This window comes from Choloepus didactylus, chromosome 8 (assembly GCF_015220235.1).
Source record: "Choloepus didactylus isolate mChoDid1 chromosome 8, mChoDid1.pri, whole genome shotgun sequence".
Lineage (NCBI taxonomy): Eukaryota > Metazoa > Chordata > Mammalia > Pilosa > Megalonychidae > Choloepus > Choloepus didactylus.
In genome coordinates this window covers 66738946-67248295 of record NC_051314.1, presented here as the reverse complement: position 1 = coordinate 67248295, position 509350 = coordinate 66738946, and the positions used below count along the sequence as shown (strand labels likewise).

Here is a 509350-nt window from a genome sequence, read left to right as displayed (position 1 = left end):
CAAAAAGGCTAAGCAGGGGAGAACTGGCTTGTGGAGAACAGGTGGCTCGTGGACGCCACCTGCTGGTTAGTTAGAGAAAGTGTACTCCACGAAGCTGTAGATCTGATAAATTAGAGATAAGGACTTCAATTGGTCTACAAATCCTAAAAGAACCCTATCAAGCTCAGCAAATGCCACGAGGCCAAAAACAACAGAAAATTATAAAGCATATGAAAAAACCAGACGATATGGATAACCCAAGCCCAAGCACCCAAATCAAAAGATCAGAAGAGACACAGCACCTAGAGCAGCTACTCAAAGAACTAAAGATGAACAATTAGACCATAGTACGGGATACAAAGGAAATCAAGAAGACCCTAGAAGAGCATAAAGAAGACATTGCAAGACTAAATAAAAAAAATGGATGATCTTATGGAAATTAAAGAAACTGTTGACCAAATTGAAAAGATTCTGGACACTCATAGTACAAGACCAGAGGAAGTTGAACAACGAATCAGTGACCTGAAAGATGACAGAATGGAAAATGAAAGCATAAAAGAAAGAATGGGGAAAAAAATTGAAAAAATCGAAATGGAACTCAGGGATATGATAGATCATATGAAACGTCCGAATATAAGACTCATTGGTGTCCCAGAAGGGGAAGAAAAGGGTAAAGGTCTAGGAAGAGTATTCAAAGAAATTGTTGGGGAAAACTTCCCAAATCTTCTAAACAACATAAATACACAAATCATAAATGCTCAGCGAACTCCAAATAGAATAATTCCAAATAAACCCACTCCGAGATATATACTGATCACACTGTCAGACACAGAAGAGAAGGAGCAAGTTCTGAAAGCAGCAAGAGAAAAGCAATTCACCACATACAAAGGAAACAGCATAAGACTAAGTAGTGACTACTCAGCAGCCACCATGGAGGCAAGAAGGCAGTGGCACGATATATTTAAAATTCTGAGTGAGAAAAATTTCCAGCCAAGAATACTTTATCCAGCAAAGCTCTCCTTCAAATTTGAGGGAGAGCTTAAATTTTTCACAGACAAACAAATGCTGAGAGAATTTGCTAACAAGAGACCTGCCCTACTGGAGATACTCAAGGGAGCCCTACAGACAGAGAAACAAAGAAAGGACAGAGAGACTTGGAGAAAGGTTCAGTACTAAAGAGATTTGGTATGGGTACAATAAAGGATATTAATAGACAGAGGGGAATAATATGACAAACATAAACCAAAGGATAAGATGGCTGATTCAAGAAATGCCTTCACGGTTATAACGTTGAATGTAAATGGATTAAACTCCCCAATTAAAAGACATAGATTCGCAGAATGGATCAAAAAAATGAACCATCAATATGTTGCATACAAGAGACTCATCTTAGACACAGGGACACAAAGAAACTGAAGGTGAAAGGATGGAAAAAAATATTTCATGCAAGCTACAGCCAAAAGAAAGCAGGTGTAGCAATATTAATCTCAGATAAAATAGACTTCAAATGCAGGGATGTTTTGAGAGACAAAGAAGGCCACTATGTACTAATAAAAGGGGCAATTCAGCAAGAAGAAATAACAATCGTAAATATCTATGCACCCAACCAAGGTGCCAGAAAATACATGAGAGAAACACTGGCAAAACTAAAGGAAGCAATTGATGTTTCCACAATAATTGTGGGAGACTTCAACACATCACTCTCTCCTATAGATAGATCAACCAGACAGAGGACCAATAAGGAAATTGAAAACCTAAACAATCTGATAAATGAATTAGATTTAACAGACATATACAGGACATTACATCCCAAATCACCAGGATACACATACTTTTCTAGTGCTAATGGAACTTTCTCCAGAATAGATCATATGCTGGGACATAAAACAAGGCTCAATAAATTTAAAAAGATTGAAATTATTCAAAGCACATTCTCTGACCACAGTGGAATACAATTAGAAGTCAATAACCATCAGAGACTTAGAAAATTCACAAACACCTGGAGGTTAAACAACACACTCCTAAACAATCAGTGGGTTAAAGAAGAAATAGCAAGAGAAATTGCTAAATATATAGAGACGAATGAGAATGAGAACACAACATACCAAAACCTATGGGATGCAGCAAAAGCAGTGATAAGGGGGAAATTTATAGCACTAAACGCATATATTAAAAAGGAAGAAAGAGCCAAAATCAAAGAACTAATGGATCAACTGAAGAAGCTAGAAAATGAACAGCAAACCAATCCTAAACCAAATACAAGAAAAGAAATAACAAGGATTAAAGCAGAAATAAAGGACATAGAGAACAAAAAAACAATAGAGAGGATAACTATCACCAAAAGTTGGTTCTTCAAGAAGATCAACAAGATTGACAAGCCCCTAGCTAGACTGACAAAATCAAAAAGAGAGAAGACCCATATAAACAAAATAATGAATGAAAAAGGTGACATAACTGCAGATCCTGAAGAAATTAAAAAAATTATAAGAGGATATTATGAACAACTGTATGGCAACAAACTGGATAATGTAGAAGAAATGGACAATTTCCTGGAAACATATGAACAACCTAGACTGACCAGAGAAGAAATAGAAGACCTCAACCAACCCATCACAAGCAAAGAGATCCAATCAGTCATCAAAAATCTTCCCACAAATAAATGCCCAGGGACAGATGGCTTCACAGGGGAATTCTACCAAACTTTCCAGAAAGAACTGACACCAATCTTACTCAAACTCTTTCAAAACATTGAAGAAAATGGAACACTACCTAACTCATTTTATGAAGCTAACATCAATCTAATACCAAAACCAGGCAAAGATGTTACAAAAAAGGAAAACTACTGGCCAATCTCCCTAATGAATATAGATGCAAAAATCCTCAACAAAATACTTGCTAATCAAATCCAAAGACACATTAAAAAAATCATACACCATGACCAAGTGGGGTTCATTGCAGGCATGCAAAGATGGTTCAACATAAGAAAATCAATCAATGTATTACAACACATTAACAAGTCAAAAGGGAAAAATCAATTGATCATCTCAATAGATGCTGAAAAAGCATTTGACAAAATCCAACATCCCTTTTTGATAAAAACACTTCAAAAGGTAGGAATTGAAGGAAACTTCCTCAACATGATAAAGAGCATATATGAAAAACCCACAGCCAGCATAGTACTCAATGGTGAGAGACTGAAAGCCTTCCCTCTAAGATCAGGAACAAGACAAGGATGCCCGCTGTCACCACTGTTATTCAACATTGTGCTGGAAGTGCTAGCCAGGGCAATCCGGCAAGACAAAGAAATAAAAGGCATACAAATTGGAAAAGAAAAAGTAAAACTGTCATTGTTTACAGATGATATGATCTTATATCTAGAAAACCCTGAGAAATCGACGATACACCTACTAGAGCTAATAAACAAATTTAGCAGAGTAGCGGGATACAAGGTTAATGGACATAAGTCAGTAATGTTTCTATATGCTAGAAATGAACAAACTGAAGAGACACTCAAGAAAAAGATACCATTTTCAATAGCAACTAAAAAAATCAAGTACCTAGGAATAAACTTAACCAAAGAAGTAAAAGACCTATACAAAGAAAAGTACATAACTCTACTAAAAGAAATAGAAGGGGACCTTAAAAGATGGAAAAATATTCCCTGTTCATGGATAGGAAGACTAAATGTCATTAAGATGTCAATTCTACCCAAACTCATCTACAGATTCAATGCAATCCCAATCAAAATTCCAACAACCTACTTTGCAGACTTGGAAAAGCTAGTTATCAAATTTATTTGGAAAGGGAAGATGCCTCGAATTGCTAAAGACACTCTAAAAAAGAAAAACGAAGTGGGAGGACTTACAATCCCTGACTTTGAAGCTTATTATAAAGCCACAGTTGCCAAAACAGCATGGTACTGGCACAAAGATCAATGGAATCGAATTGAGAATTCAGAGATAGACCCTCAGATCTATGGCCGACTGATCTTTGATAAGGCCCCCAAAGTCACTGAACTGAGTCATAATGGTCTTTTCAACAAATGGGGCTGGGAGAGTTGGATATCCATATCCAAAAGAATGAAAGAGGACCCCTACCTCACCCCCTACACAAAAATTAACTCAAAATGGACCAAAGATCTCAATATAAAAGAAAGTACCATAAAAGTCCTAGAAGATAATGTAGGAAAACATCTTCAAGACCTTGTATTAGGCGGCCACTTCCTAGACTTTACACCCAAAGCAGAAGCAACAAAAGAAAAAATAGATAAATGGGAACTCCTCAAGCTTAAAAGTTTCTGCACCTCAAAGGAATTTCTCAAAAAGGTAAAGAGGCAGCCAACTCAATGGGAAAAAAATTTTGGAAACCATGTATCTGACAAAAGACTTATATTTTGCATATATAAAGAAATTCTACAACTCAATGACGATAGTACAGACAGCCCAATTATAAAATGGGCAAAAGATTTGAAAAGACAGTTCTTTGAAGAGGAAATACAAACAGCCAAGAAACACATGAAAAAATGTTCAGCTTCACTAGCTATTAGAGAGATGCAAATTAAGACCACAATGAGATATCATCTAACACCGGTTAGAATGGCTGCCATTAAACAAACAGGAAACTACAAATGCTGGAGGGGATGTGGAGAAATTGGAACTCTTATTCATTGTTGGTGGGACTGTATAATGGTTCAGCCACTCTGGAAGTCAGTCTGGCAGTTCCTTAGAAAACTAGATATAGAGTTACCATTCGATCCAGCGATTGCACTTCTCGGTATATACCCGGAAGGTCGGAAAGCAGTGACACGAACAGATATCTGCACGCCAATGTTCATAGCAGCATTATTCACAATTGCCAAGAGATGGAAACAACCCAAATGTCCTTCAACAGATGAGTGGATAAATAAAATGTGGTATATACACACGATGGAATACTACGCGGCAGTAAGAAGGAACGATCTCGTGAAACATATGACAACATGGATGAACCTTGAAGACATAATGCTGAGCGAAATAAGCCAGGCACAAAAAGAGAAATATTATATGCTACCACTAATGTGAACTTTGAAAACTGTAAAACAAATGGTTTATAATGTAGAATGTAGGGGAACTAGCAATAGAGAGCAATTAAGGAAGGGGGAACAATAATCCAAGAAGAACAGATAAGCTATTTATCGTTCTGGGGATGCCCAGGAATGACTATGGTCTGTCAATTTCTGATGGATATAGTAGGAACAAGTTCACCGAAATGTTGCTATATTAGGTAACTTTCTTGGGGTAAAGTAGGAACATGTTGGAAGTCAAGCAGTTATCTTAGGTTAGTTGTCTTTTTCTTACTCCCTTGTTATGGTCTCTTTGAAATGTTCTTTTGTTGTATGTTTGTTTTCTTTTTAACTTTTTTTTCATACAGTTGATTTAAAAAAGAAGGGAAAGTTAAAAAAAATAAAAAAAGAAAAACAAGGAAAAAAAAAAGATGTAGTGCCCTCTTGAGGAGCCTGTGGAGAATGCAGGGGTATTCGCCTACCCCACCTCCATGGTTGCTAACATGACCACAGACATAGTGGACTGGTAGTTTGATGGGTTGAGCCCTCTACCACAGGTTTTACTCTTGGGAAGACGGTTGCTGCAAATGAGAGGCTAGGCTTCCCTATGGTTGTGCCTAAGAGCCTCCTCCCGAATGCTTCTTTGTTGCTCAGATGTGGCCCTGTCTCTCTAGCTAAGCCAACTTGAAAGGTGAAATCACTGCCCTCCCCCCTACGTGGGATCAGACACCCAGGGAAGTGAATCTCCCTGGCAACGTGGAATATGACTCCCGGGGAGGAATGTAGACCTGGCATCGTGGGATGGAGAACATCTTCTTGACCAAAAGGGGGATGTGAAAGGAAATGAAATAAGCTTCAGTGGCAGAGAGATTCCAAAAGGAGCCGAGAGGTCACTCTGGTGGGCACTCTTATGCACACTTTAGACAACCCTTTTTAGGTTCTAAAGAATTGGGGTAGCTGGTGGTGGATACCTGAAACTATCAAACTACAACCCAGAACCCATGAATCTCGAAGACAGTTGTATAAAAATGTAGCTTATGAGGGGTGACAGTGGGATTGGGAAAGCCATAAGGACCACACTCCACTTTGTCTAGTTTATGGATGGACGAGTAGAAAAATAGGGGAAGGAAACAAACAGACAAAGGTACCCAGTGTTCTTTTTTACTTCAATTGCTCTTTTTCACTCTAATTATTATTCTTGTTATTTTTGTGTGTGTGCTAATGAAGGTGTCAGGGATTGATTTAGGTGATGAATGTACAACTATGTAATGGTACTGTAAACAATCGAAAGTACGATTTGTTTTGTATGACTGCATGGTATGTGAATATATCTCAATAAAATGAAGATAAAAAAAAAGACAAGATCATTCATTGATATTTTAATGCTAATTAAGCAAAGCTCCCAAATAGCTTTATCACCACATAATGCGACACAATTTTAGCTCACTCTCCATTTCTTCTCTCCACATCTAATTTAGGAGGCAAGAAGTTACACCAAGACATGAATTAGGAAGAAATATGGAAAGAAAGCCACAGATCTCGACTCAATACATATTTTAAGCATCTCACTAATCTAAGGTCTTGAAGCAAACAATAGGGTAGAGGTGTATGAGAGAATCCACATTCTATGGCCTGGAGCCATTTCTAATCTAGTTGAGGAAAGCTAGGTGTATGTGAAAAATCCAGAGCTCAATGGCCTTGTAGTCTGGTGGAAAGAACAAAGGATTCAGTGTCAGACCCAGGCTCTTGGCTTCTGCTGAGAGCTGTGTGCACTTGAGCAAGTCACATAAACTTCCCTTACCTGAGCTTTCTGGTCTGTAAAATCTGGGGATTGGACTTGACATTAAGGTTTCCTTTCAGTTTGATAAATGCCATGAAACTAAAATATAATAATATGTATAAAGCAGCTGTACAGTTGCTGAAGAGAACAGAAAGGAGGACGGTTTTTTTGATGTCAAACAGAGTATCACTGTTATTCATCCAGAAAGGTAGGCCAGCTCTGGTAGTTGGCATTATACCTGAGAACTTATGTTAAATCCGGTTTAAGGGGCAGACACAGCAACTGCTGTTTTAAAAACAGAATAAGATCTAAATTCTCCATATATAGGGATGGGTTCTAAACTTTAGGCTCCTACATATTGAAATTGGCCATACTTCTTGCATGACTTGCTCCAAGACATTTAGGAGTTCCCAGTAATAATTAAATTGAAATCATTTAATTTCAATGGTATGGGCTTCATTTTCATAGCCCAGCTCTTCATTTCTTTTTCCAAAACATTACTAATCCCAAACTGAAGGTAATTCCCAGACACCTTCTGAGGGATAGAAGCCTTCCTTTTTCTCTTCAACTCCTTTTCATCATGGCTCATAAGACAACCAAACTCTCTCCCTCAGGATGGTCAGAAAATCAGAGCCAGAAGACCTAGCTGATCTAGGTGGGTCTGGAGGGGAGGGTGGAGGGAGATGACAGGTAGACTCTTTTACACTCTATGGCTTTCCCTCTCAGCTCCTTCCTGTCCTAGATTTTAGCAGTTAGCTCAATGAGATTTGATAACTGAATTCTGAAAGTCTCTTCTTCCACTAAGGAAGCAGATGTGGGCACATCTGGAGTACACGGAAACCCACCTCCCTCCTATGGGGAAGAAATCAAAAGAGAGAGCTGCTCACCAGACAGTATCCCAATCGTTCCCAATATTGCTTGGTTCTTTCAGAGACACCTCTATAGGGGAGGACCTGATAGGTGGAAGAATTGGCAGGAGAGAAGGGTGGACACTCTGATGTACCACACATTGTAGAGTAGGGCGTAACCTGCTGATAAATTTATTCTTTGTGTAGAGATGGGGCAGCAAACAGGGTAAGGGACAAGATGACTTCACACAGTCTCTAAGGCCATCCTGTACTTGCTGGCCTTTAAAAGCAAACTACCTCAGAAACTAAATGAGGTGGAGCAGGCTTTAAACAATATGAAACTATATTGTAAAAGGCTAATATTTTTCCCTCTGCAAGGAGAAAGGAGAAGCTTTAGATGCAAAAAATAAAAAAATAAAAATCCTAATTCATGGATACACATACACACACATACAAACACAAGAGAGTTCTTTCAGATGGTTTAAATAATAGCATAGGCCCTCGATAATATTATCAAGCCATACCATTAAACAGTCAGTGCTTATTGGTTTGATAACCAGAATATACAAAGAACTCCTACAACTCAATAACAAAAAGACAGACAACCCAGTTTAAAAATGAGCAAAGGACCTGACAGACATTTATTTAAAGATATACAAATGGCCAATATGCACAAGAAAAGATGTTCAGCATCATTAGTCATTTGGTAAATACAAATCAAAATCACAATGAGATACCATTTCACACTCACTAGATGGCTATTATTTTAAAAACAAAAAATAAGTGCTTACAAGAGTGCTAGGATATAGGAACCCCTGTATATTGTTGGTGGGAATGTAAAATAGTGTGTGTGCTATAGAAAACAGTTTGGCAGTTCCTCAAAAAGTTAAACATAGAATTACCATATGACCTGGCAATCTCAAGAATATACCCAAAACAATTGAGAACAGGGACTCAAATAGGTATATGTACACTAATATTCAGAGCAGCATTATTCACAGTAGCCAAAAGGTGGAAGCAATGTAAATGTTCATCAACAGATGAATGGATGAACAAGATGTGATATATATAAATACAGTGGAATGTTACTCAGCTGTAAAAAAGAATGAAGTTCTGATCCATGCTACTACATGGATGAATTATGAAAACATGTTGAATGAAATGTCAGACACAAAGGGAAAGATGTATGATTCTACTTTTATGAAATAACTAGAATATGCAAATTCAAAAAGACGGAAAGTAGAGTACAGACTACCAGGGGTGAGAGGAATAGGGAATAGAGTTAATGTATAATGGGTACAGGATTTCTGCTTGAGGCAATGGGTAGCATAACACTGCATACGTGATTAATGCCACTGAATGGTTGAGACGGAAAAGCTTATGTTGTTATGTTTCCACAATTAAAAAAAAGAGATGACAACAGTGAAATGCAATCATGATGCTGGGACTGGATGTAAAAACAAGGAGAACATACCCAAAAGGACATTATTGGGACATATGAAAATATTGGAGTTTACACTGTAAGCTTTATGTCAATATTAAATTTCTTGAAGTTGATAAATGCTCAAGCTCATATGTTTAGAAAATAGTTAGATGGAAAGAGGTAGATGAATGGATGATTGGAGGGAAGGAGGGAGAAAGGGAGGGAGGGAGGGAGGGAGAAAGGGAGGGAGGGAGGGAGGGAGAGAGGGTAAACATGACAAAATGTTTAAAGGTGGATCTGGGTATCTGGGTGGGGGCTATGTTGGGGTTCTCTGTATGGGTTTTATATTAATTTTGCAACTGTCCTTCAAGTCTGAAATTATTTCAAAATTAAAGGTTTAAGTTTTTTTTTAAAGCAAAAATATCAGCACTTATTAATCCTTGAACTATAGAAAACAAATGATAGGGGTTTCCTAGATTAAACACAGCTATCTTTCCTTTAGACAGGCAAGATAATTTCCCCTTTTGTTCTAAAGTACCTCTCAAATGAACAATTGTATTCAGATCAAAGTCACCCAAAGTGGCCAACAATACCAAATTGTCTACAGTGAAGTTATGCCGGGAGGGAGCACAAATTAATTAGATGAAAAACCCATGAGAAATTGGTTGATGGATTGTTCAAAAGTAAAGATATTGCTTCCAAGTATCTCCAGCCCTCAACCCTCAGGTAATGTTGCCCCAACTGCTGACCTAAGAAATAAGTAGGGGAGAACCTAAGATGGCAGCTAGGTGAGACAGGGCAAAAAAACACCTCCGTGAAAAATACTAGATAAAAACCAAAAGGTGACCCAGAATACAAGTTTCAGTGATGCACCAGCTGGACAAGTTCTGCTAGAACCACAGGGGCTGTACACTTGGTGAAACCAGGAGTCTGCATTCTGAAATGAGTGAGTAAGCCAGCTGAAAGACCCGCGGCTGTGCTGTGGTGTGGGGAAGTCAGGGGTTGGTGTTTGGAGATGGACTGGTTCTTTAAAAAAAAAAAAAAAGGGAAAAACCCAGGAGAAGCTGCAGTTGCGACAGTGGGAACCATGCAGTGAAGCACAGCAGGAGCGGGCTGAACCACCCTCTCAGTGTCTGGCCTGGAAGATAGCCCGCTGCAGATTCCCTCAGGGCAGGGGAGTGGAGGGGAGAGCTGGAAGGAGAAAGAAACCCTGCTGCTTGCAGCTGGCTCCCCGGTGGGCTGGAGACACTCCTGCCTGGGGCTGTGCCCACAGCCCAGAGCTGTGCCAGTTGTCCTGGAGCTGGGAAGGAGGAACTGTGCGAGGAGGGGGTGGTTGAGATGCCCCGTTCAGCCATCTTTGCATCAGGCTGAGAGTGCCCCTGCACAGCCTGGCAGCCCAGGGCTTCCCTTGAGGGATGGCGCGTACTTGTGACGTAGCACAGCCTTCCCTCAGCAGAGGTCCTGGAAGATCACAGCTGAGAAGGGGGGCCCCACTCAGAAAACCCAGCGATGCTATGTCAATGCCAGTGGTTTGTGGGTCAGCGACAGAGAGGGTCTGGGACAGAACTGAAATGAAGGCTTAGACTCTTGCAGCAGCCTTGAATCTCCAGGAAACCTGGGGGGTTTGAAAATCAAAGCTGCCCTGCCTCCCTAGCCACCTGGACACACACCCCACATTCAGGGCGGACAGCTCCAGCAACACACCCAAACTGAGTTCACCAACTGAACCCCACAAAAATCATTTCCCCACACACCACAAGGACAAAGTTGAGGAGAACTGACTTGAGGGGGTATAGGTGACTCGCAGATGCCATTTGCTGGTTAGTTAGAGAAAGTGTACACCACGAACTTGTATTTCTGAAAAATTAGTTTTGTTTTTTTTTTTACAACTTGAAAGAACCCTATCAAGCAAAGCAAATGCCAAGAGGCCAAAAACAACAGAAAATGTTAATGCATACGATAAAGCCAGATGATTTGGAGAACCCAATCCCAAACAACCAAATCAAAAGATCAGAAGAGACACAATACTTGGCACAATTAATCAAAGAACTGCAATCAAGAAATGAAAACATGGCAAAGGATATAAAGGACATGAAGAAGACCATGGCACAGGACATAAGGGACATAAAGAAGACCCTAGAAGAGCATAAAGAAGACACTGCAAGAGTAAATAAAAAAATAGAAGATCTTATGGAAATAAAAGAAACTGTTGGCCAAATTAAAAGACTCTGGATACTCATAATACAAGATTAGAGGAAGCTGAACAACAACTCAGTGTCCTAGAAGTCCACAGAACAGAAAACGAAAGAACAAAAGAAAGAATGGAGAAAAAAATTTTAAAAATGGAAACGGATCTCAGGGATACGATAGATAAAATAAAATGTCCAAACTTAAGACTCATTGGTGTCCCACAAGGGGAAGAGAAGGATAAAGGTCTAGAAAGAGTACTCAAAGAAATTGTTGGGGAAAACTTCCCCAACCTTCTACACAATATAAATACACAAAGCATAAATGCCCAGCGAACTCCAAATAGAATAAATCCAAATAAACCCACTCCGAGACATATTCTGATCACACTGTCAAATACTGAAGAGAAGAAGCAAGTTCTGAAAGCAGCAAGAGAAAAGCAATTCACCACATACAAAGGAAACAACATAAGACTAAGTTGTGACAACTCAGTGGCCACCATGGAGGCAAGAAGGCAGTGGCGTGACATATTTAAAATTCTGAGAGAGAAAAATTTCCAACCAAGAATACTTTATCCAGCAAAACTCTCCTTCAAATTTGAGGGAGAGCTTAAATTTTCACAGACAAACAAATGCTGAGAGAGTTTGCCAATAAAAGACCTGCCCTACCTCAGATACTAAAGGGAGCCCTACTGACAGAGAAACAAAGAAAGGAGAAAGAGATATAGAGAATTTTAACAGACATATACAGAACATTACATCCCAGATCACCAGGACACTCATTTTTCTCTAGTGATCACAGATATTTCTCCAGAATGGACCATATGCTGGGACATAAAACAAGCCTCAATAAATTAAAAAAAAAAATTGAATATATTCAAAGCACATTCTCCGACCACAATGGAATACAATAGAAGTCAATAATTTTTGAATTGTAACTCCACTATTTACTTCCTACATGTTATAAAATACAAAAACTCTAATGACAAATCAGTGGTTTTGAACTCAATGCAAAATATGTAATTTTTGACAAGAACTATATAAAGGCAGGGGAATGGAGGAGTATAGGAACATAGTTTATGTGTCCTATTGAAGTTAAATTTGTATCAAAGAAAACCAAGATTGTTACGGATTTAAGAGGTTAAATTTAAGCCCCACAGTAAACACAAAGAAATTATCAGAGAATATGACCATAGAGATTAAAAGTAGAGTATGGGTTAAGAGAAATGGTGGAAGGGGCAATGGGGAGTTAAGAAATGAGTGTAGGGTTGCTGTTTGAGGTGAAGGGAAATTTCTAGTAATGGATGGTGGGAAGGTGATAGCATTACAACATTTTAATGTGATTAATCCCACTAATGGAATGCTAGGGAGGGGGTGGAATGGGAAGATTTAGGCTGTATATATGTTTACACAATTGAGAAGAAAAAAAAAAAAGACAGTCTAAATAGATGACAGTTGAACACCAAGGATGACTCTGGATGATGGGATCTGAGGATGGAGGAGAGGAGGCTCAAAGGGACACAGTTGAGACATAAGGAAAAGAAAAAGGAAATATAGAATGTAAGTTTTGTATCAATGTTGAATCTCTTGTACTTCTTAGCTGTGTTTAATGGGATTGCATAAAAGAATGTTCTTGTTCATGGGAATTGTATATGTGAATTATAGTGTTTTTTCAAGGATGGGTGCAGCTTGCTCTCATATGTTCAGAAGAGAGAGCAATAGATGATGGATGATAGGGAGGGAGGGAGGGAGGGAAAGAAATAGCAGTGTGACAGCATGTTAAAGTTGGTGGATTGGGGTATCTGGGGAGGGGGGGTCAGAGTACACTGTAGTTCTGTGTATGGGGTTTGTATTGTTTTTGCAACTGTTCCTATAACTTTGAATTTATTTCAAAATAAAAAAAAAAAAAAGGAAAGAAATAAGTAGCCTCCCGGCAATTGGAATGTCTAAGGAGAAAATGTTGGGGAGGATCCAAGATGGTGGATAACAAGAGACAGAGCAAAATTCTCCTCCATGAAAAACACTAGATAAAGGACAGAAAGTGCCCCAGAATAGCAGCTCAGTGGCTGGGCAGGAATTCCTACACCCATAGTGACTGTGTACTTGGAAAAACTGAGAGGCTGCGTTAAGAGATGGGTGAATTTGCCAGGGAATGAGCAGCTGAGCCACAGATGAGTGGGTAAGTGCACTGCCCAGAAAGCCACTGGGGAACAGCCAGTCAAACTGCAGACAAGCGAGTGAGTGTCCAGCCTGGAAAGCTGCTGGGGAACAGGCAGCAGAGCTGCAGAGGAGTGAGTGAGTATCCAGCCCAGAAAACCAACAGAGTACAGACAGCTAGTGCAGCAGATGAGCAGACCCACGGCCAAGAACCCCCATGCCAGGGACCGGCCATTGCAGCAGGCAAATGAGAATGGAAGGGGGTGGGAGACACCCTGCACAGCACCGTGGCCAAAAGCCTTGAGGGAATTCGGGATACGGCAGGCTTGCAACAGTGTCCACCATTCCTCCATGGAAGCCTGCAGTGTGCATGGCCTAGAGGCAGGGGTGTTGCACAGAAGTGCCAGGAACCCTCCCCCAATTCCGGGATCTGTGGGCACCATGCAGAGAGGGACTGAAGGGCATTTGAACTGGAGGGGAAAATGTGCTGGTCTGCAGCCCCAGGTTATGCTGCCTGCAACCCTGGGAACTGCTGGGACCACTGTGTCCTGGAGTGGACTCCCTGCCAAACTGCATAGGGCATGCCCCTCACCCACAGAGCTGGGGACCCCACTGCACACAGAAAATTGGTGTACTGATAGGATTTCCACATGGTTTGGAACCCCACCTAGTGCACAGATGAAGTTGGGAAGAACTGGTTTGAAGGTATGAGGTGGCTCAGGAGTGCCATCTGCTGACAGGTCAGGGAAAGTGCACTTTGCCAAGCTGTAGCTCTGTCAAATTATAGACAAGTGTTCAAATAAGTCTACATATCCTAAAAGAACCCTATCAAGATAAGAAAATTCCAAGAGGCAAAAAACAACAGAAAATATTAATGCATATGAAGAAACCAGAAGATATGGATAATCGAAATGCCCAAGTTAAAAAAACAGGGTAGACCCAGAATTTGGAGCAATTAGTCAAAGAAGTACTCACAAACATCAGTACCATGGCTGAGGATATAAAGGATATGAAGAAGAACCTGGAAGAGCATACAGAAGAATTTGCAAGAGTAAATAAAATAGCAGGTCTTATGGAAATAAAAGATTCTGTTCATAAAATTTAAAATTTACTTGAGACATATAAGACCAGATTTGAAGAGGTAAAGAAAAGAATTAGCAAACTCGAAGATATTGTGATGGAAAGTGAAAGAACAATAGAACAAATGGTGAAAAAAATAAAAAAATTTGAAGTAGATCTCAGGGAAATGATGGACAACATGAAGCACACAAATATAAGAATCATTGGTATACCAGCAGGGGAAGAGAAGAGTAAAGGGCTAGGAAAAGTTTTCAAAGACATTTTTGGGGAAAACTTCCCAACCCTTCTAAACAACATAAATACGCAAATTATGGATGCCCAACGAACTCCAAATAGAATAAATCCAAATAAAACCACTCTGAAAACATATTCTGATCATGTTGTCAAATGCTGAAGAGAAGGAGCAAGTTCTGGAAGCAGCAAGAGAGAAGCAATTCTCCACATACAAGTAAAACAACATAAGACTAAGTAGTGACTATACAGCAGCCACCATGGAGGCGAGAAGACATGGTATGACATATTTAAAATTCTGAAAGAGAAAAATTGCCAACCCAAAATTCTTTATCCAGAAAAACTCTCCTTCAAATTTGAGGGAGAGTTTACAATTTTCACAAACAAATGCTGAGAGAACTTGCTAACAAGAGACATGCCCTATAAGAAACACTAAAGGGAGCCCTACCAGTTGAGAAAAAAAAAGAAAGGAGAAAGAGGTATGGAGAAGGGCACAGAACTGAAGACTTTTAGTAAGGGTAACTTAAAAGAAAAAAAGAGAGAGAGGAAAAAATACATCTGACAAAACAAAAGGATAAGATGGCTAATTCAAGAACTGCCTTCAAAGTAATAACGTTGAATGTGAATGGATTACACTCTGCAATTAAAGATATAGATTGGCCCAATGGATTAAAAAATATGAACCATCAATATGTTGCTTACAAGAGACTCATCTTCGACCCAGAGACACAAAGGAATGGAAAGTGAAAGGATGGAAAAAATATTCCATGCAAGCTATAGCCAAAAGAAAGCAGGAATAGCAATATTAATCTCATATGAAATAGACTTTAAAAGTAAGTATGTCAGAAGGAACAAAGAAAGACACTATCTACTAATAAAAGGGACAATTCAACAGGAAGAAATAACAATCATAAATGTCTATGCACCCAATCAAGTTGTCCCAAAGTACATGAGACAAACATTGGCAAAACTGAAAGAAGCAATAGATGTTTACACAATAATTGTGGGAGACTTCAATACATTACTCTCTCCTATAGATAGATCAACCAGACAGAGGACCAATCAGGAAACTGAAAACCTAAACAATGTGATAAATGAATTAGACTTTACAGACATATATTGAGAATTACATCCCAAATCACCAGGATACACATTCTTCTCAAGTGCTCATGGAACTTTCTCCAGAATAGATCATATGCTGGGGCATAAAACAAGCCTCAATAAATTTAAAGATATTTAAATTATTTAAAGCACATTCTCTGACTACAATGGAATACAACTAGAAGTCAATAACCATCAAAGATCTAGAACATTCACAAATATCTGGAGATTAAAGAATACACTCCTAAACAATCAGTGGATTAAAGAAATTGCATGAGAAATTGCTAAATATCTAGAGACAAATGAAAATGAGAACACAATGTATCAAAACTTATGGAATGCAGCAAAGGTGGTATTGAGGGGGAAATTCATAGCTCTAACTGCATACATTAAAAAGGAAGAAAGAGCTAAAATCAAAGAATTCATGGAACAACTGAAGAAGCTAGAAAATGAACAGTGAACTAATCATAAACCAAGTAGAAGAAAAGAAATAACAAGGATTAAAGCAAAAATAAATGATATAGAGGAGAGGAGCTAAGATGGTGGCATAGAGAGGAGTTGAAGCCAGATATTCCCCCTGGAACAATTCATAAATGACAGAAAAATTAGCAAATAACCTGGAATAACTGCGGGGAGACAAATGTGACTGTCCACTCATCATACACCAACCTGAATTTGGAGGAATGCCTGAGATTGCAGCATAAGATCTGTAAGTAAAAACTGTGGACCGGCGCTGAGAGCCAAGAGCCCCTCCTTCACGGAAGTCCCATGGTGCTAGAGAGCAGAACTCTCTGAACAAGCGAGTATACCTCAGCCCAGATCCAACTGGAGTTTTAATGCAGACAGCAAATCCCCAACAAGCAGAGAGTTTTGGTGACAACTGACCTTGGGAGAGTCAGGGGATATATCTGTCTCAAACAGGGAGCCCAGAGGATCGGGTGCTATCTCTGGCCGATGGGTGAATCTGGGAGCTTTCTGTCCCTTTCTCTCTCTGTCAACCTCAGTGGAGAAAGCCTCAGCCATTTTCAGCTCACAGTGCTTTGCAGTAAAGAAAGCCTCAGCCATTTTAAAAATCACAGCACTCTGACCCAGACAAGGGTGGAGGTAGCAGAGACAGAAAAAAAGAATCTATTTATATGCAAATGACCTCTCTCTAGGGGCATAGCTTCCCAAGAGGAAAGAGGAGGGACCCAGCTCTACTACCTGCCTTACATTCAGAACCAGACCCAAGAGCCTGGGGAACGAGAGCTGTGGGTGACACCCCCTTACAACAGCCCATGACAGGCTGACAGGCACCACCTGCTGGGCAGAAAAGCACAGGGTGTGTCAATCCTCTAAGAAAACCATCAGGGAAACCAGATACTGAATATTTCCTCCTTCTGTTACCTGAGCTTGTTTTCATCTGGGAAAACCTGATTGGGGGGGCCTAGGAGGTCAGATGCCTAGACAACAGAAAACTACAACCTACACTAAGAAAACTGAAGTTATGGCCCAGTCAAAGGAATAAACTTACACTTAAATTGAGACACAGGAATTTAAACAACTAATGCTAAATCAATTCAAAAGGTTTAGAGAAGATATGGCAAAAGATATAAAGGCTATAAAGAAAACACTGGGCATACATAAGGCAGAAATCGAAAGTTCAAAAAAACAACTGGCAGAATCTATGGAAATGAAAACCACAACACAAGAGATGAAAGACACAATGGAAACATACAACAGCAGATCTCAAGAGGCAGAAGAAAACACTCAGGAACTGGAGAACAAAACTCCTGAAAGCCTACACTCAAAGGAGCAGATGTAGAGAAGAGTGGAAAGATATGAGCAATGTCTCTGGGAACTTAAGGATGAAACAAAATACAAGAATGTACATATCCCCTTTTGGCTCTCTGAGAAGCACCATGGCAGTAGGCAAAAACAAGCACCTTACAAAACGGTCACAAAAAGGAGCCAAGAAGAAAGTGGTTGATCCATTTTCTAAGAAAGATTGGTATGATGTGAAAGCACCAGCAACGTTTAATATAAGAAATATTGGGAAAACACTAGTTACAAGGACTCAAGGAACCAAAATTGCATCTGATGGCCTTAAGGGTCACGTTTTTGAAGTGAGCCTTGCTGATCTGCAGAATGATGAAATTGCATTTAGAAAATTCAAACTAATTACTGATGATGTGCAGGGCAAAACCTGCCTAACCAACTTCCATGGCATGGATCTTACCCATGACAAAATGTGTTCCATGGTCAAAAAATGGCAGACCATGATCAAAACTCATGTCAATGTCAAAACTACTGATGGTTATTTGCTTCATCTTTTCTGTGTTGGTTTTACCAAAAAATGCAACAATCAGATTCAGAAGACCTCTTAAGCTCAGCACCAACAGGTCTGCCAAATCCAGAAAAAGATGATGGAACTCATGACCCGACAGGTGCAGACAAATGACTTGAAAGAAGTGGTCAATAAACTGATTCCAAACAGCATTGGTAAAGACATAGAAAAGGCTTGCCAATCTGTCTATCCTCTCAATGATGTGTTTGCTAGAAAAGTAAAAATGCTGAAGAAGCCCAAGTTTGAATTGGGATAATTCATGGAGCTTCACGGTGAAGGTAGTAGTTCTGGAAAAGCAACTGGATATGAGACAGGTACTAAAGTGGAACGAGCTGATGGTTATGAGCCACCAGTCCAAGAATCTGCTTAAAATTAAGACAAAATAAAGTCTTATTTGTGGAAAAAAATAAAAAAGAATGTATGTATCATTGGTTTCCCAGAGAGGGAAGAGAGGGGAAAAGCAGCAAAAGCAATAATAGAGGAAATAATTAATGAAAATTTCCCATCTCTTATGAAAGACATAAAATTACAGATCCAAGAAGCACAGTGTACTCCAAACAGAATAGATCTGAATAGGTCTACACCAAGACACTTAATAGTCAGATTATTAAATGTCAAAGACAAAGAGAGAACCCTGAAAGCAGCAAGAGAAAAGCAATCCATTCACATACAAAGGAAGCTTAATAAGACTATGTGCGGATCTCTCAGCAGAAACCATGGAGGCAAGAAGGAAGTGGTGTGATATATTTAAGATATTGAAAGAGAAAAACCACTGACCAAGAATCCTATATCCAGAAAAGCTGTCCTTCAAATATGATGGACAGCTCAAAATATTTTCTGAAAAACAGACAATGAGAGACTTTGTGAACAAGACACCTGCCCTACAGGAAATACTAAAGGGAGCCCTACAGAGTGATAGGAGAAGACAGGAGTGTGTGGTTTGGAACACAATTTTGGGAGATGGTAGCACAGCAAGGTAAGTACACTGAACAAAGATAACTATGAATACGGTTGGGAGAGGAAGGTTGGTAGCATGTGGGACACCAGAGGAAAGGAGAAAAGATAAAGACTGGGACTGTGTGACTTGGTGAAATCTAGAGTGTTCAACAATTGTGATAAAATGTACAAATATGTCCTTTCACGAGGGAGAAAAAGTGAATGTCAACCTTGCAAGGTGTTAAAAATGGGGAGGCATTGGAGGAGGGGTGCAATCAACATAAACTAGAGACTATAATTAACAGAATCATTGTATTATGCTCCCTTTAATGTAACAAAGGCAATATACCTAGGTAAATGCAGATGAGAGGGGGTATAGGGGAGGGGTGTAAGACACTTGACATTGGTGGTGCTGTCTGACTTGATTCTACTTTGATCTAAGGTTATCTTTTCTTTTGCTGCTTCCTAGCTGTCATTTTTTTTCTGCTTTCTTTTTTTTTTTCCTTTTGCCTCTCTATCTCCTTTGACTCTCCCTCCTGCTTTGTGGAAGAAATGTAGATGCCCTTATATAGATAGTGGTGAGGGTGGTGAACACATAAATATGTGACTATACAGGGAACCATCAATTGTTCACTTAGGATGGAATGTATGACATGCGAACAAACCCATCTTGAAAAAAAAATGGGTTGGGAGAACCCAAGATAGTGGGGAGGTGAGACAGGGCAAAAAAAAAAAAAAAAACACCTCTGTGAAAAGTACTAGATAAAAGCCAGAAAGTGACCGAGAACACCAGTTCCAGCAACGCACCAGATGGAAAAGGTTTGCTAAATCCACAGGGACCATGCATTTGGTGAAACTGGGAGTCTGCATTCTGAAATGAGTAAGCTGGATGAAAGTCTGGCAGCCATGCTGCAGTGTGGGGAAACCGCGGGTTGGCATTTGGAGATGGACTAGCTGTTTAAGAAAAAAAAAAAAAAACCCAGGAGCAACTGCAGATACGGCAGTGAGAACCGTGCAGTGAAGCATGGCAAGAGCGGGCTGTAGCCAACGCCTTGGTGTCTGGTGTGGAGGATAGCCCTACACACACCTGCTGTTGACTGTCTCAGGGCTAGGGGGACAGAGGGGAGCCAAAAGGAGAAAGAAACCTTTGCAGCCATCTCCCTGGCAGACTGGAGACACTCCTGCTTGGGGACAGAGCCATAGCCAAGAACTGCACCAAGAGTGTTTCCCACAGCATCATGCGCACACCACAATATCAGCCATGGATGGTGGCCTTTAGTGCACCCTCAGCTAATTGTCCCGGAGCTGGGAAGGCAGAGCTGTGCGAAAAGGGGGAAATTAACACACCCCACTCAGCCATCTTTAAAGCAGGCTGGGAACACCCCTGCATGGCCTGGTGGCCCAGGGCTTCCCTGGAGGCTGGTGCACACTTGTGATGTGGCACAAACTTCCCTCAGCAGAGGTCCTGGTAGAGCTCGGAAATCCCAGGGACCCTATGTGAATACCAAGGACTTGTGGGTCAGCGGCAGAGAAAATCTGTGGCAAGACTGAAATGAAGGCTTAGACTCTTGCAACAGCCTTAAATCTCTGCAAACACCTGGGAGGTTTGACTATTAAAGCTTCCCTGCCTCCCTAACCACCCAGACACACACCCCACATTCAGGGCGGACGGCACCAACAACACACCCAAACTTAGTGCACCAACTGAACCCCACAAGAATCAGATCCCCACACACCACAAAGACAAAGTTGGGGAGAACTGACTTGAGAGGAATAGGTGACTCACGGACGCCATCTGCTGGCTAGTTAGAGAAAGTATATGCCACCAAGCTGTAGATCTGACAAATTAGAGATTGGTATTTTTTATATCCTGAAAGAACCCTATCAAGCAAAGCAAATGCCAGGAGGCCGAAAACAACAGAAAATCTTAAAGCATATGATAAAACCAGACACTATGGAGAACCCAAACCCAAACACCCAAATCAAAAAATCAGAAGAGACACAGTACTTGGTGCAATTAATCAAAGACCTAAAATCAAACAATGAGAGCATGGCACAGGACATAAAGGACATGAAGAAGAGCATGGCACAGGATATAAAGGACATAAAGAAGACCCTAGAAGAGCATAAAGAAGACACTGCAAGAATAAATAAAAAAATAGAAGATCTTATGGAAATAAAAGAAACTGTTGGCCAAATTAAAAAGACTCTGGATACTCATAATACAAGATTAGAGGAAGCTGAACAACAACTCAGCGTCCTCAACAACCACAGAATGGAAAATGAAAGAACAAAAGAAAGAATGGGGGAAAAATTGAAAAAATTGAAATGGATCTCAGGGATATGATAGATAAAATAAAACATCCAAACTTAAGACTCATTGGTGTCCCAGAAGGGGAAGAGAAGGATAAAGGTCTAGAAAGAGTACTCAAAGAAATTGTTGGGGAAAACTTCCCCAACCTTCTACACAATATAAATACACAAAGCATAAATGCCCAGCGAACTCCAAATAGAATAAATCCAAATAAACCCACTCCGAGACATATTCTGATCACACTGTCAAATACTGAAGAGAAGAAGCAAGTTCTGAAAGCAGCAAGAGAAAAGCAATTCACCACATACAAAGGAAACAACATAAGACTAAGTTGTGACAACTCAGCGGCCACCATGGAGGCAAGAAGGCAGTGGCGTGACATATTTAAAATTCTGAGAGAGAAAAATTTCCAACCAAGAATACTTTATCCAGCAAAACTCTCCTTCAAATTTGAGGGAGAGCTTAAATTTTTCACAGGCAAACAAATGCTGAGAGACTTTGCCAACAAAAGGCCTGCCCTACCTCAGATACTAAAGGGAGCCCTACTGACAGAGAAACAAAGAAAGGAGAGAGAGATATAGAAAAATGTAAGACATATATAGAACATTACATCCCAAATCACCAGGACACACATTCTTATCTAGTGATCATGGATCTTTCTCCAGAATAGACCATATCCTGGGACATAAAACAAGCCTCAGTAAATTAAAAAAATATATATTCAAAGCACATTCTCTGACCACAATGGAATACAAATAGAAGTCAATAATTTTTGATTTGTAACTCCACTATTTACTTCCTACAGGATATAAAATACATAAACTCTAATGACAAATCAATGGTTTTGGACTCAATGTAAAATACGTAATTTTTGACAAGAACTACATAAAGGTGGGGGAACGGAGGAGTAAAGGAACATAATTTACGTGTCCTATTGAAGTTAAGTTGGTATCAAAGAAAAACAAGATTGTTATAGATTTAAGAGGTTAAATTTAAGCCCCATGGTAAACACAAAGAAATTATCAGAGAATATGACCATAGAGATGAAAAGTAGAGTATGGGTTATGAGAAGTGGGGAAAGGGGCAATGGGGAGTTAAGAAATGAGTGTAGGGTTGCTGTTTGGGGTGAAGGGAAATTTCTAGTAATGGATGGTGGGAAGGTGATAGCATTACAACATTCTAAATCTGATTAATCCCACTAATGGAATGCTAGGGAGGGGGTGGAATGGGAAGATTTAGGCTGTATCTGTGTTTCCACAATTGAAAAGAAAAGAAAAGAAAAAGGCAGTCTAAATAGGCAATGACAATTAAATGCCAAGGATGATCCTGGATGGGATCTGAGGATGGAGGAGAGGAGGCTCAAAGGGACACAACTGGGACATAAGAAAAAAAAAAGGAAATATAGAATGTAAGCTTTGTATCAATGTTGAATTTCTTGAACTTCTTAGCTGTGCTTAATGGCATTGTGTAAAAGAATGTTCTTGTTCATGGGAATTGTATATGTGAATTATATTGTTTTTTCAAGGATGTGTGCAGCCTGCTCTCATATGTTCAGAAGACAGAACAATAGATGATGGATGATAGATAGGGAGGGAGGGACGGAAATAAAGAAATGGCGTGACAGGATGTTGAAGTTGGTGGATTGGGGTATCGGGAGGGGGTTGGGGTATGCTGGAGTTCTGTGTATGGGTTTTGTATTGTTTTTGCAACTGTTCCTGTAAGTTTGAATTTATTTCCAAATAAAATTATTTTTTTAAAAAATGGGTTGATGACGAAAACTAGAGGGCAATATACTGAGTGAAACAAGCCAGACACATAAGGACAAATATTGCAGGGTCTCACTGATAGGAATTAATTATAATATGTAAACTCATAGACATGAAATATATGTTACCAAGATATAGAACGAGGCTAAAGAATGGGGAGCAGTTGCTTAGTATGAGCAGAATGTTCAACTAGGATGAACTTAAACTTTGGAAATGAACAGAGGTGACAGTAGCATGCAGTGAGAATAACTAACAGTACTGAATGGTGCATGAATGAGGTGGAAAGGGGAAGCTCAGAGTCATATACGTCACCAGAAGGAAAGTTGGAGGTCAAAAGATGAGAATGTATAAAACTGAATCCTATGGTGGGCAATGTCTGTGATTAACTGTACAAATATTAGAAATCTCTTCCATGAACCAGAACAAATGTATGACAATACAACTAGATGTTAGTAATAGAGGGACATACAGGGAAAAAATATATAACTATTGCAAACTATATTCTACAGTCAGTAGTATTTCAACATTCTTTCATAAACAGTAACAAATGTACTATACCAATACTACAAGTCAACAATGGAGAGGGGTTGGTTAGGGATATGGGAAGATTTGAGTTTCCCTTTCTTTTTTTTTTTTTTTTCCTCACTTCTTTGTCTTTATTTCTTGTCTGGGGTAATGAAAAGATTCTAAAAATTGAACAAAAATTAATTGTGGTCTCTCTAGCTAAGCCAACTTGAAAGGTGAAATCACTGCCCTCCCCCCTACATGGGATCAGACACCCAGGGGAGTGAATCTCCCTGGCAACGTGGAATATGACTCCCGGGGAGGAATGTAGACCTGGCATCATGGGACGGAGAACATCTTCTTGACCAAAAGGGGGATGTGAAAGGAAATGAAATAAGCTTCAGTGGCAGAGAGAATCCAAAAGGAGCCGAGAGGTCACTCTGGTGGGCACTCTTACGCACACTTTAGACAACCCTTTTTAGGTTCTAAAGAATTGGGGTAGCTGGTGGTGGATACCTGAAACTATCAAACTACAACCCAGAACCCATGAATCTCGAAGACAGTTGTATAAAAATGTAGCTTATGAGGGGTGACAAGGGGATTGGGAAAGCCATAAGGACCACACTCCACTTTGTCTAGTTTATGGATGGATGAGTAGAAAAATAGGGGAAGGAAACAAACAGACAAAGGTACCCAGTGTTCTTTTTTACTTCAATTGTTCTTTTTCACTCTAATTATTATTCTTGTTATTCTTGTGTGTGTGCTAATGAAGGTGTCAGGGATTGATTTGGGTGATGAATGTACAACTATGTAATGGTACTGTGAACAATCAAAAGTACGATTTGTTTTGTATGACTGCGTGGTATATGAATATATCTCAATAAAATGAAGATTAAAAAAAAAAAGATACTATGAAGAATATCAAGTGTTATAACCTGGGGTGCAGGAAATGTAGCTGAGCAAATATGTCAGTAATTCCCAAGAGAAAATAACAAGAAAAAAATTTTCAGGTTTGATACCAAAAAGTTAAATTCTTTTGAAATGAAAAAAAAAGTCTCCTTTATGTTTTCTCCTCTGGTTTCTGTAATACTTTGCAAAGCATCTTTTTTTAAAATACTGGAAGGTGATTGAGTTTGTTTTGGCTAAATCTCTGATACGCTTTTTAACAGTTGTACCTCTTTACTAATAAAGTTAACCTAATATATAATAGAAATAGATAAATGTGATCTCATAAGACGACAAACTTGCTGAGGTAAGTGGTAATCTCAGGAATACAGTAATGGAAGATTATATGCTATGCAAATAAAATACAGCTGTTAAGATAAAAAAAAAATTAATTGTGGTGATGGATGCACAGCTGTATGAGGGTACCGGCGGCAAGTGATTGTACACTTTGGATCTTTGGATAATTGTATGGTATGTGAACAATCTCAATAAAAATTAAAATTAAAAAAAAAATAAATGGTACAGAGAAAAAAAAACCAATAGAATATACAAAACCAAAAGTTGTTTTTTGAGAAGATCAACAAGGTTGACAAGCCCTTAGCTAGACTGACAAAATCAAAGAGAAGACCCAAATAAAAAAAATAAATAGGAGTGGGACATTACTACAGATCCTGAAGAAGTTAAAAAATCATAAAAGGATACAATGAACTAGATTACCAACAAACTAGATAATTTAGAGGAAATGGACAATTTCCTGGAAACACATGAACAACCCGTATTGACCTGAGAAAAAACAGAAGACCTCAACACACCAATCACAAGCAAAGAGATCCAGTCAGTTATCAAAAAGCTTCCCACAAATAAATGCCCAGGGCCAGATGGCTTCACGGGGGAATTCTACCAAATTTCCAAAAAGAACTGACACCAATCTTACTTAAACTCTTTCAAAAAATTGAAGAAAATGGAAAACTACCTAACTCATTTTATGAAGCCAAGATCACTCTAATACCAAAACCCAATAAAGATGCTACAAGAAAGAAGACTACAGCCCAAGGTCTTTCAAGAATATAGATGCAAAAATTCTCAACAAAATACTGGCAAATCAAATCCAAACACACATTAAAAAAATCATACACCATAACCAAGTAGGGTTCATCCCAGGCATGCAAGGATGGTTCAACCTAAGAAAATCAATCAGTGTAATATAACACATTAACAAATCAAAAGGGAAAAATCAAATGATCATCTCAATAGATGCTGAAAAAACATTGACAAAATTCAGCAACCCTTTTTGATAAAAACACTTCAGAAGGTAGGAATTGAAGGAAACTTCCTCAATGTATAAAGGGCCTATATGAAAAACGCATAGCCAGCATAGTACTCAATGGTGAGAGATTGAAAGCATTCCCTCTAAGATCAGGAATGAGATAAGGATGCCCACTGTCACTGCTATTATTCAACATTGTGCTAGAAGTGCTAGCCAGAGCAATCTGGCCAGACAAAGAAATTAAAAGCATCCAATTGGAAAGGAAGAAGTAAATCTGTCATTATTTGCAGATGATATGATCTTATATTTGGAAAACCCTGAGAAAACAACAACACAGCTAATAAACAAATTTAGCAAAGTAGCAGAATACAAGATTAAAGCACATTAGTCAGTGTTGTTCCTATACACTAGAAATAACCTAACTGAAGAGACACTCAGGAAGAAGATTCCACTCTCAATAGCAACTAAAAAAATCAAGTACCCAGGAATAAACTTAACCAAGGATATAAAAGACCTATATAGAGAAAATTATATAACTTTACTAAAAGAAATAGAAGGGGCCTAAAAAGATGGAGAAATATCTTGTGTTTATGGATAGGAAGCCTAAATGTTTTTAAGATGTCAATCCTACCAAAACTGATCTACAGATTCAATGCAATTCCAATCAAAATTCCAACAACCTTCTTTGCAGATGTGGAAAAGCTAATTATCAAATTTATTTGGAATGGAAAGATGCCTTGAATTGCTAAAAACATTCTAAAAAAGAAAATCAAAGTGAGAGGACTTTCACTTCCTGACTTTGAAGCTTACTTAAAGCCACAGTAATGGAATTGGCACAAAGATAGACATATTAATAATGGAATCAATTTGAGAAATTGGAAATAGACCCCCTGATCTAAGGTTGACTGATCTTTGATAAGGCCCCCAAACCCACTGAACTAGGTCATAAAAGTCTCTTCAACAAATGGGGCTGCGAGAGTTGGATATCCATATCCAAAAGAATCAAAGAGGACCCCTACCTCACATCCTATACAAAAATTAACTCAAAGTGGGTCAAAGACCTCAATATAAGAGACAGTACCATAAAACTCCTATAAGATAATGTAGGGAAACATCTTCAAGACCTAATATTAGGAGGTCACTTCTTAGACCTTATACCCAAAACACAAGCAATGAAAGAAAAAATAGATAAATGGGGACTCTCAAAATTAAAAGCTTCTGTACCTCAAAGGAATTTGTCAAAAAGGTGAAGAGGCAGCCAACTCAATGGGAAAAAATATTTGGAAACCATGTATCTGGTAAAAGACTGATATCTTCCATATATTAAAAAATCCTACAACTCAATAACTTTAGTACAAACAACCCAATTATAAAATGGGCAAAAGATATGAGAAGACATTTCTCTGAAGAGGAAATACAAATTGGCTAAAAAACACATGAAGAAATGTTCATCTTCACCAGATATTAGGGAGCTGCAAATTAAGACCACAATGAGATTCATCTCACACCAATTAGAATGTCTGCCATTAAACTAACAGGAAACTACAAATTCTGCAGAGGATGTGGAGAATTGAAACTCTCATTCATTGCTGGTGGGACTGTATAATGGTTCAGCCACTCTGGAGGACAGTCTGGTTGTTTCTTAGAAAACTAGATATTGAGTTACCCTATGATCCAGAAATTTCACTTCTTGGTATATACTCAGAAGATCTGAAAGCAGTGACACAAACAGATATTTGCACATCAATGTTCATAGCGGTATTATTCACAATTGTCAAGAGATGGAAACAATCCAAATGTCCTTCAACATATGAATGGATAAACAAAATGTGGTATATACACGATGGAATACTATGTGGCAGTAAGAAGGAATGAGGTCGTGAAACATATGACAACATGGATGAAACTTTAAGACACAATGCTAACTGAAATAAGCCAGACACAAAAAGAGATTGTATGTTACCACTAATGTGAACTCTGTGAAAAATGTAAAATAAGCGTCTTACAATGTAGAATGTAGGGAACCTAGAGATAGACAGCAACTAGTGAAGGGGGAATGATAATCTAATAAAAACAGATAAGCTATTGAGGGTAATCTTAATGATATGGGAGTGCTCAGGAATGACTACAGTTTGTTAATTTTCTTGGAGTATGATAGGAACATGTTGGAAGCAATGTAATTATTTTAGGTTATTTGTTTTTCTTATTCCTTTGGTTTTGTTTGAAATGTTTATTTTTTTATTTTTTTATTTTTATTTTTGAGAAAGTTTAAAAGAGACAGAGAGAGAGACAGAGAGAGAGAGAAAGAGACTGTCTCCCATGGTCAATTTTTCATACACAGGCAAGGCTCAGGCAACATTAAGGATGACAGACAAGCAGACAGAAGACAGAGGATGGTGTTAAAACCAAATTTCCTCAGAGGACACCCAAGTCTGATTAGAACCCCAAAATCTCAAGAGACAAATGAAAATAGCACTAAAGGGCCAAAGAGATTATGAGTCCAGATTCAGTACAAAACCTATGTAGTCGGAGACAGAGAGGCCTCTAGCTGGTGAGAAGGCGGCACATCATTACTGAGTCCAGGGTCCCAGTGCACAGCAGCAAAGGTCTCGGCCAAATCTCAGCAGAACCTCCAAATTGTCCTAGTTCCACCAGCCTAAGCCCACTGGAGACAAACATGTAGTCCATGCAACACGGGAGACTCACAGCAGAGGTGCTATGAGGTTGTGTTGGTTTCCTAGGACTCCTATAACAAATTACCATAAGCTGAGTCAACAAGTCATGCTCTCACACTTCTGAAGCCCAGAAGTCAGGGTCATGCTCCCTCCAAAGACTCCAGGGAAGAACTAATCCTTCCCGGCCTCTTCTAGTTTCTGGTAGTTGTCAGCAACCCTTGGCGTTCCTTGTAGATGCATCACTCCAGTCACTGCCTTCGCCTTTACAGGCCTTCTCCCTGTGTGTCTGTGTGTCTCTGTGTCCAGATTCCCTCTTCTTATAGGGATACCAGTTATTTTGGATTTAGGGCTCACCCTAGTCTAATATGACCTCATCTTAACTATGTTACATCTGCAAAGACTGTTTTCAAGTAAGCCATATTCACAGGTTTCAGGTGGACATACTATTCAACCCAGCTCACTCATCAAAGGAAAAGACAGAGCTACTTTAGAATTTGGAGGAAAGGTGGAGTTTCGATAAATTTTAAATAAAGCAGGATTTTGATAGAGAGGAAGCAGGGCTGTGTGTCAAGAGTCAAGTTCAGCTCTGGAATGCAAAGTGGATCCAGACTCCTGTGTCCTTGGAAAGTACAACATTAAGACGAACGTGGAATGTCATGTTCAGAACATCTTGGATTGGAAATCAAGGCTGCCTTTTTGTGTCAGAATGACTTAGATCCTCCCGGCAAAAGTGGGATGCTTCTTTCTGTTCTTTCCAACAGTGAAGTTTCCCACAGTACATGGTGTTGGAGAACAGGATTTCTCAGGGGGGGTTATTATAACCCTTCACAGCTACAGCATGTCTGTGGGGGAAACATCATCTGTTTCTATCTTTCCAGACCGATGAAGAGAAGGAGAAAATTTTACTTTCTAAGTCCAAGCCAATTTTTTACTTTCTCATTAATAGTTACTGGGTTTTAATTTTTCATTTATTTCATGTTCCCTGTACCTAGCTTTAATTCTTCTCTTGTTTTTCAATAGTCTCTCAATACAATTTTACATATGCAATTGGTTGAATTGTGTCCCCCCAAAAGACATGCTCACATCCCAAATCCTGGTACCTGTGAGTGTGACGTTATTTGGAAATAGGGTCTTTGCAGATGTAATCAAGTTAAGATGAGGTCATACTGGATTAGGATGGCTCTAAAACTAGTGACTGGTGCCTTTATAAGACAAAGGAGAGGGAGGTTTGTGTACAGAGACATACGTATAGAGGGAAGAAGGCTATGTGACAGCAGAGGGAGACACTGGGGCGAAGCAGCTACAGGCCAAGCAATGCCAGGGAGGGCCAGTAGCCACCAGAAGCTGGAAGAGGCAAGAAAGTCTTCTTCCATAGATCCTTCAGAGGGCAGGTGGCTCTGCTGACACCTTGATTTTGGACTTTTAGCCTCCAGAACTGTGAGATATGAGCTTTCTGTTGTTTTAAGCTATGCAGTTTGTGGGGATTTGTTAAGGCAGCCCTAGGAAAATAATACAACACAAAATGAAACATCCTAGAAAACCCATCACTTCTACAACCTCATCCCAGAGCCCTCCATTCTCTTGCTCTAAAATGGACAGGTTCTTTCCAAGCCTGGCTGAGCGTTTATCCTGGGAGTCCCTTTACCTCTTTCTTGTATTGATCACCCACTACCTGAGTCCTATTTCTCCCTTATTCATTGTTTACTCCCCCAGTTTAGTGGAGCACACCTTGTAGCTTTCTGTAAAAAGGGTGTGTGAAAGGAATTTCATGTCTAGTATTCAGAAATTTCCCAACAAAGTTCATTGGAGTAGGCCTTTTTTATTATTATTAATTTAATAGGCATTCAGTGGGACCCTTCAGTTCTGGGAAATTTTCTTTCATTATTTGCTTGATAATTCACTCTCTGATTTCTCTGCTCTCCTCAAGGATATCAGACCTCTGAGGCTGATCAGCTAAACTCTTCTTTCCCGGTAGCCACTTCTTTGTCTTTTTAGCCTACATTATATCGTAGCAACTGATTGTATGTTCCATGAGGACAGAAACATGTCATACTCTTATAACCCAAGTGCCTTCCCTAGAATGAAACAGGTCCTGAACGATTCTGAACCTAAGAAACTCTAGAGAGACCAGAATTACTACTTGCCTGTTTTGGAAACTCTTAACTGAGTAATTACCTAAGAAAGACATAAATACCAGGCAATCAAAGGATGAAAGGTAATAAACATTAAAACATAATCCACTGAAATATCTTCTGACTCACAGCATCTGTGTTTATTCTGGGAGTGCAAGTATGGTCCAATGTTAAGAAACTATTAATATACTTTACCATATCAATTGGTTGAAAAAATGGAAAAAGCTTATGATCTTCTCAATACCTGTCACAAAAGCATATAATAAAATTCATTATGAATTCTAGAATTCTTAGTAAAATAGAAACAGAAATATGTTTCCTTGACATGAATTTCATAAACTTAAAAGCAATATCAATGTCTGATATATTCCCATTATAATCAGGAATAATAGAATTTCCACTATCACCACTATTATGTAATATTGTTCTGAATGTAACAGAAAATGCAAAAAGGTGAAAGAACATAATTTGACCTAAAATTTTCAGAAAGCATAAGTTCACTATTGTCATTATTTGCTCCTAATAAGATTATACATCAGGAAAACCTGAGAATTAATTAATTGAAAAAAAACTGGAGGCAAGAAAGAATTCCATAAATTATCTATTTGTAAAACTAGTAAGCCAACATTAAGTTTTCCTTCATAAAAATAACAATAACAAAAAATACAAATTTACAATAGCAACAACAAAAGGAAAAAACACCTAGAAAATAAACCTAAAAAGACATGTACATGATCTATAAGAGAAAAACTTACAAATTCTACTTAAAAACAGAAAGATAACTTTAGTAAAGGGAAAGGTATTCCTGGCTCTTAGTGAAAATATTCAATATTGTATAGATGTTAATTCTCCCTTAAATTAAGTTATAATACTGTGATATGAATAAAAATATGAAAAAGTAAGTTTTTGTGGGGAGAAGCATAATAAAATGATTCTGAATTTCATCTAAAAGAATAAACATGAGTGAATATCCAAAAAGATCTAAAAAAAAAAGATAACTTTTTCAGATATTAAAAAATGTTTTAAAAGCTATAATATTTGAAAAGGAACACAGTCTAGAAATAGATCCAAGCATCTGAATTTAGCATATCATAAAACTGACTTTAAATTAATGGGGAAAAGATGGACTATTCAATAACTGTGCTGGGACAGCTGGCATGATTTTTAGCTGGCTCTCTGTGTCAATATTTATAGAAAAATTAATTTAAGACATTGGTGGATTTGGGGATCTGGGGGATAGGTGCATGTTGGGGCTCTCTGCATGGAGTTTGTATTTATTTTTGTAACAGTCCTGTAAGTTTGAAAGTATTTCAAAATAAAAATTTTAAAAATATAAAAAAAATTAATTTGAGACATATTGATAATTGAAAATTTAAAAATAAAATGTTAAAACTACTGGCAGAAAACATGGGTGTGATTTTATGATCTTGCAATGGGAAATGTCTTTCTAAACCTAAGAAGAAATGTAGCAGTCATAAAGGAAGAGATACACAAGTTTATCTACAGAAAATTTAAAGTGTTTATGTGACAAGAAACCACACAGGGAAGGATAAAACACTAAATACAAACAGATAATATATTTACAAAACATATGACAAAGATTTCCTTCTCTTCAAAGAAAGACCTCCTACAAATCAATAAGAAAATAGATGAACACCCAAATGGAAAAATGGGCAAAGAATAATCATATAGTTGACACAAGAAATAGAAATGGATGATAAACATATCAACTTCACTTACAGTAGATGAAGTTAAATCAATGACAGAGCACTTTTATCTATACATTGGCAAAAATTAAATGGATTTATTGGTAATCATTTATTGGTAGTCCCCAATGCTTGTAAGAATATCAGGAATTCCCCAGGTAGGGAAGTTAAATATTTTCACATTTTTCCCCAGGCCCTCAAGGGGGCTTTGCAAATACTTTTTATTCTCTGCCCAAATTACTCTGGGATGCATTGGGGTTTCATGCTAACCTGTGCAAACCAACCAGATGTCACCCCCTATTCAAGGTTCCATGTAATTATGGTGTTTGAATAAACTGACCATACAAGTTAAATTATATCGTGTGCTACAGAAAGTATAGATTTTGCACCAAATAAACATCTCTTCCTTTGGTCTCACACAGAAGTTGATGTTTTAAAACACAGTCAATATCATCCTTTTCCCTTTAGTCTGGTTTACCTTAGTTCTAATCAAGTCCATTTCATTCATATCTATAATTAAAGCCTGATCTTTTTCTCATTTTTTTTTTTAACATCTGCTGTATGGGGTAATGCTGACATTCATAGCTGCTGAACTCTGCCTCTGAGTCTTAGGTGTCACACAGTTACCCGAAGTTACAGAGATGGACCAGCTCAGCATCTCAGAATTTAGGAATAACCATTACAACTCATGAATAGATGTGACTGCTCTAAGAGCTCACAATCTAGGAAACTTTACCATAAGCCTTCCCCTGATAACCTATGCTCTCAGATTCAATTCTCAGAGTTTGCACATTATATTTAGTCCATATTAGTACACAAGCTGTACTTAAAATTCATTGTAAGGCACTTACACAGTCTAATCTGCAAAGACTGGTAAAGATTATCATGGTGGTGGTGGTAGCTCCTGACATTCAAGGAAATCTCTGTCATAGCAATAGCTGGACACAAGCTAAAGGAAGAGACACCCCAGGGACTAAATTCCAGAGGTACATTAAAATATTAAAAGTCAGTGTGCAACAAAGGATTACCAATCACACAAAGAAACAATAAATGATGACCCATGCACAGGAGCAGGAGAAAGCATTAGAAATCATCAACAAGGAAGAACAGATTTTGGATATAATGCTTTTTTAAAATTGTCTTAAATATGCTCAAAGAGTTAAAGGAAAACAGGGACAAAGAACTAAAGGAAATAAGGAAAAAGATACATGAAAAAAAGGAGAATTTCAATAAAAAGATTGAAATCATAAAAAGGAACCAAACAGAAGTATTGGAGCTGAAGACCACAGTAAATGAAATTAAAAAGGGTTTAACAATAGATTAGAAGGGTTCAGCAGTAGATTAGAGCTGCCAGATGAAAGACTCAGTGAATCTGAAGATAATTGAAATCATTCAGTCTGAGGATCAGAGAGAAAAAAAGAAGAAAAGGGAACAGAGCCAAGATAGCTTTGGGACACCATCAAACATAACAATATATGCATCATGGGAGTCCCAGAAGGAGAAGAGAGAGAAAAAGGGGCAGAAAGACTATTTGAATAAATAATGGATGGAAACTTCCCAAATTTAATGAATAGGCATGAATAGACACATCCAAGACACTAAACGAACTCCAAACAGGATAAACCAAAATAGACCCACAGCAAACACATAATCAAACTGTCAAATACCAAGGGAAAAGACAGACTCCTGAAAGTTGCAAGAGAGAAGCAACGCATCATGTACAAGGGAGTCTAAATAAGATTAAGTGCTGATTTCTCATCAGAAATCATACAGGCATGAAGGCAGTAGGACAACATATTCAAAGTGCTAAGGAAAAATAATTTGCCAATATGGATTCTATACCTGGCACACTGTCTTTTGAAAATAAGAGGGAGATTAAGATATTCCTAGATTTAAAAAAAAAAAAAAAAGGCTGAAGGAGTTTGTCATCACTAGAATGACAACCACTATAAGCAATGCTAAAGGAAATTCTTCAGCCTGAAAGGAAAGGACACCGGACAATAGATGGAAGTTGCATAAAGAAATAAAGACCTCTGATAAAGGTACATACACGAGTAATAATAAACCCCAGTACTATTGTATTTTTGGTTTTTAACACTTTTTACTTCTTACAAGATCTAAAATCCAAATGCATGAAAAGTAATGACAAATCTATGGTTTTGGAAACACAAGGAATAAGATATAATTTATGACAATAATATTATAAAGATTGGAGGAAGGAAGGGTAAAGGAACATATTTTTTATATGCTACTGAAGTTAAGTTGGTACCAAATTGATAAATATGATAAACAAAAAATAGTTCCCGTTTCTCTCAGAACCAAAGTTCAATTCCCCTAACTAGCACAGAATTACATGACAAACATCATCTTTGGAAAGTTCCTACCAGGAAGCGTGACTCAAAAAGTCAATTAAGCCCCTAGTTAAACACACCTAGCCCAATTTAAAATAAAGCCTGAATTACACTTAACCCACCGCTATAAGACTAATAGGTCTTAATCTGTACATAGAAAAGTTTATATCACACAACCAAGTTGGATTTATCCCAGAAATGCAAGAATGGCTCAACATAAGAAAATCAGTAATGTATTACCTCATGTTAATGGACTGAAGGGAAAATACCCCATGATTATCTCAACTGATGCAGAAAATGCATTTGACAAAATCCAGCTTTCCTTCTTGATAAAAAAAGAAAAGAAAAGAAAAGAAAAGAAAAGAAAAGAAAAAAACACTCAGAAAACTAGGTATAGAAAGGAACTTCATCAACATAATAAAGGACGTATAAGAAATAAACACAGCTAACATTATAAGTTAGTGGCAACTGATCAGTCAGTGGTGAATGACTGCCCACTTTCTGTATTAGATTAGGAACAAGACAAGGCTGCCCACTTTCACCACTGCTATTCAACATTGTACAGGAAGTTCTAGCCAGGATGATTAGGCAAGAAAAAGAAATAGAAAGTACTCTGATGGGAAAAGTAAAATGTCCCTTATTCACAAATCCTTATTTCTTTGTGATATAGAAAATCATAAAGAACTTACAAGAAAGCTAGAGCTAATAAGTGAATTCAGCAAAGTGGTGGGGTACAAGACCAACTCACAAAAATCAATTGTGTTTCTACATACCAGCAATGAAAAATCTGAAAAGCAAATCAAGAAAACAAATTCATTTACAATACCAACTAAAAGAATAAATTATTTAGGAGTGAATTTAACCAAGGAGGTAAAGGACTTATATATAGAAAACTACAAAACATTGCTAAAAGCAATCGAAGAAGACCTAAATAAATGGAAGGACAATCTGTTGTTCATGGATTGGAAGACTAAATACTGTTAAGATGTCAATATTACCCAAAACAATCTACAGATTCAATGCAATTTCAATGTTAAAAAGCCAATCATCAAATTCATATGGAAGTGCAAGAGGCATTGAATGGCCAAAACTGTCTAGAAAAAAAAGAGCAAAGTTGGAGGATTCACACCTCCTGATTTCAAAAGTTATTACAAAGCTACAGCAATCAAAACAGCAGGGTATGAAGGTATTAGGGAAATGCAAATCAAACTACAATGAGATATAATTTCACACCTACTAGAACGGCCACTATTAAAAAAAAAAAAACAGAAAACTACAAATGTGGGAGAGGATGTGGAGCAATGGGAACACTTATTCAGTGTTAGTGGGAATGTAGAATGATACAGCCACTGTAGAAGATGGTTTGGTGGTTCCTCAGAAAGCTAAATATAGAATTGCCCTATGATCCGGCAATTCCACTACTAGGTATAAACTCAGAAGAACTGAAGGCAGGGACATGAACAGACATTTTCACACCGATGTTCATAGTGGCATTATTCAACCCAGGAATCCAACTGATGAATGGATAAAAAAATGTGGTATATACATACAATGGAATATTAATCAGCTGAAAGAAGAACTGATGCATGTGACAACGTGGATAAACCTTGAGGACATTATGTTGAATGAAAAAAGTCAGACACAAAAGGATAAATATTGTATGACTCACTAGTTTGAACTAAATATAACTAGCAAAAAATATGAAACTATCAGCAGGTCAAGACTGTCAGCTATTCTGTGGATTACTGAATAAACCTTTCAACAACAGTCTCTTTCTTCTTAACATACAGCTTCTATTTTTCTTGCAGTGCTTGCCATATCTACCTTGAATTATAGTCATGATATAGATTTGTTTTAGAATTTCCTGTAAAGACAGAAAACTCAGTGAGAGCAAGAGTAATATTTTACTCACCTTTATGTCCCCAACAATGTAGAAAAATGCCTTGCTCAGAATAGGGACTCAAGAAACAGTTACTGGAGTGAGAGATCCAAGATGGCTGATTAGGAGAGACAGAGGAGAATTCTCCTCCATGAAAAACACTAGCTAAAAGACAGAACGTATTCCAGAATACCAGTTCCAGGGTTCCACTGGCTGGGCAGGGACTTATATATCTGTAGTGATTGAGTACTTGGAAACACCAAGAGCCTGCGTTCAGAATTGTGTAAGTCTTTTATCCAGAGAGCCGCTGGGAAAATGGCAGCCGGACTTGAGCTCTGTTTGGAGGTGGGTCAGAGTGGGACCCGGGGAGTGACCAGGGACATGGCAGAGGCTGTTGCGATAGATAGCAGCGGGGAGTGCCTTCCACATCCCGGGCATCCGCCTCAGTAACTGGCATGAGTGATAGCCCCTTGCACACCCGCAGCTGAAGGCCCCCAACTCACAGACAAGCTGCTTCAGCAAATGTACGATTGCAAAAGTGGGTTATTTTCCACGCCCTGTGCAATCATCTTTGAAACAGACTGGGAGCTACCCCTTCACAGCGCTGTGGCTGAGAGCCTCCTCAAGGGAACTCCGGATACGGCTGGCTTGACAGTGCAAATCTTTCTCCGCAGAATCCTGTGAACTGCACAGCCAAGAGGCAGGGCAGCTGCACAGAAGTGATAGGAGCCCTACACAAAGCTATGGACTTGTGAGTCCACGGCAGAGAGGGACTGAGGGGAGACTGTGCTGAAGGGGTGGATGTCTGCTGCAGCCCCAGGGTATCACAACCGCAACCCCAGGAATGGCTGGGAGTACTAGGTCTTAAAGCCCTCTTCCCCGCCAAACTGCACAGGGCTGGTGGTTCACACTGCACATAGAAAATTAGTGCAGTGATAGGACATCCACATGGTTTGGACCCCCATTCACTGTATAAACGAAGTTGGGGAGAACTAGATTGAGGATAAGAGGTGGCTTGGGAGCGCCGTCTGCTAGTAGGTCAGGGAAAGTGCACTGTACCAAGCTGTAGCTCTGTCAAATTATAGTTAATTGGTTAAATTAGCCTGCATATCCTAAAAGAACCCTATCAAGATAAGCAAATGCCAAGATGCCAAAAAACAATAGAAAATTTTAAAGCATATGAAGAAAACAGAAGATATGGATAACTGAAACACCCAAATTTAAAAATCAGAGGAGATACAGAAGTTGGAGAAATTAATCAAAGAAGTAATCACAAACATGAATACCATGGCTCAGAATACAAAGGACATAAAAAGACCCTAGAAGAGCATAAAGAAGAATTTGCCAGAGTAAATAAAAAAATAGAGGATCTTATGGGAATAAAAGAAACTGTTGATCAAATTTAAAAGATTCTTGATACACATAGTACTAGATTAGAGGAAGCTAAGGAAGGAGTAAGGGAACTGTAAGATGTAGGTTGGAAAGTGAAAGTACAAAAGAACGAATGGCGAAAAAAATAAAAAAATTCAAAACGGATCTCAGGGATATGATGGACAACATGAAGTGTACAAATATAAGAATCATTGGTGTTCCAGAAGGGGAAGAGAAGGGTAAAGGATTAGGAAGAGTATTCAAAGACATTTTTTGGAGAGAACTTCCCAACCCTTCTAAATGGTATAAAAAATGTATAAATATGCAAATTAAAGATGCCCGATGAACTCCAAATGGAATAAATCCAAATAAACCCACTCCAAGACACATTCTGATCAGATTGTCAAATGCTGAAGAGAAGGAGCAAGTTCTGAAAGCATCAAGAGAGAAGCAATTCACCACATACAAGGGAAACATTAGACTAACTAGTGACTACTCAGCAGTCACCATGGAGGCAAGAAGGCAGTGGTATGACAAATTTAAAATTCTGAAAGAGAAAAATTACCAACCAAGAATTCTTTATCCAGAAAAGCTCTCCTTCAAATTTGAGGGAGAGTTTAAAATCTTCACAGACAAACAAATACTGAGAGAATTTGCTAACAAGAGATCTGCCCTACAAGAAATACTAAAGGGAGCCCAACTGGCAGAGAAAAAAAGAAAGTAGAGAGAGGTATGGAAAAGGACACACAATTAAAGAGTTTTAGTAAGGATACATTAAGGAAATAAAGGGGGGGGAGGAATATACGTGACTAATAAAAACCAAAAGATATGATGACTGTTTCAAGAACTGCCTTCACAGTAATAACATTGAATGTGAATGGATTAAACTCCCCAATTAAAAGATATAGATTGGCAAAATGGATTTTAAAATATGAATCATCAATATGTTGCTTACAAGAGACTCATCTTAAACCGAGAGACACAAAGAAATGGAAAGTGAAAGGATGGAAAAAAATATTTCATGCAAGCTATAGCCAAAAGAAAGCAGTAGTAGCAATATTAATCTCAGATAAAATAGACTTTAAATGTAAGGATGTCATAAGAGACAAAGAAGGACACTATCTACTAATAAAAGGGACAATTCAACAAGAAGAAATAACAATCATAAATGTCTATGCACCCAATCAAGGTGTCCCAAAGTACATGAGACAAACATTGGCAAAACTGAATGAAGCAATAGATGTTTCCACAATACATCACTCTCTCCTACAGATAGATCAACCAGACAGAGGAATAATAAGGAAATTGAAAAACTAAACAATGTGATAAATGATTTTGACTTAACAGACATATATAGAGTATTACATCCCAAATCACCAGGATATACATTCTTCTTTAGTGCCCACGGAACTCTCTCCAGAATAGATCACATGCTGGGCCACAAAACAAGCCTCAAGAAATTTAAAAAGATTGCAATTATTCAAAGCACATTCTCTGATCATGATGGAATACAACTAGAAGTCAGTAACTATCAAATATTTAGAACATTCACAAATATCTGGAGGTTAAACAACACACTCCTAAACAATCAGTGGGTTAAAGAAGAAATAGTAAGAGAAATTGCTAAAAGTCTAGAGATGAATGAAAATGAGAGCACAACATATCAAAATTTACAGGATGCAGTAAAGGCAATATTGAGGGGGAAATTTATAGCTCTAAATGCATACATTAAAAAGGAAGAAAGAGCTAAAACCAAAGAACTAATGGAACAACTGAAGAAACTAAAAAATGACCAGCAAACTAATCCTAAACCAAGCAGAAGAAAAGAAATAACATGGATTAAAGCAGAAATAAATGACATACAGAACAACAATAACAACAAATAGAATAAATAAAACCAAAAGTTGGTTCTTTGAGAAGATCAACAAGATTGACAAGCCCTTTACTAGACTAACAAAACAAAAAAGAGAGAAAACTCAAATAAACAAAATAATAAATCAGAGAGGGGACATTACTGTGGATCCTGAAGAAATTTTAAAAAATCTTCAGAGGATACCAAGAACAACTGCATGCCAACAAACAAGATAATGTAGAGGAAATGGAGAATTTCTTGGAAACACATGAACAACCTAGACTTACCAGAGAAGAAATAGAAGACCTCAACAAACCAATCACAAGCAAAGAGATCCAGTCAGTCATCAAAAAGCTTCCCACAAATAAATGCCCAGGGACAGATGGCTTCATGGGGGAATTCTACCAAATTTCCAAAAAGAACTGACACCAATCTTACTTAAACTCTTTCCCAACACATTGAAGAAAATGGAACACTACCTAACTCATTTTATGAAGCTAACATCACTCTAATACAAAAACCAGGTAAAGATGCTACAAAAAAGGAAAACTACAGGCCAATCTCCCTCATGAATACAGACGCAAAAATTCTGAACAAAATACTTGCAAATCAAATCCAAAGACACATTTAAAAAAATCATACACCATTATCAAGTGGGGTTCATTCCAGGCATGCAAGGATGGTTCAACATAAGAAAATCAATCAATGTAATACAACACATTAACAAATCAACAGGGAAAAAAACAAATGACCATCTCAATAGATGCTGAAAAGTCATTCAACAAAATCCAGCATCCTATTTTGATAAAAATACTTCAAAAGGTAGGAATTGAAGGAAACTTCCTCAATATGATAAAGGGCATATAAGAAAGACCCATAGCCAGCATAATACTCAATGGCAAGAGACTGAAAGCCTTTCCCCTAAGATCAGGAATGAGACAAGAATGCCTGCTGTCACCACTATTATTCAACATTGTGCTGGAAGTGCTAGCCAGAGCAATCCAGCAAGACAAAGAAATAAAAGGCATCCAAATTGGAAAGGAAGAAGTAAAACTGTCATTATTTGCATATGATATGATCTTATCTTTGGAAAACCATGAGAAATCAACGACACAGCTATTTGAGCTAATAAACAAATTTAGCAAAGTAGCAGGATATAAGATTAATGCACATAAGTCAGTAATGTTCCTATACACCACAAATGACCTAAATGAAGAGACAGTCAAGAAAAAAGATTCCATTCTCAATAGCAACTAAAAAAATCAAGTACCTAGGAATAAACTTAACCAAGGATGTAAAAGACCTATGCACAGAAAGTTATATAACTTTACTAAAAGAAATAGAAGAGGATCTTAAAAAAAATGGAAAAATATTTCATGTTCATGGAAAGGAAGGCTAAATGTCATTAAGATGTCAATTCAACCCAAACTCATCTACAGATTCAATGCAATTCCAATCAAAATTCCAACATCTTACTTTGCAGACTTGGAAAAGCTAATTATCAAATTTATTTGGAAGGAAAAGATGCCTTGAATTGCTAAAAACATTCTAAAAAGAAAAACAAAGTGGGAGGACTTACACTTCCTGACTTGAAGCTTACTATAAAGCCACAGTAGTCGAAACAGCATAGTACTGGCACAAAAATAGACATACTGATCAATGGAATCAAATTGAGTATTCAGAGACAGAGCCTCAGATCTCCAGTCAAATGATCTTTGATAAGGCCCTCAAAACCACTGAACTGGGAGAGAATAGTCTCTTCAACAAATAGGGCTGGGAAAACTGGATATCCATATCCAAAAGAATGAAAGAGAACCCCTACCTCACACCCTACACAAAAATTAACTCAAAGTGGATTAAAGACCTCAATATAAGAGACAGCACCATAAAATTCCTAGAAGATAATGTAGGGAATCATCTTCAAGACTTTGTATTAGGAGGTCACTTTTTAGACTTTACACCCAAAGCACAAGCAATGAAAAAAAAAAATAGATAAATGGGGACTCCTCAAAATTAAAAGCTTCTGTACCTCCCAACTCAATGGGAAAAAATAACTGGAAACCATGTATCTGACAAAAGACTGATATCCTGCATATATAAAGAAATCCTACAACTCAATGACAATAGTACAGACAGCACAATTATAAAATAGGCAAAAGATATGAAAAGACATTTCACTGAGGAGGAAATACAAATGGCTAAAAAACACATGAAAAAATGTTCAGCTTCACTAGCTATTAGAGGGATGCAAATTAAGACCACAATGAGATATAATCTCACACCAAATAGAATGGCTGCCATTAAACAAACAGGAAAGTACAAATACTGGAGAGGATGTGGAGAAATTGGAACTCTTATTCATTGTTGGTGGAACTATAATGCTTCAGCCACTCTGGAAGTCAGTCTGGCATTTCCTTAGAAAACTAGATATCGAGTTACCCTATGATCCAGCAATTTCAATTCTCGGTATATACCCAGAAGATCTGAAAGCAGTGACACGAACAGACATTTGCACACCGATGTTCACAGAGGCACTATTCACAGTTGCCAAGAAATGGAAACAATCCAAATGCCTTCAACAGATGTATGGAAAAACAAAATGTGGTATTTACACATGATGGAATACTACATGGCAGTAAGAAGGAATGAGATCGTGAAATATATGACAACATGGATGAACCTTGAAGACATAATGCTGAATGAAATAAGCCAAACACAAAAAGAGAAATATTGTATGTTGCTACTAATGTGAACTCTGTGAAAAATGTAAAATAAATATTTTATATTGTAGAATGTGGGGGACCTAGAGATAGACAGCAACTAGTGAAGGGGGACAAATAATCTAATAAGAACAGACAAGCTACTGGGGGTAATCTCAATGTTTTGGAAATGCTCAGGAATTATTATGGTTTGCAAACTTTCTTGGGTATGGTAGGATCATGTTGCAAGCAATGTAGTTATTTTAAGTTGTTTTTCTTATTCCTTTGTTTTGTTTTGTCTGAATTGTCTTTCTTTAATTTTTTGATAAAGTAAAAATATGTTATTGCCTTAAAAATATTTAGCTTCAATGTAGTTATTTTAGGTTATTTGGCTTTTCTTATGCCTTTATTTGATTATGGTTTGTTAATTTTCTTGGGGTAGTGTAGGAACATGTTGGAAGCAATATAGTTATTTTAGGTTATTTGTTTTTCTTATTCCTTTGTTTGGAAATGGTTTATTAATTTTCTTGGGGTATGGTAGGAACACGTTGGAAGCCAAGTAGTTATTTTAGGTTATTTCTTTTTCTTAATCCTTAGCTTTGTTTTGTGTAAAATGTTGTTTTTTGTTTATTTTTAATTTTTTGATAAATAAAGTTAAAAAAAAAGAAACAGTTACTGGATTCACCTGATGTCAGTGCTCAAAGGGATGTGTTGCCATAGCCCAGACAGCTGAGAAATCTATTTGTTGTTAGACCAAGAGCATGTTTATGTAGGGCCGTCACCCTGGCCTCTGCATGTTGCAGGAGCAGCACTCCTCTTCACAACAGAGCCTCCAAGGACAGTGGAGGTGTTGGGACTGTGCCATTTACTCTTTGCATATCTGGTTTGATCCAATATAGTCCATAACTCTCAGTCTTGCCAAGCTTTCAATGATCTAGGATCACTGCTGCTGCTGCTGACAGTGGTGGCCCATAAAGTTTGAAAGCATGAGATTTAAAAAAAGTTGCTTTAAAATGGTTAATTTGATGTTACATGAACCTCACCTCAATAAAAAAATAAAAAGAGAGTCTCATTTCCAACTTTAAGAAAAACAGCACGCTGTGGGCACAAGGACAATCATAAATAACAATGGGTTCGAATTGAGAGTTCAGAAATCAACCCTCACATCTACGGCAAATTGATTTTTGACAATGGGGACAAGTTCACTCAATGGGGAATCAATGGTCTCCTCAACCAATGGTGCCAGTCAAACTAGATAGTCACATGCAAAAAAATTCAAATGGGCCCTCACACCATATATAAAAATTAACTCAAAGTGGATCAAAGACCCAAATATAAGAACTAAAACTGTAAGACTCCTTGGAGAAAACCTTTCTTCTACAGGAACTTGGATTGGGCAATGGCTTCTTAGATTTTACACCAAAAACATGGGTAACAACAACAACAAAAATAGGTAAATTGGACCTCATCAAAATTTTGAAAATTTTGTGCAAAAGATATTACCAAGAAAGTGAAAGACAACCTATAGGATGGGAGAAAATGTTTGGAAATCATATATCTGATGAGGATTTAATATCTAGAATATGTAAAGAACTCTTACAACTCAACAACAAAAAGACAAATGACCTAATTAGAAAATAAGCCAAGGACTTGAGTAGACGTTTCTCCAAAAAAGATATACAAATAGCTAAGAAACAAATGAAAAAATGCTCAACATCATTGGCCGTAATGGAAATGCAAATCAAAACCACTATGAGATACCACCTCACACCCACTAGAATGGCTATTATTTTAAAAAATAAATAAATAAATAAGAAGAGCTGGGAAGGGGGTGGCATAATAGGAATGTTAGTACATTATTGAGAATGTGAAATGGTGTGGCTGATGTAGAAAATGGGTTGGCAGTTCCTCAAAAAGTTAAACATAGAACCACCATATTACACAGCAATCCCACTTCTTGGTATATATCCAAAAGAATGGAAAGCAAGGACCCAAAGAGATATTTTACACCAATATTCATAGCAGCATTATTTACAATTGCCAAAAGGTACAAGCAACCCAACTGCCTATCAACAGATGAATGGTTAAACAAACGTGGTATATATATACAATGGAATATTAGTCAGTCATAAAAAGGAATGATGTGCTGAGACATGTGACAACATGGATGAACCTTAGAGACATCATGTTGAGTGAAATAATCCAGACACAAAAAGGCTGATATAGTATGATCTCACTTACATGAAATAACTAGAATATGCAAATACGTAGAGACAGAAAGTAGATTATAGGGTGCCAGGGCAAAGGGTGGGTATGGGGAATGAGGAGTTAATGTAAAATGCATACAGTGTTTCTGCTTGAGGTGATGTAAAATGTTTGGTGATGGATGGTGGTGATTGTAGTGCAACATTGTGATTGTAATTAACACCACTGAATTGTATATTCGAAAGTGGTTAACATTGGAAAAGTTAGCTGTATCTATGTTACCACAATAAAAATTTTAAAAAGCCACCCCCCCAAATGAAATAGACCAGGAATAAATATAAATATAAATATAAATATAAATATAAATATAAATATATATAATAGCTATAAATTATATGCTACACTGTTACATATTGCTTACTCTGGGAAGTGCAACTGAAAATGCACCTCCCAGAGTAAGTGAAAGAGACAGGGAAAACAGGAGACTTTTCCTTTTGCTCTCTATTCTTTTTATTGCTTAACTTAAAAAATTCAGTATCCATCTTCAATGAGAAGGAGAAACTAAGCAGGAAGTCAGAATTAATTGCAGGATTTATTTCATTTCAGTACATTCTATAATCAGCAGAACACTCACTGATCTTTGACTTGCTTCATCAAAAAAGATCCTCTGATGGGTGCAAAGTTTCTATTTTGGAGTGATGAGAAAATTCTGGTAACAAATGGTGGTGAGAATAGCACAATACCGTGTGATTAATCTCACTGAATTGTATACTTGGGAGTGGTTGAGATGGTAAAGTTTATGTTGTATATGTATCCACAATTTAAAAAAAATGACAGATTAAAGAGACAATAACAACTGAAAGCAATATACAGTCCCAGACTGGATCTAACAATGGAGGAGAAAATGCCCAAAGGAACATTATTGGTACATATGGGAAAAATTGGAATACAGACTGTAAGCTTTATATCAATGTTAAATTTCTTGAACTTGATAACTGTGCTTAAGGTGGTTACATAAGCGAATATCCTTGTTCTTAGGAAAAGTATATGAAATAATTAAGTGTTCAAGGCGCATGATGTATGCAACCTATTTTCAAATGTTTAGAAAATAGATAGATAGCTAGATAAGTGGATGAATAGACAGAATGATACAGCAAATGTGGTACTATGTTAAAAGTTGATGGATCCCAGTATCTAGGGATTTCAGTATTTTGGAGTCCTCATATGGAGTTTGTATTATTTCTGCAGCAGGCAGGTAATTTGAAATTATTTCAAGATAAAATATTAAAAAAAAATTCTCTGGTCAAATGAGTTTGAGAAACACTGCACACATATCTCCTTCTTGGTGAGACCAACATAAATTGGCACATTAATATGCTCTAGTAAAGAAAACTGTTTAACTGTGTTGAACCTTTGCTTTCACATATATTTGATCCTGGAACCCCTTTTTATCACCTGGAGGGGAACACACTTTGGGAAATGCTGTATGTAGAAGCTTGAAAGCCCAAGAGACCACAAGATTGTTTATGCATGGAGATATGGTTTGAAGACCCCTCTCCCATCTCCCTTGTATTAATTTTTAAAACATTAGCTATTACCTGGTAGAAATCAGACCAGTGATTGCCTGGTAGGAGATGGGGAGGACTGACTGCTAAGGCCATGAGGGGTGATGGGAACGTGTTGTATCTTCATGGGGTGGGGTGGGGGGTGGTGGTTAATGGTGTATATGTAAAAACTCAACCAACTTAAAGTTGTTGCATTTTGTTGTATACAAAGAAAGTTTATCTAGATAAATATGTATTTTAGCCATGAAGAGATTTAAGAGGCAGAGTAGTACAGTGGTTAAAAGCACAGGCTCAAGCCAATTTGCCCAGTTCACAAGCCCAGCCCCACCGCCTTCTAGTTGGTGACCTTTGTTAAATTCCTTAATCTCTGTGAAATGGGAATAACAAATCAGGAAAACTCAAGAGGATTAAATGAGTTAATAGAGCTAATTTCTTTAGATTAAATGAGTTGATAGACATAACACATTTAGATCAGAACCTAGCACATAATAAGTTCTAAACAGATGTTAGCATCTATTTCCAGCCATAATGGATACATTCAAGAAAGCTGCTAATTTTTTATCTTTTAAAGAAAAAAAATAGCACATTGTAGGTTCCCAGATTGGGAGCTGAGCGATATTTGTTAAATATAAATGTGGTGTTTTGATTCTCTGGATTTTTGTTACTGTTTCCACTAGCTAAAAAGAGGCCTTTGGAAAAAAAAAGAAACCAAGATGAGTGATTGAAAGTAGAGAGGTTGATATGCCTCTAAGAGAGTCTGTATTAAAGTTTTAGATTAGATGGACTTTAAACAGTTATAATCCCCAAGTAGCTAGAGACTGTCATTCTTCAGAATGAAAGTGGCTAAATCCCAAGGGCTCCAGATGTAGCCTTCCAGTGAGTAGATTAAGCCACATTGGCTGCACTTAAGAGAAACTTCAGCTAGAAAAGGTTTGCAGGGTCATCTGAAGAAGGGTCTGGAGACTGGGGCACCTCAATCAGGAGAGGAGCTCCCTGGTTATGGCCTGAAGAGGGCAGAGAATAATACACCCACCTCAACCATGAACCGGGTACACGGATGGATGGGATGCCTCTGACGTTTGGGACCAGCCCCCTTCCCTGCAGTGAAGGTCAGTTGTGCCCCTGTGTCAAGAGGAGCACTGAAGTGGACAGGTTGGAGATGTGGGGTGGGGTGTTAAAGCAATGGGAACTGAGGACTATTCTTTAATGGAAAGATCTGACCCACTCTTTGAGCAGTGAGTGGCAGGACAGAGAGCCTCAAAATCCCTCCTGAGAGACCAATATTGGGATCCATCTTTTAATTTTATAAATCCCTACCTGATGATCTGGGGCTGAAAAATGACATATGGGTCATAACATACACAAAGGAAGAAAGAATAGTGTCAGTAGATATCAGGGTTCTCCAAGTGTCAATGTATCTGTTTTCCAAATCTTTATTACAGTCATCACTACCATTTATTGGGCAGCTACTATGTGCCAAAACCCTATACAACAATGCTGCAAGTTAAGTATGATGATCCCCCACCCCACTTCATTTTGAACAAAGGAGGTGTTTTAGAGGCTCAAATAAGTTAAATAACTAGCCCAGGCCATGCAGCTAAAGAGTGGCAGAGTCAGGGGAAGGGAGTCCATGCCTCAGCTTGAGCTTGCCACCTCCCTTTAAAACCCTCTTGGGTCTCTTCCCCAAAACAGTGAGAATACAGCCCTTCTGTTAGCTTGTTTGATTCATCTCTATAGGAGGGGGAGTCCATCTGTGAAATTATACAAAGTTCAACTTGTGACACTTCAAAAGTTTAGTTTCACACTTACAAGTGCTATCGAAAAAGCAAACTTTTTTGTGAACACCAGGAGGCATGAAAGCAAATGCTTTTGGAAATGAATTGCATTTTCTATGACATGGATTTCCAGACAGATCTTCAAAGTTCAGTCAAAGTAGAACATCTTTGAAAATATCAAAAAGTCTATGGTACAGTATGGATCTTCTCCAGGCTCAAAACTATTCTCTTTATTTTTGAAGACATATAAAATAAAAACAGAACTACTGTTCCCCAGATGTCAGGTTTATTTTTTTTTTAGGTTTTTTTGCTTCATTTATTTGACAATTAAGGAGTTGGTGGTAGATTTTCTGATGTAGGGAATGAGGACATCTAAATCCATTATTCTACACACCAATGCCTAGACCTCAAATAGCCCTCAAAGAGTTAGAGCAAACTCCTCCCTTTATTTATATATATATATATATATTATTTTTTTTTCAAAGAAAAGCCAGACATAAAAAGAGAACAGGAAACTCTTTAATCTTAGTAAGTATCCATGCTTGGAGGTGAACCATGGACTAGGAAGAAAAGAAAGAAGAAAGTGGGAAAAGAGAGAGTAGAGACAAAGATACAAAATGTTAAGAATCCAATGTAGAATTTGGAATCCTTCTGAGATCTAGTTTACACCAGACATGGCATTTGTTTCCACCTTTCAACTCTATTATTTTAATAGACTCAGTTTCTGCTAGAGCAGGTGGGGAAATTGACAGGGATGTGTTTTCCGTTTCTTTTGTCACCCAGGCACTAGTACAGTGGTGGGCCCATGGAAGCTACATGCTCAGTGCTGTTGATTAAACACATGGTTAAGAATTTTTAAACCTTTCTTCTACCCTCCCTCTGCCTCCCACCCATCCCAACATGCACAAACAAGCACACACACATTGAGTCCCCATACACACAAGCACCTGATCAAATCTCTTGTCAAGAGCAAATTTAGGATTGGCAGCCCTCGTGGTTTGGATTATCTGTCTCCTTAGATTATTTACAAAGAGAGTTGAGATCTTTTTCATGCTAATGACTATGAACGCTGTGTACCAGGAGTGCCAACCAAGAAATTAAGATGGACGCCTGCTCCCCTGTACCCAAATTGTCCTCTTGGTTGTGGGTTTCCACAGCCAACCACCTACTTGGTTTTAGCCTCATAGAGGTTAAAGAGCTTGGGAGTAGAGAAGTCACTCTGTCCCAAAAGGGGTACACTATGCAACAAAAATGTACATAGAACTAATCCTGATGATCTGACTCCCTGGGAAAAAAAAAAAAAAGGGTGGGTAAAAGGATACCCTCACTTCCATTCCCCTCCCACTACTCTGGGCTGCCGAGTTCCTCTGGCAATCCAGAAAAAGAACGTTGCTTCTAGACCAACTACATTCCCTAAACCCAGGATGTCAGGCTTGGAGGATGGGGGTGGGGGAAGGAAGGGAAGGTAGGGCTAGTGGAAGAGCTGATTGTTTCCAGAGCAAAGAGGTTGATATTTTTAAACTGCTGCCCTGTTCCTTCTCTGGAATTCCTTCTCTGTTCATTTGGTAGAATGAATGGGCTTCCTTGTAGGAATTGCTCTCTAGATAAAGGTGTACTTTGAGGTTCCAGAAAGCTCCTTGTCCCACAAATCCTTCAGCATTCAGAAGGAGTTCCTTCTGGAGGCCAGCTTCCAAATTTGCATATGATCAATAGCCAACTGTAGACTAAGACCAGAGATAACTTGAGGAAGGAAAAAAAAACTGTGACAGGAACAAATCTTTCCCATCTCCTGCCCTTCATCTCAGGGTGATCAATTCAGGGAGGAAGGGGAGATGGGACGGCAGTTCTCACTTCCCACCCAATTACTGCCAACACTTGCTAACTCTTCTTACTGCTCTCAATCCACCCTTCTTTCTTCCATCTTTCATGTTCCCCACTGAGTGATGTCTCTGATATGCTTGTCTGCTCATGTCATTCCCATGTCACATACTCTTTTTTGGTTCCCTGTTGCATATGGCTTTGGTTCTCAGGTGCTGTTCTACCAACACACCATCCTCATGCACAGCACTCTCCCAGACTACCTCTCAATACATTCAGTGATGTCAAGGTGAGGTGCCAACCCTTCCACTGAGAACCACTGACTCCTAACGTGAAAACTCCTTTGTGTGGCATTCAGGGCCCACATCAGTCCAGGCCACATGTCCAGTCTCATCTCCACACACTTCCTACATCACATCCTCTGCTTTAACTACATCAAAATCCATATCATACTCTATACCAAGGACTGCAAATTCATAGGCTGTCTTAGTTTGCCAGGTCTTCTATGACAAATACCACTCAATGGATTGACTTACAGGAATTTATTATCTCGGTTTTGGGGGCTGCAAGTCCAACATTGAGGTCTCAACAGGCCATGCGTTCTCCTAGAGTCTGCAGCGTTCTGTTGCTGACTTGCTGCAATCCTGGTGGTTCCCTGGCTTGCATCTCTGCCTCTGTCACATGCAATCTTGGTCTCCTCCTGTGGCCTGATCTGACTGATTCATCTGAATTTCCTCTACCATGTAAGGACTCCAGTCATATGGATTAAGGCCCACCCTGATGCAATTTGGCCTCATCTAAAGAGGCTCTTCAAAGATCCAATTCACGAATGAGTCCATACCTCAACTAATAATAATATCATCAAATGTCCTATTTACAAATGGGTTCACATCCACAGGAACAGAGATTAAGAGTTGAATATGTCTTTATGGGGAACATGATACAATACCCCAACACAGGCCTATAGGAATCTGGGCACAGAACTTGAATGAATGCCAGGGGTCAAGTATAAGAAAAATAGTAGGAAGTGGTGGGACTACAGCAAGATGAAGAGCTCATGTTCTGGCTTCACCCTCTGCCTCAAATTTTGGAGCATCAGTCCTTAGAGTTTTGAAAATAGTTTCATTTGCTCATCAAATTTACTTTTACGTGTTTTAAAATATTTGTACTTCTCTTATAGTACTTGTTACCACTGTGTACTCTGAATCACAGGTATTTATGTACCTCTCTTATCTCTCTTTTAGATTGTGGGTCTCGGGAAATATGTGGGTCTCTGAAAAGGTCGCTTCCTCCTTTTCAGAAGCTCTGAAAGCATTCTCACTTTTTTTGTGATAACATATACACAGAACATAAAATTTGCATTTTAAATGTATAATTTATTGGCAATGATTACATACACAATGCTGTTCTGTCATCGCCACTATTTATTTGCAAAATTTTTTATCACTCCAAAGAGAAATTTTGTACCCATTAAGCAATAACTCCCCATTTCCCCTGCCCCCAGCCCCTGGTAACCTTGAATCTACTTTGTCTGTATAGATTTACTTATTCTAGATATTCCATATAAGTGGTGTCATGCAATAATTGCCTTTTGTTTTGCTTATTTCACACAATATGATGTCTTCAAGGTTATTCTATGTTTTCACATGTCTCAGAACTTCATTCCTTTTTATGGCTGAATAATATTCCCTTGTATGGATGTGCAACATTCTGTTTACTCTTCCATTTGTTAATGGATACACGGTTGCTTCCATCTTTTGGCACTTACAAATAATGCTGTTTTCAATTCTTTTCCTCTTTTTCCTCTTTATTTCCCCCCTCACATTTTAGCAGGCCTAACAAGTAAAGTCATACAGGGGCGCAAACATTTCTTTTCCTCATTTCCTCCTTGGAACAGTTATGCACATTCTCCCACTTCGTTTTCAGCCTTTTTAAGCCCCATCCACTTGACCTATTTAAGTTCATAATGAGCTTTGGCTGGGAAAGGGGGAAATGGGCTGGCAGGTCACAGTGGGGAACGTGGGTGAACATTTCTGCAGAATCTGTTTGGCTCTACATTTAATTTTTTTAAAGCCTACTTTCCAACTGCTTTGGGGTTTCTTTTCTTCTTTTTATGGGTAGAGAGATCAGAAACATTTATCTGCTGCCAAACAGACTTGAGAATAAGGATCATCTGATTCCTTGCTGCTGTTGCAATGTGTATAAAAAGAAAATTGGGGAGAGGCACAACATCAGCTTGTTACTTCTGTCCCACGGGCTGCAAAAAGCCTCAAGCCTAAGTGACAAGCCATCTCTCTACAGCTACTAATTATTATAATTTTTCCTAGGGGTGCAGTCATTTCTCAACATGAGGTGGCAGGTCCACCTGCCTCAGAACCACCAGGAGTGATTGCTTAAACTTCACATTACCACACCCCTCAAATCAAAGACCAGGAATTCTGAAGGAGAGGCTGTGAATCTATTTTAACAAGCTCCCCAGGTGATGCTCATGCTGTCCTCAGTTTGAGACCTGCTGAATCACAGAACCATGTCACTGGGTCTCAGTGGGCCCTCAGCACTTGACCAAGGTTGCCAGCAGGGCACAAGGGCTCAGAGCGTGGATTAAGGTCAGCCCTGACTCCGCCACATAGTTGCAGGGTGACCATGAGGAAACAACTTACACTCTCTGTGCCCCAGTGTCCTCTACTATAAAATAATGACACTACCTGTTGCTTAGGATTGTTTTAAGAACTCAATAAATTGATATCTATAAAGTGCACTGCTCCTGGCACAAAAAGTAAGTGTTCAGTAAAAGACAGCTTGCATATCCCACCCAATCCAGTGTTGCTCAAACCTGTCATTCACAGATCACCTTCACAATTTTTGCCATACTTGTGTAACACTCTACTAGTATTTACTTAACATTTGTCTTTAAATAACTCACCCTTTTTACTTAGCTTCATCTTAAGTGATACTTGGGGAATAACTGATTTGATGTACTATTACATTTTCTACACATTAAAATTTGATATATAATCACTGAGATTTAAAAATGTTGATTTCATGTACCACCATGGTATGTCTACCTGCATTGGGAAACTGATCTAACTCAACTTCAGTTCAGGAAACTGAGGCTTAGAGAGGTTAAATGGGTTTTCAAGATCATACAGGGAGCTGTTGAAAAAGCCAGAAACAGAGGACTCCAGATCTCCTTCTAGCTAAGCCATTACTCGTTACTACACATCAACCTGCTGGTGTTACAATGTTCTTAAAAGGCACATTGAAATGTACTGACAAAGAAACATCCTTTTGTTAGTCTGATGTTAGGAAACAGAAATAAACTTATGCGCGAAATTGGCTACAAAGAAAACTTACCTTTAGCGTTAGCAGAAGAGAAAGTTTCAAGAGTAGGCTCATATATTTTCATCCCGGTCAGCCCTTGAGTGGGAGCTGGAGAAGGGTGGGTGGCACAGGTGAAGCTGAAGCAGCTGAGCCCCAGGGCCCATGTGACTGACCCTCCACAGCTGTGACTCGGGAGACTGATGACAGGGGAGGTGGGAGACTGCCTGGGGGGAGCACAGTTAAGAGCACAGTCAGCATGATGGGCCTGGGTTTGACCTTCACCACTCACAAGCTTGACCTTGGACAAGTTTCTTAACCTTTCTGAACCTCAGCTTCCTGACAAATTCTACCAGGGTTGCTGGAAGAATTAAGTACTATTTAGAGAAAATGCTTAGTACAGAAGAGATAGTTTAATTTTTATTTCATTATGTATTTTCCTAGGCCCAATGATCGTATGCAGTGAGATACAATTAGCTTCTAAGCCACAGATTAAAAGAAATAGAGATGAGAACATCTTCTTGATCAAAAGGGGGATGTGAAATGAAACAAAATAAAGCTACAGTGGCTGAGAGATTTCAAATGTAGTTGAGAGGTCACTCTGATGGACATTCTTATGCACCATATAGGTAACACATTTTAGGTTTTAGTGTATTGGAATAGCTAGAAGTAAATACCTGAAACTATCAAACTCCAACCCAGTAGCCTTGACAATGTAGCTTACAAGGGGTGACAGTATGATAGTGAAAACTTTATGGATCTCATTCCCTTTATCCAGTGTATGGATGGATGAGTAGAAAAATGGGGACAAAAACTAAATGAACAATAGGGTGGGATGGGGGGGATGATTTGGGTGTTCTTTTTTACTTTTATTTCTTATTCTTATTCTGATTCTTTCTGGTGTAAAGAAAATGTTCAAAAATAGATTGGGGTGATGGATGCATAACTATATGATGGTACTGTGAACAGTTGATTGTACACCATAGATGATTGTATGGTATGTGAATATATCTCAATAAAACTGAATTCAATTAAAAAAAAAAAAAGGAATAGGGAGTGGAAGGCCAGATTCACCGACTGATTAGACCTTAGACATCCCTTCCAATCATATGAGTCCCATAATTTTATGTACCATTAATACAAAATGCAATTACTTTCCAAAAGTCAAAATTGCAGGAAATAAAATTAAGTTCCTCTTTAAGCCAATTATTAGTTCTTTGCAGCAGTTAATGATGAAGGTGTTGTGGGCATTTGATTTTCTTTGGGGAACCATTTGCTTCCTACTACCAGTTGATCTACGGGGAACACATGACTCAAGCCTGGTCAATCAGCATTTCCTAACACCTAGACTTAGACATATAAACATCCATTCAACCAGAGCCAATTCAGGGTATTGTGATAAAGCTTTAGAAAAAAGCAGCATTCTATCTACTAGATGTGGCCTGGAGTTGCTGTATGACCATCTTGCCACCATGAGAGAAGACCTTCCTGAAGATGGAGCCATCACAGAGGAAAGAAGAGCAGAGAAATGGAGATAGATCAAGGGTCACTGATCTTGTTTGAGCTCCTGGATCCAGCCATCATTAAATGCAGTGTCCTCTGCAATTATTAATATGTGAGCCAATAAATTCTCTTATTGGCTTAATTCATTTGGCATAGGTTTTTTATTACTTGTAATCAAAAACATTCCCATCAACAAAATAGACAATAGGATTTGTTTGGAAAAATACAGAGAAACCCAACCAACTGGTTGTTCAACCGAATCATTATTATGACAGGCAATGAGAGGGGTCTTAATGGACTCAATCTCCATGTCTTGTAGCAATCCAGCTTGGGGAGAGGTTTTCTTTCTAGTGCTATGCATTTACGCTGCTACCCAAGACTGCAAACTTTTCTACCCAGCTATACCTAAACTCAGAAGAGCTGAACCTCATAGTCCTGGGAGTCACCACAAGCAAGATAATGAACATCTATATCACCCCAAAAGCTTCCCTTGCCCCTTTGTAATCCTTCCCTTCCACCCATCCCCAAGTAATCCCTGATCTGCTTTCTGTCACTATAGATTAGTTTGCACTTTCTAGAATTTTGTGTAAATATAGTAATACAATAATACTCTTTTTTGTTTTTGGTCTAGCCTTTTTCACTCAGTAAACTATTTTGAAATTCATCCAGGCGGTGTATATCATTTTTGTTGCTGAATAGTACTGTGTTGTATGGATATACAACAATTTGTTTATCCATTCACCTGTTGATAGACATTTGGGTTGTTTCCAGTTTTTGCCTCTTACAAAAAAAGCTGCCATGAATATTTATATACAATTCTTTGTACTGGCATTTGCTTTCATTTCTCTTGGATTAATACCTAAAAGTGAAAGGCTGGGTCATAAGGTTGATTTGTATTTAACTTTTAAAAAAACTGTCAAACAGTTTTCTACAGTGATGGTACCATTTTCCACTACCACAAGCAGTGTATAAAAGTTCCAGTTGCTTTCCATCCTCATCAACACTTGGTATGGTCAGTCTTTTTACATTTAGCCATTCTAATAGGTCTGCAAAAGTATCTCATTGTGATTTTAATTTGCATTTCTGTAAAAGCAAAGTACATCTTTTCATGTACTTATTTGCCATCTGTTTATCTTCTTTGGAAAAGTATCTGTTCAATTCATTTGCCCATTTTTCAAATTTCTGTGCTGGTTTGGATGTATTATGTCCCCCAAAATGCCATGTTCTTTAATGCAATCTTGTGGGGGCGGATGTATTAGTGTTGACTAGGTTGGAACCTTTTGACTGAATGTTTCTATGGAGATGTGACCCACCCAACTTTGAGTGACACATTTGATTAGGGTGTGACCTCTTGATTAAATGTTTCCATGGAAGTGTGGCCCTGCCCATTCAGGGTGGGTCTTGATTTAATTACTGAAGTCTTATAAAAAGAGCTCAAAAACAGAAGGACCTCAGAGCAGCTAAGAGTGACATTTTGGAGAGGAGCTGCAGCCAAGAGAGACATTTTGAAGACAACCATTGAAAGTAGACTTTTGCTAATCCAGAGTTTGCCTGGGAGAACTAAAACAATACCCCCAGACACCTGGAGAGAAATATCCTGGGAGAAAGCCATTTTGAAACACAACCTGGGAGCAAAGGAAGAAGATGCCAGCCACGTGCCTTCCCGGACAACAGAGGTGCTTCAGATGCCATTGGCCATTCATCTGTGAAGATACCCTGTTGTCGACGCCTTAGTTTGGACACTTTTATGGCCTTAATACTGTAACTTTGTAACCAAATAAACCCCCTTTATAAAAGCCAATCCATTTCTGGTGTTTTGCATAGCAGCAGCATTAGCAAACTGGAACAATTGCATTGTTTGTTTTCTAGTTATTAAGTTTTGAGATTCTTTATACATCTTTATCAAATTTGTGATTTGCAAATATTTACTCCTAGTCTGTGGCTTATTTTCTCATGCTCGTAACAATCTTTTTAATACCAGAAATTCTTAATTTTAATGAAGTCCAACTTATCAGTTTTATAATTTTACAAATTGTGCTTTGGTTACTTTCTAAGAAATTTTGCCTAATCAAAGATCACAAAGATTTCCTCCTACGTTTTTCTTCTAGAAATTGTATAGCTTTAGGTTTTATGTTTAGGTTTATGATCCATTTTGAGTTCATTTTTGTATATAGTACAAGGTATGTGTTGATGGTTTTTTCCCTGCATCATTTACTGACAATATTACATTTCTCCACTGAGTTGTCTTTACACCTTTGTTGAAAATCAGTTGACCAAATATGTGTGGGTTTATTTCTGGACTCCCTATTCTGTCTGACCATTTTTTTAATCTCACATATTTTCTTTAAAATTCTAAGGAATTTTGAATTCTGTTCCATAATACTCCCTGTTTTACGTAAAATATAATGTTGATGCTCCAAAAAGATGCACCATGGTTAGCCTGTAGCTTTGTGTGGCTTCTGTGGCATATTTCCTTCCCCAAGGCATGCAAACTCCAATTTGAGACACTCAAAGGAAACCAGAGAATTTACAGAGACCACAGAGGTCATCTAGAAGCACCTCTTCATTTTACAGATGTGAAAACCGAGAACCCAGATCACAAGGCTCCTAAGTGACAGAGCCAGCTGAGAAATAGAAAATGCTATTTTTGTGCTGCTAAGGGCTTTGCACCAAATTCTGACCACCTCCCTCCTTGAAATCTGTCTTCAGTGAAATCAACTCTCCTCTCTGCCTCAGGACACCAAAAAACTGAAGCAACATAACCTTTCTCAGAGGGCCAACTTAAGGGTTTAACCAAGGGATAAAAATGCCTCAAAGTCAACAAATGGGGGAGATAAAGGACAGAAAAGGGCAGCTACTGTAGAATTTCTAACCACTAGGAAAGCAGCCATTTGGGAGAAAATGCTTAGGATGAGTCCACACAGAAGAAGTCCACAGAGGATGATTCTAACCAGTTTTTCTTCCTCTGGGGACAGACAGTTATGGTAAGTTCAAATAGAAAACCATTCCAATCATGGACTGAGTTCCAGAATGCTAATGAGCGACCTCTCCTCTTCTCCTTAATCTTGACTGTTTATATAATAGTACCTTTGATCCAAACATTAAGATTCACTATCTAATTTATCATGTGGAGTGGGGTTTCCTAGTATTCTTTGAAATAGTTAGAAGCCATTGCCCCAAGCAATCAGCAGCTCTCCTCATAAACGCAAGTTTTCTTAACAAGAAATGCCCAGGGTGACTAAATCAACAACCATGAAATCAATGGCTAACCCTTGTAGACCACTCACTATGAGGGTGGGCAATGTTCTTAGCACTTTTCATATATCAACTCATCAAAACTCAGTGAGATGGGAGCTATTACTGCCCTCATTTTACAGGAGAAGAAATGGAGGCACAGAGAGGTTAAATAACTTGTCAAAGGCCACACAGCTCGCCTGGGGTAGCTGGGTCCAGAGGCTTTACCAACCACATTACTGGCATCTCCAGTCAACTCTGTGGTCTGAAGATGCTCCCTCAACATCATCTGATGTGATTTACAGACATGGTTTGAAAGGTCAACAACCCCTGGTAAGCATTGCTGCTGAGCATGCTGGTGGCCAGTGGGAAACTATGCAAAGCCAGGGAGCGCAGGGAGGCCAGACCCCCTGCCTGGTGGGCTCTGAGTCATGCAGGTCTGCAGGGGCTGGCCCCAGTCAGCCTGTCACTATCAGCTGTCTCTCTGTGCTTCACAGCAAGGCCGAGGCTCGGAGATGGGAACTGCGATCTATAAACTCTCGGGCAAGATCAACTTTCAGGTGAAGAAAACCCACCTAGCTGGTAGGTTCCCCTGGTTCTGACTATTTGTGGCACCAGGACTACCGGGAGGAATAAGTCTTCACTTTGGTTCCACAGTGTGTGCCTTTGATGTTACAGAAGGATCCAGCTGGCATTCAGGATTAGAGTTAAATGCTTCATTCAGGCCTGCTGTTTTGTGTTTTTGTCATCTGAGTTCATTTATAAACCATTTCACAAGTAACCTTTATTTCTTGTAAGCAAATGTGCTTTCAGATTTTGCATGAGTTAAACAAAGGATGGAGACAACAGAGCCCTGCAGCTTCTTTCTATTACAGGACAGCTCAGTTGGTTTAATTTTCTGTAACAGATGTAACACTAACCCCAGCATCATTTTGACCAGTTATAAATATCAAGGACATGTGTTTTGCAGTTCAGATTCTTCCTAAAAGGACTCAAGGACTTCCAGGCTCTAGGCACGGCTCCCAAGTCTTTCTTGGGAAGCAATGAAAAATGCATTCTGGCTTGCACTGCTGGGAGGGGAATTGTTGGAGGTGCCCAGTTATTGGGATTCATCTGGAAAATGCATGTAAAAGCATGGAGGTTTTAAAAAAATGGGTGGATCTTTATTGTCAACCAAATCTAAATGGAGCTTTAACAAAAATTAAGTATCAAGTGAAAGAAGAGGAATTCCCACTTTCCTCTTGCCAGTGGTTCATGTATAACACATCCCATGGCTAGTGACAAAAACCTTGGCAAGGTTGGGAGTGGGAAGGAGGTGGCTCAGAAGTTGTGTGTGTGTGTGCATATGTGTGTTTAGGGTGGAAAGGGTTGGAATGAACTCAGAGGTGCGTTCTACTTGATTTTAAGCCATGATCAGTCTTGCTTCTTGGTGTGAGCAGCAAGATGTCTGCCTTCATGCTGAGCTATGGAAAATGTCGCCTGGTGCTGTGTGTCTGCCACGTGACCATCTTAGTACTGTTATCTAGAAGCTCTTACAAAACCAATAAGTGCTGTTTTTTCTAAAGTTGCTGGCCAGGTAGGGAATGCATTACCATATTTCATCAAATATAAGACACCATCAAAGGTAACATATGCCATCATTTTTTGTACCATTAAGAAAGGAAAATGCTGTTGATTACACTATGACATGTAATTGATTGTAAGATGTTTGCCCATTTCAGAGATGTTTATATGTATGCACCTTTTAGCACAGATGAAATTTAGTAGATGGCCTTCCAAATTTCCTTTTAGTCTCATAAATCTGTGCTTCCTTATGAAAGTATTCCCAGTCTATTAAAGCTCCATTTACAACTGGGAGATAAAACTTTCCTCATGCCTGGCTTTTGCTATCTCTTTTGTTCAAGTAGGCTTTTAATAGAAAGGTGTGTCTGCCCTAGGCCTTCTATTAAAATTAATCATGAATGAGAAACAAAAATGTATCAAAAGAGAAAATGTTTCCTGATGTCATTAATGAATTACCTGCCACAATAATGTCAACTAGCATAGTTCTCTAATTTGTCTGCGTTGCTTTATTACCACATGGGCACAAATAAATAATAATAGTGTTAATTGAGCTCCTAGATAAGAAGGGAGAGCCTTGGGACTATACCGAAACAAGAACAACAACAGAAGTACACACAGCCTTAGAAGGAGAAAAAATATGGAATAAGGAATTGGAATATATCACATATCCCATTCTATTTTTATTTAAATCAGGAACCCTACAGGATTTCAGTTTTGGTTCCATTTGGGGAACAAGAACAGAAGGTGAGCAGAGGGGTCAAGGATTCAGTACCTTTTCTCTCCTCAATATTGTATCAGTACTTTAGCGAACAAATATCATAGCCATTGTTCTTACAGGAACGTAGTCTGTGTTATACTATTGAAGTTAAGTTGGTATCAAAGCAAACAAGATTATTAGAGATTTAGCATGTTAAATTTAAGCCCCATGGTAACTATAAAGAAAATACTGGAGAATGTGCAAGGTCAGAGAGACAGAAAATTAGAGTACAGGTTGCCAGGGGTAGGGAGCAGGCAGAACAGGGAGTTAATGCAAAATGGGCGAAGGCTTTCTGTTTGGGGAGATGGGAGAGTTTTAGTAATGGAAGGTGGTGAGGGCACCACAGCATAGTGAACGTGATTAATCCCACTGAATGGCATGCTCGGGAGGGGTTGAGACGGGGAAGTTTACGTTCCATATATGTTCTCACAATTGAAAAAAAAAAAAAGAGCAACTAAAAAGAAAATAACAGTTAAAAGCAATACATGATCCTGGACAGGATCTAACAAAAGGGGAGAGACATTATTGGGACATATGAAAAAATAGAATAAAGACTCTAAGCTTTATATCAATGTTAAATTTCTCAAACTTGATAACTGCACTTAAGGTGGGTACATAAGTGAATATCCTTGTTCTTAGGAAATGTATGTGTCAGTAGTAAAGGTTCAAGGAGCATGATGTATACAACCTATACAAAAGTATTCAGAAAATGGATTAAGAAACAAACAGATATACAGGTATCAAGTTCAAGCAATTTAACATTGACAGAAAGCCTACAGTCCATATTCCAATATTTTTTCAATTGTCCCAGTAATGTCCTTTTGGACATTTTCTCCTCCATTATTAGATCCAGTTCAGGATCATGTATTGCATTCAATTGTCATTGCCTCTTTAGTCTCTTCTTCGCCTCTCTGACTTTTCCTTCTCAGTCTCCTTCAAATGCTTGCATGCCCCTGAGCACTCCTTCAGCAGCAGTGTTCCGACCTGGCCCTAGTTCTTACTATAATAGCAATAACTGCCACTTTGTGGGAGCTCCTTCTTTAGAACATTCCAGGACTTAACGTCTGTTACTTCATTTAAGCCTCACAAGAGCCCTGTGATCCTCCTACCTTATCCCCACTGTCTTACAGATCAGAACTTGAAGTTCAACTTGGGCTAATAATTGTGCAAAGCCCCACAGCTAGTAAGAGGAGGAGGCAGAATTCAAATCCTGTCTGCTGATCCCCAAACTCTGCTCTTTCCTGTAGGCTGCTCTCTCTCAGACTGTTCTTAGTCACACACATATCTTTACTTCAACTAATTAAGCCAAATGATTCCCAACATCTAACCCTATCTCGACTCTCCCTGCCGAACTCTGGATTCACATACCCAGCTTGTACTGGACATCTCCCCTCAACGTTCCACTGACAACTGATCTCAATCGGTGCAGAATTCAGTTCTTGGTTTTTTCTCCTGGTGCCCTTACCTTGTGAAAGGCATCACTGAGAGTCATCTAGGGTCCTCCCTCTCCATATCGAAATCTTGACAATACTAGTGTTTAGGCCTAAATCAAATTTGACTTTCCATTTTCATCTCTATCTGCCATTCTCTTAGTTGAGGATTACATCATTTCTCATCATGATACTCTCTATTTATAAATATCATTTTTCTGATTACAAAAGAAATACGTAAGTCCTGTGGAAAATATGAAAAAGCACAAATAAAAAATAAAATCCTTGTAATATCAATAATGAAACAAAATTGGAATCCATAACTGGCATATATCCTTATCTTTTTTCTATGTATATATATTTAAAATCATAACATATATTCTCTTTTGCAATTTGACTGTTTCCTTTAACAATGTCTCATGCCATTAAATGTTATTTTCCAACACCATTTATTGGTTGCTTCACAGTAGTCCATCACATGGCGTACCGTATTAATGGATTTCCCATTGTTGCACATTTGATTTGCTTCCAAGTTTTCACTGTTACAGTGAAGATCCCAGCTCATAAGTCTTTTCTTACATCCATAATTATTTCCTTAGGATAACTTCTTAGAAGTGGAATTATTGGGCCAACATATTAATATACTCTTAAGATTTTTTTATATACATTCACAAATTGCTTTCCAAGACAGGCTGTTTCAATGTGTACTCCTACCAACAGTGTTTGAAAGTACCAAATTCTCAGCACTCTCAATAGCACCATGTATTTGCCAATTTTCTTGATGAAAAATATTATCTGGTTTTCACTGAATGCACTTCAGTGCCAACTGCCTTATCATGTAATTATTTCTCTGGTATAGGGGTCTCCAAAATGCAGTGTTGCCCACTCTAACATTCCCAGGACCTGGGCCAGAGCAACAAACTGGGCCTCAGGCAGAAAGCCTACTCCTCCTTCTCTTCCAACCGCAGCTTTGCTCCATAGCACAAGGGGCCTTGTGCATGTGTACCCTGTCCTGTGTCACCCCCCAACCCATGTATGTAAGCCCCCTCAACAACACTACCCCCAACATCAACCATCCTGACCAGCCCTTGGGCCTCTGGGTGAGCACATTGCCATCTTCTTCAGGAGGGGGCCCAGACAAGAGGCCTGCATGGGCTCTGGGAGCAGCTGGAGAACATTCAGGCAGAGAACTCTGGGTCCTGGGTACTGAGAGAGTGATAGCCAGAAGGGGACGGTATTGCTCCAGGTGGGCACGTCCTGTGGCGTGTGCCATGGCCAGAGGGTGGCCCAAGGCAGGGAGGGGTCTTGGCAATACTATGGGTGTGTACCCTCCAGGGTGTGCAAGATATAACATTGGGGACTGAGAAGATATTAGACATTTTGTTAGTAAAAACTAAGTATACAGTTTCAATATCACCCTTACAAATGTCTATTCTTGTATATCTTATATGATATATAATATATTAACGTGTGTTTAAAATTATAAATAAATATATTGCTTCATCTACATACATACAAGTTCAAATTTTTTTCTTTTTTTCTGACAGCAGTGTGGGTTCCAAAATGTTTACAGAGTCTCTACTTTAGAGATTCTGTTGATTAGTGAACTTGATGAAATGGGTTTTTTAATTCATCTCTTTCCCTTAAATTTTGCTGTATCTCCAGCCACCCTCCACACCGCAACCAGAGGGATTTTTTTTTTTTTTTTGATTTGTCACACCTGTGCTTAAAATCTTTTGTTTGTTTTCCATTACCTTCTGGTTTAAGCCTGCAAAACTTTTCGTTATCTTGCCACATCTCTCACCACCCTGGTACTGTATATACTTTATATAATCAGTTCCACTTAACAGCTCCCTATGGCCAATCCCTGAGCCTGGAGTCTTTCTCTAGCCTCCCTAATTTGCGCATGATGTTTCCTCTGCTTGGGATGCCCCACCCTCACCTCCCCCACCCCAGTTGGCTAATTCCTAGACTACTTCTAAGACTCAAGTCAAATAACTTTCTCTAGGAGCCTTCCTTGACCTTCCTGGGATGACTGAGATATCTGTTCTATGTTCCCACCATACGGTGTAGCATTGCTGTGCTGTATTGTGTGCTGCTTCTCTTAACTATATCCCCCACCGAGGACAGAGACTGGTCTTCTATCTCTGTTTACTTAACTGTCTGACACAGCCCTGGCACTATGAAGGCACTAACTTTTTTTTTTTTTATGGATTTAAGAACGTATAGAGGCATGGAGAATATGTCTCTGCAATTTAGTTGAGTTTGACTCTAGAGACTGTGGTTTGTAGGTCACCTCTAGATGTCACTTTGTAAGCCAAGTCCTATTATCCTCCTATAGGTTTAATCCTAGCATCAGCAAACAAAACATTTTTATAATGATGATGACAGAAAGCTTTATCCTTGGCTAGAATAAGGAGTACTTGTAGAGCCCCACTCTAAATTTCCTCCCAGGATTACTCTTGCCCTGAAATCACTTTAACAGATAAAATTATTCCATAATAAGTTCCCTCAATTATTTCATAATATAAGACCCCTCTTCAATGCGTTCCATTACGAGTTGTAGGTTTTCTTATCTATGCATTGTAATGTGGCTGAGCTCTTTTCAAAGTATTTACTTTGGATAGAATTACCGTATGCACCAGCAATCCCACTTCTAGGTAAATATCCAAAAGTACTGGAAGCAGGGACTTGAACAGATTTTTGTACATCAGTGTTCATAGCAGCATTATTCACCATAGCCAAAAGGTGGAAATGACTTGTGTCCATCAACAGATGAATCAGTAAACAAAATGTGTTATATCCATACAATGGAATATTATGCAGCCGTAAAAGGAACAAAATTGTGATACATGCTACTACATGATGAGCCTTAAAGACATCAGGTTGAATAATATAAGCCAGACACAAGAGGGTAGATATTGTATGATCTCACTTATATGAGATAGAAAGTAGATTACAGGTTACCAGAAGCAGGAGTGGGAAGGAATGGGGAACAAATGCTTAATGGGTACAGGATTTCTGTTTCGTTGATGAAAAATTTTGGTAATGGATGGTAGAAATGGTAGTACAATATGTGAATGCAATTAATACCACTGAATTATATATTTAAAAGTGGTTAAAATGGGAAATTGTATGTTATATTTATGTTACCACAATAAAATTTTTTTAAAAATATTTTCATTGAAAAATAGTTTGGCAGTTCCTCAAAGAGTTAAACATTGAGTTACCATATGATCCAGCAATTCCATTCCTAGGTATATACCCAAGAGCATTGAAAACACATGTTCATGCAAAAACTTGTATACAAATGGTCATAGCAGCATTATTCATGCAGCCAAAAAGTGAAAATGACCCAAATGTCCATCAACTGCTGAATGGATTAAAAAAAATGTTATATCCATACAGTGAAATAATTCAGTCATAAAAAGGAGTGAAGTTCTGATATATGCTACAACACAGACGAATCTTAAAAACATTATGTTAAGTGGAAGAAGTTAGGCACAAAAGGGCACATATTATATTGATTCTATTTATTCAAAATGTCCAGAATACAAATCCATAGAGCTACAAAGTAGATTAGTGGTTGCCAGGGGTTGGGGAAGAGGAGAATGGAATAATTGCTGACAGGAATGGGATTTCTTTTGGGGGCAATGGAAATGTTCTGGAATTAGATATTGGTGATGGATGCACAACATTGTAAATATACTAAAAGCCACTGAATTTTACATTTTAAAATGGTGAATCTTATGTTATGTCAATTTTCTTGCAATAAAAATTGCAAAAAAAAAAAAAATGTTTACAGTAGCCTAATCTCTGTTTTTGTGAAAAACATTCACTGGTATTACGTTTGGATTTCAGAGACAACCAAGACAGTGTAAATTTAAATGGCTCATCATATTGTTGGGAACAGATGGGGCCTACACAAATGCATTTTTATTACTCTCCAGTTTTATTATTCCATTTTATCACTCTAGTTCAGACACTGGCTTTTGTTTTCTGGGCTTAAATTTCCCTCTGCCTGTCGGATGGACAAAGACCCATACACATCTAACCAGGAACCTTGTATGCTTTCTCTTTCAGAGGGTAAATATATGTGCCATTCTCACTGCCGAGACCTGGTGCATCTGGACTATCAACAAAATGGGAAATTACCAAGCTGCAGACCCACTTGTGAAGTAAGACATTCAAGCGAAAAGAACAATCAGGTAGGCACTATTTGGTGTTTGCAAAGTTCTGGGTTTCAGGTAGTTCTATTACGCATATGCCAGGAGGATGGTCTCTTTACCCTGGTCTTATCTGTGTATTTGCACAGAATCTAGCTCATGCTCAATCTTTTCTATTACTTCTTTCTTCAGGGCCCAATGTGTCGGGAGATTAACTATGAGTTGTGATTTTAGCAATTATACTATAGAATGCGTCGATAGTGTTATCCACCAGATTCGTCATAAGACATCTTAAAGATGGGGTTTTAATCTGGTCAATTACTTGTCCAATCTGGTATATTACTTTCAGAATATACTCTTTGTTGATAGGCATACTTACTGCTGCTGAAAATAGGATGTGAAATTTTAATGTGTGGGTAGCTGTTTTTTCATAAACACCTTGCTGGGGAATCCATCGGTTTTTACTGGTTCCATTAAAGCAAGCATCTCCAACTAGTAGCTCATGATCTACTTCCCGATACATCCTCAAGCTGGTTTCTTCCAGCACCTCCATCCTCACTCTGTTTTTGTGGTTTGCTGAGATTCCCAGAAGAAAAAGGGACTCAGCTGACAATGACATCTGTTTCTCTGATAACTCAACTATTTGCATCCCCTCTCTTGACGTGTCAAGGTTTTTCTTCAAATGTAGAGTATTTTTTCAAAAGGTGGAGATGCTTGCATTAATCTTTGAGCGTCTTCTCAGCTTCTGGGAGCTCACTGGCATGTCCAAATAAGAGCACCAAAATTAAGCAGCAATAGTCATCCATCCTTCACTTGTGAATGAAACTATAATTGAATTTGGGGCCAACAGGCTGATTCCCAATTGCCCCCTGACCAATGCTGAGTACAAAGACCAGACACATGTTTTTGCCACTTGTTTTCCCCCTAACAAACTTAACTTGTGATCAGAAGAGAACAGCTATTTTGAAGAGCTTTTTCAGTGTGTGTGGTTCACATCTGCTAAATTCCTGTTCAACTTAATTACAACTTGGCATGGGCATGGGAGGCGAATGGGGGATTCTGTAAATGTCACGAATACTAGCTTTTCTGGCAGACTGATGGCTTCATTTTAAGTAGTGATTCATTGAATTTTACAACTGGAGCCGACTGGATTTCCCACAAAGTTGTACAGAGTTAAAAGTAACTTCAAAAAATGCCTTCATCTCGGAAAGAAAAGCTTGGATTAGGGATGCAGCCTGTAATTTAATGGAATGACTTTGGAAAGAGTAGGGGGGATAATAGTGGCATTATGAGAAGCTCTCGGGAGAACAAACATATGCTTGTTTGGCATGAAAAAAATGCAGGGTTCAAGTGTAAGGTTTAAACAAGTGCTTTACGATGTTTCTCTAACTTACATTATATTCTTATACAAATTTTTAAAAGTAATACTGAGCTCTCCTATGTGGCTCTAGAAAATTGAGGAGAAATGATAGTGTAATTTTATATTTAATTTTTTTAGTTCAATTATTTCAAAATTGGTGAATTTAAGATTCAGAAGTTGATGCTTTGAGGAGCCCCAGATTTGGTTTGCTAATAAGGACCACTGAAGGACAGGTGAAAGAAGTCTTCCCAACATGCTGAGAGTAAAATTTTTCTCTTTTAGGGTAATAATCTTCCCAACTGGGAATGCCACTCTAGCATATAATTTCCTGTATATACATCTCGAAAATAGGGATAATGGCATGTACCTCACAGGAGATCATAAGAATTAAATTAGATCCTGAATTTTTCCTTCACATGAGGTATACCCAAAATATGGTACCAAAATACATTATTTTAATGGTCTAATTGATCTACTCTTGTGAATTGGGATTTGATACCATGCTTAGTTTTTCTCTTATTTACATATATATGTGTGTGTGTGTATATAAATATATATATGTTTATTTGCTTTAAATGATAAATGCAATGGTTCTATAGCCATAACAAGATTTTAAGTCTCGGCAATATCTCAAAACACGAGATATTAACTTTTTTGAAATGTGTATCAGCTGATTGTAGTACAAGATCTCTCAATCCAATTGTAATTCCCAACGCTGTTGGCTCAGCCAGTCATAGAGGAATAAACTTTAGAATGGTTTCAACTGAGTGGAGACACTTTAAAAGAAGAGTTGAAGCAGAATCTCCTAGAAGCTGCAAAATTTGGCCAAGAACCAAAGAAAGAATTCATTCACTATTATTTTGCTGCCACTTTTTGATATGTCAAGAACTTTGAAAGATTGTTGAAAAGCACTTTTCAACCATGAACCATATTTTAAAACATATTGAGTTAACTTTCAACTTTAGATTTTGATGAAACCTGGGATCATGTTTCTAAATTCAATATCATGAAGATTATGAAACTCAAATTTAACTGACTTTTCAAGTCAAATTTCTTTTGTACTGCATATATCTTTATGATCATGAAAGTAATGCAAAATTATTACAAAAATTTTGGAGAATGTAAAAAAGTTTAAGAAAAAAATTTAAATGGCCTATAATCCTACCACCCAGAGATAATCACTTTTAATATTTTAGTGCCTTTCCTTCCTCTCTTTTTTCAGTGCCTATTCTCTATAGGTATTTCTTTGTAAAACTGCAATCATTACATAACGTACGTGTGTGTGTGTGTGTGTGTGTGTGTGTGTGTGTGTGTATTTATGTATGTGCATAAAATCTTCACTCTGCCTTACATTGTGAGCATTTTCTCTGCACTATATATTCTTTGAAAACATGACTTCTAAGCATAATACTTCACCTTATGGCTATCTCATACTTGATTAAAGAATTCTATTGCTTTTGGTTCTATTCTGTTGCTATTTACTGTTGTAAATAAAGCTGCATCTTTGTATCCAAATCTTTTCCCACATTTCTGCTTATTTCCTTAGGACAGATTCCTGAAGGAGAATTACTTGGTCAAGAGCTTTACAACTCTTGACATGTATTGCCAAATTCTTTTAACAGAAAGATTATACCATCTAATACCCCCACCAGGGATTGGTAAGAGGGCTTATCTCACTATAAATTCACCTGCAGGCTCCTGTATAATGTATTCCATTTTTGGAATTTTGTGGTTTTACAAAAAAGGCTAAGTCCCTTAAGATTTAGAGGTTTTAAGATTTAAATCCCTGATCTGGTCTTTCTCAGAAGGGGTATGCAGGGGGTGTGGTGGATGTGGACTTCACAACTGATTGTCCACTTTGGACTCTTAGAGCGGATATACTTCCAAAGTATTGAAGGAAATGAAAGGTCAGAGTGAACTAACAGAAAAGTGGGGCAGAATAGCCCACCACCACCTGCATTTCTGATTCAGGTAAGGGTGGGAATTCCAGGGTGAAAGTAAGAGTGGGAATTTAAGTGTGAAAGTGTCAGAAGAACCCTGCGAGATCAGGAATGTAGCCCCAAGTATTAAAATCCCTGAGGGACTGGACAAAAATGTGGGGAAAGACTTTCTGCTCTTCCTCCAGCTCTAGATCCTACAGTTTGTGATACTATTCTTAAAGTTTTTGTGCAGTTGGATTCCTTTGTAACTGATTTAACACTTAAACTATACACTCAGGCATTTTAGTTATTCTGCATTTATTATTAATGTATTAGGTTCAATCATATAAAGTTGCCAGTTTTGTAGGTTAGAAATGGTTGAATACCTGTTAATTTCATATGGTTCAACTTCATACGTACCTAGGGAATAACTCTTAATCTTTATGATTTAATGGTGAAATGTTTTGTAGTGAAAACACCTGTAGCATAGACTCCACTGTGCTCTTCTTGGAGTGGACGCCAACATGGTGGTCAATAGCGAGCAGAGGAGAGCAGGATGGGGAGCCGTCAGCTGGTTGTGTTTGTGGTGGCAAAGCCACCAGAGGGAGCTCTAGCATCGACTATGTTTACCTGTTTGAGACGATTCCAATGAAATCTTGGTAGATATATCATGGTTGCTAGTATTTATTGAGCACTTACTGCCAGTACTAAACTTTTGACCCATAATCCTATTATAATTTTTATCATTAACATTAATTACATTTCTGTGTGCTTGTCAGATATTTCATTTCATCCTTACCACAAGTCTATGAGCAAGATACTGTTATTTCTATTTTTACAGATGGGGAAATTGAAGCATAAAGAGGTTAAGTGGTTTTACAAATGAGAGAAATAAATCAGAGAAGCCTTTGTCTACAGTCTCAGTCCTGCAGCAATGTTTTCTTTCCTTCCTTCTCTCTTTTTCCTCTTTTCCTACTGGGAGTCCAAAGGAGAGAAATTCTTGCTAAAAAATTAAAAAAAAAAAAAAAGGGCATTTCTTTCTGTATAAATTATGCCTTAATAAACTTAACATATGGTGGGGGGAGGAAGAAAAGGGAAAGAGAAAAGGAAAGGCAGAGAAAGGAAGAGAAGGGAAGAGGAAATAAAAGAAAAGATGGAAAAGAAAAAAAGAGTGGAAGCTCACATATATATAGTAGGCAAAGTCTCCAGCCCTGCCAAGACACTATGGCACCCCGCCACTCCCCTCCCAACTCCCCCACACTTTTCTCAGGCCACTGTTTCTATGGCCCTTTTCCCCACCAAGCCTTCCCTAGGTGGTTTTTTGATCTTGATTTTACCCTTATTCAAATTCGAAGCAGTCGGGAACAGAAAGAGGAGAGGAGGGGTATCTTAGGAATCTTCATAAACCCTCAAAGATGGCCACTATATTTACATCCATTGCACTTTACAGTATATGTACAAACTATGCTATTTATGTACATGTAAACTATGTATATACTTATGTACATATAAATTATGTATGGATACAAACTGCTAATGATTAAGAGCAAAGGGGTTTATGGCTTGCCATTGCCTACTAGCTGGATAACCTCACTTAAATCACTTAACCTCATTCATAAAATGCATTCAATAATATTTAATAATATCTAATTCTTAGGTGGTTGTAGAGATTAAATTAGACAATGCAAATAAAAGTGCTTAGTCCAGTTCTTGGCAGGAAACTATTCAATTTATATTAGCTATTATCATTTTCTTTAATTCTCACAACTATAAGATAGGTATTTAACATAGAACCTGCCTCAGACCCATAGTTTGTTGAGTGGATTCACAGAGGAGGAAATTTGAGATCCAGAGAGGCTAAGTAAATTGCCAAAAGTCACACAGCTAGTTTTACAACTTCAAAATATTGACAAAAAATTTTTAGTTTTTCTGTGAGACTATTTTCAAATAGATTCAAATCTATTTTCAAATGGATTACAAAGAGTACACAACAGTGTAATCCCACTTTACGCAAGTGCTGAAGGTCTTCCAACAGCTGTCATAAAACCCCTAGGGTTGGTCAGTTAAGGAATAAAAACATCACTGTCACACCCCATCCCACATTTAGTGAAATCTTAAAGTTGATTCTATTCAAATATCATAATATGACTCTCTGAACAACCAAAATAATAACATTTTCTTTATGCTTTAATTGTTTTAAAAGGATTTGGAAGAATTTACTTTTGTGGTGCTGACAGTGGAGGGGATAGCCTAAAGGGAGAGGAAGGAGAGGAAGGAAAGCGTGGTAGGAAAGTCAAGACCTGAGATCCAGAAGACCTTGGACAAGAGATTCCAACCACAGGCTTCGTTGTCTGTATTTCTAAAATTAGCAACTTGATTCTACTCCTAAAGTCCTGCAATTCTCTGTGTATTATTTTTCTGCTATTATCTCCCAGATCTTTCCATGTTCTCTTTTAGATGTCACACAATGCTTTATACTCTCAGTGCCAGCTTTAGGGGTCTGAAAAATTAACTTTCTCTTTTCTGTAACTTTATTAATATAACTCTAAAAAGACCTGGATCAATGATTATATTAAGTTCAATCATTAACTAAAGAGAGGAGGCGAAGTCCTTTTGTGGATTAAAACCAGTTGAGCAATAGATGAAAGCAAACAGCTGTATATCTAATGCTCTTTTTCTGGGTGCAGGGCCACTGAGCAATACAAGTGGACTAGGGTGGTTAAATATATCTGATACTGGGCCAGGAAAAGCTGAAAGGGCAATACTAGTGAGAATTGTGGTATGGGTATATTACCTCTAAGAGGTTTGGAATTTTTATTAAGAATTATAGTAAGCTAGATGCTTCAGGGTAAAGCATCCTTTACAAGGAGAAATATATCATTTAGGGACAAACACTTTTGATGCTTTTCAAGGCCAGAATCACCAGATCTCGGAAGGGAACAGACCTTGGGAGTCAGCCAGCCTGAATGCCTTCCCAGTTCAGGAATCAGGCTTAACAACCTGATTCCAATTTCTGTTTAAACATCTCTCCTGGCAGGGAGCTTATTAATTAAATAAGATGCCTGTGACTTGGTTAGGATTACAAACTTTTTGATACTCAACACAAACACTTCTCCCTGTGGTTTTAGCCCATTAGTTTACACTCTGATCCAAGGAACAAGACATTTTCTTCTCCCTTCTTTAAGACTCTTGACCACTTTGCTCTCCTCTGGGTCACTGTTCCTCTTAAAATGAAAGCAAATTTTAGGGTCCATGCTGTCAAAATCCACATGGGCTCTGGTGCAAAGCCTTTCTTTTTTTTTTTTGCCTTTTTTTTTTTAAATCTTCGTTTTATTGAGATATATTCACATACCAACAAAGCCTTTCTTAAATATAGAATTCTGGCAAATACTAAAACAGAAGTACACTGGTTCCAGGCAGTCTCATGAGTTATTAAGTGTTAAAAGCAGACAGTAGGATGTTGATTCCTTTAAGACCATCCTAAGGAGATGCATGGCCCAGATGCTGGCTCAGTTCAACAAATGAGATTCAGCAAGAATGGATAGCGTCTGCATTCCACTTTGCACAGAGCACAGATGACTCTGACACAGCCCCTTGCTGCAAGGCGCTGACAGTCTAGCAAGGCATCTTATCTTAAGTAGCCCTCCACGGCCACCCTCTATCACATTACCCTGCTTTACTGTCTTCAAGGCACTTCCTACCACTCATGGAATGTTTATTGAATGTCTGCCACATGAACAAACAGACCACAATATCTGCCTTTGTAGAGCTTATACTCTGGTGGGAGTAAACAGACCATAAAAATAAATATAATACATAATTAAATAATATAGTATAGTAAAAGCAGATAAATACTTTGGAAAAAGGAAAAAAAGTAAAAAGAGGGTAAAGGAATCTGGATATTTTCCATTTTTTAGGGTGGTCAGGGTAGGTCTCTGAAAAGGTGACATCTGGGAAAGACTTGAAGAAAGTGAGGAATGAGCCATACAGATAATGGAGGAAAGCATTCCAGACAGCTGGAGCTGCTTGTGGAAAGGCCCTGGGGCAGGAGAGTGCCTAGCATATGAGAAGCCAGCGTGGCTGGAGCAGAGTGAGTAAGGGGGGAGAGAAGTAAGGGAAGAGGTAAGGAGTGATGGTGGAGTGATAACAAGGCCAACTGTAAGGACTCCGAGTGAAATGGAGAGCGATCACATGGCTTTGAACAGAGAGTAACATGTTCTGGCTTCGTTTTTTAAAAAGGGGTTCCTTGGTTGAGAATAAACTATAAAGGAGGCAAAGGTAGAATCAAGGAGACCCACTAAGAAGCTATTGTAGAAATCCAAGCAGGAGATTATGGGCTCAAACCAGGGTAGTAGGAAGTGAGGAGTAGTCTGATTCTGAATAGATTTTGACACTAACATGGAGGAGGAACTGGGAAAATAGAGTTGCCCTCAGTTGAGATGGGGAAGACTGAGGGTAAAGCAGATCTGAGGTGGGGTGGGGTGTGGGGGTGAGGAGGAGTCTAGTTTTGGATATGTACAGTTTAAGATTTTTATTAGATAGGCAAATGAGATGTGGATTGAGTAAATAGCCAAATATAGGAGCCTAGAGTTCAGGAGAGAAGTCTGAGCTGGAGACATGATGTTGAGAGCCGTCAGCATTAAGGGATGAAATTTAAAGCTATGAGAATGGTTGAGATCACCAGTGGAGTGAGTGTAGATAGAGAAAAGGACCAAGGAATAAACCCTGGGACATTCCAGCATAAAAGTCAGGGAGAAAAGGAAGCATCGGTGAAGGAATCTGAGAATGAGCAACCAAGTAGGAGGAATATCAAGAGAGGGTGGAGAGAAAGCCACAGAAGAAGGAAGCTGAAAGAAATGAAATCTGGAAGAGAAGGGAGAGACCAGCAGATACCACCATGTGCCTTGCCGTATGACAGAGGATTCCAGGATCACTGGCAGCCAGTCTTCAGGAAGAAGGTATCATTTTGATGATACCTTGATCTGGACATTTTCACAGCCTCAGAATTATATGCTACAATGGGAAAAAGGAATTGTCACTCACGGTGGACCTGCTGCATGTCAGATAAAGAGCCTGATAAGTTTCATGTTACCCCATGTGATCTGGATAGCAATCTGCATGACAAATTGTCAAAGCAGAATGGACTTCATTCTAAGGAAACTACGGCATGCATTGTGACTTTGAGTGTTTTTATGAGAATCTTACTTCAAAGTGAAGCAAATCCCTCCCAGGGAAAGGGAGAAAACAGATCAGTATGCACAGGACAGAGATGTAAAAACTAAGGCTCATTAGAAGTTTTACTTCTTTCATAAAGAGAAGGAAGAAAATCATCACTTGGAGCTCAGAATCCACCATCATCTGCCATTTTCAGCCTGGTAGTGGACAGCAGCCTGAGAGGGGGATTCTCAGCTCTTCTGATGCTCCCTGGGTGGCTTTGTTCTCTGATTAGAATCTCTTACTGTCTACTACTGGTAAAGTGCCAAATGAGGACCCTACTACAAGATCATTACAAGGATTAAGTTTCACAATGTATATAAAGAACCTGCAAAGTGTCCAGTATATGTTGGGACCCAATAAATGCTGGTTTCATTTCCTAAAAAAAAAAAAAAAGAAAAAAAAGAGAGAGAGAGAGAGAGGGTGGATATTGGAAACCAATCGAAGAAAGTGTTTTAAAGACGAGACGAGCTAGTGATCAACTGTGATAAATGATGCTGTAAATCAAGTGAGAAGAGGACAAATAATTGAGCACTGGATTTAGCAACATGAAGAGATCAATCTTGACAATTGCAAATTCAGTAGAGTGGAGGGAGTGCATGTCTGATTGGAGTGGGTTTAAAATTAGAGAGAGGAGGAATTAGAGACAGAGCATAGACAATTCTTTCAAGCAGTTTTGATGCAGAGAACTAGAAATAGGATGGAAAGGCTTATGAGGACAGTATGATAGCAACATGTTTAAAATGACTCTTTTTTGTTTGTTTACTGTGTCTCCTCCCAGTAGACTATAACCTTCAAAAGCAGGGTTTTCTCCGTTACTAATGTGTTCTCAGTCCCTGGCACATAGGAGAGGCTCAAATAATATCCATTGGATGAATAGATAATAACAAATATTTCTATAATAACCACTGTAACTGAGAACTGGATGATTCTGGCTCTTAAGAATTTCACTTCTCTGTGCAGGTTTAGGGGGCAGCTCCTCCATGGTTCCCACAAGCCTCTCTGCCTGGGGGGAAACTTAGAAGAGGAAGTTTAGTGGGACAAACTAGAGTCCCCAGAGTTGCATTTGGTCTCAGGCACACAGCTGTACTCATTCTCTCCCTCCTTCATTTGGTTCATTCTAAATTCCCCTCATCTTTACTCCCATCTTGGCAAGTTTCAGTCATTCCCGAGGGGCCAGTCCTTGGCAATCATGCCCTTTCGAGGCTGGGGGTTGCTACACATGTCCATACATAGTTCCAGTGGGGCAAAGGAATACTGCGAGGTGCCCAAGTGGATCACACGGTACCACATACATTCTTCCCCACACTCCCTGTGTACATGTCGTCCTACCTCCTGCTGCTTATCAGGGTCATTTATTCCTGCCACAATGTTAACGTGATATAAAAATCTTCACACTCCATGCCCACTCCCATTTGTCCACCCATGTGCCTCTGTTCCATCTCCTTATCTCTGGCCTTCCAGCTCTTTTCCTTGCAGGTCTTTGACCAGCCAGCCAGTCAGGCTATTGGCCACTGTTCAGGAATTTGTATACATTCCCACCTTGGGCCACAGAGTGGATGATCAGGTACATTCCTTGTAGCTCTGCCCATTAGGAAGCTTTTCCCACTTGTATCTTTCAGGGTCACTCCTGATTGTAGCTGTAATGCAGCCACTGTCCATTTTAGGCATACACCCACAACTGAGAGGACCTATCTATAAATGTAGCTTGGGTTTCTTTCCATCTCCTCCTTCAACTGGTCGAATGGGCCATGGCCACCATCACCACCACCTTTGGCCATAGATGTGAGCTGGAGGAGAGATGCTGGCACAACTGGTAGATGATATGGGGGTCTGGGCTACTTCTTTGTGAAACATATTCAAATACTCTGGTCTTGTTTGGGCTAGATACCAGCTGTATCATTTCCATCTTACAATTGACTGCTGCTGGGCCCACCCTACTTTATGACAGAACCCAGTCATAATGGGCTGTTCCGGAAGCTCAGTCACTTGGTGCACCATGGTCTAGCATTCTACCTCTGCCGGAGCTCAATAACAGGTCAGGAAGGGGCTGGGATAACGCCAGGAATCAAGTGCAGTTAGACTCCATGTCCAATAGTCCTTAAAGTGACTGGGTAGTCCCCTTTCCCCAGCTTATAGTCACTGGAGTAAATGGCTTAAGGTCTCTTTGGGAAAGGACTGCAAGAATTATCATAGCATATATTTGTCACAGTGTTGCAGGGTCCTTCCTCCTAGGGACCTGGCCAAATTGCCAGCCAGTGGGTTCTGGATCTGAAAATTTACTCAAATATGAGAAGTGTGTGAGCAATTGTGACTTTTTAATGGCGTGACCTCCCTCGGTGTCCTGCTCCCCCATTTTTGCCTTTTTCTGGTGTAGATATTACACAGCACCTTCTTCCCTACCCATCATTTTTGCCCCCAGGGCCACCGTGCTCTACTAAGCATCTCAGGACACCCAGCAGGTCAAGGTCCATAGCTGCAGCCATGGCCTTGCTGGCCATTACAGTCATGGTGGCCTTCTGGCTCCTGACATTTAACTATGACCACCTGGGCCTCTGCTACTCTGGACCTCATAATCCCCATAGATACTAATGGTCTCCGTGTCTGCCCCTTCTGCCATAATCTCTGATCTGCAGAGAAGAGTCAACCACTGAACTTATTGATGCCGGTGCTCTTCTTGCCAGCACAGTCCTGAAGGCCTTGTTGAATGGTATGTCCTCTGAATTTTTGCAGGTCAATTTTCTTCAGCTTCTTTATTCTTTCCACTTACCATTTGCCAGGGCAACTCAAGCATTTCCACTTCATTCAGCAATGGCTAACATTTTTCTAAGCTTCTGTGCCGGTTTGAATGTATTGTGTCCTTGGACACTTTATGGCCTTAAGACTGTAACTGTATAGCCAAATAAACCTCCTTTTTATAAAAGCCAGTCCATCTCTGGTGTTTTGCATTCTGCAGCATTAGCAAACTAGAACAGATTTTGGTACCAGGAGTGGGGTGCTTTTGCTGCTGAGTTTGCAAACACCAAACATGTTGGAACGGCTTTTTAAATGGATAAGGGGGAGTTTCTGGAAGAGTTGTGAGGAGCTTGATAGAAAAGGCCAAAACTGCTTTAAAGAGACTGTTTGTGGAAATGCGGACTCTAAAGATACTTCGGATGAGGCCTTGAACAGAGATGATCAATGTGTTGTTGTGAACTGGAAGAAAGGCGATCCTTGTTTTAAAGTGGCAGAGAATTTGGCAAAATTGAGTCCTGGTGTCAGATGGAAGGAAGAATCTGGAAGCAACAACCTGGAATACTTAGCTGAGGAGATCTCCAGACTACGTGTGGAGGACGTATCCTGGCTTCTCCTTGCAGCTTATAGTAAAATGCGAGCAGAGAGAGATAAACTTAGAACTGAACTCTTGGGTTCAAAGAAACCAGAAGCTGATGGCTTGGAAAATTACAGGCTTCCAGGGGGTGGAATCCCAGAAGCTACAGCCCAATGTGAGGATGTAACCAAACATGGAACCCAGCCGCCATTTCAGTACAAGCCAAGATTGGAGATGGAATTATCCAGAAAGGATTTGTGGAAAGTCCTATTGTCTGATGGCTTTGACCCCTGTATGCTTCATGCAAAGCCAACAGAATTTTTGCGAGATCTTTATAGACAGAGCCATTGCCAGTCTGGACTGGAGGAGACAGACAAGGAAAAAATTAAAGGAAAAATCTCTTCAAAGACAGAGCCATGGAGGTTGAGGTCTGGAGTCAAGAGGTCTCGGGCTGGGAGAGCGGAGCAGCCCACATGCATGGGAAGGGTGAGTTTGCCCTGGAGGTCGAGGGCGGGCATTCCACCTCGATGCTCTGGAAGAGTTTTGCCACCTCAAGTCCCAAAGAGGTTGGAGCACATTCCCAGGGAATTGGGGAGAGCCTGGCTGCCACCCCACTGTTCTGAAGGGGTTGAGCGTGTGCCCCGGAGATGGAAGGGAATCCGGGAGCTGCCCCGATGTTTGAGGAGGGTGGGGCCGAGAAGGTGGTCTCCCCAATGTGTGGGTATGTTGGAGCACTCACCTAAGCATTTGGAGAGGAAAGGGCTGCCAAAAAGGCCCTTAGGAAGGGTTAGGCTTCCACTCTCTCAAGCCCCAAGGATGCAACATCGTTCTGTAAATTACTCTCAGACTTTGAAATCTAATGGAGTTTGTCCTGCAGGTTTTAGGAACCCAAAATCTGTTCTAGTTTGCTAATGCTGCAGAATGCAAAACACCAGAGATGGACTGGCTTTTATAAAAAGGAGGTTTATTTGGCTATACAGTTACAGTCTTAAGGCCATAAAGTGTCCAAGGTAACACATCAGTAATCAGGTACCTTCACTGGAGGATGGCAAATGGCGTCCGGAAAACCTCTGTTAGCTGGGAAGGCACGTGGCTGGCGTCTGCTCCAAAGTTCTGGGTTCAAAATGGCTTTCTCCCAGGACATTCCTCTCTAGCAAGCTTACTCCTCTTCAAATAACATCACTCACAGCTGCACTCCGTCCCATCTCTTTGAGTCAGCATGTTTTTATATGGTGCCACTGATCAAGGCCCACCCTGAATGGGTGGGGTCACACCTCCATGGGAGTATCCCACTGAAGTCACCATCCACAGCTGGGTGGGGCACATTCCAAGCAAATCTAACCAGCACCAAAACGTCTGTCCCACAAGACCACAAAGATAATGGCATTTGGGGGACACAATACATTCAAACCGGCACATTCCACCCCCTGGACCCCAAAATGACATTATCTTTCCAAATACAAAATACATTCATTTCATCACAATATCACAAAAACTTAAACCATTTCAGTAACAAAAGTTAAGTACAAAATCCCATCAAAATCAATTTAGGCGTGGTGGGTCCTAAGGCACAATTCTCCCTTATCTTTGGATCTGTAAACTTAGAACAAGTTATATGCTTCCAATATACAAAGGAGGGACATTCATAGGATGAACATTTCCATTGCCATAAGGAGAAAGAGTAAGGAAAACAGGGTTAACAGGACCAAAACAGCTTCTAAGGGCCACCCTTGCAGTAAGTTTGTCTCATCCACTGGGGTCCTGGTCAGGGTGTTAAATGCTGAGTCCCAAGAAAATGGTTCCAGATCAATGAATTCTTGTTTTTCTAATCATATATTTTGGCCTCCATGATCAATCAAATTCTAATCCCAAGGTTACTTCCTGTTCCTGCTGGTACACACTAAATAGTTCTTACAGCTCTTTTGACGTGTGATCTCTTTCCTTTCTATTAAGCCCGAATCATCCCTGTCTTGGTTATGCTGGAGTTTAATCCTAGTTATTGGTCTGGCAGCCAGTAGAGGAGGTTGATCAGCTTCTGAGAGGGCAGCTGTTGTCTTGCAGGGCAGAGGTCTCTGCTGTGTCTTCCAGCACAGTGACAGTGGAACAATGGGCTATTTCTGCGAGCTCAAAGGTGTCAGGGGCTCTGCCAAGCCAACATCTTAAGAGGCATCCATCCAGATAGCCCCAATCCATGTTTCAGAGCCTCAGATTTTCCCAACCAAGGCCTTGACTTTACATAGCAGATCTGTCTTAGTTAAGTAATTTCAACATCTCTGGAACTTGGTGACTCGGTCAGATCCTCAGTCTGCTTCAATTTTGTCAGTCCTTCCACTACAAGGAATAAGGGCCTCTTTGCAAGCTACCGGAGATGTTCTCTGACTGTCCCACTTAGTCTTTACTGCTTGTTATCACTTTACAGGGAAATAACACAACTTAGCAGTAACCAATCATTTCTGCTCTTCTTGTTGTCACTGATCCCCTCATGTCTTTCAAATGCCCAGCTCACTGCACCCGCCACAGCTTTCCCTTCCACCAGAACATTTTCCCAGTTCACCACTGGTGAAAGCCTTAGCAATTGGAACTACCATCTTGTGCCAGGGACCATCCAAGCCTATCACTCAGGAGAGCATCCTCTTAGCCTGCTGGGCAATAAGTAAGTGAGCCATTCCCTAAACCCCATTGTACCTCTTGTTTTCTTGGTCCACTACTGGCACCACTTGGTTTAGTTTGGGTCCTTGCAGAAACAGAAGCCACAGTGGGATTAGATATACAGGAGGTTTATTGGGGGAATACTTGTGAAGGATAAAGGGTAGGGAGCCAGAATAGACAGGGAAGCCTTCAGACTGTGATGCAGGTCTGACCCCTGTGAGAGAGAGGCGGAAGGAAGAAGGGTCAGTTGGAGAGTCTCAGATAATAATGTAGTCCCAGGAAAGTTTCCGCCAGGCTGATACGGAGTCCTTGAGCCAAAGTCACTCATTAAATGAGCCCTGTGTCTTGCAGGAATGTGCCTGTGTTAGTACCCTCTCTGTGATCAGTTATGGGCTTGGAGCAGCCTGTAGGAAGTGTAGCCCCCAAGCAGTGTGGGGGTGGATCCAGAAAGTCCAGAGCTGGTGCCATCAGTTAGCAGTGGCTGCCACAGCAGATGATCCAAGCAGGGCATTTTCATGGTGGCCACAACCTCCCATCAGGTCCCTGAAAGCCTATGTCTGTCATTACTGTTTTTATAGCTCATGAGTCATAGAATATGGAGGCTGCAACTAACCTGAGAGATGATTTCATCTAATGTCATCTTAAAGATGAAGAAAGAGAGACTCTGAAATTTTAAATAAACCTTTCCAAGATACGGACATTTGGATTGGACTGTTTTCCTTTGTACAAAACCTACTCCATACACTATAGCACATTTCTGATTTCCAGCCCCAGGGACTGGATGCCAGCTTTTCCCCCTTCTCCATGCCCTGTGACAAAACTTTCCCTTCCCCATTAGAAAGTTTCCTTGACGGCAGTAAAGTTCCAAGTCCCCAGTAGTTAGCACTGAACAGCTCATTGAAATTCAAGTTAGAATTAATATCCAAATGGGAACCCTGTACAATGTACATCTCATAACATCAAAGGCAGTAGTGTTAACAAAAATGCCTTGGGGAATCTCAGCCATTCCAGCTTCCAAGAATAGTCTGCACTTTAACAGCATTTATTTTACATGTGTAAGTTCCTTGGACATCCTGTTAGGAGGCCCATTCTGGGCAAGTCTGTGATTTTTCAAACTGCCTTCTTGGTATTTCCACATAGATAGATGAAAGATACCTGAAAAACAAACTTTCTTTTCCATCCCCTCCCCATCCTGTTCTTCCCCCACTATCTTCCCCTTCTAAATTAATGATACTACTCTCCACTAGTTGTTCAAGCTAAAAACTTGTGAACCTTCCTTGATTCTTCTCTTTCTCTTATTCCCCACATACAATCCATGAGCAAATCAGTTGACTCTGTGTCCAAAATACAACAAATGTGCTTCTCTCCATGTCTACTGCTATCACCCTTGGCCAAGGCACCATCATCTCTCACTTGCACCATTATAACAGCCTCCAATTTGTACTCTCTGGTTCTTTTATACATAGTGTGCTGGTTTGGATATATTATGTCCCCCAAAACTCCATTATCTTTGATTCAGTCTTGTGTGGGCAGGAAACATATTGGTGTTGCTCAGGTTGGAGACTTTTGATTGGATGTTTACATGGAGATGTGATCACTCAACTGTGGGCAAGATCTTTCATTGGATAATTTCCATGGAGTGTGGCCCCGCCCATTCAGCATGGGCCTTGATTAGTTTACCGGAGCACTGTATACGCTCAGAGAGAAGGAGCGAGCTTGCTACTGTCAAGAGGGACACTTTGAAGAACGCACAGGAGCTGAGAGAGGAGCTGCAGATGAGAGACAGTTTGAAGACAGCCGTTGAAAGCAGACTCTTGCTCCAGAGAAGCTAAGAAAGGACAAACACCCCAAGAGCAACTGAAAGTGACATTTTGACGAGGAGCTGCGGTTAGAGAGGAACGTCCTGGGAGAAAGCCATTTTGAAACCATAACTTGGAGCAGACACCAGCCACGTGCCTTCCCAGCTAACAGAGGTTTTCCGGACATCATTGGCCATCCTCCAGTGAAGGTACTCAATTGCTGATGCCTTACCTTGGACACTTTATGTCCTTAAGACTGTAACTGTGTAACCAAATAAATGCCCTTTATAAAAGCCAACCCATTCTTGGTGTTTTGCATTCCTGCAGCATTGGCAAACTAGAAGAGATTTTGGTACCAGAGAAGTGGGGTGCTGCTGAGTTTGCAAATACCAAACATGTTGGAATGGCTTTTTAAATGGATAAGGGAAAGATTCTGGAAGAATTGTGAGGAGCTTGATAGAAAAGGCCTAGACTGCTCTGAAGAGACTGTTGGTAGAAATATGGACTCTAAAGTTACTTCTGATGAGGCCTTGAGCAGAAATGATGGATGTGTCATTGCCAACTGGAAGAAAGGTGATCCTTGTTTTAAAGTGGCAGAGAATTTGGCAAAATTGAATCCTGGTGTCAGAAGGAAGACAGACTTTGAAAGTGACAAGCTGGGATACTTGACTGATGAGATTTCAAAACTAGAAGTTGCAGATATAGAATGACTTCTCCTTGCAGCTTATAGTAAAATGCAAGTGGAGAGAGAGAAACTTAGAACTGAACTCTTGGTTCAAAGAAACCAGAAACTAATGGTTTGGAAAATTCCTGGCTTCCAGGGGGTGAAACCCCAGAAGCTACAGCCCAACGTGAGGATTTAAGCAAACATGGAACCCAACTGCCATTTCAATACAAGCCAAAATTGGAGATGGAGTTATCCAGAAAGGATTTGTGGAAAGTCCTTTTGTCTGACGGCTTTGACCCCTTTGTTCTTCATGAGAAGCCAACAGTATTTTTGCGAGATCCTTATAGATGGAGCTGCTGCCGGTCTGGACTGGAGGAGGCAGACAAGGAACAAATTGAAGGAAAATTTGTTCAAAGATGGAGCCAGGGAGGTTGAGGTCTGGAGTCAATAGGTCTCAGGCTGGGAGAGCGAAGTGGCCCACTTGCATGGAAAGGGTGAGTTTGCCCCAGAGGTCAAGAGTGGGCCTTCTGCCTCAATGCTCAGGAAGAGTTCTGCCACCCCAGGCCACAAAGAGGGTGGAGCACATCCCCAGGGGAATGGGGAGATCCTGGCAGCCACACCACTGTTCTGGAGGGGTTGAGCATGTGCCCTGGAGATGGAAGAGAATCTGGGTGCTGCCCCGATGTTTGAGGAGGGTGGGGCCAAGAAGGTGGTCTCCCCAGTGTGTGGATATGTTGGAGCACTCACCCCAGCATTTCGAGAGAAAAGGGCTGCTGCAAAGGCCCTTAGGAAGGGTTAGACTCCCACTCTCTCAAGTCCCAAGGATAAATGACTCTCAAACTTTGAAATCTAATGGAGTTTGCCCTGCAGATTTTAAGAACTGTTTTGGTCCTGTTAACCCTGTTTTCCTTTCAGTTTCTCCTTATGGCAATGGGAATGTTTACCCTATGACTATCCCTCCCTTGTATATTGGAAGTACATAACTTTTTCTAAGTTTCACAGGTCCACAACTAGAGGGGAATTAATGCCTTAGGACAAACCATGTCTGTAACTGATTTAATGGGATCTTGTACTTAACTATTGTTACTGAAATGATTTAAGTTTTTGTGATATTGTGATGGGATGAATGTATTTTGTATATGGAAAGATCATGTCATTTTGGGGTCCAGGAGGTGGAATGTGCTGGTTTGGATGTCCCCCAAACACCAGTATCTTTGATGCAGTCTTGTGTGGTCAAGAAACGTATTGGTGTTGATCAGGTTGGAGACTTTTGATTGGATGTTTCCGGGAGATGTGATCACTCAACTGTGGGCAAGATCTTTCATTGGATAATTTCCATGGAGGTGTAGCCCTGCCCATTCAGCATGGGCCTTGACTAGTTTACTGGAGCACTATTAAGCTCAGACAGAAGGAGTGAGCTTGCTATAGCCAAGAGGGACACTTTGAAGAACACACAGGAACTGAGAGAGGAGCTGCAGATGAGAGACAGTTTGAAGACAGCTGTTGAAAGCAAACTCTTGCTCCAGAGAAGCTAAGAGAGGACAAACACCCCGAGAGCAACTGACAGTGACGTTTTGAAGAGGAGCTGTGGGTAGAGAGGAATGTCCTGGGAGAAAGCCATTTTGAAACCATAACTTGGAGCAGACACCAGCCACGTGCCTTCCCAGCTTAACAGAGGTTTTTCAGACACCATTGGCCATCCTCCAGTGAAGGTACCCAATTGTTGATGCTTTACCTTGGACACTTTATGGCCTTAAAACTGTAACTGTGTAACCAAATAAATGCCCTTTATAAAAGCCAACCATTTCTAGTGTTTTGCATTCCAGCAGCATTAGCAAACTAGAACACATAACAATAAGGGAATATTTTTAAGACATAAATCAGATTACATCACACACCTCTTTAAAACCCTGCTGCCCTTAAAGCAAAATCCAAATTCCTTACAATAGGTGCTTCACAATCTAGCCCCTGCCTACCTGTCTTGGCTCCTATCCCTGCTCCACTCAGTCACTTTACACCAACCACGCTAACTCTTTCTCTGTCCTTTAAATATGCCAAGTTTAGTCCTTAGGTTCTTTGCTGTTCACCCTCCCTGGAGCCTTCTTCCCCAAATCCTCTTTCAACTTGATTCAGGTGTCTTCGAATGGCTCTTTGATTCAGGTCTCAGGCCAAAAGTCACCTTTTCAGTGAGGTCTTCCCAGACCACCTGAACTAAAGCAGCCCTTTCTCTACCACCTTCCTCTGACACATTACCTCATTTTTCATTCTTCATATCACTGGTCATCATCTGATGCTATTTCTCATCTCCCGCATCCATAATGTAAGCTTCATTAGAGAAGGGCTGTGTCTCTTTTGTTCCTGGATGCTTCGCCAGCTCCTATCCCAGTGCCTAGCACAGAGTAGTTTCTCAAATATATGTGTTGAGTGAATGAATGATACCTTTGCTGTACGTGATCCCTGCATATTTCAAATGTCATTACAGATTTGTTTTTATTTTGGTCACTGACTTAGATCTTTTGACTCTCAATAAAGAGCATCCCAAATTCTGGGGTTTGTTGTCTCAAACACTATCACTGTTCAGTATTGACTTTGACTCTTGACTGACAGACCTTGTTTGCTATTTCACAGTGGAGCATATGTAATTCCAAAAGAGAATTTTTATAAACAACAGAGGGGCTCTTGCCCTTGGAAAACTACTTTCCTAACTTTAATGGATTGGGGCTCTTCCTTCTTTGTTAACCCCCTAAATAGAGTAAACACCTCCTCTCCCATCATATTTTTATGAGCTGCCACCTCTAACAGAGAAATAAGCATGTTCTTTGATAAAACAATTCGATTATCTCTTAAAACTCTTTGCATATTTTTTTTTCATCAATAGTTTTATTTGGGTGGTTTTAAAATCTTTCATGCTTCTACTTAACTCTTTTTTTTAAATTTTTTTTATTAAATTCAGTTTTATTGAAATACATTCACACACCATACAATCATCCATGGTGTACAATCCACTGTCCACAGTATGATCACATAGTTACGTGTTCATCACCACAATCTATCTCTGAACATTTTCCTTACATCAGAAAGAACCAGAACAAGAATAAAAAATAAAAGTGAAAAAAGAACACCCAGATCATCCCGCCATCCCACGCCATTTGTCCTTTAGTTTTTATCCCCATTTTTCTACTCATCCATGCACTAGATAAAGGGGGTGTGATCCACAAGGTCTTCACAATCACACTGTCACCCCTTGTAATCTACATTATTATATAATTGTCTTCAGAAGTCCAGACTGCTGGGTTGGAGTTTGGTAGTTTCAGGTATTTACTTCTAGCTATTCCAATACATTAAAACCTAAGAGTTGTTATCCATATAGTACATAAGAATGTCCACCAGAGTGACCTCTCGACTCCATTTGAAATCTCTCAGCCACTGAAACTATTTCGTCTCATTTTGCATCCCCCTTTTGGTCAAGAAGATACTCTCAGTCCCATGATGCCGGGTCCACATTCATCCTTGGGAGTCATATTCTGCATTGCCAGGGAGATTTATACCCCTGGGAGTCGGGTCCCACGTAGAGGCGAGGGCAGCAAGTTCACCTGTCGAGATGGCTCAGTTAGAGAGAGAGGGCCCCATCTGAGCAACAGAAAGGTACTCAGGGGGAGACTCTTAGGCACCATTGCATGCAAGTTTAGACTCTCCTTTGCGGTAATGAGCTTCATAAGGGCAAGTCCCATGATCGAGGGCTCAGCACATCAAACCGCCAGTCCTAATGTTTGTGACAACATCAACACCAGTCCTGCATATATTTTTAACAACCGCAAAATTAAAATTTGTGTACCTAAGTAGAAGAAATAAACTACAACTATCCTGGGAGCAGAAATGGTAACAAATTAAATGTATTCAGTAAGAGCTGCTCCATGTTAGAGAAAAATTTTTGCTTCAATTTGGGATAGATATTAGGATGGCACTGGGGGAAGGTGTGTCTTTTGAACCAACTACAGATCTGTAGGGGTCTTGCTGATGGAACTAGATCCAGAATAAGACAGGAGGACAGTTTTTCTAACAATGCTCACCATCCTAGATATTTCTGCTTTTTCTCCTCCAAGGAATGTGAACTATCTTGATTCACATTTTGTATTTTATCATTTAATCCATTTGTATGGCACTGTTGCCAAGCATTTGAAAAACACATTCCAAAGCACCACTGAATGGAAACAAGGCCATGGGCCTCAAAACCCAGCAGCCAGCTGAGCAGCCAGCACCTTGCTCCTAGTGAGTGCTCAGTAAGGATAATAAATTGACCCAGGGATCAGGAAAGGAGGCAGAGCCCATCATTCCCGATGTCTCAGTAATGAGGCTCATTGCTAAAATTACAAGAGTGTAGGGGAAAAATGTGGGGGGCTGTGGCTGCAAGAAATAAATCCTAAACAGCAATACTGGGAATCCTAAAACAAATGGATTGAGGGTTTCACACTCAGACACTCAGGACTTTTCCCAGAGCCCAACAGTTCACAGGCCATTCCTGTCAGAAGGCCATGTAAGGCCTGAGCTCACAGACGGAGGGCAGGTTTACTGCAGAGAAACAATGCATTTACTTTTCTAACTATTCCATAAAATTTGCATCTGTAAAATGAAGGTTATTAAGCATGCCTGGGCTGGGGTTTCCAGACCCTTGAAAGTGTGAGGTGCTGTTTTTGTTGTTGCCAAGTGGGGACCAAGGGCAAAATGCAGTTGTTCAAGTGATAAGGTCCAGATTAAACACAGCTTTATGGGCAGAGGCTGAGACCTTGAAATCATGTCCTTTGGCAAATCAGTAGACACCGCAATTCACCGAGGGCAGGGATAATTGATTCTCTTGCCACTGGCCTGAGGCGTAAAGGAGCAGCTGGGGTTTGCAACTGTTGTGGCAGATCGATTTCAAAGGAGGCCTGGTTAGAGGAAGGCTGTCGCAGGAGTCCAGCTAGGAGACAAAGCGTGGGGGACACTGTGATTCTCTGTGGGAGGACCCTGGGTGGCATTTTGCCTGAACCCAACAGGGTGAGAGTCACACCCTGGTTCTGGGTCCTGCCTTTATCAATCACAGCTACAGCAGCAACTCTTTTGCCTGAGCAAGTGCAGATACAAAGAAATGGAAGGAATCCCCTGCTCCAGTGGCCACAAACTAGTATTTCCTCTCCATGACTGTGATTGGTAGCATGCACCATGGCCATGTTTTCCCCTTCCTCCTGGGCAGGCAGCTAGGGGACAGTTCCCAGACTCCCTTGCGTAAGTGTGGCTGTGTGACTCAGGTCCAGCCAATGAAATGCAAGTCAGGACCTTCTCAGGCCTGGCCTCCAAATCTCCCAGGCAGAGTCATCACTCTCTCTCCACATCTGCTGGCTGAATGGGGACAACTGGGTGAAGCTGGGGGATGATGGAATCATGGGGTGAAAGGAGCCTGAGGACTTGAATGACTGCTCACCCACCTCGGGCTGTGGTGAGCAAGAAAAAATCTTCTGGGTTAAGTCACTGAGAGTTTGGGATTCCTAACAGCAGTTAGCATGCCCTGAGGAATACACCCTGGGAACTGCAACTGCTAGAAACCCTGTTTCCAGAAAGATTCTCACAAGGTCTCATTGATGGAGCTGCTGGCCTGGGAGATGCGGCTTCACGTGCTGAGCTGCCTCTTCAGATACTTGGCGCCACTAGGCCTCTGCCCCCACTTCTTCCTCTGCTTCCTGGTCACAGGGATGTGGGAGAAGCAGCCTCTTCCACAAGGCAAGGTGATGGTGCTGCTATTTCTCAAGTTGGATGCTAGAAGATAGTCTGGAAGGATTCCCCTGGCTTTCCCCTCACACTCAGGTGTGTGCAGGTGTGTGAGTGTGTTTGCTTGTTTTTCTTCTTTCTGTTACTACAACAGAGGGCCCTAGGCCCTGGTAAAGTAAGGCCTCAAATCCCTGCTTACAAGTTTGGATGGGGCTATTTTCCACAGCCACTTTTCCTCTCAATTTAGGAGCTTGCCACCCAACACATATCATGGAGGCTGTACCTTCTCCCCCTTCTCTGTCCCCAAGACAGTCTCTGGACTCCACCAGGGTGGAAACAGTACACAGGTGCTTCTCTATTGTTTAGGGGTCCCACTCCACAAAAACTCCAAAAGGTATGTTGTTTACATTCATCCACCAGCCCTACCCCTAAGGTGTAAGGAGTCTTTTCTGAGTTACGTTTTAACTGCCATCTCCTCACTGAAGTAGCAGGGTCAACTAAAGCTTTGCTTCCAGAAGAGGTTCTGGATGGGACTGGTTTACACTCACTGGAGTTTCAGTGACCCAGACATAAGATAAGTATGTGAATGGCAGCTTCTCGCTTGCCTCTCTTTCCAAGTGCCTCCCCATCAATGTCCTCTGCTGCCGAAATTACTCCCCACAATTGCTACCTCCTTCCAAAAGAGGCATCCTTTGCTGTTGGCCCCTTTGGGTCAATAGCTTTACACCATAAATTAGAAAAAGGCCTCCTTCTCTGGCAGAGAGCGCCTTGGCTTGGGAAGCACAGCTGGATTTCAGCTTCTGCCTGACCCACAGCCTTTGTGCAGTGTACAAACTGCACACCTGCAGCACTGCTACCTTCCCACTTGGCTGCTGAAGTCTACCCCCAAGTATCGCCATGTTCTATGACCAGTTCCTCCCTCTTCCAGCTCAGCGCCCTCACCCTCAGGGCACAAAGGCCCAGACTCGGGCCTCTTAAGGTGCCTGGACATGAAAAGGACTGTGCCAAATAGGATTCTTTAGACTGTTATGAGACCACAACTATCTTAATATCATTGTTCCTGTGGGGAAATGTATTCCCAGGTCTTTTCAAACAACCAACTTAAAAATACAGTACCTACAATGTATTTTACTTTTTCCTCCTCATCCGTTTCTTGTGAACATCTGGGTCTCACTCTAACTTTGGCCTTGGCCGGATGAGATTTGGCCTACAAAGTGCACAAAGCTTGGAGAATAGACTTCTGGATATGGTATTTTTTTGAACCCCAAAGGCATGTCTTTGGAAATGATTGATTTAATTTAAAAGTGGGGGAAAAAAGTAGACGAAACTGCTTATACCCATTTCTCCTCTCAGAATGCTTATTTTTGGTGCCCTAAACTGAGGCTTAGTGGCTGATGGAGTAGAAGGACAGATGTTTTGGCTCAGCCATCTCTCGGTGATATTTCTCATCTGGGCATAATACCAAGGGATGAACAAACCTGAACTCAACACCATCACTTGACCTCATTTCTGATTTATGAATTCTCACTATGACCATGCAATTTGAGGAGAAGAAATGTTTCTGAAGTGTTCTAAATTTTAATATCTTTTCATACTGGCCTCTTTCTCTGTCAAGCTACCATTTGAGCATCTGGCTTTACTTGCCGACCAGAAAATTGAAACATACTTCTGGCTGGCAGCCAGAAACAAAAGGAAAAATTGTCTTACTAGAGTCATTTCTGCCTGCATTTCCCCCCAACACCTCCTTTTTTATTTGTACAACCTCCACAAGAATCTAAGCTGCTTTTTGTATTAATGTCAGTCATGGTATTTATCACAGGGTTTTTGTTTAGCCTTGAAAAAGTAAGGGCTCTGCCATTCCAGCGTGGGCCTCCACAGACCCGGGGAGTGTTTTATTCTGCCACAGAAGAAGTAGTTGAGACCTTCTTAACCTTGGGAGTCTCAAGTCATCTGGCAAGCCACATTCAGGGTTAAAAAAGTATTTAGAAGCCCCACTCAAGGTTATGTCCTTTAAACTCTGCCTGCTTCCTGACTCTTTAGAAGTCAATCAAGATTCTTTTAAGAAATTGGCAGTGACTTCATCTGGAAGCATTTTCCTGAAACATGTAAATATTTGTACCTCCGGGGACTCTCTGACTCCAGAAAAGCTTACACAGTGTGTGTTCTGTGGAGGTAAAGCATAACTCAGGGAACACCCTCAGGGGAGATCAAGTTTTACCTAACTTACAAGAGAACTTTGAATTCCAGGGACAAGAATAAGCCATGACAGTAATAAGCCCCAACAGCAAGGGTAAATAAGAATAGAGAGGAAGGGTGAGCGTGAAGCAGGAGGTACCTGAAAGTCAGGCTTCCAGCTGTTAAATAGACAGCCAAGCTTCCTTTCATCAAGGCCAAGCAGCCTAACTCACTTGAGGGTGTGGCCCCTGGGAAATGTCACCATGAATGACAGTTTGTCTCCGAGCTTGGGCTGTTTTGTACTTTATGATGAGAGACTGCAGAGGCTGGCCCTGAAATCCATGGGCAAGGAAGAGGGCAGGTCAGGTTTTAATACAAGGGCTTCAGAGGACTGTGAGGCCACCTGGCAACAGGAAACGGGAACACCGCCCTCATACCCATGTCAGCCAGCAAATGCGACCCTGAAGATTTTCTATTACCTGGCAACGGAGCAGAAAGCATGTGCAGTGAGTTTTGTCTGGAGGTTGCTGGGCAAGGCTGAGGCTTCAGCATGAATAGGCTTCCTGCTCATTCAGCACTCTCCCCGGCACTTTCTTTTCTTTAAGACACCTGTGCTTTTTGGATGCCACGAGGGAAAAATAACCACACTCTTGGCAGCCTCCTCTGATTTGGCATTAAGAGCATCATACCAGTCATTTCCAGCAATTATCTCCCTATCATAAATCTCCTGTGGAGAGATTTGTGACACTTTCTTTGTGGTTCCAATGAGAACATTCAAATTGGGAGATGAATTCTGTCCAAGTGGCCTCTCTCTTCCCCCTGGTTCCTGGGCACTTAGCCATGCCCACTCTTTATGGCTAGATGCACAAAACAAGGCATGCTGATGTGGACAGTGTGGGCAAGCAGCGTGATTTTCGGAGATTCTGCTTGTGCTAGAATCACTCACTTCCATCTGCTCTTTCTGACAGCTGGAAGGCAAAGGTCTTTCCAGATCCAAAGGTCTTTTCGTAGACTAGGATGTTTATGAACTTCCCCTTACCTCGAATTATGCCTGGTCCCCCTGTTAATCTCATAGCAACCTGAACTTTCCTTTAAGGTTACTCATTACAGTTCGTAAGTGTAAACTTATGTGTGTGCTGATTTATTAAACGTCTTCCTCTCATTAGACTGCAAAAGACATGAAAACACAAACCATAACCATTCTGCTCATCACTGAATCCCAGCACCAAGCACAGTGCCTGGCACATGTTTGGGGTTCAATAAAAACTTATTGAATGAATGAATAATTGGATGGAGTTTGAAGAAATAATAGAGAATAAATCTAGTGTCCTCACTTAATAGAAGAGGAAATGGTGGTCAAGTGACTTGACCAATTCTATGTAGCTTATCTTCTTGTTTTGAATATGAAGACAGATTCAGTTTATCAATTAATTCCAAAGTATTAATTGAACATCCATTCTGTGGTAAGTACTAGGGAATCTGAAGATGAACAAAAATCAAATCCCTACCTTTGAAAAGCTTTCATCTTCATGGTAAGATAACAATAGTACTAAGATGACTACATATTTAGTGCTTATTAATACATTATTTCAATTAATCCTCTGGATAGTCCTATGAAATAGGTCTTACTGTCCTCATATAACAGATATGGAAAGGCAAGCTCAGAAATAATATTGCTAAATCATATTGAACTTTTCCTAGGAGCAAGGACCAGTTTACATTTTACCTCGATGTATAAATCCACCTAATCTTCAAGGCTTGACTGGGGGAAGACCCACTTCCAGGTTCACTATGTGGCTGTTGACAGGGCTTGGGGCTTGCTAGCTGTTGGCTGGAGACATCAGTTCCTTTCTGAGTGAGCCTCTCCATAGCAGTTCTCACAGCATGGTAGCTTGCTTTCCCTACAGCAAGGGCTCTGAGAGAGACACAGAGAGAGACAGAGATGGAGAGAGACAGAGAGGCGGAAAGACAAAGAGAGACAGAGAGGGAAAGAGAGAATGAAGAATGAAGTCTTTTTGTATCCTAATCTCAGAAGTGACTTCCCATTCCTTTTGCATTTTCTGTTGATTAGGAGCAAGTCACTAACTACAGCCCACAATCAAGAGGCGGGGATTACACAGAATGAATACCAGGTGTCAAGTATAATGGGGGGCCAATTTAGAGGCTGCCTACCACAAGCCAGGTTGGTTTAATGATTGAAAATCAATCAGTGTAATTTATGCCATTAATAGCACATAGGAGAAAATCATATGACCACATTAATAGATGCAAAACAAAAAAAAGGATTTGATGAACTGTAATATCCATTCATGATTTAAAAAATCTTTGGTCAACTAAAGATGGAAGGAAAAGTCATTAATCTGATAAAGACGTGGTAGGGGCATTAGTGGCCCAATTTCTCACCCCTCTTGTACTACACCTTTGCCATCTAACTTTGCAATGCCCTCCCATCCTGGGCAAGACTACCCTTGACTCTGGACTCAGCCATGTAACTTACTTTGGCCAATGGGATGTTTGCAGACGTGAGGCAAGCTGTGTTTTGAAATGGGCTGGCCTATTGGGGTTGCTCTTCAGTGCTTGTGCCATTCACCATGAGAATGCCTACTCGGGCCCCCCACTTTTCCAAGGAGGAAGGTGAGAAAGAGGTAGAATGCACCTTTCCATAAGGTGTCCAGTCAAGCCCAGCTGAGATCAGTGCCCTTAGCTGACCCACAGATGCGTGACTGCAACCAAGAACTGCAAAGCCACCCAACAAAGCCCAGCCTAGGTCAGCTGATTGCCACGTTTGTGTAAGAAATAAATATTTATTGTTACATGCTACTGGGTTTTGGGGGTTCTTTTCTTGTGCAACAAAAGCTAGCTGATACAACTTATCTAGAAAAATACCTTTAGCAAATATTAACTTAATGGTGAAATGTTGAAAGCTTTTTTCGGAATCTGGAAACTTGATAAGTTTGACTATTATCACCACTTTTATTCAGTTTCGTACTGGACACAATAACATGGATGAATCTTGAGAACATTGCGTTGAGTGAAATAAGTCAGACACAAAAGGACAAATATATGATCTCACTAATATGAACTAAATACAATGAGCAAACTCATGGAATTAATATCTAGAATATAGGTTACCAGAACACAGAATGAGAGTAGAGAATGGGGAGATGATGCTTAATTTATGCAATATTTTTAATAAAGTTGATTGTAAATATTTGGAAATAGAAATTACAGTACTTCATTATAGTAAGTGTGATTAAGAGCACTGAATTGTGTGTGTGATGGTGGTTGAAAGGGAAGGTTTCGGGTCATGTATGTCACTAGAAGGAAAACTAGAGGATGAAACATGCAACTGTATACCATAGTGAACCCTGTTGTGGATGACAAATGTGGTTATTAGTGTAAATATAAGAATGTTCCTCCATGAACTAGAACAAATGTATGTCACTATTTCAAGGTGTTAATAATAGGGCAGTATATAAGAAAAAATAAACCTAATGCAAACTACAGGCTGTAGTTTGCAGTAATATTAAAATATTCTTCCATCAGTTTTAATAAGGTTACCAGACCAAAGCTAAGTGTCAGTAATGGGGGTGGGGGTGGGTATAAGTTGTATGGAGTTTTTCTTTTTGGAGCAATGAAAATGTACTAAAATTGACCATGGTGATGAATGCACAATTCTGTGATTATATTGAGTCATTGATTGTACACATTGGATGGATTGTATGATATGTGAATAAAACTGCTTAAAAAAAAAAAAGAATGGCCAAATAATATATTAAAATGTGCCCAGCCACATTAGTCATCAGGTAAATACAAATTAAAACCATAAAAAGATGTCACTTCACACTCAACAGAATGACTAAAATTAAAAAGACTGAAAATATCAAGTGATGACAAGGATATGGACCCACTGGAGCTGTCATATACTGCTGAAAGGAGTGTACATTATCATAACTACTTTGAAAATTTGTTTGGCAAAGTCTGTTAAAGCTGAACACATGCCTGCACTACAACCCATCATCTTTACCTCCATGTATAGACTCAACAGGTGTGCAAATTGTCCCCAAAGGACATGCACAAGAATGTTGAAAAAGGCATGATTTATAATAACCCAAAACTATCAACAAATGTTCACCCATCAAATGTCCTTCAGTAATAGTAACAATCTAGTGTCCATCGGTAATAGAATGGATGAATAAATAGTGATAAGATCCATGAACCTTGAAGACATCATGTAGCATGAAATAAGCCAGACACAAAAAGACAAATATTGTGTGATCTCGCTTATATGAAATACTTAGAATAAGCAAATTCATAGAGACAGTTAGCCAATTACAGGCTACCAGGGGTTGGGGGAGTGAGGGGAATGGAAAGTTATTGCTGAATGGGTGAAGAGTTTCTGTTTGAGATGATGAAAAAGTTTGGATAATGGATGGTAGTGATGGTAGCACAATATGGAGACTGTAATTAATACCCTGAACTGTACAATTGAGAGGGGTAAAAATGGGAAACTCTGAACTGTATATAGATTATTACAATTAAAAGTTTTTAAAAATGTGATAGTCATATAATGGACTCTACAACAATAAAAATAAATTAACTGTTGCTACACTCAACAATTTGGATACATCACACAATGTTGAATCATAGGAGCCAGACTCAAAAGAACACATACTATATGATTCCATTTATATACAGTTCAAAAACTAAACGAATCTATGCTCTTGGAAGTCTAGAGAGTGGCGTCCTTTGGGGAAGAGGGAAGGGATTGTGATCAAGAGTGGGCCTGAGGGACTTGATTCTGCCAATGTTCTATTTCTTTTTGTCTAGGGAATGGTTACATGGATATATTTATTTTGTGATAATTCATTGAGCTGCACACTTAAGAGTTATGTACTTTTATGTATGTAGGTTATACTTTAAAAGTTTAATAAAAAAAATAAATCTTCAGGTTTCAGTTGACAGGACTGTGTCAAGGGTAATACCAAGCTCTGATTGGCTGAAGAATGCATAGCTCAACCCATCACTGTGGTAAGGGCAATGGGAATATCTTGACTGATTTTACACAGATATGTTTCAACTGGATTGCTGTTGGCATTTGGGGAGAGCAATTTCTTCATTGTCCCACAGCATCCCTGGACTCTCAGGCAGTAAATGCTAGTAGTACCCGGCATCCTCCCCTTTCCCCGCCCCCCTACACACACACACACACACACACACACACACACACACACACAAACTGCTCACATTTCCCAATGCTCCTGGGGGGCATTTGACTTTGTATGAAAACAATCTGTTTGGACTAATCAGGACCAACTCCAGGAGCTGGGGTCAGTTCTACCAAAACCTCAAGGCTGCTGCATAATAAGGGAGACTAGAGTGGCTGTGGGAAAAACTCACAAAATCCACTACACGTCAATGAAAAACTGGGATGCAAAAAAAGAAACAAAAAACCAATCACCCCTTCTCTCTGTGTCCATCATCTTTCCTTACTTTAAGGGGAAATTCAATCTTCCAAGGGAGTTATTGTGTTCAGTAGTGGAAAAACTGATTTAATTGCTTTGATTGTGAGAAACAGGTAGACACAAAACAACTGGTGAACTGATAAGCTGTAATTTATTTGAAAGTTAGTCTACTATCTTCAATATACATAAACTTGCTTCTACCCACACAAAGAAGGGAGTTAACTGGACACGTCTGCTCTTGTGAAAGAACAAATAACTCCTGGAAACCAATTTAAATAACAAAAAATGGGGGGAGGGATGTTAGTAAATTATAGCATATTCACACAGGAGGCTACGACGCAACCGCTAAAAGTGATCTTTATGATATGGAGTAGGAACATGGAAAAGTATCTATGACATTATGTAAAATAACGGATACAGGATGTATAAAGGCATTCTCACTATAATGACAACTATGTAAAATATGAATGTTTCTGACCAAGGACCGAATGGTGTATTATAAAAATAAAAATAATTGCCTTAGGGAAGTATTTTTTCTTTTCTCAAAATGATCCCTAAAATTGTTGTGTGGTTTTCCTATGAATGATAAACTAAAAAAGAGGGAAAAGCTTTTCTTCCCTTGGAGAAATCCTAAAGCCCCACCCCACCCCACTCCACCCCCCAGAAATGTACTTCAGATTGTCAAGCTCTACTCTGAAGAGGTTCTTTCAAGGGGACCAGGCTTCTCCAAAGGGGTTGTGCTGTCAGGAATTCTGGCTTCTATTTCCAGCCCTGTTGACAGACTGATGATGGACCTCATGCATGTCTTGTAAGCTTTTCTCATCTTTGAAACTGGGAGCTGTTCCACTTGCTATTGCCATTTAGATTAATGAGGTGCATTTAATGCCATGAAGCTTAGTAGGCATTTCAAGTGACAATCCTTCTTTGAGAAATCAGTGTTAGTGAAGGAGAAAGAAATGGTAGGAATGTTTTATGCTGTTAGAAATAGAATTCTTTTAACAAACATTTATTGCACACCTTCTGCATGCAAGGCACTGTGTTTGGAGTTATGAGCTATATACAAAGATGTTTAAATCGTGGTTTCTGCCTTTGAGGAGCTTACAGTCTTGCTAATGATAAAAATATCTAATATTTATTAAGGGTTTATAATGTGACAGGCACCATGCTAAGTGCTTTATGTACATGAATTTATTTAATCCAGACAACATTCCAGGGAGATGGGGGTCATCATCACTTTAAGAGATAAATAAATTGAAGCTGAGAGAAGCTAAATAAGTATCCAAGTGCTCTTTTTGAACAGAATATGACTTGAGAGTGATAGAATTCTGTCTAGTGAGATAGGAATGAGAATAAAAAAAATAAGAGTTATAGATAGGGTTTAAATTTTATGTAAGGAAGACCTTGTTGCTAAAGTCTGAAGAATGATGTATAATTTTCTTTTTTTTTTTTCTTTCAAAAGAGATCAAGTCATTTTTGATTGCAGAGGATAGAAAAATGAGCTATGTCAAGGGTATCCCATCCAACAGATCAGGGTCTACTGTAAAATCGTGAAGCCTTGACTTCTGGATCTCTCAGCACAGTGCCACCGCCGTGTCCAGCTCTCTGTAACTTGCCAAGTTCTCCACCTCGACAATTCTCAGAAACTTCACTGTAAGCACCAGCCTGCTCTCCCTAGTGAAAATGACTCCTCTAGAAGTGGTTAACTAGATTTACCTTTCTTTAAGTAATTTCTAAATAAATTGTGCCCTGTTTTACACTGAAAAGCTTTACTGTGTTGTTCAAAGAAGACAATTTAGAACTCGAGGAGCACTTGAGGTAACTGAATCTTTTTCTGTCTCCAAGACATCCAGATTGAAAACAAAAGTCTCAGTGACAACTCATTAACCAGCAGAGCTTCTCTGAGGGGTGGGAAGATTGGAGACTTAGAGGGGCGAGAGAGGGGTGCATCTTAGAATGAGAGGAAAGAAGGTGTCGAGTTTGAATCCGTACCATCTAACCTGCTTTCTGGGGGGAAATAGAACTGGAGTCTTTCATGGCTCTTGGCTGTATTTTGGTCTTCAAACAAAAGAGCCTGAGTTCTTTCTAATTTGGCTCTGCAGTTGATGTTCTAATGATTTTGGCCAGCTTGCATGTCCATTCGTTTTCTCTCCTCTCACATGGGAAGGCTGGAAGGGGTAGAAGGAGCTCTGAGATATTACCTCTCATTTTGAAGTGCTTGATCAATTATAGTGTGAAGTGGTATAGGCAACTGGCCTCTACAAACAAGTTCAAAAAGAGCCTTGTACCTTTTGTTCGCTTGCAAAACAAGCAGTTCTCACCCCCTAAAAAGATCTCCTTTACCCCACACCCACCCCGCTTTCTATTCAAGGCAGTGAGAGGGTGCTTGAGGAAGGAACACACAGATCACACGTACAAAATACTGAGGCTTTATCCCTTAGCAAGAACAGAACGATCATCAGCTGTCTGGCACAGTTAATGAAGCTGCTTTGTTTGGGTTCTTTCTAAAATAAAAAGAATCCTTTTTATTTTGCACTGTCAGTGGGGTGAAAAGCCCATGACAGGTAGAGGAAATCATTTGTGTTTCATTTCCCTCTCTCTCTGAATGTCCTTTAATGTACCCACAATATATCTCTTTAGTCACCTCCCTTTCCCTCCAGGCCCCCCCTCCTGCCAATCCTTACTTTACTAGAATAAACCAAGCATCCTGGGCTGTGGAGTTTACTTGACTTCTTGTCCCCCAATCAGGTTCACCTCCTGTTTTCTTTTAAAACTCACTGGGAAGGTCTTATTTTGCATGAAAAATATTGTAGGTTTATCCATACTATCAATTTCTGATAAATTTATATTTTAATATCTGCATCCAATTTCTGTCATCCAGGCACCAACATTGTTTAAATTTAGCTGCACAGCTCTTGTCTACAAATGGTGTCAGCCAACTAAAATCATATATTCGGGCAGCTGATTGCAGCACAAGACACTGACCTTGAGCTACGTTGCTATGCAGTAATCCAAACCATCTGCACTCTGCAACAATTAAAACCTTCAGATCTCTCAGGCATTTCCTTCCTCTGATTATAATTTATGGGTTGCGGTAAACTCAGAGGGAACTGAGTAAGATAGAACAGGCTTTGGTGCCAGCAGGGGAGTTCTACACAGAGAAATCCCTACTTTATTTAACAGTTCTTTTCTCAGCTGAAGTGCAGCTACTGAAAATTTAACAAACCTACCTTGAACATTGCATTATTCCGATTCCCTTTTTTGCACAGAGGGGAAGAGAGACTTTTTGTTTATGGAGGCAGAATCAGGCAGAATTAGGCAAAATCAGGAAAAGTTTGTCCTGGAGACCTCATATTTCCCGTTTTCTACAACCTCCCTCCTTCCCTCTCCTCCCCTTTCTTCCTTACCTCAGAGCTTTGCTGTCTTCTACTAAAGAAGTCCAAACTAAAAAAGGAAAATTAAATCACTGTTCCATTCCTTAACTCTTTCCTCTCCCTTCAAGAAATCCCACAACTTCAGGATTTCTGACTCCCAGAGAAAATGCATACAATAAATACATTCACACCCAAGTGTAGCTGAAGAACATAGTGGAGGTGAGAAGTGGTAAGAAAAGTCCTTTGAGAAGCCTTAGCAAACCTCTCGGGGTGCAGTGGAGGGGGGCCTCGCTAGGTTGGCTGGAAGCTTATAAAGCTACACTGTAACCCATATAGCACCTTGGAGAAGCACAAAAGGATTCTTTGAACACAGATTCCCCTGCAGGACAGAGGCTGGCAGCCTCAGCCCAAGGACACCAGTGGGAATTTCTTGGGTGACCAATAAAAAATCCAAGACCACAAAGATTTCCTTCCCCAACTGGCACCAGGCTGGGAGAAAATTTTGGAGATGTAGTAGTACTTTTTCTTAAGGCCTGAGATTTGACAGAATAGTTCCTAATGAAGTGGGGGAAAAATCAAACGTTCCACAACGTTTGATCAACACTCTGAGTTTTGCTAGACATGTCTTTAAAAATGGTCATGGTTACACATTAGTGTCTACAAACATTTTTACATTCCTTGTCTCACTTGATTCTCTTTAGGATCTTATGAAATAGGCATTTTCATTCTCCTGACCAAACTTTAGGAAGTGGAAATCCCCCATTACCTCACTCCCCAGAGATAATCATTGATGTATATTTTACATATTAGTATTATTGTTCCCATTTTAGAGATGATAAAACTAAAATTTAAGAAAAGTAAAATAATTTACCTAAAGCCATACAGTTATAAGTTCTGCCTCCAAATTCTTATGTCCTCTTAAGGCTTGTGTGTGTGTGTGTGTGTGAGAGAGAGAGAGAGAGAGAGAGCGAGTGTGGACTGGTGGTGGCTGTGTGTGTACTTTTATTTATTTTCCTTTTTGTCTCCTCTCAAAGAAAAAATGCCTAATAGTTTGAGAACAGCCTCATGTGGCTGTTTAATCTGTAAGACCATTACTCTATCTGACCACAGTGTTCCCAAGTGGAGTGTAAAATATGTCATTTAATTTAAAAGGCCTTGGTTTTGATAGTGGGTCACCATCCGGAGGATTGATGAGTCTGAAGTCAGGCACTGTCACAGCCCCTCGTCCCTTCCACTTGCGGGGTAAGGGACAGATGCGTCTAGTGTGGAGGGTGGTATTTGGTTGGTATTTGCCAGTCTGCTCAGCTTCCACAGTTGTGGCTTCTATACTAGGATGTGAGGTCCTGGTTGGTTTTTATCATTCCAACCACTTCCAACATGTAACTACTGTCTGAAGAAAATAGAAACTGGCAGTTCTATTTTTATACTAGTTAAAAATATTTCAACATAGACAATGGTATCTCAACACAGTATTTTTTCTAGATCATAATATTTAGTAGTTTAACAGTATTAGCTAAATGAACAGTACCCCCATTGCATCGTTAGGTTTCTACATTTGCCAAAATCCATTTACTAAATTAGTACATCAAGAAAGAGCAAGTTACACCAAGCTTTGCTCACATGGTTACTGAGAGGAAAGAGAGGGAATAGAGGGAGAATATCACGGAGGAAATGTTTCTTTGCATTTGGGCTTTTGCTTTTATTGATAGATGGAAGATTAGGAAAGTGAATTGTGAATTGTCCAGTGAATGTACATTTTGAAGTCCATTTCTACATTGCACAGAATTGCTGGGAGCTGTATATAATCACTATTAAAATTCATTATTGTAGATTAAAATCTGGCATAGAAAAGACTTTAAAAATGTCTTTTTTTATGGTAAAATAATACATGTTTATTACAAAAAATTTTTAAATGTAGAATAATATAAAAAAGAAAATTAAAATGACCTATAATTTCACCAGACTAAGATATTTATGAACATTAGGGTATATTTCTTGCTATCTGTTTTTCATAAATTATTATTGACAAAATTTGGATCACACAGCATATTTAGTGTTTTTTTGGAGGGGGGCATGTTTTCCTGTTTTTGTTTGTGTTTATAAAAAACTTTTAATTTTGAAATAATTTCAATCTTACAGGAAAGTTGCAAAAATAATACATAGAATTCCAATTCCCCCCCATTCAGATAGCCAGATTTACCAACTTTTAACATTTTGACACATTTACTATATTTTTCTATTTATACCTATCTTATTTTCTAAACATTTGACAGTAGATTGTATATTGCATCTTCCTTTAACACTAAATAATTCCATGTATACCTCCTAAGGACAAGGATAGTTACTTTGTAACCACGTTATGCACATTTATCAAGTTCAAGAAATTTAGCATTGATATAAAGCATATAGTCTATATTCCAATTTTTTCATTTGTTCAAATGATGCCTTTTTGGGCCTTTTTTCTTCCATAATTAATCTATTGAATCATGTATTGCTTTTAATTGTCATTGTCTCTTTAGTCTCTCTCCGCCTCCCCCTTCCCCTCCCCCTCTCCCTCCCGCTCCCTCTCTTTAAATTTTGTCAATATACATACAACATAAAATTTCCCATCTCAGGCACTGCCAAGCATACAATTCAGTGGCATTAATCACATTCACAATGTTGTGCTACTATCACTACCATCCATTATGGAAACTTTTCCATCACCCCAAACAGAAATCCTGTACCCATTATGCTTTTATTCCTCACACCCCCACCCCCACCCCATGGTAACCTGTAATCTACTTTCTGTCTCTGTGTATTTGCATATAGTTATTTCTTATAAGTGGAATCGTACAATATCTGTCCTTTTGTGTCTGGCTTATTTCACTCAGCATGACTTCTAGATTCATCCATGTTGTTGCATGTATCAGAACTTCATTCCTATTTTACTGTGGAATAATATTCCATTATATGTATACATTGCTTTTTGTTTATCCATTCATTTGTTAATGGACAATTGAGTTGCTTTCATTTTTCGCCAATTGGGAATAATGCTGTATGAACATTGATGTACAATGTTCAGGTCCCTGTTTTCAATTCTTTAGGGGTATATACTTAAAAGTGAGACTGCTGGACATTGGGTGGTTCTATATTTAATTTTCTCAAAAGGAAAACTAATCTGTTTTTCACAAAGTCTGCACTATTTTATAGTCCTACCAATAACGCATAAGGGTTCCTATTTCTCTGCATCTTCATCAGCACTAGTTATATTCATTTTTTTTTTTTTAAATAGCCATCCTCGTGGATGTGAAGTGATATCTCATTGTGGTTTTGACTTGCATTTTCCTAATGGCTAATGATGTTAAGCATCATTTTATGTGCTTATTGGCTATTTGTATGTCTTCTTTGGAGAAATGTCTTTCAAGTCCTTTGCCCATTTGAAAATTGGGTTGTTTTTCTTTTTGTTGTTGAGTTGTAGGAATTCTTTATATCTTTTGGATGATAAACCCTTATTAGATATACGGATTTCAAAATTTTTGCCCGTTGTGTAGGTTGTCTTTTCACTTTTTTAGTACTGTCCTTTGATGCATAAAAGTTTTAAATTTTGATAAAGTCCAATTTTTCTTTTGTTGTTTGTAGTTTTAGTGTAAAGTCTAAGAATCCTTTGCTTAATTCAAGGTCCTGGAGATATTTCCTTATGTTCTCTTCTAAGAATTTTATAGTTTTAGTGCTTATTTTCAGGTTTTAGATCCATTTTGAATTAATTTTTGTATATGATGTGAGGGGAGTCCAGTTCCATTCTTTTGCATTTGGATATCCAGCTTTCCCAGCACAATTTGTTGAAGAGAGTATTCCTTTCCCATTGAATGGACTTGGCACTGTATATTTAGTTTTATATTCTAATTTTTTGACTTAATATGAAATCATACACATTTTTCCATGATAATAAATTATTTTAAATAATATGTTTTTAATGGCTATATCATATAAACATATAAAATCCATTTTTATATAACTTTTAAGGTGGTTGACTATATTTAATGGTGTCAAAATGTATACCTTTAAATTCCTGTAATTTCTTACATGACCAATTTTTATTTTTTGATTTATAAAAAGATGTTATGCCCCAAAATACAAGAAAACCTGCAGTGAAAATAAAAAATCACAAGACTGCCTTTTGGAAAATAATGAAACCATTCAAAGAAGAACAAACATGCCACCTAAATCAACAAGGGCAACATGAGAATTTAGATTGGAAGTCAGTTCTCTTGTTCACATTTAAAAATGTCAGGATAAACAAATAGTTAACAAGGACACTCCTAATTAAAAACTAAAGATAGCAGTCCGATAGTTAGGGCCGTCTCACCCACCAATATTGTTTCAACAAACATGAGCAGGACTTCAAAACATTTAGGGGTGCTGTTTTAAATTAACAACTTTTCTTTTCCATAAAGAAGAAGTGTCCAAGAGTTAGGCTTGCCTTTTAATGATACATTCTGTGACTCTCTGATGAATGTCAACTTATTAGCTCAATGCTCTATGGGAAAGAATGAGGCTAAGACAAAACAAACACTTTCAATAACCACCGTGTTCTACCGTGGTCATTTTGTGGACACAGGCTCATGAATCTGACTTTCAAATAAAAGAAAGGGACGCTCTTGATTTCAACTAGTGTTGAAAAGGGAAATAGATGGACACAACACAGACATGCACAGGTTTTTAAGTAGTTTTAGACCATCCATTACATATGAAATTCAGGGTTTAAGGTAACCTTTCTAATATGTATACTGTACTATTTAATGAGAGTGCTAGACTACAGTCTAAAATATTGTGAATTCTAATCTCGCCTCTTGATGTTCATTTCCTCTGTAGTCTGTAAAAAACAGTTGAACTGGCTGATAGGAAACCTGGGTCCTGGTATCAGATCCTCTGTGATTATGGACATACCATATAACTACTCCGAGACTCAGTTTCCCATCTGCGGAGTGCCTGTACTTACAGACCCTTTGGTGAAACTGAGTTAACTATGTGGGCAAGTGCTTAAAAAGCATGGCCCAAGAAACCTCAAGCTATTATTGGTATACTCCTGTTATTTAATTTCTCCAGTAGCAATGCAGCTATTAACTGAAATACATCTCAATGACACCAGGAAACTCTATTAAGATTTTTAAAGAGCCTTGAAGATGAAAGGATCTAAGCGGTATCTTCTCAGGAGTTCCAATCTGGTCCCACCTGTATTTGTGTTGAATGGTATAAGGAGGCAGTGATTGTGTTCCACTGAAGTTACTATAAATGGAGATCTTATGCTTTCTTTTAAAATATTTTATTATAAAATTAATATAGAAATGCTATAATGAACCCCGATACACCCATCACTCAAATTCAACAGTTATCAAAATTTTTACCACACTTGTTTTATCCATTCTTCTTTTCTTTCTTTGTTGAAGCAAATCCAAAACATCATGTCAGGGCTCTCGGGCAAGATGGTGGCATAGAGAGGACTAGAAGCTAAGTAGTCCCCCTGGAACAACTACAAAAAACCAGAAACAACTAGTAAATAATCCAGAATAACTGCGGGGGGACAAATGAGACCTTCCATTCATCATACACCAACCTGAATTGGGAGGAATGCCCGAGAACACAGCATAAAATCTGTAAGTAAAACCTGTGGAACCAGGTCAGGAGACCCCCTCCCCCATAGCCCGAGCTGCGGAGCCCCGTGGTGTCAGAGAGAAGCTCTCTCCCAGCAAGCGAATACAGCTCAGCTGAGCTCCAACTGGGGTTTTAAGTAGCGAGTGTGAACTGCTCACTACAGGTACGCATCCCCAAAAAACAGACAGAGGCTTTCGGTGACGACTGACCTGGGAGAGCCAGAGGGTTGCCTTGGACTGGGTCTGAAGGGGACTATCTGTTTCTTTTTTGGCTCAGTGGAGAAAGCCCCAGCCATTTTCAGTTTCCAGTGCTGTGACTCAGGGAAGGGCGGAGACAGCACAAGCAGAGAGGGAGACCATTGAAATGCTAATGACCTCCACCTGAGGGGTCTGTCTTCTCTAGGAGGAAAGGGGTGGGGCCCTTTCCATTCAGAACCAGACTCCAGAGCCTGGGGGAACACGGCCATACCTCCTCACACCAGTCAAGAATTATAGGCTAACAGGCGTCACCTGCTGGGCAGAAAAGCACAGTGACCTGAGGCATCAAAGGGTGGAGCAATTTTCTAAGACACACCCTCAGGGAAACCAGATACTGAATATTTCTTCCCTCTGGGACCTGAGCCTGTTCTGGTCTGGGAAAACCTGATTTGGATAACCAAGGAAACCATGCCTAGACAACAGAAAATTATAACCTACACTAAGAAAAACAAAGTTATGGCCCAGTCAAAGGAACAAACGTACACTTCAACTGAGATACAGGAATTTAAACAACTAATGCTAAATCAATTCAAAAAGTTTAGAGAAGATATTGCAAAAGAGATAGAGGCTGTAAAGGAAGCACTGGACATGTATACGGCAGAAATCAAAAGTTCAAAAAACCTACTAGTAGAATCTATGGAAATGAAAGGCACAACACAAGAGATGAAAGACACAATGGAAACATACAACAGCAGATCTCAAGAGGCAGAAGAAAACACTCAGGAACTGGAGAACAAAACACCTGAAAGCCTACACGCAAAGGAGCAGATGGAGAAAAGAATGAAAAAATATGAGCAACGTCTCCGGGAACTCAAGGATGAAACAAAGTACAATAATGTACGTATCATTGGTGTCCCAGAAGGAGAAGAGAAGGGAAAGGGGGCAGAAGCAATAATAGAGGAAATAATTAATGAAAATTTCCCATCTCTTATGAAAGACATAAAATTACAGATCCAAGAAGCGCAGCGTACTCCAAACAGAAGAGATATGAAGAGGCCTACGCCAAGACACTTAATAATCAGATTATCAAATGTCAAAGACAAAGAGAGAATCCTGAAAGCAGCAAGAGAAAAGCAATCCATCACATACAAAGGAAGCTTAATAAGACTATGTGCAGATCTCTCAGCAGAAACCATGGAGGCAAGAAGGAAGTGGTGTGATATATTTAAGATACTGAAAGAGAAAAACCACCAACCAAGAATCCTGTATCCAGCAAAGCTGTCCTTCAAGTATGAGGGAGAGCTCAGAATATTTTCTGACAAACAGACAATGAGAAACTTTGTGAACAAGACACCTGCCCTACAGGAAATACTAAAGGGAGCACTACAGGGTGATAGAAGACAGGAGTGTGTGGTTTGGAACACAATTTTGGGTGATGGTAGCACAACAATGTAAGTACACTGAAGAAAGGTAACTATGAATACGGTTGAGAGAGAAAGATGGGGAGCATGTGAGACACCACAAGAAAGGAGGAAAGATAACGACTGGGACTGTGTAACTTGGTGAAATCTAGAGTATTCAACAATTGTGATAAAATGTACAAATACGTTCTTTTACGAGGGAGAGCAAGCAAATGTCAACCTTGCAAGGTGTTAAAAATTGGGAGGCATTGGGGGAGGGATGCAATCAGCATAAACTAGAGACTGTAACTAATAGAATCACTGTATTATGCTTCCTTTAATGTAACAAAGGTGATATACCAAGGTGAATGCAGATAAGAGGGGGGGATAGGGGAGGCATGTTAGACACTTGACATTGGTGGTATTGTCTGATTCTTTATTCTACTTTGATTTAAGGTTATTTTTCCTTTTGCTGCTTCCTAGCTGTCATTTTTCTTGTTTCCTCTTTCTTTTGCCTCTCTACCTTCTTTGACTCTCCCTCCTGCCTTGTGGAAGAAATGTAGATGCTCTTGCTTAGTATCAGCAGAATGTTCAATTAGGATGAACTTAAATGTTTGGAAATGAACAGGGGTGTTGGTAGCAAGATGTGAGAATAACTAACAGTGCCGAATGATGTGTGAATGAGGTGGAAAGGGGAAGCTCAGAGTCATATATGTCACCAGAAGGAAAGTTGGAGGTCAAAAGATGGAAATGTATAAAAGTGAATCCTATGGTGGGCAATGTCCATGATCAACTGTACAAATACTAGAAATCACTTCATGAACCAGAACAAATGTATGACAATACAATTAGAAGTTAATAATAGAGGGGCATATAGGGAAGAACTATATACCTATTGCAAAGTATATACTACAGTTAGTAGTATTTCAACATTTTTTCATAAACAGTAACAAACGTACTATATCAATACTAGGAGTCAACAATTGAGGGGGGTTGGTTAGGGATAGGGGAGGTTTAGAGTTTCCTTTTCTGTTTTTCTTTTTTCATCTTTCACTTTATTTCTTGTCTGGAGTAATGAAAAGTTTCTAAAAATTGAACAAAAATTAAGTGTGATGGATGCACAGCTGTATGAGGGTACCCAGGGGCAAGTGATTGTACACTTTGGATCTTTGGATAATTGTATGGTATCTGAACAATCTCAATAAAAATGAAAAAAAAAAAAAAACAACAAAAAAAACATCATGTCATTCCTTCCATTTACCGATCCTGCCAGTATATAAAATTTTGACATATTGCTCATCACGGATTTTTTGCATTCATTTTGATTAAAAAACAAACAGCAGCTCATTTCGTTCATACATACTTCAAGATATACCTCTAAAAAACATGAACATAGAAAATAACAATGCCACCATTATCACTTAATTACCTCATCCTACAATATACCTATACTGTTTCAAAATAACAATACCAACATAATACTAACAAGAAATGCAGTTTAAGATTACTTGGTGATTATTTTATACTTAGACTATAACACAATAAGGGATGCACTGTCAAAACACTCTATTTTAAAGTCATGCAGAGTAATTGTTGTATAACTACCAAGACTACAAACAAGATATAGAACAGTTCCTGTCCTTTGACTTTTGACTCTGCCTATTGATTTTTTTTTTTGGCTTTTACAACGGGGATTTATTAACTTAAAGGTTAACAATTCTGAGGCCATGATTATTGAATTTTATTTTGCTGGATCTTATGCTTTTTTAGCTAGTAAAGTCATATTTGATGTAAACAGACTCTTTCAACAAATCTCTCATTATTCTCTTTTGTGTTTCTAACAAACATATAATACAGCCTGAATGCACATGCTACCTGCAAATGTGAGGACACACTGTTATAAATAATAAAAATGCTTTTTTTGTTGTTGTTAAAGGAAATTACACATAAAATTTATAAGTTCCTACAGCAAAGCTAAATAGGAGTGCTCTTTTTCCTTCGAGGGATTGTGGGACAAGCAAAAAGGAATATTGCAGCCTCTAGAAGACTTTTGGTAGTTTCACTATTTCCAATTTGTTACCCAAATTACATGAACCTTATAAGTTTCGTGGGGGATTGAATGTTGTTGCATTGTTTTTGACAATCAAAGTTCAAGGATTTGGTGTCATATTTCCCCATGCCCAAAAAAGCATGCATCCTTTGAACTGTAGGAGGAAATTTCACAAGAAATGGTCAGCACTTGTTTTGGTGTTACAACACAGCCTCCCACCCTGTCACCCTCCCCCTCACTTCCCAGCAACACTCCTTTCTTCATACCCTGACTGTGGTAGTTCCTAAGTCCCTGGCTGATAGACTCAGTTTATCTTTTAAGATCTTGGCCCTCACCTGCTGCTCAAATTTTCTTCTCAACTTTAAGTGTTTGGTTAGGCCTGCAAATAGGCTGTGCTTATATTTTGTTTTGTTTTGTTAATTGCTCATGACCTTGTGACTTTTCTCTTCCTCTCTAAACTTCCTATTCCCCTCTGCCTTCCCCATCTATGTCTCCTTTAAGGCTCAGCCCAAATCCCACCTCCTTTGAAGTCTTCCCTGACAAAATCTTATCACATTCTTTTGGTGTTTGTTTTATATTTTGACAGATTCTTCATGTATTTATTGATGGCCTAATCACAATCTGTCTCTCATTATAATGTAACTGTTCCATGGGATATGTTTATCTCACCAACTATATTATAAGCTTTTGGAGGGCAGAGAACATATCCAACACTTCTTTTATATCTCACTTAGTTTCCTAATGTAATGAAAGAATGGCTGCATGGATACCAGAGTGACACCAAGTAGGGGAGCTGGGGAGCTTTAATTCCACCCCCACCCCACCCCACCCCACTCCCCCGGAAATCTGTCTCCAGCAGCAACTCTCTTCTTGGGTATCACGATTTATGCAGCCCAATTTAAGCTGCCCCTAAGGCCTCCTCAGAAATTCTGAAGCCGCCACTGTGTCTCTATTTGTATTTATTAAGAGGGATCTGTATCTGCCTGGACTGCCTCTCCTGAACACAGAAGCATTTCTGTTTACCTTAAGCTGTCCTCATAGGACACAGATTCAAAATCAGACATCACAGACTCTGTGTATAGGTACCAGGGGTTGAAAACCAGTAGTCACATCTCTGTCCTGTGTTTGTGATAAATTTTCCATATTTGATCTTGGAGCATTCTCTATTTCTCTGTTCCTCCCTCTACTCCCCAACCCCCTGATATTAGTTAAGTCCTAGGTAAAAGTTTCAGAAAATGTCCTTTTCTTCTTCCTGGTTTACAAAGTGGGTGTGTCTGCAGTGGGCCGGGTCCTGTCACCATGGAGGACAGCCTTAATCTCCCAGCCACAGCTCTGCTTTGGAGGCCCCTTCAAGATATCACACCAACATGAAAGGGCTATAATAATGGCGAATATATCCATTGTGAGTTCAGGTGTTCCCTATCTGTATTCAAAATAAAAGGCAGAGTGCTAGAAGCCCATAGAGAAGACTGGGAGTGAAGTGAGGACTTAAATTACTTGGCTGATGAATCAAAATAAATATTGGAGAGTTCAATGTCCTGGTCAATTGAATAAAACTTTCTCACTTAAAAAGTCAAAATAGTGAATATCTCACACAAATATACTTTCTTACAAAGCATTTTGAATCAATTCACTGGCAATCATTTCTGGCTGGCTGAAGCCTTCTGTTTTTCCCTCTGAGGCAATTGGACTTGACTTTTACCCTGAAGTCGGTTAAGCCCAAGAGGCACATATAGAACAGTGATTAGCAGGGTGAGCTTGGAAGAAAAGACTGCTTCGGAAGGGGTAGCTGCATGCCCTCAGGAAAATTACTTAATTCCTACTCCATGCTTCCTCCTCATCAGGGGAAAATGTGGACTGGGGTGAGAATTAAATTATGATTAATTGATTAATACATACCAAGCTCTCAGAATAGTGCCTGGCACATAGTAAAAGCTCAATACATGCTCATTGACTTAATTGTTTTCCTTATCTGAGAGGTCTTCTTCTGAAATATTATCTTAGGAATAAAAAATCACAACACTGCCTGCTTCAGTTTGTCCTTTTTCTATAAGATTTCTATCACTGGACATGATAGAAAAGTGAGTTTAAAGTGAGTTTGCTCAGTAAAATTCCCAAATATTTGAGGAACAACCCACCTAATTAAGTTTTAGTTTCAAATCCCTTTTGGGAGTACCATCTCTGACAAAATAATATAAATGTTAATTTCTTCCCCCTCATTTGAGCTCACTGTTGTTTTCACTCACCATGTATGCATCCATCTTTTTATCTCAGCTTAAATCATGAATGATTAAAAATTAAATTAAATTAAAAATTATGACATATATATGTAATAGTAGAAGAAATTTTCCAATGAGCGTTTTAGACCCCAGTGGTTTTGTGTGTTTTGTTTGGATTTTTTTAATTTGTGAAGCTATAACTTAAACAAAAGTTTTTATCCTATTGTTACTGTATTTGATTTCTCAGACTTAAAATGATTTTTGCTCTGAAACATCTTTGCTCTTTTTTTATTTAGGTTTCCATGGGAAAAGAAATTGTAGACATAGAAGTGCTAAATACTTTTTCTCCTGTCTTCACAATCTTCTCTTTGTACCATTCACAACCCCCCAATGTGCCCAAACCAGGATTATATTAGATTTTCATCCCCTTAGGCTTTATTGAAACTAGTAATTATTCTATTAATTCTATTTATTATAATTGATTATTATTACATATTATTATAATTATTATTATCATTGCCATTTAAAAACAAACCCTTTCACAAAATTGTGAGATAGTCTGCTATACTATCATCCTTAAGTTTTAAGGTGTTTGAGGGCTGAGTCTCCCTTCTCTTATTCCACAACCTATAGATGAAATTCACTGTAGTGTTAAAATGTAATCATTTAAAAGATTCCAATTACTACCTACCCGGTTAGTGTTTTTTAATTATAAAATTAAGAAATACTCCAGGCATACATAAATAACAGACAATAAGATAAAAAATCACTATGTTTCCACTACTCAGGCAAAATACGCATTAATTTTTTGCCATATTTGCTTTAGCTTTTTCATTTTCAAATCAAATGTCATGGCTACTATTAGAGATTGCTCCCATTCTTCTTCCCAATACTCTCCCAAATTTGGGGAGCAGCCCTCTCATCTATCTCTTTTGTTTCTTTATCTTTTAAAAGAGACAAATAATTATCACTTGGTGAGAGTTAATATCAATGGAAAGTGCTCTGAGGGTCTGAGACAGAAGAAAATATGATTAAGTACAGATATTCTTTTGATCAAGGACTTTTTTCATCAGATATGGGCTTTCCCTTGCCCAGTTCTTATCACAGCAATGAAGAAATGCACCAGCCTAAGATGAGATCTACTTGGACATAGCTTTATTTTGGAATACTCACACCAAGCAGTGCCCTTTGCTTGAAATATTTTGGCACATTTCAGTAGGTCCTGGGTATGTTACATTAGCAAATCTGTGATGGGATGTGTTTTCTCCTCACTGTATCTTATAAACCTGGATATCATTGTCTTGGGTCTTGAGGATGTACTCAAATATGGAAATAGTAATCTTGTATGTAATTATATTTGCTAACATTAATTGAAGTTTTACTATGTGGCAGACACAGTGCTTTAAATGCTTTGTTTTGTTTATTCCCTGTAAGACCCTACCAGGTAAAGACTATTATTATCACCCATTTTCCAGGAGTGGAACTGACTTGAGGATTAGGCAGGTTGGTAATCTGCTCCAGGTCATACCATCTTAGGCTGGATTTGAACACAGACAATCTGATTTCTGAGCCCACATACTTAACCACCAAATGCTTTTCCTTTCAGTTATTATATTGTTTATTTCTGTTGTGCTAATGAGCAAAATGGAGGTAGCAGGGTAATAGTCAACGTCACAGGCACTGACCGAGAAGACACTGATTGTGCATCCCCTACGTATGAGTCCTGAAAGCAGCCAACTTTCATCAACTTCAAGCTTGAGTGTCATAGAATTTTTGAGAGAAATTTTAGCACATCTTTTTTTCCTTTTTAAAGCCAATTTGGAGACCAGCCCTTTGTATGGGTTCTGTTCTTTTTTTTTAAATATGAGAGAATGGCCTTTCTAAATTATTTTCATGGGAACAATTTAGTAATCATTTTGAAATTCTTTTTCTTGGTTTTATCTGTATCTCTATGGATTCTACCCAGTGATGACATGGGAGAACAGAACTTGGCAGAAATATGACAAGAGGTATATTTCAAGGAGAAAAATGAATGAATGAATGAATGAATGAATGAATATATCAGTTAAGATGATATTGGCTTCTCCCAGGGATGAGCCTGGACCTGGCAGTGTGGGATTGAGAAAATCTTCTTGACCAAAATGGGGAAGCAAAGTGAAACAAAATAAAGTTTCAGTGGCTGAGAGATTTCAAATGGAGTTGAGAGGTCACTCTGGAGGGCATTCTTTTGTGCTATATAGATACCCCTTTTTAGTTTTTAGTGTATTGGAATAGCTAGAAGGAGATACCTGAAACTGTTGAACTGCAACCCAGTAGCCTTGATTCTTGAAGACAATTACATAACTATGTAGCTGTTGTTGTGAAAACTTTGTAGCTCCTATTCCCTTTATCCAGTGTATGGACAGATGAGTAGAAAAAATGGGGACAAAAACTAAATTAAAAATAGGGTGGGATGGGGGCAGATGGAATGCTTTGGGTGTTCTTTTTTACTCTTATTTTTACTTTTTTTTTGGAGTAAGGAAAATGTTCAAAAATTGATTGTGGTGATGAATGTACAACTATGTGATGGTACTGTGAACAGCTGATTGTACACTGTGGATGACTGTATGGTATGTGAATATATCTCAATATAACTGAACTTTTTAAAAAAAGACGATATGGGCATCAAGTGGCAAAAAACTGACTCAACTAGTTTAAACAATAAAGAAAATACATTGTCTCATATAACAAGAAGTCCTAAATAGGGCAGCTTTGAAGTTGGTTAATTCAAGGACTCAGACAGTTTCTTTCCATTATTTTCTGCATTGCCATCTTCAGTGTGTCAGCTTTGTCAGTAAAGTAATTTATGGAATTTCCAGGTACCACATTAAGGCATGACAAGTTCCGGTGGAAGAAGAGAGAGGTCCCTTTCTGTGAATCTCTTTTCAAGGCAAGGAAACTTTTCCCAAAAGCCACCAAGCAGCCTTTTTCTCTTGTCTCAAAGGCCAGGAATATGAGACCTCCCCACACCTAAAGCAATCTTTGGCAATGGGACTACCTCTCCTTGCTCTGAAAATCAGAATTTACCCCTTAGCTGGGGAGTGGACCTCTTTTCCTCAGGGGAGCATGACTGAACTAAATTCCTTGTTTGGTTAACACGGAAGAAGTAGGCAATGGATGTTGAGTATCCAGTGAGGTCTAATATTGGGGCAAGAAAGACTAATATTTGCTTGGCTGTATTCTATGCTAAGTGCTTTACATGGATTCTCTCATTTAATCCCTACAGTAAACCAATGATGTCCCTGAGCCAGAGAGAAGCTAATTAATTTGCTAAAGGTCACACAAGAATAAGTGACAGTGTCATTCCAACTCAGGTCTGCCTGACCTCCACAGCCATGACTTTTCCATATCTCTCAGTTATCAATTAATGGTACCTTTATTAAAAATCTCTCTGATAAATTATCGTAATTCTCAGCACTCCTTAAAAGTAGACTATTACCTATGATTATATTTATACAAATGTATTCATATTATGCTTGCTGATTCATGACTTGTTTTAAAAAATATTTGCTAATCTCATGAGTAAAAAATGTACCTCATCATTTTCATTTGCTTATTTGAATTTTCATAAGCTTTAAGTCTACTTTCTACCCACCAGTCAAAGGGGTCCTTTAAAAAAGTAAGTCAAATCATGTCACTCCTCTGCTCAAAATGCCCCAATGTTTTCTCATTTCAAAAGAAAATCCAAAACCAAAGTCTTTGCAGTGCTTTCAGGCCTTCTAAGAATGGTAACTTTCCATCCCTCTTACCTTTCTGATGCAGTTCTACCACTCTCCCCTCCACTCACCCACTTTGGACACACTGCTTCTTTGCTCTTGTTGTAACTTGCCACACACACTCCTTCGTGCCTTAGGGCCTCTGCACTTGCTGGTCTCTCTGCCTGAAATGCTTTCCCCACAGTTATTTGCAGGGCCAGCTCCCTCACCTCCTATCTGTCTTTGCTCGAATGTGACCTTCTTGGTGAGAACTTATGTAAAATGTTCTTGATTTTTCTTACTACATGATTTATGTGAGAGTGTGTTTTAGCTTTCTGGCTGCTAAACAGATACCAGAGACAGGTTGGCTGAACCACAGGAATTCATTGGCTCATCGTTTCAGAGGCTAGAAGGCTTGCTCCCTCCCAGGGTCAGTATTTTCTAGCTGGTTAGCAATCTTTGGGGTTCCTTGGCTTTTCCGTCACATGGAAATGCACATTGTGGTGTATTCTCCCTTCTCTTCCAGGTTCTATTGAATTCCAGCTTCTGGCTGCAACTTGTGCCTTCTCTTTACATGTCTGTTTCCTTTGCTTATAAGGCCTTTGGCCATATTGGGTTAAGGCCTCCCGTCATTTAGTTTGGGCACACCTTTACTAAAGATATCTTCAAAGGTCCGATTTATAAATGAGTTCACACCTGTAGGACCAGGGGTTGGATCCTAAAGAGCCATGATTCAATCTCCAACAGAGTACTTATTACCTTCTAACATAATATGTAATCTTCTTTTGTCTGTCTTCCTCCACCCCCCACTAAAATAAGCTTCACAAGAACAAGGATTGTCTGTTCTGTCCAATATCTTTTGTGTTGAGATCAGTGCCTGGCATATAATTTGTGCTCAGTAAATGTTTGTTGACCAAGTGAAGGTTTTAGTGTATTTATTGGTCATTTATATTTCTCCTTTCATGAATTGTGTACCATGTCTTTTGTTTATTTTTCTGTTTTGGTATTCAACTTTTTTATTGATTTTCATAAGCTCTTTATATTTTAAGGATATCAGCCCTGTGTCACTGAGATAGTGAATATTTCCTGTTTTTCTTTGGTCTTTTAACATTGTATATGTATGTATGTGCATGTGCATAACTGCATTTGTGTGCCTAAAAAATATTTAAATTTTTGCAGAGTAAAATCTAGAAGTCTTTGCCTTTTTGATGCTGTGTTATATTTATTAGAACAAATTTAAAAAAAGAAAAAATGTACTTCTAAGTGTGCTTAGTTAATGTGTGAACTGTGCCTAAATTTTTTTCTACATTTATTGTACTTGGGTTCTACTATTTGTGGACTTAGGTATATAAATGCCTAAAGAATCTGAATAATGATTTAATCTTTTTGATTGATAGTCACATTTATAGGATTATTTTTCTCATGGTGGATTAGCTGTTAAGCAAGAGGAGTTAACTTGTTATGAAAGCCTCTCCTTTTACATTAATTTAAAGGAACAGATTTTATGTACAAGATAATTAAGTACTGTTACAAAGCATTTGTGTGTCTATAATATTTGCATATGTTTCTTAAATTTTAAAAATACTCCTCATTTAACACAGAAATGGAAAAAGTAACTCTACTGTACTGTAAATATAAATCATTAGAGACTTGTATCACTGGAACTTTTATGGTAATAGAGTCCACTTGCAAATTCCATTCTGTGCTTGACAGTAAGTCCTTTCAAAACTGAACTTGGTTGCATACATTTTATTTTATTTATTCCACCCCCTTCCCTGAGTTTTAAATGTTAAAAATGTCTAGTTGCTTAATGTGACATTTTGAATTTTTACAAATACTAATTTTATATACCAAAATTTAAATTCATAATATTTTTATTAAGAATGTTATCAGAAGAAATATTTTAAAAATGATTATCATGCTGTTTTTAGGAAACAGAAAGCCAATTCTTCCTTTTATCTATTTATTTATCTATTTATGCTTTTGTGCTTTTTTATTGTTTAAAAAGTAGAGCTTCTATTTCATTATTCAATCATGCCTTTTTATTATAACTGATTCTGATGGTGTGCTGACAAATATAAGAATTAATTCCATCCTTTGGAGCCCCAAAATACTATGAAAGTGTCATTTTTATGGTATAGTGGATCATAACGCACTTTAATATATTTTCCTTTTAATATTTTTCCTCAAACTATTCAGAAACCATTTAAAAGAATTTGTTCTGGGTGGGGTATTTCCCCTTTTTTGTCCTCAATGAAACAAGTTATTTCAATTCTTTTAAATTCTCTTAAATTGGAGTATTTAATAAGGATTACATTAATAAAATAATGAAAAAATGGAGCCAAATAAGAACAATCTTTCAGAAAATTAGAGAATTGTCCTATTCTTTTATATGAGATTATGTGCATGGCACACAAAGGAATTAGTTTAGACTGGGTGTAACAATGTGGAGTTAGAATTCCTGGTTTCTAACCACTCATTAGCTGTGTGGCCAGGAAGAAGGGTTTAATGTTGTAGGACCTTTAAAATGGGCTGTTATGTAAGGCTGGCCTCATGAAGTTGTGGTAATTTGGGGTAATATACCAATTTGCAAGCTGGATGTAAGAGTGGGCTTGAAGGAAAGTAGAGCCTTCTTTTAACCTGGGGATAAATAACTTAAAAATTTTATTAAAAATTTTTTTTTATTAGAGAAGTTGTGGGTTTACTGAACAAACATGCATAAAATGCAGGATTCCCACCCACCACCCCACCACGAACACCTTGCATTGGTATAAAACATTTGCTAAAATTGATGATAGTACATTTTTATAACTGTACCATTGAAGTCCATGGTTTAACTTAGGGTTCCCTGTTTGTGTAGTGTAGTTCTGTGGATTTTCTTTTTAATTTGTATTTTGTTACCATATATACAATCTAACATTTCCCTTTTTAGTCATGTTCAGATATATATTTCAGTGCTGTTAATTGTGTTCACAATGTTGTGCTACCATCATCACCATCCATTACTTAAAATTTCCATCATTCCAAATAGGAATTCTGTACTTTTTTTTTTTTTTTGGGTACGGAATCCCGTACATTTTAAACCTTATCTTCCCATTCCTTATCCCTACCCCATCTCCTGGTAACCTATATTCTGGATTCTGACACACTGAATTTGCTTATTCTAATTGTTTTAAGTTGGTGAGACCATACAATATTTGTCCTTTTGTGTCTGGCTTATTGCACTCAACATTCTGTCTTCTAGGTTCATCTGTGTCATTGCATGTATCAGAACTTCAGTCCTGTTTATGGCTGAATAATATTCCACTGTATGTATATACCAGATTTTACTGATCCATTGATCAGATGATGGACAGTTGGGTTGTTTCCATCTTTTGGCAATTGTGAATAATGCTGCTATGAACATTGATGTGCAAATACCTGTTTGAGTTCCTGCTTTCAATTCTTTTGGGTGTATACCTAGTAGGGGGATTGCTGGATCAATGGTAGTTCTATACTTAGCTTTCTGAGCAATAACCAAACAATTTTCCATAAATACTGTACCATTTTACAGTGCCACCAGCAATGAAAGAGTGCTCCATTTCTCTGCCCCCTCTCTAACACTTGTCATTTTCCATTTAGCAGCCATTCTAATGGGATAAATGCCTACTGAGCCCATTCTACTTCTCTCCTTGCTACCATGTCACCCCCTCTCTAGTCTACAAATGAGCATGGCTGACTACCCAGCAATCTCAGGGCTTGTAATGGGATCTTGAAGACCTTCCAATCAGCTGAAAGCAGAGCAGAGTGGTTCTAGTCCTGCCACGGAAAGGACTACCTTCCTCTCTAAGCCTCCGCTAACCTAGGTGTAAAGCAGACAGAAAATAGTACCAGCAGAGTTGTTTTGAGGATTAAGGGAGATGACGTGAGAAAGTTCAGTGATAATGGGTGAAATTTTTCCATTTTCTAACCCTTCTCTTCTTCTCACTCCTTAAGTTTGCTTACTCCTGAAGCAATGGAACAAACTTCAGATCTGTTCTAGGAAATTAGTATGACTTAAACCAATTCAGTATGCGCCAAGGTGTAAATGATTGGTACCCATAGGTGGCTTGGAGGGTGACTGTGCGTTTTAAAAGAAGAGTGGCTGTCCAGTAAAATTTCACAAGGATTACGGATGAATATAAATCACTCATTCCCCCTCCCCCCACTTAAACCAGGTCTTGTAGGTGACTGTATAAGGTTGATTCTGAAAGGAAACATTTAAAAAGCACACGATTATTAAAAATGTTCCCTAGTACATTCCCCCCATCCTCTTGTCCCGCGTGACTCTAAGATCATAACGACCTTGGCCATCTTTATGGGGAATCACCCCTCGCTAGAGAGAAGGCGGAGAGGGAAATCCAAGCTCAATTGAGTTCCCAGAGCGGACGTTTTCTTTAGAATAAACCCAACCTAGTGGATAGCTCCCCGCCCATCTTCGATAACTTTTAACCCTCCTGGAAGGACAGGCTGCCGGGGTTCAGTTCGGGGCCCCTCGGCCAGGCAACTCTACCGCTACCCGTAGGGCCCAGAACGCGAGCAAGGCGGGGACAGAGGGGAGAGTTTCCCGCTCTGCTCAGATCCTCCCCCAAACTCGATCCTGCCTAGTGGGGGCGGGCGAACTGATCACCGAGGATTAGGCAGTTACCGGGAGTTGGGAAAGCGAACTGGAGCATCGACCCAACAAACGTAGCCCTCAAAACGGGCTTTCCGGGTGACACAAGAACTGCTAGAAGAAAAGCAGCGGCTAGAAAGGGGCGGGGTGTGCTGCCCCCACCTGCGACCGCGCGGGGCGTGTCCGCGGCGGCGAAGGGAGGGACGGAGCGGGGTGGCCGGGCCCCCGAGGGGCGGGCTGCGGGGCGGGGCTCCAGGAGGCGTGGCCGCGGGCGCACCAGGGCCCGGGTCGCGCCAGGAACCCGCGGCTGGAACCCGCGGCTAGGCGGCGGGAGGGCTGGGACAGCCGGGCAGAGCCGCAGCTGCAGCAGGACGGCCCGCCGGCGCCTCCGGGCCGCGCGCCGCGAACCTCGCAGGGCGGGAGGGCGCGGCGCCCCCTGCCTGGCCGCCTGTGACCCGGGAGGCCGCCCGCGCGCGACGGGACCAGCAGCATGAGCAGCGGCTACAGCAGCCTGGAGGAGGACACCGAGGACTTCTTCTTCACCGCCAGAACCTCTTTTTTCAGGAGAGCTCCCCAGGGCAAGCCCCGCGCCGGCCAGCAAGTGAGTGGCGTGCACGGAGGGTGGAGTGCGCGCCCCATGGCTCTCGGGGGTCCGGCCGCCCTAGGCTCTGCCTGACTCCACGTGTCTCCGAGGGGCACGCTCGGGAGGTTCTCCGGGAAGGAGGAGGCCGCGGAGATGTGGCTTCTGCCTGTTTGGCTCCCGGGGAAGTGCCTTAAGCTTGTGCAAGTGGGCGTGAGTGTGGGCGCTTGGGGCGCCCTGGGCAAGGAAGGAGGAGGAAGGTCGGGGAGGCTGAGGCTCCTGCCTTCTGCCTTCCGCGCCAGATGACCTCTGCGGCTCAGTCTGCGGGCTGCCCGCAGCTGCCGCCCTCCGGGTGAAGCCAGTGCGTCGAGCTGTCTACCGCCGAGCAGTTCCAAGATCACGGAGGCGGCTCTGGAGTTTCCCCCGCGCCCTTGGTGGAAAAATAGTCGGGTTCGGCCCGTCGGTCTCCACTCCTTATCGGTTCATTGGTCCCCCGAATGGCTTGGGGGGAGGCGGGGGGCGCGTGTAATAGCCAGGGATGGCTGCGGTGACCTGGCCTCCCCTACCTTCCCGGTGGGGGCTTATCTTGGGGAGGCCTCGGGAAGCAGGGCCTGACCACAGTAGCCGCCGAATAAATGTTGGTTGCGGGAGTCAAAGTTGCGCGTTTCTTGTAAAGTCAAGTTCATGGATGTTTCGAATGTTTTGCAAGCAAGTTCCGGTGCTAGGTAAATATTAGCCGAGAGCTAAGATTTAGGGCGGTTTCTTCCTTTTTTGGAGGAAGCATGCCGTGGGAAGCATGAAAAGATGGGCTGGAACTTGGGCGGGTGTCGCCGACCGTTAGTGTTTTTTAGCGAGGTCTTCCCAAAATGGGGCACTTGGGCTGGACTTCCAAGTCTGGTGCTTGAACCCGCGCCCTCCTGGCCCTGGGAGCCGCACCAGGGAGCTCTGCCAACACAGCCATGCTACATCAGATTAGAGGAGGCTGAACCGGAACAAAATTGCTTTTAAAAAACAACAGGCGCGCACCAAACATTTCCAACAAATTTGGTCCTATAGACTTGAATTAAAAAAAAAAAAGAAAATCCTTCCGGGACCCGGATAATGAGTTGGTTGATTGGGTTGGGTAGTGTAATCTCTCAGGGTTTCCTTACCAAATCTTTTACTTGACCACTTTCTGTGGTCAAATTTCCTTCTAAGATTCGGAAATTCTAGTCTCTTCAGTCTCTTAAATTCTAAACCAATAGAGAGGGGACGGTGTAGGGCAAAAGTGAAGTCAAGTACCCTTATTCAGTAACAACAGTTAATCCAGAGTGAAGTCCTGGTGCAGTAGTTTTCCCGTCTTTATTGTTTCTGAGGTTTAAGGCCACACAATTTATTAGTCACTTTGAGTGATCTCTTGTTTTCAGTAGACTGTGATCTAATGATATGAGATTGCTGTGAAGTTTGGAAGCTAGAACACCCTCTTCCCCCAATCGGTTATGGAAGAATTGCATTTCCTTGTGCTTTTTTAACTTTGATTTTTTCTTTTTCTGGGCCCATTCTTTCCTCCCTCTCATCTTTTCCTTTTTTGAGCTCTGCCTTTTTTCCTTCCACTTACGTTGCTGTTACCATTGACATGCAGTTGTAAGCGATGGTTGTAGTAGTTTGGAATCTATTCCAGAAGTGGCTGGTGATTTGCAGAAAACTTGCTGGTTCTTGGATTCTCCTGATGTAAGATGCTACTTCACAAGGGCCAAAGAATCCAGTTTGGAATGGCTCATGCAATTCCATTCGTTCTCATGAATCCTTTAGTGCTTTAAAAAGTAAAAACACTCATTTTATATACACACACACACATAGTCTTTCTGTGTTATACTCATTAATTTATGTAAAATTCATTTAGCATTTTTATACTCATATAATACGTTCATTTAGCAATAAGAATTGGTTTAACATTAGTATGTATTTTGAAATATTGTGCTGAAATTCAGAACAGTAAGACCTAGTTCCTTGCTTAAAGAGATAAGTACATGTAATCTGAAGCTTTAATTTCTGTTTGTTTTCCCTTTTATGTAACACATGCAAGATGCTGAGTTATAGGACATATTTGCCAGGTGGAGAAAGTATTATGAGCTCTGAATCTTAGATGGGCATTGTGGTTTGTTTAAGGAGTGACTTGAGTGAGTATGTTATTCCTGGTAAGATTTCTTAGTTAAGGAAGTAAAAATTACCATAAGATTAGGTAAGCTTGTTTTTATTTTATTATGCTGGTGATTACAAAGAAATAAGATAAGCACTTTGGACAAAAAGTGTGGTAGTGAAATTTATCTTTTCTCTTGAGGGGTGGAAAGATGTCACCATAACAATCTATTATTGATAATAGTGGTTTTTTTGGTGTCATTCCACCTGGTATGGAAAAGTCAAAATGTGGTTTTTAGAACTCTTGAAAATATCAAGAGAGAGGGAGATGTTTGTGGTAAAGGCAGGATTATGAGAAAGGGTGGGGGTAGGGGAGACAAAATTTCTTTTGCCAGGCAGGCGGAGGAATGTATCCCAACTTCTTTGCCCCCAACAACAACAAAACCCTATATACACATTCAAGAAAACTTTATCATTGTGTTTTATTTTATTTTGGTATCTTGTTGTCTTAAAAAAAAAAAAAAGAATAGGTTAAAACCCTGTGTGGAGGATGCTAAGCGAATGAACACGTGGTCTTTTTGTGGCAGTTCAGATGTCACGTTTATGCTGTATCCCTGGTACCTGGACGAATACCTGGTTGAATGAATGATTGCCTTCCTGGTTTGACAGTAATTGGTTCTTTATGGTTTTCCAATGTACCTTACCTTATGATTCTCTCTAGAGCATTAACCTAATGAGAAGTGAGGAAACTGAGGCACTCTCAGACAGTGCAAGGGCTATAACTCAGAAGTCTTCTGACTCAAGTTCTACTCTTCTTTTGGTTGCTTCTCAGCTATAAAAATACTTTTAAAATTCCATTTTCCCTGTGCAAATATGCATATATATAATTTAGGAGTTTCTTAAAATTTGGTCCCATATCCTGCATTTATTTTCATTACAGTGTCATAATTCATAGTGGATTTTTGTGGATTTGCTATGTTTTAAAGGATCCACTTAGTTGTTTTAAATAGAACCAAAGATGCAGACAATTCTGTAATTCATAATTCACCTTTCTGATTTTCCAGCAAAATCAAACTTCCTATAAATACAGGACACATCTTTCAGATTTCCAAATAGTAGAAAAGGCCTGGAGTCAGTTCTATCATCTATTGGAGCATCTCTGACCTCTTAGCTAAGTCTTAAATGAATCTTTGGTAATTAACAGGAATAAGGAAATGAGACGTTTTTTTCTTTAAAGTATGTGGTTGAGACGTGTTTGAAAAACTTGAAATTGTTTTCTGAGCCATACACTTTTTAAAAAGTTATACCAGAGAATTATTTAATTAAGGCAAGCCTGTCAGACTACACAAGTTTCATCTTTTGTGTTTTCTCCTTATCATAGTTTAAATCTTTTTGTGGGTCTTTATTTGGTTCTGCATCTTATTGCTAGAATCAATAGTGATGAGTTGTACTATTTTATTCAGGGTTTCCATTGGAAGTTCTGGAAGTAGATCATTCAGGGCAGCAGAAGAATAGCAGTTCATAAAATCAGAAGTATTTTAGCTCTTGCCTTACTAACTTTCAGTTGGATTTATTGGATTTTATTGGACATAAACATTCCCACCAGTTATTTTGGTCCAAGCACAGTCTCATTTCCACATTTGATATATTCCATTCTTACACAGTAATAATCCATTGGAATTGGGTGTGTGTGCTTAGGACTCACAAAGGTGTATTCCTTTAACTGAATTTCAAAAGAAAATTAGTCACTGATCTTATATACCCTCATATTATGCACAATGCATTCTTTACCCCATTCCTTCTTCTGGCTAACTTGCAAAATTTGGAATTATTTGGAAAATAGTGACATGATACAAAACATTTATGAAAAGAAAAGCTAAAAATATCCAATAATGTGGTTATTCTTTTTAGACTTCCTTTGACAGTCAGTGACTGTCATACTGTAAACATTCTTTTTTTCTGGGAGAAAACCCAGGCTGAACAAATGTTTTAAAGTGTAGCCCGACTGCCAACTCTTAACCCTGAGCATCAACCCTTGATCCCCCTACTTCCCCAGCATAAGAAGCTGTCTTTTGATAAAGGCTCCAGTTTGAGTTTGCCTTTTGGGTTCAGTCCTAAATTGGCCCAAGGCCATTAGTTAGCAGGTCCCTCTTACCAAGGCAGGGTGAATAGACAACAGGATATATGGTAGAAGCCTGCCATGCGAAGGAGCTGCTCTTACATGAAACATTTCATGGCTGACTTAGCTTTTTTTCCCCCTTGCTCATTGAGGAGCCATATATGTTGCCTAGGAGGACGTTTTCATTCTTCCCATGGCTGAGCAGGCATTACTTATGTTACAAGGCCCAGCTAATTGTTCACCCACTGATGCAACAACCTTTTAAATAGTAGGGTTTAACTAGGACTATAGTCGCAGTCACCTTGTTTTGATTCCTTTTTGGATCCAAGTTATTCTCCAAGTCAGAACCTTGGTCTGGAATTGCTTCACTCTATTCTCCTTTCATGTCACCTGCTCAGAGCTAAGTCTTCCAGAATCTCTGGTCTAAAGTAGGCGCCCCCCCCCCACCTTAAAGCCCTCTGCTCTTTCCTTTCATAACAATAATTATAATATATAGTTATATTTTGTTTAATGAGGACAGAGACCAGCATATTTAACAAGCACATAAAATAAAATAAATGCGCAGCACTTAGTAGGCACTCAGTAAATATTTGTCAAGTGAATGAAAGCCTGCTCATTTTGGATGTGTGTCTAGTATTTTGTTCTGTTATTTTTCCTTTAATGCACAAGGACACAGTTTTTTTTTCCCTCTCCCAGCTAGACCTTAAGCCTTCACAATATTTTACACTTAGTAGGTATTTAAAAATTGATGATATTGGTGATAACTGTTATTACTAGTTAGTTATACTTCACTTTATAGCATACATTTTCCCCTTATTTTAAGAAAGACTATCATTCGTTCATTCATTTAGTCAACAGTTTTTTGAGTGCCTCTATATACCAGACCCTGTTCTAGGCTCTGAGGCTAGAGCAGTGAACAAAACAAAGTTCCTAGCTGCTTAGTAATATTTTAAAAAAACTTATCAAATGAACAAATTAAAACATATTTAATTTTCCTTTAAGAGCTGCTCCTTTAACTGTATATAAAAGGAACTTCTGATTGTTTACAATCTTTCAGGAACACACCTATTGTGTAAAGTATGATAAAGCTATACATCTGTTTAGACGGAAATGTTGACTGAGATGCTTATCCCTGTAAAACAAGTCAGATTTCCCTATTGACGTCTATCCTAAAATTGTAGATGACGATGTTTCAACAGAAACATGATCATTTTCAAGGATATAAAATGCATTAAACAGAGTTAATAACTCATACAAGAGCTAACCATATTTCTTTGAAACAGGTTAATTTTCCAGGTTTCTCTTCATTTAGTGAGTTCTGGCTTGGGCTATTAAAGCCTGGTTAACTGGCTTTTGTTGACTTATTATTTTTTTTTAATGGTGAAGGCCAGATAAACATTAAGAACAATGTCAGAGATCATAAAAAATTATTAAAATATAAAATACAGTTGGTTCTGAGATAGAAGTAGCCATCGTTCTGTCAGGCATGGTAGCCATCAGCCCCACGTGTGGCTGCTGAGCACCTGAAATGTGGCTAGTCTGAATTGAGATGTCCTGTAAGTGTAAAATACACATGGTATTTCAAAAACTTAGTACAAGTTAAGGAAAGAATGTAAAATATATCATACTTTTTAATATTGATTACACATGGAAATCATTTTTTGATGTATTGGGTTAAATAAATTTACTTGAATTTATTTTTAGTTTTAATGTTGCTGTTAGAAAGTTTTATGTGGCTCACATTATATTTCAATTGGACAGAGCTGTGCTGAGGCAGAGCTGGTAGCCCTTGCTAGGATCTTTATCTTCTTTATGGTTCCAGATTCATACTGAGGAGATTTTTTTTTGTTAAGGGGAACTTGCCCTTTACTGTTGTGAATAGGTTCTTTTCAGCCTATCTTGGGTCACGCATACCAGCATTTTGGGATTGTGAAACTTTCCTGGGGGTGATCATTCTTCTTCTTCTTCTTTTTTTTTTTTGTATGTGATCTGAAAGGATGAAACCTGTTCTAATGGTATTCTGGAAAACTGCAACTCTGCCTTTGGTTTACAGACATAATAGGGTTCATTATTTCATAGAATATTAAAACAGCAAACTAAATATGTGTTTTGTAGACTGTAATTGCTAACTGCTGCTACATGATGCAGCCACCTAAGAATAATTTACTAATTATAAACTGCAGCACTTAGTTCTCTATCCCAATACTAAGCAAAGTGAGATAATTAGAGGAGGAGAAAGGATGATTTTGGGAATTGGAAACTGGAAGATCTTGGATTTAAGAGTATTAGTGTAATCAGCAGAGTGTTCATATGAAATTAATGGAGGTTGAGCAAAGTGTGTGGGTGTGTGTTTTAAGACTGGTGAGGATTGTTTTCTAAATTCATTTTCCAAGTATTTATTGAATACTAGGGAGTGTGTTAGACCCTACCAGGTGCAGGATTTGATGGTGAACGAAATGGAAATGAAACCTGGGCTCATGAAGTTCACCTAGTCTATATAGGTCTTTTGTCCATAGTAAAGAGCAGGATTTTAGTGCAAAAGTTGGCACCGTCTTTGTTTTATATACATTAAAAGAATGCATGATTTCCCATAAACCGGCCATTTTTTCTATTAAGATTTTAAGCTTTGGGTTTTTTGGGTAGTTAGAGCAGTATGTTTTTTATTTAAAATTTTTTTTTAAATAACAAGAATGCTATAAAAAAAAAAAAACAAAAAACCCACATCACAAACCTTGGGGAAAATTGGCCAATAATCTCACTTAACCTAATATAATTATTATCATTTTGCTGAATTGTTTTCTAGTCTTTTTCATGTATCTCTTTTATGTATGTGTAATTGTACTGTACTGACAAATAAGAATCCTGCTATTTAAACCTAGAATTACAGGCTATTGCTACATGATCTCAGCTATCATTTTGATGTCTACATTATATTTTATTGAATAGGCATATCATTATTCTCCAAGTATTGGAAAATGTGGATTCTTCTGATTTTTGCTACTATAAGTAATACTGTAGTGAACATTTTGAGCATGAAACTTTTTTCATGGATTTATTTTTAAAGGATCGCTACAAAAATGGAATTTTACTGAGTGTGAGGGTGTGGCCATTTTTATGGTTTTATTTACATATTGCTAATTTATGTTAACATTTAAAATTAGTTTCACTGTACACTTAGCTCCATTGGAAAAAGTCTTTAAAACAGAAGAAATCTTCCATGGAGTAAAGGCACCTCATTGTTACTTAATTTGCATTCCTGTAATTAAAATGGAATTTAATATTTTTCTGTGCTTCCTCTTTTTGGGAGGAGTGTTCATGGCCTTTGACCGTTTGTTTCTTAGGTAGGGAGTAATCTTAAGAGAACACTACTTCTCTTGAGTCTTAAGCACATTTAGCATGGTAGATGGTTCCTCTTTTTTGTGGTCAGCTGAACATAAGGTTATTTTTTGACTTGCTTTGTTTTTACCAAAGGGACATTACATATTCTGGTATTTTGAAATACTGTAGATTGTGTTTCAGGCTGACATCACTGAAACTCGGAGCAAAATACTTTACTTGACACTCCTCTAATTACAACATAGTTAACGCATTGCTAAGAAAGTATCACCATCCTGTTAAACCGTGGAATAAAGAGGGTGGACAGTTGGATGATATGTCTTTTGCTAACTATATAAAAAGGGGGTCACTAGAAGTTCCTGCCCTTTTATTTTTGTTTTGGGTAATTTTCCACTGAAATGAACAAGTTTTAAAACAAGAGCCGCTTTGTTTTAGATGTTTGAAAACTATGAAAGACCAAAAACACCAGACTTTCAGAGGAGACTCACAAAGATGGCGGCCAAGTCATCTTCACGCTCCAGCTGTAGTCCTCAGGGCGTCCTCTACGCTAAGAGGAGGAAGAGTTAAAGGCTGGCTGTTAGGAGGGATCTGTTAGGAGGTGCCGCTGTTCTCGCCTGCAGTGACCATGCACAAAAGACCCGCACTGAGAACCAACATTCCCTCCTCTAGCAGCGCCCAGAACCAGAGGCAGCCCCATTCACAACAGGAAACCTTGTTTCTAGAGCAAAAGTAAGAGCTGGGGCAGGACAGACAATTCCAGGTTGCCCTGGGTAGTTTTGAGCCATATACTTTTCTCAGGGCAGTTCCTCACTGGGCGGAGACTGCATTTTATGTCTTCCCTGCCCTCTCTGAAAGGCCTGCAGGAGCGCTGGAGCTGAGTCACCAAACGCCCCCGGCGAGAACCCCTCCTCCTTCCTCACTGCCTCGGCCATCTCAAGAGGCCACCCAGGTCCTCCCACTGCACTGGGCCACCCAATCTCCCCTTGAACTCAACAAAAGACAAAACAGCCATTTGATTTTTCAGTCCTACCTGATTCTAAGGCCAAGCTCTGCGTCATGGTTTGTCCTCAACCACTCTACTCTTGAGGGGATGGTGGACAGTCTCAGCCCTACTTTAATCCCACCTGCAGGAAAGCACTACAACCTGTGATGCTGAATTAAACACACAGGGAAGGGTAGAGGAAGGCTCTAGAGAACAGAAACCTATACCCAGTCAAGGTTGCCTTCTGGACCCAGGAGAAAGCAGAACATGGCTCAGGAAAAAGTCCACCTGAGGAAGGCAAGACGCTGAGCCAGAAGCTCATGTTTGGTTCTTCGCCATTTGAAGAATTTCCCTTGGGCTACAGAAGTAGGTGGCTAAGAGAGCCTCGGAGTTCCGAGCCCTCAGGGAGATTCTAGCCTACTAACCAATATAATCATGGAGCAGCCAGGTAATCAGCACGTGACCTCTTGTTATTTAAGGCTGTAGAAAAAGGGTTGACATATACAAGATGATACTCAGGCCCTGTTGCTTAGAAACAAACTTGCAGGCTCAGATGATGAGGGGCTTTTGCTCTCATGCTTGTAACACAAGAACAGCAACTTTTTCCTATCCAATAAGAAAAAGAAGGCAGATTTCCTCTTTGGGGAGTATCCAAGCCCAGGCTGCAAGAAGAAAGCTTCCTTACATTTTAAACACTCAGCAGAGTTCATGATAAACTCTGAACGTGCAGGCTCCAGGGTCCAGAGACATTTTCCTGTGGTTAGACCACCCGGCAGATGTTACCTTCAGTGTCACAGCCTGGAGTTTGGTGAGTTTCACAGTTAATTCCATGTTATCCACGAAGTCTTCCAAGCTTCACTTGCACACCAGCCTTCAGCCAGGCCTGACTGAGGGCTGCAGGGACCTGACTGGGAAGTCCACAGATACAACAGACTCAAGTTCCGTGCTGGAGGACAAAGGCCAGAGCAGCCAGCCAAAGCAGAAAACTCTGGGCCTATGGCTATCTAAGGAAATAAGGGTCAGTGAAACATAAGTTGTTCTGCCACTCCAGGCCCCAAAAGAGAGGCTTCCAAATGTCTTTTCCAGCTCAGATCACATTTGGAGAGGACAGTGAGTGGGGCGGGCTTGGGGTAGGGAGTGGAAGGGGAGGAATGAAAGAAGTTTTCATGCAGCAGGGAAAGTGCCTCATGTTGACTGAGACTTAGGCAAAAAAACAAAAGCCAATGAATAGATGGGTGGAAGGTATGAGGGGTTGGCAATCTTCTATTCTTTGAGTTCAACAAGGTAGCCTAGGCTGTGAACTTCTTTTCTGTGACTTTGGCATCACAACAGCATATGTTCTTTCCATCCCTCCTCGCTCCTACCATGGAAAGGCACATCACAGCAGCAAAGCTAGGGGTGGTGGGTGGGATGCCTGCAGCAGTCAGGTGTCCCCAGGGATGGCCAGGGGCATGTGGTGGCCCTGCATGCAAAGCTCCGATGACAACAGAGCCCCTGACCATCTGCTGGAGACTGGAGAAGACCCACCAGGCTGTGTGCAGGACACACCTCACAGGTGACAGTCACAGAGGCAGTGGCAGCAGGACAGAGCAATAGAAGCACTTTCAGCTCTGTTCCTGCCATTTGTGGTAGAGTGTGATAACTAATGACAATGGCAAACACAGAAAACACCAGAGAGAAAAGGACAATGAGGAAGAAGTCTAGGCCACTTGGGTGGCAGTGGGGCTGTCATTTCCGGTAGCTTCAGATTGCTGCCGAGAGCAAGAACACAACTCGATGCAGCTTCTCTTCTTCTGGGGTTCTCTCCACTGTCTGCTCAGACAACTCCAGGGAAATAATGTGATTATCTGAGAGATCACCAGTGATGGAGGAGGTATGAAGTAGTAGCCCCGGGCAGAAGGCCCCGGGACCTCGATGCAATCCCTCCACTCATGCTTGTCATGCGCTTGTCATGATTTAGGACAGATTATGATCTGTCCCTAGTCCCCATATGTTTAGACAGCTCAAAAAAGTTTATTCTGAAAATTTCTCAAAAAGGCTTGTTTTAAGGAATATTTTTTGATATGTTGTTAGCTAAGCTGTGACATTTATGTGAATATGCTATAAATACACATTCTCAAACAGCAAAATAAACATATTTTATGAAAATGCCTCTTGATGTAGTGAATCACAAGGAAGATGTCATAATGGAGATTGTGGACATGGCTGTACATCCTGCTCATGATCGTAGCTCAGGGAGCCATTGTTCACCATGTCTGAGGTATAGGGTAATGCTCTCTTGCTGTTTCTCTTCATTGGAGTAGGTGTCTGCAAATTCTGCCAGCCCCACATATTTGTCCACGTTTCCAAACAGAGTTCCTGGCTGCATCCTGTCCTTTGTGTACCAGATTGCCAAGCTGTCTCCGTGCAGATTCTATTTCCCTTGTCCATGGATTTTTTTTTTTTTTAATTCAGTTTTATTGAAATAGACACCATACAATCATCCATGGTATACAATCCACTGTCCACAGTATGATAACATAGTTATGCGTTCATCACCACAGTCTATCTCCGAACATTTTCCTTACATGAGAAAGAATCAGAACAAGAATAAAAAATAAAAGTGAAAAAAGAACACCCAAACCATCCCCCCCATCCCACCCCACTTGTCCTTTAGTTTTTATCCCCATTTTTCTACTCATCCATACACTAGATAAAGGGGGTGTGATCCACAAGGTCTTCACAATCACACTGTCACCCCTTGTAGTCTATATTATTATATAATCGTCTTCAGGAGTCCAGACTGCTGTTTGGTAGTTTCAGGTATTTACTTCTAGCTATTCCAATTCACTAAAACCTAAGAGGTGTTATCTATACAGCACATAAGAATATCCACCAGAGTGACCTCTCGACTCCATTTGAAATCTCTCAGCCACTGAAACTATTTCGTCTCATTTTGCATCCCCCTTTTGGTCAAGAAGATTCTCTCAGTCCCATGATGCTGGGTCCAGATTCATCCCCAGGAGTCATATTCCGCATTGCCAGGGAGATTTACACCCCTGGGAGTCGGGTCCCATGTAGTGGGGAGGGCAGCGAGTTCACCTGTCGAGGTGGCTCAGTTAGAGAGAGAGAGGGCCACATCTGAGCAACAAAGAGGTACTCAGGGGTATCCACGGATTTTGAAGTGCACCTGCAACTCCTCTCAGGAAAGATGGACTTAACACAGAATCACAGTGCAGCCACACTAGGAATACCGCATTCACTTCTTGCTGCTAGACCTCAAGGAAGACAATGTAACATCCGGTTCTACAGGGCCATTGTTTACTTTGCATATCTGGGTTAAGGTGGAAATACTGGGTCATCCCCCTGGCATGGCCCATCAGATTCTACAGGGAGGAATAACCTGTGCCCACTACCAGAGGCTCCCAGAGCTGGTGCCATCTTTCCCACCGCTGGGCAGCTCCCCTGCTTGTTTTTGAATTTTAGTAAATTTAGGGCCAGTTTTCCAACCACTCCTGTAGAATTCAGGGCAACTAGGTGTTGAAAAAAGGATGGTAGGTGGGATGAATTAGAAACCCCATCCACTAAAGATAATTTTTATAATGCTTACCTGCAAGCTGATTTGTCGTTTGTTGAAAATTTGCAGTTAGAATGGAATCTGGCATTTAAGTCTTGGTGCTTAATCTTGTTGGTTGCTTAATCTCTTATGCTCTGATTAACTCCTGGTTTGTCAGCCCTGATTTAATTTTTTCTTTCAGAATATTTTTTATCAAATGAAGCTTTTAAAAAGATGTGAAAGCGTTGTTTCTGATTTAGGATAGATTATGATCCTTCCCCAGTCCCCATATGTTTAGACAGCTCAAGAAAGTTTCCTCAGAAAATTTCTCAAAAAGGCTCATTTGAAGGAATATTTTTTCATATGTTAGCTAAGCTATGACATTTATGTGAATATGATATGAATATATGTTCTCAAAAAACAAACAAATTTATGAAAATAGAAAACAACATAGCTTGTGAATTACAGAGGAGGGAAAGTACCAATACTAAATGAAGTTCAGCATTCCAGTTCATAAAGCCTTCCAAGGGAATTAAAATTCACTTGATTTTACTGGACTTTAATTTCAGTGGAACTTTGCGAGGAGAAATTAAACTAACAGAAGTTTTATAGGTTTAGGCCTTAAGCAGATCTGGGTTTAATGGCATGGCAGAGGTGAATTAAGATGTACTGACTAGTGAGTGATTTCCCAGCTATGGGAAAATGTAAATATTATGTAGATGGTTTAAATAAGCAATAATATTACAATTGTCCATTTACGGCCTGTTTCTGTTTAAACAGACTGTGGGTTGCTTTTTTCTTGCCCGTTTTCTTTTGGAGGGAAGTTACTGCCCTATCAAATCTTTCTGAAATTTGAAAATTGCTCTCTGGCTTTTCCTAGTGACCAGCTTGGGTCACGTGGTGCTGGGGTTTAGCTTTCCGGAGGTGCCTCTGCTGGGCCCAGGTGGGGGTTTGATCCTCTGCTGCCCTGTTAGCTTCTGCTAGAGGAAAAGTGTTCTGCTGACTGCGCCCAAAGCACAACCATTCCTGCCGTTTGGTGGAGAAGATTTGGGAGTAGGTCATGTAGGAGAAGGGGATACCTTTCAAAAAGGCAAACCTGGCACCAACATCAGCAAATCAACTTAAACTCCAACCCCACTGAAGGCAGATTTCCGTGTTCTGTTAGCCCTAAACTTACTGTTACTGTGGATCCTGGTCTTATGAAGTGAGGGCTAAAAACTTCCTTAATATTGAAAAAAAGGGATCTCGGTGTTCTTCTTACAGTTTTAAAATGAATTTTACTATGAGTCTTGATCATATGAGGTGAGGGCTAAAAACTCTCAATGTTGGAAAAAAACAGGAACCGAATTTTGTTATGGGCTAAAAGGGGATGTGTTCTTAATTAATTAATGGGTTGAGTGATTGCAAGCAGCTTTGTAAAGCAGTCTGAGTTTAAATCAGTGCTCCACCAGTTACTAGCAGTATTATCTTGGGCAAGTCATTTCACTTCTTTAAGCCTCAGTTTTCTCATCAGCACACCTGGCAAGTAATAAACAATAATAAATGCTAGCAATTGTTGTTTTAAAAGTATCCTACCACATGGGATCATGTGCCTCTTTTCATCTGAGGGTACTAGGCTGTATGGAGAGCTGACCATAGTTGAGACTTGAAGTGAACTAGTAGAGTTTAAGGAGGCAGGAAATTAGCTGTGTCTTTTTGAAGGCTTTAGAGATCAAAATGAATTGGGAGTTTCAATGTAATTGATCAGGGAGCTTCATTCATTCCTGGAGTCATATGTATTTTATTATTTTTTGTTTAATCTTGCTGCTTCACTGTGGTGGCTTTGTTTTCAGTTTCCTCCTGACCTAGCCTGAGGCCACCTATCACGAGTCTTAACTAACTTCTTTTTCATTCAAAGCATGCCATTGCATTAAAAGAGAATCATCAGAGATACGAAAGTGTAGCTCCTTTGCCCAAGAATTTATGTATAAGCTAACACATTGTACCATATTGTATGAGGATATTTTTAACCTCCTCTTTTTTCCCTCTTTCATCTGCCTGACTGCAGGAATGTGGCTGCACAGTTTTGCTCAGTGCTTGTCGTTTGACCCTGTGACAAATTTTGCCTCTTCCTCGGGGCTTTCCTTTTCCCCTGAAGGTCTAAACTGCCATGTGCACATTGTGTAGGGACTTAGTCACTGTCTAGTTTCTGGTTTACATAAGATCAAATCAAATGAGCTAACATCTGTGAACAGTGTAACGTGCTGCAAAGGGGGAAGCTGTTGCTCCATGATGCTGAGGCTGAGGCCCTCCAGGGCGGGGGTCTGCAGTTCTCTGAGCACCCACCCACAGAGCCATAGGAGATTTCAGTGTGCTGGATACATTCACAATTTGGAATGTGCTGGAATAAGCTTGCTAATACAAACTTTGAATGCAGGCTGAGTGAGTCATGTGATCTTTTGGCTAACTCCTCAGAATTCATGTAGACGGTAAAACTGGTGTGATTTTGGAATCTGGTGGGAAACCTCTTCCTGTGTTCTGGATGAGCCTCTGGATTTTTCATATTCCTTCTCCAACTCATTTCTTTGGTTGTGGGTTTCTTGTTATAAATTGGTTGCGAAGACTGGCTTTATTATTTTTATTAATTCTGAATGCCATTGTGAGTATTTTCATCATTTTTAGAATTTTTAACTGGACTGAGTACTCTTATGTAAATGATATCATTAGCTAGTAATTAATATAAAAGGCTTGGAACACTGCTTAGCATATAATAAATGTTCCATAAAGGTTAGTTATTATATTTATTGGTATATAGAATAATTACTTAAAAGCAACTTGGTAGGAGCTTTCACAAAGAGTGTGGTTCAGTGGAAAGTCTGGGGATCTAGAATTGGGAGACTATCTTGGTTTTGGATCTGTCACTTGCCAGCCATATGAGCTTTGAGCAGGTGCCTTGACTTCTTTGACTATCAACTTCATCTTTAAAACATATAATAGAGGGTTAAATGTGTGGAAAGTAGTAGTAGATTATAAATTGCTATGTAAAGCAGGTATGACAATATCACAGGTGTGTTTAAACATGACTTCAAGATTTTCTCCACTTTCAGTATATGTCTTTTCTCTTGTAAATTGATTGTAAATTCCCAGCCTAACATAGTGTTGGACGTAACACTTGATGAATAGTTGTTGAAAAATGAAGTTATGTGCCCATCACTTTCATGTTTGTCCCTTTACTTTTATCTACAAAGTGGTGATTTGTGCTCTTTGGGCAATGTATGGCTAAGCAGCAAATTTAAGTTACTTTATGAATTGAGTATGGTGTTATGATGCACTCTGCTTTGGAGAAAGATGGCATTTGAGCTTATTGTTGGATACATCAGGGGACTTGAGTAAATTTAATTTTAGAGCTTCCAGATTATCCTGTCTGTGAGCTTCTGAGGGCAGACCATGTCTGTTGTTCACCGCCATGCCTTCAGTGCTAGCGAGGTGCCTGGCCCAGAGGGGTGCCCAGTGGATATTTGTTAATTGACCACCTGATTTTCATTTAATTAGACTTGTGGCAAAATTATAATCAAGAAAAAGAAATGTGTGAAGGCAGTGAAACAGGTTTCTTTTGGTTTCATGGGGAGTAAGAATAAAACAAACAATGGTAATAGATTCTGAATTCATGTGAAAGTGAGACATGTGAGCAGAAAGGGAAATAGATTCCTCCGGGCATGTGGGTACCAGGGTTCTGGGCCTGGTCTTTTATTTTAATCTGCAGAGATAACTTTCGGTGAGTTAACATAACCACTTGGGGCTTTAGTTTGTTCCTCATAGGCTCGTTCCATTCTAAAGTTTGTTTTTGACAAATGAATAATTTACTCTGGAGCTGAATTACTGATTGCAGGCAAAGTAGCAGCAATAGTCTTGGAAGAGATTCCATGAAATGGATTGAGATGCTAAAGGATCCACCTAACAAATTGGTTTGGAAACAACTCTATTAGGTTATATTCGCTTGGGTGGGGAAAAAAGTGATTAGTCAGTGTTGTTTGAGAAATGAATTTTGTAAAATATTTGTTTTCCTAAGGAGGGAGTGACTTGGGAAAGAAACCCGAGGAGGTCATAAGTGGTATACTTAATTCAGCCATACATAGTACTCACAAGAATGGGTTTTGTGCAAGCCGAAGTGTATACTTAATTGTTTTGAATTTCTATACTGTAGGAGTTATAAATTTGAAATCAAAAACTACTTAAGAAGCCACAATACATCCCAGAGTAATTTGGGCAGAGAATAAAAATGTATTTGCAAAGCCCCCTTGAGGGACTGGGGGAAAATGGAAATATTAAATTTCTTCACCTGGGGAATCCCTGATATTCTCACCTGTATTGGGGACTGCCAATTTGGAAGTCCGAGCCCTCGATCTTGGGGCTTATGAAGCTTGTTACTATAAAGGAGAGGTTAGGCCTACTTATAAGTGTGCCTCAGGGTCTCCCCCAGAGGACCTCTTTTGTTTCTCAGATGTGGCCTCTCTCTCTAAGCCAACTTGGCAAGTAAACTCACTACCCTTCCCCCTATGTGGGACATGTAAATCTCCTTGGCAACGTGGGACACGACTCCCGGGGATGAGCCTGGACCCAGCATCGTGGGATTGAGAAAGCCTTCTTGGACCAAAAGGGGGGAAGTGAAATGAAACAAAATAAAGTTTCAGCGGCTGAGAGATTTCAAATAGAGTTGAGAGGTTATCCTGGAGGTTATTGTTATGTGTTATATAGATATCCCTTTTTAGTTTTTAGGGTATTAGAATAGCTAGAAGGAACTACCTGAAACTGTTGAACTGCAACCCAGTAGCCTCGATTCTTGAAGACGATTGTATAACTATATAGCTTACACGTTGTGACTGTGATTTTGAAAACCTTGTGGCTCACACTCCCTTTATCCAGTATGGACAAATGAGTAAAAAAATGGGGACAAAAATTAAATGAATAATGGGGGGTGGGGTAGGATGTCTTCATTTTTATTCTTGTTTTTTTTGGAGTAATGAAAATGTTCAAAAATTGATTGTGGTAATGAAGGTACAACTATATGATGGTACTGTGATTGTAAACTGTGGGTGATTGTATGCTATGTGAATATATCTCAATAAAATTGAATTAAAAAAAACTATTTAAGAAAGAGCTCCCACAGCAATGCCACATTCTTCAGAGACAGGGCAGGATGACTGTGTGAGAGTCATCTGCTTAATGAGCGTCCGAGGTCCGTAGTGGTAGTTCAGCCACTGTGCTTCCTGGAAGGATGACTGATTATGAGTTGGTGCAGCATTTGGAAGTGAGGAAGTGTGTTCATTTCCTTTGGAAGATCTGATTTATTCTTTTTGCTTCTAGTGTCTGCTTTATTCCAAAAGGTCTGCATATACCCTTGCAAGATAAATCTTCCTATAATACTTCTTTTAGCAAGTTAAAATCTTACTATAAAACTCCAGTCTATTCTCTAATACAACATGTCCACACGTGAAGACTTTCAGAAGTTTCAGGGCCTCTACCTCTGGTGTATAATGCCTTTCCCAGCCCATCCCCTCCATTCTCTTGTCCTGGAGCACTCAGTTCAAAGCTCATTTCTTATGTCTTGTTCTCTGATTGTTACAGGTGAATTTATGTTTGCCTTTCTGGCAAGCATGGAAAGTCTTGAGGGTTAGAGACCTTTACTTTATGCCGAATGATTTAAGAATATGGTGATTAACTTGATTCATTATTGAGACATCATCTTTCCAGGGAAGGATTATTTTAAGTCTGAACAATTTATTTAGAACTTTCCTCTCATCTGTTTCTAATTTCGTATATACTCTAGGGAGTATTTCAGCAAAAACTTACAGAGAAAGGAAGGTATTTTTTTTTTTTTTTTTTTTGGTAAGCCTTGAGGAATTTTTATTTAACATAATGAGAAGCTTAGTAATGTATATTAAAGACCATGTCGCACTCATCTGTAGCTTCTCAACTGTTTTTATGATGATAACTCTGAGATCTGGAATGTTACTGAAAATGAATGTTTTGGTGTTTGTGCTTTAGTTTCAGAATTGGTGTAGCTTTTGGGAGATTTATATGGGGATCTTGCTGTGGAGCCAGAATTTCTTCCATGAGAGATGATTTTGGTTATGTTCCTGAGCTAGTCTGCTTTTGAGGTGACCTTAATTGTGATTTTCCTATTGACTTGGACCTTTTTTGTCAGGACTTGGACCTTGGCTGTCCTAGACCCCAGATTTCTTCATGAGTTCTCTATTGCCCTTGCTGAGGTAGACTGCCTTGGTAGTGATACTAGCTGAGATTTAGACTGGCTATAAGAAAATCGTCTGTGTTGGTACTCTGTAAGGAGGTATCAGATTGCCCCCTGTTTCTACCTCACAAAGAACTTCAAGCTCTTCTTTCTTGGGGCTTCTTGATCTCCTATGATCAGTTTGAGAACAAGGGTGATGTACTTTGATTTCATTTGCCCTGGCGTTTTGCTATCACCTTGTGCAAACTAGTTCAATTTGATGGCCACATACCCACTTTCTACTGAAGTTATAAAGAACATCTTCAGCATCATGAACATTTTTGAATGTGACCAGCCCCTTCTTTTGGGTAAACAATCTATCAGATTTTTCACCAAAAAATCAGCATGCAGAAGCTTTTATTCTCCATGTCACTTGATCTTGGACCTTGACCTTTACTCTTTAAGGCTTGCAACATAGACTTTATAAGGGATGCAGAACCAACAAAACCAGACTTGGCTTTGACTCTAGAACTCTGAGTAAATGTAGGAAGGCTAAGTCTCAACCTGGTGCTGGCTTTGCCTTTTGCTTGGTAGAGCCTTCTCTTCTAGTTCTTTCTATCTGCTTCTACTCACCCTCTTTACTCCTTAATGCTTGACCTTTAGGTGCTTTTTTCCCTGCTTTCTTGGTCAGTGCTTGGTCTCTAGCTAACAGGTTGGTTCAGACTCCCCAGTACTTGCTAGGCACTACAGACTGCTTTAGATTTTCTGGTGGTGTCTGTGACATTCCTGACAAAAAGGAAGGTGTTGGGGGCCTTGAGGGAGACATGACCGCTTCCCCCTCTGCCTCTATGTCTGCCTGCTGCTGTCTAGCTCTTTCCATCTCCTCTTGGTGCTTCCACAGTAGCTCTGCTGGCGGTGGTGTAACCGCCGCAAGGTAGTTTTTTAAAATTGGAATTTTAAACATTTTTGAAGGCTTTTTGATCACTTAAAATGACATACATATAACTCTAAAGGAATTCAAAGAATCGTTCCTTTTACCTGAAGAGTCTGGAGTTCCGTGCTATTCTTCTAGCTAGAAAGGAACATGCTTAAATACATACTTAGAGGAAGTTTTGTTTTCAGAGCCATGGAAATCATAAAAATTATTTTTCTAACAGGTCCTCCTCTTTTCATTAAATGTATCCTACTCTCCCTGGAAGTCTGTGGTGTGTTTTGGATTTGGAAAATGTGTGAGATGATAATTTGAAGAGAGGACTGATTTAGTTAGGTGCTCACATTTCGTGCTCATATTTTAATAGGAAATGTTGGCAGTATGAAATGAATATTGAGTTAAAATGGTTTATGTGAACTAAAATGTTGTGTTGGTGCAAGTTCCCAGATCCTAAATGTTACAGTTGTTAAACATTATTTGAAGTATCTGAATTTACACATAGGTATTCCATTCATTTAGGCACTCGATTTTAACAGCTTTAGGGATCAAAAGGGAAAATATGGGCTGAACTATAGAACTAATCCTCCAGATGTATAATTTATGTCACCAAAAATGATAGAGATCTAATAAAGTTTAAAAGCTGCTTGGAAATACTGAACTGTTCTTTGCAGCTATTAGGACATGTGATATCCAGTCATGTCTCCTTCAGGAGTGAGCTCTAGCAGTCCTAGTGGCTGTTTAGTTATTGAGTAGAATGAAGGCAGTGACAGTGGGGATAAAGTGGAGGAGGGGCCAGGTGGAGATATAGGTGGATTGAGAGGATTTAGTGACAGTGAATGTGGGTATAGGGGTTGTGAGACAGAGGGGAGTCAGGGATGAATCTTAGGTTTCTGGCTTGGGTAACAGGGAAGGTGGTGCTGTTATTTAGCAAGAGAGGGGATGTGGAAGAAAGATCAGATTTGGGAGGGAGAATGAGTTCAGACAATGGATGACACAATTCAGCCTGTTGATAAATGCTGAATGAATGAGTCTGGACGTGTGGATTTTGAGACGTGTGTGGAGTATCAAAGTTTACTGGGTTCCTTGTCCAGAAGGTAGACTTGTCCTGGAGAGAGAGCTTTGGGATTTGTTGGAACTGTGGGATTGGATACAGTCATCTGGGGTGTTCAAAGCGGGAAGGGGTCTTTGGACAGAAGCATGAGGATGCCAGTATTTAATGGATAGGCGAAGAAAGGTGTGTCCACGGAGGCAACCAAGAAGCCCTGGTAGAGCAGGAGGGAGTGGGCATCCTGGAAGACGAGGTTGGGGCAGCCTCAAGAAGAAGGGAGTGGTCATTGTGTACAAGTGCTGCAGAGAAGCTGAGGAGGACAGGGGCGAGTTATTAGGAGACCTGTGGAGACCTTGAGAGTCTTTTCAGTGAACTGGAGAGGCAAAGCCAGACTGTAGTGGGTGGAGGAGTGACTAGCAGGGAGGAAAAGGGGAAAGGGAAGTTGAGGTGTTCTTTCAGGAAGCTTGGCTGGGAAGGAAAGGATAGTGTGATAAAATGAGGAGGACATAAGTGCAAGGGAGGTTGTAGGGTTGTTGTGGTCACTGTTTTTGCTTTATTTTTAGACATGAGAGACTTGGTTGAAAGAAGGGATACAGGTGAAAGAGGGGATTATTGAAGGAGATGTCTGTCTTTGTAGTGGAAGGGATGGTATTTGCACCGCAAGTGGAAGAGGGCTGTTTAGAAAGAAGACTGTTCATTGTGGAGAGCAGGGGTGGAGTTAAATTTAGAAACCTGTAAATAATACAGGGGATGTGGTTAGGAGTTTGAGTTGATGGGCAGATGGAGATCAGTGGAGGAGGTGGGTATGCCTATTTGTGGAGGTATGTGGCAAGAAACCTACAGAGGCGCCCAAGCAGAAGAGGGAGTGCTAAGGTATCCAGACAGAGAAGCAGTTGGTGTTGTGGCTGGAGCAAAGGGTGTTGCTGTATGGGTGTGGTGAGAAAGGAGGGTTGGGGCAGGCTTTGAAATGTCTTGCTTGCAAGCCCCAGGACTTTGGATTCTATTGTGGATAAGGAGAAGCCGTTTAAGAGATGAGGATTCCAGAAGTTGAGTGGACAGATTGGCATCTGATTGAACAGGTTCTGGGAGCAAGTGAAGGAGAGGAAAGAGAGGAAGGAGAGGAAAGTGAGGAAAGTGTGGAAGGCGGCTGAGAAGTTGGTGATGCAGTTGTGGAAATAGAGAACACAGGAGAACAAGAGGCAGGTTTGGTGAGGTGGTGAAACAGTTCAGTTTTGGACACATTGACACAACATCTGTGTAGCATCCAGCTTGCAACTGGAATCGGAAGTCTGAAGCTCAAGGCAGAAGAGGTCACAGCTAGAGACAAAGATTTTGGAAGCATGAGATCATCATCCTTGAAGTGGAAATGGTTACGATTTATTTGAAAGAACAAGAGAGAAATTAATCTTTATGTGGGCATGGACTGTAGAACATTTGAATATTAATTTTAAAACTTTCTTGGAAAAACTAAAGGACAAATGGGGTGGGATGGGGGGATGATTTGGGTGTTTTTTTTTTTCACTTTTATTTTTTATTCTTGTTCTGGTTCTTTCTGATGTAAGGAAAATGTTCAGAGATAGATTGTGGTGATGAACGCATAACTATGTTATCATACTGTGGACAGTGGATTGCATATCATGGATGATTGTATGATGTGTGAATGTATTTCAATAAAACTGAATTAAAAAAAAAAATTAAAAAAAAAAAAACTTTCTTGGGAAAGTCTTTGACCAGAATGTGCATGTGCCCCTCCCCCCCCCCAAAAAAAGCTCAAGATAATGCAACAAGATAAGAATAAATTAGAAAATAAAGAAGTTGCAACAGAAATGACCTGGCTATGTTTGTTGTTTCCTATCAGGTCAAAATCTGTTTCTTCAATCCTTTTATTTAGTCTCTTTGGTATGAGACTTCAGAAGACTGATAGGGTTGCATTTTGTGAAAGGCTGTGACGATAAAACATTCTGTCTTCTTGAGTGTGGTATCATTGCAGTATATTCCATGCTTTGGCACTAAGAGATACCAAGTAGTTAGATAAATATTCTAATACAATGTCTAGAGATGGATTAAAGAAACAGTGGTTTATATCTCTTTTGAGGAAATGGGCTGATGACAATTTATATTTAGCTTAATACTGATTTGTAGAGCCTTGCTTTGGATCTGCCATAAGTCTGTATTTTTCTGCTTTACAACAAAAATGTGTAAGTAAGTAATACTGTTGTTCTGTGGAGATGTTAATTAAGCAGAAGTAAATGCTTTAAGTTCTCTGGAATTTCCAACAATGTGGTAGGCTTAGGGAGATGAGTGATTTGGTTTGTTTTCCCAACTCCAGGCTACTTTGTTGAACTACCTGTACTATTCTGTTTTGATTGAGTGCTGCAGAAGAGAGATTACCATTCCTGCTTTGTTGTATCAACAGTTCAACAAACTTTTATTGAATGCAGGCTCTATATGCCCGGCTGTGCTTGATATTGGAAATTCAAGGAGGAATAAGCCAGTACCCCGCCCTGAAGGGACCACTGCCTGGTAAACAGATCATTGTAGAAGCCCCTGGAAGAGCAGTGAAGACAGCTCTGTTGATAACAGCCCCACCGGGGTTCCTGACAACAACCCCGTGAAGTGGAGCACACAGAGGTTAAAAAGTAGCTGGAAAACGGAGGAACCAGGATTAGAAACTGGGCAGTCTGGTGCTAGGACCCACACTTTAAAAAAGTGATGAAGAGAATAGGGGACGCTGCAGTCCAGTTAGGGTGACTCAGCAACATCCTCAGAGATTAGGTGATGTGAATTTAATGCTGTGAACTTGGAGCTTGGGCTGGGGCTTAGGGGCAGTGGGAAGGGAAACTTAAAGTTAGGGTTAAATTAAACCTGGATGGACTAGTCTGATGTTAGGTGGTGGAAGGTGAGGATGGAGAGGGAGATGGAGACCAGATTATGGAGATAGGTAGAGTGTCTCCATTTATATCAAGGGTTACGATGAAATCCTTAATATATTTATAGTTTTCGCATGTACTGCACGTTTACTGTGGACATTCAGAAGAACCCTAGGACCTTTGAGTTTACAGCATTGGTATTTCCATACTGATTACATTCATTATCATTTAAAAAATATATACATGTACAACATGGGATTATATTCAGAGTCATTCACAACTCCGAAGAAGTTGGGAAATTCTGCGTGGCCTATTGTAATTTAAAAAACAATCTGTAATTAGTAGGCCTTGGAAACATGTTTCAAGTAGAGGTAAAGTGAAAGAAGGCGTTCTAGAGACTCTGTGAATTGTTGCATGTTTGTTTTCCTCTCAGATCAGAAAGGAAATTAAAAGGACCTGGGAGAGTTCCAAAATAAAAACAAGTCACACACACACTTATTGGCACATTGGGATTGCTCAAATGTTTGCAGTAATTATTTCTGAGCACAGACCATGGAGCAGAGCTTTGTACTACATACAATTGGGGTATCATAAATGAATCCTGCTTCCTCCCCATGAGGAACTGTCAGTTTTTATGGGAAGGCTAACATAATATGATGCAATTTGTAAACAGTAACAGAAACTGTATAAATGAGCACAAAGCAATACAAAAGAGGGTAAAATAAATACATTTAGGAGACCCATAATAATTCTTTTGATTTATTTGTTTGTGCAATGGTTGTTGGACAGTGAGCACTGGGGAGGCTGAGTAGAAAAGGGCAAGTCTAATTAGGAACACCTCCTTAAGGTGGTGGGAAACTTGGATTTGAGTTTTGGAAGGATAGACACGCAAACAGGGACTGAGGTAGTGTCTAATTTTTCTGTAGAAAAAGTATTGCGGTGTATGTTTTGAAAAGTTTTAGGTTGCCTCAACAGCTTAAGGAATTTTATACACATAAAATGGCATGTGTCTGTCTAATAGGGATTATCTCCAGGGGTAGTTGGGTGATATGAGTAGTTTCCAGAGACACTCAAAGTGTATCTGTGAGATTGGGATAACTAAAATTAGGGTGTTCATTTCCATTCCTTTTACTTGTTAAATCAGAAGTTTCTGCTAGAGAGTCTAAGACTACAATAGAAAGGAAATTAATTTTGGACTGTTATGTTAACAAATATAAATATTCATTTCTTGAAGCAGGCAAAAATGCTAGATAGAAATGTCTTTCTTTTTATTATTATGAAGTAATTCAGACATAGGGTAATTATAAGAAAAAATATGAATATCTCTTGAGTCACCCATCCAAAGATAAAACATTGCAGATACAACTGAAGCCCTGGGGTCTTACTTCCTGGCCCATTTCCCTCCCTCCCCACCCTTTCCCCAGAGGTAACACCACTATCATGACTTCATTTTATCATTGTTATCCATGTATTTTATAAGTTTACTTTGCATCTATGTATATATTCATAATCAATATTTTAAACTCGCTCAAGTGGTGCCATATTATACATTTTCTTCTGCAGGTTGCTTCTATTGCTCAGCATTGTTTTTGAGATTAATCCTTGTTGCTCTAGTCCATTCTTTTAAAAGGACATAGTGTGTCCTTTTTCCTGTTGCTGGACATTTAATTATTTCCTCTCTTTTTCTTCTACCACAAATGATATTGCAGTAGACATCTTTATGTGTTTCCTTTTGTATGTGTGAGAGACTTTCCTTAAATTACTACCTAGGAGTGAGATTGTTCAGCCACAGGGGAGGCAATATGTATCCTCATGTTCATTGAGTGCTTTCTGCCTCAAGTAGATTCATTTCTGTCTTTGGAATGGGAAGCTTGAGGATAAGAAATTATTTCTTTTTTTAACTTGTATGCTAATATTTTCTTGAAACTGTAATGGAACTGTGAAGAACTTGTGGTTGGTGGGGTGGGGAAGAAAATGGAATACAGAATAGGTAACATTTATTATGAGTTAGTGGTTTTAAACTTTTGAGATTTATGTAAAGTACCATTTAATTGAATAATACATAGTTTCAAATCTTCTAGGATCACAGTGAGCAACTCTGCAGAAAAGAAATTCCTAAATTTAATTGTTTCGCTATATCAGTGCCCACTTGAAATTTGACATTCGGTGAGTGTGCTTAGTGGGGCAGGGATGACTTTTGAACAGATAATACAATTTTTGTGGCATATAAAATTTCTATAATTCACTTAAAAATATCTTTTTAGAAACTATCATGTTTCAAAGTGATGAAATAGAAGTGAACAGATGCTTGAATTAGGAAGAATGGCATAAATCACGATGAGGTCTTTTTGAAATAGCCTGGTGTGCTCTTTGGATGAAAGAGAGTTCTGTTTTCTTATCCTATTCTTCTCACTCAAGTTGCCCAAGCTTAGTGTTTCTCTTTGAACTGGCTTTAGGCGGATAAAATCATATTTCCTATCTTTTTTAGAACTTTAATGCAACTTGCCTCTTCATTAAGGTCCTAAAACAATTTGCTATTATGGTGTAGTTGCTTCTCCAAACATGATCACGTTTCTGTGGGGGCAGATTTTATTTGCTACTGGCAGGATTCAATAAGCGAGAATTCTGGATCTTGGCTACAAGTTCTGTGATGTGTCATTATGGGCAAAGGCTTTTGGAGGGAATGCCAACATGAAATAACTCCTTGCTGTCCTTTGATGAAGCAACGAGGGGTAAATTTTGTATTCATGTAGACTTAATGCAAGTAGATCACTGATATATTTGACTCATCTGAGGTTTCTGAGGACTTTTTATATTCTCCTCCAATCTTCCCCTGGTTTGGACTAGAACTTTGAAACATGTGATGTCAAAGTTGAAAACAAATGGAAAACCCATAGAAGCGGGGTCTAGTGAGTGTACAGTTATCAGACAGGGTTTGAGAAGTCACAGATTCCAAGGGACAGTTAAGTAATTAATCTGTTCTTGAATGTCACCTTTTCTTATTTGTAACCTCCATTGTGACTCAGAAGTACCTAGTGATTCTTATCCCTATGCTTGGGATTAGCTAATTACAGCTAATTTCTTGCAAATTATCTTTTCTACCACATTAGGCTCCCATATAGGATGATTAAAATGTCCCCTGGTTGAGCTCACCTGATTATTTTGTTTGGTTTTACTCTGACTCTATCAGTTTATCCTAAAGAAAAAGTCCCCAAGAATGTATGGAAAGATTTCTTACAAGAAAGCTCATCGAAAACATTGTTTTTAATAGTGGAAAATTTGGAAACAATTTAAAGGTCCGACATCAAACCTGTCATATAATGTAAGAACAGATAATATACACATTGAACTATTTAAAATTATTTGTGGGGTATAGTAGTTAAAAGTATAGATTCTGGATCCAAACTACATGAATTCTCATCCTGGCACTGCCACTTAAAGCTGTGTGACCTTGGGCAAGTTTCTGAATGGAATTGATAATCGTAACTGTTAATAGCCCTCCTGGGGTTGTGGCTTTTTTGTTTTGTTTTGTTTTAATGCATTTTTTATTGTGAACTTTAACACATATACATAACAGTGATAACTTCCAAAGTACGATTTAACATGTAGTTAGAGAACAAATTTCAAAGAATGTTATGGGTTACAGTTCCACAATTTCAGTTATTTCCATTATTGTAAAATATGACATATATATAGAAAGGTGTTAACTTTCGATGTACATCTCAACAACCAGTTATATAGGTAATTTCAAAAATTGTTATGGGTTACAGTTCCACAGTTTCAGTTCTTTCTCATTGTGAAATATAGTGTATATTCAGAAAGGTGAAAACTTTCAAAGCACAGTTCAACGAATAGCTATTGTCCTTGGGTTGTTTTGAATGTCAAATAAGTTAATACATGTAAAATGCTTAGGACATGCCTGGTCCATTGCAAAGGCTCAATAAATGCTTAGTTGTTATTGTTAAAATATTTGATGTACAGATATTCATGAACTATTGTTTTAAAATATAAAACATCATGTATAGTGTATCATTAAATGTAAGAATACAAAAAAAATCTGGGAGAATCTCCCTCTCTGGGTGATACGGTGGTATCTTTTTGCATCTGTTTTGCTTCATTACCTACTGATGTCCTGTTTTGCTTTTGTCATAGAAGCAAAAATTGCATACAAATTTTATTCTGGGGTCTTTACTGGCTGTGTTTTTGGGTAAAAACACCTAGCGTTTACTGAAAAAGGACAATTTGATTTTTCATTTCTCATTAGAGTTTCCTTTATTCCCTGGTGATTGACTAATTACATAAATAAAGATTCACTGTGGTATGTATAAAGTTGCATCGAAAATGTACTTTCATACGAAGGCAAATTCTGAAGGGAACCCTTAAAATTGTATATATATATTTAAATCTTATTGTGGTATTTTGTTATTCTTACATATAGTTTCCTGTTCTTTTGCTTTTGCATGTTAACATTGCTGAAAATAAATATTTTGCTCAGCTAGGCTAGTTAAACCAGATGGAGTGGTGGATATAATTCAAGGAAATGGCCTAAACAGTCATCGGTTAAAATTGCATTAGAAAACAGGAGCACTTTGAGAAGTGTTTATATAAGGTTAGGGAGTTAGGAATATTCTAAATTCCCCATGTCTTTGCTGTTAAAACTTGAAATAAAGGCAGAGAGAATGAAAGAGTACCTGAGGGGTTGGGAAGGAATGAGGACCAGGGAGCTTGGTTTGCAGAGACCAGTAGCAGCAAGCTTCAGATTTCTCTGGAGTGTCGTGTCATCTTAGTAGATTTTGTAGTTTTCTTAGTAATATCCGTTTAAATATAAATATGTGTTCCTCTAAATTTTTATATTTATCCTGTAACTTCCAGTATACCTTGGAAGGCTCCAGAAGTTTGTGTGTATGCTAGTGTGAGCAGCAAGGCCTAGATAGCTTGAGTATTTTCTTATGGATTAAGGTAGAGATTGTTTCTGGCTTGCATGCTTTGAGAGAGCTTCTTTGAGCCCATTCAACAAATACTGACTGCCGGCTGTACTGAGAAATTTTGAGGGTGGACAGAAATGGGCAAGTAATTAGGAAAAACAGTTATTAAGTGACGAATATGTGCTGTCAGCATTGTATGAACATCTGGTCTATTTGCTCTGCATTCTCTGCAGTGCTTAGTATTGCACTTAGTATTGGGTAAAAACACCTAGTGTTTACTGAAAAAGGACAATTTGATTTTTCACTTCTCATAAGAGTTTCCTTTATTCCCTGGTGATTGACTAATTACATAAATAAAGTATTTTTGGATGTTTGATTTTTGTCTTCAAATTAGGTACTTGGGAGAAGGCTTTTGCTGAGTATGACTTAGATGGGATGAAGATAAATTCCCAATGTATAACCATGTGGCTTGGCTCAGCACTTACTTAAACATGCTGGTGGTTGCAAGGATAATCAAAAAAAATTATTTAAACCCGACCCATCCAGTTTTTCTTTGAAGCCAGCCTTGTAAAAAATTCTTATACAATCATGCTTATGTTCCCCCATCATACTCATGCCAAATTATTAAAAATCACTTCACTTCACAATCCTATAGGAAATTTCCTACTTCAGAAGGGTTTAGTGTTTGGTTTCTCACCTCCCCATTTCCTTTTCTTGTAGTGAATATGGAGTGGAAGACCCAGACAAAATATGTTTCTCTGTACATTCTGAGGATCTAATAACAATAACAACAACTGCAGTGTTTAATGAAGGCTTCCTCTGTGTCAGTCCATTTGCTAAATGATTTGTTAGCTCATTTACCCTCCATCACACCCTGAGGAGGTGTAGGTTCATTTTACAGATGAGCAAACTAAAGCTTTGAGAGGTTATGTAATGTGCCCAAGCTCATCCAGCTAATAAGTGAGGAAGCTGGAATTTTAATCTCGGTCTAACGTCAAAGCTCAAAATGAAGCTCCCTCCTTATGATTATTGGTTTGTCAGTAATAATTTTTTACCATTGTAACTAAGTTCTTTCTCCCTCACCCTCCATCCTGGTAAAAGATAAATGAAACCTGTATTTGTTCTATTTTCAAGGTTGTTTTTAATCATAACTTTAGAGAAGTTCTCTTAGACCTTTGAGGGGTATAAAATAGAATGAATGGGAAATGTAGTGTCCAAGATTAGAAATGTGTATGGCCAACTATGACTTGGAAAGATGCAGATGAAGTGCTGTGGCTGTGGGCAGACAGGCACTGTGTATGGAAGAGGTATTCGGGCTGTGCTTTGAAGAGTGGCTGGACCGCAGGCATGTAGGACTGAGGGTTGGGCCCAGGGCAGGGGGTGGATGGAATCTGTGCCCCAGTTGCAGATACGTGAGTTTGATGGGAGTGTGGGACGTATGGCAGGCATAAACTTGGTGACTGGTCCCCAGATCTGGACAGGTCAAGGAGGCTGTTGAATGTCTGGCTGCACAGCCTTTGAGATATTTTGCTCTTTGGGCAGCAGTATGGCAGCATATGGAGGTAGAGGCAGGTGGAGAGTTTGCAATAGCATATTCTCCATGTGGATCTGAAGGTTGAAAGGGAGATCGAGGCTGGAGAAAATAGATGTGGGAGTCATAAAACTGGTCATAGGAATCATCTGAGTGTGGATGGAGTCTTGCAGCTAGGACTCTTAGAGTAGTGAGGTTAGCCAAGGGTGGGTGTTAGAATTGCTTATAAAGCTCTTGAAAATACATCCACCCAGCTGACCTTGGAGCTTGATTGGTGATTCTAGTGCACATTTAAATGCACATTCCTGGAATTAAATTCCTAGAATTAAAAAATAAAAGTTAAGTCCTTAATTTTTGATAAATTTATTATTTGAGCCTGTGGGTAGTAACTATTATCCGGCTCACCCTCCCAGGTGTCACCTGCAGATTTGATGAGCATTTGATTGTCTCCATGCAGAAGAGGAAGCATTGCTTCAAAGCATGGCTGAGGCAGCCCTCATGATGACTCCTGTGATGTGTTTAGTTATGATCTTATTGAAAAGAAAATTCAGTTATTTAATCAGTATCTGACTAATGAGTTGTCCTTAGCATGCTAAAATAAGTGTTGCTTTTTAATCCAAGCTGATGTAGGAGTTTCACAGAAGCCTTTTCCTATACTGTAAAGAAGCAGTTTCACTAAAGTGATTTGCTAAATGTTTTGGATTTTTCATGTTGATTTTTGCACGTTTTTAAAATACATCACACTCATTGGAAATCCGCTACACTGAGTATTATTTACTTTTAGTCACACAAACTCTGACTGGTGCATGTAAGATTGTTCGTGTAGCAGGTTCTTTGGCTTTTGCCTATACTACCACTACCATTGACTTTTTATATGCTTATTATAGCTTTGCTATGTTTGATATAAATAGATTTGGATTTGAGATTAGTGTTTGAAAATGCCATCTAGCCATATATAGAGCTCACTTATTAAGGTTATGTTATTGCATTTTCAGACACTTAAATCTAATAATAGAAAACAGTCTCTTAACAGGCTGTGCCTATCTCTTGGTGCCCCCTCTTTTTTTAGATTGATGCCTACATGTCAGGGACTTCTGCAGTTCACCTAATTTAAGGCCCAGTCAATAAGAGGACCATAGTCCCTGGAAATGCATGCATTAAAAGGCTATTTTCAAGGCACCATTTAATGTTTAATTGTAGATTTGGTGATTCTTATGTATGAATTAAGCATTCTTATTTTGAATGATTGGAACTGATATTGCAGTAGTTACAACAATAGACCAATTGAAGTTTAAATATTAGATCACCATGCTTTTCAATGAGTGGTAGTTTCCTTTTCATTTGTCAATAGGGGTGAGGAAGGGAGGTATCTTGGTTATATTTATTTTTATTTAAATTTTTATTAATAGAATGCTGAGGTTCTAATGGCAGAATTAACATTGCAGTCTTATGGTTCCTTGACTAATGTAGTTTTCTTAATCTGTATTTTTATTTTGATTTATAGAACTGGATCTACGAGCTCTTTAAAGACACTGTCCATTTTAAAACTTTGTCTTTCACAGTGTATGCTACAGCACAGTTCTTGCTTTTTTTCATGACAGGCACTCGGACTTTGTTTACACATCCTAGAACTACATGTAGATATTATGTCCATTTTGTAGAAGAAATAGATGGACTTTTTTTTTAGCTTGTGATGTCCCATTTTATATTGCTTCATTTAAATAACATCAGGATTAAGAATACGTATATATATATATATATATACACACACACACATAAAATGAAGTATTAATATTATCAAATAAAAGCATGTTATCAAATAAAAGCATGTCTTTTATTGCATTTTAACTTTTTATTATGTAAAAATAAAAAACATGCAAAATTAAGAGAATAATATAATAAACCACCATATGTCATTATCCAGCTTCAACAGTTATGAACATTTTGCAGACATGTCTTACTCATCTCCCCACCAGCAACTGCCACCATATTTCCATATTCCCTTTTCTAATTTTCTTCCTTTTGCTTCCTCCTTTCCTACTCTTTCCCACTTTCTCCTGCCTACCCTCCCTCCCTCTCTTCCTTCTGTCTTTCTTTGGATTATTTTAAAGCAGATTAGACCAACTTCATTGATTCCTTTACTCTCACTCTTCCTCCACTCCCCCCATCGGACACCTTTTACTGTTGTTGATGATAGAATTTTTACTTGGTGAGGGTTTATAACTTTCATTTTCTTTCTGCAACTATAATTACCCCATTCCTTCATCTTAGTTCTATATTTAAATGTCTTCAATACTCAAACTCAGGCCTTTTAACACAAACCTTGCAAGAGTTCTTTGTTTCAATACATCAGTTGGTTGATTGATTTAATTTTTAGTAGCTTTTTCAAGAAGGGGCTCATAGGTGACCTGTACTTGTTGGTTTTGGTGGGAGAGAGGCAGATGTCTCTGTGCATCAGGTGGACAGATCTACCCCAGGAGGCGAGGGGTGGAGAGGAGAGTCCTGGGTTCCCAGATGGGAGCTGGCTCCTGAAATGTACAACTTAGCCACGGCTGTTTCTTCTTTTAAAACGCTTTAATTTTAAAAATACAATGCAAAACAAAATGTTACTGTTTTTGGAATATATATCTACTTTTATTTTAAAAAATAAGAAATTCTTTCATCCCTAACTGCAAACTTAAATTATTGGAAGAGGAAGAGATCTTGGGGTATGCCTAGTAACAAAGTTGCTGACTTTAATGTTTACTGGGAAGAATTGTTTTTGAGGTTATTTGTGTTATTTGTATATATGTGTTTGATGATAGTAAACAAATATACTGGATTTTTAAGTACTTGCTAAGTACTATGAAAGATGTAGAAGTATAAGACTATCAACTAGATTATAAACTTTAAGATCTTATTAATGGGAAAAGGAGTGGGCTGTGACTACTAATGGATATGGGGTTTCTTTTTGGGTTGATGAAAATGTTCTATACTTAGATTGTGTTACACAACTCTGAATATACTAAAACCTTTCATTTGTATACTTTAGGTGAGTGAATTTTATGGTTATGTGAATTATATCTGAATAAGGATGAATTATGTTTTTTTAAATGACCTTATTAATGAATTTGTGATACAGAGAAGTTTCCATAATTGCTTGTGATTTCCTGCTTTCCCTTTTCCATTCTCAGATCTCTCAAAGCAGTGGCAATGAAAGATAAAGAACAGTAAACTTTCTTATCTTCTGGTGGGGGTGAAATGCTGAGTGGCCCCGAATTTGTGCAAGTTAAAGTTGTTTACACAAACCTGAGTCTGTAAGCCCAGAGATAAGAAAAATCACTCCAGGTTCATGGCTCACTGGGGCAAAACCCTACCAGACGGATTTCCTGATGTTGGCCCCTTAATTTGTAGACCATTCTGGGCCGTCAAAAAAGTAGTGGTCTAGAGTAAAACCACTTAGAAGATTTATGTTATATATATGAGTATTAGTCAGGGTTCTCTAGGGACACAGAAGCAACAGGAGACATCTGTAAATATGAGATTTTATAAAAGTGTCTCACATAACCGTGGGGATGCACATGTCCAAATTCCATCAGGCAGGATACACGAGTACAAATTCCACAGGGCAGGCAGCGAGCTGGCAACTCTGGTGAGGATCCTTGATGAACTCCTCAGGAGAAGCTGGCTACCTGAAGAAGAAATGAAAGTTCTTTCTTTTCTCTCTTAGAAGTCTTCAACTGATTGGATTAAATCCAGCTGACTGAATTCTCTCCTTGCGGAAGACACACCCGTCCTTGATGTAATCAGTCACAGCTGCAGCCAACTGACTGATGATTTAACAAACCAGCCACAGATGTCCTTGCACTAACCGTCAGGCCAGTGCTTACTTGACCAGACACCTGGGCACCATCACCTGGCTAAGTTGACACACAAACCTAACCATCATAGGATGTTACCACAATTTAAAAAAATTAAAAGCACACACACAACCACTTACAGGAAAAGAGGATGGGACCTGTATATTTAGATTCTCTACTAGACCAGATACCTTTCTATCTTTCTTATTTATAAACATCAAATAGTTTTTGTTTTCTTTTCTTTTTTTTCCCCATGATAGCCAGTATATCTCCAACGTAACAATTGACTTTCTTCTCTGATTTTATTAACTGCTAAGAAAGAACCTGGCTTCTCCTTGAGTCTTCTAGTCCACAGTCATTTCTTTTAAATTTAATTTTTAAAATTGTGATAACAAAATTTGCCTCTGGCGCCTTTCTATGGCGTCGCCTCTGCTGCCGCCCCAGTGTGTGCGAGGGTTGGCGCAGATGCTCCGCGCACACCTCCACCTGCACTCTCCGCCTTCTTTCTCAGCCCTTCTACGTGGAGCATCTCCTGTGTTCCAGAAACTGAGCTCAGCCCTGGGTGTGGATAAAAGGGTGTCTCCAAGGAGTTCACAAGCCGGAGGGTCGTTGGGGAGACGGATTTGCTTTTTTAAAGGAGGGTCACCTCGCATTGCGCTCCGCTGGTAGAACTGCGCATGGGTGACACTATTTCGGTAGTACTTCCGGGTGACACAGCATGATGTCTGGAAACCTAATTTAAAGTGGTAAAATCAACCTGTGGTGAAATTTGATACCTGCAGAAGTATTTAAAAAGACCAAATGTCTCTAACATAGAAATTCTTCAAGAAGAAGAAGAAATCCTCGTGGTAGCAGAGGGTCTGTGCTTTTTTTGTGAAGAACCGCCAGGATGAAGTAAGTTATTTGATGACTGTTGCCTGAGGCAGCATGAAAACAGCCAGTTCCTTAAGGAATTGATGGGCTAGTCAGTAGAGAAGACTAAAAGACAAACACGAAAGAAACCATGTTATATAGAGCAATATGTAAACAAGTGAAAATTAATTTATTAGGAACATATTATGGAAGTGAAGTGTGAAAGTCAGGCGGGTCAGTTACCAAGATCCCAGAGGCTAGTTTCAAAAAACATTTCACAGTATTGTTAGTTTTTAGAAAGAGATGGTTCTCAGAGGCAGTCTCCATCTGTTCAATTTTTTACTGGGGAGGAGGAGATGTGAGACGTGGAGTTCAGGGGGGACTTGGGGTGAGGATGTGGTAGTTTTGGAACAGTTTGAAGTACAAACTAATTTCTTGGTAAGATTAATTTCCTCCTGAGTTAAACCTGGACTGTGATCATTCCCTTCCTAGTGAAAAAGTCAAAAGCAAACTGGACAAGCTTGGAAGAACTGAGCTCCTAGCTCCTGTGTTGAATTCCCAGGCCATATCCTGAGTACATATATCCCAAAACTGGACTTTAGGATAAGGAGGTTATCAGTTTTTGTGGATTGTCTTCTTTTAGTTTGAGGTTTGCAAATTTTACAATTAAAGTAAATCAGGGTTTTTATTTTCCAGTTAGTTTTCCCCTTTGGGACAGGAGGAGGAGTGGAACAATTCAGGATAAAGTGAATTTTGAAAGGAAGTTTGGAACAGTTAAGGTGCTAAGAACTAAATTATTTAATGTAATGTTACTGGAAACCTATCATTTTCAAGGAAAGGAAAACTAGGAAATAGTCATACTAAAAGTGACACTTCTTTCTTTCCAGTTGCTCACAATTCCATTATCTTCAATCAGTTACATTTAGGAGCCATTGTAATAGGCACTTTAAAGAAAATTATTGAAGAGCTACATCTTTAAATGCTTAAGGTTGTGTACTACTGAGAAGTTTATGTGGTCAGTATTGTGAGAAAACTATTGCCTGAACCTTGCTTGTTGCTATTTCGGACAAATACAACTTTCTACTCATTAATAAGGCTAACATTTTTTCAGTAAGTTAATTTCTTGGCCTTAAAGGAGACGGTCACAAATCTTTTCTTAAAAAAAAAAAAAAAGTAATGACTAAGTCATTTGTGTTTTCCTTATAAAAGTAGGGAAATTATTTCTTTTTAAAATATATTTTTTCCCAATGAATAAAATAATACATATGCAGTGCAGAAAATTTGGTAATTAGAAAAAAATGGAGAAAATTCTGAAAAATCTCTTCTTCCTTGCAGGCAGTCTTATTGCATCTTCTCTGGTTTGGATAACAAGTTTGTGGAGGACTTGTCAGGGCAAAGTTTCCCTGCCTCCTCCCTTATCTCTTGAATTTCGACCCCATGGTGTTCCTTCCCCACTATATTCCTTTTTTTTTTTTCCCCACAGGTGCACAAGGAGCTTTATTATGAACTTGATAAAAATTACATTCAGTAGTTTTGGTAATAGATGCAGACAGCTTCTTACATGAGAACATGTGTTCCAGGGGTTTGCTTTTCTAAATCTAAAAACCAGAACGTGTTTTGTACAGTAAATGAGCCCCTTGCGTGAGAGGCATTTGGGTTCAAATTCTGCCCCACTCCTTAGTTGAGTTGTGACCGTGGGCAAGTTAAACTTGATTTGCTCATTTGTAAGTGGTAATACAATTCTTAGACAAAATGTTCTGACTTACCTGACTCATAGGAAGCCCTCAGGAAAAATTTTCTCCATAGATGCAACGCTCACAAAAACCTGTTTGCTTCTTTCATCCAAAAATGTTTATTTTATTAGGCAACTACTGCACATTGGGTGTTGCAGTAGGGGCTGGAGATACAGCAGAGACCAGACAAAAATCCCTGCACTCATGGAACTCTCATTCTTGTGGGGGAGGCAGGTAATAAACAACATACATGCTATTCTGGTTTTCTAATGCTGCTGTTATGCAAAATACCAGAAATGGATTGGCTTTTATAAAGGGGATTTATTAAGTTACAAATTTACAGTCTGAAGGCCATGAAAGTGTCCAAGTGAAGGCATCAACCCGAGTATACCTTCACCAAAGGAAGGCCAATGGTGTCCAGAAAACCTCTATTAGCTCAGAAGGCACATGGCTGGCATCTGCTTGCTCCCAGGTTGCATTTCAAACTGGCATTCTCCAAAATGTCTCTAGGCTTAGCTTCTTGGGGCAGACTCTGGGCTAGTATCTCCAAAGTGTCAGCAAAAATCTGCTTTCAATGGCCATCTCCAAAATGTCTCTAAGCTGCAGCAGCATTGAGCTCCTTCTGTCTGAGCTCTTATAGGGTTCCATCAATCAAGACCCACGCTGAATGGGTGAGGGCACACCTCCATAGAAATAATCTGATCAAAATTATCACCTACAGTTGGGTATCACATCTCCTTGGAAACAACCTAATCTAAATATCCCATGAGATTGGATTAAAAGATCATGGTTTTTCTTGGGGGACATAATATATCCAAACTGGCACACATGTCTAAAATGTATGATACATGGTATATTAGACAGTAGCAAGAGCTAAGTAGAAAAAATAAAGTGAGGAAGGAGGTTATGGTGTGTGTGTGTATTAGGGTTTGGGGAATGTTGAATTGTTTAATGTAGCTGCATGTTGTTTCCAAGTGAACTATGTCTTTAAGTTCCAGCTGGAAGCCAGAGGCCACACCACAAAGTGGACCTTCCTTGTCCTTGGTATGGTGTCTGTGGTAGCAGGTAGGGTCTGGACTTTGGCTGGGAATGAGGGCTCCAGCAACAAGGCTCAAGGGGAAAGTGTGTGTGTGTGTGTGTGTGTGTGTGTGTTTGCTTAGGGCTGTGGTCTTTCGATATACATGGAGAGTGCTTAGAACTGATCAAGCATTCAATAAATTTTAGCTATTAAATATGTTAAGGCTGTATTATGTCTTCTATTATGAAACCCAAAGCTTTAAATGGAAACTGGAGGGACTGGTCACTTGCTTAGCCAAAGTGCTCAGTGCTAGAAGTCTGCCAAATTTGGAACATAGACATAACATTGATCTCCCCACAACCCAGTTTTTCCCACACTGGTACTTGTCTTTTTCAACCCCTCCCCCCCATTCCCTGGGGCCATTTTGGAGGAATAGATTTTAAGATAGCAACCCCAGGGTTAAGTATGTGGTAACAAAGGCCACCTTGTGTTAGTATCTAGTGAATCAACAGGCAAGAGGAAGAGATACATTCTTAAGGCATAGGCAGGTTTCTAAAAATGTCCTTGGAAAAAGGGAAGGGGATGAGAAATTCAGTAAAGGTGTGGTACATGGTGATTAATGTAAAAAAAATAACCTTGCTTTCTCAAACTCGAGCCATCTCCTGGTGACTGGCTAAATTTGATATATGGAGAATACAGAAATCATTCAGGGATGTGAGTTTTACACCTGCACTTCCTTATTACTTCCCTGTGCTGCTTTTTAGTTTGAGTATGCATTCCATTATTAGTATTAAAATTTGTACTTCAAAACTTATACTGAAGGCTACTGATTTTTATCTCAGTTCTGTATGTGGTATTTGTACTTCAGATTAACAGTGTTCACTAAGTCATTTTAATAGGTCTCTATGGAAAACCTTGGAATTATATTCCCCTCTAAAAATTAAAATGAAGAACTAAAAGGTACGGGGTTCTCTGTTCCTTATTTTTGTGGGCTAAACGTCTATTAAAATCAGAAAAGCAAAAGTATAGTAGAAAGTTTCAGGAGTTGCACAGACCTGGGTTAAGTATCCTAGCTCCTCTCAGCCAGCTGTACACCACTTGGTCAGATTAATCTGTCTGTCTCTGTTTTCTCATGTAAAAAATGAGCATATCTCCCAAGGCTGTTGTGATGATTAAATGGATTTATATATGTGTAAGCATCTGGCACATGGTAGATGTTAGTATTAAATCTGAATGATTTGACTTCATTAGAAATAGTTCACTTCCAGTGTTGATTTTGAGAGCCTCCAATCACACTGCCCAATTGATTCAGTAAACACCAAGTTTAATCCTAATACAACTACCACTAGTAATAATGATGGTGATAGTCAGTCAGACATTGTAAAGTACTTTGTGTGTTATTTCAGTATCTCAGTTATTCCCGATAAGGACCCTCTTGAGAGGCAGTTTTATTAATCTCGTTTTGTTGACAAGAAACCGAGGCTTTCCAAAATAATGGAAGAAAAAACATCATTTTAAAAGATAGCTTTTTGTTGGTCCAGATAACATGAGTTGAAAAGTCCTGGGCAGTTGCTTATAAAAGATTGCAGTGAGAGTTTTCTTTTGGAAAGGTGTCACATGTTGTGGAGTAGAGGCCAATTCTCTCATGTCTTGGCACCACAACACCTGACAGTGCTAGGCCCTGCTGAATGCTGCTGGAATGGAATCTTAAAAGATCTGGTGCATTTACATAGTCTTCCTGGAAATCCCCAGGACATTTCTTACTTTGCTTTAAATTCACCGGGGAAGTAGTTGAATGACCTATAATTCTTCTTCCCACTGGAATGAGTCCTCCCTGTAATCCCTGTCTTGCAGAGAAGGAATTAGACTGGAAAACCCCAACAGATAAATTGGTGACCAGACACCCTGGGCAGGCCTGGGACCTTTGCTCCTGAGTCGTATCACATTTTCCCTTCCTTGGAGATTCCTGATCTTAGGGCCCTCCAGGCAGCTGGGAACTTGCGCCAGCACTTTGCAATCTAGAACTTTTGATACACCCGAGACTCCAGTTACTTAGAAATGAAAGATTAAATTATGGAATACAGCATCACTCTTTTGCTTATATTTCCCTTATTTCTCTCTATGAATGCTGACATTTTAGCCATATGCAGTAGAAGTTAAATTGATTTTGCAATGTTCAGAAATAAGACCCGACAGTTGACAGAACCAATAATCTGAGAACTTTGGCTCAAAACACAGCTTTAAAAGACATTTTTGGGATGGATAGGTAATTCTGGACATGGGGTGGATATTTGATGACGTTAGGGAATTATTATTGGTTTTCTTAGCGCTTTCTGATTTTGGAGGCAGATGGCCGTATTCTTAAGAGATGCATGCTCAAGTGTTTAAGAGTAGAGTGTCATGTAATGTCTGCAATTTAGAAGTGGTTCTGAAAAAGTAAATAAAGCTCCCCCCCTACACAGGGGTGGGGTTAAACCCGCTGAGGGCAGGGACTGTCTGCCCCAGGGCCTGAAACACAATGACATGCACAGTATTTGTTGAATGTAGGGGCCATTCCAGAGAAACCAGCTGGCAAGTACTGTCCCTTCCCCTAGTCTGAGCTCAAGTACAGGGGTTTATCTTTGAATCTTCCTAAAGCACCTTGTACAGTGCTCAGCACTCATTGATCTCTGTTGAATGATTGGAAAATGTGAGTGGCACAACTAGCATAAGAGCAGAGACCCTTTGAAAGTGTGTTGATTCAATTTAGAGTGGCAGGAGTCCAAGGGTGGGGGGCAGTCTGCCTGACTGGTTCCTTATGGGCATTGTCAGGAAAGTGAGGCTGAGTTACTAACAGAATCTGAAAAAGGAGGGGCAGGGTGCTAGATGATCCAGCCTGAATCTCTTAAAAATCTTGTATTTTTAAAGAAAATTAGCAGGTGCTGTGGTGCTTTTTACAGAATTTACAGAAGAGCCAGTGAAAGCCACATGCTGTGTTTTCTGGACCTCCCCTTCCCAAACTTGGGAATTCGGTTTGGTCTCAGGTTTGGCCTTTTGATGTGAAAGGAAAGAAATCCTCCCATTTTGTGCATTGTTACTGTCTACTGCTCATCTGTGATTTACATTGTTCAGTGTTTTCTCAAGATATTTGCAGTGAGACATACAGCTGTAGTCACTTTCTTCTCCAAGTACTAAGGGTGTTTAGGCATAGGACAGACTTAGTTATGGAATGCTGATTATTTCAGTTTTAGCATGAAAGAAATGAGGTACAAAAGAAGGAAGACCATTTCTACTTGCTGTCGCTTGCTTGCTTGCTTGCTTTCTTTCCCTTATGTCCCCTCCCCCATTATTCACCCTTAGCATTGGTGTGGTACGTTTGTTAAAGTTAATGAAAATATTACTGTTGCTTGCGCTTTCTTTCTCTTTCAACTATTGAGAAGTTCAGAGTGGTTCACTGAAACAGACTCTAAAAATACCCTTTAGCAGCATGCTGAAGTATTTTCTCTTTGCCTAAAATTAGCGTATTTGAGCTGCATTCTGTGTTTTTCTAAAGCCTTCTTTTAGATGTTCTAGCTACTTCTGTATATGGTGTTACAAGCTCTGGGTAACACTCTGGGAAGCAAACTAGGAGTGACTAACTTTTATGGAAGAATTTTCAAATATCCACAGCAGGTTCCAGCTTCGTCAGTAATGACCTCCTCAGAGCCATGGAACCTTGGAAAGGTGTTTCCTTCCTGGCCGCCCTTCTAGTATCACCTGTCGCTTTGTCCTCCCTTGACCACTTTGTGTCCCTACCCCTGCCCTGGACTCTGTTCACTGTATCCAGTGCCTCACACAACTATTTGCTAAATATTTAGGTGCTTAGCAAACATTTGTTGCATGCTAAAATTGGTTCATTTATTAAGCAGAAGGAAAGGAAAATATTATTTGTTGGTGGTGTCCGCAAAGGATATTGCCTTTTCACATGAAAATTAAGAAGGAAGTGGTGACAGAAAAGCAAGGAACTGGGAGAGAAACCAGTTGAAGCCAGAGTGATTTAGGATTTTGAAGTGTTGACAGGAACAGGGTGTGGTCAGTCCATTACTGAGTATACAGAGCCAGATTAGGGGCCTCTGCCAGACCTATGCTCACCAGATCAAGGAGAGGGAGAGAAGGTAACTACCACTTGCCCTCTGCTTAGCCCTGAACAGCATTGGACATTTCTAAGGTGTGCTTTTATTTTAAAAATAGTACCTGTGCTTTCAAAAATGTGGTTTGCCTGCTGCAATTGGGGAACATATTTATTTTGTTAATGCCTAGTTAACAGTGTCCACTTGTTAAGTTCTGGAAATAATTTTTAGTTGTTTGGTATGTGTGTGTTTGTGTGTGTTTTAATTTATTACAAATTCCTTGAGAGAAGGGGTCAGATCTTCTATTTTAGACCTCTAGAATTTGTCTTAGAAATATTCCTGTCGTGTTTTGAATCATTTGAGAAGGAACATAGGAGTAAGGCAAAATACATTATCCCTGATTCGGAGCATTTGGCTTATCCCTGTGGGCAAATGGCCTTTCTGAGGCTGGCCTCCGGCGCTCTGCAGGGGTCAGGGCCTACAGGGCCAGAGTAGAACGTTGGCCCCAAGACAGACAGAGCACACATGTTGTGTGCTGGTCCACTCTCCTTCCAGACTCACTGAGGTTGTTTGTAAGTTCAGGGGTGGGGGGGTGCGGGAGGGAGTGAAGGGGTGGAGAGAGGACATCTTCCTTCCCTGTTATGAGTCAGAAAATGACACCTGGAAAGTTTGTATCATAACCGGAGGTCACACAGCTACTTGGCAACAGATTTCTCTCCTGGATCTCGAGGCCTCTTGGTGTGAGTAGAAAGGGCATGGTTTTGAAGTTGGCCAGTCCTTCTGTTCATATTCTACCCTGTGACCTTCTCAGCCTCGGTTTATGCATCTGTACAATGGGGTTAAAATGTATAGCTACCTGAAGAGTTCCTGGGACAGCTGCAGTAGATGTTACAGTTAAAAATCACCTGGACCAGTGCTTGGCACTGCATTTCCTCATAATCAGCAATGGAAATTGTCACTGTCAGTCAGCCCAGTGCATTCTTCGCACCTTTTACCAAACTGTTGCTAACCCTGTTGGTTCTTTCCTTTTAGTCACCCTGGCTTGGAGCCCCAGAAAACTAGGTAATGGTGTGTTTGGGGGTGGGGTGGGGGAGGGTAGGATGTTTATAAGCAGAGTGGGACTTGGAAGTTGACTGTTAACTTTGATCTTTTGGAAGGAAAAAAAAATTGTTCCTACTGTAATAAAGTCCTAAATTTAAAAAAATTTACATTTTACATGCACCCCAGAAAAAATTTAATTACACCTGGAGTTGATTTTACAGCCAGTAATTGAACAGTTTGGCCAATTTAACCATGGGGAACAAATGCCTCCTGATTCTAGATATTCTGTTTTCTTTTCCAAGACATTCTTTAAGTGCCTGCTTTAAAAGTTTTGTTTTGTTATGCATGTTAGAGGACTCTTTATTAGAAAGTTCCTGGCAGGGTAATTGGTGGCTTAGGTGAAGAGGCAAAGGTGAAGAGCTGAAGCATGCCCAGATTAATTACATGTTTAGTCACAGAATGTAAGAAAATGGCGGCTTTAACATGATGATGGGTGTGATTTTTAGTATTATAATGAGGTATAGGTGACTTATAGGTTAAAGTGTAAGCTACTGTGCATGTTGGGAATTAACAAATGATTCTAATTATTAAATCATTGTATAGATATTTCTTTTTACTTTCTAAGTGTATAAGAATAGCCAGAAGGAATTACCTGAAATTGTCAAACTGTAATGTAATTGCCTTGATTTTTGTTGATTGTATAACCGTTTTATCTTGTGCCCTTGTGATTGTAAAAACTTTATCACCAACCTGTTTGTACCCATTTTATACAGTTTTGCCTTTGGTTTAGGTGAAGAGCTGAAAGGTTCACTTCTTTGTTATCCTTTTAGTCTTAGTGTTTCCTTTCCTTAGGTGTACCGGATAAAACAGTTCCCCAACCCGCAGGGACACTGTTGTTTCAGGCCTTGCCACACTTGGGGATGAGGACGGAGCTCTAAGCAGGCGCATGTCCTGTTTAATTCCGTGTGTTGACCCGGTTTCTCTGTCTGCTACGTGCTTCCTGTCCAGATCTTAGTTTTTTTAAAAAGCAGTTTTATTGAGATACATTCACACACCATACAATCCATCCAAAGTGTACAATCGGTGGCTTACATTATAACCATAGAATTGAGCATTCATCAACACAATCAATTTTAGAATATTTTCATTACTCTGAAAAGAAAACCCCCCAAATCCCTTATCTCCCCTCCCCCATTATTCACACTTAGCATCGGTGTGGTACCTTTGTTACAGTTGATGAAAATATTACTGTTAATTATAGTCCACGGTTTGCATTAGGTGCTTTTTTTCCCATATACCACTCCACAGATCTTAGTTTTGAATCACGTGCATCTGTGAGGTTGTGCCTGGTCTGTCAACATGGTGGTTTCAGATACTTAAAACTAATAGTTCATTGAATTAAACTCAGATTCTCTTTTTTCTTTCCTCCACTTCAAATTCTCCAGTTTGGAAACTTTGAGCAGCTTTCCTGTCAGGAATGCATACCTGAGCTGCCAATCTCCTTGCCCTCCCCCTGCTCTTCAGGCTGGCCCAGCTGATGACCCAGCACTGAGGAAAGGTGGAGGGCACTTCCTCCCGGCCTTTGACTTCCTGTGCACTCCAAGGAGGAAAGCAGGGCTGGAGGGGCGTGTGAATTCTTGGGTTATAAAAGCAACACAAACACGCCCTCACAACAAAGAAAATTGTAATCACTGTGAATTACCTGCCCTCCCCACCCCACCCCCAAGAAAAATTGGCATCCAGTTTTCAGGGCAGCTGTTGGGTAGCTTTAATTTATAAATTGGTCAGCAGATTGCCTTTCCTTTTGGCAATCTTGGCAATAGTAGCTTTTTTTTTTTTTTTTTGATAGCTGGAGAAGCCTTTTTTATTTCCCAGATCACAGTGCCCTATCTTTACCTAAGAGGTCGCTGGTGTTGCTCTTTCTTAGCAAATTCCATAGGCTGCTAAGTGCAATTGGCTGTTAACCTTAAGGAAAATGGATAGTTTTGCCTGAGTTGATACCTCTTTTCAACGTGTGTTTATTTCGGGGTGGATAGCCTCATGAAGGGCAGTCGGCACATCAAAGTCGTGTTCAGTTATGCTGGCAAAGCACTGAATTGTTCTGTGTTTATTTTTGCTTCTGAGGCTTTAAAAAAAAAAAAAATGCCTTTATTTATTTGTCTGTTTAACCAGTCTTACAGATTCTGGAGGTTTTGAAAATTTGGTGAAATTTTTGTAAGGAAAGAGGAAAAGAGAGGAAAAACATCCCAAATCCTACTACTCAGGCATAGCTACTGTTAACATTTTGGTATATTTCCTACCAGTCTTTACCTTAGGCACTTCTTTTTCTTTTACATAGTTTATCATATTGGATATACAGTTTCTATTCTTATAATTGAGAAGCTGGGAATTAACAAATGAGTCTAATTATTAAATCATTATATAGATATTTCTTTTTACTTTCTAAGTGTATTAGAATAGCCAGAAGGAATTATCTGAAATTGTCAAACTGTAATGTAATTGCCTTGATTTTTGTTGATTGTATAACCATTTTATCTCATGCCCTTGTGATTGTAAAAACCTTATGACCAACCTGTTTGTACCCATTTTATCCAGTTTTGCCTTTGACTTTGGAGACTTGTGATCACCAAAGACAGCCCCTGGTGTTTATTAATAAAGGGTCTTGGATCAGCCCAGAACTAACTCACCCCAAGTTCAAAGTTATCTTGATAACCGAAGCTGGATCTAACCAAAATGGGCCCGCCTGACATGCGCAGTAGCTTAGACTTTAACCTATAAGTCACCTATCCCTCATTATAATACTAAAAATAACACCCATCATCATGTTAAGGCCACCATTTTCTTACATTCTGTGACTAAACATGTAATCAATCTGATGGGCATGCTCGATAATTAGATCACCTCTGATTACATGATCTGGAGCCATTTTGCTCATTATCCTAAAATCAGGCTATCTTTTGCTACTATAAAACTATCAGAATTATTGCAGTTCGGGGAGACAGGCTTTTGAACCAATAGCCATTTGCTCTCCTGCTTTGTGCCTAGCAATAAACTCTTTCTCTCTTTGGAACCCAGTGTCTCAGGAATTGGTTATTTGAGTGCATCGGGCAAAGAATCCACTGCCTTTGTCTGGTAACATTCTGATTTTTTTCCCTTAATGTTTTATATACATCATGTTAGTTCCTAATGGCATTGAAAACTCCTGCAGCCTTCATATTCTTCACTCCTGTATGGCCCCTCTATGACGTGAAGGTGTTTAGTCATTTTTTTAATGCTGGACATATACTTTTCTGACTTTTAAACTAATTCACTGTGGTCCTGACCAGACTACTAATTCCCTAGTAAGTTGCCAGTTGGGTAGTACCCCACCTTCTAAAACTCAGGTTGAATACTGCACATCAAAAAAGCTAGTCCTCTAGAAACCAGCAGGGGTGCATGTGAGGGTCTCTCAGCATGAGTTCAGTGTCCTCACCCATGGTTCTTTCCTCCTTTCTTTTACTTTGTTGAATTTATTGACTGAATGAGACAGACCTGGAGGGAATGTCACTCAGCCCCTTCACTAAACAACTAACTGTATGTCCTCGGGCAAATTTACTCTCCTAAGCTTCCATTTTCTTATTTGCAAATTAGGCATAATAGTAGTTTCCAATTACAGGGATATATAAGAATTCAAAGTCAGGCTGCGAAGGGGACAGTGAAGGGGACAGCGTGGGGGTCTGGCGGCTGCTGCGCCCTCCCCTCCTCTGTCACCACCCAGGGATGTGGGTTGGCTAATCCTGCCCAGTTGGGACCAGAAAGCAAAGGGAGGCAGAATAGGGGGAGGCGTAGGTGAGAAGACAAATTTTCCCCTTCTAAGTATAGAGAAAGTTCGAGAGTTTTGTTCAGGCAGTGCCTGCAGCCTCAAAGGCAGCAGGTCTGGGCGGGGATTCGGGCTCAGTGGGGTGGAGGAGGTGGGCCAGAGGCGGCCAGGCCCTCGGGCATTATTCCTGCCGCGGATCTGCTCCCTGGTTTTTCTGTGAGGTTTACCTGACTCACCCCAGCCTTCTGACTGACCAGCCTTGGGTTCCTGACATTCTAGCCATGACCTATGTGTTTGTCACCCCAGTCTACACGGACGCAGGAGGACAGGAAAGGATTTCTGTAGAGTATCTTTAGAAACTGCTTATGCCAGGCTCTTCAAGGCACTAATCCACCTGATTTTTATTTGAATTGCGCTAACTTATCTTTTAATTTCTTGAGTATTTTACCACCTTGGTAGAGAGGAGAAAGGTGATTGTTCCGATAAAACTAACCCTGGAGTTTGCAGTTCTGAAAAAAATGGCTAAGGTAGAGCAGTGCAGGTGTTCCCTTCTGCACCCATTTGGTGGGTGAATCGGTGTCCTGAGCAAGGAGGGCAGCAGAAAGAGTGTCTTTTGTTTTTCTTCATTATTGTATTGCCGGTGCAGCAGAGTGAGTCCTTGCACACGTGGTACTTCAGCCGGACCTTTTAAGGGCTATAAACAGACTTATCAAAAGAGCCATCTTGAGTGGAGTGTGGGGAGGGAAGGAAACTGCAGGAAGAGGAGTTGGATTGAGTTAATGGGAACAACAAGAGTGATATAGAACAGTTTAACCCCTTGGAGCTCCTTTGAAAGTGTTTAAAAAATTTTTGCCTGTTTTTAAAAAAGCTTAATGGTCCCTACTTGTGGCTTGGAGAGACTGCTGATTCTCTCCCTACTCCTTGTGGCATGATAGGGGCTAGATGGACGTGTTTGCACTAGTACATTAGTAAGGCTGCAATGAGTAAGAATCAAAGATTTACGAATCCAGGCCTTAAAGGGGTTAAGTGTAACTGTTCAGGATATTTAAAAAATCTTTTGCAGTGATATTTGTGCTGCCTGAAAACATAGAACTTAAGTTTTTTTTAAGCCTCCTTTTATTATGTGGTGGCAACTTACACTCTGAGTTATAATTAGCAGGAAGGAAGACACCAAGTATCTTTTGGATAAGCTTGTTACAGATAATTTTTCTTGGAGTGCTGGTCTACAGAAATTTCTCATTTTCTTGATACTCTCTGTTCAAATTATGTTTCAGTTGGCAAAGTGGCTAATCCATTTGTTTGCAGGCCTCTGCCCTTGGTTTTCAGATTGCTGCGCTTGGTGGAGCTGAAGCGATCCGGAGTCAGCTGAATCTCCCAGATGGGCTCCACCTGCCTCTTTGGGTGCTGCAGTATTCCTTTATGCTTCCTGCCTGGCTCACCTCCAAATGAGCCTGTTTGTTTCCTCTCCAGAACCTCACCTTATTGCCACCGTTCAAAGGTTCTGTAAAGGATATAGTGGCCACAAGACCCCATCTCCAAATTCTGACCTAGTAAGAGGCTCCAATGTCCCTGGGTTAATCTGAATTAGCAGACTGTGGCTTTCGGTGGTCACAGTTTGTCATTGCTGTTAGCAGAAGGAAATATGTAGCAGCTGGATGGCCTATAAAGCCTTCTGCAGTGAGATGCTTTTACTCCAGGCTTTTGGGGTGGGCATTGTCACCACTCGTTACTTCACTTCCCTCCTGGCCCCTCAGGACTTTTTGTATTGATTTTCCAGTGTTAACTTTCCTAAAACCCAGTGGATTTATTTTGAAAGTTGCTTAATTACGGTAGTGTTGTAAATGGTCCATAATATTAGAAAACTTTCTGCTGAAAGGAACAATGGTCCAACGTCCTTGTTTGATTATCAGGGAAACTGAGTCCTTCAGGATACACCTTCCTTTGAGAACCTAAGAATCAACTGCTTCTTTCATTTGGATGGAGACCCCAGAAGGGAGGGACTGTGGCAAGGGTGCTGATTAACTTGCGGCCACGTTCTTTTTCCAATGAACAGAGCTGATGAGCTGATTTGGTTGTGCATGGCTCTGAGGCCTCTAATAATCTCTTCTTTGTTTACCTAGCTCACCTAGAATTTGAAAGAAAGTTAAACCAGTTGTGGAACATATCACCTTTCAGAAATGAATAGCATCTTAATTGACCCCCCTTTGAAAACACGTCAAACAGATTTCTAAGTCTGCTTGTAATCTGGTCTGCCTTGAGGTTGGGATCTCAAGCTGGGCGTGCTGGGGTGACTGGTCCACCTCCAAGTTTGTTTTCTGGCTCCAGACAAATGAGTGGCTGTTTGACTGTTGGCACGCGACCCGGTTTGAAAAGTACAACCATATAGGGTATGGCAGACTGGTAACCAGGGGGTTTAAAAAGTGAAGTCATGGAAGGCCCAGTTGAAGCTTTTTAATGTGTTATCGGCAACTGTAATTAATCTTATTAACATGCTGGGCCCATGCCTGCTTTTACTGCCCGAGTGTGTGAGGGCATTTCAGGCGGCATGCTTTGAAGGGCTGTCTTTCTTTGATGATGCCAATGGATAACAGAAGCGTATAAAACTTTGTATCTGGAATTATAAAGGCCTTTGTATGCCTCTGTGAATTCATTCAGTTTTGAGGAAGTGAGCACAAAAACTTCAAGCAGCCTGATAAGATGTACAAAGAGCACAATTTTGCAAATGCTGCCTTCTAGCTCTATGGCATTGGAATCAAGTGGAAGGAATGGAGCCCTCCTCTTGGTGCCCAGCATTGTGCCAGTTCCTGCATGAGAGATTTTAAAACACTGTTGGCTAATTGAGGCAAGAGTAAACACAGGAAACAACAAACCATAGAAGGCACCGTGGATGCTGAATCTGAGAATGATGGGGTAGCATAGGGGTTCTGAGGATAGGGAGATGAGGCTCTTGTGGTTAGGAAGGCTTCCTGGGTGGGGTGGGTCTTGAAGATGAAGATCAATTGGATCCTTGGGGGGGGTGTGTGGGGTGTTCTAAATGAAGGTGGCTAGATGAGCAGTGGCGGGGGCATTTTGTGCATGTGGGGTTCTCAGCAGGGAGTTAAAGCATGGGCTGACCGGGTTAGGATGGTATAGTGATGGGAGGTAAGGTTGGGGAGAGTATATAATGCAGTAGGTGGTACACTTTGAACTCTCTCCCAACCCTCTTTTTCTTTCTTACAAATGCTTTTAAGAGAAGGCTAGTGCAGTACTTCCATCCTTATAAGGTTGTTGCTTCGTTCTTTTTTTGAAGTCCATTTTTTTTTAGAAGTCTCCTAAAATACCCACCTAGACTCCCTTCTGCTGTTCTCTGGGTTATTAACAAGTAGCCTTGGGGATAAAGAGGGTCCTTACGATGTGAAGTTCAACAGATGCGGTTTGGGGTGTGCTAATATCCCCAAAAGAAACAATCTACTCACCAAGGTTAATAATTAATAAGAGAAAAGAAATATCAGGTCCTGTATATTTGCACATAATTAAGAATGTCACACAAACTTTATTAAAGTCTATTCTCCTAAGGTTTCCTTGCTGTATGCTCATATAGATTTCTCAACTGCAAGACGCCTCAGAGCCTTGAGTGAGACATGCTCCTCCCAGTCTGGAAGACAGACCTCCTTCTGGCTGTGCAGGTTTAGGGGCCATTCCTTATAATGTCTGTATTAGTCATAGGGTCTACTTTGTGTCCCTAAAAGAAATATCAGAACGGTTTTTTTCCTGGCTAATCATACTTTAGTCTAGTTCAGGAGCAGTTGACTTGTTGAAAATGTCTTCTGAGCCCCCAAACTGCTTGCTCTCTAGCCTCTAGAAATCACCTTGCATACTTAATACGGTGTGTGAACCTGCTTTGGTTTGTTTCAAGGCTCCTCCCTGATTGTGGTGGAAAGACCTCTGTCAGAGAATGTTTTTCTCTTTCAGTCCATGGTACCTTATTTGATGTCCTTATTGAAAACAGCCTTGGAAGGAAAGGAAGGAGTCTGTACTTAGATCTCATTGAACTCAAGCTATCCCTGAATTTCATTTGCAACAGGAGCCCACTGCTCCAAGAAATGTGTGGTCTTAGTTATTAAAGAGCTTGGTTCTTTGAACTGTAAATACTACTGGCTGGAACCTGTTCTCTGGGTACTCCAGTCTGTTGGGACATGGTTAGGCAATTGCGTGTTTCCAAAACTGGAAATGAGGTGAAAAAGGTAGGAATTCACATGAGCGTGGATTATAGCTTTGCTTGGAGAAAGTGCCTGTTGGTGCTTCTCTTCTCTACTGACACAGGCTGCACTCCAAACCCAGCCAGGGGTCAGAGCGGCTCTGCATGAACGCTACGGGACCCCAATAAAGAGGGGTGATGGCACCATTTACTGAGTGGTTGTCATGAACCCCTAGCACCAGGCACAGTGCATATATTATCTGCCAGTCAGGTCAGAGAATCTATGCTATTTGCCTTTTGGGGTGGGAAGGGGCCCATAGCTTTATATCATAAAGAGGTATGTAGTGCAAAAAAAAAAAAAAAAGAAGGGTGGGTGGAGAGTAAAGACAACTTTGCTGAGCCAAAAGTCAAGAAAAGGTTTCTACCACTACTGTCTCATCCAGCTTCAAGTGCCTGGGACCCAGCCTGGCACCAGTATGTAGACAAAAGTAGTTGTTGAATAATGGGCTGTATTATATTTTCATAACAGTTCTAAAAAGTAGATATTGTATTGCACATTTTACAGAGATGAGAAAACCGAGGCTCCGAGAAGTTAAATAACTCACCTCTGGTCACACAGCTAGAAAGTGGCAGAGGGCTGACAGTCCTCTGTATATCTAAACTGTAGCCCACACGCCTTCACTAGGCTGAAATAGAGGGAGCAGTGGGGGCATATTCATCTTCTTGCTCTTTCTCTTTAACTGTCACTCTCATCTCAATCACATTGTTTTTGTTTTATTTTTAATTTTTAAATTTTGGTGTAATTTCAGGATTACAGAAAAGTTGCACAATAGTACAAAAAATCCTCAGCTCCTCTACCCAGGTTGATAGGGGTATATTTTAGGAATCTGATTTGTGAGTCTTTGTACATGGGATTGTTACATGCTCCTTGAGCGCAGCCTGGGCCACACAGCACGAGGACTCTTGTGTGTCTTTGAGAGGTAGGGCGTGTCCCTTATGAAAACATTGGCTCGTGAAAAAAACAGTGATGCGACTCCACCCAGGAACTGCAACTTAACCCCAGAGCAGCTCTCAAGAGCTTGCTGGATGAAAATAGGAGAGGAGAGGCTAGGGTTTATAATTTTGCTTGAAGGGACTCTCCCTCTGAGGAACTTGAGGGTTTGGGGAATATACAATAAAAGTGTCTTCTAAAAAGATGACTTGTAACTTAGCAGACAGACACTCATGGTGTAGCGTCACAGCCTCATCGGCTGCCAAGTGCAATAAACCAATGTATTTTTCACTGGCTGCTGCGCCCCATGACATTTCCTCTCCTTGCCATCACAATTAAAAATTAGTGTTTATGCTCAGTGTTTATCTGTTCCACACCCCACAGTTTTCTTTCACCTTCTCCTTCTTGCTTTCAACCTTTGCACCTGTGTACCTCCTTTCCCCTTATGTGCTCCATTTTCCCCTCTCCCTCCTTCCTGCCAATACAGCTGTGTTCTCAAAGGCTGTCCTTTCCGTTTGATTCCCATTAATGTTCAGTGTAGTTGGAGGAAGGGAGGGAGGATTCTTCCCTATGTAAGAGGAAAGGGGTGGGGGTCACTTTGGGAAGTTTTCCAAATTAAGGGTCAATCTCTAGATCTGACATAAAATAAAACCACTGTCTTCCACGCCAGAGTCTGAGCTTGTATGTCCTTGCCTTCTCCCACTGCCACCAGACCTCTCCACTCAGAGAAATAGTCTTTGGTTTTCATTCTTGAAGCAATTTTTGCTCTGACATTTCTCACTCATACGCAGCCTGGGCTAGTGGATGGTAAGCACCAGGAGGGAGGAGTGGGGTCTGCCTTGTCGTGTCTGAGGTCCCCATGCTTAGGCAGGCGCCAGCAAGCTGCAGGAGCTCAGCAAGTACTTGCTGAATGGACAGGCATGGTCTGGTGGCCTGGTGTAGGGACTGCTGCATTAGCTGACTTAAAAATATAGATCATGGCTTTTTAGGTTTTAGCCGCTTTCTGGGATTTACTTCCCATTTGATCTCATGATTGAGTTGTTTAGCCTGGAAGGGATTGTAAAGCTCCTTGGGTGCAGGTCTTCTCGATTATTGCTCCGTACAGTTTCCTTGGTTTTTAATCTTTGAGAAGGAAGGATAATTGTCACATAAGCATGTCTCAGTTATCTATAAGAGGATGATCCAGGAAAAGTTTCTTTTTCTAGACTGGCTTGTTTTTATGATTTTTCCCCAAACTTCTTGGGACTGCTGCCTCTGGCCTGCTTATGTTAGGGGGCTTAAAAAAGGCTAAGTTTGATAGCATGAGCAAAGCCTGTCATTAGGAATTGACCCACTTTACCTACCGCTGCTCTTGGCTCTTAATCGTTCCCTTTACTCCTTTCCCTTCTTTCATTCTCAGAACTCTCACTTCTTATTTAAGTCGTAAACCCCGAGAATATATATGCTACTGGATACGTGTAACAGCCATTTCATGTGTTATTAATGGTGAGTCTTTGGTTTCCTTGATTCCTGAAATAGAACCATCTTGCCCCAGTAGTCATACCCGTGAAAGCATCATCTCATCTTTGCAACCAGAGCCTATTTATTAGACCAGGAAGCACCTTAGAGATGATCTACTCCAGTCCCTTCATTTATGAAATGAGGGTACAGGCTCAGAAAGGTTAGGACATCCCAGGGAATGAGACTGGTTGTTGACAGACTCAGAACTGGAGCTCTGCTCTTGCTGGAATAGTGTGCTTTTGCCCTGTCAACCTCACATCCCACATTTATGAAATTGTAAGTCTCTTGTCATGTGTGCACATTTTAGAATATGCATTAAAGAGTCTTTGGACAGTTAATACTTTAAAATTAATAAAGAATCAAAGACCACCTCATTTTCTTCTTTAGCTCTGTCTGGTAGCCATTTAATTGTGGATTGAAAAGAACTGGGCAAGCAGAAGAGGTACAGTATTTGTTTTAAATTTCTTTGGAAATAGCTCGTGAGGCTTCAGACAAATTCTTTTAATCCACAGCCACTGACAGCTTTGGGATTTTATACTGGCAGATAGAATGTTCCCAGGGGACTTTGAGGTCTGCCCCTGAAGCTAGGGGATGAATCTGTTATCTTGTTCAGAAATGATATTTCTCCATCATTACTCAATATGCTGATATGTCAGACCTTGCCAGGATGGTGCTTCCATTGAAAAGTTCCTGAGATAACTTCTAGTCAGCACACCTTTCTCAAGCTCAAATATCAAAGAACTTGGGGCTTGAATGGATCAAGAACCATTTTATACTTGATATGGTGTTCATGCAAATTCTCTAGTAGCCATTCCACGTGTGTTTATCACACGAGGTCATCATAAGTGGATGGGAACATATGTCTGCTTGGTTAGCTATCCAGCTGTGAGGATGGCATGATGTACCTTTTCAAAGGTTTTATTTATTTAATTATTGGGGGAATCATCAGATTTTAATTGCTTTTCCTTTCTTTGTCCTGAAGATTTTTAGGATCCTTCATCTTCTTTTCTGAGTTGCTTCTCAGGTTTGAATCTGATTAAACAGCCTTTCCTTATCAAAGTGTTCAAACACCCACACCCAGAACCGTGGAGACCTTTTTGATTTAGTGGAAAGAGCATATAAAGCAGCTGGATTAAAATTGAACTTGGTCTTTTAACTAGTTGGGTTGTCCTTGGACAAGCCTCTTGACCTCTGTAAGTCTCAGTTATCCTTACCTGTAAAATGGGGATACTGTTAGCTCATCATTGTGAGGATTAAATGAGAGGACGACATATTGAGAGGTCTCAGTAAATGTTTGGAGTTGGTGGGTTTTGGGATCCAACTGCAGTTCCATTGCTTTCATATCACATTAAAGTTTCTTTTGGCAGGTTCATTTACTTCTTAGAATTTGATATCTTCATCCAGAAGCTGGGAATGGTAACACTTCCTTGGTCAGGTTGCTGGGAAAATTAAATACAATAAAGTCAGGTGCCTAGCATACTTGACTTTGTTGATGTCACAAAACACGTTTGGCCATCTGTGATCATGTTAGTCGCTGCAGGAGGATATGGAATGTTTAAGCTCTTTAGAAAATAAACCATTAGTGAATTCTTGACAGTGATAAGATTTTATAAATATTTTTCCCTATGGGGTGTGGTGAGGCAGGGATGGAGTGGAGTGGGGCAGGGGAAGTCTGGCCACTTGTATCTTGGTAGGAGGATTTGTTAGGCAGATAAATTAGCCTCTGGAAGTTCTGTACAGTTTGACGGGTCAGTGGTTAGTGCCAGTTAATATTTATTAACTACCATGCTTTTTGCTGATAAATATTGTAAAGCTATATGAAGACCATAAAGTTAATAGAATCTGCTAAAGAGAAGCCTTTGGTATGCCTTTAAATATTTTTAAATAGAAATGGCCAATCTAACGGTACTCTGAAGAAATGGTATTTTTGCAGAAGGGAAATTTAGCAAAGACAGTTTTTTTTTTTTTGCAAAATACTATTTAATGAAGTGTTGTTTTTAGCCACTGACACAACAGTTTTATTTGATATATACCTTAGGAAGACTATAGTCTGGAGAAAAGAGAACCATAATTGGTGGATGAGCTGAAGATTTGAAAGAGAGAGAGGGTGTGTGTGTGTGTGTGTGTGTGTGTGTATTTCAGGAAAAGTGCACCGTGGTTTGTGTGTAGAATGTAAAAAGATCTCTGGCTTATCTGCATTTTTTTTTTTCCTGTGATTGCTCACGTGTGGCCTGGATTGTTTTTCTTCTAGGATGTGGAGAAGGAGAAGGAAACCCAGAATTACCTCACCAAAGAGGAAGTCAAAGAGAAAGTTCATAAATACAATTTAGCAGTCACAGACAAATTGAAGATGACCTTGGTAAGCAATCACTTTACTGTTCTGGTTGACACATGTGAAAAGACAAATACAGGTGGTTGGTACTACAATTTGTGTATTTGAAAATCTCTGAATAACACTGCAAGTCAATGTATGTGGGACAGGAAAAGAGAAAATTTCTGCATCTTTCTAATTTAATCTGTATTTAGAAGTAGCTTTATCTCAAAACCAGTTGCTGGTTTGTCCTTTAAAAAGTGAAATTCTTTCTTAAAAATTTATTTTAAAAATGATTTTGTGACCCACTCCAAGGGTGTTTAGCATCTAGTGTAATCATTGTGTGTTTAACATATAGATGGCAAATCAGATTCTAACAAGACCTCAGATAAGTTTTATCTTGTGAAAACAAATGTGAAAGTATCAGGAAAAGGATTTTGTGCCTGTGGATTGGAATACAGTTGAGCTAGGGTTTTTCTCAGCAGCTTGTCAGCTTCAGATGAGATTATATAATGTTCAGCTTCCTATGTGTTATTGTTGCAGGTCTACAGTGTTGTACCACAGTGTTTATGCACAGTGGGGAGAGAAGGTGTAGGAGGGAGAAGGTACAGGGCTTGAGGACAATAAAACCAGAGCTGACAACAGAGCTAGATTATTCCTGTTCGTCTGACCTGAACCTGCGGCTTTGCGTGGCCCGCCTGCTTGGTGACCTTCTGTGAGTCGCCTGCCAGTGTTGGGGGTCCTCGGACCTCTGCTTCCCAGTCTGTTGGCTGTGAACGGACGGAGTTCAGCCAGGGACAGAGTGACCTGTTCAGAACAGGCCCTACTGAATTCTGTAGCCCCGGGGGAGGAAGGAGCATTTAAATATAAACCCTTGTGATAAAGGATCCCTTTCCTTTCCCCAGTGGGACTTCACCAACGATGGGGGTGGGGGGGGGCAGATAATTCCAAGATGATTCTTCATTATCCCAACAGTGTTATTTTTTCCTTTTTCAACAGACACATTTTTCATCAAAGGAGAAAAATCCTACTTGCCATATTTTCTTTCCCCATAGACACAGGTTTCCATAAAGCACTACAATAAGTTTTTTTCTAAATCTACTCAATATTAAAAAAAAAAAGAGACAAAACCATTGTTATTATTTTTTTTAATCCTACCATAACTTAAGACACATGCCTATAATATCTGTTGTTCACATTGTAGTTTGAATTTGTTTTAAGAATATTGTGGCTTGAGGTGCCTGAGAGGCATCATAATATATTCCGTACTATATGGGATGTATGCTGTATAAAAATGTTTAAGCAAAATTTGTAATCTAGTACATATCACAATAGCTACTGGGAATAAAAATGGCCTGTTTTCTTACTGTCAACTCATTATTTACGTAGGTACTTCAAAGTCCTAATCATGACCACTGCTGTTTCCTTTAAGCATTTGGCCTAGAAATATCCCCCAAGCCATAGTAAGTTTTGTAGTTTGGCCAGAATCTGTTGCAGTGGAGTTGTAACCTCACACCTGGGACCTGACCTTTCACACGTGGCTAAGGAGGCACGAGTGATCTGGGGTCTGGGACCCAGTCGGCCACACCATTAGGCATCTTGGTGGCTGCATCTGCCCCACAGACCTTGCCTCTGGAAGCTCTTTGCTGGAGTGGGTTAACCTCCCTCTGAGGTCATTCCCAAGGGGAAGTCTTTAGTGAAGTTCTGCCACAATCTGTGGAAGAAAAGAACAAGAGAAAGAGTGTTTCACCTTCCTGTTTATTTAGTTTTGATACCTCCCCTAAAATGCCTACCTAAATGCCTGCTTTTCTTTCTTCTTCAGAATTCAAATGGGATTTACACTGGCTTCATTAAAGTACAGATGGAACTCTGCAAACCCCCACAGTCTTCTCAGAACCCTGGAAAACTCGCTGCCAGTAGCAATGGCTGTATGAATACACTTCATATCAGTAGCACAAACACTGTCGGGGAAGTGATTGAAGCCCTGCTCAAGAAGTTTCTCGTGACCGATAGCCCTGCCAAGTTTGCACTTTATAAGCGTTGCCACAGGGAAGATCAAGGTATACCTCTGCGCTTAAAATTAAAGTGGTCTCTGCTTTTATATGTGTCTTTTGTCCACATTAACAGAAGGACGACTTATCTGTGTCAGTTATGTCAGAGCCCCAGGACAGATTCTGTAGGCCGTGGTGATCACGGCATGTGCTTACTGTTTACTGCTGTCCATGTTTTTGAGTTCGACAGTTGTGATTCTGGGGGAGCTCGAAGGCATCTGCATATGGTGGGCATTTGTGTAGGACTTTGTGATGAACACAGGGGCAAGGGGATAGCTTTGCATTTAATGTTCTTCTGGACAAAAAGTGTGCCTCTGTGCTTGAAGCCTTCCATTGCTCACTCCACATTTGAGCTGCATCTGACTATGGAGTGGGCTGGTGGACTTGAATTCTGTGAGACCTTGAGGACAGGGAGGCACACGTGTTTTGCAGCATAGTTCAGGCTACATAAATGGCACAGTGCTGAGTTCTTGCTTCCTTAGCTTGCTTAGTGTTACCTTGGAATGTGTGGCGTCCCTCCCCACAGAAGCACCTTAAATGGGTGAAGAACATTTTGATCTGGGTTCTGTTGGTCTGAACTTTATACCCACATTCAAATGATTGAAAGAGAATGTTAAATTACTGCTTGATACTGAATAAGATATTCTAGGTCAGACAGTTGCACTGAAATTGTTAACAATGGTAGACAACAGTTACTTAGTTATTCACTAAGTGCTAATTTGAAAATGATGTGTATGTGTGAGCAATAAACTAAGCTTTCTCTGGTTTTTCTGAGTAAAGCCTAAAGCATCTGTAGAGGAAAATATACTAATCTCGACATGACAGGAATGTGTTTTAGTTGCATGGGGATTAGACCCAGCTTGTTGCTGAGTCTGCATACATTTACTGCATGCAGAGCATGCGCCAGGCCCTGGGGAATATAGAAATGAGTAGACCTGGATTCCTGTCCTCAGGAGCTACAGGTTTAGTTGCAGGGGGGAGTTATATCTGCCAGGAAATTGGCACCCATAGTGCAGACTAATGTGCTGGTGATGTGTATATTTTATCTGAAAGTGCCAAGATCATGTTGAGGAGCTCAGGTGGCATCTTCATCTTGCCAGCTTCTTTGCCTGCTCACCTGGCCTTTAGCTGCACAATCTGACAGTAATAGCATCCCATTGAAATATTACCTTCATGGCTGGCAGATCTTTGAACATGGCAGGCAGTGTCAGTCCCCATGTGTGTAGCATGACACACATAAAGCTGTTTGAAGCCACCAGAACTTGAATTCTGTTTAGTTTGTTGGAGGCCATGAATCCTAAATATTCATCTGAGAAGAGAGAGTTTTACTAGAAGAGCTCTGATTTCATGTTTTTTGATTATTTATATATATATATATAAAAGCAGTTGCACAGTTTAGATTCTTATTGCTTTCTAAAAGGAGGAGTAGAACTGATTATAACTATATTTTTGCATTAATACTCATTTAAATTTCCTTCTTAATAAAGGTGCAGTTTATATTGTGTGGATAGAAAGGAAATAGTAAATAGATTTCATCCCTATGGGCTATTGGTAATAAGAGGAGGAGAATTGTGAGAAGTAATATGGACTGTTAACGTTATCTGGAGGAGGGGATGGTAATAGGAAGGTGGTTTAGATGGTTTAGTGTGTGCATGACATGCAGTTTGTTTCCTTACCCAGTCTACGCCTGCAAGCTGTCAGACCGGGAACATCCGCTCCATCTGCGTTTGGTAGCAGGGCCCAGGACAGATACACTTAGTTTTGTTCTTCGTGAGCATGACATTGGAGAGGTGAGTGATTGTTCATTATTTTCTTCAACTATACAGAACAACTGACCCTGTTTTGTTGCTCTAGTGTAGTGACTTTACCACTGGGCAGGGTGGGCAAAGAGTGAAAGAGACAGAGTGTATGTCTGTGTGTCTGTCTGTCTCGTTGTCTGTCAAGGAGAGATAGTCCAATGGAATATGGCTTTCTGTGTGTTTCTGAATTGTCAGAAATCAACCCAAAGTTAGTCTGTAGTAAAATTCGCTTAAAGTATTACGCTGATCTGAAATTTTCAGAGGTGGAAGGCGATCACATTTTTTACTTGATCTCCACCCAGAGTCGTTTTTACCCCTTCCGCTTCCAAAGTACTCTAATCAAGCTGAACTTTGAAAGTTGACACTCTCCATATGTTTGCTACTAACACAAGTCTCCAAGCTAATTTATTCTAAAGGGAAATAAAAGGAAATTTAATCTCTTTACTGTAAAAGATAGAAAGATTGTTTTCTTCCTACGGTCTTTTGCCCCCTGCCCAGTTAAGTGATTAAGAAATTATGTTTATATATACATCATCTGCCATTCTCTCCAGGGAGGGGTTGTATTTAGGCCAGTTCAGAGTTGAAGGAAAAAGTATTGTCGACCTGCCCTAGATCAGGTGTCAACTTTAAAATGACACGGGTCCTCAGTTTTGCTTGTCTGGAAGAATAGGAAATCATATGAAATGTCCATGTAGGGCAGTTTGCAATGCAGTGAGGCTAGGGTTTCCAGGTAAAAGTTAGGGAACCAGGACTCAACTTGCTGCTGCATCCCGTTAGATTAACAAGGTGTCTCATCTTTCAGTCCTCATTAAGTCTCATGTAAAATGGGACTTAAGACTATAAAATGTGATTTTGAGTCACAAATGAGAAATGATGTGAACTTGGTTTGTAGGGTATTAACTTTATATGTAAAGTGTAAAATTAGAACTTTATTTAGGGGAGTTTTAGGAAGACAGTGATTTTATATATTTTTGAAGTGACTTTTGATTTATTCTGATATTTTGAAGCATTTAAATTCAGGTTCTCATTTTGGGGAAGGAAGCTGGGTGCAGAAGTCTAATTTGGGTTTGCAGCTTGGCGTATGGCATGATTGCTCTGAAAGCCTAAGCTGACTTAGCATAATCTTAACGTTTTACTTTTCTTATTATTGGTCTTTTAAATAATGCACATAGTTTAGTGGCAGCTAGAGCTCTTAGAGCGTCATTATCTGGGAAGGAATTATGCTAACTTGAGTTTTAAAATTTACTTTGGCAATGTGTTTTTAATGTTGCAGACTGCTTTTTGGACCTCTGTGTGGTGTTTCTTGCTCATTTAAAGTTAACTTTCCATAGCTGTCAGGAGATGGGAAGGAAAAGCTATTTTCAATGTCTTTATTTTGGAGAACTTAACGTGTGAAAAATAAAATGTTCTTTTTTTTTTCTTTTTTTAAATTAACAGGGTGTTTGAATGTTGAAAGTTTTGCTCTCATATTCCATGGTTTAATAAACAGCTCAAAATTCCTCTCTAGGAAGCTTTCTATCATTGAATTCTTTTGTTTTCTTTCATTCTCCTCTCCATTCTTTTATTATTATTATTAAATTAGGGAAGTTGTGGGTTTACAGAACAATCATACATAAAATACAGGATTCCCATACACTCCCCCAACCCCCAACACCTTGCATTGGTGTTGAACATTTGTTAAATTGATGATAGCCTTTTGTTACAAATTATTGTTCTATTTTTTTAACAATTAGTTACTTTTGTTAAAATTGATGAAAGATTATTAAAATTGTACTATTGTCTATTATCCATAATTCACATTAGGTGTTATTTTCTCCATTGTACGACCCTATTATTAACACCTGTATTAATATTGTACATTGTTATAATTCATGAAACTGTTCTTATACTTGTACTGTTAACTTGTCCATCATCTTTAGTAGGTGTCACTGTGTTGTATAGTCCTATGTTTTATCTTCTAATTTTTATTCTAGTGATAAATATATCCTAAAGTTTCCCCTTTTAACCACATTCACCTCTATAGTTAAGCACTGTTGATTACCCTCACAATAATGTGCTACCATCACCGCTATCCATTTTGACACCTTTACCATCAAACCTAAATAGGCATTCTGTATAAGTTATGCATCAACTCCCGTTTTCTAATCCCATACTATCTCCTGGTAGCCTATATTCTAGATTCTAACTCCTTGAGTTTACTTATTATAATTAGTCCATAACAGTGAGATCATACAATATTGGCCTTTTGTGTCTTGCTTATTTCAGTCAACATAATGTCCTCTAGGTTCCTCCATGTTGTCACATGCATCAGGCCTTCATTGCTTTTTCAGCTGTTTGTATAGACCACATTTTGTTTATCCATTTATCAGTTGATGGACACTTGGGTTGCTTCCATCTTACAGCAATTGTGAATAATGCTGCTAGGAACATTGGTGTGCAAATATCTGTTCGAGTATGTTGGTGAGGATTTTTGCATCTACATTCATAAGATAAATAGGTCTGTAATTTTCTTCTCTTGTAGTATCTTTATTTGGCTTTGTAATTAGGATGATGTTGGCTTCATAGAATGAGTTATGTAGTGTTCCCTCCTCTTCTGTTTTTTTTGGAAGAGGTTGAGCAGGATTGGTATTAATTCTCATTGAAATCATTGGTAGAATTCACTTTTGATGTCCTGGGCTTTTCTTTCTTGGGAGGTTTTGATGACTGAGTCAATCTCTTGTAATTGGTTTGTTGAGGTCTTCTAATTCTTCTTCAGTCATTGTAGGTTGTGTGTCTAGGAAATTGTCAGTTTCATCTACATTGTATAATTTGTTGGTGTATAGTTTTTCATATGATCTTTTTTGTTTCTCTGTGGTCAGGGGAAATGAGCCCCCTCATTTCTGATTTTATATAGTTGCATCTTTCTTTTTGTCTTTGTCTAGCTACGGGTTTGTCAATTTTATTGATCTCAAAGAAACAACTTTTGGTATTATTGATTCTATTTTTTGTTGTTGTTGTTGTTCTCAATTTCATTTATTTCTGCTCTAATCTGTAATTTCTTTCCTTTTGCTTGCTTTGGGATTAGTTTGCTCTTCTTTCCCTAGGTGTTTAGTTAGTTAGGCCTTTGATTTTAGCTTCTGCATTTTTTTAAATGTAGGTGTTTAGGCTATAAATTTCCTTCTCAGCATTGCCTTCACTGCAGCCCATAAGTTTTGATATGTTGTGTTCTCGATTTCATTCATCTCAAGATATTTACTGATTTCTCCTGCAGTTTCTACTTTCACTCACTGTTTAAGAGCATGTTGTTTAACCTCCATATATATTTGTGAATTTTCCAGTTCTCTGCCTGTTACTGATTTCCAGCTTTATTCCATTATGGTTAGAGAAGGTGCTTTGTATGATTTCAATCTTTTTAAAAATGTTGAGACTCTTTTTGTGACCAAACATGTGGTTATGCTAGAGAATGATCCATGTGCACTTGAGAAGAATGTATATTCTGCTGTTCTGGGGTGCAATGTTCTATATATATCTGTTAGGTCTAGTTCATTTATCATATTATTCAAGATCTCTGTTTCCTTATTGATCTTCTGTATAGATGTTCTATCTATTGATGAGAGTGGAGTATTGAAGTCTCCAGCTATTATTGTAGAGACGACTATTTCTTCCTTCATTTTTGCCAGTGTTTGCGTCATGTATTTTGGGGCACCCTGGTTAGGTGCATAAATATTTATGGTTGTTATTTCTTCTTGGGGCATTGCCCCTTTTATTAATATATAGTATCTGTTCCGGTTTGCTAATGCTGTCAGAATGCAAATACCAGAAATAGATTGGCTTTTATAAAGGGGGTTTATCTGGTTACACAGTTACAGTCTTAAGGTCATAAAGTGTCCAAGGTAAGGCATCAACAGTAGGGTACCTTCACTGAAGAAAGGTCATTGAATCTGGAAAATCTCTGTTAGCTGGGAAGGCACGTAGCTGGCATCTGCTTGCTCCCAATGTGTGTTTCAAAATGGCGTTCTCCAAAATGTCTCTGTGTCAGCCTCTTGGGGCAAACTCTGGGCAAGTCCCTCCAAAGCATCAGCAAAACTCTGCTTTCGACAGCTGTCTTCAAAATGTCTCCGTAAGTTGCAGCAGCAAGCTTTTTCTGTCTGAGCTTCTTATATAGGACTCCAGTGATTTAATTAAGAGCTTCTCTGAATGGATGGGGTCTGTATCTCCATGGAAATTATCCAATCAAAGGATTCCAACCTAATCAACACTAATATGTCTGGCCCCACAAGATTGCTTCAAAGAGTATGGCATTTTGGGGGACATCCAAACTGGCACAGTGTCCTTCCTCTTTGTCGTTTAGAACAGTTTTGCATTTAAAGTCTGTTTTGTCCGATGTAAGTGTAGCTACCCCAGCTATTTTTTGGTTACTATTTGCGTGGACTATCTTTTTTCAACCTATTTGTGTCTTTGAGGCTTAGGTGGTGAGTCTCCTGTAAACGACATATAGTTGGATCATGCTTTTTTATCCATTCTGCCAATCTATGTCTTTTATTGGGGAGTTTAATCCATTAACATCCTATGTTATTACTGTGAAGGCAGTACTTACTTCACCCATTTTATCCATTTTATCTTTACCCCTTTATCCTAAGAAAGGTATCATATCTTATTTTTGCCTCTCCTTTACCCTTTCAGTTACCCTTACTGACACTCTTCATTTCTATACTCTCCTCTAAGCCTCTCTCTCCTGTCTTTTCCTTTCAGCTTACAGGACCCCCTTTAGGATTTCTTGTAGGGGCAGGTCTCTTGTTGATGACCTCTCAGTTTCTGTTTACCTGTGAATATTTTAAACTTTCCTTCATTTTTGAAGGACAGTTTTGTCAGATAAAAAATTCTTGCCTGGCAGTGACAATCTTCTGAAAAGATTTCAAGATTTAGTACCTTAAATATAACATATCTCTGTCTTCTTGCCTCCATGGTTTCTGATGAGAAATCAGCACTTGGTCTTATTGAGCATTCCTCATATGTGACAAATCACTTTTCTCTTGCTGCTTTCAGAATTCTCTCTTTATCTTTGGCATTTGACATTCTGATTAGTATGTTTCTTGGAGTAAGTCTATTAGGATTTATTCTGTCTGGCATATGTTGCGCACCTTGAACATATATATTTATGTCTTTCATAAGAGTTGGGAAATTTTCGTCCATTATTTCCTCAGATATTCTCTCTGCCCATGTTCCCTTCTTCTGGGACATCCGTGACACATGTTTGTGTGCTTCGTGCTGTCATTCAAATCTCTGGCACACTGCTTGAATTTTTCCATTCTTTTTTCTCTCTCTCTTCTCTGTAAGATTTCAATTTTCTTGTTTTCTGGTTTATTGACTCTTTCTTCTGCCTGTTCAAATCTTCTGTTTGATGCCTCTAGTGTATTTTTTAGTCTCTTCTATTTTGCCTTTCATCCCTGTAATTTCTGTTATGTTTCTTTATAAACTTTGAAATGTTTCTTTATGTTCACTTATTGTCTTCTTAATATCCTTGATCTCTTTAGGCATATTTTCCTTCATTGTGAATTGATTTAGGAGATTTATTTGAATATCTTTGATTAGTTTTATTCCAAATTCTGTGTCTCCTCTGAAGTTTTAATTTGTTCCCTTGGCTGGGTCATATCTTCCCATTTCTTAGTATGGCTTGTAATTGCTGGTGTCTGGGCATCTGATTATCTTGATGAGTTTACGCTGAAGGTTACTTTCTCTCTCTTGTCCGGGGTTTTATTGTTGATTGGCTTTGTGTTAAGCCTCTTCTTTGATACTTAATATGCCTTGTTCTATACCTTTAGAGTTTCTGCGTTTAACTGATCAGATTTGTAGAGCTCTTCCTCATTTGACTCTTGCCCTGGATATGTAGTTCAGTTTTTAAGATTGTGCTTTTTGTGCAGTTGTCTCTTCCAGGAGAAAACTTCCTTTCCTCTGTTCTCTGGGAATCTTGATCTATTCTGTTTGTTTTTGTTTTGCCTTTATAGTGTTTTTTGTTTGTTTGTGTTAACTCTCCTTTCATTGCCTCTAGCTGCTTTTGCCTGGAGGGCAAATTCTGGGAGGAGGGTCACCCAGGAGAGAACTTTCCCAAGTCAGTTTTTCCCAGCCAAGACAGGGTCAGGGATCCAGGAAGGAGACACAGACCAGTCCAAAGTGTCCTGGGGATGGGATCAGGAAGGGCGCCAAACGCCTCTTTGACAGCTCCCGAAAACTGTGCTCTCCTGCCTGCCCAGCAAATGCAGTCCTTCAGTTAACTGTCCCTGGAGCCCCGAGGAAGCCCTGTGTCTTTAAATCTCCACCACCCTGGAGGTGAAACAATGGCTGCCAACCCTTTGTCCAGGTGGGTTGTAATACTAGCTCAGAGCAGGGATCTAGTGATCTGAATTCACTAATCAAAAGCCATGATCAGTGATCATCTGTGCCCACCCCTGTTCTTAGGGAAGAGGATTTTTATGTCCCTTTCTGCCCCAGTGAGCTAGCCAGGGACTGGTCCCCAGGGTGGCCTGTGGCAAGTGTGGGGGATAGACGCTGGTGGGCGCTGCGCGGAGAGAGCAACTCGCTGTTCTTTAACATAGTTTATTAGCATCTTCCTCCTGCTCTTCCCTGGATGCCTTACAGTGTTCTTCTGGCCTCTGGATGTCATAAACAAATGTTTCAGATCATTCCTGCCTGTTTAATAGCTGCTTTGGTGGAAGGACTGAGTCTTGGAGCTCCCTACTCTGCCAGCCTCCCCGAAAGTTCCTCCAATTCATTTTTATTAAGTTGTTTTCAGACCTTTCCCTACTGACATACCTGGTGAGTCCCCATCGGAAATTGTTTCCAGGCTGTGGTGGTGATTTCATCCAGGACCCAGGTCCCCCTTTTGGGAAGTGGGGACATGTAGTTTGAAAAGACCTCCTAGATGATGCCAAATAACCCTCCTTGACATTCAGGCTTTAATTAAAACAAACAAACAAATAAACAAACATTCATTTGGTCCCTGCTAAGTGCCAGGTACTAGGCTAAATGTTAGAGAAACAGAACTCAGAGACTCCAGGGCAAGAGACAGATCCTAAAATAGTGACAAGTACAGTGAAGGTAAGGTATAGGTGAGATAGATACTAAGTAAATCATCACTACAATTTTTAAATGTTGGTTGTGATCAAGGGTACTAGGGTTCAGTGGGATCTTCCTTTTAAAAAAATTCTATTGTGATAATATATACAATGTAACATTTCCCAATTTAACCACTTTCAAGTATGCATTTCAGTGGTGTTAATTACATTCACAATATTGTACTACCATTGTTGGTGACATCTTACAGTAGACTTAGTCCTGAGTGTCAAGGGTGGGGGAAAATCAGGGAAGGCTTCTTGGAGAAAGTGGCATTTAAGTTGAGACTTGAAGGGCAAGTAGGAATTAGCCAGGAAGAGTGGTGTAGGGGAGAACATGTGTGAAGCCACTTGAATTAGTGTATGAAGACAGTGTGAGGGGAATGGGGCTGGAGAGAACTGTGCTGAATAAGGGAAGCCGAGGTGTCGCCAGATTTGCACTTTACAAAGAGCACTCTGGCTGGCTGTTTAGGGGAACAGGTGGGTGGTGGGGAATATAGGAAGGAGTTGAGTGAGGAGGCCAGGTAGAAGGCTATCAGAAGGGTCCAGGAGAAAGATGATAGTGGTAGCTGGGTGGCAACAGAGATGGAGAAAATGAGGCCAATTGGAGAAGTGTGTAGGAGGTGATAAGATTGGCTGTGGAGGTGAGAAAGAAGGTAGAGACAATGACTCCAGCTAAAGGGAAGCATGTTTTACAATGGAAGGAGAGATGAGTTGTTTCTAGTGCTTCTGGGGATCAAATGAAGTGAGAAGTGGAAGTGTCTAATGGAGTTAGGGATGTAGAGGTCTTTAACATTAGTGAGAGCCATTTTAGAGAAGAGCAGGAGGTTGTTTGGAGTGAGCTGAGGTGACAGTGGCAGTTGGGTACAGCTGGTGACAGGCTTCTCTTGTGAATCAATTCCTCTGAGGCATTGGGCTGTGAGGGAGGAAGGGGAAGGGCAGCCTCACCTCTGTATGCTCACGATCTGCATTCCTAAGTCTTGACTCTGACTTCAGTACCTGCCTTTTTCTTTGTGTGTCCTTTCCCAGTGGGAAGCCTTCAGCCTTCCAGAACTACAGAATTTCTTGCGCATCTTGGACAAGGAAGAAGATGAGCAGCTGCAGAACCTGAAGAAGCGCTATATGGCCTACAGACACAAGCTTGAAGAAGCCCTCAGCGAGGTGTGGAAACCTGATTAAAGCATGGGGCTCACGGCCACTCAGGAACTGTGCAGGCTTGTCAGAGCATGTGCAACGTGCTCAACTACGTATACAACAGCAGCAGGCATCTCTCTCGTCGGAGGGCTGTTTTCTTGCCCCATGATGCAAGGGTCTTCTCCTCCATATCTCTAGACTTAGTTCCCAAAACCAGGTCACACAGCATCCTGCAGCTTAAGTATCCTGTGTAAGGGCCTCAGCAAGCTCCTTAAGTTATAGCCTCGCGGTGTTATGTCTCTGCAAGCTGTGAATCTGTGGTCATGGTTAGGCAGCATTCTAGAGTGCTTTGAAGCATCAACCCTGTCTCTCCCCTGCCATCCACACCCCCCACCCCACCCCTTTTTTGCGATTTTAATTATGTGATGATGATATGATGATGTTAAGCTTAGGATGTGCAAATGATTTTTTAAAAGCTTAACAAGGAATCTATTTGAATACTTACTCTATGTTGAAACTACCTGTTTTTTGTTTTGTACCATTTTTTTTTATGTCAAAGGAAGTCATCCATGTGAATTGAAAGGCACAGGAAGCTAGGAACTTGGACTTTGTGAAGGATTTTGTAGGAATCTGACAAAGAAAGTAAAGAGCAAGTTTGTAAGAAGGCCTGAGTAGAGGGCTCTGAGGACGGGATCACGTGGTTTATTAAGTTCATGGTAAAGGAGACAAGTGTATTTGCATGTAAACAAGTATAAAAACATCCAGTTTTGAGTTGTTGAATCCATTCTAGTATTGCTTAATTCCCTAATGGGTATTAGGAAGGTAGGAGCTAAGCCTAAAGGAGGAATTCATCAACTCTGGAGGTACAAGGAGAATCTGGCATCAGACAGGTGGATCCCACAGACGCGGCTAGAGATGAGCCTTACAGGCAGTTGGATCTGACTTTTTGGGTTGCGCTACTTGCTCTGTTTTTTCCCTTATGCAGTGGAAAGTCTAATTGGTGTAGCTACTCTGGGTAGGTGGAGCAGTTTCTAAGGACTTAGGACCATTTGCTAACTCCAGTTAAGTTGTAGTTTTTCCCCAAGGTGGTTTTCAAGGTTATAAAGGAGTTTGGGTAAGAGGGAAGGGTTGGGAACAGCTATTTTTTTTCCTTGATTGTTAGCTATGAGGTTTATCAAGTTAAGGACTCAGAAAACTTTAGTGACAATCATTCTTTTTATTCCTCCCTTCCTTTGTTTTTCCTTTTTCTTTCCTTTCTTTCTCCTCTTTCCTTTTCCTTCTCCCTTTTATAAACTGAAGTTGGTTCTTGCATAATGTAGAACATGGGTATTGATTAAAGAAGTACTACCAGATCCTTGGTTCTGAAAGATGACTTGATTGTAAGTAGGAACGCAGCAAGAAAGACAGGGAGGTCTGTGCCCAGCTGGCCGCACCACAGAGGGTCTTTATGGAAATATTTATTTTAACGTAAGTGCACGTTTCTGCCAACCAAAGAAATGCATGTGCAATAGAAGCCTTCCTCAAATCAGGTTAAATAACCTCATTTTATGCACCCATTTATCTGAGAACAATGAGAAAGTTATGCTGTGGTTCCAGAGAGGCCTTAAGTCTATTTTTAGTCTAGATATTTTTTGTTTATAAATTCCCAAGGAATTGTTAACATGTTTGTGACACCTAATGGATTCTTTTTGAAATTCCAAGGTGCTTCAGTTCTTTGCCTTATGTGAACTGTGCCTTTTATTACGTTTCTCTTCTGACTTTTTGAAGAATACCCATCTTGTAGGAGGCAGATTTAAGTGTTGCTTTTGCTGTGTCACACAAGTTGCTGAGACAAATCATACCCTTCCTAAGCTTTTAAGGAAAGTTAAAAAAAAAAAAAAAGTAGAACTAGCTATAAAATATGTATGGCACATCTTGTTTAATTTTGCATGTAATTTCTTTTTAGTGCATTGATGCGGTTTTAGTGACATTGTCACCCATCACTTTATCGTTCAGGGAATGCTTTCGTGATTTTTATACTGGTTTTACTATTCAGACTGTGGCTTGGGTTTGAGTATCCTGTTACCAACCATCTGGTCTTTTAATTACCCATCCTGTTCATAAGTAAGTTTATATTTTGTGAAGCATTTGTTTCTCAGACTAAGACACTGTTAGAACTTAAAGTGGTAGCTGATGGGTATCTGTGAAATTTTTTTTTTTTTACTTGAAGTAGCTTGTCTAAAATAGGCATCCTCATCTGTATTATCCAGAACCTCGTTACTGTCATGTGCACTACAGGTTGTGATTTGGAAAACTTACTGTATTGAAATTCTGTCAGTCCATGGTTCTTGGAAGACTGATGTTCTCTCCTAAACACTGGTTACTGCAGCAGCATTTTTAATGTTTAAAAGAAGAAAAAGGCCACTAAGGCCAAAGAAAAATTTTTAAAACTAATTTTACAAATTCTTATGTTAAGCTATCTAAGCTTTGCTGGAATACTGTTTTCTCTTCAATATGTGCTGGTACAGGAAAGATATTAAGTGAAGGGGTAGTATTGCAGGGGAGCATTTTAAATTGCAGAAGTAGAAAGTTATAATATTTATAATTTTGATGAGTTTAATTTTATTTTTTATAGGGAAGGTTTTTTTCCCCTAAAATTGTTTCTGGAATGGCCAATTGTTTCCATTATTAAAAACTGCAGTTTTTAGTTGACATTTGTGTGTTTTTATTTATGACAATTTACCAGTAAAAAGAGGTCCCGGGAGTGGTATGAGCTTCTTTTGCAGAAACACAGGGACACATGCCAGAATGTGACAACTTGCACTAGGTTTGGGTAGGGCATATTTCTGCCCAAATGTCATTTTTTCTCCCTTTGCTTTATTCTCTGGGGAAAAACAGCCCTAGCTGAGTGTCAGTCCATACAACAAATTCCTGTTGTATGTAAAACAGTTGTTTTAATTGTGAAATATATCACACTTTCAAAAATGTATAAAGCATGCAGTTTTAAAAATTATTCCTGTGACCACTGTCAAAGTAGGACATGGTCAGTTCCTTCAAAGTCCGTCTGAGGGATTTCTTAGGGAGGGGGGATTGTTTTGTGGACAAAAGTGGTATTGGTAAGAGAAGATTTCCCTTAGCTGAGGCATCCTGTTCTCACCACTGCTTTCTCATCTTTCTACACATCCACACCAGCTGTAGGTAAGTGTTTTACTACTAGACTGCCCTCTGGAGGGACTGGCATGATAGAAGCGAGGCTGGCACCTCTCAGTGAGGGGAAAACCTTTCAAGTGCAATAGCTGCTTTAGAAGTGAAAATATAATGAGAGAAAATTATGGCTCCATATAGACATCCTTTTCCTTTGAAATGTGCAGGGGAATTTCATTTGGTAGTTCAAGCCTGGGTTACACATGACCCAAGGTAGAGAGTGAGTGTTTTGGAAATTTACCCCATAAGGGGAGTTAACTTTCTGCCCTAGCCTGCTTTTCAGAATTTGTCACCAATTGATAACCATTAAGGTAAATATTCTCATGTTGCAAAATCAGTAATGAAGAATTTTAAACTGCATTTGAGAGGCTATTTTGCTTTTTCAGAGGGGGAAAGCCTATACTATAATAGCAAATGCGTATTATTGCTGACAGGGCGACGCAGGAATGAGACACGGACACAAAGCTAAGAGTTAAGGGAGCAGGGGGCCCACTGCCTCTAGGGCGAGTGGACGCCAGTGCATCTTTGCTCCAGCCATTTATCAGAGCAGATCACGTGCATATGCTCGAGGTACATTAGGTGTAGTTACATCGGGTGTGTACATCTTGTTTACATCAGGAAAGTCATAATCACAAGACTTTCATCAGGTGTATAGCGTTATCATAGTTACAAGTTAGTTACAAGTTACACATCTTTACAGGGCGGGCCTGCATGGCATTCTATGCAGGCCTGCAGCTCAGCGCTCTAAGCCATCACCCTAGATATGCCTCAGGCAACATGGAAGACTCAGTTTCCCACAGTGTATATAGTGCTTACATGGTGCCGGGTACTATTCTCAGAGCTTAGTGTGTATTAACTCATGTACTCCCCTGTGGAATTAAGTGCTGTTACTATACCCATTTTACAGGTGGGAAAACTAGAGACAGAGGTTCAGCAGCTTACCCAAGGCCACTTTGTCAGTGGTGTTAAGAGCCTGGACGGGAGATTCTCCATGGTCTTTTCCTGTAAACTCTGCCTGATTTTTCAGATAAACTCCCTATTAAAGATTTGTTAGGCTGCCAGTAATAGGTAGTTTATCTGAAAGCAGGCCTGTTTTGGTGCAGTTGGGATTTGTGGGAAATGAGAGGACTATTTCAATGTCAGTGTTTCATCATCATCATTTTTTTTTAAGAAAATCGTCTATTTTTTGTTCATTACTTTTCCATTTAAGTGGTTATACTAAGTTACACCGAAACATCTACTTGTGTCTTCATTTAGAGGTTCTGTTGTATGGGGGAAATTGACAGGGTACGTGACTGTTCCGTTTTGAGCTGCCATTATGCAAAACAGCAGAAATGTATTGGCTTTTATAAAGGGGATTTATTAAGTTACAGATTTATAGTTCTAAGGCCCTAAAAGTGCCCAAAGTAAGGCATCAACAAGAAGATACCTTCACTGAAGAAAGGCCGATGGCGTCTGGAACACTTCTGTCAGCTGGGAAGGCACGTGGCTGGCATCTGCTGGTCCTTTGCTCCCTGATTCTGGTTTCAAAATGACATTCTCCAAAATGTCTCTGGGATTCTGTCTCTTAGCTTCTCATTCTCAGCTCCTATACGTTTCTCTGTAAGCCCCTAGGGTTCCTCTCTTAGCTTCTCCTGGGCAAACTCTGGGCTTCATCTCTAGCTTAGCATCTCCAAACATCGTTTTGTATGCATCTCCCAGGGTCTCCAAGCTTCTGGGTCTGTGTCAGCTTTTAGCTTCTCCTGGGGGCAAACTCTGGATTACATATTTTAGCTTCTCTCCAAAATGTCTCTCTCAGCTTCTGTGATCTCCTATTCTCTGTGAGCTCTCTTAAAGGACTCCAGTAAACCAATTAAGACCCACCCTGAATGGGCGGGTTCACATCTCCATGAAAATGAGCTAATAAAAAGGTCTCACCCACAGTTGGGTGGGTCACATCTCCATGGAAACATTCAATCAAAAGGTCCCACCCACAAGATTGGATTAAAAGATCATGGCTCTTCTGGGGTCCATAACAGCTTCAAACCAGCACAGTAACCAAACCCAGTGTTGTAGGGACTAAATTAGATAGTGAATATGAAATGACTGCTCTACTAGTGGGTCAAGATGCTTACCTATCATGCTGACACTAAAATTCATCTGGAAGCATCCTAGGTGCCAATTTCCAAGAGCAACATATCTTATAGTCCAAATGTACCTGGTAAGCAGAAAATAACTTAAAAAAAAATTTTTTTTTTTTAATTCTTTCTCAGGGAAGGGAGGTTAAAAGCAAAACACTTAAGATTCTAGGGTAATTGATAGATAAAGAAATCAACATTTAGTGCCTTCCCTTGTGTTTCCAGTAAATAGTCACAAGGTATTGTCTTTCTTCCCTGACAAGTTGGAGCCAAAGTGCTCAGAGCAGCTGGGACTAGGTGTGAGCCATACTGTCAGTGTAAGGCAGGGAGTACGGCTGAGTGATCCGAACCAGAGGGCTGCACACAGGTGCAGTCTGGGGCCTGGGCCTTTGTTTCTGGGCAGCGTTTCCATGCATCTGAATTCTTCCCCCAGAAAGTAACCTCCTTGGCGATTTCTGGACTGTATCTTTGACTCATTTTATCTCTCTTCTAGCTGCAGGGCATAAAATTCATGGAACTAAACATTTCATAGTCATGTCTGGAAACAGCCACTTGAGCAGCTTGGCACAGGAATGGGCTCCTCTACAGGCAGATGCTGAACTGTACTTCCTGACTCTCCTCATGCAGTAAATGTATGTCACTGGCTAAACTCTTTTAAAAGGAAAAGGGGCCAGGATGACTGGGGGTACAGTTTTCATTTTTACCACCTGTGCAGAGGACAACTGGATGCCATGGGCTTTATTCTCTGTGGGAGCATCCATGAAAGCATAGTCTAAGGCTGAAGGATGCCCTGATGGGTGACTGAAAATCAATCATCACTCATTCCAGACTGCTACAAAGCATTCAAGTTGTCATGTCAATCTGAGGCCTAATAGTTGCTGCTCACCTAATCTGGGAGAAGCTGGGTACTAGGGCTGCTGAGGAAGAGAAGTACATAAAGCAGCCAGTTTCCTAGAGACTTAAGCAGACACAGAAACCACTGTGGATCTGAGCTACTTTCCCAGCATCGGGAGGAGGCAATGGAGTCCTGACCGACGATCTTGATTTGGACAACAGGTGCCTTGGAAATCAAGCCAGAATCTTGGCATGCTGCAGCTGCTAAAAAACATCTTATCCCGTGCTGCTGCTTTCCACCACATCGGCTTTTGTGAGTTATGGCGACCCGCTGGAGAGACTCAGATTTGTGACTGGAGCCTGCCAGCCAAGAGAGTCCATTAAAATATTTTCCAACATGTGTTGTGAACATTTTAGCAACCATTCTAACAAACAAACAAACAAAAAGCATAAAAACACCTCTACTTGGTTTTAGTAACAATAGCTGGGAATCAGTGTTCAGTTACATTCTTTGAACATGTAATGCATTTCTTTTTCTCCTTTGGAGAAATTTGCCCTGCCCCAGGTACCCACAATTGGATGGGTTATGGCAAAAAGCCTGTCCCACTTTCTCTGTTGGTAAATCATTCTTCGCCAGTGTATTAGTTATGTTTTGCTGCAGAACAAATTACCCCAAAACTCAGTAGCTTGAAACAGCATTAAGCATTTATTATCGCACATTGTTTCTGTGGGGTAAGAGTTTGGGAGCAGCTTTGCTGGGTGGTGCTGGCTTGGGGTCTCTTAGAAGGTCGTGGTTAAGATGTCAGCCAGGGCTGCAGTCATCCAAAGTATTGATGGGCTGGAGGATCTGCTTCCAAGATGGTTCACTTACACGTGGCTGGCAAGTGGGGCTGGTTGTTTGCAAGAGGCCTCGCTGCCCCACAATGTGGACCACTCCATGGTACTGCTTGGGCTTGCCCACAATATGGCAGCAGGTTTCCCCCAGAGAGACTGATCAAGACAGCAAGGTCAAGTAGCCATGTTTTTCAGAACCTAGCTTCAGAAGTCACACATTACTGCTTGCAACCTTTTCTATTGGTCACACAGACTAATCTTAATGCAGTATGGGAGGGGGCTCCCCAAGGATCACTGGGAGCCATGGTGAAGGCTGGCTACCACAGCCATGCTGGAAATAGTTAAATGAGATGCAAAAACAGTAGACCTCTTTTTTCTTCTTTTCCACCAGCCATGCCGTAGAATGGGACAAGAAGCTGCTTCAGGAACAGTTAACACGTCCCCCTTAGTGTGACGCTAGTTTCCCTGTAACTGAGGGTACCAAGGGCAAATTATCTTTTTCAACTATCTACATAAATTCCTGGAAGATAGGAATAGACTAATTTCCTTTCATATTTTCATAACCAAGCTTATTTATTACCAGGCAGACCAGGCACTCAGATATATGATGAGCTGGGTGGAAAAATATTTCATAGATCACAGAATCAACAGTGTAACAGAAAGTTGGCTTCAAAGCCAGATCTTCATTCAAATCGTGACTCTATTTCTGTGAGCTTGGGTAAATTAAGCTGAGGAAAAATACCTACCCTGCAAAGCTGTTTTTATCACATAAATGATAATTACATAAGCATCCTTTGTATCTCTCTATCCTTTGAAGACCTATTGACATCAGTGTGAGTTTCAGTTTAAGAGGCCATACACTTATCTCAAGCCTCAAGGACAGAAGGTGGTTATGAAATCTACCTCCCAAATGCAAAAATTTAGAGCTGTCATTTGTTCTATTTACTCTAGAAGCTATTTCCCGTGTGCCACAATATAAAATCTTATTATATAGTTATTCCTAGGACTTCAGTAGAGATCTCAACACAGTGTCCTTTGGCTTCTCTAGTTGCCACCTCTTGTCTAAACAGACTTCAAGACACATACGTAACTAGCCTTTTAAATCCCTTGGAGGTACAGAAGAGGAAACAAAAACTACGTGTAGGGAATCTGGCTCTATGGGGCAGTTTTACAGTCTTAGTGGGAATAGATGAGATGTTAGAAAATTGATCCAGTCAAGTCTATACTTACTATGAATCTATACACGTAAATGCTCTCCTCCTTTTTGGTGGCCTGGTGGGAGATGTCAGTGTTCACAGAGGCTCTGTATCTTCCTCCTTTAGACAAGGTAGGTCTCAAAAGGAATGTGACTTGGATATTTAACCCATTCATCCTTTCCCTCTTTTTCGCTTCAGGCTCTTGGTATTCACCTGTCTTGAAATCTAAGAGGTCTAGACACATCTTTCTTACCTACGCCACAGGGATTATTGGCTTTGAGTTGCAGGTAAAGCATTTCAACTCAACGAGTGCTATTCTTGGCCTGCTCTAGCTCCCTAGCTCTTGTGGGGAGGAGTGGGTGGGATGTCCTATCAGATGATCCCCTGCTATTAAATAGCTGACAGCTGTTGGGAGAGGCAATCCACTATGGGCCCTAAGCATGTCTCCCTGCATACATCCCGACCCAAGCCACTGTGTTTGCACTGAGCAACCTTGAGGGATGAAATAATTCTTCCTCTAGGACAAAGTGCAAGCTTGCTTAAAGTGCCATAAAACAGCAGTCTCTTCAAGCTAGACGTCCCTCTCCTGTAACAAAACCCACAATGTGCAGGTACCCATCTGGGCCCTTTGCGTTGCACCCACTTGGACTTGGGGCAAGGGTGAAGAGACATGCTCATGTGGCTTGCTGTGCCATAGCAGTCAAGTCCTCCATCTCTGACCCAGGCGTCTCATGTCTTCTCACATCCATGAAGCAGTAACAGACTAACTTATTAGCTTTTAGGGATGATCACGTCAAATCCCAGGCCCTCACACCAGTGAGTGTGACACTGTGATATACCCAAATTACTGTTTTTTTTTTTTAAGTATTACCTGGGCAGTAACATCTTCTTTCTCTACTTGGTCTTCAGAAAGGATAGGAAAGATATGAGGTATCTTAAGTCAGGGGTAGGCAAATTACAGCCTGCCTGTTTCTGTATATAAAGTTTTATTGGAAGACAATCACACACACACCATTTATGTATTGTTTACAGCTACTTTTGCATCATGACAGCAGAGTTATTTGTGATAGAGACCTTCTGGCCTGTTAGCCTAAATTATTTACTATAGGGCCCTTTATAAGAAAAGGTTTGCTAACTTCTATAAGAAGTCATTCTTCACTTAGGGCAATGGATCACATGAATGGACAAAGTCTATTTTAAACCCAGCCAAGATAAGATTTTCTTGTAAAGCTATAAACGAATAAAGATTTATCAGGAAAGATTTTCTACATTCATCCAGGGGTTATTCTTTAATAGAACCATGAGTAAAAGAACTATCCAGGCAGAGACTACACAATCCAATGAGGTAATGGCCCATCCCCACTATTATGTTAGTGATTAAAACATTCAACAGTTATCAAGAAAAAAAAAAAAAACAGATCTTATCAAAATTACTACTTGGGCACTGAAACAAAGGACACAATCCCACCAGACAGAGAAATAAATTTTAATTCATTCAAAAGTGCAGCAGTGAACAGGGTCCTTAGAAGGGCACTTTTCTAAGTCAAATGACTGAGATGACACAGAGCCAGGAAAGAATAACTTCTAGGAACAAATGACGCAAACATAGTAATTTACAAAATTCAGTGAGGCCTAAGTGGTGGTGAAATGAAAGAACTTAAACATACCCTTCTGAGTCCACTGATGGATCAGTTGAAATATATCGTTTCTCTTAGCATGAATTCTGGGACAACTTTTCTCCTTTCATTAAAAAGCACCAATCCTTAATTTAGACATAGATAAATTTAAGAACATTTCTTACAGATTAAGATGTAAGTTTCATGGCTATCATTATTATTTTGTACAAAACCCTACTGTTGTCAATTAAAACATATATGTAACACCATCATTTGCCAAATTCAAAGATGTTCAAAAGGTTGCTCCTTACCTTGTGATTGTGTTTGAGGGAGAGCTTTTTAGTAAGGAATGTCATAGGCCAAACTTCTATTCATTCTTAAGGCCTCTGTTCATTTCAAAGGTTGTATGATTCTTTACTCTGAAGGGCACCAACAGACAAACCTGGCTTTCATAAATGGGAACACAGTCAAAATCCAATTCAGTACAATTATGAGGGAAACAAGGCAAGCTTCTTACAATGGGTCACTTGCACACACACATTCTGAAAAATTCAGTGCATTTTGTAGTCTTTCAGGCTATAAGCTGAGGTCTCTCTGTCAAAGACTCTTTTAGCACAGTTCCAGAATGAAGTCAGTTCAAAAGAAAAAGTCATGAAGGCTATTTGAAGGTTACATAGGAAATGTACCAATAACAGAAGAGGTTCTCAAGGAGTGTCACACTACATCCCCACCACCCCAAAAAGAAGTCAGCTGAATGTAAGAGCAGTGTGGCAGAGAGACTATCAGCAGCTGACCTGCTTTTAGGAACCAGCATCATAAAACTAATAATATGACATCATAGTCCAAAACCTGGTAAGATTTGGTTTCTTTTTATTTGAGAATAACTGTGGGCAACTTTCATTAATGTGGAAGTGTTAAGAATCAAAGTGGAGAATAAAGCTGATAATCAAATTCAACACTGTAGTTTGCTGTTACAAAATTTTAAGAATTTTTTTTACCTAAAACATTCATAGCAGAGGTGTTCATTTTGCTTACCTATTTCACCTTTAGATATCACCAGTTTCTAGGATCACGTGAGGTAAAGGAATAAACCCAATGGCTATTAACCCAACATGGCTATCTGGAATTCTGGTAGAAATGTTATTTATGGCCAGGACTTATAAACAAAGTGCTTAAAGCTCACCAAAGACCTTAAATAAAGCAAAATCACTTACTGCCTGAGCTGAACTGGTTATAATCACAGATCTTCCTCTTCTCCTGCTTCCCTACCACCAACTAACCTTCTGGTGAAGAACAAACAGCAGAAATGGAATTGGTCTTTGAGCCATGAAACAAAAACTTCTAGACAGTGAGGGAACTTAAACAGATCTGATTTCGACAGGGAATACTGAACAGGGCCCAAATTACGTAAGACTCTAAAGCTTCAGGAAGAACTTATTTGAAAGAGGAGAAGAAGGTGGGGTAAAGTAGCTTTGGTACTTTTGCATCAACTGTGAGAAATTTTATATCTTTTAAAAAATGAGTAGAATGACAGCAAAATATGGAAAGATGGGGACGAAAGCCAGCTGGCAGACACTTACTCCATCCCCAGTACAGCCCTTCAACTGCCAACCTAGGAGCCCTTTCTACAGAAAGCTCCTGGAAAATACAACCTTCTTCAAACCTTGGCATTTTTTTCCCTACTGATGTACCTAAACCACTTTATTTTTCATATCTTAAAGGGTAAACTATCAAGGGAAGAAACATTCCCTCAATACTCTACTCCTGGGGTTAACTGGCACTCCACGTGGTTAGTAGCCACCGGAAAGTAGATAGCAATCACCATCAAGAGCTACCTGGAAGTAATCTTTACCAAAAGCTTACTGCTGTCTTTCAGTGTAGCACCAGTCCAGAATTCAAAAAATGAACAGAGCTTGGTTGACATGTTTTGAATTTGCAACTTACCACACTGTAATGGATATTAAAAATAATATATTTTCACTAACCTAAAAACAATGGTACTTGTTCTTAATCAGATGACTCAGCTTTGATGGTTCTTTTTGTATTTTCATAGTGAAACGCTCAATCTGAAACGCTATGCAGGTCCTTTGCTTTTAAGTTGAACTGTATACCAAAAAAAGTTTTTTTTTGCCCCTAAGAATTGCCATTGGTCTGAAGAAAGTTACAAATTCACACTTTGACCACACAGGGCATAATCAAGAACTGTGGCCCCAGGACAGAAAAGGTATGGTGAGAACAAAGACCTCAGGAGTATTCACTGTCAGCCGAATGAATGGTCCAGGGACAGCCACTCCCCACACTCAGACAAAGTTCACAGTTTAACACACTGCATGAGGAAGTCAGTTGTTTGGGTTGCTTCTTCAAACAGGACTTAAAACAAGCCAGTCCAGAAACTCTTCCATGTGTGGTCTTGGAAACTAGCTACAGACACCTACTACAATCACTTCATCAGGAAGAGGCATGCAGGGATCCATCTGCAGAGGCTGGAAAGGCTGCTACAGAGGATGCTTTGAAAACCTTCGTGTCCTGACACTGCCATGATTGCTGAACATGAGACGGGGGTCAAATCTGTATCTGGGGTGGGGAGAAAAGGATGTCACATTAACTCTAGTTAGTCATTGAGTACTTTATTCAGAATATTAGGTGAAAAAGGATAGCAGAAAGGGATATAAAAAGAACCCTTAAATCACCTGAAGTGAATCTTGTGGGAAAGTTTGAAAAACATGCATATTAATAATCATAAAGTACATTTATAATACAAGCCAGCAAGTTCAAAATAATATAAAATAAGCTGAGAGGAGAAGAAAAAGGAAATAGAAGGTTAAATCTTGAAAGGGTTTGGATGAAGGCAAACCTTGAGCTGGATTTTTTTAGGGGGAGGTTGGGCTGGGGTGCGGGGGAGGAGGAAGGACCTAAAGTATAAAGCAGCTAGATGGAAGAATCTGGTCTATGCTCAAAGCCCTGCTGAGAGTTTCAAAGTCCTTTCTAATTTACAGTTAGACACACTGACTGTGGCTGATAAGAGCACAGGCACTGACCTTCAGCATGGGTTTGAATTTGGCACACTATGGACTTAGACAAGTCATTTACCTCTCTGCACACCAATAAAATTGTAAAATAATTCATGGAAAATGCCAGGCACATAAATAAATAACCAATTTCACCACCCAAGAGGAAAGTGAGTGTGGAATGTTATATGATATTTGAATTGGGAGTTGGTAGACGTAAAGAACACAGATTGGCCAGAAAGGGATTTTCGGCATGCAGGTAAAAAATAACACAGTTTTACTCTGACCCACTCTCTTGTGTGACAAACTTTCAGTATTATTTTACGGCAGGGGTCTGCAAATGTTTTCTGTAAAGGACCAGATAGTAAGTATTTTAGGCTTTGTGGGTCACACAGTCTCTGGCATAACTACTCAACTCTGTCATCCAGGCGTGAAAGCAGCCATTGACAATCTGTAAACAAATGTGTGTGGCTATGTTCCACTAAAGCTTTATTTACAAAAACAGGTGTTGGCCAGATTTGGATTAGGAGCTGTAGGTTACTGACCTGTTTCACAGGATATGATGGGCCAAATGTTTGATAGCAAAGAGTAAAACAGGCTGAAGGAAAAATCAACCTAATTTCAGCAAAGCCATCACCTTAGCCAACATCTAAAACCTTAGCTATAAAATTCTAGAATGTGGGCAAGACAACAGTTATGGTCAACAAAACAAAACAAAAGCTTCACCTAGCAATCAGGACCCCTTGTTGTATCAGTTCCTAACAGGGAGACCCTTGAGCAAATCACACCTGTTTGATCTCTAAGGCCTGTATGAGAATTTTATGATTGAGTGCTTCTACCACATAGGGCCAGATGTTCCAAGGAACCAAGGCAGATGTGGCACCTGCCTTGTGTTGGCCAAGTGGATGCCAGGCACAGCAGGTCTGTGCTCTAGGAATGGAGTCATGGACTGTTCAGCCATTCATCATAGTCCAAAGTGTCCAAGTCCCTTGGGTCTCCACTGAGATTTAGTTAAATGTTGGCTTTAAATTATGAGAGTCAGCCAGACAGTATATGGTTAAAATATATTAACTGCTATAGACATCTTACTTTATTTGGTTGCATAAAACATTCTAAGCAAAGCAGCTGTTGAACACTGCACTGTCAGCATGGATCAGCTAGTCTTGTGCTTTTATCTAGAGACTGACCTTCCTATCGGAAGGAAATGGTATTAAGTTAGATCCATTTCATTAACTTGGAGGAAACATCAAAGCTTGACAAATCTTATTGCATTAACATGACTATCCATATAAAAATTAAAGTGATATTTTTAAAATAATGGTAAATACTGTCTTTTCATATTGTTACCTAGTTTTAATTTTCTGGTATCTAGGTCTCTCTGGCTCTATATACACTGTTTAAATTTTAAAAAATTACATTTCTTTAAGAAATAGTCTATAGTTTCTCTAATCATTCCCATATATTCCTGTCTAACTCGAATGATGATACAGTCTAACATGAAGATGGCTAAATAATTCAGTTACAACTTTCCATCAGTTTGTGGCATCATTCTTCCCTCTCTCCTACAACCAGAGTGTTAAGAAGTGAAAAACCTTTTCCACTAAAAGTCTATAATTGTTAACTCCATAATCTTTAAGCAAAAATAACTGGCCTGCTGCTTGCGCTAAGCAGCTCAAATGCACGGTGTACTCAAATACCCAATGTTAACTGCTGACAGGAGACTGCCTAGGAGGTGCGGGAGGGAGGAACAGAGCTAATTCAGGAGATGACAGCTAAACGTCTTTTATATTAGACTGCAGTGGGCTTACACATTTCAACAAAATTTATAAATTCTATTTCACTGTGTGTATTTAACACACTAAATTTAGAAGCAAGGTTTCAAGTTTCCATAATTGGGGTTTCTGAGAATTGAAATGAAGGCATATGCTCTGGGAAGCCCTAGGGAACAGCGTACCTCTGGGTCGAAGCTTACTTTAAAGAAGTCCCAGATGTCACCAGTGCAATCAGGTGGTGCTATGACAAGAATCACAGCAGGGGGGGAGAAGAGCCCATGTGGGGAGCAGGGCTATGCCTCCAGCTGAAGCACTGACTGGCAGTGGAGAGCAAAAGTTTCAAACAGCTTATTTTCCCAGCACAAAAGACTAATGCTTCAAGACACAGTATTCCCATTCTAAAGTGGAAGAATGATAAACACAGCTCGCTCAAAGCAAAGAGAACCCATCGGGCTCCCTTTGCCTTCAAGAATAGCACGATAGCTAAAGACATCATGGCAAAGCGATTGAAAAAAGTACACTTACCCAGGGTCAAAAACCCCTGGAGTGCGACACGTTGGTCCAGAACAGGACTGTAACATCATCAACCGATAGTTCATCTTTCCTAAAAGCTCTGGGTCTGTACTTTTAGCAATGTTAGTGATTTGGTCTGGGTCTGCAGTCAGATTATAGACTTCTACGAACACCTATGGGATAAGAAAGGATGAAGGAAAGAATAGAGCAAGGGTTATATCTGAAGAACTATGCCTAATGGGAACTGTTTCTAAATAGGGAGGAGTTAAATTAAAAAGACCAAGGCCCTGAAGAGTATCATCTGGTCTCAAGATCCTCAAAGACCAAACTTGAGACAATGGCCCATCTGTTCTGGGGGTTGAATTGCTTCAGGTCTATAGCCCACATGCTGGAAAGGGATCTCCAGCACACCCTGTGCCTTAAGGCAGAGTCGGGAAGGGGCCCAGGGGAGGAAATTTATTACCCACTGTAACTGAAGCAGAGAACAGAAGGCAGGACCCTCAAATGGCAGACTCAGAAATAAGACTTAGCAAAAAAGTTACTAAAGTTAAGAGCTGACATATGAAGGTTTATTTTTGACTTTGAATTGTGAAGATTCAAATGAGAATGGATATGAAGGTACTCTAGCCTGTGTTATAAAAATGTTAAGTTTTCCTATTTTAAAAAGCAGTTTTAAATGTATAACTCCAATTGGGGCATGACACAATACAACTTATTCTAACTTTAGACATGCCCAATGTCAGTATTTTTTTTTTTTTTCCTAACTTGTATGCTGTTCCCCAAAGTGGAGTCAAATGATAGGCTAGGAAGATGGTAGATAAATTTAACCTGTACTGGCTTCAAATAGCTGCCCTCAGACTATCACTTATAAAACGGCTTTCAAACTGATACACATTATGGGGGTGGGGGAAATAAGAATTGCATTTGGGAAGGTTTCTACCTACTAACAGGAAAGGACTTAACACAGACTGAGGAAGCTTGTTCATCCACTGTCCAAGGGACTCCTGAGCTGCAAATGGAAGGGTGGAATCAATTTCGGAGAAACACAGAAGGGAATCTACTCCATCTGGTAAGATTTCAGTTGCCAGATGGGGCAGATGAGCACACACTGATCAAGTATGAAACCACAATGAACTACAATCCATGTGGATCCTTCAGACAATCCATACTTATCTGTGTTGGCTAAAGGCCACCTTCTTCCAAGGATGGAGCTCCTGGTTCTGCCTTTGGCCCCTAATGCTAATCTATTTGAGCAGCAATGTTCTAGGTTGTGGTGGGAACAGAAGTTTCTGAACACGATGGTTGTTGGTGAATGTTCTAGGTAATGCCCCAAGTGGTTTCACCACTGAGTGTCTTACTTTCACCCCAAGTCATAAAGGAGAGCTGACAGAACAGGCATATATCATCTTAAAAAGTGAACTATTCATTTAAAATGTATGTGTTTGGGTGGTGGTGGTGTGGAAAAAATTCTATCCAGAAAAAGATCACAGTAAGAGAAGTGAGAGGCACGGCCTCATGAATTCTGTTTTTCTTAACTCAAAGAAACCTAAGATTATGTACAAATAAACAAAAGGTTTTCCCCTGGGGAGCATCCTTGGAATTCCTTTTATGCTATGAGACTACCGAACAAAGCACAGGTCATAGACAAAATGGGTGGGGGAGCAGCCAGCAGAAGTTCCTCTTACCTCCTGGTCATCAAACTCACAATACTGTAAATCCCTCAATGCTGACATTGTCCTCACACAAGCATATGTGTTGTTATAAGAATCTTCACATACACAGTCTGGGAAACATTGCTGTAGGAATATTTAAAAAGTTAAATATATATAGCTTTTCCATAGTACCGAATAACTAGTTGCCTACGGGGACAACCAAGTTGGCTTAACCTGATATGCAATTTGACAGAAATGAGGAAAACTTCCTCAGAAAAACCAGTAAACCAAAAATAGATCTAAGGCTTTGCCCCTTACTGATGGCTAACTTGATTAAGGAACATGTGGTTGTTCCATTTGTAGGCTGCTGTAGTCCTTGTGTGCTAATCTCCTAACAGGAAGTATTTTTGATGAGCGCCTTTAAAATGTATGGGCTGGTAAGGAAAAGAAATTAATATGGAAATGAGTCACTTCTTCCTAAAGGTTGGAGAAAATGGATTAATATTATAGGCTAAAATGAGCTTTGTGGAAATCATCTGCAGGTAAGTTATGAGTACTCTCACCACCAAATATGACTTACAACTCCAGCTCATGTTTCCATAGGATGTTATTTCACTTTTGGCTGGTTCTTTACTAAATAGTAAGACTTTGGAGAGCAAACTCCGAACAGAAGCCTATTTCCCATTCTCTAAAGCAAGGCCAACACAGCTGTTATCACCTCCACAACCAGCCCAGCTGCTAAGCATTGCCAGGCAGTCATGATAGCACGTCACAGGGGCCCATCTCTAGTGGATGTCACTGAGAATATCCCTATTCAATACAGATACTGGGAAGGGGTAGTGACACAAGGAAGGAGTATTGATAAGGTGAGAATACGGCCAGATATACATATGTTACAACAACCAGAAGAATTCTAAGTGCACATTCTGACCATAGGTCGGCAACATCATTTCAAGATAATTGGGTTTACCTTAGTCCATCTACCAACCAACCACCCACAGTTAAGAGAAAAAGTCAAGTTACAGAGGAGCAGGGCTCAGATTTAGAGTTCACAAGTTAACACAGTAAGGTGTTGGTCAAGACAAGTATAAGTGAGAAAGCTGTCTAAGCCAAGTGAAGCTATTACTCACAGATACTCCAGGACCCACGGAAGGACATGTTGGGTCGGTGACATTTTGGCCCTCTCCCTGGTATTCCACCAGAATATCTGATCTCCAGGTCAGATTACTGGCACCTCTCTAGAAAGAGAAAAGATGGTTTTTGTTAACTCTATAGACTGTAAGGATCACAAGGCCATTTACCTTACTGCTAAAGGGGACTTAAGAGTCAAAACTAATTGAACTATTCATTCATTAACTGAAAGAAATAACTAAAACTGATGCATATGAAAGCTACTGACTATCAAGTTTGGTATTCACAGAGCCTTCACAAGTGATGGTAAATACTTTGAACACTGAATCATTACTCCCCAAGACTACTGCTGTGAATCATTTCAGGAATGGGAACTGACAAAGTAGCTAAGCAATAATCAAAGTCACACATCAAGTAGCTGAATGAACAATACCGTCTGTTTCCTCCATGTAAGAGCCATCCTAAACTCATACCCCCCAAAAGTTTATAACCTAATAGACATAAAGACAAGAAATAAACTCATGTTAATCAATCATATTAATCAATCAACCTTAGCAGATTGTGCCGAGGACTATAATAGGCTCAAAGCACTTCTTCATGTTCAGAATGAAGAAATGAGATGTATACTAACTCATTTAATCTTCACAGCACAGCACATTTAGCAGAGTAGAAGGAAAGAAGCAAATGGGAAAGTTTAAGACCAGCATACAAACTGGAGAAAGGAGGAAGAATCTGGGAGTAAGGTACAGTTTGGGATCAAAGGAACAACATGAGTATAGGATGGAAGCAGAGAACACTCGGTAGTGTGGTTTCCAGAAACAAGCATTCAGACAAGGAGGCAAGAGAAAGTCGGGGTGGAAAGACAGGCCGGTAACCACACAGGAAAAGGCCCTGAACATCAGGGTGCACATTTTCTCTAAAAAGATCAGCAGGTGAGAAGCCATGGGAGGTTTCTGAGCAAGAAAGCAACACAATCAAGATTATGCTTTAGAAAGATCAGCTCAGTAGCAGGATGAAATGGAGATGGGGAGCTGTGCTCTTAAAATGGCCACAAGTCTTACTAGTTGGTCTAGTCTTTGGTTTACCATCAACACCTGGGAGCTTGTTAGAAATGCAGAATCTCTGGCCCTACTCGAACCCTAATGAGCCTCCATCTGCATTTTACTAAGATCTTCAGGTGACTCATGTGCACTTTAAATTTGAGAAGCACGGCTCTACAACATCGGTTTTCAAAGTACGGTTCCTGTACCTGCAGTATCAGCATCGCCTGGAACATGCTACATTTCAGGTTCGACTGGAGTGGGGAGCAGTCTATGTTTTAACAAGCCCCTCATGTACTAGTTTGAGAACCACTGCTCAAACTAGAACACTGAACCTGGGTGACTGCAGTGAGAAGTGGGCAAGAGCCTTGTGCAAGACCCTGAATGTCACAGTTGCCTGGAGAGGGGGAGTCAGACACAGGAACCTGTTTCCTAACTCAGTGTTCTACAGTGAAACCTGAACAAACCTGTGCAGCTCACATGAGTCACAGGAGACTTCAGAAGCTGCCAACTCCTCCCTAAGTACTCACTCCACCAACCCTGAGTCATGGAAGCTGAGAGTCTACAGAAGAGCTTTCGGTCAGACTTGACTTCAAATCCTCCACACACACATCACCACCCTGCCCCCGACTTGAGTGCCAAAGTGTGCAGAGAAGAGAGTATCCAGGGAGTCCAGATCAGTGGTTTTCACAGTTTGCTGCATACTAGAATCATCAGGGGAGCTTTAAAATTCCCAAAAGCCAGGTTATGTCCCTTGGCAATTAAATCAGAATATCTGGGGGTGGGACCCCAGTGGTAGTATTTATTTCCCTGGTGATTCTAATATGCAAACAAATTTGAGACTAATGGTCTGTAGGGATCATTAAACATTTTCTGTGAAGGGCCAGAGAGAAACTATTTTAGGCTTTATGTCTCTTTAGTTTCTGTTTCAACTACTCAACTCTGCTTGTAGTGGGAAAGCGGCCACAGATAATACTTAAATGAATGAGTGACTGTGTTCGATTAAAACTTTATTTACAAAAACAGAAGGTGGGCTAGATTTGACCCATTGGCTGTAGTTTGCCAATCTCTGGACTGTAACAGCACTATCCATTAGAAGTTTCTAACTGAAACATTCTACACCCACACTGTTCAATACGATGGCTACTGAGCACTGGCTATTATGGCAAGTGTAACTAAAGAAGTGAATTTTTAATATCAGTTTAGTTTAAAAAGCTGGGTCTTAAATGGCACTTCCAGAACCGTGCAGAGCAAGTAACTATTCACAGTGTAACAATTTCTCCCCAGATGAAGTTCTTTTTTTTTTTCCTAATCAGAAATAAATAGGGTATACAACATAGAACTTTTATGAAGAAAAGTAAAAAGATGCAAAATTTCTCCTAACTGATCTATAGATTCAATGCAATTTGGATCAAAGTCCAGCACAATTTTTCAGGAAATCTGAAAAGCTGATTCTACACTTGACATAGAAAAGTGGTGGCTAGGGTGCCCCTGAAGCACAATAAGGAGACAGCTGTGCTGAGCAAGATAAAAATTTAATTATGCAGCTGTATAATACGAAAAAACAAATGGTACTGGTGAAGGGACAGACAGATCAGTGGAACAGAAAAGACTACTGAATATCTATAGAGAAAAAAATGAAATTGGATCCCTGACTCATATCATGCAAGAAAATAAATTCTAGATAATCACAGACCTGAATTTAAGAGGCTGAACTGTACAAATTTCAGAAGAAAATCTAAGAGAATAGCTTTCTGACCTCAAGGTTTAGAAACATTTTATAAATGAAACACAAAGAACACTAGCCATAAAAGGAATGATTATACATTCAACTCCTGTGTTCTCATAGAGATATTTTAGTATAGGAAAATGACATCACCAACAAGAATACAAAAAATTAGAACTTAGCATTCATAAATAATTACTACAAACTGGTATGAAAAAGACAACCCAAAAGAAAAATGTGCAAAAAGACAGAGGCATTTCATAAGGGTAGAAACACAGGGCAGAGATGAAAAACGATTCACTAACAAATAACCCAATTAAAAAATGGTCAAAAGATCTCAATAGATATTTCTCCAAAGAAGATAAACAAATGGCCAATAAGAACATGAACAGATGCCAAATACCATTAGTCATTAGGAAAATGCATATCACTTTGAATAAGATTATCACTTCACACCCACTAGGATGGTCATAATTTAAAAAGACATAAAAAATGTTGGCAAGGATGTAGAGAAACTGAAACCATCAGACACTGCTGATGGGCATGTAAAATGGTGTAGACATTTTGGAGAACAGTATGGAGGTTCCTTAAAAAGTTAAAGTTACCATATGACCCAGCAATCTCACTCCTAGGTATATACCCAAGAGATGTGAAAATCATACATTGTGTTCTACACAAAAATTTGCACATGAATGTTCACAGCAGCATTATTCATAATAATCAAAAAGTGGAAATGACCCAAATGTCCTTCAATCGATGAAAGGGCAAATAAAATGTGACACACACATACAATGGAATCCTACTAGGTCATAAAAATCAATGAAGTACTGATACGTGCTACAATGTGGATGAACCTTGAAAACACTGTAGAAAGTGAAAGAGCATAAGAAGTCGCATATTGTATGATTCCATTTATATGGAATGTCCAGAACAGACTAATCTACAGAAACAGAAAGCAGGTAAGTGGTTGACAGGGGAATTCTCATACACTGGTGGTGGTAATGTAAAATTGGCATGACCATTTTGTAAAATAACTTGGTGATATCCATAGATAACATATGTACTTCCCATAACTTTGGTGTATATAAATATGTTCATTGGGAGACATATACAAGAATGCTATATCAACATTACTCATAAAATTAGAACACACATGTCTACTGACTGATAAAATATAATTAAGTTGTGATACATCTACACATGGAATATTAGGCAGCTGTAAACCACATGGATAAATCTTGGAAACAATGCTGAGCTGAGAAAAGCCCCAGATTATATATAGAATATCATCTTTAGAGCTCAAAACAAATTCAAAAGTAGTTATGTTGTTTAGGGATACATACACGGTACAGTAAGAGAATGATAACCATGAAATTCTGGAAAGTGATCAGCTCTGTGGGACCAGCAAGGGATGGGATGGGAACACAAGTCAATACATCAGTATCGGTAACACTGAGTTCTTAAATTGGATGGTGGGTTCATGGGTATTTCTTTTGTTTCATACCTTAAGTGAATTACAGGTATTCTCTTGTATGAATCAGGTACTACCTAACAATAAATAGTACTAGATTCAGACAAATCAGTAAGAGTCATCTATAATTTTTATCAAAAAGAGACAGTCACTATTTACATTTTAGAATTGATCTTTCCAAATGTCCTTATGTTTAAGCATATCCACATACATTTTTAATGGGGACAGATGCTGTTTTGTAACCTCCTTTTCTCCCTATCATAAGTTGTAGGCATCTTTCCAAGTCAACGTATGCAGATCTGCATCATTTAGTGCTGGTTTAATATTCTGTTATTTAAATGTGCCACAACTTTCCCAATCCTCTAATGGATATTTAGGTTTCCGGTTTTCTTCTATGACTAAAACAGGTTCATTTTCATACAGTTTTCTGTGTACTATCAGGCACATGGTAGGTAATTAAATATTTCTTGAATGATTTCCTTAGAATAAATTCCCAGATGGAATTGCTGGATGTGTGTATTCTGAAGTGATAAGTGACTTGTCGTATTAACCTCCGGATAGGTTATACTGATAACACTAATACAGTGTATGACTACTTTCCATGTCCTCAGTCTTTGGCAAGTACTGGGTATTAATCTTTTCATTTTTTTCCAGTTCTGCAGCTCATAAAGTTCTCCTGCAGTTAAGAATTTCTTTGATCACCACGGAAGTAATCTTTCTGCATTCTATAGCCATTTCTAATTCTTCTGTGAGTTGATTAGTCACCTCTTTTGCCTATTTTTCTATTGGAATAAGTAACCTTTGGTTTCTAAGAACTTATATATTAAGACTAATTATCGTTTTTTATATAGGTTGTAAAATGGAATGGTTTTTTAAAATGTTAAAATCTTTATATAACCTAGAACTTATACAACTGGGAAGTCTTGGCTCAGGCCTGATTGAGGGCTTTATACTCACCAAAATGGGCAATAAAGACATCCCATCCATCTGTGTCTTATTCAGGTTATAGCCTGCGATGTCCAAAATAGTAGGACCCAAGTCAATGTTGGCAACGAGCATCTATAAGAGGAAAAGAAAAACTGAGAACACAATTGGTCCTGTTCTTCCTTTTCTGCCTGTACTAAGGCTCTCTTCCCCTGATCCCACCCATGAAACAAATAGCACTTACTACCTTTTGTACAGCCCCACACTTACTGTTAGTCTTACAAGTTTCATACATTCAAATATAGTTATAATGACTTAAACCCCCACTGGGAAGTTATATATTCATTCGAATCATACTGTTACTGAGTAAAACATTTTAAAAACACCTTTGTGATTACTCTGAGTCTGTTTATGAATCATGAGAAAAATGCTGGTCTAATTATTTTATATAAACTGTTTTCCAACTTGATTATTCAGATTACTTCACTGAGGTCTGACTTCAAATGGATTCCCGACATTTTTGAAAGCCTCAAAGGTTGTTTGCTTCCCACCAACAAGGATATTAGCATATTTATAGTTTCTCAGAGTGAGAACACTGCTAAAAAATGTTTCCAATAGGCTTTGAAGGCTGCAAAAGACTTATTCCAATGATACATCAAAAAAAAAAAGTACAAAACTTCAGTGTTTTTAAACAAACACTCTAGAAATTAAAGACAGTGGCCTGCATTTATACCTTACCTTATTTCCCTGGTCTATTAGATTATTTTTCTTCTATATACAATGCCTCTACAGGGTCTAAACCAGCACTTTCCAATAGCAACACAATGGGGGCCACATATATAATTTAACACTAGTTAGTAACCTTATTAAATTAAAAAACAAAACAGGTGAAATTCATTGTATGTATTTTATTTAACCTAGTATGGCAAAACAAATTCTACAACATGTAAGCAATATAATGAGATTTTACATTTTTTTGAACTAAGTATTTTTGTAATAACACACCTCAATTTGGACTAGCCACATTTCAAGTGCTCAATAGCCACATGTGGCTGGTAGTTACTGTAGTGGACAGCAAGGGCTAAAGAGGACCTAAGCCTAGGCTTAGAACTCACTTGGTTGCAGGCTAGAAAAAATTCAGCAGTGAAGACAATGCATGAGGGAAACAAAGGGGAAGTGAGAAAAGTGGGAACTAATGTTTATGGGGAACCTACTCTGTGCCAGGTGCTCAAAATTTATTCTCATTTAATCCTTACAGCAATCCTAGCATAGGTATGCATCCCATTTTACACATGAGGAAATGAAACAAGAGAAGTACTTGGAACAAAGTCAGTAGCTTGTAACTGGAAAAGCTATCATTTGCTGAAAGGAAATAACAGTCTTAGATCTTAGATCAACTTATGAGAGGTCAAAAGGGTTTGCTGTTATTTTTAAATTTATGATTCAGTTTATCTTGTCAAATCAGAACACATCAGTTCATAAGGTAAGAGAAACTTTTCTTGGTATTTTAAAAAAATTTTGTTATGTTGGTCATTTATATATGACATTGAAAAACAGAACTGATTTTATTCTTGGTGGAAAAATGCAAACATTCTATCCACAAGTTAATTCTTTTAGCAAGTCTCAATAAAACTCTGAAGATGTAGTGTTAATTATAGTTCCATAACAACATATTCCATAAACAAACAGAAGGATTAAAAAACCCTGACACTTTAAATTTAAAAACAAAACCAATTTTAGGTTGTTTTTAATTATTCCTTTATTTTGGTTTTGTTCGAAATGTTTTTTATTGTTTGTTTTTTAATTTTTTTGATAATGTTAAAAAAACGATTGTTAAAAAAAGTAAATGAACAATGGGGGAGGAGGGAAATGGAATGTTTTGGATGTTCTTTTTTATTTTAATTTTTATTTTATTTTTTGGAGTAATGCTAATGTTCAAAGATTGATTGTAGTGATGAATGCACAACTAAATGATGAACAACTGACTGCATACTTTGGAGGATTGTATGTTATGTGAATATATCTCAATAAAACTGCATTAAAAAAATAAAAAGAATGGCATGCAGCAGCCATAAAAAACTGCAATGAAGTATAACATGTAGCAACATGGGAAAATGCCTATAACACAGCTTTAAATAAAAAAAAAACAAAACAAAACTGTGTATATCCTATAATTATAACCATTTAATAAAATGAACATGAAGATGCCTTGGAAGGAAGTACACAATCATGTTCACAGTGCTTGTGTTCACATGGTAGCTTTGTGGGTTTGCTTCTCATTTTCTCTTTTCCAAAATGTTTATAATGTGCTGTTTTTAAAAAAACGATATATTTAAAAATAACTGAAAAATTGAAATCTGGGCTGCTCCACAGGAAATGAATAGTTTCTATACCAATGTCTCTATTTCCCTTTAGAGAAAATAAAGCCCCTTCATCTCTTATATTAAAAAAACAAAAAACAAAAAAACAAAACAACAACAAAAAAACAAAACCAGAAGTATAGCTCAGAGGACAAGAAAACATCTCTGGAGCACTGCTCATCAAGGGCCAGGTTTTTTGATAGCTAGGCTGGCTCTTGGAGGCAGAATATATATCCTGGCCCTGAACCAATTACTGTAACTCTGCAGCTGTCAGAAATTACTACTTAGTGGCAGACAGTTCATGAGAAACAGATCCATGTACTACTGAAAACAAAACAAAAAACCCTATGTCTTCAGGGATTATACAAGACCCAGGGTTACAAACAAGTATCTTTCCTGGATTCAAGTTCCCCAGGCAACGTGAGCAGCTCGGAACATGATCATCGAGGATGGGTATGAATGTGGAAGAGGACCAAGGCAGGACAAGAGAGGCAAGAGAGAAAGCCGCCAGAATTAGATCCAGGCACAAGGTGTCCACAGACCCTGAAAGGAACAGTGTTACTAACAGATCTTCAGCAATGCCTGCAGTATGGATGAAGCAAAGTGATTTCCACAGATAGTACTAATAGTCTAACGCAATTTTATAAGAAAAGAAAAAGGGTAAAAACTAGAATAAAATCTGCAGAGATATAAAATGGTGATTGCCATTCTCACCAGGAATTGCCTCAGGAGCCACCAGCTATAATCTGGGAGGCTCTTTCCAAAGGCTTTTTTTGTTCTATGGGAGAAAGGTCTGTAAGTTTCCAGTATAAATCAAGAGTCACTAAGACTCTGCTCAAGTACCATAAACACACATTCCAGGACTCTCTCTCCCAGATGATTACAATCTTCAAATTATCCCTAAAAATGATGAATAAATTCTCTTCTTTAGTATGATTTGTTTGGTAGGATGTCAACAAATGTGAGAATGCTAGTGGATACCCAGTGTGAATGAAGAATTCAAGAGAGAATTATACCTAACTCAGGTTTTCATATAACCAAGAATTAGAATGAACTGTATGGCCCCCTCACTGTAATGACTTCTAGAAACATTAGCATTTCAAGCTCCTACAATGGTATTGCTTTTATCACTAAGTATAAACTTAAAGTTAACATCCAGTTTCATTTATGGATTTGGAAGAGAAAAAAGCTTTGACAAGATCAAAAGTAAATTATTTCATAAATCATAGCTCACAGAGAATGTTCTTAGGATTTAAGTATGTAGACATTCTGATTAAATAAAATCTCCTAGAAAACCCTGAGGCAGGGATATCATGCCTTGAGCCTTGAATCTGCTTATTTTTAACTGGAAGAATGACAGTGTTTCATAATTACTGAAAAAAAAAAAAAAATAGAAGGAGTAAGGCAATGGGTTCTCAGGAGAACACATCAGGTTTCTAAATAGATACTAAGCCCTGTGTTAAAGAATTCATGGAAGGCTTTCAAAGAAAAGACTAAAAGCACATCAAAAACACCCCAAAAACATTTAGTGAAAGGCAAAGTAAATGCATGAGTAAGGAAGCAGAGAACAACCCACATCTTGGACTACTTCAGCTGCATTTGCCACTCGGTCCCAGCTTCCACTACAAGGAAGAAATTAGGGTTTCACCCAATCACACCTGAGAATTTAGTATAACACCCTACCAATTTTCACAACTAGGGAACCAAGGCTTAGAGAGATTAAGTACCTTGTCCATAGTCCTGTGGCCCAAATGTGGTGTTCCTGATTTCCCAGTTCAGTTCTATTTCCCTTGGACCATGCTGTGTCATTAAAGGTTTCCCATAAACCTTTTTTCCTTCTAAAAACTCTTTTGAAGAACTCTCACTACCAAATCTAAAGCTGGTTTAATTTCTAGCCGGAAAGGAAAACAACTTTAACAGTCAATCTTTTACATCCAGGTATATTACCCATCCCTGCTGTCCCCCCGAGCTGACACAGAGACCACGATTAGTCAAAGCACTGTTTTGCTATTAGGCTGTTGGGAGCTCAGCTCTTTGTACCCAACCTAACCACCCTAAGCCACTTATACAGAACAACTGTCACTGAAGCAATTGTGTTGCTAATAGATGATGAATCACCCACCCTCTGAACTTCTTTGTGACAGATAAAAGCTGCTACATTTCATACTTCTCAAACTACATTTGTCAGCACAGCAGTGTGGAAAAAACATGGATTTTGGGAGCAAAATTATTTTTCAGGCCTCATTCTGCCATTTACCCTGGGACCTTGGTAAAGTCTGTTCAACCAATCTGGATGCCCAATGTGTGTTAAGGGCAGGGTATTTTTAAATTTAGATAGTTCCTCGTCACTAGGAACTCTCAGAGTAAGACACATAGATACAATATGGTGTAAGTGTGAGGCCAGCTGGGAACATGTAGGAAGAGCACCTGCCCTATGTAGGGATAGGGTCTGGGGTGAATTCCTGAAGGGGGGCCCTTAAACCAAAGCCCTAAAGGACAGTTAGCTCGGCACAAGGGGCATGAGCTGAGCATTCCAGACAGAAGGAGCAGTTGTACAAATGCCAAGAGGTGAGAGAGATGGTTCACTTGAGGAACTGAAAGCAGTTCAGTACAACTGCCACCTTTTGTACATTGAACAAGCCAAGCAAATTCTCACATCTGGCCTTTGCATTTATTGTCGTGCTCAGGGCACCCGTCCCACAGATCTTCATGACTAAATCCTTTTCAATATCCATGTTTCTGCTCAAATGTCTCAGGGGCTTTTGCTGACTACCTGTATCTAAAGTCTCTGGCTCAATCTGCAAAACATTTTCATGCTTCCCTATTTTCTCCCCAGCACCAATCACTGACATTCTCATTCATTCATTTGTTCTCATTTGTCTATCATCCTTTGTTGGGCTATAAACTCCCTCAGGGGTAGGAACCTTATCCGTCTTGTTTGCTGCCAAAACCTGAGTACATAGAACAGTGTCTGGTTTGTAGGAGGTGCTCAATAAACATGTTGCCTAAATGCAACAGAGGATTCATGGAGCAGAGGGCCTGAAAAAGGAGGCAGGTGCCATATTGTAAAAAGCCTTGGATTATCCTAAGGGATTTTTCTGGAATCCCAGTTTCCTTAGCTCTAATGGGGTCAAAGATGTCTATCACCCAAGGCAGTTGGAGATTAAACAAGAACACGTGAAGCAACTGACTGGAAGTATCTCAATCATAGTCACAATTTAACTTCTCCAGCTTTGAGAGCGGAGCCTCAGTGTAGCTGCTATAGTTTTCCTGATGTCAGGACAGACAAGGGAACCTTCTGGTATAGGGATTAAGAAAAGAACTGATCTTCCCTGCTTGCTCAAGGTTGTATCCAAAGCGCCTGGTGTACCGTGCTGTTACGAGAAGATACTTAAAAAATACTTGTTGTCTGAGATACAGTGCAAAGTTTAAGTGTAGGGACTCTTGGAGCCAGACTGCACAGAGTTCAAATGCAAGGCTTGGCCACTTTTTAGCTAAATGATCTTGGGAAACCCATTTAACTTCTGTACCTCAGTTTCTTCATCTGTAAAATTGGGATAATGGAACTATCTCATAAATTTGTGAGGATTAAGTGCGGCAATACAGGTAAAACACATAAAATAGTACCCAACACACACTAAGCATTCATATATGCTAGTTACTATGGCTGAGATGGCTTCTTAGATGCTAGGCTTCATTTGGATTGCTTAGAGAAAAGGTGAAGTTTCTGATTCGAGTAACTTAAAGGAACAGTTTGTTCCATGAGTAGCTCTTCCCCACACTGGTTACAAATGACCTTAGCAGCTCTGCCCCTTGGACATGCACACAGCTGCAGACAATACTCTCCTCAATCAGTTCTGAATACCAAACTCAATAAAAACTCTTTAAGATTTAATGGTCTTCCAAACTTGCCTATCTCCTTTGAAAGGAGAGGGAGATTTTAGATGGCACTGAAACCTGTAGTTGAAAGTGACTGGCCTTAGGAACGTGGGTCTTGAAGAGAAAAAGAAAACTCAGAAGACAATTATGAAGGTTGTTTTACTTTCCTCAGAGAATTTTAACAGCACTCCAACAAGAGCACTGAAAAAGGGAATGAGTGACAAAGTCCTCTACTGGCATTTAAGCAAGTAAACATTAAACCCCCCAAATTAAATCAAAATGTCCAATATACTCAGAAAATCTAGTCCATTTTGAAATCCAGTTTGCAATTTCAGCTTGAAATCCAATTTGCAATTTCAGCTTAAATTACGTATTCATTCAGTTTTTTTTTTTTTTTTTTTTTGGCCTCATAGAACTAGGGCTGAAATTGTGGTATCAGGAAGGAGAGCAGATATAAATGTAGAGCCTGTCAACTCCTACTTCCCAGATTTGGGGGAAAGTGTTTTGGAACAAGGTACCCACAATCTCCCGGAACAAAGTACCTCAGTCCTAAGTACTAAGTTTGGAAAAAGTGAAACCAAATGGAAACGGCAACAACAGAATGTTATGTAACTATGACAATTCTAGGAGAGAGACCCAGGAAAGCAAAAAAGTATTACTAACGAAGAGTCCCATTCAGGGAGAGATTAATTCTCAGAAAACATGTTTCCTATAGCCTTATACTCAAGGAAGGTCAGATTTGTAGCACATACTGCCTGGTCAGAAATGCAGAAATCAGAATCTGCAGGGGATTCACATGCACAGTAAAACCTGAGAAGCTCTGCTCTGCAGGAGAGTGGGCCCCAAATCAGGCACATCTCAGACTCATCTATAAACTTTTTTTTTTAAAAAAGGCAGATGCTGGGTCTCTAATTCCAGACCCAATGAGTCAAACAGAATCTTTTCCCACTTTGCCCAAGGATATTCCATTTTCTTCACAATTTCAGAGGGTGATTGTGCTGAGCACCCTAGCTGAGAATCCCTGCTTTAAGACAAAGTAAAGATCTAATCTCCAAAGACAAACAAAACTATTCATGCAGATGTAATACACATGTATAGGGAAAAAATCTGGTTATTGGAGGGTGGAGGGGTGGGAAAAAAAGGCTTAAAACAATAAAAGGAATCACTGTTTCTAAGGTTAGTAAACACACAAAGATTGTAGGCCGATTAGCATTACTGACTGATTCTCATGGAAGGAGAAACTTAACCAATCACTTCTCACTACTCTCTTAGGCAAATGCCTACCTGCAAACATCATCTTGTTAGGTACTCACCTTGCTTGTCTGATTTGCTTTGATCCCAGGCCCTCGAACCAATAGTGGAACTTTGATATCAAACTCATACAGCTGTCTTTTGTCTATTGGCAATGAAAACTGCCCTGAAAACAAAACACACAGGGTAAAGATGGAGCCATGACAGAAGTCCTGCTCATGCTTTGCTTCAATTCTTCAACCAGGAACAAAATTAAAACAACTTTGTTCTACTAATTATGGTGGTTTAATAGCTTTAATTTGCCTGGGTTTCTTATTCCCACAAGGCAGGAAACACTGCATTCACTGCATTCATTTAAATAAATGCCTACAAGGGATTCCCACTGATCTAACACAGGACAAAGTGAGCAAAAATGTACTGAAACAGAAATCCATAAAAATCGGTGTTTACAATGATGCCAAATGAATGAGGTTAATCCAAACATTGCTAAAGGAAATAAACATTTATCCTGCCTTTCCTGAATGAATGTCATTTCAAGATAACCACATAGTTGATGAGAGGTCACTCCTCTCTGAGGAATCCCAGTTAATAAATGCAAAAGGAAAGACAGAATTATGAAGTCAACATTTTGCAGTTCCTAAGGGAATACTGGATTTAGTAACAATCATTAATGGAAGCTTTAATCATACAAAGGTGCACAGGAAGGGTCAGGCTGATTACACCAGGACCACCGTCCACACCAGCGTCTCAAAGTGGAGCAGCAGCACCGTGGGCCTCATGATATGACACAGCAGTTAAGGAAGCAGCCATCACTGAGGAAGCACTGTTGCCTGAAAATGTGAATTTCAAGCCTCTAGATCTAACTCCCAATCTCTAAAAAAAAAATGCTGAGTATAATGAATGACTTAAGGCATCACAAGACAGCAATTAAACAAATTCAGAATGTGGGATATTCTGAAGGACACAAGACCCACTTTTTCCAACAAATCAGTGGCAGAATGAAAACAATACTGAATTGCAGTGTGCAGACCTTGTCTGCATCCTGATAAATAATAAATTGCTAAAAAAATGAAGGAAACCTGAATATAGACTGGGTATTATATGATATTAAGGAATTACTGTTAATTTCTTAAGGAAGATAACTGGCCTGGTGAAGTAAAAATGATCCTTTATAAGTCAGATGTACATGCAAGTATTGAAATCACAATGTCTGGGATTTGCTTCAAAACATTCTAGCAACAAAGCAAAGCAAAACAAAAATGTGGAACAGGTAGAAAAATTCAAAAGACTGGCCATATGGAGCTGAAAAATCAAAGCTGAAAAATGGGGGTTATTTTAATAGTCTCTACTTTGAGTATTTAAACATACAATAAATTAATTTGAATATTTCTAATCAACCTGCTCCTATATAAGCATGCCTCCAGTTAATTACATTTTAATGGAAATTCTTAGATGGAGAAAGAAGAAAACATTTGTTTTTAACTACAGAAGTTCCAAGTAGAAAGGATGGAAGGCAAGGACAGGGGGCTGACTCATATTGCAGTTAAAAAAAAAATTCAAAACTAATTTCACAATTTAGCCCAAGGTTTTCCCCAAGATAACCTTTTTTTTGGTCTAAATGTCTAGAATGTGTTACCCTTACTCTCTAAGTCCTACTAATCCTTTATATTGAGTTCATTTTCTTAACTCTTCCTGTCTGACTCAAAAAGCCTTTCTGACTCAAACCCATGAAGATCACTCTCTACTCCCTATTCCTAGACATCATGTAATTTAGCATATAAACAGCAAATAATGAATCCTGGTCTCTCCATATGGGAATGACTTGCCTTCCCCCACTCCCCCAACCCAGAGTGGTCCTAAAGGCAAGTCCCTCTCCTCTAGCATGTCCACTGCTTAAAAGGACTAGAATTTCCTGCCATGCTACTGACTGGGTGAAAGAGGAAAGACACTCACAGAGATCACGGGAATACTTAACCCTGCCCGTTACCTGTGTGATAGCCATTGTCTGATGTGTAAAAGATGTAAGTGTTATTGAGATCCCCATTGAACTCCAATCTCTTTACCAGTTTCTCCACAAGGTCATCAACTGAGAGCAGAGTCTGCCACCTGCATATGAACAGAGGAAGCAAGTGACTTCAGAGGCAATGGCTGGGGTATCACTACCTTTCAAAAAAAGCAAAAACAAACTCCAAAAAGAAACAAAAATCATTCAAGTCCCAAATCCCCTACAAAAATAGATTAAAAAATAACAGAATGTAATCAGTTCATTCCAAAATTAACTGTTTCCAAAGCAACAAATTAGGCTTTTTATAACCAGTTAGCTTTATTATTTATTGTTACTGGTGATGAGAGTAAACTAATTACTACAGATTATTTCAGATATACCTGTGCTACAACAGGGTTTAACAGCCTAAACCAGGGACTGGCAAACTGCGGTCAATGGGCCATGGCTGGTCTGTCATGTTTTTATATATAAAGTTTTATCAGAACAGAGCCATGCTCATTCATTTACACATTGTCTAGGGCTGATTTTGCATTATAACAGCAGAGTTAAATAATGACAACAGAGACACCTGTTGGCCTTCAAGTCTGTAATATTTACTATCCGGCCCTTTATAGAAAAAGTTTGCAGACCCCTAGTCTAAACTTCTAAATACTCCCTAAGGGAAAGTAATGGATTTAAAAAAATTGACAAAAGAATTTCTTGGAAATTCCAAAGAGCAAAGGCAAATATTTTACTCCAGTCTAAACCTTTGGGTCTTTTGTCAAATACTTGAGCTGATCTCTCAACAAATGACATTTTCTTTAGACTAGGAAAAAAAAAATTCTACTTTATGGTTAAAGTTTTCAATATTAACAAGTCATAAAAATGGATTTAACTGGACTTGAGGTCCAAAGGCCACCTCATACCACCTGAATGTAAAGGAATTTTTCCCATAACACCATCTTTCCTACTGACTTGCTCCCCATCCTTGCCTTGTCTCAAAAATAACCACGTGGTCAGAAGACATTTGAAATGAAAATGTCAGTGTAAGACTAGCAAAACACATCTGTTCTAGAATTTTTTAAACCCTTACCAAGGGAAAAAAAAGGGATGTTTCAACTGAAATTTATCAATTCATCTAATCACAGGACATCAAAATAGTAGTGTTCCCAACTAGGAATTTTAGGGAGTTGTTGTTTTTTAATTTCAAGCAAGAAAACTGAGTTGTGAATGAGTACATTCAGCTTTGGAAAACAATCTTATTTAAACTAGGGCATCCTGTTTTCAAATTTTAGAAGTTTTAAAATAAAATACTTTGCATTAAAAAACAAACAAAAAAAACCCCACATGGGGCAGTCCCCTGTTCATGAGTATCTGGAGGATCCTCAAAGACCACCCAGATTGAGAAAGTAGCAGCTCTTACCTTCCTCTAAATGCATTATCTAAAAACTGTATTGAAGAATTAGTCATTGGAGTCTTGGCTTGCCTAATTAACCAGTGCTTGTTCTAAAATTTAGAAGAAAACAATATGTTAACACCAAATCACCACAGCAGAATTAACTACTAGAGTAAACAGTGAAAAGGATCATTTTACACTTTAACAGAAATGAACTACTTGGAAACTGTTTAAACAACTTTAGACTTTCCCTCCCCTCCACTCAGTTCCTAAAAGAAAATTTCTGCAAGTTAATTTTATGCTATCACTCATTTGTCAGATTCTGCCTGCCACTTTTTTTTTTTTTAATTAAATTCAGTTTTATTGAAATACATTCACACACCATACAATCATCCATGGTATACAATCCACTGTCCACAGTATGATAACATAGTTATGCGCTCATCACCACAATCTATCTCTGAACATTTTCCTTACATCAGAAAGAACCAGAACAAGAATAAAACATAAAAGTGAAAAAGAACACCCAAATCATCCCCCCATCCCACCCCATTTGTTCTTTAGTTTTTATCCCCATTTTTCTACTCATCCATACACTAGATAAAAGGGGTGTGATCCACAAGGTCTTCATAATCACACTGTCACCCCTTGTAATCTACATTATTATATAATTGTCTTCAGGAGTCCAGACTGCTGGGTTGGAGTTTGGTAGTTTCAGGTATTTACTTCTAGCTATTCCAATACATTAAAACCTAAGAGGTGTTATCTATATAGTGCATAAGAATGTCAACCAGAGTGACCTCTCGACTCCATTTGAAATCTCTCAGCCACTGAAACTATTTCGTCTCATTTTGCATCCCCCTTTTGGTCAAGAAGATACTCTCAGTCCCATGATGCCAGGTCCACATTCATCCCCGGGAGTCATATTCTGCATTGCCAGGGAGATTTACACCCCTGGGAGTCGGGTCCCATGTAGGGGGGAGGGCAGCGAGTTCACCTGTCTAGATGGCTCGGTAAGAGAGAGAGAGGTGCCTGCCACTTTTTATACTGTAAAAGACCTCAGCCCCTTTGCTAGCAGCATTTATAACCTTAACAAAAGATTTATTCAATAACATTGGGAAACTATTGGCTAAAATCAGATTAGATTAGTAACTTTGATTCTGTGCATTGAGTCTTCTAGAACTACAAGTTGAGTAAAGATTATTAACTTTACCTTCCTCTAAGTTCTGCCTAAGAAGTTATCATTACACCTGCTCTTTATTTTCCTACCCTAGACCCTTGGGAAAAATCCCACTGTAGGAACATGTATCAGCCACTGCCAGGGGGAGGAGAGCCAACCCCAAGGTTATCAGGAGAGCCTGAGTGATACTTCTGTTCAGGAAAGATGACATTTCCTTAACATTCTCTGTGGACTCTCCAGCTGCTCACTGGATACACAACAGGAATCTCTGTATTTCTCGAGCAAGGTAATACTATCTATGGTCCTTGGGACAGGTGCAATTATCTTTAAAAGATCTTGAAGGAAAACCAGCAAAATGGCTCAAAGGCTTCCTGACAAGTATATTACATAATTAATTACATTGAGTATGGTTTAATTCAAGGATTAGGGAAAGCTACCATTCCATGGATGTTGAAGTTCTTGTTTCTTGGTGCAAAGACATTCTGGAAGCTCTTCTGGTACTGAGGTGCAGCTGTCCAAGGTGAATGAGGTGCTGGAGTGGAGATCATCATGAAGAATGGCTCGGAGTTGGACTTGTAGTCCAGGAAGTCCAAGGAGACATTAGCCTGAGACATACAAAGATGCTGTCATCTCCTACCTTATCCATAGTTGAGTACTTAACAGATAAATATTCTCTGGTGAACAGAGGAAATAGGGTCACATTAGCTTTTAATGCATCTTAGCAGACTTAAGTCAGTTATTTTCTAAGTGTGCTGCTGGAACAAATACATTTAGCTTTTGGGCAATACTTAACACTAAAAATTTTAAAAACATATGATCATAAGTAAGAGACTAAGACCTTGATGATTTTACATGATCCAGAAGTTGTTATAACTTTATAAGAAAATAGCTATTTGGTCATTTTAGCATTAACTTACATAAATGCAGCTTAGATTACATACATTTGATGCCTTAAAAATGTAAAAAAAGAGCCAGCCTAATTCAGAAGAGTGGGAAAGGTGGATTAAGTTATCTTAAACTTTTAAATTATGCACAAAGATGTCATACATTATGCTGGCTGAAGTAGCTAAACTTAATGAATAATATTAAATACAAATACTTCACACTAAGCCTTTAATTTAGATGGGCTTATATTTTGTTGTTTGCTTATCTGGAGATACTTTATGAAAATAAAGCATCCCACATACATGTTATGTTTTCAATTTACATGACCATTTATTCCCAAAACTAAATTCAAGAGATTCTGACTGACTGGAATTCCTACCACTCTCCTGCTGCCTACTTTACTCCAGCCATATCAATTTCTTTGTGGTTTCCCGACTACTCCAGTCAACACTCCTGCCTCAGGGTCCTCACAGTCTTTGTTTCCTCTGCCTGTGTCACTCCTTCCCCTGATCTATATAGCTCAGGTTGCTGCTTAATGTTACTCAAGTAATCCCCATACCCTGCCTTATTTCTCTAACCCATCACCACCAAATGGGATAACAAATGAGTATGTACATTTACATATCTACCTACACACACACACACACACATGAATGAAAGAATAAAATCTCCTACTGCTAGAAAGTTACCTTCCACAGAATTGGGGTGTTTGCTTCATGCACCGTTGAACACTTGCCCTAATGGGTGCTCAAAATTTGGTGAATGAATGCCCTATAGAGGGTTGCCATTTAGAAACACCTTAGGATAGGAGGGTCCCAAATCCACTCAATTTCAGTAATTCCTTACAGATAAATATACAATACCCAAAGAACTCTCATATCTCCTGCCTCCACCCTTCATGATAAAGCCTATGAATACCCCATCATGGAGCCTCTGAGTAAAACCAGGATCAAGAGCAGGAACCCCTAAAAAGGAAACCCTTTATAAAATAATTTCTGTATTCTTAGAGATCAGCTTTCGGAAAAGGGATTTGTTGCTTGAATTTCAAGAACATAAGATCTGAGCCTGGCTTATATAACAAAGGAAAACACTCTCAGAAGATTTTAATCAGTTGGAAATATTCTTTGGCAGTTAGACTAAAGTTATTATGCATTTCCATACCCAGCATGAACAAATATGACTCAAGGTTTTCCAGGCAAAGACTAACCAAATGTGAGCAAAACCTGCAAGGACAGAGCTACAGTAACTCACCAAAACATCCGTTAGATAGTCCACACTGTAGTTTTCACCATGCTTCCGTGCCTTCCCATTGATAGAGAGGGTATAATTATAGTATTTAGAATTCTTTTCCTGTTTAAAAAGAAAAACATAAAATTTCTTATGAGGTTAGCCCACAACCCAAAATGAAAGTCTGAATCCAGGCTGTGCTCAACTGTATACTGTTTAAACAGCGATAAGATGTAAAAAAGCTTAATTATCCAAGTCAATATTGAACTGCATTTTTTGACTAGGGTTTTTATTAACTGCTAGTATAATTTCAACAATATGTTCTAGTTTAAAAGCCAGAGTCGATCAGGCAGAACAGCAAACTATGCTGCAACATCTTGGGTAATGCAAGAAAAACATCACAAAAAGGAGTGATGCAAATATCAGTAGACTTTATTTTAAGGAGATTAAACAGCCAAAAGTGAAAGCAAACCAAGTTAATGTAAATATTACAGCTAAATGAGCGAGTAAGCAACTTTGTATCTGTAGGGCTGCATCAAGTTGTCATTGACTTCAAAAATCACTCACCAAGGCATACCAGTAACTCCAGCCCACAGGAACATGTTCTAGTCCTCCTGCATCTGGGGCTCCATACTGAAAAGCAAGACAAGGAAGGACAACAGAAGTCCTTAGACATGAGCAGATGAGAAAGAAACTGGAAACTTCTGGAATCTTTTTAGATCAGTATCTGGAACATAGTGAGAGTACTCAATTTCCCCAAATACATACAAACTATCCAAAAAGTAAAGAACATCAAAACAGTAAGAATTTCTAAAGCAAAGGTTGGCAAACTACTGTTAATGGGCCAAACTGGCTCACTGCTTTTTTTTTTTTTTTTGGTATGGCATTTGAGCTAATAATTTTTTCAACCATTTAAAAACGTAAAAACCAACCAAAAGGCTATTTTGTGATATGTGAAAGTTATACAAAATACAAATTTCAGTGATTATTATAAAGAAAGGTTTATTAGAACACAGCCATGCTCATTCATTTAGGCACTGTCTATGGCAGCTTTTGTGCTACAATGGCAGAGCTGAGTAGTCGCAACAGGGAGATAGGGACCAAAAACCTAAAATATTTTCGATATGGCCCTTTACAGAAAATGTCTAAGTGGCCTAGCCTACAGGGCCATCAACTCAATCATTCACAGGATGAGTGCTGAGCTACTGGTGGCACAGAATGAATAGTCTTCCTGACCTTGTGGCTAACAGCAGTCAACATAATCATACTGTGAGTTATCAGCCTATTACTTTAGTCATCCTGCCTGACATGCCATTTGCTGATAAAATGTACTTTTGGAGCTCAGTTTATCCGATGAGATGAAGAAGCGAAGAGACCACAGAAATGATCCCACTTTATCCAACAAGGTTTAATACTAAGCATCCAAAGTAGAGTTTAATGCCTGGGAATGGAATCCTTGTCTTTAAAAATTTCTCCTGATTTTATATACATATTAGATGATCTTCAAAATACAAGGCAGTGTAATTTCTGTTTAGGACTCAGCCCCTACCCACTAACCCAGTATCCACACTGTTGCTTATTTCCCATGATTCTTTACAAACTGACTCATCTTTCTTCAAATCCATAAGGTTGCAGATTCCCCTAATTGTTGGGAGAAGAGGAGGTATTAACAGAATATTCAGATCAGATATTAAGATCTCCAGTAACCACAGATAAAGTGGGTAAAAAAATAAACATCTTCTCTTTGTCCTACATCCCCCATTTCACTAACTCCAAACACTCCCAAATAAAGGCTACCCCAGACACTCCCAAATACACTAGCTCTCTAACTTGGACTTTAAAGCTAAGGCCAATGTACAGGATTTGCAGGTCATGAAATCTGAAACTAGAGTTCTTATATCATGAGCAAGAGCCTTCACAGGTCACACTGAGACATCTTTCCATCCAGACCTATGGGGCCAGCAAACCATTTGCTTTAATGGTCCAAGTGCTCTAGGCTCTGGGTGCTTTCCCTTTATCACTGATCTCTCTGCATTTTGTTTTCATTTTGCAGATGAGAAAACAAACATTAAGGTGTTATAATTCAAATATTCTAATAAATCTGAGGTAAAATTCTAAAAGTACACAAGTTTTTGCACTCTGATTCTGATAAAGGGGAAATGGAAACAAAGATGCTATGACAGCCGTATGACAAGTAGAATTCCCAAGGAAAAAAGGAAGATGCATCAGATAACAGCAGTCTTAGGAGAATTTTTAAAACAAGTGTTCCCAGAAATATTTAAAGGAAGAGTAACTAGCCAAATCACGTAATGGGCAGATTATGATAAATCAACATATACCAAAAACCCTTTAACATAACTTGAATTGGTATTAAGAAATAATTAATGTGAATTTTACTAAAAGGTGTTATTTAAAAAAGAATAAGAATTAGATCATTCAACTTACCTCATTTAGGTATTTTCCTGCAAAGAAGGTTTGATAACCACACATTGATCTGAGAATTGCTGGGAAAGTATTTGGTTCTTGGATCTTCTGCCATGATTTACTACTGCAGTTTCCTTCTAAAGTGTTGTTAACAACATGATGATTATGTGGATACTTCCCTGTCAGGATACTGGCTCGGCTGGGGCAGCAAAGAGCACTTGGCACATACTACAAAGGGAACACAAGCAAAGTTACCCAAGCAATGTGGATTTCTCATAGTTTCTAAAGAGAATAAAGAAAGCTGCTCAATACTTTAACTTCAAATTTTAATTTTTCCATGCAATAGAGATTTTTTTTTTTTTTTACATATTACACACTTCAGAACTGCTTTGAATCACACAATGAAGACAGTAAAGCAGAGAAAACAGAGAACAGATTTCTTTTTCAGTTGGTTTCTTTCTGTAGGGTAACATGGTGGTTAATTCTGATCTCATCTCATCTCTCAAAGAAGTAATACATATATGCAAGCACGACAGCATGGCAGAAGATGGGTGTTAACCAAAGATAAAGACGAATATTTGGATGTAAGGTAACCAGGAAAGAGAGGCTCATTTTCATGCTGATACATTTCCTGTATCACTTGATACACTGGACACAGATTTTGTTTTCTCTATTCAAATTTTTCCATTAGCTATTGTCATCAATGACTCTCATTTTACCTATCTGTACAGGTCTTAATACGTATCACCAACCCACTTTACATAAAAGTAATACTAGCTTATACTCTCACCAGCAGGGAATAAATTCCTATGCCAGTATACCTCTGCCAAAACTAGATGATAACCCTTTTAAGTACATAGCATTTATTTTGCCTTTCAAACTGGATTTGGCATTTTAAAATACTGGTGAAGATGAACATTCTTTACATGCAATACTAATCAACTGTGTTTATGTAAATTGTCTGCTCATGTGCTTTACCCATTTTCTTCCTAGGCGACTGACCTTGTGTTACGTAAGATTTGAATTAAGGAAGGATTAGGCCATGTTACAAACACTTCCCATTTTTACTTTTGCCTTTTAATTTTGTTAGATGTTTGACTTCTGTAATTTTTACACTGGCAACTCTCTTAATTCTTTCCCTTTCGTGATCTATTTTATAGCCAGCACCATCCTGTTTTACTGTATTTTCATACTACATTTCAGTATTTGATAGGGTAATTTCTTCTTTTAAAAAATTACCTTGATTATTCTTACCTACCTGTTTATTCCAACAACTTCTGGAATATGACTCTAAAAAATCTTGTTGGGATTCCGATTAGAATAAATATCTACTTACCAAGTACTTTTGTTATATCACTCAGCCAAGTTCTGTAACTTTATTTATATAGGGCCTACCCATTTCTAGACAGTTATTCCTAGAGTATTTATAATTCGCTATTATAAGTGGGATCTTTCCCCCCTTCTATTTTTCTAACTGGTTATAGGAAAGAAGGTAATTAATTTTACTTTTTCATTTCTACCTTGCTAAATTCTATCATTTTAAAAGGTTTTCAATAATTCTCCTGTATTTTCTATGTTGAAAATCCAAACAAGTGGAAACAATACTTTTTCCAATAGTTTTTACTTCATATGACTTATGGCAATGACTAGATATTCTGGGACAACATTAAATGAGAAGTATTAGCTTACTGTCTCATCCCTAGCAGCAGTGCTATGGTTTTGAAATATTCTACCAGTTTAATAAAAATGTAGTGATGTATTTTCCTACTGACTTAATAAATTATCAGGAAAGGATGCTAAATCTTCAGAGGTCTTTAAAGTATCCATTGAAATGATCATCTACTTTTCCTTCTTTCAGCTCTTGGTGTCATGTTGGTAGCTAATAACCAACATTACTAAATTATTGTAAGTCAACTACTGCTACAAGTGCTTTACATGTATCAGCTCATTTAACCTCACAAAAACCTAGGAACTACTACACCCATTTACAAATGGGGAAACCAAGGGTCAGAGAAGTTGAATAACTTGCCAAAGGTCATACAGCTAGAAAAGAGGCAGACATAGTATTCAAAACTAGGCAGTCTGGCTATGCTGTTTTTCAACGGCTTTCCTAATATTAGGTTACCCTCCCATTCCTAGACTAGCACTTATTTGGTATGGTCCATTACTCTTGAATTTAATTTGTTAGCAATCTGGATCTTTATATCTATGTTTATACATGAAACTAGCATACACACACACACACATATTTTTGGTGCTACTACCTTTGTCAGGTTTTGCTATCAGGTTTAATTGGGCTTTTGCAGTGACCTGCAAGCTTTTATCATGGAACCGTTGATGCAGCGTAAATGTTACTTGATTCTTACAATCCATTTCTGAACCTCAAACAATAAACTTTTTAATAGAATTCTCTAATTCTGGGTTGTAGAACAGACTTAGAAAAAACCTGCAATGAATCTTCAATTGATAAGGAGTAATATTTCAATGAAAAGAAATTTATATCATACGAAATAAAGTCCTTCCTTCGGACTGGGCATTTAACTAGGAAAAAAGCCAAGCAGATTATACTGGGAATTATCCAGAAGTGTTTCTTCTTAGAAGTTAAATACAATTTAAGTAAAAAAAAGAAAAAAAAAGTTAAATTAACTTCAAAACTTACAGCGCTGGAGAAAGTCATCCCCATCTCTCCAATGAGGGCCTTGGTTTTCTTTAGTGGTGTCTGTAAAATAAATAATTTATCAGTTAAACAATTTCTTCTAAGAGATTAAAATGAACCAGAATTTGGGTTTGCTACATCCTCCTTTCAATCTATTATTCCTAAATGGTCTGCTCCACCTAACACTAAGCAATAGTCAAGAGTCCTGGGTGACTCTGGAGATGAACTAAACAGATTTGGTTACAGCCTTTGGTATCCTATGCAAAAGCTCAGGGGGACATAATGCTTACAGGAAGAGAAAGTTAACTGCTGGTGGTATTATTCCAGCAATGCCACTTTCAGTGTGACAAAAGTTTGCTGGCCTTTTCTTATTTGTCAATAGCCACCTTATGAGGCAGTTATCTCTATTAATTCATCTTTAGAAGCAGGGTGTAGGAAATATGAAAGGAACTTTCCACCCTTTAAAATAGAAATAAAACAGAGTCCGAAAACCAGATGAAGTCCTGAGATTCAGAGACTGATTCAAAAATCAGACACTCAGCGGTACAGCCCAGATACATACTTTTCGACTACAAGCTCACTGCCCTCTCCACTAGATTGATCAACACCTTAGAGTGAGGACTTGAAACTAGATTGATCAACACCTTAGAGTGAGGACTTGAAACCGGTGGAAAACACGTGCACACAGAATCCTTGTCAAGTGAATGAACAGTCAAAAACTCCTTTGCTTCTAGCCTTGCTTTTCATCTTTCACTCAAATGTAAGATCCTGACAAGTACAGAGAATAATTAACTTCTAATCCAATCCCTGAGCGAGGATAAAAGTTTAAAGATGGTCTTTAAATATAAATAAAAGGAACACTAATTATTGTGTTAGATCCCAAACAAGAAAGTAATGTCGAAGAGCTCATTTTTGTTGTATCATGAGTCAGTAGAAAGTCAAGATTACATTGAATGCAGTTTTAAGTTTTTGTTGTATTAATTCCTTAAAGATGGATAATACAAATACATAACTCAAGAAATAGATTTTAAAGAGTCCCATAGGTAATACCTGCATCAAATACAGTGAAACGTTAAAGATGACATTACTACACAAAAGACCATTGCAAAGATGATTGAAAGATTTCCTAACTAAAGCAAAAGCACACAAGTGCTATAATCCTTGGACCTGAGTTAGTCTAGAGGGTTGACTACTTTTTATTTAGCCGACTACGGCAGCAATCTTATATCGTTTTTGCAGAAAAGACCTCCCTCTCTCCACAAAAATGGAGATACTATACACAAAGTTTTACACGTAAATTAAGGCATTCCATAACTCCACTGGGGTCTCTGAATGTCACCTAAAGATCCTCTGATCTGTGGTATAAGTGACTGTACTGGTATGGTATGTACAATGACATCTAATAAGTCAGTATTATCAGAGTTTCTACAATAGGAGAAAAAGCACAGGACTGTGGGATCATAAGACACCCGGGCTTCCCCACTTATCAGCTATATGAACCTTGGCCAAGTCACTTAAGCCTCCAAGTTTTAGTTTCCTCTTCTGTAAGATAAGTACAACATCTACATGAAAGGACTCTGGGGCTGAACAAAGCACAAATGCAAAACATCTCACACCCTGCCTTACTGTTACTGTCTTAGCTCTTGCCCTTCAAGTCCTATATGACAATCAGTGGTAGAATATTCCGAAAAAGGCTACAAAAAGAGAAACTGTCAGAGTTGGGAGCATTAAGCTTGATGAATTCTCTCCACTTAATTTTCTTTCCTCTCTCCAGTGCAAACACAGACAAGAAATCATTTGCTACTGCCTTAAAGAAGCAAATAGGATTAAAAACCTAAAAGAAAGAGACTTTAAATATACAGAGACCACAGCTAATGCACATATTGGTTGTTTCCTATGAGAACTAAAGAAATTGAATTCTGAACACCTTATATTTAAGTGATGAATTTTGTTTTCAACAAAGATAAGAAAACTTAACATTAGCTAAGTGCTTTAGTCACTTAACAGCTTGTCGTAGAGATGGCTTGCTTCTTTTGGACAAAACACTCTTCAAGGACACAAAAGAATTAAAAAAAAAATACACGTTATGGGAAGGAGGATAAGTGTAGCAGTTGGAATGGTGGAGAAACCAAAGTAAAATCCACAATCAGAGAGTTGGTACAACTAGGGTATTAAATAATCAGAAAAAGATGTGACTCTCCCTCACTAAGTCGGTGGAAGAGGGAAATTAAGTCAAGGCTTTTCGGTATCAATGTGGCTGGAAAGAAACCAAAAGGCAATGAGGCATACATGATAGGAAGAAGTGGAGAGTCAAAATGCAAGTATCTTAAACATAAGCTAGAAAAGACTCTCATATTCTTGAACACAATGTTTAGTAAGAGATACATTTTACTTTACAATGCAGAAATATATACTTACGAGCATGCTTATCTTTATAAAATGTAACACAAGGACCCTTCTTATTCTATTCTTTTCCAGAGGAAAGCAAAAAGGCTGGTAGCTACTCATTAAACTGATTTCACAACTCACTCATGGGTTAAGACCAGCAGGTATGCTTCTCTTTATAACATGTAACTCAAGGACCCTTCCTAGTCTCCTCTTTTCCATAGGAAAGCAAAAATATTGGTAGCTACTCACTAAACTTATTTCACAACTTGCTCACGGGTTGAGACCAGCAGTTTGAAGACACTGACTGGGCTAGGGTGTTACCACACTGGAAAAGTTGAGAACCTCTTGCCTGGAGTGTTTTCAAAGTCTCAACATTGGCTGAAAGCAAAAAGAGAACTGAAACGAAGAATCCAATAACATATTTGTTTTTAAAAAACTGAAACGAATGCCAGACCCACGTTCAGAGGACTAGTCAGGGTTTTGCCTGACTCTGCCTCAAGCAAGCTGCTTTCTGGGCTCAGCAAATACGGGTTAGGGTAGATGTTTCCAAAGACTGTAAATTCCAGAGTCTAAGATAAAGAAGCAAAATTAACTCTGGGAAAGAATGAAGTCTCATGACAACAACCATTTTTGATACAAAATAGAACAGTGACAGTATCTAATGCATCAGCCAGGTGTTCAATTGGGCTAATTGAATCTTCTTGATTCTTGTGAGGAAAAACACACCCTGAATAGTTCCACAGCCTATATACCAGATTAGTTCATTTCAGTACTTAGTTCATAAATATCAGGCACTGATATGGTAGTCACAAATGCATACGTGACCTAGATCCCCCTAAGGGGGCTGAACTTTATTGGCTGTGTTGTATTTTGACACAGAAGAAAAACAATCACGGCTTGTCTGCTCTTAGCCAGCACCTGCCCCTTACTGGTTCAACCCACCCCCAGCTGGCAGCAGTAAGCTCCTGACTAATAGCCCCGTGTAGTGCCTGGGTGCGTGTGCTAATCCAGAAAAGATGCGGGGAAATAAAGAGGAAATAGAGTTCTGCAGTCCCTCAAACCTGCTAAAAGCGCCTCAAGTGGCAAAAGCAACCTGCCCAGGGGTAAAGGCTGTCAGTTCGGTGAGTGGGGGTCGGGACGGGGGAAGAGCAAGAAACCAGGGAGTCAGCCCGGGAGATGGAAGAGGCGGGGCACAGCAGAGAGATAAGAGTTACCATGCCGCCGAGCACTTCGTCCTGGTCGTCCGTGAGCAGCAGCACCACATTGGGCCTCCGCGTGCCGGCCGCCACCACGGAGACCCCCAAGTAGCTGCCCAGCAACAGCAGTACCAGCGCTGGCTGGCAGCCCCTGCAGGAGGGCAAGCAGCGGGGACTGCCCCGCCGGGGCCCACCTGGGGCTAGAGGCAGGAGCCGCATGGCGGACAGGGCGCCGGGGGGCCCGGGAAGGGGTCAGGGAACTCGCAGGTGACCGGAACACCTGAGGCCAACGACTCGCAGGAAGAAAACACTGCGCGGTAAAGGCCAGGGTCTGGGGTCAGGCGTTTTCTCCCCAGGCGCGATCACGTGAATCGAGGCCTGGGGGCGGAGCCTGCCGAGCGAACACGTGACGGGCGGCTGCGGGCGGGGCCGGGAGGGGCGGGGCTGCCGGCGGAAAGGGAGGAGGGTTGGGGCTGACGAGAGGGAGACACCAGGAAGTTCCTGGAAGGAGGCAAGAACCGGGATGAGAGCGAGACCCGGGCTAACCCCAGGCTGAGGCTCCAGGTGGGTTCTGCTAGGAACTGTTTCTGAGCGGTTGGTGGAAAGGTTAAAATGTAGGGAAGATAAGATGAAAAGGGGGAAAGGAATTATCAAACAGTGGCAGATGGAAAGGGAAAGAAAGAAGGTGAGTACCAGATATCAACATTAGCTGATAGGTAAAGGCTGGACTTACCATATTTACCCTCGAGTCTACAAACATTTGAGGACCCTTTTGCTTAATCGTGTTTAATTTTCTCTACAACTAATGAAGTAGGTATTAACATTCTCTTTTTGCGCACCTATTAAATTTGCGGCTGGGTTTCCAAGTCAGCTTTTTTGAACTCTAAACCAGTATACGCTCTGCTATTCTACAGCTGACATTGTGGTTAGAATAAAGAAAACTTAGGGATATTCTGACAGCTTTACCCTAATATCCTTGGTCAATTTTTGAGATCCCTCTTGGAAGATGTTGGAGGATGTGCACGCTGAACAAAAACAAACAAAATCCTGAAACATGGTCACCCAATGTGTTATTAAGTAACCTTAGGGGAAAATTCCACGAAACACTGAGCTTCAAATATTCTGTGGTCAGTCTGCTCAAATCGATGAAAATATAAATATCCCTGGCAAGGTGAACTGTCAAGCTTTGTTACCAACTCAGTACAATAGAATGTACCTCCTTGCTCCTAACAAATGAAGCATACTTTCTCTAAACTGGACTATCCAACAAGAAAAGTCGTTTAAAACTCATGAAAGTACTATGCTTTAAGTTAAAAATAAGGTGCAAGTACTTTGAAAAGTAATGTATACAAATATTGGGCCTATAAAAAAGAAGGATTGCCTGTTTTATTACATTAAAAAACCTAAATCTATAGAAGGCAATCTACAAAATCTTAATAGTTCTGCTTAAAGAAAGAATTGTGCTCAGCATCTGGTCACAGCATTTCCTAAGACAGCCAGAATACTGGGTTATAGCCTCCAGGGTAGGCTAATTTTGTGAGCCAGTGGAATAACTAACCCCAATGTGTTTGGATTTCAAGACTTCCAGGAAGACTTTCTTGCCCCAAAAAAGAATCTATTCCTTCTTCCTTGATGTCCCAAATTGCAAAATTATGCTATTGTTTTTGGTTCAAGGATCGATTGTAAGGAGAGACTGTGTCACCTTTGTTCTAGATGCCAAGCTAGTGCTGAGGAGTCACAGTCCCTCTTTCTTAGAACTTGCAATCTAGTGGCAGAGAGACAGACATTAATCTAATGGTCACGGAAGTATATAATTACAAATTAGGAGATGCACTATGAAGGAAAGTAAAGGGTGCAATGAGAACATTTAAGGGGGAAGAGGGCGGGGCTGACCTAGTCTAAGGTGCCCCAAGGAAGTGACCTTTGAATGAAGATCTGAAGATTGAGAAGGAAATAACTTCATAATAGGGTAGTAGGGTGGTGGAGTGTCTTTTAGGCAGAGAGTACAGCAGATGGAAGGGCCCTGAGATAGTATGTTCAAAAAACTGAAATAAGCCATTGTAGTTGGAGCAGAGGGAGTGAGGGAGAGGTAGGCAGGGGCCAGAACTTATATTAAGGATTTTGGTCTTTATCCTAAGGCTAATGGGAAATCACTGAAGGAGTAAAAGAAGTGTACATGATTTTTTAGAAGATCCTTCAGGCTGTGGAATGAAGGACAGATTAGAAGAGGCCCCAGCAATCTCACCCCTGTGTATATATATACTCAAGAGATTTGAAAACACGTCCACACAAAAACTTGAACATGAATATTTATAGCAGCATTATTCATAATAGTTCAAAAGTGACACATCGCAAATGTCTCAACTGATGAGTAGATAAGCCAAGCAAATCGGGTTGTTTAAAACAACAGAAATTACTGCCTTACATTTATGATGGGGGCTAGAAGTCCAAAGGGAAGAATCTTCCATATCCTTCCTAACTTCTCGTGTAGCTTGTAGGCAATCCTTGGCTTTCTCCTCCTCCGTCATCATGTGGCGTTTCCCCCTGTGCCTCCTGTGTGTTTTTTCCCCTTTTTATAGAGACACATTGGATTAACGGCCCACCTTACTCCAGTATGACCTCATTTTAACTTGTCTGATTTCATCTATAATAACCCTATTTCCAAATAAAGTCACTTTCTGAGGTAGTGGGAATTAGAACTTAAACATACATATTTTGGGGGTGGGGTGGGGCACAATTCCATCCATATCATATCTGGTTTATTAATTACTTAGTCTGGCTGTTTCAGAAACCAGATGGATCATGAAGAATGACTGTAGACAACCACAAGCTCCACCAAGTATTAGCCCCAATTGCAGTGGCCATGCTGGATGTGGTATATTAGCTAGAGCAGATTAATATGGCCTCAGGTACATGGTAAGCACCACTGACTTGGTGAATGGGTTCTTTTCTGTTGCAATTGGGAAAGAGATTCAGAAACAGTTCACATTCATATGGAAGGACAAAGAAACAATTGCAATTTTGCTCCAGGGCTGCGTTACCTCTCCTACTCTTTGCCATAGTATAGTCTGAGCTGATCTAGATTGGGCATCCTGCAGAATATCACATCCATTGAACTCATTGATCAATACATTCAGTACAATGACTGATGAATACATGCTGATCAGCCAGGATGAAAAGAGGGTAGCTAGCATACTGGAAGCCTTGATAAGACACGTGTGCTCCAGAGAAGGGGAGATAAACCCAATGAAAATTCGAGATCTGACCCTTGAGAATAGGATTTTAGGGGTCTGTGGTCAGGGGTGTGCCACAACATTGTCTCCAAAGTATAAGAAAATCATTGCATCCTGCATCCCTGAGAAGGAAGCACAGTGTCTGGTAGATCTCTTTAGGCTCTGGATGCAACACATTCTACCCCAATCCTTATACTGAGTAACTTGGAAGACAACCAATTTTTTTTTTTTTTCATTTTTATTGAGATTGTTCAGATACCATACAATTATCCAAAGATCCAAAGTGTACAATCACTTGCCCCTGGGTATCCTCATACAGCTATGCATCCATCGCCACACTTAATTTTTGTTCAATTTTTAGAAACTTCATTACTCCAGACAAGAAATAAAGTGAAAGATGAAAAAAGAAAAAAAGAAAAGGAAACTCGAATCCTCCGCTATCCCTAACCAACTGCCCTCAATTGTTGACTGGTAGTATTGGTATAATACATTTGTTACTGTTTATGAAAAAATGTTGAAATACTACTAACTGTAGTATATAGTTTGCAATAGGTGTATATTTGGAAGACAACCAATTTTGAGTGGGGCTTGAAGCAGAAAAGGGCTCTACAGCAGGCAGAGGTGGCTGCATCATCTGGGGCCAATGCAAAATAAAGATGTAATGTGAATTGCTCTTGGCAAATGCAAGGTTACAGATAACTTTTGATAGTTTTTTTAATTTTGAGAAGGATTTTCTGCTGATGTAACTCTTGGAATTGTTTAGAGTATTTTATAGGCTCTGACAACAGCGAGATTAATTATTTCAAAATAGATATTTTTGTACATCGACAGCTGATGATTCTTGTAGAACAGTTTTTCTAAAAAGACTCTTCACTCAAGTCAGTTTTACATAAGTGAATTTAATTTAAAATCTAAATTTATACAGTGGCACTGTAATGTTTCCTCTGACATGTTCTGTAACTTGTGGAGGTCTTCTAAGAAACCGAAAGCAGCATCAAAATTTGTATATAATTCAAAAATGCCTGTTTATGCTTTCTATTGCCATATCTTCAATTACAAGGAAAAATTCAATTTAAAAATTGTTTTTTCCTTAATAATTGGTTCATCTGAAGCTTCATATGAAAATCGTGTTTGTTTTTTTTGTCAAATTTGACGATATTTAAATTTAATTTCTGTTCTAAGCCTGTGGATGTTTGCTTTGCCATGTTTCAAAACCAGAGATTCTAAACTCTGAAGAATTCTAATAACTCCTTAATATGCATTATTAAAACATCCATGGGTGCATTTTTATTTTGTAATAATTTACTGACAAAGTTTACTGCCTCAACGCTGGCAGTTCCTGGTCCCAGGTCTCAGGCCCAGGAGTTAAGATTTGTGTAAACACTGCAGTGATTGAGATTTGGAAATGGAGCAGCAAGATGATCGAAGCACTGCCCTTATGCAGAGTTCCTTTTCTCTCCTGCAGTTGCCGCCGCTGCCATCACCACTACTACTTCTCGTCTGCCCTCTTCACTGTCATTGCTCCTAATCTGGCCTCAGGTCCCCTCCCAGGGGACTGTGTCAAGGCATGTGCATTTGCCACTTGTTTGGGGCCTGTGCTTCCTGATATGCTCCCTGGCCTGATCTGTCTTTTCTGATGATGCTCATACTCCATTGTCCCATTGGACTTCACTTAGAAAACACAAGTTCAAAGATAAAATTACTAATAATTTAATTATTGTGACAACAGAGCATTAAACCAAGCATGGGGTCCTTCTGAGAGTGGTGCTCTGTGTAGCTCCACAGATCACATGCCTGTGAAGCTGGCTCTGGAGACAGGTCAAAGCTGTTGTCCAAGTATCCTTGCTGCTTGGGCCATGCAATCCAGTAGACTGTATGATGTTCCAGGTGTCAGTGGTGGAACAAAATGTAATATGGAGCAAGCCCCAGTAAGAGAATCACAAAGCAGGCCCCTGGGGTTTTGGAGCAAGATCATGCCATCTATAGCAGGTATCAAACAGCTTTTTTTTTTTTTTAATTAAATTCAGTTTTATTGAGATATATTCAAATACTATGCAGTCATTCATGGTGTACAGTCAACTGTTCACAGTACCATCATATAGTTATACATTCATCACCGCAATCCATTTTTGAACATTTTCCTTACATCAGAAAGAATGAGAAGAAGAATATAAAATAAAAGTAAAAAAGAACACCCAAATCATCCCCCCATCCCACTCCTTTTTTCATTTAGTTTCTATCCCCATTTTTCTACTCATCTATCCATACACAAGATAAAGGGAGTGCAATCCACAAGATTTTCACAATCACACTGTCACCCCTTGTAAGCTGCATTCAAACAGCTTTTGAAAACAGTTTCTGGTACGCTGAGCCTTGAAAAAAATGAAACTCTTGAACTGCCCATCATGAGGTGGTTCTTCTTGGATCCACAGTCATGAAGTTGGGCAGGACTAGCAGCAATCCATTCTATGATGGAATTGGTACGTCCAGGACCAAGCATGAATAGGACAGAGGGTGTTAAGCAAGAAGCGTGAACAGATAGCCCAGACTTCCATATCATTCACTGTGGTTACACCACTGCCCCTCTCTCAGCTCACACCTGGGAACCTGAAGCAGGAGGCAAAGCCTGGGCTGGGTATATGAGTGCAAGCTGGAAAGGCATGGTAGTTTCATCACAGCCTTATTGGGGGGATGGGGGCAGGAGATTGGAGGCAGGACAGTGTCTTGGAAGACATAGGTGAAAATAAACCATCTAATGGACAAAGCTTTGAGTGATGTGCTTAACCATCAAGTTTGGGTGCAAGAAGTGGTCTGAGGTTAGAAAATATATGGACTCATCAGCAGTGACAAATGTCTTGGCTGCCTGAGCATGGGCCTGGAAGGAAAATGTTTGAAAGATTGGAGACAAGGAGGTCTGGGGTAGAGGCTGGGTGGTTAGACGTATGGGAACAGGAACAGAGTGTGAAGATCTTTGTATCACATGTTTATACCCACCACAAAACACTTACCATGGAAGACAAACAATTAGACAACCAATTAGATGAAATGACTCAGGCAGTTGATGTTAGGCATCCTTTGTCAGTGACTCCCCCAGTAATGGCATGACAGGAACATCTGAAAAATGTTAATTGGGTAGGGGTGAGAGATAAGAGGTTTGATTCCCAGTTGATATGCATTGAGCAACTACAACCTTTCTTTCTATTACTGCAAAGGAAAGATTATATTCTGTGTGGGGGTTACATGCATGTGTCGTCTTGGCCAGGTGATGGTGTCCAGGTGCCTGGTCAAGCAAACACTGGCCTAACCGTTACTGCAAGGACGTTTGTAGCTGTTTAATAAACTAGAAGGCTGGTTTATTAAATCGTCAGTCAGTTGGCTGCAGCTCTGACTGATTACATCAACGAAGGGCGAGTCTTCCAGAATGACAGAATTCAATCAGCTGGATTTAATCCAGTCAGTTGAAGACTTTTAAGAGAGACTGATAGAGAACCTTGACTTCTTCGGCTAACCAGTGAAGCACTTCCTGAGGAGTTCATCAAAGATGCCAGTTTGTTCCTGAGGAGTTCATCAAACACGTTCATCAAAGTTGCCATTTCACTGCCTGAGGAGTTCATCGAACATCTTCATTGGAGTTGCCAGTTTGCTGCCTTCCCTATGGAATTTGGGCTCATGCATACCCACAGTTGCGTGAGACACTTTTATAAAATCTTATATTTATAGACATCTCTTGTTGATTCTGTTTCCCTAGAGAACCCTAATTAATACAACTTGGTACCAGGAGTGGTTCTCAAGAAACAGAATCTTAAAATGGGATTTAACAATTGGTTTTCTACTCTGATTAGATTCAAAGGCACTAATGATTCCATTTCCAATAATCAAGATGGCACTAACAGTCCATAGCATGAGTTGGCAATGGAGATATGCAAAATAGCATCATTTCATTCTCCTAATCATACTCTTGTATGAAGCAAGGCTCTAGATGACAGTGTTTTTGACACCTTAACAGAGTTTTGCAGAGCTAAGAGGTATAAGGATGTTGGCTAGTTGCTCTTAGATATGTGGATAAAGTTATAAGAGAAAGGGATGAGCTAAAGCCTTCAAATTTGAAACTTAAGTGCCATATGAGAGATGTAAAGGTTTCTATGTGTGCCCTGAAAGAAAATCTTATTTCCTGTGACTGCAGACTTGAGATTTCTGAAAACCAGACCCAGAATCTCATTGTGCGAGTAGCAGATTTACAATGTAAACTAAAATCTCAATCTCGCAGTGTGTCTGCTATTAAAGTAAAGGCATTGATTGGAGAAGAATGGGATCCTGAAACTTGGGGAGGGGACATATGGATTGATAATAATGGCAGTGAGGACATTGGAACCCTGGATTCTGCTGAGTCTGTTACATACACCTGTAGTGTTCTGTCCTGAGGAAACAGCCACCCTGCCTCCAGTCTTCTTTGAGGAGAGAGCTACCCAAACTCCAGCTTGTTTTGAGGAAACAGCTTCCCACCTCCAGTGTGCCCTGGAGCCTGCCATCCAACCTCCACCTAAGGAGATTAACCCTTCAGGGCCCACTAAACCTTAATCACCTCCCCTGAGGAAGCAGCCCTCACACCTGTCTGGAGAGATTAATGCTGTTTCAGGAAATGAAACTGCAACAGAATGTCCTGAGGTAAATGGCTTGAGGGATACTTCTAATTCTTTTCATGACCCACCCCCACCACCAGTCTTTGCTTCAAGACCTATAACTAGACTAAAGTCCCAACAGGCCCCGAAGAGAAGTACGGAAGTACGCTGTACTCCAAAAGAATTGTATGAGTTTTCCAACTTATACAGACAAAAATCAGGGGAATATGTGTGGGAATGGATATTAAGGGTGTGGGATAATGGTGGAAGGAATATAAAGTTGGATCAGGCTGAATTTACTGATATGGGCCCACTAAGTAGAGATTCTGAATTCAGTGTTGTAGCTTGAAGGGTTAGAAAGGGCGTTAACTGTTTGTGTGGTTGGCTCAAACATGGATCAATGGGTGGCTGACATTACCTGAGATCGAAATGCCGGAACTGCCCTGGTATAATGTAGAGGAGGGGATTCAAAGGCTTAGAGAGATTGGAATGTTAGAGTGGATTTATAATGGAAACCTGATCTCACACTGCTGGAATGTCCAGAGGACACACCTTTTACCAGGACTGTGAGGAATACATTTGTGAGACTAGCTCCATCATCCCTGAAGAGCTCTGTAGTTGCCCTTCTCTGGAGGTCAGATATTACTGTGGGAACTGCTGTCACTGGGCTGGAATCCTTAAACACAATGGGGATAATCAGATCCTGAGTCAGCAGAAGCCATGTGGCAGCAGTTAATGGTCAAAGGCAATATGAGCGTAGCTACCTAATGGAAAACAGGCAAAGCAGCAGTCAAAATAATCCGACTTGCAGAGACTTATGGAGTTGGCTAGTAGATCATGGAGTACATAGCAGTAAAATAGATGGGCAGTCTACTAAATTCTTGTTTGAGCTGTATAAGCAGAAGAATTCTAGGTCAAGTGAACAAAAATCTACCTTGAATTACAAAAACAGAGAGTCATGGTCCCTTAATCAGTTTGCAGACTTGAGACAGTTTACAGATCCAGAGCCCCTTGAATGAGGGGAAGGCTGGGTACCCTTGGGGAAGGACCCTGTTACACTGCCAAAAATTTATACAGTTAATCTTCCTCCCTGCCTTCCCCAGGGGGACCTACAGCCTTTTACCAGGATAACTGCATTGGGGAAAAGGAAATAATCAGATATGTTGGGGATTATTAGACACTGGTTCAGAAGTGACATTAATTCCAGGGAATTCAAACCATCACTCTGGTCTGACAGTTAAAATTGGGGCTTATGGAGGTCAGGTGATTGATGGAGTTTTAGCTCAAGTCCATCTCACAGTGGTCCAGTGGGTCCCTGGACCCATTCTGTGGTTATTTCCCCAGTTCTGGAATGCATAATTGGAAAAGACATACTCAGCAACTGGCAGAATCCTCACATTGGTTCCCTGACTCGTGGAGTGAGGGCTATTATGGTGGGAAAGGCGAGGTGGAAGCCACTAGAACTGCCCCTGCCTAGCAAAATAGTAAACACAAACAATACGGATTTCTGGAGGAATTGCAGAGATTAATGCCACGCTTAAGGACTTGAAGGTTGCAGGGGTGGTGATTCCCAGCACACCCCATTCAACTGTCCTATTTGGCCTGTGCAGAAAACAGATGGGTCTTGGAGGATGACAGTGGATTATCATGAGCTTAACCAGGTGGTGACTCCAATTGCAGCTGCTGTTCCAGATGTGGTATCATGGCTTGAGCAAATCACCACATCACCTGGTGCCTTGTAGGCAGCTATTGCGCTGACAAATGCTTTTTTCTCAGTAGCTATTAGTAAGGACCACCACAAACAGTTTGCATTCAGCTGGCAAGGCCAGCACTATAAATTCACTGTGCTACCTCAGAGGTATTTCACCCCTCCAGCCCTATGTCATAATATTGTCTGCAGGGATCTTGATCGTTTCTTCCTCCCACAAGGCATCACACAGGTCCATTGTATTGATTATATCATGTTGATTGGACCCAGAGAGCAAGAAGTAGCTACTCTAGATTTGTTGGTAAGGTATTTGCGTGTCAGAGGATGGGAGATAAATCCAACAAAAATACAGGTGCCTTTTACCTCAGTAAAATTTCTATGTGTCCAGTGGTGTGGGGCATGTCGAGATATCCCTTCTAAGCTGAAGGATAAGCTGTTGCATCTAGCACCTCCTACAACCAAAAAAGAAGCACAATGCTTAGTTGGCCTCTTTGGATTTTGGAGACAACATATTCCTCATTTGGGTGTGCTTCTCCGGCTCATTTACCAAGTGACCAGAAAGGCTTCTAGTTTTGAGTTGTGACCAGAAAAGGGGAGGCTCTGCTACAGGTCCAGGCTGCTGTGCAAGCTGTTCTGCCACTTGGACCGTATGATCCAGCTGATCCAATAATGCTGGAAGTGTCAGTGGCAAATAGAGATGCTGTTTGAAGTCTTTGGCAGGTTTCTATAGGAGAATCACAATGCAGTCCCTTAGAATTTTGGAGTAAAGCCTTACTATCCTCTGTATATAACTACTGTCCATTTGAGAAACAGCTTTTGGGCTGCTGTTGTTCCTTAGTAGAGACAGAATGCTTAACCATGGGCCACCAAGTTACCATGAGACCTGAATTACCTATCATGAGCTTGGTGTTCTCCAACCCACGAAGTCATAAAGTTTGGCGTGCACAGCAGCACTCCATCATAAAATAGAAATGGTTTATACCAGATAGAGCTTGAGTGGGTCCTGAAGGCACAAGTAACTTACATGAGGAAGTGGCCCACATGCCCATGGCTCCCATTCCTGCTGCCTTCTCTTTCCCAGCCCACAGCTATGGCATCTTGGGGAGTTCCTTACAATCAGTTGACTGAGAAAGAGAAAACTTGGGCATGGTTTACAGATGGTTCTGATGATATGCAGGCATCACCTGAAAGTGGACAGTTGCAGCACTGCAGCCCCTTTCTGGGATGTCCCTGAAGGCTAGTGGTGAGGGGAAATCCTCCCAGTGGGTGGAACTTCAAGCAGTGCACCTGGTTGTTCATTTTGCTTGGAACAAGAACTGGCCAGAGTTGCATTTGTATACTGATCAATGGGTTTGGCTGGATGGTCTGGGACTTGGAAGGAACATGATTGGAAAATTGGTGACAAAGAAGTCTGGGGAAGAGGTATATGGATAGACTTTTCTGAGTGGGCAAAAAACATGAAGATATTTATATCCCATGTGAATGCTCACCAGAGGGTGACTTCAGCAGCAGAAGATTTTAATAATCAAGTGGATAAGATGACCTCATTCCCCAGCAACTCCTGTCATTGCCCAATGGGCTCATGCACAAAGTGGTCATGGTGGTAGGGATGGAGGTTATGCATGGGCTCAGCAACATGAACTTCCACTCACCAAGGCCGACCTGGCCACAGCCACTGCTGAGTGCCCCATCTGCCAGCAGCAGAGATCCACACTCAGTCCCCAGTATGGCACCATTCCCTGAAGTAGTCAGCCTGCTACCTGGTGGCAGGTTGATTACATTGGACCACTTCCATCATGGAAGGGGGAGCAATTTGTTCTCACTGGATTAGATACATACTCTGGATATGGGTTTGCCTTCCTTGCGTACAATGCTTCTGTCAAAACTACCATCTGTGGACTTACGGAATGCCTTATCCACAGTCATGGTATTCCATACAGCATTGTTTCTGACCAAGGAACCCACTTCACAGCAAGTAAAGTGAGGGAATGAGCACATGCTCATGTAATTCTCTGGTCTTACCATGTTCCCCATCATCCAGAGGTAGCTGGGTTGATAGAACGGTGGAATTACAGTGCCAACTAGGTGGCAATACCTTGCAGGGTTAGGGCAGTGTTCTCCAGGGGGCTGTGTATGTTCTGAATCAGCATCCACTCTATGGTGCTGTTTCTCCCATAGCCAAAATTCACGGGTCCAGGAATCAAGGGGTGGAAACAGGAGTGGCACCACTTACTATGATCCTAGTGATCCACTAGGAACATTTTTGATTCCTGTCCCTGCAAGCTTAAGCTCTGCTGGTTTACAAGTCTTAGTTCGAAAAGGAGGAGTGGTTCCACCAGGAGACGCAACAGTAATTCCACTGAACTGGAAGTTAAGACTGCCACCTGGCAAATTTGGGCTTCTTATGCCTCTGAACCAGTAGGCATGGAAGGGGATTACTGTACTGGCTGGGGTAATTGATCCTGACTATCAAGGGGAAATAACACTGCAACTACACTATGGAAGTAAAGAAGAGTTTTCCTGGCATACAGGAGATCCCCTAGGGTGTCTCTTAGTACTGCCATGCCCTGTGATTAAAGTCAATGGAAAACTGCAAAAACCCAATCCAGACAGGACTACCAATGGCCAAGACACTTCAGGAATGAAGGTTTGGGTCACCCCACCAGGCAAAGAACCATGTCCAGCTGAAGTGCTTGCTGAGAGTAAAGGGAACATGGAATGGGTTGTGGAAGAAGGTAGCGATAAATATGAACTATGACCACGTTACCAGTTACAGAAATGAGAACTATGATGGCATCAATATTTCCTCCTTGTTTTGTTATGTTTGTGTTTGTCTGTAAAGCAAATGTCTTTCTTTTCTTCTCTGTCTTATCCCCTTATCATATGACATAAGCTGTATTGTTAATTTTGCAGTATTTAAATTAAAAGAAATCAGTTTTAAGAGTTAATGTCAGCCAAGGACTTGCACCGTATTCTGGAAAGATTTAGTGCATTTCCAGCTGTACACAGGACAGTGGAGTATTGTTAGGCAAAATATATGTCTGTTACTGTTCTCTACTTAGAGATAAAGTATGGTTTAAGATGATGTGTATAACTGCCAAGTTGACAAGGGGTGGACTGTGCTGGTTAGGTTCATGTGTCAACTTGGCTAGGTGATGGTGTCCAGGTGTCTGGTCAAGCAAACACTGGCTTACCCTTACTGCAAGGACATTTGTGACTGGGTAATAAAACAGAAGCTGGTTTATTAAATCTTCAGTCAGTTGGCTGTAGCTGTGACTGATCACATCAATGAAGGGTGTGTCTTCCACAATGAGAGAATACAGTCAGCTGGATTTAATCCAATCATTTGAAGACTTTTAAGCGAGACAGATAGAGGACCTTCACTTCTTCGGCTAACCAGCAAAGCATTTCCTGAGGAGTTCATTGAAGTTGCCAGTTCATTCCTAAGGAGTTATCGAACATGTTCATCAAAGTTGCCAGTTCGCTGCCTGAGGAGTTCATCAAACATCTTCATTGGAGTTGCCAGTTTGCTGCGTGTCCTATGGAATTTGGACTTGTGCATACCCAGAGTTGCGTGAGACACTTTCATAAAATCTTATATTTATAGATATCTCTTGATTCTGTTTCCCTAGAGAACCCTAACAAAATACATTCTGTTACTTTGAAATCTAGTTGTAATAAATAATTAATAGTCAAATTAGAAGATCTCCAAAGTTCTCTAAGCACTCAAGTTTTTGACTTACATATAATTCAACATTAATAGCTCTTATAAATTGATTGTTTACTATGTATTATTATGCATTTCTTAAGATCTAAGACTTGATTGCTTCTGAGATCCCTCTAAAACCTACCCCTTACCCCAACTTTTTGGGTTGAAAAATACAGGTGTCATTTTCAAGTCTAGAGTATTAAACTGAAATTAGAGATTGTATTGTTTTCCAAGTATATGAATAGTTTATAGCAAAATCAAAGAGCAAAACACTCTCCACGAGGCCAAGCTGAAACCCAGTAATAATCTTTTACGTTTCTCTTGTGACTCCGGAAATGTGTAATCCCTGAAAGATTAATGTAAAAGATTAACTTCTAGATTTTAGAAATCACCCTTTCCAAGAATAATCATGGGTTTCATCAGAGCAAATATATATATCAAATAGTCAAAAAATGTTGCAAGTCTTGTGAAGGTAGATTTAAATAATAGACCCCAGAAGGTTTTTGGCAAGACCTTGAGGTCTATAACAGGTTTGGAAAGAATTTAAATGGTTGTAGTCTGTAGATTGTACACGAGATTTACATAAATTGCATTTTGCAGTCTATGGTAAATTGTATTCAATTTAGAGATAGATGTTTCTTAGCTCCTTGTAATTATAATGCAGTATTGGACCTTGTATTCCAGTTGCCTGGTATAACATTGTTAGTATAATTATTTAAATATTAAAATTAAAGTTCCAAACAAATTAAAACAAGAATTATTATCAGTGACAGAATTAACCTTGGTAATTCTCACTTTACCTATTTTCTTTAATCATGATCAGTTTGATAATAATGTTGTGTTAGATCAATGGTTTACTCTTATATCCAATTAGATGGCTTCAAAGCTTTAGTGAACTCCCCTAAGGCCTTCTAGTCATCAGGCAAGAGCAGAGCAGGGAGGATAAAGGGCTCCTCTTTGCCAATACCACTTTTAGGATTCTATTTAATGGAACTCACTTTTCTTAGGAAAGTAGGTTAATGATTGGTCTTTTCTCCAGTTTTCTTTTTATTCAGTCAATTAATTAATTCAACACGTATTTATTGAATACCTATAATATGTCAGGGATTGTCCTAGGTGGGGATACAGTAGTGAACAAACACAAAAAAAATCCCTGCACTCAAGGAGTTTACATTTTGGTGGCATAAGAGAGAAAATAGATAAGTAAATTTTATAGTATGCTGGAAGGAGATAAACATTATGGTAAAAAAAGGAAGCAAGGAAGGGGAGATAAGGAATGACTGGGGGTTGGAGGAGGCTGCGAGGAGGTGCAATTAAAAATAGGGTGGTTAGGGAAGGCCCTACCAGAAGATGACATTTGAGCAGAGACCTGTTGTGGGTGAGAGAGGAGTTATGCAGATATTTGGGAGGAATATCATTCCAGCAAGTGCAAAGATCTTTTCTTGCTGTTTTCTTTTTCTTTATTATAGAAGTTGTGGGTTTACAGACAATCATGCATAAAATACAGGATTCCCATAGACCACCCTATTTTTAACACCTTGTGTTGGTGTGGAACATTTGTTACAATTGATGACTGCACATTTTTATAACTGTACAATTAACTGTAGTCCATGGTTTAACTCAGGATTCTCTGGTTCTGTAGTGTAGTTCCATGGATTTAAAAATTTTTTTAAATTAAAAATTTGATAATATAAAACAATTGTTAAATACATATATACAGTCTAGCAATTTCCCTTTTAGTAACTTTCAGATATATATTTCAGTGCTGTTAATTATGTTCACAATGTTGTGCTACCGTCATTACCATCCATTACCAAAACATTTCCATCATGGCAAACAGGAACTCTGTATATTTTAAGCCTTAATTTCCCATTCCCTGTCCCCACCCTGTCCCCCGTTAGCCTATAATCTAGATTCTGACTCAATGATTTTGCTTATTCTAAACCTCGCTGGTTTTACTTTGCTAATTTCCTCTCCTGTGGTGACTTGGTTACAAAGCAGGAAAAGGAAATGATGGTGAAGTTCTGATTAAGTTAGAAAATGATGGATGTCATTAACCTATTGTTTTTCCTGGCCTCTTTCTCCATCCCCTTCAGCTCATTTTGAATTTCTTTATCCATTGGTCCTGATAAAGCTATCCTAAGTGTGAACAGTACTGAAGACTAGTAGATATGTATCTTCTTCATGGGTGGAGAGAGAGAGAGAAATCAGCTGAGAGAGATCCAATTTCAGTGTCTTCCCCATGACAGTCCTGCTTGTTGCCAAGTTTGGCATATGAAGGAAAGCTGTAGGACTGCATTCAATGCACAGAACAATAGGAAAAAAAAACCCTTCAAAAACCCAAACAACAACAAAATAAATAATTCCATTCCCTTCATTTCATGCTTTTAAACGTTAAAAGGAAACAGTAGTAGTAGAACAGTTATAACAGCTAGGGAAAAGTTAGAAAACGTCCTTATATTAACTGCTTTCTGTGTATTGACTCCAATATCAGAAAGGCCTATTGCTTTCTCATTATGTTTACATGCATTTTAGTGGTGATATCAAGGAATATCAGGTATTTACCTGTAGGGTCAGGCTGTACTATGAAAGTGCCTTGAAAAGTAAAAAGTGTACCGAACAAACAGTAGGCACCAGCATTGTTCACCAGCCCATTGTTGCCCCTTTTAGAAGTATGGCAGGTATTTATTAGCAAAGGAGATAGATGAATATGTATTCCACTAACAATGAAATATGTATTCATCCATAATGAAAGCCACGCCCTTTAAGGAATGTAATTTCCCAGCTGAGCGTTAAGAAAAGGTCATTTTATTCTTTGTGAATCAACAAGTTATTTAGCTTCTCTGTGTATCAGATTCCTCATCTGAAAAGTGAAGGTAAAATAGTACTTACCTGTTTTACAGGGTTAAAGTGAGGAATGAATGGGATTATTCATGTAAATCACCAAGAACAGTCTGACACCCAAAAAGCACTTAGAATATTATTTATTACTAAATTCACAAAAATATCTACAGTGGAGGGACACCCATAATTCTTCCACCGAGACTTTAATGTAAAGGTACATCTCTCAAGATCGCTTGTAAACCTTTTACGGCCAGAACTAGCTCCTTCCATTTATTAACTGTCATCCCACGAATATTTATTAATCCCTCATTCTGTGTCGGGTCTTGTGACAGGGAATTAGTTGATCAAAAAAAAAAAAAAAAAAAAAAAAAAAAAGGATTCAAAGAGTTATACATCAGGTCTTCAGAATTTTTGAAACGTTATGGTCAGAAACTAAGAACGCCTTTTAAGGCGCTCAGATCAGGTGGGAAAGTGAGAAGAGCTGGGCGTTGTGCCCGGGAGTATGAGGAAAGGAGCTCCTGGCTTAGAGTATTTATTGGCCTTTAGAACTCTCCCAGGCATTATTTCTGGCTGGTGGCTGAATAGGATGCGAGGGTTGCCCTGTATTTGAGTTAAATCAGGTGCTCCAGTGAAGGTGGCAGCGGCCAGAGCGTCCTTTCCCCTCCAGGCTGAAGGCTTCATCCTGATCCTCTTCTGGCCACATCCTGCTCCTTGATTCTCTTCGGAGACTGCCCCCGGGCCAAGTCGGACCTCACCTGCAGCGGGCGTCCCCGGAAGGCCAGAGGCGTGGCCGCCTCCCTTCTCTGCCGGGTGCGGGCCGGGGGGAGCTCCGGGCGCCTCGGGAACCCGGAGCCCGCTGGCGCCGCGCCCGGCCTAGGGCACACGGCCGGGGACGAGGCCGCGCCTCCTCCCGGAACTAGCCGGCGCTGCGGGGCTGGGGGCGCCAGGGCCCGAGCGGGAGGAGTGGCAGGCGCGGGGCCGCGGCACGCGGGGCGACATGGAGGTCCTTTCCGCAGGCGGGGGACGGACAGGGCGACCAGCGTCCGAGTGCCGCGGCGCCCGCGAGGCGAGGCCGGAGGACGCGGAGGAGGAAGCCGTCCCTGGAGTGCCCGGCTCCTCGCCCCTCCGAGGGACGCCCCCCGCGGAGCAGCTGCGCGGCGCCCGGGATGCCTGGGAGGGTGAGGAGGACCCGGAACCCCGCGAGCCGCGGGGCGGCCGGACGAGCCGCACGGCGTCCCTGGTGAGCGGGCTGCTCACCGAGCTCTACAGCTGCACCGAGGAGGAGGAGGCGGCGGGCGGCAGCAGCGGCCGCGGGTCTGGGGCCGGCCGGTGGCGTCGCGACAGCCTCGACAGCTCCACCGAGGCCTCGGGCTCCGACGTGTTCCTGGGCGGCCGCGGCGGCGCGGGCGACTCCCGAGTGCTGCAGGAGCTGCAGCAGCGGCCGAGCCAGCGGCACCAGATGCAGTACCTGCGGCAGAAAGGTGAGGGCCGGGGGGAGGGGAAGAAACCCGGGAGCCTCCCGGAGCTGAGCCCAACTCCGTCTGCCCGCGCTCACCTGTGCACACCTGGGCTGCTCCGCCAAGGGCTGATTCTAAGTTTGGGGCGTCTCCTTTGACCTGAAGCTGGTGCTCATACTGTCACAGAATCATGACTGGACTTAGTTCTAAATGCCCCTCCCCCCAACTGCTCAAGAGTCGTCGAGTGGAACATCAGCTGTTGGAATTGTGGTGGCGGGTTTCTCCCACCATCCCCGCCCCGCGGGAAACGGGAGGTTAGTGGAGTGGAAGCCCAAGAGGAAAGGCAGAACAGGGCGCTTAATTTCACCCGAACAGGTTTGAAGTTTCTGATAGGTGCAATCGAGTTACATGGAGAGCGCTGGGAAAATAGAGGCCGTGAGACTCCTGGGACTGGTGGTGGTTTTATTCCTTTTATTCGCCATCCCGGGCCACACTATTTGGATAGTGTTCAACTAGTGAGGCAGAATAATTCGATAATGAAGTTTTGGAGCAGAGCCTGTGAATTTCGTGTCGGCCAGAACGCATGGTTCTAAGGAGCTCACGGGATGCATTTTTTTCTTAGTGGCGTATTAGTGGAGGACCCTAGAGCATTGAGGTTATCACAGACTTGAACTGCTGATACCTTGAGTTGGTGTGGAGAGGTTGGCCTTGGCTTTCAGGGGGAGAAACCAATTTTTTGTTTTTTTTGTTATCAGCCTCTGATGCTCGCGTCCTAATTGCGATTTTTCTCTCCTCGACTGTTCATTATAACTTGTCTTTTAAGCCCATTTGTATTTTTGTATGATGTATCAAGACTCCAGTTCATAAAATGAAGCAAGCTGTGGGAAAACAGATATTAAGAAACCATCGATCACATTTCCTGAAAGTAATGTCCTTGTGCTAAATTACCAGGGATGATGGGAAAGAGAGAGTACTATACAATGGTCTCCTAATCTGGTGCCAGAAAAAATAAATGACCAGAAAAGAAATCAATCTTCTGCTTTCTGGAATCCATGTAAACAGCTTTCAACTTCCTCTTTTGGCTTTCTAGTGGAGATTTTTTTTCCCAGCTGATTGTTACAAATGGCTTCCACCTTTCTCTCCCTGCCTGCAACTTTAGCTGGAGTTGTGTCATTTCATTTAATCAATTATTTGACTGTTCTCAGAATGTCTGTTTTTGCCAAGAGTTCCGTAGGGCAACAGTTCTTTCAGAAACCAGCAAAACCAACTTTTAAGAATTATGATTTTACTTTCTCTTTTTATAAGACTATTCACTTTTTGTTACTGGGGAATTTGGAGGAATAGAAATTTTCTTTGGAAGAGAAAAATTGGCAAGCTAAAGTTGAAAGAAGAGGTAACAGTACAGCTTTGTAAATGGGTTTTAAACGAGTTACCACTCTAATTATTCACAAGACCTCGAAGAGACCCTATTGCCCAAGTCTCAGCATTATTTTATAGCTAGCTGCCTGTTTGTTAATCCTTTTTCATTGTGGTCAACCCTATTAGGGTAAACAAGTCCTACACACACACACACACACACACACACACACAACTTTTGATAGATGGATATCATTAGAATGCCAAGGCTAAGGAATCTGGTGATGGAAGTAGCTGTCTTATTAAATAATGCTGCTTATTGGGTTATTTTTCAGGGTCAAAACATATTCCTCCTTACATAAAAGAGTCTCGTATGATGTACATAACCTGTGATATGGTTATTAATTGTCTCCTCTTGCTGTTAGGGATTTTGCTGTAGCATCCACATACACCTGTTTGGATATTTAGCAGGTGTGGGGCCTTTAGATATGTGAGGCACCATAAAGGTGTCTCACGAAATCTGGGCTTCCTTCAGGCCCTCTCCTCTGTGTTGCCGTGGCTAAGGACATGAACTTTGGATGACCTTTGAAGTTGATATCCTCCTGTTCCTTTCTAGCTGTTTGACCCTGGGTTAGCTATTTAACCTCTCTGTGTCTCTGCTTTCTAACTTATAAATAGGGATAATAATACATACCAGAGGTTGTAGCAAGAATTATATGTTAATGTATATAAAGCACTCAATAAATGTTGCACATAGTAAGTGCTCAATAAGTGTTATATATTATTTTTATCATACACAGTTGCAGTTACTTAGAGAGGAAAATGTCTAGAGTTTGTCTGTTGACTACCTTCTTATTTCTCCTAATTTAACACTGTTTAAGGAGCTAAGTCTGATGCTATGGGCATACAAAGGTGAAGAAAACCTTGTTTCCGACTCCTCCTCCCCACCAGGATGCTTATATACCAGCAGATATTGCTTTAGGAGACATTTGCAAACTGTGAAGATTTTTCCCATTTTGGACAAACAATTCAAAGAATCACAGAGCTGTAGGTAACTTCGGAGTCACTGAAAATGAGATAATGTAAAAACTATTGTGGAGGAAAAAATTAATTTAGATGTAAGGTGATGATACTTCTACCTCTTTTATTTCTAGAAGGAAAATTCTTTAAATGTTGAAAGAAAGGCTGTTTGCTTTATCTGAAGAAATCCAGGAATGGAGAGCTTTAGGTCTCCTTTTGGATCTTGTTCCTATATATATAATCCTTAGAATTCTAAACTTTTGTTTAGGATAAATTTAAAGAACCGTGCTCATATTTGAAATCAGGGTAAGAGGAAAACCAGCCTTTGTTTTCTTCTTTATAGTAATTTCTTCACTTATTTAAGGCATTATTTATATTAATGTTTACAAAGACCATTTGCAAATTTGATTCTCAGGATAGCCTTGTAAGCTAAGTATAATTTCAGACTTGGAGCATTACCTTGCCCAAGACCACACAGTTAGTTGGCAGTCTTTTTGACTCGAGGTCAAATAGATTTCCCATGGCGCTGTAATATGACACTGTTAAGTTACCAACCAGGACTTCCCTTTTACAGACCCCCAAAATTCATTTCCTTTGACCTCTGTATTACTTTTCCTATTTTGAACATTTCCCCCAAAATTCATTTCCTTTGACCTCTGTATTACTTTTCCTATTTTGAACATTTGAGCATTCCTGGATCTCTTCTGATCCTCCCTAGTTTTTCCAAATCCCTTTAAAATTGAGTAGATCCAGACTGCACAAAGGACCTCTATTGAGGGCCTGGCTAATGCCAAGCAGAAGGGAAGGGTTTACCTTCCTTGAAGATCACAGTCTAGTGACTAATGATGACATCAAGCATGAGAAATAAAACTTCCTAATCACAGTGATTATTCATATAGAAATTGTGAAATTTTTGATTCCCTAGTCTTTTTTCAATTGTAGAAAGCCTGCTGATGAGAATATTAGTTTTATGAATGTTGAATTATCCCTAATTTATGTGTGCTTAAAAGAAATGTCTTTTATACCATATTTAATAAATTACTGAGTTTCCAAAATGAAAGTTCATGCATAATAGGCTGTTGAAAAACTATATTTAAAAGAAAACCGCTATTGCCACATTCATCACATTAAAAAAATGTGGTAATATTATTTACTTTTAGCTGAGTATTTACAAAGACAGATGAGTGCTTTTAAAAATATTTGTTACTGTTAGGTTTATCACTAATGTAATAGACTCAGAAAAATTCTTTTCTGACAAGGTTACCATCTGAGCACTTTAATGATACAATTTGCAGGCAATGAAAGGTAAATTTGCAACCAGAACTAGATACAGTAAAAGTAAGACCCTTTGCTTACATAATACTGGTAGTTTCAAGGATAAAATTTATCTTACAGTATTTGTCTCCTGTAAGGGGTCAGATATGGATAAGGGACTTACTTGATCCGAATGTCTTGAATTAGTTTAAATAGGTTTGTTTTTATGTATTTAACATCGCATTGGGATTTGTATCTTCTCAAGGCATTTATTGTTCTATGTTTATTTTTTTTTCTGTACTCTTAGATATCAGTGAACTGAAGACAATCCTTCGAGAGCTGAAGTACAGAATTGGCATTCAGTCAACGAAGTTACTTCGGCAGCTGAAGCAGAAAGATAGGCTCCTGCACAGAGTACAGAAGAACTGCGATATCGTGACTGCATGCTTGCAGGCCCTCTCACAGAAGAGAAGTAAGTACTGGAGTGGGGTCAGCCCTTTGGCCACTTGTCATTGGAGTGTTAGTGAACCCGAGTCAATAGTCATTGTATTTTTGAATATATTAAAAAGTTTTAAGTGGAAGCATGTAACCTCAGAACTAAGAACTACGAACAACTATGTCATAAAACAATGTGGAGTGCAAAGATCTATCATTAATAGTGTTACACAGCTTCCTATGTTTTCAGTTTAAATTTATGTTACATGTCCAATGTTAAAAACTTAGTTTTATTCTTCTAGATTTGAGGTAGTACTTCATTTTGATAATGGCTATTTTTTATCTGACGCTAAGTAATGACTACAGTCTTTAAACAGCATCAAATAGACACAACCTAAAAGGCATGTCTTTTTCCTCTTTTTCTCTGGGTTTCTTTAATAAGTAAATTAAACAGTTGAATTAACAGAAGGAGTCTCTTATAACAGGGTCTTAGAAATTGCTCTGAAATTTGAAATGGGCAAAACATTTTAACAAATTAAACCCACCTCTTGGTTAATACACTACTAACTAAAAGCTGTGTGGTTTGTTTACTGAGTTAAAAATGAATCGATAAATTACTAATCCAAGTTGAATACTAGCTATAAAAACTTGTGAATTAATTTTATAATTCTCCATGTAATACTTTTATATTTTATTCTGCTAATATTTCCCTATTTTTGTTTTGTATTTTTTTTTATTAACATGCAGCACGGCAGAACAGTATGTCCAGGTATGGCAAATATAGGCACAAATAATGTATTTCAGTAAAATGCCTGTGGCAGCTTTTCAGGTGCATGTGGAAGTTGCCTTTTCTTGCTCCTTTATCCACTTCACATTTGACATGTGGAAAACCTCCTGGAGGTTTTTGTTTTTTGTTTTTTTAATTCCACATAAAGATATGTTTTCATGACACAGTTTTAGGGTATGATTAGTTTCAGATAATAAAATTGATGGCTTAAATTCACTTGTTTAGTTTATTTAGAAAGTTCTGTGGTTTTCTTCCTCCTCTTTTGGTCTGTTCTTGTTTGTCAACCCTACACTGTTATTCTTGTGGTTTGCTGAAGAAGGTCTCCACTTAACATGTATTAAACAGAATGTTGGTTTATTATCATAGTGATCTAATGGTCCATACTGACAGGAATGTGACTGGGTAGACTAATTTTGAGTAGGGTTTTCTTTGGAGCCAGGCACTTGTCTGAAATATCTAGAGAAGGACAAAAGGGATATGCATCTACAAAAAAGTTGGCACTGGTTGTAAGTGTTTGATATGTTTCCATGAATTCTGATTGATTCACTAGTGTCAAGTGAAAATGCGATTATTTCCCTCTTCTAGTTTAGACACCTTGATTTTCCTCTTTTCAACTGAGTTTTCTACTGCACATTACTGTCTGTACCAGAAGTTAAAAGCACTAATTGGTAAATGCATGGATTTGGAATGTGTGGTAAAGTAGGAATGGGGATAGAACTAGGGTCAGGAGATGGGGAGGAATGTCTTGCATTTAGAATTTGAATTTACTTGACTGATAAAAGGCCTGGCATTTAAATCTTTTTAGAAAAATGTGTCCACAAGCACCCAACTTAATTTGTGAATTTTGTATGTATCTTAGCCCTGTATTTTAGAGTTTGTCTCTTTAATTCTAGCTAGTGTTTTGCGTTTAAGAGAATATGGGGTTTTCTGGCACCTTTCCTTGGAAGTTCTATTCTCACCTGTGTGATAAGAGTCAATTAAATGGAAGAGAATGCTTGTTGTTGTTAAGAAATTACAATGACCAGAATTATCATTCTCATTATATGATACTGTATTATGATGTAGAGAGTGTTTGAAATTTGAATAGATGGATATTGTGATGGTTAGGTCCATGGGTCAGCTTGCCCAGGTGATAGTACCCAGGTGTGTGGTCATACCCAGGTGTGTGGTCAAGCAAGCACTGGCCTGTTACTGCCAGGACATTTGTGGCTCATTAATAAACCATAAAGCTGGTTTATTAAATCATCGGTCAGTTGGCTGCAGCTCTGACTGATTACGTCAATGAGGGGTATGTCTTTCACAATGAGAGAGTGCAATCTGCTGGATTTAATCCAATCATTTGAAGACTTTTAAGTGAGATAGATAGAGGACCTTTATTTCTTCTTCAACTAACCAGTGAAGCGTTTCCTGAGGAGTTCACTGAAGTTGTCAGTTCATTTTCTGCGGAGTTCATCAAACACAGTCATTAAAGTTGCCAGTTGGCTGCCTGAGAAGTTCATTGAACATCTTCATTGGAGTTGCCAGTTTGCTGCCTGCCCTACAGAATTTGGATTTGTGCCTACCCACAGTTATGTGAGACACTTTTATAAAATCTTATGTTTATAGATATCTCTTGTTGATTTTGTTTCCCTAGAGAATTCTAAGTAATAACTTGGTACTGGGAGTAGTTCTTGAGAGACAGAATCTTAAAATGTGCTTTTACAATTGGTTTTCTACTCTGATTGGATTCAAAGGCACTAATGAGTCCATTTCCAGTAATCAAGATGGCACTGACGGTCCGTGGCATGAGTTGGCCCTAGAAATATGCAAAATATCACCATTTGATTCTCCTAATCATACTCTTGTGCGAGGCAAGGCTCAGGGTGACAGTATTTTTGACACCTTAACAGAGTTTTGCAGAGTTAAGAGGCATAATGATGTTGGCTGGTTGCTCTTAGATACTCTAGATAAAGTTATAAGAGAAAGGGACGAGCTAAAGGTTTCAAATTTGAAACTTAAGCGCCTTATGACAGATGTAAAGGTTTTTATGTGTGCTCTGAAAGAAAATCTTATTTCCTGTGGCCGCAGACCTGAGATTTCTGAAAACCAGACCCAGAGTCTCATTATGCGAGTAGCAGATTTACAACGTAAACTAAAATCTCAAACTCTCAGGGTGTCTGCTGTTAAAGTAAAGGCATTGATTGGAAAAAAATGCCCACTACCGTTCTTTGCTTCAAGACCTATAACTAGACTAAAGTCCCAACAGGCCCCGAAGGGTGAGATACAAAGTGTGACGCATGAGGAAGTATGCTATACTTCAAAAGAACTGTATGAATTTTCCAGCTTATACAGACAGAAATCAGGGGAATATGTGTGGGAATAGATATTAAAGGTGTGGGTTAATGGTGGAAAGAATATAAAGTTGGATCAGGCTGAATATACTGATATGGGCCCACTAAGCAGAGATTCTGCATTCAGTGTTGTAGCTTGAGGGGTTAGAAAGGGCATTAACTGTTTAGGTGGTTGGCTAAAACATGGATGCAAGAGGTGGCTGACATTACCTGGGGTTGAAATGCCAGAACTGCCCTGGTATAATTTAGAGGAGGGGATTCAAAGGCTTAGAGAGATTGGAATGTTAAAGTGGATTGATCATGCAAGACCTGCTCACACACTGCTGGAATGTCCAGAGGACACACCTTTTTCCAGGACTGTGAGGAATAAATTTATGAGACTAGCTCCATCATCCCTGAAGAGCTCTGTAGTTGCCCTTCTCTGGAGGTCATATATTACTGTGGGAACTGCTGTCACTGGGCTGGTATCCTTAAACACAATGGGGATAATTGGATCCCAAGTCAGCAGAAGCCATGTGGCAGCAGTTAATGGTCAAAGACAAGGTGGGTGTGGCTGCCATAATGGAAAACAGGCTTAAGGCAGCAGTCAAAATAATCTGACTTGCAGAGACATATGGCACTGGCTAGTAGATCATGAAGTACGTAGCAGTAAAATAGATGGGCAGTCTACTAAATTCTTGTTTGAGCTGTGTAAGCAGAAGAATTCTAGATCAAATGAACAGTAGTCTACCTTGAATTACAAAAACAGAGAGTCATGTTACCTTAATCAATTCCCAGACTTGAGACAGTTTACAGATCCAGAGGCCGTTGAATGAGGGGAAGGCTGGGTACCCTCAGGGAAGGACCCTGTTACACTGCCAAAAATTTATACTGTTAATCTTCTTCCCAGCTTTCCCCAGGAGGACCTACACCTTTTAGCAGGGTAATTGTGCATTGGGGAAAAGAAAATGATCACGTACGTAGGGGAATATTAGACATTGGTTCAGAAGTGACATTAATTCCAGGAGACCCAAAACGTCACTCTGGTCCACAGTCAGAGGTGGGGCTTGTGGAGATCAGGTGATCAATGGAGTCTTAGATCAGGTCTGTCTCACAGTGGTCCAGTATAACCAGTTCCAGAATGCATAATTGGAATAGACATACTCAGCAACTGGCAGAATCCTCACATTTGTTCCCTGACTGATGGAGTGAGGGCTATTATGGTGGGAAAGGCCAAGTGGAAGCTGCTAGATCTACACCTGCCTAGTAAAATAGTAAACCAGAAGCAATACCGGATTCCTGGAGGGATCACAGGGATTAATGCCACTCTTAAGGACTTGAAGGATGCAGCAGTGGTGATTCCCACCACATCCCCATTCAACTCTCCTATTTGGCGTGTGCAGAAAACAGATGGATCTTGGAGGATGACAGTGGATTATCATAAGCTTAATGAGATGGTGACTCCAATTGCAGCTGCTGTTCTGTATGTGGTATCATTGCTTGAGCAAATCACCATATCTCATAGTACCTGGTCTGCAGCTATTGAGCTGGCAAATGCTTTTTTCTCAATAGCTGTTAGTAAGGACCACCAAAAACAGTTTGCATTCAGCTAGCAAGGCCAGCAGTATACATTCACTGTGCTACCTCCGGAGTATATCAACTCTCCAGTCCTATGTCATAATATTGCCCACAGGGATCTTGAACATTTCTCCTTCCCACAAGACGTCACACTGGTCCATTGTATTGATTATATCATGTTGATTAGACCTAGTGAGCAAGAAGCAGCAACTACTCTAGATTTGTTGGTAAGGTATTTGTGTGTCAGAGGATGGGAGATAAATCCAACAAAAATACAAGAGCCTTTTACCTCAGTAAAATTTCTAGGTGTCCAGTGGTGTGGGGCATGTCGAGATATCTCTTCTAAGGTGAAGAAAAAACTGTTGCATCTGGCCTCTCCTATGACCAAAAAAGAGGCACAATGCTTAGTTGGCCTCTTTGGAGTTTGGAGACAGCACATTCCTCATTTGGATGTGCTACTCCGGCCCATTTACTGAGTGACCAGAAAAGCTTCTAGTTTTGAGTGGGGACCGGAACAAGATGAGGGTCTGCAACAGGTTCAGGCTGCTGTGCAAGCTGCTCTGCCACTTGAACCATATGATCCAGCCGATCCAATAATGCTGGAAGTGTCAGTGGCAAATGGAGATACTGTTTGGAGCCTTTGGCAGGCTCCTATAGGAGAATCACAATGCAGGCTCTTAGAATTTTGGAGTAAAGCCTTTCCATCTGCTGCATATAACTACTGTCCATTTGAGAAACAGCTTTTGGGCTGCTGTTGGGCCTTGATAAAGACAGAATGTTTAACCATGGGCCACCAAGTTACCATGAGACCTGAGTTACCTATTATGAGCTGGGTGTTGTCCCACACTGCAAGCCATAAAGTTTGGCATGCGCAGCAGCACTCCATCATAAAATGGAGATCGTCTGTATGAGATAGAGCTCAAGTGGGTCCTGAAGGCACAGGTAAGTTACATGAGGAAGTGGCCCAAATGTCCATGTCAGTATTTATTGGCATCCTGATAATAATCTGGTTAAGTCGTATCATCTATCATAAATGAATGGCGGAGATTAATACTTTGTCAAATAGGCGAGTGGTCTTGTTTTTCGTTTTCCATGATTGCCTTCTCTACAATAGTAATGTGTCCGCTGTGGCAGGAGGAGTTTGTGTGGTCCTGAGTTTGATGACACTGACACTCATCATTTTCCATTAAAAAACAATTTTTTTTTTTTAAATCCTTATAAAGGTAATATACTCACTCATCTGTATATACCCAGGAGAATGGAAAACAATGTCCACACAGAAACTTGTGCATAAATATTCATGGCAGTATTATTCATAACAACCGAATAATAATATAGAAATTTGGGAATCAACCCAAATATCTATCAACTGATGAATGGAGAAATAAAATTTGATGTATCTGTACAGTGGAATATTATTCAGCTATAAGAAAGAATGAAGTACTGATACATGCTGCAACATGGATGATCCTTAAAAGCAGTAAGCTAAGTGAAAAGTCAGACACAAAAGGCCACAAATTGTATGATTCCTTGTATATTGAATGTCTGGAATAGGCAAATCCAGAGACACAGAAAATAGATTTGTGGTTGCCAGTGGCTGAGAATGGAGAGAAATGGGGTATGGTTTCTTTTTGGAGTGATAAAAATGTTCTGGAATTAGTTAATAGTGATGATTGTACAATTTTGTGAATTGTGCTGAATTATACACTTTGAAAGGGTAAATTTTATGGGACGTGAATTATATCTAGAAAAAATGTTAAATAAAAGGTAATTCACTCATTATAGAAACTTTGGAAGATACAGAACTGTAAAAAGAAGAGGAAAAACCGTTTTCTTAAGACAATGGAATCTTTTGGGATATTTACTCGTGTTTTTTTTTAATGTGCACTTTTATCAAAGTCATTGTACCTTATAATATTTCTGTGTCCTACCTTTTACACATAAGATATCATAAGCTGGTGCTATTGGTATAAGTTTTTCATAAACATAATTTTTAATGTTTTTCAGTCTACGATTTTTTGGTTACAACATTGTAAAGTTGAGGAATCGTCGTCTTTCAGTTGTAAAAGTGACAAACACAACTCATATTGATTTAAGTGTAAAAGGAAATTGTTTGGCTTACCTATTGAAAGTCCGTGGATGATGCGCCTTCAGGTGTAGCTAAGTCAGGTACAGATGTTCAAACAGTATCTTGAAGAATATGACTTCTTCTCTTAGCTCTGCCCTCTTCTGTATTGAACAACACAGAAATCGCCAATATCAGATCCAACTCATGGACGCTACTAGAAAGAATGTTTCTTTCCATAGCTCTGGTTAAAATCCCAAAATTCACTTTGGCATGCTTGGGTCACACACTTTCAGGATCAATAAATAAATTCTTACATGTGTTTGTGAGAAGGTAAGAAAGTGAGAAGTGCTATAGCTAAAGGGGGGGAAAAACAGAGAAAGGAAGATTTGGAATGACTAACGATTGGTATTGGTATTGCTAGTCCTTTAAATTTTAACTATTCTAGCAGTATATATAGTGGCTATGTGATTTTCATTTTCATTTTTCTGATTACTAACGAATGTGGTTCAGCACCTCTTCATGTGTTTATTGGCTATTTGGACATCCAGTTTTTGTGAGGTGCCTGTTTAAATCTCTCTTGCCCATTTCTCTATTGATTGATTGTCTTTTCCTTATACGTGTTCTGAATACAAGTCCATTGTCATATATATGTTGCGAAGGTCTGCTCCCGGCTTTTTGGCTTGACTTTTCCCTCTCTTAAGAGTGTCATTTATGAATAAAAGTTCTTAATTTTTATATACTCCAATTTATTAATGTTTTACCTTGCAGGGCATGCGAACTGTGCAGTTGCATAGGGCCCCATGCTCAGTAGGGCCCCATTCTTGGTTTAATGCTTTCCGTTGCTGTCTTGAAATTTTTAATAGTTCTTGAACAAGGGACCTCACATTTTCATTTTGCATTGGGCCCCACAAATTATGTAATCATTCCTGCCTTTGTTGCTGGTGCTTTTCCTGTCCTATTTAAATTTTTTTTTTTTTTTTAACCTCAAACTCATGAAGATATTCTCCCAAAGTATTTTCCAGAAGTTTTACTGTTTTGCATTTTATATCTAGATCTAGATCTACCTGGAAGTGATTCTTTTTTTTCATGTTATGTGAGACAGGAGTCAAGTTTCATTTTTGCCCATGTGAATGTCTAATTGACCTGTCTGTTTTATTGAAGAGACCATCTTTTTCCCACTATTTTTCAGTACCATCTTTGTGGAAATTCACATGTTTGTATCTGTGTGGGTCTATTTCTGGCTCTTATTGTGTGTTGTTGTTTATTTTGCTTATCATTGAGCCAGTATAACATTGTCATAATTATTGTACCTTATTATAAATGTTATCTTGTAGTATATATTCTTACATCTTGTTCTTCATTGTTGTCTTGGATACTCTTGGTTCTGTGAGGATAACTGACATCTTTACAATGTTGGGTACTCTGATCTATAAATATGGTATATTCCTCCAACAATGTTTTTGCATTTATTTCAGTGACGTTTCACAATTTTCTTGCTTATCTTTTATTAGACTTATTCTTAGGTAATTGGTGTTTCTTGATGCTAGTGTAAATTGCTTTCTTTAAGAAAACTCATTTTCTAGTTGCTGGTATTAAGAAATGCAGTCATTTTCTGTATATTTACCTTGTTTCTGGTAACCTTACTATATTCTTGTATTGATTCTAATAATTTCTCTTTAATTCTTTTGCATTTTCTATGTACATAGTCTTAGCTTCTGTGAATATTGTCAATTTTATGACTTTCTTTACCATTCTTTTATGCTAATTGCATTGGCTAGGACCTGTTGTATAGTGTTGAATGTTCATGCACAGTCTCTGAAGGAAATTTTCATCATTTTACCATTAAGTACAATGCTTGCTGAAAGAGTTCTGTAGAAATCCTTTATAAAATTAAGGACATTCTCTTTTCCAATTTTCTAAGATGATGAACTTTATCATATTTTATCTGTGTGTAGAGATGCTAATATAATTTTACTATCTTATTTTGTTATTTTGTTGAATTATATAGATTTCATTGAATGTTAAACCAACTTTGCATTCCTGGAAAAACCAAACTAGGTCATGATATGTGTATGTGTATCTGGACTGGTTTGCCAATATTTTGTTTATGCCTTTTGCTTCTGTGTTCATGAGTGAGATTAACTTATAATTATTCTTTCTTTCTCATCAGGTTTTGAGAGCTTTGTAAAACAAATTACTGAGTGTTTCCTCTTTTTTCATTCTCTGGAAGAGTTTGTGTAAACGTGTGGTAAAATTCATTGTTAAACACATTTGGGCTTGAAGTTTTCTTTGTAGGAAGTTTTAAAATTCTGGATTCAACTTCTTGAATAATTATAGGGTTATTTGTATTTCTGTTTTTTTCTTGTATCAGTTTTTGGTAAATTGTATAGACTTCTCTCATTTCACATCACTTTTAAAATTTATAGGCATAAAAGTATTAATATTTTTTGGGTTCCTTTAGTGTTTTAAGATGTTAAACAGTTTCACTGATTTAAGCAAGAATTGAATTTCTACTTTTTTTTTTTACTATCTTTTATTATAGAATGTATTATCTTAAAGAAGAGTATTTAATACATGCACTATATTTTAAAGAATAAATAAAAGTCTGTATCCACTATCAAAATTGAATAATCGAACATTATTGGTACATCAGAAGTTCCTTGTGTGCTCTTTCCTGGTTGAAATCTCCTCTCTTTTTTTGTTAATCATTTCCTTGTTTTTCATTATAGTTAATTTATGTTAATTATTCTCATTTTTCTTTATAGTTTTTCCAACTCTGTATATATTCCTAAGCAATATATTGTTTTGAAAAACTGAGTATCGAGTCCAAGTCTAGTTGAATAGGAAAGAGTAATGTTGCCACTGTTAGATAAAAAAGCTGAGACGATAAACCAAGCAGAGCCTCTGGGTCACAGTTTGGTTTTGAGCTCACTGAGCATCCATGGAGCTTCTTTGGGAGACAGAAGGTCATAAATGAGTTCTGTGGCATCTGCGGGGCTATAGTTTGGACTGGTTACTGAAGGATCAGCAAGGTTGGAGGAGGGGCCTGCTCTTTGTTTTGGATCCTAACCCCATCATGGTCTTTGCTCCTGCTCTCAGAATAAGTCAAAGCACAGCACTTCTGCGGGTGTGGAGAGGAGAGCAGGCACTTCATCAACAGGTTGTAAGAAAAACAAGCACAGATGGGAATCTGGAACAGTTCTCCTGGACATTCTGTCTTCACATTAGAGAAATGGTGCAATAGCAGCAAACATCTTGGTGCTGGCTACCCCCAGCAATCCTGTTGCTCCAATCTGGACTGGTTGTGCTGTAGCTGGTGCACAGAATCTCCCTTCATCTTGTCTGGGAGGCTCGTTTTGTCTCTCTCCTATGTTGGGTCTCTTTTTTTCCTGTATCCCATGTTTTCTCCTTTCTTGCTTACTCTTTTGTATCATTGCCCATATACCCTTGAGAAAGCATGCATGGGAGGTAAATTTTTGGGAACTGTGCATGTATGAAAAGGTCTTTATTCTACCCTCTCCTTGATTGATAATTCTTGCTTCCATTGTTGCTTTTAAGAAGTCTAAACCTTTCTGATTACTTATGCTTTATACTGGTTCTGTTTATTTTTTCTCTTTGGAAACTTGTGGAATCTTCTCTTAGGTGCTTGGTGTTCTGAGATTCATGATTATATTGCTTGGCAAAGGGTTTATTTTTCAGCCACTGTGCTGGACCTCAGCAGGCTTTCGACCAGGCAATGTGTGTCCTTTAGTTCTGGAAAATTTCTGTGAATTGTTTCTTTGGTGTTTTTCCTCCCTCCTTTTTCTTTATTCTTTTTCCTCTTTCTGGAATTCTATGGTTTGGCTGTTGGAACTTCTGGACTAGTTTTGTAATATTTTTGTCTTTCTTATTTTCTGTCTTTTTTGTTCTTTTGCTTTACTTTTGAGAGATTTATTCAACTTTATTTTCCAGTCCTTTTACTGAGACTTTTGTGTGTGTGTGTGTGTGTGTGGGGTTGTTGTTATTTGAATATTTCTTGTTTCACAGATACAATGCATTTCATTATTTATCTAAGACCGCTAATGATAGAGACTAAAACAGACAAGTAGAGAACTAAATTGGAGAAAATAAATTATAAGGGAGGATAGAAACTTACAAAAACTGCCATTGTATCTCAAGGCTTTCCTCAAATGTCTATTAATTCTTGACTCTCTGCTAATGATGAAATGACGGGGATTTAAAATGCTGACCTAAATTTTAGCTCCCAGGTGGGGCTTGTTCATTCTGAGAGTTGCTGAAGGGTAAACTGGATACACACTTTGTTGTGGAGCCCCCAGATCTTCAGATCTTTCTTCTAGGAATGGTCAGTTTCCCCAAGGACGTCTTCTGATGCTCTGCTTGGAGGATAAAAGTTTGGCTTCTGGTGTGCTGGGAACTGAGTAGGGGAAGAGAGCTGGTAGAATCCTCTACTTTCAGCATTCAGTTGCATATTGTCACTGAATTGCTGTGTTTTTGGTACATAGTCGCCCTAAGCTGGTTGTCCAAAGATCCTCTGTTTTTACCTTCTCCAGAAATGAAACCACCAGTCTCATTAAGGGGATCTAGGTATCCAAGTGTTTCTCCACAGCTTCCACTCAGTCCCCTTATGTAAGCCCTCTTTCCCCTTCTTGAGAACTGGCTGCCAGTTTCTGAGTCTTTCGTGGAATATATGGTATGATATCGGTTGGTTTTCGGCTTTCCTCTGTCAGCTTGGGATGTAGCTTTCTAGGTTCTGCTATGTCAACTTTCATTTATCCATATGCTTTTCTAGCTTCAAAATTTCATTATTGTCTCTGTTCTTTTTTTCCTTGTCGTTGGGCGTTATGATAAAAAGAAAATCTTTTTACTGTAATTTAGTGTGGTTTTTGTAGGGACTAAAATTAGGTACCTTTTAAGTCTGCCAACTTTACCCAGATGTACTTATTCCTTTTTCATAATATCATTTTTTTGATAGATACAAATAAGTTAACATTTAGATTAAGATACATTTGCCTTAAATTAGGAACTTGGCTACAGAATTGTGAATTTTGTCACAAATTTGTTAATACTGACAATAGCTTTGCTTTTGATATATGATTAGCAGCTTGGTCTGCCCTGAAGTCATTGATAAGAATATGACTAAATGAAAGAAACGGATTATAATTGCATACAATTGTAGCAACAATTTTTCCTTATTTTCTTTAAACTCTTTAGTATGTTGTAGCTGAGTTATTTTTCCATTTAGTTATAATTTACTTATTGTACATGTTGCAATTTTGTATCATATTTGGAGAAACAGTAGTAGCTTTTTGCACCTCTCACTTCAGAGATATACTTGTGACTTTGAAAAAAGAGTAGATATCTCTTCTGACCTTATTATAAAGGAAACTGACTTAAAAAAATTCTGAATCTCATAGTCATGTTAATGAGCTAGAAGAGAACTAAAAGGTGATTTATAGTCAGCTTTTGTCTTATAGTTAAGCAGTGTGAGGAATGGAGGTGTTAGACGTATAACTCGCTAAACTGGTTGGTGACAGTTTTGACAAAAGGAAATTATATATATAGCCAGCAGGGGGAGTTCTGTTTTTCTTTTAAACTTTCTTTAGATAGTGTTAAATTCATATTGCCAGAAGAATCAGACAGCCTGTAAAACTAAACATGATACAAACTAGGATAGGTACCGAATAAGAGAAATAAAGGGTGCTTCCAGAGATACCTTTTTGTATTGTGACCATTTTATTTTTTTTATTTTATTTTTTTTTAATCTTCATTTTATTGAGATATATTCACATACCACGCAGTCATACAAAACAAATCGTACTTTCGATTGTTTACAGTACCATTACATAGTGGTACATTCATCACCCAAATCAATCCCTGACACCTTCATTAGCACACACACAAAAATAACAAGAATAATAATTAGAGTGAAAAAGAGCAATTGAAGTAAAAAAGAACACTGGGTACCTTTGTCTGTTTGTTTCCTTCCCCTATTTTTCTACTCATCCATCCATAAACTAGACAAAGTGGAGTGTGGTCCTTATGGCTTTCCCAATCCCATTGTCACCCCTCATAAGCTACATTTTAATACAACTGTATTGTGACCATTTTAATGTTTAGTTATAGTAAGAGAGAGTGCTTCTAGAAGTGGGGTATTTTATATTTTTTAAAAAGAAGCATTTCCTTTAAACTATCCATTCCAGAGCTATATTTTTCAAAAGTACCCTTCATTTATTCAGCAAATATTTATTCTGCATTTAAAATTTACCGGGCACTATTGCAGTGCTGGAAAAACAGCAATGAGAAAAGTGCCAAGGTTAATACCTCACTGAAGTGTCTGTAGGCTAAGTATAAATCTAAGACTAACTGAAATAAATACCTTTTTTCCCCAGAAAGAGTTGACTTTTTTATTTTGTGGAATGAACAATTAATTACATTTTCTTATGTCAGAATTTCATCGAACAGCAAAGTATGAGGGGATAATCTAACTCGACTTATACTGAATGATTACATTTAAGAATTATGTTTAAATCTTCAAATACCATTCTTCCTTTGCAAAGAAATAGACTATTCCAGGGGCTCCCAAACTTTGCTGCATGTTGGAATCACCTGAGGATCTTTGAAAAGCTATGGATGCCTGGTTCCCTCTCCCAGACGTTTAGATTAATTGGTGTGGGTGGGATCTGATCATGCTGATTTTTAAGTTCCCTGGGTGATTCTAATTTGCTAAAAAATTTGGGAAACATTAGATTATACCCCAAGGTTTTCCTTCTCCTCCCCAATCCCCAGGCTGCAGAGTTGACTTTGGTACATTCCTTAAACTTAAGAGAGATGTTTCTTGACAAATGTTGATCCAGTTTGAATTTGTTCATCGGGGAAAAATATGTATAACTTCTTAAATTCTTAAGAATTCAGAGGTTTTTATTGATATTGTTTAACCCTGATTAGGCAGTGAGTAAAATAAATCAGGAAGTTCTGCTTAGTTTTTGTATCTGCTTTCCCAATCTGATGTTGACAGGCATCTATATAATGTTGTGTAACTGATCTTTCAAGATGGTAAAAATTCTCTCTAAAGTCAGTGCTTTTATATGTATATATATTTTTTCACTGAAGTGAAAATAATGTATTTCTCAACAATATAGAATCCAATTACAGCTGCCGTCTTTTGTTTTTAAGTCTCTGCCATCCTCTCCTCCAGTTCAGGTCAAAGTTCATAGCAGCATAACACAATGTCCTCTGGCAAGCCAGTGTTCTCTGCTTCAGGGGTTAGTGTTCACGGGTCAAGTTCAGTCCGTCCGAAGGATCATGGGCGGGTGCTCACAGTCTTCATCCAACCGCAGGGCGCTGGCCTCGTCTTCCAGGCAGGCCCTGCCCATGGCTCCCAGCTCTCCTGGGCAGGCTTTTGCTACGGCTGGGCTGTAGGTCTGAGTCACCAAGGGGCAGTCGTGAGATGTGGAGTCGAGGATCTCGTTGGTGGTCTCCATGCTGCTGTCCAGCTTGTGCTGCTTCGTCAGGGTGCACTCGCCCCCCTCCTGGGGGTCCAGGTTGTACAAGTGCAGGTACCCGTTGGACACGCCCACCAGTAACCGGGGAATCTTCTGAACTGTCGCCAGTGAACAGATGTTTTTGTGGCCCCAGAAGGACAGGCGGATGGTGGGAAAGGCCCTGCCCTGGTTGAACATTTCTGTCACCTGAGAGGGCAGATAGCTGGTGGAGGCCATGAGCGCTTTCCCAAAGTACCCAGTCCAGGACTCCACCTGAGGCCTTTCTCTCACAGTCTTGAGTTTGAAGATGTGCACACTCTCCGTGTTGCTGGGTGCGGAGAGGAACAAGCCGTCCATGCTGAAGGCCAAGGAGCAGATGGTCACACACCTCTTAACTCCTCTCCGGAATTCAAAGAGCTTTTGTCCCTCTGGAATGGAAAATACCCGAATCACGGTCCCCTTCTCCAAAGCAGTGGCAAGTTTGGTACCACTTGTGTCGAAAGCCAAGGCTGCTAGAGGGCTGTCGTGAGCTGGGGTCATGTTGGCAGCTCTCAAGTTCATGGTGTCGGAGACCTGCACCTCCCTGATGGTGGCACTGCTGGGGTACGCCAGGTAGCAGTTGTCGTTGCTGATGGACAGCGCACACAGGCCCGCGGGGTTTGGGGGCGTCTTCCTTGATTGTGTGCAGAACCTTCATGTCCCAGATGTTGTGGATGTACAGAGACGACTCCAGGCACACGACCAACCTCTGCCTGTTCGACTTGATGGCCAGTATGGTGTTGGAGTAGCTGTAGTTGCAGATCTCGGTCCCCTTCTTAAACTGGCAAACCTTTAGCTTCCTGGGCGTTTTGAGGCTCACAATGGCCATGAGGCTGCTCGAGAAGAGTCTGTCTATGATGCATACATCTTCCGGGTCAGTGCATTCATAGATCTGTTCCAGCTTATCCACAGAAGAAAGGGAGAAAAATTTATAACCGGACTTACTGCCAACAGCTAGGGACGTGTTATCCTAGTTGAAGTTGGCGAAGAGCAGCTGGCCGGAGCTGGCCTCGCATCTCTGACTGGCCAGGTTCATGGCTGGAGCGCACGGTGCACACATCGGGGCGGCCCAGCGGGGATTGCCGCCTCGGTCGCGGCCTCTCGCTGCTCGGGTCTCAACCACTGCCTCATCCCTGGTGCCTTTATATTTTAGAGCATCCTACAAACATCCCTCAGCTGATCTTTGCCCATTTCTGTTCTAGGCAGATAAGCACTATTCTCCAATCTGTTGCTAAACACCATTTTATTTTTTAAAAAATTAATTTTATTGAGATTGTTCACATGCCATACAATCATCCAAAGATCCAAAGTGCACAATCAGTTGCCCATGGTACCATCATACAGCTGTGTATCCATCACCACAATTATTTATTTGTTCATTTTTTAGAACATTCTCATTACTCCAGAAAAGAAATAAAGACAAAAAAAGGAAACTTAAATCCTCACATACCCTTAACCAACCCCTTCCATTATTGACTCATAGTTTTGGTATAGCACATTTGTTACTATTGATAAAAGAAAGTTAAAATACTACTAACTGTGGTACATAGTTTGCAATAGGTATATTTTCCCCTATATACGCCTCTATTATTAACTTCTAGTTATAGTGTCATACATTTGTTCTAGTTCATGAAAGAGATTTCTAATAATTGTACAGTTAATCACGGTCACTGTCCACCACAAGATTCACTGTTTTATACATCCCCATATTTTAACCTCCACCTTTCCTTCTGATGACATATGTGACTCTGAGCTTCCCCTTTCCACCACATTCACACACCATTCAGCACCATTAGTTATTCTCACCATAATGTGCTGTCGTCACCTCTGTCCATTTCCAAACACTGAAGTTGAACCTAGTTAAACATTCTGCTCCTAATAAGCAACCGCTCCCCATTCTTTAGCCTTGTTCTATATCTTGGTAACATATATTTATTGTCTATGAGTTTACATATTCTAGTTAGTTCATATCAGTGAGACCATACAATATTTGTCCTTATGTGTCTGACTTATTTCACTCAACATAGTGCCCTCAAGGTTTCTTCATCAACCTGTTTTTTTTTTTAAGATGGTTTTGTTCACACACTATGCATTCTGTTCTAAGTAAACAATCGATGATTCCCTGTGTAATCATGTATTTATGCATTCGCCACCATCACCATTATCTATATAAGGACATCTCCATTTCTTCCATAAAAGAGGAAGAGTCGAAGGTAGAGAGACAAAAGAAAAAGAAAGAAAAAAAATGACAGCTAAAAAGCAACAAAAGGAAAGATAGAATTAAACTACAGTAAAATAAGAGTCAGACAACATCACCAATGCCAACAGTCCCATACCCCTCCCTTATATCCCCCTCTTATAGGCATTTAGCTTTGGTATATTGCCTTTGTTACATTAAAGTAAGCATAATATAATGTTTCTGTTAACTATAGTCTCTAGTTTGCATTGATTGTATTTTTTCCCCAATATCACCCCATTTTTAACACCTTGCAAGGTTGACATTCATTTGTTCTCCACATGTAAAAACATATTTGTACATTTTATCACAATTGTTGAGCACCTAGCTTTCACTGAGTTATAAAGTCCCAGCCTTTATCTTTCCTCTTTCCTTCTGGTGTCCCACATGCTCCTAACCTTCCTCTTTCAACCATACTCACAGTCATCTTTGTTCAGTGTACTTACATTGCTGTGCTACCATCACCCACAATTGTGTTCCAAACCTCTCATTCCTGTCTTTTCCTATCTGTCTGTAGCGCTCCCTTTAGAATTTCCTGTAGAGCAGATATCTCATTCACAAACTCTCTCATTGTCTGTTTGTCAGAGAATATTTTAAACTCTCCCTCATATTTGAAGGACAGTTTTGCTGGATATAGGATTCTTGGTTGGCAGTTTTTCTCTTTTAGTATCTTAAATATATCACCCCACTTCCTTCTTGCCTCCATGGTTTCTACTGAGAAATCTGCACATAGTCTTATCAAGCTTCCTTTGTATATTATGTATTGCTTTTCTCTTGCTGCTTTCAGGGTTCTCTCTTTGTCTTTGATGTTTCATAATCTGATTTTTAAGTGTCTTGGTGTAGGTCTATTCAGATCTGTTTGGGGTACACTGTGCTTCTTGGATCTGTAATTTTAGGTGTTTCGTAAGAGATGGGAAATTTTCATTGATTATTTCCTCTATTTTTGCTTCTGCCCCTTTTCTCTTCTCTTTTCCTTCTGGGACACCTATGACATGTACATTCATGCGCTTCATGTTGTCTTTCAGTTCCCTGAGCCGTTGCTCATATTTTTCCATTCTTTTCCCTGTCTGTTCTATCTGTGTAGGATTTCAGGTGTCTTGTTCTCCAGTTCCTGAGTGTTTTCTTCTGCCTCTTGAGATCTGCTGTTGTATGTCTCCATTGTAGTTTTCATCTCTTGTGTTGTGCCTTTCATTTCCATAGTTTCTGCCAGTTTTTTTTTTTTCAAACTTTGAATTTCTACCTTATGTTCACCCATTGTTTTCTTTATAGCCTTCATCTCTTTTGTTATATCTTCCTTGAACTTGTTGATTTGGTTTTTTATTTGATTTAGCATATTTCTTTGAAAATCTTTGATTGTTTCATTAAAATGAAATAATATCTCAACTGTTTGTTGACTGAGGTGTAAGCTTATTCCTTTGACTGGGCCATATCTCCTTCCTTCTCAGTGTAGTTTGTAATCCTCTGTTGTCTAGGCATCTGGCTTCCCAGTTATGCCAATCACATTTCCCCAGAGCAGAATTGGTTCAGATCTCAGAATGTGGTTGCATTCAGTTTCAAGTCTCCCTGAGGGTGTGTCTTAGAGATTGACAGACTTTCCTGTGATGTCTCTAGCCACCGTGCTTTTTCTAACCTGACCAGCAGGTGGTGCACATTAGCCTGTCACCCCTGACTGATGTAAGGAAGTGTGGCTCCTTTAGTTTCTGTTTTGGCTGTTTCCCCCAGGCCCAGGGGTCTGGGTTCTGAAGGGCAGGCAGGAATAGAGCTTGACCCCACCTCCTTCCTCTTAGGGAATATACACCCCATAGGGAGTTACCTTCTGCATTTGAATTGTTCTTTGTGTCTCTGACTCTGTTATATCCACCCCTGTCCTGGTCAGAGTGCTGCAAACTGAAAATGGCTGAGGCTCTCTCCACTGGGCCACTCAGGTTGAGAGAGAGAAAAAGGGAAAGAAAACCCCCTTTCAGAGCCAGTACATGGCCCCCCAGTTTTGCCCATTGGCCAGAGATAGTAGTACCTGGTCTTATGGGCTCCCTTTCACAGGACAGAAGAGTTTTCTGGCTCTTTAAGATCAGTCATCACTAAAAGCCTGTGTCTGCTTGTTATTTTTGTAACTTGTACTCAGTAGTCCACATTTATTAACAAAACCCCAGTTGGAGCTGGGCTGAGCTATATTCGCTCACTCTGGGACTTCTGGTCTCTCGCACAGCAAAGTTTTTCAGCTCAGCCTGCCATGGGGGAAGGGGCCTCCTGGCGCAGTTCTGCAGTTTCTACTTACAGGTTTTATGCTGTGATCCCAGTCACTTGACCCAATCCAGGCTGGTGCATGATGTATGGACAGTCATGGTTGTCTCCCAGCAGTTATTCCAGATTATTTACTATTTGTTCCTGGTTGTTTGTTAGTTTCTCCAGGGGACTAACTAAACTCCACTCCTCTCTATGCCACCATCTTGCCCCAGCCCTAAACACTATTTTTAACAGAAGAAAATGTAGCCATCATGGTGGGGAAGCTAGGTATAGGCTCATGAGAATACCATTTATAAGGAAATACCAGTAGAATGCAAGCACATCTTTGATAATTTTCTGTCTGTCTGTGTTAGGGTTCAAGCAGGAAGAGGAGTCACTCCAGAAGGTTCAAGGTGTAAGCAGACTTAAGGGAACAGTGGTTGGTGATGCATTTAGAGACTAACAACTGGGGAAAGCTGTTAACACCCCTCAGGCTGAAGGTTCAAGGGAGGGGGTGGGAAGGATAAACTTATAGAAGACCATAATATTTGGAGCCTGGGAGGAGGGGCCACCAGACACAACTATTGCCAGAGACTAGGTGCTGAATTCTAGGGAGAACCAGGCAAGAAACACCTTGACCTCTCTTTTCTCCCACTCATGCCAGGGACTCCTACTGACCAAACCCAACTGGAAAGCAGCAGGTAACGGAGCTTTCCAGAGGTCAGCCTCCTGGGTACAGAGCTGGGCAGAGAAAAGTGGAGAATTGATCAGGATGGGAGATGGGCACAGATGGAGAATAACCAGCACACTCTACTTTTAGACAATAAGCTTTAAGTGATACTTTGCCTCAGTTTTCTTGGAGAGAACTAATTAAAAGGAGATGCCAGATCATTTGTGACTACTGCTTAAGCTTTAGTCATAGCAAGTATTTTTGAAGTTATTATGCCAGCCCTGCTTGGATTCTGGCCATGTATCATGTGTAGCATTTTCTGGTTGGAAACACAGTAATAATGACAGCTCTCTGAAGACAGGGATGATGGCTTATGCTCCTTTGAATCCCTATTCCGCCTGTTCTATCACCTTACGTAGTATTTTTTACATAGGAGTGATCAGTAACGATGCAGTGATTGGTTCCCTACTAACTCTACTTAGAGTTTGTGGCCATTGTCATTAATGACTTGTTTACAGAGTTAACTTGTTTGTCCCACTCGGCACTTGTCATCCTCACTGGGCAGGAGCCCAACCCTGATATCAAACCCCAATCTCTGCTTACTCTTTGTCTGCAGCTGCCCAGCTGACTGTGGCTGAAGAAACAAACACACTGACCACTCTCTCTTTAAATATGTGACCACCAACTTCAAGGGTGCCCTTGGTGCTGCCAGCAGTCCTACTGTATTTCCCTTGTTCATTCAAACTCCCTTTGTCCTTTTCACACCCCATATTCCTCTTCGGCCTATCACTTTCTCTCAGTCCTCACTCCCGGCTGATAATTTTGCTTTGTATTTTTTTTAACTAAATGTTTGAAAAACTTTTTATTTTGCTTTGTATTGTAACTGAGAAAATGGAAACAATCAGAAGGGAATATCTTCATGCTCCCACCTTTACATTCCCTAGTCTACCAGTATAGAGTTTTCCTCCTTTTACTCTGGGTACACTGGACCCATCTTCTCTACCCTCCTTAAGGACACTCCCACAGCTGTTCTTGCCTCTTTTCTGTCACCAGTGTCTCTATATTTACTGGGTGATTCCAGTGAGCATGTACTATCATATCTTCCATCTAAAAATGAGTCGTACCTCCATATTTCTGTTTAGCTACCATCCATTTTTCTGCTCAGCTTTATAGCAAAAATCTTTGAAAAAGGTATGTATTTGCTATCTCTAATTCCTCTCCTTCCATTCTTTCATAAAGGACTCCAGAAAGGCTTTAGTCTCTACCATTCTGCTGAAACAGCTCATGTCAGGGTCACCAATACCTTTATATTGCTACTCTATTTGTAATTCATTCTTTTGTCTTACTTGATTTTTATGTGGCATTTGACACAATTCATCACTCTCTCCTTGAAAGATTTTCTGCTCGTTGCCTTGGGACACCATGTCCTCTTGGTCTCCCTCCTGACTCCCTGACTGTTCCTGTTGTTTTCTCCTTTGTCCCTGACTTCTAAGTGTTTTTGTGCCCTAAGGCCCAGTCCTCTGTCCTTATCTTTACTTCTTATTTTGATTCTCATCCTTTCTAAAGGCTTTAAATACCTTCTATACATATAAAATGCTCACATTTATATCTTTAGTCCTAATCTACTATGAACGCTAGACTCACATTCAGCTGCGTATTTGCCATCTCCATTTGTCTGAATCTAGCATGTAACAAACTGAACTCCTTCTCCCACCAAACCTGCTCCTGCCGAAACCTTCCCATTCAGTAAAGGGCAACTTCATTCTCACGGTTGATTAGGCCAAAACCCTTGGAATAAAGCTCAACTTCATGGTCTCTCACTTTCATTATCCAATCCATCAGCAAATCCTGTTTGCTCTACTTTAAAATGTAACTCATCACCCAAGTTCAACAATGAACAACTCATGGCCAACCCCCCTACCTCCCATTTCTAATGAGTTGGTCTAATTCCAGATGGTATAAAATGTGGAGCAGAACAAAGTCCCAAGAGCAGAGTCTGGGATTCTGGACTGGGCTTGCTCTGATTTCACAGTTAAAGTTAGAATGACTGAGTGAGAAGAACTAAAAAGAAGATGAGTTATTGTGTGATTTCTTTTTTCTATAAAAGGTTATTTCTTAAATGTGCAATAGACTCCAAGATAAAATGTCATTCTAGCTATTGGTGGAAACAGATGTTATAGTAGGGATTCCAGATGTTTATTTTATTCCATTTGAATGGAGCCAAGGGTCACCATGGCCTCAGGCACAAGGAACAGCTTACTTCTTGCCAGATTTCTTAATTCCACTGGTGGCGAGGGGGCCCCTTCCTAGGCGGGCCTTTGTTGTTAGCCCCTCGAGTTTCTTCTGCCCTTCCTTTTGTATCTGTTTCAAAGCCTTATCTTTGCCATCCATTTCTGTGGCCTGCTTCTTGCGCTGCTTCAGGGGCTGCTTCTTGCCACTTTCACAGCCACCTCTTTTCCTGACGATGCCACCGGAAGCTCATGGCCAATCCTGTTTTGTCTCTAGTCTTTCCTAACCCTTCCAATGGATTATTTGAAGCAAATCCTAGACATTGTATCCTTTTATCCGTAAATATTTCAGTATATATCTCTAAAGGGTTTCTAAAACAATCCCAATATCATCATACTTAAACAATTGCTATAATTTCTTATCATCAAATATCCAGTTTAGTTTGTGTTAAAATATTTGGGCAATGTTTTTAACTGCTGTGTCTCTGTTTCTTCACTTGTAAAATGGACAATAATATTGGCCCTACTTATCTCTTAGGAATGATTTGAGAACAGAATGTGATAACAAATTGAATGTACTATGAAATGTTAAAGTCTACGCAAGTGTTAAAGACAAATAATCTACTTTGTCTATTCTGTCATCACATCCTGTTATTTTTTCTTTTGAAATATCCCTTGGAATTACTCCCTTTTCTCATTGTTGGTATTTTAGCCCTCTGCTGTCTAGTATGGTAGGTCCTAGCTACATTGGTCATTTGCATCTAAATGAAGAAAGATTAAATAAAATAAAAAGTTTGTTTGCTCAGTTGCACTTGTCTCATTTCAAGTGTTCAATTACCTTATGTGGCCAGTGGCTACTGTACTGGAGAGTATAGATAGAGACATTTCCATCATCTCAGGAAGCCTTTAGAATGTCTTCTTGCTCTTAGGATACTTAGTTACTTGTTCATATCCTTGATCCTAAAATACTCCTGCATCATGTCATTCTTCTGCTGGATAATCTACAGTGACTCCTTATTGTATTACCAATGAAATCCATATTACTCTGCCTGGTTTTTAAGGCCCTCCATAATCTGATATCTAACTACCCAAACTTGTTTTCTAGTTCTCCCCAACACAAAATTGTGCCCTTGGTTATGTGAGTCCATGAATTGACAAACATCTGCCTCCCTTGGCACCTTGCCTAGGGCAGAATCCTCTGCCTCCTCCCATTTACCAATCTCACTCACCCTTTAATTCCTGTTCAAGATGTGCATTTTTAATGAAACCTTCTCCATTACATCTCCTTTCTATGGATACCTGTGATTAGTTTACACAGTTTGGAATCAGACTCACTTTGGTTTGAATGCCATCTTCCTCTGAGTCTTACTTTCTTCTTCAGTAAAACTAGGAATAGATTTGAGGGATATCTAAGATAGAACATGACATGATAAGATCACATGTGTGGTTGTTCTGGTTTGCTAATGCTGTCATTATGCAAAATACCGGAAATGGGTTGGCTTTTATAAAGGGGGTTTATTTGGTTACAAAGTAACAGTCTGAAGGCCATAAAATGTCCAAGGAAAGGCATCAACAATAGGGTACCATCACTGAAGGATGGCCATTGGCATCCGTAAAACCACTGTTAGCTGGGAAGGCATGTAGCTGGTGTCTGCTTGCTCCCAGTTGTGTTTCAAAATGGTGTTCTCCAGAATGTTGCTCTTGGGGGCGTTTTGTCCTCTCTTAGCTGCAGCTCCTCCAAAATGTCACTCTTAGCTGCTCTGAGGTCCCTCTGTCTGTGAACTCCTTTATACAACTCCAGTGATCCAATTAACACCTGCCCAACACCTCCATGGAAATTATACAATCAAACGTCTTGACCATAGTTGATTGAGTCACATCTACTTGGAAACAATCAGTAGGTTCCAACCTAATCAACACTAATCCGTCTGCCGCCATGAGACTGCATCAAAGATATTGGCATTTTGGGGGACATAATACATCCAAACTGGCACAGTGATTTTGGGACATAAGGGTTAAAGATGCCACCTAGGTTTATAGAATGAAGTAAATAACGTGAATAATGGCACTGGCATATAGTAGGCACTCAACAAATATTATTTCTCTCCTTTCTAGAGTTGCCTCCTGTGTGCCAGAAACAAGATTTAAGAGAGGATTACATCACCACCTCTGCTCATGAAAAGTCCCTGTGGACTTAGCTATAATACAGTGTGATGCCTAGGCATTAGAGTATGTGTAACATGTGCTGGAAGCACAGGAGAAGATGTGGCAGAGGATGGACAGAAATCAAGGAGGGCTTCATGGAGAAGGGGACCTTGCATGAAGATTTTGGTGGAAAGGGGAGTGGGGATGGGCATTCCAGGTTCACGGACAGTAGCCTCAGCCAAGGCATAGGCATCACAGGTACTTGGCATGTCTAAGGATTGATAAGTCATCTCAGAGATGGGGTGTGAGGCTTTGGTTTAGGTGTGATGCTTAGGGGAATGATTAGAGAGGAGACTGGAAAGGAAGTTTGGGGTTTGGCCACTGGGAGAATGTATTTCAACTGAGGAATCTTTATCCTGTAAGCAATGGAGAGTCCTGGAGCTATTAATATTTTCTGACTATGTGAGTGATACATGTGTGTATATGTATGCCCATACTGTATATCATATTTATAAATTATATAGGATATATAAAACATTTGTATTGTGATATATAAAATATATAATGTACTCATGATTATATTTTAGCAGGGTTGCCCTGGCAGCTGGGTAGAGAATGGATTTAAGAGGAAGAGGCTGGAGGCAGGGAGACCTGTTAGGAGGCTATTCCAGGAGTTCAGGCAAAACATGATGAAGCACAACATGCAGGATTGTGGAGGATGTGATGGTTCAAGAGACCACTGGGGTGACAGGGATATTATATGATGATGGACTGTACACAGGGTATACTGGTCTAGTATATACCTGAGATTTCTAGCTTGGGAGGCTGGTGAGGGAGATGCTGTTAACCAAGAGTAAAACACAAATAAATGGAAAATCAAGTTTAGAGGGTGTTTTACTTTCCTAGGCTGCTCAAAGCAGATACAATAGGAATCTATTAACTTACAGTTTGAGGATATGAGAATGTCCAAATCAAGGGAACATCAAAGTGATGCTTTCTTCCCAAAGACCAGCTGCCGGTGATCCTTGGCTCCTGTCTATCCGGAAAGGCACATGGTGGTGTCTACTGGGTCTCTTCCTTCTCTTCTGGGTTGATTTCAGCTTTTTGCTTCCATGGCTTTCTCTCTCTTTGTCTGAATTTCATTCTCTTTTAAAGGACTCCAGTAAGAGGATTAAGACCCATCCTGGGCCATGCCTTGACTGATGTAACCTCATCAAAAGGTCCTCCTTACAATAGGTTTACACCCACAGGAATGGATTAGCTTTAAGAACATGATTTTCTGGGGTACATACAGTTCCAAACCACCACAGAGGGGAATGGTAAGAAGTTAGTTCTAGGCATATTGAATTGCGGTGTCTTTGCATGCGTATGTAAATAAGTAGTAGGCAAGTAGAAGTTTGGAGCTAAACATATGCGCACACATACTCACATACATATATATTTTTATTGTAGGACTGTGTGTGTGTGTATGTATTTATATACAAATTCAAAGGTTCTGTGTTGGGTACCTTCTGGGTGCTGAGGTGGAAAGTTGAAAATACACAATATTCTTGGTGAGCTTTCAGGAAAATAAAGAGTCAGAAAGCAAACCAGAAAATTACAATACAATTATTGCTCTAATGGGGATCCTGGTATATTGAAATAGACTTTTGGACAACTTGTACTTTCACACAGTATGTGTAGACACTTCTAAATATTCCAAATTCTGTCTTTCCAAGATCATCAACTAACAAATGATGGCTTTGAATTGTGCCACATTTCAGTCTGGCATTTCAGTGTGTCTTTTAATGTTATAAAATGAAAGTATACATTTTTATGAAATCTGGGGGGAAATGCTTAGGAGTTGTTTCAGACACAAAGGAATATTATGCAAGTAAAGATGATTTGATATGCTTGAGAGGACTTTTTTGAGTGGCATTAAATAACTTGGAGAAACTGCTACTGCATAAAAACCTGAATTATCAGAGAGAGGGTTATTCCGTGGATGGCTAGTAGGGAGATGGCATCTGGGTCCAAAGTGATCTCTGTGAGGTCAATGACTCTTCTCTTCTTAGTCCTATTTCCTTGGGGCTACTTCTTCACACTATAAACTGTACTCCAGCATCAGGCTCCTTCCCCGAGAGCAGGAAAGGAGAAATGTAAGAGAAAAATAGGAGAGAAATCTGTGCTTTGGGGTGTGTACCCTTGGAGAGCTGATGGGACACAGACTCTGGAACCATCTCGGGAGCCATCTTACCTGGGCTTAAATCCAGGCTCTGCCTCTTACTAGTAGTACAATCCCATGCGAGTTCCTTAACCCACCTGCGTTTTGGTTTTTTGGTCAGTAAAATGAGGATGATGATAATACCTACTTCATAAGTTTGTTTTGAGAATTGAGTGAGTTAAAGTATATAAAATGCTTATAACAGTGTCTGGCTTTATTATACTATTGTCATCCTTAGTCCTGCTCTGGGGAGATTTGGAGGCTGTCTTTTATATCAACAGTTGTGTAATTGCCTTTTTAAAGCAATTATGAAGCTGCCAGGACTTCTCACAGAAAAAAAGTATCCATGTGATGGGATTATTTGGGGAGGAGATGTCAAATAATCTTAATATGGGATTTTATAATTTTTAGTTCTTTGGGGAAGAATTGTTGACTTCTCCAATAATGTGCAAGGTGATTTCTCCTCAGTGTTTTTCAGTTGTTTTTGGGACACATATGTTATATCTGAAAGTAGGTTATTGCCTGTGTGTCAAAGGGCAACAGATGTGAAGGTGAGGAGCACTCAAATCTGCCTAGAATCACCAGGAAACATTTCACAGAAAAAATAGGATTAGAAGAATGATAGAACTGTGCCAGTGAACAGAGGTTGGGGGGTGGTAGGGAGACATACCAGGTAGAGATAGAGGCATAGAGGCGTAGGAGAGCAAATCTATTAGGGATACTCTTTCTTTTTTTTTTAAAATGCAATTTTGTTGAGATTTATTCATACACAATAGAAACCATCTGAAGTATACCATCACTGGCTCACAGAATCATCATATAATTGCGCATACATCCCCTTCATCAAATTTAGAACATTTTGATTATTCCAGAAAAGAAATGAAAATAAAAAAAGAAAACCCAGATTCTCCCATACCCCTTATCCCCCCCTATTATTGACCTATAATACTGATGCAGTACATTTGTTACTGTTGATGAAAGAATATTAAAATATTACTGTTAACTATAGTCCATGGTTTGCACTAGGTACATATTTTCCCATATACCCCTCTATCATTTACTCCTTGTAATAGTGTTGTGCGTTTGCTTTAGTTCATGAAGGAACTTTTAAATGTTTGTACATTTAATCTTGGATATTGTCCACTACAAGATTCACTGTGTTATACATTCAGCTTTTAGGGATACTCTTCGTAAACTAGTATTGCTGGATATAAAATGCAGAGCTAGAGAGAATTGACAGAAGTTGAGGCTGGAGTTTAGATTGTGTCCTATAGCAGTATCACTGAAGAAATTTGAATTCAAAAGTGATGTGATTGGATTTTCATGTTTCAAAGGTCATTATGGCAGCAGTGGGAGAACAGGCTGGAGAGAGCAGAGGAAGGGGTATCAGGAATAGGTTAACTCAGTAGTCCAGTAGAGTTGATGAGGCCTGAAGGAAGAAGTCCTGGGAATGGAGAAAAGGCAATGAGATATTTTGGAGGGAGAGTCAACAGGATTTGAGAGGAAGGTATTGGGGAGAGGAGGAATCTGTGTTGACTCCAGGGCTTGGGTGTGGTTTGGGAGGCACCAGTAAATGCTTACAGCTGAGATCTCTCAGACGAAGCATGTTAGACTTCTAGGGAAGAATGTGGAACTGATAGAGAAGGAAAGAACCCTGAGAGCTAGAAGAACCAGCAAAGGAGAGCAGCATTGAAGAAGTTGTTGGAGGACAGGGACAGAGTATTAAGAAGCTGCAGTTTTAGAACACAAGTACTCAAGAGCCCTGTAAAGCACATGTGCATGTGCACATACGCACACATGGAATTACTATAGAGAAGTCAAATCGAAAGGGGCTGAAAAGGATTTTTGGCCTTTTTCTTGATCTGAGGAGTTTCTGTTTTAGTCGGGTGTTGGGGGCAGAAGCCAATTTTTTCCAAAATTTGTTGGTGCTGCAATGAGATGGGATGGGGACTAGTCTTGTAGCTCTCCTGCATCCTTAGTATAAAGCCTTTTCTATTTCCCTTGGTTAGAACTGATTAACTTTTTCTTCCTTTGAACCCCACCATCCTTTATACTTATTTCTATTAGAGCACCATTAATATTTTATTGTATTTGTTTCTTTATACAACTGTTTATTTCCTCCTCTTCTAAATTTAGATCTTCTTGGAGCAGGGTCTATGCCATTCATTTTTCTATTTCCAGCAGATATTATAATGGTTGCCATTACAGAGGGGCTCAGTGAATGTCTGTTGGATGGATGGATACATGGGTGGGTGGGTTGATATATTAAGAAGTTGGATCAAAGTTATGGTGTGTGTGTGCATGCATGCACATGTGAAGCAGGCGACTTGGTCTTAAGAGTAAGGGAGACAGGCCAGAGTAGAGTAGACTTGGAGCTTGTGAACAATAGTGGATATATTTGGAATCATCACTGATAAATAGGAAAGGGAACTGATTAGGAAGGAGCAGCAGCAGAGCTCTGCCGAACTCGCTAGTTTGTAAACATGCAAAAATGGGGAGTTGCAACATCTTAGAACTTTGGAGCTAGAGAAAACCTTATATTTAATGTAGTACAACTGCCTTTTGAACATAGGTCAGACACTAGTGTATGTGCACTGCCTTTCTGGCTAGATTGAAAGCTATTTTAAAGTGTGGCTATCTAGTAAACATCTATTAATTGATAATACTAATACAACCTCATCTCTACATGAGGGCGGAGTGGGGGAAATTAGATTATATCATTCTGGTTAGAAGTAAAGTCCAAGAAATCGTTCAGAATTTTATGTATCAGGCAGGAGAATAGCAAATACAGATCAATTCAGGTGTATTTCCTTTACAGAATATTTCCCTAACAGCATTGTGAAATTTTACCTGCCCAATAGTAAATCGTCGTCTGACCCTTTCTTCCTCCCCAAACTGCAGGAGAGTTTTCCTTGCCTGCTTCTTGGCTTTTTTGCCATGAATGTTACTGTCTGAGTTATACACCATTGAACGATAAGGTAATATCCTCTTCCCCCCTCCGGTGAAGGCATGAACAAGAGATTTTTGTAATGGACTCTGTATAGAAATATATTTTGATGTATTATGTTGGAAAAGAATAGTTCCTAACAAATGCCTAGTCTATTAGAGCTCTTTTTTGGTCCCTGCCCAGCACTGCCTTCTCAGCACCATTTACTAGACATTTGTAGGAAGGGTTATGTTCCAGAACACAGTCATCAAGGCAACATCAGAGTTTGCCGTTGGCCTGTGATCTTCCTGTAAGGTTTCTATCATGTACGAAAGTTGCGAGAGCAAGTTTTTCTGTGTCTGGTTCCCCCAGTTCAAGGGAGATATGAAAAGGGTCTGCTTCTCACATCTTGCTGCCGCTATCCAAGGTGGCCAGTAGAGGGCAGGCTGGCTCCTTTTCTGACCTGAGACCTGGGATTCCCTCCTTCCTGCCCTGTTTGTCTCTGCCAGTCCATCTCTGATCTCCATAAGTTTTCTGATTTGTCAGATCATATGCATATTCTAGAATCAGTTATGTAATATAATTAAAAACTAAACAAAGCAACCCCCCCCCAAAAAAAAAACGATCCCTAATAGATGGTTGACCAAGATAGTGGCATAAGTGTGGAGAGAGTTGCTAGATGGTGTGTCATGGGAACACAGGCTGAAGCCCTAAAGAGAATTTCAGCAAATGATCGCTTTATTTCTTACACAGCAGAAAGGCCTGAATGAGCAGGGGAAGAGATCCTATCCTCCCCCAGGGAGGCCAACTGCTTGGTCAGGGTCAGTGGATGGTGGCTCCACATGCCTCATTTTGCACTGGAGAAGAGAGATGTGTGTTATTTGAGAGTTAGGTATTTATGCACCCCAGGGGGAGGGGGCCTTGCCACTGAGCAAAAACAAGTAAACTTTGAGAAGAGTGCCTGCCCTGGCAGGTAGCTGGGGCTAATTATTACTGGTTTTGGGTTCAAGGTATGGTCAGGCTGTTCCATTAGACCTAATGACTCCTCTGGGCTGTGGAATGGAAAAATATTGAAATATCTGCACACAAAGAAAAGGAGGGTCAGTAGGCAAGGGCTGGGAGTTGTCCATTGAGCATTTCCATGACTTCCCCAGCAATTAGACACTCCAGGGTGCTGTCCTCTACAGAATCTTTGAACAACTAAAAAAACCTGGCAGAGCCATTTTCCTCAAAACTTTGGAAACAATTAAAGGGTTGCAGTAGCTGGGTGAATGCCGAATCAAGAAAATGTAGCTTTAAAATTGGTAGGAGGAACTTGTAGCACCCTCACTGGCCCCTAACTCAACCCCTTCCCAGTGCAGTATAGAGCCAGCCTGCACTCCCGTTGTGGGTCCCTGGCCCTGCTCTGGAGAGAGCAGAGTAACCCCTAAGCACATACTACAGTGCCTGTATATCAATGCCAATCTATAGGGTGACAGCCTGAAAGACTGACCTAGGAAACTCATCTCTAGCTCACTCTCCCAGATCTTGCCCTGAAGGCAGAAGCAGTTTGCAGACAGTTAAAGGAGTATAAGAAACAATTAAGTTAAAGTGGCCTGGTCAAAAGATTACCTACTTTAATTCATACAGTAGAGCACTGGGGTAGGGAGAAAGTGTATTTCGTAGGGGATAGAGGGTGGTATTTGAATTTCTATAAATAGGGGAGTCCCTAAGGCCATGAACAAGCACAAGCCCACAAGATGCAGCTTCAGAAAATATGGAGAGGACCCTGCACCTCACATTTGCCTTGGGCTGATCCTCTTGAAAGGAGGGGTGAAATCTGAGAGAGCACCAGCTGATGCAGAGCCAATTGGAAAAGACCACGAAAGCTGTTTTTTTTGTGTGTGTGTGTTGCTTTGTTTTTGTTAACTTCTGGCAGTGAAGGAAATTTGTGTCCTATCACCAGCTGGATACACACTGAAGGAACAGACAGCTCAGGGACTAAATGCCAGAGTTAATACTTTAGCAAATTCTCTCAGCATTTGTTTGTCTGTGAAAAATTTATGCTCTCCCTCAAATTTGAAGGAGAGCTTTGCTGGACAAAGAATTCTTATTGGCAATTTTTCTCTCTCAGAATTGTAAATATGTCATGCCACTGCCTTTTCGCCTCCATGGTGGCTGCTGAGTAGTCACCACTTAGTCTTGTGCTGTTTCCTTTGTATGTGGTGAATTGCTTTTCTCTTGCTGCTTTCAGAACTTGCTCCTTCTCTTCGGTATTTGACAGTCTGATCAGAATATGTCTCAGAGTGGGTTTATTTGGATTTATTGTATTTGGAGTTTGCTGGGGATTTATGATTTGTGTATTTATGGTGTTTAGAAGATTTGGGAAGTTTTCCCCCAAAATTTCTTTGAATACTCTTTCTAGCCCTTTACCCTTCTCTTCCCCTTCTGGAACACAATGAGTCTTATATTTGGACATTTTATATTATCTATCATATCCCTGAGGTCCATTTCAAGTTTTTTTGATTTTTTTCCCTGTTCTTTCTTTTGTTCTTTCATTTTCTGCTCTTTCGTCCTCTAGGTCACTGATTTGCTGTTCAGCTTCCTCTAGTCTTGTACTGTGAGTATCCAGAATCTTTTTAATTTGGTCAGTAGTTTCTTTTATTTCCATAAGATAATCTATTTTTTTAATTTACTCTTGCAATTTCTTTTTTATGCTCTTCTAGGGTCTTCTTCATATCCTTTATATCCTGTGCCATGCTCTTCTTCATGTTCTTTATATCCTGTGCCATGCTCTCATTGTTTGTCTTTAGTTCTTTGATTAATTGCTCCAAGTATTGTGTCTCCTCTGATCTTTTGGTTTGGGTGCTTGGGCTTGGGTTATCCATATCGTCTGGTTTTCTCATATGCTTTAAAATTTTCTGTTGTTTTTGGCCTCTTGGTATTTGCTTAACTTGATAGGGTTCTTTTAGGATATGTAGACTGATTCAAACCCTTATCTCTAGTTTTTCAGATCTACAACTTTGTGGAGTACACTTTCTCTAACTAACCAGCAGGTGGCATTTGCGAGCCACCTATTCCTCTCAAGCCAGTTCTCCCCCACTTTGTCTTTGTTGTGAGTAGAGGTGTGAGTCTTTTGGGGTCCAATTCGTGCACCAAGCTTGTGTGTGTAGTTGGTGTTGCCTACCCTGCATATGGGGCATGTGTCCAAGTGGTTGGGGGGGCGGCTTTAATAATCAAATCTTGCAGGTGTTCCTGGAGATTTAAAGCTGTTGCAATAGTCTAACCTTCAGTTCAGTCTTGCCACAGTTTGTGTCTGCTGCTGACCCACAAGTCCTTGGTGTTGATGTACAGTCCCTGGGACTTGTGAGTGGGTCCCTCTTCCAAGCCATGCACTCCTAGGTCCTCTGCTGAGGGATGGCTATGCTATGTCACAGGTGAGTGCTGTCCCCCAAGGGAGGTTCTGGGCTGCAGGGCTGTGTAGGGGTGCTCCTAGTCTGCTGAAAGGATGGCTGAATGGGGCATGTTAATTTCCCCCTTTTCACACAGCTCTGCCTTCCCAGCTCTGGGACAATTAGCTGAGGTTGCGGGAAAGGCCATTGTCCATGCCTGATATTGTGGTGTGTGTGTGTGTTGTTGGAAACACTTCCCATCACACTGGGTTGTTTGGGGCAGCTCTGGGCTGTGGCGCTGGTGCTGGGCAGGAGTGTTCCCAGCCCACCGGGAAGATGGCTATAAGGGGACGCCCCCCCCCCCTTTTCTTGGGATGTTGTGTTGTTTAGCGAATTTTCTCAGCCACTAGACTTATTGCTTTGTGTCTCAGAGCTCTCTTAGCTCTGCTCTTGTCTGGGCCCAAATTGGAAGTCTTTGAGGCTTTCTGTAATGGGCTTCTTAGAGTAATTGTTTTAGAAAAAGAGAAAAAGATTAAAAAAAAAAAAAAAAGAAGGGCCCTCCTTACAGATCTAATGGGCTATTGAAATGCTAAGAGACATGGATATTAGGGCCATTAAGGAACAATCAAGAAAGCAGAGAAACTGGCTCTTCAGACAAGCATATGAGCCTGACTCTGTTTGAGCCCCTGCCCTTCTCCATTCTGTGTTCACCAGAACTCCAAAAAGTCTCTGTTTTTTTTTTTTTTTGGTTTTTTTGTTTATTTGTTTGTTTGTTTTTTTACTGTTTTTGCTATCCCTGTCTCCTCTCCTCTGGGCTGACTGCTCCTTGATTCTCTGGCATCTGGTCCCAGTCTATTTATGTTAGGAGTTTGGATCAGCAGCCTGGGTTTTCAATAAGAGCTGCAACTGCAGTTCTCCTTCCTCATTTCCAGCACTGATGGCCCCTCCTCCCATGGGACTGAGCCTGGCAGGGAGGGGCATGGGTCCCCTGTTCACGAGAACTTACAGATTTCGCTGATCTCAGCTGTTCCATGCATTCGTGAGTGTTGTATGAAGTATGCCCATAGTCAAATTGCTCTCCAGTGTCCGGTCCATGCAGTTCCTGGCTTTCTACATACTGCCCTAGAGGAGTAACTAAAACCTACACCTCACCACTCCTCCATCTTGCTCCACCCTCCAGAGTTAATACTTTAAAATATTAAGATGTACAGTGTGAAACAAATGATTACAAGACAAAGAAATAGGAAATGATGGCCCATAGAAGGGAACAAGGTAGAAATCCAGAAACCACCACCACCACCAACAAAAAAGTCCTCAGTGTTCTCAAGGAATTGAAGGAAAGCATGAAGAAAGAACTAAAGAGAAAGAACTAGAGAATATGAGGAAAATAATGAATGATCAATATGAGAATCTCAACAAAGATATAGGAATTTTAAAAGATACCAAACAGAAATATCAGAATTGAAGACCACAATAACTGAAATGAAAAATTTCCTAGACAGAATTCCAACAGCAGATTGGTGTTGACATTAAAAAGAATCAGTGAACTTGAAGACAAGACAACTGAAGTGAGTCATGCTGAAGAGCAGAAAGAAAAAAAAAATTTAAAAAGGGAACAGACCCTGAGAAACCTGTGGGACACCATCAAGAGGACAAATATGTATATTATGGGAATCCCAGAAGGAGAAGAACGAGAGAAGAGGACAGAAGGAATATTCAAAGAAATAATGGCAGAAAACTTCACAAGTTTAACAAAAGACACGTGTATGTTCATTCAAGAGGCCCAACTAATTGCAGATGGCACAAACTCAAAGAGAACCATGCCCAGACACATAGTAGTCAAATTGTAGAATGCCAAGGACAAGGAGAGAATTCTGAACTCTGCAAGACAAAAGCTATTGGTAATGTACAAGGGAGTCCCAACATTAAGTTTTAGTGCCCATTTCTCTTCCACACCATGAAGGTAAGAAGGCAGTGGGACGAATATTTAAAGCGCTGAAAGAAAAACAACTGCAATAAAAAATTTTATATCTGTTGAGACTGTCTTTCAAAAATGAGGGATAGATTAAGACATTCCCAGATAAACAAAAGCTGAGGGAGTTTGTCACCACTAGACTTGCTCTATAAGCAATGCTAAAGGGAGTTCTTTAGACTGAAAGGAAAGGACATGACAGGGGATTGACACAGCATAAAAATATATGTATAAAGACCTCTGGTAAAGGTAACCATCAGGGCAATTACAAATGCTAGAACTATTGTATTTTTTTGGTAACTCCACTTTTATTTCTTACAGGTTCTAAAATGCAGATGTATAAAAAGTAACAAATCTATGATGTTTGACATACAATGTATAAAGATATAATTTGTAACAAGTACAACAAAAGCTGGGATGGAGGGGCATAGAAACAGTGTATGTGTATGCTGTTGAAATTAAGCTGGTAGCAAATAAAACATGATTGTTATAGATTTAGGATGGTAAATTTTAGCCCCATAGTAACCACAAAGAAAATATGTGAGAAATATATCCAGAAAAAAAAAAAAAATGAGGAGGGACTCATTTTGGAACAAAACAAAAATCAAATAAATATAAAAGTTGGCATTAATGGAAAATTGAGGAACAAAAATGGTATAAGGCTTATACAAAGACAAATAGTAAACTGGAAGAAGAAAGTCCTGTATTATCATTAGTTATCTTATATGTAAATAAACTAAACTATTAAGTCAAAAGGCAGAGATTGCTGAATGGATTAAAAAGCATGAGCCAACTATATGCTGTTTACAAGACTCACCTTAAATTTAAAGATCACAGTAGATTGAAAGTGAAAGGATGGAAAAAATATATCATGTGCATGGTAACCAAAAGAGTGCTAGGGTAGTTATACTAATATCAGATAAAATAGACTTTAAGTAAAAAACTGTTATGAGGGACAAAGAAGGTCACTATACTGATAAAGGGTCAATTCAACAGGAAGATATAACAATTATAAATATATATGGCTCTAATGGCAGAGCACCAAAATATATGAAGAAAATATTTACAGATATGAAGGGAGAAATAGACAGTTCTACATTAAGAGTAGTAGACTTTAACACACCACCTTCAAAAATGGATAGAACACCTAGACAGAAGATAAATAAGGAAAGAGAAGACTTGAACAATACCCTAAACCAACTAGACCTAACACACATATATAGAATACTTCTCCCAACAGTGGCACATGGATCATTCTCAAGAATAGACCATATGTTAGGTCACAAAATAAGTCTCAATAAATTCAAAAATATTGAAATAATACAACGTATCTTCTCCAACCACAAGGGAATGCAGACAGAAATCAATAACAGAGGGAGAACTGGAAAATACACAAATATGTAGTGGAAATTAAACAGTACACTCATAAACAACCAATGGGCCAAAGATGAAATCACAAAGGAAAACTAGGAAGTGTCTTGTGGCAAATGAAAACAAAACAGAGCATACTAAAACTTGTGGAATGCAACAAAGGCAGTGCTCAGAGGGAGATTTACAGCTCTAAATGCTTACATGAAAAAAGAATGAAGGTCTCAAATCAGAGATCTAACCTTTCAACTGCAGGATCTAGAAAAATAAGAGCAAACTAAACCCAAAGTGAACAGAAGGAAGGAAATAACAAATATTATGGCAGAGATAAATGAAATAGAGAATAGAAAAATAATAGATAGCCAACAAAACCAAAAATTGATTCTTAAAAAAGATCAATTAAATCGACAAACCTTAAGCTAGACTGACAAAGAAAAAAAGAAGAGGCAAATAAACTAAAATTAGAAATGAAAGTGGAGATATTATGACCAGACCCATAGAAATAAAAAAGGATTATAAGATGATACTATGAAGAACTATATGCCAATAAATTAGATAACTAGCTGAAATGGACAAATTCTTAGAAACATACAAACTACCTATGCCTACTCAAGAAAAAATAGAAGATCTCAACAGATCAATAACAAGTAAAGAGTTTGACTCAGTAATTAAAAAAACCTCCCAGCAAAGGAAAACCCAGGACCAGAAGGCTTCACTAGTGTATTTTACCAAACATTGCAAGAATTAACACTACTTCTGCTCAAACTCTTCCAAAATATTGAAGAGGAAAGAATATTTTCTAACTCATTCTATGAGGGCAACATCACCCCAGTACGAAAGCCAAATAAAGATATTACAAGGAAAGAAAACTACAGACTCGTATTCCTTATGAATACCAATGCAGAAATTCTCAAAAAAAATACTAGTGAACTGAATCCAACAGCACCTTAAAAGAATTATATACCATGATCAAGTGCATTTTATCCCAAGTATACAAGGGTGGTTCAACAAAAGAAAATAAATTAATGTAATACACCACATAGAGTGAAGGCAGAAAACCATATGGTCATCTCAATTGACACAGAAATGGCATTTCATGTAATCCAGGACATCTTCTTGATAAAAACCCTTCTAAAGATAGGAGTAGAAGGAAACTTCCTCAAAATGATAAAGGGCATATATAAAAAACACACATGTAACATCATATTCAGCAGTGAAAAACTGAAAGCTTTCCCTTGAAGATCAGGAATAAGACAAGGTGCCCACTGTCACCACTTATTTGACATTGTACTGGAACTTCTAGCCAGACCAGTTAGGCAAGAAAAAGAAATAAAAGGCATCCAAGTTGAAACAGAAAAAGTAAAACTTTCCCTATTTGCTGATGACATAATCCTGTATATAGAAAATCCTGAAAAAACCCACAACTAAAGCTAATAAACACATTCAGTAAAGTAGTGGGGTAAAAGATTAACACACAAGTTAGTAGTGTTTCTATATATAGTTATGGATAATCTGAAGAAGAAATCAAGAAAAAGATTCCATTTACAATAGCTACTAAAGGAATGTCGGAATAAATTTAACTAAGGATGTAAAGGACTTATACACTAGAAATTACAAAACATTGCTAAAAGAAATCAAAGACAAATAAATGGAAGGACATCCTTTGTGCATGGATTGGAAGACTAAATAATGTTAAGATGTCAAATCTACCTGAGGTGATTTAGAATCCCAATCAAAATTCTAACAACATTCTTTGCAGAAATGGAAAAGCCAATCATCAAATTTTTATGGGAGGATAAGTATCCCTGAATAGTCAATATCACCTTGAAAAAGAAGAATGAAAAGAAGAATGAAGTTGGAGGACTTATACTTCTTGATCTTAAAACTTATTACGAAGCTACAGTAATCAAAACAACATGGTACTGGCACAAGGTCAGACATATAGACCAATGGAATCAAATTTAAAGTTCAGAAATAAACCCTCACACCTCTCCTTTAGCAAATTGATTTTTGACAAGACTGCCAAGTCTACTCAATTGGGAAAGAATAGTCTCTTCAACAAATGTTCCTGGTAAAATTTGATAGGCATGTGCATAAGATCTAAATATAAGAACCAAAACTATAAAACTCATAGAAGAAAACAGGAAGCATCTTTAGGACCTTGTTTTAGGAAATGGTTTCTTAGACTTTATAATAAAAGCATGAGCAATAATAATAAAAAAATTGATAAATGGGACTTCATCAAAATTAAAAATTTTTTGCACCAAAGGACCTCATCATGGAAGTAAAAAGACAACCTTCAAAATGGGAGAAAATATTTGGGAACCAAAGATCTGATAAAGGTTTAATATTGAGAATATATATAAGGAACTCCTACAACTCAACACAAAAGACAAACCAAAGACTTGAATAGACATTTCTCCTTTGAAGATAAACCAATGGCTAAAAAGCACATGAAAAAATGCTCAACATCATTAGCCATTAGGGAAATGGAAGTCAAGATCACAATGAGATATCATTTCACACCCATTAGAATGGCTCCTATTAAAAAAAATGGAAAATAACAAGTGTTGGAGAGGATGCAGAGAAATAGGAACATTTATTCATTGCTGGTGAGAAAGTTAAATGCTGCAACCACTGTGGAAAATAGTTTGGCAGTTCCTCAGAAAGTTATGTATAGAATTATCATTGACCCAGCAATCCCACTTCTAGGAATATACCCAAAAGAATTGAAAGCAGGGACTCAGATATTTGTACCCTGATATTCACAGTGGCATTATTCATAATTGCCAAAAGAAGGAAGTAACCCAAGTGTCCACCAACCAATGAATGGATAAATAAAATGTGATAGATACATATATTAGAATATTACTCAGCCATAAAAAGGAATGAAGTTCTTATACATGCCACAACATAGGTGAACCTTGAAGACATGATGTAGTATGAAATAAACTAGACAGAAAAGGAAAGTGTTCCGGTTTGCTAAAGCTGCCAGAATGCAAAATACCAGAAATGGATTGGCGTTTACAATGGGGATTTATTAGCTCATAATTTTACAGTTCTAAGGCCATGAAAATGTCCCAATTAAGGCATCAGTAGGAAGATACCTTCTCTAAAGAAAGGCTGATGGCATCTTGGGTTCTTCTGTCACATGAGAAGGCACATGGCTGGAGTCTGCTGGGCCTCTCCTGGGGTTGGCTTCTGGTTTCCATTGCTTTCACCAAAACGTCTCTGGGCTTCTGTCTTAGCTTCTCTCTCTCAGCTCCTGTGTGTCCTTGTTTGTTTCTCCTAAGATGTTTCTCTCTAAGCATCTGGGGGTCCTCTCTTAGCTTCTCTGGGACAAATTCTGGATTTCATCTCTTAGCTTCTCTCCTGGTTCTGGTTTCAATGGCTGTCGCCCAAATGTCTCTGGGCATTTTCTCCCTAAGCGTCTCTGAGCTCTCTTCAAATGCTTCTGCCTTTTATCTTCTCATGGAGGATGCCAATAAACTAATTAATTAAGATGTACCTTGAATGGGCAGGATCACATCTCCATGGAAATGACCTAATCAAAAGGTCCCACCCACAATAGGTCCACCCCCACAAGATTGGATTAAAAGAACATGGTGTTTCTGGGGTATATAACAGTTTCAAACCAGTATAGACAAATATTTTATGATCTCACTGATAGGAAATAATTTGCAAAAACCAATTCATAGTGTCAGAAACTAGAATACTGGTTACCATGGCATGGAATAGGTGTAGGGAATTGGGATTTAATGCCTAGTCAAGACAGAGTTTCTTTTTGGGGTAATGGAAACATTTTGTTAGTGGATGGTGGTGACAGAAGCACAATATTGTGAATGTAATGAACACCACTGAATTATTTATTTGAATGTAGTTATAAGGGGAAGCTTAAGTTGTGTATTAGTTACTAGAATAAAAATTAACTTAAAAAAACAACACCCATACGACTGTACAACACAGTAGACCCGAATGTAAACTGTGGCCTATAGTTAACAGTATGATTAAAGTAATAATTTTTCATTGATTGTAACATAGGTTCCACAGTAATGCAAGGTGTTAATAATAGGGAAACTGTGTGTGGGGTGGGGGTATACAGGAGGTCTGTATTTTGTGCATGCTTTTTATGTAAAACTATATCTTCTCTAATAAAAACAAAACAAAACTTTAAAAATTATCACCTGTGGAGCTGGCCGCCTCTCACCCTGTTCTGCACGTTCTCCATGGTGGGCCCCGTGCCTGGACCCTGGCTGCAGCTGCTGGCCATGCTGGACCTCATCCTGACACTCTGCCCTCTATGCAGCTCTGTACCAAGGAGGAGGCCACTGGTGGGGAGGAGGAAGATCAGTCCATCTACATGGCAGTGAAGGGAGTGGTGTTTAATGTCATTTCTGGAAAAGAGTTTTATGGAAGAGGACACTGTCTTGACCAGGAAGGACTCCTCCTGAGGAGTGGCTAAGATGTCCTTGAATGCTGCATTCCCACCCTTATACTATGGGTCTCATGGCTGAGGAGCTGAAGTCCCTGGATAATGTCTTCACCAAAGTATACAAAGTTAAATATTCCACCATTGGCTACACAGCCCAAAGAATTCTTAATGAGGATGGCAGCCCCAACCTGGACTTCAAACCTGAAGACCAACCTCATTTTTTTTTTAATCTGAAGATTTTATTGAGATATATTCACATACCATGCATTCCATCCAAAGCATTCAGTCAATGTCTCACAGTATCATCACCTCTGTTAGCTCACTACTAGTATATAGAAACACTACTGATTTTTACACATTAATCCTGTATCTTGCCACTTTGCTGATTTTATTTATTAGCTCAGGTAGCTTTGTCATAGATTTCAAGGGATTTTCCAAATTTAGGATGGTGTGATCTGCAAATAATGAATTTTACTTCTTCCTTTCTGATTTGGATGCCTTTTACTTCTTTTTTTTGCCTAATTACTCTAGCTAGAACTTCTAGCAAATGTTGTAACAGTGGGTATCCTTGTCTCATTCCCATTCTTAGGGGGAAGGCTTTCAGTCTCTCACTGTTGAGTACAGTGTTGGCTGTGGGTTTTTCATACATGCCCCTTATGTTGAGGAAGCGTCCTTTGATTCCTACCTTTTGAAGTTTTTATTATTATTATTATTATTATTAAGAAAGGATGCTGAATTTTCTCAAATGCCTTTTCAGTGTCAATTGAGATGATCATGCGATTTTTTCCCTTTTTATTTGTTAGCATGTTATATTACATTAATTGATTTTTTTGTGTGTTGAACCATCCTCGAATGCTTGGAATAAACCCCACTTGGTTGTGGTGTATAATTCTTTTAATTTTCTATTTAGTTCAATTTCCAAGTATTTGTTGAGAATTTTTGCATCTACATTCATTAGGGAGATTGGCTTGTAGTTTTTTTTCTTGTGGTGTCTTTATCAGGTTTTGGTATTAGAGTAATGTTAGCTTCATGGAATGAGCTAGAGAGTGTATTAGTTAGGGTTCTGTAGGGAAACAGAATCAACAAGAGATATCTATAAATATAAGATTTTATAAAAGTGTCTCATGCAAATGTGGGTATGCACAAGTCAAATTCCATAGGGCAGACAGCAAACTGGCAATTCCAATGAAGATGTTTGATGAACTCCTCAGGCAGCGAACTGGCAACTTCGATGAACTCCTCAGGAAATACTTCACTGGTTAGCCAAAGAAGAAGTGAAGGTCCTCTTTCTGTCTCACTTAACAGTCTTCAACTGATTGGATTAAATCCAGCTGATTGAATTCTCTCACTGTAGAAGACACACCCTTCGTTGATGTGATCAGTCAGAGCTGCAGCCAATTGACTGATGATTTAATAAACAAGCCCTCTGGTTTATTAATGAGTCACAAATGAGTAAGGGTTAGGCCAGTGCTTGCTTGACCAGACATCTGGACACCATCACCTGGCCAAGTTGACACATGAACCTAACCATCACAGGTAGTATTCCCTTTTCTTCAATTTTTTGGAAAAGTTTGAGCAAGAATGATGTTATTATTCTTGGAATGTTTGGTAAAATTCCCCTGTGAAGCCATCTGGCCCTGGGCTTTTCTTTGTAGGTTTTTTTTTTTTAAATTCATTTTATTGAGATATAGTCACATACCATGCAGTCATACAAAACAAAGCATACATTCATTTGTTCACAGTACCATTACATAGTTGTGCATTCATCACCAAAGTTAATCTGTAGGGGGTTTTTTGATGACTGATTGAGTCTCTTGGGATTGGTTTGTGAGGTCTGTTTCTTCTTGAGTCAGTATAGGTTGTTCTAGTGTTTCTAGGAAATTGCCCATTTCATCTAAGTTGTCTAGTTGGCATACAGTTGTTCATAGTATCCTCTTTTTTTTTTTTTTTTATTTCTTTGGAGTCCATGGTAATGACCCTCTGTCATTTCTGATTTTATGTATTTGCATCTTCTCTCTTTTTGACTTTGTCAGTCTAGCTAAGGGTTTGTCAATGTTGTTGATCTCAAAGAACCAACTTTTGGTTTTACTGATTCTATTTTTTTTTGGTTCTCCATTTATTTCTGCTTTAATCTTTGTTATTTCTTTTTTTATTCTTGCTTTAGGGTGCTGCTCTTTCTCCAGTTTCTTCACTTGTTCAGTTAAGTTTCTGGTTTTAGCTCTTTCTTCCTTTTTAATGTAGGTATTTAGAGCTATAAATTTCCCTTTAAGCACTGCCTTTGCTGTATCCCATAGGTTTTGATATGTTGTATTCTCATTTTCATTCATCTTGTGATAGTTACTGATTTCTCTTGCAAGTTCCTTTTTGACCTGCTGATTGCTTAAGAGTGTGTTATTTAACCTCCATATATTTGTGAAAGTTCTGGTTCTTCGGTGGTTATTGATTTCCAGCTTCATTCCTTTATGATCAGAGAAAGTGCTTTGAATAATTACAATATTTTAAAAAATTATTGAGACCTGTTTTGTGCTCTAGCATACAATCTATCCTGGAGAATATTCCATGAGCACTTGGGAAAAATGTATATCCTCATGTTTTGGGTTGCAACAATCTATATATATCTGTTAGGTCTAATTCATTTATCATATTATTTAAGTTCTCCATTTCTTTATTGATCCTCTGTCTGGTTGTTCTGTCTATTGAAGAGAGTGGTATGTTGAAGTCTCCCACTATTATGGTAGAAACACCTATTGCTCCTCTCAGTTTTGCCAGTGTTTGCCTCATGTGCTTTGGAGCACCTTGATTGGGTGCATAAACATTTTTGATTGTTATTTCTTCTTAATGAATTACCCCTTTTATTAATATGTAATGTCCTTCCTTGAATTTTATGACATCTTTGCATTTAAAGGTTATTTTGGCTGATATTAGTATAGCTACCCCAACTTTCTTTTGGTTACTACTTGGCATGGAACATCTTTTTACGTCCTTTCACTTTCAACCTCTTTTGTATCTTTGTGTCTGAGATGAGTTTCTTGTAAAGGGCTTATAGATGGGTCATATTTTAAAATCAGTTCTGCCAATCTGTGTCTTTTGATTGGGTAGTTTAATCCACTGACATCAAAGTTATTACTGTAAAGACAGGTGTTGAGTCAACCATCTTGTCCTTTTGGTTTTTATTTGTCAGATCTATTTTTTTCCTCTCTTTTAATCCTTTAAATTACCATTACTTATACTCTTCAATTCTGTACCCTCCTTCAGGCCTCGCTCTCCTGTCTTTTTTTTTTTTTTTCTCCCCAGCTGCTAGAACTCCCTTTAATATTTCTTGCAGGGCAGGTCCCTTGTTAATAAATCCACTCAGCATTTATCTGTGAAAATTTTAAACTCTCACTTTTGAAGGACAGCTTTGCTGGATAAAGAATTCTTGGTTGGAAATTTTTCTCTTTCAGAATCCTAAATATATCACACCATTGCCTTCTTGCTTCCATGGTGCCAAATGAGTACTAAGTGCTTAGTCTTATGTGGCTTCTCTTGTATGTGGTGAATCACTTTTCTCTTGCTGCTTTCAGGACTCTCTCCTTCTCTTAGCATTTGAAAGTCTGATTAGCATGTGCCTTGGAGTGGATCTATTTGGATTTATTCTATTTGGAATTCATTGGGCTTTTTTGATTTGCATATTTATGTCTTTTATAAGGGTTGGGAAGTTTTCTCCAACTACCTCCTCAAATGTTCTTCTTAATCCTATACTCTTCTCTTTTCCTTCTGGGACACCAATGATTTGTATATTTGTGCACTATGTGTTGTCAATCATTTCCCTGATCCAATTCAAATTTTTCCATCTTTTTCAACATTTGCCTGTTTTTTGCATTTAAATTCAGTTGTTTGTCCTCTAGTTCACTTATTCTTTCTTCTGTTTCTTCAAATCTGCTATTATGTGTGTCTAGTATATTTTAAATTGATCTACAGTACCTTTCATTTCCATAAGGTCTTCTATTTTTCTAATTATTCTTTCAAATTCTTTATGCTTTTCTGGTGTCTTGTTGTTATCTTTTTATCTCTTTAGTCATCTCAATGAAGTTATTTAGGAGTTTTGTTTGAACATCTTTGATTAGTTATTCCAAATTCTGTGTCTCCTCTGGCTTTTAATTTGATCATTTGACTTGGCCATATATTCTTGCTTCTTTATGTGCTTTGAGATTTTTTACTCTTTTCCTGGCATTTGATTATCTTGATGAGGTTATTTTGAAAGTTGATTTCCCTTGCTTGTCTAAGATTTTATAGTTGCTTGGCTTTGCATTGAAGATCTCCTTTGGCACTTGGTTTGTCAGTAATTCCCAGCCAAACCAGGGTTGGGGCCCCATGCAGGGGGTGCAACCCTTTTCAGAAGTCTGTTAGAGGCTGGATAGAAAAGTAGCTTGCCAGACCGCAAGACTTTCCCATTTCCCATTCTTCCCAGCAGATGGCACTCTTGGGGTCACCTCTTCCCCACAACCTCACCTCTCCCAGACTATGGCAACTGGGCAACAATCCAGTCAAGGCCACAGACCTCCATGCACCCTGGAAGCCACTGGCTCCAGGGTGGGGGCATAGGCACTGTGCACCTTGGTGAGGCCCCACTTGGGGCACAATGGGTCTGGTGATTCCCAGACTCCTGTATGGGAAGACCCCAGGTTGCAGAAGTGAGAGGCCCAGGAGTGCACTATTTGCTGGCAAGCAAGACCCAGGCTTGTGTGCACCCGCGGGTCTCAGGGGTGGGAGAAGGGTGCCTGGTTTTGCAGTGCAGCTCCCTGGCCCTGCCTCTCTGCTCATGTATGCTGTGAGCACCCTGGGCTTCCATGGAGAAAGGATCCAGTCAGTGGCACCCAGAGTGTCTCTCATGCTGGCCAGTTGTCAGATTGGCATTGCTCTGCATCCCCCTCTCTTCCTGAGGGGAGGGCTTCCCAGTCACCTCCAAAACCAGGCACCCACAGCGGCCTGCCTCAGGGATGGGCGGTAGGCATTGGGCACCGCAGCAGGGTCTGTATGTGGATAAAGTGAGTCTGCTGGCTCTCAGGTTCCTGAACTCTAGACTGCAGGATGGAGAGGGTTGACTCCCCGAGCTGGTGGCCGAAGAAGGGGTGCGCTGCTCCTCAGCCCCCTGATCCAGCTGGCACACAGCAGCAGGCCCCAGGGGTGGTCATGATTGAGCACATTCACCCCAACTTCCCAGTCGTAGATTCTCTGCTTTTTCATCCAGGTCTTCCCTATATAATGCAGACATTGTTCTCTGGTCACCCGAACCCTGGAACTGCTGTCCCAGTCATTTTCTGCCTTTTTCTAGTTGTTCCATGGTGCGGGAGTCCCAGCCCCATTTTGACATAAAAGATGTTTTCTAGTGTTCCCAGTGCAGGATCACGTGGGTGAGGATTTCAGCAGGGAGATACTTGGGTGCTAAATCTCCGGGGATCTGAATAAGATGGATGTTTAATCAGGGGAAAAGGAAAACTAATGAAAAGGGGATGTAAAAGCCATTTCCTTGTTTTTGCCATACATTTGACTCATGGGGTAAATCTCTTTCAGTCCTGTAAGCTTTCTCTGTTCTAATTCTACTAAGATCACCCACAAGATATGAGGCCTGTCACTGAACCTCTCCATTGTGGGAGGTTTGTGGTTTTGGGGCGTTGGTTGATGATTCTTAATAGGACATTAAAAAAGAGGCTTCTCAATATTTGATTCCCACATCAAGATCCACAACACTCCAGCCCTCCTACAAAAAGAACATGGACTTTTTTGGAGTTAAACAGTTTATATACATACATCTTAATAGATTTTATTGTTTTGTTTTTTGGAAAGATGTGATGATGATAATAATAATCCTCCCTTTTAGAGGAGGAGCTGCATTTCTGAACATTATTGGGCTGTGAGTTCAGGAGTCCTGGTTTCAGTTTTTGATGCTGTTGTCATCCTGCTTGCCTTTGTTTTCCTGTCTATAAAACAGTGTCTTCCCTGGTGCTTGCTGGTGACTTTACTCCATGGTGTCTCACTGAGAAAATACATTACCTCTTTTAAAGTTTTAGTTACTGTATTTGGCTACTGAGTATTGGGAGGAGTCAAAAAACATAAGTATGCAAGGAAATGGCCATTTCTCTCTGCCATCCCAGTGGTATGACTATTTAGTTGCAATTTTATCTCTTTATATGAGAAGCTGAACAATGAGTAGAAGTTGTCTCTATTGTCTTCATTGCTAATAACCAGTGAAATATAAAATTTGCTCCACCTGACTGGAGCTTTGGTATCCAGTGGTATCTGTGTCCTCTCCATGGATATCCAGGACCAGTCTCTCAAACTTTCCCATTATGTTTGTGCTCTTTGCACTTGAATTTCTTGTGTTTTACTTGAAACCATATCCAGTGTGTATGGCAGAGCTGTGAAAATAGTTAGGGAATGTGAGCCTCAGAGTGTTTAAATGACCTGGGTTTTGGGTTTTCCTAGTGAATCAACCTAAGTCTCCTCTCAACTCATAGAATAATGAATTTGAGATCCTTGGAAATGATCCTTGTCCAATCTTTTCATTTTACAGATGAGGAAATTGAAGGATCAGAAAGATTACAAATAAAATGTTAAGGCCACATTGGTAGTTGGTGCTGCATTTCCTCTCAACTCCCCATCCTGTGCTTTTCCTAATACAGCATTAGAGTCCTAATATGGCTCTATTTCTGCAACATTAATCATGCATCAAAGGTTAAAGCATCTTTCCCCCATGGGTTTATCACCAACCAGAAAAATAATTGTTATTGTTGGTGCTTGGATGCTGTTTGACTCTCTACCTTCATCTCTCCATCAGATCTCTCCTGCCCACTCTGAGCTCTATGCACAATGAGTTACATGTGGTACCCAAAAGTCACCACATTCTCTCTTGCCCCAAGCTGTTTCATCTGCCTGATAATATTCCTTCTACTTTCTCCATATGGTAACTTCTACTCAGTTTTAGGATCCAGCTGAGGCATCAATTCTTCTGGCATGTACTTTGACCACTGTCTTAGTTTCTTAGGGCACTGTAATAAAGTACACAAACTAAGTGACTTAAAACAACAGAAATTTATTGTCTTACAGTTCTGGAGGCTAGAAGTCTAGGTGTCAGCAGGGTCATGCTTCATCTGAAATGTTTAGGGGAGAATACTTCCTTGCTTCTTTTGGTTTCTGATGTTTTCTAGCAATCTTTGACATTCCTTGGCTTGTTGATGCTGTGCTCCATTCTCTCCTTCTCTGTCTTCACATGGCCTTCTTTTCCATGTCTGTCTGTTTCTTTGTCCAAAGATCCTCTTCTTATAAGGAAATCAGTCATACTGGATTAGAGCCCTCCTAATCCAGTTTGGCCTTATATTAACTAATCACATCTTCAGAGACCCTCTTTCCAATTCAAGTCACAGGACCAGGGATTAAGACTTGAACATATATTTTTGGAGGACACAATGCAACCTGTAATAGCCACCATAGTCTGGATTCTTTCAGGGGTCATTCTGGCCATACAGTTTAGTAATACTGTTTTCTGGTCCCCTTCTCCCACCAGACTGTGCCTTATCAGTCTCTGTGTTCCCAGAGTCTAGCACAAACTTACACAGGATAGGTGATCAAAAATGTTTGCCAAAAGGTGAACTGTGTCTTGGAAGATACTACAAGAGAGACATATTCAAAACTGCCCAACATCAATTCCTGATCTGTAATTCTTTGGCTGATTTAAAATGACAGTCCTCTCCTTGTGCCTTCCATCCCAGTGCTAATAAAAAAGACATACCTTTAATGCCCTGAATTATTTATGGCCTTCATCCTGAACCATTTTTTTTTTAATCATCATTTTATTGAGATATATTCACATACCACGCAGACATACAAAACAAATCGTACTTTCGATTGTTTACAGTACCATTACATAGTTGTACATTCATCACCTAAATCAATCCCTGATACCTTCATTAGCACACACACAAAAATAACAAGAATAATAATTAGAGTGAAAAAGAGCAATTGAAGTAAAAAAGAACACTGGGTATCTTTGTCTGTTTGTTTCCTTCCCCTACTTTTCTACACATCCGTCCATAAACTAGACAAAGTGGAGTTTGGTCCTTATGGCTTTCCCAATCCCATTGTCACCCCTCATAAGCTACATTTTTATACAACTGTCTTCGAGATTCATGGGTTCTGGGTTGTAGTTTGATAGTTCCAGGTATCCACCACCAGCTACCCCAATTCTTTAGAACCTAAAAAGGGTTGTCTAAAGTGTGCGTAAGAGTGCCCACCAGAGTGATCTCTCGGCTCGTTTTGGAATCTCTCAGCCACTGAAGCTTATTTCATTTCCTTTCACATCCCCCTTTTGGTCAAGAAGATGTTCTCCGTCCCACGATGCCGGGTCTACATTCCTCCCCGGGAGTCATATTCCACGTTGCCAGGGAGATTCACTCCCCTGGGTGTCTGATCCCACGTAGGGGGGAGGGCAGTGATTTCACCTTTCAAGTTGGCTTAGCCAGAGAGAGAGGGCCACATCTGAGCAACAAAGAGGCATTCAGGAGGAGACTCTTAGGCACAAATATAGGGAGCCGAACCATTTTTCTACACCCATCTGCTTTCTGGCCCACTCCACTCTCCCAGCTTTGATCTTGTGACTTGTTTTCCTCACTTAACATTGTTTCTGCAGCTGCCCTCTGTGTCTATGATTCACTTCCTTGTTTGTGGACTTACGGGTCCAGTTTAATGACATGATCCTATATCTCATGGAGTTTGAGATCTCTTAATAGATGTCTTCCCCCTCCTGCTCCTCCTTTACTTTCTCCTCCATCTCCTCTCCACCAGGCCTTTATCTACCACTTTTCTAGGTTTTCCCATCAGAGAAAGGATTAACTGACAGCAGCCCTCGCATGCTTCAGCATGAAGCACTCCTGCCTTAACCCTCTTTTAATGCCTCCCCCCAACCCCCTGCCATGATCTTAAGGCCTTGGAGAAATGACAAGTGACCTCCTATAATAGAGACAGCTGATAGCAAAATATAGCCCTGCTCCCAGCAGTCCCATTAGTGGATTTGGATTAGGGGGTTTGCTTTACATCTGTCCTGAGTTGGTCCATCTTACTTCTCCGCAGTCAAGTGCTCTGTTCCTGCAGCACCATCTTTTCTCTTCTCTCCTTTCATTCTAAATCTGTTCCTTCTCCTTGTTCCCTAAAGTACCACTGAAACGAGGCAGCTGTGTGTAACACACTTTACTCAAGGTTTCGTGATAATAGCATGTAGCTGCAGCTGCGGCATGGAAGGAAACAGGAAATGGCTGAATATTGAATTGAATATTAAATAGTGCTCTTCTCAAATATTCTTTGACTGGCCTTCTCTATCTGGGAATTCCTTCATGACAATCTTTTTCTTAAGACCCGAGTAATCTAGTTCAATTGTCCTTATTGTTAGGAAGCTAGAAGGCTTTGGAACCTAGAAGGTAAACCCGCATCTAGGCTAATCTAACCTTTTTCCTGCATGGAGGAGTTATTAGCATAGCTAAATTTAGTGTCTTTAGCATCCCACTGTGTAGTTCCAACTTTCTGGATGAGATTTTTCTAGTTGTGTGATAATTGTGCAAGAGTTTTCAAACACGCTTTTAAACATCTTGGCCATTTGGTTTGAATCATCTCAAATGTTATCCTAAATCTGAGACCAGTGATTGCAACAGCTGCTCCCTGCACAGGAGGGAACCCAACAATGGCACACAAATTATTCAAGATCAATTATCTCAATCAAGATTGACCCTGAGTCTGCATCATTTAACATTTTATCTCTGTGGAGAAGGTCTTTGGTTTGTTGCTTCTCAGCTATCTAATTAACTTCCTGCTTCCTTGTTTCATATTTGGCAAATTATTTTTAGAGACAAGTATTTCTTCAGTTTCTTGGGGAATGCCAAGATGGCTTGGGTTCCTCCTGGGTGAATGAGAGGATGGGCTGATGCAGAAAGGAGTGTCCCCTAGATTCTCACAGACCCCATCTCTTTGTGTGCTTTCACCAACTCCTGTATGTCTCGCCATGGTGTCACATAAGAACTTTACTTGTTTGCTGTGTCATCATGGGATTTTTTTTTTTTTTGGTTAACTGGCAGGGCTTGGCTGACCTTGTGGGAGCTGCTTCTTTGTTATCTCCAAAGTATCTTGTTTGTTTTAGTAGAGAAGGAATACAAGAGGACCTTCAGAAAATGATGGCCCTTTCCTTTAGCTGGTTACATTACAGGAGCTGTAGACAAATCACCTTTCAGAACTTCCAAAATATTTTTGATCCTGCTCAGATCAAGAATATATCATTATATTTTATTGATTTATTAATTGTCTGACCTCGGCAAAGTTATTTAACCTCTTGGTTCCGTCCTTCCTCCCTCTCTCCTTTCTTCCATCCATCCCTCCATATCTTCCTTCTGGAAAAAAATCAGGAAAGTAAAAGGAAAAATACAGTAAATTCTCTTATTTCCACCACCCAGAATTAACTTATTTATATTAGGTTATATTTTCTTTTGGTCATTTTTTATGTGCCTAGTAAAATATTACCCCAAAAATATATGTACACATTCTCCTTTTACTCCCTTTTTCTTTGAGTGTAATAACTATGCTGTTCGGTTAAATGAGGTTGATAAACCACGTAGCCCAGTGCCTGATCCGTAGTAGCTGGTACCACAGTACAGGCTACATGTCCATGGTAGTTGTTATTAATTATTGTTATCCTTCACCTTTATCCTTTATCTTTCATCTTTCTCTTTACTTTTTTTTTTTTTTTTTAACATCTCCATTAGAAAATATAGTCCTGGTAAACTGGCAAACTTAGAAAAATGCAACTTTCTTTTTTTTTTTTTTTTCTGACAAGGTAATTCTCTTTCTGGGATGTATTTGCAATTCCCTTAATTTCATACATGGGAAATTTGTATTAATACATTTAGGGATCTAGAATACAAATAATGAAAATATATTGAAAAATCAGAAGTTTCTAACAAATGATGGACTCCATTTGAAAAGCTCTTTACAATAACATGGTTAAACTTAATGTTACAAAATTGCATGCTTTATTAAAAAGCTATTATATTGGAGGAATAGCAAGATTAAGAAGAAAATTTCTGGCATAAACTCTGCTATGAAACAACTGATTTCCTGCTTGCAGTGATCTCATAAAGCAAACAGCTGTTGGGTAATTAAGGCTGGGGTTTTATTGATTTATGAAGAACAGGTAAAAGTTAGCTTGTCTGCATTAGAATGAACTCCCCAAGTAATAGGAAAAAAAAATCAGATAAAAATGTGAGAAATTTGTAAATTTAAATGAATGTTCCTTTTTATGGGCTTCCTGGACTTGTTTTGCACTAAATCTTTTGGCCAAAATGGGTGACCACATAATTAAAGTTTATTACCTGCAAAGAAGCTCAAATGACCTGGCGGCATTGTTTGTAATCTACAAGAGTGTTGTCATATAAACTTAAAACATCTTCTTTTGAAAAATATTTTAAGTAACTTTTATACTACATATTAGTAGTATAATGGCTAATATTTATATGGAGCTTACTCTGTATCAAACTCTGTGGTAATTGCTTTACCTGTATTGTTTAGCCCTTAGAATAACCCCTAGAAAACAGGTACTTCAATTGCCCCATTTTGTAGATGGGGAAACTGAGACAATTAACTTACCAAAGTTTACATAGCCCGTGAGAGGTGGAGCCAGGTTTCAAATCCTGGCAGCTGGTTCCAGAGTCTGTGCTTTTAGCTAGTATACTGTATTAACTGCTCTTATATCTAGAAATTTGAAAGCATCTTTCACCTGGTGAGTAGAGGAAATTTGTGATATTTGAGCATCATGTATTTTTGTAAGCTTGTCAGGGAGACTAAGAATAGAGATTGTGGGATTTTTTTTTTTGTACATTGCACAAATGTCGGTTAAAATAACTTCATAAACACATCTTATTTTTCTTGTAGTTGAATAAAAAGTCTTTTTTTAAATGAGTGGGAAGGTATGGCTCTCATCTTGAGATGATGAGTGTGATGAGTGTATGATTTCATTTATTTTTAACTTTCATGTACTGATTCTCAGATGTATACAGAGAGCTCCAGGCAGAGGAGGGGAGAGACAGCAATGAATAAGACCTAGTTCCTACGCTCAAAGGAGTTTATGATCTATTGAGAGGAAAAGGTCTGGCTATAAATAATATAAGGGCACAAATGAATCAGATGTAGAGGTGGGGAGAAGTGTAGTATAAGGTGTGAAGGAAGGTACTATTTTTAAATGTCAAATCAGCAGAATCCTAATCAGATATTCTTTGTATACCATAGATATAATTAAGAAAAAACAGGGCCTGTGTATCCGGCCCTGTGCTGGAGATAGTTCTTATTTAGAATTTTCTTAAAGTACATTGTGGTACTCAGTTTTCAATTATCCAGAAGGTTTAACATTTAGAGAAACCAGAGGTAATTAACATCATCTATTTCCTTCCTAGGCATAGCTGATTGATGCTGGCATTAGGCCAGACTGATGTACTATTAAGTGACATTCTGTGGTAACCTGGAATTAAAGACAGTGGTAATTAAAGGTGCCAGCACTGTTAAATTAAGTACACGAGTTTAATAGGTCACACTTGTATTGGTTCTAGAAGAGAAGGATAACAGAAAGTGTCTTGAGTTATCTGCTTCTTTAAGATTTTTCTTCTATCACCTAAACTTTAGGTTGACTTTCCAAAACTGGAACATAATCTGACCATTTCCTAGGATACCACTGGATTCCTTTATCTGTATGAAGTAAAAATAAAAGTGAATGTAAATCACTAGATATGCTACTTTTTAAAAAGGCTGAGGTCTATATTGACTGACATACCATAAAACTCCTCTTACCCCCAAGTAACTGTCATCTTTGTAATTTAGGAGACATGTAATTTCCTTTTTATGTAGTTCCTAACATGATTTGAAATTAAAATCATCAATTTAAGTTCACTCCCCTATGATTCACCACAGCTGAGTGTTCTGTTGACCTGTATCTTTAGAACAAAGTAAGGAAGAAAGCTGATAATTTCTGTTAAATGTTTCTTCTAGTATTTTTATAATGATTTTTTTTTTCTCCAGGCACTATTATTTGAATATAATATTTGGGACAATTTCCCAAAAGGGCAAAATATTTCCCAATTTAATCTGAGGTCATAATAAAACAATAAACAAAATAGTATTTGGGATTTCAGTTTCTCACCCTTATCAATAAGACACGCTGACAATATTTACTGATCATTTACAGTGTGCTAGACACAACAGAACATACAGAAAACATTGTCCCTGCTCTTGAAGAACTTACATTCTAAAAGAAAAAAATATACCTTTTTAAAAATGGTATTTTTATTTGGTGTTTTCTGTAAAGTACTGAGGAACTAGTCTGGAGGGTGAGTTTTGGGTATAACTTAGCCCTATCATTATTTAGAGCATAGAGGAAAGGTAGGATTTAAATGCAGACAATGACAGACCCTGCAAGATAGATAGGGCTTTCAAGGAGATAAACACAAGATCTTCAACTAAGGAAAGATTTGCTTCAGTAAATAGGATGAGGGAGATAGTTTGTGGGTTGCAAACAAAGGAAGTAGGGTAGTATCTTAGACACTGAGTGGAGCCAGAAAGATCACATGGCCTTTTTCCAAGTACACGGCCAAATAGAAATGGTTGGTAACCAGATAGGAGAAGGCTAAAAAAAGAAGGTAATCTGGTGTCCTGACAAATAGGAAGAATCAAGGATCAAAATTGAAGGTAGGCTACAAGAGTATCAAGAAATTCTTAAAAACCCAAAGTGGAAGCACAAAACTTACAGTTAATGCTACCCAACATCGTGGTGTACATTGTGGCTTGTAGCTTCTTAAGTTAGAAAATGCCATATACCAAAAATGTGAATGGAACACATTACTTTTATCCAGTTGACACCCCCCTCCCCCCGGCAATTAGAAACTGATTTTGGGGACTGGGGGGTGGGGAGGGAAGGAGGAAGGAAAGGAGAGTAGGACATGGTTGGGAACAGTAGTTACATTAGTAGTATTTTTTTAATATATATATATGTGGATTTTTTAAAAATACTGTTAAGTCAGCAACAAAATTGTAAACATTTTAGAGTAAATTCTTTCAGACATTTTGCTGTATATAAAAACTGTTTTAAAAATGAGATCATACTATAGTTACTGTGTACCCACTCTCTCCCCCGCTTTTTTTTTCATTTAAAAATATATCAGGAACATGTTTCCATGACAATAGCTGTAATTTTTTAGCTTTTTATTTTGAAATACTTTCAAACTTACAGGACAGTTACAAAAATAATATATACCCCATATAGAGAACTCCAGCATACCCCCACCACCCTTCTACCCGCAGATACCCAGCTCCACCAATTTTAATATTTTGCCGTATTTGCTGTATCATTCCATCTATCCATCAGTCTGTTTATCCATCTGTCTGTCTCTGTGTATCTATTTTCTTAACACTTGCATGTAAATTGTATACATCATGCTCCTTGAATATTCAATACTGCCTGTACACTTCCTAAGAAAAAGAATATTCACTTATTTAACCACCTTAAGTACAATTATCAAGTTTAAGAAACTTAGTCTATATTCCAATTTTTTTATATTGTCCCATCAATGTCCTTTTTTTTTTCCTTTTTAATTTTTATTGGGATTGTTCAGATACCATACAATTATCCAAAGATCCAAAGTGTACAATCATTTGCCCCTGGTACCCTCATACAGCTGTGCATCCATCACCGCACTTAATTTTTGTTCAATTTTTAGAACCTTTTCATTACTCCAGACGAGAAATAAAGTGAAAGATGAAAAAAGGAAAAAAAGAAAAGGAAACTTGAATCCTCCCATATCCCTAACCAACCCCCCCTCAATTGTTGACTCGTAGTGTTGGTATAGTACATTTGTTACTGTTTATGAAAAAATGTTGAAATACTACTAACTGTAGTATATAGTTTGCAATAGGTATATATTTCTTCCCTATATGCTCCTCTATTATTAACTTCTAATTGTATTGTCATAAATTTGTTATGGTTCATGGAAGAGATTCCTAATATTTGTACAGTTAATCATGGACATTGCCCACCATAGGATTCAGTTTTATACATTCCCTTCTTTTGACCTCCAACTTTCCTTCTGGTGACAATATAACTCTTAGCTTCCCCTTTCCACCTCCTTCATGCACCATTCAGCACTGTTAGTTGTTCTCACATCTTGCTACCGACACCTCTGTTCATTTCCAAACATTTAAGTTCATCCTAGTTGAACATTCTGCTCATACTAAGCAACCGCTCCTCATTCTTAAGCCTCATCCTATATCTTGGTACCTTATATTTCATGCCTGTGAGTTTACATATTATAATTAGTTCCTATCAGTGAGACCCTGCAATATTTGTCTTTATGTGTCTGGCTTATTTCACTCAGTATATTGCCCTCGAGGTTTTGTCATCATCCGATTTTTTTTTTTAATATGGTTTTGTTCACACATCATACATTCCATCCTAAGTAAATAATTGATGGTTCTCTGTATGGTCATATATTTATGTGTTCACCACCTTCAACACTATCTATATAAGGGCATCTACATTTCTGCCACAAGGCAGGAGGGAGAATCAAAGAAGGTAGAGAGGCAAAAGAAAGAGGGAAAAAAAAATGACAGCTGGGAAGCAGCAAAAGGAAAAATAACCTTAAATCAAAGTAGAGTAAAGAGTCAGACAACACCACCAATGTCAAGTGTCTAACATGCCTCCCCTATCCCCCCCTCTTATCTGCATTCACCTTGGTATATCACCTTTGTTACATTAAAGGAAGCATAATACAATGATTCTATTAGTTACAGTCTCTAGTTTATGCTGATTGCATCCCTCCCCCAATGCCTCCCCATTTTTAACACCTTGCAAGGTTGACATTTGCTTGTTCTCCCTCGTAAAAGAACATATTTGTACATTTTATCACAATTGTTGAATACTCTAGATTTCACCAAGTTACACAGTCCCAGTCGTTATCTTTCCTCCTTTCTTGTGGTGTCTCACATGCTCCCCATCTTTCTCTCTCAACCGTATTCATAGTTACCTTTCTTCAGTGTACTTACATTGTTGTGCTACCATCTCCCCAAATTGTGTTCCAAACCACACACTCCTGTCTTCTATCACCCTGTAGTGCTCCCTTTAGTATTTCCTGTAGGGCAGGTGTCTTGTTCACAAAGTCTCTCATTGTCTGTTTGTCAGAAAATATTTTGAGCTCTCCCTCATATTTGAAGGACAGCTTTGCTGGATATAGGATTCTTGGTTGGTGGTTTTCCTCTTTCAGTATCTTAAATGTATCACACCACTTCCTTCTTGCCTCCATGGTTTCTGCTGAGAGATCCGCACAAAGTCTTATTAAGCTTCCTTTGTATGTAATGGATTACTTTTCTCTTGCTGCTTTCAGGATTCTCTCTTTGTCTTTGACATTTAATAATCTGATTATTAAGTGTCTTGGCATAGGCCTATTCAGATCTATTCTGTTTGGAGTATGCTACGCTTCTTGTATCTGTAATTTTATGTCTTTCGTAAGAGACGGGAAATTTTCATTAATTATTTCCTCTATTATTGCTTCTGCCCCTTTTCCCTTCTCTTCTCCTTCTGGGACACCAATGATACGTACATTCTTGTACTTTGTTTCATCTTTAAGTTCCTGGAGACATTGCTCATATTTTTTCATTCTTTTCTCCATCTGCTCCTTTGCGTGTAGGCTTTCAGGTGTTTTGTTCTCCAGTTCCTGAGTGTTTTCTTCTGCCTCTTGAGATCTGCTGTTGTATGTTTCCATTGTGTCTTTCGTCTCTTGTGTTGTGCCTTTCATTTCCATAGATTCTGCTAGTTGTTTTTTTGAACTTTCGATTTCTGCCTTATGTATGCCCAGTGTTTTCTTTACAGCCTCTATCCCTTTTGTGATATCTTCTCTAAACTTTTTGAATTGATTTAGCATTAGTTGTTTAAATTCCTGTATCTCAGTTGGAGTGTATGTTTGTTCCTTTGACTGGGCCATAACTTCGTTTTTCTTAGTGTAGGATGTAATTTTCTGTTGTCTAGGCATGATTTCCTTTGTTACCCCAATCAAGTTTTCCCAGACCAGAACAGGCTCAGGTCCCAGAGGGAAGAAATTTCACTATCTGGTTTCCCTGAGGGTGTGTCTTAGAAAATTGGTAAGACAATTGGTAAATTGGTCACTGTGCTTTTCTGCCCAGCAGGTGGCACCTGTTAGCCTATAATTCTTGACTGGTGTGAGGAGGTATGGCCATGTTCCCCCAGGCTCTGGAGGTCTGGTTCTGAATGGAAAGGGCCCCACTCCTTTCCTCTAAGACAAGATAGACCCCCTAGGGGGGAGGTGATTAGCATTTCAGTGGTCTCTCTCTCTGTTTGTGCTATCTCCACCCTTCTCTGAGTCACAGCACTGGGAACTGAAGATGACTGGGGCTTTCTCCACTGAGCCAAAAAAGAAACAGATAGTCCCCTTCAGACCTCGTCCAAGGCGACCCTCTGGCTCTCCAAGGTCAGTCATCACCCAAAGCCTCCATCTGTTTTTTGGGGATTCGTACCTGCAGTGAGCAGTTCACACTCGCTACTTAAAACCCCAGTTGGAGCTCAGCTGAGCTATATTCGTTTGCTGGGAGAGAGTTTCTCTCTGGCACCACGAGGCTTTGAGGCTTTGCAACTCGGGCTGTCGGGGTAGGGGGTCTCCCGATTTGGATCCGCAGTTTTTACTTACAGATTTTATACTGTGATCTCGGGCATTCCTCCCAATTCAGACTGGTGTATGATGAGTGGACAGTCTTGTTTGTCCCCCCGCAGTTATTCTGGATTATTTACTAGTTGTTTCTGTTTTTTTTCCAGTTGTTCCAGGGGGACTACTTAGCTTCCACTCCTCTCTATACCACCATCTTCCCTCTCCTAGTAGTATTTTTGTCATTGTGATAAACTTTGTATTTAAACTTGGTAAAGACCCATTAGCTGTCAAAAGGGAATAAGGAATAAATTTCCAAAAATGTACAACTTCTTGTAGAGGAGTTTCAGAATGAAAAGACTAATTTACATGAAAAGCTGTAGAGATAATAGTTGAGAAGTCCATCCATAAAACTCTTACTCCACTTGTATCAACTTAATACATGTGTTCTTAAAAATTATGCTTGGATTGTTCATGAATATTTCATAACACATGAAACAAAGCTGGCCATCATCAAGTTATTTCCCTGTTGACTATTTTTATAGTACATGCATGTTAGGCAAATTTCAAAAAAAATCACAAAAGCAAAAAACCTAAAAAAAGTTAAGTACATGAGTTTTTTTTGTTTGTTTAGTTTTACTGCTGTGCTTGATATACATGAAGTAATGGCTATCAAGCAACTCATGTTTACTGTGTCATTACTTGTACGTATGTTTTTAGGTTGCCTAAAATATTTAAATACAAATAAAATGAGTGTAGCAAAAATAATGAAAGCAAACAGCAGTTAAGTTTACAAATTGTGGAATGTGAACCATTTCTGCCCTTCTTTAAAGTAAATTGGGTCACAACTTTGTCTAAAGGAGCACTTCTGCAGCTGTGGTCAGAGGTATGCACGTTGAGATTATGTATTCCACAGATACACATGATTCAATACGTTATGTCCATGGGATATCTATTTCTATCACAGCTGTGAAAGTGTTCCAAACCTCAAAGTGCCTACAGCAACTACACTTGTGACTGGAACTAATTATCCCTTTTATACCCTCACAGGACAAACCAATATGTAGGCAGTTTGTTTTGCTTAGACACAGAAACAGTTTTAACACTGGCCCTTGTAAAGCCACAATGTACCAAAAATACTATGCCAAACATTTATTACTTGTATAAAAATTTCACATCCCCATATTGGCCTTCTCAAGATGAAAACAGATTACTCACTAAATGTTAACTGGTTATACTCCCCTAATATTAAACATAAAAACCACATGGGAAATACAGAAATTCAAATAGAAGTAACATAAACCTGTCATAAATTGTGAACAAAAAACTATTTGTGGGACAGCATGGACGACAAGTGGTCTGTGTAAATTTTAGAATGAGGCAGATAAAAGTTGGAAGGCTGGTTAATTTTCCTGTCCTGCTTCAGCTTTGTCTTCTTGGGTATCTAATGTCCACAGTGTCAAGTTGTTTTTCAGTAATTGCATTATTAGCATGCTATGTTTGTATGACTCTTTGCTTAATGTGACAGACTCAGCAATGGCTTCATCAAAACTTGTCTTTGCAAGAGAGCAGGCTTTCTCTGTGGAGTTCAGAATCTCAAAATAGAACACTGAAAAGTTAAAGGTCAGATCCAGTCTGATAGGATGCATTGGTTGCATTTCCTTTTTGCTGATTTCAAATGCTTCTTAAAGAAGGGATACTTGTGACTGATCCACAATCCCTTTCTTATCATCAGCAACCTTGGCCAAGTGATGATAGCAGTCTCCTTTTATTTTCAAATTTTGCTCTCTGCTTGTGAGGCATTGGAGATCAAGAACTTTTCCAAAAGAGACAGTTCATCATTGCAGATATCTCATAGCTCATTTCAATGTTCTCTCTATATTGCCAAGCCACATGCTGTTTTTTTCTTGGCACTTTCCGTTTTTTGCTCAGTACTTGAGACGACACTCCTAGATGAACTACGCGCTCCTACAACATTTCTATAAGCAACTGAGAGAAGGTTGTTCTCCTCATTGGATAATTTAGCTCCTTGCTCAGTTACAGACTTCATGAAGGCTGCCATGTAATCATATCTAGCTCAGCCTGCTCAGCCAGTTTGGCCTTCTGCACTGCTCATTTTTATCCATAACTGGATGATGTGTGTTCAGAGTGGGTGGTGGCAGACGAACCTATAATGCCTTTTGAAATACAATGCAAATTCCTTTTACTCAGGTCCGATTTTTATTTGTGAGAGTTATCCAGCTTAGTATGCCTTTTTTGGCTATTTTCTTCCTGGTCCTCTGAATTGCCTTGAAAATAAGTTTCATTTGAAAGTAATAAAGTTCATAGCTTCTTTATGGTGTTTCTAGATAGATTAGTAGCATTATATATGTATAATATAAATGGAGGCAGAAATTATAAATTTTAGTTATTAAAAAAGAATATTTTCAAAATGAGATTCTGCTAAGAATCATGAATCTATACTACCATTTTCTTAAAATTTAAATTGATTTCAAAGTAATTCTACTGTAGCAACATGTCATTGAATTGGAATGCTGCAAATGTAACCATAGACAAATGACAAGGAAACAAATTAATAAAACACTCATCAAGCATTTGGTTTTACAGATACACACACACATACACAGTCAGAAATATAAACCTTTTGACTTTCAGATTTTAGATGATGACTTGGGCTCAGCTCAGTTGCCTAATCTTATAATACTTGCCGTAGACTTTAATACAATGAGAATAATGACCTAAAGATAATGCAAGATCCTTAATAAATATATAAGAGTTTGCTCAGAATACTCTTTTTGAGTTGAGAAAGTGTAATAATACAGTTTATAAATATTCTTAATGGGGCTGTAGCCAAGGATTTGTTCGTTTAAACTTCAGTTTACCTGAAAATATAATAATCCAAAGTGTATTCTTCAAGTATTCCAGTTGGTCCAGACTTATATTGAATTGAGGAATTCTTACAGAGTAATTGAATCTCTGAATATCAGTTAAATTGATTTAGAGCATCATAGGGTTGGAAGCTATTTCACTGTTATCGATAGTCCAACTTAATTTTTTGTTTTGAATAAATTATGCATTTTTAATATGATTGGTAGAAAGTGAAACTTTTTTTATTGTGGTAACATGTATATGCCAAAAAATTTTCTTGTTAAGCATAATTAAGCTTACAATTCACTGGTATTAATTACTTTTACAATGTTGTACTACCATCACCACCCTCCATTACTAAAATATTTTCATCACCTAAATCAGAAACTCTGTATCCATTAAGTAATAGCTTCCCATTTTCCCTCCCCCCAGTACCTGGTAACTGCTAATCTACTTTCTGTTTCTGTGAATTTGCTTATTCTAGATATTTCTAGATATTAGTGGAATCATACAACATTTGTCCTTTTGTATCTGGCTTATTTTACTCAGCAAAATGTTTTTAAGATTCATCCATGTTGTAGCATATTTCAGAACATCACTCCTTTTTATGGCTGAATACTTTTCCATTTTATGTATATACCACATTTTGTTTATCCATTCATCTGTTGATGGATACTCGGGTTGTTTCCACCTTTTAGCTATTGTGAATAATACTGCTAAGAACATTGGTGTACAAGTATCTGTTTGAATCTCTGCTTTCAATTCTTTGGGGTATATACCTAAGAGTGGAATTGCTGGGCCATATGGTAATTCTATATTTAACTTTTTGCAACTGTACCTAATTTTAAATGTCCTTTCATAGCACCCCTGCCTTAATAATTTCAAAAGAGGGCATTTTCTACATCCTGAGGCTACATGTTTTATTACAGTAAGAACATTCCTAAATTTTGCTGACATTTGCCTCTCTACAACTTCCACTTAGTGGTTTTAATTTAGCCCTTTGGAGCAAATACAAAGCTAATCTCAATATTCCCACCAAGTGAATGAGGATGCCAAATAAGTAGCAAAAGAGAAGTGCCTGGTGAGGACCTCAATTGTGTGTTCTGACCAGTCAGACTTTCCGTGTGGGTCAGGTCCTGGGTCCTTTGTTGGGTAGTGTTATAGAGTGGATCATGTTCCCCAAAAAGATATGTTCAGATCCTATGTCCAGTCCTGTGGATGTGAACCCATTTATAAACAGGAACCTTGAAGATGATATTAGGGTGAGGGCAAACTGAATCGGGGTGGGCCTTAATTCAGTATTACTGGAATTGTTTTAAGCAGAGGAAATTTGGATACAGTCATGAGTAGGAGACAGATGGGGGGAAAGAGAGCCATGTGACGGAGGCAGAGAATGAGTTACAGATTGCCGTCAAGCCACCACCAGAACACTGCAGACTTCAGAGAAAGCATGATCCTGCCAGCACCTTGATTTGATCTACGCTTCAAAATTGTGAGGCAATAAATTCCTGTCATTTAAGCCAACCACTCGGTGGCATTTGTTACAGTAGCCCTGGCAAACTAAGACAGGTAGACTGCTGGGTAGACTGCTAATAGGGTCCTTTTAGCTTATATGTACACTGACAAGAAACACTGCTAAAAAGACATGCAAAAGTAAACGTACTGAGTGCCTGCTTTGTACCTCATGCTGTGCTAGACTCTTGAATTCCTTTGTCTCCCAATAACTCAAATTAAATATCACTCTTCTACAGATGAGGAACCTGGAGCCCAGAATGTAAATTGTCAAAGGACATAAAGCAAGTAAGTTGTGGTGTTAGAATTCTCACCCTGGTCTGCCTGCCTCTTTTCTGACATGCTGAATTGTCACCCTGCAGGGCCTTACCAGTAGCAGTGACCTGGGTTCCTTCACATACTCCCTCATCAGTCCACACATTTTATATCTTCTCATTTGAATGAACTTAGCTTGGAGATCTTCAGGCCTCGAGGCCAGCCAAGCTGCCATTAATATTTATTCTGACTTCTGTTCTCTTCCCATTGCTTCTCTCATCATCAAAATTAAACACATTCTTTTCAAAGGCATCACCCTTTTGCTCTCTAGGGACATATTTTTAAGCCAAAGTAATCTATATTAATAGGCATGAGAAAAGTCTCCTTTCCTTTCCTTCAACTGGGTCAAAAGAATCTTAGAATGGCTTGGTGTAAAAGTTTGGGACATCTAGGTTAATAATTATTTCATCCTCTAAAGTGATGAACCTCAGTCTTCAGTTCCACTCCAAATGTGGAAGTCAAGAGATGAATATCACACTTATAGAAGAGTAGAAGTGAGCTTTGTTCTTAACCTGTATTAAGGTGAAATTTAACAGCTCCGTGAAATACAGGCTTAGGCAAGTATTGGAACATATAGTACTTAGGAGGCGTTAGAGATAATTCTCCAAGTACTTTCATAGTATTAAAAAAATTCATTGTGCTAACACATATATAACATGCAGTTTGCCATTTTAACCATTTTTAAGTGTATGGTTCAGTGGCTTTAATTATATTTACAATGTTGTGTTATGATCATCACCATCTTTTTGTAGTATTTTAAGTGAACCTTTTCACATTGTTCACATTGCTACCCACTTTGTCCCTTCCTTGGGAAACTATAAGCTTCTTGAGGGTAGAGAAGGTATTGTATCCATACTTACTTCCCGCGGGGCCCAACACAGTGTCTTTCCTGTAGCAGGTGGTCCATACATGTTTGTTTCATGAATGAATGAATGAATAAAGGAAATATAAAGATACCTTTAATATGGTCAACACAAATACATCACAAGTGATGTTGAATCAATTTCAGCTATTTTGAGGCTAGAAAATACTTCACAGAAGAAACAGACCAAGAATAATAATATGATTTCTAAAATTTTTGGTTAGTTATGTGTCTGAGGTTACATACAGAGTTTTTTTTTCCTACATATTTGGTCCTTTATTTGAATAATTTTTATACATATTAATCACAGATTAATTATGCTATAGATTATTTAATCATGTATTATGTTAGCTTATTTATTATGTTTTAGGAATGTAATAAAGCCAGCCTCTTAAACAATTTGCTGATTATTTTTCATTATTTGATAAAAATTACTATATATTTCTCCCTCCTCCATGCTGCTAGAATATCAGGTAGCTATGACTAATGTAGAAATTATTTTAAGCTAGATGTCTGAAATATTTGTTTTCTATCCCTTGTAGAATGAGAAAGTCAAAATATTTTCATTATTTCTCAAGTGTTTTTAAAGTTGTAGAAGCATATTATCAAGATATTGAGATAAACCAAGAAAATTATTTATAAATATACTAGAAGATGATTAAAATATTTTTTCTTTTGTTTAAACAATGCGAACAAATTTGTCACACTAAGTGTTCCAAGTTTTTTTTTAATGCAAATTTCTTGAGATATACTCACATACCATATAATACAGCCAAAGTATATAATCAATGGCACACAGTATCATTATGTAGTTGTGCATTCATTGCCACAATCAATTTTCAAGCATTTTCATTACTCCAAAATAAAGGAAAAAAACTTAAAAACTTAAAAAATTAAAAAAAATTAAAAAAGAAATAGAAAGGAAAAACCAAACCATATCATACCCCTTATCCCCCCTGTTATTTGTATATTTTTGTCATTATTTTATTACCCTTCTGCCCATACGCTGGTTAAAAGGAGTGCCAATCACCAGGTTTTCACTATCACACGGGCACACGATAAAAGCTATATACTGATATGTTTATCGTCAAGAATCAAATCTACTGGATTACTGTTCAACATATTCAGGTATTTTCTTCTAGCTATTCTAATACATTAGAAACTAAAAAGGAGTATCTATACAATGCATAAGAATGACCTCCAGATTGACATCTTGTCTCTGAGTTCTCTCAGCCATGGAAACTTTATTTTGTTTCATTTTTTTCCCCCTTTTAGTCTAGATGGCTTTCTCAATCCTATAATGCCAGGGTCAGTCTCATCCCTGGAAGTCCTGTACCTCATTGCCAGGGAGATTTACACCCCTGGTAGTCAAGTCCCATGTAGCAGGGAGGTCAGTGAGTTTATTTGTAAAGCTGGCTGAGAGAAAGAGGCCACATGTAAGCAATGAAAGAGGTTCTCTGGGGGTGACTCTTAGGCATAGTTATAAGTAGGCTTAGCTTTTCCTTTGCAAGAATAAGTTTCATAAGGGCAAGCCCCAAGATTGAGGCCTTGGTCTGTTAAATTGGTAGTCCCCAATGCTTGTGAGAATATCAAGAATTCCCCAGGTGGGGAGGTTTACTGTTTCCACATTTTTACCCAGTCCCTCAAGAGGACTTACATACAGGGCTTTAAGTATGTTTCCAGTATGGTACTCTGAAATTTCCAGTAGTGAATTAAATTATTATATGTTTTTATTTTTTAATTTTCTCATCTATAACATAATTGGTTATTCTTAAAATTCTTTATCCTAATCATAGACCATAATTTTTGAGTGTGTTTGGGGGGAATGTGGGGAGTGGTTTTGTTTTTCTGAATATATGATTAAAGGGAATGGTCTTGAGAAAGCATCAGCAGGGACCACTGAGAGGTTGAGGATTGTGCCACTGAGTGTGATCTGGGTTGGAATTTCAGAGCTTATTTGTTCCATGGTTGACAGAGTCCTTTCTGAAATAAACAAAATTGAAAAGCCACACATGGGAGGGAGGGGCAAGCTGGTGGCATAAAGAGAAGTGGAATTTAGTTAGTCCCCTGGAGCAACTAACAACAGGAACAACTAGTAAATAATCTGGAATCACTGCTGGGGGACAACTGTGACTGTCCTCACATCATATACCAACCTGGATTCGGTGGACTGGCTGAGATCATAGCATAAAATCTGTAAATAAAAACTGCGGACTCGTACTGGGAGCCCCCTCTCCCCATGGCAGGCTGAGCTGCAAAACCTTGCTGTGGGAGAAACCAGCAGTCCCTGTCGGGAGCAAGTGAATATAACTCAGCCCAGCTCCAACTGGGGCCTTAACTAACAAATGTGGACCACTGAATACAAGGTACAAACATAGACAAACCCTCAACAAGCAGACAGAGGCTTTTAGTGGTGACTGACCTTTTAAGAGAAAGAAAACTCCTGTGTCCTGGGAAAGAGAGCCCAGAAGACCAGGTGTTCTCTCTGACCAATGAGCAAAACTGGGGGCCATGCTGGCTCCAAAAGGGAGCTTTTTTTTCCCGTTTTCTCTCTCTCAACTTGAGTAGCCCAGTGGAGAGAGCCTCAGTCATTTTCAGTTCGCAGTGCTCTGACCCAGGCAGGGGTGGAGATAACAGAGTCAGAGAGACAAAGAAGCAATTCAGATGCAGAAGATGACTCCCTAGGGGGGTATATCTTCCCTAAGAGGAAGGAGGTGGGACCCACCTCTACTCCTACCTTCCCTTCAGAACTCGGACCCCAGAGCTTGGGGGAAAACAGCCAAAACAGAAACTAAAGGAGCCACACCTCCTTACACCAGTCAGGAGCAACTGGCCGAGAGGTGCCATCTGCTGGGCAGGTTAGGAAAAGCACAGTGGCTATAGACCTTACAGGAAAGTGTCAATCTCTAAGACACACCCTCAGGGAGACTTGAAACTGAATATAACCCCATTCTGAGGTCTGAACCTGTTCTGGTCTGGGGAAATCTGATTGGGGTAACCAAGGAAACCAGATGCCTAGACAACAGAAGACTATAAACTACACTAGGAAAAATGAAGATGTGGCCCAGTCAAAGGAAGAAACTTCTACCTCAATCAAGATACAGTTGACATATTGTTTCGCTTTAAGGAAACAATCAAATAATGATTTTTAAAGAAATATGCTAAATCAGATAAAAAACCAAATCAATGAATTCAGGGAAGATATGGCAAAAGAGATGAAGGCCATAAAGAAAACACTGGGTGAACATAAGGTAGAAATCAAAAGTTCGAAAAAATAACTGGCAGAATCTATGGAAATGAAAGGCACAGCACAAGAGATGAAAAACACAGTGAGGACATACAACAACAGATCCTAAGAGGCAGAAGAAAACACTCAGGAACTGGAGAACAAGACACCTGAAATCCTATACACAGATAGGGAAAAGAATGGAAAAATATGAGCAACATCTCAGGGAATTGAATGATGACATGAAATGCATGAATGTATGTGTCATGGGTTTCCCAGAAGGAGAAAAGAAGGAAAAGGGGCAGAAGCAATAATAGATGAAATAATCAATGAAAATTTCCCATCTGTTTTGAAAGACATAAAATTACAGATCCAGGAAGCGTAGCATACCCAAAACAGAATAGATCTGAATAGACCTATGCCAAGACACCTAATAATCAGATTATCCAATGTCAAAGACAGAGAATCCTGAAAGCAGCAAGAGAAAAGTGATCATCACATACAAAGGAAGCTTGAAAAGACTATATGTGGATTTCTCAGTAGAAAATGGAGGCAAGAAGGAAGTGGGGTGATATATTTAAGATACTGAAAAAGAAAAACCACCAACCAAGAATCCTATATCCGGCAAAACTGTCCTTCAAATATGAGGGAGAGTTTAAAATATTCTCTGACAAACAGACAATGAGAGAGTTTATGAACAAGATACCTGCCCTACAGGAAACCCTAAAGGGAGCACTACAGACAGATAGGAAAAGACAGGAGTGAGAGGTTTGGAGCACAATTTTGGGTGATGGTAGCACAGCAATGTAAGTACACTGAACAAAGATGACTGTGAGTATGGTTGAAAGAGGAAGGTTAGGAGCATGTGGGACATCAGAAGGAAAGAAGAAAGATAAGGACTGGGACTTTATTACTCAGTGAAACCTAGAGTGCTCAACAATTGTGATAAAATGTACAAATATGTTTTTACATAAGGGAGAACAAATGAATGTCAACCTTGTAAGGTGTTAAAAATGGGATGGTATTGGGGGAAAAAATACAATCAATGCAAACTAGAGACTATAGTTAACAGAAACATTGTATTATGCTTCCTTTAATGTAACAAAGGCAATATACCAAAGCTAAATGCCTATAGGAGGGGGACATAAGGGAGGGGTGTGAGACTCTTGGCATTGGTGATGTTGTCTGACTCTTTTATTCTACTGTAGTTTAATTCTATCTTTCCTTTTGTTGCTTTTTAGCTGTCTCTTTTTCTTTATTTTTCTTTGTCTTTAGTCTCTCTACCTTCTTTGACTCTCCCTCCTTTTTTTGTGGAAGAAATGGAGATGTCCTTTTATAGATAGTGGTGATGGTGGTGAATGCAGAAATATGTGATTATAAAGGGAGCCATCGATTATTTATTTAGAACAGAAAGTATGGTGGGTGAACAACACTGTCTTAAAAAAAAAACAGGTTGATGAAGAAACCTTGAGGGCACTATATTGAGTGAAATAAGTCAGACACATAAGGACAAATATTGTATGGTCTCACTGATATGAACTAATTATAATCTATAAACTCATAGACATGAAATATAAGTTACCAGGATATAGAACAAGGCTAAAGAATGGGGAGTGGTTGCTTATTATGAGCAGAATGTTTAACTAGGTTGAACTTAAGTGTTTGGAAATGGACAGAGGTGATGGTAGCATATTATTGTGAGAATAACTAACAGTGCTGAATGGTGTGTGAATGTGGTGGAAAGGGGAAGCTTAGAGTCACACATGTCGCCAGAAGGAAAGTTGGAAGTTAAAAGATGGGAATGTATGAAACAGTGAATCTTGTGGTGGACAATCTCAGTGATTAACTGTACAAATATTAGAAATCTCTTTCATGAACTAGAACAAATGTATGACAGTATAAATAGAAGTTAATAATAGAGGGGCATATAGGGAAAAAATATACCTTTTCCCAGCTATGTACTAGAGTTAATAGTATTTTAATGTTCTTTCATCAACAGTAACAAATGTGCTATACCAATACTATGAGTCAATAATTAAAGGGGTTAGGGGTATGGGAGGACTTGAATTTTCTTTTTTTGTCTTTGTTTCTTTTCTGGAGTAATGAAAATGTTCTAAAAACTGAAAAAATACACAGCTGTTTGATGGTACCATGGGCAATTGATTGTGCACTTTGGATCTTTGCATGATTGTATGGTATGTGAACAATCTCAATAAAATTAAATTAAAAAAAAAAAGCCACACTTGATTATCGTAAAGGATGCCTGTATTTAGATAATGAGTTCTTCTTACTGAGAGGAAGAACTCATATAAAAAGGAAAGAGAGTGTTTTGCATACCTGAAATGATGTGTCAGATAATTGTAAAGTTTTCTCCTCCCCCTCATTTTCCTCCTGCTGCTCTGCATCTTTGTTTCTTTCATTCGGGGAGAATGGTTATGACAGTTCATCATCATGAGCTCCTAGCCCAGGGCTCTGTCCTGGATAATGAGTTGAAGAAACTACTTATTCAGCCCTACTTTTAAGTAGGTCTGAGGAGAGTGTTAACCTCATATGGTACTGACCACCGTTGTTGTCACTTTGGGAGACATTTCTTTTACTATTCAGGATTTGCTCACAGACCTTCACAATTTGTGGAGAGAGGAGAAAGGAGAATGGTGGCTTTTATGTCAGCAGACCCCATCCTTTTTACTAGCATGAGTGTAAAGATGCAACCATATCCTGGCAAAAGGGAGATGGTGCTAGCTCCACCCTAGGGCTCTAGCAGCGTAGGAGCTTAAACCTGATGTTGTGGTATAATCTCTCTGACCCTCAGAGACTTGTGTGCTGAGGAATAATTGTCAGGGAATTCTGTGGGCTGTAAGGATGAGCTCTAGCCCACTTCTTCACAGCAGACTAGCTCCCCTGTGGTTTCTTCTGTCTCCTCACAGCAGGCTTCAGGGACTTTTCTCTTGGTAACTGTCACCATGACTTCTGTTCAGTCCCTGAAGATAAGCATGTAGGCCCTTTTTATTTTTAGCATTTTATGTTAAACAAAAATAACATTAGGAAATTACAAGTCCCGGTCCTGCTTCTCTTCTGGAAGTCCCTTGGGACATAGCTTTTTTCCTTATGTTGGGCCTTCTTTTCCTTTAGGAAGCCCCATTTCCCAGAATGTAAGCATGAAGGTACAGGGATAGCCAGATGATCCTTAATTCCTTATTTTAGCCCAGCAACTTGCATCTCAGGGTGTCTCATGGGCCTTGGACTTTCCAAGATATGCAGGGGAACTTCTTTATAGCCTTCACATTCTTTAGTGATCCAAGTAATAGTTTCTCATCTAATGTGAACTTGCCATTTAGTCTTCCTTTTCCAAATTCAGCTTAATTTATAAGCCTTCTGGACTGTACCAAGGTATGATTTGTGCAAATGTGAATTCGCTGACATTATTTGATGAATAACTGCTAAAGATCATTGGATTAATAAAGAGTGATGGTAAATTAGCCTGGCTGGAAACTTCACCAGTTGAGATCCTAAAGTAGAGTCTATGCTGGCACTGATTTCTCTGTAAGTCGATTTTAGATGACATCTTATGCTTTTAGAAAATAGCATTCCAGACATAAAATAAGAAACTATGAGTCATCCAATAAATATAATACTAGGCTTGTGCCGTGGCTGCTTTTAGAGTATTGTATTTTAGTGCTTTTTTAATTATCTGTTTGCTAAAAATGTTGGCAGTCCTGGCTTTCCTCTCCATTGTAAACAAAATAATATTAATTCCTTCTCTATGTATTGCCATGATAGTAGATCCTCTTAAAATATTTTCTTTGCCAGTTTCAACTTCTTTGCAGCTTAAAATATTTTCTTTGCCAGTTTCAACTTCTATGAAGATTTCCTATTTAGAATAGGAAATCTTCAAGGGTTTTTTTTTTTCTCTTTTAATTGATTCATGTTTTTCTTTGTAATAAACCTAAAGGAGGTGCAATTAAATTTTCATTTTGAAAGTAAATAAAGTCCTATCACTACTAATAAGAAAAATAATGTAAATGAAGAGGAATTTCAGAGAGAGGCCTTTGTGTCAGCCGTGGCATACCTGGGTGGGGTTGGCAGCCTAGGGTCTAAGCTTTGGTAGCTGAGAAACTTGATTTCTTCAGCTCGCCGAGGGTTGACTGAACCCAGGGGTATTGACTGCTGTCAGCTGGCCAGCACATGCTCTCCTCTGCAGCAAAGTCATATGCAAGCCAAATGACAATCAAGTTTGCTTGGTGAGCATGGAGTCTGAGCCAAAGGGAACTGGATGGTCTGAGTGGCTTGAGTCCTACAGCCCAGGAGCTGGATGCTGTCCTCTCCACGAACTTCAGTGACAGCACTGTGGAGCAGAACAGGTTGCATCTCCTCTTGGTTAGCAAGGCTGTCTCTTCTGCTGGTCCAGTGCTAGATGCTAGGGACTGAGAGTGAATATGAACAGCCTCTCTTGTTAAAATAGAATGCCAAACCAGGTTTGATCAGATGAGAACTCTGGAAGATGAGGTTGTGCATGCACTAACTGGCTCTTTCTCCTGGATTTTCCCTCTCCTTCCAGTTCTCTCACTTTGATTCCAGGTGTTAATTACCATTCACAGCCCCAGGAGCATATTTGTGCCTTCTAAAAAATTGGCCAGACAAAGCTGAACATTAGACCACCCTTCTTATATTGCTCTCAGCATAGTGAAATAGGCTGGACAGCAGTGGAAATCTTATTAAAATTATGAGAAAGTTAAGGGAAAATAAACACATACTAAACCTGTAAAGGCCAGGCTGATGTAGGATGGATTTCTATCCCTGACCCCTTTACCTATCTCACAGTATACACTCACTTTGGGTGGCCTCACATTTTCTCAAGGCTTCTTTTCTAGGTCTGGTTCCCTTTTTCCCCTGAGCTCCAGACTCATATTTCAAGTTGCTTAAGAAACACCTTCACTTAGGTCCCTCAAACTTTACAGGCCCCACCTCAATGTTCCTTCTCTTATAATTCCCACACAGCTAAAAGGATCCTTACATTGAATCACCAAGTCCTGATTTTATTTCCTAGGTATCTCTTGACTACTTCCCCTAGTTTAGAATTAGTCCCTCATTTTCTCTGAACTGGACCATTGCAGCAGCCTTCAATTTCATCTCCTTGCCACTCTTCTGCATTCCAGTGTACTCTCACACTGACATAATAAGCTTTATAACATGCAAATCTGGCCATATTACTACTCTCTTTTAAACACCTATGATGCTTTCCATTGCTAATAGGATAAAAACAAAACTCTCCACAGGATGAAGTGCCAACACCTTAGAGTCAAAAACAGCCTTCCCCAACCTGGCATCCTGTCTAGCCTCATCATTTTCCATTCCCCCTTTCCCTTTTAAAAATCACAGTTCATTAATCATAGCTTCCCCATAGACTGCAGGAACTTACACTTTATTGTGCCTTTTTCCATTTTGGTCTCCTCTGGTGGCAATACCTTTCTGTCCCTTCTTCATGTGATGAGGGGCTACTAAATCCATCAAGTCTGAGCTGGGCAACCATCTTAGCCTCCCCTGGCTTCCATCTATTCAGCATTTATCACCTTTTAAAATTTTTGTTTGTATCTAGATCTACCTCTAGCCTGGTATGTAGAAAGTGTTCAGTAAATATTGTCGAATGGTCCTGTAATAGGATCCCATTTAAACATACACCTCATCTGAAGTCTGTACTCTAAGAATCTCCTTTTTAAGAATTTTGAGATTCTTCGGTCCATACTACTTGTCCTTTCCAGAGGATGGGTTTCATCCCACAGGCTTATCCATAGAATAACATCAGTGCTATGTGAAGTTAAGGGTCTGCTCCTGGTGACTACAGCAGATTCACACTTTCTCCAACATATGCACAGAAGCCCAGGCCCAGGCCCAGGCCCAGGCTCAGGGATGCTTTCTCTGCCCCCAGCTTCTCCCTGAACTGTGCCCCAACACAGGATGGATCAAGAGAGACTTCCTTGTGGAATCATATTGACAAAATCTCTCTTTCTGGACCTCCTTGCCCTAGACTCCAAGCAGAATACTACCTCAGTCAGGTAGCACATTTACAGAGCTTCCATATCCCCTACCAGCCTGACATTGCTTTTGCAGGTGACAAATCTCATTTTAACACATTATTATAGATTTTATTCTTTTGATATTAGCATTTCTGACATTGTCCTAAAATTTTGGGGGACACTTCACAGAGGCCAGAATGTGCTGATTAAAAGTAAGTATTCTGGGGTCATAATTAACAACTTATTTTTCTGGCTCTTTTTCAGAATATCATTATGAATGCCTTAAAAATTCAATATTTCTCAATCAGTTGCAGTTTTGATGCTTAAATTGTTCCATCTTTGGCCAACAGGAGCCCTTTCATGTGGTTTTTGTGTCCTTTTGACATGACCTCATTAGTGTTGGAGCACTTTCTTCCTTTCTGAGCTCATCAAGATGTTTTAGGCTCGTTGTGTACTTTTTTCTGCTTTTTTCTGGCCCAGACCCCAAATCAGTCAAACCTGCAAGGAACCTTGGTTCCTTTTAGGGGGAATGGTTTTTAAAGTCCATAATCTGAGTGCTTAGGGGTGTTTATTGCTACTGGGTTGTCCTTACTTCTAAATCTATTCAGGGCGATATGAAAAGAAAAAATGGTGAGTTCATATGGGTCTTTCCAATTTAAATGTATGATTACAGGGTTTAAAAAAATATTTTGATTATGTAGTATATACATGTATTTTCTGTTCACTGAAAATATCTTGGTTCCTTACAACATTAACATAATTATTTACTTGCCTTATCTTATAGTATATGTGAGTTTCAAAACAATACCAATATTATTAATGACAATCATCCTGCTAAATGAAGTTTAAGATTTCTTTGCAGCTTTAATTGCCTTTAGAATATATACTCCCATGGATGAATAGTCTTAATATTGTATTCTAAAGCAACTTGAGATAATTATTTTTTCTATGTTCTTATGCCACCAACTGGGTATTCAGTTAGGTTCATTTGTTTCAGTTGATTTTCAATTTTTAGGGTTTATTTTTTCTTTTGATTTATTATTAATATTATTAATATAACTTATTCCAAAGTCAAAACTATGTAAGGTACATCCAGAGAAGTCTTGGTTTTTCATTCCTGTCTCCTCCACACTGTTCCCTCTTTTTAACTCTTGGTTAGTTTTCAGTTTATCCATCCAGTGGTTTTTTGAAATATTATCAAATATATATTCTTTATATTTCCCCATACTTTCTTTCCTTTCTCATTCCTCGTTAAATTTTATGTAATTTTATATGATATATTTTATTACTTATAGCTGTGTAATAGCTCATTGATTGGATGTCATGGCTTAAGAATGACTATGTAGTGATGAATAAAGTTCTGAATTACTGAAATCTCTCTCCTGCTGGAAAGATAAGGAAACACATCTTTTTAAAACTGCTTTTAAATGGGAACAGGTTTCTTCTTTCTTGAAGTCTATTCTTTCAAGAAAAACAACCCTTTTCCCACAGGATTTCCACGCCTCCGTACTCTAAGCTGGTATGAAGCTTGTGCTTCATTTTCCGTCAGCTTCTATGCCGTCTTTCCCAAGGCTGCTTCAGATGAAGTGGGGCACTTGCATCTCGCTGGTCTTCTGTACATTCCATCCTGAGTCTTGTTTCCTTTGGTGCCCCCACCATCTCCTCTCAGATCTTGGGAGAAGCGCAGAAATCTCTGCGTCTGCTTGTGGTCCCAGGGCGCCGTTGCTCACCCGGCCGCTCCCGGTCTCCGGGCTCCGTGGCTCGCGGGCGCAGGTGCAGAGAGCCGGTCAGGCGCCGGAGCTGGGGCTGCCCCGCCTGCGCGCGGTGATGCCGGGATTGGGGGCGGGAGCGCCGCCTTCATCTCCCAAGCGCTCGCTCGCTCCCGCCCTCTCTCCCCCCCCAAGCCCTCTCCTGCCTCAGACGTGCAGGCTCCGCACTGCAGATGTCCGCTGGCTTCCCCGCTCCGGACGCCTCCCTCAGCGCCCTGCAGCTCCCCTCGTTCCCTGAGCGCCCGCCTTACTCTCGCTCCTCCCTAGGGGCCGTCGCACTGATCCGCAGCGCGTGAAGGAGCGACATCCACCCGGCAGCGGGACCGAGGTGGACGGTGGCCGCGCCGGAGCCTGGGGCGCTCTCGGATGCGGCAGGACAAGCTGACCGGCTCCCTGAGGCGCGGGGGGAGATGCCTGAAGCGGCAGGGCGGCGGTGGTGGCGGCGGTGTGGGCACCATCCTGAGCAATGTGCTCAAGAAGCGCAGCTGCATTTCCCGGACCGCGCCCCGGCTGCTTTGCACCCTGGAGCCGGGTGAGGGCCCTGGGGCTGCAGATGGGGCACTTGAAAGTAGCGTGTCCCTCTCTGAGCTGGCATTGTTCGAGGCCCTGTCTCAGCAGAACTCCTCGGCTGGGGAACGCCCGAGGGCCACCCAGAGTGTGGCACCTCGGCTAGGCGCCGGCGGGGCTGCATCTGCCTGGGAGGGCAAACCGCGGAAGAGATCCTATGTGGGGACAGAGGATGGGCTGCTCTCACCAGCTGCACCCTGGCCCCCACTCCACGGCCTGTGCGCGGGTCCGGCCTTGATGGTACCTAGGGCTGCTGGAAAGCCTTGCGCTCGGCCTTCTCTGGAAGGTGCGGAAGTGCGGGCCGCTGCCCCGGGCATCAGAGGCTGCGCCACCTATTGTGCTCTGGGTTCCCAGGAAGCTAGAGCTTGAATGAGGTGTGTGGGGTAGAGAAAGAACCCTTTAGGCACAGGTTAGGCAATAGGGTCGGAGAGTAAAGAAGTAGCTGCGAAGGAAATATAGGTTGTGTTTTTTTGAAGGTACCAGAGGCGTGAGTGCCGAGGTCAGCTCACCTGGAGCCTTTAATTTGTGTGTCCGAATGGGTAGTGGGCAGGAAACACTTCCAGCAGGCTGGAAAGTCTTTCTCCAGGTAAGGTCTGGGAAGTCTTCAGGTAAGGTCTCGGAGCGCTTCCGGCCTCGTCAGGGTAGGCCCCTTCGCCCCCCACCCCCCACCCCGAGCGTGTGCTTATACATCCCTGCTTCTCCCAGCTGCATAATTCCGCGTCTGCTCCACCACCCTGCGTCGCTCCCCGGGGCTTTAAGAGCCCGACCCAGGCGGGGACGCACGGAGATTTCTGGGAAGCGGTGGCCGCAGAGGGAGCCAACTGTACTCCTTCACCAGTGCTTGGCGCCAAACTGTCACTGGAGTGGCACCAGCTTTGCCTCAGGGAGGTTCACCCCCCCCCCCCATTAGCGCCTTCCTGGACCCTCACTCCTGGAGCTGATGGGTGAAAATCGGCGGAGGCACTGAATTCAAAGGGTGGAACGCGTCCCCGCCTTTCCGAACCTCGTGGTTTCTTTGTTTTTCTCCCCAAGAAAGTGTCAGCTGCATAGACTGTGGTGTGTATTCGTTGTTTTCCTTTACCTTGTTCGTTTCTTTCTTTCTTTCTTTTTTTTAAATTTTAAGTCTGCTCTCCACGGTAAAAGTGTTTTGTATTTCTGATCCGGAACAGCATTGATTATCAGATGAAACACAAACCTTCTCTCCTCCCTATTCGGCTAGAAGAGAAGGGGTGAAAATGACCTGATTTCAGCTTTTGCAAAAAGGCAGCAAATGACCAATTCCAGTTAAATCCTCTGACTCATTTTTGGTCGTGAGAAAATAGTTGTGGCTTTGACTAACCCCAGCCTGTTTTCAGCATGGGAAGGCAATCGGCATGGCGCCCCGCAGGTGCTCTGCTAAAGTCTGGGAGCATAATGGGTCATATATACAGGGAATCGAGGTTTCTCCTGCGGTAGGAATGAGATGGGGCAGGACCGAATTTCCTGGTCTTTGTTATAACTCGACGCTCCTGCATTCAGCACCTCGGGTGTGGATAGCTACCTCACAACCAGGTCTGTTTCATCGTGCCTTAGAGCACTAGCTACGGCTAGAGGCATTCTTGTGTTCTTGTATCAGCCCTTTGCACTGGGGCAGGACTCAGAGAGATGAGAATCCGCGGGGTATTTAATATACCTTCGGAGAAGAAAATCTTGTCTATCTTGGCAGAGAATGGTTTCGGCCCTGAAGCTTTGAAAAGGAATGTCAAGGCATTGGTTAGGTGCCCAGGATTCTCTACCACAGCTTGACTTTAGAACTGAGGACCCAACTCGTGTATTCACAGCACTCTTTCAGGCCTCGAAGAAACTAATCTGCATGCTGTCAAGGACTTGGGAAAATCAGACATTTCTCTTTTCAGTGTCTTGACTCCATAAATATGGCTTTAAAAAACCAGTTTACTTTCTTACTATTTTACAAATTCTGAGGATTGTTTCTATCCATCTACCAGTTGCTGGAGGTGGGGAGGGGTTGTGGAGAGGTTCTCAGTATGTCTATGCTGCAGTCAACATCTTAGAAGCAAAAATGTCATCATTTGACTTTTACAATTTTTAAAACTGGATGCTACAAAGTTTGATATTTCTTGATCCTTAAACTTTTATGTAATGTCTTTTAAAAAGTGATTTAAAGAATATCATTGAATTGATTTTGAATTGTAGAAAAAGAATATTTAGCATTTTCAGATCTGATTATTTTTATAGAGTTTAATAGAAATAAAAATTGTGTCATTTAATCTCACTTGAATAATAATAGTACATATTTTTAATATGGAATTCTAATTAAAGCTCTGATATCAGCATTAAACAAGTAGTCTGTGTATCTTCTCACATTTATTTACTTTTATTCCATAGACTTGGGATTTGAGTCAAAGAAGTTTATCCAATGTTGCAAATTACTTGGAACTAGAGTGGAGTTCTATTTTTAGCTTGTATTCTATAATTAAACACACACACTGCCTTATCTTTAATGACTAAGGATATTATGACAGAATTTAAAATATATGAGAATCTCCAAATGGAATTTGACGTTCCACTTAAAGTTTCTTAATCTCTAAAAGGAATTTGATATTCCACTTAGAGTTCCTTAATAGAGTTATTTGATGCAAGTGTCCTGGAAAAACAATTTCTACAAGTAGAGAATTCTCTTTCTAAATTTCACAAATACTAAGAACCCTGGGCTGGGTGATTTACAGTACTGTTAATCACCACAGCAGTTCTCTGAGATAGACATCATAAAAACCATTTTGAAAATAAAGAAATTGAGGCTTAGACAGGTTAAATAATATGTCCCAGTCTAGGAACCAAAGTTGAATGGAGGTCTTTGTGACTCCAGGGCCTATGGTGTCATTTTTTGGTTTTGTTTTTCCCTACTACAGGCAGCTGTGGAAACCATAATCCAGCTGTATTCTAAAGCTATAGGGTATTTTCCTATTTTAATAATCAATATTCTTTTTTCTTTTAACAAAATTGACAAAATTTAGTGAAAGTGTTAAAAAATACAGTAATTCAGTAGAACCAAGTTAATTTTTACTTTCATTTTTGATAAAACTTATCTTCTCCAAAAATAACAGCTATTTATTTTTCTTTTAGGGGTTGATACAAAGTTGAAGTTCACTCTCGAGCCATCTTTAGGTCAAAATGGTTTTCAGCAGGTAACTTTATTTTTGGTTTTGAAAACATAGAGTACCCTGAGATATATTCTGAAAGTGGGAATATTAACATGTTTCGATATGCATAAGTAGATGAGTCAGTTTTTAAAATTATAGATGATATTATAGATAAAATAACTTATGAAGCTACAAATGGCATGGGTTGTAGTTGCAATGAAAAAGCTTGCACTTCTATTAATGGTCAAGTGTGGAAAAAGAAAAAAGTAAAAACCACATGTTTATTGTTTGGAACCCATATTTTAGTTTCTAAACCAGCACTTCCCAACCAATGTGTGTGTATTGCAGATGGGTCACAGGTATGTTAAGGGGGCATGATGGGTGTGTCTCAAGTCAGGGGTGGTCACAGCCCTCACACCAGTCACATTTAGCTGGGAAAAACTTTGCTTGTCCCAGTGTGTTGAATAAATTTTGTCATACTCTGTGAGTGCCAAGATGGGAGAAAGGTTGAAACGTGCTTATCTAGGTCAATATTATCACTTCCCTAATATTTTTTTTTTTGTACTTAGTGGTATGATGCACTCAAGGCAGTTGCTAAACTATCAACAGGCATACCAAAGGAATGGAGGAGAAAGGTAAGGAGGAGTCACAGGGCTAAAATATAAGAGGACCAGGACTCTCTCCCTCTGAAGTGTCTAGAATGTCAAAAAGTATATTCTAGATTTAGTAATTTGAAACCTTTCTCTTTCATTATTCATTCATTTAATAAGTATTTGTTATCTACTCTGTGTCAGGGACTGTTCTGGGTACTGGGGATATAGCAGTGGGGAAAAATACCAAAAAGCTTTTGTTCTCGTGGAGCTTACAATGAATAAAATATAAAGCAGGTCAGATGGCAATAAGTGTTATGGATAAAAATAAAGCTGGGAAAGAGATAAGGGGAGTGTTGGGAGAATGGGAGTAAGGAGTTGAATTTTAAATAGGAAGAGGAGGGGAGGCCTCACGGAGAAGGTGGCATTTGAGTAGGGCCTGGAAGGGAGTGAGGAGTGAGCCATGGAGCTCCCTGGGGGAAGAGCATTCTAGACAGAGGGCACAGTCAGTGCACCCTAGGGTGGGAGCGTCTTAGGAGGATTCAAGCAAAAGCAAGAGGCTGGGGTGGCAGGAGCACAGTGGATGAGGGTGAAAGCAATAGGAGAGAGGGTCAGAGATGTAATGTGGTGGAGTCGGAGAGTGTCAGATCATGGAAGACCTCAAAGATCATAGTGGGACTTGTGCTTTTGCCCAGTGTGAGATGGGAAGCATTGGGAAATTATGAGCAAGGGAGTGACGTAATCTCACGTATTTTAAATGAACAGCTCTGGCTAACAACTTGAGAATAGACTATGGAAGGGCAAGGGTAAAGGCAGGGAAATCAATAGGAAACTTGCAATAATTTAGGCAAGAGATGATGGTGACTTGGATCAGGGTGGCTGTAGTGGAGATGTAGAGAAGGGGTTTATTGGATTTCCTATATAATTGAATATGGGGTGTACAGATGTCAAAGATGAGTTAAAGTTCCTTAATAGAGCAAGTAGAAGAATAGAGTTACTATTTACTCAGATGGGAGGAGGAGGTGTGTGTTTGTGTGTGTGTTACGCATGTGTGTGTATGTATGAATATAGGTATGTTGGGTGGGTGGAGGGGCTGTGGACTAGGAGATTGGTTTTGGATCCGTTGAAGTTGAGATGCCTTTTAGATATCTGAGTTGAAGGTGTCAAGTAGGCATTTGGACATGACTCTTATGCTTAGGAGAGCAGTCTGACTGGAGATATTGATCAGTGTTATTTCTGCTAAACTAGGTTCAAATGCCAAAACTTGAAATGCTTTCTTAAGATATTAACTTATAAACCTAGTTTTGATACTCTTAGAATTTGAACATTGTGGATCCCTCTAAGTATACCTTTTTTAAAAATGGCATTATGAAATATATCTTTCAGAGACAGCTTTTTAGGATAAGGTAATCAAAGGAGTAAAAGTATCCAGTGACTCTTTTTTTAAAAGTTATCCATTATGGAGCCCATCTGTCAGTTTGTGTGTGGGTGGTAGTGGGGGAGAAGAGGGGTGGCTAATTTAAAGGCAGAGATCATTCAGTGGCAAAAAAAAAGGCCTCTTCTCTGTGAATGACCAGCATAGAGAACAATTCAGTACCAAGTATAACAAGCTTATAAAATAATAAAGCTAATTCATTGACATGAAATAAAATTTGAATTATTTTTGTTTTCTTAACTGTATCCCCAATGCCTTAATCACTGGTTGGCACTACAGTTGGAGCTCAAGAAATGTTTACTGAACGAATAAATGAAAGACCCTAGATAGCGCAATTCAGTGCAGCAAACATTTAAAAAGGCTCCTGTAGAGTTTTACATGTGGGCTATATCTGGCCTAGGAATAGTTCCCATTTTCTTTTTGAATGCAATAACTGTTTTCCAATAAAGAAAGGTGAAAATTATGTGTTCTACTTTAGCAATCTTCTTTATTTATGTAATATTTTAGGTTTGGTTGACCTTGGCAGATCATTATTTGCACAGTATAGCCATTGATTGGGACAAAACCATGCGCTTCACTTTTAATGAAAGGAGTAATCCTGATGATGACTCAATGGGAATTCAGATAGTCAAGGTAATGCCCCCTGAGCTTGACCTGTTGTCTTAACTCAGAAGGACTGTAATGCCAGATGTTCTCTGGACAGAGGATGAAATGTATCTTATGGTCTGAATGGCTATGTATTTTCTGCTTTTTCATTTCATTAGCAATCAGCTTTTTTTGTGGGAAACTTGACTAGGTCTTGTCTTTATAAATTTTAATGCTGCCATTAAATAAACTTTTGTGAGTTAGCTTCCAAGCATATTCAGTTTATTTATCTTCCTCAGATGGTAGGAGATTGATATCCCTTTTTGCATGGGTTAGTCCTGCCAAGTAGATTTTTACATACAAGCCACTAATTGAGAAAGTTAAAGTATATCTCATATTAGAATAATTTGGCTCTTACTAGGTTCTTTGATAATTTCTTACCTGTCAATTTATAAAGGTAGGTTGACTGGCAGTTCTACATAAAACCAAGTGATAGAGGGTTCAAGCCAGCTGTGGAGGCAGCTGTAGTTTGCCTACCTGGATTATAACAGTTGATTAGAGCCTGGTGCCAAAAGTGAAGGAAGCTGATTCAATTTGATCCCAGTGTTATTCCCTTACATAAGCCTTTAGCATATAGTTTATTACTTTATATGAGATAATACAGTGTGATCCTAAGCTGAAGCTTTAAAAGGAAAGTTGTTTAATACAAATTTTGGCTACTAGAAGATGGTTAATTTTTTTATATCCACAGATAATTTTTTTCAGGAGCAAGGACTAAATAAAACCAGCTACTTTCTTACCTAACTTGGTCAGTTTCAGACAAATGCTGAAAAAAAAAATTATGAAATTTACCTTGCATGCTTGAGAAGCCTTTGCATCATTCACATTTTAGCTATTCATTTGAAATTTCAGAATATGTTTCAGAGATGAGGTATTTAATATTTGAAATATTTTCTTTCTGTTTATAGTTTGTGAATTAAGGCATTGCACATTTTATAATGATCATGTTATTAAGAGGATCTTTTATTTTCTCATTGAAGTGAATGCCATGTCAGCAAAATGACTTCAGCTCCTGAAAATCATAGTCTAAACTAAATTATAGATACTGCTCTCATTAAATATTAAAGTATAGCAAACATTTCTGTCCTACTTACATAAACTCTTCAAACAATTTGAATAGGATGATTTTTATATCTTGGGATCTATGATACAGACTGCAATTTTTCCTGTTTTGATTTTGCTCTTTAATTTTGTTTGGAGTTTTTAAAGCTAAATATTGTACCATTTTTTTGTAGAAAGAAGTTATTGTTAGCTTCTATCATACATGTGTTGAAATGACTACTGTTTTATCTGAAGCATATTATTAAAATAAACTAATAACTCATATATAATTATGTGAGTTTTGTTAATTCTGAGTCACTTTTTTTATCAGAAGCACTTTAAATAGGAACTTTGCCTGATTGAGATTCCCTATTCAAATACCTCTTAGACAGCATATTAGAAAACATTTAAAAAAAATTAAAAAATTCTTTTGGTTCATGCATGTAAGTTGCATATGTATTTTTGAAATTAAAATCCATGTTGATAATTTGACTATTTAATGGTGAGGCAAAGAAATAACTAAAGGTATTATTTGGAGGGAGGGTATTTTAAACAGCATTGTTTCCCCTCCGTTTTAGGATCTTCATCGCACAGGCTGCAGTTCTTACTGTGGCCAGGAAGCTGAGCAGGACAGGGTTGTGTTGAAGCGTGTCCTGTTGGCCTATGCCCGATGGAACAAGAACGTTGGTTACTGCCAAGGCTTTAACATCCTGGCTGCACTAATTCTGGAAGTGATGGAAGGCAATGAAGGGGATGCGCTGAAAGTGAGTGTCAGGCTCTATAGAAGGCAACTGAAATTCTTCTGGGAGTGAAGAACTGGAGCTCTAGTTTCTCGTCCTTTATACCCCATCTTCTTCCAAGGTGTTTTCCTCACTGTAGCAGTTACCCATGATTGTGTCTCCCCCAGGCTAAGGCTAGGTAAAGTGACAGGCCAAGCTACCAGCGAAATGGAAGGAGACTGGGTATGTTTTCAGTGTCACTTATAAAATCCAGTTGTCTTTATAAATTTTAATGCTGCCATTAAATAAACTTTTGTGAGTTAGCTTCCAAGCATATTCAGTTTATTTATCTTCCTCAGATGGTAGGAGATTGATATCCCTTTTTGCATGGGTTAGTCCTGCCAAGTAGATTTTTACATACAATCCACTAATTGAGAAAGTTAAAGTACATTTCATATTAGAATAATTTGGGTCTTACTAGGTTCTTTGATAATTTCTTACCTGTCGCTTTATAAAGGTAGGTTGACTGGCAGTTCTACATAAAACCAAATGATTGAGGGTTCAAGCCAGCTGTGGAAGCAGTTGTAGTTTGCCTACCTGGATTATAACAGTTGATTAGAGCCTGGTGCCAAAAGGCAACTTAAATGCCAAATATATTTATTTTCCATTCCTGTGTAGCAAATTAACTGCTTGAAACAGCAAACCTTTATTATTTCACAGTTTCTTTGAGTCAAGAACCTGGCCATGGATTAGTTGGGTGACTCTGGCTCAAGGTCTTTCAGAAGGTCACATTCAAACTGTAGGCATGGGCTGCAGTCTTATCTAAAGGCTCGATTGGTGGGAGCATTTACTTCCAAGTAAATTCATTTCCTTGCAGGCTGATGGAATGAGGGCCCGGGTTCCTTTCCAGCTGTTGGCTGGAGGTCTCAGTTCCTTGCCATGTGGGCATTTCCAGTTCACAACATGGTGGCTAGCTTCCCACACAGCGAGCAAGAGAGTAATAGATAGTGAGCAAGGCGGAAGAGGTCACGTTACAGATTTATAACCTAATATGGAGGAGTGACATTCCAGCCATTTTTGCCATATTCTTTGCATTAGAAGCCAGTCACCAGGTCTAGCTCATACTCAAGAGGAAGGGATTATATAAAGGTGTGACTGAGGAGATGGGGGCCACCGTTGCCATCTCAGAAGCTGCCTACCACATCATCACGCTTAACTCTGGTTGGATCTATTATGGAAGATATTTACACAGAGAAAGGTTATGGAAGTGAGCTATATTTAATTATCTTTCAATCTTTGAAGACTGTGGCATTCATTAGTTAAAAAAAAATTCTGGAAACACTTAGCAATTTAAGCTCATCATTCTGAATATGAGTCACCAGAAATATAGTCTTTATGAAAAATGAAGCATTTTGAGTGTGGAGGATGGCCACTGCTTTGTTTTCTTTGGGCGCAGTGGGGATGCTAATTCATGTCTGAACCCTTGAACTGCTGTTGATTGCAATGCTTTGTGATGTATGGGATGTTTAGTCTTTGCATTCAAGAAGTTTCCCACCTCCATCCTTGTTTGTGGTGAATACCCTAGGGATATTCATAGTCATTGACTAATGTGATATGGAAAAAGAAAGTGTTGCCTTGGTTTATACACTTACTGATGAAGTTAATTATGATTCCATCCTAACATGATCTAAATCAGTATTCAGCCTCTCTCACTTTTTCCAATCAAGAACTTAAGGAAACAACTTTGAAGCTACTTGTTCATCAAACGGGAAAATAAAGGCAGTGACAAACCAAATACATGAGTTAAAAACATTTTTTGAGAAGCAATTTTGTTTACTCCATCTATCAGCTTTTCTTGATTTTTCTTCAGATGTAATTTTTCTGACCATAAACTGGGAACTATACTGTTGAAATGCTGGAATATGAGATTGAGATTGTGGGTGGGGGAGACAGGTTTGGGGAAGGAGAGATACATGCCAATCAAAGCATGAAAGGGCTCAGCAAATACTAGAGAAACTAGAAATTCATGTAAAAAGATGAATTAGATAAATTTGAGAAACCGAATATTTGTATTTCTTCTTTTTATTAGGGAAGTTGTAGATTTACAGATAAATCATGCACAAAATACAGAGTTCCTGTATATCCACCCCCATTTTTAACATTTTGCATTAGTGTGGTACCTTTGTTAACATTGATAACAAAATATAATTATAATGCATTATTAGCTATAGTCATAGTTTATATTAGGGTTCACTGTTTTTGTTGCACAGTCCTATGGTTGGGTTTTTTTTTTTAAATTTTTGTTCTAGCAGCACATATATCACCTAAAATTTTCCCTTTTAACCACATTCAGATACATAATTCAGTGGTTTAATTACATTCACAATGTTGCATTACCATGTATGTAATAAATAACCAAAACTTTTCCATCACCCCAAACAGAAACTCCGCACCAGTTAAGAATTAATTCCCCATTCCCTACCCCTACCCTGCCCCTGGTAACCTGTATTCTAGTTTCTGACTCTATGAATTTACTTATTATAATTATTTCATATCAGTGATGTCATATAATATTTATATTATTCTTTTGTCTGTCTTATTTCTCTCATTCTTTTTCACAGCTGAATAATTTCTGTTGTATGTATACACCACATTTTGTTTACCCATTCATCTGTTGATGGACACTTGGGGTGCTTCCACCTTTTGGCATTTGTGAATAATACCTCTGTGAACATCAGTGTGCAAATACCTGTTCGAGTTCTTGCTTGCCATTCTTTGGGTATATAACTAGAAGTGGGATAGCCGGGTCATATGGTAATTCTGTACTTTCTGAGGAACTGCCAAACTGTTTTGCACAGTGGCTGTACCATTTTATATTCCCACCAACAATGTATGAGTGTCCCTCTTTCTCCACATCCTCTGTAGCACTTGTAGTTTTGTAATATATTAGCCATTCTGGTGGGTGTGAAATGGTATCTCATTGTGGTTTTGATTTGCATTTCCCTAATGGCTAATGATTTTGAGCATATTTTCATGTGCTTACTGACCATTCATATACCTTCTTTGGAGAAATATCTATTCAAGTCTTTTGCCCATTTTGTAATTGGGTTTTGATGATTAGATAAAGCTGAGAAATTGAATATTTATATTTCTTGAATATAAATATTCAAGAAAATGAACGCTGTGAAATGAGATGTCATTGTGATTTAGAAATATGTAGATCTTGTTAGACATTGAATATGCAGGTGAAAGTTGGGTTCATGGAGAATCTCTTCTGATGCAAAGGAAAAATTGGGTGCCAGTGTTTCCCCAGTAGCTATTTTGGTCTTTGCAAGTTGTACTTACTAGAGAAATATATAGTTTGGTAGAAATAGGTCAATATTTTCCTTGTTTTGAACACTTACTATTTCTTCTTAGTAATGATTTGTTAAGAGTTTGAAATCCCCATTATCTAAATGCTTTTTTAGAGTTCTAATATTTGGTCTCTGAAGTTGAGTAGCGTGTGGAGTGAGTGAGCTTGCTCCTATGTTTTAAGTCAGAGCTTGAGATGCCTTTAGAAAGAATTTCATTACTATAATAATTGGAAAAACATTTTTGGTTTTTCTTGTTTTCATGTAATTTTAAGAATCAATTTCTTCATAAAAACTTAAGTATCTTTCTCAGGACTATGTAACTTATCTTTAGATGAAAAATACAATAGTACACAGACTGTTACCTCTAAATTTTGCCTTCATGAGCCTGTAAATCCCTCTTTTCTTGACCTGTAGAGTCCTAGGTCCCCACCAGGGCCGCCTTCTTTGCCAGAAGTCTGTTCTTCCCTTCATCTGCCAGCCTCTCCAGGACCTCTTCCTTCCACACAGAAAGAATACACTTCTTTTCTTATTGCTGAACTCCTCTTTCCAAGGTGATGGTATATTTACCTAACTGTACCCTAACAGGTTCTAACAGGGCCTTCTGGAAATTATGCCCCCCTTCTTGTTGACTTATTCAAAAGTATGACCCTAATGGTAGAAATTATAAGCCAGGGATGAGAGGAAAATTGTCCGCTGGCAGGTCTGGGATATAATTTTTTTGGAAAATGTGCTTTTGCATTATCCTGGAAATCAAAATGTGAGAGATCTATTACTCTACCAATATAGAGTGCCAGCTATGACTTTGTTTTTAACTTTGATTTTCTTGTGCTCCAGAGAATGAGGTGGTATTTTAGAGAGTAGGGCATATACAGAACATGCAGGCTGACAGGGAAAGACCAGAGAATGTTATACAGAATTCATGTGTTTTTGCTCGGTCGTATCAGTGTTTCTTGACATTTGAGGAAAGAGAATACAAATAGAAATAGTGAAGACATTGCATGACAATCTTATGAAAGAAATCCAAATTTAAAAAGGATTAAAAAGCACCATTTGTTCAAACAAAACCTTGTTGCATTCTCCCAGGAGAGGAAAGGGCACAAAACCAGCCTCAGTTGCCCTAATAACTCAGGTTGATGGTAAGTGAATCTCAAGACTTGCTTCAGTGGATGTGTTTTATGACAGGCCAGCTCTTGGTTTCATATTATGGTTGAAAAACTGCACTGACATCAAGGAGCCAACATTGAGGCCCTGCTGCCTGCAGATGAAGTGTCTCCTCTGTCACTTCTCAGAGCAAAGCAGAGGTTTCTAGAATCACGGGTGCTTATGGGTGAACCTAAGTCCAACAGCCCATCTAGAAACTTTAGACAGCAATGCTTTGAGTCTGAGTTAACTTAGATAATTATCCTGGCTGCTGCTAACCTGGAGTTTAGATCAGCCCTGAAAATCCGGAACATTTGGTACTGACACATTTAAAGGATAGTGTGCTTTGTCAGCCCTGTCACATGTTTCGGACATGTGAGGATCCTGGATGTTATGAAGGAGTCTTCTTCTTTATCTTTTTCTTCAGGTTATGATTTACCTTATTGATAAGGTACTTCCTGAAAGCTATTTTGTCAATAATCTCCGGGCATTGTCTGTGGACATGGCTGTCTTCAGAGACCTCTTGAGAATGAAGCTCCCTGAATTATCTCAGCACCTAGATGCTCTTCAGAGAACTGCAAACAAGGAAAGTGGAGGTACTGATGATTCAGTGCTATTACACCTTCAAAAATATTTTACTTACCCTATTCCACTGTACTTGTGAACCTAAACCTTGAATGGAAATACATTTTCTAGGTGTTCCTGTTGGTAAGAGTTTGGCACAATCAATTAGTTACATTTCTTTCAAGAGAACAGAAACAGAACAGCAAAACAGAGAACCGCATGTTGAACCTCTGAGTGGTCATGGTTAGGAAGTCAGTTGCAAGCCTAATACTTTACCAGTCCCATATCAGCAACTAAAATGATATATTGTACTCTAGATGAAGAATGGTATACATTTGGAACCAAATCTATAGTAGTTCTTTGAAACTGTTCTATAGGTACAATTTAATACAAACCATGGGTTTGCCTGGCCCACTGAGGTGATGGGAGAGTAGAATGTGTATTTTCACAGAATTGTAGGAGATAAAAGCAGTCTTGTGAATTGAAAGTTTTAATGCTCCTTTTATTTATTCATGCTAAGGTTATTTAGATTTAGGTGAGATGAAATGACCAGTTCTTGCTGGAGAAGGGTTCTTGTGGACCTCCAGGTAGACTCTGAACCAAGAAGGTAGGCACTGGGTAGAACGGGGCAGTAATGTGGATGGCTTGGTGAGCAGCTCTGAGAGTTGCTGTTGTCTAGCGGGCATTGTCCAGCTCTCAGAAGTCCCCAAGTTAGTAGCTGTAATTATACCCACTGCTTGCATTTTCCAGGCTGTGCTCAGGGTACCAGAAGGAACAGTGAAAGGTTTGTTATGTTCCCTCAAACGGCTGCTAATTCCTCTTGCAGTCTGTGCATTTGCAATCTAGCCTGCCTTGCGCATTTACATTTGGGAAAAAATTTAAGGATTTTGAGAACCTAATCTGTGATTGAAATACACTCTAAGCATTTCCTTCTAAGCCATTTGAGCAAATCTCCAGTTTAATTTGGTGGTGCAGTGTAACTGTGCACCTGGTGGACTTCGTGATGCTTTCACATAGAGCAAGCCTTGTCTGTCCCACAGTCAGACAGTACTAAACGTTTTCCATCCGGCTGCCCTGCACTTGCCTACCAGGAACGACCACAGCCTCTGGTCTCTGAACAAGGATACTCCCCTTGTTCATAGATGAGAAGGAAGAAAAGTTCTGTAGGGAAATAGATCTCTTTTTCCCTATACTTCGGTAAATACACAAATTGTGGTTTGAAGAGGGGCTCAGTCTAAATATCTAAATTTTTAGAAGGTGAGATTTTATCTCATTACAGGGTATACTTATGCTACCACAGGAAAAAGAGAGAGATAATGTGTTTTTAGTGACTTCAGAAACTTCAACGTGGGCTGGATCCCAGATCTTTAAAACTGTGTATAATTTAAGAAGTAGACAAATAATTTATAATGAGCAATTTTATTCTTAGCAGCATTTGAATAAAAGTGGGCTTTATAAGATTTCAAAAATATGGTGGCTTTTGCTTTTGACAGGCTAAAATCCTTTTTTTTTTCCTAATCCTATTAGTGAGGAAAGCATTCTTAATTTTCAGTACTCCGCAATAGGTAGAGCCAAAGTAAGCTTTACTTTAAGCTTTCTGAAATATCATAAAGAATTTGTGAAGTTCCTATTATTGAGATTATTATTTAACATGCCTACATTCTTCCAGAAATAGGGAAGGAAAAAGGAGGAAAGAACCAGATGTTAGCGATATGATGAAATCAGCCAGGAAATAGAAGATTTTGGGGTGGTATGGATGATTAACAGGGGGTATTTATATCTTGCAAATCATCCATTTTGAAGAAATTTAGTGCATGTGTTTTATTTCAGGTGGATATGAGCCCCCACTTACGAATGTCTTCACCACGCAGTGGTTCCTGACCGTCTTTGCTACGTGCCTCCCTAATCACACGGTTTTAAAGATCTGGGATTCAGTCTTCTTTGAAGGTTCGGAAATCATCCTTAGGGTGTCGCTGGCTATCTGGGCAAAATTGGGAGAGTAAGTGATTTTCCCTTTCTGTTCTGTTCTGTGGTGTGAGGGCCCAGGCAATTTTTGTGTACTAATGTTCTAAACCATCAATATTTAAGTGTGAAGAAAAGAAAACGTGAATTTCATTCCATTGCTTTAGCCTTTTGAAATCTCAGCTAGCTCATTCTGAATTGTTTGGGGCAGAAGGAATCTATTTTGGAGGGAAGCAGGCCTTTTCATGCCTCCTCCTCCATGGTGCTGGTGTCCTGGCTAGTTCACTCTTTGTCAGCATCTCCCTGAATGCTGGTTGGGAAGAGGAAGAGAGAGAAGAGCTTAGATGAAGGACGGGAAGAGTTGGAGAGGAGTACGTGGATTTGTTGGTTAATATCACAATTTCGATTATTTATGAATTTTTATTATTTTGTTCTTCCTTTCAGGTAAAAATTAAGCAAGATAATATGTTTAAGACCTCTAGTATGGTCTTCGTACATAGTTACCATAGAACAAATGGACCATCTTCCCTTTCATCAAGAAATGTTGAAATGTATTAGTACCAAAGCATATTATCACAGAGACTTTACTAGGAGCAGGTTTGAAAAATATAGGGTATCTCTCCCCATTTCTAATATATTATGACTATTAGGTTAAAATTCTACATTTTGGGTAATGCAAGAAACATTAGAATGAAGTGGTTACAGTTAATTTAAGAAGTAGAGAAGTTTTCAGTGTTTCTTCCCTAGAGATATATATAAATGACTTGAATGGGTACACGTAGACAACATGTCAGACAACTAATAAATCACTGGCAGTGTTTTATTTCAAAAACCTTTTAATATTCTTTTTATTTATGATAAGTTGTTTCCTGGGAGACTTACAGTATTTTTTACTTTTTGCAAAGAAAGATCCACCAACTATCAGTTTAGGGACTTTGGAAAAACCATGTGTCAAAGTATTTTTAAACATCACATAGCTATCTCCCTTGCCTTTGTTTTATTGTACATGGCTTTTCAGTTAGGCAAATAGATTTGTCGATATGGGATTTGATGTGTTTCTTTTTGTTTTCTGCAAATATCTATCTCTGTCTGCAATTATGTTTCCAACTGACTCTAAACCTTGTAAACTTTTTGAGCTTTGTTAGTTTCTCTGGTTGCGATTGTCTAATTATTGGATAACTGGTTTCTATGATTAAAATAATAAAGTACTTTATGGTATGCTGAGTCACTTATAGTCACCGTTGTTAATATTTCCTAAAAATGGAGCAGGAAGAAAAGAGGTGACTTTGGTTTTATTCCCATCTGTTAATTATCTGTAGGATCAGAACTTATTCGTATGGTCATCCCAGGCATGTCACACTGCCACAATAATAATTGCTACAACCAAAATCCAATACTCATTGTGTGCTTACCATGGCCATGCATTGCTGTATGCACTCTAGTTGTTTTAACTCAGTTCTCACTATCACCCACTTCATTTAACAGATGTGGGAACTGAGGCACAGAGAAGTTAGGTAAATCACCCATGGCCACTCAGTTAGTAAGTAGAAGGGCCTGTTTTTGAACCCAGGCATCCTGAATCTAGAATCTGGGCTTTTATTAATGTGAATCTGCTGATAATAAATGGCTAATGCTTATGAAGTTCAGGGGATATATTAATCAGACTGTGATAAAATTTTAAATGCTCATTATATTTCTCTTTACTTTTTTCAAACATGCAAATTTTAATCAAGGGAAAGAAAAGACAGCTAACACCATTAAGTTCCTTCAGTGCTTGTCATTATGCTAGGCAGTTTAAGCACATTGTGTCATTCAATTTTCCCAATAACCTGGGAAGTAGGTAGGATTATTATCCCTCCCTTCTCAAATGAGAAAACTACTTCAAAAAGATTAAGTATCTTGCCCCAGGTCTCAGAGATAATGAGTGGCAGGGCTGGGATTTAAAGCGATCTTTCTGACTCAGGTGCCTGTAATCTTTCCCATAAACTTTCCATTGGAAAAATTGAAAACAGCATACAGCTAATCTCCAGTTTATGCATACATGAGTAACATGTGGCTTACTATGGTTAACCATGGGACCTCTCCTTTCCTCCTGCTTCTGCAGCTTGGAACTTCTTCCTTTCACTCACACTAAGGGCACTTTTGGAATATGTGAATTGTAGACTACCAGCTCACCTCCACTAGCATCTCCTCTACAAGATTCTTTCTTTTCTGTCTGCCTTGGTTCGCTTTGGCCTATTGAGTGTATCCTCCCTGGTTTCCCATCTTACCCCACACTTGTACACTTGCCATGCCACCTCCCGGCCGACCTAACCGAGGGTGCATCTGTTCCCACACTCCCTATTAACAACTTGTGTCCTTCAGAGGCTCAGCTGGTGGGTGGGCCCTCTGTGATCTGGGTCCTGCCGGCTCTCTGCCTTAGCTCTCACGGCCTTCCTCCCGGCCTTGCATCCACTCCCTCCCACCCCTCGACTCCAGTCTTGTGGAACTGCTTGCAGTTCCCCCTATAGGCCTGCTGTCTCCTGAATCCATGTCTTTGGATGCTTTTTCTTCCTTGTCAGCCCGGTGAACATTTTTCAAAGCTCATCTTAAGTATTATTTCATTTCTCTACCCACCAAGTTAACTGGTTTTTCATTTATACCTACACTCTACTCTGAATTTCTGTAATAATACTTAAACAGTTTATTTGATTTACTTATTTACATGACTGTGGCAGTGGGATTTAAACAACACTCCAAAACCTGAAGATATAAAATAATATAAAATATATTTTTATATTATATTTATAAATATATAGAAATATAAATAAATATAAATAATAAATATAATATATGATATAAAATAGTATATATTTTTTGGGTGATTGTTTGAAAATCTCCCAACATTAGTGTATGCCAAAGCAATGTCTTACTGTTGGTGGGCAAATAAAGTCATCTTACTATACAAAGAACAATGTAATAGATAAAACAGAAATATCCAGTGCTTTTTTCTTTGGACTATTTTTTTCCCTTCTAGAAGAAGGTTTAATGTCTAACCTGCCTTACTTACAGGTTGCCAGGGTGGCAGATTCTTTATTTACATATAGAACCAAATGCAAGAAACAGGGTGTAATCTGCAACTAGCAGCAGCGCCGTGAGAAGAACTAAGGAAATTCTAACTGTAAGAACATCCTGTAAGCTGACAAAATATGATGTTAAAGTTCTTACATTTTTCATCTTTTACCTCTACTGTGATTCAGTTTCAATCCATTAATGGTATCTCAGTTTGCAGATTAAGAGCAACGGGTTCCCTTTGGGGAATAGTTGTTCTTCATTGTTCAGTTTAATGGTTGTAACCTCTCATCAGTGATGGGTACTCTGATCTGTGCAGTGTATCACATGGAAGCAATACAGGTGCCTCAGGTCAGACTGTGAGGCTGAGGGAGCAGTGCAGGGATGGCGGGGACTCATCCTTGACAAGTACATCTAAAAGCTATTCTTATCTTTCCTCCACATACAGCATCATATGCTGGGAGTTCATCCCAGGAATTTTGTTTTTTGTTGATTGCTGACTTGATTGATTTGACGGCAAAGACAACACATCCTGTTGCACTGGCAGCATGTATTTGTTGTATGGCATGGGTGTCATAACAATTTCTTCTTTCTGTCTTTTTTTTTAATCCAGGCAAATAGAATGTTGTGAAACAGCAGATGAATTCTACAGCACCATGGGGCGGCTTACACAGGAGATGCTAGAGAATGACCTTCTGGAAAGCCATGAACTCATGCAGGTGAGTGGGCAATGTGGCCCACCTCGACTCAGGGAACCCCATGTGCCATGGGGACAGCTAGTGCTGGAGCAGTGCTCTTGGCATGTGTGTTTGGCTAGCCTTCCCAAAAGTCTTTATATAATTTGAAAGAACCTAACTGTGTCACAAGAGAAAGATGAGATGAATGATGGATAGTTGTTGTGGGTTTCATTCAAACCATGTTTCTTGAAAATCATTAGGTATGATACAAAAATTTATTTTAAGAAATAAGAAAAAAAATTCCAAATCACTAGTTGCTTATTCTGGGGTGAAATCATTATTTTGTGGGAGGAATTATTGGGGATAAAAAGGAGAGTCACCACTTTGGTATATTTGACTTTGTTTTGCCCACATTTTCAACTCAGGTTTTTGTATGCTAATCACAAATTTAGTATGAAAGATTGGAAGGGTTTGGTTGTTTTCTGAGGTGTTACCGTATCTCAGTATCATATTCACCACGTCATTAAAATTGACAGTGAATGTAGAAAAGTTCTATAGCATAATTTTATCCTCATTCTCCTCTTATGCCTTTGGTTGCTTCTTGTCTGTGTTCTTCCTCCTGCTCACTGACCAACTTCCTGGGTTCCATGTTTGAGCCTTAGTTCCTTCTTTCTCGGTGACTTCTCTCTCCTTTCACTTGTTTTCAATCTTCGTCTTTCTGTTGGGTTCCATGTCTGAGGTCATTTTGGGTTCTGGGGTCCAGTCAACAGATTAGAAAACTAATACTACTCACGCCCTGATCTAGGACTTGAGAAGTGAGGACCTTCCGTTCTTTTGCTTATCTGCTGGCACTCCCAGCTCCTTCCCAGAGTCCTCCGCTCTGAGCAGACGGCTGTCTAATTTATTGAGAATATTGATCATCCGATATAACTTCCCTGAACATTCATATTTTTATCTCAACATTTCTTTGCTTTTTCATCTCTTCTTCCTTCCTTCCTGTCTGTCTCAGAGGAGAAAGTGTTCTATCTGATCCTGACATCTGTGTTCTGATTCCAAATCTTCATACATATCCTGGGCCATGGCTTCATCACTTATTCTGTGGAGGAAAGTGCTTTTATTGAGCATCATTCTATGTTCCAAGTCCATAGTTGGCATTCTCCAGGTATAGGATCCTTTACATCCTAAAGAACTGACTGATTGATATTACAAAGTAGGACTCTGAGATATCATCCTTCCTCCTCTACTCAGGAAACTTTAGAGGCTATCTATTGCCCATGAAACGAAGCATAAATATCTCAGCTGATTGTCCAGCACTCTGGACTCTCTGGCCTTAGCCTATCTTTTCAGCCATAGTTGATATTACTCCCATTGTGTCCTGTTTTAGTCAAGCCAGATTGTCTTCCATGCTCCCTAAAATGCCTGAGAATTTTCCTCCTCCATATCTTTGCTCTCTCTGTCCCTTCTTTCTCTGCCTCCACATGTTTAAATATGCCCTCTTTTGAAAGTTGAAGTTCAGGTGCCATTTCTTTATGAAACATGCTCTGATAATCTTGGTTAAAAGTATCTCCCGTTTCTTTGAATCACTGCAGCATTTTATTTGTACCTCTCTGCATGGTGTATGAGGGAGCTGACAAGGAGTTTGGTATTCAGGGACTGGGTTATTGAAGGCCATAAGCCATGCTAAGGGGCTTGGACTTTATCTTGTAGGTGAGCGATTTTGAAATCTTGCTTGCTGGAGCACAGAGGTTTCTGTAGAGCCTTTGGAAAAGTAAAAAGAGCTTTGGACCTGAAATCTTTTTTAATGCAATTTTTTTGAGATATAATCACATAACATACATTCATTCAAAATGTACAGTCAGTTGTTCACAGTATCATCATATAGTTGTGCTTTCATCACCACAATCAAATTTTGAACATTTTCATTACTCCAAAAAATAAATTGAAAATGAAAATAAACAAGAATATCTAAAACATCCCATTCCCCTCCTCCCCTCATTGTTCATTTACTTTTTTTAATACAGTTTAATTGAGAAATATTCACACACCCTACAGTCATCCACAGTGTACAATCAGTTATTCACAGCACCATCATACAGTTGTGCGTTCATCACCAGAATCAATTTTTTTATGAATAATTCATTTATTTTTATTCATGTTTAATGACTCCAACTAATTACAAAAATAGTTTTTTTAATTAAATTCAGTTTTATTGAAATATATTCACATCCCATACAGTCATCCATGGTGTACAATCAGCTGTTCACTGTACTATCATATAGTTGTACATTTATCACCCCAATCTATTTTTGAACATTTTCCTTACATCAGAAAGAATCAGAATAAGAATAAAAAATAAAAGTAAAAAAGAACACCCAAATCATCCCCCCCATCCCACCCTATTTTTCACTTAGTTTTTGTCCCCATTTTTCTACTCATCCATCCATACACTAGCTAAAGGGAATGTGATCCACAAGGTTTTCACAATTACACTGTCACCCTTTGTAACCTAAACTGTTATACAATTGTCTTCAGGAGTCCAGACTACTGGGTTGTGGTTTGATAGTTTCAGGTATTTTACTTCTAGCTATTCCAATACATTAAAACCTAAGAGGTATTATCTATATAGTACATAAGAATGTCCACCAGAGTGACCTCTCGACTCCATTTGAAATCTCTCAGCCACTGAAGCTTTATTTCATTTCATTTTGCATCCCCCTTTTGGTCAAGAAGATACAGAATCAATTTTTGAACCTTTCCCTTACTCCAAAATAAAAATAAAAGCAAAAAAGAACACCTAAATCTTTCCATCTCCTCCATCCCACCCTATTCTTCATCTAATTTTTGTCCCCATTTTTCCACTCATCTGTCCATATACTGGATAAAGGGAGTTCGAGCCACAAGGTTTTCACAGTCACACAGTCACACTATGCAGTCTACATAGTTATACAATTATCTTCAAGAATCAAAACCACTGGGTTGCTGTTTGACAGCTTCAGTATTTCCCTCTAGCCATTCTAACACACTAAAAACTAAAAGGTGATATCTATATAGCACATAAGAATACCCTCCAGAGTGACCTCTTGACTCCATATGAAATCTCTCAGCCACTGGAACCTTACTTTGTTTCACCTCTCTTCCCCCTTTTGGTCAAGAAGATCCTCTCAATCCCACAGTGCTGGGTCCAGGCTCATCTCCAGGAGTCATTTCCCACATTGCCAGGGGATTCACACCCCTGGGAGTCACAATTCCACGTAGGGAGAAGGGTAGTGAGTTCACCTGCTGAGTGGGCTTAGAGAGAGGGGGCCACATCTGAGCAACAAAGAGGCTCTCTGGGTTGGGGGGGGGCACCTAGGCACAATTGTAAGTGGGCTTAGCTTCTCCCTTGCAGCAACTAGCCTCACAGGGGAAGGCCCCCAGATCGAGGGCTCGGACCTGAAATATTTTAAGGAGAGGAGGGAAGTGATTTAAGTTGTGTCTCATGTTGACTGTATGGGCAGTTTTGTGAAGGATGGATTTGAAGGGGACATGTCTGACAGGAAGAAGCCAATGAAGAGGTAATGGAGGGTAGAGAGAGTAATGGAATAGATTCCATACTTAGAAGATAAAATTGATTGGATTCAGCCACTGAAAATGGAGTTGGAAATGAAGGGGAAGGAAGTGGCAACCTCCAAATTTCTGGCTTAGGAGAAAGATGGCAAGTTCATCGGAAAAGGATGATAGGTTTGTTTTCAGACAGGTTGCACTGGAGGTACACTTTGGCAACCCCATTCCTTCTCTATCCAAAGGTATTTCCCACTGCTGTTTAACATGAACCTGGTGCAGTGTCACAGCTGTGTTCTTCCCTGTCCCTCTAGAGGCCATGCTCTTTCCCATGAGAGGCCCGTGGTTCCCTCTGATGCTCCATCTGTGAAAATCCCATCTGCCCACCTGGACCCTGCTCTTCATCCCTCCACCCCAGGCTGCCTCTGTTATCTCAGCCCTCACTGGTGATGCCTTCTCTGTACTCTTTCAGTACTTAAGATTTTCAAACAATTGATTTAATGCTAATTATAGAATATCTCATATTGTTTGGTATTTTTCCAAGCATTTTAATCTTATTTCTTTAATGAAGTAGCAAATTCCTTAATGATAGGGGCCACATATCACTCTGTAACCCTGTAACACTTAGCACAGTGCTAATAATACACCTGGAATCTCAATGAGTACACAGATGCATAGAACATTAGAAACTGAGGCAGCGATTTTCAGACTTGACTGTGTATAAGAAACAACTCAGGAGTATATTAAAATGCAGATATCTGACCCACAGGTTGATCTGATGCAGATGGCTTTTGGACAGCACTTAGAGAAACACTGGTTTAAATGAAGCTTAAAGATCAACTCACCCGATTCTGTCACTTTACAGAGAGGAAACTAAGGCTTTGGAGAGTATGAGCAAATTGCCAGTTTCTTAGGTTGTTTAGTGGCAACCCTGGTCTGGGCCCAAGTCCTCAACTCCTGGCCTAATGCTTTTTCCCACCACCCAACACGTTGCTTCCACCTTATTCAAAATGTCCTTTTTAAAAACTAAAATTCCCTTCAGAAGACTATGGCAACATTTTATTTCACTTAAAGTTTAAAAATTGCCAGAAGGAATGACAGATGTCAGAAGCCTTGATTTTATTGGATGCCATCTTTGTCTTTTAGGAGTTTTCTTCCAATCTTAGGTATTAGGAGAAAAGAGGATGTTCTCCTTACCTTGCTTTAAGAGAACCCTAGAGGAAGAAATGCAGGCTGTGGGTTGATTGATTAGATCTCACTTTAGGAGCATTTCTCCCACTGAGGAAAACATCAGTGTGAAGATGAACTGAACCTGATTTTTTTACAACTTAATTTTTTCGTGTTTTCTTTAAAGCATGTCAATAATGAAAAAAAAATCTGATTGCTTTTCAGCAGTGCCTGAATATAAATTTCTATTTAAATGTTTGTTGGTAGTTCAGATAATAAATGGACTTGTTGGTTTTCCTTGGCATAGGGTATTAAGAAGAGAAATGGTGAGTGTCATTTCAAGTCACTGTCTTCTCTGTGTTCACTCTCTCTGAAAAAATTAATTCAGTGGCTCTGATCCAACCATCGTGGGCCATAAATCTGTCAGCAGACCTGAAATGGCTCCAGATGAAAATATGTGCTGAATGTAAGGTCTTTATTTTTGAGCCAAAGAGATGAAAGATTTCTCTCCCTTTGGTCATCCCTATTTCATTTAATTCTAAGTGCTATATGCAAGATAGCCTACTGTTGTTTTTGTTTTGTTTTCTGTAAATCACATAACTCTTATCAGCAATGGTCTATTTTTATTGATAGTGCTAGAAAAAAAGATAGGGTGAATGCTGAGGAAATAGTGTATCTAGAGTTCAGTAAAACTTTTGACAGTCTCTCCTGAATTCTTTGAGCACCATATGGAGAAAAGTCAGTTAGATGCTATTATTAGAGGGTTTTGTAGGTGCTTGAAAAACCTAGCCCAAAGTTCTGTTGATGATTTACTGTTTTCTGAAGGAGTTCTTGGGTGTCATGAAGCAGGATTTGCCCTTGGATCCACACTGTTTGCTTTTTCCCATTAGTGATGGAAATTCCAAGGAGGTGGATCCTTATTCAGTAGAAGAATGCTGTTTGATTAATTAGTGCTGTCAAAAATTGAAACTGTCTGCCCTGCAAAATAGTGCGTACCCATAACTGGAAATGTTTAGGCAGCGACTTTATGACCATCTGTTGGAGATGCTCTGGGACTCGTGTGTGGGAGGAAGGTTGAACTAAATTATGCTTAAATTCCATTCTAACCCTAAAATGACAATACTCTACTGTATTTTTGGCTCTGAGATGATTGCTAAAATTTCTTTCTTGGAATCCATTGTACATGACCAATTTTCAAAGTTATAAGCCTAGAGCTTGTCTCATCTTGAGCTTACCAAGTACCCCTGAGGATGTGGTGATGTGCCAGGGATATGTACATTCATAGGACAAACATGTCTTTGAGACACGTGAGACCTTAAATATGTGAGTGAATATATGTGAAGAAGTACCACAAACAAGTTTGTTTCAGGAACACTTTGATTTCTTCTTTGAAGGACTAACCAAAAGTACATGATAAGAGAAAAAGAAGATCTGAAATAGAAAACAAAAGCTCAGTGGAGCCAGTTTTCTTAGCTGGTCAAGTGTCTTTAGCCAAGTGTCCTCTGCCTAACAGGAAGAGTCCAGACCACCTGTCCTGAGGGAGAAAAGAGAAAAGTAGGGGCAGGATGCTCTTCCCATTCCTCGCTTAAAAATTTCCATCAAAAGACCAGTCAAGGGAATTTTCTGATACTTTTACAAAATCAGAAAAAATTAAATCACAGGTCAATCTTGAGCTAGTCAACCCACTAATTGTCTTCAATGAGACATCTTACTTCACTTGTAAGGAATTTCGAAGTTCCCAGCATCAATCATTTCATCTTTTAAAGTAAAATCCAAATTGTATGGGCATTTAAAAAGTCTGTATCAGGTTTCTAAAATGTTAAGAGAAAAGTCACATGTGTGAGGAGCAGGCTGATTCTTGACCCAACTGTGGGCTCACATTTGTGTGTAATGAGCAGATTTAGTTAGGCTGATGCTGCTCCCACTGAGGCTTGAGTGGAAGCACCATGCTCTGGATCTAAATTTAAGGTGCTTAGGAGGGGATTTCACATCTCTCCATTTTCCTCAAAAGGGCATGTGAGATTAAGACCTGATCTTAAGAACAAGGAGAACAAGGAGGGAAGAACTCTATGTTGGCAGTGTGGCATCTTGGTGGGTGATGAGCTAGCTGCTACATACCTTTGAGGGATCAAAGAACATGAGAGTTCGGTCTCCCAATGTTATTAATTAAATGTTCTCAAGTATCTCAGGCATACAGAATGTATTAAGAAGAATATAATAAAACCTACATACCTACCACCCAACTTAAGAAATAATACTTTAACAACACAGGTGAACACCCTTATTCATCTCCTCCTGATCTCATTCCATCCCTCCTCTCAGAGGTAACCACATTCCAAGTTCCACACTTTTCATTTTTCAGATGAGGAAAGGAGGCTCTCACACCCCAGGCTAGTGGGAGCCACAAGAGGCCTTCTGCTTCTTTCCAGGAGGACAATTCACTGTTACTAAATTTGTGCGGCTTCTCAGCCTTTTAGGTGTAATCATGTATATAAGAATGTGGTAAGACAGCTTAGAGATGACTTTTGTGGTCAGTATAAACTGGACAGCTTTGAAGAAAAGTGGTAGAGAATTGAAGGGAAGGAATTTTAGCCATCACTTATTTGTTTAGATTCAAGATTGCAGTGGACTGTCCTGCCACAGTCGTGGCTCTGAGCTAGCTATGAAATAAAACAGCAGCAAAATAAAACCCCTTTCAGAGCTCTTCCTTTCCTTCTTACCCATGCAAATATTTGACATCTCCTAAGCCTTCAGAAAAATAATTCTGTTTGAAATGAAAAATACTGCTTTTCATCAACCTATTTGAGTGACTTCCTAGGAAAATGAAAGTGTGGTAAATATACATTTTCTGGTGAATAAGAACCCAACAGATTAAAGAAATATTTTTGGATCAGTTACATTTTAATATAAATAAGAGAGCAAACAAGATTACTTTCCTCCTGATGATAGAATGGTATATAATTTTATAATTCTGGTAGAAGCATGGGTGCTTTTCCCCATTTTTTATTTATAGATTTGTTAATAACCTCTGCTTTACACCCTGCCCCCTTTTTTCACTTACTTTTTCCTTTAAAAATAACTGCTAACAATTTTCACCTTAACTAATTCACACACATTTGAAAAGATGATATTTTTGGAGAAAGCTCACAGTTGATCACAAGGTCATCCATTAGACCTAATTTTATTCAGAACATTGACATTTGAAGCTGTGAAAAGCGAACACTATACACAAAGAACATTGATGGGTTGTTTGTTATAGAAGTGATATGGAGCTATGGATTTCTGAATTAACCCATCTATCAAATGGGCAGGAGGAAGTCAGACTGTCCCTGTTTGCCCGCCTGTGTTCTCCAGTTCGAATGCCCAGTCACAGCTGGGTTGATGGAAGATCTCACTGTTGCGTTTACCAGAGGTCTTTGTCTTTCTCGAAAGCAGATATTGAAGTGGAATCTCTCCTTCCACTGTATAAAGGACAGTATCTGCCTCTTGACTCTGAGACTCATAACTTTAATATTTTTCCAGGATTGAAAAGAATTGTTTCAGTTCATCATTTCAGACTTAGCATTTTTGTTTTTGTTTTTCAGACTGTTTATTCTATGGCTCCATTCCCTTTCCCACAGTTGGCAGAGTTGAGGGAAAAATACACCTACAACATTACACCATTCCCAGCCACAGTTAAAGCCACCTCAGTTTCTGGGTAAGGTTTCTGTTTTTTTTTTTTCTTGTTGTTTTCATGGTAGAAGAGTTAATACCTTAATTTGTTATTGTAAACGAATATTCATTAAGCCCTAGAAATATGTTTAAAGTAATTTGGTACTTAAAATCTGAATGATCTTTCCCAAAGGATTTGATTTAAATTCAAGAGAGGGTATCAATGCCACTGCAACTTTTTAAAGTGTACTTTCCAAAGAAGTCAACACATTTATGAATCTAAACTGAATAGAGCTTTAGCAACCCCATAACTTATTTTAAAACATAAAATATTAAAAATTTCAAAAATTAAAATAATGTGGAACTTCTACATGAATAGATAGCTACAAATGAGTTAATTTAAAATAATCTTAAGACCAGAAATTGACAAAAAAATATATAGGAATTTAGTATGTGAAAAGTGGTACATCAAATCAATGGAGAAAAGACATACTACACAGTAAATGGTGTTGGGTACCTACATCTGGGTAGATATGTTAGAGTCATACTTCACACCATACAACAGGATAAATTCCATATGGATGATAGAGTTAATTGGAATTCTACTTTTGTGCAAAACACAGTATGTATAAGGTTATTTGTTGCAGCATTGTTTATAATAGCATAAAATTGGAAATAATGCAAGTAGTGTACACCAATGGAGACCTGGTTGCATCACAGGAACAACATACATATAGTACAGTGCAGCTGTAACAAAGGATGAGGCAGGTGCATGTATGAATATGGAAGGGTTTCTTAGGTGAGTGAAAACAAGGTGCAGAAGAGTATGTATAGTATGCTAATATTTATGCAAAAAAGAAAAATAAGACTATTTAGTCTTATTTGCTTATAAATGAATTAAGAAATGGAAGGATATGTATGCATCTAGTAACAGTGGTCACCTGTGGGGATTACTGGGGTGAGAACTGGGCAGAAGTTGAACAGAGATGGGAGAGAGACAATGTATATTATATGCGCGCGCACACACACACACACACACCCATATATCATTTAAACCATGTGATTATATTAGTTCATTAAAAAAAATGACTGTTTTCTTTGAACATTTCTTTTTCTTTTATATTTTTTCAAGACGACAATGTAAGGTCAGAGACAGTGATGAAGAGAATGACCTGGACGATGAAGATGCTATTGTTAATGCAGTAGGGTGTCTCGGACCTCTTAGTGGACTCCTGGGACCTGAACTGCAGAAGTTCCAAAGGCAAATTAAAGGTATATAGAGGTAGCTCTCCCTTAAATTATAGTATGTTCGTTCACTATAACCAGAGTATTATATCCTGTATGGTTACCACTGTGTGGTAATTATGGTTACCACTATTAAAGGTCTTTATTAATGCATCTTCTTTCACTTTATCATTTACCAGGGTATTACTGGATTGTGTATTATACATACATAATGCATATTTCTTTTGTAACTTTGTATATGGTGACTTTTACACCCCATTCATCTGATTCAACTTTATATGTTCATTCTTTAGCACAGAGCCAAGCATATGAGTGGATGCTTAATAAATTCTATTTGGATTGAATTGAATTCATCTTTGACTGGCTTCTCTTCCACTATAGGAATACTCTAAATCTAAAACATATGATGGATTGTTATCCAGCCTCTGTGTGAATTTCTTGATGACATGAAACTCAAGAAACTCATTCTGCTAGATTTTTCTGCTTAGTTCATGGTTTCTTGTTGCAATGAGATTACTTCTGCCTCCTGGTTTTGTGAATAGTTTTTCCCTTTGGAACAACACAGATCAAGTCTACGTCCTCTCTGCCTGATGTCCCTTTAAATCTTTGAGGCTAGTCATGAAGTTAAGATACCGCACAACAGTTAATCAATTCCCATTTAATTCTTAACTCTTCCATTGACCATCTCCTTGTCTTTCTTCCTTCGAGTACAGAGTCAAATGAGGAACAGAGTCTGAGATCTAATAATATTGCAGAACTGAGTCCAGGAGCAATCAATTCCTGCCGAAGTGAATACCATGCAGCTTTTAACAGTATGATGATGGAGCGCATGACCACAGATATCAGTGCTCTGAAGCGGCAGTACTCTCGCATTAAAAAGAAGCAACAGCAGCAGGTTCATCAGGTGTATATCAGGGCAGGTAATGTGTTTCTTTGTTTGAATCAATTTCAAGCCTATCAATTTCACAATCTCAATGTGTGCAAGGAAGAACAAATAGTTCCTAGTATGGCTTTGGAATTACTAACTCTAGCAAAGCTTCTGCAAACAGAGTTGGCATGAGATAATAGCATATTTGGCATCTCACTTTTTATTTTATTTTATCAGGCTCTAAAGAAGAAAAAGGCCATGAGTTCTTTTTAGGTCCCAAGGACCAGCCAATGCATGGTATAAACTTGTCTTTACTATGTGCGCTTATGGAGAGGGGTTTGTGAGTGATTAGAATGTTGCAAAACCATGCAATCCTTGGACTTGAGAAATTGTGGAGCTATTGTCCCATAAATTTGATCCTTCTGAAAACAGGATTTAGTCATCTATGTACTAGTAAATTATGCTACATCTAGTCATTTATATCATAATATAACAGATGCTGTGATCAAGAGTAAAGGAAAAACATTCAGGAGCCTTTGCTTCACTGATGGGTTAGCAGTGTCTTGGGAGTGTACAGAGAAGAGCACAGTTGTGCAGCTGGAAATTCTCTTTTCCAAGGATTGTCAAGCTTTTTTTTTTTTTAATTCCAAAAATCCAAGTGAGAAATTTATTTTATTGTTTAATATGTGCTGATTTGGGAGTTGGTTTGTCTTATTCTAAGTAAATATCCTAATGAAAATGATGCCTGTCAGAATTAACCAAGATATAAATTTGGCATGTTTTTAAGAGGCTGCGTGAACATGTGACTGACCTTTCACAAAAACTGAGTTTACCTTCCACTTATCAGGGTTGAATAGGCAACTTCTTGAATATCCTTACTTTATCCTGAATCATCAAGAAAGCAATCACAAGAGTAACTGACAATTAAAGCACTTTCATTTTCAAAACATTTGCACATGCATTTCCTCATTTTTGTCCTTAAAACAGATTTCTGAGAAGAGCAGGACAGATATTCTTATCTCGTTTTTAAAGATGAGGAAATGGTGATTCAGGACGGTTGAGTGATTGTCCAAGGTCATATGTCCACATTAAGTGGGTAGGCTAGGGCTAGAACGCAGCTGTTTCGGTTCTTGATATAGTCCTTTTTTAACTACATAATGCTGAAATGGGATGGTCAAAAATAGCTATTAGGTACTAAATCAGCCCAGTGGTTTGTATTCTAGTCAGGGGTCAGCAAACTATGGCCCCCAGGCCAAATAGTGCCCACTGACTGTTTTTACAAATAAAGTTTTATTGGCACAGAGCCTTATCTATTTGTTTACATATTGATTATGGCTGCTTTCACACTAGAATGGAAAAAGTATTTACAATCTGATCCTTTACAGGAAAAGTTTGCCGACTCTTCCTCTAAATCATGGTCTATCTGTTTCTCTGTAAGGGAGAGACTGTTGCTCAAAGGTCAAGTTCTAGAACATTGATTCTCAAATTTTAGCGTGCATGTGAATCACTTGCAGAGGGCAGGGAAGCTGCTAAAATGCTCAATCTGTTTCAGTGGGTTTGGGTTGGGCCGAGATGCTGCATTTCTAACAAGCTTCTAGGTGAAGCTGGTGCTGTTGGGTAGAGACAACAATTTGAGTGGAAAGGTTTTAAAGGAGATAGGATAAGATAGGACAGCACAGCACAGCACAGCACAGGTGGGGAGATTGGTCTTGAGCCAAGAGGCAAAGGACCTCAGATTTTGAGACTTAAAGGAAGATAGTAGGGATATTTGTGGAGGTACCAGCTTCCTAGATTAGGGAAGCTAGGAAACTGGGACCTGTCAGACCTAACAACTTCTATTTTCATGGGGAAATTGGGGGGAAAGTCATCTGCTGGGAGTGAGTTAGTTAAGGGTTGAGTGGGAGCTTAAAAAAGTAATGATTTAGATAGGCTGATGAGAGAAATGGGAGGGGAAAAGAAAGATTATTCAGTGGCATTAAGGACCTATCAAAATAGAAAAACATGAATCTGAAGGGCTATCAATCCATATGGCTGTGTGATTTTTTTCCCTAGCAGCTATGAGAATGTAGAGTATAGATCTAGGGTTGGGGTTTTGCCAGGAATGTGTGAAAAAGAGATAGGGATGCCTGGAATGTGTGGTTATTGGTGAGGCAGCAGTCCAGGTGATCAGCCATGCATCTGGGCAGGGTAGGGGTTTCCATGAGCCAGAGATGGATATGAGGTTATGAGAAGAATGAGGAGTCCCTCTGATTTAGTACCAGGGGTAGTAAGATTGAGAACAGATACTGTAGATCTGCATGATAAGGTTTAAGATGTAAACATGGGCATGGAATGGAGGTGAAGGTCATAGGAAGATTGAGGAACTATGAGGATAAGTAATGGATGGACCAGTCACAGAGACAGTAAAGTCATCAAGGAAGGTGGTAGGACAGAGTATGAAGAGGAGACAATTGTCAAGGTCTTCCATGAAGATTGGGGTGTGACCAGGGGTAGATGACAGCAGTACAGAAGGGTGGAAGGACATTCAGTCAGATGATATGGGCATCAAGGTGAAAAGGTTTCTACACAAAGATGGAGTGGCCTTCTTCTTACTGCTTTTGCCTGCTGCTTCATCCCTGGGACCATGTGTATTTATTGCTGCATCAGAAATAGGGGCCCCTTCATAGCCATCCAGGGAGGATAATAATACCACCAACACCTTTTGGTGCTTTTGGATTTTCAGTTTACTCTCAAGATCCATCAAGGACATAGATGTGTTTTTTTTGTACCTAGGACCAGGCATTGGACAGCTGTGATTACACTGCATTTTTACTACTTTCTTATCACTTCTCTCATTCTGCTGCCTCTCACCTCATAATGTGCAGTAATTTCATACCTCTTAGAAGCTTACAGCTGATAATCCATATGCTCATAGTGTTTGTCTTGCTATTTTAGAAAATCTTTAAAGATTTTCTAAATAAAAGACCTCAGAAGATGCTGCTCAGAGACAAAAAATCTCTGTAAAAATATTAGGGTGTCTGGACCCTAATTAGTAATGAGTAGTCAGAGTTTCCATCCCTTTTTATATTGTCAGCCTATAGTCTCTTCCTTTTTGAAGAGAAGACTCTATGGTGGAATTCAGTTTCTGCTGCTTTCAGTCACACGACTCCGCCAACACGTGGGAAATACATGGGAAGGGAAACAGGGAGAACATCCACGTGATTTCTCTTCTGTGATGGATGTGTTTCTCTGGAGTATGTTTCACGCAACTTTCAACATTTCTTTCAGACAAAGGGCCAGTGACCAGCCTTCTCCCGTCCCAGGTAAACAATTCTCCGGTTATAAACCACCTTCTTTTAGGAAAGAAGATGAAAATGACTAATAGAGCTGCCAAGAATGCTGTCATCCACATCCCTGGTCACACAGGAGGCAAAATTTCTCCAGTCCCCCATGAAGATCTCAAGACAAAGCTCAACTCTCCATGGAGAACTCACATCAGAGTCCACAAAAAGACCATGACGAGGACCAAGAGTCAGCTGTGCTGTGGGGACACGATAGGGCTGATAGAAGAGCAGAATGAGGGCTGTGCAACTAACAACTTGGGGTTGGCAGAGGAGGGTTCCTCCAATTGTACATCGACAGCTCCAAGAGAAGGCAGCAGCTCTGAAGGCAGCACCGGGAGGAGAATTGAAGAACAGTCTCCAAAGCCATTGTTTGGGGAAGCCGATGCCAACGTATCTGTGGTTCAGGTGAAGTTAGAAGTCTTGGACCTGAACCACAGGGATGTTGTTGCTGAAACTGAGGCCAAGGTGCCCCTGCCCTGCCAGCGGCATATCTCAGAGCCGTCTAATGCACCTGAAGAAAACAAAGCCACCAGCAAACCTCCCCAAAGCAGCAACCCTAAAACTCCCATCTTTAGCCCCTTTCCCAGTGTCAAGCCACTCCGTAAGTCAGCCACTGCCAGGAATTTGGGATTATATGGTCCTACGGAAAGAACCCCAACTGTGCACTTCCCTCAGATAAGCAGGAGTGTCAGCAAATCTGGAGGTGGAAACAGTGGCACTAAGAAACGGTGATGTCTCCCAAGAACTTTGTCTCTGGATGCACCTTTTTATGGTAGTACAATGGTTCCAGCTGAATGGCTCCAAAAGAGTTTTAATTGTCCAGTGAAAATAAACAGGGTCAGAGAGGAGCAACAGTACATGAAAGGGGAATTGAAAGTTTATAAAGAGAGCTAGAAAAAGGATGTTTTCCTATGGAGACATCCACTTGAGAACTGATGAAGTGGATTCTAATGGCAAAATAAATGTTGTTTCAAAATGTGAAGGTTTTCCAATTTTCATTGTGAGCTGTTTAGAAAAGACTGTATAAGTAGACTGTTAACCTGTCTTCCTTCTTGCTGCTCTGAGGGCCTTCAGGGTCCCTGTGACAACACTCTCCAAACCTGCCAATTCTCTAATGTTTTAATACTCAAGCATGCACACATTGGCTTGCTAGAACAAAAACTGTCAAAAGAAAGTAAGTTTCTTAGTTGCAAAAAACTTCCTGATTTCCCTTTTCATGCCCAATGGGGGAAATGTTCAGGTGTTTGGGTTTTCCCTTGGTAATTTCAGCCATTTTCAAGATGCTAAAGCACAGAGAAAAAAAATCTAGATAGTCTTTCTTTAACTTTCTATTTCTACCTGCAAAATGAAGAAAACCTTTAGTCTGTTGAAATTTAGGTTGATGACCAACATGAATATCTTTAACACAGAGAACACAAACGGGTTATGCATTAAGCCATTGCTCTGAACAGCTTGGCTGATTCCATTGTTTTTTGCAAGTTTCGTCTTCTCCTCTTCAGGCGAGCTTTGGTCCTCAGTGGTATGGATTACTTAGTGGGCTCTACCTGGAGTTCAACCTGCATCTTCCACCTTGCAGCTCACTTACCTACCTGCTCTCCATGGCAGATGGGCAAAGTCTCTGCTCTCAAAGAGCCTCCAGCCTCCAAAGCTAGAACGTAAGCACCTGTGACTCTGTTACTTGAATTTTGTGCTTGTTTTGATTGGAGTCCTTTGTTACTTGAACACTGCCTTTCTCCAGAGAAGGCCCTTGTACTTTCTAGCTCTCTCTCACCCACTCCTCCCCTGGTCCCAGCACCCTTTATCTCCACTATGCAGATGGGAACTCTGAGCCACACAGAGGTGAAGTAATACTTCAGTTATTCAAGGTAAATGCTTCTAGTATTCCATGGGACTTAGCCACATTTCCTCCAGTGCAGTAGGCAGGTTTAATGCTCTTTGTACATAGATGCATTGGCTATGTAGGTCATTAAAACTAAGACTCAAAAACCATTCCCCACACTCCTTCCTGACTCAAAGGACCTTTCTCCAAATGGTACAGAGTCCCATGATGGCACTTTACAAAATCAGCTCTGACCATCTTCTCCTGAAAAGGTAGTTCTTTTTTTTAAATGTTTCATGGAGATGTCTTTTGGCAGAAAATGAGCCCCCCCTCCCCTACTTCATTACAAGCAGAGATTCAGCATCTTTATTCTCATCTCTAGAAAACACTGGGGATGCTTTCAGGAATATTGTTGCTATAGTCAATATTAATTTGCTCTAATTTGATTGGTAATTCTGAAACCCAAGTGATAGTTTTAGAGGGGGCTTTTACTATGAGAGGTACTAATTTTTTAAAAATCAAATAGAGAATGGGATTGTGTGGCCTTTGGTACACACACACACACACACACACAAAAGCCACAAAAATGACATGCACAGTGAGAAAAGCAATTTTGTCCCCTTGATGTTTTTACCCTCAAATGGACTGAAGGTGAAAAATATGACTAATAAGTTACTGCAGTTTGAGTATCTGAAGTTAGCATGTAGCTTCTAAAAAACCAGCCTGTACCTTGGAAAGGGTGTAGGCGGAGAGTTGGGCTTACTTTGCACACTAGCCCCGGGGGAACAGACTGACCACATTTTCTGAAGGGAAACAAGTGACATGCTTTTCTTCCATCTGCTAAATTTTACTGATAAGAATAATTCCATTTCATATTCTTTTTTCTTTCCCATCCCAGATGAGTCAGAATAGTAATATTTGCTCTTTCCTCTCAAGTCAGCTCACTAGCTCCCTGATGATCTGGTTTCAAGGAGGTGGGAGATGGGGTGGAGGCAGCTTAGGATTGCACTACTGCTGTCTTCCACCTGTCCTTCCATTAGCAGCACATGCTGTGCCCTGGAAAGTCTCCACTCACCTATTAACTGGTGTTGGTCTTCCTGGAAAGGGGATGGATGAGGTGGGACAAGGTTTTTGGGCTAAGTGTTTGTTGAATGAATGAATAACTAAAAGAGTAATAGTCCTTTGAGCTAAAAATGACCTTGGTGTGATTTTAAAAACTGACAGATTGCTGTTAAAATACTTTTCTGTACCAATAACATGCATGCATTGTGCCAAGTAATCACGATGTGAATTGGTCAATTTGTTTTCTTTTAGAAAATAAAGAAACCTGTAGTAGCCTCTACCACACAGCATGTACAAAGACCAGTATGGACTTGACAAATCTTCCCTATGTACTGGACACTGTATGCAAGCACCAGAAGTACTTAACAAGTAGCAGTTTCTTTACTTTTAGAGATGTTTGTACTCTTCAGCACTTTTGCCGGAGTTGACCCATTCTATTGCCTCCTCAACTAAGACCTCTTAAAAAAGTCTACAGATGATATGAACCTATGGGCTGTAACTGTTTAGAACATTGTATTCCTATTTTGTCTCTTGTTGTTATAAAGAATTGTATTGATTACAAAGGTATATGCATAAAGATTCTCATTGTTACATCTTGGTGCTGTTTTCTACCAGAGTGCAAGCATGGAACACTGTTACTACATTCCCTTCTCCCTTCTGTCTTTCTTCAGTGCCCACCTCTTGGTCACATGAACCAAGAAAGCAGCTCAATAAACTCCATCCTCCCCAGTCAGACCCCTGGGGTGCAGGGTGGCCTGTGAGCTTCCCAGTACTCGGTAGAATAGCCCGTTCCTGTAGGAGTAAGCAGAGCAGCATTTACCTAAGAGTGTGTGTGTATGTGTATGTTAAATTAACCTTTAGATCTTTCATTTTCTTTTGTGTTAAATAAAACGATTTAGCTTTCTGGTCTTATGGTTTCTAGATGAATAGATAGCTGTTACCAAGAACACAGCTCTTGCCACCTCCCCCCATAAGATCTCTCTTTACTTTTTTTCTCAGCCACTTTATTTCCTACCTGCAGCAAACATTTGAAGCAGCATTTAAATATATTATTTTTCTTAGTTAGAAAAGTAATAAAGTTAAGACAACTTGGAAAACACAAAAAGAGCACAAAGAAGCCATCAGTATTCTAGTATAGGTCTTTCTACCATTGTACATTTTTAAAGCCTTTATTCATAAAGGCTGCATTGCCATCTGTGAAGTTTGAGCTTACTCTACAAGCAGTGCACGGGAATCCCTGTTTCTCTACACTCTTTGGAAGAGGCAGCAATTTCTTTCCCTTTTTTTCTCTTCCCTTTCTGGTACCTTCAATACAGTGTTGATAGAAGCAGTAGTAACGGGCATTCCTATCTTATTCCTGACTTTTAAGAAAACCATTAAGTAAGATGTTTGCTGAGGTTTCTTGTAGGTACCTTTTGTTTTTTAATCAGGTTAAGGAAATTACCTTTTATTCTTTGCTTCTTAAAAGTTTTTTTTTAATTAAATTATAATGATAATTGAATGTTATTGAATGACCTCTAATTATATCCTTTTAGAAGGAAATAGTGCCTGAGAATTGTATCTTGAACTCAGGAAAATAGCCATTACTAGGTTTTATCAAAGAATATCTAATAGAGTTGGAAGTGATAGCAGGAAAAGTTTCATGTGCAAAATGTTCATTGCTATATTAAATTTAAGTGGAAATCTGTAAACAACTGAAATATCTGAGAATAGGGTAAGTGTTGGGTGAATTATGGTTCATCACAAGATGGAAATGCAATGACCCATGAGTGTTTGAACCATTGAAATGGGGTTATCTATTATCCATATGAAGCAGTTAAGATTAATATCAGCAAAGTCTGGATCATAGAGACAAGGGACACAGCTATTGATGGGAGACCCTTACTGGATGATGGCTGAAGGTAGAACTGTTGACATGGTTTTTCCACCCAGGCAGCCTGTACTCACTGGAAGGGCACAGGTATAGTCTGTAGGTGTTGGCTAAGCTCCCACGTGGTTCCCTGGTGGCCATCTTCTGATGATGTGTGCTTCCTTCCCTGTGCTCCCCTAGGGTTAGGCCCATTGATCTTCAAAGTCATGCTCCATCCCATTGTATTCGTTCCTTCCAGCCCAGGCAACCCTTATCTGACTACTACACCCTGCACCCCAGGGCCTTCAAGGGTCTTTTTTTTTTTTTTTTTTTTAGTAAAAAACCATAAAGTCTATTATTTCTTAGTCTTTGCATTCCTGCTATAACACTTCTAGTTCTCTTTAGGGCAATGCTGATAATTGGGAAGGAGATGGATCAGTTCTCATCAGGGGCCAACAGCTTTCTGGGAAGGAACAAGCTGATACTTCAACCCCTGGTGAGTCCTGGAATCAGTATTAAATTAAAACTATGCAACAGCAAAACAAAAAACTTCCTCAAGTAATTCTGAAGCTGAACTAGGTTTGGCAACCACTGGTGGAAAATGACTTATTTTAATAGTCTGTCTGTCCCCCATCTTGCACTCTCCCCTGTCCCACTCACTTCTTTCTGCTGCTGTTTGTTATATATTACTGCCAGAGTGATCCTTCTAAAATGAAAAATTGATCAGGCAATCCTTTTGGGGCAGAATCCTTCTATTGTTCCTCATTTTCTGGAGGATGAAAGCTACAATCTTTGTCTTAGCATGATCTGGCCTATGTTAATTTTTCTAGCTTATTTTACCACCCTCTTCCCCATTAATCACCTTCTGCAACCCACCATCTTTAGCAAAATAACATCAACCATTTGTTAAGTGCCTATGTGCTAGGCACTGTATTGGCTCCTTCATATAGGTTATCTCATTCCTCCCAAGAATCTTGCAAAGCATATTATCCCTATATTACAGACGAGGAAACTGAGGTGACATCCTTGACCACAGTCACTGAGCTAGTAATAACACAGTAGTGATCTGTCTGACTCCAGAGCCTGAGCTCTTTCTTACACTGTCTTACAACTTTGCATATAACTTATAATTCCCCGGAGGCTCCCTGCCCCCGCCCCCCCCCCCCACACCCTTATACCACGGTGTGTATGTAAAGCTCTGCTTAGAGCACTTCCTTTTCCCAGTCTGCCTGGGAAGCATCTATGCATTCTTTTCGTGTTATCACACTCATTATTGATGGGTCAAATCTAAACTGTGCCACTTTCTAGCTGTTTGACTTTGGGCAGATCACTTAACATCCTGACCTTCATTTCCATATCTGTACAATGAGAATAAGAATTTTATAGGGTTTGTAATAGACATATGTCATTTCTGCTGTCTAGAATTGACTACCCTTTGGCAACAAGGCCCTGATTCTGCTTGAGCCTCCTACCCTCTGTCCATGTGCATCCAGTGAGGATTCTGAGTAAAAAATTGTCTTTCACCAATTTTGTCCACTATTCTAGCCCAATCTGCCTCCACAGCTGAGGCCTGTGGAGAGCAGAGGGACTGTATGTGAAACACCAAAGAGCTGTTTCACAAAATTCCACAAAATTTGGGAGCCCAAAAAGCTTATCGGTGGGATTTCCCTCACAGAGAGCTGCATTCATTCGCTCCACCTTCCCCAGGTGGCCATGCAGCTCTCTCACGGACAAGGCTCTAGAGCACCTCTGGTGGCCTCTACTGGGGAAGCAGCAGGGCTGAGTCAGGGAAAGGGCCTCATGGCAACCACCAAGTTCAGCAGAGCTATGCACGCAATTGCCGGGATCATACCTGTTTGGGAACACATGAGGCATCCCTGAGGATTTTGAGAAAACTTTGCGCAGTGTTAGGTGGAATGAAAGGATTTTAGAGTTCCTATTTCAAAATATGTCAGTAAGAACAGTGACTGGAGTCATTACTGTTACAGGGACCCTGTATGGACCATAAAGTTGCAGAGGTCTGGGAAAACTCAGGTTACATATAACTGCTTTGTGATACACTCTACAATTGGATGTGCAGCAGAACTTAAGAGATAGTGAAAAGCTTAAAGACTGTTGTTAAATGTGGAGCTAGAAGCCAGAATTTTTAGAGCATTTTTCAAGTGGGAAACAAACCACGGAATCTTGGAACTATTTAATAAAAGTATGTGTATTTGGAATAACGGAATCACTAAGTGTCAGAACTCAGTGGTTTTCAAATGTCAGGTAACTGAGTGGTTTTCAATTATTTTAAGCAACAAAACATTAACAGAATTATTATTTAATTTTTACTTTAAATGGGTAATATCTGTACATGGTATAAATTCAAAATTACGAAAAAAGCACATAGTGACAACTAAGTCTCTCTCTACTTGTGTGTGATTTCCCTACCCACAGGAAACCACTGTGACCACTTTTTTGTGTGTCCTTCCAGAGATATTTTATGCATATTTAAGCAAATTCACACACACACATATATATTTTCATAAGTAGTAGCATAATAACCTTCTGAACCTTTCTTTTTTTCTCTTACTCTATCATGGAAATCATTTCATACATAACATTTCAGGTAGAGCTGTTTCATTCATTTTACTGCTGCATGGGTTTCCATTGTGGATTTCCACCCTAGGTCTGTGCTGCAATGCATTTATCCACTTATCTATTGGTACATATTCTTTTGCTTCCAATTCCATATCCTTATACATATGCTGTTGTAAATGAGCAAGTTTATCTATAGGATACATTTCTAGATAGGGAATTACTTGACAAAAATGTACATTTACAATTTTGATACGTGTCAAATTACTCTCCACAGATACATATGTTTCTACTTCCTTTGGCAATGTATGGAAGTGCCCAATTCCTCCTACTCTCACATTACTCAGTATCTTATAAATATTTGATTTTTGTTGATCGATAGGTATTAAATGTGCATTTTTCTTATTATGCATGAAGTTGACATTTTAAAAAGCCATTTATATGTCTTTTGTTCATGGTCTTTTTCTCACTTTTGGTCTTTTTTTATTGACTTGTGTGTTCTTTATGCATTAAGTAAAACATCCTTGTCTGTGAAATGAGTTGCATTATTTTTCTCAGTTTGTGGAATTTTTGACTTAGTTTATGCTAATTTGTTGACATGAATATGGATTTAAAAACTTTAATCAAATTAATCAGTCTTTTTATAGCTTCTGGGTTTTTGTGTGATATTCAGAAAGGCCTTCCTCACCTCTTTATAATTATTTGAAAGTTCTCTCAGTTTCTCTTTTATGGTTTCAGTTTTCATGTTTAAATCTTTGATGTACCTAGAGTTACTTTTGTGTAAGATGTGATCTCAAGTTCTATCTTAACATTTTCCTAAATGGTTACCTAGTGGTCCCAAAGCCATTTATTAAATAATATCTATTTTCCTTGTTAATTTGAAATGTCATCTTTATCACATACTAAATTCCTGTTTCTTTTAGGGTCTATTTCTAGACTCTCAGATCTACAGCAGAAACCTGTATTTGAACCAAATCAGCTAAGCTGTATCAGAGATACTCTTCTTGAGGTGGGAGTGGAAAAGCCAAAGCCCTGCCCACTCATTTCCCTTTCCCCTCTTGTTGCCTGAGGTCACCCCTGAAGTTGCTCTGTGGAAGCCTTGGGTTTCTAGGAGCACGGTTTGAAAATCCCTGATCTGCCCCACTCTCTCTTTTGCTCACTCTTTTTGCACTCTCTCTTTTGAAAATCTCTGATCTGGCCCACTCTCTCTTTTGCACTGATGACAAACTATAGCTCAGGATAATTATGTGACTTAAAATGATGCTCTGGAAAGAATGCTGTGTTACCCCTGGCTGCCCACCATGTGTATGGAGGCAACATTGGTTATAGGATGGGAGGCAAAGGGGGAAGCAGAGTCACGGAAGTCAGCCAGAGAGCACATTGCCCTTGTCGGGGACTGCTAGTGTTGGAGGTCCCCATGCAGGTATTTTGGGAAAAGATTTTCCAGGTAGAGGAAACAGCAAGTGAAAAGTTCCTGGGATATGTGTATCTAGATACAGACATGGGTAAAGATATAAACACTGAAAGAGTCATAGATAATATAGAGAGACAGATGGAGATTAGAGATAGAATGTCTTCAGCTAAGAGTAAGAAAATTTTCATTTAACATCCTGTTTATACCAACACAAATTCCTATGTTATAATTTTTAGTCAACAATCCAAACCTATTTATATTTTATAACATGCCTGAACTGAGTGGAACCATTCCAAAATGTTTCCAATAAAGGAGGCTTTTTCCCCAAATCCCTCTCTACTACATCTGCTTCAATTTAGGTTTCTGTGTCAGCAACTAGGGTCTTGACAGATACAATAACTTTTCAAGTTTCTAGAACTAGTGAGGGGAGGCGGTATAGCATGTTTTAGAGTCTTGTAGAGAGGAAAGCATAAGCTTTGCACCAAATGCCTCTCCCTGAGAAGGCAGTCAGCCCCAAAGAGCTCCAGTTCCACCCACCTTTTAAAAACCATCTTAGAGGAAATCTCTGGAGCCCCCCCAGAGAGGAACCACCCCCCATGAGTGCAGAGAGTGAGCATTGCTTGAGTTATCCTGGGATGTGGTTTGAATGTCACTGATGGACATAATGACTGTGATGTCACCTAACATATTACACTTAAGTAGCTTAAGAGGTCAATAAAGTATATATAAATGAATCACTTTTAAGAGGCTTAGCAACATTTGTTTAAAGTCTTGCAAAAAAGCAGAAACCCCATAAAACATTCACAAATCCAAAACCCAAACTTTTGATGATGTAAAATTAACAAATAATGCTGTCACAAACATTAGATTTCCAGATTTTTAAAAAAAGATACTTTCTTAAAGAAAGACTTACATCAAGCAGACATTTTCTTTTCCTTGAATTGGCTCTCTTCCAAAACAAACAAACAAAAAAAACAGAAACAAGCACAGAAGAAAAATAAGTAACAAAAAATGGTGGTTTACCATCAACCCAGAAATGAATGGACTCCATTAATAATATTATTAGTGGCCACCTAGCTTTATCCTTGCAGTAGAGAAATGGGTATCTGGCCTTGGGCTTGGCCCAGGTCTGAGTTCGCGAACCAGTGGGTTGATGGTTGAGTTGAGATGAAATGTTTTCCTGCCTTCTTTCAGCAGGGCATCGTCCTGGCTGTACCATCAATTGCGCTTGTACGTCTAGTTCCATAAACCTTGTAGTCTGTGAAAATTCTCCCAGATTCTGACACTCAGCTGACTTGGCACTTGCAACTGTGCTATACTGATATTGACACCAAAAAACTGGCCTGGTGCTAAGATCTACAGCAGCAGTCCTCGAAGTGTGGTCTGGGGACCCCTATGGGTCCCAGACACCCTTAAAGGGAGCCCATGAGGTCAAAACTACTTTTATAATAACTACTTTTATAATAAAAAGGCATTGCTTGCCTTTTCCACTCTCATTCTCTCATGTATGTGTGTAGCCTTCCTGAGGCTAGGTGGCATGTGATAGCGTAGCAAACTGAATGCAAAAGCAGATGGGAGAATCCAGCTGTCGTCTATTAAACCAGACATTAAAGTGATTGGCAAAAATGTGCAATGATGCCACACTTCTCATGGAAGTTTTTTGAAAATACAGTTGTTTTTCATAAATTATGTTATGTTAATAGGTATTGGGTTTGTTATTGTTATTATTATTATTTTTTTAATCTTCATTTTATTGAGATATATTCACATACCATGCAGTCATACAAAACAAATTGTACATTCGATTGTTCACAGTACCATTACGTAGTTGTACATTCATCACCAAAATCAATCCCTGACACCTTCATTAGCACACACACAAAAATAACAAGAATAATAATTAAAGTAAAAAAGAGCAATTGAAGTAAAAAAGAACACTGGGTACCTTTGTCTGTTTGTTTGTTTGTTTCCTTCCCCTATTTTTCTACTCATCCATCCATAAACTAGACAAAGGGGAGTGTGGTCCTTATGGTTTTCCCAATCCCATCGTCACCCCTCATAAGCTATATTGTTATTTTTAAAGAATTAATCAAATATTTTGATTTGATTTATAATACAGTAAGTATCAAGGGATGTAACTCGTATAAATGAAAGCTCTTGGGTGCCCTTATAATTTTTAAGAGTTTGTGTAAAGGGGTCCTGAGATCAAAAAGTTTGAGAACTGGTGGTCTATGGGATAGCAAAGGAAGATAAACACAAAATAATAATTTTTATTGAGTGCTTCCTGTTTGACAAGCACTGTGCCAAGTGCCTTCTTTGAATTATCTTATATAATTCTTATATACACCTTAGGAATAGGTACTAGTGTTCTCTCTTATTTTACAGATGAAGAAACTGGGACTTAGAGAAGGTAAGTAACTCTCTCAAAGTCACAGAGCTAGAAAGTGGCAGAGAGTGGAAATGAATCCAGGGAGTGGGGCTCCAGCCTCCACATCCTTAACCCTCTTGTTTTAGTGCTTCTAGAAGGCTGCTGCTCTTCCCAGTTAATAACTTGGTGTGATGAAAGGAGGCAGATCTGGGAAGCAACAGGAGAAGACGTTATAATACAGACACCACAAGACCTTTCCATCTCTGAGTCAGGGTTGGCCTGAACAATGCTGGTCGCATGTGGCGGGCTCCACGTGGGCAACGAGATCCCGAATACTGCAACCCAGACTGGTATTTCTCCTCTGCAGGTTACCTTCTGAGCCGAAGGGCTGTGCTTCCTAAAAAGTAAGAGCTGGGTGGGATAACAATTTGGAGCCATGTGGTAGAGTTAGACCAAGGTGCTCCAGAGGGAGTGAGGCTATAAGGAAAGGCCCCAACCCACCTAGTAGCCTCCTAAGGAAGGTCTCCAAAGAGACGTGATCATCCACACCTGGTAGGGCCCTTTGGGTCCTGCCTTGGGGCAAAGTCAGTTTCTCTGTCTTTTGGTAAAAGGTAACTGTGATTGTGGGTGGGTGGGTGCATGCGTGCGTGTACACGCAATTGTCATTTAAGGGGTCTGGGATAGTTTGAAAGAGCTAACAGTTGTGTATAAGTAACCTGTGACCCCAGGTCACCTGTGCTCAGAGTTAACAGAGCTTCTGGTTGTTCTCTAAATTGTCCTTTAATTGAAGCTGGAAAGGGTTTTGCACAAACACAGCTGGGGTTACCAGGAGGAAGGGACGTTTTATAGCAGTAGTTCAGTTACCTGGTGGTTAGCTGTTAACGGAGGTTGCCAACATTAGGAAAACTGGGTAAAGGGAAACTGACTCCCCCTTTAACTTATCCAATTCAAGCTTTTAAAACTGTGTCAGTGGGGAGAGACTGGAAACCATAGTTTTGCCAGAAATCCAAGCCAAGCACCAGTAACATGGGTACTGCTAATGGGCAAAGAATATACAGGGACTGGAATGGCTTGGCATTGTTTTTCACTCTTGTATAAAGCTGCAAAGGATCTCAGAACTATAGTGTGATTTAATCTAGATAGAAAAAAAAAGTGTGTTTCTAATATGAAGAGGAAACATGATGGAATGTTGAGAATATTAATAAGTTGATGTTACAGAGGCCTGTCATTATGCATTAGGAAGAATAATATTAAAACAGATTTTAATTTGGCTAGGTGAGCAGAAAAATAAAATATTCCTTTGTATCCAAAGCAGGGATCAGGCATTATCTCCCCAAGGCAGATTAGCCTTAAAAGCCCCCACATTTGCGTAAATTGGCATAATGCCTTCCATTTGTCTGTTATCTTAACTAATTGCTTTATAATATCTCCTCTATTGCCATATCTTTTTTTTTTTTTTAACTTATTTTGAAATAATTTCAAACTTTCAGGACAGGTGCAAAAATAATACATACCCCATTCCAAGAACTCTGACATAACCCCCATCCACCAAGTTTTATTGTTTTGCCATATTTGCAGTATCATTCTAATCTTTCTATTTGTTTTCTAAACATTTGAGAGTAAGTTGTGTACGTTCTGCTTCTTGAACACTTAATACTTCCAGGTACATTTACTAAGAACAAGGATATTCTCTTATTTATATACCCACTTTAAGTACAGTGGTCAAGTTCAAGAAATTTAGCATTAATATATAGTTACAGTCTATACTCTAATTTTTTCATCTGTCTCAATAATGTCCTTTTTGAGCATTTATTTTCCTTTCCATTATTAGATCCAATCCAGGGTCATGTATAGCCTGTCTTATCTTTCTGGCCAATGACATTTTATGACCCTCTGAAAGGCTCTTAGCTTCCCTTACATTAGGATTTTATTCAGCCTTGGTTCTTTAAAGGTGCTATACTACACTTGCTGGTGAAAAGTCTGGGATACTGTTATGGTGGATGGAACATGAGAGAAAGTACGAGTAAGAGAGAAGCACCAGGGGCTTTCTTTTTTTGGCTTCCTTAGTTAATGCACTATGATTCATCATGTGGTGGGAGGGGGTAGAACTGAGAAGGTATTCTGACTTGGGAACTGCAAGGTCTTTGTAACCATTGAGGTCAGAAAATTCTGAGTTGGAGTTGGACACGACATTGCTGGCTTCTTGTGGAGGGTAGACAACATGTGGCCAATAAGATCTCCCAAAATGCGACACACATTTATGCAATGGGAGGTATAAGTTTAAGTAGAATCTGAAAAAATTCCTTTTCCCACTCCTGGCTTAGGGAAAAAAAAAAGAGCATCGGTAATGTTTTCCTGGGTAGCCATCTTTCCATTTCATTTGTCTCAGTTTGTGCTTGTAGCATTATTTTTAATAAAACATTTAATAAACAGATGGAATATGAGTACAAAAGGAAAGAGTTGCAGTTTCTATCAAGTCTAAGTTGAATACTTTGGAAAGACTTGATAAGCTGAGTTACTAAAAAAAGTTCCATTGAATAAAAGGCAAGAGAGACAACTATCAGAGAAAAAAAATCATAAAAATCAGTGGAGGCACTACACAAACAGTAAAACTTAAGTTAAACCATGGGCTTTAATTAATTGTACAATTATAAAAGTGTGCTATCATCAAGTACCAAATGTTCCACACCAGTGCAAGGTGTTGGTGGTGGGGTGGTATATGGGAATCCTGCATTTTATGTGCAATTGTTCTTAAACTCCCAACTTCTCTAATAAAGGGGGAAAAAGAGTGGAGGGAATCTGCCCTTAGGTTTCTTCTCAAGTGTTTAAGGTTCTCACTCCATTTACAGAAACCAAAGCTGGACTTCGTAGATGATGTATAAGGTCTGATTTACACAACATAGACTAGCAATGACACAGAGGATCCACATTCAGGGGAAAGGCCCTGGCCAGGCATCAAATGATGGGTGAATGAATGCACAGTTAGATATATATTCTAGGATAAAGTGTTTATTATGCTTCGCAGGTGTCATTTTTATGATTCCCTGTTTTACTGACATTTTAAATTTCTCAACCAACTCCCCTCTGGTCTGGTTGGATGAGAGGTACAGAGGGAGGGTGAGAAGGCCTGCCTGGATTTTATTGTTTTATTCCCTTGTAACTGAGCTGCAGTGTGATTAACTTACCTGATCACTAGATGCCACTGTTGCTTTGTGCAAACATCATCAGATGCCTTGCATCTAGCTATATGCTAGGAATTTTACTCTGTGTTTGGGTGTGTGTGTGAGGAAGGGAGCAGAAAGGTTCCCACTGCTGTCACTCTCCCCCCTCCCCCATACTCTCATCTTATACATTTTTTGAAGCATATAGAACTGGCTGTTGGATAAGGAACTCAGGTACAAACTTTCCATACAAAGATCAGTTTCCTGCAGAATGACTTCAAAAACAGTTTCCTTTCAGAACAAGTGTAGTGTGAATCACAGCAAGGGAAAGCAATTGTTATGGCTGGTTTAGGGCACAGGCACTGCCCTGCATCTAGTGCATGTCACTTGGTCACAACAAGCTGCCCCACAGGGCAACTGTCCCTGCGAGTGCAATGGGTGAGCTGCAGCCTGGAGCCCGACAGCATCCCTCTGAATAACTGGATCATTGGATGCAGAGTAAGGGCTCACACTGGGATGGGGTGGAAGGCTATCCCTACTGCGTCCTGAGCTAGTCAGAGAGACACCTTCTGTAGGAGAGCCTGAGGTCTGTTTGACAGAGCTCCTGGAGGTCATCCCTCTCAGTCTTCCACCTAGTGCAAGCAATTCTTTGGTAATTCCTGGTACTTGATCATTTACCTCCTGCTGGAGCATTCTCCGTACTAAGACCCCTACTTTGTTGGGCATCCTGTTTCATCATGGGGCAGCTCTGTTAGAAAGTACGCTCTTATGTTAAGACAAAAACATCCCTCCCTTTATAACTTCCCTTACTCTTACTTCTTTCTCATATGACATAATTTCCAGATTCCTCAGCATCAGTTCAGGTAATTCAGTACTTATTTATTGAATAGTTTTATGTCCAAGGCCCTGTGCTAAGCAATCTGGGGCAGCCTCTGAAGACAATTGGGATTTTAGTGTCCTTCTTACTGTGTCTTTCCTGGAACTAAATACAACATTTTAGGTGAAGTCTGATTCATACCAAGTATAGGGACAATTACTGCACTTGATCTGGAAGGTTCCATAGAGTCCTAAGATTGTATTAATTTTTTACATGTTATAATGCCGCTGGTTCATTTGAGTTTGAGGTGGATTAGAATTCCCAGGTCTTTTTTCTCAGGATCTGTATCGAGTTAGTTTTTTTCCATCCTGTACTTTTTAATGGAAATTTTCACCACCAACTCAGGTCATTATTTTTATTACTCATCAATGTTTTTCCAATGATGGTTATTGAGCAACTCACAGTCATGCATGTCATTTAGCTGGGAGATATGACAATCATTATACCTGTTGTTCATTTAGGGTGTTAGCTGCCCCTCTCAGGGTTGTGTCATTCACAGATTCAAAACTTATGGCTGCTCTGACTTCATCCACATAATTGCTAAAATATGACTGCCTGTACTTGTTTTTTGTACGGGGACTTTAGAAGAGTCTGACTAATTTTTTATAGAATTTGATTCAATATCAAGGGGTATGAATGAAACTTAGTTTGGATTTGAGATTCTGTTTATTATCTTGTAAAAATGGTGCTTTTCAAATGGTTACTTGGTTCCATGTTTTTAGTAAAATTTGGTACATATAGACATGTGATTATGTTTGGGGAGTTTGCAAAACAATACTGCATATGAGGGAAATAAAAAATAGACAATATGAAATCATATGCCATCCTACAAATCTGAAGCACTGCTGGTATTTACTTTTCTGGGGCTCCAAAACTGTTTGGAGCAAATATGACCTTGAAGGCTGTTTTTAGTAATAATCTCTATGAGATTCTGATTTAGAAGTGCGATCAGAGACAAAGGCCAGGCAGCCTCAGCTTTATGGGGGAGGATGTTTTTTATAAGAAACTACTTACCTGTGAACTAGAAATACAAGAGGTATCTCTTTTCTCAAACAAACGTCAACCTGAGTTCCAATTCTGGTTTGGTTTGTGCCTTACTATAGTAACTCAAGAATATCACACTGGCTAGATTAGTACTAATATATATTACTGAATGAAATAACTGTCATGTTGTTCCAAGTGCTCAGTAAGTGTTGGGTGAAACCCCTGCAGTGAACTAATTGTCATATTGTCCTAATTACAATATTGTCTCACTAAATATTATATTGATTATTAGATATTAGCTGTTATGGGTTTGTTGTAATGAAGTTTAGAGTTAGGAACCATTCTTCCCACCAACTTTTGCTCCTTAGTTACTAATTTTGGTAAGTGATGATTAATAATTAGATAATATTGCAGTGATTGCATTTCTTAACCACAGAACTGTTTGTGATAAATGAATGGGCCATTAAGCACAACGATGAAAGAAATATTTATTGTATACTTCATTTTTGGTATGCAAGTGGTTTGATTATGCATTGCTTGGAGAAGGCCCTGTGATGGTTCTAAATTTAGAGAGAAATCTTTGACTCACAGATTTTAGTTCACTGATAGACTGTTTCCACTTAGGTTGCAGGGTATGACACTCTCTTGCTTTTCTTCCTACCTCATTGATTGTTACTTTTCAGTTTCTTATGCTGGCTTCCCCTCTTCTTCCCATCCATTTAATATTGGGATGCCATAGGGCTCAGTTCTTAGTCCTCTTTATCTATATCCACTCCCTTGATCACGTCTTCCAGACTCATGTCTTTGAATGCCATCTATATGACAACTCCCTAATATATACCTCTGGCCCAGAACTCCCTCCTAGTTCCAAATGTACAAATCCAGCTACCTACTCAACATCTTCATTGGATGTACAAGAACATCCAATTGTGAACTCTTGATCTTCCAAACCTGCTCCCCTCAGATTCCTCATATGAGTTGATGATAACGGAGAGTAGCAGTTTATAAGGTCAGAGAGGTAACAAGGGTCCAGAGCGTGTGGTCCTTTGTAAGGACTTTGACTTCTCTTTAAGATGAGAAGACCTTTAAGGGTTTTGAGAAAGGAGTGACATTATCCGACATATTTTTAAAGGCTCACTCTGGAGGCTGTGTTGAGAATATTTAGTGGGGGTCCAGGGTAGAACCACAGAGATCAGTTAAGAGGCTATTACAATAATCCAGGTGTGAGGTCATAGTGTCTTGGACCGTGGTAGTAGTAGGAGGAGGTAGTAAGAAAAACTCGGATTCTGGGTGTATTTTGAAGGTAGAGTCAAAATCTGGTAGGATGCAGATGTGAGAAAGAGAGAAGTCAAGGAATTCCAAGGTTTTTGGAATGGGGAAGACTGCATATTTTGTTTGAGATGTCTATTAGAAGAAAGAGAAGATTGAGGGAATCAATTATTTTTAGATGCTAGCTTCACGAATCTGAGGCAGCTTGATGGCGTGGATCAGGTTGGGCCAGACAGATCCAAGACATTCCATTCCTTTTATAATATCTTTTCAAATGTAGGTTGGTTCTGTGAATTCTTTAAAATAACCCAGCTCAAGAATCCCTGTCATCTTTAACTTCTAAGAGTAGACTTACTTTGTTTTGTGTTGCTCTGAAGGTACAATCAAGTTTCAGGGCAATGGATGTGTGTACTACTGCAAGAGCCACTGAACTGACTTCAGTTACGTTTTACTACCTTTTCCATTGCCAGAGATATCTTTCTAAATGTTAATCTTACGGTATCATTCCCCTGCCTAAACCTTTATGGCTTCCCATCTTTGTCAAGGTAAAAATCCAGGTTCCCTTGTGTGACGTACAGTGTTATTGTGGACTTAGTTCCTACCTATGTTTTTTAGCCTTGTATCCCACTTTTTCTTGCCTTGCAATTTATACTGGACTTCTTGGTATCCGCTCTCCACATACACACCGTGCAGTTTCACCCCTCCATAGCTCATGCTGTTTGTTTTTCTGAAATAGCCAATCTAATTTTCTGTGTTTGGCCAATTCCTGCTCATCTTTCAAGACTCATGTCCTTTAGGAAGTGGTAGAAATTAGAATTAAATTTGGCTACAAGTTGCAAAAAGTAATATCAGCTTTGATGATGCTCTGGGTGCAAAAATGAGGAAGTCATTACCATTTAGAGGTCTATGGAGAGAATCATCACATGATTCCACAATCTATTCTTGGAACAACTATTACGTAATTGGCAAATCCCAATCTGGCCTTTCTTAGATTCTGAGACTATCTGTATATACCTTCAGCTCTAGGGGATCCAATAGCAACACAACAGGGTTTTGTTTTGCTTTATTTCAAATTTTGTCCTGAGCCTTGTTTTAGATTCATTAGTTCATTAAGTTATTCAATGACTGTTTGATTCACATGCTAGTTCCTGTAATTACTATATAAAAAGTCTGTTTCTCCTGGATCAATCATCAAGGTTGTTGGAGGTATATAATAACAGAATAGGGGGTTGGGTGAAGAAAGGACAGATTTGAGAGATATTTCATATCTTTAGCAAAATTATTTTCTTTTGATTGTAAAAGAAATATTCACTTAGTGTACAAAATCTGGAAAATGTAGGAAATTATAAAAAAAAATAAAGATAACACTTATTTCTCTATCACCCTTCATGTTCTTGAGATTAATTACCCATGGCCTTAATTTCTGTCTTTTCATTCATGCAATTATTTGTTCAAAAATAATTATTAAGCATTCATTACTTGCCAGATACAGTGCTTGGTGTTCAGGATGCAGAATTAAAGACAAAGCTTCAGTCTAGTGTTGGGGCAGGCAAGTCAAGTGACTGAGTGGAATGTGATATGTGCTTAGATGGAGGTATACCTGAAGTGGTATAAGGATGCAGAAGAGGAGCATGTGACTCAGACTAGGCTGTCAAGGAAGAATCTCAAGAGAAAGTGATGCCTGATCTTGGTGATGACAGACTCAGGAGTTAGCAGAAAGCTAAAGAGGGGTGAACCCATAATGTCTATCAGCCCTAACCCACACCATCCCAAATGAATATACAACCAAAGTAAAAACAGTGCACTTGGTAAGGCAAACACTACAAGTTACCTAGTCTCCATCAGCCCCTACTCCAAGTTAACCCACAAATAAATATACAACCCAAACTCCCCGATTCCAGCTAGATTCCTCCCTGAATCCCCTTCTATGGAGGCATTCTGGAGGTGTCACTCCTTACATCTCTCACTCCACCCAATCTTTCAAACTCATCCCCATCCCTGTTACCTACAAATCAGTGACATCCTCTTCAGCATCATCCTTTGATCCAAAGGAAAGATGACGGATGGGTGGAGTTGGAGGACAAGGCAAAGCTCAGGGATATGGTGAGACTGTGGAACAAGCAAGGACCAGGGGTGGGGTGGGGATGAGTGCTGCACGTGTTACTGGGTATTATGTAGTGCGTCGTCTCCGAATTATCTTCAGAAGAACTCTCTCTGGCTGTAGTGTAAAGGGGAAAATGGAGAGAGTCTTACTCACTAATAGGGGGCCATTAAAATAGTCCAAATGAAACATGATATTAGCGATCTGGCTAAGGGGTATGGTGAAAAAAGGACAGATTTGAGAGATATTTTATTGTATCTTTAAAAACATTATTTTCTTCTGATTGTAAAAGAAATATTTACTCTGTACAAAACCTGGAAAATACAGGAAATAATGAAAAAAAATAAAAATCACTAGAAATTTCAACATCAAGCGATAAGACATTAATATTGTGGAATATTTTGTTCCAGTCTATTTTCCATGCATATTCAGGCAAATGACACAAATAACTTTCTATTCTTTATAATTGGGCTCCAATATTATATACAGTTTTCCTTGGTTCTTCTTGAACCCTTTTTATCTGTGGACATTGATCTTCCTTTAGTTCAAGAAAATTCTTTTCCAGCATATCTGGATTATTTCTTCAGTGCCATTTGTTGTTGTGTGTGTGTGTTTTACCAATTTATCGTACCTTGAATCTGTGTTTGAGGAGAGTGCAGCAATATGGGTTCTAGTGGTTTCTCTGTTCTTATACTCCAGAGCTGCTTCAGAATTTAGGCTTTTACTTTGAGGAGGGTGAAAACCTTTATTTTGGAAATGGGTCACCCAAGTGCTCTACAGGTAAACCAAGGGTTTAATATGCAAAGGGCTTTTGGTAACCTGTGTGAAGAAGCTCTTTGTACCAGAGCCCCATATGGTATGAGTGAATGCCCATGAGCAAGCATGCCTTTGCTTTCCCAGGTCACCTGACGAGAGAGAAATATTGTCTCTCAACAGAGAATCCTCCCTCTGCTTGGTGATGTGTGCATCCTGGCATCTGGAATTCAATTGACTGTTCTCTCTGTTTTAGAGCCAAGAATCCGAGAAGTGGTTGGGAACGTCAGATGGGACTCAGTCTTTCACAGTGGCACAGAAGGGAACTTAACACTCTGTTAATAGGCAGCAGCTAAATGGGGAAGTTGATGCAGGTTGGGTGTATATGGAAGAGGGCTGGGGTTAGTACGTCAGGATATTCTGGTTCCTGGAGCAGGGCTGGGAACATGTCTGTTGTAACTCAATGCTGGATATTTCCTTAAATTAACTGCTTATTTTGGTCTTCTAACTTTCTTAATTTTAATGGGTTGTTAGCAAAATTAGCTGAGTGCTAGCTGTATATATTGACTAACTACTTCGTTGGTAATAAAAACACAAACATTAAATACTTGTGTTTCAGAGATAATTTTTGTAACAACATTTATCCTAAAATGATAGTCTAAAACCAATAAACTGTTGGGAAGAAAGTGTTTTTTTTTTTAAATTAAAAAAATAAACTTGATACTCAGAAGGCAGTGTGGAGTGAGGGAAGGGCTAAAGGCCAGGATAAGGACATTTTGAAATTACAAATGTGGGTTGATCTAGATAAATCGAGAGTCCCTCTTTGTCTAAAATTCTTGAAACCCTTCTTTTATTTTTCTTATTTGGGTGAGTGGCATTATCATCCATCTAGTTCCTCAGAAAGAAAACCTGGAGCCCGAGTCATCGTTCCTCATCACCCCCAATGAATCAAAGCAGGTATGGAGGAGGGACCAGCTTGGTGCCAGACAGCCCCGGCAGAAGCCCAGGCTTCCCACAACCGGGGCCGGCTGTCTGGACTCGGACATGCCACATAGGTCTCCACTCCTGTTTCCTCATGGTTTAGTTTGCCAGAGCTGCTGTGACAAATACCACACAGTGGGTTGGCTTAAGTAACAGGAATTTATCGTTTCACAGTTTTGGAGAACAGAAGTCAAACATCAAGGCTCTGGCAAGACTGTGCTTTATTCCGGTTCCCTGGAGTGTTCTGGTGCTGACTTGCTGCAATCTTTGGGGTTCCCTGGCTTGCAGCTCTGCCTCCCCTCACATGGCAATCGCTCATTCCTCGTGTCTGCTTTTCCGGTTTCTGCTGACTTCCAGCTTCTGGCTCCTCTGTCTGCACTTGAATTTCCTCTCTTAAGAAGGCCTCTGTCATATGGAGTAAGCCCACCCTCATTCAGTTGGGCCCCACCTTACCTGATAATACATCTTCCAAGGTTCCTATTTACAAATGAGTTCACACCCACAGGAATCTGGATTAAGATTAAGCACATATATTTGTTGGAATACATAAATCAATCTACCACATTTTATCAGTTAGAGGAAACAGGATTAAAACCACTTGTTCTAGATATTATCTCAGGGCTAGAGATAATGTATGGAAAGCCCTGAGCTCAGCACTAGACACAGAGTAGGTCCTTGATAAATGTCAGCTGTTTTTATGGAATAACAGGCAAAGCTTAATAATAGCTACAGACCAGCTCTCCCTCTGAGTGAGGCACCAGTCTAAGCACTTCATGTGTATTTACTAATTTAATTTTCACAAAAAATCCTTTAAGGTGGAAACTGTTATCACCTATGTATCTTTTATAGATGAGGAAACTGAGGCAGAGAGAAGTTAAAACAACTTACCCAAGGTCACATAGCCAGTAAGTGGTAGAAGCAGGATTTCAACCTCCGGCAGTCAGGTTTCAAAGTCTGGGCCCAGCTGCTAAATTCTTTTGATTCTGGCTTTGAAAAATGTCTCTTATTTCAGTCCTGCATTCTTCAGTTCCATGTTCATTGCTGTAACCTAAGTTATTTTAGTAGCCTTCAAACTGGGCTTGCTTCCAGTTTTTCTCCTATTCAAATCAATTTTCTCTGCCCCAGAGTTGTCTTTCTAAAATACACATCTGTTTGCATTTCATCCCAACATAAAAATCAATGCCTTTTATTTGCCTACAGGATAAAGGGAACAATCTTGAGTGTGACGTTCAAGGCTCTATCCAATGTGGCCCCTGCCTACACTTCCAGCCTTATCATCTTTCAGACCTTTGCCCTGTACCGGCCACTCCAGCCAAATGAGACCGTTTGCTGTCCTCTGTGTACTTGTGGAGGCCTTTACTCATTTTGTTCCCTGGACATGGAATTCTCTTCCCTACAATATCGACTCCTCTCTAAAGCCCCACTAAGCCTTTCAGGCCCCACCATGGTACCTTCCTCAGAGCACCCACAGACTTGTGACATCCTCACAGCATAGTGTACATTTTGTTCTGAGAAGCTGCACACATACTGGAGGCAAGGAAAATGACCTATTTATCTTTGCTCTGATTTGATTGTAATTAAAATTTAAAAAAAAGAAAAAGAAAGAGCTTTACTGCTTTTTGCTAATTTTTCAAATAATCATGCTGTGCCGGTTTGAGTGTATTGTGTCCCCCAAATGCCATTATCTTTGTAGTCTTGTGTGGGGCAGAAGTTTTGGTGTTGGTTAGATTTGCTTGGAATGTGCCCCACCCAACTGTGGGCAATGATTCTGATGAGATGTTCCCATGGAGGCGTGGCCCCGCCCATTTGGGGTGGGCCTTGATCGGTGGAGCTATATAAATGAGCTAACTTGGGGGGAGAAAAGAGAGTGCAGCTGGGAGTGATGTTTTGAAGAGGAGCAAGCTTGCTAGAGAGGAACGTCCTGGGAGAAAGCCGTTTTGAGGCCGGAGCTTTGGAGCAGATGCCAGCTGCCTTCCTAGCTAACAGAGGTTTTCCGGAGGCCATTGGCCATCCTCCGGTGAGGGTACCCGATTGCTGATGTGTTACCTTGGACACTTTGTGGCCTTAAGACTGTAATTGTGTAGTGAAATAAACCCCCGTTTTATAAAAGCCTATTCATCTCTGGTGTTTTGCATTCTGCAGCATTAGCAAACTAGGACACATGCCCATTGGGAGGAATCAGACAATCAGACAATAAGGTGGAAAATGAAATTGCCCCTCAGCCCACCACTTAGTGATAACAACTGTGAATGTTTTTGATATATATATATATATGAAAACAGAGTTTTTTTAAAATAATAAATCATACTATGACTCCTTCTCTGTGTCAATAAATATAGAGCTAGACCAACACTTGTTTAACCATTGTATTTTTAGGTTACTTCCAATTTTTCTCACTACTATAAGTTATACTGTGCTAAATATCCTTGTATATACATCTTTGTGCCCTTTTCCAACTAGGTTTACCCAACCCCTTTTTTTATTTTTAGGTTATTTCCAATATTTTCCCATTACTATAAATAACACTTTGATAAACATCCTGTTCACACATCTTTGTCCTCCTTACAATTATTTCCTTAAGATAACTTCCTAGAAGTAGCCTCACTGGTAACCTTATTGATTACCCATTAGTTACCAAAGGGATGCATTTTGTAAGGATTTTGAATACAATTTGCCAAATTACCCAGCAGTACAGTTGTGCCAATTTGAACAACCATAATCAATGTGCACAGATTCCCCTTTCACTACACTCTTGCACACGTTAGGGTTTATGAATATTTTAAAGCTTTATTAGGTGTATTTTGTGGACTGGTGTCAGGCCTTAACCACAAACAGCATAGTTTCTCTAGGAAAATGTGTCCTAGCTAACTGGCCAACTTAGAAATAGCCTTCCTCCGTAAGTGTGCGGTTGTCTGTGAAAAATACCCTGGAATCTTTCTTTAACACTATTCATTAGAAAATGTACCAAGGCATGAAGTGGACCCCTCCATGGTGGTTTAATTACTGGGTACCAAAGGATCCCAAGGAAAACTAGCCTTTCCTTTAAGGGAGCCTCGTGACATCCACCCTCATGACATTATCATGCTGTTCTAGGGGCTATTATGCATTACTAGGGTAAAGACGGCAGTGGTATTTAGAACTATATCCAAGCCCAAGACCCTTTGAAAAGAGTCAGGGAGGAGATTGATTGGTGAGGTCCCTCCAAATATGGCTTTGAGTGGGCAAATTACATTTAGACACCCAGTACTAGAAACATGTAGACAAATTGCGGAGAGTTCAGAGAAAAACAATAAAAATGATGAAGGGAACGAGGGACTGATTTATGAGGAGAGATTAAAGACACAGAAAACACAGGGGCAAGACCCAGAAATGACTTCAGGGGAGCATGATAACCGACAGCAAATATTTGAAAGGTATAAATGCCGAAGTGAGCGCTTATTTAGCTTGGTACCCAAAACATAATCAATGACAGTGAAGAGAAGTAAAAGAGAAGAATCAGACTAACTCATTTATTTGGGAATGTCTCTAGAGGGAGGTAAAAATTTTCCTGACTGGAAACATTTAGAACCAGACAGCATTCAGTCCCCCAAGGAGAGGAATCCAGACCGGAAAACAAGAAAATAGACTTGCAGGTTAGATCATGCCAAACTTTGGAGCTCTTTCACGTTGTTAACTCATGGCAACTATATAAATATACTATCTGGGGTTCCAAATGTAAAGTAATGTGGTTCAACTTTTTTTCACTTCCTGCCTTTAATGCCTCTTTAAGTTAGCAAGTTTAATCATGTTTTAACATATGCTTCTTCAATCAATTCTCTCCACATGGTGTCTTAATGGTAGGGGTGGGATGAAGATATTGTTCAGGTAGATAATGGAGGTATCCCCTGAGTCCTTCAGTGCCTGCTTGAAGCCGTGCAGGAGGACGGGAGAAAGCTGAGCAGTCAGGGAGAGAGCCCACCTGCCCCTGTTTCTCCCCAAGTAGGCCTCATAATTTTTGCCCCCAAACTCACCCTTATAACAAAAATATGGGGACTTTGTCTCTTTAAGAATTCACACAGCAGAGCAGGTCCCAGCAGAGATGGGGTAGGAATATGAGGACCAATTTGGGGGGTATGGTCCTGATTTTGATCTCTTTGTTCTACTGTCAGTAATAGAAAGTTAGTTTTCTTGGATTTGTTCCAGCCAGCACTCAATTATCCATAAAATGGGGAAAAGAACAATAAGGATAATTGAAATGAACAATAGCACTTACACATACACACACACACACACACATGCATCTATATCGATTAAAGCATTTTACTCTTTCATAACAAGCCAACATGTGTTTAATAAGAAGTTATCATGTGCCCGGTGCTGGGGTTGGTGCTGTGAGGAGTGCTGAAATACCAATTTTGTGAAACACCCAAAATTGATGCTGAGGCAAGAGGCAGTGACAAGGAAGTAGAGAGAACAAAGGCTGCCTGTGCAACCCTCATGAGGTGTGTGTGTGTGTGAGCAGGGACAGCCTTCGTGGCATTCAGGTTAGGAGTATGGGCTTTGGCCACAGACAGGGGTTTCTTTGCTTAGCTAACTGTGTGTGATCCTAATCAATTAGTGCACTGGCTAGAGTCTTTCACGGGGGATTGTTAACCCACTCCTATCACCCTTATGTGTTGCTTTATCAGTGAAGTCTGCAGCTTTAAACTTCTCTATCAGTAAATGCAGGGATAATAATGGCACCTAGCTCATAGGATTGCTGGGAGAATTAAATAAATAAAATGTACAATGTGTTTAACCCAGTCTTGCACGAAGCAAGCACTCAACAAATGTCAGCTACAGTATCTGCACCCCCTTCCCACACACACACACGCTGACTCTTACTTTCAAAGGCCATGTGTACCCAACTGTGCACTGTGCACAATGATGCGCTCTACTGGTGTGGTAGGTTGAGCTATGAACCCCAATTTAGACATGCTCTTAATCTTCATCTGTGTCCCTGTGGGTAAGAACCCAACGTTAATAGAGCCTCCTGAAGATGTTATTTTTAGATAAGGTGTGGCCCAACTGAATGAGGGTGGGCCTTAATCTGGATTACTGGAGACCTTTATAAGAAGCAATTCAGACATAGTAGGACAGAAGCCACTGGGAGGAGCCAGAAATCAGAAGTCAACGGAACCTGGAAGAGAAAGGAGAGGACATCGCCATGCGTCGGGAAAGCTAAGGAACCCTGGGATGGCCGGAAAGCCAAAACTCTACCGACCCTGGGAGGAAGCAGGCCTTCTAGCCAATGCCTTGATTTGGACTTCTGGCCCTTGAAACCATGAGCCAACAGATTCCCGTTGTTTAAACCAGCCCATGGTGTGGTATTTGTCTTAGTAGCCTGGAAAACTAAGACAAATGGCATTTCTTAAACTACAGACCATGAATTCCCAGGGGAACCATGAGTTCAATGAGACGTTTTACATTTTCATTTTTTAAAATTTCAATGATTTTCAAAAAACCTAGTCTAATTTGATTTTGGATCATATCTATGACCACTTTATAACCAAGCACTGCCATTTAATTTTAGGGTCCACATTTACTTCTAAGTTTATAACTGTATTGATACCAAGTAATCCCAGAAAGTCTGCAGCTTTAAACTTTTCCTTAAACTGGGGTGTGAATGCCCTCCATTTTTCTGTGTGTTTCTGAAGTTTGAGGAAGACTGAGCTACAGTAACCACTAGGGCAGGTGGGGGTGAGGAAATGGGAGGGCATATGTGAATAGTTACAGGAGTACCTGAAAGACGGGGAAAGATCCAGAAACAGGAGGAAGAGTCAGGTAGTGGTTAAGCATGGACTGTGGTGAGGCTGACTTGGAGCCTGGAGGCCATCACAAACATATAAGAGTTAAAGGATTCATTTATGTGAAATCCCTTGCCCCCCTTCACCTGCAGAATGGACTCATCTCCCTTAAACACCAAAGCCCTTCACTGACAAAGCAACACATAAGGGCAGTAGAAGTGGGTTTACAATCCCCTGTGAAAGACTCTGGCCAGTGCACTAATTGGGCAGAAGTTTGGGGCAGCAGAAGCACTGCCAGGGTTATATGGGCATGTCAAAGAAAATGTCACTCCAATCTCCCACCACAAAGCAAGGAGATTGTGAGGAGGAGATCTGGATAATGAACACAAAATTAACAGGGGCCAGTTATTAACCCTGGGGTTGGGAGTAGCAGAGGTTTTTCAGGGAGGGAGATTGGATGGTGCACCACATGGTACCAGAACTTGGAGTTCCAGCCTTGTGGAACTCCTGTTGGTATGTACTGATGTGCAATGTTCCTGCCGTGACTGGTCATCCTGTGTGGATTCCGTGAGTTTAGTCACCCCTCCTCCAAACCTGGCCCAGAAAGCACGCTTGAGGCTCCTGACTCCTGCCTTAGCTTCTGGACTTGCTCTCCCACAGAGGAGCGCCTTTTTCTCACAGCTCCTTCTCCATCCTTGGAGGGAGCCCACAGAAGAGCAAACTCCCAATTGACTCAATGGCAGGAGGGTGGCAGCCATTTTTGTAGGGGAGACTAACAGATGAAACTTGCTGAGCCTCAGTTTTCTCATCAGAAAAACAAGGGCTAGTAATATCATCTTAAAGGATGATGGTGGAAGTAAAAGAAAATCATCCTAGTCCAGGCCCTGGCACCCAATAAATTGTAGCTATCATCATAATTTAAATTTGGCAGGGTAGAGAAGTCTGGCTTCCAGCCCAGGGAACATGGACAGAAGAAAACTTCAGTTGCTCTGCTGCTGAGTTTTATTTTCTTTGAAAATAAAATGGTTCCTTACATCAGTCACATGTATGATGCTGAAACTTCTGCTTGCCGGAGCAAGAGAGTGTTGGGGGAGAAAGGGTCACACTCAGTTTCCCAGGACTGGCTATGCCTGCCCATGAACATATCTGGAGAGCCAAAGGATCCCTTTTCATTTTCAGTCTGTAGCTGATTAAGGTGAACTTAAACTCTGTGGGGAGTAGATTTTAAATATGTGTGTGTAGGGACCAATAACTGTATAATGAATATAGCACATCACTTCAGGAAGAGTCAGGACATTCAAGTTTTAGCTCATCCTGACTATGTGGCCTGGGTGGGCCACTTCACTTTTTTGGGGGGCCTCAATTTTCTCATCGACAAATTCCTCAGGAGACTGGATTATATGGACTCTATGGTGTCCTAGCATTTTCAGATGATTTATGAATGTGTCAGTGAGGTCCATGGGTGGTTTATGGTTTCTTTAAAAATCTTGGAGCCAACCATCAAATTCTTCAAAAGGTAGTTCCAGCAGAATTTTGTTCTATGAATCCTCACATATAGGAAACAAGTATTTAATTTGAGGATCATCTCAGCCTTTAAATTTGCATTTTATTTTCTGCTCTCTACCTGTCATGTTTACTCTGCACTGGTACTTCCATGGAACACTGAAAATAAAAGGAGGTGAACACCCTGAGTACAGCTATAAGGAAAAATTTTCCTGCCATTGGCTAAATTACAGTTATATGCATGATGGGTTTGATGTAATTTAAGCCTCTTGAGTCTGTTCAGAGAAGAGGTTACAATGAATGGGAGAAGCAATAAGAAGATATGGCTTATGAATCTGTCTTTAGAAACCTGTCTCCCTAAACCAATGTTGTGGACCTTTGGGAAATTTTAATGCCTTGAGAAAAATGAAAACACTTTCAGTCTAGTCCACCAGCACTGCAGATGTCTGGGTGTCTCTGGTACCACTGCCAGAGGGGCCAACTCTGAGGGCCAACTCCTTCTGCTCTTCTTCAACCCCAATAAGTTAACCCAGGGCAGGGGAGAAGTAGTTTATGATGAAATCAAGAGCCCCAGGAGGCATGTTGAAATTTGCTCCTATAATAATGCCACATCAGGTCCAGGAAACATAAGCAGAATTTTATTTGGACACAGCTGGCTCCAAAGTCTGTCTGAGCCTGAAAAGCAGGAGCTAGATTTTTCTGTAATCTGATTTCTTCTATTAACTCATTTTGTGCAGTTTGAGAAATCTGAAAAGCATGAGGTTAATGCACCCTAGTGGCTTTACTGTCACTGTTCGGGAAGTAGACAGGAACATTTCCAAGAGTGACAATTATAATAATAGAGAGATGGTTCACTGCTAGATTGGCTCCTGAGGGCACAGATGAACCTGATTCGGGGTTTTATTCCTGAATTCTGGCACATAATAGACATTCAGTAAATACTGTATGAGTAAATGAAGAAATAAGTGAATGAATGAGGTGCACAGTCTTTACTGGGACATGTGGGCCTTTCTAATGTTATGCCCTGGGGCACTGCTTAGGTGTCATCTGCCTCTGCTGGCCAGCCTTGTCCCAGGCCCCAAGCAAAGAAGCTGCCACCACTTACTCTATACCTGGACTCCTTGGGACACAAGATCACCAGCTTACCTCTGTCTAGTTATCCTGAAGACAAATGATCAGGCCTATTTGACTTAAGAGTTATGCTATAAATCATAGGGGAATAAAGCAAATGAGAATTTCTTTCTCTAAGTTTTTAGAATATTTCAAAACTCTTTATGCTGTGGTATATAGTTCCTGCTTTGCACCTGCAGAGACAATGGATAACCCTTCGACCTCCAGAGATTGGCTCTTATTTACTATCACCTCACCCTTCTTACTCTCTAATGTTATTTGTCCTCTTGATTATAATCTGCCTCATTGTATCTGGATGTAAATTCTTGAGAGAAGGACCTGCCTGTCTTATTCACCAGTCTGTCTCCAGGGCAGAGTAGTGGGCCTCTGCCACACTGGGAGCTCAGCAACCAGTTAGAGAACAAAAGAACGAACGAACGAATGAATGAATGAAAATCCAAGAGTCGAAGTCAGTTTGGGGAAGATTATTTGCACCTGAGTTGGGGATGTTAGCAGAATTGAGACATGTTCAGGAGGCAACTGGAAATATAGATATCCAACATATTCATTCATTCAAAAATGATTACCTAAGTACCTATATGTGCCAGGCAGGGTGAGTTTAATACAGGTTTGACTTTCTGCCATGAATGTCCAAGTACAGGAATAGAACCTCCAGACCAAGTTCTCAACCTCTGCTGCTAATTTGCTTTGTGGGTTGGACCAAGTCACTTAACCTCTCTGTGTGGAAAGTAGGCGAGCTGATACTCCTTTACCACACAGGCAGTTGTAAGGATTACTTGGCATTTATAGAGTGCTTTGAGATCTAGAGATGAAAGGTCTACTGCTTGTGCCAAATAGCATGATTATAGTAATGTGGTGAGGATAAATGATGTAGAGCTTATGGAGGGCTTTGAAGATGAAAAGAGACTAAGTAGTATTAGGATTTCTTTTAGCTCCCGGGTAGTACTGACCTCTGGGTTTATGTGCCCCCGAGTCTTTCCCGCGCCACTCGGATTCTCTCTCTATTTCTCATCCTTCCCAACAAGTACATTGCCTCTTAAAGTTTTTATTTTGCATAGTTTCCAATAGAAAAATCAAAAGGCCTCTCCCTAAGTTAGAGAAACACAATTTCAATGAGTCTAAGGTTAAGGGAGAAGGAGGAAGGCACAGCATAGATTTTTCTCTGACTCTCTCACCTTTGATTTACATCCAGTCGCTCACTAATTGTTGATACGAATGAATTCTCGTGAAGGACAGAGTGACTCCCTCAACAAAACAAAGCTAACCAATCAAAATAGTTGTTTGAGTCATCTACTTGTTTGATGTTAGATTTAGAAATTATGTCCAGAGCCAAAGTCTTTAAGGATATATTAAAATTGCTTCACATGGAAGACAAAATATTTACTTATATCTTGTGTCTTTCCGGAATTTCCCTCTCCCTTAATGGCCCAGAAGACCCCATCTCTGGAGGGTGGAAAGATTCCATCTGGTACTGCAGGACCTCTCACAACCTCCTTGTGGTTTCTCAAGATTTTGGGGGAGGCCATCCTGGAATGTACTGAAAGCAGGGCCATACCTTGGAAGACGATTCTGGGGCAACAAAACCCGTATGGGGTCCACCCCAGATAATTCCACTGGAAAGGAGGCCTTGTCACCATTTTCACAGGCCCCTTGGGAAAGGAATTTTGAAATGTATGCTACTGGTGTTCAGAAAAGAGGAGTAAGGTGCAGTAGCCTGAGACTTCTATCCTGCTCCCCTCCTAAATGCAGGGTCCAGAGCCCTTCCCCACTTGTCATACCCAAAGGACAGGTCTGCACAGAGGGGTGTAGGTTTAGGTGGTGGGTGGGTGCCTTTTGATTTCCACCTGCATGGGAGAGTTGGCTGCAGACATTTATTGGTGTGTCTGATGTAGAAGAACTTGATCCTGGAGGGAAATGACCCAGGTGGGACCTGGATATTGGTTAAATTCATAACTCTGCTCAAAAGAAACCCAAAAGACCAGAAGGAGTTTCCAATTTCTTAAAGCAGAAGGGAAGTGAAATTTATCTTTATCAGCTCTTTTCAAAACCTGACAGGTGGACAAGATAGTTTACATTAGTTGGCTCATCTTGATTCTTTTCTGTTTTCTCAAATCTCTTTCCACTTAATATGTGCAAGTTCAAGGGACTCTTTTTATTGTATTTTTTTAGGGTGCACACTAGTATCAGCCTGGAGGTGGGTTTGATTTATTTAAAAAGCACCCCACTTTCTAGCATATTTACAGGTGAATGAGTGTTGGCTTTTGGAAAACACAAAGTTTGTGCAATTTGAATCAATGACAAGAACAGAAAGATACAAGTCGCCTTGAGACCCATTTCTGGGAGTTCTTATCACTGTATAAAACTCACTACTGTGCTACGCTTAAAGTAAAATCTGTGATTCTGTGCCTTGCAACAATGCACAGGCATTGCTGGCCAGGAATACTTTGCATCTGAAGAATGTGTATGAGTACTAAGTTGAGAAAGCAACCATATCTGAGTGAGAGTAGATCTGAGAGGAAAGTTTTCATCTACTATTTTAAAGTCTTTTAGTAATTCACAAACAGGCGGGCCATTCAGTGAATAATGAAGTTTTCCATTTCTAAACACTGATATAATAACATAGTAGTTTGATCCAAAATTCTGTCCCAGAATGTCCCATTTCTTGGCAGTTTGTTTAAATGGCACAACTGAACTTTATTGGATTTGGGGAATATTTACTGTTCTCTATCCAGTGCTTTCTGAAGTCATAAGATTGCTTGATGAAAGGTGGTTTGTGAAAACACAGCTTTGTTTTAAGAAAATATTATTTGACTTTTTATGGTGTATATTTTCCCAGTATTTGTGTGGGTATATCTAGAGTTGCATGATTTTTAAACACAGTTTCTATATACATTTATTACTATTTTTAAAGTCTCCAAAGATTATTCCCACTAGTCTTCTATATATCTTGTTTTTGTTATGTCTGATTCTAATTTTACCCATGGACTGCTGTGGTTTGATGAGTTTAAATCACAGGAAAGACATGTGCCAAATTAAAGGCTTGTTGGTAAAATTCTTTTTGGTGCTGGGTATTTTTAACCCTCCCCTCTTGCCGAGGAGAAATAGGCTTTAAAAAAATGTATATTTAAAGAATTTCTTTTGGATTCATGACTTCTGAAGAAGTCTGAGAATGCTGCAGTACAGGAAAGGGCTGTGGGATCATTTACAAGGGAAACATAAAAATGAAATATTAATATGATCAGGCACTGGCTTCAAGGCACTTGTTCTCCAGAAAATAAATGCTGCCACATTTCATTTCTTTAAGCCCCCTGTCTAACATAGTTGATATCGCTGTCTTCCTTATTTAATTACGGGCCTAAAGGAGTTACCAAAGAGGGAGGGTGTCTGGTCTTACAATTGGTTTTATTTATTGGTTGTGGTTAGGTTAGAGACCTCTGGGAAGCAGGCAGTTTCCAAGAATAGCAGATTTTAGATGTTACTTAGCCGCCTTATTCAAAGAGCTGTTTATTTAACCAGAGTTCAGTAGCTGCCTGAGTGTCCATAGGTGTAGCACACTGAATGTCATTATCCTTTACAGAGAGTTCATCAAAAATTACAAAAAGTCCCCCAAATTACGGTTGGGATGGGAAGTGTGGTTTGGCTAGCTGACTAGGCTCCACAGCATGTTAGAGGTGGAATCTTAATTTTGCATCAAAAAATTAAAGGGTCCTATAACTATTGAAATTATAAGCAAAATTTTGTGTGCTGTGCATTTTTCCGGGAGAGAGCGAATAGCCTTTATGAGATTTCCCGAAAGAGCCACAACCCTGAAAAGGTGCGAACTCTTTCTTAAGTGAACAAGGAATGATTTTCCTCCTTTCCTTGTCAGGAGCCCATCTTTTGTCACATGTACTGCATTATTTGTTAACTTATCTCTGTCTCATATTGGAAGGTGAGGGAAATACATTTTTAAATTGTTATTCAAACTGTAATTTTTTTTCCCAGTTGCAAAAATTAATGTATGTTTCCAAGGACTGTTTCATGTACACCATCAAATGTCTAACACCTCACATATTGCCAGTCTTCCCTGCTCTGTGGACTGGTCCTTGCACACCCTACATATTGTCCCTGCCGGGAAGGAAGACCAGCTCCTGGATGAGTGCTATGTTTATTTATTGAGAACTCACACTGGGGAGCAGGAGCCATGCCCAAATCCCTAAAGGTCCTGGTGGGTGGTGTGAGTGAGGTGGGACTGCGACATGGAGGTGATGGGGGCACCCCCTTTCTGAAGGGGACTGTTTCACCCTGTCCAGGTGAATTTTTGCCAAGCCACAGTGCAACCCAGTGTTGCTGGATGCTGACAAGAAACCTTCCAAAGTTTGAGTGTCAACAGCTAATTCAAAATTTTGAAGAATTGGCGAGGCCACACAAAAGCACTTGCAGGGCAGTTTTGGCCATCAGTTTGTCACCTTTCTGCTGCAGCAGTGGTTCCTATTGATCACAAACTCAATGCCCTATTTCTAGGACATATATTTGGTGACACCTTCTTTACCATTCTAAAATGAAATCTCTAGATAATACAACTAACACACATCATTTAAAAAAATTAATGAATAGGTTGCCTTAACTGGAAAACAAAGGAGAAGTAATAGGAAAGTAACTTATAAAAATGTGTATTTTAACATGTAAACACTCAGGCATGACTAAATTAAAAGTCAGAAAAGCCCCTATAAATTTCCAAAATGCCCTTGAGGGAGCAGGATCCTCACCATTGAAAACCAAAATCCTAGAAGCATCTTCCTTATATGAATCCAACTTGCTTCCTTGAATTTCTCGCTCATCAGTCTTAGCTCTGTCCTCTAGTGTCACATAAATCACACTTAATCTTGTCTTTATATGACAGCTTTTCAAAAATATGAAAAAGAATTTCTCTCTCTCCTCTCACTCCTTATCCCTTCCAAAGCCAGGATCTTGTCTTGTCTGGCCAAGCATTCCCAGTTCCTTCGACTCGGCTTGACGTAGTTCACCTATTTCCTGAGCCCTGCCTCTGTCATTCTCATACGTCCTTATTCCACCCTAGTCCTGAATTAATCCTGCATGGTAGGATGTGTGGGAGCTGCCCTGCCCCTTCCCCTCCTCACCCTCAACCAACGGTGAGCTGTACGGTCACCTGGGTCGACTGATTGGCTTGTGTTGTCCTAGGTGACGGCTAAGGTCATCCTTAATGTCATGTTTCCTTAGGAATAAAGTCCTGGTTCTGAGTGCTGGGCTTCTGAGTTGAGTCCCCTGGACATTATATTAGGTTGAAGTATCTGAAATGACCAGATTTGAGGGTTTATCTTATAAAATAAGCTATAAACCTAATATTTTTACTAGTGCAGTTAACTATAGCCACATCTCATTTGTTGGTTCGTTTCAGTGGGTTCCTTTGCTACTTACGTCACCTTCTGAGTGTTGGCAGTTTCAGTGTAATAAGTCAGTAGTTTACTCCCTTTGCAGATGAGACCTTTAGAGGATGAAATTGCCAGTTTTTTCAGGTCAAAATGGTCAAACATCAGAATTTGTCCTAATAATATGTACTCTCTAGGCAACATTCACATCCTCTGGCCTGACCATCTTATTACTGTTTTCCTTTGTCCTTGTCTAAAAAACTCTACCCTGGCATATATGTGGATCTTTCTCCTCAAGGTGATTCTCCAGTGCCTAACACAGTGTCTGCCATATAGTAAGTGTCCAATAAATATTACTGGGCACTTACTATATGGCAAGAAACTAAGTATAGAATTACCATAAAGTCCTGTGTGATTGAGTCACACCTCCTAGTTTTAAGTTTTCAAGTTTCCTCTTTATTTATCATATTCTACATATTGTGATGTAGACATCTGAGATGGTGAATGTGGCATTCTAGAATTTTTCTAATTGCAGAGACCTTTGGCTCATTTTATTAGAGAAAACTGTGGTCCAGAAAGGAAAAGTGAGTTTCCCAAGGCCACACAGAGAGGCAGTAAAAAAAACAGGGATAGAACTTGGGTCTTTTGAATACCAGGCTCTTCCCATTATACCATTATACCTTTTTCTTGTTATTTTCCATTATACCATTATGACTTTTCCTTCCTGGAGATTTCCCCAAATCTCCACATTGAACCTTTCTTGTCTTCTATTCATCTCTTGAATTTGGTTTTATAAATTTTAACTGGGTAAATTTTTCCCTGCCTTTCTCATTCTGCCTTAAGTTCACTTGATCAAATTCATAAGTTTCCTACCATTTTCCTTCCTGTTTTTGTGAGATTTATTCTTTCCCTTGTCAGGATCCCTATCTCATATCACTGAAACTGATTTATTTGTTAGCTCATCTCTCTTCCACATTAGATGGTGAGGGACATACATATTTTAATATTTTTAAAATTGTTATTCAAACTAATATTTTTTTCCCAATTTCAAAAGTAATATATGTTTCCAAGGACTGTTTCTTATGCATCTTTGCATCTTTAACCTTTAATACATTGTGTGAAAGCAGAGCTTCACAAATACCGAATGAACAAATAAATGAACATATGAATGAATGATATAATAAGTTAGGATCTTGGAAATGAATTCTTGTTTTTCAACACCATTACACAGTTAGTGGTCTGTTTCCCATATCCTTTTGCATCTTACAAAGACATGCAGTTCCACTGGAATAATGAAAACACAGCTGTGCTCCTAAATCCTTTAATTTTCTACCTGGACCTCCAAAGTCACTACAGATATTTTCTGGATTCTCTTGTGGCCTCATTTATTTCCTTGTGTCTCCGTAAAATTGGGTTGGTGGAGTAACTGACATTCTTAGACCCACCTGGAACTTTAAGCCTTTTGTTCTAAAAGTCTGTCTCCATCTCACTCCACATCAATTCCATTTTTGAAAGGCCTCTTCTTTAAATCTGCAAAACACTTCAACCACTTACATTAAGAATTCGTGAGTTTAGTTTTTTGTCTTTTTTTTTTAGAGTGTCAAAAGAAGTTACCACATTGCATAGTATGTAGATTTCCACCATCTCACTAAGCTTATTTCTCTCTTACCTCCTCCTCATTCCTTCCTCCAGGATTGCCCATGAAACTCAAAAATGCATTTCTCTGTGATGCAGAATAACCCAGCTCTCATTTCTGAGGCTTTGGTCAGAGCCAACATCTAGGATCTAAGCAGGGGAGAGGGCTGAGATGGGAGAGAGGATGCTGTCTCACCATGCTCCCCAGTCTGTGTTAAAATTATTTTTCAGACCAAAATATTTCTAAGAAATATTCTCATGCTAACTGTTAAAATAGTAACATTTTCTCCATTCCAATGTATTTGTATGCTACGAGGTAAAACTCTCATATTCCATACAGCGATCTTGAAGGAGTACTCAATTATACATTTATTTATTTGTTTATTCTTTCCACACTCACTTATTGAGTGCCTGCTCTGTGCTTTCCCTCAATAAACTAGCATGTAGGTGGGCAGGCAGAAAAGTAAACCGACAGTTCAACCTAGTGTGCTTTGATAATGGTATCACTGGATGTAATGGGCGCTCAGAGGAGGAATATGTAATCTGGCTTTTTGGAGATGGGGGAGCCCCTTGTAAACTGCGTGAGTCTTGAAAGAGGAACAGATGTTAGCCAGGAGAATGAGGGGGGAAGGGAATGCCAAGTAGACTAAGGAGCATGCGCAAAGGAATAGCGCGGATCTTGAGTATATTCCATAGAAAATGGGCTGTGCTTGAGGCACCTGCTGGGGATGGTGGTAAGGGTTCTGCCCAGAAATGCTGAGCAAACCAGCTGTCATTCTGTGCCACAAGTAAACATTTATATAGTTTGCTTGTGGCATTTCTTCAGTAAAGCCTTTACCCCTGCTATTAAGAACTCCAATCTTTTTTGGTTTTCCCATTGAATTGCTATTCTTCCTCCTCCTGCTTTCTTGGCAGCACATAAAGAAATGGAGATATTTGAATAGGCTCTTCTGGGATCTCATCTCTAAAACAATAAGAATCAGGATTCTGGATTGTGGGTTTTGATAGATCTCTTCTGTATCAGTCTCTTTTCTGATTGTTTGGAGCTGAGTAGATGTAGGTTCACATCCTCATTTCACCATTTCCAGCTGCCTAACATTGGGCAAATAATTATGCTCCTCTGAGTGTCAGTTTCCTTATCTGAGAAATGGGTATAGAGTAGTATGCCTACATTACAGAGTTGTGGTCATGTGAGGGAATGCCAAATTCAGCCAAAGTATTCAATTATTGATAACTTTGGTCTTACTGCTCAATAGAAACTTAAAAACCCACTCACTTCATAGGGAGATAGTGGCTGTAGAACTCTGTGTCCCTGTGGCCAAAAAAAGTTGAGAATTGAGTAAATTTGAGAGGAAATCAATCAAGAAGAAAATTCCCTAAGAAAGGCTGGTCTCACTCTCCCTCTTTATTGCCAAAATAAGAAAATAGTATAGCAGCAGTTAGAAGAATTTCCTAGACTTCGGTGTTTCCCTCTGCAAAATTAGGGTTAGATTAGGTGATGCTTTAAGTACCTTTCAATCGAAAACACTTCATTCATTTCAGTTTCTAGAATAATTGCTAATTGAGGGATATCAATTGTAAAGATAAGTTTTTATAGCCATGGTTGTAAACTATGGTTACATATTGGAGCCCCTCGGAAGCTTTTAAAAAATACTAATGTCCAGGTGTCACCCCAGACATATTAAATCAGAATCACTAAGAGGTGGCGATTCTAAGAGGCAACCATGATTGCATGTTATACTAGTGGCTTATGTAAAGAATCTTCCCCCTTGATTTCCAGTTTGCAGTATCATTTGTAATAAGTCACATAAATTGGAGAAGTATATATTAAATGTTAATATTGCAAATTGCTTTTGTTGTTTGTTTTAAACTTTTAAGTTTTCCCCTCAAAGTGAAAAATTTGGCTTTTTAGCGACATACATAATTGCTGGCATTTGAATTTTCTTTTCCAAAGTATTCAGTTTAAGGAATAATGTTGCTGATTATGTTTTTAATTAGAATGGAAATGTGTGTAAAGCTCCTTCATAGATATGCATACTAAATCTGTTTCAAAGGAACTTACTTGTAAGACTTTTTTTTTCCTTCTTACCCAATTCCAGTTCGGGCTTTGGCCTCCATTCAAGAGAAGCCACTACAATGAAATATATTCTGACACTATGTGGAAATAGCTGTCCTTGATGTGTGTCTTTATTTATGTCAGGGTTCCTAACAACTCCCATAAATAAAACTTGTTTTTTCCAATGAAAAACATTTCAAAATGGAAGAGAGAAGTACCTCATGTTGACCTAAAAATAGCACGAGCATAATAAGCCCAGCTTTGAGGCCCAGCTCTCCATGGTAAAGCCTTTACTGATTTCACTTCACTATACCTGGAGGAGAAAGCATCATGGCTTTTTACATGACAATTTTCTTAATGGGTACTGATTAAGCTTGAGTATGTGTGGCCTGTTAAAAAGTATTTCATAGGAAAAAGTTCATAAATCATATATATGCATATATATAATGCTTAGAGGGATAATATACACATTGTTTAGTAAATTACTTTTTTTACTTAATATATACAAAACATTGTGTCAAAAGCTTTCATCTCCATCTTCATTGTAATGTCTTAATGATATTCTTTTTTGTGAGTATATCAAAATTTATTTAACCAGTCCCCTATTGTTGGACATTTAGGTTTTGTTTCCAACTTTTCCTATTTGAAACAATACTTCAATGAATATATTCATATATCTTCTTGCCCTTGTACAATTATTTCCTCTGAATGAATTCATAGAAGTAGAATTACTAGGTCAAATACTGTTTATATTTTTAAGGCTTTTGATACATATTGCCAAGTTGCATTGAAGGCTTTACCAATTTACATGCGTGTCAGCAGAATTGTTTCTTGTTCAGCAAATTCTTTGCAGCAATGCAGTGTTGTGATTCGCAAAGTAATTTGAAATCCAAAGTAAAATTTTCCCCTATTAACTAAGTAAATAGCCTTCCAAATTTCCCAAACACTCTGCAAGGTAAAATGCTAGAGAAAGCTAACAAGAGCAGAGGCTAGGAAAATGGAGAGGAGAAAGAGGTTGTTTCCAATTGACTTAGAATTAATTAATAGTTCTTCATTTGCCTGTGCCTGATCCAACCTCTGGGAACAACAAGCTTCCTCTCAAGGAAAAGTTGGGGTTGAAAAGAAGGTAAACCTAGAAATTCCACTGGGTCTCCTATTTAAGGTCGGCAGCACTGAGGCATTCCAGATGGCTTCATCCATTTCTTTTGAGCCTACCTTTTGATCTTATTTAAATTTCCTCTTCATTTCACCTGTTCTGGGTTTATGACCTGAAAAACAAGCAGGTGAACATATTAGCCCCTCCTTGAGGCACCACTAGACTACAGGAAATTTGTGTTCAGGGCAGGAATCATATAACTTGCCCCACATTTATGGGCAAGTTAAGCAACAGGGAATTTTGTACTGGGATTTATGACACAAACTTGTAGCAGGCACATTGTGAGGTGGGAGGGAAATTTAAACCAGGAAAAACTCTGCCTATAATATTTATTCAATTTTTCCAATTGATGGAAAGAATATGTAAGGATTTTGATCTGGAAAATGACCATGAGTTTAGACAAGAAGCAGGAATACATAAATGTCATAAGCACATTGATTCTCCTCTTCCAGATGAAGTCATTTCTGTTTTCTAGTCAATATGTGTATTGACTGGTATTGTCTAAAATCATTTAATTAGATGCCTGAGCAACCCCTATCTCTGTTAATTCTAGGAGGGAGGGGGAAGAAAAAAGTATGTTAAGTTGAGAGGCAAGACTTCAACATTCCCTAAAAAATTGACCTACACCTTATATCTGTCCTTATAGCCCATAAAGCCAGCACAAAGGAAAGCACCAGCTGTAATCATTCAGCAATGGCAATAGCTTTCAAAGGCCTAGCAAGCAGCAGGTGGAATTTACATTAGGGGTCCTTTTATTCTTCAAATACTTATATTCAGTGGAAAGAATAAGGTTCTTATAGAGTCAATAAAAAGCAAATTCAGGGTGCTTTCCCTTTAGGCATTGAGGCTCATGACTTGTATTGACTCTAGCATCACACAATCACCCAGAGAACCCAGAAAACACTGGACTAAAATGCTGGAGGACATTGGTCCTGGCTGGCAGAACTAATTCCTCAGCCCTTGCTGACGTCCTGGGGCACCCAGCTTATTGACCAGAACGGATTCCAAACTCTGGGGCAGTCTTGGATACAGTGGTTGCTTGGAAAACTGTTTCTCTAAGCTGGGCTGACTTCTCTGTGGCAAAGTATACTTGTTCACTCTGTCAGTTATACTACCTTGGATAGATAGGCTACATGTGGTCCAGGAGGCTTTTGAGCAAATCATCTTGTTCATCCTAATAACATCTCTGCTTAGGAGTTACAGTTATTCTCATTCTAAATGTAGATGGTTCAGGAGTGGAGGGGAAGGGAACCTCTAAATTGTTTACTTGCCTTAGGATTTCAGGGATTCTAGGATAGGCCACAGGAATCCACTGCAAAGAGAAATCAGATTGTGAGTCCAAGAGGCTTTGCTGGTTTTGTTTTCCACTGCTTTCCCAGTGCCTGTCACCAAGTATATACTTAGTCTGTGTATCATGTTGCCCAAGACCAAGTGTCATGGTGAGGAGCGATACCACTGGTAGTGACTACAACAAGAAGGAAAATTGTAGTGCTCTCCAAGGAAAGTGGTTCAAGGGGCTTAAGGAAATAAATGGTTTCCCTGTCATTAATTTCTGTTTTCCTTCCCCATATATGCTGATAGAAAGGGGTAAGCAGGGGCTTATTTAAAATTACTGACTCATCATTGCAGAGGACTTGGTATAAATTCAAATTCAGAGCCAAGAGCTTTCTTACATGCTCTGTTACATGCAAAACAAGGAGTTGCTGTCCCTTTTTGGAGAGGGACAGCATAGTGAAAGCAGTGACTCAAAAATTGAGCATGCATTAGAATCATCTGGAGGGCTTGTGGATCCATAGATGGCTGGGCCCCTCACCCAGAGTTTCTGATTCAGTGGACCTGGGGTGGGGTTGAGAGTTTGCATGTCCACCTTTTGATCTGATACTGCTCCCCTGAGGTCACTCCTTGAGATCCACTGGCATGGAGAAAAAGGCACTCACATTGGAGTCAGAAAAAACTGGATCCTGTCTTGTATGATCGTGGTCAGGTTAACTTTGATTAGCCTCAGTTTCTTCATCTGCAGAATGGTGATGACATTCACCTCACAGGACTGTTGTAAGGAATAAATGAAATAAAGTGAGTCACCCAGTCCAACAATATGAGATCTTCCTTGACTCCTTTTGTAGAATCCTCTCACAGTGTGGGGCATCTTTGAGAGTTTATGTCTTTGTGAACTGAGTTTTTGCTGTATTTAATGTCACATTACTACTTACTTATATATTCCGAGGTTTTAGCCAACTGTAACTGAGCATTTACTATGTGAATGGCACTATATTTTGCATACATTATTTCATTTAATCCTTATTACAAACATATGTGACAATGATTATACTATGTATAATATTAGATAGTATTCCTCTTTAACAGGAAGGTCAAGTAACTTGCACTTGGATGAGCTGGTGGTAGTGGCAGAGCTGAATATTCAAGCCAAGGTCTCCTCCACATTAGTGCTCTTGACTTTGTTACAGTGGTTCCCATGCTGCTCTAGGGACAGAAGAGGCCCAATATTATTCCCTTTCTCTAATTACTCACTCATAGGTGTCTCTCTCTACCTAGATAACGCATTTCAGAAAATTAAGCAATTATATGGAAAATGTAAGTAAAAGGAGTAGGATTTCTTGTGCATCTTTAAATCAGGGACTCCACTTATTTATCCCAAATGTTGCTTTGTGCATAGAGGGGGCTCAGCAAATGTTTGTGGCATTAATAAATGAAGCCAAGTCTCAGCTCAAATGACACCCTCACCTTCCTTAATAATTACTGGGTTTCCGCCTTTAGAAGTCAATATGAATTGCTTCATTATCATTCGTACACACCAGTGGTACCGGTCTCTGTTCAATTGGTGAATATTCTCTTAAATCTTGAATCTAGAACCCTTGCTTGGTAAGTGGTTGTTATTAACTCCCCTTGCGTGGATAATTTACCTCATGGTTTGACTTAAGAGAATAATTTGGAAAATCAGACCAGGGACCTCTCCCATCTCAGGACCTCTCTGAACACTTGTAGGTAAAGTTTTAGTTCCACTCTGCTAAGACAGCCTTGAGCCCTTCCATACCTGAATGCTGTCCTCCTAGAGAGGTAGTTCTCAAATTTTTTTTTTTTTTAACCTTCAGCAAATCAGAACAGGAAGTTGCTCTGAGCAAGAGGGTGACAGGAATGGACTGTCGGGGAAGGGGAGGGCTGCAAGCAGAAGGCTTAGGGCAGTCTGTGGATTGGCAGTCATGCAGAGGATGCATGGCTAATTGCCCACTCCTGCTGGTTGGCCTTCCTTGAGGCAGTGTGACCTCCCATGCAAATAGCATATTACAAGTGCCTGTTACGAACAGTCAGCACTTACAATTTACCTGTTAAGTATTTTGAATATCACCCCAGATAATTGTAACAAAAGCCACTATAGCAATATTATTTTTGTTTTTCAAGACCGGTGGTGAGGTGACATGGCATGGTTTCCTAAAGTTGTGCCGATACTGGGCTAGATGGTGTTTAGCTTGCTAAAGCTGCTGAAATATAGATACTATAAAATGGGCTGGCTTTTAAAACTGGGGATTTATTAGCTTACAAGCCTACAGTTCTGAGGCCATGAAAATGTCCAAATCAAGGCATTATCAAGATGATACCTGGACTCCTCTGTCAGATGGCAAGGCACATGGTGGCATCTGCTGGACTCTCCCTTCTCTCCTGGGTTTTGTTGCTTTCAGCTTCTTGCTTCCATGGCTTGCTCTCTATCTTCTGTGTCTTTCTTTCCGCATATCATCTTCTTATTATGAACTCCAGTAAGAGGATTAAGACCCACCTGAGGCACGCCTCACCTGAAATAAGCTAATCAAAAGTTCCCACCCCCAATAGGTTTATACCCGCAGGAATGGATTAGTTTTAGGAACATGATCTTCTGGGGTCTGTAAAGCCTCCAAACCATCCGATGGTGATTACACTTGAGCTACTGCCTTCGGAAGAATGTCTAATAGTGTGACACAGGACATATTATGTTACAGACTCCAATCAGAAAAGGGCTCTTCCTGCCCTGCACCCCTACCCTCACCTTTCTCCCCCACTTCCAAGTTACTGCAGCAGAGCAAAGAAGGCAAACAGAGTATTTGGATTAGAAAGCAAGTCCATCCCTGGGCTAATAAGTAGAGCAAGCAGCCAGCATTTTTATGGGGGATATTGGAGGAAATTGAAGTTTCTATAGTAAAGATGATTCTTAAATTGAGCTTTGTTCAAATTGCATTGCACATGAAGAGACTAAGAATATTTGAAAGTAATTGAAGGAGCTCAACACAGGCTGCCATAGACGAGCACATCGTGTGACACAGTATCAGATCAGCAGAAGCTGGGAGAAGAGGAATCCAGCCTATATCTGCTCCAAGGATTAGTTTCTCCTCTCCTTTAGCTGCTTTTCTCAACAACAAAGCCAGCTCTATGCCCCAAGCTCTATTGCTGGGGAAGTCGGGGACATACCTAAGGGCCAACTCCCAGCCCTCACCTACCTCCACCTCCTTTTTCTATTGTGTGCAAATATTTCCATTCAGCAGTCTGGGGGAGATGCAGGATCTAATGGAGGGGCCTGACCATACCTTAAACCCAGAAACAAGAATAAGTAGCCCTAGCTGCTTATCAGGGCGGGGACTCTTAGTGGTAGGACCCCTTCCCCTGGGTTGTGTAAAAACCCTGCCCTCAGGCAGCACAGACTTGTCTCTCCTCTCCGATGCCAAATGGGATGTGTGGGGCTGCCATCCACTGACCTTGACCCTGGCTGTTGGCCTCCTTGGGAGACCAGCCACGATGGGATCGCTTCCCCTGCTCCTTTGGACCCTTTGTGCTGTGTAAGTAATAGAGCAGTCATTTGCTGAAAGTTTCTATTGTACCTGAGCCTGTGTTCCCACAACATGTCACATGGCAACTCCCTCCACAACTATTCCAGCCTGGCAACCATGACTGCAGAGACTGTTTATGTGACATGGTATTCAGACTAACTGGAGCAAGCAGAGTAAGATACCTTTTCTCTTTTTAATAGAAGTGAATGAAAAATGGGAATCAGAACCACTGACGTAAATAAAAAGTGAACGTATCCATTTCTCAAAACCATATTTTTTTCCCCAAGAATACAAAGGAAGACAACATTTCCAAATGTGTATTTAATGCCTGAAATTTGTGCTCACAAATATGACAATGGCTCATTTACTTGAAGGTTCTGTCAAATTGCGCATGGCTTCAGTTCTTAAGAGATATTTAGAAACAAAACATATCCACAAAATCAGAGTATGGCAAATATTGATACTTTACACACATTGATAATTTTTCCAGTTTAAGTCAATACAGATTTATTGGACAGTTGTTATACACCTGGAATCATATTAGATGCTGGGGTATAAAGATGATTCATAAAAACCATGTATCAAAACCCTTTTCATTACCAAGGTATCTTATTAAGGTTTGTATGTATGTGTGTGTATCTTAATTCTTGCATTAGGTTTGTGTGTGTGGATGGGAACGGGGTAAAGAAAAACTGTTGTTGTTTTTTTTTTTTAAGGAAAGTAACATTGATGTTCCCTGGTGTCAGAAGGATAAGAAAAATCTTTCTGAGAGACACTGCTGGAATTTTCTTACAGGATAAATGAAAATCACAAAGAACAAACCAATCCCACTCCTGGGCTGCCCCTTTACAAATGCCCTAGGTAATGGCCCTAAGGAGCTAAGGTTGAAAAGTACTGGTCTAGGAGCTTACAAGTAATTTTTTAGAATTTTTTTCTTAGTTTTGTGGAAAATGACTTTAAATAGAAGGCAAGTTGTTAACCCTTGCTCCAGAGGAAGTCTGTTCTAGTTTGCTAATGCTGCCGGAATGCAAAACACCAGAGATGGATTGGCTTTTATAAAAGGGGGTTTATTTGGTTACACAGTTATAGTCTTAAGGCCATAAGTGTCCAAGGTAACACATCAGCAATTGGGTACCTTCACTGGAGGATGGCCAATGGTGCCCAGAAAACCTCTGTTAGCTGGGAAGGCACATGGCTGGCGTCTGCTCCAAAGTTCTGGTTCCAAAATGGCTTTCTCCTAGGACGTTCCTCTCTAGGCTGCAGTTCCTCAAAAATGTCACTCTTAGTTGCACTTGGGATATTTGTCCTCTGTCAGCTTCTATGGAGCAAGAGTCTGCTTTCAATAGCCGTCTTCAAACTGTCTCTCATCTGTAGCTCCTGTGCTTTCTTCAAGGTGTCTCTCTTGGCTGTAGCAAGCTTGCTTCTTCTCTCTGGTCTTATATAGTGCACAAGTAATTGAATTCAGACCCACCCAATGGGCAGGCCAACACCTCCATGGAAATTATCCAATCAGAGTCATCACCCACAGTTGGGTGGGGTGTATCTCCATGGAAACACTCAAAGAATTTCAATCTAATTAACACTGATAGGTCTGCCCACACAAGATTACATCAAAGATAATGGGGTTTGGGGGACATAATACATTCAAACTGGCACAAAGTCCTCCAGGGAAAAGGGAATTTTCTTGTGGTTTGACAAAGAAGACAAGTGTGGAGAGGGTCTGAGTATCCTTTCATGAGGAATGGGTTCAGGATTTTGACTCCTACTGTTTTGATTCAACTTTCTTAGAGCCTGTCTAGTGATTTGTGATGGTCCCAGTGATGATGCAACAGCTATTGAAGATTGCAAAAGATTCCAAGAAGGTTCTTCATAATAAGAAATAGAAAGTCTGGTATTCTGGGCCCAATAGGAGGACAAATGTATAGAAACAATTATAAAACAGTGACTGGTTGCTCCAGGACTCTTTTACCCAAAGTAATCTTGTTGGCCTGACTCAATTTTTGACCTGTGAGCAGGTGGTCTACAGTGATTATTAGTCCCATTAGGGTGATATGGGCTGGGAGAGCATTAGTTCTCTAATGGAAAGATGGATAGGAGGTTGACAAAAAAAGGAGCAGATGTGCATTCTTCTCCCAGCTAGTTTGTGAGCTCCTTGAGGACAAGGACTGCTTGGCTCCAGTTTCGACCTTCTTTGAAGATAGTAAGGGTGTAGTTAAATATCAGCTTGTTTAACTTTTCTCAGCTGAGACTTAGCCTTAGTGCTCAGATGCTATGCCTCTAAATTATTTTCTCGGATTTATGAGTGATAGCTCACTGGAAATATGAAGAGTCTTTACATACAACTGCCTTCTATGTGCTGAATGAGAAAGGTAAGTGATACCTCACCGTGGTGTTCAGCCTCCTGGATTCTTTGAGTAGTGGCAAGAGATGCTGCTGGCACTATCATTGGAAGATAGAATTCCATCCAAGTCCCAAAACCCTTGAAGTCCTTCGCATGTGAGTCTGAATGAGTATCACTTCAGATGTGGTGAGAGCTGAAATGGAAACTATTACATCAAAACATTTCATTTGGTGAGGGGACTGTTTGGAAAAATCCTAAATTTTTTTGAAAGAACAAAGAGAGTTGATGAAAGGATCCAAGGTTATAATGACCAAAGTCTCCACTGACTCTGTTCCCTCTCCCACCCTTCTTCCAAAATGGAGAAAAGAAATAAAGTCTGAGAAATGACTTGAACATTGTAAGTCTGGCAGGCCAAGTTTTTAGCTAGGATAGCATGTAGTGGTAATACCTTTTAATTACAGTTGTATAATTATAAATGGGAAAGAAATTAAAAGATGAAGATGCAGTTTGTAATTAAATTACCATAAATACCATGGCAAGCTTTAAAGTCATCAAGAAAATTCATAACGCAAAAACACGAATGTGGAGGTTAACTTCTCCCAAAATTAGAAATTAAAATTTTGCAGATTCGTGGTCTTCCTTGTTAGCTTGGCATTTCCTTCTAAGTACTCATAAGCCCTGTTACTCATGCAGACATAAACAGACCTTTAAAGAGTCAGAGTCCTGGTTGTCAACTCATATATTCTCCAAGCTACTTGGGCAAGCTGACATAGAAGTGATTTGGCTTCCATAGACAAATGGTGGAAATGTTGGAAAAAAAAAATAAAAAAGAAAAAAAAAAACTAGTTCGACTGCCTGGAAGGCTTTTTTTTTTTTTTTTTTTGATGCCTGAGTTTATCTTGCAGTCGAACATAAAAACCCATTTTACTTCCCACTGAATTCACAAGTTTTCATGATTCAGAATAGGGGATCATAATTGCAAATGGCTGCATTGGTCATGGGCCCAACCTACACTATTAGGTTGGAGCACTTAGGTTACATCATTTTTGGTGACTTTGTTTTTCCCATAGGTTAGCTCCTGTTTGTTGAAATGCTGCTAAATGAGTTAAACATCAGGAGGCAAATTTCCAAATAAACCCATTCCATAGCTGCTCATTATTAGACATCTTGAAAATGTGAAATCTTGATCGTAAGAGAGATCAAATAAGTGACTCAGGCTTACTCTTTTACAAACCTTTCCCCAACATTGTGAAAATGCTTAACACATGTCCTAGTGATGATGGGCTGTATCCTCTCTTTGCACGTGACAAGAGACTTCTTTCTTTTTCTAAGCCAAGAAAAATTATTTTGCCACTTCTTTACTACCATTAGCTATAAGCTAGGCTAGCACAATTATTTAAGAGGTATATGTTTGTGCCTACTGTGACTGAAAAGTCATGCTGTAGAGGATTCCTAAGATTATAGATAGGACAGCAAATTAAATTACTGGATACAAAATAGAGGAAAGTAACAAGAAAAAAGGCCGATTTGAGAAGATCTTGTAGCTGGCCCTTTAGTTTTTAGTCCCATGCATTAGGGAGTTCCCACTGAAGGTGTTTGAACAAGGAATTTACATGAAGAAATTGGTATTTTGGTATAAACTGAAAATAAATAGGAATCTGGTCACTGCCCACCCTATAAACACTGTGAGGCAGAGGCACAGTAGTAAACACCTGGCATTAGCTTGAGGCTGTGAGAAAGCTCGAGTCCACCTATTCAGAAGTGAATAATAAGGATATTGGCAGGTCCAGCTCCTGAGGAATCCCTCCTCCCTCTTTCCACCATCTCCACCCAGTGGGCCAGATGATTTCAAGTGAGGGATGCAGCTCTCTAAGCAGAGCAGTACTAGGGGTAGAAGAAGAGGGAGGTTCTTGGAGGGAAGGATCACTGGCCTGGGGATGTGTGTAGTTGTGTGTTACAATAGTGGTGGAGTTTGAAACAGTAGAAAAGGAATGGTCTAATTTCCCTATACCCCTTTCTAAGCTCTCAGGAAAGGATCAATCTAGGGCTTGTGCCCTCCCTCTAGGGCCACATTGCTAGTCAAGATAATTGATATGCTGAATGCACTGGGGAAAAATAAGGAGAGATTGGAGGAGTTCAACTTCTATAAAAGAAGGATAACAACCTGAACATACAGCAAAAGAAGTTAGGATTAATGGACCAGAGAGCACAAGAATATATAATAAACATAATAAATATCCTCAAAGGAAAAAGGGGGAAAAATGGAAATAAAAAAGAAATGAACAGTCATAAAGAAGATCCATCTAGGGACACTGTGTAAAAAGAAGGCAATAGATGAAATGAAGAACTCAATAGAATGATTGAAGAGCAGAATGGAAACCTTGGATGAACTAATCAGTGAGCTGGAAGACCAAGTGCTTAAGCATTGGATAAAAGAAAGGGTAAAAGAAAAAGTTCAGAAATATGGAATATAGAAATAGAAGTGTTAATGCAATAGGAATTCCAGAATGATAGAAAAAGAATAAACAGTAATGAAATATTTCAGAATTAACAACTGAGAATTTCCTAGAAATAAAGATAAAAGACTTCAGATTGAAAGAATTTTAGAGTCTCATTCAGTAGAGATAAGGAAAAAAATCCACACCTAGACACATTATAGAGAAATTTAAGAAAATTAGAAGATAAGAAAAAATTCTAAAAGATTCCTGAAAGAAAGCACAGATGACCTTGAAAGGAACAAGAATAAGCTATTATCAGACTTCTCACCAGTAACACTGGACACAATGAGACAGTAGAGTAATACTTTCAAAGCAAAGAACGTTATTCCTGGAGTTTTATACCCAGATAAATTTTCATTGAAATGCAAGGAGTGAAATGAAGATAGGTATACAAGGTCTAAGGACATTTATCTTCCAAAGACATGTTTTAAAATGCTGTTGGGGGAAAGAACAATCAGTCTAGCAGGATGCTAAGAAATATGGGAAGTGTAACAGTTTCCAGTCAGGAAAAGAGAAATCACTTTAAACAGCTCATGTTGAGAGGGATTAAATGCAGGGGACTGATTACAAAGATGTTGGAAGGACTGGAGGAGCAAAAGGGAAGGAGTGTTTTACCTAGTGCCTTGGGAGCTGCTACTTCACCTGGGCTGGCGCCTATGAGGCCACACTTACTGTAGTCACTGCTGGAGCGGCATGGCCAAAGCTGCTGGCACACTGAGCCACAGTCACCTGTGCTACTGGAACCTGGGGCTGCCCTGAATGGAAACTACCCCTGCTGCTCCAACTGAGGTGCCATCAGACAAAGAGTGGCTTCTTCCTAATTTCCACCTGCTGATCAGCTGCAAGTGCCTCCCATTGGCAGAACCAGCTAGAATGTAGCTGGCAAGGAAGTTTGGGAAAGGTAGTTTTCAGGCTTCATGCTTACCCTTCTTCCAGAGAAGAAAATAGAAGGGTGATGTGTGGGGCTAAGAGCCAAATATCTGGTCTGGGAAGTAAGGTTGTGTAAATAAACTAGAAAATTTCATTCCTGTCTAAATAAGGGTGAGAAAGAGAGAAGACTAGAAAGGCATATCCATGATAATCTAGAACAAAAACTGAGAATACCAATATAACAAGGAAGTGAGAGCATGCTAAGGGACCTGTCTGTTCTGAGTAAAGACATAGATATTGAAAAGGTAAAAAATCAATAGTGTTCCACCTCACTAGTCATTGGAGAATATATAACTAAAGTAACTGTGAGATACCACTTTACAGACATCAGAATGACAATTATTATAAAATGGAATGACTCCAAGTATTGGCAAGGATTTGGAAAAATAGGATTTTGCAGTACTTAGAGGAGCCAAGTATATGTTTATACCTTATATGATCCAGTAAACCCAATCCTGGAAATATACTCCAGAGAAACCCTTGCAACATAGCCATAAGGGGACGCATACAACGATGTCCACTGCTGCATTGTATGTGAAGTAGACAGGTGGAGGCAACTGAAGTGTCCATCAATAGGGAATTGAATAAAAACATGGGGAGTGCATACTATGGAATATAGTGCAACAGGAAAAAAATAAACTAAGCATGAAAGAGAATTATGAATGGATAAAAACATAGTGTTAAGTGAATATTTTATGATTTAGAATGAGATGTGTAGTGCAATATTACTAATGAAAAACAACATACATGCACAAAAATCCCTACATAGCTTTTAAGGATACTGTAGTGGGTTGAATGGTGGCTTCCTAAAAGAGATGTCCACTTCCCAGAACATGTAAATGTGACCTTATTTGGAAAAAGAGCCTTTAGAGATGTAATTGAGTTAAGGATCTCGAAATGAGGAAATCATCTTGGATTACCCAGGTGGTTCCTAAATCCAATAAGTATCCTTATAAGAGACACACAGAGTAGAGACAAACAGAAACGAGGAGAAGGCCATGTGAAGATGGAGGAAAGAAATTGGAGTTATGCAACCACAAGCCAAGGAACAGCTGGAATCAACAGAAGATGGAAGAGGAAGGGAACGGAGCCTAGAGCCACTGGAGAGGGGGTGGTGTTGTCAACACCTTGATTTTGAACTTCTGCCCTCCAGAGCTGTGAGAGAATAAATTTATGTTGTTTTCAGTGACCAACTTTGTGGCAATTTGTTAGCCACAGGAAACTAATACAGGTACCTATCCAAGAACATATACTTGCACATGTTAGAGAGGTGTCTTTGGTGAGGGCAGGGTTTGGGAGTGGTGCAGATGAATATGGGGCAAAATCAAAGTAAAATAAGAGATGGGTCTTGCACAAACCAGTGAGGCAGTATGCCACAACTGAGGCAAATAACTAACTCTGAGATTTTAAGAATGCACTTTCCTGTTTCAACTTACCATTTCCTTTGAATTCTAGAAGAGTTTTTTATTTTTTATCTTTGCTAGTTGGGGTTTTTCTTTTAAGAAATTATCTGGTCATGGGCTGTGTATTTGTCTATAAGGTTTAGGGTTTTTAATGATAATTTGAGTGAGCTTTTTGCATTACATAGGCTATTTTAGCTGCAGATGTTTAGTTTTAAGTCTGTTGCTTACGTTTTTTTTAGTTTGGGATATTTCCTCCATATGCCTGGAATTTTTATGCAGTCAAATCTGTAAAAGAGTATTCTTTATAAGCTTGCCTGTGTGATGAAGTGAACCTCAGGCAAGGGCCTGCTTTCTGTACCCATTTACATATTTGTCTGTGTACACTTGAGCTATAAATCACAGTAAAATCAATTCAGCAGTGAAGGAAATGCCTGATTTTGATTTGAAATCTTCCCTCATAAAATTTCTGCAACAAATATCAACTCTAGGGAGCAGTTAGCCTCTGTGGTGCAAGTTCCATTAAGTATGCTTCATTCCTCTCGTCACTCCCTCATACCTCTTACTAGAAGGTGTATTTGAGAGCTTCTCTTGATGTTGACAAGATAATGAATAGGGCAATAGGCAATGATGGCTTATGGTCTCGAACTTCAACAATGGAGGTAATTTGAAGCTGGATTCCCTAGACATGTGTTTTTGTTGGTTTGCAATTGTTATTTCCTGCAATCCCTCTTGGCTCTAGGAATTGAGGTTCTTTTCCTCCAACCTCTTCTCTGACCAGTTCCTCATTGGTTCCTGTGTTAGTTTCCTATGACTGCTGCAACAAATGACCACAAACTTAGTGGCTTAAAACAATACAAATTTATTCTAGAGATCTGGAGGTCAAAAGCCTGAAATCTTTTTTACCAGTCAAGGTATCAGCAGGGCTGGTTCCTTCTATGGGGTCTGAGGGGAAAACCTGTTTTGTTGACTTTTTCAGCTTCTAGTGGCCACCTCTATTCCTTGGCTTGTGGGCCCTTCCTCTGTCTTTAAAGCACAGCACTCCAATCTTTGCTTCCATCTTCACATTACCTTTTCCTGTGACTCTGAGTCTTATGTCTTTCTTATAATGGCTATTATAGTTACATCAGGTCCACTGGATAATCCATCATCATTTCTTCTACTCAGGGCATATTTATTCAGCCTAGCACAGTTTCTAACCACAGCAAGGAATGCATTCAGAACTCTATCCCACTGCACTGTGGGGCCTAGAATTTTCCATGTTTCCGTAAGCATTGCATCTGTTGTGCCTGGGGTGAGTGCTGGTCTTCTGTGTCACCAAACCATAGGCTTCCTTCAGGACCTGCAATTTGGCCCAGGCTATAGATTAAATGTTCTTCCTTGGTTTCCTCTTCATGACCCCAGGTCCATGTTTGGCCTAATCTTGGCAGCCTCCTATCATGGCAGTCTGGACAGTGTCTCCCAATATCAGCCAGAGAGAAGAGGACATCGCTCAATGGACTGACTCTCAGTGTCACAATGACACCATGCCAGTCACTGGTTTAGGCATCCCTGGATGTGGACACCAGCTTTTATCCAACTCAAGTCCATACCTGCCCTTTGTCACATCACACTCATAATATAATGAACTGTTGGTCACTCCTTCTTGAGGATCAGGACACAGCAGACCCGGTCTTGCTTTGTCCCAGCGTCTACCCACATTTCCCCTCACTGGATCATTCTTTTACAATCCCATCTTGCCTGGAGGCCAGGTCTATATGAGTTATGATGTGTGCAACCAAATTGTGAATGATCTCCTATGAAATAGCTTTGAAGTGGGCCAACCTTTTAAACCTTTATTGTATAGATTTCTCACAGTTATAACATGGGGCTACAGTCAGTCCATTTGAGGTACAGAGATTAGATAGCAGTGACCAGGGACTGCCTTGGTACTGTACACTGCCATCTTTTTCCACATCTTACGCCCTTTCACAGCATGCTCTCTTTCACCTTAGGATCTATTTTTACCCTGTGTGTTAGTTATCTGTTGTTCTGTAACAAATTATCCCCATACCTAGCAGCTTAGAACAGCAAACACTTATTATATCACAGTTTCTGTGCTCTAGGAATCTGCATGTTCTGTTTAACTGGGTGCCTCTGATTTACTGTCTGTCACAGGCTGCAGTCAAGATGTTGGCCAGGGTTGGAGTCATCTCAGGGCTTGGCTGGGGGAGAATCTGCTTCCAAACTCACTCAGGTGACTGTTGGCGGGCCCCAGGCCCTCTCTGGCTGGAAACATCAGTTCCTTGACTTGGCCTCTCTAGAGGGCTGCTCACAACATGGCAGCTTGCCTCCCCCAGAGTGAGGGATGAGAGAGAGAGAGACAGAGAGATAGAGAGACAGGGAACCCAAGATAGAAGCCGTGATGTTATTATAACCTAATCTTGGAAGTGACATTCCCTTACTTCTGACTGTTCTATTTGTCAGAAGTGAGTCACTAAATCCAGCCCATGTCAAAGGGAAGAGATTATACAAGGGAGTAGATTCCAGGAGGCAGGGATCATTGGAGACCATCTTAGAGGCTGCCTAAAACACCCCATAAGGAAGTTAGAAAGACAAAGTGCCATCTACCAGAAGGGAGTAGAGTGATTCCAAGTTAAGAGGGGTAATAAAAGCCCTTGTTGTGAACAAGGTCACAAATTTACTCAAACCTCAATTCAGATAGTTCCTTTTCTCCCTGGGCTTCTCCATACAATAGGGTTTGGATAATGGGGGATGAAGGAGGCTTGCATGACCTCAAAGAGGAAGGGGGCTTCTTAGTCTTATACTTGTCCTGTTTGCTGAATAATGACAACTGATTTGACACTGGTCTCATTCTTGGGAATTCTGCCACTGTTAGAGGGTGTGATTAGTATAATTCTTCTCTTGATTTCATCCAGAGCTTAGTGGCACACCCTGGTTGACTTCATCTCATCTGTCCCAGGCTATGGATTCCTCTGACTCTCTACCATATCCTCCAGCCAGTTACCTGGCTCAGAATATCCACCTTTGGCTTTTGCTTAAATCACCCAGCCCTACCTTGCAACTCAGTATTGCTGCCACAAAAGCACTAAGGAAGGCTCAGGAGGGAATACTAGACTTATCCACTGCTCTCTTTCCTCTTTTATCTCCATTCTGCTATTAATTTCATGAAGTGAATTTTCTTTATTTTATATATTTTTCAATTCTAATATTTTCATTTGGTTCTTTTTTATGGTCTCTAAGTCTGAGATTTCCTACCTTTTCATTCATTTTGAGCATATTTTTCTTTACCTCATTGAACATAGTTTAATAGCTGCTTTAAAGTCATTGTTTGATAATTCCAACATCCAGACCATTTTATAATTGACATTTGTCTATAGTCTTTTTCCTTGAGATTTGTCACATTTTCCTGGTTCTTAGTGTTGTGAGTAATTTTGGATTGTATCTTGGATTTATGAATGTTATGTTGTGTAAACTCTGGATTCTATTTTATTCCTCTGAAGAACATCGATGTATTTATTTGAACAGACAATTATTCTAGCAAGACTCAGATTGTAAACTCTGTCTTGCGTATCTTCTGTGGGCAATGGTTCAAATCTCTATTAAATTATTTAAGCCTTCACTGTGCTGCTTTGCATTTGCCCAAGTATGCATGGTTTAGGGGTCAGACTGAGACTTGGGCAGGGCTCTTACACGAGTTAGGGCAGCCTCTACTCTGGGCCTTCTATCAGAATTTTAGCTGTACATGTTGTGCCACTCTGTAACTGTGGCCCACCCTCAAGTGAAAGCTGCTGAAAACAAAACAGACCACAATAAACCAAACAGCAACAACCACCGCCACCCAGGAAACTTGTCCCTTAGTAGTGGTTTTTGTACTTTGTCTGGAGTTTATCGTAGTTATGAATGGGAAGGTTGTTTTGTAAGTGACTTATGCTGCCATGCTGGAAGAACTCAACATTATTTAAAATGCGTTGGGTTAATATTTGAAAACATATTGCTTTGGTTACAGTGGGTAGGAAAAGGGTTAAAATGACTGGGAATCACTGGGTCAAACAACTCATTTGGGCTGATTTACAGATGATGATTCCTCATCTGTAAAAATCAGTTTAGCTGTATAACTCTCTGGGTTGTGCAGAAATCAATGTCTGTGGAATGTACACAGAATACTATGTGGTACACAGGAGGCCTTCCTCAGAGCTTGGTTCCCTGTCCTTCCTTCATTATCCAGTTATCTGTATAAGTGCATGGTGCTGACATACTTTGGCCTTTGCTAGACAGTTACCCAGAGCACGCCAGTTTGTGTGGGAAGAAACAGCTCAGTGCGAATGCCTGTCTTTGTAAGTAGAATGTTGGTAAGTGTGTAGGGCTGGCTCTCTGCCTGGGATGCAAGGGTCAGTGGGGCTGCCGCCAGTCGTCTGCAGTGTTAGCCAGGGAAATCAACTCAATACCCTTCTGGCAACTGCTGCTGGACTTGGGTAAACATAATTATAGCCTTTAAAAAGAGAAGAAGGAAAGTGACCAACATCCCCACTCACCGTGTAAACAGGATGTCTACTGAATGGCAGCCGTGGTGATGTTTATGTTCTGTTCAGGGGACAATCGAGAAAGGGCCTCTGGGTTCCTTTACTGCTACAGGGGTCTGACATCAGTGGTGGTGGTTGGGTTCTTCTGGCTTTATCCACATTGTGAATGCTGGGCTTCAGCTGAGGCCTCTGCATTGTTCCGAGCAGGGATTTAGGCCTTTGAAACCCTGGTTCTGGTTATCTGCTGAAGGTCCTTTATGGACAGATAAAGTCATTCTGGTGTCCAATGCAGTTTCTAGCATGCTTTTTGTGACCTGGGGTTTGGCTGGTTGAGCCCTCTATGATATAATAATCTTAACTATAGCTACTCAGATCAAGGCAGTAGGCTAAGTATCTCACATGGATTATCTCATTTATCTCATGATAACACACTGCCATAATTTTATCATCTCCATTTAAACCTGAGATCCTCTGCAAGGATAAGCTACTGAATTTGAAGTCATGTCAGCTGGATTCTCAAACCTGTGCTAAAGGGCAGACTAGGTGGAGGCAGGGGCCATCTGTCAAGCTCAGCACTCTATCTCTAGGGCCAGGCATAGTGTCTCAGAAAAGAGTTGCTGAATGAAAGATTTTGTTTTATTCTACCAAAATCCTGTTCTCCACTGATTTTCTGCAGCCTGCATTTTTTCCCCAGTAGTGACATTGTGTTGCACTGTTTATTCCACACCCTTTTACTTCTGCCTCCACAACCCAGGGCTCATACTGGTAATGCTGGCTGCTGTTGGGTTTTGGGTATGGACTGAGGCACCAAGGCAGTGGACTAATGGGCCATGTCTAAAGAAGCGAAGCTCTGCTTCAGTCCAATCTTTTCTGGAATTCTAGACAAGGAAAGCGTCTCTTGAAGCCATCCCATCCAGCCTGTCCCCAAAGAAGCAGAATCAGTGACAGCAGACAGTCCTGGGGAGCAGCTTTGCTTTTCCTTTTCCAGGATTCAGGTGGGTTTGAAGGGAGTGGCGCAGATAGGCTGGACACGTCTCCCAGGAAGTCCAGGAGGTGGCCATTCTACCTCTGTAGTTACAAATGGAAGGCTAAGAGAAGCTCCTTAGCCTTCTAATTTTTCAAGGGAGGAGGCATGCTTGTTCTACAAGAGGGGTACTAGGACACTGACATGCCCAGTTCCAGAGCAGAACCTGGCCCTTCTCCAAAGCCTGATTTCTAGATTAGAGGGAGATGCAACCATCAGCCTTCTCCCTCATCTTTTCAGGTCTCCTCCTGGGGAGACACAAGGGTGGCGGCAGGGACTCTTCCTGAAACTGATCATTTCCTTTCTGGAGCTGAGGCTTGATTATCTCAATATTGTTAGCACGTCACAGTCAAGCACAGATGGTTGTTTTAAAATGGCACAGGTTGTAGAGATATTGCCAGAAAATAAAAGCATTCCAAAAACTGTCTGAATTAGTGTTTGGGTGATGGTGAAATGCTGGAAATGATGAGGGTTTATGTTGTGTTGTGTTGGGAGGGGGGATTGTTGTTGTTGGAATTTTGGTCATTTTAGCCATCACATTCTGATTTATGAAAACCTCCACTCCAGGATCCTGGATCCAGTTGATGATATGGCCCATAGGAATGCACCCAGTTTGCAGATAACTCTGTGAGTTCAGGAAGCAGGTTGGGAGCAAAGGAATAGTTCAATGTTCTTCTCAATCATCTTCTTCCCTTATGCTCATTCTTCCTGCACACGACAGGACCTTCTGTCTTGCTGCCTCCCAAACAGTGCAGCCCCCTGGTGTCTAGTCTAGGTTGCCTTTCTAGTTGCTGCTCTCACAGGGTGCAGCCTACCAAATGGATGACTTTGTACACTCCCCTGGCATGCTAGTGTATAATATTTTCTTTATCTTGCTTTATGAAGAAACATCCTATACTTATTCCTACTACTGTAAATTTGGAATAGGCTGGAAAGAAATCCCCTGTGTCTCTAACCACTTCTTTTGCCATTTTCCATCCAAACTAGGTTGGCATTCCTGCTTTCAATCTTTCTGAGCCAGTAGGCTTGATGCTTTGCATGTATGACCTGGTCCCTGGTCTCATGCTTTCTTATACAACACACATACATGCACACACACACATACACACAGACACACACACATGCATTGTCCTCTAAACCCCCTCTACTCTTAAGAAGTCCCGTATTTGAGGGTATAAAAGTAATGCATCTTGAAAGGAGATGCATCATTCTCTTTTGTTCAGTACTTAGTTTAATAAACAATTTCTAAGAGGTATAAAGATTAATGGTCTAAGCTTGGAGAAACTTGTCCTTCTCACTCTTAACATTTCCCTACTTTAGTTGTTGTGAAATATGTGTACTCCATCAAATCTCAAAGCTGGTTTTCAACTTTTAGGGCATTTGGAACTGAGCTTCTGCTGAATGTCAAGTTGGTCAGGCAGTTGGGATCAAGGAAATTCCAGGGGAGTTCATATGATTTAAATAATAGGCTTGGAATTATGAATGTGGAAAGTATCAGTATTTATCTTTGGTGTGGGTGGTCTTCCTGCTCTGGAATAAGTTTTATTAGTGGCAAAATGGTTTGGAATCATTTTCCTTCAAATAACTCTCTTTCTGGTTTAGGACACATCAGCCACAGTTGCAAAGGGGTTTGAACCCCCACCCCACCCCTGCACCCGTATTTATTATTGTGACTGGAAATTGTAATCCAATCACGTACCAGCTCACCATCCCCTAGCCTTGTTGGTCCGTTGCAACCTACCCTTTGTATGTGGAATGTGTGTAGCCAGGAAGGGCTACGCTTCTTCCCTCTGGTTTCCTCCTTTCCCGTAGGCTCTGCGTGGCTAATGCTGCAGCTGCTGCTTCCACCAAGCTCTGCTCCCGGCTCCAACCACCTCCCCTGATGGCCCCATCCATGGGGGCTGCTGCTCCCACACAAGCCCTGCCACGCTGCCATGGCTCCACAAACCACCATGTTCTTCTCACTAAGTTGAGCTGAGTTTCATTTCTTTCCAAATCAAAGTGGAAGGATATTTTTGCCTTCTGAAGTAATATGTCTTTCAGCCAACCTTATAGCCGAAATATTACCTTGATAATTCAGTCTAATAACTAGCTGGCTAGAGTTCTAGAGGAGCACGCCAACCACAGAATGAGTTTAAGTTCATAAAATGAAGCAAGACTGGTTAAGTGTCTGAGACCCAGGGCTCCTATAGTCAGCACCAGTTTCCTTACCTTCCCAGAGAGCCTGGAGTCCTCGTATAGTTGGAACTTTCCTCAGTGGTCTTCCTTGACACCCGGAGTTCCCACACAGACATACAAAACTCCCTTCTGCAGCATTACATTCAAATGGAGACCTTTTGGGTCCTAACAGGTCTTTTTTTAGGCTAGACTCTAAAAATACTTTTTTGGGAAAAAAAAAAAAAGACTAACTGTAGGTATATTGGGGGGGTAGACATTATTTAATTTATGCTTTCTGTATTTTCTATGTTTCTGCACTTTTTAAGAAAAGAATGGTAAAATAAGACTCAAAGAACCAAGCAGATGTTTACTGTTAAGCCTGAAAACATTTTCCAATTCCATTTACTGTTACTTCTCTTACTTAAGACTCTGTGTATGTGAGACTCACGTTCTTCAAGGCTCTGAAGTATCTTTTATTTTCCCCTTTGGCTATTGGTTATGTAAACACCCAGATGTGCCATTTGATAGATCATTAGACAAATCAAATGGGCTCCTTTCATCTCTGTATTCTCTCTGTTCTACACGGCTCCTTGGTTCCTTGCTTTCAGAGCTGAGCTCAAGTTCTTTGGCAAGCTAAGCTGTTCATGGCAGGCAGAGCTCTTGGCCCCTCTCAACCCAAAGGCACCTCCAGGAGCTTCATCAGCAGAGTCTGGCTCTCCTGGAGCCCTCTGGTGAATGGGATAAGAGGAAGGAGAGCTGCAGCCGAGGCAACTGGGAAAACCTTGTGGATTCCTCCGATGCTCACTAGCCTCAGTCACTAGAAAGACACACGTGGTCATCAAATGGATGGTCTCAGTTATATGTATTCATGAGGGTCTTGGTGGAGGCTTCACTCATTGTGGGGGACAAGGGAGGAAGGGGATAGGGGCTAAGAGTAAGAAAAGCTCAGATTCATTAGGGTTGCTGGTTAAGGATACAAAGGGGTTCATCCGATCAGGAAGCCACAAGGCTCTTTTAAATTGAGCATTTCTTTATCAAAAGCTAAGCAGACTCCCAAGAAAATATAAACTGGATTTTGGCAAGAAACCTGTTTCTTCTTGCCACAGAGTCATGTGATTCTCAGGAATGGCAAACATCTGTTTGAAGGGCATCCCAGTCTTGGATTAGGTGGAGAACACAGAAGAAACTGTATCAGCCTTTGACATGTAGTTTTCATTTGAGGTGCACAAGTAGCATGTAGCATCACGACCAAGTATTTGATAATGGAACAACCATTCAAAAACATTTATTTAATATTTAATATTTTATTGAATACCTACTATGTGCTGGTTGTTGTCCTAGGTGCCAGATACAACAGTTTCTGGAGCAGACCTGGTTCTTTCCTGCGTAGCTTAGAGTTTGGATGGTATGATGCAGTATAATAGACACCAAAGGGAGAGGTTAAGCCTAGTGGCTTTGCTGTCATGCTTGTGAGCTCAATAGCTAGTTATTTTTTCTTTTAACCATATACTCATTAAAATATTGCCAGGCCCTCCCAGGATGATTGTGTGAATATTAAAATTATGAAAATCATCTGAGATTCATGACTGCAAATTTGCTCTTGGAAACTTTATGCCAGACATTTTTCAGAATTCATAATTTTCTTGATTTTAAAGAAATAAAATTATATATATTTAATATATTTTATAACACCCCCAGTGGGGACTGGGACATCTTTTAAATAAGCATATTAATATCTCTGCCATTCAATGTATGATTATTGACACTAAGTATGACAAAGAAAGACTACACATAGCCTCACACTACTTCAGGTCAGGGCTTGCTGTCAAATGAGTTATGAATAAGTTTGTTTATAAAAAATCAGAATTGTAGTTAAGGGGTGATGGACTTACAGTATTAATGAAGATCATTCACTATGACCCAAATAGTTTATTGCTTCACATAGACTTTGGAACAAAAGTTCCTAACGCATATTGCTGTGATTATACTGCACCTTTGCTGGGGATTACTGAATCGGATTTAACTAGAAAAACATTTTGAATTTTCCCTACAGAGATGTTTAATTGGAAGAAAAAAACCCCAATACCCACTGAAAATCTTTTAGCCGTTTGGGTTTGGGTTCTTTTCCTGGTCTTCAAGTCTGGTGTGCCACTGGAAACACTTTGCTGGCTGACTTCTTGTGAAACATAACGTGAAGTGGGAAATGAAATTCCACCAGAGCCACCCTAAAGCTTCTGAATTGGAGCCAGGAAGTCTTTTATTTGACTCACGAAACAACTTAAAGCCAACAGTCCTGGCTCACGGCACCAGTGGCATCGGCATCAATAGCTGGATGGAAAGCAGGGGTGGGAAGGATATAAGGAAGGAACTGCTAAATATAACGCGGTGGCCTTGTTTCTGTCTCATGAGCATCCCAAACTCCTTCTGAGCTCAGGACCTTTGGACTTTTTGTTTCCTGGAACACATTTCCTTGTGACTTTTCATCATGCTATGCCTTTCTGGAATAGTTTCAGATGTCTATTCTTGGTTGGAATTGGTAACCTCCAATCTCAGTGCCTGGGACATAGAAACCACTCAATAAATATCTGTTGACTATCAATTGTAAACTACCATTACAGATCCATTCTTCTGAGTTAATGGCATTATTCTTCTAAATTTAAAACATATTTTAGGAAAGGTAATCTACTAAAGAAAGCCTAGTCATTCACAACCTAGTATCAATTGGTGTGTCTCATGATAGAGGACAGGATAATTTTTTGAGCATGAGTCGTTGCCTAGGTAGGAAGGCCTGGGTGTGGTAGGGTAATGGGTAGCACAAGGGGACAAGGTGTCCTGAAAAGTGATGAGACATTAGGAGGGGGCAGAGGAAAGAAGAGTTTCCAGGACAACTGGTTCACCTGGCAAGTTTGCCTAAGGACAGCTTTGGGAAGGATGCTGCTCTGGAAGATATGGAAACCTTCATATTATGTCTATTGGCTAAATGCATAATGAATCCAGGGGGAAATTAGGCTAAAATGAACATTAATACACAGATCACATTTGTGAAGGCTGCCCAAGAAAAAGATAGTAGTGATTGCCTCTGGGGAATGGAAATGTAGAGTGGGAGGATGGTGAGTACATCCAAAGATTTTTACTTTTCTCTTTATCCCTTTTCTAGAGTTTTAATTTTCCGCATGAAAATGCATATGTTTTACAATTATAAAATTCACAAATCAATAAAAATCAACATCTTTTTAGAATTTACTGTATTGAAATGCTAGATGAATAAAACACGATGAATAGCAAAGCAAAACTGTAAGTGATAGTAGAGTAAGAGGATGTTATGACAAGGTTAAAACTAATATATTAATATAATAAATCTTGTGTTTGTAAAATACCCACTACTCATGTATATTTTTTCGATCTTCTCTGTAGAACGTTGTTCAATCATCCTCAACTATAACAGCAGCTCTAGAAGCAGACTCAGCAGTGGTTCTAGAACACAGACCCTCAGATTTAGTTTTCTCTGCCTTACTGCTCCCTATTCTAGTCATCCCATTCTCCTCGTGACTCAGTTTCCTTTTCTTTCTCTCTTATTGTCAATTTAGGCTGCTGCCTCTCTGGGTGCTTTGAATTCACACCCCACAAGGGAACACTGATTTGTCACTCTGCAGTATCCAGGGTAAAAACAGTTTCCTGGGCTTCCTTACATTCTTTTGTATCTTTACCATAAAATGCACTCACTTGAGGGCAAGTATAAATGTATCTGATCTTTTCAACCTGGAAGTTTCTAACACACACCTCCTATGCTTAAAAATACCCAAATACCAATTCCTTACATTTATAGCACACTGAATAGATTTTCAAGCTCTCATATACATTGTCCTAGTTCAGCTCAAGCAGTGAGAGACCCTCCAACTGTGACCCCATTTAGTTTAAGCCATAACTACGTGCATACACAGGTATGAAGGTATTATGACTTGTAGCTGTTTGACAGTAAAAGTGTTTTTCCAGCTATCTTCTGCCTCTGGAATAGCACACCTTGTTTAGTCTAGAAGAGCCCGAGTGAGCAAGGCAACATGGTTTTACCCAAGCATTAGTTAAACAATTTTGGATAATTGTGGTTTATGAAAGGGAAGAATTGTGCAGATCTGCAGTTATGTATATTTGAGTTTCAACAATTTGGAGGATTTTATCTTTCATTTTCTACTCTTGCAGTTTAGAAATGGTGGGAGAGTCTCATTTGGGAGACCTGTAGGTATAGTCTGTCGGAGCAGAGGGGAGGACGACCGAGACTTTTGAGGCAACTCCTGGCTCTATGATGTTTTCAGTGTTGCACGAGTTAGTAACACTTGTCTGGTTTCCCCTTAATTGCAGTAAATTACAGCCTGCCCCCCATCCTTACATGAGTAGCTTGTTTCTGAAAAACCCCTTATAGGCAGACTTCTTGTAGGTAAACAAAGGAATTTCTATTGTTATTAATAATGCACAGTTACTTTAGAAATTAACAAAGTATATGTACATATGTAATTTAACTTGTAAGAGAAACCTATTTGTCCACCAAAAATGTGTTCTTACCCCTCCATAGTGGAGGCTTCCCCACTGAAGAACATGCAATGTGGATGAGGGAGTGTCCTTGAGAGGGAATTTCCAGACAGGGGTTACATTTCCCTGCCCTCCTGCCTCGTATGTGACCATGTGGATGCTTCTTTCCAATAAAAGCAAGCCAATATGTATCACTTCTGGGCAGGGATTTTAAGAAGCAGACATGCATTTTCCATTGTATTTTTCTCCAATATTCCCTTGGATGAAGAGTATGGGAAGGCTGTAGGGGATGGTGGAGCCACAAGATCTAAGAAGAAGCCTTGGATCCCTGAATCGCTTTGCGGAGAAAAGCCTCCTGTCAACCAGGAACACATACTTCAGACTATTATGTATCAAAAAACAAAACACAAAAACAAAACAAAACAAAAAAACAAATGTATTGGACAAAGCTATTGAAATTTGGGGTTTACTTATCTCCTAGATGGGAGTCTGGAAGCTTTTTCTGTCAAGGGCCAGCCAGTAAATATTTTAGGCTTTGTGGGCCATATATGGTCTCTGTCTCATATTATTCTTTGTTTTGTCTTTTTCTTTTTTACAACTCTTAGAAAATATAAAAACCATATTTGGCTCATGTTCTAGTTTGCTAACGCTGCTGGAATGCAAAACACCAGAAATGGATTGGCTTTTATAAAAGGGGGTTTATTTGGTTACACAGTTGCAGTCTAAAGGCCATAAGTGTCCAAGTTACATCAGCAATCGGGTACCTTCACTGGAGGATGGCCAAAGGTGTCTGGAAAACCTCTGTTAGCTGTGTCTGGTGTCTGCTCCAGAGTTCTGCTTTCAAAATGACTTCCTCCCAGGATGTTCCTCTCTAGGCTGCAGCTCCTCAAAAATGTCACTCTTATTTGCTCTTGGGGCATTTGTCCTCTCTTAGCTTCTCCAGAGCAAAAGTTTGCTTTCAATGGCTGTCTCCAAAATGTCTCTGTAAGCTGAAGCTCCTCTTGGTTCCAGTGTGTTCTTCAAAATGTCTCTCTTGGCTGTAACAAACTTGCTCCTTCTGTCTGAGCTTATATAGTGCTCCAGTGAACTAATCAAGGCCCATGCTGAATGGGTGGGGCCACACCTCCATGGAAATTATCCAGTCAGAGTTATCACTTACAGTTGGGTGGGGCACATTTCCATGGAAACAACCTAATCCAAATGTCCCAGCTTAATCCCCACTAATATTTCTGCCCCCACAAGACTGCATCAAAGAACATGGCTTTTTCTGGGGGACATAATATATACAAACTGGTACAGCTCACATGCCCTATAAAAATAGGCTGCAGACCTAACTAATATAAGAATTTTTTTTAAAAGAATGCAATTTTATTGAGATATATTCACACACCATGTAATCCATCCAAAGTATACAATCAGTGGCTCACAGTGTCATCATATAGTTGTGCATCATCACCACAATCAATTTTAGAACATTTTCATTACTCCAAAATAAAGAAAAGAAAAAGAAAAAGAACTCCCAAATCAACCCATACCTCTTATCTTCCACTATAATATAAGCTTTTAATACAATACAAAACAAAACAATGACAAAAAACCCTATGCAACAACAACAGTTTAAATGGTGTGAGAGATATCACTACTAATTAAGTGGCAAACCATGAGGACTCAGAGGGAAGATTGTAAGGCCACATGGGCCAACTCTTGTGACAATAACTGCTTTGTGACTCTCCCACTGTGGTGCTCAAGTGTCCTCAAGGTAAACCGAGTCCAGACTGATTCTCATGAAGGCGAAGAATGCTTCAAAGTTGAAGTCAGGTAGTGAGTGCCTCACACTACCAGAGAAGCTAAAATCTCATAACCCCATTTGGAATACCTCAAGGTACCACTGTATTTCTCCTCGCCCTCCACCTTCTCAGCTCTGCCATCCTATGTGGTTCGGTGTTAGCTGCAACTAGGGTCTTCAAACAGTAGATTAGGATCAACTATCGGATATTGACGCTCCCTGTTGTAAGACTCCAAGAGGGCTTCTGTATTTCCCCAGCCCCCACAATCACGCCGCTTTCATGGTTTGCCAGGATTCCCATTTGGGATGGTGGTGCTGTCAGCCCTGGTGCCTTCTGTCCCACCCAGGGACGTGCCTCAGTCAGCACAGTTGCCAAGAGCACTCGAACCCCGAAGGAAGGCAATCGCCCCCAAATGTGAGAATGAATAAATAAAGGATAGACTCTTCTGCAATACAATGAAGACTTTAAAGAATTTATAATGGTGTGAGAAAAATCTTTTGAGCGAATATTAAAAGAAAAGAGCAGAATTGCAAATTATACATTCAATATGGCCTTAATTGTCTAAAAACAAAGGCTTGCAGGAAAGATGTTAGTAGTGGTATTCCTGGGAGGTAGATTATGAGTGATTTTTTAAAAAATTTTTCTGTATTTAAAAAAATATGTACAAATGAATGACCCTGTGTTATTTTTTAAAATGACCAGGGAACTTAAAGGCAGCTCCTCGGGGAGCTCTTCCGGGCAGAGTGAACTCCTAGCCAAAGACCTGACTTCTAAGAGCTCCCGGTCTGAGAGATACTTAAGTGACCCTAAAGCCCACGTTCAGAACAGGAGCAGGAAAGTGAGGAGGAAAACAAATGGCAAAGTTCTGAATAGGATTCAACATAAGGTTAGAACCAGAGGAAATTTGGAGACCCACCCTGAGTAACCTTTGTTTGGTTTGCTCCGGTTCTTCCTTGCCTGCAAGTATTCAGCTTGTTTCCGACCCAGTGTCTTATCTCAAAATATACTCTATACACACTCTGGGCATTCTCCATTCCTGTCTCTTCACTCTGGAAGCCCTAACACTGGGAGGAAAGGAAGCAAGAAAGGCTGTCAGGCCAAGGCTGTGCCCTCTCTCGTTCTCCCCCTCCCATGTGGGTCGGAGCAGAAGCCTTCCTCCTTGCTCTGTTCATGCCCCCACCCCCTCTGCAGTCTAGGCCCCTCCTGCTGCCTCTCATCTTTCTCGAGTGATCCTCACACAGTCCATCATTTCACTTATTTGTACATATATGCACATGTATGCATGTGCGCCCTGGGACATTTATTGGTACTCTGCTAAGCGTATCAGGTTTGGCACAGCATTCATTCATTCATTCAACCAGTCAACAAACTGCCCCTCTACTTTGTGCCAGGCATTAGTCTCGGTGCCAGGGATTCAGGGATAACCTACATACAAAAGTCCCTTCCTCTTGGAACAGACTTTCCACAGAGGAGGTAGACAGTAAACAAATACATAGATAATGCAATGTCAGGTAGTGATAAGTGCTATGAAGAAAAATAAAGTCAAGGAGGGGGTGAGTGACCTGGGGTGGAAGGGGTCATTTAGATAGACTGGTCAGAGAAGACTCTTTGAGGACACCTCATTTTAGCAGAGACTTAAATGATGTGGGGAGAGAGCTATGTGAAATGAGGGGACAAGTGTTCTGGCTGAGGGAACAGTCCCTGCAAATTTCTTGGGTCAGAAACAAGCTCAATTCTTGCCCTCAACTTGTTCCCAGTTAGTGAAGGAGACACATAAGTCTTTGCAGTATTGGTAATTGCAATACTGTGGGATAAGATTTCCCCAACTATTCGGGTTCTTCCTGTTCCCAGGGACATGGTGGGATTGTACTTTCTGGCCTTCTCTGTTTAGGTGGGACCCCGTGTCTAGTTCTGGCCAATGAGTTTCGAGAGTGGGTCACTTCCAGGATGGAGCACTTAACATGGATGCAAGACCTCCAGAGCTCTGTCCTTCTACCAGGACAACTGGCAAAATGCCTCTTAGGCTAGGATTTTAGACTGATGATGACATGGAACAGAGGCACCCTGAATGGACAGGTGGTGTGAACAAGAAATAAACCTTTGTATTTTTTAAGACACTGAGATTTGGGGGGCTATGCTAGCATTACCTAACTCCTGACTATTAAAGAACCCTAATTTAGAGATTATTCTAGAATGCTAGTTTGGACATTTTTAACCTGTTCACATGCCTGTATGTTACAAAGCCTGGGAGCTGCTGCTTTAACATAAGCCTCTGCAAAGTCATTATAATTCTCTCACTATAAAACATACAACCTCTGATTGACATGTTACATATCAACTTTTTAATTTTGATATTTTAACATCCCAATGACTCAGACTGAGGTATTAATTGTATTTGTCCAAAAGTCACACATAAGTTATAAAAGCATCAAAACAAAATTAAAGGTATTTAAACAGTTTTTTATGTGTGATGCAAGTGTGCACAAGAAATCTCCTCTTTCCTACCTGGATCCTATGGGGGAACGGTCTTCAAATTTGAGTACACATACCCTTGGGAGTGCATACGTGTCAATTTTCCAAGGGGAACAAAGGCATTTATAGTTTTGGGGGAATCATTTTCCAGATCCTAAATTTTAATTTGCATTTTCCTAAAACTTATTAGTTTCATGTCAGTTCTTCTTTGATAACTGTCTACAAGGAACATGGAAGTGCAAGCTTCCCATGTGTTAGAAGGCAGATCTCCAGAAATATTTGGTAATCAATATTTATGACTACCACAGAAAGTATCAATCAGCAATACTAGAGGTGGCACTACACGTTATTTTATCCAGGTAACAAAATCAGGGCAAATATCTGTGCATCTCTCTCTGTCATCTGTATCTATATCTATATCTATGTATATGTCTATATCTGTATCTAAATTATCTATATCTGTATCTATATCATCTATATCTATATATCTATATCTATATCATCTATCTACCTACCTATGTGATCTACCTACCATTTAGAATGAGAATTTAGAAGTAAGATGATTGTCCACAAGGATGTAAAAAGAAAGGTGGACTTTTTCTGATGGAAATAAATCTATTATCGGTGCCTGACTTGAAGATTTGTTCAGCTACTTAGATTGTATGAAAGATATTTATCACAAATTTAATAAACTAAATTGGCAGCTCCAGGGGTTTGACAAAAATGAAAAATGGGACAGGAGAATTGAAAGTAACAATATTTTGGTTTTCTGAGTTTACTGAGTTAAAAAAGGTGCCTCCAAGTGAAAGAGTAGGCATTATTCATAGTCCTTTGCTAAGTCTCGGTAAAGCCTTTTTGGAACGCTGTCCAACTATTTAGAAAGAGAATGACTCCTAAGAAGTTGAGCCTTTTGTAAGTTGTGCTGGTCTTCCATTTTTTGCTTTCAACAGCATTGAAAAGGAGCCTAACCTTATGATAGGTTTCTGAAAATAATTTTTGAAAATAGATCACTTTTATGAATTTTGGCATATAACTAATTAGGAATTCAAATAATTTAGGGATAGTCTAACAAAACCCTTTTGATTCTCATAAATTTATTAATATAAGATTTCTCATTGACTTCACCAATACAAAGGAAAAATAGGAGTAGAATTGACACGGAAGGTTGTCTCATTCTAGCAGTAAGTAATATTAATCCATGCATACATGAACTATTTGGAAACAATGCCCCATACTTCTTAGTAAGAGATATATTTCCAAAAATTATTTATCAAAATGTATAATATATTTATGTTGTATTGATGAATTCTGTACTTATAATGCTTACAATAATAATGTCTACTGAAGAAACAAAATTTAAAACTAAGAGCATTATGGTCACTGGAGTTTAAATATACATATATGTTTATATATATCTATATATTGTAAATATGTATGTGTGTATATATGTGTCTATATATATATACACACATATATATTTTGTGGCAGAAAACTATAATGAAGATTGACAAAATCCTCTTAAAAATAGAATATAGAATATATTACATCAGGATAAAATTCCATAGGAGGGAGTGAAATAGAAATGCAAGTTTGAGGACAAAAAGTAATAATGTGTAATTTCTGACTGTTAAAGGAAAGTATATATAAATGGATGATGGTACATATCATGTTACTATGGAGTTTCGATTTTAGATACACTTGAAAGAGTGATGCAACGTTTTAAAAATAATGTCAGTTTTGTAATATCACAGCAATGATATTATCTGATACTATTTAAACATGAACAATTTTGATATAAAGCTATGCAAGAGAGTACATAATTTTTCAGATTCTTTTAATGGATAAAGCAAGCAAAGACATTTGAAGACCACTGCTTTAGGATACAACAGCACACACTTAGGAAAGAGCTAGGATCATGGCTAGCTAGGGTCTGGGCTTTCTCTCAGTGAAGCTAGTGGGAGTTTAAGGGATCAAACCAGAAACACAGGATGATGGTTAAAAACTGGACACAACTGGAACCAGGAAGATAAACACAAATCCCATGCAGTTAAATGACCACATCTAAAGCAAATGTAAATCAAAGTCAAACTACAGTCTCAGTTGATGCAGCATGGGTTTCCCTCTTCAGTGGTAGCCAAGGTCTTTAATTTAGACCTTTATCACTTGACATTTATAATTGTCTAACATTTAGAAATGTATGTGATTTATTGTCTCTGTCTCCCAATAGAAAATCAGCTCCATGAGGGCAGAGGTTTTTGCATTTTTTTGTTCACTACAGAATCTCCAGGATCTAAAGCTTTTACTGGTATATAGTAGATACTCAGTATTGTTTGAATGGATAAAAGAACCCCACACTTGTCCCTCTGCTCCCAGTTACCCTTCCCAGTGTTGGTGCTGGGAGCCTTGCTTTTGGGATGGATTTGATGGATAACAATGGAGCATGAAGATCTGAGCCCTGGCCAGAAAACCAAATTGGTGGTGGTGGTTGGGGTTGTGGTGGGGTGGGGAGAAAGGACCTGGTCCTATCTCAGAAGAGACGTTCCAGAAATACTCAGTATCAAACCATCCACACAGAGTATTTGGGGGATTAAACTGAATTTCCCATTTTTCCCTTCACAGAGGAACTCTAGATCCCTGGATTTTACTCTTGGGGCAGTCTGCAATCTATAAGTATTAGAGAGGGAAGAAACTAAAAATTATTGAATATCCATTATCCCTGATAGACTAATTACGAAATTATGATCCAGAAAGCTTAAATAATGTGTCCCAAATCACACAACTAGTAAAATGGTGGTTGCTTAATTAGTTTTAGAAAATCAGAGCAGGATTTCTTATCTCTATGCAAATCTCCTGAGAAGCCATTTATTTTGATGCTAATAAGTCCACATTTAGGTTTCCTTCAGTACCTTTAAATTTCTTGGGTCAAGTCACCATACTTTTGGATTCCCAGCACCTGCCACAATGCTTAAACCATCACAGACACAATTAATGTTTGTTGAATAAAGAGATGGAAAAACTTGTCTAGTCACCTACACTCCATGTGAATTAAAATTAGTCCATTGATTATTTTTCCTTCCTATCACAATTCACTAATTATAATAGTTACCATGATCTCTCCACCTCAGTTAGTTGACAAGTCAATTATTCCATATGTTCAGTCCAAAATCCTTGGAGCCCTCTTCTCACACCTTACATCCAACATGCCATCAAATCCTATTGGTTTTACCTTCAAGAGATGTCTCTATCTGACCAATTCTCACCACCTCCCCTGCTACCCCCCTAGAGCAAGCCACCGTGAGCTCCTACCTGGGCCACTGCGATAGTTTTCCACTTGGCCTCCAGGCTTCTGTCTTTTCCTCCTTCAATCTATTCTCCAAACAGCATCCCAATGACTCCCGTAAAAAGATACCACATTGCATCACTGCTATATGATCTACACCTGCCTGTCCCCATTCTAGGACCTCTCTGACCTCATATTCTACTGCTCTACCATCTATCTTTGGTATTTTTTGACTAAGTAAAATATTCATATTCATTTCAGCTTTATTTCCCTGTTGGATGCTATTACTTTCAATTTGACTAGTTCCCATGGGACTGTAAGTTTATAAAGGTTATTGTACAATTTATTGACTTCTTACTTTGCTTCTTAGCTTCATTTAATTCAGTGGTTTGCAATTCTGGCAGCACATTAGAATCCAATGTGGAGCTTTAAAAATACTAGCTTTCCCCTCCAGAGATTCTGAATTAATTGGTTCTGGGACTGGGTGACTGTTGGACATCAATATTTTTAAAAAGCTTCCCAGGGGAGTCAAACGCACAATTGGAACTGAGAAGCACTGGTTTAATCCTTGGAAAAAAAATCCTGAAATGTATATTCTTGTCCCCATTTTGAGTTCTGGGATGGTAGGGACTTCAAATGTCCTTTTCATTGCTATAGCTTTAGTGACTAGCAGAGTGCCTCACTTATAATTATTGCTCAATATATCTATTTGTTAAATGAATGAGGAAACTGAAGCATTAATGGCTTAAATACCTTGCCGAAGGCCACATAACTAGAAAGTAAAAAGGATTCTAACCCATAACTGTCTCCAAATTCAGTGCTCCTAGTCACATATTACACAGTCTTGCTAGACACTTCCCATAAAGCAGGGTGAGGGATAGTACAAGATAGAAGGCAGGGAAAACTGAAGACAGGTTTTTCTTTTTCACAACTTCTCCTGGGGTTTTGACAGAAATGATGCTACTTTATTAAAACAGGATGGAAGTTCCACATATATTCAGTAAGACCATATTCTTTAGGAGCAGAAAAGATTAAGCTGAAAGAGAGGGCTAGGAGTTTTGTTTCCTCCGGACTGATCTGACCCATAATATGGTTTAGGACAAAACAAAAACTTTCTGTCAAAGTTCTGTTTTATGGTAATTGAACCACAAGGCATTTCTAAAACAGCATAAATCTAGGTTTCTTGACATGCAAGTATATGCCACAAACCACATTTGAAATTTCATATATTATAATGTGGTAAGCCTGTGACTTAAACTTTTGTTGTTTTAATGACAGAGATTTTCCGTAAAACTCTGTGTATATGGGTATATGAGTATAGATGTTTGTGTGAAAGAGAGAAAGAGAAAGGTTGTGGGGAAAGAAAATAAAAAACATGAAAAAAGGAATTGTATCAAGGACCAAAAGTGTAATAGCTGACACCTTGGAAAGATGGATGGCTGTAGAGAGACATGAAAACATGAAAATGTGTCAAAATTCTTAGTCTCAAACACTGTGCAAGAGTCTTTTATTGATGTTTATTATCAGAATCCTTATTGGAGAAAAATTTCAGAAACCAGTGTGGAATTTATATGAAACCATTTTTTTTCTAGACAAAAAAAAAGCAGATTAGTGGCAGTCATTAAGTTAACCCATTAATGGAGTCTGAATACTTCAGAAAGAAAAATGACTACACAGACCTGAGAAAGTTGTGGGTGGAATTGCTCCTGAAGGCAAGATTGATGTGTTTGGCAGGCCAAGAATTTTTGAATAATAAAATTAAAATAATTAATATAATCCTTTTTGTTCATGCTTAAAGTCATATCCCCTATCTTAATTTACTTTATTTGCTAGTCTTTCAACAATATCTTGTGAATATGCTGAATTACTTTGGCTGTTCTTCAAAAAACTGATTTTCTACTCTTTTTATTTTTCATATTTGGGAAGAAGTTTAAAATAATGGTTAATAGACCAGCTTTGTGGGATTTTCAGCTTCTGGGTAAGATGTAGAAGGACATGAAAGATCTCTCGCATGGAAGCAACAAGAGAAACCTAGAAAAAAATAGTATTTTCTATAGGGTTAGTAACGTGTCGTGTTCACCCAAGGAAGCCTTGATTAATTTAATTCCAAAGACAAAAGTGCCCTTCATAAGTAAGCAAAGAGCTATGGCAGCTGCCATACCTGGAATTGCTTCGTGGTCTTGTGATGGGTGGGTCTGTTAAAGATATAGAGAAACTTGACAAGGTCAAGAAGAAATAAGCTGGGTCTTGGACCAAGCGGGACTACCAGGATGAATGAGAGGTTGAAAAAGCCCCAAACACGGGGACAGATTACTGGGCTCAGCATTTCATCCCCACTACCCTCCCCTGCCATAAGTTTTGCTAAGAAAGTAACAGTGGAGGAAGGGCTGGTAAACAGAGAGAAATTGCTTAGTCTTGGGCATTCTTGTGGTGTTTGGATTCCAGGTCCTTGCTTGAGATGAATCCAAAGATAAACCAAAAATATCTGAAACTGCAGCCAACACTTTCTCAGCTTAGCTACTGAAAACATAAAAAAGGCTGTGACTCAGGAGGTTGAGAATTGGACTAGTCACAGTGATTTCAATCTATCCAAAGCTGTAACCCAATCTCAGCTCAACTTGACTCTAAAAGGAATATGAATGATCAGTTCTTCATCCTAATTGCCAGATAGAGAAAGGCCTCGAATTCTAAGGGAAACAAAACAAAATATTATACTACAGTCAAATGTTCTTTTACATACAATGTACAGAATATAAAATAAATAATTATGAAACATGCTAAGAAGCAAGAAAAGGGGATCCATAATCAAAAGAAAAGACAGTTAATAGAAACAGGCTCATAGATTACTCAGTGGAATTAACAGACAAGGACTTTAAATAGCCATTTTGGTTATATTTTTAAAATTTGCAGGAAATGATGAATATAATAAGTATAAATCTTGGGTTTTCAAGAAAAGAAATGGAAAACTCTAAAAAGGAAAGAAATTGAAATCCTAGAGCTGAAAAATACATCTGAATCAAACACTCATAAGATTAACATAAGATTGATATTTTTATTTGGAAAAGAAAAGGTTGAACACTGCAGAAGTAATGATCAGTGAACATGAACACAGAAAACTGGTGTATCTATATTAATATCAAAGCAGATTTTAAGGCACAAAGTATTACCACACGAAAGAAGGACATTTCAAAATGATGAAAGGGAAAATCATCAAGAAGACGTAAGAATTATGAATGTGTATGAGCCTCAAAACATATGAAGGGAAAATTGACAAAAACAAAGGGAGAAATAGACAAGTCCACAGTTATAGTTGAAGATCTTAACACATTCCCCTCTCAGTAATTGATGAAAGTAGACAAAAATTAGACAGGATACAGAAGATCTGAACCATTGTATCAACCATCTTATCTTAATTGATATTTACAAAACACTACAATAAACAATTACACAATATACATTCTTTTCAGACACACTTGGGATGTTTACTAAGAATATATACTGAAACATAAAAACAAGTCTCAATTAAGTTTAAAAGATAGAAATTTTACAATGTGTTCTCTGAACACAATAGAAAACAATAGCAAACATATATATAGAAAAATCCCCAAATCTTTGGAAATTAAACAACCCAATTTAAATAACACATTGGCCAAAGAAGGAAGCACAAGGAAAAGAAGAAAATATTTTGAACTGCATTACACTGAAAACACAACCTATCAAATTTGGATGCAGTAACGTGATGCTTAATGGCAAATTCAGCTTTAAATATTTGTATAAGAAAATTTTAAAAAGGTTTAAAATCAATGCCTTCATTTTCCACTTCAAGGAGCTAGTCAAAGAAACAGCAAATTAAACACAAAGTAAGTAGAAGGAAGGAAATAATATAGACAAGAGCAGAAATCAACAAAATAGAAAACTGAATGAAGTCGGCAAAGCCAAAAGTTGGTTTGTTGAAAAGACTGATAACATTTACAAACTCTAACAACCCTGTTCAAGAAAAACAGATAGAAAGGATAAAATACCAATATAAGGAATGAAAGAAAGGCATCATTAGAGCTCCTACAGACAGTAAAAGGATAACAAGAAAATGTTGTGGTCAATGTTATGTCAATAAATTCAATGACTCAGATGAAGTGAACCAACTCCTTGAAAAACACAAATTAACAATCTGACAAAAAAAGAAATAAAAAGTACCAATAGCCCTATATCTGTAAAGGAAATTGAATTCATAATTAAAAATCTTCCCACAAAAAAAATTCCAGTGCCAGATGGCGTCTGGCAAATTCTCTCAAACATTTAATGAATTAATACCAACTCTACACAAACTCAATAAACATTAGAGATGATTATTATTATCAATACGGTTTTTATGTCTCTTCTCTCTGCATCCGTCTTAAAGCACGGAGAGCTGAACTTGTCATCTAGGAAGAGTCTGAATTCAATGGGAAGTGAATCCTACCTTGCAAATCCTACCTTTCCTACCTGTGTTCCTTTGACTTAAAATATGTGGTGTTTTAAAAACAACCCTGCATTGCTGTTGCCTCTGACTTTAAGCTTTTCTAACCTTTTTATACGAAACCAGCTATTCCTTCTGTGACTTGAGAAGAAGATCTGCCAAGCAGTTTTTATTAAATGCAATTTTATTGATATGTCTTCACATACCATGCAATCCATCCAAAGTATACAATCAATGGCTTACAGTATCATCACATAGTTATGCATTCATCACCACAATCAATATTAGAACATTTTCATTACTCCCCTCAAAAAATAAAAATAACAAAAAAAATCCAAAACATCCCATACCTCTTATTCCCCCCCATTATTGACCACTAGTATTGGCATAGGTTTGTTATTGTTGACGAAGGAATATTAAGATAATACTGTTAACCATAGTCCATAGTTTGCAATAATGCCAAGCAGTTTTGATGTGTGATCAGAAACTCTTCAGAATCCTGTCCTGCCTCATTTCTGGATGGTTTTTAAGAAACAACTGTAACTTTGTTCGTTTGTTTTTTTTCTGTTCTGTATAAGCCATTTCTGGAGAATGACAAGGAACTGTGCAACACAAATATTTCCTGCTTTGGTTTGTATTAAAATAAAGGGCTCAGTTCAAAATTTGTATAGTAAATGGTAAAGTTGTGAGCAATCACAATACTGGCTAGAGGAAGCCTTCCTTTTTTCCCACCCTTCCTCAGATATAGTCAAAGACAGACTAAATCCTTCAGAAGCGTTCTTTATCACTGCTGTTTGATGTAGTTCCAGCCACATCAAACACAGGAAGCATCAAAACCTCTTTGAGTTTAAATGACTGAGATTGCACTTTTCAGAGACCCCAGAAAACTGGTGGTGCCATCTAAAGGGATTCACAGTAGGGCCTTCTGAGTGACAACGCATTCATAACAAACTAAGTGATGAGGGGCCTGCTGCTCTGGATATCTCTTCTGCCTCTCTCTCATGGTTTCTTTATTTTTATCCCAGCAACAGAAAAGTGAATTTCTTTAGACCTCAAGACATATGACCACAGTAAAGGGCAGTTTTCAGTGGACAATGATATTTATCTATATTACAATATAGATTAAGCTGTTGTAAAAAAAGGGACTTTGAAATAAAGTAGCTTTAAGAAGAGAGAAGCTTATTTTTCCCTTATGCAGAAGTCACGAGGTAGGCTGGCAGCCTATGGCAGACAGTTGGCTCTGCTCCACGAGGTAGTTGTTTGTTCTCCATCATTCCCCAGAGCAAGGGACTTAACCACATATATGTCCACGGACCCTTGGAGGCCATGCCTAGAATTCAGGGAAGCTGTTGAACTAGGATGAAAAATATAAAATCTTTATTTTCACTAACCCCTAAATGAGACTGAGCATTTCCATCAATTTTGAATGTAGAGACAAACAACGTTGGCAGTACATATAACTCTGTCACTAAGAAATGCAGACAATTTTACATCATATTCATTTGTTGCAGATATCTTAAAGTTTTATTTACACTAAGTTACTACCTCAGAATTAACAATAGTTATTAGACTTGCCTCAAGAGCTTGCTATTTAATGAGTATTAAATCTCTGTTAAGAGAAAAAACATTATCATATTAAAACAATTTTTAAATTTTTAACTTTTTTTATTACAGAAGTTGTAGGTTTACAGAAAAATCATGCAGAAAGTAAAGAGTTCCCATATACCGCCCTTCTCCCCTCACACACAGTTTTCCCTGTTAATATTTTACAATAATGCAGTAACTTTGTTATAATTGATGAAATATTATTATAATTAAAGTATTAACTATAGTCCATAGTTTACATTAGGGTTCACAATTTGTGTGGTACATTTCTATGTTTTTGTTTTCTTTTTTAGAGAAGTTGTGGGTTTACAGAACAATCATGCATAAAACACAGGATTCCTATATACCCACCCCACCATGAACACTTTGTATTGGTGTGGAATATTTGTTAAAATTGATGATAAAATTGATACAATTTATAATTGTACTATTAATTAAAGTCCATGTTTTAAGTTAAGCTTCACTGTTTGTGTAGTATAGTTGTATGGATTTTTAAAATTTTTATTCTGTTATCATATATAAAATCTAGCATTTCTCTCTTTAACGACATTCAGATATATATTTCAGAGCTGTTTATTATATTCACAATGTTGTGCTACCATCACTACCATCCATTACCAAAACATTTCCACCATTCCAAATAGGAACCCTATACATTTTAAGCCTTAACTTCCCATTCCCTTTCCCCACCCTGTCTCCTGCTAACCTTTATTCTAGATTCTGACTCTATGAATTTGCTTATTCTAATTGTTTCAGGTCAGTGAGTTCATACAATATTCATCCTTTTGTGTCTGGCTTATTTCAATCAACATAATGTCTTCAAGGTTCATCCAGTTGTTGCATGTATCAGGACTTCATTCTTTTATACATCTGAATAATATTCCATTGTATGTATATATCACATTTTATTTATCCATTCACTGGTTGCTGAACACTTGGGTTGCTTCCATTTTCTTTTGGCAATTGTGAATAATGCCTCTATGAACATCAGTGTGCAAATATTTGTTCAAGTTCTTGCTTTTCAGTTTTTTGGGGTATATACCTAGCAGTGGGATTGCTGGGTCACATGGTAGTTCTGTACTTAGCTTTCCAAGGAACTGCCAAACTGTCTTCCACAGTGCACCATTTTACATTCCCATCAGCAGTGAATTAGTTCCTATTTCTCTGCATCCTCTCCAACACTTGTTATTTTCCATTTTTATAATAGTAGCTGTTCTAATGGGAATGAAATGGTATCTCATTATGGTTTTGATTTGCATTTCCCTGATAGCTAATGATGATGAGCATCTTTTCATTTCTTTCTGGCCATTTGTCTATCTTCTTTGGAGAGATATCTGTTCAAGTCTTTTGCCCATTTTAAATTTTTTTTTTTTTGTCTTGTTAAGTTGAAGGATTTATTCATATATTTTGGAATTAATCCTTTATCAGATATATGGTTCACAAATATTTTCTCCATTGTGTAGGTTGTCATTTTACTTTTATGATAAAGTCCTTTGAGGAACGAAAGTTTTTAACTTTTATGAGGTACCATTTGTCTACTTTTTCTTTTGTGGCCTGTACTTGGGTTCTAAAGTTGAAGAAACATTGCCTAACACAAGGTCCTGAAGATGCTTCCCTATGTTTTATTCTTGGAGTTTGATAGTTCTAGCTCTTATAATAAGATATCTGATCCATTTTGAGTTGATTTTTACATATGGTGTGAGGTATGGGTCCTCCTCCTTTTTTTTCGCAAATGGAGATCCAGTTTTCCCAGCATTATTTGTTGAAGAGACTATTCTTTCACAATTGAGTGGTCTTTGCCACCTTGTCAAAAATCAATTGGCCATAAATGTGAGGGTTGATTTCTGAGCTCTCAATTAAATTCCATTTGTCTATGTGTCTATGTGCCAGTACCATGCTGTTTGATTACTGTAGCTTCGTAATATGTTTTAAAAGAGGAACGTGTGAGTCCTTGAACTTCATTCTTTTTCAAGATGTCTTTGGCTATTCATGGCCCCTAATGCTTCCATATAAATTTGATGACTGGCTTTTCCATTTCTGCAAATAAGACTGTTAGAATTTTGATTGGGATTGCATTCACTCTGTAAATCACTTTGGATGGAATTGACATCTTAACTGGATTTAGTCTTCCAATCCATGCACAAGGAATGTCCTTCCATTTATTTAGGTCTTCTTTGATTTCTTTTAGCAGTGTTTTATAGTTTTCTGGGAACAGTTCCTTTACACCCCTGGTTGGATTTATTGTTAGACATTGATTCTTTTAGTTGTTATTGTAAGAGGAATTTTTTTTTAATTTGCTGTTCAGATTGTTCATTATTAGTGTATAGAAACACTACTGATATTTTGGTATTGATCTTTTACCCCAACACTTTGCTGAAATCATTTATTAGCTCTAGGAGCTCTGTTCTGGATTTTTCAGGATTTTCTGTATTTAGGATAATATCATCTGCAAATAAGGAAAGTTTTATTTCTTCTTATCCAATTTGGATGACTTTTATTTCTTTTCTCACCTAATTACTTTGGAGTGAACTTCCAGTACACTGTTAAATAACAGCAGTAACAGTGGGCATCCTTGTATTATTTCTGATCTTTGAGGGAAAGCTTTCAGTTTTTCACCATTAAGTGGGATGTTACCTGTGGGCTTTTCAAATATGCTCTTTATTGTGTTGAGGAAGTTTCCTTCTATTCCTTGTATTCTAAGTGTTTTTACCAAGAAGGGGTGCTGCATTTTGTCAAATGCCTTTTCTGCATCAATTGAGATAATCAGGTTATTTTTTCCCTTCATTCTGTTAATGTGGTATATTACATTAATTTATTTTCCTATGTTGAACCAACCGTGCATACCAGGAATAAATCCCATTTGATCATGGTGTATAATTCTTTTAATATGTTGTTGGATTCAGTTTGCTAGTATTCTGTTAAGGATTTTTGCATCTACGTTCAAAAGAGGTACTGGTCTGTAGTTTTCTTTTCTTGTGATATCTTTACCCGGCTTTGGTATGACGTTGATGTTGGCCTTGTAGAATGAGTTAAGGAGTGTTCCCTCCTCTTGAATTTTTTAGAAGAGTTTGACCAGAATTGGAGTTGTCTTCCTGGAATGTTTGGTAGAATTCCCCTGTGAAGCCATCTGGTTCTGGGCTTTTCTTTGTTGGAATGGTTTTGATTACTCATTCATTCTCTTTACTAGCAATTAGTATATTGGGATATTCTGTTTCTTATTGAGTCAAGGTAGGTAGTTTGTGTATTTATAAGAATTTGTCCATTCCATCTAGGTTATCTAATTTGATGGTGTACAGTTGTTCATGGTATCCTTCAATAGTCCTTTTTATTTCAGTGGGGTCAGTAGTAATGCCCCCCTTTTCATCCTGACTTTCGTTGTTTGCTTCCTCTCTCTTTTTTTCTTTGTCAGTCTAGCTAAAGGCCTGTCAATTTTATTGAACCTTTCAAAGAACCAACTTTTGCATTTATCGATTTTCTCTATTTTTTGTTTTCTATTTCCTTTATCTGTACTTTAGTCTTTATTTCCTTCCTTCTCCTCACTTTGGGTTTTGTTTGCTTTTCTTTTTCTAGTTTTTCCAGTTTTGAAGTTAGGTCTCTGACTTGAAGTCTTTCTTCTTTTCTAATGTAAGCATTTAAAGCTATAAATTTCCCTCTCAGCACTGACTTCACTACATCCCATAAGTTTTGTTATGTTGTATTTTCATTTCCTAATTTTGCTTCTGATTTCCTCTCTAACCCATTGATTGTTTAAGAGTATTGTTCAGGTTTGCTAATGCTGTCATTATGCAAAATACCACAAATGGATTGGCTTTTATAAAGGGAGTTTATTTGGTTACACTTGCAGTCTTAAGGCCATAAGTGTCCAAGCTAAGGCATCAACAATAGGGTATCTTCAAAGAAGAATGGCCAGTGGAATCTGAAGGCACATGGCTGGTGTCTGCTTGCTTCCAGGTTGCTTTTCAAAATGCCGTTCTCCAAAATGTCAGCATCAGCTTCCAAGGGCTGTCTTCAAAATCTCTGTAAGCTGCAGCAAGTGTCTGAGCCTGTGTGGCTCTTTTTAAAGTACTCAAGTAAGAAATCAAGACTCACATTGAATGGATGGGGCCACACCTTAATGGAAATAATCTAATTGAAGGTATTAACCACAGTTAGGTGGGTCACATCTCCATGGAAACAATCTAATCCAGAGATTCCAACCTAATTAACACTAATATAACCACCCCCACAAGATTGCATCAAAGAACATGGTGTTTTGGGGGACATAATACGTATTTTCATTTCCTAATTTTGCTTCTGGTTTCCTCTTTAACCCACTGATTATTTAAGAGTATGTTTAATTTCCACCTATTTGTGAATTTTCCATTTCTCCCTCTCTTATTGATTTCTGGCTTCATTCTGTTGTGGTCAGAGAATGTACATTGTATGATTTCAATATTTTTGAATTTATTGAGATTTGGAATATCCTGAAGAATGATCCACGTGCACTCTAGAAAGATATGTATTCTGTTTTTGTTAGGTGCAGTGTCCTATATATGTCGGCTAGGTCTAGTTGATTTAGTGTATCATTCTAGGTCCCATACTTCCTTACTGATCTTCTGACGAGATGTTCCATACATTATTGAGAGTAGTGTGTTAAAGTCTCCTATTATTGATGTAGAACTATCAATTTCTCCCTTCAAATCTGTCAGTATTTGCTTCATGTATTTGGGGCTCTGCTGTTAGTTGCATATGTATTTATAATTGTTACATCTTTCTATTGAAATGTCCCTTTATCAGTATATATATAATGACCTTCTTTGTCCATTGTAACTGTTTTTTACTTAAAGTCTATTTTATCTGATGTTAGTACAGCCCACCCAGCTTTTTTTTTTTTTTTTTTTACTACTTGGATGATATATATTTTTTCCATCTTTTCGCCTTCACCTTACTTGTATCTTTGAATTTAAGGTGAGTCCCTTGCAGAAAGCATATAGTTGGGTCATGCCAATCTCTTCCTTTTGACTGCAGAGTTCATTTCATTTACATTTAAAGTCACTACTGATAATACAGGATTTTCACAGGATTTTCTTCTGCCATTTGACTATTTAGCCTTTGTAAGTCATAACTTTTTTGTTCCTCACTTCTGTTAATGCCTACTTTTATATTTTTTTGCTTTTTTGTATTGTACCATATTAGTGCCTTCTCATTTCTATCTGTATATATTTTTCAGTTATTTTCCTTGTGATTACCATGGGGTTAAAATTTAACATCCTAAATATATAACAATCATACTTGGTTCGATGCCAACTTAACTTCACTAGCATGCACATATACTTTGCCTATAGTCCTCGTCCCGCCACCATTTTTGTACTTATAATCACTTATATCTTTTTTATACTGTATGTCCCCAAACAAAGAATTATCATTATTTTTTATGCATTTGCATTTTAACACCTGCAGGAAGTAAGAAGTGGAGTTACATACCAAACATTACCATGTAATAATACTGGCATTAATAGTTACCCAAATGGTTACTTTCACTGCCAATCTTTATTTCTTTATTCTGTTTTGAACCACTATCTAGTGTCCTTTCTTTCCAGTCTGAAGAACTCCCTTTAGCATTATTGGTAGGGCAGATCTAGTGGTGACAAACTGACAAACTCCCTCAGCTTTTGTTTATCTGGGAATGTCTTAATGTCTACTTCATTTTTTTTTTTTTTTGATACAAAGCTTACATTCTATATTTCCTTTTCCTTATGTCTCAACTGTGTCCCTTTGAGCCACCTGTCCTCTATCCTCCAATCTCATCCAAGTTCATCCTTGGCATTCAATTGTCATCTATTTAGACTGTCTTTTTTTTTCAATTGTGGAGACATATATACAGCCTAAATCTTCCCATTCCACTCCCTCCCTAGCCTTCCATTAGTGGGATTAATCACATTTAGAATGTTGTAATGCTCTTTCCCACCATCTGTTACTAGAAATTTCCCTTCACCTCAGACAGCAACCCTACACTCATTTCTTAACTCCCTATTGCCCCTTCCCCCATTTCTCTTAACCCAAACTCTACTTTTCATCTCTATGGTTATATTCTCTGATAATTTCTTTGTGTTTACTGTGGGGCTTGAAATTAACCTCTTAAATCCATATCAATCTTGTTTTTCTTTGATACCACCTTCACTTCAATGGGACACATAAACTATGTTCCTATACTGCTCCATTCCCCCACCTTTATATAGTTGTCTAAAATTACATATTTACATTGAGTTCAAAACCACTGATTTGTCATTAGAGTTTGTGTATTTTATATCATGTAGGAAGTAAATAGTGGAGTTACAGTTCAAAAATTATTATTGACTTCTATTTGTATTCCATTGTGGTTGGAGAATATGCTTTGAGGATATTCAATTTTTTTTTTTTTAATTTCTTGAGGCTTGTTTTATGTTCCAGCTTATGGTCCCTTCTGTAGAAAGATCCGTGATCACTGGAGAAAAATGAGTGTCCTGGTGATTTGGGATGTAAGGTACTATATATGTCTGTTAAAATTCTCTATGTCTCTTTCTCCTTTCTTTGTTTCTCTGTTGGTAGGGTTCCCTTTAGAATCTGAAGTAGGGCAGGTCTTTTATTGGCAAAGTCTCTCAGCATTTGTTTGTCTGTGAAAAATTTAAGCTCTCCCTCAAATTTGAAGGAGAGTTTTGCTGGATAAAGTATTCTTGGTTGGAAATTTTTCTCTCTCAGAATTTTAAATATGTCATGCCACTGCTTTCTCACCTCCATGGTGGCCGGTGAGTAGTCACAACTTGGTCTTATGTTGTTTCCTTTGTATGTGGTGAATTGCTTTTCTCTTGCTGCTTTCAGAACTTGCTCCTTCTCTTCAGTATTTGAGAGTCTGATTAGAATAAGTCTTAGAGTGGGTTTATTTGGATTTATTCTATTTGGAGTTTGCTGGGCATTTATGCTTTGTGTATTTATATTGTGTAGAAGTTTTGGGAAGTTTTCCCCAACAATTTCTTTGAATACTCTTTCTAGACCTTTACCCTTCTCTTCCCCTTCTGGGACACCAATGAGTCTTAAGTTTTGATGTTTTATTTTATCTATCATATCCCTGAGATCCATTTCAATTTTTTTGATTTTTTTCTCCATTCTTTCTTTTGTTCTTTCATTTTCTGTTCTGTGGACTTCTAGGACATGGAGATGTTGTTCAGCTTCCTCTAGTCTTGTATTGTGAATATCCAGAGTCTTTTTAATTTGGCCAACAGTTTCTTTTATTTCCATGAGATCTTCTATTTTTTTATTTACTCTTGCAATATCTTCTTTATGCTCTTCTAGGGTCTTCTTTATGTCGCTTATATCCTGGGCTTTGATCTTCTTGATGTCCTTTAAATCCTTTGCCATGTTTTCGTTCCTCGATTGTAGTTCTTTGATTAATTGTGCGAGGTACTTTGTCTCTTCCGATATCTTGATTTGTGTGTTTGGAGTTGGATTCTCCATATCGTCTGGTTTTATCATATGCATTAATATTTTCTGTTGTTTTTGGCCTCTTGGCATTTGCTTTGCTTGATAGTGTTCTTTCAAGTTGTAAAAAAAAAAAAAATAATAACTGTCTAATTTTTCAGAACCACAGTTTGATGGCGTACACTTTCTCTAACCAGCAGATGGCATCTGTGAGTCACCTATACCCCTCAAGTCAGTTCTCCACCTTGTCCCCATGGTGTGTGGGGAAATGATTCTTGTGGGGTTCAGTTGGAGAACTCAGTTTGGGTGTGTTGCTGGAGCCATCTGCCCTGAATGTGGGGCGTGTGTACGGGTGGCCAGGGAGGAAGGACGGTTTTAATATTCAAATCCCCCAGGTTCCCGGCGATTCAAGGCCACTGCAAGTTTCATTTCAGCCCCAGACCCTCTCTCTCGCTGTCCCACAAACCACTGGACTTGGCGTAGTGTCCCTGGGTTCACTGAGCGGGTCCCCCCGCCCAGCCGCGATCCTCCAGGATCTCTGCTGAGGGAATGCTGTGCTACATCACCAGTGCACACTGTCCCTCAAGGGAAGCCCCGGCCACCGGGCCATGCTGAGGCGCTTTCAGCCTGACACAAAGATGGCCAAACGGGGCATCTCCACACCCCCCTCCTCGCACAGTTCCTCCTTCCCTGCTCCAGGACAACTGGCGGGGCTCTGGGCTGTGGGCATGGCCCCAGGCAGGAATTTATCCAGCCCTCCAGTGAGCCAGCTGCTAGCCGTGGGGTTTCTTTCTCCTTCCAGCTCTCTCCTCCATTCCCCTGGCCCCAAGGGTATCTGCAGCAGGCTATCTTCCAGGCCAGACACCGAGAGGCTGGGCCAGCCCCCTCTTGCTGTGTTTTACTGCATGGTTCCCACTATTGCAACTGCAGCCGCTCCTGGGTTTTCCCTTTTTTTTTTTTTTTTTTTTTTAAAAAAGAGCCTGTTGGTCTCCAAATGCCAAACCCTGGCTTTCCCAGACTGCCATGTGGCTACGGGTCTTCCAGCCAGCTTACTCACTCATTTCAGAGTGCAGGCTCCTGGTTTCACCAAGTATACGGCCTCTGCGGAACTAGAAGACCTCGTCCAGCTGGCGTATTGCTGTAACCAGTATTCTGGGTCACTTTCTGGCTTTTTTTCTAGTGTTTTTCACAGAGGTGTATTTTTGCCCTGTCTCACCTAGCCACCATCTTAGTTTCTCCTCTCTACTTCATTTTTGAAAGAAAGTCTCACAGGGTTTAGAATTCTTGGTTGGTAATTGTTTTTTTTCAGCACTTTAAGTATTTCAACCCACTGTCTTTTTGCCTCCATGGTTTCTGATGAGAAATTGGCACTCAATCTAATTTGGATGCCCTTGCTTGTAACACATTGTTTTTCTCTTGCAGCTGTCAGAACTCTGTCTTTTGCATTCGGTAGTATAATCAATGTATGATGGGGTGTATTTTTTGTCATGTTTATTTTCTTAGGTGTTCTCTGATCTTCTTGTATATGCATATTCACATCTTTGGTTAGGTTTTAGAAGTTCTGTGTCATTATTTCTTTGACTATTCTTTCTGCCCCTTTCTCTCTTTCTTCTCCTTCTGGGACTCCCATAATGCATATATTGGTGTGCTTGGTCATGTCCCATAGCTGTCTTAGGCTATTTTTGTTTTTAATATTTCTTTTCCCTTTCTGCTCCTTAGCCGGACTCATTTCAAGTATACTGTCTTCAAGTTAACTTCTTTCTTCTGCCAGCTCCAGCCTGCTTGTGAAACCTTCCTGGTCATTTTTCATTTCAGTTACTGTGATCTTCAACTCCAGTAGTTCTGTTTGGTTCCTTTTGAAAATTTCTATCTCTTTACTTAGATTCTTATTGTTCTGGTTTGCAAAAGCTGCCATTATGCAAATACCAGAAATGGATTGGCTTTTATAAAGGAGATGTATTAGGTTACAAATTTATAGTTTTATATTTCTAAGCCCATAAAAATGTCCAAACCAGCGGATTTGGCACCCCGAACACCTCTGTCAGCTGGTAAGGCATGTTGCTGGTGTGTGCTGCTCCTTTGCTCCCTGGTTGTGTTTCAAAAGAGCTTTCTCCAAAATGTCTCTCAGATTCTGTCTCTCTTAGCTTCTCTCAGCAATCTGCTTGGTTCTTCTGGGGCATTTCTCTCTAAGCATCTAGGAGTCCTCTCTTAGCTTCTCCAGGGCAAACTATGGGCTTCATCTCTTAGCTTAGCATCTCCAAACATCTTTCTGTCTGCATCCAAGCATCTCCAAGCATCTGGGTCTGTGTCAGCTCTTAGCTTCTCCCAGGGAAAACTCTGGATTACATATTTTAGCTTCTCTCCAAAATGTGTCTCTCAGCTTCTCGGAGCTCCTTCTCTCTGTGAGCTTTCTTAATTAAAGGACTCCAGTAAACTAATCAAGACCCACCCTGAATGGGTGGGCTCACACCTCTATGGAAATAATTTAAACAAAAGGTCTCACCCACAATTGGGTGGGCCACATCTCCATGGAAACATTCAATCAAAAGTTCCTACCTCACAAGATTGGATTAAAAGATCATGGCTCTTCTGGGGTCCATAAAAACTTCAATCTGCACACTCATATTGCTCATTCATTGTTTTCCTGATATCCTTTAGTTCTTTCTCTGTAATTTCCTTCCTCTCCTTGAGCATTTTTAAGGTAGTTTTTTAAAAGGCTTTGTTTGGTATGTCCACATTCTTGTTCTTTGTTGGTGTCTTCTACATGCTTATCCTCTTCCTTTTGTATGGGTCGTTGCCTGTTTCTTTGTCTTGTACTCATTTGTTGCACACTGTACATTTTGATGTTTTAAAGTGTTAACTCTGGGATTTATTCCATGAGATGTCTGTTTCTTGATTTTGTAATCAGCTGGTGATAAGACAGAGATTTTCTTGAGATCAGGAAGATCTGCCCAAGGCAAATACAGTGTGCAGAGTTTTCCTTGTCTTTCGGGGCCTCTGTCTTGTCCTGGACTTTTGCTTGTTAGTTGTTCTGGAGTTCCCTTATTTAGCAGGAGTTTTGTTGTCACCTCTGTCTCCCAGGGGACAGATCTCCATCTGTTTCCTGGGTGTTTGAAGCTGGCAGGCATTTGTCCCAGATCATCTGCCTCTACAGTTTTTTACATGCCTTTCATTTTCTCAAGTGCTTTCGCCTGGAGAGAAAGGAGAAGGGTCACCCTGAAAAGGACTTTCCCAAGTCAGTCTTTCCCAGCCAAAACAGGGCCAGGGACCCATGAAAGGGGTGCAGACTGGCTCCACAGTGTCTTGGAGAAGGACTCAGGAAAGGCACCAAAAGCTTCTTCGATGGCTTCCTAAAGCTGAGCTTTCCTGGCATGTCCAGCAAATGTAGACCTTCAGCTAACTGTCCCTGGCAGCCCTGAGGAAGCACTGTGTTCTTTAATCTCCACCATCTCTGCCCCTGACCTGGGATGCTGAAAACAATGGCTGCCTCTGCCTTTGTCCAGGACATGGTTGAAAAAATGGCTGCTGACACCTTTGTCTGGGGTGTGTTGACACATAGGTATCCTCAGAACTGGGTCCCCAGTGATCCGAATTTGCTAATCAAAAGCTGTGATCAGTGATCAGCTGTACCCAACCGTGTTCTTGGGGAAGAGCATTTTTTTCTTCCTTTCTGTCACCACTAGCTAGCCAGGGACTGGACACCAGGGCAGATGACCATGGAAGTGGGGGGTGGATGCCAGTAGCAGTAGTGCAGAGAAAGCAATTTACTGTCCTTTGCCATAGTTTATCGGCTTTTTCCTTCTGCTTGTCCCTGGATGCTGTACAGTATCTCCTTGTCTTCAGAGCTTAAAAACAGTTGTTTCAGAGAGTTCCTGCCTGTTTAATAGTTGTTTTTGGTGGAAGGAATGAGTCCTGGAGTGTCCTACTTTGCCATCTTTCCTGGAAGTCTCTTTCCCCATTTATAGATTGGATTGTTTGTTTTTGTTGTTGAGTTATAGAAGTTCTTTATATATTCTGGATATTAAACCCTTATCAAACATATGACTTTCACCTATTTTATCCCATTCTGTAGGTTTTCTTTTCACTTTCTGGGTAATGTCCTTTGATGCCCCAAAGTTTTTAATTTTGATGATTTATCTATTTTTTCTTTTGTTGTTCATGCTTTCAGTGTCATAACTAAGAATCTACTGCTATACCTAAGATCATAAAGATTCCCCCATTAAGACTGGGTTTTAATACAACATAGTTTAAGAGGGTGGGCTTTAGAGTAAGACTGCTTGGCTTTGACACTTGTGACCTTGAGTAAGTTAATTAATCTTGCTATCTCAGTTTCTTCATTTAAAAAGAAAGATTAATAATGGTAGCTACTTCACATAGTCATTGTGAGGATTAAATAAATGAATAAATGTAAAGCACATAGAAAAGTGCCTGGCTTATGATAAGCTTGCAGTAAGTGTTAACTACTATTTATATTATGTTAGGAAAAGCTACCTCCCAAACTTATGAAGTCAGTTTATGTAGGTCTTCCAGGCAAAGGGAAATAATAAGATTCTTTAGTTTGCTGTAGTTTGATTCACTTAGCATTTGAAATCACTGTATGCATAGTGTTAATTATGCCATTCTCTCCATGAGATTATGTGTGCATATGAATTCCAGGGCTCTAATGTGAAATTCTGAACTAATTGTATAATAGTATTATAATCACTTTAAGTATACAACAAAACTGCAAAAAGGTTACATGTAAATTATGAAGATGTCAAAACACAGAAAAGCTGTATTTATTAAAACTCATACCCAAATTGACTATACAGGATGAATAATTGGAGGGCAGTGTAAAGAAGGCTCATGAGGACCGGCAAATTAGATCCTGTATGCTATTTAAATGTTCTGCAGGCTGGAATGCCCAGAAGGCAGCTGGACATCATCCCTGTGGCTTTTGGAGACAATGTACAGTTTGTCAGCACAGGGGTAAGGGTAAGCACCGTGGGACTTTTCCCAAGCACTGTTGACTTAATCCCTTAAACCAATAAATGAGAGACAGATTGAAACTGGAGGAAAAGAGAGAAAGAAGGGGAAAATGGAAGGAAGAATAAATTTCGTGAAATGCCTTCCTTGGCCCAGATACTGTCTAGGAACTTTTAAATATTGTCCTCACATCAACCCTGTGGGAAACATATTACCATCTCCATTTGTAACATAGTTGGTTGCCTATAAAACAGCTATTTCTCTCCTCTTTTTTCTTGCCAATAGAGATTTTATTCTGTCTGCATGGTTGACCGCGTGACTTAGGTCCTCACATGACCCCGTTCCTCCACAGCAGTGGTCATCCTGATGGGTCATTGTTTTTCCATTATCTTTCATAAGGATTGTTGAGGCACAAACGAGATGAAATTCTTGTCAATGAAAGGTGAAGGGAAGGCTGCAGGGAAGCTTCCAAGAAAGATGTCTTCACAGGAAGAGACAGGTCTGCTGCTGCTCCTGCTTGTGGTTGGGTCTGCACAGGGGGCCTGAAAGTGTGGGAGCACCTTGGGGTCCTAAGAGGAGCTAACCTGAGGACAGGTGTCTCTTATCTTTGGAAGTTTGTGCTTGATTATGGAATTTGCCTTGTTTAATTCTCTTGGGAGAGACATTGAAATTTTTGTTAGTAATATTATTTGAGTGCACTTGCAAAGGGACTCTGCAGAATCAGACAATTTCTGCTCCCCAAAGCTTGGATTTAGGTAGCCCTACGTCTGAAAATTATTGACTACTCTTAGGACATGCGTGTTTTGGTTCAAGCATTCGCTCATGTGTAGGCCTGATTGTTACATCAAATCAAGCTAAAGAAATGATAAGGAACTGGGTTGATCTGAGTATAGAGCTGACAGGACCATTTTGTTGGTGCCCATAACTTGTGCTTAGAACAGGCAACACAGACTTTAAGAACTGTACTGTGGTCTGTTGTGAAAAACTTTTCCTGGACAAGTGAGACTATATCCTTGTGGGCAAGATTTTAAGTGAAGGAAATGTCTGTTCAGTTCAATCTTCCAGGAACAGGAAAGGAGGCAAGTGCTTGACTTGGGGAGGGGAGAGCTCCCCCACCTCCTGACCCTCCCCCCCACTAGTGTTCGGGGGAGAACTGGGAGGAGTTGGGCTTGGCTCAGAGAAAAGGAGTAAGGACAGATCCTCAATGCCCAGGGTTTGTTTGTTTGTTTTGTTTTATTTTTAAATGTGGGCAGCAATAGCCACAATTATTTGTACTATGTTTAATGCTCAATTTATTTAACATGTATCTAATAAAAATTTTTAAACATTTAAATTAAAAAAAATTTAAAAACATTTAAATTAAAAAAAGATTTTATAAGCTCATTTAAATCTACTCTAAAATATCACTGATATAAAGGTTTAATTAGTTCTGTTGTTGTTACACTATTATGTCTTCCTTCTTAGGATTATTGCTGTACCCATTTTGATATCTTCCTCAGGCTTCAGAAATATTATTTTGACACCTTTCTGGAATCTAAGTTATCTTAGTGGACCCAAAAGAAAAAGAACTCTTTCTCAAACCAGCTAAGTTTAATGTGGTTGTGCCTCTTAAGGTGATCCAAACCTGAATCACTAAGCACTATGTTGAGATTCCTTCTTATAGTCACATTTCACAGTTTTAGATTAAACAGACTAATTTTAAAGTCTATATTTTTAATGTAGATTTTAGTTTTTAGTGTCTCTCCCTTGCAATTGTTGGCCTGGCCAACAATGCATAACCATTGTCCTGTCATTATGAAGTATTAACCTAGTGTCTAGTCATTATGTGTGAGATCCCCATGCTAGTTAACTGATGGGAACTTCCTCTTTTCTACCTGGCAGTGAAAGGTGCTTGGTTAAGAGAGAAACATAGAAGAAAAAAGACAGTGTGAGGATCAGGGTTAGTTTATACTCATACCAAAATAAATGCATTTATTTAACTGATTAACTGATGGCTTTGTATTATATTGCCTATTTCTTCCCCTTCTTTTTTCCCTGCCTGCTTCCCCTTATTTATGGTTTATGCCTCAGGCCTCAGTTTGTCGTGAGGACATTGGACAACATTTAGGGTCTTAAAGCTCTGATGCATCTGTTTAATCAAATAATTAGTTACTACCTATCACTGTAATTAATGTCATCTTTGTAATATTGGAGAATATTCTTGATATCACATGGGTTTTCATCCTATTACACTTTACAACGTAGCATATACCTCAATTTTAGAACAAGATGTGAGTTTTCTTACATTCAGCGGTGTACTAAGTATTTCTTTGAGGACAATTGGAAAAAAAGGTGCACATGCACACACACAATGTTTTATTGTGTATTTCTTGTTTGACTTCATTGCTATTTCTCCAGAATTTAGCATAGTGCCTGGCACATAGTAGTTGTTTAATAAATAGTGATCTGAATGAATGAACACTGAAGTTATTGTATTCGTTTTTGATCTGGCTATGGTACTAATATATACCAAACTACATCTACAACTATAAGTAGATGTAGTTTCATACCAAAGACATTATCATACTGGGAGTTAATCAGGTAGAAACTTCTTTCCTCTCCCTGAATTTCTTTAAATGAATAAAATTTCTAGGTGTGTGTGCTGGTTTGGATGTATTATGTCCCCCCAGACTCCAAGTTCTTTGATGCAATCTTGTGTGGGCAGACGTATTAGTGTTGATTAGGTTGGAACCTATTGATTAAGATGTGACTCAATCAGCTATGGGTGAGAACTTTCATTGGATTTTTTCTATGGAGGTGTTGCCCCACCCATTCAGGGTGGGTCTTTATTGGATCACTGGAGTACTTTAAAAAGAGCCACAAAGGCCCAGATGCAGAGCAGCTGTGAGTGACATTTTGGAGTGCTGCTATGAGTGACGTTTTGGAAAGCAACTCAGAGTGACATTTTGAAGAGCAGATGCAGCTAAGAGAAGACAAAATGCCCCAAGAGCAGCACTTTGGAGAAGGCCATTTTGAAACGCAACCTGGGAGCAAGCAGACGCCCGCTACGTGCCTTCCCAGGTTTGCCAGATGCCAATGGCCTTTCTCCAGTGAAGATGCTTTACCTTGGACACTTTACGGCCTTAAGACTGCAACTTAAGACTGTAACCAAATAAACCCCCTTTATAAAAGCCAGTCCATTTCTGGTATTTTGCAAAAGGGCAGCATTAGCAAACCAAAACAGTGTGTGATCGAGGGTGGTATCTGCTGCTCACAAGCACAAGTAACTACCATAGGATCAAGTCTCTCAAATACCAAGAAGTCAATCTCATAGGCTACAGTTTTTAGTAAAGAGTTTGTGAACTCAAATGCCTACCAAATCAGGCAGGTAATGTAATATGGCGTTGTGAGACAGGTGGCCTGGAAAGGGCTTGGCTTTTCTAAAGAAATCAGCCACTACTCAGCTTTAGCCAATTGCTGCCATTTGCGAGTGAGATTCCAATGTTGCTCAATTTCCAATCTTCCATTAGATGTCAAAGGCCAAGTTTTTATAAGAAATCTCCCAATGTTTAAATGATAAAAATACACTCCACAGGCTGACCGCCAATTGAAAACTGCTGATCAAGTTCTATCTTCTGTTTTCAGTCTCTACATCAGGTGATCTTGACTTAGGATACAAGGAGAGAATTTGAAGAGGATTCATCAACTTGGTGGGAAAAAATTGCATTGGAATTTTTTGTGAACTCTAACTAAAATTTAGCATTTCCTTCAGTTATAAATGTGGTGTATCAGTTAACTATTGCTACATAACAAACCATTGCAAAATTTCAGTAGCCTACAATAACAAGTATTTATTTCTCATGAATCCGTATGTCAGCCGAAATAACTCCTCTGCTCTCACTGGGGATCCATGCATTGATGGGTTATTTAATTTAGGTCGGGCTCGGCTGCTTGATGCTGCTTTTCACTGCAGTTTTGCAGATTGACCAGGCAGCTGTGAGTCACGTGTCTCTCATCTGCCTTAGACCAGCAGGCCAGCCTGGGCATGTTCTTCCACGATAATGGAGAATGTATGGAGAGCAGAGTCTAAGGTCTAGACTCAGAACTGGCACACGGTGGCTTCTGCCATTTTGACCACAGCAAGTCATGTGACTGCTTCTTGTGGGAGAAACTGCAAAGTCACAGAGTAAGAAGTATCAATATAGAAGGGGAGAAAATTGGGGCTACTAATTCAATCCACCCCACAACAAACACTGACGTTTAGGCACTATCAATGGCTTTGTCACCAACAGAAATCTCGATATCACAGCATAGTTGTTTCAGATAGCTCACAATTTTTTTCATGCTCATCACTACTTTGAAATTACAATTGTTATTAAACCTGCTGGTAGTTTGCAAAGGAACGAAGTCTTCCTGTTTATGCGGATGCCGGTGATACAGCTGGCAAACAATCAGGTAGCTGATTGTGTCTAGTCATCATTCAGCCACCAAATGCTGAGGACAGGGGTTCTTACCCTGGTGACCCAGGTATCCTTTTTGCTTCTCAGTATTCCCTTATTAATATGTGGAAGTTTGTTTAGTAGGTTGTGGAAGGAAGTAAGATAAGGACCATCCCAAATTTTAATGTTCCGATTCAACAGCTTTCATGCTGCCATGTCTTTTAAAAATAAAATTTAACTTTAACTTGCCTATACTTTAAATGTATTGACTCGTTAGTTAATATATTAATTATCTCATGTATTACTAGATCACATTTGTTTTTTTTTGTATTTTGCCAACTATATTTCAATCTAACTGGTTTCCTTTCTAATCCTTTATTTTATGCATTTAAAAACATCATTCTGAAAAGGGGTTCCATAGGCTTCACCAAAATGCCAAAGGATTCCATGATACAAAAAGGTTTAAGATACCTCTGCTCTCTATCATTATCATCACCTAGCGCTCAGCAATGTTCTTCAAACAAACCAGCCTGTTTCAGCGGTGCCATGCGGTGTTGGGAGAACAGTCACAAGTCTATACTTGAACCAGAGTATTTATTAACGACAGCAACATGGTCTGACTCCTCACTGGTCACCATGATGTAAGACATCCCAAAGGGGAAAGTAAAGCTTCATGGGGTGTGCTTTCCTAGCAGGGTTCTGTAATTCTTTACGCTCCATCATCATCAAGCTGCCAGCAAGGCAGACATCACTGATTGTAATTCTCCTTCCTACAGAGCTTAGACTCTTTTTGTTCCCAGATTCCTCAAAACAAAGCTCCAGGCAGCAGCTAACACTAACTGTGTGTGGCTGGTGCGTTATATAAAACCTATTTGTCACTGCCAATCCAAGATTTTCCAACTTCTCTCCAAAAGGAAATATACCAGTGCCTTACCCATTCCATGAGGTGTTGTCGTTGCTAAGGTATGATTCTTGTTAACATGTTTTATTTTCCTTCCAGGTAATATGTTTCTATTTAAAATGTAGAGAATGTTTTACTGCAGAAGAATCACCCAAATGCTGGATGTTTCAGTAACTCAAGTGAACAGGAAGGTAGTATGATAAATAGAGCAAAGGTTTTGGCATGACAGCCACTCAATGGATGTTAGTTCCAGTCCTTTCCTTATGTTAACTGAGTGCCTCCTGATTATGTACTATTGTGATAAATACTAAGAAAAGTTGAACAATATGGACCCTTTCAGTAAGAAAATTTTACTGATATCGAGGAAGATGATATAGGTCAAATACTATTATGTTGTAGGCAGTAGTCTGACCAATTCATGTAAAATTTAGAAAGAAAAAAAGACAGCCAGTCACCTGCTTGTGTAGTCTACACAGTCTTAAACCAGCAGCTGAGTTTTTTCACTGAACTCTTTTTGGTACAGGAAGGGAGACAAAATACTTTACTTGCTGCCCAACAAATTGAAGATGGAAAACACTTCTTTTGATTAATTAAAAGCGAAAGGTTGGAACTATTTACCTTCCCATTCTTTAATTAACAAAGCCCACAGGCCACATGAGGAAGTAATAACACTCATTATGTTGTGATGAAGGACTGTGATGATGAGTTAAGTCAGACGGGACTTCAGGCATGATTCCTTTCAAGGCTTCCCCAAGAGGTTGCCCCCGTTTGTAGACAGATCCTTACTTGTTGAAGAACTCCCTCTCACCCGTCTTGGCACATGTTTCCTCAGAGTGTGTTTCCTTTTGCAAGGGAAAGAAGAGCCCTTGAAACAAAGGGCTGTACTTTAATTAAGCCTAGTTGTCCTTTCTGGTATTTCCTTTATTGAAAGAACACCTCCTTTGATTTGTATCTGTGTAAGTCATGGGAACAAAAAAAGATTGATCCCTTCCAGGCAGAACTGTCCCATCTGAATGATCAAAAGCCATGTCAGCTAACTTACAAACTAACAAATTATTTTCTTATTGTCCCTTAAATCTCCCACGAAGCACCTTTTGAAGACAGTCTCCATCCCTCAGGCTTTGGTCACCCTCCTTCCAGCCTGTGTGTGGTCTTAAGGAATCTGAGGAAATAACAAACATGCATTCTACCTGCAGGTGGAAACCCAGCACAACCCCCAATTTCCTCTGGAGTTCTTGGCTCAGAATATGAGAGGTTTTCCTGCCTGTGTCCCCAAAGTACCACTGAAATTTGTTAGTCAAAAGGCTTTCCACCCATGGGGAAAGTTAGCTTTAAAATTTAGTTGCTACTCTTTCAACTACAGAAATATCAACTAAGATACTGCATCCGCATTAATGTGAAAGAAGAATGAAATTGCGGGCTCACTTTCCATTTCATAAATCCACTTTCTTGTGGGAATAAGAAATAACTCAATAGCAATGATCTGGGCCATTGGATGCCAAGTTTTTTTGCTCTCATTTCTCTCTTTTTAGAGATTAAATTCAGTGCTTCCATTCTCTTTAAGAATCAGAGATGGTGATGGCTTTTCAAAATGTACTCTTCCAGTAGAAAGAAAATAAAGGCCTAAATAAAAGACTCTTTTTAATGATCTCCTGTGAAAACTGAACTGAACAGCAATTGGATGTTCCCAACTAATATACCTTTTTAAGTGGCTCTCTGATGGAATATCTAAATAGAAAATCCTTACTTCCTCACATGACGATTTTCATTCACCAAGTTTGATTGTATAATAGAATGATTCCTCCAGAAGTCACCATTTTAAGTTAAATGGATGCTAAACAATTTTTTACTTACATTTTCATTCTTGCTTTTTAAGACTGGAATAACGGAGTTTCACCCGGGCTTTCGGAGGGGGTTAGTTATGGCGCCGCCTGTGAGGTACTGCATCCCGGGCGAACGTCTTTGCAACTTGGAGGAGGGCAGCCCGGGCAGCGGCACCTACACCCGGCACGGCTACATCTTCTCGTCGCTTGCTGGCTGCCTAACGAAAAGCAGCGAAAACGGCGCGCTTCCTGTGGTGTCTGTGATAAGAGAGACAGAGTCTCAGTTACTGCCAGATGTGGGGGCTGTTGTAACCTGTAAGGTCTCTAGCATCAATTCACGCTTTGCCAAAGTACATATCCTATATGTGGGGTCCACACCACTTAAGAACTCCTTTCGAGGAACTATCCGCAAGGAAGATGCCCGAGCTACTGAAAAAGACAAGGTTGAAAGTTATAAGAGTTTCCACCCAGGTGATATTGTCTTGGCCAAAGTGATATCCCTAGGTGATGCACAGTCCAACTACCTGCTGACCACCGCTGAAAATGAGCTAGGAGTGGTGGTGGCCCACAGTGAATCAGGTGTGCAGATGGTACCCATCAGCTGGTGTGAGATGCAGTGCCCTAAGACCCACACTAAAGAATTCCGGAAAGTGGCACGAGTGCAGCCTGAATTCTTGCAGACCTAAGAAGCCATATTTTACCCAATGGAGAGGATTAAGCTGTTTCTGAGAGTACATGTATGAAAATAACATCAAGATGCCATTGTCTTTATTCAGACATATGGGGTCAGCCAGCAACCACCCCTAGAAAAATCTGCTGGAACTGTGTTCCATAGGTGGAGAATTTTTCTTATACCTTTCTCTTGCGTGGTGAAACTTCTCTTTTGGAGGCACCAGCGAACAAATTGTGTAATGTTGGAAATAACCTATTTCTCCTGACAGTCCTTATAAATGTGTATTTTTTTCTGTGACAAAGAAAATAGTTTTACTGAAAGAATTTTATGGTTTCTTTTGTCTTGAGCAGGGATAGGAATCTAAATGGTATCCTGACAGAGCAAGGGTTTGCCTGGTTTTGTGCTTTAACTGACTTGTATATGTGCTTGCTTGTTCTGGACAAAGCCTGATTTCCAATCCTTTTTACATTTGTTGTGTTTTAAGCCTTTGTTTATTGAGTATTCACTGGGTCAAGTACTTTATATACATTGTCTAGTTGAGGGAGATTATGGTTTGGTGGAAATTACAGACATGTGGTCCTCCAGCATGTGAGTAGTTTTGAAAATAATTTGGGAAATGTAGTATTACTAATGTAGTGTTTATTAAATCTGAATTGAATAGAGAGACAGACAACTGTCATTTGAGGTGGCCAGGGAAGGATTTGTGACATGAGATAAAAAGGAATTAAAGAATTTAGATGAGTGAATTGAAGATATTCAAAGCAGAGACAGAAGATCAAGCAAATTTGCAGAAGTAGAAAGGAATACATAAGTTTAAGGATGAAGAAAGGATGAGAATTAAGATGAGTATGAGCTGTTACTCAGGAAGCCCAGTCTGCTATACATAGTGACAGTGACTGTGGGTGAGCTTTGGAGTCAGCCCCCCTGGGTTTGTATCCTCTACTTGCCTTGAGCAGGGTTTTTTTTTTTTTTTTTTTTTAATTGAAATTTTGGAGATAATTGTAGATTCACATGCAGCTGCAAGAAATAATACAGAGGGATCCTTGTATACTTAGCCTGGTTTCCCACACTGGTGACATTTTGCAAAATTACAGTCAGGATAGTGACATTGATTCTTGAGCAAGTTATTTTTTATGTCTTTAAGTCTGTTTCCTCATCAGGAGTGGTATGACCTACCTCATCAGGGTATTGTAAGGAAGAAATGCATAAAAGTTCTTAGTACATATTAGTTTTATTGTTATATATGAGTGTTATTATTATATCTCTGATTGCCATCTCAAGAATCTACTAAAGCTAGGCCTTATTCTAAACACTTTCATGTAGTTTGTTTAATTAGTTCCCTGTTTATGGCTATTTAAGAACTTTACAGTTTTATCTATTATAGATAATACTACAGAGAAATACCTGATCATATATCTTTGTGTGTGCCTGTGATGCTTTTGTATAAATATATTTATAGAGAAATGGAATGTTAGGTCCAAGAATGTAGGTATTTTAAATTTTGATTCTCCCTTATTGTCTTCCAGAAATACTCTACCAACTGATTCTTTCACCAACAGCCATTTTATGTCATCTCTGAACCTCACAGTGACCCTATAAAGTAGTACTCATTTTCATATTTTACAAAGAAGGATACTAAAGCTTAGAAAGACTAATTTACTTGTTTCAAGTCATATAGCCATCAGGCAGCAGAGCAGTATTCAACACCAAGTCTGTTTTACTAAAAAGCCCAGGTTCTTTGTTCTGTGCTGTGGTGCCTCCCTTATGCCAATTACTAAATAGAACTTTGGGCATGCCAGTAGAGTCTCTCCAGACTGCCATTGGTTCATTAATCATGAGTGCTTTTTTGAATATCATTCATTCCATTGGATATCATTGAACAACTGCAGGCATACCTTGCAGATCTCGTGGTTTCAGTTACAGACCACTGCAGTGAAGCAAGTCTTGTAAATTTTTTGGTGTCCCAGTGCATATAAAAGTTATGTTTACACTATACTGTAGTCTGTTAAGTGTACAATAGCATTAGATCTAATAAAACAGTGTACATACTTAAAAAAAAAAAAAAAAGAATGGAGTAACGGAGCCCTTGTGGGAAATTTTGAAAATTTTTGTGGCTAACTCTGCCTGCCACATTTCAGCATACTGTAAATTTTATGGCTCTTGAAATACAATGTTAGCAGTAGAAATGCTCTATGACTATAGTGGCACAAATAGCAATGCTATAATGTCTGTCATTGAAAAGTTTCATGCTCCTAAAACTTTGAAATTGATCTGAATTGTAGAAAGTTTTAAAACTAGCTGAAGGAAACCATTCTAAATTCCATGATGTCAGTGCCTTACCAGCTTGCTTTAGCTTCAGATATAGAAGTCCTCCACATAAACTCTAATCTGGCAGGTTGTGAGGAGGTCTGTCTCCAGCAGTAGGCAGGTGGGATGTGAAACTTAAAACACCTCATTAAATCTGGTATCTGTTTTGCTTGGTGTGAGCCTAGGCTGACACCACCTTGATACAAGCCACCTCTACCTCTGGTCTGGCCTATATTATGTCTTCTTGTTCTGTTGGTTTGGATCCTCTGTTGGTTTGGATCCTCTGAGGATTAGATGTGTAAAAGATTTATTGGGGAAAGAAAGGAGGAACTGAAGGAGACAAGGAGACCTTTTAGAGAGAGATGCTGGTCTGACCCCTGTGAAGGAGAGAGGGAAGGAAGGAAGGTTGGGTAAGAAGAGTCTCACACTGCAGTGCAGTTTTAAGAAAGATTCTATCCAACTGATGGGGGTGGGGGGGTGTCCCTGAGTTAAAGTCACTGTACCAGTTTGAATGTATTATTTCCCCCCAAATACCATTATCTTTGAGGTAATCTTGTGTAGGCAGACCTATCAGTGTTAATTAGATTGTAATTCTTTGAGTGTTTCCATGGAGATGTGCCCCACCCAACTGTGGGTGATGACTCTGATTGGATAATTTCCATGGAGATGTTGGCCCGCCCATTCAGGGTGGGTCTGAATTAAATTACTGGAGCACTACATAAGATCAGACAGAAGGAACAAGCTGCTACAGCCAAGAGGGACACTTTGAAGAATGCACTGGAACTGAGAGGAGCTTCAGCTTACAGAGACATTCTGGAGATGGCCTTTGAAAGCAGACTTTTGCTCTGAAGAAGCTAAGAGAGGACAAATGCCCCAAGAGCAACTGAGAGTGACATTTTGAAGAGAAGCTGAAGCCTAGAGAGGAAAGTCCCAGGAGAAAGTCATTTTGAAACCAGAACTTGGAACAGATGGCCAGCCACGTGCCTTCCCAGCTAACAGAAGTTCTCCGGATGCCATTGGCCATCCTCCAGTGAAGGTACCCGATTGCTGATGTGTTACCTTGGACACTTTATGGCCTTAAGACTGTAACTGTGTAACCAAATAAACCCCTTTTTATGAAAGCCAATCCAACTCTGGTGTTTTGCATTCTGGCAACATTAGCAAACTAGAACAGTTACCAATCGTGTTCCAAGACTTGCAGGACTGGACCTGCATTAGCATCTCTGTTGTACTCCATCATTGGCTGGGAGCAACCTGTGGGTAGTGTGGCTTCAGTAAGGACATTGTGAGGGATTGGAGCACAGCAGCTGGGGCCATCCATCAATTACTCTCCCTGCCACACTCTAGAATGGTGGTTCTCAACCTTGGCTGCATATTAGAATCACATGGGGAATGTTGAAAATACTGATGTCCAGGCCACACCCCAAATACATGAAATCTAACACTCTGTGGGTGTTCAGTTTTAGTAGTTCTCAAAGTTCAACAGATGACCCCAATGGGCAGCCAAAGTTGTTAACCACTGCTCTAGAGGAACTTTTCAAGAAAAAGTATGATTAGGAGCCAAATGAATCAAACACCCATTAGTTGCTTGGGAGTTTAGAGAACAGAGAGATTGCTTCATGAAGATTATGGTTGTAAAGGTTTTCCCAAGGCACTGAAATTTGAGCTGAGATAAAATGTTTGGTTTGGAATAATCAGACAAATGAGTGAAATACATATGTGAAAAGCATAAAGAATATTTCAGGACACTGAGTAAACAAGACAGGAATAAGCCCAGATCTTCAGGATTCTTGGAAGGGAAGAACTGGATTTGTGTAGGGGAGTATTTGGGAGATATGGAAGGAAAATTATATTGTAGCTCTATTATGGAGAACATTTATTTTACACTGAGGAGTTGGGACTCCTGTAAGGCACTGAGAGAACAGATCACTTTTTGAGTTGATGAAGGTTTGTTTATTTGTTAAGGTTTTTTTTTTTGTTCAAAAGCAACAGAAATAAATTTTCATTAACCTAAAGGGTAAAAATAAGATTTGAAAGAATATGGGGTAAATCATGTCATCAATAGAAAAGCAGAGAAACCAAAACTCAGAAGAACTAAAATGAGGGTACACCAGAGAGAGCTAGGGCACAGAAATCAATGGAAAGTCCTATTAGGCACCACAGATGAGATGAGCTGGCTTTTCAGATCTTTCAATAGAACTGAAACTATTTGTCAATCAGGAGCTATAATTGAAGGATATAATTGAAAAAGTAACCAACTAGTTGTGTGACCTTGGGCAAGTTACTTGACCAATCTGGTCACAGCAACCCTATGTGTAAAATGGGTATAATAAGAGTTCCTACCTCATAAAATGCTGTGAATTTGAAATGAGTGGATATATGTAAAGAATTTAGAAAACTGTCTGGAAAATAGTAGGTATTATATAAGTATTAAATATTATTATTTTGGAGAGGATTGTGGGAAGATGGCAAAGTAGGAAGCTCCAGGAATCATTCCCTCCACCAGAACAACTATTAAACAGGCAGGAACTGTTTGAATCAACTATTTTGAAACTCCAAGGTCTAGTAGAATACTGCGCAGTATCCAGGCAAGAGCAGGAATAAGAGGCTGATAAACTGCAGTAAATACTGGTGATTTTACTCTCTGTACAGCAACTACCACCCTCCATCCCCAGCCTTGTGGCAGGCAGCAGTGAGGTCCTCAACGCTGGCTCCTGGTGCAGCTTTTTGGTGCCAGGTTGGGATATAAAGACCTAGTTCCTCAAGATCTGGGCTTGTGTGGTCTGATCACCGATCACTGCTTTTGATCAGCTACCACAGATCACCAGGGCCTGAGCTCTGAGGGCAGCCTTTGTTCCAAGCTGCCTCAGGCCAAAGTGGCAGAGGAATCTTAAAGACAGTACCCTTCCTTAAAACAGTTAAGGAAAATGCAGCTTCAAAGAGCCACAGGAGAAGCTCCTGGCACACTTGCTGGCCTCTCCCTCGCCTTCTCCCCAGGGCAGTGTGGAGCTGGCCAGCACTCCCTTGGTGGGTCCCTGGCCTCCTTCCAGCTGGGAAAGACTGACTTAGGAAACACCTCTCTGGCTTGTTCCCCCACCGCATCGAATTTGTCCTCCAGACAAAAACAGCTTGGGACAGCTAAAGCAGTGCAAGAAACAATTGGTTGGGCAGCCTGGGACGAATGCTTACCTGCTTTAAGTCCTGTGGTTGAATACCTGGGAGAGGGAGAAGGACTGTTTCCCAGGGAGTAGAGCGGGCATTCAAATTCTGGTAAACCAGAACTCCTAAGGACACTAGCAGGCACAAGTGCAGGAAAAGACATAGGCTCAGAAAAGACAGGGAGGATCCTGTACTTTGCATTCATCTTGGGCTGACCTTCTTGATAGCAGGGTTGAATTCTGAAGGAGAGCACTGGCCAATGCAAAGACAATATGAAAACACTGTGAATGGTTTGTTTGCTTGTTTGTTTGTTTTGCATTGGTTTGTTTGATTTTGTTAGCTTCTCACACACAAGAAAATCTATCATATCACTAGCTGGATAAAAACTCCAGAAACAGCTCAGGGACTAAACCAAGAGTTATCATTTTTAAATATTGAAATGTACAGTGTGCAAAAAAAGATTACAAGGCAAAGAAACTGGAAATGATGGTCCATCCAAAGGAAAAGGATAAAAATCCAGAAAACATCAATGAAGAAGATGAAACTGTGGACATACTGGACAAAAACTTTAAAAAAAAATAATCTTCAAGATGCCCAAGGAAAACACAAAACAAACATGAAGGAAAGCACAAAGAGAGAACTAAAGGATATTAGGAAAACAGCAAATGAACAATGTGAGAAACTCAATAAAGAGATAGAAAGTTTAAAAAAGGAACCAAGCAGAACTATTGGGGTTGAAGACCACAATAACTGAAATGAAAAATTCCCAGGAGGGTTTCAAGAGTGGAGTAGAGCTGGCAGAATGAAGAATCAGTGACTTCAAAGGCAAGACAATTAAAATGACTCAAGCTGAGGAGTAGAAAGAAGAAAGAATTTATAAAAAGCAAAAATAGCTTAAGAGACATGTGGTATACCACCAAGCATACCAATATATACATTATGGGAATCCCAAAAGGAGATGAGAGAAAGTGGCAGAAGGAAGGAAGGAATACTAAAAGAAATAATGACAGACAACTTCCCAAGCTTAGCAAATTGAAGAAGTCCAAAGAATACCAAACACATAAATTTGAAAAGGAATATGCCCTGACACATAGTAGTCATGCAGTTGAATTGAATGGGCAAGGAAGCAGTTCTGAAAGCTGCAAGAGAAAAGCAACATGTTATGTACAAGGGAGTCCTAATTAGATTAAGTCCCAATTTCTCATCAGAAACCATGGAGGCAAGAAGACAGTGGGTTGAAATAACCCACTGAGAAAACAATTGCCAATGAAGAATTTTATATCAGGTGAGACTTTTAAAAAATAAGGTAGAGTTTAAGACATTCCCAGATAAAAGAAAGCTGAGGGAGTTCATTACCACTAGATGTGTTCTACGAATAATGTTAAAGTGAGTTCTTCAGACCGAAAGGAAAGGTCACTATATAGTGGATCAAAGCAGTGTAAAGAAATAAAGACCTCCAGTTAAGGTAACCATATGGGTACTTATAAATGCCAATACTATGGTATTGCTTTTTTTGTTTTGTTTTGTTTTGTTTTGGTATGTAGTTCAACTTCTTCCTTCTCACAGGTGTTAAAATGCAAGTGCATAAAAAGTAATGCTAAATCTATCATTTTTGACATACAATGTGCAAAGATATAATTTGTAATAGGTACAAAAAAAGGTGGGGGATAGATAGGTCTAGGAACAGTATACATGTATGCTATTGACATTAAGTTGGCATCAAATAAAATATGATTGTTATATATTTAGAATGTTAAATATTAACCCCATGGTAAACATAAAGTATGAAGCACATATCCAGAAGGAAATGAGAAGGGACCCCATATAGTACAATACAAAAAAATCAAATAAATATGAAAGGCATTAACATAAGAATTGAGGATCAAAAAGGCATAAGACATACAAAGACTAAAAAGCAAAATAGCAGAAGGAAGTCCAATATTATCTGTAGTTACTTTAAATGTAAATGGATTAAACTCTCTAGTCAACAGATTGAAATTGGTAGAATGAATAAAAAGTTTGAATCAACTATATGCTATTTAAAAGATACCTTAAATTCAAAGACAATAGTAGGTTGAAAATAAAAGAATGGAACCAAAAACACACAAGTAGTAACCAAAAGAGAGCTGAGGTAGTGATACTTATATCAGATAAAATAAATTCTAAGTCAAAAACCCTTATGAGGGACAAAGAAGGACATTATAGACTGATAAAGGGGTCAATTCAACAAGAAGACTAAACAATTATAAGTATGAATGCATGTAACAGCAGACTTCTCAAATATATAAAGCAAATATTGACAGATTTGAAGGGAGAAATAAACATTTCTACATTAACAGTAGACTTTAATATATAGCTTGCAATAATGAATAGAATATTTAGACAGAATATCAATAAGTAAATGTGACTTGAATGATACACTAAACCAACCAGACCTTAACAGTCATATTTAGAAGTCTTCATTCAACAGCAACAGAGTATACATTCTTCTCTTGTGTACATGGATCATCATCAGGATAGACCACATGTTAAGTCACAAAACAAGTCTCAATAAATTCAAAATCATAGAAGCCATACAATGTATCTTCTCTAACCACAGTGAGATGAAGCTAGAAATCAATAACAGAGGGAGAAATGGAAAATTCAGGAATATATGGAAATTAAACAATGTTCTCATAAACAACCTATAGGTCAAAGAAGAAATCACAAAGGAAATTAAGAAATATCTTGAGGCAAATGAAAATGAAGATACAACATACCAAAACTTACGGGATACAGCCAAGGCAGTGCTGAGAGAGAAATTTATTGCTCTAAATGATTATATTAAAAAGAAGAAAGGTCTCAAGTCGGAGATCTAACCTCAAAATGGGGGGATCTAGAAAAAGAAGAGCAAACTAAACCCAAAGGGAGCAGGAAATCCTAGCCAAAGTAGACAAGAAATAAAAATAAAAGGCAACCAAATTGGAAAGGAAGAAGTAAAACTTTCACTATTTGTGGATGACATGATCCTATACACAGAAATCCTAAAATCCAAACAAAGTTACCAGAACTAATAAACAAATTCAGCAAAGTTGTGGAGTACAAGATCAACACCAAAAAACTCAGTAGTGATTCTAGACTACTAATGAACAATCTGAAGAGCAAATCAAGAAAAAAAATCCATTTACAATAGTAACTAAAAGAATCAAATACCTAGGAATAATCTAACCAAGGGTGTATAGGAATTGTACACAGAAATCTACAAAACACTGCTAAAAGAAATCAAAGAAGACCTAAATAAATGGAAGGACCTTCCATGATTGGAAGACTAAATATTGTTCAGATGCCAGTTCTACCCAAATTGATTTGCAGATTCAGTGCCATCCTAATCAAAATTCTAACAGTCTTCTTTGCAAAAATGGAAAAGTCAATCATCAAATTTGTATGGAAGGGTTAGGGGCCCCAAATAGCCAAAGACATCTTGGAAAAGAAGGATGAAATTGGAAGACTCACACTTCTCTATTTTAAAACTTATTACAAAGCTACAGGAATCAAAACAGCATGGTACTGGCACAAAGACAGACATATAGACTATTAGAATTGAACTGAGAGCTCAGCAATGAACTGTCACCTTTATGGTTAACTGATTTTTGACAAAGGCACTAAGGTCCATTCAATTGGGGAAGAACAGTCATTTCAACAAATGGTGCTGGGAAAACTGGATGTACATATGTAAAAGAGTGAAGTTGGACCCCTATTTCATACCATATACAAAAATCAACTCAAAATGGATTAAATACCTAAATGAATAACCAGAAATATAAAACTACTAAAAGAAAATCTAGGGAGGCATCTTCAGAACTTTGTATTAGGCAATGGTTTCTTCAACTTTACATCCAAAGCACAAGCAACAAAAGAAAAAATAAATAAATGGGACCTCATGAAAATTAAAAACTTGTGCATTGAAGGACTTCATCATGAAAGTAAAACAACTACTTACATAATGGGAAAAATATTTGGAAACTGCATCTCCAATAAGGGTTTAATATTAGGGATACAGAAAGAAATCTTAAACTAAACAACAAAAAGATAAACAACCTAATTTAAAAATGGGCAAAATGTTTGAATTGATATTTCTTCAAAGAAGTTATACAAATGGCCAATAACACATGAAAAGATGTTCAACATCATTGGCCATTAGGGAAATGCAAATCAAAACCACAATACACCATGTCAAACCCATGTGAATGGTTAATATTAACAAAACAGAAAATCACAAGTGTTGGAGAGAAATTGAAGAAATTGGAACACTCAGTTATTGCTGATGGGAATGTAAAATGGTATAGCTGCTGTGAAAAACAGTTTGGCACTTCCTCACAAAGTTAAGTATGAAATTACCATATATCCCAGAAAACCCACTTCCTGGTATATACAACCAAAGAATTGAAAGCAGGGACTCAAACAGATATTTACACACTGTTGTTCATAGCAGCATTATTCACAATTGCCAAAATACGGAAGCAACCCTGGTGCCCATCAACTGAATGGATAAATGAAATGTGGTATATAAATACAATGGAATACTATTCAGCTGTAAAAAAGGAATGGAGTCCTGATTTATGTGACAACAAAGATGAACCTTAAAGACATCATATTGAGTAAAATAAGCCTGACACAAAAGGGCTGATATTGTATGATCTCACTGATATAAAATAAGTAGAATAAGCAAATTCCTAAAGTTAGACACCAGAATATAATTTGCTAGGGGAGGGGGGTAGAGAATTGGATGTCAATGCTTAAATTGTACACAGCTTCTATTTGAGATGATGGAAAAGTTTTGATAATGGGTGATGGTGATGGCAGCACAATATTGTGAACGTAATTAACAGCACTGAATTATATATTTAAATGACGTTTAAAGGGGAAATTTTAGGTTGTATATATGCTGCTAGTGTAAATTTTTTTAAAAAAATCCATAGGACTGTACAACACAGTGAAACCTAAAGCAGACCATGGAATATAGTTAATAGCACAATTACAAAAAATATGCTTTCATCACTTCTAACATAAGTGCCACAGCAATGCAAGGTGTTAATAAAAGGGTAGTATATGAAACTGTATTTTATGCATGATTTTTCTGTAAACCCACAACTTCTCTAATTAAAAAAGGGGGAGTGGAATTTGGAGAAATTATTCTTCGATAAAGGCCAAAAATGGTATTTAAAAATATTATAATTTTATGTGAAATATATCAGCTCCTAATGAAGTTAAGCTTCTGCCAGCACCATCTCATAGAGAACTATTGAGCACTTGAAAAGTGGTAGTGCAAGAGAGGAACTGAAATTTAATTTTATTTAATTTTAACTGATTTACATTTAAATAGCCAAATGTGGCTACTGGCTACTATATTGGACAGGGCAGGTGCAGAAAAAGCATTTGCATGCTCCTTTTTTTTTTTATTACTAGTAGTATATATAGCATTTTGTTAATAAATTACAAGAATATAGGAATTTTGTGTCTTGTTCACAGCAGTATCTATTTTGTCCATTGTATTCTTGTGTTTAGAGCAGGGTTGGTGCTCAGTAAATATTTCTTTAATAAATAAGTGAATGCTTCAAACCTATGTTTACTTTCAAACTTAGATCTCCAGCCTCCTTCTCCTTCTCACAAATCTCTGTCACCTCAAGGGAATATGAGCATATCTTCTGAGGAACCAACCTTCCAGGCACTACAATGGAAGTTTCTTATAAGCAGGGGTTGGGTCTGTTTTGTTCACTGTTATATCCTCAGCAGATTGAACAGAGTCTGTCTCATAGGAGGTGTCCAGTGAATATTTATTGAATAAATGAGAGTATGACCAGCCTTGGCCTGGAGGGGAAAATATCTCTTGATTCAAGAGTGAATTATTTGACTAAATGCAATGATTAATGACAATAGGCAGCACACATTGGGTATTTACTCTGCCAGGCACTTTCTAAACTCTTTAATACCCATAGCAACCCTATAAGGTGAGAAAACTGAGGCACGAAGTTCTTAGGGAGCTTGACCAAGACTTCACATCTGGTGAGACACAGAGTCAAGGTCAGAGCCAGGAAGTCTGACTTGAGTCCAACTCTTGCTCCCCTCTACCACACTATCTTCCAATGATGGATGTCTGACACACAATAAGTACTCAAAAAATGCTTTCTGCCTTTTTTTCTTCTTTTTCTCCTTCCCTATCCTCTTTTTCTTTATCTTGTCATTTCAGGATTGTTTTAGTGGTATAACACCCTTCCTGTACTACTTTTGGGAAAGTTATATGATATCTGATCCTCTATCTCCTATTCACTCTGGTCATTTCAGGAGTGTATACAAAGAGACTATGTTGACAGGATGTGTTAGGGATGACAGTTAACTAAGGAGGAAATGAGTTCCTGAGACCCGTGTTAGATCAGATTGACCTAAACTTTTACCCCATCTGTATTAGTTAGGGTTCTCTAGGGAAACAGAATCAATGAGAGATATCTATGAATATAAGATTTATAAAAGTATCTCATGCAACTGTGGGTATGCACGAGTCCAAATTCTGTAGGGTAGGCAGCAAACTGGCAACTCCAATGAAGATGTTCAGTGAACTCCTCATGAAACGAACTGGCAACTTCGATGAACTCCTCAGGAAACGAAGTGGCAACTTTGACAAACTCCTCAGGAAATGCTTCGCTGGTCAGCCAAAGAAGAAGTGAAGGTCCTTTATCTTTCTTGCTTAAAAGTCTTCAACTGATTGATTGGATTAAATCCAGACAAATGCATTCTCTCATTGTGGAAGACATGCCCTTCATTGACGTCATCAGTCACAGCTGCAGCCAATTGACTGATGATTTACTAAACCAGCCTGTTGGTTTATTAACCAGCTACAAACATACTTGCATCAATGGTTAGGCCAGTGCTTGCTTGACCAGACAGCTGGGTACCATCACCTGGTCAAGATGATGATGAACCTAAACATCACACCATCCTAAGTTGAAATGAAGCTTATTGACATCTTAATGTTACATTGATCTCTTTCTACTGTCAATATTTCCTGTGAATGTTAGAAGAATTCCCACCGTTGTAGAACCACTGTCTTTAGCTGGCCAGATCTAAATTTGGGGAGAGGGGAAAAGTGGAAGTTGAGGGGTGGAGACAGCACAGAAAAGAAATAAAACACTTACATAGGTCACAACATTTTGGTACAGGAAATTGCAAATCTTAAAAAAAGTTACACAAATCAAAAGAAAGGAAACATTGTTTCAGCACATAATGGACCAATCAAAAGGAAAAGCCAAAGCAGTTGAATGTCAAGGCATTTTGTAAAACCTGTCTTCACTGTGGCCACTTTAAAGGGAAAGTGTATAGCTCCCTCGTTCTCCAGGTACCAAAGCTCTGCCAACAAGCAGTCACTCTGACCAAACACCTGAGCCCAGCTCAGCTTCCTGCCTTCTAACAACTGCTGGACACCATACTCCATTGGAATGGAATCTAGAAATGAGAGACCATAAAATTCTGTATTCTTCTGTGTAATGGCAGTGTTTTGAGTTTATAGAGATGAAATCTTTGCCTTGGGTCCTCTGTTAATCCCCCTGGCTAAACCTTGAACCTGGAAACTCATCAATTGTGAAAGGGAAGGGATTTGAATAAGAAATAAAAATAAATAGAAAAGGAGCACCTAGAAAGGAATGAGGCAAAGCTCTGCAGAGCCCAGGATGCCAGCTTCTATGTAGTAGCCAACTCCAGTCTATAATATCCAGTAATCACTTATATGAGAATTGGAGGAAATGCCAGGCCAAAGATTCATCATTGCCATGTGTATATTGCCATGCTACAGTCTATGGTTTGGGAAGTGAAGCTGTTTTCTGGCTGGACTATTTTGTAGAGAAACTCTGTTTCAGTTGGCATATCTAAGGAGCCAAAGTCCACCTCTTCTACTTCCCCTTCTGATGATGGGCTCAGAAAAGCTCTGAAGTTGGTGGATTTGGTAGATGGGACTTTTACCTGTCAGGCCTTTCCAATAGCTACTCTCAAGATAAAGCACTCCACAATCTGGGCAATAGAAGCAGAGGGAAGTGAATGCTTTCTGGCAGGAACAACCTATAGACTTTTATCAAAGTTGCCAGAGATCATGGGAGGGGAGGAACTTGAGAGAGAAGTGGAACCATCCAAGAATGTGTTAAAGGAGCTGCAGAGTTCAATCCGAAAGAAAATAAATATCAGTTATGACCATTAACTAAGGGAAAAATGAGTTCCAGAATCCCTGAGCTACATGTTGAATTGAAACTGGTGTGCTCTCTTGAATGAAGCTAATGAATAGAGGGGGATCTAGGAAGTCAGATCATATTACAATTCTAGACACACTGCTGATAGAAATTATGATATAAAATTTGAGTTTTCTTACATTCTTTTCTTACTTGATACATAGTTAGCTGATGTAAATATTGTAGGGAGCAATGAGATAAGTTAAAAAACTGTGGCTTCTCCATAAGGACCACACTCCACTTTGTCTAGTTTATGGATGGATGAGTAGAAAAATAGGGGAAGGAAACAAACAGACAAAGGTACCCAGTGTTCTTTTTTACTTCAATTGCTCTTTTTCACTCTAATTATTATTCTTGTTATTTTTGTGTGTGTGCTAATGAAGGTGTCAGGGATTGATTTAGGTGATGAATGTACAACTATGTAGTGGTATTGTAAACAATCGAAAGTACGATTTGTTTTGTATGACCGCGTGGTATGTGAATATATCTCAATAAAATGAAGATTAAAAAAAAAAACAAAAAACTGTGGCTTCTCTAGAAGCTATGGAACATATGTGCTGGAAGAGACATTAAAGATTTTCTAACATACTGTTCATATAACTGAGGCCCAGAAAGAATAAATGACTTGCTTAGATTCACACAGTTAAAGATTAGGGAAATAGGACTTCTGGATTCTCTTAGGGTGTAGAAAACTGGAAAGAATGTAATTCCTACCCTGAAAACAAAACAAAAAAATGGCAGACAGTCTTCAACTTCACAACTTTCTTGAACCCATCAGAGAGCTGAAGTCCTGGGGCAATCAACTGACCTGCAATATATGGAAAGACAGGTGCCTCCAAGGAAAATGAGATGAACACTTGTTTACATGGGAAGCAGAATTCTAGAATATGGCTAATTTTTTTTTAATAAATTGATAAAGTCTGACTATAAAGTAAGAGAATATATAATACCTGGGGCCACACAAAAGGGGAATTCACAACCACTAACAGGCTCTTCTTCATGGACCTCACCAAGTGCTTATAAAAAAGATTGGGGGACCCAAAAATTGAAAGCAGGACTTAGATCCTTGTATACTGACGTTCATCACAGCATAACTCACAATAGACAAAAGGTGGAAACAAACCCAAGTGTCCATTGACAGATGAACAGATAAAGTGTGATATATCTGTCCAATGGAATACTATTCAGCCATTAAAAGGAATGATGTTCTGATTCATGCTATAATGTGGATGACCCCTGACAACATTACACTGGAGGAAATAAGCCTAACACAAAAGGATAAATGTTGTATGATTCCACTTAAATGAAATATCTAGAAAGTAGATTATAGGTTACCAAGGGCTGGGTGTAGGGACTGGGGAATTAATGCTTAATAGGTACAGAATTTGTTCTGGGTATTGAAAAAGTTTTAGTAATGGAAATTGGTGATGGTAGCACAACATTGTAAAAGTAATTAATGCCACTGAAATGAACAATTAAAAATGGCAAATTTTATATATATCTACAATTTAAAAAATGGCAAATTTTATTTTATATATATATATATCTACAATTAAAAAAAAAAAAACTGGGGGCAGGATGAGAGCCCTGAGAAAGCATCCCTCATAGTGTAGGTGTGGGATTAAGTCCTTTCTCCCTATTTCTCCTGTAAAACAAATCCTTAAATTGCTACACTGTGGATCTTAGGGGACTGGTGAAAACCATTCCAGTTGGGGGAAGGGGACTGAAAAAATTGGGGATGGGCAGAAAAATGAGCTGATCCCAGACCTCAGTTGTCGCTGAGGCAGGATCACTGTGATGACCCACTTCTGAGATGCAATGCCTGCCTACAATTGAGACTCAACCAGAAAACAAAAATCTGTATCCCTCCACTCCCCCACAAAATGGGTAACAGCACAGAGGTGCAGCACAAAGTGAAGACCTAAAACTGAGTGTGGAACAGATATTCAGAAAAAAGTTCTTGAAAACCAGCTCTCACCCTAAACACCAGGTTATACTAGATGAATTTGAAGTCTGGTGCACTGAGGGTAACTGTAGCAACAAAAATTCACAAACCCAGATCAAATCCCAACTAGATTGATTCAATTCTCATACTAAAGGTCTAGCAGAGGGAAATGCATGCCCATGTTCAGACATAAAAATTAGTTACCTTAGTCTCTACTGTTCTACACAAAATGACTGACTTTCAACAAAAATTACAAGGTATACAAAGAAGCAAAAAATCAAACACACTGCCAAGAGACAAAACAATCAACAGAACCAGACTCAGATATGAAACAGATGTTAGAACTATCAGGAAATTTAAAATAAGTATGATTAATATGTTAAAGGTTCTAATGAAAAAGGTAAAAAACATGCAGAAGAGGGCTAAAGTCTGCACTGATATGGAAACAATAAGAAAAAATCAATGGAAATGCAAAAATGAAAAATATAGACAGAGATGAAGAATTTCTTCAAGTAGTTCATCCACAGACTTGAAACAGTTGAGAAAAGAGTCAGTGTATTTGAAGGTAGGTCAATAGAAATTACTCAAACTGAAACACAGAGGAAAAAGAGTCAAAAATAGAACTGAGAATTCAAGAGCTATGGAACATATCAAATGGTCTAACATATTACTGGAATCCCAGAAAGAGAAGAGGGGGGATGGGCAGACTAAAGATTTGAAGAAATAATGGCTGAGAATTTTCCAAAACTATTGACAGACAACAAACCAATTTCAAGAAAGAATAAAGAAACAAATCCATAGAGTCAGTTTTAAATTCACACTTGAATGGAGTTTTAGTGATTTGGGGTCATCCTGGTATACGTGATAATCTTCTTGACCTAAAACAGAATCCCTTGCACAACTATAATTTTGAACTTTTTGACTAAAAGACAAGATTTTGAATTATAGAAGATGCAATTGATGTCAATAGGTAAAAGAAACTTCAGAAATCTTGTTTCCCTTTTTAATAAGTCAAATTTTAATTTTTAAAGTTGTAAGAGCTTTCTGTTTTGACTTTTTTCTTATTCTTCCTTCAGGAATACATTCATTTAGAAAAATGGAATCAGTTTACTTCTGGGTCACTCAACTAATTACCTTTAGATTCCAACAAATGAAGGGGGTTGGATAAAAGTGGGAAAGTTATTGGGGCATCAACAAAGACAGACTGGGACAAAATATCCTCCTAGGACTCAAACCAGGAGCCAAGGCTTGAATCATAAGTTGGAGACAGAACTGACAATTTGCCTTAGGCTGTGAATATGAGGAATAATATGAAAAGATAGGGAACTTGGGGAAGCCATACTATGGATCCAAGCAGATTTTCTGAATAAAACATCCACTGAAGAGGGAACAAGTAAGAAAACTAAGACAGGAGAGGCAGGGCAAGAAGCTGGAGTGGTGAAGTTTAGGTTTTAGTTACTCCTCCAGGGCAGTAGGTAGAAAGCCAGGAACCACGTGGACTGGACACTGGAGAGCAATTTGACTTTGGGCATACTTCATACAACACTCATGAATGCGTGGAACAGCTGAGATCAGTGAAATCTGTAAGTTCTCACAGCCAGGGGACCCGTTCCCCTCAGTCCCATGGGAGGAGGGGCCGTTGGTGCTGGCAACAAGGAGGGAGAACTTCAGTTGCAGCTTTTATTGAAAACTCAGGCTGCCAATCCAAACTCCAAACATAGGTAGACTGAGATCAGACACCAGAGAATCTGGGAGCAGTCAGCCTGGTGGAGAGGAGAGAGGAATAGCAAAAACAGCTAAAAAACAAACAAACAAACAAACAAAAAACACCCAAAAATAAAAACAGAGACTTTTTGGAGTTCTGGTGAACATAGAATGGAGAAGGGAAGGGGCTCAAACAGAGTCAGGCTCATATGCTTGTCTGAAGAGCCAGTTTCTCTGCTTTCTTGATTGTTCCTTAATGGCCCTAATCTCCATGTCTCTTAGCATTTCAATAGCCCATTAGATCTGCAAGGAGGGCCCTTCTTTTTTTTTTTTTTTTAACTTTTTCTCTTCTTTCTAAAACAATTACTCTAAGAAGCCCATTACAGAAAGGCTCAAAGACTTGCAATTTGGGCCCAGGCAAGAGCAGAGCTAAGACAGCTCTGAGAGACAAAGCAATAAGTCTGGTGGCAGAGAAAATTCACTAAAAGCCACAACTCCCCAAGAAAAAAGGGGTGTCCCCTTACAGCCATCTTCCCAGAGGCCTGGGAACACTCCTGCCCAGCGCCAGTGCCACAGCCCAGAGCGGCCCCAAACAACCCAGTGTGACGGGAAGTGTTTCCAACAACACATGCACACACCACAACATAGGGCATGGACAATAGCCTTTGTACACCTGCAGCTAATTGTCCTGGAGCCTGGAAGGTGGAGCTGTGTGAAAAGGGGGAAATTAACATGCTCCATTCAGCCATCCTTTCAGCAGACTGGGAATGCCCCTACACAGTCCTGTAGCCCAGAACTTCCCTTGGGGGATGGTGCTCACCTTGTGATGTAGTACTGTCTTCCCTCAGCAGGGGACCGAGGAGTGCACGGCTTGGAAGAGGGACCCATTCGCAAGACCCAGGGATTATACACCAATACCGAGGACTTGTGGGTCAGCAGCAGAGACAAACTGTGGCAAGACTGAACTGAAGGATTAGACTATTGCAACAGCTTTAAATCTCCAGGAACACCTGGGAGATTTGATTATTAGAGTTGCCCTCCGTCCCTAACCACTCAGACACATGCCCCACATTCAGGGCAGGAAGCACCAACTACACATGCAAACTTGGTGCACCAATTGGACCCCACAAGACTCACACCCCTACTCACCACAAAGACAAAGTTGGGGAGAACTGGCTTGAGGGGACTAGGTGGCTCACAGATGCCACCTGCTGGTTAGTTAGAGAAAGTGTACTCCACGAAGCTGTAGATCTGACAAATTGGAGTAAGTGTTTGAATCAGTCAACACATCCTAAAAGAACCCTATCAAGTTAAGCAAATGCCCAGAGGCCAAAAACAACAGAAAATTTTAAAGCATATGAAAAAACCAGATGATATGGAAAACCCAAACCCAAACATCCAAATCAAAAGATCAGAGGAGACACAGTACTAGGAGCAATTAATCAAAGAACTAAAGATAAACAATAAGAGCATGGCATAGGACGTAAAGGACATGAAGAGGAGCCTACAGGAGCATAAAGAAGAAATTGCAAGAGTAAATAAAAAAAAAAAAACAGTGATCTTATGGAAACAAAAGAAACTGTTGAACAAATTAAAAAGATTCTGGATACTCATAGTAAAAGACTAGAGGAAGCTGAACAGCAAATCAGTGACCTCAAGGATGACAGAACGGAAAATCAAAGAACAAAAGAAAAAATGGGGAAAAAAATAAAAAAAATTGAAGTGGACCTCAGGGATATGATAGATGATATAAAAAGTCCAAATATAAGACTCATTGGTGTTCCAGAAGGGGAAGAGAAGGGTAAAGGTTTAGGAAGAGTATTCAAAGAAATTGTTGGGGAAAACTTCCCAAATCTTCTAAACACCATGAATGCACAAATCATAAATGCCCAGCAAACTCCAAATAGAATAAATCCAAATAAAAACACTCTCAGACATATTCTGATCAGATTGTCAAATACTGAAGAGAAGGAGCAAGTTCTGAAAGCAGCAAGAGAAAAGCAATTCACAACTTACAAAAGAAACAGCATAAGACTAAGTAGTGACTACTCAGCAGCCACCATGGAGGCAAGAAGGCAGTGGCATGACATATTTAAAATTCTGAGAGAGAAAAATTGCCAACCAAGAATTCTTTATCCAGCAAAGCACTCCTTCAAATTTGAGGGAGAGCTTAACTTTTTCACAGACAAACAAATGCTGAGAGAATTTGCTAACAGGAGACCTGCCCTACTTGAGATACTAAAGGGAGCCCTACCAACAGAGAAAGAAAGGAGAGAGAGATATGGAGAAAGGTTCATTACTAAAGAGGTTCAATATGGGTACATTAAAGGACACTAAGAGAGAGAGGGAAAAAATACATCTGACAAACATAAACCAAAGGATAGGAGGATGGCTGATTCAAGAAATGCCTTCACAGTAATAACATTGAATGTAAATGGATTCAACTCCCCAATTAAAAGGTATAGATTGGCAGAATGGGTGAAAAAAAATGAACCATCAGTATGTTACATACAAGAGACTCATCTTAGACACAGGGACAGAAAGAAATTGAAAGTGACAGGATGGAAAAAAATATTTCATGCAAGCTACAGCCAAAAGAAAGCAGGAGTAGCAATATTAATCTCACATGAAATAGACTTTAAATGCAAGGATGTTATGAGAGACAAAGAAGGCCACTACATACTAATAAAAGGGGCAATTCAACAAGAACAACAATCATAAATGTTTATGCACCCAATCAAGGTGCCACAGAATACATGAGACAAATGCTGGCAAAACTAAAGGAAGCAATTGATGATTCCACAATAATTGTGGGAGACTTCAACACATCACTCTGTCCTGTAGATAGATCAACCAGACAGAAGACCAATAAGGAAATTGAAAACCTAAACAATCTGATAAATGAATTAGATTTAGCAGACATATATAGAGCATTACATCCCAAATCACCAGGATACACATTCTTCTCTAGTGCTCATGGAATGTTCTCCAGAATAGATCATACGCTGGGACATAAAACAAGCCTCAGTAAATTTTTTAAAAAATGAAATTATTCAAAGCACATTCTTTGGCCACAGTGGAATACAATTAGAAGTCAATAACCATCAGAGACTTAGAAAATTCACAAATACCTGGAGGCTAAACAACACGCTCCTAAACAATCAGTGGGTTAAAGAAGAAATAGCAAGAGAAATTGCTAAATATATAGAGACGAATGAAAATGAGAACACAACATACCAAAACCTATGGTATGCAGCAAAAGCAGTACTGAGGGGGAAATTTATAGCACTAAGCGCATACATCAAAAAGCAAGAAAGAGCTAAAATCAAAGAACTAATGGAGCAACTGAAGAAGCTAGAAAATGAACAGCAAACCAATCCTAAACCAAGTAGAAGAAAAGAAATAACAAGGATTAAAGCAGAAATAAATGACATATAGAACAAAAAAACAATAGAGAGGATAAATAACACCAACAGCTGGTTCTTTGAGAAGATCAACAAGATTGACAAACCCCTAACTAGACTGATAAAATAAAAAAGAGAGATGACCCATATAAAAAAATAATGAGAAAGGTAACATTACCATGGATCCTGAAGAAATTAAAAAAATTATAAGAGGATACTAGGAACAACTGTATGCCAACAAACTGGATAATGTAGAGGAAATGGACAATTTCCTGGAAACATATGAACAACGTAGACTGACCAGAGAAGAAATAGAAGACCTCAACCAACCCATCACAAGCAAAGAGATTCAATCAGTCATCAAAAAGCTTCCCACAAATAAATGCCCAGGGCCAGATGGCTTCACAGGGGAATTCTAAAAACTTTCCAAAAAGAATGGACACCAATCTTACTTAAACTCTTTCCAAACATCGAAGAAAATGGAATACTACCTAATACATTTTATGAAGCTAACATCAATCTAATACCAAAACTAGGCAAAGATGCTACAAAAAAGGAAAACTACAGACCTAGCTCCCTAATGAATATAGATGAAAAATTCTCAAGAAAATACTTGCAAATCTAATCCAAAGACACATTAAAAAAATCATACACCATGACCAAGTGGGGTTCATTCCAGGCATGCAAGGATGGTTCAACATAAGAAAATCAATCAATGTATTGCAGCACATTAACAAATCAAAGGAGAAAAATCAAATGATCCTCTCAATAGATGCTGAAAAAACATTCGACAAAATCCAACATCCCTTTTTGATAAAAACACCTCAAAAGATAGGAATTGAAGGAAACTTCCTCAATATGATAAAGAATATGTATGAAAAACCCACAGCCAGCATGGTACTCAATGGTGAGAGACTGAAAGCCTTCCATCTAAGATCAGAAATGAGACAAGGATGCTCGCTGTCAACACTGTTATTCAACATTGTGCTAGAAGTGCTAGCCGGGGCAATCCAGCAAGACAAAGAAATAAAGGCATCCAAATTGGAAAGGAAGAAGTAAAACTGTCATTATTTGCAGATGATATGATCTCATATCTGGAAAACCATGAGCAATCGACGGTACAGCTACTAGAGCTAATAAACAAATTTAGAAAAATAGTGGGATACAAGATTAATGCTTATAAGTCAGTAATGTTTCTATATGCTAGAAATGAACAAAGTGAAGAGACACTCAAGAAAAAGATAACATTTTCAATAGCAACTAAAAAAATCAAGTATCTAGGAGTAAACTTAACCAAAGATGTAAAAGACCTATACAAAGAAAACTACATAACTCTACCAAAAGTAATAGAAGGGGACTTTAAAAGATGGAAAAATATTCCATGTTCATGGATAGGAAGGCTAAATGTCATTAAGATCTCAATTCTACCCAAACTCATCTACGGATTCAATGCAATCCCAATCAAAATCCCAACAACCTACCTTGCAGACTTGGAAAAGCTAGTTGTCAAATTTACTGGGAAACGGAAGATGCCTTGAATTGCTAAAAACACTCTAAAAAAGAAAATGAAGTGGGAGGACTTACACTCCCTGACTTTGAAGCTTATTATAAAGCCACAGTTGTCAAAACAGCATGGTACTGGCACAAAGATAGACGTATTGATCAATGGAATCAAATTGAGAATTCGGAAGATAGACCCCCAGATCTATGGCTAACTGATCTTTGATAAGGCCCCCAGAGCCACTGAACTGGGACATAACAGTCTTTTCAACAAATGGGGCTCAGAGAGTTGGATATCCATATCCAAAAGAATGAAAGAGGACCCCTACCTCACACCCTACACAAAAATTAACTCAAAGTGGATCAAACATCTCAATATAAAAGACAGTTTCATAAAACTCCTAGAAGATAATGTAGGGAAACATCTTCAAGACCTTGCATTAGGTGGCCACTCCCTAGACCTTACATCCAAAGCACAAGCAATAAAGGAAAAAATAGATAAATGGGAACTCCTCAAGCTTAGAACTTTCTGCACCTCAAAGGAATTTGTCAAAAAGGTGAAGAGGCAGCCAACTCAATGGAAAAAAATTTTTGAAACCATGTATCTGACAAGACTGATAACTTGCATATATAAAGAAATCCTACAACTCAATGGCAATAGCACAGACAGCCCAATTATAAAATGGGCAAAATATATGAAAAGACAGTTCTCTGAAGAGGAAATACAAATGGCCAAGGAACATGAAAAAATGTTCAGCTTCACTAGCTATTAGAGAGATGCAAATTAAGACTGCAATGAGATACCATCTCACACCAATTAGAATGGCTGCCATTAAACAAACAGGAAACTACAAATGCTGGAGGGGATGTGGGGAAATTGGAACTCTTATTCATTGTTGGTGGGACTGTATAATGGTTCAGCCACTCTGGAAGTCAGTCTGGCAGTTCCTTAGAAAACTAGATACAGAGTTACCCTTCGATTCAGCGACTGCACTTCTTGGTATATACCCGGAAGATCTGAAAGCAGTGACATGAACAGATATCTGCATGCCAATGTTTATAGCAGCATTATTCACAATTGCCAAGAGATGGAAACAACCCAAATGTCCTTCAACAGATGAGTGGATAAATAAAATGTGGTATATACACACGATGGAATACTATGTGGCAGTAAGAAGGAACAATGTTGTGAAACATATGACAACATGGATGAACCTTGAAGACATAATGCTGAGCAAAGTAAGCCAGGCACAGAAAGAGAACTATTGTATACTACCAGTCGTGTGAACACTGAAAAATGTAAAACAAATGGTTTATAATGTAGAATGTAAGGAAACTAGCAATAGAGACCAATTAATGGAGGGGAAATGATAACCCAATAAGAACAGATAAGCTATCGTGGGTAAATTTAACGTTCTGGGAATGCCCAGAAATGACTATGGATTATTAATTTCTGATGGGTATGGTAGGAACAAGTTCACAGAAATGTTGCTATATTAGGTTATTTTCTTGGGGTAGAGTAGGAACTTGTTAGAAGTAAAGCAGTTATTTTAGTTTAGTTGTCTTTTTTTTGCTCCCTTGTTATGTTATGGTTTGTTTGAAATGTTTTTTTATTGTATGTTTTTTTAAATTTTATATAGTTAATTTTTTTTTATTTTCCATTTTTTATTGAGATTGTTCAGATACCATACAATTATCCAAAGATCCAAAGTGTACAATCACTTGCCCCTGGGTACCCTCATACAGCTGTGCATCCATCACACTTAATTTTTGTTCAATTTTTAGGAACTTTTCATTACTCCAGACAAGAAATAAAGTGAAAGATGAAAAAAGAAAAAAAGAAAAGGAAACTCTAAACCTCCCCTATCCCTAACCAACCCCCCTCAATTGTTGACTCCTAGTATTGATATAGTACGTTTGTTACTGTTTATGAAAAAATGTTGAAATACTACTAACTGTAGTATATAGTTTGTAATAGGTATATAGTTCTTCCCTATATGCCCCTCTATTATTAACTTCTAATTGTATTGTCATACATTTGTTCTGGTTCATGAAGTGATTTCTAGTATTTGTACAGTTGATCATGGACATTGCCCACCATAGGATTCAGTTTTATACATTTCCATCTTTTGACCTCCAACTTTCCTTCTGGTGACATATATGACTCTGAGCTTCCCCTTTCCACCTCATTCATGCACCATTCAGCGCTGTTAGTTATTATCACATCTTGCTACCAACACCCCTGTTCATTTCCAAACATTTAAGTTCATCCTAATTGAACATTCTGCTCATACTAAGCAAGAGCATCTACATTTCTTCCACAAGGCAGGAGGGAGAGTCAAAGAAGGTAGAGAGGCAAAAGAAAGAGGAAACAAAAAAAAAAAATGACAGCTAGGAAGCAGCAAAAGGAAAAATAACCTTAAATCAAAGTAGAATAAAGAATCAGGCAATACCACCAATGTCAAGTGTCTAACATGCCTCCCCTATCCCCCCCTCTTATCTGCATTCACCTTGGTATATCACCTTTGTTACATTAAGGGAAGCATAATACAATGATTCTATTAGTTACAGTCTCTAGTTTATGGTGATTGCATCCCTCCCCCAATGCCTCCCCATTTTTAACATCTTGCAAGGTTGACATTTGCTTGTTCTCCCTCGTAAAAGAACATATTTGTACATTTTATCACAATTGTTGAATACTCTAGATTTCACCAAGTAACACAGTCCCAGTCATTATCTTTCCTCCTTTCTTGTGGTGTCTCACATGCTCCCCATCTTTCTCTCTCAACCGTATTCATAGTTACCTTTGTTCAGTGTACTTACATTGTTGTGCTACCATCTCCCCAAATTGTGTTCCAAACCACACACTCCTGTCTTCTATCACCCTGTAGTGCTCCCTTTAGTATTTCCTGTAGGGCGGGTGTCTTGTTCACAAAGTCTCTCATTGTCTGTTTGTCAGAAAATATTTTGAGCTCTCCCTCATATTTGAAGGACAGCTTTGCTGGATACAGGATTCTTGGTTGGTGGTTTTTCTCTTTCAGTATCTTAAATATATCACACCACTTCCTTCTTGCCTCCATGGTTTCCGCTGAGAGATCCGCACATAGTCTTATTAAGCTTCCTTTGTATGTAATGGATTGCTTTTCTCTTGCTGCTTTCAGGATTCTCTCTTTGTCTTTGACATTTGATAATCTGATTATTAAGTGTCTTGGCATAGGCCTCTTCATATCTCTTCTGTTTGGAGTACGCTGCGCTTCTTGGATCTGTAATTTTATGTCTTTCATAAGAGACGGGAAATTTTCATTAATTATTTCCTCTATTATTGCTTCTGCCCCCTTTCCCTTCTCTTCTCCTTCTGGGACACCAATGATACGTACATTATTGTACTTTGTTTCATCCTTGAGTTCCCGGACACGTTGCTCATATTTTTTCATTCTTTTCTCCATCTGCTCCTTTGCGTGTAGGCTTTCAGGTGTTTTGTTCTCCAGTTCCTGAGTGTTTTCTTCTGCCTCTTGAGATCTGCTGTTGTATGTTTCCATTGTGTCTTTCATCTCTTTTGTTGTGCCTTTCATTTCCATAGATTCTACTAGTAGGTTTTTTGAACTTTTGATTTCTGCCATATACATGTCCAGTTCTTCCTTTACAGCCTCTATCTCTTTTGCAATATCTTCTCTAAACTTTTTGAATTGATTTAGCATTAGTTGTTTAAATTCCTGTATCTCAGTTGAAGTGTACGTTTGTTCCTTTGACTGGGCCATAACTTTGTTTTTCTTAGTGTAGGTTGTAATTTTCTGTTGTCTAGGCATGGTTTCCTTGGTTATCCAAATCGGGTTTTCTCAGACCAGAACAGGCTCAGGTCCCAGAGGGAAGAAATATTCAGTATCTGGTTTCCCTGCAGGTGTGTCTTAGAAAATTGCTCCACCCTTTGATGCCTCGGGTCACTGTGCTTTTCTGCCCAGCAGGTGACGCCTGTTAGCCTATAATTCTTGACTGGTGTGAGGAGGTATGGCCGTGTTTCCCCAGGCTCTGGGGTCTGGTTCTGAATGGAAAGGGCCCCACCCCTTTCCTCCTAGAGAAAACAGACCCCCCAGGTGGAGCTCATTAGCATTTCAATGGTCTCCCTCTCTGCTTGTGCTGTCTCCACCCTTCCCAGAGTCACAGCCCTGGAAACTGAAAATGACTGGGGCTTTCTCCACTGAGCCAAAAAAGAAACAGATAGTCCCCTTCAGACCCAGTCCAAGGCAACCCTCTGGCTCTCCCAGGTCAGTCATCACCCAAAGCCTCTGTCTGTTTTTTGGGGCTGCGTACCTGTAGTGAGCAGTTCACACTCGCTACTTATAACCCCAGTTGGAGCTCAGCTGAGCTGTATTCGCTTGCTGGGAGAGAGCTTCTCTGTGGCACCACGCTGCTCCGCAGCTCGGGCTATGGGGGAGGGAGTCTCCCAACCTGGTTCCGCAGGTTTTACTTACAGATTTTATGCTGTGTTCTCAGGCATTCCTCCCAATTCAGGTTGGTGTATGATGAATGGATGGTCTCGTTTGTCCCCCCGCAGTTATTCTGGATTATTTACTAGTTGTTTCTGGTTTTTTGTAGTTGTTCCAGGGGGACTACTTAGCTTCCACTCCTCTCTATGCCACCATCTTGCCCGACTCCCTGTATAGTTAATTTTTAAAAAAAGAGTTAATTTAAAAAAAATGAAAAAAAATATGCAGAGCCCCCTTGAGGAGCTGGTGGAGAATGCAGGGGTAATGGCCTGCCCCACCTCGATGGTTGCTAATGTGCTCACAGACATAGGGGACAGGTGGTTTGATGGGCTGAGCCCTCTACCACAGGATTTGCCCTTGGGAAGACTGGAGCTGCAAAGGAGAGGCTGGGCCTCCCTATAATTGTGCCTAAGAGCTTCCTCCCGAGTGCCTCTTTGTTGCTCAGATGTGGCCCTCTCTCTCTAGCTAAGCCAACTTGGCAGGTGAAATCACTGCCGTCCCCACTACGTGGGATTGTCAGTATGTGAATCTCCCTAGCAACGTGGAATATGATTCCCGGAGAGGAATCTAGGCCTGGCATCGTGGGTTGGAGAACATCTTCTTGACCAAAAGGGGGATGTGAAAGGAAATGAAATAGGCTTCAGTGGCTGAGAGATTCCAAAAGGAGCCGAGAGGTCATTCTGGTGGGCACTCTTAGGCACAATATGTATTGACAACCCTTTTTAGGTTCAAATGAAGTGGAATAGCTAGCAGTAAATACCTGAAACTATCAAATTACAACCCAGAACCCATGAATCTTGAAGACAATTGTATAAAAATGTAGCTTATGAGGGGTGACAGTGTGATTGGGAAAGCCATATGGACCACACTCCCCTTTGACCAGTGTATGGATATCCAGTGTTTTTTTTAATTTTAATTGTTCTTTTTCACTTTAATTTTTATTCTTATTAATTTTGAGTGTGTGGTAATGAAAATGTTTAAAAATTGATTTTGGTGATTAATGCACAACTATATAATGGTACTGTGAACAACCAAATGTATGCTTTGTATGACTACATGGTATGTTAATATATCTCAATAAAAATGAATTTAAAAAAAAGAAAACTAAGACAAGGGGAAGTGCATCAATTGGGATTAGCAGGGTAAGTAGATTAGTTATAAATCATTTGTTATGAATTGCTAAATTTTTTATATTGAAGATAATTCTTGTTCATGTATAAATTTTAGAAAATTCATATAAATGAATTGAGAATGCAAGCTTGCCTACAATCCAAAGATAACACTTCAGAACATATATTTTCCTTTCCCTAGGCACACAAATACATAATTTTTATCTATCTATCATCTATCTATCTATCTATATATATATCTGTCTATCTATGTATCTATCTATATATCTGTCTATCTGCTATGAGTGCTTGCTATGTAAACTATGTATCTAGACAAATCCCTCCGTCAAAATATGTCAGCACAGTGTCCCCAAACAGAAAACTACTGATCTTACATAGGGTTTTGGGGAATCAAGGAATTCAGGAACTTGTAGACTTTCAGAGGCACAAGTGGGTTGGCATCATCTGTAGAAGTGTGGTTACTTGGCAAGACTGCTGTTGGCTGGTTGACACTCGGAGGTGTATTTACTGGATTGAGTCTCTCCTTGTTTGGCTGACTTTCAGAATGAGCAGCTAACAGTGGTTGGCTTGCAAATGCATATTCACTGAAGTGAATTTTGTTAATCATATCAACAGGTTTAAAACTTTTTTTTTTATTTTAGATTCAGTTTTATTGAGATATAGTCATATACCATGCAATCATCCATGGTATACAATCAACTGTTCACAGCACCATCACATAGTTGTGCATTCATTACCCCAATCTATTTTTGAACATTTTCCTTATACCAGAAATAATCAGAATAAGAATAAAAAAGAAAAAAGGAAAAGAACACTCAAACCACCCCCCCATCCCACCCTATTTTTCATTTAGTTTTTGGCCCCATTTATCTACTCATCCATCCATACACTGGATAAAGGGAGTGCGATCCACAAGGTTTTCACAGTCACACTGTCACCCCTTGTAATCTACATTGTTATACAGTTGTATTCAAGAGTCAAGGCTACTGGGTTACAGTTTGGTAATTTCAGGTATTTACTTCTAGCTTTTCCAATACAATAAAACCTAAAAATTGTTATCTATATAGTGCATAAGAATGTCCACCAGAGTGACCTCTCAGCTCTGTTTGAAACCTGTCAGCCACTGAAGTTTTATTTCATTTCCTTTCACATCCCCCTTTCAGTCAAGCAGATGTTCTCCATCCCACGATGCTGGGTCCAGATTCATCCCCGGGAGTCATATCCTGCATTGCCAGGAGATTTACACCCTTGGGAGTCAGGTCCCATGTAGGGGGGAGGGCAGTGAGATCACCTGCCAAGTTGGGTTATCTAAAGAGAGAGGGCCACATCTGAGCAACAAAGAGGCACTTGGAGGAGACTCTCAGGCACAATTACAAGCAGGTTTAGCCTCTCCTTTGCAGTAACAAGCTTCATAGGGGCAAGCCCCAAGACAGAGGGCTCAGCATGTCAAGCCATCAGTCCCCAGTGTTTGTGAGAACATCAGCAACAATCCAGGTAAGGAAGTCCAACTCCTCTGTATCCTCCCCCAGTTCCTCAGGGGGGCCCTGAATATATTAAAACTGGTTTTGATGGCTACTTACTACCATAGCTTTTAAACAATCCATCTTTTTCTAAGTTTGTGGAAACTTTTAAAATTTTGTCTTTCTGCCACACTGTGGTTTGTTCTTTCAAGCTTTTGTGGTTATGGCTTCCCCTGTTGCTAACCTGACAGTGCTTCATCACATCTGAAAAAGGGCCCCTTACTTATCTATGTGTATTCACCTCTTTTCAGGGTGCCCTGTATTTCCTGGATACACTGCTTTTCTTTCTCCCTTTGCCAAATGTAAGCTCCATGAAGGTAGGGATTTATTGCCCTCTATTTTATTCATTAATGTATCCAGGTGCCTAGAATGGTTTCTGGCATATTAAACGTGTTAATAAATATTTGTTATTTGATTGATGGGTTGATTCTGGAATTCTTATTAGATAAAAGTTGGTACTCTTGATTCGTACTCTACATCCTGTTCTCCATGTAAATTTCTTAGCACTATCTTCCAATTTATATTTATCTCTTCACCTCTGTCCAGTCCAGGATTTATGTGATTGATTAAATGTCTTATTTCAATGACTCTATATTTCATTCTATTTCTAATTGTTCTTTTTCTTATCTACCTGTTCTTATTTCATTTCTGACTCTTTGCCGCATAATTATTTGTTCATTTGGAGCTGTTATGACTTCCTCGATCTCTTTAAGCACCACAGATATACTTATATTAAAGTCATTTCCATATAGCTCAATTTAATTTTGCCTGGATTGAATTTATCACCTGATTGTAGATTTTTTTTTTTTTTTTTTTTTTTTTTTGGCTATTTGTCTTCATTTTCCTCAGGTGTTTTTGGAGTTTTGGTATGCAGGCTCATTTTGAATTAGAGTTTTCTTTTTCTCTTTTCTTTTTCAAATTACTTTATCAAGTAAAAAAAAAAATTACTTTTTTCTTTTTTGCTTTATTCCTTGCTCTTGCTTTCTCACCACACCCTGAGTAGCAGTTTTGTGGATCCCTAATACAGAACTGGGTCTTATGTTGGGGCATTAGGTTCCATACCTGAGGTGTTACTAAGGATAGAATAGATCCTATCACCAAGCAAGTGGGAGATTTGTCCTTGTTTGGGGGCTATATCTACATCCTCTATCAACATAGATAAGTGTCTTAAGTAAGGTAGAGCCTCGGAAGTGGTTAAATAGCATTTTTTCAGTCTTTTATAAGGGTAGAATTCAAGCAGTGAGCCTGGCTCAGGTCCCAGAAGGTCTACAGCTTCATCCTACTTCCTGGTTGTGTTTCAGTTCTGTCTGTTGTTCACAAAAATGCTCCTCTTTGGTTTGAATGTGGCTAGGTTTTCTCTATTTTATCTTTTTAATATTTTATCTATTATTGCCATGACTGAATACAGCAGGGTGCCTTACAACATGGATTTCCGATATATCTTAAATGGAAGTTAAATATTCTCTGACAGCACGGATTTAATAGTTGTGTGATATTTCATTGTGATGACTGCAAGTTAAACTTTGCAGATTGAACACATATATTTACTTCTACTTCTCAAAAACCTCACAAAATGATAATTATGACCCTATTTAGGAATGCATGCTCTCTAGATCCCTATTCCCCTTCTCTGCTCTATATTTCCCCATAGGATCTATAACCTCAGAATATATCACAAAATTTACTTGTGCATTTTATTTATTGTCTACCCCACTTCACTAGAATATAAACCCCATGAGGGCACAGGTTTTGATTATTTTATTCAGGTCTCTATTCTCAGCATCTAGGAAAGTGTCTGACATATATAGTAGGTCCATAACTGGTGTTTGTATAAATGGATGAATGAGTAAAGGCATAAAGAGGCATAAGCTACAACAATGAAAATGAAAGTGAAAACAACTGTTGACAAAAGAGGTCAACATCTTGGGCACTGAAAAACTGACTGATCAAAGGTAACTGTGGGTTGACTGTAAAAGTAGTTACATTCCTTTACTCCCTTTATTTATGCCTTTTGCATTGTGATTTTGCAGTTACTTCCCATCAAAAAGTAGAGTCTATACTCCATTTCTTGAATCTGGACTGGGCTTGTCATTTGCTTTGACCAATAGAAAGGAACAGAAGTGAACTTTTACCTGTTCCAGCATAGACTTCAAATAACCCATGTGTTTCTGTTCTGGATCTAGGGACCCCTGCCTCTGCCATGAGCAATCCTGGGCCAGCCTCACGGATGATAAGATATGTGGGCCAGGGCTGAGTGGGCCCAGTTGTCCCAATCAACGCTGCAAGGAGGTGAGCAAGCTCAGTCATGATTGGCAAAACTGCCTTCCAGGATTGACTTGACTTCAGATGCCCGAGGGAGTATAGCTGAAACCAGAAGCACTATACAATGACCCATGAATTCATGAGGAAATGTGTATGATTGTTGTTTTAAGCCACTGAGTTTTGGGGTGGTTTGTTACATAGCAGTAGCTAATTGATACAATAACTCACTTAACAAACCAGAAAAAGTTAAAAACTAAGCCCACAGTGGGGAAGCCAAAATGGAAGCTGATTCTTCCTGTAGAATTCACTGTAGAATGAGAGTCACCATGTTCCAATGAAGTAGGGCTTAAAGTCTTGTTCCAAGTCTTAAAAAAGAGTGTTTAGAGCCCTAGATATGTTTCCCAACCCCTTGTATCCAAACAACGGTTCCTCCCCCACCTTGGCATAAGATGTGATGTTTACTCTCTGGAGAAGTCTTGTAACTCAGAGACACTAGGCACAATGGGGAGGGGGGAGGAAAGAGAGGGAGGTGAGGAAAAATACTGAAAGTAGGAGACAATTAAAAGTCATCAAGCTTAATGGTAAAACTCTAAGCCCTCAAATTGGCTACCGGAAGAATAGCAGTCACACTTAAGACCTCTAATCAGGATATTGGAGGAATATCTGACCTGTTCAAAAAAAATAATTTATACATACGGCAAGGCCACCACATGACCCTTTAATTAAGCCCACAAGTTGACAAGCTCTGTCCCTACGTGCAGAGAGCTTCTGATCAGTGTTTTAACTGAAAGTTTCAGTCAAGGATCATCAGTTATGTGAGCAAAGCCTTTAATGTGAAAGCCAGAGACCAAAACAAATAAACAGAAAAAAAGGAACAGAGACAAGATGGGGACAATGAAGAGAGTAGAAAAAAACTTTTAAAAACCCTAAAAGAGAGAGATGAGAAGATATTGTACCTATGAAACAGGACAAGGACAGTATTTCAAAGGAATAATCAGAAAATAAGAACATGCTTTTGGAAATAAAGTATCTTAAAATAGAAATTAAAAAATTAACAGGAGAGTTGGAAGGTACAGTTGAGGAAATCTTTCCAAAAGTGAATAAAAATGACAAAGAGATGATGGCAGAGGAAAAAAAATTTAGAAAAGCAATCCAAGAGATTTAAAATAGCATTCCATAGCATTAAAATCTATTTAATCAGCATTTTATAGCTTAATATTAAAATTGTTTCTGATTTTTGCAATTTTCAGCAGTTGTTTCAGTGAACATCGTTGAAGCTAAATTTTGGTCTATTCCATGATTATTTCCTTGGAATAAAATTACAGAATGAACTTGCTAGATTAAACTATATAAATTGTTTAAAGACTTTGATACATGTTGCCAACCAGAAAAATTGTTTCAATTTACAATGCCAGGTTATGAGAACAATAGCTAGTGAATTTTTCTTAAATTTGTTCATCCTCATCTCAATTTATCTGGTTCCCACTGAATCAACAATAGGTATGGGATCTGACAGTTGCAATTTAATTTTACTTTCCAACAGGATTAAGAAAATTATCATTGTATAAAATCCTCAGTCGTCTTCATACAATAGATCAAAAACCCTGAGTGAGAATTCAGAGAAAAACCTGGGATTGCTTGGGGAAAAAAAAGCTCCGTGACATCCAGTGTCATTTATTCATTGTTTGTGTTTGTTTACTTTTATATTCCTCTAGCAAGAACACATTTTGGACCTTCTTATTAGATTCATGCCATAAGAATCTCAGTTCACATAAAAGTGATTATCTGAGTTCTGATTAGAACATGTTAGAAAAAGCAGTTTAGTTAGGCAGAAGAGTGACTAGATGGAGAGAACTAACTTCCCTGCATTTCCAGGTATTTAGTTCCATTGATAGTTTTGGGAAGAAAACAAACAACCCTGACTGGACCTAAAAGATGGGGCTTACAAGCAGTTATCTCTGGGTCCTGTGACATCAAACAACCAGAAACTTTTTTAAAATAACAGCTTTATTGAGATGTAATTCTAACACAATACAACTCACCCATTTAAAGTGTACAAATCAATGAATTATGCAACAGTCACCACAATCATTTTAGAACATTTTCATCACCCCTCAAAATACCCTGCACTCATTGCCAAGCTCCCTCTTCTCCCACCCAGCCCTGGGCAGCCACTAATATACTTTCTGTCTCTGTAAATTTGCCTGTTCTGATATCACTTGCTTGTTTTTATTTTATTTTACTTTACTATTTTATTTTATATTTTATGAGCACCTGTAGGTTTACAGAAAAATCATGCAGAAAGTACAGAGTTCCCCTATACCTACCTCTCAAACACATAGTTTCCCTTAATAGTAACACTTTGCGTTAGTTTTACTTTTGTTAAAATTAATGAAATAATATTATTATAATATGCTATTAACTTTAGCCCACTAGGGTTCACTCTTTATGTTGTACAATTTGAAGTTTCTTTTGGTGTGTGTTGTAACATATATACAACCTAAAATTTCCCTTTTGATCCCTTTTCAAATATACAATTCAGTAGGATTAATTACATTCACAAAGTTGTGCCTCCATTCTAGGGATTTTTTCATTTCAGTTATTGTGGTCTTCAATTCCAGTATTTCTGTTTGGTTCCTTTTTAAAATTTCTATCTCTTTATTGAGACTCTCATTTTGCTCATTTATTGTTTTCTTGTATATGTTAGTTCTTTCTCTGTGTCTTCCTTTATCTCCTTGAGCATATTGTGGATCATGTTTTTAAAGTCTCTGTCTGGTATATCCAAAGTTCAGTCCTTTTCATTGATATTTTCTGAATTTCTTTGCATCATACCCTTAGGAATTCCCCCATTTATAAGAATTCAAATGTCACCTCTACTCCCTATGAAATAGATTTTCTCCCTCTTGGTTCTGTTTTCTTAATTCTGCATTTGCCCAGCTACAACAACATTTTAACTGTCTCCCAGATTCTGAGGAAGATGGCTCTTCCAGTTTTTGCTGGTTGTTCAAAGACTTTGTGGGGAAACATACCCTGGAGTGTCTTACACCAGCATCTCAGTTGACTGGAAGCCCTGATCTGTCTTTTAATAGATATTTCCTTTTTTAAAAATTCCCCCTTACAGATCCTTTTTCATTTTCCATATTACATGTGTTTGCATATGAAATGCCACCAAATATGGGAATAATTCTTTCACATATGTAAGTGCAGTTTCCTTTTTTTCCATTTTTAAAAAAATTATCTTTGATTCATAAGGGCCTCATATATAATTAACAGAATACTGAAGTATTGGAATATTGAACATAGCTACACTTCATATATAAAAGGGCATTTGGAATAGGCTACCTGCCTCCCCCAAATATATCTGTTTGCCTTCTTTCATATACATGTGAAGTTTTGTTTCAAAATTGGTCTTGGAATAGGAGTTTGGCGGGGAGGGAGTCAGAAGACCCCCCCCATCCCAAAATAGTAGAGCCTCCAAAATAAAAAGTGGAAGATGGAAAGGGTGGTTTGGTGTCTGCTCCTATCCAGCCTCAGGGACTGAGTTTGTGGCCCTGTGACTTTAGGGAGTGAAAAGGGCCAGATGTGATGGGGCAGTTCAAGAAAAAAATCTTGTTTGAGTCTGTACATAAGCAAAGTTGTTTTGCTTTCCAGTGACAGGTGGCAGAAACTGGGACCACTCAGGGAACAAGATGATTGGAAGTATGGAGCATTTGCAGTCAGCCCTTTGGCAAGAATATTGCCACCTCATGATGGTGAGTGAGCATAAATCTTCTCCAAATTATTTTTTAAGCAGCAAAGAAGCATACCTTTGGAACTCCAAAAAGCTACTGGCTGTGGGGAAATGTGAGCATGGCTATTTTGTATTGTATATTTAATACGAATACATGTGTATATAATAAATAAGTAGCATCTTATGCAATGAACTTATAAGAACTTGTGGCAGAAATAATGAGGAATTATTTTGATGACAGAAGAGTCAGTAATAATTATAATTCAGGGAAAGGAATGAAATCCTAGAGGTTTTTCCAACCCAGCAAATCAAGAAAAAGATCTCTTACTACTTCAGATCTCTTATTACTCTGATCCCCATTTGATGTATTATTCCATACTTTTTCTTTTGTTGACATGTTACTTTTCTTTTTCCTGATATCTAGAATGGACTTCTGATTAGAGCCCACAAAAGAGCATTTATGAGGATAATATGAAAAAGAAAGAAATAAAAAAATAAGGCACATTCTAAAACATTTCTTGCTGCATTTTTTGGTGGCAGAAACTAGAAAAAATCTGAATATTCATTAATAGGGTAATAGTTTAATACATTGGGCTACACAATGAGATCTACAGTAATTAATCTGAGGGAATTATCCATGATACGAGAAACAATTATATATGCAAGTAATGTATGTAGTTTTAGTTCAACATAAAACAATAACAAAAAGCCCTTTGTAGGGCCCATATATTTGGGTGCATTTGTATGAGCATGGAAAACAGCATAAAGAGAAAACACAAGAAGTTATTAACATTATCTTCAGCAGATTGGCATGGAGAAAGTGGAGATTTTTAACTTATTATTTCTGTATCTTTGCATTGTTGCAATGGGCAAATATTGTTATGGTAATTTTTAAAAGGTTTAAAAATGCTTGCACTTTTTAAAAAATGGAGCCATGATAATAACTCCTCCAGAGCCTAATTGCCACTGTTGATACATGACATCCTAAAAATTCACATCTCTTTAGAACGTTAACTGCACATTGCAAACACATTCCAATGCTACCTACTTGGGATGAGAATAGAACATGATGAAAGTTTCTGTTAAAAAAGTGTCCTTTTGGAAAGTTGCCACTATAGATGAAGGAGTTTAAAATACAACAGTAGAAACATGAGTAGTCAGCGTCTAAGTGTGTCTATGCATTTGCTTCCTGGGTTTGCTGGAATTCAGTGTTTCAAGTGGGAACTGGATTTTGTTTTTGTTTCTTTTCATACCAACTTTTATAGGGAACAAGTTAGGGTAGGTCTAGGGCAAGCTGGTATTTTAAGGGAAAGGGAAAAATCCCAGCCATTCAATGCCAAAACCATTGGTTGAATAACAATGACTCGCAGTTGCTTGTTTAGCAACAATTTCTCCACACTTCCAGTATGCTTGTGCTTGATGCTTTTAAAATAGAAGAATAAAGATACAACCTTTGCCCTCAAGGAACCCACAACTGAGTAGAAGTGACAGACAAGTCAGTCCATTTTTCTTGGTCAGCTACCTTTCTCATTCTCATCAGTGACCATTCCAAAGCCTCACCAACTCAATTTCCTCAAGTTCTTTTTATCCACCCCCCTACCTTCTTCCCTCTCAGAAAATTGTTTACTTAATATTTAACCAAGGAATTTGGGTGATCATGGATGAATTCCCTCAACATCTCACCCCATAATCCACAGGCATCTCCATCCATGCATCCTTACTTCTTTTCATTGAGTCTCAAAGATGAAGTCCTTCTCCTCCTATTTAAGGTCAACCTGATTCTGGACCTTGATTCTCCCACCCTCTCTCCTATATGTGTAATTTGTCCTCTATTTTCTCTTTCTCCTCATCCTATAAATAGTCTCAAGTTTCTTCCATCCTAAAATTATTCCCCCTAAATCTTACATTTTTTCCAATTTCTGCCTTATTTATCTTCTCTTTATATTAGTAGAGGTCAGATTATGTTGTAGTAACAAATAACCACCCCCCCGAAATTCAAAATTCATATGAAACGAGTTATTTTCTTGCTAATGCTACATGTCCATTGCAGCACCCTTTATCAGCCACCAAGACTGATGAAGGATGAAGGAGAATCAATAGTTCCCTTGGCAAGATAATGGAGAATTGTGCACTAACTAGCTCTTTTTCTGTTTGTTTGTTTTGTTTTGTTTTTTTTTGTTTTCTTTTGTTTTTTAATTCATTTTTATTGAGATATATTCACATACCATGCAGTCATACAAAACGAAGCATACATTCAATTGTTTACAGTACCATTATATAGTTGTGCATTCATCACCAAAATTAATTTTCGACATTTTCATTACCACACACACAAAAATAATAAAAATAAAAATGAAAGTGAAAAAGAACAATTAAAGTAAAAAAGAACACTGGGTGCCTTTTTTTTTTTTCCTTCCCCCATTTTTCTACTCCTCCATCCATAAACTAGACAAAGGGGAGTGTGGTCCATATGGCTTTCCCAATCACACTGTCACCCCTCATAAGCTACATTTTTATACAATCGTCTTCAAGATTCATGGGTTCTGGGTTGTAGTTTGATAGTTTCAGGTATTTACTGCTAGCTATTCCAATTCATTAGAACCTAAAAAGGGTTGTCTATATTGTGTGTAAGAGTGCCCACCAGAGTGACCTCTCAGCTCCTTTTGGAATCTCTCAGCCACTGAAACTTGTTTCATTTCCTTTCACATCCCCCTTTTGGTCAAGAAGATGTTCTCCATCCCACAATGCCAGGTCTAGATTCCTCCCTGGGAATCATATTCCACATTGCCAGGGAGACTCACACACCGACAATCCCACATAGAGGTGAGGGCAGTGATTTCACCTGCCAAGTTGGCTTAGGTAGAGAGAGAGGGCCACATCTGAGCAACAAAGAGGCATTCGGGAGGAGACTCTTAGGCACAATTATAGGGAGGCCTAGCCTCTCCTTTGCAGCTACAGTCTTCCCAAGGGCAAGTTCCATGATAGAGGGCTCAGCCCATCAAACCACCAGTCCCTTATGTCTGTGAGCACATCAGCAACCATCGAGGTGGGGAAGCCCAACACCCCTGAATTCTCCACCAGCTCCTCAAGGGGGCTCTCCATATTTTTTTTCTTTCCTTTTTTTTTTAAATCAACTATATAAAAAGAAATGTAAAAAAACATACAATAAAAAAACCATTTTAAACAAACCATAACAAGGGAGTAAGAAAAAGACAACTAACCTAACTACTTAATGTCCAACATGTTCCTACTCTACCCCAAGAAAATAACCTAATATAGCAACATTTCTGTGAACTTGTTCCTACCATACCCACCAGAAATTAACAGGCCATAGTCATTCCTGGGCATTCCCCGAATGTTAAATTTACCCATGATAGCGTATCTGTTTTTATTGGGTTATCATTCCCCCTTCCTTTATTGCTCTCTATCACTAGTTCCCTTACATTCTACATTATAAACTATTTGTTTTACATTTTTCAATGTTCACATTAGTGGTAGCATATAATATTTCTCTTTCTGTGCCTGGCTTATTTCACTCAGCATTATATCTTCAAGGTTCATCCATGTTGTCATATGTTTCACAACATTGTTCCTTCTTACTGCTGCATAGTATTCCATCGTGTGTATCTAACACATTTTATATCCACTCATCTGTTGAAGGACATTTGGGTTGTTTCCATCTCTTGACAATTGTGAATAATGCTGCTATGAACATTGGCGTGCAGATATCTGTTCGTGTCACTGCTTTCCGATCTTCCGGGTATATACCGAGAAGTGCAATCACTGGATCGAAGGGTAACTCTATATCTAGTTTTCTAAGGAACTGCCAGATTGACTTCCAGAGTGGCTGAACCATTATACAGTCCCACCAACAATGAATAAGAGATCCAATTTCTCCACATCCTCTCCAGCATTTGTAGTTTCCTTTTGTTTAATGGCAGCCATTCTGATTGGTGTGAGATGGTATCTCATTGTGTTCTTAATTTGCATCTCTCTAATAGCTAGTAAAGCTGAAGATTTTTTCATGTGTTTCTTGGCCATTTGTATTTCCTCTTCAGAGAACTGTCTTTTCATATCCTTTGCCCATTTTATAATTGGGTTGTCTGTACTATTGTCATTGAGTTGTAGGATTTCTTTATATATGCAAGATATCAGTCTTTTGTCAGATACATGGTTTCCAAAATTTTTTTCCCATTGAGTTGGCTGCCTCTTGACCTTTTAGACAAATTCCTTTGAGATACAGAAACTTCTAACCTTGAGGAGATCCCATTTATCTATCTTTTCTTTTGTTGCTTGTGTTTTGGGTGTAAGGTCTAGGAAGCGGCCACCTAATACAAGGTCTTGAAGATGTTTCCCTACATTATCTTCTAGGGGTTTTATGGTACTGTCTTTTATACAGAAATCTTTGATCCACTTTGAGTTAATTTTTGTGTATGGTGTGAGGTAGGGGTCCTCTTTCATTCTTTTGGATATGGATATCCAACTCTCCCAGCCCCATTTGTTGAAAAGACTGTTATGTCCCAGTTCAGTGGTTTTGGGGGCCTTATCAAAGATCAGTCAGCCATAGATCTGGAGTCTATCTCCGAATTCTCAATTCGATTCCATTGATCAATAAGTCTATCTTTGTGCCAGTACCATGCTGTTTTGACAACTGTGGCTTTATAACAAGCTTCAAAGTCAGGGAGTGTTAAGTCCTCCCACTTCGTTTTTCTTTTTTAGAGTGTCTTCAGCAATTCAAGGCATCTTCCCTTTCCAAATAAATTTGATAACTAGCTTTTCCAAGTCTGCAAAGTAGGTTGTTGGGATTTTGATTGGAATTGCATTGAATCTGTAGACACGTTTGGGTAGAATTGAGATCTTAATGGCATTTAGCCTTCCTATCCATGAACATGGAATATTTTTCCATCTTTTAAGGTCCCCTTCTGTTTCTTTTAGTAGGGTTATGTAGTTTTCTTTGTATAGGTCTTTTATATCTTTGGTTACGTTTATTTCTAGGTACTTGATTTTTTTAGCTGCTATTGAAAATGGTGTCTTTTTCTTGAGTGTCTCCTCACTTTGTTCATTTCTAGCATATAGAAACATTACTGACTTATGTGCATTAATCTTGTATCCCACTACTTTGCGAAATTTGTTTATTAGCTCTAGTAGCTGTAGCATTGATTTCTCAGGGTTTTCCAGCCATAAGATCATATCATCTGCAAACAATGACAGTTTTACTTCTTCCTTTCCAATCTGGATGCCTTTTATTTCTTTGTCTTGCCAGATTGCCCTGGCTAGCACTTCCAGCACAATGTTGAATAACAGTGGTGACAGCGAGCATCCTTGTCTCATTTCTGATCTTAGATGGAAGGCTTTTAGTCTCTCACCATTGAGTACCATGCTGGCTGTGGGTTTTTCATACATGGTTTTTATCATATTGAGGAAGTTTCCTCCAATTCCTACCTTTTGAAGTGTTTTTACCAAAATGGATGTTGGATTTTGTCGAATGTTTTTTCAGCATCTATTGAGAGGATCATTTGATTTTTCTCTTTTGATTTGTTAATGCGCTGTAATGCATTGATTGATTTTCTTATGTTGAACCATCCTTGCATGCCTGGAATGAACCCCACATGGTCATGGTGTAAGATTTTTTTAATGTGTCTTTGGATTCAATTTGCAAGTATTTTCTTGAGAATTTTTGCATCTATTTTCATTAGGGAGATAGATCTGTAGTTTTCCTTTTTTGTAGCATCTTTGCCTGGTTTTGGTATTAGATTGATGTTAGCTTCATAAAATGAGTTAGGTAGTGTTCCATTTTCTTTGATGTTCTGAAAGAGTTTAAGTAAGATTGGTGTCAGTTCTTAAAAGTTTGGTAGAATTCCCCTGCAAAGCCATCTGGCCCTGGGCATTTATTTGTGGGAAGATTTTTGATGACTGATTGGATCTCTTTGCTTGTGATGGGTTGGTTGAGGTCTTCTATTTCTTCTCTGGTCAGTCTAGGTTGTTCATATGTTTCCAGGAAATTGTCCATTTCCTCTACATTATCCAGTTTGTTGGCATACAGTTGTTCCTAGTATCTTCTTATAATTTTTTAAATTTCTTCAGGATCCACAGTAATGTCACCTTTCTCATTCATTATTTTGTTTATATGGGTCTTCTCTCTTTTTGATTTTGTCAGTCTAGCTAGGGGCTTGTCAATCTTGTTGATCTTCTCAAAGAACCAACTTTTGGTGTTATTTATTCTTTCACTAACTAGCTCTTAAATGCTTTAGTTCCATTCATGTTTTACTGGCCAGAGGAAGGCACATGGCCCCCAGTTAAAGAAGAGGAATTCAAGTTTCAAGGAAGTCAAGATTCTTGCCCAAGATTGCACAGCCAGTATGGGATGGAACTATTTCTCAAACTAGATGGATTGGTTCCAATTCCAATGCACTTTCTACAATACCTCAGTGAAAAAATCAATCATTTAACTGCTTGTCCTATGATCTAAATCATAGATTTTGTTGTTTAAAAATGACTTAGTTTTGCCTTAGCCTGAGTAAACTGGGTATGAATATACATTGTTGACCAAAAACAACAGGTTGAAGATGTTTTTTTTTCATTGTAACTCCACACATGTACTTCAACCTTGACCTACAGAGAGATAAAATTGAGTGTGGATGAGGTTGCTCCAATTTTAGAGCCTACTTTTGGTCCAGCCCATCTATGACAACCTCTTAGCAGTGCTAAAGATAATAGGAGATATGGTGGAAGTCTATTTAATTAAGTGTGCTGCTCTATAAATGTTGGGAGAAGGAAAGAAAGGAAAAAGGTAGGGAAGGACAGAAGGAGGTAGGAAAAAGCAAGGGAGAAAAAAAGGAAAGTTTTTATATAAGTCACTGAGACTAAGAGGGCAAATATTATTATTTATAAGCAACCAATATCCATACCCCGCAAGCTTGAATTAATAGATTCATTAGTATGCACAGCTAACCTATACTGTTTTTAAAGAACTGTAAGATTGGAACAGAATTAACAAAAAGTAGATGCTTAGAGAGAAATGCCCCAGGAGAATCAAGCAGAGAGCTGAGAGAAGTGAAGAGAGACAGAAGCCCAGACACATTTTGGAGAAAGCCATTTTGAAATGCATCCCAGGAGCAAAGGAACAGCAGATGTCAGCCACATGACTTCCCAGCTAACAGAGGTGTTCTGGATGCCATCAGCCTTCCTTCAGCGAAGGTATCCTCTTATTGACACCTTAGTTTGGACACTTATTTTTTCTTAATTAAATTCAGTTTTATTGAGATACATTCACATACCACACAATCATCCACTCCCTTTTCCTTCTTTTTTAAATTGAATTCAGTTTTATTGAGATATAGTCACATACCATACAATCATCTATGGTGTACAATCAACTGTTGACAGTACCATCATATAGTTATGCATTCATCACCCTCAATCTATTTTTGAACAATTTCTTTACACCAGAAAGAATCAGAAGAATAAAAAATAAAAGTAAAAAAGGGCACCCAAAACATCCCCCCATCTCACCCTATTTTTCATTTAGTTTTTGTCCCCATTTTTCCACTCATCCATCCATAAACTGGATAAAGGGAGTGCGATCCACAAGGCTTTCACAATCACACTGTCATTCCCCCATAAGCTAACATTGCTATACACTAGTCTTCAAGAGTCAAGGCCACTGGGTTGGAATTTGATAGTTTCAGGTATTTCTTAGTTTGGACACTTTTATGGCCTTAGAACTGTAAATTTGTGACCTAATAAATCCCCTTTATAAAATTATAAAAGAATAATTCATTTCTGGCATTTTGCATGGCACCAGCTTAGCGAACCAAACAATTAATAAGGAAAACACAACTTGAACAATACTGTAAACCAACTTGACCTGTCATTCATATATATGTGTATATATATATATATTTTTTTTTTTCACCCAACAGCAGCAGAATAACATTATTCTCAAGTGCGCATGGATCATTCTCCAGGATAGACCATATGTTAGGTCACAAACAAGTCTCAATTAATTAAAAAATCTTAAAGTCATACAGAGTATCTTCTCTGATCACACTGGATATAGTAGAAATCAATAACCAGAGGTAGAATTGGAAAATACAAAAATATGTGCAAATTAAACAACACATTCTTAAACAACCAATAGGTCAAAGAAGAAATCAGAATGAAAATTAGGAAATCTCTTTAGACAAATGAAAACTAAAACACAAAATACCAAAATGCATGCAAAGGATGCAGCAAAGGCAGTGCTGAGAGGGAAATTTATAGCTCTAAATGTTTACATTAAAAAAGAAGAAAGACTTTGAATCTGAGACCTAAGCTAACAACTGGATGATCTAGAAAAGAAGAGTAAACTAAACCCAATGAAAGCAGAAGGATATAAAAATGATTAGAGCAGAGATAAATGAAATAGAGAATGAAAAACAACAGAGAATCAAAGAAACAAAAAGTTGGTTCTTTGAAAAGATCAATAAAATCATCAAACCATTAGCTAGGTTTGGGATTGAGAAAGCCTTCTTGACCAAAAGGGGGAAGAGAAATGAAATAAAGTAAAGTTTCAGGGACTGAGAGGTTTCAAGTGGAGTAAAGAGGTCATTCTGGAGGTTATCCATATGCATTATATAGATATCCCTTTTTAGTTTTTAATGTACTAGAATAGCTAGAAGGAAATAATTGAAACTGTTGAACAGCAACCCAGTAGCCTTGATTCTTGAAGACAGTTGTATAACTATATAGCCTACACGGTGTGACCGTGTGATTGTGAAAACCTTGTGGTTCCCACTCTCTTTATCCAGTGTATGTACAGATGAGTAGAAAAATGGGGATAAAAAAGTAAATGAATAATGGGGGCTGTGGATGGGTTGTTTCGGGTGTTTTTTTTTTTTTTCCTTTTATTTTTATTTTTATTCTTATTTTTATTTTATTATTATTTTTGGAATAATGAAAAAATGTTCAAAAATTTGTTGTGGTGATGAATGCACAACCATATGATGATACTGTGAACAACTGATTGTACACTTTGGATGACTGTATGGTATGTGACTACATCTTAATAAAATTGCAAGGAAAATAACATTGCTGAAAGAAATTAAAGACAACCTAAATAAATGGTGGGACACTCTGTGTTTATGGAGTGGAAGACTAAATATTTTTAAGAGGTCAATTCTACCAAAAGCAATATACAGATTCAACACAATTCCAATCAAAATTCCAACTGACTTCTTTGTAGAAATAGAAAAGTTAATCATAAAATCCATATGAAAAGGTAAGCAGCCCCAAGTAGCCAAAGCCATCTCAAAAAAAGAAGAATGAAGTTGTAGGACTCACACTTCTTGATTTTAAAACTTACTACAAAGCTACATTAACCAAAACAGCATGGAACTGGCACAAGGACAGAACTATAGACCAATGGAATCCAATTGAAAGTTCAGAAATAAACCCTTACACCTTGGCCAATTGTTCTTTGACAAGGGCGCCAATTTCCACTCAGTGGGGAAAGAATAGTCTCTTTGATAAATGGTGCTGGAAGAACTGGATATCCATATGCAAAAGAATGAAGGTGGATGTGTACCTCATACAGTATGCAAAAATTGACTCAAAATGGATCAAAGACTTAAATATAAGAAACAAAACTATAAAACTCATAAGGAAAGGGAAGCATTTCAGGACCTTGTGTTAGGCAATGGTGTCTTAGACTTTACACTAAAAGCATGAGCAACAAAAGATAAAATAGATCAATAAGTATTCAAAGTTAAAAGTTATTGAGCAAAAAAGGACATTATTGTGAAAATAAAATGACAACCTACACAACAGGAGATACGGGTTTAATATCCAGAGTATATAAAGAACTCCTACAATTCAACAACAAAAAGACAAACAACCCAATTTAAAAAGGGGCAAAAGACTTAAATGGACATTTCTCCAAAGAATATATATAAATAGCCAATAAGCACATGAAAAGACACTGAACATCATTAGCCATTAGGGAAATGCATATCAAAATCACAATGGCATACATTTCACACCCACTAGAATGACTACTATTAAAAAACAAAAAAAAACAACTGCTATTTCAGAAGATTTGGAGAAATAAGAACACTCATTCCACTGTTGGTGGATTGTAAAGCTGCTGTGGAAAACAGTTTGTCAGTTCTTCAGAAAGTTAAGTATAGAATTACCACATGACCTGGCCAATCCCCTACTAGGTATATACCTCAACGAATAGAAAATGGGGACTTGAACAGATATTTTCACATCAATGTTCACAGTGGTATTATTTGGAATTGCCAAAAGATGGATGCAACGCAAGTGTCCGTCAATAAATGAAAGGATAAAATGTGGTATATATACACATAATGGAATATTATTTAGCATTAAAAAGGATTGAAGTTCTGATTCATGTGACACGGATGAACCTTGAAGACATCATGTTGAGTAAAATAAGCCAGACACAAAAGGACAAATATTGTATGAGCTCACTGATATAAATAGAACAAGCAAATTCATCAAGTCAGAAACCACAATATAGGTTACCAGGCAGGGTAGGGATAGAAAATGGGGAATTAATGCTTAATTGGTACAGAGCTTCTGTTTGGGGTGACGGAAAAGTTTTGATAGTGGATGGTGGTGGTGAATTCACAATTATATTGTAAATGTAATTAACAACACTGATTTGTATATTGAATGTGGTTAAAAGGGGAAATGTTAAGTTGAATATACATTATTAGAGTAAAAATAAAAAAAAATAGAGCTATAGAACATAAACATTGAATCCTAATGTAAACTGTGGACTATAGTTAATAATATAATTATAATAATACTGTTTCATCAGTTGTAACACAGGTACCATACTAATGCAAAGTGTTAAGAACAGGGAAAACTATGTGTGAGGGGGTTATATGGGACTCGGTATTTCTCTATAAATCTACAACTTCTCTAATGAAGAAAGGACTGACCAGACTCTAGCAGTCATTAATAGATGGGAAAGGAAACAAATTTTACGGGTTGGTCTTAGGCCAAGTATAAAGCATTTATGTAATTAAAAAAAAATTCAGGCCCATGTAAGCCCTGGGGAGAAGGGAAAATTCGTTTCTTTATGGAGAAAGAGTGACTTTTTAAAAATGTCTAATGCAGTTTTCAGTTGATCTCTAAAATTAAGTTTTATGGGGGCATGACTATAGGATTCAGGCTTAAGTCTGAAAATTGAGTAAATTTGAAAGAAGCTGTCGACACTGGGAAATGTCTTGCTGAGCTCTTGGGCGAGCAGAGCCCCGGGTAGTGTTTGCTTTGCTCAGAGTTCATGGTTCACACCAGGGCCCACCCGAGGGGCCCAGCCCATGGCCTTCTCTTACTCCCGGACACTGACTGCAGGTCCCCGGAGGGGCACTCCTGACTTTCTGGGTGAATGAGCCCCGCTCACACTTTTCTCAGGAGCATATTGTGCTGGCTTTAGAAAGAGGATATGTTGTATCCAGGGTCCTCTTTAATCTAACTTCCAACAGACATTTGGAATCATTCACAGAGAAGGTCCTTGGTGGAACTTTGGGGTCACTGTGTTTTTGGAATTGTAAGTTTGCTAAATACTATTGTAATAGTGTGACTCCTTCTCCAAGTATGCAAGTATGCAAGTCACATTTCCTTATTTACTTTGTATCAAATAAAATCTGACTTAGAAGCAACCCTCCACCCCAACCCCCACTGCTCCAATACACAGGGTTGGCAGAAACTTAAGCTCTGCCAAGACTCTTGCACAGCAATCCCAGGGTTGTACAAGAATTTGTGGACTTCTGTGGTACTCAGGAAATGGAAGACATCTTCCTAATCTTCAGTCTGTCGTTGCTACTGATGTCCTCACTCTCCAGACTCTAACCGCCCCTCGGAGATGGGTGGCCCCTGTGCCTAGGTGCTGCTCCCCAGTGGCCATGCAGCCTTTTTTCTAGACCTTGCTTTCTCCTGGGAACACCACGGGTGTGGAGGGTGCCTCCTTATCACTCACCATGCTGTCTGACCTCCCTTGTCAACCTCTCTACCTTTCAGCACAAACCTCCCTTGATTCTCAGAGTCATGGAAATCTGGCCATGTCCTTAGAATGGGGGTAGGAAAAAATAGGAAGACAGCAAAGTACAAGTTAATATGTCAATAAATATCCTGCCACAACTGGCTGAGGGCATAGTCTTTTTCATTCCACAGTCCATATGGCCCTGGCATACCTGTTCTAAGTGCTTTTCATGCATTAACTATTTCAACTCTCACAAGAACTCTGCAAAGCAGGTATGTTATTATCATCTCCTTTTTGTATATAAGGTATACAGATGCATAGAGAGGTAAATCTCTTGCCCAAGATCACACAGTTAGTAAGTGGCAGAGGAAGGATCTGAACTCAAGCAGTTTGACACCAGAGCCCATATGGAATGAATGAATTGATTGATTCATTAAATCAACCACTTATCCAATCAACCAGGGGTATTTACCATCCACTACATTGCTGGCAGTATCCTACATGCTAGAAGTACAGCAGGGAACAAAATAGATAGGGGTTTTTTGTTTGTGGTGCTTAAAGTATAGCTGCACATAAGCAAATGTAGCAGGGTTGAAGTTTATGCTTTACAATTCAAATGTGCAAAAAAAAATTAGGTTTCTTTATTTTTTTTTATGATAGGTGTCTTTCCTGCTTATGGTGGGAAAAAAACCCTTAAAATTATCAGAAAAAGAAATTCATTCTTTTATAGTTTAAAATAAACACCTTTGGTCTAACTCAGTCTCTTCTGAGTACTTGTGTCATATTTCAGAATTTCTCACCCCTTCCCTTTCTGCTTCCTTCCTGGGTAGCACAGATGGAGCCACAAAGTGCTGTCATGTAAGTGGGGAGGGTAATTTCCTTGAGATAGTCCCTGAGAATTGTCCTGGGATTTCTCCACCAGCCTTCCTGGGGTTCCTACAGCCCTCAGGCCCCTCTTCCCGGGGGTCTCAAACCTGAAGGAGAGCCAAACCCTCCAGGCTGACCCATCTGCCTTGTTCCTTTCTTTCCCTCAACAGCTTTCCTCAGCAGTGGAGGGCCTTCTACTTGCTCGTGTTGGAAGAGAGCTTCTGAATCAGTCTTCCCTTCTCTATCACCGCCTTTGACGTAGCTTTCTGATTCCTTGAACAGTTTGCTTACATATACAACAAATATTTATGGATCACCTACAATGAGCCAGGCACTATTCTATGCACTTAGGATATACCAGTGAGCAAAACAAACACATTCCTGCCTTTATGAAGTTTACATTCTAGTGGGGGAAAGAAAAAGAGCACAATGGACACAATAAATAAGTAAATTACATAGCACGTATCTTAGATTGTCAGGCTGCTATGTCAAATACCATGCAATAGTTTGGCTTACATAGTGGGAATTTATTGCCTACAGTTTGGGAACTAGGAGAAGTCCAGAACTGAGGTTGTCAGCAAGGTTATGCTTTCTCCCCAAAGTCTGTAACATTCTGGTGCTGGCTGCCAGCAATCCTCGAGGTTCCTTGACCTGTATCCCTGCTCGTGTCACATGGCTGTGTCCTCTCCTTTCTCTTCTGGGTTCTGTTGACTTCCAGCTTCTGGGTCCCGGCTCCCGCTCCTCCCCGTGGCTTCCACCACTACCTCTGAATTTCTTCTGCTTCTAAAGCACTCCAGTGTCCAATTAAGGCCCACCCTTATTCTGCTGGGCCACACTTTAACTGAAAATAACATCTTCAAGAGATCCTGTCGACAATGGGTTCAGACCCACGGGAATGTGGATTAAGATTAAGAACATGTCTAAATTCGGGTATGTAATTCAATCTACTATATAGAAGATCATAAATGTTAGCAAAAAAAGAAAATATGGAGCAGGGTAAGTGGGGTGGAGAGCTGGGGCTAGAAAGCATGTTACAATTTTAAATAGCATGGCCAGGGTAAACCTCATTCAGAAGGTGAGATTGAGCAAAGGTTTGAAGCCAGCCTTTTCAGCACGAGTGGGATGAGTGTTCTGGGCAGAGGAAAGGGCAATTGCCCTACGATGAGCGTGACTGGGACACAGCAAAGAGAGCAGCAAGGCTGGAGCAGAGTAAGACCAGGGATGGGGGTGATGGAGAGTAATGGGAGAGGGGTGGAGGGATGGGGGAAGTAGTAGTGACTGCAGTAAGCAAGCTTATAGAAGCGGAGCAGGAGTATTTAACAGTTCTGAAATCATTTTATATAGTTCCTCTTTTCCAACAAATTATTAGCTAAGTTGTGTTTAATACTTCTTTACTTCTGTTTTTTTTTTGCTGGGAGGAATGCACTCAATAATTACCAATTCTTTTTTTTTTCTTTAATTTAAAAACTTTTGGGAGATTATTTGAGCATGGTTCTACCTAGCAACAAGGTGATGAGCTAAACTTCCTTTTGCATTTCTACGTATCCTGAAATTCCTGACAAGGGTTGCAGTTAGTCCTGCATTATGGTGAAACACTTCTAGTTTATATTCAGATCTGTGCCTGTTCTGTTGGCAGAGCTTCAGTCAGTCGGGTCAGAGCAAGAAGTACCCATGCAACAGTGTGCCCTGATTGAATAAGACACTCAGGGATAAAGTTCCAGGGGAGAAAAAAGTCAGTAGGGTTAACAATGATA

The 509350-nt window shown here is 39.4% G+C and overlaps 4 protein-coding genes and 4 pseudogenes across 9 annotated transcripts; 4 read left to right on the top strand and 4 right to left on the bottom strand.

Moving 5' to 3' along the window:
• Positions 1-17727: 17727 nt before the first annotated feature.
• LOC119542661 lies at positions 17728-18522 on the top strand (annotated as a pseudogene).
• A 101207-nt stretch (positions 18523-119729) lies between these two features.
• RASSF3 (Ras association domain family member 3) lies at positions 119730-189716 on the top strand. Its single transcript, XM_037844995.1, has 5 exons — positions 119730-120022; positions 174894-175001; positions 176776-177013; positions 178685-178794; positions 186921-189716. Exons 1-5 carry the CDS (start codon positions 119912-119914, stop codon positions 187068-187070), a joined length of 717 nt encoding a protein of 238 aa, XP_037700923.1. The 5' UTR covers positions 119730-119911; the 3' UTR covers positions 187071-189716.
• LOC119541562 lies at positions 130119-130924 on the bottom strand (annotated as a pseudogene).
• On the bottom strand, positions 138041-154096 carry LOC119541560 (annotated as a pseudogene).
• A 6940-nt stretch (positions 189717-196656) lies between the features above and the next one.
• Positions 196657-233243, bottom strand: GNS (glucosamine (N-acetyl)-6-sulfatase). The gene is made up of 14 exons (XM_037845893.1): positions 232887-233243; positions 229288-229347; positions 226650-226856; positions 224772-224837; positions 224229-224327; positions 222530-222697; positions 220940-221022; positions 219520-219638; positions 217595-217698; positions 210076-210177; positions 204881-204988; positions 203784-203894; positions 202111-202271; positions 196657-199379 (listed from the first exon to the last, which is right to left on the bottom strand). Exons 1-14 carry the CDS (start codon positions 233085-233087, stop codon positions 199301-199303), a joined length of 1668 nt encoding a protein of 555 aa, XP_037701821.1. The 5' UTR covers positions 233088-233243; the 3' UTR covers positions 196657-199300.
• A 16507-nt stretch (positions 233244-249750) lies between these two features.
• Positions 249751-364931, top strand: TBC1D30 (TBC1 domain family member 30). Of its 6 annotated transcripts, XR_005218317.1 has the most exons (15): positions 249760-250462; positions 254376-254540; positions 332504-332565; positions 333090-333155; positions 335053-335178; positions 336810-336995; positions 341871-342039; positions 343838-344006; positions 347634-347739; positions 355989-356101; positions 357188-357327; positions 358014-358220; positions 358406-358465; positions 361436-363146; positions 364625-364931. XR_005218317.1 is itself a non-coding variant. In XM_037845841.1 (14 exons), exons 1-14 carry the CDS (start codon positions 249979-249981, stop codon positions 362221-362223), a joined length of 2841 nt encoding a protein of 946 aa, XP_037701769.1. In that variant the 5' UTR covers positions 249760-249978; the 3' UTR covers positions 362224-364931. The 6 variants fall into 6 exon arrangements, 5 of the variants coding, with proteins under 5 accessions (XP_037701771.1, XP_037701769.1, XP_037701770.1 ...); XM_037845841.1 differs by having other exon boundaries at positions 361436-364931; XM_037845843.1 differs by lacking the exon at positions 335053-335178 and having other exon boundaries at positions 249751-250462; positions 361436-364931.
• LOC119541697 lies at positions 268529-269801 on the bottom strand (annotated as a pseudogene).
• A 93820-nt stretch (positions 364932-458751) lies between the features above and the next one.
• Positions 458752-460305, top strand: LOC119541698 (exosome complex component CSL4-like). Its single transcript, XM_037845846.1, has one exon. The coding sequence runs from the start codon at positions 458769-458771 to the stop codon at positions 459354-459356; it is 588 nt and encodes a 195-aa protein (XP_037701774.1). The 5' UTR covers positions 458752-458768; the 3' UTR covers positions 459357-460305.
• Positions 460306-509350: the final 49045 nt, after the last annotated feature.

Bases quoted from the DNA above. Each gene is read 5' to 3' on its own strand.
- RASSF3 (XM_037844995.1), top strand. From the start codon at position 119,912: ATGAGCAGCGGCTACAGCAGCCTGGAGGAGGACACCGAGGACTTCTTC. The intron at 175,002-176,775 runs GTAAGCAATCAC...TTTCTTCTTCAG, and splicing joins ACAAATTGAAGATGACCTTG to AATTCAAATGGGATTTACAC. The intron at 177,014-178,684 runs GTATACCTCTGC...TTCCTTACCCAG, and splicing joins TTGCCACAGGGAAGATCAAG to TCTACGCCTGCAAGCTGTCA.
- GNS (XM_037845893.1), bottom strand. From the start codon at position 233,087: ATGCGGCTCCTGCCTCTAGCCCCAGGTGGGCCCCGGCGGGGCAGTCCC. The intron at 224,328-224,771 runs GTGAGTGATTTT...CTTTTTAAACAG, and splicing joins GGAGTTACTGGTATGCCTTG to GAAAAGAATTCTAAATACTA. The intron at 217,699-219,519 runs GTAACGGGCAGG...TTTTGTTTTCAG, and splicing joins AGACAATGGCTATCACACAG to GGCAGTTTTCATTGCCAATA.
- TBC1D30 (XM_037845841.1), top strand. From the start codon at position 249,979: ATGGAGGTCCTTTCCGCAGGCGGGGGACGGACAGGGCGACCAGCGTCC. The intron at 254,541-332,503 runs GTAAGTACTGGA...TTTTTCTTTTAG, and splicing joins GGCCCTCTCACAGAAGAGAA to GGGTTGATACAAAGTTGAAG. The intron at 357,328-358,013 runs GTATATAGAGGT...CTTCGAGTACAG, and splicing joins GTTCCAAAGGCAAATTAAAG to AGTCAAATGAGGAACAGAGT.
- LOC119541698 (XM_037845846.1), top strand. From the start codon at position 458,769: ATGGCGCCGCCTGTGAGGTACTGCATCCCGGGCGAACGTCTTTGCAAC.